General features: G+C 40.1%; 2 protein-coding genes, 1 long non-coding RNA gene and 1 other non-coding gene across 23 annotated transcripts; 3 read left to right on the plus strand and 1 right to left on the minus strand.

Annotated features, from left to right (window-relative positions):
• Positions 1 to 116,903: 116,903 nt before the first annotated feature.
• Positions 116,904 to 155,824, minus strand: LOC138430858 (uncharacterized). Its single transcript, XR_011253411.1, has 4 exons — positions 155,446 to 155,824; positions 137,548 to 137,664; positions 123,713 to 123,808; positions 116,904 to 118,872 (listed from the first exon to the last, which is right to left on the minus strand). It is a non-coding gene; the product is annotated as an uncharacterized lncRNA (long non-coding RNA).
• On the plus strand, positions 154,533 to 387,195 carry NRG1 (neuregulin 1). Of its 20 annotated transcripts, XM_069572867.1 has the most exons (14): positions 186,134 to 186,377; positions 186,466 to 186,535; positions 207,189 to 207,366; positions 217,862 to 217,983; positions 227,337 to 227,387; positions 229,339 to 229,389; positions 353,261 to 353,390; positions 365,321 to 365,388; positions 377,640 to 377,742; positions 379,241 to 379,367; positions 382,401 to 382,531; positions 383,543 to 383,749; positions 385,902 to 386,043; positions 386,472 to 387,195. In XM_069572867.1, exons 2-13 carry the CDS (start codon positions 186,475 to 186,477, stop codon positions 386,020 to 386,022), a joined length of 1,350 nt encoding a protein of 449 aa, XP_069428968.1. In that variant the 5' UTR covers positions 186,134 to 186,377; positions 186,466 to 186,474; the 3' UTR covers positions 386,023 to 386,043; positions 386,472 to 387,195. The 20 variants fall into 20 exon arrangements, with proteins under 20 accessions (XP_069428967.1, XP_069428958.1, XP_069428969.1 ...); XM_069572866.1 differs by lacking the exons at positions 186,134 to 186,377; positions 186,466 to 186,535; positions 365,321 to 365,388 and adding exons at positions 154,533 to 155,265; positions 365,974 to 366,032; XM_069572865.1 differs by lacking the exons at positions 186,134 to 186,377; positions 186,466 to 186,535 and adding an exon at positions 154,584 to 155,265.
• Positions 262,626 to 262,814, plus strand: LOC138430857 (uncharacterized). The gene has a single exon (XM_069572876.1). The coding sequence runs from the start codon at positions 262,626 to 262,628 to the stop codon at positions 262,812 to 262,814; it is 189 nt and encodes a 62-aa protein (XP_069428977.1).
• TRNAW-CCA (transfer RNA tryptophan (anticodon CCA)) lies at positions 381,280 to 381,352 on the plus strand. Its single transcript has one exon. It is a non-coding gene; the product is annotated as a tRNA-Trp (tRNA).
• Positions 387,196 to 576,716: the final 189,521 nt, after the last annotated feature.

The following is a 576,716-nucleotide window of genomic DNA, read 5'->3' on the forward strand; positions in this document are numbered from 1 at the left end:
ATGATGTGAGATCTAATTTCTTTAAGTCACAAGTGGTCTGCCATATTTTCAAGCTTCAAAATAACTTTCTGTTTCACCACAGCTGCTATAGTAGGACTGGTAAAACCCATTGTACTTAATTGTTGTCAGAGGGAGTTTTAGACTCCCACCCAGAAGTGGTTTTCTGGTGTAAAAGAAAAAGCATGTCTCGTAACATATCAGAATGGGACTATGAAGAAGTTTCATATCTTTTAAAACTTAAGAAACAAGTAAAGATTAAAACACGCCCTTAAACAGAACTGAAGAGCTTTGATGCCAAAGCAGAAGACAAATGACCAAGAGTGAAGATCACGAGGCAAAATGAAGTTAAAGATGAGGGAGACTGAAAACTTCCGAGTCGGAGGAAAGAAGGACAAAAAGACATGGATCAGGGAAGAGGAGAAAGACTGACATCAGTTCAGTACAATTCAGCCCCACAGTCATGTCCATGGATTGCAGCATGCCAGGCTTCCCTGTCCATCACCAACTCCTGGAGCTTGCTCAAACTCGTATCCATTGAGTCAGTGATGCCATCCAACCATCTCATCCTCTGTCATCTCCTTCTTCTCTCACCTTCAATCTTTCCCAGCATCAAAGTCTTTTCCAGTGAGTCAGTTCTTTGCATCAGGTGGCCAAACTATTGAAGCTTCAGCTTCAGCATCAGTCTTTCTGAATGAATATTCAGGACTGATTTCCTTTCAGATTGACTGGTTTGATTTCCTTGCAGTCCAAGTTACCCTCAAGAGTCTTCTCCAACACCACAGTTCAAAAGCATCAGCTCTTTAACACTCAACTTTCCTTACAGTCCAACTCTCACATCCATACATGACTACTGGAAAAACTGTAGCTTTGACTAGATGGACCTTTGTTGGAGAAGTAATATGCTTTTTAATATGCTGTCTAGGTTGGTCATAGCTTTTCTTCCAAGGAGCAAGTGTCTTTTAATTTCGTGGGTGCAGTCACCATCTGCAGTGATTTTGGAGCCCAAGAAAATAAAGTATGTCACTGTTTCCACTGTTTCCCCATCTATTTGCCATGAAGTGATGGGATCGGGTGCCATGATCTTTGTTTTCTGAATGTTGAGTTATAAGCCAGCTTTTTCACTCTCTTCTTTCACTTTCATCAAGAGGCTCTTTAGTTCCTCTTCTCTTACTGCCATGAGAGTGGTGTCATCTGCATATCTGAGGTTATTGATATTTCTCCCTGTAATTTTGATTCCAGCTTCTGCTTCATCCCATCTGGCATTTCCCATGATGTACTCTGCGTATAAGTTGAATATCAGAGTGACAATATACAGCCTTGACGAACACCTTTCCCAATTTGGAACAAGTCTCTTGTTTCTCAGGAGGCAGGTCAGGTGGTCTGGCATTCCTATTTCTTTCAGAATTTTCCACAGTTTTTTGTGATCCACACAGTCAAAGGCTTTAGCATAGTCAATGAAGTAGAAGTCGATGTTTTTCTGACATTCTCTTGCTTTTTCTATGATCTAGTGGATGTTGACAATTTGATCTCTGGTTCCTCTGACTTTTCTAAATCCAGCTTGAACATCTGAAAGTTCCCAGTTTACATACTGTTGAAGTGTAACTTGGAGAATTTTAAGCATTACTTTGTTAGCGTGTGAAATGAGTGCAGTTTTGCAGTAGTTTGAACATTCTTTGGCATTGCCTTTCTTTGGGATTGGAATGAAAACTGACCTTTTCCAGTCCTGTGGCCACTTCTTAGTTTTCTAAATTGCTGGTATATTGAATGTAGCACTTTCACAGCATCATCTTTTAGGATTTGAAATAGCTCAACTGGAATTCCATCCCCTCCACTAGTTTTGTTGGTAGTGATGCTTCCTAAGGCCCACTTAACTTCACATTCCAGGATATCTGGCTCTTGGTAAGTGATCACACCATCGTGGTTATCTGGATCACTAAATTTTTTTTTTTTTTGTATAGTTCTTCTGTATATTCTTGTCACCTCTTCTTAATATCCTGCTTCTGTTAGGTCCAAGACTGACATGGCTCAGCAAATAACAACAGATAAAAATATCACCCTGCTCAAATGAGTGGAAATATTTTTAGGTGTTTTTATTGATGTTAGTATTTTTTTTTTAAGTGAGCTTGAAAATCAGTGAGTGAAAAGGAAGGAAACCAAAGACCTGGCAAAAATATCTTTACAGCAAGTTCAGAGAAGAATTCACATAGGTTTAAATCATAGGTTCTATGCAAATAATGGCAGGCATTTGAAAATGGAAAAAAAAATGTGTCAGATAATGTATGGAAGCCATATTGGTAGCAAATGATATTCTGCAAAGCTGAGAGCTTGATACTTGTCTTCAATAGTTTGAATGGCTCTTCAGCAAAAGAACTGAAAAAGGAAGACCTGGAATCCATAGGTGTGCCACATAGAATATTGTTCAAAAGAAGCTAGTATTAACAATGTGTTATTGCACACTCTCATTGCTATTATTATCTTAAATAATTAACACTGCCAACAATGAAAGGGGATGCTTTGTGGAGTAGTGAGATTCCTCACACTGGACTGTTCAGGCAAAGTTTGGATGAACCTCAGACAGGGGTGCTGTAACGGAGCCCCTGCCCTGCGACACTTGGCCTTCTCAAGGTTCCTTCCAGTGTCAGCGTTCTGTGGATGGGTGATCTTTGCACTGAGTTCTATACATTAAGGAATTCTTACCTCAGTAAGATCATTTTTTAAAAGACAGGCTCGGGGGCTGCCCTGGTAGTCCAGTAGTTAAAAATCTGCCTTGCAATGCAGGGGCGCAGGTTTGATCCCTGGTCAGGGAACTAAGATCCCATATACCTCAGGGTAACTAAGCCTGTGAGCTATAGCTACTGAGCCCACACCTCACGAACAGAGAGACGCTAGTGTGCTGCCACGAAGACCTAATGTGGCTAAAAATGAGAGCATCTCCGGTGGCTCAGTGGTAAAGAATCTGCCTGCAATGCAGGAGCTGCAGGAGACCCAGGTTTGATCCCTGGGTCAGGAAGATCCCCTAGAGGAAGAAATGGCAACCCACTCCAATATTCTTGCCTGAACAATCCTATGGACAGAGGAGCCTGACGGGGTACCCTCTGTGGGTCACTAAGAGTCAAACATGACTCAGCATGCACTCATGCAGCCAAAATTATTAAAAGAAAGGCTTAATAAGTCATATCACCAGTCTTGATAGAGACGAGTATTTGTATACCCAATCTCTATTCCCCACAGCTTTCTTACTGTCAGGCGAGTGTATGCTCCTCGGTTCTGTCTCATCACAACAAAGATTTGGAGTGACGGACATTAAAGCCCTCCACGCGTCACAGCTCTTGGGTCTTGGACAGACCATGTTAGAGCTCTCAGGTCTCGAACAGACTGTGTTATAGCTCTTAGACAAATCAGTGTTACGGCTCTGTGTTACAGCTCTATTTTACTTAAAAAATAGCAGGAGAATCCATCCTTGAGGCATGAGGGCATGCAGACCCAAAGATGCGAAGAGAAGAGCGCCCCAGCGCGCTGAAGGGGGGCGGGGAGAGAGAGCCCTGGCCCTTTGGCTCCTCTTTTTATATGTTTTCCCCTCCCCTGGGCCTGCCCTGTGTAAATTGAGCTCACCAGGAGCACTGTTTATTCTACCTGAGGTCCTCACTCCAGTCCTCGGACCTTCCTTTGACCTTCCTTTGTTCTATTTTCGCGGGCTTTTCCCTTCCTTGTCTTTTAGCTACCGCCATTTTGGACCCCTGTTTCCTATTCTAACTACCTAACATTACTAACCAAAACTCGGCTTTGTGGAGGTAACATCACACTCAGGTTATAAACATATCTCAACTTACACTGCAGATCAGGATGACTGGGGACTAGATTCTAGCCAGAGATATAAAGTGGGAGTTTAGACAAATTTCTGGGAATCCTGACGAGAGAGGATTGAATATATTGGTGTAAATATTATCCCTTCTCTTCCTCTCATTCTCCCTTCACTCACCTGGACTAAGATCCCATGCTGGGATCATGAAGCAGGTTGAAAGATACACTTTAACTTCCTAACTTCTTCAAGTTGAGAAGACTGAGGGATGTCCCTGGTGGCACATGGATAGGAATCTGTCTGCCAATGCATGGGACATGGGTTCGATCCCTGGTCTGGGGAGAGTCCACACGCTGCAGAGCAGCTGAGCCCTTGCACACAACTACTGAAGCCCATGCGCCCTAGAGCCGGTGCTCAGCAACAACAGAAGTCATCGCAATGAGACGCTTGCACACCACGGCTAGAGAGTAGCTCCCACTCGCTAACTAGAGGAGAGACCGTGCAGCAACAAAGACCCAGCACAGCTAAAAATAATTAAATAAACTTATTTAAAAAAATTTTTTTCCCCATTATTGACTGCAAGTAGAATGGAGCTTCCTGGGTAGCCCAAACAGTAAAGAATCTGCCTGCAATGCCAGAGACCCAGTTCAATCCCTGGGTCAGGAAGATCCTCTGGAGGAGGGCATGGCAACCCACTCCAGTATTCTTGCCTGGAGAATTCCATGGACAGAGGGGCCCAGTGGACTACAGTCCGTGGGGTCACAAAAGGTCGAACATGATTGAGTGACTAACACACACACAGAGAACCGAGCTCAGAATTCTTCGACATCCTCTACATTTGAATTCAGAGAAAATGCACATTCTTCCTACTTTCACTTCCTACTAGAACGAGACAGATTGCCTCCTGGCAAGTGTGGGTAATCTGCCACCAGAACTGCAGCGTCAGTAGCTCAAATCCTGGTGTCATTTACACTGTTTCTACTGGGACAGGTCAGGTGTCAACAGGGACCATAAGCAAAGAAAAACCCATCCCCTGGACCCAGCAGTGTGAAGAGGAGGGGAGCTGGTGACAGCCTGTCTTATGCTGGATCATTTTCAGGAGTAGCAGATTACTACATCCTGGGGCTTTTTTTTTTTTTTTTTTGCAAAAAGGAAACTGAAGGACAAACATCTGAAGGAGAAATTAATCCCTGTGACTAGGTGACAAGCCGTGATAAGCCCTCAGGGTGCACGTCAGGGTGGCACAGATGTTAGTGTAAGAACTATGACTCGATTCAAGAGAAGTGGGGAGCAGGGTGGAGGAAGGGTAGATGGCAGAGAAGAACAAAAACAAAAATCAGAATCATCTTTGCAAGGCAGCTGATTGTTTCTGAAAGGCTGTATATAGGGCCAGAGAACAAAACATTAAAATATACCCGTGTGCCAAATTCGTGATAAAACTGGAGTTTTCACCTCTTGATGCGGGCACTATTAATTTGTTCATCCTGTTTGAAGAGCAGTTGAGCAATATGATTTAAGGGCCATAATGCAGGCACATGCATTTACCTAGTGACCTAGCTCTTAGAAATGTATCTGAAGGCTATAACTCAAAAATTGTATGCAATTAAGTTGTATGCCCAAGGTGTTTTCCTGTTTCTATCATAGGGAGAAATGAGAGCCAAGTGTCTGACATTCAGAGAATATTAAATAATTCAGTGTATGCTAATTTACTGGGAAGCTATGCAACACTAAAAATTATAATGTTTACGATAGAGAATCATGGAAAATATTTATAAGATAAAGAATACATAACAAAATCAATTATATGACATCAAATATGTAATTATTATTATTGCATGTGGAGAAGAGCAAAAAACCTTTAGGGAGAAATACTTCTGATAGTGTGAGATTGGGGCAGTATTTTTTCCTCACTTTAAAATTCCCTTCAGTTCAGTTCAGTCGCTCAGTCATGTCCGACTCCTTGCAACCCCATGAATTGCAGCACGCCAGGCCTCCCTGTCCATCACCAACTCCCGGAGATCACTCAGACTCAAGTCCATCGAGTCGCTGATGAAAATAAGCATACATTGTTTAAGTGAAATAGAACAAGAGCCTAAAAGGAAGAAAGTGGAAATCAATCAGTCTGAACTTCTCTTTTTTTATGGATAATAGGTTGACTACAAACCTTTTGTGGGATAGAGCAGGCTCATGTCATTGGAAAGAAATAGTCCTTTTCCCAAGTGCCTATTAGATGTACTGTCACTTTCCAGGGGCCAATAGTAAACAACATTTCAAAAAAAAAATTCATGCTAGCCTGATCTGAGCTGTTGCTCTCAAACTCCCCAGGTGCTTACTCTCAGCTTCCAACACAACGTTCCTCTATATTAACCATAACACCTAATGACTAACACCTAGTGACACCCTACGGAGAGGGAGGGGAGACATGATTTTCAGATGACCTGGGGGTTGCAGAAGCATCATTCTTCTCTAGAACCTGTCTGTCTCCCACTCACAATTTAGGTTATGCAAGGAAAATGGGGACAATTTAGTCCCCACTGTTGTTGGACAGAGAGCATATAGGTGATAATTTAGTCTCTACACATGAATCAATCAGAGACATGGATGGACCTAGAGACTATCACACAAAGTGAAGTAAGTCAGAAAGAGAAGAAAAAATACTAGGTATGAACACGTGTATGTGGTATCTGAGAAAATTGACATAGATGATCTTATTTATGAGGCAGAAATAGAGACACAGATGTAGAGAACAAACAGAAGGACACCAGGGGTATAAAGGGAGGTCGGGCGGGATGAATTGGAAGACTGGGATTGACATATATGCCTACGTTGATACTATGTGTGAAATAGATACTAATGCGAATCTGCTGTAAAGCACAGGGGACTCACTGCTCTGTGGTCACCCAAATAGGAAGCAAATCCAAAAATGAGGGGCTATATGTGTACATATAGCTGATTCACGTTGTTGTACAACAGAAACTAACACAACATTGTAAAGCAACTATACACCAATAAAAATTTTCAAAAAATATAAAAACCAGCTGACTTGAATGACAGCCAAATAAACTCTTAAAAAAATGACTAAATAAATAAATGATCATGGAGTCTTTGGAAAACAAAATCAAGATAAATAAAATGAGTGATTCCCCACTTCTGCTTCCCACCATCCCACCCAGAGGGCCTTCTTTACACTTGGCATGTTTCCTCTAATTTCACTGTCCTAATAAAAAACAGTGTATTAAACAGTATATTAAAAAGCGGAGACATCACTTTGCCGACAAAGGTCCGTCTAGTCAAAGCTACAGTTTTTCCACTAGTCATGTTCAGATGTGAGAGTAGGACCATAAAGAAGGCTTCACTGCCAAAGAATTGATGCTTTTGAACTGTGATGTTGAAGAAGACTCTGAAGAGTCCCTTGGAGTGCATGGAGATCAAACCAGTCCATATTAAAGGAAATCAGTCCTGAATATTCACTGGAAGGACTGAGGCTGAAGCTGCAACTCCAATACTTTGGCCACCTGATGCAAAGAGCCAGTTCATTAGAAAAGACCCTGATGCTGAGAAAGATTGAAGGTAGGGGGAGAAGGGGATGACAGAGGATGAGATGGTTGGATGGCATCACCGAGTCAATGGACATGAGTTTGAGTAAACTCCGGGAGTTGGTGATGGAGAGGGAGGCCTGACGTGCTGTAGCCCATGGGGTCACAAAGAGCTGGACACGCCTGAGTGACGGAACAACAACAAATAAAAAAATAACCTTACAAAGGGGATGGATAGAATTCTTGGAGGATAGGAATGAATGATGTGTATCACATGACAGATTTTGTATTATCTCAGGCCATAAGACAGAGCTAGTAGGTGATCAGGTCAGGTCTCTGTAACATCAGGAGAGAGGAGAGGGGGGCATCTTGTGGAAGGAATAAGTACCCCAAGTCCTTCAGTGAGACAGAACCTGGGAGCTCAAGCAGAACCCTGGGTGTGAGGCAGGGTGAGGGGAAAGAGTGGTTTGACTTAGGCATAGGAACGGCGCCAAATTGCCAGAGAGCTAATCCCCACTGGTGAGAACAGAATTTAAGAGACAAGCTTGAGTTTAGGAAGGAAGCTGGAAGGAAGGACAGGTGGCTCTGGGCCGATGTCATTTTTTCAATGATAGCATGCTGAAAACCTGTTTTGAGAAACTTCAGTTAGTTAAATATTGGATAATATTTAATAACGTTCTTTGTTGCACTGTAATTATTAAAGTTTTCTAGAAATTCAAGTCTGTCTCAGCTGGTATCAGGAGAGATGGTTCTGCCCATGTGAGGGCCAGAGTTCAGCAGGGGAAACCCTTGGATTGGAGACAGTGGTGGCGGGGACCCCCAGAAGGAGAAGACCTCCAGTGGCCAGTGTAGGTGACCCCATCTACTGTCTCTGAACTTTCGGAAATTCTTAAACTCCTCAGGCAGCTCTGCAATGGGGCTTCATTAATTTAAAAAAAAAAAGAAAGAAAGAAACAAACAAACAAAACAACACTCTTTAGACCTTATAGTTAAATTTCCTCTCACATTTTTGTCATCTTCTTTCACAAAGTACCTTACACTCTATCAAGGAACAGCTTCTTTCATGGTAAAGAACTTTCCACAAGTACCTTCATGGCCTGGGGATACAATGGTTGTCTAATCAGTCCTTAAGGACAAGGCTTTACTATTTATTCTTCCTTTCCTTTTTTTTTTTTTTAAATTTTTGGCTGCCTGCATGGCCGGTAGGATCTTAGTTCCCCAACCAGGGACTGAACCCAGGGCCCCGGCAGTGGAAGCGTTGTGCCCTAATACTGAACCCGTGGGCCATTCCTTCTCTCCTCTTTTTAACAGACATGCTACTCTGCTGTGGACCTTATTCTTGGCTTTCTTTTCAAGAATAAGCTACTTCTGCTTTCCAGTTCGCATCTTAAGATTCAGCAAACTAACCCATGATATTGTTGTGTGCGATAATCTCCGTGATTTGTTGAAATTTTTGTCATTTCTTTTCCAAAGGACATTTAAAAGCTTGTAAAAACAGGACAATAAAGCTGTACAATGAAATAGAAAATCAGAGGTAAAACTGAAAACTCAATGTAATTGTTGGTTTGGGCTTCATATTTGCCTGCAGGCCTCCTAGTACTCAGAGAAAAAAGGAAAACAAATTCTATTAATGTGTCCCAGCTCTGTTCAGGGATGGTTCTGGCCCTTGTCTTTTATCCGCCCTGTGTTTTTTTCTCACGCTCTTCTTCTGTTAACAGTGCTCTCTTTCCTTTTGGTGTTGATGGTGTGGGTTCTTCTCCACCCTCCATCTGGGGCTGTCAGTCAGCCTGCACATCACCTACCCTTCTGCATGGTACCCCATCCTCTTGACACTATGATTATCCAGCAGTGGGAATCAGGCCATCTCTTGAGAGTTGGCATCAATAAAAATCTTCTCAGGGGTTCATGCACAGACTTTGATGGGGGAAAGTTTATTTCCTACCAAAGATACTAAGTTGGAAAAATATGAATCAGGAATAGCTATTGGCCATCTTCCCTGCCCCAAGGAACAGGCCTGTCTCCAATGAGAGGAAATAAAATGAAGCCGAGAAGATGGGCCAATGGAGAGAGAGCAAGTCCTGTGTCCTGAGAGCTGGCTCTTGTCCCTGAGCCCTGAGGCTTGGTGGCTGCAGCTCTTAGATTCTGTCCATGACCCAAGAGTCCTTCCCGGCAATGAGTGAGCAAGTTCCCTTCTTTGATGAGTAAGTCCAAGTACCGCTCTGACATTTAAAATAGAAAAAAAAAAAATCCTAATTAACACATCTTTTATTATTGGAAAGGAATTGAAATATCAACTTAACAAGGAGCCCGTTTTATTTTCTAAAATTAATTTTGAAAGCGTTTTCTCATAGGGGACTTAATAGCACATACTGAGTGAGGTAATGGACAATGCCCTCAACCACACGTTTACAGTAAGTGCAGGAGTGAATTTCATGTGATGGTTTCTAGTATAAACCTTGAACAGAAGCCAAGGGCATAACATTAAAGCAAAATTGAGCTAAAGCAGTTCTGTAAGGACTTGCCCAGTGTACACAATGTGTTCAATATTCTAGTGGTCTAACTACACCCAAGGACAGAGTTTCAAGAAGTAGAGGGGGGACTTCGCTGGTGGTCCAGTGGTTAAGACTCCAGGCTTCCAATGCAGGGGGCTTGGCTTCCATCCCTGGTTGGGGAACTAAGATCCCACATGCTGCATCGCATGGCCTGAATGAATAAAATAGAGAATCAATATTATCAATAATAATAAAGTATAAGAACACTTTTTAACTTTAACAGTCTTCTCCGTGTGGCCTTTTTTTTCCCCCATTTACTCAAGCTTCTGATAAGGAATAACTCAGTCGGTAAAGAATCTGCCTGCAATCCAGGAGACCTGGGTTCAATTCCTGGGTCGGGAAGATCCCCTGGAGAAGGAAATGGCAATCCACTCCAGTATTCTTGCCTGGAAAATCCCATGGACAGAGGAGCCCGGCAGGCTACAGTCCATGGGGTCGTAGGAGTCGGACACAACTTAACGACTAAACCACTGATAAGGAATGCCTAACATATATACTGAGATTCTACTTTCCAACCGGGACTGACGGTTTCTGTTGATGAGAAAAGGAACTAAATGCTTTGGAGGCCAAGTGAAATGAGAGGAATGCGGATAGTTACAGGACCTTGATCTGAATAGAAAACCGTCTGGCCTCTGCGCAAAAGTGACCCATGTGGCCCTTGGGAATACATATAAGAGCTCCAGATTTTTTCCTTGAGGCATAAGGTTTGGATTTGCAGCTCTAAAGTGAGTCATCAAGTCATCAATGAGACCTAGAGTCGTAGAGAAAAATGGTTTTGACCTGGAAATTTTTTTCCAGAGTAGGAATTTGTAGTTACCCACAGTGATATAGAAAAGGCACAGAGGGACTTAGCTTCCCAGTGTGGTCTTCAGAATGAAGTCATTTTTAAATGTTTATTTCTCTTCTTCCCAATTCCACCTAGTGTCTGAACCAATGTATTTCTCAAAGGGATGTAATCAAAGAGAAATGCATTTTTGTTAATCATGGCTAATATGAAGCCATTCTTTCTGTGAGAAATTAGTAATAATCCTTTTTTGAAGTTGCCTCTGATTGTATCTCATTTTGATTATTGTTATGCTTCCTGTGCCTGGCATACCTGGAACAAATTTTAAATATTTGCTGAACTAATAAATTAATGAATCAATTCAAATGATAGACTCAGATTTCTATTTTAATATTTGTTTGTTTATTTGGCTGCATTGGGTCTTAGCTGCATCGTGTGGGCTTAGTTGCTCCATGACAAATGGGATCTTAGTTCCCCTGTGAGGGATCAAACCCGTGTCTCCTGCATTTGGAAGGCGGATTCTTGACCATCGGATCACCAGGAAGTCCTCAGATTGATGTTTTAAAACTTGTACTCTGAATATATGCTGGAAGTTGTATTGGACAATAACACGACTGGAAGGCCTCATACTCGTCCAGATAAGGGTCCCCTGTGGCTCGAGTGATAGCAGCAGCAATGAAAACTGAAATAATGGTGCTGATTTGAGAGATATTAGGAAGTCAATTGATCACATGGAGAGATAGGGGAGAAAGTGGATGAACAGGACAGCTAAATAAGGTGCCAGGGGTAAAATGAAGAGGTCAGGTCCCTTGTTCAAAAATTATTAAGAATTTCAAGATGGAGATAGAGCTTTAAAATAACCACAGAGCCCTTTTCATTTCTACAGGAATCCTACTCATAAAGCCGGCTCAAAATGAAACAGCCTCCGTTTACTACAGGGGCACTTACATTTATGCATGAAATGCCTACCCTGTGTTGGGCACTGTGGCAGCCACTGAATTTTACCTAAAAGCCATGCATTAGGATAAAAGCTCCAGTAAAGAAGGATCAAAGCAGAGCACCTTTCATACTACCTGAGAGTGTTTCTACATGTAGGGGATTGTTCCTGTTTTGTTTTGTTTTTTTTTTCCTGATTCTTGAAAGAATATCGAATTTAAAGAGAATTTAATGGCTGAGAGTGTGTTACTGGTGATGGTGGTTTAGTTGCTAGGTCCTGTCGGACTCTTTTGGGAGCCTGCTAAGCTCCTCTGTCCATGGATTTCCCAGGCAAGAATACCAGAGTGCATTGCCATTTCCTTCTCCAGGGGATCTTCTTGACCCAGGGATCGAACCCGTATCTGCTGCTTGTCTGGTGGATTCTTTACCACTGAGCTACCTTGGAAGTCTTACTCTTTGGCTACTTACCCTCATTTATATACATATCATTCTATATTTTTTAATTGTTAGGTTAAGAAAATGTGTTGCCCTGGCAATGTTACATGCTAATAGCAGTTAATGCTGTCATTCTATTTTAAATCTAAAACACTTAACCCGGAAGCTAATTACCTTTCAATTCAGGCAAGATTTGCAGACCAGAGATTATCACAATTATGTCAATAAAATGGCTTTTCAGATTCCTTTTAAGAGGCATTCTAGGGCCTCTTTAATAAAAGCGCTAGTCCTGTTCATGAGGTCTTCATCCTCCTGACCTACCCCAAGGCCCAGCCTTCCAATGCTATGATGTTGGGCATTAACTTTCAATATGTGAACTCCAGAGGGGAAGACACAAGCATTCAGATCACAACACCCTCCCTCGATGCACTGCTCCTAAGGTGCTCTGCTCCCTTTCACAGCCGAACTTCTTGAAAAAGTCGTCGTCGTTTCCGTTTCCCCACTCTAATCCATCCCTGGGCTATGCCATCCTTACCTGTTCACCTCACATTCCATGTTGCCAAATCCAGCCATTTCTCTGCTCTTGTTTTATGGTATTTCTGCAGTTTTCAACCTTGTTGACCAGTCTTTCCTGCTTGAGATGCTTTTTTAGTTTGCCATTTGGAACATTGCCGGGGTCCAGCCCCGGTGGATCCAGGGAATTCGAAGGGTGGACGGCGTTGGCGTGGAAAGACTTGTTTATTGATTGATATAAGATTAGATTAAGAAACTATAGCGTAGTAGGAAGATTAAGTGGAGGAAGAGGGCTGAATAGCTTGGTTTACGCGGAAGATCAATAAAATTCCAGACAAGGAATTTGCACCATCTACGTTGGGCCACCGGCGCCCGCTTGAATATCTAAGGGTGCCTCGCCTTAAGCTCTCTTTCGCGCAGGTCTTAACAGCCAGGGCAAGTAAGTAGACCTGGCGAGCCTCTGCACCCCAGGTGGAGATTCAGCCTGAAGTTAAAGAGCAGAGAGAGGGAAAGGGAGAGAAGAGAGAGAGAGACACGGGGGGAGCCAGAGTCCCAAGAAACCAGGCCGAGAGACTAGTTCGAGAAACTGGTCCGAGAAGCTGGCCCGAGAAGCTGGCCCCATCCTTTATTGTTCAGAAGGCCTTTTATACTTTTGATAAAACATGGAGATCAATGGGTAACACAAAATTATGTAGCGTTCGCAGCTCAGACTTTCTATACATCATTTTGTATACAAAAGGTCTCAGGTGATTTACATTATCTTTTGGCCAAGAGGCTTGTTAACACTTTTTGGCTCTCTTCCTTAATGAATGTTAATTTTGTTTCCCCTGAAGTGTTTTTCTTTATTCTACATCTCCTTAAAGCATTAAAGTTACATCTCTATAGAACAAAGGTGCAGTGGGATATAACAAAGAAGGTACTTAAAGATCTAATGTTGCTAATACCAGGTCTACTACTTGTTTTTCTATATACCAACTATATCTAAAAATAAAGGATATGAAAATTTAGCAGCAAGTATTGACTCAACAAATGAAACCTTTAATCAGTCCTATTCTAAAGATTTTGACTCCTCGGAAGCCCCTACATTCCTAGGATGTTTTAAGCTTCCTGTGCCTCCTGTGGTCAGGAGGCCTCAAACAATCACACGCACAGCTGTAGGCTAGAAAGCCATCAGAGGGGTATTTGGATTGAAACACTCTTTCAAATGCAGAAGACTAAAGCCCTGAATTGGCTTTTTCCAAAAAATGTCAGAAGAGTGAAAAAGCAGAGCACAAAAGCCGGCAGATTTTTGTTGGGGTACATGCTTAGGAATTTCCAGAGGGGTCCCTGAAGTCTGAGCACGCCTTGCGTATGTCAGCTTCCTTCCTCATGACCTTGTCACGGGCGGGATTCCTCACACTGGCTCCTGGCAGAACATCATGCCCCCTTGGTTTTTCTCTTACTATTCTTTTTGACCTTATCATCTTTTATTAGATCCTTCTTTTGAAGGACTTTTGCTGGTCTTCTTTGCTTGACCAATAAATGTGGATGGAGTGTTTCTGGAAATCTTTTTCTCTACTCTTTCTAGGTGACCCACCCTTGGTGATCTGTGTGATCTTTGCATCTGTGACTCTCAAAATTGACCTCTCCCCTGGACGTCATACTTGACTACCTAACTGCCATCTTGATGTCGCCGGGGAGATGTCCAGAGATCTCTAAAACTTTTCGTTAACAAAGCAGAGTCCTTGGCCTCTCTCCTCCAGTCCTGGTCACCATTCCCATTCCCAGCCTCCTATGTTTTAGTAAACCTCATCACCATCCACTCAAGAACCTCAAGTTTGAAAGTTACTTCTTTTCACTTTCTCATCATCTTATTAGTTGACCAGCGTGCCCTGTTGCCTCTACCTTTAAAACATCTCACGTCTGTTCATTTTTATTCACTTTCAGTTCCATCAGCCAAGTTAAAGCTACTGTCATATTCATCTGGGCTACACAATGGTCGTCTGACTCCAACCTCATTGGCCTCCTTCTGTTTCTTAAAGATACTAACAGGTTTTCAGCATGGGGCCTTCACATTAACTGTTTTCTCTTCCTGGAACTCTTCTCTTGACCCTTGCAAGATTAGCTTTTCTTTATCATCCCATGAATGTATCGTCTACTTAGAAAAAGGTCTTGGCCAATCCCTAATCTAAAGTGCCAAGTCCCTAATCTAAAGTATCCTCAGAGCCACTATGACGTCCACTCTCCAAAATGCTCCTCATCATCTGATTGTGTTCCTTGGTTTGTTTGTATGTTGGTTTATCGTCTGGAATAAAATCTCCATGAAGGCAGCTATGCATCTTGTTCCTGGAACATCCTTGACACAGGGCCTGGCACAGAGTAGTCCTCAATACATCCTTGATAAAAAAATAAATAACTTACATTGCCTTTGGAATGATTCTTGTAGTCTTAGTTATACTTTTGCTGTATCCAGGAGACTGGTAATAAACACTAGGGAATAAATAAGTCTTTAAAATTACATGTAATCCTTTAAATAGTATCTTCCAAGTTACCAATAACAAGACAAATAAAGATGAACATAATATGATTATAAATTAGCTATGGTTAAAACAACACCAATAAATAGCCGAAAATAACCAAGAAATCACTATGGATTTAGCCTCTCAAATTATAACTTTAGTTGACTTATACAAAAAGTTCATAAAGAACAATTTCTCAATCATTATTGAAATGCACCTTATCATTAAAAATTAGTATAGAAATAGTCATTTAATACCCCAGAGTAAGTTTATACAAAGCACTTGATCATATTTGATTAAATATAAACATCTAAAAGTAGAAAGCGTTTAAAAATTTTTTAAAGCCATAGAGAGTTCAAACTATTATATAGTGTTTTCACTTTTAAATTAGGAATGATATGGATGAGATGACAATAATGATGATAACAATAAATTAACTCTATGTTCTTATAATTCAAAAGACATTCTAGAAGCTTTACAGGAATTATGTCACTCCATCCTCACAGCAGCCCTGTGAAGTATGAATCATCATCATTTCCATTTTTACTCATGAAAACTAGAGTTCAAAGAGGACCAATCACTTGCCAACGTGACCAGGTTAGTAGGTGACAGAATCCAGGTCTGTTACAAGAAGCAGAAGAGGAAGATTGGATCCTCAGCTGGGAAGCAGATAATTATAACAGTTGACTTTTGTAAAACAGTTCACTTTATAACTGAATAAACTATACAAGTGAATAGATCATGCAAAGCCAAAATACCTTTATGCTTGCTTGAAAATGGGTTCAGAAGACAATGCCTTGTGTAACAATACAGCTTGCATTTTGTCTAAAGAAAGACATTGGGCTGACAAAGTGGAGATTCTTTATCTAGGATATCCTGCCAGACTGATTTAATTGCTCAACAATTCTCAGAACTCCCACCCTGGAGAGGACATATCTCTCTGGAGATAAGATTAACCTTTGCAAACCCACCCAAGAGAGTACTTCTCTAGATTTTAACTGACTTCTTTGTAAATATTTGTCACTGAAGTTTTATTTATCTGTTTTATTAAGATTTTTTTTTATATGGACCATTTTTAGTATCTTTACTGAATGTGTTACAGTATTGCTTCTGTTTTATGTTTGGTTTTTTGGCCACGGGGCAGGTAGGATCTCAGCTCCCCGACCAACCACCAGGGAGTAGACTTTGGTTACAGAATGTTCACAGCCAGACCTGAAAACCTAGTTCTGTAAACCAGCAGAGCTTTCCTGACCTTGATGAGAAGAGCTCCAAGCAGTGACTTAAATGGATTCATTCAACAAGTACCTCTGGGATCTACCCATATACTGTTCTTGACCCTGGATATTCAGCAATAAATGAGCAGCTAACGAACACCTGGCCCTCAGGTAGCTTATGGTGGTGGAATGAAAGAGTTTCTGTATTGAAAAGAAAAAATAAAATCAGAGTGGGGGAGGGGAAAAGGAACAGGTCCCCGTGTTTTATTGCTCTTGAATTAGTCACTGAGGGTAGCCACCAGAGGGCTTCTTAGTCATACCTGGTAGAGGTAACGGGACACCACCTTTCCCTTTCTGTCTTCCCACCTGTGAATTTAACACACTGAGATGTAGCATCGAGATGAGCTAAATGGATATATCCAAATGGAGATAAAATTTATAATTTTTGCCCCTGAGCCTCTATAAGGAAAACAAGAGGTTTCATCTTTTAAGATGGAAATTGAGACTATCTCTGGAGCCATAAATTCCAGTCAGATGGATGTAAATGCCAGCTTTTTTCTTTTCTTTTTCCTTTTGAGTTTTGCCAAGAAAAGTGGTATGTTGCTCTAAAGATTGTATTCAATGTTCTCTAAAAAAATTTGATGAAAAGAAACCTGGCCATTGTCTTATATGAAATCTCCACCTTTTTTGCCCACAGGCTGAATCAGACAGGATGTGTTTCTCTTTTTCTGGTGAATGGTGGTGACCTTTAAAATTTTATTGTTTGTTTTTGCTTTTCAACTAGAGATGGACATGGTGAAGAAGATAGCTAGCAATAAAGATGTGCACAAAGGACTTCCTGATTTGACCTGAAATTCATCAAGTTGTAATCTTACATGGATCAGTGTTCTTTTCTCACCATAGTCTTTTTCTTGGATAAAGCACATGCTTTAGTCAAACTGTACACCTTCATTTCCCCCCCAACTTGCCATGACGTCTGTCCCTCCCCTCCTTGCATATCTGACAAAACCCTTGTCTTTAATTTTAGCTTTAATGTTCCTTCCTGACTCCTTACTCTTCCCAGACTGGTGAATTGCTGCCTGGTCTGTGACTGATAGCCCTCTCATGCTAGTCCTACCTAATGGATAATAAACCCACAATAACAGACTGTTAGAGCTAAAAGGATTCTAGCAGACTTGCAGCTGCCCAACCGGCTTCATCAGAAACCTTTGAAACTGTTCAAACATATGGATTTCTAGGTCCCAGATTCAAGAGACTCACACGGAACCCAGGAATCTATGTTTTACAAAAGTCCCTCAAGGTGATGCCAATGCACAGTGAGGGCAGGGACCCATGGCTGGTGGAAATCTTTCCTTTTTATGAATGAGGAAGCAGAAGTTGAGCGATTTGTCCAAGGTGACATTGCAAAGTCAGAACTTGGACTCAGTGTTTTTTCACTAAACCACTCTTTATGGCTTTAGTCACCATCTGGTAATGGATTTATCATAGGGCATCAGCCTGCAAAATCAACCATGGCATGTGGGGACAGTGAGGGGTGGAGAGAAGATTTCTAGATCAGAAGTCAGCTCTTTACTAACCAGGTGAGCTGAATGTATGACATGAATGCATAGCCTCATATGAGGATGATTTTCTTCATCTGGAAAATTGGGATAATGATTCCTGTTCTGTTTTTGCTGACAAGATGAGATGTACATGAAGTGCATGTAAACTGGAAGTGATGCTACTTTTATAAAAGAGTATTACCAATGACAATCAATACAACTAACGCACTGATCATAATAGTGAACGTTGGAAGGGATTCTTCAGCTACAAGATAAGAACTAATCCGCCCATGGCTCAGTCTAGACCTCACAGGGCGTTCTCTCCTGGTAAGGCTATGTCATCCTTGATGACATCACTGACGCAATGGACATGAGTTGGAGCTAACTCCGGGAGATAATGAAGGACAGGGAAGCTTGGTATGCTGCAGTCCATGGGGTCACAAAGCATCAGACACAACTTCTTGACTAATCAACAACAAAGATAATGCAAGGTCCAAAGTCTGGTCTGAAGATTTGCCATTTGAGTTTGCTCTTGAGCCAGGCTTTGTGATACTGATTATCATCATTGTCCAGTAGCTGAAATCTCTATGGTAACCTGAGAGAATGGAGATTAAAGCAGATACATTATAACCTTTTGATACTCTTTCCCAAACCAATGGTTCGACTATGAAGATGTCTTTTATTGAGGGGGTTGCAAAATTACAGTTTTGAAAGGTGAGATGGACACTCAGTCTCAAAACCCAAGAAGACCACATCTTTTTCCAAAGTCAGTTTTGGCCTTAGGCTTGTTATGAATCTAGATTGTTTTGTTCTGCCAACCTTTCCATCTTCCAACGTTACCCAGTTCTCGAGAGTAATTCCAATAGTTATTCCAAGCCTAGAGAGTAATGGTTTCTGAACATACCTCTCATTGTAGGGGAAACTGTTTGGTGCCTATCTGTCTATAGCTTTTATCATCTTTTTGAGCAAGATACCAAGAGGCAAAACAACCAAGAGTAAACTGCTTTATCGTGTTCTCTTTCAGGGAAAGTAGACTTTCTGTTTACAAATGAAATCAGCTACTTGACACCAGTCTTTTCCGCTGGCCTATTGTCAAGCAAGAAAATAATAGATCAAAATGTCACTAATTGAGAACAGTAAAACATCACTGAATCAGATTACCTAATAAGAAGTTTGAATTCTGTCTTCAAAATAACCGTACTTTCCTTCTTTTCTTTTTCACTGTGCCTCGTACATTTCTGTACCTGTCCCTGGCATATGTCCTCACGTTGTTGTTTAGTCACTAAGTTGTATCTGACTCTTTGCAACCGTGTAGACTGTAGCACGGCAGTCTCCTCTGTCCATGGGATTTCCCAGGCAAGAATACTGGACTGGGGTGTCATTTCCTTCTCCAGGGGATCTTCCCAACCCAGGGATCAAACTGGCATCTCCTACATTGCAGGCGGATTCTTTACCACTGAGCCACCAGGGAAGCCTGTATGTCTTCACAGGCAATTGTAATAGTTCCCACTGGGAGACAATGGTTTAAGAAACCTGTTTCTTTATTCCATTAATGTTTTATGTAAAAGGGGAACTAAATCAGCCAACTAAATGAAGAGTTAGGAAGTCTGGAGTCGCCTTCCTCTGTTACCTCAGTTTCTGCCTGGGTCGTTTAATGAAACAAGTAAGACAAGATTGTCTTTGTTGCCTCTGCATGCTCAGCTGTTCTCTGGTGAGAATATTACCTTGAGTGATTCTTTGGTGGTTTCAGTGAAAGATTCTGATTTCAAGCCTTTGTATTTGTTCAGTGACTATTCTCTATGTGCCAGGCACTGTTCTAGGCATTGTGAATACAATAAGGAACAAAATGGACCAAATTCCTGCTCTCATGGAGTTCACACTCCGCTGCCAATAAAATTTAAAAAAAAAAAAATGGGGCTTCTCCAGTGGCTCAGTGGGTAAAGAATCTGCTTGCAATGTTGGAGATCTGGGTTCGATCCCTGGGTCAGGAAGATTCCCCTGGAGAAGGAAATGGCTACCCACTGCTATAGAATTAATGTGTTTGCTTGAACACTTAAAATGTGTTCTCCCAGTTTTCACAGACACAGGACTTCTGCAGGACCTGAGAGAAGTAGGGTGGAATGAAGCCAATGGAATTCATGGCACTTTATAATTTTGTTCTTTGCTTTCCATCTCTCTTTACTCCTCTCTCTTGACCTAGACCTAGAACAGCTCAGATTCAAAATTTTGCAGTTTTTGTTGCCAGCAAATAGTTATCCTCTCTGTGATTAAACTGTCCTGTGAACAGAAGATGTGAAGGAAATCAAGATATAGTACCTGCCCTCAAGAAACTGGCAATTTAATTGTAGAAACAAACAGAAAGAAAACGTTCCAGCTAAGAGCCAGGGAAGGGGTACGGACATTGACATGCCTTATGAGTTAGAAAACTGAGACCTCACCAAGTGTTGGTGAACTTTAGGAATATTTTTCAGTGTGTGTATAAGAACTTAATTTGAGTAGTACAAGCAGTTTCTAAATTTAAGAAATCAATGATCTCTAAATGGAAGAAAAGATAAGGTCCACAAAATACGATGAGGATAGCAAAACAAGTTTCCTTTTTTTTCCCGCCTCTAGACTTTTAATTTTATATTGGAGTATAGCCGATTACTGATGCTGGGAGGGATTGGGGGCAGGATGAGAAGGGGACAACCAAGGATGAGATGGCTGGATGGCATCATGGACTCGATGGACGTGAGTCTGAGTGAACTCCGGGAGATGGTGATGGACAGGGAGGCCTGGCATGCTGCGATTCATGGGGTCGCAAAGAGTCGGACACGACTGAGTGACTGAACTGAACTGAACTGATAGCTGATTAGCAATGCTGTGATAGTTTCAGGTGGACAGCAAAGAAATTCAGCCATACATATACATGTATCCATTCACCCCCTAACTCCCCTCTCATCTGGGCTGCCGTGTTGAGCAGAGTTACCTGAGCTATACAACAGCACCTTGTTGGTTACCCATTTTAAATATAGTAGTGTGTGCGTGTCGATCCCAAACTCCCAAAATATACCTTCTCCCTCTTCTTCCCCTCTATGAGTTTCTTATTCTTCTGTCAATCAAGTATACAGAGCACAGCTTTATTGATAAGATTTATTGATGAGGCTATTGTGATGTCATCAACAAGGGCTTTGAAGTACAGAACAAGAGAAAGAACTAATCAGAGAGATTGACTTGAGAGCTGCAATTTAAGAACAGTGATTGGTCTTCTAATGTATTATTAAATAATGTCCAGCTGACAAAAAAAAAAAAATGATGAAAGTTTGAAAAGGTGTACCTCTGTGCCTTGGACCTTAGCGCATCTGACCTCAAAGAGAAGCTTTTTGAATCACTGTGGTGGTTGGATGTATTCTGAGCCACAGTAAGGCTCACACTGATCACCATGGTTGATTCCCAGGGATCCTTTTTAACGTCTCTCAGATTAAGTGATGTTTACCCACTTGGCCTCTTCTGAAGACTGTCCCTATAGTTTCTTAACCCTAAAAACATGCCCCAACCCATACCCCGTTCCTACAACAGTTCAGTTGGTTTTCCTTTTGCCAGTGCTTTCTGTGGTCACATGATGAAAGGCATGTTTAAAAGGAAAAGAAAAAAGGGCTGGATGTCATGGTTGACTTTGGAAAGTTCCCAAGAAAAAGATCCTGGGGGCTTTCTGAGTCTCAACATGTTTCCTCACAGGTCTATGTAAATTGAAATTAAAGTGGAGAGGGGGAGACTGAATTTGCCCCTTGTGCTAAAACAGCAGCTGCTAGCCTGGTGACATTCATCATTATATATTAAATAGATCTACACTGAGCTGGCGTTAGCAAGCCACCTGTCTCTCCAAGCTTGGTGTTATTTAGTCACTTTAGGGGGGAAAAAAAGACCTCTAGAGGATGATTTTAATGCCCAGAAGACCTGGGAAGACAGGTACAACTCAGTGAATGAGAAATATGAAGCAAACTTTCCAATCAGAATTCTTATCAGCCTTGATCAGCACGACCCACCTCAGTGTTCCTTTTGACATATTTGCCGTGGTGGCTTCAGTTACTTACATATTGCAAATCGTATTCCTTAGAATAAGTTGCAGAACTTTTAAGGAATATGAATGTTACCTGTATAAATGAATAAAATATGTTTGAAAAGCCTCTCTCTTGACATAAATAGTTAGGTTATTAGACCAAGATCTGATCTAAGCGAGCTTCCTCTCTGTCTCAGTGGTAAAGAGTCTGCCTGCAATTCATGAGACGTGGGTTGGATCCCTGGGTCAGAAAAATCCCCCAAAGAAGGAAATGGGAACCCTCTCTCTTGTCTGGAAAACCCCGTGGACAGAGAAGCCTGGCGGGCTACAGTACCTGGGGTCGCAAAAGTCCGACATGACTTGCGACTGAACAACTGATCTAATCACCTTCTCAGTACATATGCTCATGCCACTGATTATTATTAAGCAGAATTTCTGATGTAGGGATTTGCCCTCCATCATTTATCACATTCCTCTAGCCTGGGACTATGCCTCGCCCTCAGGAGGTGTTTAATAAATGCTGGTTGAATTAATGAATGTATCAATAAGCCTCTTCTCAGTGGCCATAGTGTCATGAAGAAGGGATAAGCTCACAGAATAGAGTTGTCTCCTCAGACTCTGGCTCCAGACAGAGGAACTTGGAGACCACTCAGTGGGAAGGGGATACCCCTTATGTTTTTGAGACTTTCTCCTTATTCATTTGGCTGCTGATCACGAGAGTATCTCTCTCCCCCAACCAAAATGCTTCATTTCTCCGAATACTATTTCAGTATTGCTGGTTTTTCTCTCACCAATTCTATTTTCAGCTCTCTGACTTTTCTCATTGTGATCTTTAGGTGATAAACTAGTAATAATAAAAATCAATTTAAAAAAAAGAAAGTTTTCTTTTTGGAACATAGAAGTGAGGTTTATGCTAGGGAAAAGGGAACATTGCAGATGGGATTTTCTCTCATTTTAAATGTACTCCTCTGGCTCTGGGAAATCACAAATGTTTATGGGCTTGTCCTCATGGGAAAGCAACTGAATCCTATACACTTTAAAATTTATATTAGGAATTAGCCATGTGTTGGCCCTGTCAAACTCAATGTTCATTTAGCAATCAAGAGTTCAAAGGGGGATTTTATTTGTGATTGTTGAAATCAATAAGGTCTTTCTATGGCAAAGTTGTCTTATAGTGTCCACCCAGCTCATTCATATAGCCTTGACTTCTCCTCCCATTGTGTGCTGAAGAGTCAAAATCCCAAGGAGGGATGCAAGAAAACACAGAGCAAATGTCATTTCAACAAACTCTGCTGCACAGAGAGCTCAGCACTCTGTGATGACCTAGATGAGTGGGATTTGGTGAGGGGGTGGGAAGGTCCAAGGGGAAGAGGTTATGCGTACACGTAGAGCTGATGCACTTTGTCGCACAGCAGAAACCAACACAACATTGTAAGGCAACTCTTCTCCAGTTTAAAGAAAAAATACACTTCTAGGAGACAGGATTCTTTTGTAATATTTGTCATACTTTGCTTTCGTATTGTTCTGCAAAGAACACTGTCAGTTGAGATAAGAGATTTTTACTCTGTAAATATCAGACTTAATATTGACATTTGCCAAATCTCCTAATAACTTTTAGTATTTCTTTGTATCTTTGCTACATTACTGCAATGCAGGTCTTTGTTATTTATCACCTGGCTTTCTAAACCTTCTGCGTAATTGGTCTTCCTCTTTCTGGTCTATGCCTTTTCAACCCTTGCTCTGCGAATGTAGTGATATTGCTTGAAATGTGTCATGGACACTTCTCAGAAGTCCTCTCGATACAGCTGCTGCTTCTCTGCCAGTCTTCTTGTTCACTGCTCTGTCCTTTGTCTTTCCAACCCTGATCCTTCCCACCATTCCCCCTCTTATCTCTCTCTCTCTCAGTCCTTTTAGTCATGTCTGACTCTTTTGTGGCCCTATGGACTATAGCCCACCAGGCTCCTCTGTCCATGGGATTTTCCAGGCAAGAATACTGAAGGGGGTTTCTGTGCTCTCCTCCAGAAAATCTTCCTAACCAAGGGATCGAACCCATGTCTCCTGTGTATCCTCCATTGCAGGCAGATTCTTTGCTGCTGAGCCACCAGGGAAGCCGACTCATGGCCACATCCTTAAAGATGCTATGCCCCCTGAAGGTCCCTGGCATCCCTGATTTTAAAAGTACTTTTCTGCCTCTTCCTTCTGACCCACATCCTTCAGATAAGTCCTATTCATCCTTGAAATTTCACACTCAGTTCAGTTCAGTCGCTCAGTCATGTCCAACTTTGTGACCCCATAGACTGCAGCATGCCAGACTTCCCTATCCATCACCAACTCCTGGAGCTTACTCAAACCTGTGTCCATAGAGTCGGTGATGCCATCCAACCATCTCATCCTCTATCATCCCCTTCTCCTTCTGCCTTCATTCTTTCCCAGCATTGGGGTCTTTTTCAATGAGTCAGTTCTTTGCATCAGGTGGCCAAAGTATTGGAGTTTCAGCTTCAGCATCAGTCCTTCCAATGAATATTCAGGACTGATTTCCTTTAGGATGGACTGGTTGGATCTCCTTACAGTCCAAGGGACTCTCAAGAGTCTTCTCCAACTACTCAGCTATAAAAAAGGACAAAGTAATGCCATTTGCAGCAATATGGGTAGACCTAGAGATTATCATATAAGTGAAATAAGTCAGAAAGGCAAATACCGTATGATATCACTTATATGTGGAATCTAAAGTATGACACAAATGAGCTTGTCTGCAAAACAGAAACCGAGTCACAGACACAGAAAACAGACTTGTGTTTGGCAGGCAGGAGGGAGGAGGGAATGGGAGGGACTGCGAGTTTAGGGTTAGTAGATGCAAACTAATACATTTAGAATAGATAAGCAGTGAGGTTATATGGTATAGCACAAGGAGCTATATTCAATATCCTATGATAAACCATAATGGAAAAGAATATTAAAAATGAATGTCTATAGGTATATAACTGAGTCACTTTGCTATAAAGCAGATTGACACAATGTTGTGAATCAACTCAAAGAAAGAAAGAAAGAGATGTCCTTGAGATTTCATTTGAAGTGGCAGCCATTTGTTCACAGAACCTTCTCTGACCATTTGTGTTTGGATCAGACACCCCCCCCTATCTTTTCCCATAATGCCCACTTCTGCCATCAAGGCTCTGATGACCATGCTGCTGTGGTTCTTGTCTGTTTACCACTCCACTCCCTTCTCAATACTAGAAGCTCCTAAGAAGCAGAGTCTGTATTTCTCTTGTGCTCATTTGTATCACCAGTATCACATACAGTGTCTGGCACTTGTTGCTAAATAAACATTTGTTGAATTTTTTAAATTTAGAAGTCAACACTCCCTTAATCAATTGTAAATAAATAACTTGCCAAGATGCTCTGATACCTATTACAAAATGTCAAATATGTGACCTAAAACTGGACCTTTGGTTAGGTTTTTTTCAATACTATAGATTTCGTACACACATGCACAGACCCATATTCATTTTATCTCTCTTTACTAAAACTCTAAATAAACCCCATGTTAAATACATTAGGCTGGTGTGTCTGTGTGTGTATTTGTTTTAGTTGACCAAAAAAAAAAAAATAGCCTGAAGAATTATGAAGAAACAGAGAGATTTATCTGCTAATATTTGAGATGTAAGTTTCTTAAGATCAAAGGATAATCTGGTCAATTTGAGATGGTCATTTAAAAATGTGGACCTAATATGTGGATGTCAGAACACAGATCACAGGCCATTAGGAAGTATTAAGACTTGAAAAATAGCCACAGTCTACAAAAGAGAAGAACCAGTTGGGTCCTGTTTGACAAGAGCCATTTAAATAAAACATGATGCTAATGATAGAAGTGAGATGATCATTTTAAAAAATTATAACAGGAACGCTGGGAGTCTGGTGGTGGCCTTGAGAAAGGGGGCAGTCTATAGCACTGCTATTGTTTAGTCATTAAGTCATGTCTGATTCTTTTGAGACCTCATGGACTGTAGCCCACCAGGCTCCTCTATCTGTGAGATTTCCCAGGCAAGAATACTGAAGTGGGTTGCCATTTCCTCCTCCAGGGGATCTTCCCAGCCCAGGAATTGAACCTGCATGGCTTGCATTGGCAGGCCGATTCTTTATCACTGAGCCACCAGGGAAGCTCCAGATTGACCCATTATTAGGTACTGAATACGAGGCAACCATATATAATGGAATGATGACTTCACCAGTCTTTGTAAACCCGTCTCCTAACAGCTTGAAACTGGAAACACATTCTTCTAAATAGTTTTCATTTGGTTAAGGCCTCTTTTGAAACATTTACAAGCAAATATGAACTTTCAAAGATTCTTACATTCCATAAAAGCAAGGCTTGTGACATGTAGCTCACCAACATGTAAAGAGTACAAAGTAGCAGTACTTTTGAAATGCTCTGTTCAATTGGACAAATCTAACGTTTCTCTATTTTTGGTCCTCTGTTTACTTTACATAAAGGAAGTTCTTGTTGATTTATTTTAATATGTCCAGTTACTCATCATCAATATATTTATGAAAGTAGCACCTTTTCATTGCCTTAGGCATCAAGCCCTGTTTTGTATAAAAGATTCGTGTATCTTTATTCCAGTTATTTCTTTGCTTTTGGATATTTTCTAGCAGAGGAAATTTGGAAATTTCCTAGCAGAGCAGATATTTCCTAGGATCTGCTTGGTAGTATAGACTTACTAACAGTTTTTCCCTGTTAATGTTTTCATGTTGTTGAGTTAGGTTGTCCTCAACCTCATCATGCTCTCAGTGATTTGAGAGTGATAAAGTGAATCTTAAGTAAAAATCTGTTAATTAAAGCAAAGGATCAGCTTTTACGAGAAACCAGTCTATCAGCAAGTGCTTTTGGTTTAAATCCAGAAGGATGATGGTGTGTAGAGAGAGAGAGAGCCCCAGGGATCGGGAGATTATAAGGTAGGTGCCCTCTTACACTGGCCGAGCAAGGCTCTCCTTTCACTGTATTTCATTTCTGATTGTTCTTTTTTTACTGAGACTCTTTTTAGAGATTTCTGGGAAACGTGGTATAATTTCCCCTGACCACACACCTTATAGCTCAGGAGGTATTTTGCTTTCTTCTTCTTTTTTTTTTTTAAATAAAGCTAGCTCTACTTATACTTCTTCTTTATGCTTGAAACTTGTCATGGTTTTCTTCTCATCCAGTTCCATCTAATTCTTTCTTGGATCTCCCTTCTCCCTTCCCAGATCCACCTACCCCTTTGTATCACTTAAGCCCTATTTTATCTGTGTCGTCTGGGTCTCTCACCTTTAGTCACTTGAGACAGGCACAGAAAAATAGGACTCTGACATAAACCACATTTTGAAGGTCCCATGAGATCTTGCCTCATCCTTGACAGCAACCTAAAAAGTACATCCGGGACCGTGGAATATTCTCTTGTTTCAGTCTTTTCCTTCTTTTGGAATTTGGGGATGTTTTCACAGAGTGATTGACCAAGAAAACATTCCAAATCCCCAAGGAGTACATATACTTTGCCTTATGGTCAATTCCCAGAGACTCAAGCTTAATGGAACATTTTGATCTTATTTCTTCTCTCTCCCAGCTCCTCACCTCTTTTTTTTCTCTCCTACCGCCCCACCCCTTCTCCTTCATAAAATCCGACTTCAATTTAGCTTTCATGCGAGCTTGAGGGATTTAGACCATTCAATTTGGCACCAAACACACACACAAAAGTGCTATCTGACTGGCTGGCAAAACAATGAAAAGAGACTTGTTTCTGTCCGGCTGTGCTTTGTTATGGGGAGTGGCTCCTTACACAAGAGGAAATACTATCAGGCTAAGAAGATGGTTTAAGACTGTATGCAATCAGAGATGAACAGAATGGCTGCAAAACGTGGGCTGTACAGGGACATCCCTTGTAGTCCAGTGGTTAAGATTCTGCCCTTCCACTGCAGGGGCCACGGGTTTGATCCCTGGTCAGGGAACTAAGATCCCACATTGCCATGTCTTGTGACTTAAAAAAAAAAATGCAAAAGATGGTCTAAACTTAAATAAAAAAGTATGGGGTCTATAATTGCTAGTTGCTGTCACTCTCAACAATAGAGAGTTTGAGGAATATTTATTTCACACTATGATTGTTCTCTCTTCCAGACATAACTTCCTACTACTGACATTTGTCCATTTTCCCCACCTGTATGTATATGCTACTGTACCAGGTTATGCGGGTAACACAGGCAAGGGGAGCTTCTGGAAAAGGGCAGGGCATTTTATTATTAGCCATAATGATAGGGAACATAGGCCAACTGCTTACTTGTCTAAGATCAACTAGTAAGTGATGCAGCTGAGATTGAGCCATACGTATAATGTTTTAAGGTATTGCCAAACTATTTTCCAAGGTACTGACTTATTTGACATTTCCAGCAGCGGTGGATAGAAATCCCAGTAAATGCACATCCTTGCCAACTTTTGGTGTGGTCAATCTTTTAAATTTTTGACATTTTAATGTATGTGTGTGTTATAGAATCTCATTGAGGTTTTAATTTTCATATTCCTGTGACTAGTGATGTTGAGACTCTTACTTGTTTGTCTTCTTTGGTAGAGTGACTATGCAGCTATTTTGCTCATTTATTGATTTGTTTTCTTATTATTGAGTCGGGAAAGATTTTTAATATGTTCTATACAGATTTTTTGTGGGGGGATATGTGATTTACATACATTTTCTTCTAGTGTCAGGTCAGGCTTACTTTTTCATTTCCTTAACAATTTTTTTTTGTAGAATAGATGTTAAATTTAATGAAACTGAGTTTTCCAGTTTCCGCTCCCCTCCGCACTTTTGGATTTTGTTTTTGGTGTTGTATCTAAGAAAACTTTGCTTTACCAAGATAATAAGAATTGTCTCCTACTTCCTAGACGGATTATGATTTTCTGTTTTACTTTCATGTCTATGACCCATTTTAGGTTAATTTTTACATATGATACAAAATATAGGTCAAAGTTCTTTTTTTCCTGCACACAGCTCTTGAACTGTTCCAGCATCTATTATGAAAAAAATGGTCTTTTCTCCACTAAATTGCCTTTGAATTTGTTAAAACTCAATTGACTCTTTATGTGTGGGTCTATTTTTGGTACCTCTTCTCTGTTCCATAAATCTGTTGACTTATCTTTATGCCAATACCACACTGACATGATTGCCTTAGCTTTATAAATCTTGCAGTCTGGTAAAGTAATTCCTCCAGCATTGTTCTTTATAAAACTTGTTTTGGTTCTTCTAGTTCCCAAGTATTTCCAGAAGATGTTTATTTAGAATCAGCTTGTCAATTTCTACAAAAAACCATTTTCTGGGATTTTGATTTTGATTTAGAGATTCTGGTTACAAGTCCCTTATCACATATATGTTGTGAATATTTTCTCTCATTCTGTGAAATGTCTTTTACTTTGCTGATGATACATTTTGAAGCCAAAAAGTTTTTTAATTTTTGCTGAAGTTTAATTTATTTCTATTTTGTCACATATACCTGTTTTGTGATACTTTTGGTATAATTGAAAAAAATGCTTATTCACAGAGCATGATGGTTTATTGCTCTGTTTTCTTCTGAGTTACACAGTTTTAGCTCATGTATTTAGATCTTTGATCCACTTTGAGATAATCTTTTTGGATATGCTGTGAGGTAAAGGTCAAACCATGTTATTTAGCATGTAGACATCTTGTCATAGCACCATGTATGAAAATACAATTCTTTCCCCATTTTATTGTTTTGATGGTATTTTAAAATCAACTGACCAATCCATGAAAATGCAATGTCTTTCCATTTATTTAAGTATTCTTTAATTTCTTACAACAGTGTTTTATAGTGCTGTATGCATCAGACACTTCCTGTATAAAATATATTCCTAAATGTTTCATTCTTTTTGATGCTATTGTAAATGGAATTACTTATTCAATTTCATTTTTGGATTGTTAGTTACAAGTGTACAGACATACAGTTAGTTTTTGTATATTGATTTGATATCCTCTAACCTAGCTGAATTCAAATATTAGTTCTAATAGTACTTTTGTGCCTTCTATAGGATTTTCTATTTTTAATACTATGTCATCTGTAAATAGATATAGTTTTAGTTCTTCCTTTCCAATCTGAATGTACTCTATTCTTGTCGAGTCTTTTTCTTATGAAAGGATATAGTATCTTTGACAAATGCTCTGCGTATAGTGAGATGCTCATGTGGTTTCTGGCCATAATTTTACTAACATGGTATATTACATCAGTATGGTGTGTCGTGTACTAATACAGTAAGTTTGTAGGCTGAACCAATCTTATATTTGGGGGATAAACCTTACTTGGTCTTAGTGTCTAATCTTTTTTTATGTTTTGCTGGATTTGGTTTGCTAATATTTTGTTGAGACTTTCTACATCCATTTCAAAAAAGGATATTATTTGACAGTTTTCTTTCTTGTGATGTCTTTGATTTTGGTAGCAATGTAATACTGACCTCATAGCTTGAATTGGGAAGTGTTCCCTTTTCTTGCATTTTTGGTAAGAATTTATATTAATTCTACTTTAAAGTTTGGATAGAATTCATCAACAAAGCGTTTGGGGACTGGGTTTCTTTGGGGAGTTTTCTGATTTACTTGTAGGTGTATTCAGATTTTTTTTTTTCTTCTTGGGTTAATGTCATTGATTTGTGTCTTTCTAGAACTTTACCTGGTTCATCTAGATTGTCTATCTTGTTGACACAGAATTTTCAGAGTACTGCCTTATAATCCCTCCTTTTGTTCTTTGTAAGATTAGTAGTAATACTCCCTCTTTCTTGATTTTTTAGCATCTGTCTTCTCTTTTCCTTTTTGATCAGTGTAGCTAAAGATTGATTCTTTCAATTAACCAATTTCTGGTTTTATTGGTCTTTTCTATTGTTTTTCTGTATTTATTTATTTCTGCTGTAATATTTATTATTTCCTATTTTCCACTTGTTTTGAAATTTGCACTTTTTTGATATTAGCCTTACATACTATTATTTGACAAGTTTAACTAAAGTGTCATCCATGCCATTATATTTAGAAATAAAAGCATGAATTTATTAAAGAAAAGTGCCTTACAAATTCCACACTGGTTATGTTATTTTTAGCTTTATCATTGTCCCTTCTTTACAATTGTTTTCAATAAAATATGTTAACGTATTTTATTCTGCTGTAACGTATAAACACCTGATTCTACAATGGGAATTAGTTGGTGTGGGATTGACAAGCAGGAAAATATTAGTATACTAGGTGATTTACTTTGGCTTATTTATGAATTGTTCTTGGCTAGAGAAGCCAGATTACTAGAGTGGAATTATAATCTTTATCCAAAAAGATATTAAAAGTCCCTCAGTTCAATGCCTTCTGTACAGAGCAGTAATGCTCAGCTTTGTGTAATTTGCGGCTTGTATTGGGTTGGCCAAAAAGTTCTTTGGGTTTTTCCATCACATCTTATGGAAAAATCCGAACAAATGTTTTGGCCAACCCAGTGGCAGGTTTAGCAGACCTCCCTGTCTCCTGTGCCCACCTTCACAGCAGGCACACTGGCTGAAAACTCCATATCTGTCTCATATCTCAGCTCCAGCTAGTGCAGCTCTGCTTAACAGGTAATCTGCATTTCTATCCTTCTGTTGCTGTTGTTTAGTCGCTAAGTCGTCTCTACTCTTTTGCTACCCTGTGGACTGTAGCCTGCCAGGCTCCTCTGCTCATGGGATTTCCCAGGCAAGAATACTAGAGTGGGTTGCCATTTCCTTCTCCAGGGGATCTTCCTGACCCAGGAACTGAACCCGAGTCTCCTGCATTGGCAGGCCGATTCTTTACCACTGAGTCATCTGGGAAGCCCACATTTCCTTTCTACTATTTTTTAAATAACTCCCACTGTGGCTGCCTCCAGCCATGCTGAGCCATTTGCCTGGGAGGTCCAAATTATCTCCCTTGCTACCAATTACTATTTTTTGTTTGTACTCTGGTTATAAAGTTTCATAGGTCTGAAGTGATCTATGCTTACCGTGGTTTTTCTCACAAGTTCTGTTTTTTACAGTGTGATTTTATAGTGTGATTTTGCAGAAAATGAAGTTTTTTTAGTTATATAGATTGCGTTATAGTGGCAATGTATTTTCTGTGCTGCTAGAGTCTTTTTTTTTTTTTAATTTCTATCTTCACTTACTAAAATACAAATGTCCTAAAGTAAAACAGTGTAGTTCTTTTTGTGGACTGAAGTTGAGACTTCAAGAAGGTAAAGCCAGAAATCTGAACACAATAACAGAATCAGACATATCTTATTTATCTTGCCCTGATTATTTGTACATTAGACTCGTGTGTTGTGGGAGGTGTGTTTGCATGTGAAGAAATGTATTGGGGGGATTTAATGAGAAAATGTAAAAGGATTTAAAACCTCTGATGTAAAGTGACTATAAAGGCTAATTTTATGTATCTTCTTCAAACCAGCATATTGTACATCTTAAACGTTCATGAAATTATATGTAAAGTACATCTTATTAAATAAATAAATAAAGTGAAGTGAAGTGAAAGTCACTGAGTAGTGTCTGACTCTCTACAACCCCATGGACTATACAGTCTATGGAATTTTCCAAGCCAGAATACTGGAGTGGGTAACCATACTCTTCTCCAGAGGATCTTCCCAGCCCAGAGATCGAACCCAGGTGGATTGTTTACCAGCTGGGCCACGAGAGAAGCCCAAATAAATAAAAAAATGTCCCTAAAAATGAAATTAGAACCTCTTATTCGTCATTGCCAAGACAGATAGTTAAAATTCTCCACAATTTAATTAGTAATCTGTTATTTTGATTTCAGTCCTGAAGTGATTTCTTAAAACATTTTTGGAGCCACTTAAGGGAGAAAAAAGGTCCTAAGATTTTGTAGAGCTTCTTCCGTCTTGCAGTTCATTTTATTATTGGGCATCGTGTGTTATAAGCTATGTCAATATTCTTTCTTCATATCGTTTCCAGGAGTGTTACATTTTCTGTCTCTTCTGCATTTGAAAGTACGAGGTTTGGAAAGAGCATAGGTATTGATTCTGCAAATTAAGTATAGCCACATACACTGCAACCTTACTTTGTAGGAAGCCTTCTTGTCTCCCCCTCAAATCACCTCCTGCTGCCATTCTGACACACTGAAATCATATATGTGAGTTTCATAGAAGTGCACTAGCCTACAAACTGTGTAATGTACTAATGCCAACCTTTCCAGCATCTTCTTACTAAAGGGCATAAATACTCAAAGCGCCATTCCGTGAATAAGGAAAAGCTGGATATTAGTTTTAGTATAAATATGCAGTATTGCTTCAAATATCTATATAGAAAGCATAACAGATTAAACTGAACATCTGTGGGAAATTAACAATATACAAAGGATCATGTCTGAATTTCTGATGTTTTGTGTTTTATTTTGTCTATTCTTTGGGAGTTTCTTTTATATACACGTGTGTGTGTGTGTGCCCAGTTGTGTCTGATTCTTTTGCAACCCCATGGACTATAGCCCACCAGGCTCCTCTATCCATGGGATTCTCCTAGCAAGAATACTGGAGTGGGTTGGCATTTCCTCCTTTAAGGGATCTTGCCAACCCAGGGATCGAACCCATGTCTCCTGCATTGCATGTGGCTTCTTTATCTCTGAGTCACCGGGGAAGCCTTATATAAGTAAAATGTTGATCATCATCAGAAAGGTTGAGGACTTTGGAGATATTTATAGCAAAACAAGAGAAAAAGAAAAGAGGAGACATGGAAGAAACAGGATCATTGTCTTCAGAAGTTTCTGAACAACTATGTGGAGAGGAGGAGGCAGACATATGTTCCTGATATGTGAATGGATTATAAGCTTACAAGGCCAGAATCTCAGTCTCCTGCATAAGAAATCACCTTAAAGTTAACAAAATATGCCCTCAACCCTCCATGTTGTGGATGTTCGATATGATAAATATTTGTGTAAGTTTAACTGCTCATACATTAACTAGCAAGAGTCAAGCTTTGGGGGTAGAGTGAGTGAGTCAGACTTTTATTCAAATAGTTGATTATTTCTTATAATTAAAGCAGTCAGAGAGCAGAATGAGCTGCCATCAGCAGTAGCAATCTCCCCCATCGGAACAAATGTTGAAACTGAAGTTGACTAACTCTCATGAATGTACTGCTGATGACTATAACACGGTCTCAGATACTGAAGGGTTTTCTCACAGTACCACGGGGATTCCCACCCCCCTATCCCCACCTCCATGATTTTTAGAGGTCTATAACAAAAAAATTTCAGGCTAAAACTTAGGAGCTTGGGAGAATTCCAGGAACAGTGATACTGTTTAAGCTACTCCTGGAGAAGCTCCAAGCCAATGGAGATGAGAAGAAGAAACATATTGAGACCTTTGGCACATGTGCTTGGAGCCAGGGAACATGTTAAATTGGAATGTTTGAGACATTGCATTCAAATGCTCGTGTCTGACTAAATCACCACATGATTTAAAATTAGGAGCTTGCGGTTAGTATCTTTTTGTGTGTCTATATTACAAAGATGATTCAAAGAATTACTGATGAATCATGAAAACTGCCTTTCCAAGGTCAAGTGCAATGGCTCATTTCTCTTAACTTCCTTCAGGTCTTTGCTAAATGTCTCCTTACCAGTGAGGCCTTAACTGATCACCTCATTTAAAACTGCAGTGCTTTCCCTATGCTGAAATAAACTGTGTCCCTTCACTGCTTCTGCATTCTCTTTGGCACTTATCAGCATTTAACTACTGCCTCTGATTTGTTTATTTCTGATCACTTTCCCTCCACTAGAGTATAAGCTTCATGAGGGCAAGGATTTTCATATGATCTGTTCATTGCTACACCCCTGCCTTACAATGCTTAGCATACTATGGATACTCAATAAAATGTGTAGAATTAAACTAACGGGGAAACCCTGTGCCCTGCCATTTGCAGGCTGTTGCTTATCTAAGTGCTTAGTCTCTCCCATCAACTGTGAATCTCTTGCAAAGCCATTCACAGAAATGAAGGAAAAGCATGTATTTGCATTTCCATATACTACTGATGCTACTTACATTACTTTGCCTTTGTCTCATTGAGGAAGATAATGGCCTGGAAAGAAAGGAGATGGGTATATACTGAGCACAATGTATGAGGCATTGTGCAGAGTGCTTTGTATCCATCATGTCATTTACTCCTCCTTACAATCCCATGTGATAGTTATTATAATCCCTGCTGATCCAGATAAATTCAAGTCTCGGAAAATTTAAGAGTGGGACTCCCCTCACCGGTCCAGTGGTTAAGACTTCTTCCAATGCAGGGACTGCGGTTGCTGGTCAGGGAGCTGAAATCCCATGTGCCTTGAGTCCAGAGAACCAAAACATAAAGCAGAAGTAATACTGTAACAGACTCAATAAAGACTTTAAAAGTGGTCCCCCCCCCAAAAAAAAAACTGAAGAAATTTGTTCATACAGCATCTAGCAAAATGAAAGAACTAGGTTTCAAATCCAGGTCTGACTCACTGATAAGGAGAGCTTCCTCTCAAATAGAGTATTTGCGTCACTCCTTGATCAAAAATTCTCTTATAGTCTCACATTCCACAGATTTCAAATTTTTTTTTTTTTTGAGATATGGGTCCTACTCACCCAGAAAACATCTTCGTTTGTGGATCATTTACACATAACCGGCAATTATTTTAATCTCAGCATATAAGAAAGAGTCCATGGAGAAAAGAAGAAAGGGAGCTTTGGGGTTCATAATGAGAGGGGACTTTTTTTAAAACTTATTTTGTCTACACATGGTTCATGATTCAAAAAGTACCAAAGTATAAACAAGAAAAGCCTCCTAAAGTTTACTCAATGATTTTCTGTCTGATATATAGTTAATTGGGGTCTCCTTGATGGCTCAGCGGTAAAGCATCAGCCTAGAATTGCAGGCAATGTGAGTTCCATCCCTGGGTCAGGAAGATCCCCTGGAGAAGGAAATGGCAAGCCACTGCAGTATTCTTGCTGAGAAAAATCCCGGGGACAGAGGAGCCTAGCGGGCTACAGTCCACAAGGTAGCAAAGAGTCAGGCAGGACTTACTGACTAAACAGCAATATAAGCAGTGAGCATTTGGTTGTTCTGATGGGTATGTGGCAAACGTCCTATTTAGGACTATTTTAACACAGATGCTGGATATCCTTTTCTTTTTCACCCATCAGCCAATTACTTCCCCAAAGCTCACATAAAGACAAAATGGTGGCTTATAATGCCACACGCCCTGTGTAATTACTGCCTGTGGTAACCAGGCAATCTTTATGAAGCTCTTACTGTACAATTTTCTAATCGCACTTAACAGTGATGAGTTTTGGGCACTAATCAGTGCGTTTCAATGTACTGGCATTTAGGTTAAACATTTCATAGTTCTCATTTCATGAGTAGCTTTTCTTCTTGTTCTTTTTTTGAGGGGCGGGGGGGGGGGGGTGCTGTGCCATGCAGCACTCAGGGTCCTAATTCCCTAACCAGAGACTGAACCCACGTCTCTTGCAGTGGAAGCGTGGAGTCCTAATCTCTGGACTGTCCATGGAAGTCCCAGTAGACTTCTTAAAATGTACTTTTAAGTGAGAATCTGGTTTCTGAGTGGGAAGAATATCCTCACTAATTCTTCCTAAGAATAATATGAAAGGTAGTATGTACAATGCGAATTTGTCATTGTCAAGAGTGAAAGAAGAGACTTAGAAAGAGTAATTTTGGGTCATCATAACATAGTCCTTTTGCAGCCAGGGTAATTGGACCTTGTCTCTTTGGGTTGAGATGCTCTGCACTAAGTGATAGGATTTAGAGAAGGAAACCCTGGATTCCAGTTCCTCAATTTACTGGCTCTGTGTTCTTTCTTGGTCAGGAACCCTAACTCCTCTAAATGTCAGTGTTCTTCATTACAAAATTAAGGGCATAATAATGTGTCTCCCCTATTGTTGGTACAATAATTAAATTGGATAATGCACCTTGTATGTTTAAGAGCACAGGCTCAGGAGTCAGACTGTGTTGATTTGAACTGTGCTATTTGGGCAAGAGACTAACACACCCATGCCTCTCTTGAGTCCTCTGCAAAATAGGGATAATTACAGGATCTTACTCAAAAGTTACGCAAAATGTTCTGAATATTTATTGGAAGGACTGATGCTGAAGCTCCAATACTTTGGGCACCTGATGTGAAGAACTAACTCGTTAGAAAAGACCCTGATGCTGGCAAAGATTGAAGGCGGGAAGAGAAGGGGACAACAGAAGATGGGATGGTTGGATGGCATCACCAACTCAATGGACATGAGCTTGAGTAAACTCTGGGATTTGGTGATGGACAGGGAAGCCTGGAGTGCTGCAGTCCATGGGGTCACAAAGAGTCAGACACGACTGAGCAACTGAGCTGAACTGAATGGGAATTTGTGGAGAGAAATGGTGTTCCACGTAAATTCAAAATTTGAAATCCAAAGGTGCCATGATATAACTGAGAGGGCATGGGATTCATCTTCAGCCTTGGAATCTCATCACCTTGGGTTTGATCTTAGGCAAGTAATGGCATAGCATCTCTGCTTCTGCATCTGTAATGTGAGGACCATATATCCCCCCTTCCTATTTCATGGGGATACTTAAACCTGTTAACAGAGGTGATATATAGGAAAATGCTTTGTAAGCCATAACATTAATATACAGATATTAGAGTTATGGGTATTCTGAGAAGCAAGCCAAAGATTCCAAGTAAGATACTAAATGCTTTTCTTTCCAACTATATATCCATGTTCATTGATAATCTGGATGGGTCTTAATCTTATCTATTGAATTCATTCTGAAAAATACAGGATAGAATGCTTTAGATTAGTCCTTTAGAAGAGAGGATCTATCCAGTGTGTGCTCAGTCATGTCTGACTCTTTGCAACCCCATGGACTGCAGCCCACAAGGCTCCTCTGTCCACAGGATTTCCCAGGCAAGAATACTGGAGTGGATTGCCATTTCCTCCTTCAGGGGATCTTCCTGACCCAGGGATTGAACTTGCATCTCCTGCATTGGCAGGTGGATTCTTTACTGGGAGCCACCTGGGAAGCCTTCTATTAAGTGAGTCAATAATTGATTCCAAAATCTTATCCTTAGTGTAAGGGGGAGTATGTGTCATCAGTAGAGCTGAAGGCTAAACAGATAGGAAGGATTAGTCCTGTCCTATGTTCTCATGCAGTCACCCTAATTCTCAGATTAGAGGCTGATGTACCCCATCTCTTCTCTTCCTGTCTCTCTACCCCTTCCATTTAATATCTCCAACCATATCTCCAACTACAGCCTTGTCCAACGCATAGGTCAAGGGGAGAAGTGGTGAGCATTCATTCTGACCTCCAGCCTTTGTAACAAACATGAAGTTCATTCTTCTAAATTCTGATCATTAGGGAATACAAAACGCTACGTGATTTTTTTTTTTAAACAAAATAGTCCAGTAGCCCCAAGAAGAAGAATGCGACTGTAAAGGATTCAGCTCAGTGTAGCTGATAAAATTCTCTTGCAGAAGGTGTAAAGTCGCCCAGTTCAAACCCTTCATTTTAGTACAAGGAGTCATCTTGGTACATTTCCTCTGTACATTTCCTCTGAAAACAGTTTATTGGAACTCAGTGAGTGCTCCCTGGACTCAAAAACCCAAAGATCCTTCACCATAACTCACCATGGACTTAGGTCATCTCTGAGATGATGTGACTTCTAGGTCCCCGAAAATACTTAGAGTAGACAGGAGCAATGGGGGGTTCTTATGATGAGAAGGTTATAGTGATGTGTCCTTTTATTAATAGAAAAATGATGCTACCCCTGACTCATTCTCAGGGTGATGAGTGTTTTTCATTGACCTCATGGCCAGGGACCTTGTGCTGAACTGTTTGCCATCTTTGCCTCATTCCTTTCAAGCCCAGTGGTCCGGGAGTGTGAGGCAGCTGGCTTGCTTGTGGAGTTTGCTCCGGAGGGTCAGAAACAGCTTGCAACTGTGAGACAGAGTCAGGCTGACTGGTTCTGCATGGAGGCAGTGACCCTTAGCATCTGTGAGCTGTTACTTAACACTGTGGAGCTCTCTGGCTCATTGAGGAAGCACTGAGAGACAGCACTTAGATCCCTGCTGAGCTGATCACCTTAAATTAGCTTTCATGGTCTGGAGGTCGGTGCAGGAGCAGGGATTCTCCAGTGTCTTGGGAAAGTGTGTGTATGAGGGTGGGGAGAGGGGAAAGGGTCTCTAAGATGGGAAGGAGATTCAGTTAATGCTTCCATGAAAAATAGGACTGTTCATCCTTAATTCATGCTAAGAAAGCATAAACTCCCTGAGCTGTAGGCTATTTCTTTAGAGCAATCTGAGGACTTGAGCTGCTCCCAGAATGCAAAGGGGATGCGGACCAAGCACGTCTCAGGTAACCCCCTGCTTCCCCCCTTCCCCCTTAGCTTTTTCCTAAGAGATGAGCTTTAGAATCAACTTCTCTCTCTCTCTCTCTGTTTCCTTCTTGTGTAACCTGGGTGATGACGTTGACTCTCTTCACAGGAAAGCACTAAGTGAGGATTAACTGAGTAATGAGAGCAAACTGCAAGGGTGATGGGAATGCTCAATAAAATCGCTGATGGATGACTCCCAGGGGGAGGGACCTTCCAATGATCCTTTTAACCGGGTCTTACCAGCGCGGTGTTAACACCACTAGCTCTATGGACTCCTCAAGCCTTAGCCCCCTGAACCTTTATCTCTGAGCAGCTTTTAACTGTTCTCTGAAATGATTCTTTGGTTCTGCTCATGACAGGCAGGAACAGCAGGACTCATTTTCCTCTGCCTGGGGAAAGACATCCAAGAAACAGGAATGTTGGCCAAGTTACCAATAACGCCTACCATCCCCATCCTGAGGAGAGCAGCTTTTCAAAAAATATTCTTTCCTGAATATATACCTTTTACAGACTTTCTGGAGGACAATTTAGTAAGAGATGCATTCAAAATTCTTAGTGCACGTCTCTTGCCTGAGGAAGTCTATGTTCAGTGCATCACAGTATGTCTTCTTGTTTACCTTTCTGAGTGTATGCCTTCAAGAGAGAATTTAACTACTTTTGGACTTGGAATGAACCAGTTGCTTGCCCCATCTGTCCACCTGACTGCCACCGGGCTAAGGGATCAGCCTCACAATGGGCCACTGACTTGCCACAGTGTGCTTATTCTCTGGTTGTGGGTGTGTTCATGGAAATCTACATATTTGCCCAGAATCATGGAGATGTAGAAAAGCTTGCATGATCATCGTCCGCACTTTCTATTTATAGATGAGGAATCGGAGACTCCAAGAATACAAGTGTCTTACCCACTTGTTCATACCTATTCAAGGCCACAGGAGGAATGAGAACCCAGGGCCTATAACTCCCATCTGGGCTTTTGTCTAATGACAGAAGCTTAACAAGTAGTGAGAAGTCATTGTAGGGTGAACCTTTATAAGACAGAAAAAGAAATCATGTTTGTACCATATATGGATACTCCAGAATCCACTGTTGAAATATCAGCAGCTTATTCTGCATAATATAGAGGGTGGGGCCATGTACCTCAATTCAGTCCAATTTTGTATCCAAGGAGTGTAAATTCTAAAATAAAAGGAAGGAACAATGTCAGTCACTCAATGAAGCCTTAATGTACTCTGGACCTCTATAGTTGATATTTACTAGGGTAGCATGGACAAGTGGTAACTAAAGGCTAAGCTGTTTATCGATATATACTGTAATGGTTAATTTTATGTGTCAACTGGACTGGGCCACAGGATGCCCAGACATTCAGATAAGCATTATTCTGGTGTCTCTGTGAGAGTGATTCTGATGAGATTAACATTTGAATGGGTGGACTGACTGAGTAAAGCAGATTGTCCTCCTTGATGTGGGCGGGTCTCATCTAATCAGTTGAAGACTTAAATAGAACAAAAGGGGTGTGTAAGAGGGAATTTCTGCTGCCTGACAGCTTTTGACTGGGACATCCATCCTTTCTAACCTTCACACTCAGACTAAGCAGAGACTCTTTTTGGATCTTGAGCTAGTCAGGTTTTGAAATGGAACTTACGCCATCACTTTCTCAGTTCTCAGCCCTTTGCACTCAGACTAGATAGAACTACACCATCTTCTCTCCTGAGTCCCCAGCTTGCTGATGGCACACCTGGGGAATTTTTTAGCTTTTATAATCACATGAACCAATGTCTTATAGTGAACCTCTTCATATAGATATATTTTTAAATATGTATTTTAAATCCATATTTAAATATTAAGTATATATTTAAATATTTAAATTTTTAAAATATGTTTACCCACACACATCCTATTGGTTCTATTGACCTGGAGAACTCTGATTAATCCAAGTATGTTTTTATACTTAATCCTTATAAAGAACCTCTGAAATACTGTTGTTGTTGCTGTTATTATTATTGTTGCTGTATCTTAAACATGAGAAAGTTACACTCAGACATGATGACTAAATATAATGTGGTATTTTGGATGGAATCCTGGAATTGCATTTACTTATCATGTTTCCTTAGGTTTATAACATGCTTTTAAGCTGGAACAGGAAAACTAAAGTAGTAAAAACTGAATAAAACTGAACAAATTCTAGACTTTAGTTAGGAATAATGTGTCAAAATTGGGTCATTAATGGTGACAAATATACTGTATACTAATAGTGTATTAATTATATTATTATGTTGTATAGTAATTGATCATTATATCAATTATATTATAACTATTAGATTAATTATTAATTAACATAAGTATATTAATTATTAATAAGATGCCAAAATAAGGGAAAATGGGCTTAAAGTATATGGTAATTCTTTCTACTATCATCACAATTTTTTTATATATCTGAAACTATTCTAAAATTTTAAAATTATTTTAAGACAGTTATAAGGCATTATATTCAGGAGGCTATCCTCTTTATAGAGAAAAAGAATTCATGTATAAGTACATTGCAATAATGAGAGGGAAGAAATCAAAATGTTAACAGGAATTATTTTGGATTGGTGAAGTAATAATTTTTGTTTTCCTGTTTTCCAAGTTTTCAATGTTGAATGTGCATTTTTATCTCATTTAAAGAAAACAATAAATGCTGCTTTAAATTGATCACTCCCATTTCCTTCCACAGGGCCTGAAACTCTGGCCATTAAATGCTCCTTTAATTTAAAGATAATTAGAAAATATATTCCCTGAAGAGTAACCCTTTAACACTTTATTCCATATTATTGCATTTGCATGGATTAGCTGGGCAAATAAACTGATTTGGGAAAAGAGACAAAAGTGTCTTCAGAGAGTTTGTGGAGCAGAGCACCAGGACGGGGGAGAGGGAGGACCATGCCAGGACCTGCCATCGTCAGTCCCTGTGCCAGCTAAAGACTTCAGTGATCCCAGAGGGCAGGACTCCTTTACACGTGCACAGGTGATCAGGGTGTATACAGTGTGCTTAGGGGGAATGTTTTCCCATAGTTTGATTCAAGACAAGAAGTGGTGTTTTTTGTTTGTTTGTTTAACCAGAATAATTCTCTTAATGCAGACAATTCTTAGATCTGAAAACATACCTTCACTGGACTCACTGTGTTGTAGAGAGAGCTAAAAGGGAGTAAAAAGCTTAGTTTCTGATTTAAACCTGCCACTAATTTAACATGTGACCATGGAACAAAACCCAAAAAAGCTTATGTTGTTGATGTCCAACTCTTTGCGACGTCATGAACTGTAGCCCACCAGGCTCCTCTGTCCGTGGATTTCCCAGGCAAGAAAATGGAGTGGGTTGCCATTGCCTGCTCCAGGGGATCTTCCCAACTCTAGGTACCTCATCACTAAAATGAAGAACCTGAAGATCACTTGTTTTCACACTGTGTCTTAGGGAGTTCTGAAAGCTCCTTCGAAGTCCTCGAGGGGCCAGATTTGGATTAGAGTCTTGGACAATTTACCTGAATTCAACCAAAGTACTTTAACACTTACGTGAGCTACATCTCAGGCTTCTGTATACAATTCTGTTTGAGATCAGGGGTTGTGTTGAACTCAAACATCTGGTGACCCTCAGATTGTGAAAAGTGGCTTAAAGGGAAATCCAAGTTAAGAATCAATTTTTTTCAGACCCATTATCCATACAGTCAGAAGAGAAACAATGGCAACCCAAAGGAGCAAAATCAGATTGAGGTGGTTTCAAAAATAAGATATTCTGCTAAGAGAGTCTCTGAAGCATTCCTTTCTCTCTCTGTCAGAGGTGATGTGGGAGGGCATTTTTTTTCAGGCTACTCTGTTATGACTCATGTTGCCTGTGAAAGCCTTCAACTTGATCCTTCTGCTTCACAAACTGGAAGGACAACCCAAGTGAGTGACAATCCAAAACTTTTTGCAACCTTGTACTGAGGAATCGGTATTTAGAATGCCAAAGGAAAAAAAGGCAACAAGCAGGAAAAATACACTGGGGAGATTTATTGCCCTTACAAGTTAAGGAGGACCCCCAGGTTACTCTCATTTTGAATGGAGGTGGTCTGAACTAGTTAAGTCAGCTTGCAGTGGAACAGATGGGTCTTGTGTTTTTCCTGACATTTCAGATCTAACCCTAATGCAGATTAGCCAAGGCTGGGGGACCTGTGGGCAGACCCAGCCATCGTAGTGCTTCCAAAGATCCTGAAACTAATTCAGCCACTCTGAGCCCCTCAAGGCAGTGATGCCCGGGAGCCTGATAGAATGTCTTAGGACTTTGGCCAATGAGAACAGACCGTGTGTCACCTCACAGGCCCTCTTGATTCAAACTGGGCTGGGCTCAAGCCTCTAAAACCTTCACTTGTATAAATAATCCCCCTGGTTTCTCCTGAACCCCATGACAATTATTAGAAAGGACAGCTATATATCAATAGCAGGAGAAGGGTAAGAAGAAATGCCCTTGGCCAAAAGTCGTGGTAGGTTCCTGAAACAGATAAACTAAGATCAATCATATATTCCTCAGTAAATTAAAGCATCTATTGAAGGAAAGTATTTGACAAAACTCTACTGTATTGGGTCAATTTTCTGTAGTGTATTTCTATGGGGAATATGGTCTATAAATGGCAGATTTTACTTTACAAAAGGAGGTGTGAAGGGAAGGAATTTGCAAAATGCACAGTCAATTTATGTTTAGCTGAGTGTTTTGAATTTGACATTCTCTTCAGTTCTTTCCTTGCTTCTTTCTTATATCTGAATCATTGTGTTTATTATATGAAGGAAACAATTGTTGTTTAGTCGCTAAGTTGTATCTGACTCGTTTGCGATCCCATGTAGGGGTCCCATGTAGGGACTGTTGCCCACCAGGATCCTCTGTCCATGGGATTTCCCAGGCAAGAATAATGGAGTGGGTTGCCATTTCCTCCTCCATGGGATCTTCCCAACTCTGGGCTCAAACCCGTGTCTCCTGTATTGGCAGGCAGTTTATTTCTAGCCACCAGAGAATCTTGAAGGGAACAGTTTAGCCCTATGTTTATTCCCTGATGGATTTGTCAGTATCTCTAACAGGAAAACAATATATGAACGTGGATACTTAAAACCATATAAAGTTCATAGAAATAGCTACAAATTCTCTAGTCTTTACCTTTATACATATTCCCAGGTTTCCATGTTTATTCCTACACTTTTTTTCTTTTAATTTTCCTTGCATCACCCCCCCAACCCCACCCAGTTCCTGCAACCTTCATTCTCATTCCATTTGATCCCTACATCACAGTCTATAGTTTTCACATCCTATGTGTTAAAATTACGCGCCCTATTGAAAACTATGGTTGGCCAAGTACAGATTAACAGAATTAGAGACAGACCCTTGCACATCACCTCATTATTTAGTTTCTGCTTCTGCTGATTGCTGTATAATTAGCCTGATAGCAGAGAGATGACTCTGGGAACTCTAATAGGACAATGGCCAGCGTGACAGTACAGCCTCTAGACACTTTGCTGAGCAAGTTGCCAAATGATCAGCGTAGCATCGTGGTGAAGGCTTTGAAACCAGCCTGCTTGGGTTCGCATGATGACTGCCACTGACTGTGTAACTGCTTGGATAGTTATTTATCCACTTTAGGTTTCATATCCATCACCTGGAAAAGTATATAGTAATACTTCATGTAATCGGAAGTATTAAATGACCTTGAGATAATAAAAGTGTTAGGTGTTACAAACTCTACTGACATTTGGATAATTACCTTCTTCCTCCTGCCCTTCTCCTTCCCTTGCTCCTGCATTCCTTTCTTCCTCCCATCCTTCTTTCTTTCCCTGCTTCTTGGTCACTTGTTTCTTTTTTTTTTTTTTAAACAATTTCCTAGGTCATTCCCCATCACTTGTTTCTTCTTCCTTCCTTCCTTTCTTTTTCTTTCTTTCCTTCCTTCCTCCCTTCCTTCCCTTCCTTCCTTCCCAGCCCATTTCCTGAGGACATACCTGGGAACACTAACAGGATGGATGTCTAAGGCAATGGTTCGGAAGTGTGGTCTCTTCACCACCATGGGCAGCATCGCTGGGAAATTGTTAGAAAAGCCAGTCCTCTGGCCTTACCCCAGACCGCCTGAATCAGAAACCCTGGGGTTGGAGCCCAGCTCGTGGTGTTTTAGCCAGCCTGCCAGATGATCTTGAATATGAATATTCTGGTGTGAGGTTTTAAGTCATGCAAATGAATCTCTGCCTCCAGTTAAGGTAAAAAGGGAAAGGCCTTGGCTTACGCTGCCATTAGGCAGAGTGACAGGACGTGGAAACACTGTTAGAATTACTAGAAAAGCTTGGTCTTGAGCAGCTCAGTCTGTCGGGGGTGTGCCTTCTACTCAAGATGTAAATGAGATGGAAAAAGAGCACTAGTATCAGCTGCTCTGTAATGATTTAGTCACTCTCAGGTAACTAGACAGCCTGGGAGTGTTGATCAAACACGCTCCTGGGTAATTGGCAATGGGAGCTGTGAACTCTCCCCAGTTGAATACGTATTAGAATATGACAGCAAGAGCTGGTGAGTAACAGAGAGCAACTAAATGCCCGATCTTTCGTTGTCTTCCTCGAGGGATGGATTTCTTGGTTTTCTGGATAGTATTGTAAAACAAAATGTTCTCAGAGGGTGAGACCCAAGAGGAGACCTGTCTGGTACCATAGCGACCGTGACAATATTAGCAGACATTCAGATACACAGAAAGACTCCATGGAACCTTCATGCTCAATGGTTAAATACACGTGTTCTGTTGACTACAGTCCCTCGCACATGTCTCATCTGATACATGAACATTATTCCTTTTCTTTTTTCTGTCTGAAAATAATTTTAATTAACCTACACACACACATATGCACACAAACAGAAATGAATAAAACTGCTGTATGTTGACACAGAACCAAAGAGCTTAAAGATAGTGTCAAACCTGATACATGAGAATAGGGGTCAATGATTCAGAAATGTTTACGCATCAGCCTTCAGGAGAGAATAGCCTTCACCGCATAGAATAGTGGTCGATAACATAAGTCTGACACCAAACTCTCTGGGTTTGAAAACTGCCTTTACCAGTTAATCATTTTTTTTAAATTGAGATATAATTCTTTATGGTTGCTGCTGCTAAGTCGCTTTAGTTGTGTCCGACTCCGTGCGACCCCATAGATGGCAGCCCACCAGGCTCCCCCGTCCCTGGGATTCTCCAGGCAAGAATACTGGAGTGGGCTGCCATTTCCTTCTCTAATGCATGAAAGTGAAAAGTGAAAGTGAAATCGCTCAGTCATGTCTGACTCTTAGCGACCCCATGGACTACAGCCTACCAGGCTCCTCCATCTATGGGATTTTCCAGGCAAGAGTACTGGAGTGGGGTGCCATTGCCTTCTCCAATTCTTTATGGTAATTTTTAATTAATTTTTTAATTGGAGGAAAATTGCTTTAAAATGTTATATTGGTATCTGTTGCTGGACTGAAATTTCGCATTTTTATGGTAGAAGAGCTAGCAATCTCTGGATGATGAATGTATTCTCTAAAAAGACACCAAAATAACAGCTCATCCTCTGTGTTTTCTGGGGCTTCCCAGGTGGTTTTCAGTGGTGAAGAATCCGCTTGCCATTGCAGGAGATGAGGGTTCGATCTCTGGGTCAGGAATAACCCCTGGAGGAGGGCATGGCAACCCACTCCAGTATTCTTGCCTGGAGAATCCCATGGACAGAGGAGCCTGGTGGGCTTCAGTCCATAGAGTCGCAAAGAGCTGGACACGCCTGAAGTGACTTCTCATGCGTGCAGTGTGTTTTCTGCTGCCTTCCTCCAGGAGTCATTGAGAGTGACTGGCCTACATTCACATAAAAACAAAACTAGACCCCTCAGTGAATTTGTTCTATTAGACCAAGCTCTAAATCCCTTTAGGCAAGAGAGATAAAGGAGCCAAGGAAAAGATGGTCAGGACAGAGAGCCAAATGTATAGTTCATCCTAAGTCTATTTGAATTGCTTAAAATTATTCATCTTTTGTGGTAATAGTTCAACTCTTAGTTTTTATATATCTCACATTTGTCTTTTGGAGAATTCAAAACAGTTTTTAAAATATCAATTCCAATAATATTGCATGCCAAGGTAAATAAGCGATTAGAATCACTACAACATCAAGCTTGGTGAAAATACCTTATCATAACCCTAGTGTCTGTTTATTCTCTTCTGTATGTGCAGACTGAACCTGGTCTCTCTGTCCACTCTGACAAATCTGTGGAGTAAATTCTCATTGTGTCCTCACACCCTGTTAATCTTGAGCTGCTTCTATTGTACTAGTTCCAGTAAAGAGATGGAAACGTGAAAGGACTCAGTTCATGATGTCAGTCAATGGCATCAGAGAACTCAGGGTGCCTGACTCCTTTTAAGAACTCTTCTGTTGGAAGGCGATCCTCTTATAAGGGTCAGGGCCCAGAGTCCACATCATTGCCTCATGCTCCCTGTGTTTATGTCCAGCTAACAGGATGCAAGCAGAGAACTTCTGGTGTGAAGACTCCTCTGGAGGAGTCAAGAAGGAGTATATGCCTCCCTGCAGGGAGAGTTATGCCATCTTGTGTTTAATGGTTGTGGTGGGGAGAAAGGGGTTGTTTTTGGTTATTGTTCATTTTGTTTTGACATTTCAAGACAAAAAGACACTCCAAACACTTCCTTTTGCTTATTTCCTCTTGAAGACGCAGCACAATTTCTACAACCAGCCTTTTTCAGGGGGCTCACCCAGAATTGATGGCAAAGAGTTTGTCTTTGATATTGGAGAGCTCTCTAGAGGGACCCCCCCCCCCCCCGCCGCCTCCATCCTTTAGTTCCTGCTGCTTGATGGATATTTGGTCATACTCTTCAGCTAAAAATGGAATTACAGACATGTAGGAATTTGTCTGAGCAAACTCTGGGAGATTGTGAAGGACAGGGAAGTCTGGTGTGCTGTAGTCCATGGGGTCGCGAGGAATCAGATATGACTTTGTGACTGAACAACAACAAGGAATGCCCACATAGGGCTTTCTGATATTAATATACCATCAGACATCTTTGCTCACCTTTCAGTTCAGTACAGTTGCTCAGTTGTGTCCAACTCTTTGAGACCCCAGGGACTGCAGTATGCTAGGCTTCCCTGTCCATCACCAGCTCCCGGAGCTTGCTCAAACTCATGTCCACTGAGTCAGTGATGCCATCCAACCATCTCATCCTCTGTTATCCCCTTTGCCTCCTGCCTTCAATCTTTCCCAACATCAGGGACTTTTCCAATGAATCAGTTCTTCGCATCAGGTGGCCAAAGTATTAGAGCTTCAGCTTCAGCTTCAGTCCTTCCAATGAATATTTAGGACTGATTTCCTTTAGGATAGACTGGTTTGAAATCCTTGCTGTCCAAGGGACTCTCAAGAGTCTGCTCCAGCACCACAGTTCAAAAGCATCAATTCTTCATTCCTTAGCTTTCTTTATGGCCCAACTCTCACATCCATACATGCCTGCTGGAAAAACCACAGCTTTGACTAGACGGACCTTTGTTGGCAAGGTACTGTCTCTGCTTTTTAATATGCTGTCTAGGTTGGTCATAGCTTTTCTTCCAAGGGGCAAGCGTCTTTTAATTTCGTGATTGCAGTCCCTGTCCTCAGTGACTTTGGAGCCCAAGAAAATAAAGTTTGTCACTGTTTGCATTGTTCCCCCATCTATTTGCCATAAAGTGATGGGGTCAGATGCCATGATCTTCATTTTTTGAATGGTGAGTTTTAAGGCAGCTTTTTCACTCTCTACTTTCACTCTCATCAAGAGGCTCTTTAGTTGCTCTTCACTTTCTGCCATAAGGGTGGTGTCAACTGCATGTCTGAGGTTATTGATATTTCTCCCAGCAATCTTGATACCAGCTTGTGCTTCATCCAGGCTAGCATTTCACATGATGTACTCTGCATATAACTTAAATAAGCAGGATGACAATATACAGCCTTGATGTACTCCTTTTTCAATTTGGAACCAGTCTGGTGTTCAATGCCCAGTTCTAACTGTTACTTCTTGACCTGCACACAGATTTCTCAGGAGGCAGGTAAGGTGGTCAGGTATTCCCATCGCTTGAAGAAATTTCCACAGTTTGTTGTGATTCACACAATCAAAGGAAGTAGATGTTTTCCCAGAACTCTCTTGCTTTTTCTGTGATCCAACAAGTGTGGCAATTTGATCTCTGATTCCTCTGCCTTTTCTAAATCCATAGATGATGTGAAATACAATCGTTTTCCCAAACCAAACCTGTCTAAATCCTTCAGCATAGGCCTCCCCCTACCCCAGAATTGAGAGAGAAAGAGAAAATTCTATGTCAATCAAAATGACTGTTTTTGAAGAGTCATATAGGGAAGGGGACAAATGTGAAATGCTCAAACATTGATTGCCTGGTCAGTGGATCAACAAATAGAAAACACTGACCGTGGAACAGTGGCTGAAGTGCAGAAAAATAGTTTACTTGTCCACTTCTGGCATAGCCTTTGTTGGTTCTGGCCAAACTCTGCCCCTCCCTGAACCTGGAGCTTCTGTCTTTAAAATGGAAGGTAATTGCCCAGGGGCGGCTGGAACTCACAGTTACACCCCATGATGAGTGAGGTCATGTTAATAAAACCCTTGGAAAGAAAAGCAACGTGGAAGAGCAAGGCTATTACCGTTCCAAGATTATTTTATAAAAGTGAGCCACCTTAAATTCTGCACGATGATTAACAAGCTATTAGGGCCAAGTTATTGATTCTTCTGTCTTTAGAGTAGCTAATGCAGTGCGTATCAACAGGCCACAGACCCCAAAATAAGCTCTCCTTCTTCCTGTGTGTCTTGCCCTGTGATGATGCTTTCCTTGGGAAAAAAGCAAATCATTTAACATACACAGTGGGGCATCTTCATCTTGCAGGTGCTTAGAGAGAGGAAAGAAAAATACAACTAAATTGATTGTGTGTTTCTTTTGTTTTTGCTGGTTTACAAAGATTAATACAGATACATGGAAGAATCAAGACATAAAAAGTGGAAGGATAGAAGTAAAACATTACTCCAAATTCGTTTCCTCTGAAGTAGCTAGTGTTTGTACGCCACGCACATGATCTAGTTACCTATTAACCATGTTGTTTTATAACTTTCCTGCTTTACTCCTCACAAATAACAGTATCACAGGTGATTCCTCCTGTCAGTTATATATCAATATTGTTTTCCTCTGCAAAATAGTTCATAGATGGTATGTTGTTGTTTAGTTGCTAAGTCGTGTCCGATTCTGCAAGTCCATGGACTGTAACCCACCAGGCTCCTCTGTCCGTGATTTGTCAGGCAAGAATACTGGAGTGGGTTGCCTGTTCTTCCTCCAGGGGATCTTCCCAACCCAGGGATTGAACCCATATCTTCTGCTTTGGCAGGTGGTTTCTTTACTACTGAGCCACTTGGAAAGCCCTATAGATGGTATATGCTATTTTCTAAACCATTTAATATCCTGTGGATGGATGCTGTGGGAGTTTACAGCATTTTTGCCCTCTTAACAGTGTTCTGATGAATCTCATGCGCACATCTTTGAGCTCTTGACCAATTTTCCCACTGTGATAAACCCCTGGGTGTGGACTTAGTGAGTGAAAAGACTTGGAGATGATGTATTTTTAAACATTTCACCCATCTACCCACCAAAAGGTTCACACCAGATTCTTTCCCACCTGCACTGTAATAGCCTGCCGGCTTGCCCTCAGCCTTGCCAACACTGGGTATTGTCAGTGTCTTTGATCTTTGCAGGACTGATAGGGGAATGGAATGTCTGATGATTTTACGTTACATTCTAGGCATGGTGTATCAGACTGTAACTGAACACAGTTGTTGTGTGTCGGGGACCTGGTTTAACTCATAGCACACTGTTTGCATCTGTGTAATAACTGACGATGATATAATGAGGCTTTCCTGTCGTTTTGAAAAAGGAGCCAAACTTTCACGTGGTTTAAATTACTTACTCATTCACACTCCCAATGTACTAGGTCATCAGGGAAGCCCTTTGGAGATGCCCCCAGTGACCCAGTACAAGTGGTTAGCTGCATTTCTCTACAAAGGATTGTTCTGACCCAGAGACCACCCTCGAGAGAACCACCTTGGAAGGAGCCCTGCTCTACAACTGAGATTTCTCCATTGGGTGGCCTTTCCCTTCAGCAGCAATATTTTCACAGTTTTGACATGTTTTAAAGTTTATTGTCTTCAGGACCAGGACAGGTAATTGAGGAGCCCTCACACTTCATCAGAAGCAGTTCGTCTTTCTCACACAGCCACACACAAGGCAACATATTTCTCTTTTCACTGACAGATTATGCTGAAATTTACTAGGCCTGGTCAACATGAAAGCAAACACATGTTTGGGCAAAGATTCAAATAATTCAAAGCTATAGGGTCAGCGTTATTCTAATACAAAAGTTAGGACTTTCCCCTCTTCTCACTGCCCAAGAGGCCAAGTCCTCAATACACACACACACACACACACACACCCCCACACACACACACACACACACCCACACACACACCAGTGTGTTTCATTTTTCTTTGTTTAAAATATTGCTTTCAAACATTGGATTCAGTTTTGTTTTTTTATGAAGACACCTGTGATTAGTTTACGCTGAATTACCTTCTGGCAAGTTCATCACCCCAGAGTTTTTTGATTGGATGTCAACTAATCAGTTTTAAACCCTGCCATTAAACCCTGCCATAACATATTTTCCTCAAATCCCTTTAAGAGAGTAGCATAATGAGGAATAAGAAATTATCTTGAGCCAGTATTGGGACACCTGGTATTTGGACGTCTGCAAGGGTATGATTTCTGCTCAGCTCCTCAGTCCTCTTTCTAGATAACCGTCCAGCAGTGCCGGACGCTGATCCACCCAGCTGACGTGGGCAGGACGTCCATATGCCCGACTGTGTGTTTCTAATTGCTTTCTGCGCTTAAGAGTGAGCAGTCTTCTGCCATCTATTCTTTAAGCTTCTATGTCCTTTGTTTCCTTCCATTATTTGTGGCTTCCACAATACATTACACAAACTTGACACCAAAGGGCAGTAAGTAGGGCACACTAGCTTCTAGAGCCGAGAAGTCCCACACCGGCCAGGAGATGGGTCATCATTACCGTTTGAAAGATGCCATATTCCTCCCTAGGCCCGCTGGCCCAATACACTTCACTCTCAGTTTCTCAAACATCCTTACTTGAGTGTTAACAAAAGGTACTTTTCTTAATGTTCAGTTAGATCAGAAACACTGATCATCAATTTTGTGGTTAGGAATCAGGAAAATCATTGATATGAAGATCAAGATGAGACCTCATAACTTTAATGCAAAGAGCATGTGGAGTGCATCAAGGGACTTGGTTTAAGTCCCAGATTTGCCTCTTATTAGTTTTAGAATCTTGGGTGATTCAATTCATATATTTGAGTGTTAGTTTTTTCATCTGTAAGATGTAGTGAAGATAAATGAGGTCCTATATGGCTGTGCCTGGCCTGGCATAATATTTGGGACATGGTAGATTCTTATTAAGAAGTAGCTGTTTGCATGATTTATCCCTCCACAGCTTTACATTTATGTGGTTACTATCAGTAACATTTCTCTAACCCATCTTGACTAGACAGATACTATTGAATGTAAAAGACATCAAATGAAATGATCCGATCTTAGCTGCAAAGTCCAAAAGAAAACATCTAAATGCATCTCTTTTGGGTGGCATTTGCATCAGTAGCCAACAGCCACGAAATAAGTGCTTTGGGGGCGGAAGATGGAATGTCAGTTTTCTCAACAGCGGTAGTAGGGACCTATTCATTCATTGAAGTATAGTTGACTTACAGTGTTGTATTTATTTCTGATGTACAGCAAAGTGAGTCAGTTATATATATATATGTATGTATGTATATATATTCTTTATAAAATTCTTTTCCATTATGGTTTATCACAATATATTGAATATAGTTCCCTGTGCTATACAATTAGACCTTGTTGTTTCTCTGCTCTATATGTAACAGTCGGCATCTGCTAATCCCAAGCTCCTAGTCCTTCCTTCCCACATGCCCCCACAAGCGAAAGTCTGTTTTCTGTCTGTGAGTCTGTCTGTTTCATAGGTAAGTTCATTTGTGCCATATTTTAGATTCAAGAGATAAGTGATCCCATATGGTATTTATTTGTCTCTTTCTGATTTACTTCACTTAGTATGATATTCTCTAGGTCCATCCATGTTACTGCAAATGGCATTATTTCTTTTTTATGACCGAGTAGTATTCCAGTGTATAATTCACATCTTCTTTATTCATCTATCTGTTGATGAACATTTAGGTTGTTGCCATGTCTTGGTTATTACAAACAGGGCTCCTGTGGACACTGGGCTGCATGTATCTTTTTGAATTATAGTTTTGGTTGCGACCTATTTAGAAAATAATAGTTCTATATATCCATATTGATTTTTTTTTCAGTTTTATTGAGATGTAACTGACATACACACTGTATAAGTTTAAAGTGTATGGTATAACTTAACTTGCATTGCAAAATGATTACCACAATTAAATTTAGCTGAGATCCACCATCTTATACTGATACAAGAAAAAAGAAAAAAAAGCAAGGGGAGAATTGTGTTTTCCTTACCTGTGAAGAGAATTCAAGATTTATTCTCTTAGCAACTTTCAACTATACTGTATTGAATTTTTACCTTTCTTACATAAATCTAAGGGGAAATGTGTAGGCCATTAGTGAGTGTGATATTACCAGGATGACAATCTGATTTGCAGTTGTTAGTATGGCTAAAGTTGTCTGATTTAGATCAGAGGTCAACACCCTACAGCCCACAGGCCAAAACCACCTGCTTCCATCTGTTGTAAATAAAGTTTTATTGGAACACAATCATTTATTTACATCTAAGGCTGCTTTCATACTATCATGGCAGAGTTGTTCAACTGCAGCAGAGGCCCAGAGACTAAATTGCCCACAAAGCTGAAAATGTGTACTATCTGTCCTTTTACAGAAAACAATGGTCAACTCTTGATTTAGATGATAGTAGCATTATTTCTGGAAAAGGCAATGGCACCCCACTCCAGTACTCTTGCCTGGAAAATCCCATGGGTGGAGGAGCCTGGTAGGCTGCAGTCCACAGGGTCGCTGAGGGTCGAACACGACTGAGCGACTTGACTTTCACTTTTCACTTTCATGCATTGGAGAAGGAAATGGCAACCCACTCCAGTGTTCTTGCCTGGAGAATCCCAGGGATGGGGGAGCCTGGTAGGCTGCCGTCTATGGGGTTGCACAGAGTCGGACACGACGGAAGTGACTTAACAGCAGCAGCATTGTTTCTGATTAAATAAGTAGTTACTAGTACTGGCATGTAAAGTTCCTACTACTTAAGGCCTGGAGGCTTAGGAAAAACTATATGGAAATACATTGATTAGGAATCATTCTTGTGTGGATACATACAGAGGTAGGATTGGAAGCTAGAAGATGTGACTGAAGTCCTTTCCACGAGAAACACTGTCTGTCTCTGGGCAGGTCACAGTGGGTTGTTACTGTTGTTTAGTTGCTAGGTTGTGTCCAGCTGTTGTGTAACCCCGTGGACTGGAGCACACCAATCTCCTCTGTCCATTGGACTTTCCAGACAAGTATACTGGAGTGGGTTGCGATTTCCTCCTCCAGGGGATCTTCCTGACCCAGGGATCAAACCCCCGGCTCCTACATTGGCAGGCAGATTCTTTACTACTGAGCCACTTAGGAAGCCCCAGAGTGGGTACAGCCTGAGAAAAATCGTCCATCATGTATCTAAGGAAATAGGATTATGACTATGTAATGGCTATAGAGAAATATAAAATAAAAGCATTTTCTACAAGTGTTATCAATTCAGTTGCTCAGTCGTGTCTGACTCTTTGCAACCCCCCGTGAATTGCAGCACGCCAGGCCTCCCTGTCCATCACCAACACCCGGAGTTCACCCAAACTCACGTCCATTGAGTTGGTGATGCCATCCAGCCATCTCATCCTCTGTCGTCCCCTTCTCCTCCTGCCCCCAATCCCTCCCAGCATCAGAGTCTTTTCCAATGAGTCAACTCTTCGCATGAGGTGGCCAAAGTACTGGAGTTTCAGCTTTAGCATCTGTCCTTCCAATGAACACCCAGGACTGATCTACTTTAGAATTGCAGGTTGGATCTCCTGGCAGTCCAAGGGACTCTCAAGAGTCTTCTCCAACACCACAGTTCAAAAGCATCAATTCTTCAGCGCTCAGCTTTCTTCACAGTCCAACTCTCACATCCATACATTATTACTGGAAAAACCAGAGCCTTGACTAGATGGACCTTAGTCGGCAAAGTAATGTCTCTGCTTTTGAATATGCTATCTAGGTTGCTCATAACTTTCCTTCTAAGGAGTAAGCATCTTTTAATTTCATGGCTATAATCACCAACTGCAGTGATTTTGGAGCCCCAAAAAAATAAAGTCTGCCACTGTTTCCACTGTTTCCCCATCTATTTGCCATGAAGTGATGGGACCAGATGCCATGATCTTCGTTTTCTGAATGTTGAGCTTTAAGCCAACTTTTTCACTCTCCTCTTTCACTTTCATCAAGAGGCTTTTTAGTTCCTCTTCACTTTCTGCCATAAGGGTGGTGTCATCTGCATATCTGAGGTGATTGAGATTTCTCCTGACAATCTTGATTCCAGCTTGTCCTTCTTCCAGCCCAGTGTTTCTCATGATGTACTCTGCATAGAAGTTAAATAAGCAGGGTGACAATACACAGCCTTGATGTACTCCTTTTCCTATTTGGAACCAGTCTGTTGTTCCATGTCCAGTTCTAACTGTTGCTTCCTGACCTGTATATAGGTTTCTCAAGAGGCAGTTCAGGTGGTCTGGTATTCCCATCTCTTTCAGAATTTTCCACAGTTTATTGTGATCCACACAGTCAAAGGCTTTGGCATAGTCAATAAACCAGAAATAGATGTTTTTCTGAAACTCTCTTGCCTTTTCCATGATCCAGCAGATATTGGCAATTTGATCTCTGGTTCCTCTGCCCTTTCTAAAACCAGCTTGAACATCTGGAAGTTCATGATTCACATATTGCTGAAGCCTGGCTTGGAGAATTTTGAGCATTACTTTACTAGCATGTGAGATGAGTGTAATTGTGTGGTAGTTTGAGCATTCTTTGTCATTGCCTTTCTTTGGGACTGGAATGAAAACTGAACTTTTCCAGTCCTGTGGCCACTGCTGAGTTTTCCAAATTTGCTGACATATTGAGTGCAGCACTTTCACAGCATCATCTTTCGGGGTTTGAAATAGCTCAACTGGAATTCCATCACCTTCACTAGCTTTGTTCTTAGTGATGCTTTCTAAGGCCCACTTGACTTCACATTCCAGGATGTCTGGCTCTAGGTGAATGATCCCACCATTGTGATTATCTGGGTCATGAAGATCTTTTTTGTATAGTTCTTCTGTGTGTTCTTGCCACCTCATCTTAATACCTTCTGCTTCTGTTAGGTCCAGACCATTTCTGTCCTTTATCGAGCCCATATTTCTCACCTAGCACAACATAACAAGTGTTATGCTAGGTGAGAAATATTTAATTAGTAAGAACAGTAAGAGTGTATTTTGTATTGAGAGGATCTGTTTGGAGCCCAGACCATGTAGACTATACCTTAAAAAATTAAAAGTCAGTTTAGGTAATTTCATTTAGGGGGAAAGTTTATGAAATCACAATTAGGAAAAAATGTTTATCCATCACCGTGGGTTGCCATGAACTATCTGCATGGATTTTTAAAGTGTTGTGTCCAGGATGGATGAGTGCATGCTTAGTGCACCCCAATAAAGAAAAAAGACCTGACTCGTTGTGATCAGAAACAGAAAATGTCGTTCAGATATTTGAAACCCTTCTGACGCAAAAATATTGTGTAATCCATAAACAATTCTTTGTGTTTTAGTTCATCATATGTCCAGAATATAGGATTTACTAGCTCCCTTCATGTACAAAACAATTGCTCCAGGGTGTGTTTATTTATTGTTAAGTAATAAACATTATCCTAGAGGATGTTTAAGTTTGTGAAAAAGATGAATTGGTCAAATACGTACACGGAAATGTAATTGAGGCCCTTTTCTGTCTGATCACCACCTTCCACTCCCCATGCCCCCACACACGTGCACCCTGCCTTCCCACCCTATGACCTGTGACGCGAGCTTCAACGTCTCTGGGGCCCACAAAGCCTATGCCTGGGATAAGCTTTCCTTTCAAGCTCCTATCAGGCTTTCAGCATGGGCTTTGAAGAGATAGTAACATGACTGGGCTCTGACATACACCATAAAGTCAGCCCAGCAGAAGCAAGTGGAAGATTCTACTTGTCCGATAAAAATCAGTTGCTGTTTCCTGTCTTGAAGACGAAAGTTGAGCAAATGAAAGGTCATCTGTGTTTATATTAACAATGCAACAGCTATGCTGCCTTTTCGCAACAACATCGGATCATTATTTATCCACTTATCTTTTTTTTTTCATCATTCCTTTGAACTGCCTGCGTTTGCTTATCATGATATTTCTGAGTCTATAAACAGCCCAAGTATAGCTGTTCTATTTCTCTAAATAGAGTCTTAGGTCATTTTATTATCCAAGGTTATAAGTCATCGGAATGCCCCCATCTGCTGTGCCTCCCATCTGGGGTAGGTTTAACTCTTTCAGATGATGGAAAATCTAGGAAAGCCATTGTGATGTTAGTTACTTTTTCCTACCACACTGTTTTCCAGTATATCATTTTCCATAAAAAAAAAAAAAACTCAAGGAAGTCATTAAATATTTCTGTTTCTTTAGAAATGGCATTAAATGTGATGGCTTCTCTCCCTTCACTTACTGCTGTTTCTGGTTTTCTATAGCCCTGATTATTTTCCCCTGGGAGCACAGCCACTCCAAGCTTCTTCTTACCAACTCAGAGAAACCTTTAAAGATGCCTTTCCAGGGCCTCATGGGAAAATCTCTGTAGCAGAGGAGCTGTGAGTGGGAGAAAGAGACAAAAGCTGGTTAGCCCAACAACCTTGTCCATTTGCCGTCCTTTTAGATGTCATTACATACATATAGATGGTTAGATTTTCTTGCATGAGCATTTTGGGGGTAACAGCTCATTGGTAGACCTGTTTTCTATCCATTTGATTACCTTCAATTTGATAGCTCCTTCAGCAGTGATGAAAAAATGAGCAATGAGGTTTTGATGAATCCCAATTTATCAGCTGACTATGAGATACTTCAAATATGTGAGGCAGGATAATGTCTCTTTCAGTCGTCTGTTGGAGAAAGATGCTCAACAGCAAGGGAACTAAGCAGTGTTTACTTATATTGATGAGCTTATATACAAAATAGGAATGGAGACAGATTCAACCACACTGCTGTTTTCCTCCAAGTTGTTATCTTTCTCAGCTGGAGCAGGTTAGGATGTTCCATGGCAACAAAGTACTCCAAAATTTGGCAGTTTGCAAACAACCGAAGTTTATTTTCCAATTACACTACATGCCCAATAGTTGTTAGCAGGGAGTTCTGCTCCATGGTATTTTGTCTGAAGAGCCCACAGTGATGGAGGAATCTCTCAATACCAACGTGTATTACATCAAACACTGGTGGACTATCAATACAAGCTTTGACTTAAACTTCTACCTGGGAATCACTTCCACTCCTTTGTCTATTTCAGCAGAAGTGAAGGCCAATCCAAGTCTGATGTTAGTGTCTCGGGAAAATATAATTAACCCCCCTGAAGGGAAGCAGGTAGGAGCGAATCATAGTAAAAATCCACCACTCCCTCAACCCCAATATCTTTTCTTCATTTGAGCGATTTCTTCTCTCTTTTTTGAAAACTTTATAGATCCCTCTTAAAACATCCATCAGGAAACAGTGCTTATGGACATCAGCTTCACTGGTTCTAAAGCAAGGGTTTCACTGTTGGAATGTGTAGTCTGACCTTGTTAGCAGATTTCAACCCGAGACTTAAATGAATAACCTGGTTTTAGGATGGGCACCATCCACAGAACTACAGGATTTTCTGCTTGATGGTTCCACACTTACACACAAGAGGACAACCCTCTTCACGAGAAGGACCAGAGCTCCTGTCTGCTCTCTCAGCAGCTGGATTCCTCTAATAAGTTACCAAAACCAGGGACCCAGTAACTACTACTCAGCCAGCCCACAGAACCTGTGCGTATGACACCCTGGTAGTTCCCAAGGACCACATCACTCCATGATGGAAACTCAGCTTGTTTCAGCAACAGTAATGGGTTTTCTTGGACCCCTCAGCTCACCTGAAGATGTCTCTTGGTTGGAGCTGTCCTGTCTCTGGGACAGCTGGTTCAAGACAAGAGAAATGTCTACAGACTGTCTCATACCAGGTAAGTTAATTGTTTTTGTTTTCCTTTGGGCAGAGGACCTAGTCATATTTCATCCACTCTTAGAAAGCGTAGATTAGTATTACATATGGAAGCTCATTTCTTCCGTTCAATGGGTTTAGGTTTTCCAAATGATCGTTGGCTGTGTTGACACCAGGGTATAACGTTATGCAAGTCAACAGAGTGATATTAGACCTTAGTGATCTAACAATGAAAGTGGAAGGAAATGTGTGTATTTTTTTTCCCCAAAAAATAACTAAAGAACAAGCTGTATGTTTTACAACATTAATGGGATCAGAAATATACAGGATATTTATCCAGAGTTTCTCTTCTCTTTGCATTATAGAATGATGGAGCCCAAACAGGGAAATTGGCCAGAAGCAGCAATGGTTTCATTGGTGACGTGGACCAAAAGTGGACCAAAGTGAGAAGGTAAGTGTCTGGAGATTCTGGCTTCCTAGGACGAAGCCCTTGCCCCACCATAAACATCCATGGCCTCCTTTTACCATGTTGGCCCAAACATAGTGAGGCCTTTTGCCCACGGGCGGCACAGCACCTGCTATCTGCTGATTACTAATGCTAGAAAATACCTAGACCCTTGGGCAATAACTTACGCAGACATGTATGTGTCAAGTTATAGGGAAATTGTTAGTACATGACCTGGACTAGAGATACACAATTAATAATCCAGGTAGAAGTAAAGCTTTGTTTTCCAGTGCAAGAAAATGAGAACTTCATTTTAATCGTTTTTTCCCTTTCTCTCTCTGTTTGTCTGTTTTGATACTCATGCACGAAACATCATAAACTGCAATAGAAGAAGTTCTTACAATGTGGCCATTTCTTCTCAGACATCGGACCTACTACATCTGTTTCCTGGTTTCCCATCCATCCACTTCCTGTCTGTCCAGAATTCTGTGTCCTTATCATTGTTCATGATGGTCATCATGTACATTTTAAAAGAACAAATGTAAATTAATTAAAGTTTATTATTTCAAGTATATATCTATACAGTGTCTATGCATAATTTTTTGTTTTTCCTAATCTTTTTTCTTGCAGGTCAAACAACTTAAGTCTGAGAGTGACATGTGTGTATGGAAATTGAATGCTCTGTAGGTTCCATTGGGCAAGGAAGTTGCTTAGTGAAATCACATAATCCCATTCTTGACTGCACTACCATAACTTGCATTTTCAAATCAGTGTGTCTCCAGCCTTAGGACAGTGCTACTATTATTGTTGGCAGATTTTACAACTTAATTTTGACTCATTTAATGAACTACATAAAATCACCTGAGGCCAGATTCTCGGGCCACGTGAATTCCCTTTCAAGTGATGAGAGCTACAGTCTTCTTCAAGATGCCCTTTAAAAATGAAGTTATTTACCTATTTATTTGGCTGCTCTGGGTCTTACTTGCAGCACACAGTACCTTCACTGCATCATGTAAGAAACTGAAACGTTTCACTGTGCACACCCTGTAGCTGTGGTGAACAGGCTCAGGAGTTGCTGCACATGGTCTTAATTTATCCAGGGCATGTGGGATCTTAGCTGCTTGACCAGGGATCAAACCCACGTCCCCTGTGTTTCAAGGCAGAGTCTTAACTACTGGACCACCAGGAAGGTCCTCACAATGCCCTTAAGAATCCTGAATTTCTTGAATATAGAATTATTTCTTCTTACCAACGAAGCAGGGGATGTTGTAATATTCCATCTACTTCATTGTGCTTAAGGAGAAATCGAGTAACATGTCTATGAGTGGCATTGAATGATATGTTCTGCTTTCTCCTAGGACAAATCTGGATGATGGTTAAAGAACACATGGGCACAGCCTCAGTGAGTAATGGGAGCGTGAAGGTTCTGGGTGAGATTAAGGGTAGCTGTAGAGAAAGTCTGCTATAGGAGCATTTCTGTTCAAACTCAGGACTGAAATGCCTCCTAGTAACCCCCGTACACACACTTCTTTTTGTAGTATCTGGCAACTTGCATTGTCATATTATGTTCATCACTGAAAATGTGGACATGCTTTTCTTTTTTTCTGTAAATAATGTGTTAACAGCAAAGCAGCTACAGAGGCATTTAAGTAGAGGTCCTCAGAAATACCTGTTTTCAAGGTCAGAGCCCACCTGGAAAGGGGGTCTCCATATACCCCAGACTAGACTTATTTTGTATTTTATTAGCCTATCACTGTCTCAGATTGTTTTTATTCCATCACTTATTTTACAAAAAAAAAAGAAAAGAAAAATAAACTTAATTAGGTGACACCATATTTGCTCTGATTATCCTCACAAACATAAATGTTTGAACTTTGTCAGTGGGAATAATGTTTATCTTACAGGATTATTAAGCAGGCTAAAATAAATGCCACAAGTACCTAAAAGGTATTACTTCACAAATGGTAAATATTACTGTTTATTAGCTTAGTATGTTGCCCTTCCCCAAAACATTTGTGTTTTAAAGGAAGGCAAGTAACCAAACCAAGGTTAAAGCAGTGAACTTCTTTTTTTTTAATATAAATTTATTTTAATTGGAGGTTAATTACTTTACAATATTGTATTGGTTTTGCCCTACATCAACATGAATCAGCCATGGGTATACACGTGTTCCCCATCCTGAACCCCCTCCCTCCTCCCTCCCTGTACCATCCCTCTGGGTCATCCCAGTGCACCAGCCCCAAGTATCCAGTTTCATGCATCAAACCTGGACTGGCGATTTGTTTCATATATGATATTATACATGTTTCAATGCCATTCTCCCAAATCATTCCACCCTCTCCCTCTCCCATAGAGTCCAGAAGACTGTTCTATACATCTGTGTCTCTTTTGCTGTCTCGCATACAGGATTATCGTTACCATCTTTCTAAATTCCATATATATGCGTCAGTATACTGTATTGGTGTTTTTCTTTGAGGTAGATGAAACTGGAGCCTATTATACAGGGTGAAGAAAGCAGTGAATTTTTAATTGTGGAATTGTCCTCTTCTGTTTCCAGGAAAGGTAGATTTTTGGCAGGATGCATGTATGCACGGTGGGTTTCTTGGAAGGCACCTGGTATACCTCTCATCATTAGGGAGCCCTGGGCCCAGCCCACTAACGATAGAAAATTCAAGGACAACGTGATAGGCATCAAAACAAATAACGTATATTGATAACAATTAAATGTGTTGATATTTAGTGATGTATTGATAAATAGATGATGATTATGCACGAAGCAGGTTCTCATCTTGTTTTACATGTATTCATTTACTTAATTCTCTCAACAACCCTACTAAATAGGCCCCATTCATTAACCTCATTTTACAAATATGGAAACAGAACCTTAGAGGGCTTACGTGATTTGCTGAAGCCCATATAGTCATCTGAAGGATTTAGTTCCGATTTTTCCAGACATCAAAGTCCTTGCCTTTTCCACCATATCACACGATATTTAATATTAATTGTGCTGTCCACTCTTCCTGGGCTGACCCTGGATATTCTTGGCAGATCTCATTTAGGGGAGGAGGCATTTTCAGGGGTGGTCAGTTAAACAATGATTAAATTTAATTTACTGACTTAAGCCAAAGGGAAGTGGAAAGAATGGGATGACTGTGTTTCAGGGGAAAGATTTATTATATTTGTGGTCATCATCTACAACAGTGTGGATATCCCTTAGGGGATGTCAGAAGGTGAGGCAGAAGCGGGGTGGTAGCTCCTTGTGTATGTTGTCTGCCCACAGAGCTGTGTCAATGTGGACAGCCAGAGTGTGCGGAGTGAAAATTCCTTCTGGTGGGCTGGGAAAGACATAGTAAGGCCCTGTTTCCTATCACCTTTATTTGAGGAGCAAGCAGCCCAGCTTTGATTGGAAGGGACATGTGATGAGGTGTCAGAATGAGAAAGTCTCTAAAGGAGGTTCCAACAGACTCCCCAACCCCTGCAATTAGGAAGGACGTGATAAGGGACCAAAAGTTTAGGGGAGAGATTAGAAATGCAGGCAATTCTTACCAGGCTCGTGGCAGAAAGATGAGATACGTCCAGTAGCAGAGCTGTGGAAACTATTAGAAATGGAGCTGATTGCAGCCTTTTTAGCATACTTCAGGAAATGGAGGGCATTTTTCCCCTTTGGGGCTTGTAGTTTTTCCAATTGTCCTTGTTCAGGAAAGGGTTCATTCTTTGAGCCAGGTTGCCTCATGCTCTGATTTCTCAACTCCACGAAGGGGAATAATTAGAGGTTCATAGTGAACCAAAATAGAAAAGGCTAAATGCGTGTAGCAGAGAGGTGGAAAATGTTCTGTCTTGTAAATTGTATTGTTTCGGTTCCTGGCAACAGGAAGGAGTGGTTCTCACCTATGCAACTCTGAATGGATGTTAGAACTCACCCCTCTTTTCAACCGGCCAATATTCACTCTCAGTGGTTGATACTGGGATCAGGAAGGGTCCTAAGTTTGGTCAAAAGTAAGAAAACTTTCCGATAGCATAGACACCTTTTCTCCCTGGGGTTGAGAGATGGCTGACCTTCCCTACACATCATAGCTGTGTCCCAGTTTTAGAATGTTTCTCATTGTTAAAACTTGGGCATTTTTCAATGTTTTAATTTACTGAGAACCTTTTATGAACTGAGCTAGTTATTCACATGTTATTCATTCAGAAAAATTGATCTTGAGCAACCAAAGTGTGTCAGGCTCAACCCTGGAATGCTGAGAGCATGCTGTCTCTTAATTCCAGGAATTAAAGAGGAGAATGGCCACCTATTTTACAAGTGAAAAAAATGCAGGATTCAAAGGAGTGACGTTCACAGAGTTGTGCAGTTAACATGTAACAGACGGGAATCAAACTATTGGGAGTTCTCTAACTTACTGAACTCTTAATGCCTCCAGAAGCCCAGATCAAGACCTAGTCCTAGATCCCCGGTCCTGGAGCAGGACTTTCTGGTGCCCAGGCTCCTAGACTTTGTTGTCTCATTCTGCTCTCTTTTCACCACTGCAACTTAGCCCGAAGCCTCAGTTGCTGATCCTCTCTGCCTCCCAGAGTGACAGTGACCTAGAGTGACAACAAAATTTAAAGGAATGAGGCTAGAGAAGACTGCCAGTGATCATCCCCTCCCAGCTGCATTTGAACAGTGGCGTTGTGGAGATACTGTGCTGGTGTTTTATCTGATGAGTTAAAAATGGAGATGGATGACGAAAGATGGCAGGTAGGCAAGATGGGAGCCAGGTGTGTGGGTACATGCCTATTGAATCAGACTCTTTCTAGTTTAATGTATGGCCCCAGTTCTAGGAGCTGACATTATGGCACCCAGAATCTCATTGATTACCTCCTTAGTTGGGTGGGCAAAGATAGCCCTGCATGACAAAGTTATTCTGAAGGGATTTCTTCCAGTAAGCCAGGGAGACACATTTAAAGGCACCTTTATTTAGCCAAACGGAAGGAAAATAAAGTTCACAAATACCATATTAGTTCAAGTCAATGAGTGGGTGGCTTTGTGGGGGATCGGTGTTTTCATTGCTCTGGTGGACTGCCCAAAACAATTCTCTGTCTCCTGGCAAAGCTGGAGAAGTTCATTTTGTATAATCCAGACACTTCATTTAGGTCCCTTCTGCAGTTGCAGCGTGAGCTATTATGTTGCTGGTCATGCTCTTAGAATGATCAGTAATTCTGTCAACGTATCTGATGAACAGTTTACAAACCTCAGTGTTGTACCTTTGCCGTGCAGATCAAAAACTCTCTTGCCACAGCAAACTCCACACTGTCAGGAGATATTATTTTAATCAAATAATATAAAATAAAATCAAACAACTTCAAAGTACTAGTAGTCAAGATAACTCATGAATAGTTCATTTTTAATCATTGTAGACATATTTTGGGATGTTTTAGTACATGCTAACATAGGAAGATCTAGCTGTTACTTGTTTTCATAGACACATACCATTACTTCTACAGGAAAATATTTTTTATTGACAAAATAGGTTTTTTTTTCCTGGCCAAAATAGATTATTTTAGTAATGTTTATTTATCTATCATTTTCCATCCTTTGAATTCTGGAATTGGTCCAAGCCTAATACTGTCACTAAACGTGTGTCCTTTCATTTTATTCCCCAATCTTAATTTCCGAAGTTTTCAAAAGATGATTTGCTTGGTAAAAGGATGAGAAGCTGAAGTTGGCTTGATAGTTGTCAAGTACCTTTTGTTTTCTCCCAACAATGATTTATGAAAGAACCTCTAGATTTCAGAGTTTATCTTTTCCATCTTCATCTTTCATTGCTTACGTAAGCATGAGTCTGATCACTGAGATGATGTTCTTTCTTCGACAGAGTTGTGCCAAGGTCTGTTTGGATGTAAAACCATCGTTGATTAAGCTGTCATCATTGAGTCAAGATGAAGCTATGTGTATTAGATCTGTGTGAGTTATAATAGATGATTATATAAGGATAGTATATTTATTTGATTGGAGATCCCAATGACTTAATAGTGCTCAATAATACAGAAAAAAAAAATTGTTTAAGGGTCAAAGTCACAGTGTACCAATGCTGTACCTCAAATGACCAAATATTAAAGTGTGTGTTGGGCACTCAATCATGTCCGACTCTGTGGTTCCATGGACTGTAGCCCCTCAGGCTCCTCTGTCCATGGAATTCTCCAGGCAAGAATACTGGACTGTGTTGTCATTCCCTTCTCTGGAAATATTAAACGCACACACTTAGAGAAAATTCTGTTGTGTTATGGCAGCCTCAGTGCCAACACCTTCATCACAGCTCTGCCACCATGTGTCCCAGCCAGGCAGTAGCAGAGTGTTTGGGACTGTATTCATGGATGTGTTCCAGTGAGCATAATAATGTTCAGGAGTAAATGGGAGAGATTTGGGGTTCATTTTTCAGACATATTAGGGTATCTTCTATCCCTTAAGCTCACTCAGACAGAATTTATCCAAATCGAGGCTCTAGGTTCTTTCTAGAACTCTTCATGGGTGTGTGTTTGTTTAACCTGGCTGACACTGATGCATTGCTCATGACCCAACTCATCTGGGAAAGTCCCCGGTTTCCCCAGCCTGCCCCAGCTCCTAGTCGGAACACAGTGTCCCTCCTCTGTGCTCCCCTTCGTGATTTCTTTTGCCCTGGCACTTATTGCATTGTATTGTAAAAAGTCTATTACTAGGGAAGTGTTTCTCCTTCCTTTATGCATGTGTTTCTTAACAGGAAGAACTAAGCCATGTTTATCTTGTCTCCCCATGGTCAGCACAGGGCCTGCCTATATAATAAACTCCGAAGAAACTTCCATTGGATGGTTAAATACTTTTTTGAAAATCCTACAGGGGCTTCTTTGTTTGCACCAGAAGTCTCCATTTCATCTGGTTGGTTTTTAACACAGCCAAGATTTAGGGTAAGAGGATGGAAGAGCATTATCTTATAAAACACCTTAGCACTGCCTGATGAACAGGAAACTGTCATTTCGGAGTTCTTAGCAATAAAGATTGTCCTTGAAAGTAAATTTCAGAATTTTAACTACTCTCATTCTCTATTGTAACATCACCATTTCTTAGGCGATTGCTACAGTTTTTGAGTACTGTTTTCAAAAGGAAATATTTGATTGAAATTCATTTTCTTTGAATATTTTTATTACACTTAATGAGCTACACTTTTTCAATGTGCAGATCTCACTCTGGAAACATGATGGGAATTAAAAAAAAAAACTTTTTATTTTGTATTGGAGTATACAATGCTGTGTTAGTTGCAGAAAGATAACAAGGGACTCAGCCATAACATATAAAATGTATCCATTCTCCCCAGACTCCCCTCCCACCCAGGATAATGATAGGCACTTTTGATAGGTAACTCCTATCAATGTTATGCTGCTTGTGGAAACTCTTAGTAAATTTTAAAACAGCATCCACCTTAGAAATAACATTTTAAATTAAACTTAGGATACTTAGGTTCATGTGCAGTTGTAGGAAATAATACAGAGAGATCCTGTGTACTTTTGACCCAGTTTCTTCCAGTGTTAACATCTTGCAGGACTATTTACAATATCACAAGCAGGATATTAACAAGGATACAGTCAGGACACAGAACATTTTCATCACTATGAGAATCCCTTGTGTTGCCATTTTATAGCCGCATGTGCTTTTTTCTCTTGCCTATTCCCATCTTAAATCCTGGCAAACATTAATATTGTTGTTTCAAAAATGTTATATAAATGATCATCTCGTCTATAACTTTGGGGAATTGACACTTGCCATTCAATATAAATATTTGGAGCTTCTTCCCTTATCACAATTATCTGGAGGTTTATCCAGATTATGTGTATTTCAATAGTTCATTCCTTTTTGTGGCTGAATAGTATTTCATGGGATGGCTGTTGAACCATTCACCCACTGAAGGACACCTGGGTGAGTTCCAATTTGGGACTGTTACAAATAAAGTTGCTATAAATATTCATGTACTAAGGTTTTTACATGAACATAAAATTTCAGTTGTCTGGGAAAATGCCCAAGAGTATAATTGAGGGGTCATTGCATATTTAGTTTTCCTTTTTTGAGAAACTGTTAGATTTCCAACATCGCTGTACCATTTTACATCACCAATAGCAATGTAAAAGTGATCCAGTTTTTCTACATTCCCCCCACTCCAGAAGTTCGTGTTGTCACCTTTTTATTTTAACCATTATGGTAGGTGTATAGGGATATTTCATTTTGGGTTTAATTTGCATTTCCCCAATGGCTGCTGATGTTGAACCTCTTTTCATGTGCTTATTTGCCATCTGTATGTTGTCTTTTGTGAAATGTTTCTTCCTGCCTTTGCCTGTTTCCTAATTGGATTGCTTTTGACTGTTGAGGTTTGAGAGTTCTTTATATATTCTCGACAGCCGTCCTCCATTGGATAGTTTACACATATTTTCTCCCAGTATGTAGCTTATTCTTTCATTCTCTTTACCAGGTCTTTTCCAGAGCAAAGGTTTTTAATTTGGATAAAAATAACTTTTTATACTAAATAACCAGATACCTATGGAAAATCTTGTCCAAGATCATGTAAAATTGTTTTTAATGTATTATGAGATCTCTCTCCCCTAATGTCACACAAATTTAGCCTTCACAGTAATAATGGAAACAGAATCGTAACTTGTAAATTCGCTAATTGTTTTACTTCCTCAAAGCTTTTTCTATAAGGTTATTTCCGATAACATTTGTTGAGTACCTACTCTGTGTTGAGTAATAACGATACAAAACTCATAATTTGTGGTTTATTTGCTTTAGGCACTTAGGTTTGCTTGATTACATCTAAATTTTTATTTGGTAATTTCCATTCAGGAAGTTCGTGATAGTCTTGTTTTCTAAATCTTCGTTGATTTATGATTATAAAGAGAAAGAAGGCCTTAATTTTGCTTTTAACTGTGGAACCTAAAGAAATAAAATGAAATAAATTGTATGTCCCTCTCTAAAACAGAACATTCTCACAATCTTGACTTTTACTCCTTAAACCCTACTTAGCAAACCATCCTATTCTTAGGACATAAAAGGTTGTTTTCAGAATACATCAGAACCAGATAAAAAGTCATCATAACTAAGCACTATTGAAACCTACTTATAATATTAAAATTTGAAGGCTATTTTACAGGTCCATGTTTATAAATATGTGAAAATGAAATGTATGTTTGACAGTAATTAAAGTTAGCCTCTATAAAGGTAGAGTTATAAATGGCTGTTTCTATGTTTGTAATTTTACTAGTGTCTGAGTACTTTAAAAACTACCATTATTTTGGGTTGTCATGGTTATTATTATAGAGAGCATTTTTTAACTTGTGAAAATAAATGAATTTGATTTGCCTGAACTTAGCAAACAAAACCAAATGAGGACTAAAAGTGCCACAGGATAACATGGGTCATCATAGCTGTTTCCATGGTGATAGACTGTGATGTCACAAACTCAGTAACACGGTGATTCAATGAACATTGAGACAGAGGATGAAAGGTAGGAGTTCACCAGGATGTATGCCATCTTCACTTTATATGATGTTATTAATTAAAATAAAAGGCTGGATATTTCTCTTAGTGAGATTATATAAAGATATTATTACATGTATTCAGACTTGCCTGAACATGGCTATGTTGGTTTTAAATGAAAGATTTTTCAAACACATACACACACAAAATTCATAAAGAGAATTTGACTTAGAATTGTGTATTCATAAGAAAATACCTTTTCTTCTCACATTCTGAAAAGCTTGCTCATTCATTAATCACAGTTAAAGCCAGGGAAATTTTTTTTTATCAGTATCCTAACTCTTTTCTTATTTAATGATCTTGTCTCTCAGGTTAAAATATTGGCACTGAGTCCATAGAGAAGAGGTCTTTAGTGGTCACATATTCAGAGATTAAGAAAACAGTTTTAGGTTTAAAATTAGGCATTTTCCCTGCTAGTTATGATTGGTACACGCTTTAGGCTAGATTTCTATGACATAAGCACACGCAGAGGAATTGGCAGTGGCTGTGGCCCGCCTGATGTTTGTACCATCTCCGTGGTAGCAAACACCCAGGCTACAGGAAGCACATACTTGGCTCTCTGAATCCATTTAGCTTATCCACCTGGGAAGTGAGAGGGAACCTTTTGTCAATATCAAGACAATTCCTCTGATTTCAAGGGTACTTGAAGATTTCAGAAAGCAGCTTTTCCCTTGAAAGCTTAAGAGAGAACATTCCAACAGCCAACTGGGTTTTCAAACAAATTAAAAGTGTAATGCTGACAGTTGGCCCCAAAAGAAAAAGGCATCAAAGACCTTGGGTTCCAGGCTGCATTTTGCCACTGTAGGACCTTCACCTCTGATACTTAATTTTCTCATAAAAACTGAGTTGTAAAACACTTTAACTATCACAGGATTGTTGCGACTTCAAAATAAAACATTTTGGTGGCAGCCTGGATGGAAGGGGGGTTTGGGGGAGAATGGATGCATGTATATGTGTGGCTGAGTCCCTTCGCTGTTCACCTGAAACTCACAACACTGTTAATCAGCTATGTGCTGTGCTGTGCTTAATCGCTCAGTCATGTCCGACTCTTTGTGATCCCATGTACTCTTTGTGAGCCCACCAGGCTCCTCTGTCCATGGGATTCTCCAGGAAAGAATACCAGAGTGGGTAGCCTATCCCTTCTCCAGGGGATCTTCCCAACCCAGGAATTGAACCGGGGTCTCCTGCATTGCAGGCACAGCTGAGCTACCAGGGAAGCCCTAATCAGCTATACTCTAATACAAAATAAAAAGTTTAAAGAAATAAAATGTCTTTAAAGCTCTCAGTTGAGTGCATGTATAAAGTCAGTTCTTAATGAATGACAGTTGCTCTTCCTCTCTACCACAGATGTCAGAAAGGTCTGATCCCATTCATGTTTCACTCAAGGAAGGATGAATTTCACTGACCACGCCCAAAGCATACAGAAGGTGAATTCTTCCCCGTTTCTATCAATTGCGGAACACACAGTTGTTACCCAGCTGGTGTAACACAGGAAAGACGTTATACAAAGGAGGAGATGGTCCACTTCTCCCTACTATGCACTGAGCCCCTCTGGCCCACCCCCACCTCCACCTCCTGCTTTGCACCAATTCCAAGACTGTCTTCCTTCTGCAGGTTTACCTGAACCTCAACTCAAAAGAATTGCATTCATTATGAGCTAGAGGAAGTCAGATCCACTTTCTGCTGCAATGGCCCTCCGGCTCTCTGGCACTTTCACGTCCTCCTCCTTTGGAAAGCCTTCATCGTTTTGTGCCTTACAAAGCAGTCCTATTGTTGCTTCTTTCCACTGAGGGAAAAGGTGAACCATCTCACTTAGGGCTGCAGCACAACGCAAGTCCCTGGAAGGAAAGCTTTGAAAGGAAAACCCACATTGCCCCTGACATATTCCAAAATCCCAGTTGTTTTCCCTTTTGAAAAATTTTCAGTGAAATTTCAAAATCCTCCTTGACAGTGGATCAAACGCTTGTGATTGGGCCAAAAGGCTTATTTCACTGTGTACCCAAAATAGTGTACCTTGACTAAGAGAAAATCAAGATTAGAAATTGTTTGAGGACATGCTATGAAAAACAGATTCCATTGAATCTACTCTCTTTTCAGAGGGTTGCCAAGCTAAATTTGAACTAGTCTAATCAAGGTAGGTGATGGATTCCAAACTAGGGATAAAGTGAGTTTTGTATTCAGTAAAGTATAATAGTATTTGGTGGAGGATTGTGGAAGATGCTAAATGTATCTTTGAAAGCAGGAGAGCATACATCTGTCTTTATACTAAATAATCATTTTCCCTTTGTCTTTTACATCCTCATAAACCCGAGGCCCAACAAGTAACCAGGCCATTCACATATCTGCTCCCCTCACTTTAAATAGTTAAGTTGATAATGTATCAAATCTTCCCCTGGGGCAAACAACCATGGTGGATAAACAACTAGAAAGATAAGTAAAGGAATCGTGGAAGAGAGATAAATAAGGGAATTGTTACATATAAACAGATGCAACAAGATGGACCTGGTACTTCATTGTACAGCGGAAACTAACACAACATTTTAAAGCAATTAGATTCCAATTTTAAAAAAAAAGAAGCACAGATAATTATAAACAAATTGGGGAGTTGGGAATAGGCAAAATAAGTGAAAGGGGTCAAGTATGGTGATGAATGGAAACTAGGCTGGTAGTGGTAATTACTTTGTAGTGTATGTGGTTATTTAATTATAACAGTGCATACTTGAAATATATACAGTAAAAAATAAAAACTAAAGCTAAGCAAGAGAAAGAAATAGACCTGGGAGCTCAAATAGGAGGGAACTTGGAAAAAGCGGCAGCTAACACAGCAGGATAGCGGTGGTTACAGTGTCTGAGGGAAGAACTGAAGGGTGGATTTTACAGTTTCCCTTTGGTACCAGAATTTCTCTGCAAGAACACAAATTCCTAGTAAGGATTCTAGATTGCCTTATGGGCTTATGTACATTTTTTTCCCACAATAACAGCTAGCAATCTACATATTATATACTAAACGTTCCTAGAGAGAGGATTATATACGATTGTTTGTCATTTACATCAACCTGGTCCTGCCTTTGCTAGGAAGTCATGCTTTTCCAGAATGCATTTTGTTTATGAAGCTTCTTAAATTCAAAGTAAGAAAAAAAAGTGTGGCTCTAGAAAATAGTCTAGTAATTTCTGACATTATGGACTCTCCATGTATTCCTGTCTTGGATTTGAATCGACGGCAAAATGCTTTCATACTGCCTAGAGGTTGAGATACACAACATAACTTCCTTATGTTTCCCACTGATGAATCATTTTACTTGCACAGCATTTTCAATAGATGAAACACATTTTCATCTTCCACTTTTCTACTTTGTGAAAGTGCCAAGGCACCATCAGCCAAGTCATTAAACCAGTTGACTTATTAATGGATTGACGTGATTCAAGCATTTCCCAAAGGGTGAACCCATATTTGGGTAATCCCACGCACTTCCACCATATTTTTCTGTCTACTCCCCAATGCCGTGATGAAGAGCATCATGTTTTTCCTTAGAAGTGTGACAGTTTTTCAAAATCAAAAGTAGAAGAGATGCTACTGAGCAGTGGAAATCCAGCAATTAGAAACAGCATATCTCTTGGGGCTGGTGCATGGGGATGACCCAGAGAGATGTTATGGGGAGGGAGGTGGGAGGGGGGTTCATGTTTGGGAACGCATGTAAGAATTAAAGATTTTAAAATTAAAAAAAGAAAGAAAGAAAGAAAGAAACAGCATATCTAACCAAAGAGGCCACCTTTAAAAATCATTTGGGGACTTCCCCGGCAATCCAGTGGTTAAGACTCCACGGTTTCAGTGCAAAGGGTGCAGGTTAGCTCCCATGTAAGAACTAAGGTCCCACATGCTACTCCATGCAGCCGAAAAAAAAAAAAAATTGACAAGTCATTTTGCCCCTCTGGGCCTTGTCCACTTCCCCTGTAGAGTAGGAGGTGGGACTAACTCACCTCAAAGATTCCTGGAAGCTTTAAATAAAAGTCTACGCTTGATTTCTGGAGTTAGACCAAACAAAGAAGTCTTTCCTAGCTGCTGCCATAATTATAGTGGTGATTCAAAGAGAATGTGGGGAGGGAGGCAGCCATCCCTGGAGTTTCTTGAAAGGCATTACCAAGTCAGAGCATCACCCAAGGACCACATAGGAATAGCCAGAAATCAGGCCGTTTGCTGATGTGCCCTGTCTACATAAGAATCTTCCCAACAGTTCTGCTGGTTCATCTCTTCGTTTCACAAGATTATTGAACCACTTGATTCTACAACTTCTCCACAATTTACTTCATTTGCTTTCCTTTGGGGTGACACGTGTGCCCCCAATGGGTGATCGAAGGACTGAACATTAATCCTTATTAAAAATGAACTTAACCCAAAAGATGGACAGCTATGCCATGGCCTGATTCTGCTTTGTCTTCATTCCTCTCTTTTCATTCCTATTAGAATGACCGGGGCTCATTTTTCTTCTCGTGATGCCCAAGATTTTTATTTATTGAAATCAATTAGGAAAGTCCTAGTTGACTGTTACAAACCACCTCAGAATTCTTCAAAATTGAGGATATTTCATATGGATTCCTAGTTACTTTAAATTTGGCTCCAAGCACTTGATAATCACAGGACTCCACAGTGGCATTGTTATAGATGGGGAAAAGCTCAGGTGAATCTGTTTTTTAGGAATACTGTTTTGGTCTTGGAAATACCCACCTCTATGCCAAACAAGGCAAATATGTGGTTGTTATTATTATTATTAGTTCCTCTTTAGTTCAGTTCAGTCAGTCAGTCTTGTCCGACTCTTTGCAACTCCATGGACTGCAGCACACCAGGCCTCTCTGTCCATCACCAACTCCAAGAGCTTACTCAAACTCATGTCAGTTGAGTCAGTGATGCCATCCAACCATCTCATCCTCTGTCATTCCCTTCTCTCCCACCTTCAATCTTTCCCAGCATCAGGGTCTTTTCAAATGAGTCAGTTCTTTGCATAGGTGATCAAAGTGTTGGAGTTTCAGCTTCAGCATCACTCCTTTCAATGAATATTCAGGACTGATTTCCTTTAGGATGGACTGGTTGGATCTCCTTGCAGTCCAAGGGACTCTCAAGAGTCTTCTTCAACACCATAGTTCAAAAGAATCAATTCTTCAGCACTCAGCTTTCTTAGTAGTCCAACTCTCACATCCATACATGACTACTGGAAAAACCATAGCCTTGACTAGATGGACCTTTGTTGGCAAAGTAATTTCTCTGCTTTTTAATATGCTGTCTAGGTTGGTCACAACTTTTCTTCCAAGGAGCAAGCATCTTAATTTCATGGTTGTCGTCACCATTTGCAGTGATTTTGGAGCCCCCCAAAATAAAGTCTGTCACTGTTTCCACTGTTTCCCCATCTATTTCCCATGAAATGATGAGACCAGATACCATGATCTTCGTTTTCTGAATGTTGAGCTTTAAGCCAACTTTTTCACTCTCCTCTTTCACTCTCATAAAGAGGCTCTTTAGTTCCTCTTCACTTTCTGCCATAAGGGTGGTGTCATCTGCATATCTGAGGTTATTGATATTTCTCCTGGCAATCTTGATTCCAGTTTGTGCTTCATCCAACCCAGCATTTCTCATGATGTACTCTGCATATAAGTTAAATAAACAGGGTGACAATATACAGCCCTGACGTACACCTTTTCCTATTTGGAACCAGTCTGTTGTTCCATGTCCAGTTCTAACTGTTGCTTCCTGACCTACATATAGATTTTTCAAGAGGCAGGTGAGGTGATCTGTTATTCCCATCTCTTTCAGAATTTTCCACAGTTTATTGTGATCCACACAGTCAAAGGCTTTGGCATAGTTAAAGCAGAAATAGATGTTTTTCTGGAACTCTCTTGTCTTTTCGATGATCCAACAGATGTTGGCAATTTGATCTCTGGTTCGACTACATTTTCTAAATCCAGCGTGAACATCTGGAAGTTCATGTTTCATGTACTGTTGAAGCCTGGCTTGGAGAATTTTGAGCGTTGCTTTGCTAGCATGTGAGATGAGCATTCTTTGGCATTGCCTTTCTTTGGGACTGGAATGAAAACTGACCTTTTCCAGTCCTGTGGCCATGCTGAGTTTTCCAAATTTGCTGGCATATTGAGTGCAGCACTTTCACAGCATCATCTTTTAGGATTTGAAATAGCTCAACCGGAATTTCATCACCTCCACTAGCTTTGTTGCTTCCTCTTAATGGAGTATAATCTGTAAAAATAGTAAATGACTGCACTGTGCACCTGAAACTAATAGAATATTGTGCATAACTACACTGCAATTTAAAAAGCATAAAATCCATATGTGTTATTTTTCTAATTTCCATATCCCCAGAATAGGGGCTTGAAAGGAAATCAGGTCTCAAATCAACAGGCTAATCTGTTGAATTCTATACTAAACTGTTTGTTTGCATGTTACCAGATATTCATTGAAGTCATACCACATACAGGGAACTGTTTGTGTCAGGCAAAACTTTTAAACCAGAATCGCTGCACATGGAATCAGATTTGAAATAATGCTTGGTTCACTTGCACCCTTGTATCAGAAGGACCTATTCTGTCTTTTCCTGATGTGTCTTTAAAAGCATAGGATGTGTCTTTAAAAGCAGCTGAGTGTCAAGTTTCCCTTTTCACTAGGCCTCAGGATTTGAATAGACTAGCAAGGGACATCATCTGGCATGTGATTGATATTTATGACTGTTCTTGCTGGCAGAAGATATGCCCATGTTGGCAGCATCGGTGAAAACCCGAAGTTTAAACTTGCCCTCGATGATTTGATGAGTATCTCTTCTTGACTGAGGGGCTTCCTTGATGGCTCAGCAGTGAAGAATCTGCTTGCAATTCAGGAGATGCAGGAGATGCGGGTTTGCTCCCTGGATTGGGAAGATCCCCAGGAGAAGAATCTTTTTAATTCTGCTGTCTGCTCTTCTAAAATGCCATATGTCCGACTGTACCCACTTAGTGATAGCTAGAAGTATAAAGCGTTGCTCATCAATAAAAATCACAAAGTTAGTTTTTTTAAAAAAAATCTTCTACTGGCCTAAAATCACAAAATGTTAGCCACTGTGGAGAAAAAAGCATGTTTCCTTGTACAAAAAGTTCATGTTGGCCATCAATGTATAAGAACACCAAGAGATCTACCTTATGTTTGCCTCGCATATTCTCTTCCAGTTTAAGAGAATATTCTCTTAAATATTTAAGAGTTAAATAAATATTTATTTATCCAGTTTAAGCATAGTCTCAGCCAGTTCCAGTTTTCTCTAGAACTGAAAAGCTAAAGATAACAGTTAGTTTACAATGGATCGCATGAGAAAAGAAATTGTGAATTTCTCTGAAGACTTTTTTTCTGACATGTACATCTCAGGGGTTGACATTTTTGTGACTGATTATTAACTTCAGTAGAACATTATTTTGAAGTTTAGATATTTAATGAGTTGATATTGACACAGGCTCTCCAGAGATTGTATGTTCTCTTCAGTTTGAATCTCTGTCATATTTTTAAAATGAAAAAAAAAAAGTCTGATTTTAACACCATAGTTTAACATTTATAGAGGCAACTGTGAAATCATTGCTATATTTAGTTATGTACTATTACTAAAGTTGGGTCTAAAGTAGGAAAATAAATTTATGTTTATCTGAAAATTGATATTGTCGTACACACCTGGACGAAGAAAACCACATAAACCAGTAAAAGGATTTGAAATTTTCCTGTGCAAGATTTTCTTTTGCTTTTCATTAATGTGTGTTGCCAGGGGCTTCCCAGGTGGCTCAGTGTTAAAAAAAAAAAAAAAATCCACCTGACAATGCATGCAGATGCAAGAGATGCAGGTTCGATCCCTGGGCTGGGAAGATCCCCTGGAGAAGGGAATGGCAACTCACTCCAGTATTCTTGCCTGGGAAATCCCTTGGACAGAGGAGCCTGGGGGCTGCAGGCCATGGGTTCGCAGAGTCGGACCTGACTGAGCGACTGAGCACGCACATATACAGCGTGTGTTGCCACTTGCTCAAGATTTTGCTTTTAAGGGGCTTTCTCACCACGTTCTTTATTTAATCACTAGACATAAAATAGCCAAGGCTTAAATTAGCGTAATATCTCAAGATCTTGAATATGACACTTTAATAATTTTTACATAATGGTAGCTTCAGGGGATTGAAGCTGCTCTTTTAGCTGGCCCAAGTCTGCGAGAATGATCCAAAGTCTCTGAGTTATTTGACTTTATTTCTTTTTACCCCCTAAAGCGCTGGAAATGGTTGGCTCTGATGTGCTCCTAAAACAACCGCAAGATGAGGAAAAACAGACTGAGATGAAAACCAAGCTCACCCACATCCTACGTCAATTAGCTATTTTCTTTCTCTCTGTAAACAAGTTGGGGGAGGGGGGCGGCAGTGTTATAGCTTTTACGGTAGATGTGCTCTGTACCTCCAGCCCCCGCCCAGAGCTCTCTTCTGCCGCCCCCACCCCTTAATCCCCCCACGTAAGCTGACAACAGGACATGTTTTCTCCGGCAGTGCTCCTTGTTTACTCTGACTTCATCTTGAAGGTCATCGGCACATTGAATTATCTTGGGAGAATCTTCAGGAGAGTGTGTGTGTGTGTGTGTGTGTGTGTGTGTGCGCGCGCGCGCACGCGCACACGCGTGCGCTTATGATGCTTCGGAAAGATGTAAGCCGGATTGTTATTTCAAGTAAATAACAAGTTGAAAGAAGAATATTAAGGAAACTGGTTTTAAAATTAAAATTGTTCAAGTGCAATTAGTTGTTGAAATGAAAATGCCAAGAGCTCAGCAAGAACTTGCTTGTGTCTCTAGCCTTACAGCAACAACAAAACTTGATTCTAAAATTGCTGACACTGAATTTTTTTAGGCATGGGGCTTTTCAAAAAGATATAAAAGCAATATAATCATATAGCAAATGCAAGCTATTATATGTAGAATAGATAAGCAATAAAGTCCTATTGTATAGCTCAGGGAACTATATTCAATATTCTATAATAAACCACAGTGGACAAGAATATATATGTATAACTGAATCACTTTGCTGTAGAGCAAAAATTAACACAACATTGTAAATCAACTATACTTCAATAAAATAAATTTTAAAATTAAAAGCACAAGAATAAATAAAAATAATGTAATCATAGACAGTGTACTTTGTTGAACCAGATCATTGGAAAATTCCCTCATTCATTTATTCATTAAGCACCTGTTGTACACCAGGCAATGTACCATCAAAGATGAATAAGATGTGCTGGAATGCACAGTCTAACAGAAGGGATATAAAAGCAAAGAGTGGAAATATATGTGGCAGTAAATATTTGGATGTAGCAGTATGACTGAGTAAGGGTATTTCAGTTAAGTCTTCAGGAGGAATGTAACAGAAAGAAAGAAGAGAGAGCTAGTACTTCTGGGAAGAAACCACCTATGCAGCGGGGTGGGGTCATGGCAGAGCAACATATATTCAGAAGGGCAGGCAGTTCAGCATAGCTGTCATGTTCACTTCTGCAATAGGAATGGCAAAGAGATCATTCGAACCAAAGTGATTGAACTGAATTTTAGATAGAATAAGGTTTATAATCTGACAATGATGTGTTAGCTTCCACTGTGCAGCAAAGTATAATCCACTACATGTATATTTCCATATATCCCCTCTTCCTTGGATTTCCTTTCCATTTACATCACCACAAAGCAGTGAGTTCCCTGTGCTATACAGTGGTTCTCATTGGTTATCTATTTTATACATAGTATCAGTAGTGTATATGTATCAATCTGAATCTTCCAAGCCATCCCAACTCCCTTCCCCCCTTGGTAACATTGTAAAGCTACTCTTTTCCAATTAAAAAAATAAATAAAAATAAAGTTTAAAAATTTTTAATAAAATAGAATAAAAACATGCGAAAAAAAAGAAGAAATCTAGCAACATGATGTGTAGGTGACTAAGAGCAAAGAGAGATCATTTAGGCTGTCAGGTACCTAAAGAGAAATAGAATAATTTTGTTGAGCACGTAATGTGGGGTGGACATCACTTATTTTATGTATTTCACCTCCTTTAATTTTCACCACAGCCTTGTAAGTTAAGGTTGATAAAGGATGATGTAAGTAAAGGCAGTGTTCAATGAAGGCCATAGAGGGTCTGAGATCTCTGTCTTGGGATATGTATCAGGAAAGTCAGGAGCACTTTAAGAAAGAGAAGAGGTGATGGTCAGCTGGTTGCCATGGTTTAGTCACTTATCTGGGTGCCTGTCCACTTTTTGAACTAAAGAGGAATGAGTTGGCAAGCAAAGAAGGTAAGCAGTCTCCCAGAACCATTTGGAGGAAAACTTATCTCTGGGATTTGCTCTCAATTCCTTGTTGACAAAAAGAGCAGATTAAAAAAAAAAAAAAAAAACCATAAAGGAATGCACAGATTTCTTTGGCCTCTCAATGAATGACATCTTTTAGTACTACTTTATATCTTGATATCTAATTTGCCCTTAAAGCTCACCATCAGGGTTATCTGGTTCCTTGCTTGATGATGTCATTTTTATACCCAGCTTACTATCTACCGCAGCAACCATGCCATGGGCTCTATCCAGAAACCTGGACTGCTTCCAGGTATTGCCTTCTGGCAGAAGGGCAGTGAGAAGGAAATGGGAAATCTGAAAGCAGAGGTCTCCCAGCACAGGAGCAGGGCTGTGGGGGGCGGGGAGCGTATTTTGGAGGAAGAGTTCTCTCTTCAGTAGTTGCCTTTATCACACTCATGTTCTATCCAGTGGTTCTTTGTGCCTCCACAAAATTTCATGTCTCTAGCAGTTGAACTAGGAAATTTGGAAGGACTGCAGCTCTGACCCTTTTAAGACAGAGATGAAATAGTTCAAGCTATAAACATAGCAACTTTTTACCTCTTGACCTGCGAAGATTCTTCAGGTTTATTTGGCTGTATGTTTAACTCTGGATCAGGAAAACTGGGAAATAGTTTTTATATCCTTAAATTCCAGTTTAATTTTGTGTTTTGTTGCATTTCACTTGCTTGGGGAATTAAAAGTTTGGATGTTCACCTATCAAACAGACTTCTTTCTGGTCAAGAGAATTCTGAAAATAAACATTTAACTGAGCATCTACTACAGTGATAACAAAACAATGTTTGCCTTAAATGAACTCTGAATCTAGCTGAAGGGAAGACACATAGGGAGTGAAGTGTCAATCAAAATTGGGCTATGCTTGGTGCAACAATGGAAATGTAAAAAATTATGCTATAAGCTGAAGAGACACTTGGGACACTTGGGACTCTGAGATTACTGAAGAGGTAATATTGGAGTTGGAGTTGATACTGGAGTTGGACTTATCCTTTTCTTGATGTAGAAAAGGAGGAAGGGCATTCTAAGATGAGAAGACAGTATGGATAAAGGTACAAGGCATGGAAGGGTACGTCTTATCCAAGGGATAATATATAGTACAGAGCTACTTAGAGTCTAGGGGGGTGCATGTAGGAGGTTAGAGAAAACAGGAATAGCTAATTCTAGAAAGACAGATTGACTTTGTTGTAGAAACCATTATGTGTCACACCGAGAAGCTTTGAGTTCAATCTCGTGGCAACTATGAACCATTACGTGTTTCAAAAGATCTGATGAAAGAACAGAAATAGAGATGATGCTGTTCCAACAGATAAAGCTCTGCTTCGAGTCCAACAGTACACAGTGTGTCTGCCCCATTTCCAGTATTCTGTTTATGCCTTTTTAATCATTTAAGAATAGGAATAATAGTGTTTTCTCTGATACAGTGTTAAATCACTCTAATTCCTACTATTTCCCCTTTAATCTATCCCAGTAGATATTTGTTCCAGATAGACATTTATTCCAAATAGATACTATCACCATAGCAAGTAACATGAGCAGGGTGGGTGGGATCTTCATGGAATATCCAGTTTGGGAATATCAGTCTCCATTGGCATCTACTCTTATTGACTAGAACTTTCTAAAAAGTCCTGAGAAAATTCTGCTACTTTGTATGTGTATTGTTTTTCAGATATTAAGAATCAGATTTAGTCCCTATAACTCAGTTAAACCTCACCATGACTTTAAAGAATTTCCTAGGGTTCTAGGTCTCCTTAAAAATTCCAAATGCTTCTGGAAAGAAAATTTTCATACTTTTTTCCTTGGAAAAAATTTTGTGATCAACCGTGGAAGGGAAAAAGGAAATAACTGAGGTGACATGTGTCTTTCTCCTTAATAACATGGTCTGTTGGGAATTAATGTCTTATTGATGAACTAAGACTTAGAGCTCAGTACACAGAAGCTATTGAAATGTTGTGTCAGTCCAGAAAGTTATGTTCATCATTTCTCATTCTCAATATAAACGAGCAGTAAGTCACCGTGTAAAGGACGATATGCATTAGGGCTGCCCACGTAAACTTCGCTTCTGCATGCGTAAACATGTTCTTATTATCACAAATAATCAACAGGAGAGGAGCAAATGCAAGTTTAGCTTTTTGCAAAAATGTTTATCACGGTTACTTTAAACTGTTTATAGGAAAGAGAGAACTACAAATGTCCTTCAGGAGGCAAGCAGGACCATATGGCCCAGAAGGCTTTTCTGTGATAAAATGTTTGGTTAAATTTTAGGCAACACATGGTCCTCCCATTGCAGTTATTTGTCATTTCAAACATTGTTGTTGATATTCAACTCCTGAAACAAATAACACCAATCTAAAACATTTAGAAGAACTTAAGAAACGAGGTTCATTCTAGAGCTACTGGGAACCAGCTGCCCCCATGCAACCCGTCCTCTGGTCAGCTGTGGCTCTTATACACCATGCACTCCTGCCCCAGAGAAACGCACACTAACCTTCAAAATAAACACTGGATGGAATCCACTTTCAGGTCTTCCACTTTGGGGCTTTGCAAATTTTTATTTTATTTTCTCTATGAAAATGCCACATCCCAGGTGTAGTGGTAAAGAAGCTGCCTGCCAATGCAGGAGACATATGAGACACAGGTTCAATCCCTTGGCCCAGAAGAAAATGTCAAGCTCCTCCAGTATTCTTGGGCTTCCCTGGTGACCCCAATGGTAAGAGAATCTGCCTGCAATGTGGGAGACCTGGGTTTGATCCCTGGGTTGGGAAGATCCCCTGGTGAAGGAGATGGCTACCCATTCCAATATTATTGCCTGGAGAATTCCATAGATAGAGGAGCCTGGAGGGCCCAGTTCATGGGGTTGCCAAGAGTTGATCACGACTGGGTGACTTTCACTACTTCTTTCACTATCCAGTATTGTTGCCTGGGAAACCCATGCACAGAGGAGCCTGGCGGGCTAGAGTCCGTGCAGTCGCAGAGTTGGATACGACTGAGCAAACTGAGCAAGGAAATAAACTCTGTTCAATGGCTTGGGTATGGCTTTCATTTCTCGTATGTGTAGCCTGTTATGCCCTGAAAAGTGTCTCAGATACAGCCTGGGCATTAACAAGGTGTTAGTTGGATGGTAAGACAGCATTTCTTTGTAAGTGGCCATCAGATTAGCTTAGGCACAGGGTTTCTTGGTGTCTCAAAATTCAAGTTGCAGTGAATGAGGTTAGCAAAAGAAGAGGCAGGCCTAGTCCCAAGGCCTTTGTTTGCCACGTTCTCTGTCTCATTCACACTGAACAAGATGAAAACTTATCTTAGTTTAACCCTCAGAAAGTCACCATGGCAAGAAAACCTTAGGCAGGTGCTTCTGAGGGCCTTTCAGACTTGTATATTTTTTACGTACATTGTGTTGATGGTATAGTCCCCTAAGAATAACTCCATTTCAATATATCTTTTTTGTCCAAAGTTGATTGTCCAGAACAATGGAAAATAAATCATTTGTCATTTTCCCTTAACTAAAGGAAGCTAGGTTTGTGGGCCCCATCTCTTCTGTCTCAAAAAGATCCCCCACCCCACCCAATGACACACACAGAGAGACACTTGTCTCTGATTTCTATGTTTTTGTATTTATTGGAAGGTGTTATGAGATAGTTAAAGAAATGAATGAGAAAGTTTAAAATTTAAAATATTTACAATGCCAGTGGGAAAGGTCAGCAAAAATGATAGCAGACACTCAGTGTGATGCATTTTACACCGTAGGCACTGAAAAAGTACCGTGGAAGGACAGAAAACAAGACTGGTTCTAATAGGTATGGGCAACAGAATGAAGACTACTTCATGAAGAGGTGGCATTCGAGTAGTCATTAGTAGGATTAGCTTGATTTCAAGACATAAAAAGAAGGGAAGTATTAACCCAGAGAACTCATAAACAAGAGAACACCTTGTTCTTATTCTTGGATGTCTTCCTTTCTTCCTTCTTTCTTTCATCTCTGTGTGTGTGTGTGTGTGTGTGTGTGTGTGCGTGTGTGTGTGTGTGTGTAACTTGACTACCAAAAGTAATGGTGTTAGTTTTTGGTTTTTTTCCTTTTTTGATTTCTTCCTTGTCCATGACTCAAACTATGGTGCATTTTGTTTATAGCTCACTTTGTCAGTAAGACAGAATCTTTTATAAAACAACTTAAAACAAATATAAAGCTTTAGAAAGTGTCAAGATGGGAGATAAAAAAATCTATATGGTCAAAATTTCTGTCTGCATTTTCCTTTGTAATCTGAATGTCCCACTAGTAGATTTTAATTGATCCAGTCTTTAAAGTTGCATTGCAGAATGGTTAGATTAATATCAGTACTTTAATCATAACTGGTAATTATAAAATGGCTTATGGTTTACAGTAGTGGTTCTAAAATGACAAGTGTCTACTGCTGAGGTATCCTTTGCCAACTTCTGGGTTTATTTTATTGGCAAGTATTGGAGGACTCCTGGCCTTAGGTGGGCAGAGTCAAGAGTGGTCAAGACAGTCACTGCACAGGGAAGGATCATCCTACATCCCACCCAGTGCTTGATGTCCAACAGATAGTCATGTCAGTGAAAAACTTATTTATAATCATTCATACTAAGGGCCTATTTTATATGTCATCTTAATTACATAGTATATATTAAGTTTTTAGGCATGCAATTAACATGTAAATCAAATAAAAATGTATTTTGTTTTACTAAGAAATTTTCTACGTATTTCACTATTTCAGGGAATCATATCACACTAATAACTGATGTCAAGTCATCACTATGATGTGAGAATGTTTAAGTCTTCTCAGCAGAGATGCAGGCATCTGATTACTTCTTTGTGGCTTTCAGAGCCAGCATGCTTAAGCATGTACTTATTGAAACAAAGTAGAATACAGTGGCAAAAGCATGGATTCTGCGGACTGCCTGCGTACTCTTCCCGTCCATCCTTACCACACACGTGAACTGTGTGACATTGGGCCGATTACTTATTTTCCTTATCTGCAAAACGGGAATAAAACTAGTACTTAACTCGTAGATATTAAAAACTGAAATCTAAAATCAATGCCAGGCATATATTGGATTGACCAAAAGTTTTGTTCAGTTTTTAATAAAAATAAGTGACACGTTTCCTATTTTCACCAGTAACTATAATGAACAGTGTATTCATTGAACAAACGAACTTTTTTGGCCAACCTAATAGTAAGCATGATAAAGCTTTAGCAATTATAACAAGCTCACATTCCTTCTTTAAAACTCTTGGGGCTGGATGCACTTTAGAATTCAATACTTTGAATAGTTTTTACAGATAATCTGGTGTATGTTTTGTACATAGTATGTAACTTTTATTAGTGAAACCAGGAGAGCACCTATAATCAAACACGTACATTTTTCTGCAGAAAAATCTTCCAGCTATTAACATTCACTGGGGAAAATAAAGCCCATATCAGTTTCGCGTGCGTTCATGTCAGAGTTTACTGCCGAATGAGCGACAGAATCTTTTTGAATTTCTGAGTCATTTGGGTGGTAGAATTGTGGAAGGATTACTGGTCTATATTGTATTGTTTATTACAAATTATTTTCCCTCTTTCTCTTTTATGTGACAGGCATGATTTTGATTATTTAAAAGGTATCTTTGTAGATAAAGCATAGCATCTACAAATTCAGTTTTGAGATAGTTAAGATGCTTAACAAACTATTATTAAAAGGAGGTGTTGGGTCTGAGTGGATAAAGAACCACTAATATATGTGTGTGCTCAGTTGATCAGTCCGGTCCGACTCTGTGATCCCACTGACTGGGGACCGCCAGGCTCCTCTGTCCATGGAATTCTCCATGCAAGAATACTGGAGTGGGTTGTACTTTCTCCTCCAGGGGGGTCTTCCTGATCCAGGGATCAAACCCAAGACTCAAGTCTCATGCATTAGCAGATGGATTCTTTACCACTGTACCACCTCTACTAATGTATGGCCTTAATTAAAAAAAAAAAAATCATTATTTTATTTGATCTCCATCCAGACCTATAAGATAGCCACTTACTTTAAAAAGAAGAAACCTGACTTAAAAGAGAAATTTAAAACTTGTCAAACACTTCAATCTCAGCAAGGGGAAGAATTAGCATTGACCCAGAGCTTGTGGACTCTGAATTCTGCCCTTTTTCCTCTCATTTCTGTTCTGATGCATCAACCACAGACTATCCTCAGCCGGTGAACCACAAGTGATTCTCTGGGGCTCACACTGCAGGAGGGGACAGAGAACAAATGATCATGAACTGCTTCCCATCAAAAAGTTAAGTTTTGTTTATTTTTTTCTCATTTAGTATCTGGATGTATTTTCCCCTCCTTTGCTCTGAAAACAGTTTCCTGTAGAATAAGTTTCAGCATTTTCAGGCTTTTCTTGATCTAAACTCCTTTTAAAAAAAAAACACCCCATGACCTCAATCAGGTTTCCATTCGAGAAAGAATACCATTGGCAGTGCTCTTAGTGGAAAGAACACTATAGTAGAAGGCAGAGGAAATGAATTCAAGCCTTGATTTAGCTTTACTGGACAACATGATTGAGCATAGTAAGTCCCCTGCCTTTATGAATTTTAGTTATTTTTATTTGATTTACTGCGAGCATGAAATGAGGTACCATACATAATGCAACCAGAATAACATCTGCCAAATAAGTGCACATTCGAGGCTGACCCACTCTTTCCATACCTGTAAAATAAAGGATGTATACTGTCTCAAGCGCCTCTCTCTTTCTGAAATTCAATTATAACAGAGCCCTGCCCTTGTGGCGGTGTCAACTCCCTGTGCATGATTTGTTGATTTTCTGAGTTCTGTGAATTTCATCATGGCCTAATTTGATCCTTAAATAATAACATAGTGCTAATTTTCGTGTTTTTACCAAGAAATTGTATTTCCAAGTTGAATCAAAACAACAGTAGAACAGGCACTACTCAAGATACAAGACAAATAAAAGATACTGCATTAACCAGTCAAAATATTTTTTTAAAAAATCAAGAAGCAATCACTGAATAGCTTTCCTTGATTTAGATAGCAATTAGGTTAATAATCAGACGAGCCTGATAATCACAGCTGAGGAACCCAATCAGCCAGATTACAATGTATTGCTTTAAACCTCTTAAAAGATCACATCGCAGCTGAATAGGGGGATTTACTTATGACTAATGTCCCTTGATCTTTACTAATTGTTTCATCAGATGCCAGTCCTTAAAGGAAAAATTGTTCCAATCTTTTCTTCATAGAGCTATTTTGTTTAATTTTAAAATTATTCCCGTTGTAGGCTCAACAGAATTTTCTTCTCCATAACAAGAAAAATTCTCAGTGTAAAACAGTGCTTTTTGCATCTTTCTGTTTCACACAAATTCAGCAATGTGTTCTCACCTGTAGTGTTCATAATTTGCACTGTGGTTTGCTCATATTCCCTTTTCCTGAAAGAGAATGGGTTTTATTTTTCTAAAAGCACTTGAGAAAAATATGCATCAGTATTGTTACTCACTGCTGAAAAGTAACAGGTATTGTCTTAATCAAACAGGGCATAATGACCAGGAGAGGTTGGTCTGTAGTTACTGTATTTATATACACAGCGAATATATATGTGTGGCCTCATGGTTAATTAATATGTTATATGCAAATTATTAACCTCAGATATGCAGATGACACTACCCTTATGGCAGAAAGTGAAGAGGAACTAAAAAGCCTCTTGATGAAAGTGAAAGAGGAGAGCAAAAAAGTTGGCTTAAAGCTCAACATTCAGAAAATGAAGATCATGACATCCGATCCCATCACTTCATGGGAAATAGATGGGGAAACAGTGGAAACAGTGTCAGACTTTATTTTGGGGGGCTCCAAAATCACTGTAGATGGTGATTGCAGCCATGAAATTAAAAGTCGCTTACTCCTTGGAAGGAAAGTTATGACCAACCTAGATAGCATATTCAAAAGCAGAGACATTACTTTGCCGACTAAGGTCTGTCTAGTCAAGGCTGTGGTTTTTCCAGTAGTCATGTATGGACGTGAGAGTTGGACTGTGAAGAAGGCTGAGCGCCGAAGAATTGATGCTTTTGAACTGTGATGTTGGAGAAGACTCTTGAGAGTCCCTTGGACTGCAAGGAGATCCAACCAGTCCATTCTGAAGGAGATCAGCCTTGGGATTTCTTTGGAAGGAGTGATGCTGAAGCTGAAACTCCAGTACTTTGGCCATCTCATGCGAAGAGTTGACTCATTGGAAAAGGCTCTGATGCTGGGAGGGACTGGGGACAGGAGGAGAAGGGGACGACAGAGGATGAGATGGCTGGATGGAATCACTGACTCGATGGACGTGAGTCTGAGTGAACACCAGGAGTTGGTGATGGACAGGGAGGCCTGGTGTGCTGCGATTCATGGGGTCGCAAAGAGTCGGACATGACTGAGCAACTGAGCTGAACTGAACTGATGCAAATTATTCAGACACTCAGGCTTTCTAGCTACAGAAGGTTTGGCCCTCAACATGTAGTAATTTTAAAGGTGCATTGGATCAAGGTTCAGAGATCTTTACTCTGACCTTCTGTAGCTTTAACTTCTAAAACATGGATCAAAAGCTAGAAGAAGAAAAATCACAAGATTCTTCATCCCAGTTGTGACAGATGTCAAAAGCCAAAGCTTGATCACTCATAGGCTCAGAGAGAGGAATGAAGGCTCCTTAGACTAACATCATTCTGCCCAGTTTTCTGTGGTTTTCCTGTAGGTTTGGCTTTGTGAATTTTGGTGTGATATTTCCATCGTATGTATGAATGTTTCCATCATCCACATCTTGTATATCTTTGTTGTTTCCTAATGTCAGGGCCTCCTCTCCCTTCTCTCTAGAAAAAAAATCATCCATGATAAACCAATAAGTAATGTTATTTGTACGGATTAGCATTCCTAGAAAACTTTGATTTATTCTAGAGTTTGTGTTTGTGTCCCCTCAAAGTACAGCTGAAAGGGAATGAAGGATTGGCCGTGTCTTTCTCTTAGGAAATCTCTCTCCTGATTTTCTTTCTCAGTCACTGACTATTCATTCTCAGTGTCCTTTATTCTTTCTCTGCTACTGAAATTCCAAATGTCCAAGAGTTCCAGGCCCTTTTTCTGTTTCCTTATGACACCCAGCCCAGTGGTTGCAGATACCATGTGCATAGATTGAGCTCATGTCCGTGAGGACTCCAGACTTACAGGTCCATGTCCAACTAGGCATCTCTAGTTTCAGTCAAAACACCACTTTTGGGACTTCTCTAGCTTCTACTGCAGGGGGTGCAGGTTTGAACCCTGGCCAGGGAAGTAAGATCCTATACTAGTTAATTAAAAAACAAAAATAAAGATAAATTTAAACATAATAAACAAACAATAAAGGAAAAAAAATCACTTTTTCTCCAAGCAGCTCTATTGCTGGTCTTGTACGTGTTCATAAATACCCCTACTCTCTACCCAGTTACTCAAGGAATTAGGTAGATAGCAATTAGGTAGATAAGCAAGTTAGGTTTCTGGGAGTTATACCTCTTTCCCTCACTATCTTCCCATGCCCACATCTAATCTGTCCACATCCTATAATATCTAATTCCAAATCTCCCCTGAATCCTTCCAGGTTTTTTTTTTTTTTCCTATCTTTTCTTCTCCTTACCCCAAACCATGATTATCTCTTATCTAGTTTCACAGTGGTTTCAAACTCATCTTTTTGATGTTGCTTTGCCCTTTCTGATGAATCCTCCATAGAACAGCCACAATGAGTAACCTCCAATTAAAATAAATAAATTTATATTAAAACAACAGAAAACCCACATGAATTCCATTGCTCTCTTATGTAAAGTCTCTACTGGCTCTTCTCTCCGTTTAGGATAAAATCTAAACTCCTTATCCTGGCCTGGATTTGGTCTTATTCCCTATCATTCACTCTCTTGTCTGCTGTGCTCTGACATAACTGGCTTTTATTTGTTGCTGTTCCTCCTTTAGACCTGAGGGTCTTTGTACTTGTTTTTCTATAACTAGAACTCTTTCCCTTCAGATCTGCAGAAAGGGTTGTCTGTCATTCAGATCTCAGGTTACATATCACTTATTGGATTTTTAATCCTCTCTGACCTCAGTCCTCGACCTTCAGAGCACCTCACGTTCATTTTATGTAGAGTCTTTGTCGCTGCTTTTACTGACTTGTCTTTTTTCTATCTCCTGCCCCTTTTCTTAATAGTGCTAAAAAAAAAAAAAAAACAACAAAAAAAAACCCTCTCAAAATAGAAGGTAAGCTCCATGAGAGAAGGACTCCATCTGCTTGTTCATGGCAGTAATTCCAGCCCTGGGAAGAGTGCCTGTCACGTAGATGGGACCCAATAAACCTATAGAGTGAATCAATGAAAATCTCAGAAAACATGATCTAAAAGGAATCAGACCATCTATTTGGCTTCCCACACATGGTGTTTAGTGGCAGTTTGAAAACTGTTTATCTGTGTACAGCTGTCTCACTCCTTGCAGAGCTGATGAGCAAATGGGTTGTGTCTTCACAGAGGAAAGTAGCTAAACATTTAACTTGAAGTAAGCAGTGGGTCATCAGCTGCTCTGGGCTGTGAGCATGATGACTGACTGCAGACGATCTGTTGAAACACTTTCTGGGATGGACTTTTAAGTACCTGTCAAAGTTTACAATTTGAGAGCAAATGTAAGTGAACCTGAACGCCTTTCAACTTGGGACATTTGACGCTTGAGAAATCACCTCGCTTTCACTTTGTTGCTGGCTAGATCCACTCATCTTTTAGTTTTAGGGCCTGAATCATCAGTTTCTCTAAATCCATTTATAAACTCAGTCAGCATTTTGCTCTGGCAGCTTGTGAATATAAGGGGGTAACGGTAGGCTCGGGGGTATAAAACCTGTTTTTCACTGATTCTGCCTTCAAATACTTTTCAAGATTCCACAACAATAAAAAATAAGGGGTACTATTCTCAGTACTTCATCCAAATACAGAATATAGCCTGCTTTCCTCCTCTTTTCTTTTGTTTCTTTCGTCTCCACTTTAAGATTATCCAAGAAATAAAGAAAAGCCAGTCAGTCTATTCATATAGGCAGAACACACCCCAGCATGAAACCTATGTTTAAATGTTAATAGCTGATATAGTCTATCAGACTGTAAATTTTCACAGAGCTAACTAAGGAAGGAAAAAAACAGAGAATATATATGTATATAGAGATATAATAGCAAGAATTGCTGACTTTTGAATACAGGGCTCTGTGATTAATCTTTATGAGCTCAGTGGCACTTTAAAACATTTTTCCTTTCTCATTAAAATACAACTTTCTCAAAAATGCTGGCTCTGATTGGTAGATAATGGAAAAATATCATGGATGATGCCTATGAAGCTCATATCCTTCAAGCTGACCCTCTTGTCTCCTGTTTTAATAGTGCTAAAAACACTTCTTAAAAATTCATTTTAAAAGAAAGTTAAGGTATAAACAAGAAATTTCCTTATTATGTAAAATTAGCTAGCAAAAAAACTTGTCTTCTGGTCTAGTTTCAACCGCAGTCCACAGAGGAAACAAAACAAGGGCTTTCTAAAATATCCTGGTGTACGAGGGTAGCCACTTGTCTATAAGCAAAGATGTGTGTGTGTTACATTCAGTAGAAGAGCTTAGACATGTTATTCTCTAATTATTTACCTTCCTCTGTAACTAACTTCAAGTAGCAATCATTCTGAACACCTCCTGTGCCTTTTTAATGTTTAGTCATTTAACCAACTATTTTAAAATTGCCTAGTCTCCTCAACTACCAGAGAAATTAAATAAAATAGCCACAGACCTCTAAAAGCTAAGTAAAATCACGCTTCGAGTCTCTGGGCTTCCAAATAAGAGGCTTGTACTTACTTGAAAATGTTTAAATGTTAAATTCCCTAAAATCTAGGAAAGGAAGTGAAGCTGTGTGTACCTGGCACTCTCCTTGATGCACATTTTTTTTTTAACATTTTCTTTCACCTGCTTCTTTTAGAGAACTCAGTTTTCAATTGTGCTCCACCATTAAATTCTAAAGTCAGGGTACTGGAGCCCTGAAATAAATTCATGAAAAGTAAATGTCACTACCACCTCTAAAAAGGGAGCCCCCAAACTCAAGTTCTTTTTAACTTGAAATTGACCAGCCTCAGTGGTACATTATGAATGGGGAAAATGTTATCAATAGCTGAATCCCTTACAATCAAGTAAAGTTTGATATTTTCAAATGACTGTCACATACGTTGTCTAATTTAAATTTATTTGGCCTCCTGATGTAGCCAGGGCAGGCCTGTTTTATAGATTAGGAAACTGAGGAGCTGGGGAATTTATCTGGTTCATAAACAGGCTTCATTCTGGTAAGAATCCCAGTTCATTGCTCTTTGATGCAGTCCTGAAGTGACCCTTGATCTAAACATCATCTAAAGTGATGCTGCAGAAGAAAAATAATGTTCCTGTCAGAAAACACAGTTTCTGAACACAGAGATATTAATGCTGTTGCAACCTGTGCTTCCAATAAAATCTAGGAGATGGTCTCATTTTTCCTTCAGATGATGTTTGAGATGTCCTTTTTGGAGAGGTTCTGTGACTAACTGGTTGCATTACTTATACAAACCATTAAATCCATCCAGGCCTTCATTTTTAAAATTAAATATTGTCGATAAACCAGGACTTGCTGATATCTAGGGCATTTCCAGCTATAAAATTTTAGAATCCTGAGGTTCTTCCATGTTTAGTCCTTGTTTTGTTTTTTTATCAGACCACCTTATCCCAGGTCAAGTGGTTCTCTTAACAAGGGAAGGGCTTCTCTGGTGCTTCAGTGGCAAGGAATCCACCTGCCAAAGCAGGAGATGCAAGTTCAGTCACTGGGTGGGGAAGACCCCCTGGAGAAGGGAATGGCAACCCACTCCAGTGCTCTTGCCTGGGAAATCCCATGGATTTCCTGGTGGGGTACAGTCCATGGGGTTAGCAAAATAGTCAGATGCCATTTAGCAACTAAACAACATCAACAAAACAAGGAAAAGCCTGCCATCATTCACAAAATCATGTGTCACTGTAAAGGATGCTCACCTGGACCACCAGCAGCTTCTCTGCAATTGATCACACTGCCTTACAGACCCATTCGTGCAGTCACACCTGCCATCATATCTTAAGCCTGCTGCTTTCCTTTTTTTTTTTTTTTTTTGAGACAGAGGGAGATGCCTTCAGACCTGTGTGGTAGCTGCAGGATTCGGGGCTAATAGGTGCCAGTTGAATGCTCCTTGACCAAGTTTATTTCTTTAAGTAAAATAGTTTGGGGGCACATAGCTGGTGTTGTTGACCGTCAACTTTCCCAAACTGGTAAGCAGGCCAGTTAAGGAAGGACTTTTTAAAAATATGCTTTATTTCTGAGAGGATATGACTATATCAAAGACAATAGTTTTAAATATATATATAAAGAGAGAGTGAGCTTTTTGGACAAATATATTCTGATTTTTCAAAATGTTTGTACTTCCTAGTCTAGCAATTACTATTCTGGAAAACTAAGAATTATAAGACCATTATCTTCTCATACCAAGAATTTTCTAAATAAGGGTCTTTGGGGCACTATTATTTATGAACAGGAAAGATGGAGATGGGACTTCCCTGGCGGATCGGTAGTTAAGGCTCTGAGTTTCCAATGCATGGGTTATGGGTTCAGTCCCTGATAGGGGAACTAAGCTCCAACATGCTGTGTGGTATGGTCAAAATAAATAAATAAATAAAAAGATGGAGGCAATATCCAGTATTAAGAAAATTATTATATAAAATATAGCAAAAACTCTCCTTTGATATTGTACAGTCATGAAATTGTCATGGGAGAAATACGGATAGAAATAAATCACAATATAAAAAATATAAGAAAAAACAAAAATATGTAAAAGTGTGTCGATACAAGAAGGAACTGATATCAATGGTAATTAAGGTGATGGGCCTTTACATCATTTAAAAAAATTTTTTCTCTTATAAGGGAGCACAGCTGATTAATAATGTGTTAGTTTCAGATGTACAACACAGTTATTTCAGTGTGTACACACACACACACACACACACACACATATCTATTCTTCTTCAAATTCTTTTCCGATTTAGATGATTACAGAATATTGAGCAGAGTCCCCTGTGCTGTGTAGTACCTCCTTGTTGGTTATCTGTATTAAATACAGCTGTGTACATGTCAATCCCAAACTTCTACTTTTCTCTATACTTCTATATATTCCAAATTTTCTCTGATGATACTAAATGTTACTTCAACTTTTAAAAAATCCAATGGCTGGATGATCCCTTGGTGGCATTGAAAATTACATCTGAATATACGTCTGAGTTCTGATTCCAGTGTAGACACCAGTCACATTACATAAAAAAATAATCTAAATACTCTGGGCTTTCACTTCTTCAAAAGTAAAGTGATTGTAAAAATAAGCTGGATTGTTCCTTAGATCTCTTCCAACTTTGATGTTATAATTCTTTGCAAGAAGTATTAAACAATGAGGTCTAAAGACCTACAGGATGGTGTCCTGACAATACCAACCTTCTTTCCCCTTCATTTCCTTGTGGAACCTAGTTTGCTGTGGATCAGAAGCAATAACTAATAATAGATAATAAAACTAAATACTAAATAATAGAAGTACCTAGAGCAACACAAGCCCTCTCGGGATTTCATCTCCAGGCCCTTCAACTTCCATCCCTTTGTTGTTGTTTTTTTAAATTGGAGGATAATTGCTTTACAATATTGTGTTAGTTTTTGCCATACATCAACATGAATCAGCCATAAGTATACTTGTCTCTCCCTCCTGAACCTCCCTCCCACTTCCCACCTCCCTTCATTGTTTTTTAACTCAGCCCCATTTTGACCTTGCTTCCCATAGAGACAGATCTTTCAGATATAAAATTTGCAAAGATATGCAGTATCTTTTTAGAATGAATCTGACATAAAGACAAAAGAATGGAGAGGAGAAGCTTGAGCTCTTACCATACCCAGAGGCAGTGAATATGCCTCTGGTTCTGGATTATGTGTTCTCGGAATTTCAACAGCTATTTGGCAAAGTGATTAGGAAGAAAACTTGCCCCCTTTTTCAACCGCCTTCTTACTCCTGCAACCCAAATGCACGTGTGCTGTCGACTTCGGCTGTTGCCCTGAACCTACCAGTGTGCGTCCCTGCTTGGCTGAATCCTACAATAGCAGGTGCTGAGAGATTCAGTGCATCCTCAAGCCCAACAAACAGCCGCCGCCTAAGACAACTTCTTCCCATGAGTGAGAAATTTTTTCAAAGAGCTCAATTCATAGAAATCATTTATTCATTCAAAAAGCACCTTTTGAGTTTCCAGTAGAGGTCGTGTACTGTGCTAAAGTGGATACAAAGATAAGCCGAACCTAGGTCCTTATGGATATATAGTGTAGGGGAAAACTACACACTCCGTAGGAACAATGAAAATCTAAAGCACAAGTGAGTAAGGGTCACAGGAGCAAACCGTCAGAAGGTTATGGAAGCCAGAAACGGCGTGGTGTGAAAGGTCAACGGCATTAGAAAGGGGACCCAAGATTTTATGGTCTGGCTTCCCCCACCCCAGCTCTTCACGGAGGGCAGCCTTTCGGGATGGCTGACTTCTCCCTCCTCTCCTTGAAGTAGCCTGATACATAGTACTTCTTAGATACTTTGAAAATCCCCATGATAAACATCTGGACCCGACACAGAAGCCTCCAGGAAGCTGTCTCTTCGGCATCCACCTACAAGCAAGCCATAAACACAACCTATTAAATAGCACGTCATGCTCTGGGATTGTCTCCTAAGCCTCTTGATTGTCTCCTCAGGAGCATCACACTTAGCCAACCATTAGGGCACAAGAAATGACCCTCCTGCAAGGGGGCTGGTGGGGGGACACTCACTCTTAGAAAGTTACAGGGACACAAGATAATTAGAGAGTCCACTCCGCCTCCCGTTAAGGGATAAATCTTGTTTTTCTTCCTCGCTTTTGTCTGTTTGTAACCCGGGGTCAACTGTCGTTAACTCTTTTGGTTCTTGAGAAAAACCCTTTCAGTCCATATTTCCAGGCCCAAATCTTGACTCCAAGTTTTTGTGTTTTTTTTTAATCCCCATTTGAAACTTAAGTAGAATGGTAACAGATTAGAGACTGAAAAGAAAGGAAGAAAATAAATATAGGTATTAGTGGGAAAAAAAAAATCCCTACAGTTACTTGAATCTCCTTAACTTTAGGTGGATTCTCAATGTTACATCACTCAGAATTAAAGCTTTCCATGATTTTGCCAGAAGTATCCAGGTTAGCTGAACTTTTCAATTACTGTTTGCATTTCTCTGAATCACTTAAATCTCCCTTATTTCATTAAAAAAAAATCTATATATTCATTCTAGGGAAAGTTCTTTTCTGTGCTTTTTCAACCACTTTCAGCCACATCAGAAAAACAACTTTTATGTTGTCCATCTATTATTCTATTCATTTCTCTTCCCAAGCTGTCACTAATTAGCCTCTCTGTATATACAGATTCACAAAATCTTAGCATTAGTTTCAGCAGTGAAATTCTTTTGACAACAGGGGAAGGAGAGAGAGGGACAAGTTGAGAGACTAGCATTGATATATATACACAACCGACCATGTGTAAAATAGCCGGCGAGAAACTTCTGTATAACACAGGGATCCCAGCCTTGTGACGACTTTGAGGGGTGGGCTGGGGGTAGGTGGGAGGGAGGCTTCAGAGAGGGGGGCTATATGTATACTTAGAGCTGATTCACATTGGCATAGAGCAGAAACTAACACAATGCTGTAAAACAATTATCCAACAATTTAAAAAAAAATAAAAGAAAAATTCCTCTCAGCTCCATCATTCAGGCCACAAAGCAGAGAACTGCCCTCTTTGGGATATGACCTATAGTACATTTGCATTCTGCTTTCATCTTCATTTCCATGTCAGAATTTAGCTACTTGCTCTTTCATCTACTTAAAAATAGTTCTTACCACCCTTTAGAAAGATAAACTAGTTGTAGTACCTAACAATGGGTCTATTGATTTTTTTAATTTAAATTTATTTTTAATTGGAGAATAATTGCTTCACAATATTGTGTGGGTTTCTGCCGTACATCAGCATGAATCAGCCATAGGTATACGTATGTCCCTTCCCTCTTGAACCTCCCTCCCACCTCCCCCCCCTTCCCACCCCTCTAGGTTGTCACAAAGTACTGGATTTGAACTCCCTGAGTCATACAGCAAATTTCTACTGGCTATCTAATTTTACATATGGTAATGTATACATCCGATGTTACTTTCTCAATTCATCCTACAGTCTCCTTTCCCTTCTAGGCCTGCAAGTCTGTCCTCTATGACTGTGTCTCCACAATGGGTCTATTGATTTTTAATAAGCAGAATCATAAAGAGATGAAGTATAGTTTTAATTATTTTAGAATTCTTGCTGTTTTGATTGATGCACTATTTAACTTTTCACCATATTGCTGCTAATCTTTTTATTATTATTATTATTACTCCTAATCCTTTAGGAATTTTTGGCAACTCAAGTGTCTACCTGCCCTTACTGGGTCTTCTTTAAAAGTCACCAGCACTTGGGGCCATTTCTGCCTGGATACATACAAGCAGCAAGTTCCCGTCAGGACTTGTCCATTTCCATGGGAGCACTAATTCTCTTTCAGTTTGACTCAGATCGATGGACTTATCTTTGTTTCTATCCAGTTATCTTTTTCAGCATCAATTGGATTCTTTATCTCTATGGCTTAGTAGATGGAAGGGCACACTGACCTGGCCAGCTGCTTTCTTTTATTTCAGAAAATCTATTTTCTAATCACTTTTCCTCAAACCTAAGTGGGTCTGTGTTTTCCCCTACATTTCGTAATTTATCACATTTACATTCTTGGTGGCTTGTTTTGAATTGACTTTCTGATAAGAGGATTGTGATAGATCAATCACCATCAGTCATTATACAGAGCAAGTGAGAAGTACTCTTCTTTCTAGATTTCCTTTAGAAGTGCTTGTTTTACATACAGCTGATGATCCAGGTAGACGCTACTTGGATTTAATAAAAAGCAAACAGAGGGCTTCCCTGGCAGTCCAGTGGCTAATACGTCACTACAGGAAGCATGGGTTCAATCCTTGGCTGGGCCACTAGGATCCCACATGCTGCACAGTATGGTCAATAAATAAACTTAAAAAAAAGAAACCAAAACAAAGGACAAAAAAGATTTTGTTGCTTAAAGTCTTTTCTTGAGTCTACTTGCCTTCTCAGCTCCAAAAGCCCCAAATAAGGTTAAAAAAAATGTTATTTAAGTTATAATTCTAACTTTTAGACAGTTGTTTGACTCTTCTAGCCCACTTTAGGGCTGATTCTCAAAACAGTTGGAGACTAGGTATGAAAGGAAGGCTAGTGATGGGGATAGGGGTAAATTAGTAGTAAGCGCCCATAAACACCTGAGGATGATCAGCATTGCCTGTATTTCAATAGGGGATGGTGGGGTGGAGTACTCACTCTCTCCCCTGTGGCCGCAGGACTGAACGTGTCCAGGTGGTTTCCCATCAGATGATTCCACTGATCTAAAACCCCCTTGTAATTTCCACGTGGCTAATTGAGGGATAAACGGTGGTACAGAGAGAGAGGAATAGGAAGTTACTTCTAAAAATCCTGACATGGAATTCTTGGCCTCCGTTCTTTATTTCCCTTACGAATCTTTTTTTTTTTAATATTTGACAATATATGAAGGATATTTTATATAAGGAATTATATATTATATAAAATATTTGTTATATATGGAACTTTCACACACTTTTAGCCATTACTATATTAGATTCTTATATACTTACCAGGGCTTCCCTGGAACTCAGCTGGTAAAGAATCTGCCTGGAATGCAGGAGACCCTGGTTTGATTCCTAGGTTGGGAAGATCCCCTAGAGAAGGGATAGGCTACCCACTCCAGTATCCTTGGGCTTCCCTGGTGACTCAGACAGTAAAGAATCCACCTGCAATGTGAGAGATCTGCGTTCGTTCCCTGGGTTGGGAAGATCCCCTGGAGGAGGGCATGGCAACCCACTCCAGTACTGTTGCCTGGAGAATCCCCATGGACAGAGGAGCCTGCCTGGTGGGCCCCAGTCCGTGGGGTCACCGAGTTGGACATGCCTAAGCAACTAAGCACACAGCACATACACTTACCAAAAAATAGTAAGAATATAGAAAATTTGAACAACATAATTAATAAGCATATTTAAAAGAACATATGAAGAATGCTAACCCCAACAAGGAAAAAATACCTAACCTTTTTGAGAACATAAAAATGTATATAAAAATCAACTGCTTATTCCAATAATGCAAAAATCAATAATTTTTAATAATTGTTTTCACATTAATCATAAAACAATTTTTAAATTAATTTTTGGTAACACAGTGGTAAATAATCTGCCTGCCAGTGCACCAGATGCAAAAGATGTAGGTTCAATCCCTGCATCAGGAAGATCCCCAGGAGAAGGAAATGGCAACTCACTTCAGCATTCTTGTCTGGAAAGTCCCAGGGTCAGAGGAGCCCAGTGGGCTGTAGTCCATAGGGTCGCAGTCAGACACTGAGAGACTGAACGCACACATAGTTGCTTTATAGTGTTGGATTAGTTTCTGCTGTGCAGCAAAGAAAATCAATTATATGCCCTCATACTAATCCTTAATGAAATATATTTAGTACACATTCATCTTTTTTAATTGCATGGTTTTCTGTTGCTGAAATAATATAAAGTACACCAGAATCGTTGGAAGACCATATTATTTGTAGTCCTATTTTTATGACCTTGAGTAAGTCTTGACTTTTCTGATCCTAAGTCTCTCTCCCTTTAGTTTGGGATAATAATATCTACTCTGTAGGCTCAGATGGAACATCTGTAGGTGTGTTTTGTACTTTGCAATATGGATCTTAGTAGTATTTTTGTTGTTTGTTTCTTTCCCCGTCCTCCCCATCCCACTCCAACACTGTAAAGAATTGCTGACCTGAATGGAAGTGGGTGGGAGTCATCTAGTGAGGATGGAAGGCTGAGTCCTTATTTATTTAATGAACCTCCCCTGACAATTCTGTTACCATGAAGTTTCTACTTGGATTTCTGATAATGGCCCTTCTCTTTGTTTTGACTTTCTGCCATTTGAAAGATACAAGTTAATGAAGAACTTAGTATTCTTTGCAACCGCATGGACTGTAGCCTGCCAAGCTCCTCTGTCCATTGGATTCTCCAGGCAAGAATACTAGAGTGGGTTGCTGTGCCCTCCTATAGGGGATCTTCCTGACCTGCGTCTCTTTTGTCTCCAGCATTGGCAAGCAGGTCTTTACCACTGGTGCCACCTGGGAATAATACGCTATGTAATGTAAAGTGAAAGTGTTAGTTACTCAGTCGTGTCTGACTCTTTATGACCCCTTGGACTGTAGCCCGCCAGGTTCCTCTGTCCATGGCATTCTCCAGGCAAGAATACTGGAGAGGATAGCCATTCCCTTCTCCAGGGGATCTTTCCAACCCAGGGATCAAACCCAGATCTCCTGCATTGCAGGCAGATTCTTTACCATGCGAGCCGCGAGGGAAGCCCGTTTAATGTAATGCTCTTGTCTTTTACGTTCTACTGCAGTCCTGGGTTCTAGACCCAAGCTAATTCACTCAATCCCTTAATCTCCAGGTAGTTGACCAGTGAGAAACCTGGCCCATTTTTGTGTGGTTTCCTGAGGCTTACAGCATCCTGACCTCCCCTCCTTACATGTTCTCTCTTGGCGTCCTGACCCCTGCACACAATACTATTGAGATGTCTTTTCACTTAATGGTTTTCTTATTTACCTACCACATGTATGTATAATAATGTATTCCTGCACACTTGCATGAACACAGACATATTCTTCCCATACTTGTAGATACAATAATAATGTGAAATTAAAATTGCAGTTTCATTTAGCATAGTTATCTTGCATGCATGCTCTGTGTCCGTCTCTTTGCAACCCCATGGACTGTAGTTCTCCAAGCTCCTCTGTCCATGGGATTTCCCAGGCAAGAGTAGTGGAGTGGGTTGCCATTTCCTTCTCCAGAGGATCCTCCCGACCCAGGGACTGAACCTGCTTCTTATGTCTCCTGCATTGATAGGCAGGTTCCTTACCACTAGTGCTACCTGGGATCTTGAGTATTATATAATGATTCTAACAATATTCTAACAATATTCATTTCTTAAAGCATTCTGGGAACTTCTTGGAATCTCTGCATTGATAAATGACTGTGGTAGAAAGAATTTTTTCTGGAAGTTGAGGAGACTGGTTATATTTGAAGGCAGATTCCAGGAACCTCAGCTTCCACTCTCTCCCATGAGGTTTCTATTCTATGCTGAGGTGCATGCATGCTCAGTCATACCTGACTCTTTGAAACCCCATGGACTGTAAGCCCACCAGGCTTCTCTGTCCATGGGATTCTCCAGGCAGGAATACTGGAGTGGGTTGCCATATCCTCCTCCAGGGGATCTTCCCGACCCAGGGATCAAACTTGCATCTCCTGAGTCTCTTGCACTGCAGGCAGATTCTTTACTGCTTGAGCCCCTGGGGAACAGGCACAAAGATTCCCCCCAGAGTATCCCCTCCCAAGAGGATGCTGATGACCCTACTTGCAGTTCTGCCCAGCAGCTGCCCTCAGTGCTGCCACTGTTACTATGGCTGCAGTTACATGCTATGGAACAGGTGCAACAGGGATGATGCCACGTGCTCTGCTCAGGTAGTCTCAGCTGAAAAATGTAGCTGATTTTTGTTTCATGATCATTGGTTTATTCATGCGAAGCACAGAGAATTGCTCTCTACTATTACCGAGTATTGGGCCTTCCTGATAGCTCAGTTGGTAAAGAATCTGCTTGCAGTGCAGGGGACCCCAGTTCGATTCCTGGGTTGGGAAGATCTGCCGGAGAAGGGATAGGCTACCCACTCCAGTATTCTTGGGCTTCCCTTGTGGCTCAGCTGGTAAAGAATCCGCCTGCAATGCAGGAGACCTGGGTTTGATTCCTGGGTTGGGAAGATCCCTTGGGGAAGGGAAAGGCTACCCACTCTGGTCTTCTGGCCTGGAGAATAATCCAGTATAGTCCATGGGGTTGCAAAGAGTCAGACATGACTGAGCAACTTTCCCTTTCTTTCAATACAGAGTATTAATGCCAAGAAGACTTACAGGCAATAATGTTTCTTCCTCTAGAAATCCATCATCTTTAAGATTTTGTCACTGATTTTCCCTGCCTGCTTCCTAGACCTTACTCACCACCTTGTCAAAAAGCCCCAAGAGTCAGTATCTGCTACCTTGCCTCCTTCCATTGTTCCAAAGGTTCCTGGGTACCACTGCTTGACCCTCTCTTTAGAAAGTCCCTTATCATACCCTCCTTCCATGTTTTTAGTTTGAGATCAGTCCTCTTTTAAGAATGGATATATTTCTAACTTAAGAAGTGGGGTAAAGGGGCAAAATATGAGGCTTAGGTGTTAAATTAATTTACATTCAAATTTTGGCTCTGTCACTCACAAGTGACATGATTTTAGGCAAGTTAAATTATTAAAAATAACAGTCATTAATATCACAGAACATTTATTAACCCTTATAGATCAGGCATTGAATTAGGTACTTTAAGTGGTTTGTCTCAACTAACTCAGCACACTGAGTTTTTGTCTCTGTTCTAAAAAATGAGGTCAAATAGGCATATCTCATTGAAGAGTAGTAAAAATTAAACTGCATCAAAGGTGGGAACAGTACTAAATGTCTGAATATGTAGGTGTGACAGAAATGGAAATTGATTTTAAAACATATGTGACAGGGAATTCCTTGGTGGTCCAGGGATCAGAACTCAGCACTTTTGCTGCCAAGGCCCAGGTTCAATCCCTGGTCAGGAAACTAACATCCCACAAGCCTCATGACGTGGCCAAAAAATGAAAAAAAAATTTTTTTTAATTTAAAAAAATTAAAAGATATATATGACAGAAATTGTTAGAGAAGATATCTGTATCTGTATGCTCAAGGACAAATGGAGGAAAAAAGGACCAATTACCTGAAGAATAAGAGCAAGGTGTGTATAGAATATTCTAGGGTTGAAACTAATAGAGCAAAAGGTCATATATGAAAGAAACAGTTCACTCTGTAGGGGTCCTCCCCCACTGATACTATCACCTTTCACAAGGTATCAGTTAATTAACTTATTTTTCTCCTTGGTATACTCACAGGCATTCAGGATACAATTGATCCTATACACTTATAGAAAACTTTTACTCCAGGAGGGTAAACAGGGAGTTTCTTTCTGACTTAAATGGAAACAATCATGATAACAGTGCTAAAAGTTAAACATAAACTTGTATGGGTGGACACCATGCAATTTTGTTTCCAGAAGGTTCAAGAAAATATGTTCCATGTTCATTTCGATTCAAGAAGCTATAGGTTCTGTAGGACTGACTCCTTTTGCTAACACATGAGAATTAGACATTTGCTGCTCATGATAGTAGCTCCCCTCTTTTCCTTTGTTCTTTATCTACAACCTGCTATAATATTGACAGTTTTGCTGCTGGAAAGAATAACACAAGACAGCTTTTCTTAAGCTCCAAACTGAATTTTGTGGTTAATTGATTGGCCAGCTGGCCCTGCCGTCTCTTGACCTCTACAAGAGCCAGCAAGATTGATGGTTTTCAACAGCCTTCATGGTGCACTGAAGCATTCAGATCTATCTTTTGTTATTGGAGAAACACTAAGTTCTTATGTAGCACATTATTTAGTAGACTCAGGCGCTGATGAGTTGGGAGGCCAGCAAATACCCGACTGGAAGACAATGTTTGCAGATCAAAGGAGCCGATGAGACAGAGAGTTCATAAAATGTGAATACAATTCCAGGGGAGGATTGATGATTATGGAAGCAGAAAGCCAATCGAGTTAAAGATTCATTCTAGCAACAAGCCCCATCGGCTCACTGGCACCCATCCCTCTAGGAAGTTTCCTTGGCTTTTCAAGTTCTACACAAGGAAAGAACAAAGCTATCAAGGATGCTCTCATTCCGGAAAGGCGGCTGCAAGATGGCCTGAATCAGAGGTCAGCAACTACCACTGAGAGTTCATCCCATCTGACCTCGTAAAGAATACAGCTCAAACTGCGGTTCAGCAGGAGTGGTTTAACGTCACCAACACCAAGGAGCCCCAGTGAATGTGGCAATTTGGAAATTACTGGGTGGGTCACTTCTTCAGAAACTTTTTCTCACCTGAAAAGTGAAGCAGAGCTGAAACACACATCTTCAATATTCTGTTTCAATCTTCATAGATTCATGTCATGACTCAGGTGACAGAAAGGTATGTTAACAAGGGATAGGTTCTCTTGTTTGAAAAGTATACCCATAATGCAGTAAAAAAAAAAAGTGAAATATATTTTTTAAATCAATGGTTGGCCTAGTTTTGCCGCCTCCATCTCTCAATTGCTATTTCAAAATCTTGACTCTTAATGACTTTGAAGAATAGGTAGGGTGGGGTGGTGGTAGAGAAAGAATGTTAATTTTTATTTTTTTTAAAAAAAGATAAATCTAAAAAGTAGAGCTAAGTGGTAAGAAAAATTAATTTAGTGTCTCCTGACCAAAATAATTGCATGTGTTCCTTAATCTCTCACAAAATGTAACTTCACTGTCTGTACAGTTTAGTGAATAAAATCCCTCATTTTGGTTATTGGTTCCAATCTTGGAAAAGATGCTACTAGAGATAATTTAATTCTGCTGTCTTCCTTTGTGCTTAGCTAGCTGAGTTATCGACACATTGGAGATTTGGGAAAACACAACAGATAATAAATTTGTATATATGTCTCATTCTCTGCAACAATCAAGAAGTTGAAATTGCCTGATCTTTTCAAGTGAATGTGCCACTTTGACCCAGGCAAAGGAGAAATAAAACAACAATACCAACCAGCCATTTCAAGCATCCTTCTGCTGCATAATAACTCAGCAGTAGGCTTTACTAATGGTGTTTATGAGCTGCCTGGCTGGGATTAGCCCTGAAGCTAGGAGGTATTTGCCCAGTGGGCTTCTTCTGTGTGGGGGGCCTTTTTGCAGCCTGGGGGCCCTTTTAGGTGACTCCCAGCAGGAGCGGTCTCCGCAGGCCAAGGCCTTTTGCAGTGAGCTAACTGTTCCATGATTGCTTTACTGTCCATGTTGCGTTCAGAATGCTTTAGGACACCGATATAATGCCGTGAAAATGACTATGTAGGACACACCTGTGCCGAGAGGTCATGATGGCTGTTTCTTAGGTATTATTTAGTTACTTATTTGGTTCGAAAGCAAACAGACCAAAACCGCTTTTCAGAGTTTAATCAAGATCGTTGTTTCCGCAAATCCAACAGGACTGGAAGTGCAGTGAAGAGAGGAGAAGCCGTCATCTACCATCAGCCATGAGATGAGAATGGAAGTGGGTTACACACAGAAGTAGGAGGTGTACAAGGCAGGTGTAGAAACCACACAGTGATGGCTGGATGCAGGCAAAGTTGAAGGTAACTGAGAGCCAAGGGTTGGACCATCCGAGTTGTCCTTTGGCCTTAAAATAATTCAAACTCTTCCTGAATTCAAGTCAAAGGAAATCAGTAACGCTCAATATACTTCAGGTTTCATTTGACGCCCACAACTGAAACTGCCTCTTTGGGGTGTGTGTATTTACCTCGGCAAAGAATATAATTGAATCTGGAAATTATCTGCAGGGCTACCTGTTCAGACCTGTTATTTCAACTCCCTGAAAACAGCTGTATTGTGTTCCACTGGGGAGACTTCTCATGATGGCGCCTGTTTACTGAGAAGGGACTATGCCCACCTGCCCTAGGGTCCTGAAATGAACTGGAAACCTATATCTAATTCATATAAAATGTAATTTCAAAGAAAATTAAATTAAGGGATGGATCCTGGCAGGGTCCCAGGAAATCTCAGATTCCCCATCCCTGTAACTCATGGGGAATATGAATTCATGAAATCCAACAGACTGAATCCAATTTATTTGTCAAATTCAAAGGCGTGAGTATTACAAAGGGGCTTGATACAAGTGAGTAGCACACTTGAAAGTCTAGAGGATCACTGCCCTTTCTGTTCTTTACATAATTTTTTGTAATTATTGTTTCCTAGTAAAGAAAGTTCAAATAGATATGTATGTATACACACGTATACATATCTACTTGAATACATGTGTATATGTATCTTCTTTGGGGGCTTCCCCAGGGGCACTAGTGGTAAAGAACCTGTCTGACAATGCAGGAGACATAAGAGACCTGGGTTCGATCCCTGGGTCGGGACGAGTCCCTGGAGTGGGACATGGCAACCCACTCCAGTATTCATGCCTAAAGAATCCCACAGACAGAGAAGACTGCCGGGCTATGATCCAAAGTGTCACAAAGAGTCAGATATGACTGAAGCAACTTAACATGCACGTGTATCTTCTTTGAGGTCAGTCAAGGACACGTAAGGATTTGCCCAATGTAACTTCAACATCCTGCTAAGCTTAGGGAGGAGATGTGGAAGGATCAAAAGGAATTTAAGGAGATAACTCTGAATCGTTGAGCAGGTGCTCATTAGGTACCCAGTGTATAAAGGATACACATGGAGGAAGCAGAACACGTGGTCCCACTGTTTAAGGCGACCAAGTGAGATGCAGGAAGCATTAAGAACACAAGGCAACATAGCTGGAACTGCCATTAGCTAGCATGTGCCAGATGAGCGATCAAGAATACAAGCATGGTGTCAAAAGAGGTGAGCCATGGTTATGGTCTGGAGACGGTACACTGAGCCCTGGTTTTTGGGTGAGATCACAGAGCGGTTAAATGTCTGGATGCTGGAGTCAAGCTGCATGGGCTAACATCTCAGCCCTACCACAAAGAGCTACAAGACCTCAAGGAAGTTACCTAACCTTTCATCTGCCTTGATTTTTCGTCTCTGACTTAGAGCTGATAGTAGCCTGTCATAGTTGCTCTCAGGATTCAATAAGTTAAGAAACCGCTTAGACCCATGTTTGGTGGACTTTGTAAAGGAGCTGGACCTTCCAGTTGCCTTGAAGCATGTCTTGTCTTAGGATAGGGAGTGTGAAGCTACCACACTTTATGAAGTGACAGGTGGGAACGCAGGGATGGGGAAAGGCCTGGCTGGTCTGGGGCATGTAGCAAAAAGATCTGTAACTGGACCAGAATACTCCTGTGAGAATGAGATTCATGGGGATCATACTATTAACCCTAAACACTAAGACAAGGGGTTTCTTTTCCATTCTATAAGACAATTTTCTACCCCTCTCTTCCTCGTAAGATAAGTAATGGTGCTGTATAAGTAAAAGAACACAGTTGTGTGTAACTAACTTGTTACCTATATGTAACCATGAGCAGTATTAAGCACCTGTAATCTGACAACAGTTTCACAACAAAATCAGTTTACCAGATAATGATATGCATAATCAGTGGTGTGCTGGTAACCACCTCTCCATATTAAAAACAAAATCTTAGTTTATATAAATACTCTTATCATGGTCAGTTGAAACTATCAAAGTGATATCACTGAGCAGGGAATCGGGAAGACACTTGCACAGATGGCTGTTGTGAGCAGGTGTGAGCACTGCCTCCTACTTGGTCTCTACGAGCACAGAATGAGCTCCCTGAAAGCAGCAACTATTTCTTATCCTCTTCTATATCCCCCACACTAGGCATCTAAGTTATACTATCTGTATGTATGTGTATAGATGTTAAGTCATCTATGTGTAGGTGTATCATCTGTATGCCTATAGATAAGTTCAGTTCAGTTCAGTTCAGTCGCTCAGTCGTGTCCGACTCTGCAACCCCATGAATCGCAGCACGCCAGGCCTCCCTGTCCATCACCAACTCCTGGAGTTCACCCAGACTCACGTCTGTCGAGTCAGTGATGCCATCCAGCCATCTCATCCTGGGTCATCCCCTTCTCCTCCTGCCCCCAATCCCTCCCAGCATCAGAGTCTCTTCCAATGAGTCAACTCTTCGCATGAGGTGGCCAAAGTACTAGAGTTTCAGCTTTAGCATCATTGCTTCCAAAGAAATGCCAGGGCTGATCTCCTTCAGAATGGACTGGTTGGATCTCCTTGCAGTCCAAGCGACGTACACATAAATGGATCAGAAAACAATGATGGTAACTGGCATTGCCTTTATGCACGCACGCTAAGTCACTTCAGTTGTCTCTGACTCTGTGACCCTGTGGACTGTAGCCCGCCAGGCTCCTCTGTCCATAAGATTTCCCAGGCAAGAACACTGGAGTGGGTTGCCATGCCCTCCTCCAGGGGATCTTACAGGCCCAGGGATCAAACCCATGTGTCCTGTGACTCCTGCATTGCAGGTGGATTCTTTACCAGGGAAGCCCCTCATCGCCTTTCTAGAACCAACCTAAATGATGGGTTTGCTTTCTTTCTGTTTAGTATTTGTAAATAGTATTTGTAAGCAGTATTTGAGTTTACTCTTTGCACACATGGATAACATGCTCAAAGTCAAAAGCTTGCATGCCCTTCAGAGCAGATCTCTGCTGAGACCTCTGTGTCCTGAGGGCTCTGCTGCCCTGAACCAGCCTGACCTGATCTCCCTTCATTGTTCTGGTGGGATTAGGAAGGGACTGCTCCAGTGCTGCGAGTCATTCTGGATAAGACCAAGCCCCTTCATCTTCTATACATGAGAAGCTGGTCTGCAGGAGGAAAGGCTGGGAGCAGGGAAAAGAAACAAACCCAGAGGGCTCGAGGTTCCAAGATTCTCTGGAGTGTCCTGCCAGAAGGATTGGGGTAGGGGGAGGGAAACAGTGAAGCAGAATAACCTACAGACAGATGGGCTGAACCAAAGCCCCAGAGACACTCTCCTTCTCAATAAGGAGTTCTCTAAGCCAAGTGGCTGTTAGGGAACAGCCCTGGCTTGAAAACTTATTTACACCAGAGTGCAAAATGACTAATTTGAGAGAAGTCTTTGATCTAGGGGGAGAAGGGGTTAGGAGAATGAGAGTTAGGCTGCCAGGTATCTTCCCACAGTCCCCTGCTTTGCATAGGATGCACACTCAATCCGTGCTTGGATGACACTGAGTTAGCATGATCCAAGGGAGCCTGTAACTGTATAAGTATGTGTGTGTGTGTTGAATGGTGGAAGACAGCATTTTCTCCCAGATCTTGCAGATTCTCCCAGTTCTTACAGGTCACTGTATTCTTACTCACGCACACATCTCTGGATAAATCCTACATTTTTCAAAGGATAGTCTGGCTGGACATGCCTTTTATCCATGGAGATACCAGTCACTTATCTGAGATGGAAGCTATTTCAGGAAGACTCATAGGAATTCTCCACTTCCCTTGCCTTCCAAGGGACGCTCACATGGTAAACCAGAAGAATCACAGTGCTTGGAAGGATTTCAAGTCTCCTGACTCTTGCTGCATCTTCAGCCTCTTCTCTCACCATGGATGTCATGTTTCCGGGTCCCTTTTGGTCTCTACTCTAGACTCAGAGCAAGTGACTCTACTTCTCATCCTCAGTGCATACCACAGATGCTCATGTCGTAGACTTCCATCCTCCCCCTTACAATCTTTTCCTAGAGTGTCTTTCTCTCCAACACCAAGCTTATAATGATCCTATCTGATCTCTCTGAAGGCAGGAGCAGGGACTCTGCTTAGTCTTTTTGTGTGTGTGTTCCTACTTAAGCATAGACAGGAAGGACTGAATGTCTGACCCCTTCCTTCTCAGGTGGTACAGCTGTCCCATCATTTTCCTTTCACTGCTGAGAAGGGGAGAAGCAGGTGGAAAGGGACCTCCAGAAATAACTTCATCCCTTTCACAATATTAAATCACTGCCTCAATTTTCCACTAACCATAAGAAAGCTTGGGCAGAACCACAGAGTTTCAGGAGAAGCCATTTAAGGATTTGATTCAGATGGTCAAAATAGAACACAGACGGTGTCTCGACGGGACTACTTCATTTCTGTGCAATACACAGTGCAAATGAGAAAAAAAAAAAAAAGTGGTGAAGAAGCCACGGTGGGCTACGGCGGTGCTCAGGCTGAAAGTATTAAACAGCCATGCAGTGTTGCCGTCATTGGGCAGGAGAATGAATGGACAGTGGTAACCTCCATTTGGAGTTAGCATGCTTTAGGGACAGCCTTAAAGACAGTTGGATGGCATCACCGACTCAATGGACATGAGTGTGAGCAAGCTCCAGGAGATGGTGAAGGACAGGGAAGCCTGGCATGCTGCAGTCCAGGGGGTCTCAAAGAGTCGGACACGACTGAGCGACTTCACTTTCACTTTTCACTTTCATGCATTGGAGAAGGAAATGGCAACCCACTCCAGTGTTCTTGCCTGGACAATCCCAGGGACAGGGGAGCCTGGTGGGCTGCTGTCTATGGGGTCGCACAGAGTCGGACACGACTGAAGCGACTTAGCAGCAGCAGCAGGGACAGCCTTAAAGATGGTTGGATGGCATCACCGACTCAATGGACATGAGTGTGAGCAAGCTCCGGGAGATGGTAAAGGACAGGGGAGCCTGGCGTGCTGCAGTCCAGGGGGTTGCAAAGAGTCAGACATGACTGAGCGACTGCACAACAACAAGGGACAGCCTTACATAGAGAAAACAAGATAAAAGGCAGCCAGTATTGAAAGAGGTTTTGTCATACCTCTGTCATCAATACCACATATTGATATGCAGTAACATTAATGAAAAGAGAGAGGTTCAGATGGAGTTGGTGCATGATGAGTTCAGTTTTAAGGTCAAAATGACTATTTGAAATCCAAGCTCCTTTTTTAAAATTGGTTTTATTTTTGGCTGTGGGCTGGCTTTCCTAGTTGCGGCAGGTGGGGCCTCTCTCCCTTTGCGGTGTGCGTCTTCTTGTTGCGATGGTTCCTCTTGTTGGGCTCTAGGCACGCTCTAGGCTTCAGTAGTAAGAGTTGCAACTCATGGGCTCTAGGGCGCAGGCTCAGTAGTTGTGGAGCACAGGCCTAGTTGCCCCTCAACATGCGGGATCTTCCTGGACCAGGAATTGTACCCTGGTTCAAGCAGGTATTGACAGGCAGATTCTCAACTGCTGAACCACCAGAAAAGTCCAAATCCAAGTGTCTTATCCAGCAGGCAGGCAGATGAGGTAGAATCTTTGTGTCCTCGACCCCTGCTTCCTCTCCTCTCCGCCGCCGGCCCCATATGTACAGCCTAAAAGTTTGTTTGGGTTTTTCTGTAACATCTCAACTGACTTTTTAGCCAAGCCAACATGTGCCTCACCATAGCATACCTATGCCTTACATTCTTTTGTCTTTGCCCTACAAGAGATTTAGGAACTGCTATTTGTGTTTATTTTGACAGAATATTTTCTTTCATTGAAGTATAGTTTACTTACAATGTTTCAGGTATACAGCTAAGTGATTCAATTTTATATATGGTGGTTTAGCCGCTAAGTCCAACTCTTTGCAACTCCATGGACTGTGGCCTGCCAAGCTTCTCTGTCCATGGGATTCTCCAGGCAAGAATACTGGAGTTGGGTCGCCATTTCCTTCTCCAGGGGATCTTCCCCACCCAGGGATCAAAGCTGGGTCTCCTGCATTGCAGGTGGATTTCAGATTCTTTTCCATTATAGGTTATTATAAGATATTAAATATAGTTCCCTGTGATATATTGGGGAATCTATTTATTTTTTTATCTATTGTTTGTGTATCTGTTGTTTTAGCTTTTTAAAAATCTATTGTTTATCTATTTTATAAATAGTAGTGTTTATCTGTTGATCCCAAACTCTCTCATTTACTCCTCTCCCGCCTTTTGCCCTTTGGTAACCATAAGTTGTTTTTTTTTTTTTTTTTCTGTGTCTGACTTTATCTCTGTTTTGCAAATATTTTCATATGTATCACTCTCTTAGATTCCAGATAGAAGTGCTGTCCTATGGTATTTATCTTCCTCTATCTGACTTAGTATAATCATCTCTAGGTCCATCCATGTTGCTCATTTTGCTTTTTCCTGGTGTGATAAAACATGATGGGAAATATTCTAATTTTTCTCTTTTTAAAAAATGATAAAATTTACTCTTGGACTTTCATGTCAAAAGAAAGTAAAAGCAGTCTTTTTAAGGTACCATAAGAGGCTTCTTCAAGACGCTAAAGAATTGCCAAAAATCTAATGCCAACTCTAGATCATCTTTTCTTTTCACACCTAGTAGAGAGTAGGTACCTGATACACATTAATGAAGGGACTGAAAAATTCAGATCATTTTTTAATTAAAAACATAGAATACATTTTTGTCAAATGAACATAATAGGCAAAACAAAATCTCTTCTTCTAAGTTTCAGAGTTTCTACTCTTGCCAATAGTAACATGTAGAACGGTATGTGTATGTCCCTGGTGACCTATTGGATTATATATTTTTTAACTTGGGGGAAAAAATAAAGAGTAAAAATCAGTTTTGACTGAAACTTGTGATACTGCCTCAAATCTGCCACTGAAAGCATGAATGAGGTGAGGCTGAAGGGGCAACTTTAACTCAGCCAATAGCTCAGTTTTTATTCTACCCAAAGGATACAGGAGGTAACTTTGACCCATTTGACTTCTTTTTTTTTTTTTTTTAACTCTTTACTTTGTATTGGAGTATAACCAATTAACAGTGTTGTGATAGTTTCAGGTGGACAGCAAAGGGACTCAGCCATACATATACATGTATCCATTCTCCCCCAAACTCCCCTCCCATCCAGGCTGCCACATAACATTGAGCAGAGTTCCCTTGCTCTACACTAAGACCTTTAGATGGACAGGTACACACTGCTATATTTAAAATGGATATTCATTTGACTTCTGATGTCTGACTGAGAAAGAAGCTGCTTTGAAAAAATAGATTTTTGGAGACTGATTTTTTTTTATGCTTGTTATAAAGGAGGGCTTGATATCTTCCGGTTCCTAATTTCCCTTCCCAAGTATGATTCTAGGAGTCTTGGTGGATGTCGCTGTGGTCTGCCATTCCAGAGATAAGAGGCAAATGAGATCTTAGAAATCCCTGGACAAATGAAACGTGCACCATTTCATCCATGGATTCCTTCTGCCTGGAGTATGTCCCCTGGAGTCCTGACTCTCCCGTGGAGCATTTGATGCCACTGAACCTTAAAAAGCCAGGCCCAGAGCATCTGTTGAGGCGCACACCCTGGTTTTTGTGGATTGGAAGCATTTCTCTAAACACTAGTGTCTGAAGGATTTTTAAAGAGAGGGGGGTCTACTCAGGAGACCGGTTATGGGTCCCTTTCAACCGGAGTCTGAACTGAGAATACTCAGCAGATGGTTGTGGAGGGAAGTGAATTGCCTGCAGCCTTCAGTCATTCCTGACAGATCTATTTTAAAGGCATGAGGTTGTGTAACAGGCTACAAAGGCGGTCGTGATTCTAATTGTTGGGCCCCATTAGACGGAATCTTTCCAGAGACCCATGGTTTCTTACAGCTCCACAGTCTACCCCCAAATGAAAAGCATCCTGCTGGCTAATTAACTTGCAGCTCTTTCCTCTCTATTGTGTCCTGATTTTCTTGTTTTAATCCCAGACCCTGTTTAGCAGAGCTGATGGCGTCTTCTATTATTTCCCCCAAATATTTTAGGATGAACAGTTTCAATCAACCACTCTGATTTCATTGCTTTCATCCTACATTTCATTCTTACAATGGAGGGAAGGTAGAATCAAGATAATGGGGCGGGGAGGGGGGCAGGAGGGAGGGGCTATATGTATACCTGATTCATGTTCCACAGCAGAAATTAGCACAGCATCATAAAGCTATTCTCCAATTTAAAAAAGCAGAGGGACGATTTTGAAAATTTAAGCTCTCTGCTCACGTACCAGTTCAAGGATCCCGAAACTCTGTGATCCTTGGAAGATATATTTTACCCTATTTTTTTAAAGCCCTGTGTCAGAACATACAGCATGATTAATTTGGTTTTCATTTATTTCAACACCCTCTATGAACATTACTAAATAGTAAAGAATTCAATTTCATGCAAAATATGCAGCAGTGTCTATTGCCTAGAAGTTCTACTCAAGCAAGTGCATTGCCAAAGCAACATCAGAGGAATTCATGGAAGACTGGGAATGAGAAAGTAATCGTTCTTTCGGAATTGTAATCATCACATAGGAAATGAAATGCAGGGGCAAATGAAAGGCCATTGAAGAGAGAGATCTTTATCCCTCTGACCATTTGGGAAGCAGCCCCAAGGAAATGGCTGAAAAGTCCCACGAGTTGTTGGGACTGAACTGTGTGATCGATGGAATAAGGAGGCAGAAATGGAAAGACAAGGGGGTGGAGTCTTAGATGGCACAGAAATCTGTAGCACCTAGGTGAGAATGACCCTTCAAAGCTGAAAGTAATGGCAGCACCATTTCAGGGCTGGGAGCAGGCTAGACTCTTTCTAAGGAGGGTTCCAGCTGTCTGCCTGGGGAAGGACTAAGACTGTGTGAGTCTAGGGCTGCCGAAAATCAAAGATATTAACTAATGGAAGGTAAATATTTAAATTAATAACTCATAAACGTTCTCCAAATGTCGGCAACAGGCTTTCATTTAACAATAGTTGGCAAATATTAAGTCAGTGGAAAATACAGCCAACCTTTGGCTCGTCCAGAAAGTTGTCATCACCATCCCTTTAATATTTCAGAGATTAATGTTTCAAGACTCTTCCCCCAAAAATTGTACTTGGGAGTCCAGTTGAAAAACTTCTCCGCTTCCCTTCATTCTTCTTTGTTAACTTGTGATTTTGGATGTTCTAAATACATTTAAGTTGTATGTACCTATGGGGCGGTAGCTTTCTACTGATCCTCAGTATCAGCAGCACCTGGGAACTGGTTAACAGTGCAAATTTTTGAGACCATCACAGACTTACTGAATCGGAAGCTGAGGATGTGGCCAGCTTGGTTTTGTTTTAAAAAAAAGTCCTCCCTGGGATTCTGCTGTGCAGTCAGGTTTTAGAACTGCCCCTCTGTGGGAATGAGCAGGTTTTAGGGCATGATGACTCAAAGGACTGTTCTAGAGGCAGCCTTTGGGATTCATAAAGTAGGCAGTAGTTGATCAACTTTGATTCAGTCCCTGCTCGGGGTGAAGCATTCTGTTGTTATCATCCGTACTAAGTGCAGAGCAGAAGCAGCATTCCTCGCACTCGCGGCCACGTGAACCGAGATCAGGGTGTCAGGGCCCAAGGTCTCTGCAAGTCCTGGAAGAACTACCAGAGATCAGGACCCTTTGTCTTGAGCTATTTTAACATCTCTCTTGCTTACGAAGTTTGTTTACTTGTATCATTTCTTTACCAACCTTGGCGCTCAGCTCCTTGTTTTATTTCCCACCTCTAAAAAGAGAAGGAAGTCAAGGGTGAAAAAGAAAGAACAGCAACCACACATTCAGTCCTGGGGGTGGAGCGCTTGACCATTTTGTTCTGATCTCTACCTGCCCACAATCGTTCAGCACTGCTATGGTGATTTCCCCCTATCGTCCCCAATCTTCCACTTTATATCCCTTGTATTTCTTAATATGCTTGTGTGTATGTTATCAGAAGACTCCAGCAAATCAAGGGTCAGTGTTCACAAACATTCCAAGTGTTCAGTCCCTCAGCAGTGTGCGACTCTTTGAGACTCCATGGACTGTAGCCCAACCAGGCTCCTCTGCCCATGGAATTTCCCAGGCAAGAATACTGCAGTGAGTTGCCATTTCCTCCTCCAGGGGATCTTCCTGACCCAGGGATGGAACCCACGTCTCCTGGACTGGCAGTCTGATTCTTTACCACTGACCCACCTGGGCAGAGGGGACTATATATTTTTTTTCTTCCTCATCCCAAGGGAGGCATCTTTTTTTTTTAATTTAAGATTTTTTTTTTTTGGTGTAACTATTTCCAAAGTCTTTATTGAATTTGTTAGAATGTTGTTTCTGTTGTTCATGTTCTTGTTTTTTGGCCATGAGGCCTGTGAAATCTTAGACCCTGGGATTGCACACCCCCTGCATTGGGAGAAAAAGCCTTAACCACTGAACCACCAGGGAAGTCCTAGGGAGGCCTCTCTTAATCTCAGGATGTTTCCTATAATTCCTATAGTTTCTAAGTAATTTCTGTAAGTAGGCTGACAGTGGAAATCTTGGGAAGATAAGGAGAAAAACATCCCCAAGATACTTACCACAGAGTCTGACCCATACAGACCCCAATTATGACTGATTGTTTGATGCCAACACAATTATTTTGGATACTTTGAAACTTCTCTGTCTCTTTCACATTAGTATCTTTGGAATTAGTCATAGGGAACCAATTCACAAGAAAATAGTCTTATTTTATTATCACACAAAGAAGATATGATATGTTCAAGGACATTAGTGTTTGAATCTATGATCCTGGCATGCTCATAAAAAAAAAAAATCACCATTTAAATAAATTTCCTAATCACTCCCATCATGTGGAAGAAGATGTTTTACTCTTTCATTACTGTAATAGGAGGCTAGGAAACAAGCACATTAATTTGCTTTTGAGGCCAAGAAGATTGGGGTGGAATGTCCTTTTGTTCTAACAAAATAGAAGCTTTTCTTCCCTTCAGTTTAATCAACCCCATATTATTTGAGATGTACCACATGCTAGAGATGGGCTCCTCAGGTAGCCTGGCTTAGACACATTTCCCAGGTCCTGCCTATCTGCAGAGATGCTGGAGAAGGCTACCTCAACCAACTCCAAGAATGTCTCTGGGAATTATATGATATTCATGGAAATCAGCTCAGAATGCCTGCCATAACAAGATCCACCATAACATCCTTGGTATATGGATAACAGCTTCCTGGACTTGAGCCATTTCCTCTGGGGTTCACGAAATCCAATAGATATACCCAGGGACTGCTTTTGCTTCTGATTATCTGGGACTGCAGTGAAGTGGCTTTCTCCCTTGGATGCTATAAAAGTTTCTCTACAGCTATTCTCTGAAAACATGGAAAACTGGAGTCAAGTCTATATTAGAATGTCAAGTAAAATATGCTGAATAGCCAAGAAAAGTCAGGACAAGATATGATTTATTAGGCATACATCTACATTTTGGTTTGTCATCCCCATAATTATTTCACCCATCAGAGAGATTTATCCAGCTGAGATATGAAAACTTGAGGCAGGACACAAAAAAGCAATTTTCTCCTCAAACAGTTAGTGTGACCAAATTGTCTTTCTGATTCATTAGGGCCGACCCAGTGTTGGGCACATGCTGGAATGTCCAACAAGCCCCTGTGGGACTGAGTTATATGGAAGTCAACTACTGTGCCAAGCGTTAAATTAAAAGGTTGAGTCCTTGACAAACTGACTTTCAGTTGACCCGGGTGACATTTGGTTTTGTAATCTTGCATTCGCTTTCTTCCCATCTACCAATATTCTCAAATTTTGTTTCTACTCTTTTAAAAATTTTTTATTGGAGTGTAGTTGACTTGAATGCTGTGTTAGTTTCAGGGGTACAGCAAAGTAAAAAAGTTATAAATAGAGACATCCATTTTTTTTCAGGTTTTTTTCCCATGTAGGTTATTACAGGATATTGAGCAGTGTTCCCTGTGCTATACAGTAAGGCCTTTGCTTCTTCCTTTCTTTTTCCTCTTTTTCTTTCTTTCTTTTTTATTTGTATGATAAAGAACACATCCCCGTATAAAATCCCTGCCAGTCCACCGCACCACTGTTTGCAGCACTCAACTTAGTCCTTGAAACACGTCAAAGGGCTGACTGATCTTTCACTATAGACAAACATCCTTAAGGATCCAGGACAAATCTTTTATTTTTCAAGAAAATAAAATATGAGGATTCAGAAAAGTACATGAAACCAAGAAAAACTTTAGATGGATCTTGTTTTCTGTCCCTGTTGTCCAGCATGTGTATACATCCTTGTATTGGGTTGGCCAAAAAGTCCTCTGGGGGTTTTCCATAAGACGGTATGGAAAACCCGAATGCACTTTTGGGCCAGCCCAGTATTTCCATTTATTTGCACTCTCTAGATGGCTTGCACTCTCACAGTTCTAGTTTCTTAACATCTGCTTGTCTCAGTCCAGTTTGCTGTGACATTGAACTAGTTTTCATTAAATACGTTTTTTTTTTTTTTTTGAGTGTGTGGGTTCGAGAGAGAGGAGGGTGATGCGGAGGTAAATTTATTGAATTTTGAGTAAACAGTATTAACAAGAAGTGTTGGAAGTGTTTCTCAAAACGTATGGTAGCATAACAACAAAAAAATAGTAGGTGGATAATAATAAAATAGTAAGGCGAAAAGAGAGTTCTCATTAAAATAGAGCTTTTCCATTCAAGGGCTTCCCAGTGGCTCAGGTGGTAAAGAATCCGCCTTCAATGTGGGAGACCCAGGTTTGATCCCTGGTCGGGAAGATACCCCAGAGGAGGGAATGGCTACCCACTCTAGTACTCTTGCCTGGAGAATCCCATAGATGGAGGAGCTTGGTGGGCTATAGTCCATGGGGTTGCAAAGAATCACTCACAACTGAACGACTTTCACTTTCCATTCAAGGTAACTTTATCTCTACTCAAATGGAGGTAATTAAGAGTCCTTCTCTGTGTTAAATTAGGTATCTGCAGGAGTGGGGAAGCTTCAGATTTTTATTGTGTGCCAGAGCCTCTTTTCTTGTTAATCATGCTCTAAAAATCTCCTAAGACACCGGACTGGTGACTCTAAACCCATTAGAATAGCTGAACTAAGGGGCTTCATGAAAGGTCCTGAGACCCACAAAGATGTGAAAGCGGGGTCTGGATTAGCTCTGCTTAACAGACCACTCACTGGGCGATGCTGCCTCCAGCTCCCACTTCCTGTCTCAGAAAATAGACTCGGAATGACTGGCCAAGAGCAGCTGCCTTTTATCCATATAGCTGAATTATTTCTTCTTTGCTTAAATTTAATAAGAGAAGCGACTTTGTGACTTTGGAATGGAGGATTCCATCTTCTGCTGCTGCTGCTAAATCACTTCAGTCGTGTCCAACTCTGAGACACCTTGAAAAAGCAAGTGGAATAGAAAGGTCATGCATTTCAAAGAGACACAATGACATCCTTGTAAATGCTTCATTTAGAAATTGCAATCTCCCATGTGGTAATTGGCATAGTGGAGTTGGTTTGATATAGTGGAGTATATCGTTATTAAAAAGCAAAAATCCATTTCAAATATCTTTTTTCTCTGTGAGGAAAAAATTGGTTAATACCTACAAATAGATCAAACAATGTTGCTGTTAACTTTGCTGATGTTGATGAACTCTCTGGAAAGAGAATGAAATTGCCTTTGTTAGAGGATGTCACGTTTTAGTTGGATAATTCCAGGTGATGTTGGAATAGGCGATCATGAAAATTCTAAGAGTATGGTTACAGAATCCATCATTGTATTGAAAGAAGAATTTTAAAAAATGTTTGCAAGGAAGTAATAGAACAGTGAAAGGGGAAATGCAGAGAAAATGTTTTTAGTTGCAGGTAAGAGGCCGCCTCACTCTGTAATAATTATTTTAAACTGCCTGTTGGTGGCAAATGCAATGTTATAATTAAGTGGCTTTTATAATAATAAAACACTTTCCAATTAAATACACTGTGAAGAATTCAACTATGAAAAAAAGGGGGGGGGATCCTATCCTTTAAAAAAAGCTTACATATAAGCGCCTCCTTTAAAATTAATCTTTCTGATTATAAAAGTAGTATGTGTTTATTGTAGAACATTGGAAGCTAACTATAACCTATAATTGTCCCACTAGAGAAGATCATTCTTAAGGCTTTTACTATTTTGGTGTATTTCTTCCATATATATATATTCAGTCACATTTGCACTAATTTTTCATACTATGTGTCCTATTTTAACCTGTCTTTTAAATTTGTAATATAACTGTACTTCAAACAGAACTGTGTATCAAAACAGAGCCAAAGTGATACATTTGTTAGTATTTTGAAAACCCTACCTGGATGACCTGGACAAAAGGAGTGCATCTCTGTGGGGGGAGGGGGACTTATCCTCTGTTCACTTGGTCAGTTATGTATTTGGACTTAAAGTCCAAATGGCCAAATCAACCATGGAGAAAAGAATTTCTTTTAGTGGCCATGTGGAAAAGCTAAAAAGGAGATGGACAACAAAAAATAAAGCTAGAAAAAAATACATGTTTTAATGAAAATCAGAGCTTAGAAAAACCAGTGTCCAGGTTTACTCAGATTGATTTCTTACCCTGGAATTTTTTTTAAGAAGTATTTAATTCCTTTTTTAAAAAAAAATTTATTGTAGTGAAAGTCACATAATATAAAACATACTCTTTTAACTACATTTAAGTATACATCGGAGAAGGCAATGGCACCCCACTCCAGTACTCTTGCCTGGAGAATCCCATGGACGGAGGAGCCTGGTAGGCTGTAGTCCATGGGGTCGAGAAGAGTCAGACATGACTGAGCGACTTCATTTTCACTTTTCACTTTCATGCATTGGAGAAGGCAATGGCACCCGACTCCAGTGTTCTTGCCTGGAGAATCCCAGGGATGGGGGAGCCTGGTGGGCTGTCTATGGGGTCACACAGAGTCAGACACGGCTGAAGCGACTTAGCAGCGGCAGCAGCAGCAAGTATACATCTCAGCAGCACTAGCTACATTCACACTGTTGTACAACTCTCACCATTATCCATCTCCTGATTTTTCACTTTCCTAAACTGAAACTCTGTCCCCATTAAACACTAAGTCCCCCTACCCCCTCCCCAGCCCCCGATGGCCTCCACTCAGCCCCTGGCATCTGCCAGTATACTTTCTGACTCTATGAATTTGACTACTCTAGATACCTCATATAAGTGGGATCAAACAGTATTTGTCTGCACCTAAGGTATATTGGCAGCCCACTCCAGTATTCTTGCCTGGAGAATCCCATGGACAGAGGAGCCTGGGGGGCTACAGTCCACGGGGTCGCAAAGAGTCGGACACGACTGAGCGACTTCACTCACTCACTCACTCAAGGTATATTGGAATGCATCTTTACGGTTAAGAATCCATGTCCTGTAAACAGATTGTAGCTTCCTTCCCCCCCCCCCCCCCGCCCCGTGCTATGCAGTAGGTTCTCACTAGTTATATGTATTATACACAGTAGTTTAGATGTCAGTCTCCATCACATAGCTCATCCCCCTACCCGCCCTTGGCGTCCATACATTTGAATAATTCTTTAGCTCTTCCGTGCACCTGTACCTTGATACACTTTGTCCTTAGTGGTAAATTTAGTACAATTCCTATTTCCAAACCTTCAGATAATTTGTGTAAAATTACAAAGTACGTACTTCTGGTCCTGCATACACATAGTTCTTAGCCAGGGGAAGAGCTTGCAGATGTGTAAAATACTGCTTAGGAGTTGTACATCTAGACAAAGTCAGGTAAGAAACAATAGAGAAGAAAATGCAGAATTTCCCATCGCTTCTGTGGGTCTGATATGTTTCCCTTTGGTGCTTTGCTTCAACACTGAAACCGAGTCAGTGGGTGATACTGATGATTATAGCTGACAATGACAAGCGGTTCTGTATTTTCACAGCATCACAGGGAAAAGGGACCTTCATGGGCCAGTCTATTCTTTTCTCAGATTACTTCCTTTGATTTGTCAAATAGGACTTTTTTGGTGGTCAGCATCAGCCCAGTTCTTTCTGAACAGAATCACCTCTCTGTGGTGGTCTGATTGAATGGAATACATTTATAAGAATTTAAAAATATTCCTCCAGAAGTTTTATAAAAATCTATGATGTTAAGCTGGACAGATAGTTCTAAGTAATAAGGGAATGAAATCCTCTGCTGCAGTTGTTTAGCTTTGTCACAAAAGCCCTGAAGATTTTAGCAAACATCCCCAGACACTATGTCAAATGTCTTAACAGGTTCCTATTGTTTCAGCGCTTGCCTTGAACAGTAGTTAATGAAGAAAAAAGATGTTTTAAAAAAAGCAGTTGCTTTGTTATTCTGTCTGGGCTGACTTTTATCTGATTAGCCCACCATAGATAGCCCCTGAACTCTTGACAAATTGCTAATTTTCATCTAAAATTAGAAAGGGTCAATATGTGAGGAGGCGGTTGATCAAAGTACATGGGCTCAAGTAGGGCTTGTCTCTCATTGGAATTCTCAATTTTTTATGTCTGCTCATGCATATTAGAACCCACTTGCATTTTTAATATTATTATTTTAATTCCCAAGTTAAATTCAGTAAGCTTGGGAAAGAACCAACAGGACCTAGAATATTGCCTTTATATATTAAAAACTAGATATAATAGTACTTAGGCTTCCCAGGTGTTTCAGTGGTTAAAAAAAGAAAAAAACCCACTTAACAATAAAGGAGACTTGGCTTCAATCTCTGGGTCAGGAAGATCCCCCGGAGGAGGGGATCTTCCCAGTATTCTTGCCTGGGAAATTCCATGGACAGAGGAGCCTGGAGGGTTACAGTATATGGGCTTGCAAGAGTCAGACATGACTTAGTGACTGTACCACCACCACGAAACTAGTTTTATTGTGCTTTGCTTTATTGCCCTTCATGGGTACTGGTTCCCCCGCCCCAAATTGAAGGCTTGTGGTAATCCTGCATATAGCAAGTCTATTCCTGCCATTTTCCCAACAGCATTTGCTCACTTTGTGTCACTTTGTCAAATTTTAGTAATTCTCAGAGGATTTCAAACCTTTTCGTTGTTACTGTATTTGTCATGGTGATCTGTGATCAGTGATCTTTGATGTTACTGTTGTCATTGTTTTGGTGTTTTTATAGCAATAAAATAGTTTTATTAAGTTATGTACATTTTTTAATACATAATGCTTTTGCACACTTAATAGACTACCATATAGTGTAAACTTAATGTTTACATGTAGTAGGAAACCAAAAAAAATGTGACTAGCTTTATGGTGATGGGTTGGGAACTAAACCCACAATATCTCCAAGGTATACCCATATGCCACCTCCAAGACTACCAGTGTGAAATAAAATAAGGATTATTTTTAACTGAAGGCAGCTGGGAATCTACAGATGCAGGAAGGATTCTCTGCCTTCCCCTTATCTACCTGAAAAAACTGGGGCAAAAATTTCTCTTTGAGGAAGGTGCTACCTGTTACTGAACCCCACTGGCCCTGTACAAGGCAGAAAAAGTGACTCAACAAAGATGGAGAGTCAGTACCAAGATGATCTTGCGTGAGTGGATATTACCCAATAGCCGACTGACTCACCAGGGAAGCCCCCAAACAAGGTTATCTGTATTCTGATTCCCTTCAGAGTGGACCAATTAAGGAGCATGAAGCCTATTAAATTCAGAGCTGAATTCTGAAGCAGAATAGGAGTTCAGATTGAGGGGAGGTGATTCCAGGAGGTGGAATGTGAAGCAGGTTAGTGGTAGAGTATTTGTCACTTGTTTGAAGTACAAACAGATTCTTCAGGTGGTAGAAGCATAAGATTTGTGGGAGTCCATATCTAAAAAAAGAAACTAAAATGGTAGATTGAGGCCAGTCTATGGAATGTTAGTTGCAATATTAGTTGCATGAAGAGTTCGGTTGACTATCGAGGTCTGACAGAGGCATTTAAGGAACTCTCAAGAGTGTTCTCCAACACCACAGTTTGAAAGCATCAATTCTGTGTTGCTCACCCTTCTTTATGGTCCAATTCTCATATCCGTACATGACTACGGGATAAACCATAGCTTTGACTAGATGGACCTTTGTTGGCAAACTAATGTCTCTGCTTTTTAATACACTGTCTAGGTTTATAACAGCTTTTCTTCCAAGAAGCAAGCGTCTTTTAATTTGTGTGTATATGGGGGGAATGTTAATATTTTTAGAAATTAACATTTCTATCTGCATTGATTCTTTTACTTGCCTTTCATTTAGAGGCTGAAATTATTACAGGAAGGAAGGAACACAGCATGGCATGCCAGATTCTATTTCCAGTTTAACTTCCCACTCAAGCTTAGTCCTGAAAAAGAGAGAAGACTCTTAACTGTTGGGAAAGAAATGTCTTGGCCAGAACAGGTGAAAGAACATAGCTATCCTAGACCTTTATTAAAAAAAAAGGATTTTAATAAGATGGAGGAAAAGAGGGAAAAAAAAGAGAAATGCTTACAGGTATCTGGGAAGATGAGATGAAAAATCAGCCCTCCACTTCTTGGATCATACTGCTAAGAAGACAGTAAGGAACCCATAGTTCAAAGGCCCTCATGAATACATGTCCACAAATAGGGACCTTCATCTTGGCAGGAAGGGTGGGGTGGATGGGATGGGCAGACACACAACTCCAGGAAGAGTGACCCCAGAGGGAAAAAAGGCTGTGTATTCTGTTGAGGCTGGTGGCTTCACTGCAAGCCACAACAAAGCTTCAAGTTTGTATGCCAGAGCATCAAGGGCCACCACACCGTAAGGGCCATGCAAGCGGAGACATGGTGTCTTCTGAGTGCTCTGGGCGCGGGGGGCGGGGGTGGATGATCCCAGGACCAAGGACTCTCCTCTGCTCTGGTTCTGTCCCATCCACCCAGCACCCAGAGGAAAACTATCTCTGCATAGAGGATCCTAGGAAGACCAAGATTTCTTTTCTCTCCCATCCCAGAGATGATGGATTTAAATCAACTTTGAGAAAATGAGGGTATATTTTTTTTACTTTTTTGAATTATGGACTGAGTTTTTACCTACCAGACCAGATAAGATGGAAACTGTTCCAATTCACAGAGCAATGAGACAGGCACATTCAAACAATTATGAAATGACAGGCAACACATTTTTATCCACAAACGTATCAATAAGCAAACTTATATAACCCTGCCTCGCCATTCTTCTTTCTCACCAAGATAAACACACACACATAGAAACACACAGTTCTGTGCATACACTCATGAGAAGCATGTACATTATGACTGGGTAGGAGCTACAGTTGCGCTAGTGGTAAGGAACCTGCCTGCCAATGCAGGAGACGCAAGAGTCGCAGGTTCAACCCCTGGGCCAGGAAGATCGCCTGAGTAGGAAAGGGTAACCCACTCCAGTAGTCTTGCCTGGAGAATCCCATTCACAGAGGAGCCTGGCGGACTACAGTCCATAGGGTTGCAAAGAGTCAGACATGACTGAAGCGATTTAGCAGGCATGCAGGAGCTACTTATAAACCCTAAGAGAAAGAGATGTGAAGCCAGGTAGGTTGATTTCAGCACTTAAAATCTTTAACACAATACTGTATTGCTTCTCAGGTTCCATGGATGTTTCTGGAAGAGAGATTATGAGGATGCTTTTAAAGGAGGAATTTCCATTTTTCCTTTTTTATAGTTGTAAGCTATTTGCATTTGTTTATAAGAAGCATGCATTTATTTTGTAACTTGAACAAAAAGAAGTAGAAAAGCTAGTTTTAAAAGATAGTGTTGGGATATCTATTTTGGTCTAGATTGTGTTCGTTTTATTTCTTTTAGTTTTAAAATAATTCAAGTGAAGATATAATAGGTGAAAACTTGGAACTGTGAAATTATGACCTTTACAGAAAGGCAATTTTCTGTAAAGGGATCTGTAATTCTGGAATAAGCAGATGAAACAGAGAAGTATGTATAAGACAATTTTAACGACATAAGTCTAATGTCAGGTCATGGCCGACTATTTTGTGTAATACTTTATTTTGGGTAATTCTTGGTACTGGCTGGTTTACTGAACCTAGTTTATGTATTTACATATAAGATATACATTTAAATCTTTTTAGTGATTTCTTTTTATTTGTGCTTCTTGACATGTTTAAGCAAGTGGTATCTTTCCATATAAGGGGCCAAAGAATTTGAGGCTATGAGGCAGGCTGACAAAGAGGAAGTGTATCATCCTGTCTGAGCAAGCAAGAAAAAGAGAAAGGAGAGGGGAAAATTCTTGAAACATTTAGCTCTTCAGAAAAAAAAAAAAGTGGCCATTATTTCTCCATAGCAGTTGATTTGTCGCTTTAAATAAAAGCTCTAGAAACAAAGGTATACTGCGAATACCTCTTTGAGGTTCAGGCTTTATGTGTTTAATGGGGTAATAGGTCAGAGGAATCAATTACATGATTGATCAATTACATGACTGATCAATTCCCTTTGGTTACACCATCCTTTGAATCTCTAAGGCTTGGTCTGCTGATATGCATGACCAGCCAGAAGTATCAACAGATACCAAAGAAAAAAAATGTATCTTTTTTGAGGATAAAATTAACAGGTTTTTTTCCTGCATGTCAATGAAAATAAAACTTTGTGATGGGGAACAGTCTAGTTAATCTCTAAAAGTACGAAAATGTGGTATTCCAAATCAGATGCCTTATCTAGATGGACTAAAGTGCTCTTAGTTATGCTGTTTTCCTATTTCAACCCAAATAGCAGTTTTGCATAGAAATAGGAGCGGGAGGAACTAACTATGGTCTCCAATGCTCTAGAAGTATTTTTATAGTCCTCAGGACCCAATGATGTCCTAAAGATGTACTGATTGGCAACACTAATTGAAAAATTTTTGAACAAGTCCATAACCTATGTACATTTTCCAGCTGTATATTGTAGCTCCCAGGGATTGGCAAGGCTGAATCAGAATGTCTCTTTGCCAAGACTTGTCTGCAAATTCTTAACCTTTTTTTGTTTGCCAGGAACAAAGAAAACTTGTTGTAAACTTCGCTGCTGCTCTAACATAGGAACAGTCTTTTCTGAAAATGCAAATTAGACAAATAATCATTGCATCATCTGCTGCATGCACTTACATTTGGTTTCTGCTATTGTGTGTATGTATTACTTTCATACCTTACTTGATATGTTTTATAGCCCTTTAGGATTTTCAAAGCACTTGCATATGTGAATATCATTTGATCTTTTCTGAGATCCAGTGTTTCTAATAGACTTCATGTTCAAAAACATTTGATACTTAAATTTATATGGTGCATATATCATACAACAAATATTCTGATTATTATTATATGGAAAATTGTGTTATATCCCAAAACATAGGTTACACACATTTGGCAAAGTAAGCCACTGTCAGTTTTTATGGCCACATGAGCTGGATTTTCAAATACTTACTACCAACTGCATCTGGGTGTTTTGTTTTTTTTTTAAGGTAAAATCATCATTTAATGATTGCTTTTTCCCCAATATGTAGGAAAAAGCCAAGTATTTGGGATCAGGTGGATGACTATTGAAGATTTGACTAGGCTTAAAAATTCAATACACTGAAAATTTTATTGTTAACATGTAGTGACTAATAAGCCTATTGCTTTAAGTAAAACTATTTTTGATTGTTCTGTTTTTATTATTGTTCAGGTGAGAGTTATCAGTTATCATTAGTTGTGACTAGAGAATCAATCAAGAACAGCAATTCATGGTTTTGTTTGGTGAGTAACTACTATACCCAGATGATAGCTGACACTTTTCTCTCCTGGATTGAAAAGAGACTCTACTGATGAATGGTGGCAATCAGAATATATTTGAGCAGTTACATAAGTAAAAGTGGGTGATTTTCAGTCAGACTAAGATCAGGGAGTTGGCTGAAACCTGTGTTGTTACCCCATCAGTCTGCTTCCCACTGTTGGAGGGGATGTGCATTCTGCTTGCACGTTTACCCTGAGAAGCTGGAGTCAGCAGTGACTTCACTCTCCTTCCACCACGTCGCCGTCTTGTCTTTTCTTTGCATGCACCAACCCCCTTGCTATGTTTTGTCTGGAGGGCTTTTCCCCCTACTCTTCACATGGGAAGATGCTCCATATCTTTCAGGTCTCCATTTAAGCTCACTTCCTTGAAAAACTCTTTCTTTGTAATGAAGACTAGGTTGAGTCCTCCTTTTAAATACTCTTATGGCACCCAAAATATAACTTCCAAGTTGTGCACGTCAGTTGAGGCTAAAAGAGGATGATTTTGTATTTGGTATCACATTCAAGAGGAGGAGGACTAAGTGTAAGAAGCTTTATCAGACGAAAACAATGATTGCGTTTAGCTGTATTTCTTAAAGGCATTTATTTATGTATTGGCGAAAACTGCATTAACGAGCATTGTGTACCTGATGTGTAGAAATTTAATTAAAAAATATTTTTAATTAAAAAAATTGTTTTTGGTCACACACTATGACATGTGAGGACCTAATTCCCTGACCAGGGATGGAACCTGTACCTGCTACATTGGAAGCATGGAGTCTTAACCACTGCACTGCCAGGGAAGTCTCCTAATGTGTGGATATTAACATATCTAGCTCTGTGAAATATACAAGATTAAGGATATAGCCTTTTTAAAGCTTGAGGTTTATTTGGAGAGATAACAGAGACGTTCTATTTGTATTGGGTATAATATAATGATGTGCTAGATCATATGACAGGTACAGGGCTGGCTTCTATGGGGCCATTGGAGAGCTGAGACAAGGTGTCTAACTTGTAGTACTTGCACACAATATTCATTGGGTTAATCCAATATAGTTACTAAATTGTCCATAAGATAGGTAAAATAGAAATGCGTTAAAATATTACCTTATCAACTTAAATTGCTTTAAATATTCTCTGCTGCTGCTGCTGCTAAGTCACTTCAGTCGTGTCCGACTCTGTGCGAGCCCATAGACGGCAGCCCACCAGGCTCCCCCATCCCTGGGATTCTCCAGGCAAGAACACTGGAGTGGGTTGCCATTTCCTTCTCCAATGCATGAAAGTGAAAAGTGAAAGTGAAGTCGCTCAGTCGTGTCTGACTCTTATCGACCCCATGGGCTGCAGTCTTCTAGGCTCCTCTGTCCATGGGATTTTCTAGGCAAGAGTACTGGAGTGGGGTGCAAATCCAGGACAGAGAAACAGGGGAAGAAAATAAATATCTAGAAATGGGATTTAGGACAGGGAAACACTATGTAACGGAAAAGTCATAGATGTCAAAATATAAGGAAAGGTTGGAAAAGGAACAGAAGAAGGAGTCTGCTACCATGAAAATTCAGAGAGAAAAATATTCCCAGGCAAGTTTCATAAGAAGGCAAGAAGGTGAAAAAGTGCCTGTGTTTGTTAAAAGAAGAACATCTGATGTAGTATAAAGATATTTTTTAAAAAGAAGAAAAGTTGACTGTAAAGATATCAATAGGATTCTATGGCCATAGTAATTTTGCACATAATTAAAAATCTGGCTGACATCACTGACAGTAGTTATTTTCAGGAGTATCAACTGGTAGACTACTGAATACACTGCACTAAGTTAAGTTATAAATAATGTCTCTCATATGAGCCAGTTTAATATTTGGCATTCTAATGAATAATATTATAAAATTAAGCTATTATGAAAATAACAATGTGTTTTCTTCCTTGATGAGAGTTTTTTGAGACTTTGAAATTTTTTTCCAGATATGAGAGAGACCTGCATTACAAGACCCTGCAATATTGCCATGCAATGTGGCTATTATTTCAGAGTTAATTAAAGTTAATGTAGTTCTTAGAAGTACTAAGCTCCTTGAGATAACGGACTGTCTCAAAGTCCTGAAAACCATGAGCTGTTTGTTTTTAAAACTTGGTATAGCTTTGAAATAATCAGAACCAGTTTATTCAATGAGTACTTACCTTAAATATTAAAACTCACTAACTCTTAAAGTGTATACAGTCATCCCTCAGTATCAGGAGTGTTTGGTTCTAGAACCCACTCCCCTCTCATATCTAAATTCAGAGATGCTCGAGTCTCTCACATAAGATGGTGTTGTTTTCCAGTCACTAAGTCGTGTCTGACTCTTTGTGATCCCTGGACTGTAGCCCACCAGGCTTCTCTGTCCTTGGAGTTTTTCAGGCAAGAATCCTGGAGTGAGTGGCCATTTCCTTCTCCAGGGGATCTTCCTGACCTAGGGATTGAACCCCCATCTCCTGCATTAGCAAGCAGATTCTTTACCACTGAGCCATCAGGAAAACCCTTTTAAGATGGTATCAGTTCAGTTCAGTTGCTCAGCCGTGTCCGACTCTGCGACCCCATGAATCGCAGCACGCCAGGCCTCCCTGTCCATCACCATCTCCCGGAGTTCACTCAGACTCATGTCCATCAACTCCGTGATGCCATCCAGCCATCTCATCCTCTGTCATCCCCTTCTCCTCCTGCCCCCAATCCCTCCCAGCATCAGAGTCTTTTCCAATGAGTCAACTCTTCCCATGAGGTGGCCAAAGTACTGGAGCTTCAGCTTTAGCATCATTCCTTCCAAAGAAATGCCAGGGCTGATCTCCTTCAGAATGGACTGGTTGGATCTCCTCGCAGTCCAAGGGACTCTCAAGAGTCTTCTCCAACACCACAGTTCAAAGCACAGTATTTGCAGATAACCTATGGACATGCCCCTGTGTACTTTGAATCATCTCTACATTACCTACACTATCCAAAACAATGTAAAGGATACGTAATTATGAGTTACAGCATTTCTGGAATTTTTTCCCCCCAAATATTCTCAATCCATGGTTGGTTCAAATGCTCAGATGCAGAACCAGTGTGGATAGGGAAGGCTGACTGTATATCTGATGGATGTCCCTTGCCACAAATTAAAGGCTGGGATGTTTTTAAGCTAAATGTATCATTTATACATTTTTTTGAGGACATTACCTTGTAGAAGCAAATGGCTTCAGATAATATTTATGAGAATATTATAATAATAGAGCTTCATGTGGGATTTGGAACATTTTCAAATCTGGAAGGAGATTTCCACAAACCAGATTTCCAGTGGGGGAGCCTAAGAGAAACTGACAACAATGTAGCACACATGTTGTGTTGCTGTATTTACTAAATTCTAAATTACCTGATGTTATAAAGGACACCCAAAGCATTCTGTCAGATAACATAGGAGACTTCCAAGATCAAATCGAACTCAAGCCAAGCAGAACAGTTTCACTCGTAGAGATTTGAAATCTGTGATAGATAAGCTTGCATTTTCTTGTGACCTTGTTTCATCAAAGTGACTTTGTCAGAAGTTCCCCAAACCTATATTTCCTTCTTTGTGTAACCAGGATTTCTTGTGTGCTGAGGACACATAAGCAAAGTACAAGCAGGGTAGACTTTGATCTGTATTTCTCACATTTTCACAAGTGTTCTTTGTATTCAGTGTGTGCAGTGCACATGTGTATACCCTGCAGCTACACACACCTTTTCTATCTTTAGGAGTTATAGTCTAAACAGTAAAACTGGAAACAATCTAATAGTGTGTATAATAGAGGGGCTAGAATGCAGGCATGAACTCAGCTAACTCAGGTCAAGATCTTCACTCATTAAACTGGAGATAAGAGTACTTACCGGAGAAGGCAATGGCACCCCACTCCAGTTACTCTTGCCTGGGAAATCCCATGGGTGGAGGAGGCTGGTAGGCTGCAGTCCATGGGGTCGCTAAGAGTCGGACACGACTGAGCGACTTCACTTTCACGTTTCACTTTCATGCATTGGAGAAGGAAATGGCAACCCACTCCACTGTTCTTGCCTGGAGAATCCCAGGGACAGAGGAGCCTGGTGGGCTGCCATCTATGGGGTAGCACAGAGTCGGACACGACTGACGCAACTTAGCAGCAGCAGCAAGAGTACTTACAGGGTTGGCCAAAAAGTTTAGGGTTTTCTGTAAGATGTTATGTAAAACCCAAATGAACTTTTTGGCCAACCCAATATATCATAAAGATTGAAGGCAGGAAGAGAAGAGGATAACAGAGGATGAGATGGTTGGATGGCATCACCGACTCAATGGATATGAGTTTGAATAGACTCAGGGAGCTGGTGATGGACAGGGAGGCCTGGCTTGCTGCAGTCCATGGGGTGGCAAAGATTCAGATGACTGAACTGAACTGAACTGAATATATTACAGGGTTGTTGTGAAATTAAAATGGGATAATGTATATAAAGCTCTTGCCACAGAGCCAGCAATATAATAAAGGAGCAATAAATGGTATTTGTTCTTTTTACTATCATATAATACTGTCATGTGGATACACAGTGAAAATGTAATTGCAGGCTATAGCTATATGACAATAAAGGCAAATGGATATAGAGTATCCTTTGCATTTATTAATTTATCTTAATAACTAAAATTTAAAAAAATTAGGAAAATCTAAATGATTGATTTTGGCATTACATAGATTTATTATATTCTGTTTTTTTAGTGCTTCAGTTCAGTTCAGTTCAGTTCAGTTCATTTGCTCAGTCGTGTCCAACTCTTTGCAACCCCATGAATCGCATCACACCAGGCCTCCCTGTCCATCACTAACTCCCGGAGTTCATTCAGACTCACGTCCATCGACTCCGTGATGCCATCCAGCCATCTCATCCCCTGTTGTCCCCTTCTCCTCCTGCCCCCAATCCCTCCCAGCATCAGGGTCTTTTCCAATGAGTCAACTCTTCGCATGAGGTGGCCAAAGTACTGGAGTTTCAGCTTCAGCATCATTCTTTCCAAAGAAATCCCAGGGCTGATCTCCTTCAGAATGGACTGGTTGGATCTCCTTGCAGTCCAAGGGACTCTCAAGAGTCTTCTCCAACACCACAGTTCAAAAGCATCAATTCTTCGGTGCTCAGCCTTCTTCACAGTCCAACTCTCACATCCATACATGACCACAGGAAAAACCAGAGCCTTGACTAGATGGACCTTAGTCGGCAAAGTAATGTCTCTGCTTTTGAATATGCTATCTAGGTTGGTCATAACTTTTCTTCCAAGGAGTAAGCGTCTTTTAATTTCATGGCTGCAGTCACCATCTGCAGTGATTTTGGAGCCCAAAAAAATAGAGTCTGACACTGTTTCCACTGTTTCCCCATCTATTTCCCATGAAGTGATGGGACCGGATGCTATGATCTTCATTTTCTGAATGTTGAGCTTTAAGCCAACTTTTTCACTCTCCTCTTTCACTTTCATCAAGAGGCTTTTTAGTTCCTCTTCACTTTCTGCCATAAGGGTGGTGTCATCTGCATATCTGAGGTGATTGATATTTCTCCCGGCAATCTTGATTCCAGCTTGTGCTTCTTCCAGCCCAGCGTTTCTCATGATGTACTCTGCATATAAGTTAAATAAGCAGGGTGACAATATACAGCCTTGATGTACTCCTTTTCTGATTACCAATATTTAATTTTATAAATGTAGATGTTAAGGCGCTGAGATTGGAAATCCTTATTCCTGATTATGGAACAAGTCCATGATAGAAAAATAACTGTGCTAATCAAACCAAGTTGACTATTTCTTCATTGCCCCTAAGGAAAGCAATTAATATAGAAGGAACTTAAGTGTGTTTACCTAAGAAGATAAATCGTGAAAATAAAAATCAAATAGAAAACTTATTAACATTCATTTTCATGAAAGAAATAATCAAAGGGACACTTAAAAAAAAAGTTTAAAACTGTTTAACATTAGGAATTAGTGACCTTAACAAAGTCAGATATTGAAGAGAAAGATGATAGCTTCAAAGATTTAAATTGAGTGAAAAGTGAAAACATCTCAGGAGAATGAGAGCTTTGGCTATTCCTAAAGAAAAAGAAGTGTATTCAAGTATAGCTTTCTAAAGATGTGGAATGAAATGGCTTCTTTAACCCTTCAATTCGAAGGGATCCTGGGTGGGCACCATTAGTTGTAGTTAGAAAAATTTCTTTGTTTCATCTCTATCTTCTACTTTCTTTTAGTTGATTCTCTAGGTAAATATGAGTCATTAATAAATACATGACAGACAGTTGGAAAGAGATCCCTGAAATAAGTAACAGATGAGTAGAGTGCTTGCTCAAATTATATTCAAAAGCAGAGGATGAGAATAGCACCACAGATTCGCATTTTAGTGACATACCCAGGGGTTGTTTTCTCTTGTAAATAATTCCCATATGATTTGGGCTGACTCCATGTCAGTGAGAGAATTAGTCCTCGTGGGTCTGTGAAGCCACCCCAAGAAAGAAGAAGTGTGTCCAGCTGTGTTGGACTGCAGCCACACACAAGATCACCAGAGAGGCTTGCTCCTTGCTCAGCATCATCCGCCGTGAACCCCTCTTCAGCGCTGTTTTCGTTTATTTAAAGAGAACATTTCATAGGGACTCCTTAGAGGCTAGATACTTGCTATGTATCTCCACAAATGAGGGCTTCCCTGGTAGCTCAGCTGTAAAGAATCTGCCTGCAATGCAGGAGACCTGGGTTCAATCCCTGAGTTGGGAAGATCCCCTGGAGAAGGGAACAGCTACCCACTCCAGTATTCTTGCCTGAAGAATCCCTGTGGACAGAGGAGCCTGCAGGGGTACAGTCCACAGGGTAGCAAAGAGCTGGACGCAGCTGAGCAGCTAAGCACACAACACACTCATCTCCACATATGCAGCTCATTGAATCATGATTTTCATGATTTTACTTCTCTCTTTTTAACTCCCCCTCCGCAAGCTATGTTTACTCAAGCCTCCAATATTGCTCCTACCTAAAAAATATGCAAAAATGCAAATGAAAGCTCTCTTCTCACTACAATTATTTTTATTTGGGAAAGTGTGGTTATTTTTCATGTTAATGAAATGATGTTATTTATGTTTACATATAATGGAGTTAGCATTATTTTTTAAACTTTTATTTAATTTCTTTTTTTTTGGCCACACCACTCAGTTTGCAGAATCTTAGTTCCCTGACCAGGAATTGAACTTGTACCACCCTGCAGTGGAAGCACAGAGTCCCAATCACTGGACCACCAGAGAATTCCCTAGCATTTCTATTTTTAAGTGAATTAATAACTTTGAAAATGGCTTCCTTAGCGTTTAGTTTCAAGTAGGCTAAGTATTGGTAAAGATGACCCACAAAATCACTCTCTAGGGGTCCTGAATACTTTTAAGAGTGAAAAAGAGTTTGAGAAGAAAAAAGGCTTGAGAACAGGAGGTCTATATTATGTGTCCTTTCGCTCATCACTCTCCCCTCTTTCTTTTATCTCGGCCCCATGATACCCTACGTCAGATTTTTCAGTTATTTTGATATTAAAGAATTTTCTCCAGTTTTTTAAAATTTCTGATTGTTTCTCAGCAATGATTAACACTGCTTACCTCTCTTTTCTTAAAATTCTTTCTTCTATGACACCAAACCCCTCTAATTTTCTCAGTACCTTCATGATTACACCCTCTTTCTCTCCCTTGGGTCCTATTCCCTGGGATTTTTTCCCTCTCAGTTGCCTCTACATGCTTGTCCTTAAAGATATTTTTTCCTATCTCTTTTCCTAACATTTCTGGATCTGAAGTCTTTCTCATGGTGTGAAACAAAAGCATTGCAGTTGCCAGCTGAAAACCTGTATCTCAGTCAATGGGTCTAAAACCAAATTCAACAGGTTCTATTATGGAGGCTCCATTCTCTTAGTTCCCCAATCTTAAAATTCCAGAGTAATTTTTTATCCCTTTTCCCACAACCTCACGTGTGTGTTCTGTTTGTGAGTTGTATTTCTCCCATCCATTCCCAGACAGTGCATCTTTGCAAGCTTATCATCACAAATCTGTAGTCATTTATTAACTGTCTTCCCCTTCTTCCCATGTAGACTTTCACTTGCCTCGTTTCCTCTACACTTTCCACCAGAATTACCATCAAAATCACCAGTTTTCAACTTTTATTTTAAATCAGGAAAAGTTTTTTCCACCACCCCCCAAAATAATCCTAATATTTAGCTATCATTGAGCTCTACAGGTGGATTTACCACTGAAAACTTGAGTGAGGCTTGTTTAAAGCTGCTTCTAGGCTATGCGTTATTTGCTACTCAAGGTACTGGAACAGACCCGTGTATCTAAATGTTTCTTACTCATACTTTCATTCATTTGGTCCTTCTGTTTTCATACCATACTCGCCTCTTTTTGCCCTACCTTCCAGTGTATCTGGTGCTTCCCATTCCAGGGCATTTCTGTAGTTCTTTAGCATTGCTACATTTTCCTCTTGTTGCATTTCCTCCTTCATATGAACAACTTTTGTGGCTTTATTAAGTTAGTTTTTATAAATCCATCAACTTCCCGTCTTACAAAATTTGAATATATCTTACCTATTATTTTTTATCTCTTCTGGCTTTGCTTTCCTTTTCTGGTGGCTTAAAGTGTTAGTCGCTCAGTCATGTCCAGCTCTTTGCAATTCCATGACTGTAGCCCATCAAGGTCCTCGGTCCATGGGGTTCTCTTAGGCAAGAATACTGGACTGGGTTGCCATGCTCTTCTCCAAGGGATCTTCCCAACCCAGGGACTGAACCCAGGTCTCCTGCATTGCAGGCAGATTCCTTATGGTCTGAGCCACTAGGGAAGCCCTTAACTCAATACCCTTTTATTCCTTTCCTGACCCTCATTTTAGGGGCATTTCACAAAGTGTATAAGTTATCTATTGCTTAGTAACAAATCACTATGAACTTAGCAGAATAAAATAACACACATGAATTCTCTCAGTATTGCTATGCATCAGAATTGCTCTGGCATGGCTTAACTGGGTCTACTTCAGGGTCAAGGCTATAGTCAAGGTTCTTGCCAGAGCTGAGGTTTTATGTAAAGGTTCAATGGAGGAAGCATTCTCTTCTGTGCTCAGGTAATGATCGACATTTCAGTTCCTTGTGAACTACTGAATTGAGAGCCTACGTTCCTTAGTGACTGTTGGCCGAGGTCACCCTCAGTTCCTTGCGACATGGCCCTCCCCTCCCCACGTGGCAGCCTGCTTCATCAAAGTCAGCGATGGAGAAGAATTCTCGTAGTAAATTAGAAATCGTTATTTTGTGTAAGCTAATCGCAGAACTGATATCATTTTTGCCACACTTTATTGGTTAGAAGCACTCACTCAAGGTAAGGGTATTTATTACAGGAGGGTATAAATACCGGGAGGTGGATGGGGGGTTGTCTTAGGGTTTGCCTGGCATAGCATCCATCAGTGATGAACACAAGGATCCAAGTCCTCATTACTAACTGGAAGTCCTCATTCTTTTCCTTCCATCAAGCTTGTAACTCCCAGGTGGTGCTAGTGGTAAAGAACCCGCCTGCCAATGCAGGAGACATAAGAGACGTGGATTCCATCCCTGGGTCAGGAAGATGGAAAGTAGGAAATGGCAACCCACTCCAGCATTTGCCTGGAAAATTCCATGGACAGAAAAGCCTGTTGGGATATAGTTCATGGGCCTGCAAAGACTTAGACAGGACTGAGCACACATAATTCCATCAAGATTATACCCCCCCCCCATCACACCAACAAAACTGTTCTTGTCAAGGTCAGAAGTGACCTTGACCTTGAAAAATCCACTGAGCTATCCTGAGACTCTATCATGGCTCACTCCAATCCCAGCCTCCAATCCCAAGTTTACAATTTGAATAGAAACATAGGCAGACTAGTCTACTAAATAATTGAGTGGCACTTAGTGTGACAACTATAGCTTTATAGAATAGTCCAGAGTCTATACTTCTAAACACCGTTTTCAATAAGAAATTAAGATACGCAATTTCTAGGCTGAAAATGACTTCAATACTCAGGTAGTCTTCTGGGTGTCTCAATTAAAATTGACGTCCATCTTTTTTAGTAACCAGATAACAAATGAGACTGTGCGAAGTTGTCATAGTCAGAGTTAGGCATTTACTTTTAGTGGGTAATTATTTTTATAGCAGTAAACCAAACTACATATTAAGAGCAATTATATATTTGGGCTTAAAAGTTATCTTTGGGAAATGCTATCTGGGATTTAGCGGAAATGAGAAAACCAGGAAAGTAGTAACCATGATATTTCAGTGAAAATTCTGAAAAACAAATCTATAAAAAAGGAGAGAGTGAGAGGAGAAAGGAAATTGATAATACCTTGTCATCTGCAGGAAGTTCTCTTAATTAAGGAGAGTAAAACCCCAGTCATTTATAAGTCTTCCAAGAAAATCACTGTATTCTGTCCATTTTTATGTTTCTTTCTTTCTTTTTTTCCTAAAAAGCAATTAAATATTAATTACATTAAGTGGAGAGATTGCTCTGATAATATGGTCAAGAAAAGAGAAGTTTCTTATTGTTTCTTTGCCAGAGGTTTCCAGCCAACATTGTAAAAGAAGAATCTAAAAAAGGGAAACTATGCAAGTTGAATTAAAAAATCCATTTTCAAATGTTATGGGGGCAATGTAAAAGGATATTACATGCTCAAATACCTAAATTTTGTTTTTAACTTTTGAAATGGATTTTGTATTGATATTACTAAGGGTATTGCATAGACACAGTCTTAGGCAAATTTTCAAAGCACAGGATTTTGAAACCCTAAATTCTAATTTATGCCTCTAAAAAATTATAAAATAAAAATAATACCTACCTCATAGAATTATTCTGAATGTTAAATGACATAGTGACATACAAAACACTTAGCACAATGCCTGAGATATAAGCTGATGCTACATTAGTGATGGCTAAAAAATAGGTTCCTTAAACAAAGTACTTTATAACTAGAGTGACTATAATTTATGGACCAATGCAAGGATTTTTGAGAGTAAGCAAACATGCTATTAGTAATTATACCTGAACCACAAGTATAAACCAGTAGAGTCCTAGGAATATAATTGGGTTGGCCAAAAAGCTCATTTGGGTTTTTCCATTATATCGAGTGAAATTATTGGCCAACCCAATAGAATGTGTGGTTGCTCTATCTAGAATCAATTATCATAGCAGCAATAAACATTTCTTTTCCAGAGATCACATATATGCAAGACAAGCAGAATCTTGATTCAATTATGTGTCAGTAACTCACCTAAAATTTCAAGAAACAATATTTATTAGGATTATGGTTTAATCAGAGGTTGGTTTTACTGAAGATCACCAAAGATTCTTCAAATATGTCCACAAGGTCACTTGGCTTATATCCACTTTTCTTATAAACCAGAAATTTCCCCACGGTTTTACTGTCTGGCTTATTGAAGCTAATATACGTTCCAAATGTTTTCAAAATGTTTGCTTTCTTTCTTTAGCTATCCTTGCAGTGAAGGTGCATTTATTTCAAAGTGCCCATGATTTCTATCAGAAATTAAAATGATGCCTAATGAGAACAAAACATGTTTTCACTTGAAATGCAATTAAACCAACTTGGAGAAAAGGTTGTTTTTTTTTTTTTTTCTTTCTAACTAAGATGAAAACAGCTGTATTTATCAAGCTGCTTATAATGGTATTAGAATTTCTCTTTTAAAAACATTTGCTATAAGATATATAATTTTTAAAAAATATCATTGACATTGTAGATAATGTTGTTTTCATTCCAATATCGCTTCAGTTACAAAGAGAATCTTTATTTTTATAACTCATGGCAGGCTTACTTGGTCATACATTAATAGGAATTTTGTGGAGAGTTGTTCTTAAAGGCTTGTGTGTGGAAGGTCTCCCAAGATCATGATTATGCTAAAATTTTAATTATTATAATGCCTCAAGATAGAAATCACTTCTGCATAAATTTTTAAAAATTTCCCCGAAGTAAAAACTGCAGATAATTTCCAGGGTCTAACATTTCTCTAAGCTGCTAATTATTATTTTCATTTTTATTTGTATGTTTTGGTGTTTTGTAAGTGCCACCTATGTCTTAATTTACTACATGTTGGCATGGCTTGCTGATGTTTTCCTAAAACCTGAAAAAAAAAAAGAAAGAAAACAGAAAACCCTGTTTCTGTTTCCACATAAGAACACTTTTTCTTGATCTGTCATAGTTTAGGTCCACAGAATCAGGAGAAATAGCAAACATTGTCTTGTGTATATATAAATGCATATATACAAACAATAGAAGAAATACACAATTTCCCATGATAGTGACACCTGAAGGCATCATTACCAACAACAACAAAAAACCATTACTGCTGTTAAGAGCTTACCTTAAAAGTATAACCTTAAACTTCTGTTTGAAAATAGCATGTAATAAGGATATGAAACTCTAGAATTGTAAGTAAGATAAATGTGATTTGGATTAGTTCTGCAGCTATGAGATACTTCTATATTCTAATTTTAGGCTAGGTCTACACTGGATAACAAGTTAAATGTTTTGACTAGGTTAATTTAGTCAATTTAACTTGAATGATTAATTTGTGTTATTTTCCTCCTTAGAAAGAACCACAGAATCCTATATTTTCAACATAACTAACAGGAATAAATCACTCTTTATGTACCATGAAAGATATAAAATTCCGATAACACAGAATCTGCCCTGAAAGACCTTTTCCTCAGTTTACATGTAAATTAATATACGTTCATCATCAAGAAGGTAGATAGAATTTTAGTCAGCGATACATGAGCAATATAATCAGGCATGGTCCTTATTTTCCAGGATTTGTACCATAAGGAAGAAAGATTAAGGCCAGAGAGGAAGGTTAAAATTATATTCATTTTTTGTACTCTGGAGCATTTTGATAAGAAATATATGGAATAAAACTGTTTTGGGCAGTTCCATCCATGGTGTCAGTGATGGTGTCAGCAAACAGATACCATACTTGTGACACAAAAAAGGACATTCCCTTTTTCAGCCAGGTGCCCCTTATCCTAACACTCTTGAAGAAGCTGTACAAACCCATGTGCTCAAAGCGTGGTAAACAGAGGATGCTCTCTGCACTGAGAAGAGAAGGATAATCTCAACCATTCAGGTTGATCACGCAAGAAAAAAAAACAACTATTTAGTCAAATATCAACAGAGTGAACCCTAGCTGTTAAACTTGTCTGCTTTTTTACTATATTCTTCAAACTATATTTATAGTTTCCTTCAAATAGGAGTAAATGTTGGAAAGGAAAGGAAAAGCAAAGTGAAGTCGCTCAGTCGTGTCCGACTCTTTGTAACCCCATGGACCGTAGCCTGTCAGGCTCCTCCGTCCATGGGATTTTCCAGGCAAGAATATTGGAGTGGGTTGCCATTCCCTTCTCCAGGAGATTTTCCCGACCCAGGGATTGAACCCAGATCTCCTGCACTGTAGGCAGACACTTTACCATCTGAACCACCAGGGAAGTCACTTCGTAAATGTTGGAGACCCTTTTAAAAAATAGAAAATTAATATAAATTAGTCACAGCCCTTGGAAGGGACTCCTGCAAGTGTGGAGCCATGAAACTTTTGTTGGTTTCACCATAATTCCACCTGAATTCACAGATATTTTCAAGACACAGGAAGTGTGATTAAAGACATATAAGTCCAGTTAAATATTAGTTCTATTACCCCATTAAAACACTGAAGGATAGTTCATGAGTGGCTTTTATTACCTGAAACTCTTGTCTACAAAATCGCTGATGTTTGTATACACAATTTCACCAATGCCTATTGACCAAACTGGTTAGCTCAGATCTCAATTCCAACATTTCCTTCAGAATTGGGGTTCAGTTTGTCAAAGCTGGGCTCACTATGGCCTTTCATCATCCATTTCATCTTGCCTTTACAGGTAGTCTGTGGGCTGAGTTAAAGCATGTTCTGTTATTGAGCGTTTTGAGATTGTTCCAGGATTTGAAAATTTTAAATTACTCTGGTTTCTTGGAATTAGCTAATGCATACCACAACTTTCCTTGAAAAACATATTTGAGCCAAAGTGGCTTTAGGGAAGTGTTTTATGTTTTAATAAGGTTGAGAAAAGGAGATAAATTCATCTAGTCATAGTAATGTAGTAAATCTTGTTGAGAGGAACCATTCTCTAAATGACACAGCTATAATTTCATTCCAGCTGATTTTGTGGACTTGAAACATTTCACTCTGCTTTTCTGTCTCATAAAGAAGTTTCCGTTTGGGCTATTTGTACAGATCAACAGATAAAGCCTTATGTACTAGAGCTGAAACAGCTCTGTTAAATGTCTCTCTCATCCATGCCAACAATTTCGCTTCTTCAGGACCATGGACCTTCCTTAGGAACATATACGCATTTCCCTAAAGAATCCTTAGGCTGTGATATATTTTTGAGTTAAACTGTTATTATTTATAGGAAAATTCTTTATGTCCACCATGAATGCACATCAAAGTTTACATAGCATTCATCTCCATGGCAGGCGCTTTATCTTACTGATTATTTTGGCAGAGAACATATTCCAAAAATCTCCCTGTGAGAAATAAAAACAAACCTCCACCCTCCAAAACTAGAAAAAAAGCCACAATTCTTCAGATCCCCTCTGGACCTGTGAGCTTATAAACTTTCTTGGAGTCCATTTAATGCCTGTGAGTCTGGCTGAAGCTCAGAGAAAGGGCTGGAGATGGGATGGTCTACAAATAGAGTAGCTAGGATTTCTGAGTTGGGCTTGATCTTCCACCTGTGAAAGTTTCTACATTACTTCCCCATGTGCCTTGTTTTATCCTCTCAGAAAATCAGAGGTTCATCATCTGAGGATGTAAAATATCATGTGAGAGGACTTTTACAGCCTAGAGAGCACCTTGGACACATTTTCTCCATCATTCAGCTCCTCATTTTACTGACAAGGAAAATTATGGCTGGGGAAATTGACTCCCCAAATCCATGAAGCTAGAAAGTTGCAGAGCTGTGAGACTCACTGGAGATTCCAGACTTTCTTCCTCTTTGTCATTATCTATCCTCTTTAATATCTGTTGTCTAAAGTACTGTGTAAATTAAAATGTTTTAATAACTGCATTAGCTTACTATTGTTCTGTAACAGATCACTCCAGTCTTACACTGAAAAACAACACTCATTTATCAGCTCCCAGTTCTGTTGGCCAGAAGTCTAAGCACGGCACAACTGGGTCCTCTGCATCAGGTCTTAGAAGAAAGACCTTGGCTAAAATTAGGCCATCGACTGGACTGTGTTATGAGCTACAGCTCAGGTCCTCTTTCTGGCTTATCAAGGCTGTTGGTGGGATTCAGTTCCTTGTGGTTGTAGGACTGGGGTCCCTGTTCTCTTGCTGGCTGTCAGCCAGGGTTGCTTTAAGCTCCTAGAGGCTGCCCTCCATTCTTAGGCACGTGACTCTCTCACTACACGGCAGCTACTTCTTCAGAGTCAGTAGGATGAACTTTCTCTTCAGGGAAGGCTCAGCCCTCCACTTAAGGACTTCCCTGATTGGGTCAGACCCACCCAGGATAATCTCCCAACCTAATCACAGGAGCGATAACCAATAATATCCATAGGTCCCACCCATGCTCAAGAAGAAGGGATCATACAGGGTATGTGCAGGATCATACAGGGGATGGGAATCTTATGATTAGAACTGGGATTCTGTTTACTAAATCTACTCATTCAAATACTCCTTTTCCATTTTTTTTAAACCTCCTTTTCCCCTTTACTGCCTCCTATTGAGTCAGTTAAGAGTCATCTGTCCTCCTGAAAACCCAGAAAGGGATGATGAGAGGAGGTGAATTAGGAGCAGTGAGATGGAAACTTCAAGTCCATAAAAATATCTGATTTTTTTTATTAGTTTTACTTATTCTTTGCAGACTTAAATGCTGATAAACTGTTAGTTGCTCAGTCGTGTCTGGCTCCTTGCAACCCCATGGACTGTAGCCTGCCAGACTCCTCCATCCATGGGATTCTCCAGGCAAGATGACCTAGCATAATTCAAAATTGCCTATTCAGCTATAACTGAATGGTAAAAAAAAAAAAAAAAATCACCTATTCTTTTGGCAAAATGCTTCTTTTAGTAAAGTTGGCCTGGATTCAGAGAGGTTCGAGGAAACCCGGATTCAGAGATGTTTGTTAGGAGCAGCAGAAGCTAGAATTCAGGGGACAGTGATGACGAACAGAGGTGCTATTTTTCTAGTGCCTCCTGTAGGCTGGACACTTGACTCATGTGAGCTCATTTAATCCTCCCCATAGTGATCTGTTACAATGGGTGGCATAGTCCCCCTTTTACAGATGAGCAGACACACGTGAAGGGGCAGAGTCAGAATTCACAGTTCCGTCTGCTTCACTGGTGCTCTCTCGAGGACAGGCTTCCATCTAAAAGTTCAAGGTGGAGACCATGACCCTCTGAGGTTCTCAGACACTTACACAGAGAGTAGTGGATGGTACTGGGGCTGGTGAGTAACCAGCAGTCTCTGAGACAGAGGCTATTATAACCAATCATAAAATAACAACTCTATAAAGGGACTCTACTTCTCCCTTCTAGAGTTATCATTAAAGTTTTCAGAAATCAAGATGAAAGCTTGGCATCATAAAGTTATTTTTCTTTATAGGGGAATTTAACAGATAAGGGATGAGTTGACTTTTATAATACCTCATGAAGATGGTTAATGAGAAAAGTATTGATATTACTATATGTTTGCTTCTTTTTAATATGAGCAAATCAGGCACAGAGTAAGTAAATGCGGGGGCTCAAATGGATAAGAACATAAAAATGTAGTGATAGAAACCAACTTGCCTTGTTCTTGAGTCCTGCTAACTATACCTCTGGTTGAACAAGTCAGTTAAGATTGAGCTCATAATGAGAACCCACTGTTTAGCACAGGGAACTCTAAATGGTCTGTGGTGACCTAAATGGGAAGGAAATTGAAAGAAGAGGGCATATATGTATACATGTGGCTGAATCACTTTGCTGTACAGCAGAAACTAACACAACAATGTAAAGCAATTATACTGCAATAAAAAATTTTTAAAAAAGATTGAGTTCATATAGCTGCAGAGCTGGGAAAAGTTGTGATTACTTCGTGAAAGCCCCCGTTGCATTGGGGTAAAAAGTTAAATTTGGAAAGATTTCAAAATCCTGCAACTGCTGCTCAATCGCTCTGAAATTGAATTTCATGTAAATTGGGAATTCTTTGAATACATTTACATCCTATTCATTTTCATAAACGTATGTCAGATGTGTACTTTATGAGATAGCACAATGATTCCTGAGGCATCATTCCTGTGGAGCAGAGAGACAGGCTTGAAAACAAACAATGAGAATCACAAAGGTGCTGAGCTGAGAAGATGTATAAGGAAGACACATGCAGCAGCAACCGATTCTGTGAGGGAGCATCAGGGAAAATTAGAAAAGGTGAGTTGTGAGTAGGGTCTGCCTACTAGGCAGAAAAGGGAAAGAATTTCTGTGCTGTGCTTAGTCACTCAGTCGTGTCCAACTCTTTGCAACCCCATGGACTATGTCCCGCCAGGATCCTCTGTCCATGGTGATTCTCCAGGCCAGAATACTGGAGTGGGTTGCCATGCCCTCCTCCAGGGGATCTTCCCAACCCAGGGATGAAACCCAGGTCTCCCATACTACAGGATGATTCTTTAAAGAATTTCTGCTAAGCTGCTAAGTCACTTCAGTCGTGTCCAACTTTGTGCGACCCCACAGATGGCAGCCCACCAGGCTCCCCTGTCCCTGGGATTCTCCAGGCAAGAACACTGGAGTGGGTTGCCTTTTCCTTCTCCAATGCATGAAAGTGAAAAGTAAAAGTGAAGTCACTCAGTCATGTCCAACCCTTAGCGATCCCATGGATTGCAGCCTTCTAGGCTCCTCTGTCCATGGGATTTTCCAGGCAAGAGTACTGGGGTGGGTTGCCACTGCCTTCTCCGAAAGAATTTCTAGGGAGAAGGAAAAACAGACTTAAAGCTACAAAGTAAGAAAAATATAGTTCAGTGTGAGCAGAGTATACTAAACACCAGGAGAAGACAGAAAAGAGGTTGAATATTTATGCAGCACTTAAATTGGGAAGGACTTGACTACCCTCTAAGGAGAAGTTTCAACTTTATGGCAACAGGAATCCAATAGAGATGTTACATAAAGGATGACAAGATAATAGCTGTATTTTAGAAGATTAATTCTAGTAGCAGGAAGGAGGATGGCTGCCTGGGAGAATGGAAACTGAAGCAGTAAGAGGGGAATTTGGAAAAGGTCTGTTACAGAATGACTGAGCGCCCAGATCAGGGGAGAAGGAAAGGAGACAGATGATGAGGGTAAAAACTGCTTCTGATAAGAGTGCTGGGATGGGGGCACCAAATGGCTGAAATCAGGAGAAGAAAGGGGGATGTGAGAAGAAAAATGAAAGATGACACCTAGTTTCTGATCTTCAACTACGTCTGGTTTGGGGGGAGTGGGAAATGGAAGAATGGGAATTAATTGTTTAGTTTGAGGTATTTGGAAACAGAGGCTTGGAGTTTAGGGGAAAATGATACACACACACACGTTTGTGAATTACCAACAGTTGATATTGTGGCAGTGAATGACATTTTTCTAAGATTATCGGTATTTAAGAAAAAAACAATAGATTTTTGTACAGCACATGGAACTCTGCTCAATGTTACATGAGAGCCTGGAATTGGGGGGGAGAATTGGATACATGTACATGTATGGCTGAGGCCCTTTGCTGTTCACCCGAAACTATCACAATATTGTTAATCCACTATACCCCAATAGAAAATAAAGTTTAAATTTTAAAAATAGAAAAAAAGTTTTAAGTATTGGATCATGAACCAGCGTGTATGATTCAAGTAGGAAAAAAACAAAATCAGGAAAAGGAGACAGAGAAAATTCTGCCACTAAGATACTACTCTGGGCTTCCCACACGGTGCTAGTGGTAAAGAACCCGCCTGCCAATGCAGGAGACGTAAAGAGACACGAGTTTGATCCCTAGGTGGGGAAGATCCCCTGCAGAAGGGCATGGCAACCCACTCCAGTATTCTTGCCTGGAGAATCCCATGGGGAGAGGAGCCTGGAGAGCTACGGTTCATAAGGTCGCAAAGCGAAGTGAGTTAGCGTTCGTACATGCAAGATATTATTACTATGAGTCCCAGGAGAAGGTTTTAAGATGATGTTTGTATCAATGTTCCCAAGCATAAGGACTAAGAGGGCGATGCTTCATATGACAATTAGGAAGGCAATGGTGAATTCTGAGCAGTTCCATGAGGTTGGTGATGAACTGGGAGAGCAGATAGATTCCTTGAGCTGATAAACAAAAAAGAAAGGAGAGTATTTGGCCATAAAGGGAAAGGAAGGGACAAGAGAGGATTTTTTTTTTTTTTTTTGTCCCAGCTTCTTCGTTAGAATGGAGAAAAACAATGTTCATGGAGAAAACTGAGTAATTAGAGTGACCTGGCATTAGAGATTGGTGGGTGGATTCAGCAGTAGGACAAGCGAGGGAAAGAATTAGCAATAGTTTGATGACAGGGTCTTAGGTAAGAGGGGGGAGAAAGTACATTTTAAAAGAAAACGAGTTGAGAGAAAATACGTATTCTTTACCTTGCACTTCTGAGATAGAACTGTAGTTTTCGTACCCATAAGAAGCACACACAGATGTAAATCCTAGCCCATTGCAGGCTCTCAGGGGTTTACTTACTATTATGAAAATAAAGGTGACAGCTGATTTCCACCTCATTCTGTTAGATGATCTTTTGGAAACCACAACAGATACAACAGGAAAAAGAAAAAAAAAAAAAAGACGGCGGAATTCCAAAGCAAGATAATTACCACCTAAGTAAAAGAAAGTTTCTCTTCCTACGTACAATGCCAGGGCTGGTTTTGGTCAGTCTTGAAGATGTAAGTCCCAGATGGACAGAAAGGATTATTTATACCTGCTTCACAAGATCTCACAGAGTTCAAATCGCTTTAGGATTGAACAAACACTCACAAATGCTCATCCAAACATACTTCTTAGACATTCAGTTGAATATCTAGGTTCTAGAACACCCCCAGAATTTATCAAAAAAAAAACGAAGAATCTTACATGCTAGTTAAGATGCTAGGCAAGACCAGAGCATCCTGGACCATCTGAATTAGGTAATCTCCATCTTGTATTTATGGGAAAGAGTTGGAACAAACTGAGTCTTTATGATTAAGCAGAAAAGACAACATTTTCCATAAGAATGTAATCTTCTGCATGGTTGGTCCCCAGTTATTTTTTGGATGGTCATTTAGTTTCTGTCAAGTTAGCTAATTATCCTGCTAAATCATTTTTACAGGATGACTTGCTTTCTTGAGTGGTTAATACTTGTGAAATTCTTCTCCCAAATGAATGAGGATTGAAAGATGTATATTTTTTAACACACACATATACAAAATTTCCCAAACATCTAGTGTGTTGAAAGTTGGTCCGTTGCAAAGGAACTAGAATTCTAGGCCAGGGTCCAGGGGTGGAGATGACTATAACATTCCACTGAGAGCTTCACTCTTGGCTCTGAGCTCAAAATGAAAAATCCCTCGTCAAGTCAGAAACATGAAGTATGGGGTCTAACTTGAATAGGAACTGAAAAAAAAAAAAAGGCAGGGAGAGTAATATTTAGTAAGGAAGTTAGAAGGAATTATGTGGGAAAGAAGGAAAAAGAATAATTGTGGTGTTATTACATGCCTGGGCCAGGTACATAATACTGTGGGTCAGAATTTCATTTCATACAGACCAGTTATCATGATGACATTGTGAAGTAATTTCCTATATACTATAATCTGTTTTGGAAACGCTTTCTACCAGGTGTCTCTTCTGGGACATACCAAAGCAAGGAGTTGATCTGTTAAATTACTCACACTGTTCAAATATTTGAAGTACTAATTCATCACTCACGACCTTAAATTTGTATTTTCACATCATTATAAATTCAACAGGGGTGAATCTTTCCACAATAATGAATAAAGTGACTCTTGAAAGGAAAGATGTTGACCTTGGAGATGATCTTGTGGGATGACTCTTAAAAGACATCGAAGCATCTGAATCTCTCTCTGGGCTGTATATTAGATGTTCACAGAGTCTGAACTCCACACATGTATGGACAGATCCTTTGTTATATGGATATACCTAGTGGGGAGTGAGGAAAATATCAGGGGAGTTAAATCTAAACACAAAGATAATTACAAGGTGGTTACTTGGAGCAACTTGCCAAAATGGCTGTATATGGACTTACCACTAGTCTGTAAAGTGAAAAATAATCCTGTGGGATTATATGATGCCAAGGCTAGAAAGGGCTTTTTAACTCTCTGTTAACAATGATGTGTTGAAAGGTTTTCATTATCATTTTGTTAGAACAGCCTTGCTAAAACCTGGTCTCTCTGTCACATCATACAAATGCAAGGGAGGAAATGGAGCCAATAAATAGAATCTACAGGTGAAGTTTGCAGAGGCAATTTAGGAGAAAAGGTAAGTATTTCTGTGGGATTTTAACATTTCACAGAAGTTATCACCTCAACTTCTAAAGTTTTGAGAAATTATCAAAATCTGACCAATTAGTCAGGGGTTTTATTCTATATATTTCTTCCTGGGGAGGCTTAGTCAATAGAAATTATCCCAAAATGTCATGCCTGGTACCACAAGAATCATTATTATTTAAAAATTTGACTAAATAAACATAAGCATGGAATTCCCTAGTAGCTCAGATGGTAAAACATCGACCTGCAATGCTGGAGATCTAGGTTCAATCCCTGGGTCGGGAAGATCCTCTGGAGAAGGAAACGGCAACCCACTCCAGTATTCTTGCCAGGAGAATCCCATGGACAGAAGAGCCTGGTGGGCTACAGTCCATGGGGTCGCAAAGAGTCAGACACAACTGAGTGACTAACACACAAACATAAGCAAACACACATATGTATATATAGTGTTATCCTCACTTATTCACCAGTTAACAAAATATATGTAATTGTCTATGATGAAACAAGCACAGTGGTAGAGATATACCATAGAATATGAAATAGTTTTTGCCCTCAAAAAATGTCCAGTGGGAACAGGTCATTGTAAAAAAAAGAAATCACAAAAACACTGTACAAAAAGTCACAAAAAGATCCTTGCAAAAATAAAACACACACACTAATGGGACTTCCCTGGTGGTCCAGTGGTTAAAATTCTGTTCTGTCAATGCAGGGGTTCAGTCCCTGTTTGGGGAACTAAGATCCCACATGCTGTGCTGCACAGCATTAATTAAAATTAATTTTTAAAAATTTAAAAATAACCACACACACAAAATTAATTACAAGCTAGTAAGAAATGTTATGGAGGAGACATAAGAGTGGAGTGGGAGATTAAAATTGATTTCAAAGGAATGGAAAGCTCTTCTCAACAACTGAAATTTAGTTGGAGCCTGAGAGAAAGTGGAATTAGACCCAAAATGGTAGATGTGGGAAAATTCAAGCGGAGGAAACAGCAAGTGCAAAGGCACCGAGGCCAAAAAGAATGACAAGTATTAGAGGCACGTTTCCAAGAAGCCTGCATGGCATGGGGCATAGAGAGTGAGAGATGAAGCATAGTTAGTTCAGGCTGGAGTTAGTGCCTAGGCCTTCAAGGACACTGCATGTGGTTCTGGGAAGCAAAGGACGACTGGGTTAGATTTGCATTTCAAAAAGACTCGGACTGCTGTCTGTAGCAAAATAATTGGAGGGAGCAAGAGTTCGAGTGGAAAGCTTTAAGATGATCAAAGCAAAGATAGGATGAAGGCTTGGATTTGGGTGGTGCTTAGAGAAGAAAATAAAAGGAGACAAGTTACAATGACAGGACTTGGGAAGGGGTTGGCTTCGGAAAGGAGGTGTCAGAGATGATTGTCAGGGGAGGTGATTGGTAATTGACTGCTTGAAATGCTAATATGAGAACCAGGCTTTTCATGTTCACCTTATTCTATTTAAATTCATTCTATGCAGAACCAGTTAGTCCTTACTAGGAGCAATGCATGGTGCTGGGAATTCTCATGGATAAGTGATATGAAAAAAAAGTAGATAAAGTGATATACATAATTTCTACCTTTTATAGATTCACAATCAAATACAGTGTTTCTCCTTTCTAATAGATGAAATAACTATATGCCACACATATAGGTGTTTATACACAAATACAGATGTCTACACACATGTATGTCTACATACATATATGTGCATATATGGGCTTCCCAGGTGGCTCAGTGGCAAAGAATCTGCCTGCCAATGTAGGAGACATGGGTTCGATCCCTGGGTGGGGAAGATCCCCTGGAGAAGGAAATGGCAACCCATTCCAGTATTTTTGACTGAGAAATTACATGGACGGAGGAGACTGGTGGGCTACAGTCCATGGGGTCACAAAAGAGCAGGACATGACTTAGTGACTAAACAATGACAACATGTACAATATATGTATATATATATATGAGGTCTGTATCACAGATATTAAGTATATATTGAAAGGAGATGAAGAATATGAAAATAAGTAATTAGTGTGGAGTTCAAAAAGATAAATCAAAAAATTATGTAAGATTGTATTCTTAAAAGAAATTAAAATGTTTCAGACTATTAAGTTTTACATCTCCAACTTGTTACAGATCAGATTTATGACTTTAGCCCTGTTTTTCAAAGTGTCCACAAAAAGAAATTAGACTCAAGCATTCAGATGTATAATCCATTTTTTATTCCATGATGTATCCCTATAATCATGAGAGTAATCCTATCATTAACAATAATGATAAATAATAACAATCATTGGTATGGGATGTTTACAAATCATACATAGCAGAAAAGCATAAATGTAGATTTCATTTTAGTGTTGTTGAAATGTTACCATTTTTTTACCTGTTTAGTATTTTTCTTAGGATTCTAAACTCACAATTTGTTAGCAAACCGACTCTTCACAGCAGACCGAACATGACTAGTTTATAACTTTGTTGAATATTTTCCAGATGTACTGGAGGACACCATCGCCAGTTTTGCAAGGGTATCTTGTTGGTCAGAAGTCCTTTGTTTAACAAACTCAGCTTGGGTGTTTATTCTAAGAGTCTAACTAAACATAGAGGACAATTGCTAATCAGTGAATTCTTAAGGCTGCTTTCATTTCATCCTCCTTACACAATAGTCTTTGCTTGTTTCAGTTTTGTGTGTTTCCCTTTGATTGCTTGTTAATATCTTTTCTGTAGTGATAGTATGTGAAAGTAGTATCTAATCTCTGAATTAGTATATAATTATTGATCATCACTATAATTGTGCAGATAGTGGAATATACTTGGAATCACTAGTAGTGAATTTGCCATGACACTAAGGAAGTTTCAGGGCCTTGGATTTCCTTTAATAGTGATGGATCTAAATTTGTATTTTTAATTTTTAAAATAATCTCTCAAATCTTAAGAGCTTCAGGTCTTAGAAAACTTATCTGGCTCTGCTTTTGATCTGTATTGTAATAATTAATTTGTTTTTATGCTTTTCTTATATTGTTTTGGCTTTATGAAAATGGGTCAATTTTTTTTTGTCTGCTATCTAGCATTTAGTTCAGTAAATGCTTTGTGAATTAGTGAATAAGTCATGTGCCTTTACTATTACTCTTGGAAAACACTTAACAAAATTATTAATTCATCATGTTCTATCTGCTGCGAAGAGTCAATCTGATAACAAAATCTTGAGTTTAAAATCCTAAGAAAAATCCTAAAAAGGTAACATTCAAACAACACTAAAATGTGTGTGGTAAGGGAGATTTTCTTTTGTATCCATGCATCTTTATAAATAACTATTTTGTTGCAAAGTTTAAAAAGTAATAAATTATCTTGTTAATTTTTAAAGTTCAAAATGTCTGCACAATTTTAAATGAGATTCCCATACTGTCAATATGTAAAATATTTTGCAAAAATGTAAAATATGGTCACATGTTAATGTACTTTCATTCTTCTTTCTTTCTTCTTTGCAAAATTTTCTTGAAGTGTTTTCCAAATGGGAATGAATGAGAGAAAAGGTATATTTGACCAGTTTCATAGATTCTAAGAGTGCTTCTAATAGCTAAAACATAGCCAAAGAAAAGTGTTAAGGCTTATGGTAGCATTTATTTTAAGCTGTCACTTACTATAACATCTCCATTTTGTCTTTATTTCTCAAGTTGTTATTTATACATCTCCACTCTGTTTTTCAGGAGTTGACATATGTTGACAGGCTAACAATATATTACCTGAGAACTGATATACTCTGTATAATAAATATATCCTCTAAGAGCTGAACAATACATAGTAAGTTAACAAACTTATACTGCGAAGACAAGTAATTGTTTCTAACGGGAGGTTCATATTTTGATTTTCAAGAAAGGAAAAAAATTCCCTCCTTTCTCCATCCTGTTCTGATCATTTCCAAAGTTTGATAAAAATGTAAAACAACAAAATTTCATCTGCTACTTCCTGACCACAGAGGTGAATAATTTAAGAATCATCTCATTGGGTTTTCTAATAGCTTCCTATTTTATTTGGAAAGATCTGAAACTTCATTTTTTAATTCCAAAATACATTTCTGCTTTATATCCTCCAATTCTAAAATAATGCTACATCTGCTAATCTGTAGCAATCAAATACTAAGCACTTACAGGGTCTCCAATCCTGGAGGAAAAGTTTCCTTTTTGAAAGGAGTCCCCTTTTCTGAGCTTTGCTGTTTTCCTGTTTGTTAAGTAGTGGCCCCACCTGGGAAAGCAGAGTTATTTTAGCCATCATTCACTCTCAGTTTACATTAGACTCTGTGGAATATTATAGTGCTATTCAGTATTCATAATCTCCCAGACTTTGCTGTTTTTATGGCCCAGTATAATTTATATGTGGTGTTTGTTGGAAGGTTATCAGAAGCTATTTGGACATAATATTTTTCACAGTAAACAATGATGGCACTACTGCTAAACCATCTTTTATTAACTTAATTCACCCAGTAGAATTGGTGTTTAAAACAATGCAAATTAAAGGAGAAAAAAAAATCATTCTTAATTTAGGACAGGTTTTAAATAAATGTCCTCCGTGCCTTACATAGCAAGAAAGCACCCAGATTTCTTCTTTATTTGAAGGGTGACATTTTAAAAAATACACTAAGAAGGTTGTATGTAGGTAATAGTTCATTTAGCATTCATCCCAGAGGATGGAAAATCCGGAGCAAATCCCTTTTAAAGAGGAGGAAGTAAATTTCACATATGGATGGTTGGTACTCACCTCTTATAGTCAACATGGGAGCCTGTCACTGCACATGAAGCTCTAACTTAGCCACAGCTGTCATCCTAACTAGAACAGAACGTTTTCTTTACTTGATTCTGGATCATTCCGCCCTGCGGATCACCCTGACCTTTCCCTGTTGTCCTTCGCGGCAGGGTGCTAACGTTTTCTGGATTTCATTGCTCTTTAGAATCTCCACCAGAGGGAGGACAAGGGAAGCAAAGCAGGTTTCACCCGCAGTTCTGAGGGAAGTTTGAATCCCCCCAAACTAGAAGGATCTCCAGTCTGTCTCTCCACTCCACCTCCCTGTATTCTTTCACAGCACAGCGGAGGGACTCCAGCTATCTCGGTAATTTTTTTTATCGCGGATTGCTTTTCAACCAGGGTTTTATCAGTTAACTTACAACTTAAATAATTAAGTTATAGTGAGAGACACTTTGGGAGACCCCCCCCCCCAACCCTTTGCAGAGAACAGGTTATTCTTTTAGGAAAAGCTGAAGATGAGAATTCTGGCAGGCACGTTGCTAAACGCAGAAAAGCAGGGCACAGACACACCAAGGAGCAGTTGAACGACCTTGGGGCCCTCTAATCATCCTTAAGGTTCCCTGAGCCCTTCCTCTATCCACAACTGCCTTACCCAGTGCCCTTTGCACCCAGGAGTTTCTCTTTGCCCTGCGTGCGTGTGGGGTTTTTCACGAAAGTCAGAAAGCACCGAAAGCCAAACTCCAAGGGGAAAAACAGCAACCGTTCCTTTCCTCCCCACGGTTCCAAGCCTTGATTTGGCGGGCAGGTGTCAGAGCGGCAAACTTTTGACTCCATAATTTTCTCTGCTTTGCAGGGCAGGGACCAGCCCTCCGGGGCGCTGGCTGGCGGGGAAGGGGCGCGAGGAACGGGAGCCCCCACGTCCCTTCCCGGCTCTCAGGATCTCCCGGGGCCGCGCGCCCCGGTTCCCGCGGGCGCCGCCGCTGCGGCTGCACGCAGCTTCCAGCGACCCCTGTCGGGGGTGCCCGGCAGCCGCCCCGCGCGCCGCCCCCCGCCCGGCCGGGCTCGGGGAGGGAAAGGGGCTGCGCCCGGGAGCGCCGAGCCCAGGCTCCTCCCGGTGGCGTGTCCGCGCCTCAGGGTGGGGGTGTGGTGGGGACGAGGGAGGGGGCGAGGCCAGGGGAGGGCGAGAAGGAGGCGCCAGCGTCCAACCTGCGGGTGGGTGGCGGTGGGGCAATTGAAAAAGAGCCGGCGAGGAGTTTCCCCCCCCAACTTGTCGGAACTCTGGGCTCGCGCGCAGGGCAGGAGCGGAGCGGCTGCGGCTGCCCGGGCGATGCGAGCGCGGGCCGGACGGTAATCGCCTCTCCCTCCTCGGACTGCGAGCGCGCCGGACCGAGGCAGCGACAGGAGCGGACCGCGGCGGGAACCGAGGACTCCCCAGCGGCGCGCCAGCAGGAGCCACCCCGCGAGCGCGCGCGACCGCGGGACGGAGCGCCCGCCAGTCCCAGGTGGCCCGGACCGCACGTTGCGTCCCCGCGCTCCCCGGCGGCGACAGGAGACGCTCCCCCCCAGCGCCGCGCGCGCCTCGGCCCGGTCGCTGGCCCGCCTCCACTCCGGGGACAAACTTTTCCCGAAGCCGATCCCAGCCCTCGGACCCAAACTTGTCGCGCGTCGCCTTCGCCGGGAGCCGTCCGCGCCGAGCGTGCACTTCGCGGGCGAGATGTCGGAGCGCAAAGAAGGCAGAGGCAAGGGGAAGGGCGGCAAGAAGGACCGAGGCTCCGGGAAGAAGCCCGCGCCCGCGGCGGGCGGCCAGAGCCCAGGTGAGTGCGCCGCGCGCCCGGGGCTCTGCGAGCCTGCTCCTCCTTTTTTTCCTCCTCCTCCTCGGATGCCGTCGCCTCTCCCTCGCCTGCCCGCGCGCCCTGCGCACCCGGCGCCTGGCTCTGCTCCCGGGCGTCCGCAGGGCCGGGCGATGCTCGCCCCTCCCTGGAGCCGCCCCTTACCTGGGCGCCGAGCCCCACCCGGGCGTCCGCGCCCCGCGCGCGGGGTAAGGGCGGCAGCTGGACCCGCGCCCCGGGAGGATCCGGACGCGTCGCGCTCCCTGGCACGGCCTTTGCCCAGCGCCGCAGAGCCGAGCCTCAGCGGGAGCCGGACCTGGCGTGCCGGAGCGGAGGCCGGGTGCGCGCTGGTCCCGCTCCAGCCGCTCTTTGCACGGGGCCCGCCTGCCCTCTAGCGAGAAAAGCGGGAACGGGTGTCCCCCCTTCCGAGCGCCTGGCTCGTAAGAAGGGGTGCTCTGGAGAGAGGCCACGCGAGCGCTCGCGCAGCGGTGTTTTGGGCTCCGGGGAGGGAGTGCAGGGTCCGAGTGTGCACCGACGTTCACCCGGCGTCAGCCCGGCGGTACTGGTGTTCAGATCAGCGGGGAGAGATTCCTAGAGATCAGCGAAGCAGATCAAACCCAGCCCAGCGCCAGGACTCAGGTCCACTCCCAAAACGTTCTCAAACTTTCGGCTTTGCAGTTCTATTTCTCGTGACCTCTTTGATCAATACGGTTAATTTATGTTCCCAAGAGATGCCCGTAAGGCAAAAGTTCACCTGAACTTTTGAACGCAGTTGCTTGCTGGTTGTAATAGAAAAGGAAATGCAGTTGAGACTTTCTAGAGAAAAGTCCACTGTTGGGTCATCAGAACACGGACGTGAGTGACAGTTTCACCCTCTGTTTCACCGAGAAGGTTTGATACTGTAGACCCTACCTTGGACCTAGGAGGCACTCCGTATAGATACTTGCTCATGAGTGACTCAGTGAAGATGCTAAAGGCGGGGGGCGGGGAGGGAGAAAAATATAAGGGCTTTTTTCTGCCTCTGCGATTCCCAATTCTTAATTGATCCAGATACCAGTAAGTCACTTAGAACATCCCCCAGCACAGTTTATAAAGCGCTTGTGAGGAATTGATTCAATAGCACTTGGTAGTACCATGACTGAGAAAGATAACAGAGGTATTTGCCTGTTCCTTGCAGGAAGAAAACAAGATTTGCCTAGTCCTCTTGTTGGCATCACTGAGAGCATTTCAGAGCCGGGCTTATTGGCAGAGACCTTAAGCAGGTTTTGAGCAAAACAAATTGAACAGAGAGTAATTGTTTGGCCACTGACCGACGGTTCCTGCGCCTGTTTCTATGATAAGATACTGCTGATCAGCTTCACTTTCCTTACCTTGCATTAGTCCTTAGGAGGTTGTAATTGAACTTTTCCTCCCCTCCCTCAATTTTGGAGATAGCCCATCGCGTTTTATTCAAGCAGAGCTGAAGTGCGGGAGCTGGATTAGCAATCTTCCTAAGTGACATTCTCTACTGCCTGTTCATAGGTCAGCCTAGTGAGTGAAAGAGCTCTTAGACCTGACCACAAGGGTAAAGTTGTTAAGAGTTTCTTGCGGGGCTCTCAAAGTGTTGTCCTGTCCTGCTTGGGAAGACTCCGCCTTCAGAAGTTTCTAGAGTCCTCTGGAGGTGGTCTGATGAATTAAGGAGGGGATAGTGGTTTGAAGTAGCATCTCTTTCAGTCTGCACTTTGTTAAGGCTTCAGGGCAGCAGTACCTTACTTAACATAGGCATTTCAGATAAGCACCCGTGGAGGTAGGAGATACTTTAAGAGCCAGCAGGCATTTCTGGGCCCTGCAGATCTCCTCTACTAGGTCGGCAGCTGTGTGGGGACCATCTAATGTTGTCCCCTGACACGGGGTCCCAGAGATTCCTTGGTGACTCTCATTGTGCTGTGCAGTCCCATCGCTGTAATCCCCTTTAAACCAGAGAGATCGGCATCTTTAAGTGATATTCTCTTTATTTTTTAAAACTTTTTATTTTGTATCGGGGTATAGACGATTAGCAATGTTGTCATGGTTCCAGGTGAACAGCTAAGGGACTCAGCCATACATACACATGTATCCATTCTCCCCTGAACTCCCCTCCCATCCGGTCTGCCAAGTAACTGAGCAGAGTTCCCTGTGCTATACAGTAGCACGGGTCCTTGTTGGTTATCCATTTTAAACATAGCAGTCTGTACTTGTCCATCCCAAACAAATGAACTTACTTACAAAACAGAGAGAGACTCACAGACTTAGAGAAGGAACTTATGGTTGCCCGCTCTGGGGCAGTCGGCAGGTGGGGGGTGTTGGGGAAAATGAGGGGAAGCGAGAGTTAAGTGATGTTTTCTTTACTGTCTTCCCAGAGAATCTGGGGTGAACTTGGCTCTAGGTTAGCTTTTGGTGTGTTTGTCTCTTTTCCATCGGGTGGGTTGTCTTCTTTGGGGAGTAACTTTTTACCCCTCCTCCAAGGCCCCTTGTGCTTGTTAAACCCTAAAAACCAGATAAGAATATTTATTCTTCACTGGACTCAAAAAGAGCCATCAACTGAAAACCTGCTTTAGGTAACAGCACATGGCATTAAATAGTACTGCTTGGAAATCACTGTTCCTTCTTGTCCTTCCCTTGTAATGCTGTCAGCGTACTTTCCCTTATCTTAGGAGCATAAATAACTGAGAGCCTCAATGGTTTGAGAGAGAAAAAACACACCTCTTTGTCAAGGTTTTTTGCACTCTTTAGTCCTCAGGCATACTCAAAGGAAATGACCTCTAGAGGCCATGATTATAGCATTGCCACTTGGCATACCAGCTCAAATTAGGACTTATGAGGACACCTATCTCTTAAATAGTTCCCCCATCCTTCAATCCCGAGTTTCACCTCGTTCTTAAAACAGCCGCTGAAACTTTCTGTCCTCTGTGACGCCCATGCAACGGCCAGGCCTCCCTTTGGATGTTATAACATTACTTCATGACAGTCAAGGGAGAGAGAAGACTGAGAGAGCTCAGCCGCTCAGCTCTGCTGTGAGCTGTATTATGTGCAGAGGCATAAACACATCTGTTGGAGGGATCGTTTCGGTGGGGAAAAGGTTTCTTTAACTTTCATGCGACATGTGTGACTGATACGTGATACATACGTAGCTATGTTTCATAGCATCGCATTTTTCTACAATTAACTGAATATTGAATTGCATACTATTGGGGCTGCAGATGTTCAGCAGCATTATCTCTGCTGCAGTAATGGCTCTAAGAGGTCCCAACCCCTTGGGGTCATTGATTCTTCCTCTTTGCTCAAGAAAAAAAAAAAAAAAAACTACAACCTCAGCATTATCCTGGGCTTTGTAACTCAGATATGTACCAAGAGCCCTGTAACTTCCTGTGCCTCTTGCATGGACTTCCCATGTCCAGGTTCTTCATCTTGATTCAGCTCAGCAGACTTTGTCCCTCGAAGCCTGAATTGCAAACCCAGAGCTTCACCCTCCTCCCCAAATTTGGTGTCTGGCTCTAAGCTTCTTTTATGAACCTCTGTTTGCTGATGTTTTTGTTTCTTTAAAACACTTCGAAGGATTCTTTTTTCCTCTTAAATGACCTGGAGCCAACTCATCATCAAGCCTAGCTTAGTTCTAGAGCTACTAGGTCTCCCTTCATCTCTGGCATCAGGGCTCATTTGTAAGTACAAGTGGTGGATGCATCAAGACACTTAATATCCCAAAGGAGTAGAAGCCAGCCAGGTGCTCCCCCAGTGACATCACCCACCTGTTTTGTTAACTCAGTGTCTCCCCAGGCTGAAGTGCTTGTCAACATTCTTGGGTATAAAGTGCACCGTCACGACTAGGGCAGCGTGTGTTTGCAGAACAGAAAGAATGCCCACGATCTGTTTTCAGCCTGCTGGCTTGTAACCACTTAGATTATGTAATTACGAAAAGCATTAAATGTTCACTTTAAAATGAGGTTGAGTTTATTTTGGAGAACGGTTTTAAAGCAGAAAGAGTGGGAGAAACTTGAGATACTATTCTATTATCTGCAAAATGAGAAAAGGATACTGATGGAAATATGGGGAGAAAAGAAACACAAAATATGTATGTAATTAGAAAATATCCAACCAGTGTGAAAGCAGTGAACACGTTATTACATGCCAGGCACTAGGCTGGACACTTTTATACTTATTAATAAGGGAGCTGCTGTTCATTCACTATCCTACCGTGTTCCAGGCAATGTAACCGATGCTTTGTGTGTTTTATCGCCTGTCCTTTAGTACGAAATTGCCTCACTATTACAGGATACCTAGTCCTTAGCACTGCAGCCGGATTGCCTGGGTTTAAATCCTAGTTCTGCTGCTCTTTACTTGTATAGTCATGGTCAACTTACTTAATCTCTCCATGCCCGTTTCCTTATTTGTAAAATTGGGATCATAATCGTGTTATCGTAAAGTTGTTCTGAGGCTTAAACGAGATAACAGCAGTAGTAAGTGCCCCATCAATATCCAAAGCATCTATGCCTTTGCCAAGATATTTGATTAAAATTTTCCAAATTCACCTTTTATGGTAAAAAATAATCCACAGCTGGCCTTAGATGAGAGTGAGTATAAATATTAATATCTACTACCTGTAAATAGAGAGAAAAGTGGATAAGTATGTCAAATACCATCACTGCATATATGTATTATGAAAACAGTCCTGAATGAAGTCTAAATATTGAAAGTAGAGTGAGGTGCAACATCATTTTATCTCTGGCTGAAAAAGGTTGAGGTTTCAAGCTGGAGAAGGTTTTGAAACATGAGTCCTTTTCTGATCACACTGAAGAGTTGATGCTTATATAGGATGCATGTGTAGTCTTCTCTTTGGGGACTAGTAGGAATTGAAAAGGAAACTGTGTATCAACATGCTCTTGGTTATCTTTTAATCAAGTGTAACGGTATGTTGCCAGCAAGGTTCATAGAATCCAGTGCAGGTATTTCTAAATATAAAGAAAATAATTAATATAAAAAATTTACATATTTCATTATTTTATCCCCCTACCCCTCTCTCGAATGGCTATAGGCTGCATGTCTGTGCTCAGTCGGGTCTCTGCGACCCGATGGACTGTAGCCCACCAGGCTTCTCTGTCCATGGGATTCTCCAGGCATGGGTACTAGGGTGCTATAGGTAATGCTTAAAGTTCTAGGAGTGTGACTCTTAGCGCATCAATGTTTTATTAGCATTCTCAGTCACAAGTAAAATTGGACAGTAACAGTATCAAGAGTTATCCTGTTTTTATATGACAGAAGAAAACAGGCCAAACATCAATATTGTGGATGAGTGGTTTAAATTTTTTTAAAGAAACAGAAAAGAGGACTTCTAGTATTTTGGTTAACCCTTTAATTCTCCTCTTGACAAACAGAAAATATAGAAACTGATATCATACAGTATTAGCTTAAAATCTCTTTCTCTTCATGAGAGGAAAGTAGCAAGTATACTATCAGGTACATAAAATGAATTTCCTCAAAGGAACATGTACTTTGGTGGGTTCATCCTAATCTTACACATTTACACACGTGTCCTATGTGGGTTTTAAGAGATTTTTTAAAAGCAAGCTACCAGAATGCCAATAGATGTCAGTGTTTGTTGCTTTAGAAAAAGTGAGGTGTTAGAACTAAAAAAGTAAAAAGTTTCATCCTTCCATTTATTCTCAATTTTGATAAACATAAAGCTGGCTACTTTGAGAAGCTGACAATTAGTAATACCCTATATAACCTTGTTACCTTACTTCCTTTAGGATTGACTTAAGTGAGTCCTACTACTAAGTCACTTCAGTCGTGTCTGACTCTGTGCAACCCCATAGGTGGCAGCCCACCAGGCTCCGGTGTCCCTGGGATTCTCCAGGCAAGAATACTGGAGTGGGTTGCCATTTCCTTCTCCAATGCATGAAAGTGAAAAGTGAAAGTGAAGCCGCTCAGTCATGTCCGACCCTCAGTGACCCCATCGACTGCAGCCAACCAGGCTCCTCCGTCCATAGGATTTTCCAGGCAAGAGTACTGGAGTGAGGTGCCATTGCCTTCTCCGTAAGTGAGTCCTAAAGAAAATCAATGCTGAAGCTGAAGCTGAAGCTCCAGTACTTTGGCCACCTGATGTGAAGAGATGACTCATTAGAAAAGACCCTGATGCTGGGAAAGATTGAAGGCAGGAGGAGAAGCGGATGACAGAGGATGAGATGGTTGGATGGCATTCAATGGACATGAGTTAGAGCAAGCTCTGGAAGATGGTGAAGGACAGGAAAGTGTGGGGTGCTGCAGTCCATGGGCTTGCAGAGTTAGACACAACTGAACAGCAACAATAGCAACCTTACTTCTTACATTTTATAAATGAAATATCACATTTTCACAGCCCTCTCTTCTAAATATGAAAAGATGTCTCTGCACTTCATTCCTTAAGGAATTTAGGAGGCAGGCTGAAAATACACATCAGTGCCTTCCCTTTTTTTTTTTTTTAACTGAATGAACAATTATTTGAGAATGTGTTACATATACCTTGGATTTATTTTGCATTTGTAAACTATAAGTATGCTTGTTTCTTAGGTCACCTTATTAAGACTGGGTAAGTGCATTTTTGAGTCCAGCTCCAGTAGGTCTGTGGAGCTCTGCCTCTGGAAGGTCAGATATGGTCAGAATTCTTGTCTTTCTGTTTCACCAGTGTCACCTTTTTCTGGCCTCCAGAGGGTGCTCCAAGAGCATTACACTGCTATTCCCCAAAGAATGACTCCTTTTTTCTTTCCTTAAGTGACTTCGGTATTCTGGGCAATCTTTGGGGAAGAACAGGATCTGGATTTCCTCAGTTACTACCTCAACTGGAGTTTGTTTCCCAGTTAGACCAAAATAGACCAAATTTGCTAAGAACTCCGAATCAGAACATTCCAAGACATTATTCTGATGATGACTATGCAGTTGTCAATTTGCAAGGGCACGTCTCTGAAATATACTTTTATTTTCTTTTAATTTTATGGGGATATAGTTGATTTACAATGTTGTGTTAGTTTCAGGTGTACAGCAAAGTGATTCAGTTACACACATATATATATGTATGTATGTATCAACTCTTTTTTTAGATTCTTTTGCCTTATAGATCATTACAGAGTATTGAGTAGAGTTTCTTGTGCAATACAGTAAGTCCTTATTCCTTATCTGTTTTATATGTAGCAGTGTCTATATGTCAGCCAGAAACTTTTCCCCAAAGAGCTAGCATCTTATAAGCATCTTTCGGTTGCCTTTTAGAGCAGTTTCTTTGGCATAAGTTCGGGCAGTATCTACAAAGATATTTAGTCATATTGAAAGGTTTCACTATAGCATTGGAAACTTATACATGAACACATCAAAATTAAATGAAGGCTCTTTAGGGATATGTCCATTGTCACATCTTCACACCGTATCCGCAACCCCTAGCTAAATGTTTATGAACCTTACTTTGATTGAACTACACGTTTTTGAAAATGGGTTGGAATGACGAATTCTCCTGGATATGGGCTAATGTTATAACACTGTCACAGAGTCACTGTTATTTGCTCATGGTTTATTCCACCCTGCGCTGATCACCTTTACCATGAGTTACTCCCAAGTCTATTACTCCCTTTTCTTTTTAAATGACGATGTTGTTCACATTGTTTTGGTCCAGGTAAGGTATCACTGATGGAAAGTAGCCTTTGCTCTGCATTGGTATTCCGGACCTTCTCTTTTATAGCTTCAGTCACAGACAGCTGGGTCCTCTGGGCAGCTGTTGAGTTTTAGTTTCAGTGATGTGAGAAAGTCAGGGAAATGCTTTATTAGGCTGAACCATCGGACCTTGTCAATTCTGTAAATGATGCATGACTGGATAGTGTCAATGTCTTATAGTTTTGTATTTGGACTCTCTTTAGTAGCTTGACTTTATGCCTTACATAGTGTTTTTAAAAATAGAAGAATGACAACTTTGAAAAAAATTCGTAGAAGTGTTGTAAATTAAGTGAGGTTAAAGTAATATACGGTATAGAAGAAATCTGGGCTAGGAAGTTATTAAACCAGTGGCATTTTCTTCAATAAATAGACCAGGTCATGTGATATCCATATAAAATGAATTCACCATAAACGTAGGGTGCCAGGGCAAAGAGCACTTTCCCTTGGAGAAAAAAGTAATACATTTCTACCATATCATATCACTTAGATTTTTTTGAACCTTTTAGCAAGCTGTTGTTATACTTTATCTTACCCACCATATTTCTACCGAAATGTGAGTGAGAAATATTGGTGACTAGTGAGCAATCTTGGCCTTATTTTATAGAATAATATTTTTTAAAACTTGACTCAGTTTCCCTGTACTATAGCAATTCAGTTTTTCTAGTAGTTTTAATAGAATTTTACTGTCAAGTGAAAATGTGTTCGTTTTGAATGGCCTCTATTACTTTGTAAAGAACTCATCTGTTTGTTACATATAAGCTCACAATTGTAAAGACAAACTCCATTTTTAAAGGATATGTCAGTCTCTTTAACTATTCCACAGTAAATATAAAACCAGTTGTTAAAAGGAAATGTCTGAATTCTAACTTGGAAATTTTTTTTTCAGAACAAATAAGTCTTATGCATTTACCAAAATGTTCTGAATACTGACCATTTTATATTTAACGACTCCAGAATTTGAAGTGAAAATTCCTGTACATTTTGTAACTTTTTCAAAAATGTATTTCAGTCCTAGGTAAGGCACTGTTTGGATATTAACTATGCATAAAAAATTCTCTACTGAAGCCCTAAAGATAATTTTTTATCTTAATTAACTGTTTCCAGCTCAGTTCATTCACCCAGTGAATGTCGCTCTGACTTTGCGACATCATGGACTGCAGCACACCAGGCTTCCCTGTCCATCACCAACTCACGGAGCTCACTCAGACTCATGTCCATTGAGTCGGTGATGCCACCCAACAATCTCCATACCAACAAATAAACTGTTTAGTACATCATCTATTTGAAATTTTCCACTGGTGTATAGTAATAGGAAATCATATTTACACATGAACTGGTAAGAAATACATCCAAAAATCCAAGAAGAAAAAAAGTGAAGGAGATAATCAATAGGTATTTAAAAATAAACTAATGCCCATGATAAGAGAGTTTTCTTTTCTAGAGATAAATGCATTCATTGCTATTTAGTTTACAAATGTGGATTTTGTGAATTGAATGCCCTTTCTGTCCTTAAGTTTATCAGGAGTTACAAAAGTTTCTGGTTTTCCCTGGATGTGTTTCTTCTCCCCTTTCCTCATGGCATGCAGAGGACTTTCTGTTGTATTGAGAGACAAGTGAGGGGTTGGGGGGCAGAAGAGGATTGGTGACTTGCTCTAGTAGTGGTTGACGTGAACTAGGCTGCAGATTTCTCCTAGGACACAGCACACTGTGGTTTCATGTCTGCAATGTGAACATTTGTGTTGGGTTGACCAAAAAGGTCATTTGGGATGTTTAACATGAACTGGCATATGGAAAACATTTTTTGTGTGTGTGGAATTTCCTTTGCCTTTCTTCTCCTCCAAACTTGGAAAGTTGACTTTTTAGTTACGAGTTTACACTGTATTGATGGTTACAAACATTTAACTGAAAGGGTTGTTTTGTATTTGTGTTCTGTATTCATGTAATATGTGAGTATAAGGTAGGAAGACTTCTTTGGACGGAGGCCAACATTCTATCCATTTGTAACCTCGGTTGGGGCTGAGCTGAGTCTAAAACTTGCACTCATGCAGTTCAGCATAACCCAAATGAATGCTTTAATGCCTCATTTTGATGGTTCTCTTTTCTTCTCTCCAAACCCATTGGAGTGAAGGAAGTACACAGTGAAGAATGACGTTTTGAATCCACATCTATTTATTCCACAGGGGATGGGATGAACCGTCACCCCTGCAAAAACAGCCTGTGTGTGTTGTGCTATGCTTAGTTGCTCAGGCATGTCTGACTCTGCAACCTCATGAACTACAGCCCACCAGGCTCCTCTGACCTTGGGGATTCTCCAGGAAAGAATACGGGAGTGTGTTGCCATTCCCTTCTCCAGGGGGTCGTCCCAACCCAGGGATCTAACCCAGGTCTCCCACACTGCAGGCGGATTCTTTTCTGACTGAGCCAGCAGGGAAGCCCATACCTGGACTTAAGCCCTCCTGGGTGTGGTCCCACTCCTGACACCTTCGATCCAGCCGTCTTCTGACAGGCAATATCTTGACATTTGGCAGCGCTTTAGAACTGAGCAATATTTTGCCTTTTCCCCACATTTTCTGGTCTGTTCACCTTAAAAATAAAAACCCCATTTCTGAATGAATGTGACCCCTAGGGGGGAAGAATTGGCTCTGTTCTTCTCTAACCAACAGTCCAAGTGAGAATTGAATTATCATGTTTGAATAGAGTGTGATTCAGAATATACCAGCATGAAAATTTGACCTTGGGCATTCCAGAGTAGAGGTTTCTGGGACTCTTGCATCGTGGCCCTGTCTTAATGATGGCTGTGTGCCTCCAGGGTTGAGAAGCGCCGGTTTTAGTTCCTCCAGAGGAGCGGTTGAAAGGCAAGGCTCTAGTTCTGTCCTCCGACTGCATGGTGTGAACTCTGACAGTGACAAGCACATAAGCCTCAGTTGCTATGTGTGTGTGCTGTGGGAAATATGAGATAATTCACATGGTTAACTGTTCTAGGAATAATGCTGAGTATTGTGCTGGGAACAGAGTAGGAACTAAATGATCCCCCTTTTTTTTTTTGGTTTGTTTGTTTAATTATTAACAAAACCTTTCCCAATGTATCTTCTTACTTCATGCATCTGTATCAATATTGTCTGAACTTTAAGTCCTCCGAAAATAACTATAAATACTGTACATTTTTTCACAGGGTCCTATACCCAGAGGTTCTTTGTAAATAACCACTGTGTTGTTGATACTACATGTCAAATATTTATTAGGCATACCTTCTATGGCTTTGAACTCTTGCTGAGAGGTGGATGCCATATATATAACACATTCCTAAAAAGAGCAGCCAGATATTCTTGACCTTGAACTTCCCTTGAATTTCAGTCTATAGATAAACTCATATTTTTGGAGAACAGAGGAATACTAGGAGTGATGTTTTAACAGATGGGTGCAATAACAGTTTACGCGCACTTGTGTTTTTAATAATATACTTCTTTGAAAATATATGCCAGTTAGTTCTTTAGTTATAACTTTTGCTTTGCTAATCTCCCATACCTTGATGGTCAAGGATAATTTTGTTTTACACATAGTGCCTAGCAGAGTACTTTGCATACAAATATTTATAGAATAAAGGGGTGAGAATCATTTGTCTGTATATATTTGTTGTCTATTTTGTTTCCTGCATTACAAGGATAGATAATTGTAATGATAAATTGGTTTAATTGGAGCATATTGTGTTGTGCTATGTGTGTGTAATTTATTGTCTGAAAAATTTTCCATTTGTATATTAAGTTAACATCATTTTGTATGTGTATGTATATATATGTATATGTATATATGTGTATATGTATATAAACCCTGCTTTTATATTTTGGTATGTTCTCTTTTCTCTGCCAACAGAGTGGCAATATCTGTATTAAGCACATGATGTTTCATTGTTTGACATTATGGAATTTTCTACATTTTCCACTTTAAATGGTTTTTCGATAAATAAAGAAGGGGAGCCTGCCTTGAAGCTTGTGAAATGGCAGATTTTTATAAACAGTTATAATAGCAGTAATATTGAAAATTATTGTTATCTATCTGAGAAATATATTGAAGACTGGTACTTTGCCCCCAGAAGGATTAGTTCGAATACAGAAAATAGACGCTGGTTATAATTTCTTTAGTGAGGTCACCTTGCTGTACGCTTGAAATTTTCCCTGGGGAGCAGAAGAGAGAACCATTCATGCATTATCCATTTTGGGAAAGAGTTATACATGTACAGGAATTATGGAAATGAGCTGGTGGGTTTGTCAAGAGAAAACCAATTATTTGAATACTGAGTTGAATAGAAAATGAAATACATAGTTTTCCATATATTAAATTGAATAAGAATGAAAGATTTGCGTCCTAATGGTTGTTTTTGGGTTTTGTTTTCACATGTTGATTGTATGGTGTATTCTCCATTGCCCTTAACCTGACAGGAAGGAGAAATATGGATAGAAAGAATTATTTTATATATTTTGGTATTTGGAAAGCAGCATCAGAGTTTTAAATATTGTGCTCATTATTCATGCCCTATCGAAAAGGACTAGCTTGGGACTTCGCTGGCAGTCCAGTGGTTAAGACCCCACGCTTTCACTACTACAGGGGCACAGGTTTGATACCTGGGTGCGGAACTGAGACCCTGCATGCTACACAGTGTTGCCCAAAAATAAAGAGACTGGGCTCCACTGGGGCACGGGAGAGAGAACAGCTCATGCATTATCCATTTGGGGAAAGAGTTATACATGTGACAGGAAGGTAGGTAAGACAAGGCCATTATCTTCCACTGGGAATTAGCAGAAACTAAGGGACCTTGTAGAGAGTATAGTCTCTGAGAGCCACAGACTCTCTCCCCTCTCAGATCAAATGTACAAGAGACGCCCTTCACCAAAAGAGCATCTGAGTTAGACTGTTGCAGGGCAAGAAATGTCACCACTTACAAGATGCTACTCGCAATAGAGAAAATTTTCACAAAACATAAAAAGCTCAGTGACAGCCCGGTATCTGAATTTGGTGACCATAGCCACACTCTAAGATAAAGACAGGTTTCAGTTTTACCTTGCACCCTCCACTGAAGGTAGGCTTACTTCATCTCACCTCTTGAAATCGTGATGAAAGGGCAGGATGCAGCCACCTTGCCCTGAGCCCATCAATCTGGGACTAAAACTCCCTGGAGCCGGAAGGGTAGTAGCAACTGTCTTACAGGGATTTACATCTGGACAGGCATGTTTGGGAAAACTTCAGGGCACCTATACCTTCAGAAATCATAGGATTTCCTGAGAGAGGCAGCCAGAGGCTGAATGGTCTTTTTTGTCATTTTAGACATGTGACTTTGTAAAGTTGATGCTGACCTTAACACAAATGCCCATTTGGGATTTGTTGCTATGAAACTCGAAGGCAGCTAGATGGCATGGCTTTTGAATAATGTTGTTGCTCTTGAGCAAGATAAGTTATAAGTGTATCAGGAGAACAATGTATCCATCCCGCAGTGGTCTTACAATTCTCACATTCACTCAAAGAGAAGTCACCCTCTGGAAGATTCGGTGTTTTGCTAGAGTCAATATGTCAACTCCCTGTAAAATATAAGAATAGATTCCCTACTCAGAACTTAATAAGAATCTAATTTTTTGTTATGAATACAGTGGTTCTTTGTTTAAAGCTCCCTTGACAAATTAAGGAAATAATAGATATCCTTTCAATTGTCATTTTTCATGGTCCATTCGTAACTAAAAGCCTCTTATTTAAGTAAAAACATGGTTTCATGGACAAAGTCACTATATTTCTGGTCACTCAAGGAAATAAGAAATGGGAAGTTTTATTACATATTGATATACATATTCAAAGATCTAAGTTCTAAATTCACACAATGACTTAATATGTGGGTATATGCTTTCTATGGAAACAAACTTTATTTTCAATTACTTCCAAAAAGCATTAACAAATAATTGTATTTATAATGGACTACAACTACCTTTTAACCAGTCAGATAGGTTTACATTTTATAGGATTACTTTTGTGATTACTCAACCCATGAATATTCAGGATTTGGTATAAGAATGGAGTCATTGCATTGTAAGGACATTTACAAGCATATGTACAAAAATAGGTAACTTTCTATTTTTTATCACCTTAGTTTCTACAAAGCAAAAAGCATACTTGGGCTATTTTTTATCTATTTTATTGACTTTGATTATTTTATTTATTTTAAATTTATCCTTCTTTGGTTTTCATTTTTGGTTTGCAGGATAGAGGTCAAAACAGTCTCAGTTTTACTTTGAGCATTTGATTTGGTCACTTATGTACTTTTAATTCTTAGAGAACAAACCAGTGTCCTCACCCAGAGGAATTTTTAATTGAGTGATCATATGTGCACATTTTAGCAGTTCATGTCTCCTGACTGTGAACCTCTCAAGGTCATGTCTGCCGTGTGCGTTTTCATATCACCAGGGGCCAGCACAGTGATGGGGACGTAGTTGTTGGTCTTAAGAATTTATTCAGTGATTGAATGAAGAAGGAAATATCTCTAATTTGCTTAAAACAATGTGTTGTGGGAGTTTATGAGGAGCAGTTTAAGTATTATGTTTCTATCAGTTAATAAGAAAGTCTGAGTGGAAATTCAGCAGTACTAGCAATTCATGCGAAGGCAATGGATGGGGTTGCACAGAGTCGGACACGACTGAAGCGACTCAGCAGCGGCAGCAATTCATGGATTTGTTCCTAAATTGACCATGTGTGGTTTTCCTACTTTAAATTTGCACGTTTTATCTTCAAGTTCTCAGTGAGTAATAATCAGTACTGAATTATTCAGACTAATAAATAGGAATTCAAAATTTATTCAACCCTAAATTGTTTTTGTTACATTTTCTCTTAAGTACGTAAAGGCAGCTAAGAAACAGCTGATGCCGGTCAAGGAATTAATATTTATAAATACTTAGACCATTGCCTGGAACATCGTGTTTGTCATGTTAGGAGTTTGTTATGTAAATAAATAACAGTCATTCCTGGTAAGTAGTGAAAATAATCTTAAACAATATTAATACTGCCTAAAGAGTAAGCTCTTAAATACAACCACAGCAGCTCTGGGGGAGAATCAGAACTGAAAAGGTTATCTTAGAGGCCATGTCCTTGAATCACTTCTTTTAAAGTGAGGAAACCACAAAACCCAGCAAGAATGTCTGTCCCAGTACTAGAACCCAGGTGTCCAGATTTCATGGTAGACATTTGAATTACTATAATGCTACATTTCAAATCTAAGATGGACACTGTATATGAATTCAATGTTTATAGTACTGTAGGTGTTATTATGCTTCCAAGTAAGAGAGAGATATTTCTATCATCAGCTGTTTGGGGTACGTCATTGATATGATTTTAAGTATTTTGAGGGGTGCAGTAAATTTAAATCTGCTAAATTTTTGTATCTAGTTGTCCCTTGTTATAATATCTGGTGCCCAAGTGGGTTCAATAAATATTAACTGACAAGATGACTAGTAAAGTAAATCGTCCTAATGTCAAAACATGAAAGATGGGAGTAGTGTGTGTGTGGTGGGGCGGGGGAGGTGGGAGGGTGGGTGTGAATTCACAGGTGGTATGGGTGTGAGCTGTCTCAGTGCTCCAAAACTTTGTTAGCACTGATACCTTGATGCAACAGACTCTAGCAACAAGAAAGACCTCTGTGGGCTGAGTATTCTGTAGAAAAGATGTCCAGGCAAAAAGGAGCCATGAACGCTTGTGGCTTGACAGCTGCTCGGAGGCCACCAAGTGACTCCTTTGCATCTGTGAGCCACTGACCAGTCACTGATCACAGTGACATTTTATCGCTAACAACCTGAATTATCTTTGACCCAGAGACCCAGGGGGTCAAAGGCCTCCTAGTCCATTATTAAATTTCCAGAGTGGTAGTTCAATTTGCTTTAGGAGATTTATTTATGTTTATTTATTTAGCTTTTTGTGGGGGAGAAGGAGGGAAACAGGAGGAAAGACAGATGCAGTTGTTGTCTTTTCCTCCCTTAGAGGATTATTCCTTTGTCCAGACCTTTACATGGAGGATTTTGCTAAAATCCTAAAAGAAAGGAGGGTCCCAAGCCTCAGCACAGGGTGGTTTTTGTCCGCGCCTCCTGCGGTGTCCTCATGGTTACCGAGAACCATCATTAAGCTGGGGCTTCACAGAAGAATAACCCTCTCTCTACAGGTTGGACAGGGAGGAGCTTTGCCTGCAGGACAGCGCAGATCCTTTGAGAGTGGAAGAAACTTACAAAGTTTGGCTGATTCATATTCAACTGGCCCTTTTAATGAGGGCCTTAATTAGTGGCTAGAAGAGACTGAAGAGTTCATTTGGAGCCCGTCCAAAGAGCTGGGAGGGCCGACAGTGCTGATTCCCAGCCAGTCACAGATCGAAAGACTCTCCCAGGTCAACCCCAGGGAAGCAGTACTGGCTGGGAGCTCTGGAGAGTGAAAGCCTGGCTTCCGCATGTGTGTGTGTGTGTGTGTGAACCTGTAAAACTGTACAATAATCAGTCATCTTTTGAGTGAAAGAGGAAAGCAGTAGATGTGGTGGAGGAATCCCAGTGTGATGGGGTGGGAAGGGTGCTGCTCAAGTGGGCAGAACAGAGACAGACAGACAGACAGACAGACAGAGAAAACATACAGTGTTCTTATGATCATTTAAAATACCTGGGCTTTATTGTCTTATCTCAAAATTACGATTTGTTTAGATGAAATGTAAACATTTTAGACGTGATCAGGAACATTCAGGGTGGTATGACACTAGACTGAAAGTGTAAACATTTTAGATGTAAAAGAAAGCTATCAGAGGATTCAAAATCTGCATTGTATCCATCGGTGGTCCCCATAAGACTCTCCTGCCCAATCCTGTGTAATGCTTCCCCACTACATTTTATAGTGAATACCTTTACAGAAATCTTAAGGTATTCGATAAATAATAGTTACGTCCGTCTAGTCAAGGCTATGGTTTTTCCAGTGGTCATGTATGGATGTGAGAGTTGGACTGTGAAGAAGGCTGAGCACCGAAGAATTGATGCTTTTGAACTGTGGTGTTGGAGAAGACTCTTGAGAGTCCCTTGGACTGCAAGGAGATCCAACCAGTCCATTCTGAAGGAGATCAGCCCTGGGATTTCTTTGGAAGGAATGATGCTAAAGCTGAAACTCCAGTACTTTGGCCACCTCATGCGAAGAGTTGACTCATTGGAAAGACTTTGATGCTGGGAGGGATTGGGGGCAGGAGAAGGGGACGACAGAGGATGAGATGGCTGGATGGCATCACTGACTCGAGGACGTGAGTCCGAGTGAACTCTGGGAGATGGTGATGGACAGGGAGGCCTGGCATGCTGCGATTCATGGGGTCACAAAGAGTCGGACACGACTGAGCAACTGAACTGAACTGAACTGAAGGTCTAGGCAAATAAATCTATTATATGTAGGAAATTATCTTCTGTAATTTTTGACGGGTGAGCTAGTAATGTGGTTAATCTATCTTGGGAAACACCTGGAAGATTTTTTTAGCTATGTGAATGATTTAGAGAAAATATAGATAATAAATATGTTCATAAATGACTAATACAGAAGCCTTTCATGTGAAATACCCAGGAGGAGCTGGGTGCTGGCTGTGAATTATGAACTCTGATAACCTTAAGGTAGTTGTTCCTGAAAAGGATATGATATAGTTAAGAGTTATGAGGTTTTACCTCCACCAAGACCAACAAATGTGAAGCAGCAAAGAAACAGACTAGATAGAGTTGAGAAACTTTTAACATATTTGCTTTAAACATGATAATGTCGTTTAATTTTTTTCTGTGTTGATTTTTCTTTAGATTTAATATTGGTTCTTCTCCATCCTCAACTTTCTGTGTAAGACGTTTTCCTCTTATTTTTTGTTATAGGCTCTGTTGTTTTTCCAGAAATGATCTCTTGCCCTAAAATGCACAACACGTAGCTTTAACAGTGTCAATCATCTTATTAACAGGAGGAACATAATATTAAGTTAAGATACTATATATTTTCTCTGTAGTAAGTATGAATTGTCATGGATACTTGTAAACTTTCCATTATGAAGATTCACAGATTTGTCTGTTCTCCTGTTGATAAAGCAAATATTTTATGGAAAAGCAGCAGACTTCTTTTTAAGTGAAGTGGGTTAAGCTGTTGTGATTGTTGCTGTGAACATGTGAACAAGTCATTTTGATTGCCTTTTTTGACATCGGTAACAGTGGGTCCCTCTCATGGAAACAAAAAATGTTTTCTACATACTATGCATTTCAAAGATTTGTTGATAAGATATAAAGTTCAAATCAAGGGTCTGAGGAGAAGTATATGAAAGAAAATTTATTTCTCAAAAACTTAATCTAAGTGGAAAAATATTGGGTAAACCCTGGGTGCCTCACTGTGGCCTAGAGATATATTTAAGTGTATCATCCAGAGGTCCATTTATTACCAGGAGAGGATCAATTCCACTTATTCTCTTTCTCTGTGGCACAGCTCCAGGAAGGAATTTTAATTGATTGGTGGGAAGATTTTTAACACACAAAACTTATAAGCCAAGCACTATTATTTCTAGTCCAGTGGCTTTACCACATTATTGGGTAATAAAGCTAAAAGCTGCCAAATGTTTCAGAATTTTTTTCAGAAATTTACATCCTCTCTGAGAAAGAGCTAAGAGAAAGGGCTTAGTCAGCATGCAATTATGGTATTAGATAAAATATACAGTTCGGTCTAAAACTAAGATGCAGTGAGTTGTCCCTGTACTTTAATCAATCAAAAACTGTTGAGAAGTTAGTTGTCATTCCCGCTGCCACTCCTTTGAAAGTAATCTGCCTTTCTTCTCTGAATGCTTTTAAGATTTTGTCTTTTTTTTTTTTTTTTCTTTTTCTGGTTTCACTGTGATGTACTTAGGTGTGTATTTATCCTGCTCAGGATTCATTGGGCTTCTTCAACCTGTACCTTTGCTTTATTCTGGGAAATTCACACCCACGTCTCTTCAAAGATTTCCTTTATCCCATTCTCTTCTCTCTTTCTGGAACTTTAATTAAAAGTGTATCAGACCCTCTCACTCTAATCAGTTCTCTTTATATGAGTCGTTTGTCTCAGTCCATTGCTGTATTTCTTCTGATCTGTATTCTGCTTTGCTTTTTGTTTCTTCTGCTGTGTACAGTCTGCTACTAAGATTTTTCATTCCAGCCCCTTTTTTTTTTTCTAGCAGTTTCATTTGGCTGACCCCCTTTCAAACCTTCCATGTAGCAGTTTATATTCTCCTGGTCCTGGAGATATTCTCAAGTTTGTTATTTACTTTAGCAGAGGAAGTGCACTTGTTTCCCCATTTCTGTGTGATGCTGTTAGTATATATGCTGGTTCTTACTCACAGCTTGTTGTTGGGTTTATTTTGTGTGTGTTGTTTAGTTGTCTCTGACTCTGTGCCAGTTCTTGGTCAGGAAAAATGATCTGTGGCATTTCTCAAGACATGGAATGAAAATGAATTAAATAATTAATTGATTAATTTTTTTTAAAAGGGGACTTCCCTGGTGGTTCAGTAATTAAGAATTCACCTTCCAATGCAGGGGGTGCAGGTTTGATCCCTAGTCTGGGAGCTAAGATCCCTCATGCCTGAAGGCCCCAGAACCAAAACATAAAGTAGAAGCCATGCTGTCACAAATTCAGTAAAGACAAAAAAATAAAAAGAACAAAAGCACATGCATGCCTGCCTAGGTCTGGGTTGGTTCTTGCTGGATACCTAGGACCCTACCAAGTTCATGGGCTCAGGTTCCAAGGCTTCTCACTCTGCTTTATCTGGGTTTACAGAAACTTGACTTTAGCCTCAGCTTTCCCTTCCTGCTTCTCATAGGGTTAAGACAGTGTCTCTTAGTTCTCTGGGGTTGGAGGAGACATGAGTTTTGTTTTGGTTACCTGTGACTATAGCTTCAGGGGGGCTTCTGTATGGGAATAGCTCTTTCGCGCCTGGGTTAATATGGAGAGGATCCCATATTTCCCACCTCAGGCCACCCCTGGGTCTTGACTTCTGGACCCTCTATCTCCAAGTGGGTAAATGCTCTTAAAGGAACTGTGTGTGTTTACTGCCTAGGTTCTTTCCTTTATATTTCAAGATTTTCCTCAGACTTTGTCCTAAATGTTCCCAATTGTGTCAGACCTTTTTCAAGTGAGGCTTATTATATGTAACAACATTTTTAGTTGTTTGCAGCAGAGGGTTATCATGGAAAACTTACCCTCTATTACTAGAAATCATTAATCAGTAAGAAACTAAAAACTTTAGGGCGATATGAACGCCTCACAAGAGATTTGATATCCTGAAGAGCCCTCAAGTTAGGGATTTTCAGAAGGTAACATTTTGAGGATGCATTGTTGCATTTCATTGACCTTTGGGATCTAAGCAATCTTATATCTGGCCAATTTCAAGTTAAGGAGATCTCTAGGAAATGCCTCAGGTGGAGGTAGGGATGGCCTTAATAAACTAAAAGGTTAATCCTGAAAACTTCAGTGAAATAAGGAAAAAGTGCGACAAAGCATGTAATAGGACAAGGTATAAATCTCACTGAATATAATTGCTGTGGTCACTACCCAGTTTACAAGAGAAGGGGTAAGACGTTACCAGCGTGCCAAGGAATCAGGTTAAAAACCTGTTTTTTTGTCTGCTGGTGGAATTCAGTCACCTTCAAGAGGAAAATGATGACTTGACCAAGGTCTCACAGCTGATTCCCTGGTGCCCCTGGATGTCTGTCTGCAGAAGTGGGCCTGCCTGACACTTCACTTCCTGCCTTGCCTGGGCCTTAACTTCATGGGTCCCTCACTCTTTTTTTTTTAAATTGGAATACCATTGCTTTACAATGTTGCCTTGGTTTCTGCTGTACGATGCAGTGAAGCATCTATACCACACATATATCCCCTCCTTCTCGGACCTTCCTCATCCCACCCCTCTAGGTGATCACAGAGCAGCGAGCTGCGCTCCCGAGGCTTGAGAGCAGCCTCCCACTCACTAGCCATTTTGCACATGGTAGTCTATGTATGTGCAGCTGCCGTGTCCTGTTGCTGTAGGGCTCTGAGGTTGCTGGTGTTGCACTCCATCAGGGCCTGCTTCAGGGCGTCACGAATAAGCATGTCCTGTAACACTCTGCAGGTGTGTGCATGGCGTGGACTGATAGTGTGCAGAGGTAAACACAGGCCTCTGTGCTTTTCAGTGTCCGTTGCAGAGATGGTTTTTGCACTTGAATTGGCAATGTATGCTCTCGCTGTTGTTGGAGTTCTGGACAGAAAAGTAGATGTGATGTTTATTGGGGAGGGGGGGCAGGGAGCAGCTGCAGGACGTGGGGAAGTGGCTGGACTCTGGTAATCGTATTTGGCGGGTCAAGGGTGAGATTTAGCCTGACGCGATTTGGACTCTACCCTGGGCTAGCGAAGCCATGTTAAAATGAACTCCAGGTGTTTCCGTTATTCTTACTGCCCAAGTATTATTAAAGCAAAAAATAATGTGTTTTAGGATATGAAGAGGAGGGAGTGGGTCACTCATTGCCTGGGAATCACTGATTTGTAATAGAGCCTGTTTTCTCTTGACAGTTGCTCCTGCATGTTGAAAATACACCATAAATCTTGAGTGCTTGTTTCAATAGTAGATGTTACTCCAAGTGAGCGGTTAGCACTTTTGTCTTCAAGAGGACGCTCACTCAGTCAACCTCTCTGAGTATTTTATGCTTTTTCCTGCGGAATTTGGACTCTGCGTAGGCGTAGCTGCAGGTTCCCAAGTTAAATCCAGAATGAAGTCGTTTTAAATCATTATGCTTATTTTTAAAATCTCAAGTATTACCAAATGATGGATGATAGAAATATGCTGTAGAAATACGTCCGTGTAGTAAAGGAGAGAAGTTATAACACCGTGGGACATCTCCTAGGAGATGCTTTTGATGGTGGAAATGTTGGTTTGCAAATTCCTAAGTCAGGGTCAGAAAAGATGAAGGGTAACCATTGGGTTACTACCCATGAAGGGTAGTACCATTTAAGACAGGTTTTTCTTTACAACTTCTGCTTATTTTATCCTGGTCCCATTGCTGTAGAGTTTTCTAGGGTTACATACCTTTTTTTAACCTTGAATGCCTGGCAAAGTTGTTGAAGCTCAATCTAGGTATGGACTTCATACAGGTATAGGAGAGAGCTGTGTGTGTGTGTGTATTTGTGTATGTGTGATAATTGTTCAGTTTGCAACCTCATGGACTGTAGTCCTCCAGGCTTGTCTGTCCAGGGAATTCTCCAGGCAAGAATACTGGAGTGGTTGTCATTTCCTTCTCCAGAATATCTTCCCAGCCCAAAGATCAAACCTGGGTCTCCTGCATTGTAGGCAGATATTTTACCATCTGAGCCATCAGGGGATGGTTAAGAAGCAACCTTATTCCTGAAGGATAAGTTATATCTTTCTTTGGCATGTAATTTTGGCATGAGGTGGAAGGGGGGGTGTCATCTATGTCTTCCCCTTCCTTGCCTCCCACCCCAATTTCTCCTTATATTAAATACAAAATTAAGGGAGCAATACTTTGTTCAACCCTGTGATCCTCTCTGGAGAACTCCCTGTTGAGGCAGCCTGCACTCTTGCAGAGAATTTTTTCTGAGAGTAAGTTTCTCAGAGGGCAAGAGCATGGTTCCAAGTTAAAGTGAAGTTGGACTATCATCATCTTGGTGGCAGAGAGCGTGTCTTGCACAGCTATAGGTATTTACAGCTGCGACTTATATATAATTGAGTGAATGTGAGTTGCTCTGTCGTGTCCAATTCTTTGCGACCCCATAGACTGTAGCCCTCCAAGCTCCTCTGTCCACAGGGATTCTCCAGACAAGAATACCGGAGTGGGTCACCATGTCCTCCAGGTCTCCTGCATTGCAGACAGAGTCTTTACCTTCTGAGCCACCAGGGAATCCCTGCTTTAAATATAACTAGAGCTCCTTAAATATGAAACACAACCATGGGTCAGCAAGTTAAACAGACCATTAATTAATGATTCATTAATCAGTGTTGTTAAAATTTTAGGCATGAGTACCAATTCTTCTTTCCGTGGCATTCCCCACACTTGCCTGTTGACCACGTCCTGCCTATGATGCGTCCGAAATGCCTTTCAAAGGAGACCTCCTCTCTCCACCCTCCCTACCTTTCCCTAAGCCCTGGCTGGGCTTAGTAGGCTCGTTTCCCCCTGCCTTTCTTCTGCCTCGCCCCCACTTGCAGTTCATTCTCTGTGCTGCTGAAAGACTGTCTAAGAGTTGAATTGGGACATGATAATCCTTTGCTTTAAAAGTCTTCTTAATTCTCTTTACCTACAGATTGAGATTTCTGTTCCTAAGGTTGGCACTTGCCTGCAAGGCCCCAGGCATTTCGGGCTTCTTTTCCACTGCCCTTTATCTCTAGCCGCACCCCTTCATGCCTCAGCCACAGGAACCTCTCACTGCAGGGTGGTCTCAGAGCTTTGTACCTGTGATCACATGGTTGTCTCTGCCTGGCCGGTCTTTCTTCCATTCTCCACCTATCTAGTTCTTCCTTTTCCTTCAAATTCACCTTAAATCCCTCCTCTACAGAGTCTTTCTAACTCTTTCACACAGTTGACTACATCTTCCCCTATGCTTCCGTGGTACCATCACTTGTACCATCAACTTGCTTATTATAAGTTAAAAAAAAAAATCTATTCCCTCATCTCTCTGCTGATAAGGACATCATTTGACATCCTAGCCTGGTACCCGTGTGGAGAAGGTGCCCCGTACATGTTGAAACAATGAAACCATCTGAGTAATGGTTCCTTTGTGGACACCATGGCTTTTTCCTAGAAGTTGACCTTGACCATCATTCATGCTGTCCACTCTATGGCTGTCTGTAACTTGTTCTTCCTATTCCAGTAAAGTCCTCAAGCTAAGACCCACATAAAGGTCAGCTGAAAAGCCCCTCTCACGCTGCACCATGCAAGCATTCTCCTGGTAAGGAGGTCTATGTCAAATAGAATTTTGGTTTGGCTCTTTCTGTACAAGTTTTGATCAGTTTAAAAGCCTTCAGATCTTTTAGGCATCATCCGCATCCTCTGTTCTGTAGCTGTAGGAAATTCAGATTAGCGGCCATTATTCTGTGAGGAATCCTGAATATGTTTAATATCCGTTCTTTTTTATGGGTTGTCATCAGTTCTGTGTCATCTGTTTTGTCCTTATTCCTCAGGATGTGTCAAACGCAGCATGGTCTCTGGACCAGCAGCATTAGCAAATCACCCGGCTTCAACCCAGACCTCCTGAATCAGAAAGTCTGGCATGAGGCCTGGATGTCTGCGTGTTAACAAGCCCTTCAGGTGATTTGATTCAGATGCCTACCCAACTTTGGGGATCGTGCTTATGGAGGGACCTATTTGATATAGGCATTTGTCTGTCTGGATAAGTCAGAAGAGCTGTCTGAAAGTGATACCTGTATCTGAGAGACTGCTGTGATTATATAGTTTCAAGCAAATTCTCACGTGCAGGTGATGTCTTGTTAGTACAGGGAGTTGTTTAAAAAACCCAAAAGATGATAAATATGCATGTGAGTAATCCATCTAAGAGCCGCTTGACACAGAAGCAGAGATGAAAGGCTTTGACAAAGAAAAAAGAGCCAAGACTTCCACAGTACCCTTTGGAAGTGATAAAATTATGTACAAAGACCAAGATGTGTTTTAAGTGTTTGTGTGTTCCTGTGTGTGTGTGTGTGTGTGTGCATATGTGGGTCCATGAGTGTATCTTTTAAGGCTTACTTTAGCAGTATTATAAAGAGTGAGTGTATCTAGGTCAAGATTGTTTCAGTAGAAAACTATAAGCTTTTTATATGTTTTGCTTTCTGTTTTCCCCTCTAAAAAAGAAAACATTTCATGGAAGACTCATCACATTTAACATCTGTCAGAGAAATTATATGAAAATGGTGACTATTGGAGGTGAAACATGTGTCCTTTCTTTTCTTACTTAGCTATGATAGTTCTCAAGTTCATTTTCTTAAGGCTTTTACTGCATCAGAAAGATAAGCTGGTGTCAAATTACTGATTTATTACAGGAAGTTTTTGCTTTCATTTGTTCAGCAAATAGTTATTAATTATATGTACCTATTAGTTCCTTGTATTGTGCTAGATGCTGGGAATAAACAATGAATAGAATAGAAATGATTCTTACCCCAAAGGAGAAGGTAATTTTTCATCTAATGATTCTATACTTTCTAACAAAACTCTTATACACAAAAAATCCAAGAAGAGTAATTCTTGCTTTAAATTTTCTTTTGTACTACCCACTACTTGGACTTCATGAGCTCATAAAAAAAAATTAAATGGGAATTTCTAAATAAGTATGCCCCATTCTATAATTAAACTTTTTAATATGAACAAATCTCAACCAAACTGTTTTCAAATATAATATCATTGCTAATTATTTTCCAGTTAATTTAAGAATTAATCAGAAATCCCTGGATATCAACCCTTGTTTTGAAAGAGACCTTTTTTTAAGATAAAGTACCACATACATAACTGAATTATTGATGATTTTGGATGTTTCAGTAATCAATGAGAAGGTGATTATGTTAATATGAATTATGATTATAAGGTATCAGGAAAGGACAATAGTGTAGGTGATTGATAGTAATGTCCATTGAGCTTGCCATACCCGGAAAGTTAATCTTTGAACCAAATCCAGAAGAAGTGCTTTCCTTATTGCTTATTACATATGAGAGGAGTCGTTCATCAGTGAACATATGGACAGTGTGTATATTGATGTACATGTGAGCTATGCCCAGTTAAGTACAGATAAAACATATGCTAGGAGAGTTGTATCATCTGGATTCAAGGTGGGAGTGAACTTGTCATGGCCTTTATAAATATTTTTATAGGCAATAAAATAAAACAAAACAATAAAGACAGTTCTCGTCATTAAAGAAACAAAAATGACACATACATTTGAAACTAGGAATAATGGGTGCTGGTCCTATTATTACTTTCTGTTTAGCATCCCTTACTTACTGGTACTGTTTTAGGATCTTGGTTTCTTTGCAGTTTGAATGTCTATAAATTCATGTTGCTATGTTGTAAATGAGATGTTCAGCACCACTCTCTTACTGAAGGTCTGGCCCTATCTTTAAGTAATCTGCGATGTCATGATTTTACAGCGCAGGTGAAGAGGTTTTGATTTTGAGATTCTGTCTGCAAGATTTTGACTTGGGTCTTCTTCCTGCTTGGGTTCTGCCTCAGTGTCTTCCTCCCTTCTCAATTCAGCTTTCATGTGCAAGCCTTGGATTCCTTTGCCTTCATGCAAGCCAACAGAGTTATTCAGAAGGAATGGGTAGAAATAAATTCCTTGGTAATACAACTCACAGTTAGTAAATCATTGCATATGTGCAGTCATCATATTTCTGTTTTTAAAATTACAAATATATAAACGACCATAAAAAAGATACTGAGGTAATTCAGTCCCTGAACTATGTCTGATTCCCAAACCCATGTGCTTTTTCTATGTAGTTCATTATTCGCCCTTTTTCTTCAATGTTCATCTTTATCTTCTATCTTTCCTATATTCTTATGCTGCCTGCATTTTTAAAATGTGTCTTTCATTTGACATCTTACTCAAGTATTTCATCTCAATCTACTTCTCTAATTCTCATTTCCTCCTTTCAAAGAAATAATTGCAACACATTTTAGAAATATTTACAATGTACGACACACTTCTAAATGTTTCTAAAATCTGTTTTCCTCAACTTCTCTATTTTTTATTTTAAAGTCTCTTATCTCCTTCCTGCTAATCTGCATTGCAGAAACCCAGCATAATTTTGTAAATAATGTAAATGGCCTCAGAGTTCTCCTGGGAAGAAACAAAATTGTCATCCAGACAGCATAATCAAGGTACAGAATCAAGTCTCTGAGATAGTTTAGAGAGCCTCCTAATATTGTTACTGTCCCAATTTGATTCCTTAAACCAAAAGTCCATTCTTTCTAAAATAATAATTCATTATCACAATCCTGGAATAGTTCCTGCTTAACTACAATGTATTATTCCCACTTAACATTTTATATCTTTCCCAGTCATCTTGGCTATAGTTGAAAATCACTGACAGTCATTAGGGACATAATGGCATAACGTCTCAAATTTAAACAGGATAGACAATTTTATAAACTACTAACAGTGACACTGGAATTTTTAATGCTGATTTTTTCTATGTATTTTAGCTGTGTTGGGTCTTAGTTGAAGCACACAGGATCTTCACTGTGGTGCACAGATTCCCTAGTTGTGGCACTGTGCTCAGTAGTTGGAGTGTGAAGGCTTAGTTGCTCTGCAGCATGTGGGGTCTTATTTCCCCGACCAGGGATCAAACTCATGTCCCCTGCATCGCAAGGTAGATTCTTAACCACTGGACCACCAGGGAAGTCCCCAGAGTCTTTTATTTTGAAGAGATACAGGTGTTCAGGTTCTAAATGGGTGAGATGTTTCATGATTATATCTCTAGTTTCCTATTCTGTAGACGTCATTTCTCTGCTCTGATAACCATACTCACCAGGGGGGTTTCTATGAGCAGGGTTTGGATAAATCTGTCCTCTTTTTCTAGGTAGGAAATCATCATTAAATGGAATTATATACACTGAATAACTGTATACTAAATAAAATATTCATTCACAAATATATAACATTTATTTTCTTAATTTTGAATTTGATTTCTCCATCATCCTTTTCTAATCATTATATCCCATCCCTAGTTGCAAGCATTTTTTTAATTTTCCTTAACTAGGTGATAGAGAAGCCCCAGCAAGAAGGTAGGCACTCATAGGCAAGTCTGGGTCAGTCTCTTATGGGGTCACTGCTCCTTTCTCCTGGGTCCTAGTGCAACACAAGTTTCTGTTTGTGCCCTCCAAGAGTCTGTTTCCCAGTTTTGTGTAAGTTCTGGCAGCTCTAAGGTAGGGTTAATGGCCACCTCCTCCAAGAGGGCTTATGCCATACCCAGGTCTGCTGCACCCAGAGCCTCTGCCCCTGCGGCAGGCCACTGCTGACCTGTACCTCCTCGGGAGACACTCAGACACAGTTCTGTCTCAGTCTCTGTGGGATCTCTGGGAACCTTTCATTCAGAGATGGGCACAATAAAGGACAGAAATGGTCTGGACCTAACAGAAGCAGAAGATATTAAGAAGAGGTGGCAAGAAAACACAGAAGAACTATACAAAAAAGATCTTCATGACCCAGATAATCATGATGGTGTGATCACTCACCTAGAGCCAGACATCCTAGAATGCAAAGTCAAGTGGGCCTTAGGAAGATTCACTACAAACAAAGCTAGTGGAGGTGTTGGAATTCCAGTTGAGCTGAATTCAAATCCTTAAAAATGACGTTGTGAAAGTGCTGCACTCAATATGCCAGCAAATTTGGAAACCTCTGCAGTGGCCACAGGACTGGAAAAGGTCAGTTTTCATTCCAATCTCAAAGAAGGGGAATGCCAAAGAATGTTCAAACTACCGCACAATTGCACTCATCTCACACACTAGAAAAGTAATGCTCAAAATTCTCCAAGTCAGGCTTCAACAGTACGTGAACTTTCAGATGTTCAAACTGATTTAGGAAAGGCAGAGGAACCAGAGATCAAATTGCCAGCATTCGCTGGATCATTAAAAAAGCAAGAGCGTTCCAGAAAAACATCTGTTTCTGCTTTATTGACTATGCCAAAGCCTTTGACTGTGTGGATCACAACAGACTGGAAAATTCTTCAAGAGATGGGAATACCAGACCACCTGACTTGCCTCCTGAGAAATTTGTATGCAGGTCAGGAAGCAACAGTTAGCAGTGGACATGGAACAATAGATTGGTTCCAAATCGGGAAAGAAGTACATCAAGGCTTTATATTGTCACCCTGCTTATTTAACTTATATGCAGAGTACATCATGAGAAACGCTGAGCTGGATGAAGCACAAGCTGGAATCAAGATTGCTGGGAGAAATATCAATAACTTCAGATACTCAGATGACACCACCCTTATGGCAGGAAGTGAAGAAGAACTAAAGAGCATCTTGATGAAAATGAAAGAGGAGAGTGAAAAAGTTTTCTTAAAGCTCAACATTCAGAAAACTAAGATCATGGCATCCAGTCCCATCACTTCATGACAAATAGATGGGATGGGGAACAATGGAAACAGTGACAGACTTTATTTTTGGAGGTTCCAAAATCACTGCAGATGGTGACTATAGCCATGAAATTAAAAGACACTTGCTCCTTGGAAGAAAAGTTATGACCAACTTAGACAGCATATTAAAAAGCAGAGACATTACTTTGCCAACAAAGGTCCATCTATTCAAAGCTATGGCTTTTTCAGTAGTCATGTATGGATGTGAGAATTGGACCCTAAAGAAAGCTGAGTGACGAAGAATTGATGCTTTTAAACTGTGGTGTTGGAGAAGACTCTTGAGAGTCTCTTGGACTGCAAGGAGACTCCTTAGATCCAAGGAGATCCTAAAGGAAATCAGTCCCGAATATTCATTGAAAGGACTGATGCTGATGCTGAAACTCCAGTACTCTGGTCACCTGATCTGAAGAACTGACTCATTTGAAAAGACCCTGATGCTGGGAAAGATTGAAGGCAGGAGGAGAAGGGGAGGATAGAGGGTGAGATGGTTGGATGGCATCACCGACTCAATGACACATGAGTTTGAGTAAACTCTGGGAGTTGGTGATGGACAGGGAGGCCTGGTGTACTGCAGTCCGTGGGGTCGCGAAGACACGACTGAGCAGCTGAACTGAAAACTATGTATAGCCAGCATTTACCATTAAGCATATCATAGCTTCCTCTGCTTATCTGGATGGGAAGTTGGTTTCTTTTGTATTCACAGGTAGTATTTTGGACATTTCATTCTGTATACTCACTTCATTCTTGGACCTCAAAATGTAGATCCCACAGGAATTGTTCCCTTTCTGCAGTCTGCCTTTATGAAACCAGCCAATTCTAATTGCTAGATGAAATTCTGTAGATGCCTTATGATGATTTGCTGATGCTCTGTAACAGCTATCTGCAAACACTTCTGTGAAGAGCCAACTTTGCAGTTTAGCATGAAAGCAGGCATTGATGATATACACACAAATGGATGTTTGTGTCCCAATAGAACTTTATTTGCAAAAACAGGTGGTGGACAGGATTTGACCTGAGGGCTATATTTTGCTTTCTTCTGCTCTATAATCTCCGTTGAAAAGTTGAAAACTTGTCATCTCCATATTCTTTCATAAAACATATATCCCTGCTATTTGCTCTGGCAGTCCTTCTGACTTTTTCTTAACTGACATTGCATATATTCTCTGGCCTATTCTAGCATTTTACTAGGAATCTGAGTTCTCATGAAGCCTTCAAAAGGTTTTTGATAAATTTATTCCAATATAGTTCTTAAAAAAAAAATCTCAAAATAAGAGATTGATCAGATCAATGAGTATCCTTTATTTTATATTATTTATTTATTTTTAATTTTTTGGCTATGCTGTGCAACATGTGGGATCTTAGTTCCCTGACCAGGTCTTGAACCCAGGCGCCCTGCATTGGGAGTTCAGAGTCTTAGCCACTGGACCACCAGGGAAGTCCCAGTATCCTTTATTTTAGAGTTTATGCTACAAGTCCACCACCCACCTCTCCTGCATTTGTTCTCGTAATTGCTGAACCTTGAACTATGCTCAGGATGCCAAGCTGTTGTGAGAGAACCAGTTATGCTGCAGCCCTAAAGGCATGGAGTCCTACACTATTAGGGAAAAGCAAGTGGCTGAGAAACAGAAGCGAACCACACATCTAGGGCCAAATGTAGAACCGAGCTAAACAGCAGCTTATTAGTCCTTCTCTTTGCCCCCCACCCAGGAATACTCCTCCAACCCCAGCTACTAATCCTTCCCCAGGTTTCACAGCTGACCTTTGCTCACTGTCCACACTGGCTGGGTCTCCCTCTCTGGTGTGGGATCCATAACTCATGTCACCATCCTTCACAAGCACAGTTCTTTTCTGGTTACTTCCCCTTTTCCTTGGAACCAGGTTGATGTTTGGTTGGTGTTTAATTGCCCTTGTGGTTTGCCTACTTCTTCTTTCCCCTCTTTTGAACTTCTGTGGTTGCTTTACAGTTGACACAGTTCTAGTCCACTGGCTCTGCTTATTGCTTAATTTCTCGTTCAGAATTTCCCTTCCAGGAAGGGTCTGGGATGGGCCATGGGGGGATGGGAGAAAGTGGTAGTAAAGTTAACTAAATTTTATGGTGGACTGGATATAGGGCGTGAAGCGATGAGAAAATGAAATTTTATCTGTGTCAATCCCAATCTTCCAAATCATCCCCCCCCACACAATGGGAGGAAGTTCCAAGAGGAAGGAAATATATGGATACATATGGCTGATTTGCTTTGTTCTACAGCAGAAATGAGCACAACATTGTAAGGTAATTATACCCCAGTTTAAAAAAAAAATGAAATTTCAGATTTGCTCCACTGAATGGATGTTTGTGCCATTTTTTGTTTGTTTTTTAGCTAAGCAACATGAATAAAGGTCTAAATTTCAACCAAGAGATCCAGGCTGGAGACACTCATATTCACACAGGTATTTATGCTCATGGTCACCTCTGAGAGAAGGATATGTGAGAAGATTTAGAAGTAGTGTTTTGTAAAGATTGGTGACATTGAGGTGGAGCTTAAATGTTTGAATGAAGCGTGCGCTAAGTCTGAGAATGCAAAGTTCTTATACCATATTTTATGATTCTTAACTATTTTTCCTAGATCTAGCCAGTCCAGTCTAGGATGGGTATGTATACTCATCTTTGTATGGCAGAAACCAACCCAATATTGTGAAGCAGTTATCCTCCAATTAAAAATAAATTTAAAAAATTAGACATTAAAGAGATTTTCGAAAAGAAAAAGAAAGCACAAGTTGGAAGTTGTTTCTTTCTCTTACACAGCTTTAAAGACCAGGGAAAAAATATTTTTAAGCAACCTTGATATGAGCTCTCCAAAATAAATGCAAGCCTGATTGATTCAATACATTTTAAGTCAGTTGTTTAAATATGATGAAATGACTCTGCCTTTACATAGAGAATAGTCTACCTTTCCCAACATATAAAAAAGCACTCAGATGTCTAGTTCAGAAGAAATTTTTAGGAATATATGATTCGCCCTTTCTCATTTTCTCTTCTTTATCAAGTTTTTGAAAAGCAAATTAAATCAAGTACCTATTAACAGTTAACTATTACTTTGTTTATCAAGGGTTAGAATTTGAGCCTTGTTGGTAACTGAGTAGATGCCACCCATAAGCACTGCCCATAAGCATGTACTTAGAATACTTCCCATAAGAATGTAAAATTTCTCATAATTTACTTTTGTCTCATTCTATAAGATTCTGAATTTCTCCAGAAGGGAAATGAAGTCTTATTTCTTTGTAGTTTCCCTAGGAAAATAAATGTTAAACCTTCCCCAAAAAGATGTTCGTACTGGAAAGACTTAGTGGAGACTGGATTAACTCTGAAAATGCTGAGCAACTTTGTAGAGAACTGTCCTATTTCTGAAAATACTGTGCCCAGATAACCCGTGTCCAAATCATCTGAGATGCTTTTTCAAAAAGCACATTCTTGGCCTTTTCTCTGACTCTAGTGCATCAGAGTCTTCTGATGGGTCTATGAATATTTCATATTTGTTTTGGTAAACTTGCCCAGGTGACTTGTATGGGCACAAGGTTTGAGAACCTCTGATTGGGGAGAGGGCAGTCTGCCAGACCACTGACAGATCCCTGTCCTATTTACAGATATTTTTGCCGAAAATCCATGTTTATATTCCTTAAAAAAAAAAAAAACCCTTATTGTGCAAAATCATACACTAAAAATAACAGGTCTTCTGGGATAGGAAGGGATGAGTGAAGAGAAGTGAAAACGTATGAAACTGTAACTGGATCACTAACAAGAATAATAAGAAACTCTAGCCCAGTTATGAGCTTTTCAGGTGGTGCTAGTGGTAAAGGACCTGCCTACCAATGTAGGAGATGTTAGAGAGAGACTCAGGTTCGATTCCTGGGTTGGGAAGATCCCCTGGAGTAGGAAATGTCAACCCACTCCAGTATTCTTGCCTGGAGACTCCCATGGACAGAGGAGCCTGGCGGGTTACAGTTCATGGGGTCGCAAAGGGTCAGAGGTGACTGAACACAGCACAGCCCAGTTACAGCTCCAGAAACATTTGTTCTTAACAACACAGTCAATTCTTTATACCCTTAAACCTAGAGACCGGTACTTCTTTTTCAGGCATTGGTCCTTGAGGGCATTTTCTTCTAGCAGAGATCAGTATTAACTTCTTAATCAACATTTTCTTTTTTAATGACCAGTACTTGTCATTAGCTGTTAAAGTGCTGCACTCAATATGCCAGCAAATTTGGAAAATTCAGCAGTGTCCACAGAACTGGAAAAGGTCAATTTTCATTCCAATTCCAAAGAAGGGCAATGCCAAAGAATGTGCAAACTACTGCACAATTGCACTCATCTCACACACTAGCAAAATAATGCTCAAAATTCTCCAAGCCAGGCTTCAACAGTACATGAACCGTGAGCTTCCAGATGTTCAAGATGAATTTAGGAAAGGCAGAGAAACCAGACATCAAATTGCCAATATCCACTGGATCATTGAAAAAGCAAGAGAGTTCCAGAAACATCTGCTTTATTGATTATGCCAAAGCTTTTGATTGTATAGATCACAGCAAACTGTGGAAAATTCTTCAAGAGATGGGATACCAGACCACCTCACCTGCCTCCTGAGAAATCTGTATGCTGGTCAAGAAGCAACAGTTAGAACCAGACATGGAACAACAGACTCGTTCCAAATTGGGAAAGGAGTATATCAAGGTTGTATATTGTCACCCTGCTTATTTAACTTAGATGCAGAGTACATGATGTGAAATTCCAGGCTGGATGAAGCACAAGCTGAAGTCAAGATTGCCAGGAGAAATGTCAATAAACTCACATTCGCAGATGACACCACCCTTATGGCCGAAAGCGAAGAAGAACTAGAGAGCCTCTTGATGAAAATGAAAGAGGAGAGTGAAAAAGCTGGCTTAAAACTCACCATTCAAAAAAGTAAGATCATGGCATCTGGTCCCATCACTTCATGACAAATATATGGGGAAACAATGGAAACACTGAGAGACTTTATTTTCTTGGGCTCCAAAATCACTGCAGATGGTGACTGCAGCCATGAAATTAAAAGACACTTGCTGCTTGGAAGAAAAGCTATGACCAAACTGCTGCTGCCGCCGCCAAGTCGCTTCAGTCGTGTCCAACTCTGTGCAACCCCAGAGACGGCAGCCCACCAGGCTCCCCCATCCCTGGGATTCTCCAGGCAAGAACACTGGAGTGGGTTGCCATTTCCTTCTCCAATGCATGAAAGTGAAAAGTGAAAGTGAAGTCGCTCAGTCATGTCCAACTTTTAGCGACCCCGTGGACTGCAGCCTACCAGGCTCCTCCATCCATGGGATTTTCCAGGCAAGAGTACTGGAGTGGGGTGCCATTGCCTTCTTCGATGACCAAACTAGACAGCATATTAAAAAATCAGAGACATTACTTTGCCAACAAAGGTCCATATAGTCAAAGCTATGGTTTTTCCATAGTCACGTATGGATGTGAGAGTTGGACTATAAATAAGGTGAGCACCAAAGAATTGATGCTTTTGAACTGTGATGTTGGAGAAGACTCTTGAGAGTCCCTTGGACTGCAAGGAGATCCAACCAGTCCATCCTAAAGGGAATCAGGAAGGACTGATGCTGAAGCTGAAACTGCAATACTTTGGCAACCTGAGGGGAAGAACTGACTCCTTGGAAAAGGTCCTGATGTTGGGAAAGATTGAAGGCAGGAGAAGGGGACAACAGAGGATGAGATGGTTGGATGGCATCACTGACTCGATGGACATGAGTTTGAGCAAGTTCAGGGAGTTGATGATTGACAAGGAAGCCTGGTGAGCTGCAGTCCACGGGGTCACAAAGAGTCAGATACGACTGAGCAACTGAACTGACTGATTGACATGCCATCATTATAGCACTTCTTACAAAAATAGGGAAATGTCTTTCCAGCTTTTCATCTGTGCCAACAGCTCCTCCAGTCATAGTGGAAAATGTAGCAGTTCTTGAAGCCACTAAACCAGCTGCAACTCACAATGCACATCTATATGATATCAGCTTTTTTTCATAGGATCTTCATGTATTACTGAAGCCATCTTTTTAATCAGAAGAAAGCTTGTCTGGTAGTTCTTCTTTAAATTATTGTCCAGACCATGCCCTTTTTTTTTTTTTTTTTTAGCCCCAAGTGAGCTGGGGATAAGGTAAAGTTTCTTTTTTGAAATATATTGTGCTTAAAAATGGGAAGTTTTACAGATTTGAATACAGAAATATTTAAAATATCTTTATGTGCTCAAAGAACATAGTACAATTTAAACATAAATAAAAATAGCAAGAGATTTATGTCATATGATAAAGTAGTATTATGCTTAATATATACAGAGTACATAGAAATTGATGGTAAAAGTCTTAAGATCTCAATAGTGGATAGTTAAAAGGAAAAAGTCCTTAAAAGAAGAAACATGAGTGACCAATAAACATGGAAATAATCTTTGGTACAGCTAGTAGCCAAATTAAAAAAAAAAAAAAGAACGAGGCTTCATTTTCACCTATTAAATTCACGTATATTAAAAAGTGATAATATTCTAATATTTATGGGAGAATGGATGAACTAATTGCCTATATTTTTGAAAGACAACTTGGTAATGTACATCGTGTTTTGACCCATCCTTTTTTTTAAATTGATGTATAATTGCTTTACAGTTGTGCTATTTTCTGCCATATAACAAAGTGAATCAAAAGTGAGTATAATATTAATCTGTAAAGTTTTTGTTTGAAGATTTGTTTTAACTTTTTATTAAAATCCCTAAATGACTTTTTCCAAAATTCAAGAAAAAATTACTGCTACTTAAGTAGTAAAGTTACTTGAAAAATAATTTTGTTAGCTTCACTGTCAAATTTAAGCCGATTTCTGCCGATATGTAGGTTTGGGTTCTTAAGGAAACTTTTTAAAAAGTCCTTTCATCTCTATTTTAGTAGTATGACAATACTATTGTCATTGGATGCTAGAGTTCATAAATCATGTTTAAATATAAAAATTAGGTCGATGACTTTCTGCTCATAAATTCCTGAAACGCTATGTACATGAAGAAGAAAAGGTCTCCTTGACTCACTTTGGAGCTTAACAGCACTGAAAGATGACCCGACCTCTTCATTTTATGAACAGGAAGCTGAGTCCAGAAAGAGAGAGAATGGTGAATTGGGCCATGATTGGTTGGGGTCAGTCTCTGGGACTGAACTTGGTTCCTAAGCTCCGAATGGTTTCCAACCTCTGTTCCTTGAGGTCTGTGATTCTTTTGCTGTGGATCCTCTCTCTGGCCCCAAGTAGCAGGCTGTGAAGGGTGACATGATGCGCAGCTAGTGGTTCTACTCACCCCGATTTATCGAGTTTTATACACAAAGGTCCTATCTATCATTTCTTGAGATAGAGTTGCACAGCTCTTCATACTGGAAGATCAATAGGCTCAGTTTCTCTTTGGAAATTGTATTAGGTGTCTATGGCTGCTGTAGCTAATTACTGCAAACTTAGAGGCTTAAAACAACACGTTTATTATCTTGAAGTTCTGAAGGTTAGAATTCGAAGACAGGTCTCACTGGGTGAAAAATCAGTGTTGGCCAGGCTGCATTCCCTTCTAGAAGCTCTGGGAGGCAGTCTGTTTTCTTGGCATTTCCAGCTTCCAGAGGCTGCCTGCATTCCCTGGCTTAGGTCCCCATCCCCCTGACTACAAAGCCAGCAACATTACACCTCTGCCCATTCCTTTACCAATGACACCTAGGGGATAGTATTTGCTCTTAAGGATTCACGTGAGTAGATTGGGTGAACTGGCTGATACAACATCATTTCCACACCTCAAGATCCTCACCTTGATCCCACCTGCAGAGTCCCTCTTGCCTTTTGAGGCAACCCATTCACAGGCTCTAGGAATTAAGATTGAGACTTCTTTAGGAGTTAATATTCTACCTACCAAAGGAAGAAATGTGCTTTCATTGGTCTCAGCTCTAAGTGGGCAATCACAGTAAAAACTTTAATTTAGCACACTTTATAAACTGCTGAAACTTACTGAAGACTTAACGATATAATAAGAATATCTACCAACATTTATTGAGGGCTTGCACTGCAATAGACACTGACTGCTCAGTGCTTAAATGCATCATCTTATTTAATCCTTTTAACAGACCTATGAGGTAGTTTCTGTTATAATCTCATTTTGAATGTTTAGAAACTGAGGTCTAAAGGATTCTTTAACAATTTGCTCATGGTTGCATAAGTAGTATATGGTGGCATAATGGGATTTGAATTTAGGTCTGTCTGACTCAACCTTTTATCCAGTAAACTTCTCTACTTACATTGAGTCATCTAGTGGTAAAAATGTAACAGAGCATAATGAAATATTGAGAGTATAATTTATGTAGAGAAAGTCTCCATGATAGTTCTTTTTAATATGAAAAATAATTTTTTACCATGAATAAAAGCTTTCAATATGCCATTTTACCAATGAGCTGTTTAACTGATTAGTATTAGTTGGTTGTTACTAAGATTTAATGATCAATTCTCAGAGTTTCCATTTAAATGGAAAAGAGAGCTATTTTGCATGACTAAGCTGAAAGTAAATAGATCCTTCAACATTTTTTAGTGCTCTTAGATTCTATAGGTAAAGAATTTATCTTAGAAGTTTTATCATAGCTTAATTGATTAATAGGCTCTCCCTCCACACCTGTTGCTGTTGTTTAGTTGCTCAGTTGTGCCTGACTCTTTGCAACCCCATGGACTGCAGCACACCAGGCTTCCCTGTCCTTCACCATGTCTGGATCTTGCTCAATCTCATGTCCATTGAGTCAGTGATGCCATCCAGTCATCTCGTCCTCTGTCGTCCCCTTCTCCTCCTGCCTTCAGTCTTTCCCAGCACCAGGGTCTTATCCTCTGACCCCACCCCAGATGTAAGCACCGTGGAGAGCAGGGTTCTTGTTCTTCTTATTCGTTTGTTTCTTGAATACTTAAAACAGTAACATCCATTCAAATCGGCTTCTCTGGTGGCTCAGTGGTAAAAAGTCAATCTGCCAACATAGATTCAATCCCTGGGTTGAAAAGATGCCTTGGCGGAGAAAAATGGGAACTCACTCCAATATTCTTGCCTGGGAAATCCCACAGACAGAGGAGCCTGGCAGGCTACAGTCCATGGGGTTGCAAGAGAATCAGATGTGACTCAGCGCCTCAACAACACAAACCATTCAATACATACTCAATAATATTGTTTGAAAGAATGGAAATTGAGAACTATCTAAGAGAATAAAGCTGGCCATTTCTATGAATGAGCCAGTATCTGGCTACTAGTTGGATTTCAGAAGGTCTTTGCAGGAATATTCTAATGTGTTTGGCTAAAAGATGATGTAATAGGTTCATATTGTATGAGTAGGAAAGGTACATGATCTAGTAAGGTGTTTTTACATAAACAAGTGTTTTGCAAACACTAAGGTGTTTTTGAATAAATCTGTGCATCAGAGAGAAACAAGTAGCTCATTTGATATGAAGTATTTGACTCCTGTACTGACTTTATTACTTTATTCATTTTCCTGTTCAGCAAATATTATTGGGCACTGTGCTAGTTACTAGGATAAAAAATGAATTAAAAGAAAAAGTTTATGATGTAAAGGAGTCTTCTCTCTCCTGGTTAAAACAAATACTTATTAAGATAAAATGCATTGTATTAAATGGAATAATAATGGATTTATGGGAACACAGAAGAGGGACCTTTAACTTACTATCCAAAAAATACTTCACTTGGGCTGGTCATCTTGAATATATTTTGGGAAAGGTGTAATTTAGATTTATTGGAGAGTTGCAAAGATAGGACACAGTTCTTATATACTCTTCATCCAGCTCCTTATTCCCTTGGTGTATTGATCAACACTGAAAATTAACATTGGTACAATGCCATTAGCTAAACTTTAGGCCTGATTCAGATTTTGCCATCTTGACTATAACCTTTCTTGCTAAAATGAAATCACACATCTAAGTGCTTCATTTCCTTTTTTATTCTAAATCTTCTTGCTTTATGCTTGGAGGGTTTTCCACTCATTGTAGTATTCTATGAATCTAAAATTTTTATGACTTTAAAGACCCATTGTTTTCCTTTCCTGGCCTTCCTTGTATCAATCTTTAGGTTCCTAGAATGTTTAGTCTATTTCTTTACATTGGCAGCCCTTCCCTTTGAACATTTTAGTGACCCTTCTTGATAGTTTCCAGGTGCTTTTTTTTTGTCTTGAGGAATGACCATAGCTACATGCAGTTTTTCAGCTGTTAATTATATGATTAGGTGCCATTTGGATTCATATGAGCTAGTATTTTTTTACTTTTCAGATGATTTATGGATGCTGGCAGTCAAATCAGCACTAAGAATGAAAAGTAATTATTTTAAAGATGCAAAATGTTTTCACCACCATCTTTCATTAGATTTTTACAGCTGTATGAAATAGATACGGCAGATCTAGTGCCCAGAGCCTCCTTCTTCTTATTAATTTTTTATTGGACTATAATTGCCCCCCCTTTTTTTGACCACACCGCACAGCATGTGGAATCTTATTCCCAGACCAGGGATTGAACCCTTGAGCTCTGCATTGGAAGCAGAGTCTTAACCACTGGACCACCAGAGAAGTCCCCTCTTACTTCTTTTAAGGATAAGATGATTGAGTTTCAGAGTACCTCTCTTGTCCCACAGACCAAACAAGCCTTAGACTCTGAATTTGCAAACTCCTGATTCTTGCTATTCAAGGAGACTATAAAAGTCTATGCGTAGTAGCACAGGATGTTATATGTGGAGTTTAGTTATTTAAATTCATGAGCTAGAAACTATTAGCCAAGAAGCCAATTAAACTGCTTCCTAAATAAAAACAACCAAAACAAGAGCCTTTCTAGTGGCGTGCTTGTCCCTATGGAGGAAGTGAAAGTCCCATGTTGTCATGCTCAGTAAGCTTCATTTTATGCAATGTGTGTGAATCTTTGTGCTGAGAAGATTCAATTGCAATTTAGAAACCAGTGGATTCTCTCAGAAGGTATAGAAAGCAGCTCATTTGTACTTTCAAGAGATGCTTTAGTGAGCTAATTTTTTATGCCCAATAAGGGAAACTATGAATTCTAACCTCCCTTATTTTGATTGTGTGTGTTGTCTATAACCGGCCTCCTTTCACTCTGATCTGATCCTTTGACTTCCAAGGACAGTGCAGGAGGGTATCACAGCCTTGTAGCTCTGTTAGGTGGGTCACAGCATTAGGCTGCTTTTGATGATCAATGATGTGGCATTTTCTTACTGTAAACGATCTGTTTCTTTGACTCTGGTCATTTTCTGTCTCCTCAACAAATTCATGACACTGGGAACCCTAAGATAAGAAACTCGCCTTTCTTAACCTTTCCTGTGGGAGAGCAGTAACATGATAAGGATTCAGCTGTTAGATTGTCTGTGGACCAGCTTAAAACTACGAAGAAAAGTCTTTAAAGCTACACAAGCTTTGAAGATACTCCAAAGTCAGACTTGGGTCCTACTTAAGGAAGGATGCAAAGCTGGTTATTTAACTGTAGTGAGCAGAGCATAGAGAAATTTAACTTTGATCTGGTTGGCTTCAGTGCGTCAAGAAGCTTCCCTTCGATCCTGGCATTCACTTTTTAGTGTCATTCACTTTAATAAGTTATCCGTGAATTTGAAAAAAAAAAAAAAAAAAGAAATCAGAAACATGGTTACCAGAAAAGCTGACCTGCCTAAATTACAAAGGAAGACACTTTCAAGGTCCTGAAAGGACACACTGATTTTGTGATTAGCTCTGCTAAAGTGTTTAAGGGGCTATGTGAAAAGTAGACGATGGGGTGCTATTATTGGTATAAATTAGGGCTTTGTTCCAAAGCATTGTTTTATGTTTGATGCGGTGCTTCAAAGTTTTCCCACAGCTGTTATTCTTTAAAACTACTTCTAATCATGTGTGCACCTACTCATCTTACCTGGGAATTTTATCCAGTTTAGAACATCTGAATGAGGTTCTCTCAAAAGATAAAAAGAATTTTAGTGACATCTGTTAATTAAATGATTGTTATTCTGAATATTAATTAATACTAATATGGACACTTCAAGGTCGTGTTCCTGTCTAAAATTTACTTAAGCACATCAGAAAGCACATTTTCCATTACCATAAGAAAATAAATAAATATAATATCAAATTCTCAGTAACCGGATATTTCTCGAAGTCTCTGTTTAAGTGGCATGTTGGAGATAAATATGGCAGGTATGGATAGCAAATGAAAAAGAAAAAAAAAATAGTTTTTGACAACAGAAAAGATCAAATTTATAAACATATGTCAAATGAAATTTGCTGTATGTCAGTTAGGTCAGATTATAATGGATCCGTTTAACCCTGTGTGTTGATGGCCATAAATGAGGCTTGCAGCATAGCTTCTCCATGTTCCTGGGTGAGATGCTCTTGTAATTGGGGCAGCTGTGGTGACAGTGTTAATCAGGCAGGCCTGTTGAACACTTACCTTAAAGCTGCCGACAACGGTGCCGCTGCTGTGATTGGCTCCAGATTCCATGGCCAAGGCCACTTGCCTTTACACCTTGATGGAGCATCAGTAATCTCTTCAGACCCTCGGTGCTGGGTTCCCACGTGGGAGCTGTCTCGTTCCAGTGAGTGAGACAGCACTGGAGTGAGACGCAGTGTGCTCCACCCTTATGGCATTTGGGGGATGATAGGCAATTGCATAGTTTAAAAATATATATATATATTTGTATCATACCATTTTTAAGTATTCTGTCTTGTTTTATTTCCCCATAAATCATCAAGGTAGCTTAGAAGAGATAGCCATTTTCATATCCGCTTATCTCCACTTTCTCCCCCAGACTATATGTTTTATACTTGAAATATGCAGAAGGGATCTATCATGGGGTGTATGCCAGGATTTAATCAGGGCACTCTTAATACATCAATAAGAGAAATCTTACCTTTGACTTATAAACCTGTTGGACAGAGCAAATTGTTCAGTTGGTTGCCTAGGAGTTAAGAGCAGGAGCTGGGACTTCCTTGGCAATGCAGTGGTTAAGATTTCACCTTCCAGTACAGGGGATGTGGGTTCCATCCTTGGTCTGGGAGCGAAGGTCTCTTGGCAAAAAAAAAAAAAAAAAGAATATTGTAACAAATTAATAAAAACTGTAAAAATGATCCACATCGATAAAAAGAGCATGAGCTCTGGATCAAACTTCTGGGGTCCAGGTATTGGCGCCCCAGTATGCCAGCTCCATGACTGTGGGAGGTTGCTTTACTTCTCTGTTTCTGTTTGGTTGTCTGTAAATTGGAATAATGCACATAGCTCCTGGAATTGTAACAAAACTTAAAAGACTTAATAAACATGATGTTCTTAGGACAGACAGTGCTTGATATTTAATACATACTAGGTTACTCAACCAGTGTTAGCTATTATTAGTCTAAAGGAATTTATTGTTGAAAGTACTATATGAGGACCTTACTGTAACTTCACCTTGTAAGTCTTGAAACCACTATTATAGTAGTTTTATAGTTTTGTCTTTGACCTTCACTATGAAATACTGGGCACAGCCCTATAGAGCTGTATAGAAGATGAAGACTGCTAATTTCAGCAAACATAATATTAATTTTTCAGGTTGAAAAATTATCTTACCTAGTAAATCTGTGCTTATTGCCCTTGTAGAATTGTACAGTGTTGTAAATCTCTCACAGACATTTATGGAGAGGTGATCTGATTGTAAGAAACATAAAATTACTGTGGAGGCTATGAAATGAAATAATAGTTCCTAGATTTTTGTCAGCTGTCCTGGCTTTAAATCCTTGTCTGCTTCTTGACAGCCTTGTGACCTTATACAAATGTTGGCATAACCCCCCTATCCTCACCTGTAAAATGGAAAGAATGGTTATCCACTTTATATGAAATACGTACAAGGAATAAGGAAGAGGGAAATGGCAAATTTAGACCTTGTAGAATGGGGTCAATTGAGGAAGACAGTTGATCAACTTTGATTTGAAAGCAGAGGAGATCATATTAAAATGTTTGTTCTTCTTAAAGTGGAATAACAGCCTTGCCTCTGCGGGAGCCTCTGACATAAGGTGCATTAAAGGAGATGGGAAGGAAAGTGGTTGCGATGACTGGAGTCTTAGCTGAGGCAGGAATCAAGTAGAAAATATTTTTTTAAATTTATTTTTAATTGGAGGATAATTGCTTTACAGTATTGGCTTCTGCCATACCTCAACGTAAATTAGCCATAGGTATACATATGTCCCCTCCCTCTAGAACCTCCCGTCCTACCCCTCTAGGCTGTCACAGAGTCCTGGCTTGAGTCCCTTGAGTCATACAGCAAATCCCCACTGATATCTGCTTTCCATATGGTAATGTGTATGTTTCCAGCCGCCTCTCCATTTGTCCCACCCTCTCCTTCCCCCCTCACCCCCCGTGGCCCTAAGTCTGTTTTCTATGTCTGCGCCTCTGTCGCTGCCTCCAGTGGAGGACATTTTAACGACGATGACCAGATGAGAGAAATCCAGGAGGATGTAAAAATGGCAAAGTCAAGGCAGGAATGCCTTTTTGACCGTTTCCCAGTTAGATTTACATTTCCTTTTTATTAGCGTCATATGGCAGAGAGCATAAGAGTCCTGATCCAGTGGAATGCATAAAAATGAAAATAATGTCAGTGGGGCCCTTTGATCTCAAATTTTAAAAAAGCCTTTCTGAGAAACTGGGTGTGGGTTCTGAAGTAATATTTGGTCCTGGATCTCTTCTTGATCAGTATCTTCTAGATCCTTGCTTCTACTTAGTGTTTTCAGCAAGGACATTTTGAGCTAAGTCCTTGAGATCCTGTGTGTCCAATACACTTGGACATCTGGATGTTTACTGGCCTCTCCAGTGGCTCAGCGGGTAAAGAATCTGCCTGCAGTTCAGAAGGCACGAGACTCGTGGGGTCGATCCCTGAGTCAGGAAAATCCCCTGGAGAAGGACATAGTAACCCACTCCAGTATTCTTGCCTGGGAAATGGAGCCTGGCAGGCTGTACAGTCCCTGGGGTCACAAAGAATTGGACACAACTGAGACTAACACTACGCTGGACATTTGGATGTCTGGATTATAGTGCCAGCCAAAATGGACTCATCACCACCACCACCACCACCACCACCATAAGCCTGAGCCTCCACACAGGGACTGTGACCACCTACTCAAGACTGTTCCTGCCCCTCCTTTGATTGGGTAGCAACAGATTCCTTAAATGGCCCTCTGTTTGTATATGTGCTCTTTAGTGCAGCCTGCAGGTGTGATGTTTAGCTGTAGAATGTGATCAGTCCTTTTCTGTGGCCTTAGAGTAAGCATGGGCTTCCCCAGTGGCTCAGTAGATGAAGAATCTGCCTGCAATTCAGGAGACGCAGGAGATGCAGGTTCAATCCCTGGGTCAGGAAGATCCCCCAGAGAAGGAAATGGCAACCCACCCCAGTATTCTTGACTGGAAAATCCCATGGATGGAGGAGCCTGGTGGGCTACAATCCAATGGGTCACAAAGAGTCGAACATGACTGAGCAACCGAAAAAAAAAAAAGAAGAGTGAACATAGTTTTTGACTGGGCTGGTTGTGGCTCATATCTTCAAAAGGAACATTTAAAAGAATCCTACTGTTACAGTCAGTTTGCAGCAGTGAACTGGAGGATGTGGAACTTTGTGCAAGTCTCTACGTGAAAAGCCCCACTGAAGACTACAATGCTTGAGAGATGAAGGTTAACACTAGTAAGAAGCCAGCTCTGCCTTAGTGGTCCTACCATTGTGAATAAGAGAAGGAAAATGCTGAAATTTTGCTCCCGAATTTATTGTATTATAGTATGTTGTATAATGGCATGTTCCATGCATATGTTATGAGGATTATTCCAAACGCTTGTAAAGATATTATTTGGTGATACACATTCATCCTAGTATAAGGAGTTGGGCACAGAACTGCTAAAATGGTATTTCTGGGTCCAACTGTCTTAACTATATTTTGAAGCCTAGTCTTAGTATGTTGACTGGTTTAGTTTATTGCCAGTGGTATGGCGTAAGCTCAAGAATATCTTGTAATAAACCCCTGAACTTTATATAGTGACTTTCTCACAAGTGGAGATACCCGTATGCTTTATCTCCTTCTCCAAATATCCTTGCTGAATACACAGGGACACATAACAGGTTTCCATTTAGGCTCACAGGGACCTCTAGTTAACTGCAGTTATGGACAGACTATCTGGAGGATGATTCGGCTGGACTTGAGGCAGTGTGAGCCTTAAGTCACCACATGTGGCAGCAAATGGTGACCTGTGAGATGGTCCCTAACATAACTTAAGACTACACACTGCCTCAGTAGGTGTACTGTGAAATACCATTGCTGCTAGACCTTGCAGCCTTATACACAGTTATATTTACAAAATATAAACTTGATAAGTTTTCCCTTTTTTAGTCAAATTTGTGAGTACAATTCAGAAGAGAAGACCAGATGACTAAGTATAATAAACTTTATCCATTCTGTACATTGTGACCATAATTTTCTCGATAAAGGACTTGTAGAGACTTTCCTTAGTCACTTATTTACCTTTAACATGACTATAAAAAACAGGGCATCCTTCTGTGTAGAAGACTCATTCATGATATTCGTGTGGCTTTTCTTAACTAACATCATTGCCAGTCACCAGTTTTCACTGTGAGATCTGCACCTGTGTGGTATCAGGCTTTTAAATTGTTTTATGTGCGGAAGACTTCACTGGGGGTCGTAGCTGAAAGCTCACAGTGACTTGATACTATTTTGCAGGTTTCCTGTTTAATTTGATCGATGTCAAAGCTCTTCAGTTTAACTGTACAGTCAAATGTGGAGAGTTATGAGCTAGTTTTGCACCGTCAGGACATCCAAAGAAAAGAAACAATTCGTCTAGTGTCCCATGATATCTGCATACCTCATCAGCACACACATGCTAAAATGCATTCTTTGTTCTTAACAATACAGTACAACATTTGATAATAGCAGTATTGAACATATTAAAAAAAAATAAGTACCCAGTAGACAAGTAAAATGAGAGGATTGCTTAGATGGATAGTTCTTCACCTTTATCACAAATACTCATTCACACATTAAAGAATTGGAATAAACAAGCTTCGTGCCTTCAATTTTTGTGTGGTCAGCATGTAAAATAATTGCTTTGGGGTTACTGCCACAGTTTTTCTTTTTCTCCATTGTACAACGTATCAAATAAAAAATGTAGACATGCAAAAATAGACTTTTAAAGTATACAGTCATACCTGCTTGCATTGACTTAGAGTCGGAAGAGTATGTTTGTGATCTTTTAAAGCCCTGTAAAACACTTAAAGCCTGTAAAAACAAGTGCCTGTAAAATGTGTGGCATCGCTCTGAGTGTTTGGGGGTTTCTATTTTTATAGGCTGCTCCTTTTTGCACTTTAATGTCTGTCTATGTTGATACATTTCTAAGGGTGTGGCTAGGATCATATTAATGTCAAGCAAGTTTGAAGTAGATTTAGGCAATGACTGTTTAAAACTTGCTCTGTCATTAAATTGTTTCAGGGTGTGGAAATGCTGCCTCCCAGAATCACAGTGAAAGCAGAATTATGAACTGTGGTAGACCAAATACAATTGAATCATCCCAAAGATGTTCAGATCATTTACTACATTGGAAGCAGTAACTTAGCGTTGTGTTTACCTTCAATCAGTTTTTAATTAGTGCTTCCCAGGTGGCGCTAGTGGTAAAAAACCTGGCTGCCAGTGCAGGTGGACATAAGAGACACAAGTTCGATCCCTGGGTTGGGAAGATCCCCTGGAGAGGGAAATGGCAACCCACTCCAGTGTTCTTGCCTGGAGAATCCCGTGGATGGAAGAGCCTGGCGGGCTGCCGTCCACAGAGTCGCACAGAGTTGGACGCAGCTGAAGCGATTTAGCACACACAGCAGTGGTTAACTAACAGGCTGTTTACTCTTAAACAAGAATCGAAGGCCATGTACATTTTTTTTTACAGGTTTAAAATCCAAGTACTCGCTTTAAAATATTGCCCATGGTTTAGAAGCTACCCTTGGTCTTATAAAGTTATATCTGAATTTTAGAAAGTGCTTGGTGGAGTGCTTTCTCAGTGAAATAAATGAGGTTATTTTATGCAAATAAAATGTGTGAGAAACATACATAGTTTTAAAATGTATTCTAGTAATATATACGTATTATTTTATAATCTAATGGAAGGAAATTGATTCTATTGAAAGTTGCCTAATTATGAATAGAGGAGAGAAAGCACACAGACCATATGTTGTCAACATTAGTTTGCACACTTATCAGGAGTCTGTGAAATATCTAGGGGTATTCCATTAGGGTGGTTATGTGAGAAGAAATAAAGAAAAATGTATGTTGTTGCCCAGTACTGTAGGATGTCTCCACATGGGCTCCACCTGGAGTGAGTGAGGACCTTTATGTGGTACTTTTCTAGAAGGTATCACTGACCGCAGAATACCCAGGGGCCAACAGTGCAGTCGTGTGGCTGGGTTAGTGGGCCACAGATTTGTTTCTCCATTTACGGAGAATTTTAACACCTCAGAACAGCTGTTCTCTGAAAAGCTGTGTATCCTCACGTCATAGCTGGTTTCTCCTGAAGACACAGCAGACACATTATAAGTGGACGTCCAGGGATGCTGGAAGCGTCTGTGCTTGTGACAGTTTTGAAGCTACATGCAAAAGAGAGAAGTTTCGGCTAATCAATAGAGGTATTTCCAAATCCCAAACATGAAGAAATGTTTCTATGTTGGGGTCAGCTTAAGGAGTGGATATTCTAGTTACGAAAGGCCTTGCCTCTCAAGATCTGTGCCTCATTATGTCATAGATCATCTCTTAAGGACAAAGAGGTACCGGTCTTGCATGTGAACCCCCAAAGGAGAGGGCAGATATGTTGGCCTGCCAAATACGAGATTGTTTTCCTTCCACCAAAGGACCTAGTGGGATTGAAGCCCCAAAGTCGTGGTTATCAGGTTGAATGCAGGAGGACTTCAGTGCCATACCACTCGCAGAATTTTAATGGAAAATATAATGTTAAGAGCTACATTTGTAAGTTACAGCACAGATATTCCCAAGAATCTCAATGACTACAAATTTAGCCAAGACTTCAAAAGTAGTTACTGAAAGCTTGAGACTTTTTTAATGGCAGAAAGATCAGATTAAAAAGGCAAGAAAGCTAAGAGAAACCAATATTCCTTTTCCTCCCTTTCTGTGTGTGTGAGTGTGTGTGCACACCTATGTGTATGTATGTATATCCTTATTTGCAGAATCATGTGACATTTAGTTGTAGACATCACGACATTTCAGCAAATACTGCCTAAGAACAAGGCATTCTTCTGCATGACCACAATGCAGTCATCACACTTGAGAAACTTACTTTTGATATAGGACCTTTATTCAGATTTCCCTAGTAGTGCTGATAAGGTTCCTTATAACTGTTTTTTCCCCGAAGCAAGATCCAATCACTAGTCAAAGCCTATCGCATTTGTCAGTCTTGTTTATTCTACATCAATTTCACAGCCTTTTATCTTTCATGACACTGATATTCCTGAAGCCTAGGCCAGCTGTTTTGTCAAATATCCCTCAGTTTGAATTTGTCTAATTGTTTCCTCACATTTGAAATCAAGACTCTTACTAAAGTCATAATAAATAAAGAAATGAAGATAGGAGGGTAATGGGGAAGGAGAGGTGACGGAAAGAGACAGTGGAATAGAATAAGAGACAGGAAAGTAAAAAGAGATGCAAATGGACTTCATGAAGATTTCAAACAAAATGACAGAATCTGGTAGATTTGTATTCAGGCTGTAGTGGTAAGCAAATGAATGGAGAGGTAGGTGAGGGAACATGGTACTTATTGAGAGTTAAGGACATCTCAAATATTGTGTTTAGAACATTTTGGATAGACACAAGGGACTGAACCTTGAAAATCTGGGCTGTATGCCAAGCTAAACACAAAATTAAGTGAAAACAACATCAAAAATTCAAACTAGTTCTTTTAATCTGTACATAAAAGAATGAGGTGTTTTATTTTTCTTAATAGATGTAAACCAGTTTTTGGGTATCATTTAAAACCCTTTGCTAGGTTTACAAAATTGAAAATGATCTTAAGGAATTAATAGGAATATACAAATACTATACCAGATAGATGAGAATTTAGTCTGTTTTTTAAAACCTCCAGAACAGAAATTCGTGGACCACATCTTAAAGGGAAGGCTCCTAGGAAAGCTCTTCAGGAAGTAAATCTTATTTTCAAGCTGTCCAAAAAAAAAAAAAAAAAAATAACCAGAGAAAATCATCAGGTGTCAGAGGCTAAGAACAGCTGAAATATTGATTCCATTTTCTAACTTGCTGCTGTGTCTTCACATTCAGTGTCTGCTTCTCCACCTTATCTCCCAGCCTCTAAATAAGAAAAGGGGGGATGTGTAATTGTAGGAACACTGTTAAGAAGTCGCAGTGTTCAAATAGTTTTTGCTGTAATTTAATGGAAAATGTATATACTCATTCCTGACATTTTTGGAGGGATTTTCTTGGTAAGGGCAGAGTTGTAGAAAAATAAATATATGCAGAGTGGGAAAGGTACACCATTCCCTGTGCATGCCTAACATGGTTCTGATTGCCATCTTTGGAGTCTTGATGCTGTACACAGTGAATAATTGCTCACTGGATCTGAGAGGTGCAGTCTCCTTTGGTGGATTTGAAGAATTAACTTCTCGTGAAGTCCTGAACTGGGGCAGAAATAGACTTTGTACTTGGCTTTTCTAAGACTCTATTGAAACAGAGATGTTGAGGCATCACTTTCTGCGGTGTTGCTTAAGTGAAATTATGTGTGCAGAGGAAAATCCATTCGATATGCTTTTATTTTTAAACTGTTTTATTATGAGGGAAAAAAACCCCAGACATTCTATATAGTAGTGTAGGAATTTCCCTGGCAGTCCAGTGGCTAAGACTTTGCCTTTCAATGCTGGGGTGAAGGTTCGATCCCTGGTTGGGCAGCTAAGATCCCATATTCCTTTTGGTCAAAAAGACAAAACATAAAACAAAAGCAATATTGTTACAAATTCAGTAAAGACTTTAAAAATGGCCTGCGTTTAAAAAAAAAATCTTAAAAAAGAATCGTATACTAAATCCCTGCTTCTATATATTGACTGGCTTACCATAGTCAACTTCTTGGGGAATTTATTTCATTTTTATGCCTTACCATTCCCCACTGGTTTCCCAGAGGGCACTGGTGGTAAAAGACCGGCCTGCCAGTGATACAGAGATTAAGGTTCCATCCCTGGGTTGGGAAGACTCCGTAGAGGAGGGCACGGCAACACACTCCAGTATTTTTACCTGGAGAATTCCATGGACAGAGGAGCCTGGTGGGCTACAGTCCATAGGGTCGCAGAGAGTCGAACATGACTAAAGCAACTGAGCACATTCCCCACTACCATTTCATACTGAAGTAAATCTCTCTAACATTTTATCCATAAAGATATCAGTAGAGAATAGGTACTCTTTGATGCAGTCTTGCTTAAAATAGTAATGGTATGTAAGCATTTAATATAAGTGAATGAGTGACTGAAAGTCACTCAGTCATGTCCGACTTTTTGCGACCGCATGGACTATACAGTCCGTGATATTCTCTAGGCCAGAATACTGGAGTGGGTTACCTTTTCCTTCTCCAGGGGATCTTCCGAACCCAGGTCTCCCACACTGCAGGCAGATTCTTTACCAGCTGAGCCACATAAAGTGTCCTATAAATTAATGCACAATATAAGCGTTCTCCCATCTCTGTTGAGAAGGTTTATAAGGGTGAACTCCAATCAAACTGATAATCTGATGGGAGTGTGGTGGTCTTCTGGAAAGGCCATTTGTTGTTTGTGGGAGAGTATCTGTAGAGCCAATAAGTGTTGTCACCAAAGAAGAGTGATGTCACCAAAGAATCCCTGTCTTGAAGAAATGAGTGTTAAGATTGATGAGTACTCTTTGTTCTCTGGATTACTACTGTTGATAGCATAGTCTAACTCTGACTCTCCAGAGTGTTGTAACTGTGGACAAGAGACACTTACCTGTCTCTGAAAATAAGCTTCCTATTTGAAAAAATGTGTGTGATACCTGTTGGACCTATTCACAGGCCTGTCATGCAGATTAATTGTGATCTGGGATGTGACTGTGCTGTAGAAATAATGGCCCAGTTACCTGTTCTTTAGCATAAGATTTTGATTCTTTGAAATGACCAGTCTTCAGGATTTTTAATAGTACCAGAGGATGTAAAGATGGAAGAAATTGCTATCTTGAATATATATATGTATATATATATATATATATATATATGTATTTTTTAGAATATTTTTAAAGAATAGATTTTTATTGAAGTAGACTTGATGTACAATATAGTGATTCACAGTTTTTAAATGGTGTACTATATTTTATGCTTTATGCTTCCTTGGTGGCTCGGACAGTAAAAATCTGTTTGCAATGCAGTAGAGCGAGATTTGATCCCTGGGTGGGGAAGATCCCCTGGAGAAGGAAATGGCAACCCACTCCAGTATTCTTATTTGGAGAATCCCATGGGCAGGGGAGCTTGGTGGACTTTAGTCCATGGGGTCACAAAGCGTTGGACACAACTGAGCGGCCAACACTTTCACTGTAGTTTATAATTATTATAAAATAATGGCTGTGCCCCCTGTGTTGTACAATATGTCCTTGTAGCTTATTTTATGCCTAATAGTTTGTACCTCTTAATCATCTACAGATATATTGCTCCTCTCCGCTTCCCTTTCCCCACTGGTGACCGCTAGTTTCTTCTTTATATCTGTGTGTCTTTCAAAGAATAATTTTATAACCTAAGTTCTCTTTTTCCCCCGTATATGTTTTATCTGAGCATCATTATTATTCTCTAAGCTGAGATACATTTTGACTGACACCCTCCTCCCCTTTTTCTTTTCTCTCTCAGTTAGCAAAACCTTTGTGAATGGTCTCTTGATCGATCAGGCTCACCAAAATGAACATGTTTCTCTTGGAAAGGTTACCATGTGATCAGAACTTTATTCCTTCTCTCTTTTTTTTTTTTTAGCCTTGCCTCCCCGCTTGAAAGAGATGAAGAGTCAGGAGTCTGTGGCAGGTTCCAAACTAGTGCTTCGGTGTGAGACCAGTTCTGAATACTCCTCTCTCAAGTTCAAGTGGTTCAAAAATGGGAGTGAATTAAGCCGAAAGAACAAACCACAAAACATCAAGATACAGAAAAGGCCAGGGTAAGTATCCTGCATGTCACAGCAGAGGCCGTGCCTAGCAATACAATGGTATAAAATATAAAAATTACTAACAGCTTAGTAAATAAGTATACCATCAACAAACTGGATACATGATACATGAAAACATTTTTCGTTATACGGGGGCTAGAAATTGGGTCATTGTATAGGAAAGAATTTCAAAGTATGGCATCTTACAACTTCTGGACAAAGAAAGGAAGGATGGATGTGGAAAGAACTGTAACATGTGGCTAGAAATAGAAGGGGTGAGAGAAGATAATAGCAAGCCGCTGTATAGCACAGGCAGCTCAGCTAAGTACTCTGTGATGACCTGAGGGGCGGGAGCAAGGGAGGGCCAAGCAGAAGGGGATATACATATGTATATATATATCTATATATATCAGATTCACTTCATTGTGCAGCAGAAAACTAACACAAACTGGTAAAGCAGTTACACTCCAATTAAAAAATAAATTAAAGAATTAAAATCAAAAATTTTTTAAAAAGTAAAAAATATTAATAGGAGCTATTGTAGTAGTAAGTAATAGATGAGATCCTAAAATCCTGTATAAAATACCTGTGCCTTATACAATCAAACTCAGTTGGGAAAGAATCTGCCTGCAATGTAAGAGACCCAAGTTCAATTCCTGGGTAGGGAAGATGCCCTGGAGAAGGAAATGGCAACCCACTTCAGTATTTTTGCCTAGAGAATCTCATGGACAGAGGAGCCTGGTGGGCTACAGTCTGTGGGTTTGCAGGAGTTGAACACAACTTAGCAACTAAACGTATCATCATGTGAAGAGTTAGAATGTAATCAGTTGAATCTGAACTATTCTCAAGTAAATTTAATATGTAAAATTAATGTGTAACTGACAATTCTGTTAAGCTCCATCACCGTGAGAGCAGATTAAAATATCTAGTAATCCTAAGTAGCAAGAATCTTAAGTGTTCCTGCCCTCCTTGAGGAGATCCCTGTTTGGGAAGGCTTCATATGACCCCCTATAACATCTGTGTATTCTTTACCTACTCTAAAATGATGCTCTTTTATTTATTTTTTTCTTCATTTTTTTCCCTCCTTATTTAAGAACATTTACTTCTAACCTCAAACTACATTTTGAAATTACAGAAGAGCTAAATGTCTTGGGTTTTTGCTTGTGAACAGTCCTTTCATCAGTGTGACACGTATCATAGGGGTTCACAGCTCAGGGTGACCTTTTTCTCTACTTACACTTCAGAGGATTCCAGTGAAATCCCAGAGATGATATATGAAGCAACAATGAGAATCACCTCCTAGACTTTGATTTTATAGGGCAAATACCAAAAACATCAACACACATGAGCCAGAAAATATAAAGTGATAGAAGGGAAGTGAATTTAATTTTACCAAAGTGTCTAATGACTGTGAGAGCCATAATTAGGGATGTTTTCCTGTTTCTATGGTTTTAGTAACTACTCTGCTTATCCTTGTTATTGATTGTGTCAGGACAGTGTCTTTATTTGGAAGAATAATACAGAAGGAAATATCACTGTAACAGGTACTTCAAATATACCAAAAAAAGTAATAATTCTGTGAAGTGACAGAGTGCTTTTGTATATAATCTTATTTGTTTGATTTTTTAACAATTTTCCCCTAGTAGTAAGGTCAATTTACTGCTCATGGTGACTGTAATTTTGCAGGTTAAGAAATCAAGGGTCAAAAAACTGTTGTCTTTCCTTGAGTCACCCAACTAGCTATGAATAAGCTGGAACACAAATCAGTGTCTCAGATTCCCTAATGTTTCATTCCTTCTTTAAAAATGGAAAGCAGACATATTTTATCGTATGTGTCCATGTGGGGAAGGGAGGAGAGAGAGCAACTTGAAAAAATAAGCATGATTCTTTTTGAGAAGTTTAACAATAAAGAAAAATTACTTTTAGCTAGGTTTTGGTGTCTGTTTTGTTTTTCATCAATTAGCCGGGTTAGTAAGAAACAGTTTTCTGCATAAGCGGAGTGATGTCTCATTTGTTTCTATGTGGCTATTATTTGAGAGCAAAAATATTTAAGAGCCCATGAAAAGCTTATATGCTAGAAATGATGAAAGAATACTAGGGCGTTTTATACTCAAGGCATCGAAAGATTGTAGAGAGATTATCTAGTATAGCTGTATATGAAGCAATCAGGTGCTGAAACCCTGTTAGGGCTGGGGAGCTTCAGGATTTTTAAGCAGCCCATCTATTTACAAATAGTGGTCTGAAAACTTGATTGTTTATGCTGGGGTAAATTCTACCTTGTGGGAAGTTAAAATTTATTAATAATTAGGGAAACAAAATAGCTAACACTAATATCAAACAGTAAAACTAAGCACTGAATTGCAGGTTACTGATGCTAAGTGCCATGGGAGTTGGAAAGTGGGGAAGACCCCAGGAGCTTCAGGAGTCACTGTGAGGGGGTGGATTTGACTCTGCTAAAGAGAGTCCCCCTGGATAGGTGGGATGGGTTATAGAGTAGCAGTAGCAGGTTCTGTTTATAGGACAATAAAGAGGCCAATTGAGTTGGGCCAGTGAAAGAGTGAAATTTTGCCCTTCCTTGGATAAGATGCTGTGTGTTGGCCCTAGGCTAGAAGCTGGGTCCAGAGAGATGAACAAGAAGTACGTGCTGTCTCAGAGGCTTGGTCTCAAGTGGGGAAGGGAAATACAAGCAGTTCTAATTCTCAGTTTTAAATTTGATGATAGCAATGATCACAGGATGCTTTAGAAAGGTACTCACAAGGACGGTGGAGGGGACCCAGTCCTGGACTGTGGAGGCTTCCTAGAAAGAAGGGGAGGAGGGAGGGAAGGAGAGCCGGAGTATCCAGGCTGAAGGAACAGAACGAAGCAGCTGCGGACTGCAGGTATTTAAGGTGAGGAGACCTGAAGAGAAGAACCTGAGTTGGTCGGGTAAATAAGATGACAAAAAGGAACAACAAGAAAAAAGAGAGAGACTCCCCGGAATGAATACGGTTCTAAAGGAGCACATGTATAGGTGAAGAACTAATCTGTTACATGGCTTGGATGACATGTAAAAGTGTCATTAGTATTCAGAAAGGCTTTTTCATGTTGGCTTCATAGGCTCAGACAGCTAAGAGCACTGTCTACATATTAATAAAATCCCATTATCCCGGAAAGGCCAATGTTCAGAAATTACTTCTTTTAAACAATAGCCTTGCTGGAAAGAATTAAGTGGGAACAAAAAAAAGAGTTTTATTCAATTAATGTGACTGCAAATGACTCTTGGCAAAGCATTGAACATTTTTGAGCCTCCGAAAAGAAGACACTTTGTGTAAAGTGGGCAGCCACTGATAAGTGATCAGCTAATTGTGTTTCAGAATTGGGTATTTGATCGTTTCTGAGGTTGTATCTTAAAAAAAAAAAAAATTAGTGCTGTCTTTTTTTAAGGGATCAAACTGAATCTAAATTTAATTAACATTTGTAAGATGTTCTATTATTTCAACTTTCAACTTATAAGAGAATGAATACTATTGTTATTATACCCATTAAAAAATTAATATCCTGAGAATGAAGGAAATTAGGTTTTTTCCTGTAGATCTAATGTTAATAAATGGTTACTCTTGGACTTGAAATTGATCTGTATCTATGCCTTTTGTCTTTTTCACTCCATGTTTCACGTCTTTTCACAACTACTTGTGATTTTTCCATTGTATCCAGTGAAGTCATAACATGTTTAAGGCAAGGGACCTGTTTAGGCTTAAACTGCTTAATAAAAAGCATTCTTATTTGTCAGCTTCCTCTACGTGCTCATAATTTTTCATTATGAAGACATTTCAAAATGTTAACAATTTGTAGTGGTTACTTGCTTACTTAACTTTATCTCATGACATTTGCTCTTAGCCCACAGGCCAAGAAGGGATAAACTGTCTCTTAGGCTATGATCACAAGCAGAGGTGAATTTCAGTGTAAGGTTTAGGATTTCCCTGGGACCCTCTTTATTTAAAGTAAAATGTTGACTCTCTTCCAATCCTTCGCCTAGATTTCTTTTTCACATTTTATAATCTAGATTGTTTGTAACAGTCAGAATTTCCTTTTAATCCCTTAGTGTTATGAAAAGATTTTACACCAACAGGGAATCGCTATTATTTTGTAAAGTCTTATCCCCTCTTCAGCCCCTGCTCCCACTAATAAATGACATTCCTACATGTTCTTCCTATGATTCTGCATTCATGCATGAGCCTTTTTGTTTGTTTTATTTGGCTGAGCAAGGTGTGGGACCAATTAAAAGAAATAGAAACTACCCTGGTCTTAAGTGTCTACTTATCCCTTTGTTATTGTTTCCTTTGCCTAGTGGACAATTTTGATCAAGAAAACTGGTTAAAGAGTTTGGTTGTGTGACAGGTTATATTTCAGGTCAGCCTGTTGGCCTCACTTGCTTGTCTTGTATCAGTCTTTTTAAAAATTAATTTATTTATTTTAATCAGAGGCTAATTACAATATTGTAGTGGTTTTTGCCATACATGGGCATGAATCAGCAGTCTTATTAAAGGCTAACTTCCTGTTGTTTGTGTATGGTACACATTTTTGGATGCTCTTAATTTTGTATCCGGGGCTTCCCTGGTGGCTCAGTGGTAAACAATCCGCCTGCCAATGTGGGTGCCATCCCTGAGTGAGAAAGATCCCCTGGAAAAGGAAATGGCAACTCACTCCCGTATTCTTGCCTGGAAAATCCCATGGATGGGGGAGCCTGGTGGACAACGGTCAGTGGAGTTGTAAAACAGTCAGACAAAACTTAGTGACTAAACAACAACAATTTTGTATCAGCTCTTCATCTCTGTTCTTGCTTTATTTTTGAACTCACCTTGTGGCTTGTGTGATCTTAGTTCCCTGCTGAACCCAGGCCCTCGGCAGTGAAAGCCCAAACCACTGGACTGCCAGGGAATACCCTGTTCTTACATATTATAATTTTGTTTAAAATTGATTCTAATTGGTTTTGTCAAGTTAAAAAAATTAAGGAATGATTTCTCTTGTTATCAATTGTTTCAGGATTTTTTGACTCTTAATAGAAGAGGTTTATATACATCTCTTTCTTTTATTAATTGAGCTTCTCCAACAGGTCATTTTAACTTTATATGTAAGAAGATCTCAGATTCCTTAGGTATAAAATGGGAATAACCAGTGTCCATTTCATAGCATTTATGTGAAGCATTTTATGCAGTGTCTGATTCTGTAGAGTTTCATAGTTGCTGCAGTGGCAAGTGACTTCATTCTGGTAGAACCAGATGACGACGGACATTCTGTAGTTTGCCCCATGAAATCCCTCTCTCTTTTCTTTACCCTTCTCATTATCAGCAGTTCAACAGTATCTGAGCTGTGTTAACATACACACGAGAATTCATATATGATTCCTTAGGTATCAGAAGAAGGGGATGATATAAACTGAGTTGATCCTTTCTATATGCGTTTAAGTTGCCTTTGCCTATAAAATATGGTGGAAGAATTAAGTATGAAAAATGAGATAAGCAGCTGTGGAAACCTTGAATCTATCTTGTGAGTGAGCACTAATTAAAAGAACACGGCTTGCATTTTAATATAAAAAATGAAGTTAATCCTTATAACTTCCATTTATAAATGTTTTATGGCTTTATTGCTACATTGTATCATTTTTTTCTTGCTCCAAAACAATGCAGGCATATTAGGAAAATCTAAAAATTGCAGGAATTTAGAATGTCATTATAATAGTAGCAGACACTTACTGGGAGATTACTCTATTTCAAGCATTGTTTTAAACACTGTGTATGAGTTAACTTCTTTGAAAGCTTTTAGAAAATGAAAATCCGCCAAAACAGGCACCCCTCCCAGAACCCCAGATAACTCATCAATTAAAGACCAAAAAGTTAATTTTATGATTGGGAGTTCATTCATTCTTCCGAGTTAACTTTATTCTTATAGACAAGATATAGTAGCCTATTGAAGAAAGTAAAATAAAACTATAGCCATACTTATTAAGGCCCCAAATGGTTGCAATGTATAATTTTCAAGAAAGGTTTGTCTGTTTCTACTCTCTCACTGTTTCCCATTCCTGCTTTAAGACCCAAGGATTGAAGAATCTCACAGTTAAATGTATCATTACAGTTCAAAGGAGTTTTTTGTGTCCCTAGAGAAATTTGAGTTTCCATTGAACTGCAAAAAGGATTGCCAACCTCTTTGACATAAATGCTTTCTCCCTTCATAATGCTTTTAAATATGCAGCTCTCATTTAAGCTTTCATTTAAAAACAGGATTTATTTTTTCAAAACTAATTGAAAACACTGATCTAATTAACTCTTTTCTGCATAGAGATATTCTTGTTAGGAACTGCTTGACAGGTGGAAATCCAGGCTTGAATCTGTCCAAAGAGAAAACCTCTTTTACATGACATCCTATCCTTTTTGAACACTCAAAAGGTCCTTCCTTATATATCATCCAAAATGTGCCTTCTTTTCCTGTAAGATATAATTCTACCTTCAAGAGCTTCACCAAATAATTTCCTTTTCCAGATAATAAAGATGGAATATATTTATATATATATCTTGTTCATAGCTCCCTGCCAGTGGAACCTCTCTTACTTTAATAGCATCTTCTCTGGTGTTAAGATATCTAGGCCATATTCAATTCTGATCACCTTCTAAAGTCCTCTAGCTATTGATATTTTTTTTAATCAAATGCCACTTTGAAGCATAATTCAATACTCCAGATATGATCCAGCCTATGAGCAGTATATTGAGACTTTTATCCAATTTGATTTATGCTCTTTTAATATTAATTTGGCCATAGAGTGGTACTTTTTTCTTCCTTTTTTAAAGTTATTTAAAATGGAGTAATATTAAACATGTGGCTGATTGAAATTCATTTTTCTGTATAAATTGTTGTCAAGGCTCTTCTCTCCCAACCTGTATTTCTACTACAGATTTTTGAACCTGGATGTATTTGTTATGCTTACCTTGATTACACTGATTCTTGGTCTTGGCCCGTTGATGCACAGCCCTAGAATTCCCAAGGGTGTCTCTACAGAAAGGATTTCTTAGTCACTTCTCATGCCTGCCTTAGAAATTCACTGTAACTGTGTAAAAATGACTAAGAGGTAGGTTGTAAAGAAATCTGTTTGTTTAAAGAAACATTTGAGCACAGGAAATTTCTTATTTTTTTTCTTATTGTCTTTCTGTTTCTCTGTTTTTAAGTTTTTTTATTGGGGTATAATTGCTTGGAATAGCAACCCACTCCAGTATTCTTGCCTGGGAAATCCCATGGACAGAGGAGCTTGGTGGGCTGCAGTCCATGGGGGTTGCAAAGAGTCAGACTCAGCTGAGCATGCACGCATGATTATTTTACATTGTTGTATTAGTTTCTGCTGTACAACAGTGTGAATCAGCTACACACACACACACATCTATATATACATATATCTATATATACAAATGCATACATACATACATATGTATATGTATACCCATCCTCCCTATCGAGCCTCCCTTCCTCCAGCTCCCTCCCACCCCTCCAGGTCATCACAGAGCACCAAGCTATGCTCCTTGTGTTATAGCAGCTTCCCATTAGCTCTCTGTTTTAAACATGGTAGTGTATGTATGTCAATCCTAATCCCCCAGTTCATCCCACCCTCCCCTTCTCTCCCTGTAACCACAAGTCCATTCTCTACATCTGTGTCTCTGTTTCTCTTTTTAAGCGTAATATTTATTTTCATTCTTTGGAAGAGTATTCCAATAAACGCTGCCCAGGTCTTTTAGGAGAAGTTTGAGTTTAAGAGCTATCCCTGTCAGATTAAACTGTAAGTTAATGTTAACTGTAAATTTCATTACCCTATTTCTTGAAGAAGATTCTCCTGAGAGAGGTACTCAAGACTGGCAGAATTTAGACCAGAGAGAGAGCAGCTCCAGCTACATGACCATGAGAGGCTTGATGCAGGAATTGGCACTTGAGGTGGTCCTTAAAGATCAGCTGGGGCTTCCCTAGTAGCTCAGCTGGTAAACAGTGTGCCTGCTGGAGACCTGGGTTCAGTCCCTGGGTTTGGAAGAGCCCCTGGAGAAGGGAACAACTACCTACTCCAGTATTCTGGCCTGGAGAACTCCATGAGGTCGAAAAGAGTCAGACACGACTGAGTGACTTTCACTTTCACTTTAAAGATCGGCTAATATCCTGATGGATCAAAATACAGGGTCTGCATTCTTAGGAAGAAGAAATACACAAGCAAAAGGACGAAGATGGCAGGCCATAAAGCTTACACATGCAGGTTGTGGAGGGTGGATTAATTCAGTAGATTGAAGGAGGAGAAGAGTTGAAATTAAATTTGAAACAATTGATCCAACCTGATTAGTAATATTATATGACAAGAAGAACCAGAAAATTCACTTAAAATTAGGAAGGTGTAATTTACAGGAGGACTTCCCTGGTGGCTCAGCGGTAAACAATCCCCCTGTCAATGTAGGAGACATGGCTTTTATCCCTGGGTCAGAAAGATCCCCTGGGGAAGGAATGGCAACCCACTCCAGTATTCTTGCCTGGTAATTCCCATGGACAGAGGAGCCTGGTGCGCTACAGTCCGTGAGGCTTCAGCATCAGAGGCAACTGAGCGCACACGCATAATTGCTTTACAATGGTATGTTAGTTTCTACTGTTCAACAATGTGAAGCAGCTGTAAATATTCTCCCTCTTGAGCCTCCCTCCCTCCAGCTCCCTCCCACCCCTCCAGGTCATCACAGAGCACCAAGCTGTGCTCCTTGCGTTACAGCAGCTTCCCACTACCTGTTTAAAACATGGTCGTGTATGTATGTCAATCCTAATCCCCCAGTTCATCCCACCCTCCCCTTCTCTCCCTGTGACCACAAATCCATCCTCTACATCTGTGTCTCTGTTTCTCTTTTTAAGCATAACATTTATTTTCATTCCTTGGAAGAGTATTCCAGTAAACACTGCCCAGGTCTTTTAGGAGAAGTATGAGTTTAAGAGCTATCCCTGTCAGATTAAACTGTAAGTTAATGTTAACCATAAATTTCATTACCCTCTTTCTTTAAGAAGATTCTCCTGAGAGAGGTACTCAAGGATGGCAGAATTTAGACAGAGAGAGAGAGAGAGCAGCTCCAGCTACATGATCATGAGAGGCTTAATGCAGGAATTGGCACTTGACATGGTACTTGAAGATCAGCTAATATCTTGATGGGTCAAAATACTGGGTCCCCATTCTAGGAAGAAGAAATACACAAGCAAAGCATGAAGATGGCAGGCCATAAAGCTTACACTTGCAGGTGGAGGAGGGTGGATTAATTCAGTAGAGTGGAGGAGAAGAGTATAAATTAAATTTGGAATAATTGATCCAACCTGATTAATATTATATAACAAGAAGACCCGAAAATTCACTTAAAATTAGGAGGGTGTAATTTACAGGAGGGCTCTCCTGGTGGCTCAGCAGTAAACAATCCACATTTTTGAGTTAGACATGGGTTTTACCCCTGGGTCAGAAAGATCCCCTGGGGAAGGAAGGAATGGCAACCCACTCCAGTATTCTTGCCTGGGAAACCCCACGGACAGAGGAGCCTGGCAGGTTACAGTCCGTGGGGTCGCAAAACATCAGAGAGGCCTTAGCAACTCCATAACACCACCGACAAATTTACAAGAGGTTTGTGTGTAATTGTGAGTTGCTATCTTTGCTCCCTGCCCTGTTTTCTCCCTGTTGTCCTCCTCTCAGGAATCCAGGCTGTCGATATCAGGCTCCTGTATATAAGGACACTTTAGAAAGGCTTTAATGAATGCTGAGCCAATCCCAGTAGTTCTGAGTTTTTAAATCATAGGCACTGCTTAAATTATAGGCTTGTGCAATAGTAAGGCATAGACAGATGCAAATCACAGTGTTGCCCATGTTCAGAAAGAGTGCCAAATATTGATTTAATATGTAGTTTTAGGAAAGTGTGTGTTATTGTTGCATGAATATTTATTTCAATATTAAGAACCATTTGTGTGGTATGGTGCTCCCAGCAATGAGAATCATTTCAAAGAATGACAAATTCCCTTTCTTTTGAAAGTATTAAATTCTCTTCCTTCAAAATTAACATAATTCTTGATATCATTCTGCTAAGAAAGGAAGTATAGAGCATTTTAATCTAGTCTAGCCTTCACTGTCCTTACCAGATTTATAAGAAACGGCTTTACACTTTTTTATCTTCCTTAATTAACCCTATTGGCTACTGATACTGAGATAAAGAGAGGAAAGAAAACTTAACATTTGGGTGAAAAAATAATTCTGAAATGTAATGTGGTTAGTGGTAGTGTTAGAGGAATAAAAAGAAAACTTAGTAAAGAATTCCTTCAAATTGCTGATCTGGGTGATGAAATTAAGACTATGTCCAGGGTATAATTTAAATGAGATGTATCTCACTTTTGGTGTGATTTTGGTAAAATCATATATGTGTGTATATATATGTGTATCTATGATCATCATATTTCTGTGAAATATACTTAAACCTCTTTGGTCCTGATCTTGTAGGAAGTCAGAACTTCGCATTAGCAAAGCGTCTCTGGCTGATTCTGGAGAATATATGTGCAAAGTGATCAGCAAACTAGGAAATGACAGTGCCTCTGCCAACATCACCATTGTGGAGTCAAACGGTAAGAGATGCCTACTGCGTGCTATTTCTCAGTCTCTAAGAGGAGTGATCAAGGTATGTGGTCACACGTGTATCACGTAGGTGTGTTAAATCTCATTGTGAACAAATAAAAATCAAGAAAGGAAAACTCTATGTTTGAAATAGCTTATGGGTCCTCTTGTAAAGCTCTTTACTCCATAAGGTAAAATAGGCCTGAAATATACACAGATTATTTAAAAAGGATTGGAATAATATCATGAATAGCAGAGACAGAACGGATTGCTAAAAGAAAGAGATTATACCTCCATTTTAAGTTAGTCAGGGACAGCAGGTAAGTTTTTTGCTCTGTCAAAACAATATGTATATATCTATATGTATATATATATATAATTTATATACAGAATATATATTGTATATATTTCATGCTAATGTGTTATGTATGAATATATGTACATTGTGTGTGTGTAAACAGAATACAATGCTGAGTTAGTCCTGGCAATTTTTATGTTCTTATACATGTTTTCAATATGTCTGGCTCTAGGTAGTAGAAAGTTAGGCTTATCAGGGCTTTTATGAGCCCATTAATTCAGAAATCAAGAAAGCCTTAGAGGCAAAGCATTTTTTTACTCACTTGTATAGGCTTTATAAATAAGCATTTATATAGGTTTCAGCTTCTGTTTTCCTAAGAGCAGTGCCAGGGACTATTTGTTAAACAAATGAATAACTTGGAGACAGAAGGTGCCCCCTATCCTCTGACAGCCCCTCTGAGTTATCTGAGGAAGGGTAAAGGAAGGGCATAGCTGGGGGCTCTCTGTTCACGATCCCTTAGTACTCCACAAAGTGATGGAGAAGCTGATGATGAGCTAGCAGTGAGCATCTCTTGAAACAATAAAATGCTGCTCTAAACCTTTGGTGCTGTTTTGGATGATGGCACTGGACTGCTGTCTTCACAAGCCTTGTCATCTATTATAAAACCAAGCATAATTGCACTATTTCTAGGCAGGTGATGAGAAAGACTGCCCACTGCAAAGGCCTGATCTCTTAAAGTGATAAGATAAAATTACAGAGCCAACAAAGGAAGAGTAAAAGTACTCTAGGGGTTAACTCCTTAGGAGACTGGTGTGGTTTAATTCAGTTGATAACAGGATAGGGAGAAGGGAGTGAGATAAAAATATGGAACAGGGTTGGGAGTATTCAGGTTAATTCCTAGTCCTCTGTGGACTTCCCAATGCATTGCTCTATTGCAGTGTATCAAAGTTCATTTCTTTCATTTTAAATACCTCCCTCCACGGAAAGTAAAAGACAACAGTGAAAACTGGTTTCCATGATTATTTTTAGGGACCGTGTTTACTGTTTAAAGTGTAAAAGCCATTTAAAATTTATGTGAGTAAATATAACATCACTTTACTTTTTAATCAGCATAGGTAAAGCAACAGGGTTTTGCTTGTGTTATTTTTTTCCACTTGGAATTTTATAGGATGCAACTAGAAACGCAAATTTGAAATTTCAGTGACTAATCTTTCCTTCCTATAATACCATGTTTAGTAGCTTTTTCTCAGTTTGTCAGTGACTTGTTTCAGTGCATCTTCTCCTGGTAAAGGCTCCTGAATTATGATTTGGACACTTGGATTAGATTTGTGTAGCTATGTATACTGTAAAGTCCCTGGAAAATAGAATTAAAGTGTCATAGTTTCACTGAGTGCTTACAGTAGGATTATATTTAATATTCCACATTTTCTGAATTGCAGTATCAAGCAGTGAATTACTTACCACTATTTTATTCTTGGCAAAAACTCATAGGATTTCTTTTTATTAATTTGGGGGTGCTGAAGTATTGATAATAGCAGTTTTTCACATCCCTTTCATGGGAGAAATATTTAGCTTATTTTCCATATTAATTTATTTAAGAATTGATCTCAAATTTGAATGTAGTATTGAACAATAATAAAGTGTAGAGAAATGAAAATAGGGATGTTTTGGATAATCAGTCTTTTCTGCCTGACAAGAAAAAAGAGAAGGTCGTGAAATATTGTAAGGAAATCATCCTTGAAACAATCAACTAAAATTCCTTCAGGACTAGAAGGGAGGAATGAAGAATCTCAATTACTGTGCAAGGTGGTCGTTTATATTTTCTTCTTAGAACGTTAAGACTAGTTCTTCCATATCCAACCTTTTCATTGTATTTAGAAAGAAATAGAGACTTAAGATTTGTTTTAAATTCCTTACTTCCTGGTTCAGTACAGTTTACTCAATACCAGACTGTGTGTTTGTGAATGCTTAAGGTAGATTCTTTGATTTATGAAAGATGAAAACTGGAAAAAACAAAAATGGTGTGAGGCGGAAAGAGAGAGGGGTTCCACTGGAAAGAACTAGAGCTTCATTATAACTGGGGCTCCAGGAGAAAATGGTACCTAGGGTGTCTTTACAAGTTTAAACATCAGGAATTTTTGGCTTTTCTCCAAGTCTGCCCTTCAGGTGCCCAGATACATTCTTGACTCGCCGACTCTTTCTTGTATTTTCTAACGTCTCCTGCTTTCCCTTATGCTCCTTTATAATTCCAAACTTTGACCTGATTATGGTTCCATTTGGCCATATTCTTCTTCATGGTTCTTTTGAAGGCATCCTTTCAGTTTTGACTCCAGCTCTATGATTGTTGCCTCAGGGGCCAAATCAGATTCCCCATAACAATCTGACTGGCAGAGCTGATCACGTTCATCAGCGTGTTCTCCCCAGGTCCCCACCACGGGCCCAAACCAGGAGAGAGAAGCCGGAAACATGGCTGCCTAGAAATGCTCCTCTTTTCCGAGGCTGTGGGTCAGGCATGCAGTTCATCAGAGCCTGTACTGTCAGGCACCAGGACAGACAGGGCCAGAGCATCCTGCACACTGGGAAACGCTCTTTTCTTCCTGCATCTCAGCAGCTTGGTTGTAGTACCACCAGCAGGAAAATACATGATCATTCTGATGTTCACCCTCTTCTACTGCAATCTACGAATTTGCTATATTCAGCTCAAGGTTGGTTATCCAAGAAGTCTCAGCTTGGATCCTGAGCTCTCAGGGACTCAAATTCACTACCTTCATGTTGTCAGATTCCTGTCTTCCAAGATTCTGGGCAGAGGTTGCACAGAAACACTCTTTCAGAGAGAAAAAGAAGGCTGTGGTTATAAGCTGTCACTCAGCCAAACCATCTCTTCTTAGATATGTATTTACCATTGACTTGAGCTGAGAGAGTAAAATTCTCAAGAATCTCCCCCACCCCCCCCACCATGGTGAGAGTGTTAGGGGGGAAAAAGTCTTAAAAATAAGAACATGTTGCCAAAATATTATACGAGGTAGAACTCCTCTTGAGATTTTGTTTTGTCTGTGGAATATTAGTCATTTTGTTTGTTTTGCATGGTCTCACTCATCTCTCCCATATTTCTCCAATAAATACATAACTATGGCTTGATAATTTCTATATAGCTTGCCTTGATGAAAGATCCTGGAATACAGCCCTGAGCTAATTATCCTAGCTCTGTGCAAAGGATTTCTTGTGATTTACTTAAATTCTCACACCATTGCTTTCTTTGTATTAAGATGTTTAGAATATATTTTAAGACAAGATTCTAGGAGAAATGGCAGGAGTTAGAGGTAGAAATACATGAGAGACTGTGTTTTCTTTTCTCCTTAGGAGAAAAAGAAAAATTTAGCAAGTTGAGCTTGTTGTTTGACACTATTTTTAATCCCATTATGACAGCTATGTAACTATTAGAATGAAATTAGCACAGATCGTAAAGATCTTCCATCTAATGTTATAAACATCCTGAAATGAAACTCAGTGTTTAGATCTTAGATTAGCAACTAGATATAAATGACATAATACAAAAAGACTGAGAAATTCCCCTTAAATCATTATATGCTTGAGTGAAACAATGACCCAATTTCTGATGTTTTCAAGCATTTGGAAAAGAATATATATTTAGCTAGTCATTTTCTTAAGCATTATGGAAATTTATATGTTTTCTGCCTTTTGCACTGCCTTTTAACCCCTACCTTATTTGGAAATAAGAACCTGTCATACAGAAGCATATATAAACCTATGCAGTCTGCTAATGACCTCTGAGACTGTCAGTCTAACACAGTCCATTTGAGTTTTCATACAAAGAAGGATCTCAAAGGCAGTCATCATTACATGATAGATTATAGGTGAATTCTTTTCATGAATTCAAATATAGTGGTTTAAAAGGCCACATACACCATGCTCAAATAGACCCTATGCTGTCTGTTCATTTTCAGTTGTATTTTATTTGGCTTGGTCTTTATAGAGGAAACATTAGTTTAGCCATGACTTCATATCTAAGAAGCTGTTAAAAACTCCTGGGCATCAGATTAGGGAAGAGAATAATAGACCTAACTAGTTTTCAAATTAATTAAGTACTGCTGTCTTTTCAAAGGTTAATACAGGAGACTATACAACTAATCAATCATATTTTCTACTAGGTTTTCTTTTTTTTAATCAGGAGAAAAATTATTTGAGTGAGGTTCAAGATCCCATAGGAGCCATGGGGCTCCTGGCAATAAAATAGCTGTTTCATTTTAGATGATCAGAAAAAAATTATTTCCACAAAATTTGATTAATGTATCCATTGTTCCTTTAAAAAGTTGGCTCATATGGATAGCCCCCATTGACAGGGTTGTTAGAAATGCCATGATATTGGTGAACAGCTTATGTTGTTGTTGTCGTTGTTCTGTTGCGAAGTTTTGACCCCATGAACAGTTGCACTTCAGGCTTCCCTGTCTTTCGCTATCTCCTCGAGTATGCTCAAACTTAACGTCCACCGAGTTGGTGATTCCATCCAACCATTTCATCCTGTCGCCGCCTTCTCTTTTCACCTTTAATCTTTCCCAGAATCTGGGTCTTGTCCAGTGAGTTGGCTCTTCGCATCAGGTGGCCAAAGTACTGGAGCTTCAGCTTCAGCATCAGTCCTTCCCATGAATATTCAGAATTTATTTCCTTTAGGGTTGACTGGGTTGATCTCTTTGCTGTCTCAGGGACTCTCAAGAGTCTTCTCCAGCATCACAGTTTGAAAGCATCAGTTCTTCGACATTCAGCCTTCTTGATGGTTCAACTCTCACATCTGTCCATGACTACTGGAAGAACAATAGCTTTGACTAGATGGACCTTTGACTATAGGAGAATCCTATAGTGACACTAAGAAGCACATAGTTTGTGTAGTAATCTCCATGTATATTGCATTACATAGGATTCCCATGAAGTGTAGAATGGAAGAGAAGTTTGAGTGGAAAAAAACTCTCTTTTCAATGCATAGTATTCATCCTGCCTCTATGCCATTTGTTAATTCCAAAATTTCTCAATTGCTTAACTCAATATTGACTAGAAATGTATTAAAACGTCTTTTGTTACTCAAATGTTATTGACTGGAGACATTTCAGTATTCACTTACATAACAAATCACAGGCCGCAGGCATTAGTCTACAAAAATCCCCCAGTCAATACCATGCTAAAACTAACACTCATTATGAGCAAGAATTCAGATGCTTAAATATATTCCTGAAGTCATTTTTACTAGTGCTAATAAATAAGTATGCCCATGTTAAATCTTTAAAAATAAATACTTTATCATTATTTTCAAATGTACAGCAATGACCTGTAACTTTAGAATAATAAAAAGTCACATAATTGGATTTTAAATACACATAGACACATCATATGTATGCTTGTATTTGTTTATGTATATTTTGCTAAATAGCTATATTTAGTATATTGTGCTCATGATGAATTCTCAAACAAGTCATGCATACATAATAATTAGAAAAATTCCTTTCCAGAAGGTGTTATTTTTAAGACAGGGCAACTTTTTCTTGAGACCAGATCCAGTTTATTAAACAAGCAAACATTACAAATATATTAATGTTTCATATGTTTACCTGTCTACGCAGCATAAATTGCTCAGCTGTGTTCAGTTCTTGATGATTCTAAGTCTTTATTAATTTTCCCTAATGAAGGGGGTGTCCTTTATCAATTAACAAAATTTACCAAATTACTCAGGGGGAAATATGTTGCTTAAATATCAAGGAGACTGCAGGACTTGATAATTTTTTAAAAATCTGTAATTGTTACAAGATTATCTTCAATCTCCACTGTGACAAGAGCTTTTGTGCTCAGTCTGTGCATTCTCCCCCAAATACATGTAAAAATGTTTCCTGAGTGGCTTTAATCAAAAAGATTAACTTTTTTATTAGCAAGGTTCTTTTAGTGTAGATGTGTACAAGTTCTTAGCTTGTAGTTATCTAGTCGCTAAGTCATGTCTGAGTCTTTGCAACCCCATGTACTGTAGCTTGCCAGGCTCCTCTGTCCATGGAATTTTCCAAGCAGGAATACTGGAGTGGGTTTCCATTTCCTCCTCCAGGGGATCCTCCCAACTCAGGGATCGAACTCACGTCTCTTGCATTGGCAGGCCGATTCTTTACCACTGAGCCACCAGGGAAGCCCATGAGCTTGTAGTACCTCCAAGATAATTTAAAAGGTTTTTATTTGGAACCATAATCATTAAAGATATTTTTAAGGTCTCCAGGATAAATATCTAATTTTAGGAAAGGAGGTTATTTTAAGTTTTCTGTGTGTAGATATATTTTTGTACTAACCTCCTGTTCTGGTAGTTTTATGTATCATTCAATTAAAAAAGGAAATATTTTTCACCTTTCCTCCCATTGAGATATCTTTTATGCTGGAGATAGAATAGCTCTGAATCTGGGTTTGTGGGTTTCTTTATTTGGTTTTTTTGGTTTGTTTTGGAAGGTCACAGTGAACAACTACTTGGTTTGTCAAAAATAAATTTTAAAAGAGTCTTGATCTTCATACCAGGATTGGGACTCTGGCCCAATTCTTGTGACCCTGAGCTTCCTGCTTCTATCTGGCTGTTGTGTCACTGATGAGTCCAAGCACAGAATGAGGAAGCATCACTCCTCATGTGGGTACTTACTTGGAAACTTGCAGAAAAAGACAAATGCTGTGAATCTTTCATAAGATTTTTCTTCAATTAGATTTTTTCCCCCAAAAGGAACATGTTTATTTTCTGCAGCCCGTATCAAGAAAGCTAGTGGTACCCACTTCAGAAACAAGTTATTGCCATATTACCAACTTGGAGTATCCTTTTTATTTTTATTTTTTAAAGTGAGTATACAATGTATTTAACATTCATACCTCATTAAGACATGTGCAGTATGGCAGATGGTAAGCTAAGGGTTTAACTCTACCTAGGATGATTGCTTGCTAGGGCTTAGCAACAGGGTCTAGTTCACACTTAGTGATGATTAAATATTTTACTGAATGACTGTAATACCAAGCAAGATGTATTAGAAGGCTTTAATAAAAAATCAGTTTTAAAGGCCTTCCTATTCAGGCTAATGACAAACACTATAGGCAGACATGTTAGTTAAACATAATTGACTGATATTATATACCACTTATATCTTTTAGTCCACAAGTATATTATGAAATGATAAAGGACATCTAATAAAACCATTTCTACAGAGCCAAGAAATAAATTTCCAAAAAAGAGAGATTTTACCAACCCCATCTTTTATGTCCAATGCCAGCAGGCTAACTCTAAAGAGAATAAAGCCAATGGCTTTCCTGTCAAGAATTCATGATTCCCTGGTGGTCAAGTGGTTAAGACTGTTCTTCCAATGCAGAAGATATGGGTTCCATCCCTGGCTGGGGAACTAAGGTCTCACCTGCTGCATGACTTGACTGAAAAAAAAAACAAAAAAACAAAACCCCTGGAATATCCTCTTTAGTGGTTACTGCTTGAGAATGTCCCAAGAACGTTATACATCCTCACATACAGATTCCTTTCACTGTGTCCCATTTTCATTAGGTATAAGAGCTGATATAGGCGACTGGTGGCTTGATAATCTTGCACCTTGAGTGGTTTGTCTTCCTAATGCCTCATTAAGAGAGGACTGTCTGTATTAATTTGCAAGAGAGAAAAGATAATTGGTTTTACTAAAGATGTATTTCTGATGTTTATATATACTCATTTAACTTGATGCTTATTCTTAAACATACCTACTGAATCTCAGAAGCTATGTATTTTTCCAATTCCACAAACCATTTACCCTTAGAGACTTTGAACTTGAAGAAATAGTGCCACTTAAATTAATTCATCTTACCTACTAGTCTAGTTCTAACAGGGAAACCCTAAGTGGTCATATCTGTATTTAAAGATGATTATATTGGTCATGAACTTTTCCAACTACATGATTAACAGGATATTAATTCCAACATAAAATGATAATATATGACATACTTAGGATTTTAGTACAGAAGAGCCTGGCGGACTACAGTCTGTGGGGTCACCAGAGAGTCAGACACTACTTAACTACTAAACAACATAGGATTTTAGTAGAATCTAGTAACTTAAAGAAATATATATATATATATATATATATATATATGTCACTCATTCAACTTTTCTTTTTGTCCTGGTTAGTAATAGTGAATAACAGAATATGATTAAGTCATCTGACAATAATAATACATACCGTGATGGTTGAATAATATCCATTGTTGCATCTCTACATCTTGCCAGGCTTCATAAACCTTTGCCTTACTGAAAACATTAGATTCTAACAAACTGAAGCTCTTTTCAAAAGGACTGAATAAACAGAGTTAGGCAACATAATCATCCTTCAGGCAATCATAAAAGGCAGTAAGAAAGCAGATCACAGTTTGAACAATACTGTCACAATTCGCATGATGATGGTGTGTCCAGAAGTGTGCAGGTCAATTCTGCATTTCCTTGAGTTGGAAGCTGCCTACTTGCTCTGTACCCTGCCCTGGGTAGCTGAAATGATAAGACACTTGTATGATTACCATTGGCAATTTTATGTAGCATTTGATGCCAGAACCTGATGTTTTTCATCAACCCCAGCTAGAAACATTACTTGCTTTTGATTTGGGCAGAAGTGAAATTCTCCAGAGCCCTCTAATTTAAAAATATTGACCACAACTTTGATCCCTCGGCTTTGATTTTTCCTGGTTTGGCCATTTCAATCTTCCTTTCTGAAGAGGAACCCACTGTCTCTTTGCTGTATAGTCTTCTCCACTGAGCCAGTGGGGGCAGGGACTTCTTGCTAATTATTCTGTCACAGCCCATCTCCTGCTCTTTGCCCAAGAAAGAAAAACTACTTATTTGGATAGTCTTCTTTTCGCGTTTCTCACTCTCTGTGTGGATAAAGCCGGGGCTTTCATCACCTCCTTGCAATACTTCCTTCTTTAAACACATTTTTTGGTTTGAAGGCAGGCTGTGGAGCTGACTCCCAGCCTCCTGACTGTACATCGTAATGTCCTATCAACTTTTCTTTTTTGCAGAGATCACCACTGGCATGCCAGCCTCAACTGAGACAGCGTATGTGTCTTCAGGTAAGGAAAATAAGCTTGTCGAGTTTTACTAACCAGAACGACAGGCATCACAGCTGGCTCTTCCTTCTACTAATCAGAACCCCTTCTGCATCCACATTTCAGCTGCTCCTGTTTTCTGCGCCAACATTTTTTCTCCAGTTCATTCTGCCTTTTTTGGATTTTCCTTAAAGGAGTACAGTTCTTGCTGTGTGTCTGAACTTGGACCTGAGAGGCATGCATGAGAAAAAGAAAACTAGATGCAACTTAAGGAGTACTACACCAGGAAAGGAGATATTTAGGTTGTAACTTCAGCTTTTATATCTTTCTAGGTGTTTCTTTTAGTGGGCTCTGCCCTCCTTCATCCATCACAGTTCATTCCTGAATAATGTATCACTGTCTGACCTCTGACCTTTGGGCTCTTAATGCTCAGTTGTGGGTCACTAAACTTGGGCAGAAGCACTGTTATAGGCCTGACTTTTTAAAAATGCTATTGCTTTTTTCTTTTTGGTTTGTTTGGTTTTGTTTCTCACTTGCTATAATATTTGCTGATAGCAGTTGTGATCTGAGCATATATTAGCTACTTAAAGCCCAACTCTACTAACCCATGTATAACCCTAATGCATTGATTTTTCCACTAGCCGTGAATGTCATTCATCTGTTGTGAATTTGTTTTTACTTTTTCTTATCCTTTGTGATTCTGTAGTTAACAAAAACTTTAGAATATTTACAAATAAATATTTAATCTCAGAGGCCATGTGATTTAACAGCCATTTCCTATCTTACCTTCCCCAGTTTAGCCTCTTCTCTTCAAAGCCATTGTTCAAAATCATAAAAGCTAACTTTCTATATGTCTTAGCCACTTTGACCATATTTAGGGTATATGCTTGTGTTGTTAGGTGGTATGATCCTGGAGAATAAGAAGATCTCACTTTTCTGAGTAGCAGAAAAAGAATGAGAGAGAGAGAAGGAATATGGAGAGATGGAGATAAGAAAAAATTTGTAGAGTTTCTGAATTTCCTCACCTTTCACTCTGGCATTTCTTTAATGTACGGACTTCATTTTCCAATCCCAATTGGTGCTGTTACAAATCTGAGCTTTTAGATTTATGGGCTGCTTGCCTTGGGAATTTGAAATGACTGTAACTATTATTTTCAGATATGTGACTTGAATCTTTATAGCTTAATGGCTGCTGAATTTCAATCCTTCTTTGATACTGAGTTGTTCTTAGTTCTTACTCATAAAAACCTTTAGGTCTCATGATTTTTTTTTTGTTTGTTTGTTTTGCATGAGGTATGTTTTATGCTCTGCTTTACCTAAATACTGGTTTTCCTTCCTTTAGCCTTACCATCTAAGAGAATCGAGCTGCTGTGCAACCCCAATGATTGTATTATGTATTTATTTAGTATGTTTTGTTCTATCCTAATGCAATCACTTTAGAGGACCTTGCATGGACTGTATTCAGCATCGTGTTTGGCCAGAATGTTTATGCAGAGCAATTTGCCTGAAAATATTTTCATCCTTCTTTTTTTTCCTCTAAGCATGAAAGTTGCCTTTCATTCTCTCTGAATGTGGAGAGTGTTCTCTTTGGTTTCATGTTTCTTAAAATCAAGACCAACCTAAGAAAAGGAATTGTCTGTCTTACCTGCAGTGTGGATCTGTTCAGAGAAGTGGTTCTAGGAAATTTGAAGAGCAGCTGGTGTGTGGAGGGGTATCTTTGCAGATGGACCAGCCCCTTTTGCAACTTTCAGAAGTCTTTGTGTCCAGACTGTAGAAACATTCCTCTGTGGAATATTCAAATATTCTTTGAATATTGCATATACCTTCCTTTGACTTTGAGATGCTTTCAGCTTTTCTGTTGCACCATTTTCTAGACCTCTTGTTCTAGATGATACCCAAGGCTGGCAAAATTTCTAATTTAAGAATCCAAGTGGCATGACTCAATAAAGCTTCATTCCACTTTTATTTTTTATAGAGTCTCCCATTAGAATATCAGTATCAACAGAAGGAACAAATACTTCTTCATGTAAGTATATTTAAATATTCTGTTCACCAGTGTTTAACCCAAGACACTATCTGCTTCTGAAGAACATGTTCGTATCTCTCCTCTACCCTTATTGGGGAATGGGGTGTCAAGTTTGGGAACAGAATGGTGTTTGCTGTTTGGAATAGAAATGAACTCCTGCTCTGCTTGAGATTGACCAGATATCCCCTCCCTCTGAGATACATACATACAGTTTTAAGGTAATGTAATGTCTTTGAATGTTGGAATATAACTGCACCCATTCTGAGGCCTAGTTCTGGGTGAGCAACAGAGAACATTGTCGATTGTTCTGTGTTTCTTTACTTTTGTTTTTTAGTGTTTCATGATGCCTTCAGCAACTGCCTAAGGCGTGATACACAGCTGTTTGGGACCTTTATTCCAAAGCTCCTCAGTTCTCATATAAAGTCTGTTGTGATGGATTATGGAAACTATATATAGATGCCCTTGATTCAAATTTGATAGCAAGTGACTAATTATGAAAAAGTTTGAAAGCAAGTCCCTAGGCAAGATCTCAGATTAGTTTTCAAATGTTTAATGTGAAATGTGCTTTGTGCTTGTGGAGGTCTACAACTGTTAGATTGATTGGTGCTTTGCGCTGTGTCAGGGGAACTTAAGAAGTTAGCAAGAACTAGTAAAAATAGTTTTGATACTTATAAATTGTGAATAGCCTAGAATTAAATTTTGATATGCAACAGGGGAGTTTATCAGGGCTTGAAAATAAAACTTACAACTACAGTCTTTCTGTCCCTGATTGTAGCTCTTTATTTAAAGCTCTTTCTTAATTTGATAAGTTCTTCATTACATAGATATTCCTAAGTATTCTAATCCAGCCCAGAGAGTGTGTTTAATGAACAATTTCCTTTCTCTATCAGCCTGGTATAAAATACTTGAAAAGGAGGTATTTACTTGAGGCAATTTCCATAGTTTTGCCAATCGGTCTAAATATCCAATTTGATTTTAAAATCCATGTGGGTTGGTGATACCCAGACTGTCACAATAAGATGTAAATATATTTTTATTACATGAAGTATGATGTTTTGACTATACGTTGACTAGATAAAGCATCATTTAACTGGATTGATGGCAATAATCTAGTAAGATCAAACAGGAAAGGAAATGCTCAGATTAGATTGACTTCCCCTAAGGATAAGCATTACATTCTCCAAAATGATAATCCTTTCTGGGGAGTTTGGGATATTTGTTATTTAACTCTCATTACAAAAAGATTGGAATAATTATGTAGATTTTAGCTAGCTAGTGTTGAGGAATCATATTGAGCCTTGTTTTCTATTTTTGAGTGTTTATTAAGCAAAAGCAAACACTAGGATTTTCTCTCTGCCATTTTATCTGGGAATCATTTTCCTCCCTGCATGATTCATTGAAAAAAGTTACTGAAACTCTTGTAATTGGAACCCTTCATGCTATCATTAATGGGATGGATGTGATTCGTAAGTATATCTGAGTAGTTTGGGAATGGAAGAAATACTTAGGGAACTGAAATGAATCTCTCAGTTTGTGTTTCTGTTCACTGCAACACTGTGGAGAGAGAAGTCATTTTGAAATTTGACTCTGATCTTTAACTCTCAGCGAATTAGTTCCTGATACTTAGTCAGGGTTTAAAAGTAAGAAAGAAGGCTTTGTGGACTATTGCGTTAAAACATTTCAGTGGGCCATTTCCGTATGTCACTCCCCACTCCTGGTGGGGTCTCAGTAAGTACTGCTGAGTTGATTAATGAATACATTTTGGGGGGGCATATTGCATCCATTTAATGAATACATTTTTTAATCTGTAATTTGGAAACATAAGCCAATAGTGGCAGGGTCCTAGGTCCATGCTGGGTGAGAACAATCAGAGCACCATGTAATACTCAGCTCCTCCAAAGGCCATATCCAGTGGAATTCTGCATTGGGGCAGGGCTCTGATGCAAGCATATCTCAGCTTAGTAAAGGCTGGAGCTGAAACTTGAAGAACCAGCAATTGTAATACCCTGGACTTAAAAATTCAAAATATATAAAAGTGTCAAAGGCCCAGGAAAAGTTCCCACAGGTCAGAAATAATCAGCCCTGAATAGGTTTCCTTTCACGTTGTTTCAGCTAGAAAGGAGACATGTAAAACCCTTGTATGTGACTGGAGATTTTAAGAGATTTATGTTTCATCTGCAAACACTTTATCATTTTTGCCCTCTATTTATTTTTCCTAGCATTTCATAAATATTGGTAAAATAGCAGAGATATGATACTAATCTTTCCCTTTGTAAGGCTCATTTTAACTACTTCCTCTGTGAGTTTGGGAATTTGCATTATACATTCACTCTTTCTAGAGTTGTTCATTTATTATTCTTTTAAAGTGCCTTCTAATAATCTTTTGGTAAAAATTAGCATTGTTTCCCTTCATTTTATGTTATTCTTTTGTAAAGGAGGCATCTGTGACTTAAAACATACGAATACTTTGCTAAATGAGTGTCCTGTTACGCATAAGTGACAGGTTGTAGAAAAGAAGAGCTTCAAATTTGCAAAAGTCAGTAGGACTATCTTGTTCCTCCTTTACACAGCATCGGCAAAAAAGTAAATGGATTGTTTAGGACAAACCTTAACGATTTCTCTCTGAATTGCCAGCTGCTGGTGACCCCATTTTGCAGACGATTTTGTCAAATGCTATAAAAAATATAATTGTTATACCAACCACTTTACTGAATTAAGTCCCATCCATTCCAATTTAATATAAAAATGAGGGAAACAAAAATAGAAAGTCTAATGAATAATAACAAAAAAGAAAATAAAGAAAACTTTCTGGAAAACAGTCTTAAATAGTAATATATGTTTCAAGTTATAGTAATAGTAATAGCAAACCTTTATTGAAGGCTCACTGCATGCCAGGCACCGTACAAGGTGATTTACATGGTCCATGGTTCTCATAAAACCTTCTTCCATTTCTCAGCTGATGAAACTCATGTATTTTGTCTAAAGTTTCTCAAGCAAGATTCAAACCCAAGCAGTATGCTAGCCTGTTGTAACACATGACATTTTGTTGCCTTAAAAAAAAAAAAAGAAGACTTTAATATTGAAAGGAATGAGATTCTGTGAATGGGTGGGAAAGTTGTCACTAATACAAAGTGGATTGAGAGTATGTGTAGTAGATTAAAGTAAATGCATTGCCTTGAACCAGCTGAGCCCATGTAATCTTTATGTTACCCATCAAAGGGTGGTGAAGGGAAATGAAAAGAACACAGACCTTGGATGGACTCATGTCCTTAAGTCTAAATACCAGTGCTGTTAATAATTGTGTATTCTTAGGCAAGTGATTCAATGTCCTTAAGTCTCAGTTTCTGTGTCTGTATAATCATGTTTATCTTAAACTATACTGAGAAGCCTAATATGAACAAATGAATGTGAATCATTTAGCACTTAGGTGGTCTCCCCTGTAGACAGAAGAGACCCAGTACCTGCGCAATGCACATGTCTCTGAAGAAAATAGAAATGAAGGGAGTCCTTCCATTTTATTTGAAAAACATAAGGAATTATCCTTATTGTTGGAAGAGGAAGGGATTAATGATTTTTCAGTCTAAGTGATGATGCTGGAAGTTATATGCCAAGAAATCACTGTCTTTTTCCAAAATAATATATATTCTCAGCCAAGACTGCACTGGAAAGGAACTTATCCAGGAAGTCCTCTTTAAAATCTCTGAATGAAATGAACAACTCAGTCTTTAATTTGGCACCTAAAAGAGCTAGCTGAAGGAAGAATGCCTTTTGTCTGCAGAATCATTTCTGTTATAATGAGATTTATAGCATGTTCCCTGGGAGATAGCTTGGTGCTCTGCATTGAATAGACTGGACCAGGTCTACTGGTCCATGCGTGAGCTTCAGAGCTACGGTTCTTACTTCCCCCTTCATCTATAACTGACTGACCTACTCTAAATGTAGACAGAACTGCCCAGACCTTTGCTAAATGCTTCTCAGCTGGAAAAAAAGTGTCATTCCAACTTCAGATCTTCTTTGGTACCAAATATGAGCTCTATCCTGTGATGATTGAAGAGCTACTTCTGACTGAATGCAAACTGTATTTCCAGATTTCTATAAACTTGGTCTTTTCAAGGGTGTGGTAACTCTGTGTCTTGTGGAGAATGACAAACAAATTGCCATGCTCTTTGGCAATAAAAGAAAAACTTTCAATGGAGATTGCCCAACTGGTATTACCCCCACTTTCCTGCTTGCCTGGAGAGTGAGTTACAGATTTTTAGGGCAACAGAGGGACTTGGAAGAGAGTCGGGGCTTGTATGTCACAGTATTCATATTCGTACCTTCATGCTCACTTCTTTCATTTCTATGTGAACATGTCTTACATTTTCCCCTACAGCTTTCCTTTGTACTCCCTGCAACTGTCATATCATTCCGCAGTCTGCCTTTCTAAAGGCATTCAGTGTCCCTCATTGCATTCCACTACTTGATCAAACGTTTCATCAAGCTTATAACTAAATTGTCCTTAACCTTTTGTATTCCGTTGAAATTAACCTGTTACAAAATTATTCTTTTGACCCATACAAATATATGTGCACTGTGTATATATAAATAACTGATCCTTGTATCATACTGTAAATTTTATAAGGCATATTTTCATATATCGAGTCATTTATTCACACAATAATTCAATAATTCTATGACCTAGATTTCATCCCATTTGTCAGATAAGGAACTTGAGACTCAGAAATTTCTGACATATCCAAATTCAAAAACCACATAAGTGGTAAAACAGAAATTTAAACCTGAATCATCTGATTTAAATCATGTTTTTTTTTTAAATTACAAAGTCTTACAGGATCCATGCAACTACCTTGAACTTCTTTTTTTTTTATAGTTAAAAGTTTTAAATTTTTATTGAGGTATTTTCAGTTGTACAGCAAAGTGAATCTGTTACACATATACATATATGCACTCTTTTTTTAGATTCTTCTACCATACAGGTTATTACAGAGTATTGTGAAGTATCAAGTGCCATACAGTAGATCCTTATTAGTTACTTATTTTATATATAGTGGTGTGTATGTCATTCCCAGCCTTCCAGTTTATCCCTCCTCACTCCTTACCCCTTGAGAACCATAAGTTTATTTTCTATATCTGTAACTCCATTTCAGTTTTGTAGATGAGTTCTCTTATACCCTTTTTTAGATTCCACATGTAAGCATACCATATGATATTTGTCTTTCAGTCTGACTAACTTCACTCAGTATGACAGTCTCTAAGTCTATCCATGTAGCTTGAACTTCTTAAAAAAAAAAAGAAAAAAAGAGAGCTTCTTTTAAAAAAGCATCAAAATGGAGTCTAGGTATATAATCACACTTATACCAGTTATCTCAGAGTCAACTTCTTGGTGAAATAATATACTGTCTACAATCTCCTACATAATGAAATGGACAGGAAAGCCCTGAGTTACTAGCAATGTAATTCAAAGTTTTAATACTATAAAAGGAGGCAGAGACAGCCTAGAATCATTCCAATGACTTGCTCTTTGACTTTGTTAGTTTGAGAATTTATCTGTCTCAAAACATTGCTATTTACAGAGGTGGGAATAAGAGCCATTGTGCTGATAGGAGTCGGACTTTCAACAAACAGGGAGATCTTCCCCAGTGGTCACTGATGCTGGGGGTAGATGTGTGACCTTATTCTAGGATGATTACTGTTTAACCTCGTGCATGTGATGTGAAAGTCCCTCAGTCGTGTCTGGCTCTTTGCGACCCCATGGACTATACAGTCCATGGAATTCTCCAGGCCAGAATACTGGAGTGGGCAGCCTTTCCCTTCTCCAGGGGATCTTCCCGACCCAGGAGTCAAACTGGGGTCTCCTGCATTGCACGCAGATTCTTTTCCAACTGAGCTATCAGGGAAGCCTTGCATAATGTCATAAATCCTAGATATAATTTGCATGATAGCTATATTTGTTAGTATAAAATTATCAGCCCCAAAGCAATTATTTTCCTGTATTTCATTCTTCAGGGGGCTTTTGATTAGAATATTCCCTTGAACATTAGAAAATATCCTCCATCTTTTTGTAAATCAGCTGGGAAAGGGAAGGACATCTCTATTTTTCTTGTTTTTAGAGAACTAAAACTATAATTAAGTGTTTTTAATCATTAGGAATAGAGCAGTGAGGTGGATTATATATAAAAATTAAAAGAAAATTAAGTGGTGACCTGAAGACAAGAGAATGGAGTCAGAGAGGCACAAAGAAAGCATCAAGGGAAACAGAGCTAGCAGGATTTTGATGTTTGCTTATCAAAGTAAATGACTGACTTGGTGGATTTCTTCAGTCTTCACTTTTTTTTCAAGTTATTTAGGGATCTTTTAAAAATGGGAAGAGAGGCCTATCTATTATTAAAAGACCTGCATGCTATAGGAAGCTGCACCCCCCACCCCTCAAAAAGGAGGAATAGGAACAACGTAATAAAGCAGGAAGAAATATGGATGGTGATTCAATGAGAAGTTTCTCAACTGCAGGTGATAGAAATTCAACCGCAAAGAGCTTAAGTATAAATGGAGTGTACTGGCTCATAAAACTGGCCCAATTTGATCTAGAGGCTCGTATGATATGATATGATGGGTTCTCAGTCTTTATGCTTCACTTCTCTGCAAATGTTGACTTTGTTCTTAGTGGGTTTTCTCTGTCTGATATGGGTATAGCTGCTCATATCTTGAAACCTCTTTCCTCTTGGTTCATAATCTAAGAAGAGAAAATCCACTTCTTAAGTGAATACCAGATTTTAAGGAAGAATCTGATTGGCTCTGCTTGCATCATAGACTTACCCCTAAAATAATGACTGTATCCCAAGGAGATTAATGACTCCAGTTGGGTGGGGGCTGGGTCAGATATCCACCGCTGTGTGTGTGTTTGGGTTAGTGGGACAGGTGGGCTCAGTCCCTTGGGAACTAACTCCGTGCTGTGGGTTCACTATAGAGAGGAGGGTTCTGTACCTACACAAGGAGAAAGTGGACCAGCCAGGCAAAACCAACATGGTCCTCTAGAGCTGATGAGCAGACAAATTTAGAAGAGTCAGAAAACAGGGCTCACAGAGAATTTTAAAGGAAAGTTAATAGAATACATGTTATTGAAAATTATTTAATTGGGCAGACAAAATTACCATTGTAAAGAAAATAATGAGTTAAAAAATTGAAGACAACTGAAATATCATTTTTAAAGGACTCTTTATTAGTACCTAAGAGCTGACTATCATCATTCTTAGGAATGCCCTCTTTTAATTTCCAAACGTTTTTAGCTTCTTCTGAAGAAAGCAGAAAAGAGTAGAAAAATGGGTTACAGTTTTCAAATCTGAATGCATGGGAAGCATTTTCAAGTTGGTAAAATGTTTAGACTTTAGAGTTAAAAGCCAGAAAGTACTTCAGGTTTTTTTTAAAAAACCTATGATTAAGTAGATTTTGAGAAATTACTAGTTTCTTTCACTAGAGTAGTTGCATGTTGATTAGGGTTTTCTTTTTTTTTATTCTAGTAAGAAAAGGAAAAGAAGCATGCTTAGTCCATTCCATCTAAGATTGCATAGAACAGTCAGCAGGTCTTTTGAAAAATGTGAGCTCACACTGATTGAGGCATTATCAACCTCATAGATGTTAGCACTAAATCCCAGGGGGGAATAATGCCTCTAGTAGTTCATCTGTGAGCATCTCCCACTGTTCTCTGCCTTATTCTTATTATAATGCCTCTAGCATAACCATTGCTTGGGTACTTACTTCATTTCTTTAATAGAGAGGCTGTGTATACATAGGTCAACTAATCATCAAAGAAATGCTGGAATGGCGCTTTCCATTTTATCTCTGTCAGAGGTCAACAAAATCTTAAAACCAATAACATGGGCCAGTGTGGGTTGTAGCCTAAAGCTGTGCCCGTCTTCCTTCAAGTCCATAACTGTCTCTTTTTAGGAGATTGGGTATTTAGATTGGGTGAGCTCATCAAATATGAGCTGTTGTTGTGGTGTTTGCTTGGGTATTCCAGAGCCTCTTCTTCAAGCTTTGTAAAACATGACATGAAGAGAGAGAGAAAGAGGAAGGACAGACTGGCTTTGTTAAATAACGCCAGTTCCAGATAAAAGGAACTTTCATCTGTAATGATTAAACTGTTCCATCAGTTTTTCTTTCAAGTTTTAAGTATAGAACAGACTTTTGGACTCTGTGGGAGAGGGAGAGGGTGGGATGATTTGGGAGAATGGCATTGAAACATGTATAATATCATGTAAGAAACGAATCGCCAGTCTAGGTTCGATGCAGGATATAGGATGCTTGGGGCTGGTGCACTGGGATGACCCAGAGAGATGGTATGCGGAGGGAGGTGGGAGGGGGGTTCAGGATTGGGAACTCATGTACACCTGTGGTGGATTCATGTTGATGTATGGCAAAACCAATACAGTATTGTAAAGTAAAATAAAGTAAATAAATAAATAAATAAAAGAAGTTTGGGAGCTATTAATATTTCTATTTTAATAGTAATAATAATGATATATAGATAGGGATAAGCTAAGTGTCTACTAAGGTCAAACAGCAAGTAAGTGGTAAATTTACAATGCAAATTTGATGGGCCTGTTTCTGCTATTTGATTCTCAGACCACTGAGGGCTGACCTCCCTTTAATTAAAATAAACAAATAGTCAATAACCCAGTTCCTACTCTGTTCCAGCACAGTGCTAGGAAATGTGATGTGTATTTCTTGGTGGAGGAGGTGGTTGGGAGAGGTGAGTACAGAGTAGTCCTGGGGCTGAAGGAGTTTGCAGTAAAGTAGAAGAGGTTATTTGTGGTTAATTGTGTTCTTTGGACGTGACAATACATAGTAGAACAAACTAGGACATGGGGCACAGACTTTTAAATCGAGTTATTTTTTAAATAATATTACTTCAGATAGAATATGTTTATTCATTCGGTGGTATGTGTTTTAAAATGAAGTATCTTTTGGGTAGTGATTTGCCTTAAATCAAATTATTTTTTAAATAATATTGCTTCAGATAGAATATATTTATTCATTCTGCGGTAAGTATTGTTTAAAATGAAGTATTGTTTGGGTAGTGATTTGTTTTACTGTTGTCTTCTTTTTTTTAAGTAGTCAATTGTTGTTTCTGCCTCATATTTAAAGTTTGGTCATTTTACCAAGAAATCAGAATTCTGGCATTTATCTCATTTAAAAAACATGATGAGAATCTATCATTTGCCATTAAAAGTAGGAGTCTAAGATTAAGCAGCATCAGAAATTATGTCATACTATGTCGGATTCTGAAAGAAGTTTGGAGAGTTTCTAAAGAACTTGGAAATTTAACTGGGTATTTTAGAGGAGTTTAACTGCAGTGAGATCACTCTTTGATTATCAGAAACTTTTCCATGATACACGGATGAACTTACAAAGATACGTTATATGTCTAAGGAGATATTTTTTATTAGGTGGCCTAGAAATGTATATAGCTTGCAGCTTCTTGAATTTTATTTTCATTCGGTAAAGTTTGTTTTTTTATTTTTATTTCCTAAAGGCCATTTAATTGGTCCAAAGGTAGCAGAAATGGCAAACTTGAAAATGTATCTTAGTTATAATGGAGTGATACTCTAGTAAGTTAAAATAGTAAATTAATTAGAATTCAGTTCAGTTCAGTTCAGTCACTTAGTCGTGTCTGACTCTTTGCAACCCCATGAATCGCAGCACGCCAGGCCTCCCTGTCCATCACCAACTCCCGGAGTTCACTCAGACTCATGTCTGTCAAGTCAGTTATGCCATCCAGCCATCCTTGGTCGTCCCCTTCTCCTCCTGCCCCCAATCCCTCCCAGCATCAGAGTCTTTTCCAATGAGTCAACTCTTCACATGAGGTAGCCAAAGTACTGGAGTTTCAGCTTTAGCATCATTCCTTCCAAAGAACACCCAGGACTGATCTCCTTTAGAATGGACTTTCTGGATCTCCTTGCAGTCCAACGGACTGTCAAGAGTCTTCTCCAAAACCACAGTTCAAAAGCATCAGTTCTTCGGCGCTCAGCTTTCTTCACAGTCCATACATGACCACTGGAAAAACCATAGCCTTGACTAGATGGACCTTTGTTGGCAAAGTAATGTCTCTGCTTTTCAATATGCTGTCTAGGTCGGTCATAACTTTCCTTCCAAGGAGTAAGCGTCTTTTAATTTCATGGCTGCAGTCACCATCTGCAGTGATTTTGGAGCCCCAAAAATAAAGGCTGACATTGTTTCCACGGTTTCCCCATGTATTTGCTATGAAGTGATGGGACCAGATGCCATGATCTTCATTTTCTGAATGTTGAGCTTTAAGCCAACTTTTTCACTCTCCTCTTTCACATATTGAAAAGTAAAATGATCCTTTAAATTGATTCCTCTCTCAATTTTATTAAACTTCATTTCTTAAGCACAGTGATTAATTGACAAGCTTCTCTGTCATTTGATCAAGTTTTTAACTATAAATTCCCCATATAGGAAGGAAGATATATTAACAGAATAATCTACAGGAGATAATATATTAAATTTTTTATATAATCTGTACAATTGTTGTCTTGCATTTTTACTCAGAGATGTATTTTGTCAACCTGCAGAAATCTATGTCATTAAAAAATAAGGTAACTTTGAGAATAAGTCATAATTATTTATAATTCTCAGCCTACAGAGCTATAAGAAAGAAGGAAGTTGCTGCAATTATTTTTTTTTAAATGCTGTAAAATCTAGCATATCTTCCTTCTGATAAAATGTGCCTGGAGGAACCCACCTTGTCAGACAGGATATTTTTATGGTAAAATGTGATATGAAGGGAATATAAAGAAGAGTAATTTTACATATACCTGAGAAAAAAATTAAGTAGCCATGATAGATTTTTTATAAATCATGTGCATTTCCCTCTGGTTGACCTAGATGAATTTTTTCCTCTTCTTTCCTTGTAGAAGCTTCTTAATTTCATGTCCCTAATGCTCCAAAGCAGAAATACATCTTTGTTCACTCAAGCTATCTGTAAAAAAATAAACCACACAAAGAGTCCTAGGGTATGTTTTAGAATGAATAGATCATGGGGCAGGAGAATTACCTTGTATGTGCAAATGAGGCTGTGTGAAAGCAAGATAAGCTTTAGGAAGAGAAGAGGTGGCTCAAGGGCACATAAGCGGTTTATTTGAGCCTTTAAAAATGTCTTTACAATGCAGGTAAAGGGAACCGAGATTTAAAATTGTTAAACTTAGTGCAAAAATAGAAATGAAACATCACATCCACTCCATGTGTACACATAGAAACAAGTATTATGGCAAATTTTTCTGCTTTTTTTTGTTTAAGATTCTAGAATGTTGGCTGTGACCTTTTGGGTAAAAAGGGCATCGAGGATAAGTCTAACTGAAGTTTCTGGTAGAGTGAGACTTCATGAAGAATAGGATCAGCTATAGTCTACATAATTTTTGAAAGGTCATTCTCTCCCACCTTTTTAGAAGAGGTGCAGACCTGGGTATATTTTATTAAAGAATGAAAAAAAAAAAAAAGAAGAGGAAGAAAGTAAGAATGAAGAAGAAGAAGGGAAAAAAAAACACATTTGAGTGTTTTAAAAACACACAAGCTATCCCCAAACTTTCTTTATGATTTTATTAAAGGCAAATTTCAGACATTTTTAGGCAGTCTCTTTAACAAAAACTGTTTTTAATAAAACAAGTTTTATGTGTCAAAAAAAAGGATGTTTGAAATTGTAAGAAAACAAAGTATTTTTCTAATCGAAGAGTAAAAGTGAACTCTATATTTTGTTATACCCATATGTTAGATCTATCTTCCAATGCCCAGCCTTACTATCTTGGTGAATTCCTTACTCTTGCTTCAGACAAAAAGCTTGCCACTTGTCACAGGCGTCTACATCACTTCCCAAACTGGAATGGAAGTTCTTGAATGAAGAAGTTTTGGTTTGTGTTTCCATTCCCATAACATACCACTATTCTGATTCCTAGGAAGTCTTTATTAAATGGAAATGATCATTAATAGTGAGATGATTTTTCTAGTTCAGTTCAGTTCAGTCGCTCAGTCATGTCCAACTCTTTGCGACCCCGTGAATCGCAGCATGCCAGGCCTCCCTGTCCATCACCAACTCCCGGAGTTCACTCAGACTCACGTCCATCGAGTCCGTGATGCCGTCCAGCCATCTCATCCTCGGTTGTCCCCTTCTCCTCCTGCCCCCACCCCCTCCCAGCATCAGGGTCTTTTCCAATAAGTCAACTCTTCGAATGAGGTGGCCAAAGTACTGGAGTTTCAGCTTTAGCATCATTTCTTCCAAAGAAATCCCAGGGCTGATCTCCTTCAGAATGGACTGGTTGGATCTCCTTGCAGTCCAAGGGACTCTCAAGAGCCTTCTCCAACACCACAGTTCAAAAGCATCAATTCTTTGGCACTCAGCCTTCTTCACAAATCCAACTCTTACATCCATACATGACCACAGGAAAAACCATAGCCTTGACTAGACGGACCTTAGTCGGCAAAGTAATGTCTCTGCTTTTGAATATGCTATCTAGGTTGGTCATAACTTTCCTTCCAAGGAGTAAGTGTCTTTTGATTTCATGGCTGCAGTCACCATCTGCAGTGATTTTGGAGCCCCCAAAATAAAGTCTGACACTGTTTCCACTGTTGCCCCATCTATTTGCCATTGAAGTGATGGGACCAGGTGCCATGATCTTCGTTTTCTGAATGTTGAGCTTTAAGCCAACTTTTTCACTCTCCTCTTTCACTTTCATCAAGAGGCTTTTTGGTTCCTCTTCACTTTCTGCCATAAGGGTGGTGTCATCTGCATATCTGAGGTTATTGATATTTTTCCAGGCAATTTTGATTCCAGCTTGTGTTTCTTCCAACCCAGCGTTTCTCATGATGTACTCTGCATAGAAGTTAAATAAGCAGGGTGACAATATACAGCCTTAACGTACTCCTTTTCCTATTTGGAACCAGTCTGTTGTTCCATGTCTAGTTCTAACTGCTGCTTCCTGACCTGCATACAGATTTCTCAAGAGGCAGGTCAGGTGGTCTGATATTCCCATCTCTTTTAGAATTTTCCACAGTTTATTGTGATCCACACAGTCAAAGGCTTTGGCATAGTCGATAAACCAGAAATAGATGTTTTTCTGGAACTCTCTTGCTTTTTCCATGATCCAGCAGATGTTGGCGATTTGATCTGTGGTTCCTCTGCCTTTTCTAAAACCAGCTTGAACATCAGGAAGTTCACGGTTCACATATTGCTGAAGCCTGGCTTGGAGAATTATGAGCATTACTTTACTAGCGTGTGAGATGAGTGCAATTGTGCGGTAGTTTGAGCATTCTTTGGCATTGCCTTTCTTTTGGATTGGAATGAAGACTGACCTTTTCCAGTCCTGTGGCCACTGCTGAGTTTTCCAAATTTGCTGGCATATTGAGTGCAGCACTTTCACAGCATCATCTTTAAGGATTTGAAATAGCTCAACTGGAATTTCATCATCTCCACTAGCTTTGTTCATAGTGATGCTTTCTAAGGCCCACTTGACTTCACATTCCAGGACGTCTGGCTCTAGATGAGTGATCACACCATCATGATTACCTGGGTCATGAAGATCTTTTTTGTACAGTTCTTCTGTATATTCTTGCCACCTCTTCTTAATATCTTCTGCTTCTGTTATGTCCATACCATTTCTGTCCTTTATCGAGCCCATCTTTGCATGAAATGTTCCCAGTTTCTAAAAGTTGTGCATAGGTGTAGTTATTGGAAAACCAACTAACCTTTGATCGTGAAAAATACATTTAAATATTTAAAAATCAAGGTTGAAAAATTCACATTGACAGATCACATTGACTTAAATCATAGATCGAAGGTTTCTTCCATTTATGATCACTTTTTTAGATGGTGATTTATAAGACTGCTTCACCTTGTGTGTGTGCGTGTTTGTGTATGTGTGTGTGTGTGTGCTTAGTCATGTCCGACTTTTTGTATCCCCATGGACTGTAGCCTGCCAGGATCCTCTGCCCATGGAATTTCCTAGGCAAGAATACTGGAGTGGGATGCCATTTCCTACTCCAGGGAATCTTCCTGACCCAGGGATCGAACCCTTGCCTCTTGCATCTCCTTCATCCAGAGGCAGTTTGTTTACCACTAGAGCCACCTGGGAAGCCCCTGTTTCATTTTAGATGGGATTATTGCAGATTATCTGAAAATCTACCAGTTAACTGGTTGGTCGCTGTTCCTCCCTCTGGTGCTGAAGAGTCATTTGGGAGTGAGGGAATGCCATGGCATTAATAAGATGGATTTTTCTTTTGTTATCATTAAAATGGTAATAATGAAGTATAACAAAATTTTTTAATGAAGACCTACCATGTGTCAGGTACTCTTATCTGAGAACAGATAGTATTTGTCCCATTAGATAAATGAAGACACCGAGAGGCTTAGATAACTCAGTATTTGTCAAGGTTATTTCAATATCTAAATTCCATGCCAGCCTCTCTGACTCCATGTCCTCTGTTCTTTTTGACCACTGAGAGTAGAAGTCAAGGTGAACAAAAAAGCCTTCAGAAGGTTTCTTTTGTGACCTCCATCATATGTCTCTAAGGCCGTGTAATCATTGCAGCTACCTTTACATACATATGCTCTTTTCCCCTAATGAGATCACTTGGACCAGATCAATTCTATGGATCAGGGTTCCTGAACAAGGTACAGAAATATATATGCACATTTATTATGGTAAAAGGAGTTAAAACTAGACAGGTTTTGGTAACAAATCATATTTGTTAGATACTTGGATAATGTAGAGCTGAGCTGCTGATCCTGTGCTCAGTTGTTCAGTCATGTCTGATGCTTTGTGACCCCATGGACTGTAGCCCGCCAGGCTCCTCTGTCCATGGGGTTCTCCAGGCAAGCTGGAATGGGTTGCCATTTCCTTCATCAGGGGATCGTCCTGACCCAGGGATCGAACCCGCATCTCACTCATGGCTGGTGGATTGTTTACCACTGTGCCGCTGGTGAAGCCCATGGATGATGTAGAAGGAATACCATAAACCATTCCTCCTCCACCCAAAAAAGTATCTGTGTTAGATATCTGAAACTCAGTTTGCTCAAGATAAGACTAAGCATAATACGTGCTGTGTAGCTTCAACTACTTCATCTTTGATTTTGATGATAATTTTCAGGTTAATTTTGAGATACAGAATAAAAACCATAGCTTTTTGTTTATATATTAAAGTGATAGGAAAGGTTATTTGGTTTTAACAGTTCTTTCCGTAAATTTTGTGTGTATGTTTAGGTTGACATTTTTTTGTCCATCTTTAGGGTCTTTTTCTCCCCAGGCAAGATGGCATTCTCATCCCCTGCTGCTGTTAACATTTAGCAGGCAGCCTTTTGTTGCACCGTGGTATAAATTCCAAGTGCCTACCAATGATTAAACAGAAAATGAAACTTGAATGGCACTACCTCAAAATCTACTTAAAGTCATCACAGATATTGCTGTAGCAATATATCAGTTTTGAATACATAAAGAATAAAAAATTGTGGCTTTTTGTTTGGGGCCAGATTTACTTTTCTTTGAAATCAAAAAGGGAAAATATACCAATTTGTCCAGAATCACTAAAACAGTGAAGTGGAGTTATAAATAGGGTGGACTATACAAATACAGAATGAATTCTATCTAAACTTAAAACGTGATACTGTACACCATGCCTAATGGATAGCAGTTGTAATTTTCTCACTTGTATACTGATTCTATTTGTTGTTGTCATTCAGCCACTAAGTTGTGTCCAGCTCTTTTGGACACCAGGCTCCTCTGTCCTTCATTGTCTCCCAGAGTTTGCTCAAATTCATGTCCAGTGAGTCAGTGATGCTCTCTAACCATCTCATCCTTTGTCATCCCCTTCTCCTCCTGCCTTCAATCTTCCCCAGCATCAGGATCTTTTCCAATGAGTCAGTTCTTTGCATCAGGTGGCCAAAGTATTGGAGCTTCAGCTCCAGCAATAGTCCTTCCAATGAATGTTCAGGGTTGACTTCCTTTAGAATCGACTGGTTTATTTTTTTCTTTTTAATGTATAACTGTAATTAAAAAGCAAGCACTCAAGAAAGATGAGACAAAGAATTAATTGGGATTACAACTCTTTCTGCATTGACTGCAAAAGCTTGGTGATCTGAATTGTGCTTCAGCGGTGAGCTCAGGACTCCCTGCAACCCCCAAGGCTCTTCTTTACCATTTGTTATTACTTAGCTATTTTATTTGGCAGGGATCCCTTCAATCTCATCTTCTAATGCACTGGCAAGCTTCCTGTCGCCAATAGCTCAGAGCCTGCTACTGCTGGGGTAGGCAGCAGAGCCGAACTTTCTAGCCTCTGCATCCTTATAAATAATGCATCTGGTTTCCTGTAACTACATGAACCCTTAGACTTTGGTAGGCATGTCGCTGTTAGTCAGGGAAAAAGAGTTGGGAGATGAACAGTTGTGGAAATATTTGCAGGCAGTTATTGTCACTGATTAGAACCTGACTCCATCATACATGCATTAATCACTGGGTTAGATGCTAATGGAATGCTTATGATATTTATAGTAGACATAAACAAGATAAAAAGAATATCTTTGCTGACTAAACTACACGCTTAATTTAACATGGAAAGTGCTTGTAATGTTAATCTAGGACCTTTCAAAACTCTATCACCCATAATTAGATCTAATTTGCTCCTCATTTTAAGAACGCCTTTTAGTTTGCCCAGAATTCATTGACGTTTTGGGTGTATACAGACTTGTCCTTAAGAACAATAAGGAGATTAGATATTGGGTAAAGATAATACCTGATGCTCCAGGTATCTTGATGGTGTAACACACTGTTGGATTTGAAATGAAGAAGGGAAAATACTATGTTAATGAGTTAAAAATGGGGATTTCCCTGGTGGTCCAGTGGTTAAGACTCTGCCCTCCACTGCAGGAGGTGTGGGTTCAATCCCTGGTTGGGGCACCCAAAAATTACCCCAAAACAGTTAAAAGCAAAGCAAGAAATGTATATCATACTTTTAACTTTCAAGTTGTTACTTATAGGATTAAAAATTAATGTTTCATTTTTGAACACAAGAGATATTAGTACTTAAACAAGAGACACCATTTTTTAAAACTGAAAACTGTTTTAGCGATGTTCTTTCAAATGCACCTTCAGACAATGTTAATATAAAATAAGAAAGTTTCACCCCAGTATATATCCTTCTCTTCATTGAATATGCTATCATTGGACATTCACATTCTGACAATGTTTAGCTTATAAACACTTATAAAATTATAAGAATAAAATATTTAAATTGATTTAGATGTTGAATAAGTGGGTTTCTCTATATATTTTATCAGAATTAATTGAAAAAAAGGAAAAATCATGTTTCTAATTTGATAAAGCAAATTAATTCTAATCACTTTATTGTTGGTTTCTTTAATAATCATCCATTCATATTTGAAGAGCTGATATATTTATGAATATAATAACTTATAATTTAATAGTAAAACTCACTTGGTCATCTTTTGTCTTGCCAGGTCAGCACTTTTGCAGAGACTAGGTAGTTATCAGAACTAATGTTAGTCAAAATATTTAATACTTATTTCTTCAAATCATGTTGAACTTCCTTATTGATTATACTATCTTCTATAAGCAACCAGTTTTTTAATCAAATCATCAGATCTCTATATGCATATATGTAATATGATTTTTTCTTTTTGATGTTTATGTTTTGAAATGTCAGAATTTCTATGAATTTAAAACTTTATTTATGAATATTATTTTATTCATATGAATAAAAATTTGAATAAAATATGAATAAAATGTATTTATGAATAATTCAGGAAACTTGTCTACCTAAATTTAAAACTGCATTGGCATCATCAGTAAATAAGAAGTCTTCGTCAAGAAGAGGGACTTCCCTGGCAGACCAGTAGTTAAAACATTCCATGCCTCCAATGCAGTGGGGCACAGTTTCAGTCTCTGGATGGGAAATTAAGATCCCACATGCTACATGGTGTGGCCCCCCAAAAAGATAATAATAAAATGTATTAATATTTTTAAAATTTTACTCTATCTGTCAGAAACAATCAAGCAAAAAACTGTTTTAAAAAACTTTTAAAAAAATCAACCCACCATTAATTTTCTATTATACCCAGTTGGTTTTGATGGGTGTTTTGTTTTGATATTAATAGTGACTGAGAATGAAAAAGATGGATTATGTTTTTCTCATAGCATAATTATCACTGTAATTCCAAAGCCTCTAGGCCATGGTCCTTTCTGGAAAGGAATTTCTGCATTTTTCTTCTAACACTCATCAAAACAAAACTCTTCAGAGGTAATCGCTTTCATAACCGGATCCTCAGTGAAGGAAAATCTGAGAAACTTATGCATGCTTATACAACAAATAGTATTTCTTGCTGGGCTCTTTTTTTTTTTTCCTTTTAATCACTCCACAATGTGTCTGCCACACAAATAGAATCTATTCTAAGACTGCGGACTCTCACTTCTGCAGTATTTGCATTTGTGCCAGACTGGGATTAAGAAAACAAGTCCCTTTTTAGAATATAACACCTTGGAAGCAGGAACCACTGCAGTCTCCTCCCTCTTCTCAGTTTTGTGCAGTCAGTCAGTCAGTTCAGTCGCTCAGTCGTGTCCGACTCTTTGCGACCCCGTGAATCGCAGCACGCCAGGCCTCCCTGTCCATCACCATCTCCCGGAGTTCACTCAGACTCACGTCCATCGAGTCCGTGATGCCATCCAGCCATCTCATCCTCGGTCGTCCCCTTCTCCTGCCCCCAGTCCCTCCCAGCATCAGAGTCTTTTCCAATGAGTCAACTCTTCGCACAAGGTGGCCAAAGTACTGGAGTTTCAGCTTTAGCATCATTCCTTCCAAAGAAATCCCAGGGCTGATCTCCTTCAGAATGGACTGGGTTGGATCTCCTTGCAGTCCAGGGGACTCTCAAGAGTCTTCTCCAACACCACAGTTCAAAAGCATCAATTCTTCAGCGCTCAGCCTTCTTTACAGTCCAACTCTCACATCCATACATGACCACAGGAAAAACCATAGCTAGGCCTGGCACATATTGTGTTGTTCAGTCGCTAAGTCGTGTCCGACTCTTTGTGACCCCATAGAACATGCTAGGCATTTACCAAACAGTTACTGAATGAATTAATGAAATTCCCAAAGGCAGTAGGGGCAAAATCAATCTAGAACAGATCTGGGAAATCTGAGAAAGAGCACACATTTCAAGAAATACATGGGAAATCTTGTTGATGTATGACAGAAAACCACAAAATTCTCTAAAGCAATGATCCTTCAATTAAAAATAGAAATAAAGTGTCAAAAAGGAGAGAAATAAATGGGAAATCTATGGCAGAAGAGTCGTTAAAGACCAAAGTTTCCCTTTTCAGTTTAATATGAATAATTTTGAACTTGCTGTAAATGCAGAATGTTTTCAAATACTGACTTAATTTCTCCCAAGTACTCACTGAAAGAGAGAAATTAAACTCTCCTGCTGAACTCTGCGTTTATGGCATATCTTCTTCTCTCATCTTATTCATAGAAAAAGTAGGCAACAGAGGGACGTCATGCTGTTTAGTAGCTTAAAGTTCTTAGATTCATGGGCTTCCTGGAAACATCATTTGAATGGGTGGGTTTCATCATGGCCAGAATCAAGCCACACAGCAAAATGAAATGGATCACCTGATGTTGCAAATTAAATTCTGGTTCTGGAAAAAAGTACACTGATTTGAGAAGTAAATCTGAAGTGGCAACTGTGATAGGCATTTGAACTTTCACCTTCTCATTATCTCATTTGTTCTTGTTTTCTTCTCTTCCTCCTATCCCCACTTCAGTCTTGTTTGAGTTTAAGTTCTGTAGAGCTCAACAGAAAATAGTTTCTTATGTCATCAATGACTTTTTAAATTTAATTTTTACTGAACTATAGTTGATATATAAGTTATAGATGCACAATATAGTGAGCCACAATTTTTAAAGGTTATACCCCCTTAATAATTATTATAAAATAATTGCCATGTTCCTCTATATTCCCCATGTTGTACAGTATACCTTTATAGCTTATTTTACACCTAACAGTTTGTACCTCTTAGTCTTCCTACCCCGTATATCCCCTCCCACACTGGTTACTGCTAGCTTGTTCCCTGTAGCTATGTCTGCCTCTTTTTTATATTATGCATTTTTTATGTTCATTTGTTTATTGTATTTTTTAGATTCTACACATAAGTCATATCAGACAGTATTTGCCTTTCTCTGTCTGACTTATTTCACTTGGCATATATACCCTCCAACGACTGTTTTAAAATCTTCTTCCATTGGTTGCACTTTCCAAATGTAATTCTCAGGAGGAGACAATGATTTACAATCCTGAGAGTGAGGATAGTAAATAAGGAAGGACTGATGGGTGTATGGGGAAGGCAGTGGCACCCCACTCCAGTACTCTTGCCTGGAAAATCCCATGAACAGAGGAGCCTGATGGGCTGCCGTCTATGGGGTCGCGCAGAGTCGGACACGACTGAAGCGACTTAGCAGCAGCAGCAGCAGATGGGTGTATACGACTTGCCACAATATCTGACCTGCTTCTGTTTTTTACAGTTAGCCTTCTCTTCTGTTTTCCAAGGTGACTCAGACCTTACCACTCTCAAAATTTGAATCATGCCATCTCTCTCAGCAGATAACCTCGCTTACTGCTTCAGAGAAGAGGGTGATTATGGGATGCAACGTCTTTTACCTTCTTGCTACCCAGTCTGTAAGCCTCAGCATAATGCCAGGCACATAACTGGCCACTTAGTAAACAATTTTTTGGATGGATGGGTGGATGGATAGGTAGATAAATTAACATATGTGGGGCTTTAGGAATGTAAGTTACTTTCATTATATAAAATACAGTGACCTTAAAATTTGAAACCTGCTTTTGAGAAGCAGGTCATCCCGTGATTTTCCAGTTTTTACTCGCCAGACTGAGAAAAGAAGTTAGTTTAAATGCTGAGCAGCAAATTTCCTAATCACTTGCTGCATGCTGGCAGAATTACAGTAATATCATTTCAAGTTGGAGAACTCAAGCATTTAGCCCTGATTTTTGACAGCATACACATCACTAAAATAATAATTTCTGTACCCATTTCTTTTCCCAGCCAGAGGTTATTTTGAAACCTCCTGTCTCCAGGAGTACAGCTAGTTCTAAGCCTCAGATACTTAAAAAATGTTTTCCCTTCTCTTGCCTTTTTTTTTTTTCATCTTAGAGATATCTCTCTGCTGTTCTTCTGCATCAGCCAATGCTTAGGTAGATTAACAAATCCTTAAGTAGTAGTACATATCTCAATAGATTCTTTGGTACTAAGAGTTATGAATGGTTAACAATAATTTAACTTTAGATAGACCCATACAAGGGGCGCTTCCCCAATGGCTCAGCTGGTAAAACATTCACCTGTAATGCAGGAGACACAGAAGATGCAGGTTCAGTCCCTGGGTTGGGAAGCTCCCCTGGGGAAGGGAATGGCAACCCACTCCACAGTATTCTTGCTTGCAAAATCCCATGGACAGACAAGCCTGACAGGGTACAGTCCATAGCTTCCCAAAGAGTTGGACATGACTGAAGTGACTTAGCATGAGTATCCAGACAAAACCTGGAGTCTTTTTGTGAGTAAAGGGAATGCTGACGGGGATCCCGTTGGACATGGGTGCCTTTAACATCAATCAGTGATAGACTATAGTGAACATTTGGAAGGACGTGGTGATAGAAGAAAAGATGGAACTAAATCCAGGTATTTAACCTGGGGTTAAGGAGGCTTAACCTGAGGAGGGACTATTTGTCTGACCTCTAGTGACAGAGTCCTGGCAAAGCCTCGGGGAAGAACTTTTGAGAAGCACTTCAGAAGATTTATGTTTCATTTGAGAAGCCTGTCTAAAAGCCCTTTGAACCATTTAAGTTAAGCTTTTCCTTCTTACAGGAGGTATGTGGGGACAGAAAGAAGCATATGGTTGAAACTCTCTGCACTGCAGTGTTATGTAAAAGAAGTACTTTTCCTGCTAGGTTAAATTACTGTGCGTGCCTCTTGCTGTCAGTGACATGATTTAGTTAAATACAGATGCTTTTAGAGGGGCTTTGTACTGAATCATAAATATTTAATAGTTTTATAAAATTTCTGTATGCCGAACTGGAAGGGAGATACAGCAGTGGAGAAACTCAACTTCTGCATCAAAGCCTTTGACCTTACAGTGTCCACTGACCAGCTGACCTTTGAAAAAGATATCTTCAGGATGGGAGTGTTGTTAACAATTAAAGGATTCTTCCCCACCTCCCCGCCGACCCCGCCTGCAACAAAATGAAGCTTACTGTCCAGCCCTTCTGATTTTGTCAGGAGAATGAACATTACGATTTCTCTGTTCACATTATTCATAGATGTTTCAATTCCCTAGTGATTAAAGAATCACATTAAGCAAAATCTCTTCTCAATAAAGGAATGGTATGGAAGGAGGGGTCAGGAAGAGATCTTAGATTTTCTATAGCAGCTAATGGTTTGTCATAGAAAGATACTCCTTTGCCATTAGATAATGACTCAAATTGTGTGACTTATATTCCTGATATAATTTTGGAATTCATCTTAAAGTAAGTGTGGTAGGGGAGGGTAGGTGGGGAGAGCTTATGCAGTAGAGGAAAGAAAATAATTCAGTGAGGGTTACCGAATGTGAGACTGGTAGATTATTTTGTTTTCTTTGGCATCAGCTTACAAGGTTTATGGGCTTTCCTGATAGCTGAGCTGGTACAGAATCCGCCTGCATTGCAGGAGACCCCAGTTCAATTCCTAGGTCAGGAAGATCCACTGGAGAAGGGATAGGCTACCCACTCCAGTATTCTTAGGCTTCTCTTATGGCTCAGCTGGTAAAGAACCCGCCTTCAATGCAGGAGACCTGGGTTTGATCTCCGGGTTGGGAAGATCCCCTGGAGAAGGGAAAGGCTACCCACTCCAGTATTCTGGTCTGGATAATTCCATGGACTGTATAGTCCATGGGGTCACAAAGAGTTGGACACGACTGAGTGACTTTCACTTTCACTACAAGGTTTTATAATAAAACATACTATATATGTAGTGGTCAGAAATAGCCATGAAAAAATCTTTTTTAAGTTTTTCTAGCATTTTTATTATGAAAATTTGAAACATATAGAAAAGTTGAATGACTTGTGAACAATGCCATATCTCTAGATTTTACAGTTAACTTCCGCCATAGTTGCTTTGTCAAATGTGTATCCATTTATCTATCAGTCAACTTTTTATTTTTGATGCAATTTGAAGTAAGTTGCATTTGTGAATGCATCTTATCCCCAAATATCCCAGCATGAATGATGTAGAAGTTTAATTGCTTTATTTAAAATAATATATGTTTGATGGATTATGTCAACAAATAGAACACATGTTTCCCTGGAATAAGTCATCATATTTGGACCTGGAATTTTCTAGTCATCGTATTTCAGGTTTTAACTCAGTCATCAGAAGCCTTCCTTTTCCTGTTTCTGACAATCACTCCTTCCCCTGTCCCAGATTTCTAATTCTCCAGATTAAAAGATGTAACCCTGGCTCACCAATTCTCAGATATTGACAACATTTGACATTTATGTATTTGAATCATTGCCATAATACTGGACTGACCTCTATTTTTTAAAAAGATTTTCTTTTGATGTGGACCATTTTTGAAGTCTCTATTGAATTTGTTACAATGTCGCTTGTGTTTTATGTTTGGTTTTTTGGACACAAGGCATGCAGGATTTAAGCTCCCCGACCAGGGATCTAACCTGCACCCTCTGCGTTGGAAGGTGAAACTTTAACCACTGGACCACCAGGGAGTCCCCTGATCACTATTTTGGGGTGATAGTCTTTGTTCCTGAAGATAAGCTCCATTTTATCCACTAGAGTCTCTTTATTCTATACCTTCCCATGTAAGTGATTAGAGCCTACATTTTGCCTACATTTTGCATTCTACATCCCTTAGTGATGAAATGTTAATAACCGAGTCTAAATATGAATATTGGCTTCTTAATAACTTCCAGAAAAAGGGTCTGAATATTCAGTAGAGCTGTGACCAAAAGTGGTCAGAGGAGCTTTAAAAAGATTAAACTTTCAAGTAGAAACAATCACAGTAAAAGTTCATGTAAGATATTGCTACAGGAATAACTGATGATGGTAGTAACAACATTGACCCATTCACTTTATGGCAGTTACTAAAGGGTATCTATGCGGTTAGTGAGAAACTAAAAAGCTTCCCTTTGTAGGAATGAGTTGAAAGGGGAGGAGCAATATCCCTGACTTCTAGTCTTATCTCTGAAATTAATGTTGGTGCTCCAGGCAGATTATTTTTTATCTCCGGAGATCTTTTTTGTGTAAGATAAAATTCATGGGTCAAGGCTGTTCCAGCTCCAACAGTCAGCCAATGAAAAATTTAAAACCTAATTATTCTCAAGATTACAGTTCATCTTTGCATTAAGCCTACATCCTTTCACTCCAGATAATTTCTGAGATAGAAAAGATAAAAGTCATTCTTAAGCCAATGTAACTAACAATACATGGTGTGGTGTGATTTATGATACAAAGTTTTGAATTAGAGTTCCAATCATAAGATATTTTTGTCTTACAATTTTCAAATTCATATTTTGAAGGTAATGAAAATTGTCCCACAATGCAGAAAAAGTTTCCACCCCTTGAACTGAGAAACTGCAGAAAATATGGAGCTGGCATCTGATCTTAAATGGAATACTTCTGCTTGTAAGAGTATCATAAGGCTTATGACCTTACAGCAGAATCGCCGGTTAGATGGCTCACTGGAATGCCAGATCAGTTCTAGAAAATGCATATATTTTTATCCCTCTTTTTTTTTCCCTTTGGCACAACTTTGCATTTTCATTTTAATCAGCAGAAAAGAGAGAGAACTGTGTAGATTCTGTGGAAAATGTATATTTTTAAGATGTTTCCTCTGGCTGAAGTCTTCTCAGAGGTACAGGATTGTGCTGTGTTGAAAAGTAGAACAATTCAGATCATTCCTTTCCCAGGCTTCCTTTATTTCAGGTAAACTGAGGGTTTACTTTACACATGGCTTTTTATGGCATTTCAGAGTCTCTTAAATAGATGGAACTCTTTTGTAAGTAATTCATAACTGCCTTCACATGTGGACCATCTCATGCTTAACAGTTTCTGTTTGAAACGGAGGATTTTCAAAGCAAACAGATTGCTAGAGCATTTGTAAGGGTGATATACTCAATGCATTTTTTTTTAATTCCTCTGGAGATCAGTCAGCTGATCAGCAACCCAACTATAAACAAATAGCTAGTGCCTAAGTATAAATCAAGTTCAACTTCCATTTTTTGAAACTGTACTGAATTTGTATTACATTTGCATTGATTGTCATGTTTAGTTAATTATTTATTATATTTAATTTCTCTACCTCACCAAAGTACAGCCTTTATGATTTTCCTTAAATACTATTATACATATCCATGCACTTAAAAATACAGATTATTTCTTGCATATTTGTGCCATTTGCCACAATACCTATAACAAACAAAAATTCTCTGTTAGCTGTGTTGCTTTGTGCTGGGAGCTTATAGTAGTGAATATTAATGAAGTGAAGCAAGGACACTTGTTCAAGGTAACTAATTCCACCATGTATTGTCTAATAATCATGAATGACCATCCATCCATATAACCTTGGAGTAGTCACTATAAAGATGATTTTCCTTTTGGTTTTTCTTCTTCCCATCATACACAGTTAATTTAATATTATTTGCTTCATTCACACAAATAAAACTGTATACGGTATATCCATATAGACACAACTGAGCGACTGAACTGAACAATGATGTATCCATGTCTTTTAAGATATTTTTTCAATAGTTTTTACATCCTTTCAGTTCAGTGCAGTCACTCAGTCATGTCTGACTCTTTGCAACCCCATGGACTGCAGCACGCCAGGCTTCCCTGTCCATCACCAACTCCTGGAGGTTGCTCAAATTCATGTCCATCGAGTTGGTGATGCCACCCAACCATCTCATCCTCTGTCATCCCCTTCCTCCAGCCTTCAATCTTTCCCAGCATCAGAGTCTTTTCCAATGAGTTAGTTCTTCGCATTAGGTGGCCAGAGTATTGGAGTTTCACCTTCAGCATCAGTCCTTCCAAACTACAGCCTTCTTTAGTAGTTTCCATATTGATGCATTAACTCAGTAATACTTACTTACTGGCCTTTGTGTGCCAGGCACGTTCTAGGTAGTAGGGATGTGTTAATGGAAACAGTCACAAGTGCTGTCCCTTATGGAGCTCACATTCTGGTAATGAGTTTATCACACTTTCCATAACAAAGCACACTGTGTTGAAAATACAGATAATTCAGATATCTGCTACTGTCTACCCATTTTTTGGCTTATATTTCTAGTGTATTCTAAATATGTAAATGGAATGGTATTGAAGAATGAGAAATAATATTTTAAGTATATAAAATGAGCTAGAGTTATAAGCCTTTGCTCATTTTCTCATAAAACTTTTGTATTGATATTCTCAATGACAGATCAATTTATTATATCCTCATTTGTGCTTTTGAGTTCCTTGGAATGTAGTATTGCATCATCAACATCAATTTAGAGTCCATAGATAATTAAGAATTGTCAGAGATTCAATGCTACATGACCTGTTAGATTTTGTAGAAGAAAGAACAATCTATACATGACAAAGTCTCATTATTTTAGTGCAGTGCACTGGAAAAACTGGTCAGATTGACTGTGTTTTCCTTTTAAAAGTAAATGTTGGAGAAGCTGAAACCATGATGAGTGTGCAGTGTAATTTTTTTTTTGTATTGAGTTGCAATTCACATAACATAAAATTAACCATTTTACTAGGAACAGTTCACTGGCATTTATCACAGAGATGTGCAGTGATCTCCGTCTAGTTCCAGACATGTCCAAGATAATATTAAAAGAAAGGTGACTTGTAAAACGAAGAAGAAAATCATTGTATATAACTAATGATTTTACAGGGAGTGAGAAAATAATAGTTTCTCTCAAAGTAATCAGATTGTAAACATGGGATTTAATTTTTAAAAAATCATCTGCCTGTATAAAATTCTCACATCCTCATCTTTGAGATCCTTTACTGTCTCTTGAACTGCAGCTGAAGATAAAGGACCTAAACTTATAAAGAACAAAATGTGCCAGAGTAAATGGATCATTTGTTACAAAATGAGGACACAGTCCCAGAGTCAGTATCAGACATTCAATACAGCTTCTCACAAAATGATTCTTACAATTAAGTCAAACCGTCTTTACTGAAATAATTTTCACTGGGTAAAAATAAAGGAGAATCAGAGTCTTGATTCACCCTCAAAGTGGGGAGAAAAATACCTGCCCAGTAAAGTGAAATGGGTTTCATCTTAGCCTGTTTAACATTCTGAGTAATATAGAAGAACACTGGCAAGCCCGTGAATTTGGTTTGCCCTGAGAGAACTCTTCTGTTTAGGTGAAGAGAGAACTGCAGGAAAAACAGTTCAATACTGGGTTATTCCTAACTTTCCATCTCCTAAAAGAATCTATGCAAAACATAAGTTTATGTAGCCTAACTTGACTTGAAGTAGTAGAGGAACTGGAGTGTTTTCTATCGGGTGGTATAATAGAGGGCTGCCCTGATGGCTTAGCAGGTAATGAGTCTGCCTGCAGTGCAGGATACTTGGGAGACGCAGGTTTGATCCCTGGGTCAAGAAGGTCCCCTGGAGAAGGAAATGGCAATCCACTCTAGTATTCTTGCCTAAAAAATACCATGGCAGTTGAGAGTTAATATAGTTGGGGTAACAAAGTTTCCCTAGATGAAAATAAATTCATAAAAGTCATATTTGGAAAAAGTCATAAATTTGATTAGCATGTATCTGAACTGATCATTAGAAGATGTGAAAAAATAAAGTGGAGTATAGAGGGCATTGTGAATAGATAGATGGACATGAAAAAAGTCTACCAATTTATTAGAGGTGCCATGATCTGTGTAATTGAATTACAGTTAAAATAAAACCAAACAAAATGTGTGTATTGAATGGCTAGCAAAGCTCTAGTTTGTGACAGCCAGATACTAATAGACCTGGCCTTCACAGAAATGGCATTCTTCCCCATCCATCCTATATATGTCCCATAATTAAGTAGTAACACCTGGGAAGATGTGCCCCAACAAAAATGAAGTTAAAGAATGGTGTATCTTTGACTTGGGACCATGAAGAAGTTCCATGGAGGGGCTGAGATGTGAGCTGGGGGAAGATTTTCAAATGGATGGGAAGAAGCAAACAGATCCACTTGGATACTTGGTCCTCTCATAAGAAGCAGCAAGTTTTAGGGATCCCTTTAAGTCCTGAAGCTTTCTTGTGAAAATTGTGATTAACTCATTAGCAATGAATAAATCATTATAATTTATACATAGTCATCCTCAAAGATTACAGTCCAAAAAAATGAAATCACTGCTATCATCATGGTATTAGATATCACAAAGTAAATTCTATGTTTTGGCCATAAACTTACAGAGCAAGGGTCGACTTTTTCAGAGATAAACGTTTTCAGTGGGAAATAACCAATACACCAAAAAAAAAAAAAAAGTAAAAGAGAAAGTAAGTTTATGTGATATGGTCATCCTCTTTCATCTCCTGGAGGTATGATAAATATTTCTGATAATAAATAAAAGGGATGCCGATGTAGTAGCCTAGCTTGACTTGAAGTAGCAGAGGAATTTTAGTATTTTCTATTGGATGATATAAAAGAAGGCTTCCCTGATGGCTCAGTGGGTAAAGAATCTGCCTGTAGGAGACACAGGAGATGCAGGTTCAGTCCTGGGTCAGGAAGATCCCCTAGAGAAGGAAATGGCAACCCACTCCAGTATTCTTGCCTGAAAAATCCCATGGACAGAGGAGCCTGGCGGGCTCAAAGAGTCGCAGAGTCAGACACAACTGAGCATAAGCACTCACGTATGCACAACATAATGGGATTGTTTTCTTCATTGAAGCTGGTTTAGAAGGAAGCTGGAATACTGTGTATCAGAAATATAAATGCGTTTTGACTTGGTTCTGCTGAATCTCATTCTACATTACTGCAGAGCCTCTTGACCCAGGTTGACTTACTAACATTGACTTTTAACTGTTATGGATTAACTGTGGTTGCAAATTCCTTGTTACTCTGTCCATCAAGATTTATCTCCCCTTTCCTTGAATCTCAGTTGGCACTGTGACTATTTGGCCAATAGGATGCAATGGAAATGAGCCTGTACCACTTCCAAAGTCAGTCTTAAGGAGGCCTGGCAGCTTGTGCTTCCTTGCTCTTGGGCTGTATCCTCTCAGAACGCAGCTGCCATGCTGTGAGAAGTCCAGGCCACGTGGAGAAGCCACATGTTGGTGCACCATCTGACAGTCCCAGCTGAGTTCCCAGCTGACATCTGGCATCAGCTGCTAGTCATGTGTGTGAATCTTGACTTTTTCAGCTCAATTACACCCCCAATGGATTGCAGCCCTAGCTGATATCTAATGGAGCAGAAGAACCACTCAGCTGAACCCAGTAATCTTGCGGGCTAGTGAGATGTAATACAGTGGTTGTTAGTTTAACAACAAATGTAATGTGTTTCAGGGCAATTTGTTTCATAGCAATATGTAACTGAAATCATGAGATCTTCCCAAGAAGATCTCAGAACAGAGACTGTGGAAGAGCTTTTCTATTTAAACTATAAACAGATCATATGTAAATAACCTATGGTTCATTCTTGCAACCTCTAAAGATCACTAGGCAGAATTTTAGAAGGCTCTTGTTCTGGAAAATCGGCACCTTTAAGTTCATTTAGCAACTACATTAAAGTAAAATTAAAATGCCTATTTCATTGTTACACTTTCTCGTTCTCTTATTTTTCCTATTGAAGTAATAGGTAAACAATATGTAATCAGATGCCTTCTTTTGATTAAAAACAAGAAACAATATTATTTGGTAGAAATAGCATGAGTCACAATTTTGTTCAAAATTTGTGCTATTGGTGCTATTGTTTAATAGCTATATGTCCATAGCTAAGTTATATAAGCTGCCTGAGTCCTTTTTTTGTTGTTGTTTTAAACAAAAAAGATAATATGTTCTGTATAGAATTTAGTGAAGATCAGAAATCGTGTATGACAGGAACCTAGCAGAGTGCCTGGAATCACAGTGGAGCTCTATAAAGGTAGAGGCTGTTGTTATAGAAGAGGTGGTTATGCAGTTTTAAAAAGGTAATAGTAATTTGTTTCTTGTTCACTGTTTAAGGGAACATGGAAATATGGGTGTTTCTGAACTTTATTGAAGATGGAGGCTAAAGGGTTAAAGTAACATACGCTTGCAATTCTTCCTACAAACATGCATATTGTAGTCAAAGAAATTCTGACCCTCAATCCCATTCATATCACCCTGTATTCACTTCTTTATTGCTAGTAAGATTTGCTAAAGGGATAAAGGCAACTTCTGACTCCTAGTCTCAAGTATTCTCCTAAAAGGAGAATTCCTTTTATTCTTTACCTCCTGTCCTATTCCCTTTCTCAATTACATTTACCGTCTACCTGCATGGGAAGCAGCTCTATGGGAGGCTGGCTGTCTGCAAACTGATCTTAGCTCCAAGAACTCACAGGATTCATGAACTGCCTCTCCAGGGAGGACACATATATATCCCACAGTGTGATTTGTGTAGTCTGTCTCTTAAGTTCCTATCCTTTACATAATCCATTCTTTTCCTTTCTAAGTGTTGGTCATCTTTAATATGACGGCTAGAGCAGTGCCCAGTAATTACTCTGTCTGCTGAATATGTTTGTTCTTAATGATTAAGGCAAGGTGAATAGTTGGCATTGGCACAACTGAAGGAGCACTTTTCTTAACTACAGGTTACTCTTCTCAGTACCTTCGCTTCCCTGCCTGATCTGGGCTCTGAACTCCGTGTTACTCTTTGAAATCTAGGTGACCTTGGCTGTGGGTGAAATGCCAATGTATGAGTATGATACTTGCGTGAAATACTGGCTTGGTGCAGAATCATGAAATTAAGTAACACAAATTTAACCTGGGTGATATCTAAAGGAATTATAAATGATCCTAATTTAGCATAAGTATTTACTTGCCTAACTGATTTTGAGCATTCCATGAAAAACGGTCATTAAAATTTTAATTCCTCTCAGTCTGAATTCTGTAAATGCCTCCCTATAGATTTTCGATGATGTGAAATTTCATGTCCGTTGCTTGAATCTTTAAGAAAAATCTTTCTGCTTTAAAATCAAATAGTTAAAAGTTAGAAAGTGGGCATAGGAATTATTTTAAAGTACAGGTTACTGCTATATAAATGCAGGTTATGTAGAGGTGAACTTAAGGATAATTCATTTTGCCCAGAAGCTTGTCAGAGCCATAATTACAATTATGCAAATTGGTTCAGGCTTTTGTTGTTGTTGTTAGTTATAGTACTGCAAACACACTTTAAGATGTCAGTACCCTTTAAATCACTTATAATTATGGGCTAATTTCATTTTGAAAGAATGATAATATTATCTCATGCCCACTTAGAAGCTTAAAAATATTTCAAAGCAGTGGAGATTGTGTTTTACAAAATATAACGTGCTTAAAGCAGATTCTCTCAGGACTTCAACTTTAAATTTTATTGCTTCTGGGACTCACATGATGGTTATGTAGTATGGATTTAGAGACCGTTTTTAAGACTCCTATTGACATAGGTGAACAAAATGGTTCCTTGGAAACCATTCAGGTGTCCAGTCACAGTAAAGCGTGGATTAAAGATTCAGATGCAGACATGCAGTGAACAGGAGGGTCTGGGCTGCCTGTTCTCTGTATTAAGGACAGTGCATTTCTTCCAGCCTTTTAACCACTGCTGTTTTAAAAGGAAAAAGAGTCGGCAGTGAAACTATCTTTAAGGTAAAGCTCCTGAAACTTAACCCTAAAGGCGTGCTCTTATATAGAAAAGTCTTCTTAATCCTTGCAGTGCAGTTATAGCTGAGGACATGTGGTATACATTACAGCGCTCAGGGAATTCAACCTCCGCAGTGTGGAGTCACAGTGAAGGCTATTTTCAAGATGAAGCGGGAGCCTTCTCTATAGCTGTTACTGGTGTTTCTTGTTGGCTGGACATCAGTCCGGGACTGCTGTGAGTGGGACAGAAGGATGAAAATTTAAAGGGGACCCGTGTGGGCACATAAAGACCTCTCTCCCCTCCCTGAGCACCCCCTTCTCCAATGTATATTCCACACTTCACACTTGGGCATCACCAAGTCTTACCCAGTCATTGCAACAGGGCTGAAGGCAGAGCTGTCCATGGTTAGGAGGAAAAAAAAGAAAAACAATGTTCTTGCTGTTGGTTGAAACACCAGGCAATAACAGTCCTCTCGGTGAACAAAACTTATTAGAGGGCTGGGGATGGAATGCTATCTCTCTGCAGCAGGCAGGAAGAAATTGCTGTTGAAAAGCTTACCTCTCTAGGGAGGAATCAGATATCAGACTTTGCCAAGCCTCAGGTCCAACCCATAAGGTCCCACCTACATCCACCCCCCGCCTCATCCTAGCTTTGTTAGATTGCTAGCATTGATCGCTGGCTTTTTCTGACCCAACAGTGGATGCAGAAGAGAGAACCAGGGAGACTTTAGAGCATGGGAGGTGGGGGTGGAAGATTAGGGCAGCTGTGGTAGGGAGGAAAAAAGAGAGAAAGAGAGAGAGAGAAAGGAGGCTAGCCGGGTGGGGGCCATGGGGACTCAGCTTAACTGCTGTCTGCCTGCTTCTCTTTGATTTGATGGCCTTTATTCCTTCTAATTGGATAAAATAGGAAGTCACTGGCAGTCCCGCCTTGCTGGGTATCCTGATTCTACTCAGACCAGCCAGCAGCCCCAGAGTGCGGATAGAGGGGTGGGGGTTGGGAGAGGAGGGAGGTAAAAAAGAAAGAAAGAGGGGAGAGAGAGAGTCTCTGGATGAAGAGGGGGAAGGCAAGGGGAAGAGACTGTGGAGAAGGCAGGAGCCGCAGAGGAAGAAAGTGAATGAGCCTCGGGAAGGACAAAGAGGAGTGGCTGCGCGGGTGGGGGAGAAGGCAGGGCGGCGAGCGCGGCGACCGCCCCTCCCGGCCGCGCTCTCGCCTCCAGCGCGCTCTGCGAAGAGACGCTTCGCCGTGATGCTCGGAGGGCAGGCACCTGCTGCTCTGTGATGATTCAGCCCCTTTCAGCCGCCGCGCTCACACCACAGGATGCTGTTGCTACTGTCGCTGCTGCCGCTCCTGCCGCCGCCGCTGCTGCCGCCGCCGCCGCCGCCGCTGGTCCTGCTCCTGCTTTTACTTCTTCTGCATGACAGTTGCTTTCTCCATCTGAGCAGACCCCAGCTGCAGCTGCTCGAGGTGAGAAACATGCCTTTCAGTTTGGGCTACTGGTTTACTTAACCGACCGCCGCCGCATCAGCTCCTGGGTTTCTCCGCTGGCCTCCCGTCTTCCTGACCCAGCCAGGATGGTTTGGAGAAGCATATAAAAGAACTGCAAAAGTGGCCCAGAAACAGCAGTCAAGAATTACAATATACTTTTATTTGGTTGTTGTTGTTGTTTTTTTTTTTTTTTTTTTGGCCTCCCCTGCCTTCCTCCTGAACTCCTCTTGCTTTTGATAATGGCCTTGGACTTGGACGACTTATCGATTTCTCCCTGTAAGATGCTGTATCATTTGGTTGGGGGGGGCTCTGCATGGTAATGGACAGTGTGAGAGGCCAGGCCTCCTGGAGGTGAGCCGATGGAGATTTATTCCCCAGACATGTCCGAGGGAGCTGCTGAGAGGTCCTCGAGCCCTTCCACTCAGCTGAGTGCAGACCCATCTCTGGACGGACTTCCGGCAGCCGAAGACATGCCGGAGACCCAGACTGAAGATGGGAGGTCCCCGGGGCTCGTGGGCCTGACTCTTCCCTGCTGCGTCTGCCTGGAAACCGAGCGCCTGAGAGGTTGCCTCAACTCAGAGAAAATCTGCATCGTCCCCATCCTGGCTTGCCTGGTCAGCCTCTGCCTCTGCATCGCGGGCCTCAAGTGGGTGTTTGTGGACAAGATTTTTGAGTATGACTCTCCCACTCACCTTGACCCTGGGGGATTAGGCCAGGATCCTATTATTTCTCTGGATCCAACTGCAGCTTCAGCTGCTGTGTGGGTATCAGCCAAGGCGTACACTTCACCTGTCTCCAGGGCTCAGTCTGAAACTGAGGTTCGAGTTACAGTGCAAGTTGACAATGCCCTTGGGTCCTCCGAGCCTTCGGCGGTCCCCACCCCCAAGAACCGTATCTTCGCTTTTTCTTTCCGGCCGTCCACTGCTCCATCTCTCCCTTCACCCACTCGGAGCCCTGACGTGAGAACACCCAAGGCAGCCACTCAGCCACCATCAACAGAAACTAATCTCCAAACTGCTCCTAAACTTTGTAAGTAGAGAGAGACGGGTGAGGATGTGTAGAGGAGATGGGTGGGCTTGAGGTCGTCCGAAGTGTTCTCTAGAGGGTAGAGCTGAGGTCCTTGTCTTCTCGGAGTTGAATGGCACGGTTTGGTTTAAGCGCATCATGTGACTGGGTTGCTCCGGGAGAGATGAGTGAAAAGACCTTACAAACTGCTGGTTAGAACTGATGCTATCACAGCAACTCTCTCTTCCTGGATGGTGAAATCTGGGGTGAGGACCCAGAGCTTCAGCATCTCTGAGCCATGCTTGACTTTCAGTTCCATTCCATTGGTTTCTAACAGTTTTTAGGATGAAAACATCAGACCATTTTATATATATATGACTTCTGTACAGCAGTGAGTAGGATCCTGATGTGTTTTTTTTTTCCCCATGTAAACTTTCCATTACCTCTCCTCACCTTTCTGCTATCCTTTGCCTTCCAGCCAGCCCAAGTTGCGAGTTATCTTTCTCCATCTCTTCTTCCTGTTCCCTAAACCACTTCTCCCCACGTTTGTACTTTAATTGCTTCTTCCCAATATCACATGAAGTCTTAGATGTTTACAGCACTCACCTCTTACCAGCAGGTTGCTGTCATGCTCAGATTATAGTTTGAGTTGCTGAGCACTTGTTAGGGGCAGTTTTATTCAGGATCTAGTACAATTCCACATGAAAAGATTTTCCCCAAACTAGGTTGTTTTTTTTTTTTAAATTTTATTCAAGTATAGTTGATTTTACAATATTGTCTTAATTTCTTCTGTACAGCAAAGTGACTCTGGTATACACACACACACACACACACACACAAACACACACACACACACATATATTCTTTTCTATTATACTTTGTCCAAAGTAGTTTTGCCTTCTGGAATCAAATATTTAAATAGCTTCCTTGACAGTCATTAGAAAGTACAAGACGCATTAGTAAATCTTTTTTTTCAGATGTGTCTTTTTTGTCCGTAAGATTGCAGCAGTCCTGTTTAATAATCTGTGAGTGAAGAGAGCCCGTGCTCTTAAAACAATACAGAGGAGTCCTATTGCCGTCTGTACTGGTCATTGCCATGCTTTATAATGGAAAAGTTGACAAGGATGAAACCATGACTAGTCAGATTGTTTTAAATGTCATTATAGAAGAGAGGCATTTTCTATAGCTTTTAAAAAAGTTTCTAATTTACTTCCGTTTCACTGTCTTTTGTTCACCATTGAAACTGTTTCCTTAGAAAAAAGTAAAGGATCAGAGAATTCTGTTTGAATACCGTGTGTAAGTAAAGTCCCTAAAGGAGAGGTGAGGGTAAAGATTCTGTGATGTAATACCCCTACTGTTTCCCTCTGGATGGTAATGAAGATTAAAAATATCTTTTGCAGACATGTCGTTCAGTATGCGGGAGAGCCATATGTTCTAGAAATGCAGAAAAACTTGATTTGTGCTTGTGATTCAGGCTCATTTCATACACACCAGTTTCAGTGGCAAAGATTTAAAGAGAAAAACAAAAGAGGCTTGCTTTTCAGGTGTAATTAGGGAAGAACCTCCTTTCTGCAGACACTGCTTTGTATCTTTATCAAATCCCCGAAGCATCATTAAAGATCTGACAGCCATCGCTGTATTCACCGTCTCTTCCCACCTGGCAAAGTGACCGGGAAATAATACCCAGATGAAATGACAGGCTATAAAAAGCAAGTACAGATCCTGCAAAGAGAAGCAAAATTCACTGTGAAGACAAGGTTACTTCTTTTGTCTTTTTATCATTTTCAACTTCAGTCTTGAATTAAAATGTGCCTGAATCAGTTTAGCTGTTCAGAAAAATAAAGAAGACCCTTTGAAAAACTCTTCGACTCAATCCTATAATTTTGTCATTGGAGGAAAACAAGCAAACAAAGAAACCTCCAGCACATTTTCCTGATCTAGGACTGTTTTAAAAAGTATCTTGTGATGTTTTGAGAAATTCTTTTCTAAGGTAAATTCTTTTCCTAAGTGTTTTAATAGATTATACATTCCATACAGTTTCTTTTCTTTTTTTTTCCCAAGGCAGGACATTGATTTTTCTGGCGTTTCTATTGAGTGGAAAAGATTTACTACTGTCTAAAAGCATCATAGTAGCCAGTTCTGGCCAGATACACAGCTGCAGCACTCTGAGTGCATTGGAGATAAGCCTGCAAAAGCTGTCTGGGATGTAGTTTTCTGGAAAGTTAGGGTTAGACAGTTGGTTAACACTTTACCGCCTATAGGGTTTGTTGTGTGAGACCCTTAGGGTTCCTTTTTTGAACTAGTGCCTGAAAACAACAAAAACATAAATATCCTAAAAATTATGAGTCTATATTTCTTTTATTTTGGAAAAGCTCTAGTCCAGGAAGCTTTTGTTTTAAACACTCTTAAGTGATTGTTTAGCTGTTTAGAAGCTTGTAACCATTAACTAAAGGAGGGCAAAAAAGAAAGAAAGAAAGAAAAACTTGGCATTAGATGGTCATTTTGCAGCCTCTTTAACTTTTTGCTCTTCTTCTAAGAAACTATCGCTTAGTCACAGAAAGAATGGGGCTTTTCTTTCATCATCCTGCATGCTTTTGACATGCCTGAAGCTGTCACAGCTTATGTTTTAAAAAGACATTATCATATCTGAACCGTGCTCTTCCGTGGTCTCAGAACTTGATTCTCCATTTCTATCTGGCTCAGCATATTCAGTGTATTATGCACAGAGCTGTAGCCTTCAAGGTCATAGTCTGTGGAGGGCTAATTGATTCTTCTTTATCCTGGAGCCGGTGAGAGTAGAACAGAGACAATCCCGGTAATTGTGTCTGCTGTGTTATTTCCCAAACCAATCTACCTATTAGCACATTAGGGTTTTATTCCATAAATACTAGAATTACTCTCTCCCTTATTGACTCTTATAAAATCAAGACACTCTTTGTCTTTATTAGGCAAAATGTCACCTTTTAAATAGACTAGAGGTATAGTGAGTATGTCAGCTATTTTAAAATGAGTATTTCTTTCATAAGGCAATATAATTGCATGTTCTTACCATCTTAGACAATGCATACAAGTAGAGAGTAAGCAATCTAATACAGGGCTTGAATTTACTATTTAGACAGTACATAAAATATGAAAACATTAAAACGTGTATATGTAATTCTAAAGTTTTTCTTTGTGTGGTTAGTGGTTTCCCACCATAATTATATTATTATGTTAATAGTTAAGTTTATAGTTTTCATCAAGGCAGTTCTGGAACCATTCATTTGTTTCCTTTGCCTGGGCTTTAAAATTTTTCTTACCTTTTGTTTATCTGGAAAGATCTGACGCTGGGAGATTGCAAACTTAGATGACTATAAAAAGAGCTGATTAATTAAGTTGTAACCAGGAAACTAGGGTACCATCCTGAAAGAAAATGTATTTCTGAATGGTGCAGCCTGCTTGACAACTGACTCTTGGGTATAAGAATGTATTAGTATTTTCTGGGACTTCCCTGGTGGCCCAGTGGCTAAGACTCCATGTTCCCAATGCAAGGGGCCTGGGTTCAGCCCCTGCAGGGAACTAGATCCCATATGCTGTAAAAATCCCATGTGCCACAATGAAGACTTAGTGCAGCTGAATAAATAAATTTTATATATATATATATATATGTATATATGTGTGTATACACACATGCAAAAACACAAAAAGGATGTATTAGTATTTTCATCTTAGGCCAAACTTGTTTTGCTTTTTCTTAAATCTTTGTACTGTTGAGTTTCATGGCCCACCGTCATTACCAGAGTGACAATATGAATCACTACACTATGCAAAATTCAACATGATCAATTGACTATTCTATAGGATTTTTCCCTTTCTGTTGAAAAGTGGCATTCATTTTAAGCCCAGTAGACTCTTCTACTTCCTTGCAACTGTACCTATAGCTGTTTCTGAATGGTGATTCCAAATAAATTTTCTCTGCTTTCACCATATTTGTTGAAAGCCTAAGACATTAAAAGCTGGAAGAAATGGGTAGATCCTCGATGTGAACTAAATAATTTTATTAATTTACTGATGAGGAAAGCCAGACTCTGAAGAATTTAGTAAAATGAACCCTTTTATTAAAATTCACAAAACTCTGAAAAGTTTAGGGAAACCCTAATAGTAGAAAATAGAGCAATGTCCTATCTCCCAGAATTTAATCCCCAACAGTGCTGTTTTCCCCTATCATTTTTCCCCTGTTCTAGAGGATTAGATGTGAAGAGAAGTGAAAGTCACTCAGTCATGTCTGACTCTTTAGATAAGGGTCTTCCCAACCCAGGTCTCCTGCATTGCAGGCAGATTCTTTACCGTCTGAGCCACCATGAACTCCAAAAGTACTGGAGTGGGTAGCCATTCCCTTCTCCAGGGGATCTTTCCAACCCAGGGATCAAATCAGGGGCTCCTGCATTGCAGGGGGATTTTTTAACATCTGAGCTACCAGGGAAGCCCAAGGGAGTTAGAGCTGAAGACTAAATCAGGTAGTTTAAGTGGCATCTGACTGCTAGTTACAGGAAGTACTTCAAGTGGGGCCACTGGTCATGTGTATAGAGTTCCCACTTTAAAAATTAAAATTAAATTTTATTTTCACTCTCTTGTTCTGTTCTTACTAAATTTTCAGCAGATACAACCTTTTTTTATTTCATCACTCATACAGTATTCAGCTTGCTTTTGAGAAAACAGCTTAGTTTTTCTCAGATGACCTCTTTCCTGACAGGCAGCAGATGGCTATATGGCTCACCTCTTTCCTGAACATCCCAATTTAATTATTTCTCCTTATTCCTTTATGATACCCAGTTTTGCTTCCTTCCTCTCCCTTCTCACACTCCCAATTGTATCTTGAATCTTTCTTATTTTCCTAATTATGCCATGTTGGCTTTTCTATGTCAAAATTCTACTGCACTCTGAGATATCAAAGCATCTTCACCTGTCTTTTCTTTCCTATAGAAACTTAACTGCATTTTAATACTGAACAGTACTTAACACATTTTACAAAAACACATACCAAAAAATGTCTTCATCTGATGAACAACATACTGGTTTGTTACAGCCACCATTCATTCAAAATTTAGCCCTTTTCTTTATCTCACCTTCTTCTTTTTCTTTATATTGACATATAAATATACATATCAGCATTTTTGCATTCCCAGAAAATCGTGTCCCAGACCATACATCTGTGTTTGTCTTCCTTCCCTTTAAATAATATTGCATAATATCCTTTTAAAGCATGAAGGAAGAGAGAATCTGCAGACTGAGAAACAAAGACATTAAAAGGTTATGACTTGTCTAATGTTGAGCTGGAAGCCCCTGAGAACTAGATCTATAACTCTCATCCTGAACTTTCTACCAGCCATGAATGGCACCATGTCTGCGTTTGTGCTTGTTTTTCCATTTTTATTATTGTTGTTATGTTCGTGTTTCAATTTGCTTCTGTTGTTTCCTCTTTGTCTTTATTCAGTGAATACATATCAGGCACCTACTATGTGCAGGCATGGTTCTAAATGCATCATATCACCATAGAAACCAATAAAAGCCCTTGCCCTCATAAAGCTTATGTTCTAGTGGATTTTTAGAATCGATTAGCACAACTCTGTTTCTTTACTTTGCTACATAAATACTCTCTGAATTCAGTGTTTCTTCTCCTCACCTTCATGTTATTCACATTTTGACTGCCATTCCTGTTCGCTAGTATTCCTCTTTGTGGAATACTGAACACTTAACCAATGATATCCTCTACCTTAAAGTGAAACCACTTCTGTCTCTGCTACTGGTAACTTTGCCTGATTCCTGTTCGATCTCTATGACGTAATTTAACCAAACCATTGACATGGTCAAGAAGGTGAAATGTGTTTAGCCCTTTTAAGAACACTCTCTGAAAATGGGAAAGTGTGTTAGTTGCTCTTTGAGACCCCATGGGCTGTATTCCTCTGGGCTCCTCTGTCCATGGGATTTCCCAGGCAAGAATACTGGAGTGGGTTGCCATTTCCTTCTCCAGAGAGTTTTCCCAACCCAGGGATTGAACCTGTGTCTCCTGCATTGCAAATGGATTCTTTACTGCTAAACCACCAGGAAATCCCTAAAATAGAAAATATTTCCATATTTCCACCATGTAAAGATTGTAAGATTGCTTGTAGATTGCTTGCAACCTGATAGCTGTAAAATTTTTATGTATTTTTATGGCTTACTGAACAAGGGTATTAAAATATTCCCAAGGATTTTTAGTTTCATTGTCCAGAGAAAGGATTGAATCTGTCATTAAGTTGTTTAGTTCTCAAATTGAAATAAAACTTAGGTTCATATACCATTCAGATGAGTAGGAGTGATCAGTCTGTATTATCTCAAACCTTGTTGCCATCTTTACTGCAGTGAATTGAACCTGGTGTTGTGTATGTATATGCAGTCAAAGATTATTTCTGACAAATATAATTGATATTATGTAATAATAGACTTTTATATGTTGAACGTTTGGAGAGATAATCCAAGTGTCTGCTAGAGGGAGGAAATTAAGATCTGGAAAAGTGAAGCGACTCACCCAAAACACTATAGCTAAGTGCTGTCAGTGCTAAGACTAAAACAGAAGTAATTCTTGTCTTCTCTACACTCTCTTTTCCTGTCCAAATTAGTTTTAGCCTTTATATTCAAATAGTATGTATTGCCTTAATTCAAATGAGTGTGCCTTCCTATTTATTATTTAAATACGAACTAGTAAGGTTCATCACTCCACTACAGATCTCTTCTTTAAAGAAGACAATTTTCCCTTTCTGATTTTGATCCGTATAGGAAATCAGTTTGGCCTTTCCCAAAAACATATGTATATGGGACAATTTTTTAAATTTATTTATTTTTAATTGAAGAATAATTGCTTTACAATATCGTGTTGGTTTCTGCCATACATCAACATGATTCAGCCATAGGTATACATATGTTTTCTCCCTCCCACTCTCATCCCATCCCACCCCACTGGGTTGTCGTAGAGTACCCTTTGGAGCGCCCTGAGTCCCACTGGCTGTCTATTTTACATATGGGAATGCATGTGTTTCCATGCCACTCTCAGTTCATCCCGCCCTCTCCTTCCCTAACTGTGTCTATAAGTCTGTTTTCTATGTCTGTGCCTCCATTGCTGCCCTGCAGATAGGTCCATCAGTACCGTCTTTCTAGAGTCCGTATACATAGGTCCATATACAATTTTTTTTTCTTTTTTGGACAGTTCACTCTGTATAATAGGCTCTAGGTTCAGCCACCTCATTAGAACTGACTCAAATGCATTCCTTCCATGGCTGAGTAACATTCCATTGTATATATATATATACCATGGCTTCTTTATCCATTCACCTGTCAATAGACATCTAAATTGCTTCCTCATCCTAACTATTGTAAATAGTGCTGCAGTGACTGTTGGGGTACATGTGTCTTGAACAGTTATGGCTTTCTCAGAGTATGTGCCCAGTAGAGGGATCGTTGGGTCATATGGTAGTTTTATTCCTAGTTTCTTAAGGAAACTCCATACTGTTCTCCATAGTGGCTGTATCAATTTACATTCCTACCACCAGTACAAGAGGGTTCCCTTTTCTCCACAAGCTCTCCAGCATTTATTGTTTGTAGATTTTTTTGATGATGGCTATGCTGACCAGTGTGAGGTGATACGTCATTGTAGTTTTGATTTGCATTTCTCTGATAATGAGTGATGTTGAGCATCTTTTCATGTATTTATTAACCATCTGTATGTCTTCTTTGGAGAATTCTCTGTTTAGGTCTTTGGCCCACTTTTTGATTGGGTTATTTGTTTTTCTGGTACTGAGTTGCATGAGCTGCTGTATATTTTGGAGATTAATCCTTTGTCAGTTGTTTCATTTACTATTATTTTCTCCCATTCTGAGGATTGTCTTTTCACCTTGTTTATAGTTTCCTCTTTGAATTCCTATTCTTAAAAACCTTTTAAGTTAAATTAGGTCCCACTTGTTTATTTTTGTTTTTATTTCCTTTACTGTAGGAGGTGGGTCATAGAGAATCTTGCTGTCATTTACGTCAAAGAGTGTAATGCCTATGTTTTCCTCTAAGAGTTTCATAGTTTCTGATCTTACACTTAGGTCTTTAATCCATTTTGAGTTTATCTTTGTGTATGGTATTAGGAAGTGTTCTAATTTCATTCTTTTACATGTAGCTGTCCCGTTTTCCCAGCACCAATCATTGAAGAGACTGTCTTTTCTCCATTGTATATTCTTACCTCCTTTGTCAAAGATACAGTGCCCATAGGTGTGTTTATCTCTGGGTTTTCTATCTTGTTCCTTTGGTCTAGATATGGGAGAATTTTTTAACAATCAAAGCTAACCTGACTGAAGTGTGCTCCTTATTTGGAAAGAATTTAGTATCTTCTTAATAGAATATTCAATCAGTGACATTGTTGAGGGACATTCATGCTCCTAGCAGGTTATTAAATATGTTTACTACTGATGTCTTTTACAGCTTTGATTTCTGTCTTGCCCTAGGCCTTAGCTTTCTAGTTGGGAATTTTTGAAAAATTTTTATTTTATATTGGGGCATAGTTGATTAACAATGTTGTGTTAGTTTCAGGCGTATAGCAAAGTGATTCACTTATATGTATACATGTATCTCTTCTTTTTAAAATTATTTTCCCACTTAGATTATTACAGAATATTGAGCAGAGTTCTCTGTGCTATATAGTAGGTCCTTGTTGATTATCTGTTTTAAATATAGTAGTGTGTACATGTCAATGCCAAACTCCCACTCTATGCCTCCATCTCCCCCTCCCCCTCTGGTTACCATAAATTTCTTCTCTATCGCTGTGAGGAGCAGACTGAAATTTTAATCCCACGTGCCACTCCTCATAGGCTTGAGCAAGTTAGATCATCTGTCTGAATCTGTGTCCTCATTTATTCGTGAGAACAGTAGTGTGCTTCTCTTGGGGATGTTTGGGGGATTCAGTGAGTTAGTGGAAAACAAGAAGTCCTAAGCCTAAGATACAGTAAATATGAAACCAGTACCAATTTTTTCTCTCTCATTCTACTTAGACTGCTTTCTTCACTTTACTCTTTTCCCCTTTTGATCTTGAATATATCGTTTTATAACAAAGTCTGGAGAATAAGTTTAGGAGTCTGGGAAAGCTTATAAAAACCTTAGAAGATGAGAGTTGAAGAAGCAACATGATGCTGTGGAAACTGTACTGGAAACTTGTCATCAGATCCTAGTTCTACCATTTATAAGCTGTATGACCTTGAGAAAATTACATCACCATTTGAGATTCAGTTTTTACATCAGAACAAATTGGAATGTTAATCCCTTAAATGCTCGTGAGATTGTGTTGAGGGCTGCATAAATTACTCTATGGGAAAAAATATTAGGATACTAGGACAAGACTTAAGAAATATTAACTTCCTTCCTCTCTCTAGCACCATTCATATGAACACTATCTACATGTGTTAACATTCCTAGGAGTAAATTGTAGAGTGTCTTAACATATGGATTTATTTGTTATGTCTTAGAATGATATAGAACTTTACTCATTTCTTGAACTCTAGTATCATAAAAGAGTGATTTTCCCTCATAAAAACTGTTAGGATACATAGATTGATTCTCTTTGAGTAATGTCAAAAAGTCACATTGTGAGGGACTTTCTTACAGGGAGAATGATAAGGAGTTACTTGCAAGAGAGAAAAAGACAGGTAGTAGCTAAAGTTGTGTTTGTCAAGAAAATACATTCTTCAGGGTAGTGAACAGGAATTTATACAGTTTAAGTGTGGTGCCTGGAAGGAGCTGGACCCAAAGGATCATGGATCTTTATTTATCTGAATGGAAATGATGTTCACCAAATGTTTTTCATTGTTCCAAAGTGGAATTTCTGGACCCCCAAAAGATAGCAATTCAGCTGTTCTCAGCATTTTTGTAAAACCCATAAAAACAATAATTTATGTAGAATAATTTTGGTGGTAGCTGGTGGTAGCTTAGTCACTAAGTTGTGTCCGACTCTTGCAACACCATGGACTGTAGCCCACCAGACTCCTCTGTCCATTGGGTTCTCCTAATTTTATAGGAGCTGTATCAAACATAGCAGTTGTTTTAATTTGGTTAAAATTAGAATATAAACATGTATATTGAATTCTACAAATAATACATATGTTTCATGTGTGCCCATAATATCCTGAGTAAAAGGAGAATTGATTTGATGATTACCTAATAACTAAAATTTGGTACATAAAATCATTTAAAGTGTAGAGGAACCAGTTGTTTATCAATAAGTTTCAAGACACAAATAAAATAAAAACTCTAGCCCTATATCTAAATGCTAGAGGCTTGTAAAAACTAAAAGAAGCAAAAAAAAAAAAATTGTAACAGCAGCAGAGAATAATTATATCTTAAATATATCCTGGAGATTCTGCTACAGTGAACTTGAAATCTTATTAGCTGGGATATTGGTCCCTGTACTACAAAAAGAAAACAGTAAACAATACTGGATGCACTTAAGGGCCTTTGATATTTTTGTACATCTAATGATCTTTCTTGCATATATATGTAATTTGTAAGAGCTTGTCCCTTAGCAGCATGTATAATAATCAGCACAGTATATGTGTTTTCATTTATTCTTTACTGTAGAACCAGAGACATGGGAAAACTTATATGTGTTGGTCATTTTGATTCTTATCTATTCTAGTATGATTGATTTGCTGCAGAAATTGAGCTCTGAATCAATATTGGAGCAGCGAGGCCACCATTTCTAAGGGGAAAAAACTTGATAACATACTAGGGCAGAGGCTTTTCTGACAGTGCAGTGGAAATAAACTGATAGATCCAATGAAATTTGATGAATTGTCATGGAAAGCTTCCTATGATAAAGCATTTTTTATTTTTCATCATGAAGATGGTGTGACAAGATGAGACTGGATTTACTGTGATTTTCAGTGATATGCACCTGAGTGTTTGAATTGTCTTCTTTGAGTTACTGCCGTCCCAGCCAAAGGGGAAATTTATGAGCTCCGTTTTAATCAAAAGTTAGTATGGAATTTAATACTGAAATAGCTCGCTACTCTAAAAAAGTGTCTTCCAAACTCATTTTTAAAATTTGTTCTTTAAAATTAAAGCAAATATCCATTTATTCATATGCATTTGAAAATGGCAACCACATTGAAGACAAAGATGGTGGCCACGAAGGACACATAATTAACAGGCAAACAAATGACACCAGAGGTTTCGAGGTATTAGCTTTGCTGTCTGTGTTGGTATCCCAGTTCAGTTCAGTCGCTCAGGAATGTCCAACTCTTTGCGACCCCATGGACTGCAGCACGCCAGGCCTCCCTGTCCATCACCAACTCCCGGAGCTTGCTCAGACTCATGTCCATTGAGTTGGTGATGCCATCTAACCATCTCATCCTCTGTCATTCCCTTCTCCTCCCTCCTTCAATCTTTCCCACCATCAGGGTCTTTTCTAATGAGTCAGTTCTTCATATCAGGTGGCTAAAGTACTGGAGTTTCAGCTTCAGCATCTGTCCTTCCAATGAATATTCAGGACTGATTTCCTTTAGGATGGACTGGTTGGATCTCCTTGCAGTCCAAGGGACTCTCAAGAGTCTTCTCCAACATCACAGTTCGAAAGCATCAATTCTTTGGTGCTCAGCTTTCTTTATAGTCTGACTCTCACATCCATACATGACCACTGGAAAAACCATAGCTTTGACTAGAGGGACCTTTGTTGGTAAAGTAATGTCTCTGCATTTTAATATGCTGTCTAGGTTGGCCATAACTTTTCTTCCAAGGAGCAAGTGTCTTTTAATTTCATCGCTGCAGTTACCATCTGCAGTGATTTTGGAGCCCAAGAAAATAAAGTCTGTCACTGTTTCCATTGTTTCCCCATCTATTTGCCATGAAGTGATGGGACCAGATGCCACGATCTTTGTTTTTTAATGTTGAGCTTTAAGCCAACTTTTTCACTCTCCTCTTTCACTTTCATCAAGCGGCTCTTTAGTTCCTCTTCACTCTCTGCCATAAGGCTGGTATCATCTGCGTATCTGAGGTTTTTGGTATTTCTCCTGGCAGTCTTGATCCCAGCTTGTCTTTCATCCAGCCCAGCAATATAAATTAAATAAGCAGGGTGACAATGTACAGCCTTGACATACTCCTTTCCCAGTTTGCAACCAGTCTATTTTTCCATGTCTTGTTGTAACTGTTGCTTCTTGACCTGCATACAGATTTCTCAGGAGGCAGGTCAGGTGGTCTGGTATTCCCATCTCTTGAAGAATTTTCCACAGTTTGTTGTGATCTACACAGTCTAAGCCTTTGGTGTAGTTAATAAAGCAGAAGTAGAGGTTTTTTCTGGAATTCTCTTGCTTTTTCTATTATCCAACGGAGGTTGGCAATTTGATCTCTGGTTCCTCTGCCTTTTCTAAATGCAGCTTGGTGTCTAAATGTTGGTGTCTGATGGTGATATAATCTTATTTCTCTAACATGCCTCTCTTCTCCATCCTCTCATTATTGGGGGGGGGGCAGTGGGGGGGGGGGGGAGGCCATGTGGCATGGCATGCAAGATCTTAGTTCCCCAGCCAGGGATCAAACCCATGCCCTCTACAGTAGAAGCACCGAGTCTTAACCACTGGACCACCAGGGAAGTCCTCTCTCCTTGCTATCCTGCAGTTACTTTTCTCTCTACTCTCCTCACTATTTCTTCTTCTCCAGTGGCCTTTCTGCTCATCCCTCCTCAATTCTCCCACCATGCTCAGAAACCAGGGTCCCAGAGCATCAGAGGATGTGGAGCAGATGGTCCAGACCTGTGGTTTCTCCCTAGATGGGGTGGGGGATGGAGAGTGAATGAGACCTGAACCGCAGACTTGACCACGAACAGCCTGATGACTTTCACTGTTGCCTCCTCCTTTGCTAAGTAACAGGAAGTATTTGTTTTATAAAATATGTTTGTGTCATGCAATAAAAGCTCCATAAATAAATGGAATGATCTTAAAGACAGTGGAATTGAACTCTTGTTAGCATTTGTTTGTAATCCCTTGGTGGAGCTTCCTGGGTCATAATTGCTTGCTCTTCTGGGAGCAAAAGGAATCAGTAACCATTGATTGTTACATGATGCTAAGTATTGCCTACAAAGCAAATCTTAAGAGTGATTAGTGGTAGCATTGAGTGTTACAGCTCTGACTTTTCCTGGCTATAATCCTTGAGCAAGCTGGGTTTTTACAGTTTTCCCATCAAACAACTCATGACTTTTCAAAGAGAAGAGAAAAAACATCATGTCATCTGTGAATACTTGGGTTTACATAGGGAGAAAAAACATTATATAAAATAATTATGTCAATCTTTTTATCTTTCTACTTCAGTGACAGCAGAGAGATACCTACATTAACTCCTACCTAGGAAGTTCAGGTTCATATGACTCTAACTGTAGTTTATCTGCACTCTGAAACCTGAGGTACACATAGCCCATGACCTACATTTTACTAAACAGTAAACTGTTTATACGACTGAGCGACTGAACTGAACTGAAACTATTTATAAAAACATTGGGATCAATATGGTAAGTCTTTGGCCTCTCAAAATCCTTGGGAATTAGTTGCCTAGTTTTTTAAATAGCTGATGCCTTGTCACCTTGAAACTTTAATTTTATCCATTTTGGATCAAAATCTCTTTTTTTTTAAACTTTATTTTACTTTACAATACTGTATTGGTTTTGCCATACATCAACGTGAATCTGCCACAGGTGTACACGTGTTCCCAATCCTGAACCCCCCTCCCACCACCCTCCCCATACCATCTCTCTGGGTCATCCCAGTGCACCAGCTCCAAGCATCCTGTATCCTGCATCGAACCTAGACTGGCAATTCATTTCTTACATGATATTATACATGTTTCAATGCCATTCTCCCAAATCATCCCGCCCTCTCCCTCTCCCACATCTCTCAGTTCAGTTCACTCAGTCCTGTCCAACTCTTTGTGACCCCATAGACAGCAGCAGGCTGGTCTTTCCTGTTCATCACCAACTCCCGGACTGGTGCTTGCTCAAACTCATATCCATCGAGTCAGTGATGCCATCCAACCATTTCATCTTCTTTCGTCCCCTTCTCCTCCCGCCTTCAATCTTTCCCAGTATCAAGGTCTTTTCCAATAAGTCCGTTCTTCACATCAGGTGGCCAAAGTATTGGAGCTTCAGCTTCAGCATCAGTTCTTCCAATGAATATTCCAGACTGATTTCCTTTAGGGTTGACTGGTTTTTTTCTCCTTGCTGTCCAAAGAACTCTCAAGAGTATTCTCCAACCAGTTCAAAAGCATCAATTTGATAATTTATGCTACTTGTTAATGGGATTTATTCAATATAGGATCTTCATAATGGTGAATCCTGTGGTATCTTAAGGACATAGTGGGTTAGGTTATAACTTTCATGAAAACTGAGCTCATTAGGACATTTTGAGTTATATTGGGTATTCTAATTCCAGACCTATATGTATTTTAAATGCACTGAGTTATTGCATGGATGCAGTTAGAATTTCAGAGCTTTAAGGCCTCAGGGAAAGGCTTTAAATCAAATCTTTTCTTTCAGCAGAAAGAAAAATAATATAAACTGTCCAATTCCTTGTCTGTGAAGTGGCACTAATTATACCTCCCTTTTGTGGTTGTTAGGAGGATCAGATAAGTTAATGTATATAAATATTTAGAGTCACCCCGGTATATAAGCATTATGTATAATGTATAATAATGTAATCCCGAGCTGCCATTATGCAGGGTTTTTTTTAAGTTAAATTGCATTTCTTTGAATTCCAAACTTGACACCTTGCTATGGCTTATAGCAGGCTTGAAGAAAGGAATAGGGACTTCAAGGAAAATATTGACAAAGCTATAGCTGTACTCCCATTTTCATTTGGTTTGCTCGTGTGGGTTTTTTTCCTTTGCGTGATTTGTGTTACCATCTTATCTGTACTGTTCTCAGGAATTAGAAGGGGAGTTGAGAAGGATAATCATCACTCCACCTGTCAGCCAAAAGTAGATCTGCGTAGTATAGATGGGTTGAGACAGGAAGCCCTCCTTGCTGGCAAATTGCTGTCTGTTGACATGGCTGTGAACAAGCACATGGGTGCATGGTTAAATTTATTGCTGTGGCTTCTTACTTTGTCATAAAATGGTGTGAAGGTCTACAGGGAGGGAGGCAATGGAATTCTCTTCGTTGCTGGAGAACAATTGCAGAAGCTTCAGATTCCATAATGCTTTCATTTCAGCAGGCCAGAAATCTACTCATGACCCGGATGTAGGAGTCAATAAATGAATGTGATGATCAGAGCTGTCCATGATGAGATAACAGTGATTTGGAGGTATCTGAATTTTATGAAACAAGATCACAGCAGAACCACTGACATTTCAAAGATGTCAGAGTTCTTTCAGATAACCTGGTTGAAATATTTTACTTTACTACTGAGGAAACCAAGATACGGAAATATGAAATGATTGGGCCTTATGTATTTTCTTTGTAAGAAACGGAGACTGACCTATAAAAGGGCGATGCCACCTCATTGTGCTTTTTTTTTTTTTTTTTCCAAAAGCTATGCTACTTTATGGTTTCCTGGGTGGCTCAGTGGTGAAGAATCTCCCTGCCAGTGCGGGAGACTCATGTTCAGGGGAGATGCTCTGGAGAAGGAAATGACAACTCTTTCCAATATTCGTACCTAGAAAATCCCATGGACAGAGAAGCCTGGCAGACTACAGTCCATGGGGTTGCGAAGAGTTGGACATGACTTAGCTACTAAACCACAACAATGCTACTTTTACATAAATTAGTGAATTTTTTAGAGTTGTAAAAACTTCAGTTTTTCCTTTCTTACCTATTCTTTATTGAGTGACTCTATAGACTTTGTTCCAAGAGTTTATTTCTAAAGGGAGAAAACATACAAAAGGATACAAGTCAGTCAATCATGAACCATTTTAGAAGATGGCAAGTTGTATGGAGAAAATAGCCCGTGTAAGGTGGTCAGAGTTCTCAGGGAGAAGCACGTGTATTTTTAATAGAATGATTAGAGTAGGCTGCCTCAAGAAGAGAGCAGTTAATAAAGACTTGAAGGACGGTATTTAGTTCATTTAAGGATAAAGGAATCACAGTGGGCATTGAAAAATATATGCAGTTTTGATGGGTTTAGTTTTATTTCAGATGAAAGGAAGGTCGAGAGTGAAGTGGACATGTTGGGCACATAGTAGACCGGTTTGATTGGTATGAGGGTTTGGTTAATAGCCGGTATTTATGAAGCATGCATTGTATGCTCCATCTTTCATATGTATTATCCAGTCTTCACAAAAACCACTGGCTAGATGTTTTCCTTGTCCTTCTGCTGTAAAAAACTATGGCACAGAAGAAACTGATGGTCCAAAAGTTAAAATAATAAGAAGGATGATGATAATGACAATGATGATGATCTGAATAGTGCAAGAGAGTGGGAAGAAAACCCTAAGAGAGACTACGAATAAAGAATTCCTCAACACTAATTGAATATGAGGAAGGAAGGAAGTGATTATGCATACTTGAGTGATTTAGAGGTTGTTAAATGAATGAGTTTCTGAAGGACAAGGTCATATATTTATTCACCATGTATTTACTGTGCTCTGCTACGTCTTTGCATATTTATACATTTACAGAATGCAGTAGATTTATAATAAATGGCTTGTGCTTCCAGGAAATATTCATTGTTGCTTCCTGAAGTGGCCAGTCAGTTAAATAATATTAATTGTTCTTCCCTCAATATTATTTAAAAATTGAAATGAATAAAATTCAAAATTTACAGGCACTTTTACTTCACTTTTTAGTGACATTATTCACTGATGCTGGTGAATCAGAATTTGGGGGGAATATATTAAATCTATCCTCTTTAGTAAGTGCCAGTAGCTTCAGTACTGAGGTTTATTTTGATGTAGAAGTTGCATATGGAATTGCATATGGGATTTATAGTTAGCCCATTCTACTAAAGATCTCTATGTATTATCTCCACAGCATACTACTTAGCTTTACAGATTCTTTTATATTTAGTAATGTTGTGTGTGAATTCTTAGCTTATAATTGTACAGCTACTACAGGAAGTACTGTTCCTCCAAAATCATTATTAATATATTTTCTCTTTTTTCATTGAATATTCAAATAAGGCACTATAGTCATTAAATTCCACAAGTTAGTTCTTTCAGTTTATTCAAAGTATGAGGTCTGAAGTACTGCAGTTAATATAAGATTTCTGGCAGCCTATTAATAATAACATTCTCAATTTGTAGCTCCTTCATCCATGTAATTTTAGTGATATATATGCTATGTTCCTGGAAAAGGAACATTTCAAGATTAAAGAGGCAGTTCACATGTTGGTGCTTTTATTCAGTTTTTCAAAACTGGTAAATGGAAAGAGACAATATAATTTCTACCTATACTGTTCAAAAACAAGCCATGGATATTAGAGGTGCATCATACATAGTATGACCGCAGATGTAGGCAGTTAATGTTACAAACATTTCTTTATTGAGTTGTTTATTTCAAGCAGTAATTGTTAAGTTAGTAAAAATAAGGAAATAATTTTAAGTATGATGAAAATACTTGTATTGGTTTAAACAATGAGAAAAAGCTTGAGCAAGAAATTGCATGTCATATTTTAATATGGTTAGAATATTTAATATTTTCTTTCCAAAGGTACATTCTCATTTGAATTAAAATTCATCCTGCAATGCAAAAATTCTGATTTCTATTCCTTCATATCTGCTGTCTGATCTTGACCTTGTGTTTCTGGAAATGGAACTTATTTTGTTAATAATTCTTTGACTTTTGCACCAAAATTCCTTAGGGTCCAAAGCAGGAAAGAGAAAGTTGAATTTCTTCAGGTTAGCTTGGAAATTAGGATTTAGTTCTACTTAGTTCCTCTTTCTGCATATTGAGTATGTAAACTCTAGAAGTTTATGGAACTCTTTGTCAGAGAAACTTCTAAATCACTTGCTCAGAAGAATATGAACTGAGACTGACTGTTCTTTGGCATTTCAACGTCTACCCTCTTGTGCCCTGCACAAGAGGAGAATGGGAGTCACCATAAGTCCAAGTGAAAAACCCCTGGAGGAGCGATGCACGAGGATTCTATTTAGATTCACTGATTTCCATCTTTGGTTTCAAATAAAAGCAACCTGTTCATATTTTTCAAGAGAAAAAATGGGAGCCTCATTCCCTGTTCCTATTATATCAATTTCAACTCTGAAAACCTCACCCAAATTCTAGATGAGTTTTTTCAGTCTATCTTTGTCCATCTAAGGTGTGAAGATAAAAACAAGGGTATTTTTTTTTTTAATGAAGCTAGTCAAATTTGTGAAAAGTAGAATTTCCTAGGGAAATGTAGTGATAAATGTTATTTCCTTATCATATATTAAAATTACCCCTGTTTCTATGTATGTAATATACAACTGATTCATTTTAGAGACTAACACAACAGTAAAACAGCTATATTCCAAAACAAATTAATTTAAATTTTTTAAGTAAAAGAAATTAAAATAGACTAGATAAAATAAATAAATAAAATTATAAACTAGAAGTACTGTGGTTAGGTGCAGATGAATTTAGTGCTTGCTAGAAGGATGTTTCTTAGGGCAAAGACTTAGAATTTCACCTGTTTCTTCCTCTTATTCTACTGGATTGTTTATAAGATCTTCTCTGCAACTTGATCATTAAAACAGGCTGACTGATGTTGATGACTGACACACCCAGACTATATCAAACAAGTTATCCGTTCTGAAATGCATTGGCCGCTTTGAATTTTTTATAAACGGTCTGCTCTCATTCGGCCATGCATTATAAGCAGGTTCAGCCACAATAATTGGAGGCAAATGTCAGTAGAAAAGAAAGGTGCTTTAATTAGAAAATCTGGCAGTCTGGGGAGAAAGTGAACTTGTATCTAGAGACCAACAGAAGATTCTGCACAGCCAGGACAGTTTATCAAGAGCGGGGAGGAACCTCTGAATAGTCAAGGTGGGAGGTTGGCTTCTGCATTATTTTCCATTGAGTGCAGACTAGCTCCCTCTTCAGAGGTTATCCTTCCTGCGTGATCTGCCTACAGGATTTCTTGTGGGGGGAAGGCATTTGGGGGTGGAAAACTAGTCATTTTTTAACTGCTTACTTTTTCAGTCTTGCTTCCTTTTATCTAGAAAAAGAATAAACAGGTTAGACAAGGCATGGTGTGCATTCAGGAAGGCATTACCGGGAGTTAGTTTTGATTATTTAGTGATCTCAGTCCTATGATTAGGTTCTTTTAAGGTTCGAGGGAGATAGAAATGGGCAAACAGGAAAGGGGCAGAAGAGTTGCTTTCAACATGGTGTTGGTGCTGAGAAGGGAGGAGAGGCTACAGTGCTGCTTTTTTAACATGTGGGGTCTTGGCTAAAGATCCACATTCCCCCTTTCTCAGCCCCAGCCAGGATTGCCTGGTAAGATGCGTTGCACTTTGTGTTGTCAGCAGAGTGTTCTGTGCAGCCGAGCTCATGAAAGTCATCCTTTTATATCAGTCGTGGGTCTCGATCAGAAAAACAAGAGTGCAGGTGATTGAAGTGTCAGGTTGTATTGGTCTTGGCTAGCGTGACGAGGACTAAAATCATGGAGGGAGTCTTCTTGTTAGCAAGACTCCTGATTACCACTGTCACCACCCAGATGTCTCACCTGGTGTACTGGGACTGCTTCTTGCTGTGCGCTTGCCAGAGGCAGAGTGTAATCCCAGAGCACATTTAGGCATCATTAATTATACCAAGCATCACTCTTATATTTTGCTGTTTTCTTTTTTCTTTTTCACTTTCCAGAGCAAAACATTAGTCTTCTCTTTAAATTCTGTACTATTAATATAAGATTCTGCTGTTTTGAGGACATAGATAGGTGACTTGTCTGTAAGCATTTGTTGACTCTGACAAACCTACAACTTTAGAAGTAGAAAAAAAGAGAAGGACATGTTGGTGTCCATGGCCCTTATTATTATAAATGGTATGAATCCAACTTCTGCCATCAACAATAAAGTACTTTTCCCCCCATTTAATAACAGTGTTCTTTGGGTTATGCAGAGAAAATAGAACCTTTTCCCTTAACATTTCTTGATAAAGACTATTCTCTGTAGTGAAAGTGAAGTGAAAGTCGCTCAGTTGTATCTGACTCTTTGTGACCCCATGGACTAGCCTGGCAGGTTCCTGTGTCCATGGGATTCTCAGGCAAGAATACTGGAGTGGGTAGCCATTCCCTTCTCTAGGGGATCTTCTCAACCCAGGGATCGAACCCAGATCTCCCACTCTGCAGGTAGATTCTTTGCCATCTGAGCCATCAAGGAAACCCATTCCCTTTAATATAAGGAAGTAAAATATTCACAGCTTGCAAGGCACGGTGTACTGCTGATGTGTATGGCAACATGAGTGATGTTTTAACAGCTGAATGCGTTCTGGAAATGACTTGTTTAAGCCTCAAAAATGTCCCTGTTGTCATACTGCTTATTTTACATGATTCTAGATGTTCATTAACAATTTCTCATTCATAATGAGAATGAGATTGATAAAGGGCCAATATGCAAATTTTTAGGGGGAAAAGGCAGAAAGTGAAAGATAGAATATGGCATGCATACCACCTGATGTTTTTGCCAGTAGTATTGATTTGGACCCCTTCATCATGTCTGAGATGTGTTGAATCTTCCGCAAGCATCTTTTGGCACTTCCTTCTGATAGAGGTCCCCTCCAGACCTCCCGTCCCATGCCCCCGACCCCAACCTCAGGCCCAAATGGAAATAGCAAAAAAGTTCTGTAGATCAGCAAATCCCACATTTCATAAATACAGAAAACTTTTCCTATGGAAGTTTTAAGAAGAAAGAAAAAAATAAGAACACCGAAAGCTACATTTATTTTGAATTGTTCAGGGTATTTAAAATCCGATGGTCCACTGTCCGGAAAGCAGTGGATCAGCCAACTCAAGTTATATTAGAGTCAGGTATCTAGTTAAGTGGCTTTTCTTTGCTGTGTACTAACATTTGAGATAATAGAGTGGTTTCTAGTGGATTTGTTTAACATATTACAGTTTATCTGGCATGTGGTTACATTTGTTACTTTGGAGAAATGATTGAAGTTAGTCTTATTGAATCATGGCTTTCAAAAATCTATAGCTTTGGCTCATGGCATGTGCTGATACAGGGAAGTTTGATTTATCCAGCCAGAGTGAACCTCTCATTTAGAAATATTGTTTATTTTTTTAATATTCATTAGAGAGGATTTTTTAAATATATATATATTCATTAGAGAGGATTGGTGGAGAAGGCAATGGCACCCCACCCCAGTACTCTTGCCTGGAAAATCCGATGGGCAGAGGAGCCTGGTAGGCTGCAGTCCGTCGGGTCGCTATGACTGAGTGACTTCACTTTCACTTTTCCCTTTCATGCATTGGAGAAGGAAATGGCAACCCACTCCAGTGTTCTTGCCTGGAGAATCCCAGGGATCGGGGAGCCTGGTGGGCTGCCATCTATGGGGTCACACAGAGTTGGGCACAACTGAAGTGACTTAGCAGTTCAGTTCAGTTCAGTTCGGTTCAGTCGCTCGGTCGTGTCCAACTCTTTGCGACCCCATGAATCGCAGCACGCCAGGCTTCCCTGTCCATCACCAACTCCCGCAGTTCACTCAGGCTCACATCCATCGAGTCAGTGATGCCATCGAGGATTGGAAAAGTGAAAACTGCAAAAAAAGAAAAAGAAAAATGACAGTACATTCCAATGTCTCTTATTCTTATCCCATGAAATTATGTGTGTCTACCAAAATGATATCTAGCTATATATTCAATTTCCTAGCTTTTAAAAATTGAATATTCTATTTTGAACATATTTTGTGTCATTAAATTTTCAAAACACTGAACTTTTTACATTTGATGTATTGTAGAACCAAGTATTCCTGTTGATGTAGAAGGATTCTTTTTTTTTTTTTTTGGTGGCTTAAAGTTGCTCATCATTTATTTCTAATCTATTTGAAAAACTGATTGTTTTTATTTATTTATTTTTTTTACTTTGTTTTACTTTACAATACTGTATTGATTTTGCCATACATTGACATGAATCCACCACGGGTGTACATGCGTTCCCAAACATGAACCCCCCCTTCCACCTCCCTCCCCATAACATCTCGCTGGGTCATCACCATGCACCAGCCCCAAGCATGCTGTATCCTGCGTCGGACATAGACTGGCGATTCGATTCTTACAGTAGTATACATGTTAGGATTCTCTTTTTTAATTAAAACACTTGATGCTCCTCTTCTGCCTTGCTAAATGAATCACATCACGACACTCCAGCACAAACAAGCTCTTAGGCCTTTTGATAGAGTGCAGATATACTCAGGGCTTTAAGCAAGGGGATTTTAAGGTTGAACCTTGTGCCAGTTTGAGGACCAAGAGAGAGAAAGGGTTTGGAAGCTGAAAATTCGCTTAATTTTGAGTCAACAGATGGTCCTTCCAAACACAGTCCACAGCTTTCCCTTAACCTTCTTCACCTGACTCCTAGTCCTTTCTCCCCACTCCATCTGCTCCTAAGAGAATGGCTGTAAAGGCTGTCAGTGATATTTTAAGGATTATTCTTTAAAAAAAAAAATGGTTTAAGTCTTCTATTTGTTAAAAAGTGGTTGTAGGTCTGTATTTCCCTTAACCATGGCCATGTTTTAGAAAATGAAAGAATAGAAAATTCAGTTTTCCCTCTAACTTCCTACCTGAAGGGAGTCCAAGCTATCTCCCTGTGCCTTTGGATGTAAACGTTCTGTCCGGTCTTCCATGGATTATTCCGTTCGTCTCCACCACCCTGCCCACCTCTGATGCTGCTGCTGCTGCTAAGTCGCTTCAGTTGTGTCCGACTCTGGGCGACCCCATAGATGGCAGCCCACCAGGCTCTCCCGTCCCTGGGATCCTCCAGGCAAGAACACTGGAGTGGGTTGCCATTTCCTTCTCCAGTGCATGAAAGGTAAAAGTGAAAGTGAAGTTGCTCAGTTGTGTCCCACTCTTAGTGACCCCATGGACTGCAGCCTACCAGTCTCCTCTGTCTGTGGAATTTTCCAGGCAAGAGTACTGGAGTGGGGTGCCAGCGCCTTCTCCACTGCCCACCTCTACCCTCCCGCTTCCATCAAGACTCGGCATCTCTGAAAACAGGAAAGCATATTTAGAAGTCGTAAATGTGATGCATGCAGAAAGAGTGAAAAATCAGCAAGTTTAGAAAAGCTAAAAATTGTTTGGGCAGCATCGTAAAAATATTAAGAGTGTTATGATACATACTACCTCAGAGCCTGTGGAGAAGGTTCAGAGAGCATTTGCGAAGGAAGTGAGCCCTGACCGAAGCTGTTTGACCCTGGAGACTAGAGCCCTCATCCCTCCCAGGAGGTCTGTGTTTTGCTTCAAATCATCCATCTCCCAGTGAGAGGAGGGCAGCTCAGGCCCTCTTTCTATTAGCCCCTGAGGGCTGGCACAGCTACCGAAGGAAACTGGCGGTGAGAATCACTTAGGACATTTGTGTTATTTAGTTGTTATCCCTTCTCTCCTGAACACTCACTGTTCATGGGTTTGTTTTTCTGCTGCTGTATTCTTAAACTGATTAAAAGGAAAAATCATCCTTATATGTTTTCTAGTTTAACTCTTTTGGCTAGTGGTGGTTGGAACAGAGCTCAGTGACAAAGGCCCGGGTTTATTTTGCGTTTCTTTATGTCTTCCTGTGTTCGTCTTCATTGTGTTACAGTGAATTCTGTTTCAGGATTCCTTCTGCTTTTTTAAGCATAGTTGACAAGTGGGGCCTTATCCGGAAATGCAAAGGCTGATTTGATTAGAGACTTCTTTGTTCCAGGTATCTTGCATCAGAGAGCCTTTATGACAAATGAGAGAGGCGGATTAAGGGTTTCCTGGAGATAATTTGTGATCTACACCATAGGGAAAACCTTGCCTTAATTAATTAAAGCTGAGATGGAATAATGAAATAGAGCATCTTTATAATCAACAAGATGATTTTCATCTTAAAATGCATAATAAATGTTAAAATAAATGTTAAGCAACATACGAACACACACACTCATACACATGCACAATTTCTTCAAATCTTTTTCTTATTTTGACCAAATGCAAAGAAAGTCCTCAAAGTAGAAACTAACAGTGTCAATATTTCATGGATTCCTAAAGAGTAAGTGTTTAAGATGGACTCCCTGAAATCCTTCTATGAATAAAGTACTTTTATTTAAGCAGCAACTTGGTTAGTTAATTCAATAAAAAGCCAACTAATGAGACATAAACGTATTTATGTGATTAGAAAGTTATCATATACACTTGAAGTGAAAATAAAAGATGGCAGTTTCTACATTGTGTTTCCAAGCTTTCTTTTGGCATCAAATTGTATAAGATACAGGTATCTTGTCATTTTTCTCCCTGAATTTGACTTCTCCTCTGGTTGCCTTGAAATGAGAACCATTTTTTCTGACCCCTATTCCAATGTGTGATTTTCATCCACTTCTTTTTTTATTCTCAATCGCTTTTTATTCACTACTTCTCCCATCTTCTTTTTCTTTGTATTGATTTCATCATTTTGCTGTCATTTCTGTAATCCCTTCATCATGACACTATCCCACATGAACCCTCAAATTCTACATTAGACAGATCAGCCTACAGTTAATGTTATTGTTTATAACAACAACCGTATAAAGAGCTGATAGTGTCAACCAATCCAGTGTCTCCCATTCATTAGTTAAATGGAAATTCAATTGCATATGTACACAGTGGATGGATTAGTACATTTTTTTTAATTAAAAGGTTTTTTCACTTATGCAGTATCTTTCATCTGAAGACCAAAAAGAAAAATATCTTGCAATATTTACCTTACAACACTCTTGTGCTACCCTATTAAAATAACACTAACAATAACAACAGCTGTGGTTATGATTATTATGTTCTTTGGAGTAATGAGCCCAGAGAACTTAATGAAATGGGTTTACAGAGTACCCAAGTACTAACCCTAACCCATCCCTCCTCTTCTTAGGCATGTATGCAAAGAACTCCTTTTTCTTTTTTTAACTAGCTGTATGTAGATGACAAAGTAATTATTTACTTTATAAAACAGGAATGTGTGAATTATTCCCACTGAATTGAAAAGTTAAAATTAAATTGTGTGTAAGAATAAGTGCTCAGTATGACCATACTATTTACCCATACAGTTCAAACAAACAGCCAAAAACATATCTTTCACATGGCTTAGTGTCAGTCAGACACTACAAAGCAAATTATTTTAAAGCAGCCAGATGCATTCAGCAACAGAGTAGATAACCGCCCTTCTTGTCAATGTGATTTGATTGTATATCATACTATATAAAGTAAAATCTCTTTCAGAGGTTCATAAAGTTTTCATTTAAATTGATTCTTTCAGTAATAGATGTGGTACAGTTCTAAGAAGAGGTAGATGATACAGTTTATCTCAGTTTATCAGGTAAGACACCTCTGAGTACAGTAATAATAGAATCTGATATTCTGAAGCCTTCTAGTTTTTCTATTGTTGAGTAGATCAAAGGGTATTTATGCAACGAATGATAACAATTAATTGTTTCAAGTAACAATTGCTAAATGTTTAATTACACAGCAAATAATTATAAAATGGTTGTGTTTTACAAATCACTGTTCTCCACTATTGACACTCCCTTTGATGGGCTAGAAGAATAAATAGTAAGTTGTAATCTTCAATTATGGCTCTTGACAGTGGAAAATGGATTAAAAAAAAAAAAAACCCATTCAGTCCAGTATTTTCTCCCACATGGTCCATCCCTATCTAGAGACAGCAAGCCCTTGGAAAAAGTGTCTACTCTTGGCTGAGTGCTACAATGAATTGGTGGCTGTCTTGCTGTCGAAAATCCTTCACATCCCTCCACATCATTTTTAAGGACCCGTGACTTGGGCAATGAGCTGAAAGTGTTCTGTTTCAGAATTGAGGTTATTTGACCTTGTACCCCCGACCATGACATTTGAGCTGAATGCTCTTTGTCCGCTGCCATATGAGCACAGATGAAACGTGTCACTTACACGTGCAAGGTCCCATGTGTGGGTGGTAAAATGCTATGACATGCCTTTCAGGAGGCTGAACTTTACTGTATCATGATGAAAATTGAAGAAAGCAATCTTAATCCCTTTTAATATATTTTACTCATGTGTGATGCCAACTCTATGTATTTATGCTAATACAAAGAAGCAAAAGGTGTGTCTATGGAAGCATCTGATATTTGCCTATTTCTAATCCTATACAAATATCTTAGAAGAACTAAATATAATTTTGTATGTATTTTTGTCTTAGCACTGTAGTTCAGTTTTATTTTTTAACTATTTTTTCACATCTAAGGAGTTATCCATGCTGTCAAATTTTATTTTATGAAACAAACCTGAAATCAAAGTCCAAGACATGCAAAAACTAAATGGTACTGTTTAATAAATCGAAGAAAGCTTAATTGAAGCTCATTGATCTTGCTGAAGAGCTCACGAAAAATTTCACCAGAATCTCTTTTCACTGAGTCTGGATTTCCTTTCAATTTTTGCCCCATTTTAAAAGTCTGTTGAGGAAATTAATGAGCAAAGAGTGAAGGCAATGATTTTCAATGTATTGTAAAAAAAACTTCTCTAGTAACTTGGCATGTGGTAACTGAGAAAAGTTGGGGATAATTTCATTCAGACCTCAGGAAACTGCCTGGATAAGTTCTCCAATGTTCTTTTAGAGTGATTGATACAAAAGAAAAGCATTGAATATCCAAAGGACCCAGGCAAGGTAGAAATTACAGAATGTAGTATTGAATACATAAACCTTCCCAGGTGGTGCAGTGGTAAAGACCGCCTGTAGTACAGGAGACCCGGGTTCAATCCCTGAATAGGGAAGATTCTTTGAAGAAGGGAATGGCAACCCACTCCAGTATTCTTACCTGGAGAATCCCATGGACAGAGGAGCCTGGTGGGCTACAGTCCATGGGGTCACAAAGAGGCAGACATGACTGAGCATGCACACACCCATGATACTGGATACATGCCTTTTTTATTCATAACAAATATCATTTTGAACGTGGTGTATATTTTACCTCTATAAAAAATAGCAATTGATATCATTTATTATAAACAGTTCCTCCCCTCCCTCCCTGGCCTGGGGCATTTCAAAGGTGATGAATCAAAGGCTCAGAGGTGTTGAGCAGTCACTGCATTTCATCCCACTAAGAGACTGTGACATGTTTCAATTGAGCCCAAGTCTGCTTTCCAGTCTAGCGCCATCTGCTACACTAAGGTATTTCTCAATCATATCTGTGGGCCAAATGTCCAGAGCAGTTGGATTTTGTATTCCATGAGATGTCACTGCAAACAGCAAGAGTAACAGTTTTTCCTTGGGTGCAGCCCATCCTTTTGCACTGGTTCACCCAAAAATGCAAAGAGAGAATGGCTTTCCCAGTACTGACTTGAAGACTGGACAACAGCCCGGTGCTATTGCATGCATGCTAAGTCGCTTCAGTCATGTCCGACTCTTTGTGACCCTATGGACTGTAGCCTATGGACTCCTCTGCTGGCCGTGAAAAGAGCAGGACCACAGCCACCTGTGTTCTGGTTGAAGTTTACTCTCTCGTCCTCCTTTGTCACCCACCCAAACTAAGCCATCTGTCTTGAGAATTTTGAATTCAAAGTGTTTCCTAGTTTTGTTGTTTTTCTTTTTGTACCAACAAGGATTGCAACCTCCCTCATATATATCTAGTTATGTGCACTAGAATTCTACTGTTTTAATCAAAAAAGACTTAAATTAATTAAGAGAATGACTGTTGTGGACTTGGCTTTGCTTAAGTCTAGGTCAATCTGATCTTTCATCAGAGTCCTTTTTTGTTTAGGAAATGCTTATTACCCTGATTTGAATGAAGATGGTTTACCTGTAGTTTACAGATAAAAACATCTTGATTGTATTCAGAGATCTAGAGTAAAATACTTAAATCCAATTTGGGCTGTCTGAATTTTATCATTTCTGCTTAGTTATGACATATTTTTAGTCCATCTTTTATTGGACAGTAGCTATATTACACAACTATTTTAAGTGCTTAAGAGGAGAGATTAGAGAGAAGGAACCACCTGCTTGACATGGGTGGGTATATCTGGTTATTGAGGAGAATAAGAGATGTGTTATATACAGTGAAGCTTTAAGTGAGGGCAGATACAGTATTTACTATTTGATAAATGTAGTCTTTTGTTTGTAAAGTACTCAAGGGTTACTTTAGTATGTTCATCTGGACTTCACTGAGCTTCCTCAACAAAAGTAAATTTCTAGTCCTTTTCTGTTTAATTGACTACAAATTAAGAGGATCAGAATACTTGCATACTTGGCTAACTCTTTTCACTAACTTGTTCAGGTTGTATAACTGAGAGCATGACAGTAATAGTAACTAATAAAGCTGATAATAATAGCAATGATTATTATTTTAACAGCTGTAATAGATGAGTGAAGCTCTGAAGGGCTTCCTCAGTGGCTTAGTGGGTAAAGAATTGGCTACAGTACTGGAGACACGGGGAGGTATGGTTTTGATCCCTGGGTCAGGAAGACCTGCTGGAGGCAAAAATGGCAACTCACTTCAGTATTCTTGCCTGAAAAGTTCCGTGGACAGAGGAGCCTGACAAGTTACAGTCTAAAGGGTCACAAAGAATCAGACATGACTGAATGAGCACAGAGCACAGCTGTGAAGGTCAATACTACAGTAGAGCTAAGCCCATCATCTCATTCTGGTGTTTTCATGACCATTGATACCATTGGAAAGGGATTGCTTAAAGGGGATTCTTGGGCAGGGGCTGGTGGATGGAGACTAGGAATGTGATGTAGATTTGGGAAGCAGAGACAAAGAATACCATCAATGTCACCTGTGGTCCAGGATCACTGTCAGCATAGGGGATTTGGGCTGTTGGTCCTACAGCCTCCATTTGGTACTATTTTTATTGGTCTTCTTTGCAATGTCTAGTGTAGACTTTCTTACGATGATTCCAATTTAAGGTTCTTTAAAGTTCTCATTGCTAGCATTATGTGGTGGTCAGCTTTAATGAGTGCTCAGAAGTACTCTCATTATATGCTAGGCTTTTCAAATAATCTTCTGGCTCAATCAATTGCTTCATCTCCTTCAAAGCAATTAACATAAGAATAAAGGAGGTTAAATTAGACTTCTGGGCCTTGGTGAAATTAATTAATATCATTTTACCAGTGGGGACAAAAAGTAGATAACCACTTTCATTACTTTACTTGCAAGAGATTATCACATGTGCAGCAAACAGCCTAGTGCAAAGTTGCCCCACGCTGAATATCTTTTCAGTCAATATATTGCAAAAGATATGTCATTAATTGTAATTGCTCAGGATTAAAAAGTTTCAATTCATTGGTGAATGGAACTGGGTATTAAATACTGACAACTGCTTGAGCAGGATAAAGATTCAAAAATATTTTTTCATAGTGTAGAAAAGGAAAAAATAAATACTTATACTCCATTAGAAAATAAGCTATCAGTTCTAAACAGTCATTGTATTTTTCAGAAAATACAAATCAGTGATTTGTATATGCTTATTTTTATGCATAAAAGATGAAATGTCTTGTAGCCATCATGGTTTTCAGAATTTCAGAGCTATAAATGCCAGCAATTTAAATTTATTGATGAATAGTTTAGTAAAATTCATAACAGTGTATAGTATATGTTTATTCTCTAGATAGTGGTTCTAATATTATAAATGAAATTTAACTTTTCAAACTTCTGGCCATTTTCCTCTTATTTATTTCTGTGACCCAGTAATCATCTTAGCATGGTAACTTTAGTTGTCTTTCTCAAAAGAATTAAACTTTTAACTCTCTCAAAAACAGTCACTTTAACTTTTACCCTAATACACTGACCTGGATATTCTTTGGAAAGAATGATGCTAAAGCTGAAACTCCAGTACTTTGGCCACCTCATGCAAAGAGTTGACTCATTGGAAAAGACTCTGATGCTGGGAGGGATTGGGGGCAGGAGGAGAAGGGGACGACAGAGGCTGAGATGGCTGGATGGCATCACCGATCTGATGGACATGAGTTTCAGTGAACTCCAGGAGTTGGTGATGGACAGGGAGGCCTGGCATGCTGTGGTTCATGGGGTCACAAAGAGTCGGACACGACTGAGCGACTGAACTGAATACACTGACAAATGGATTCCTCTCCCCTTCCTGGTACTATAGCATAATACCAATTTACTGTGCATTACAAAATACCACACTGCTATCTGGGATTAACTTGACTATTGGAGTGCTTGTTACCAAAATAATCTGATGTTTATTTTTTAAGTTGACTAATCAAGTCAGTCAAAATGGTTTTAATTCAACATATAGTGAATAAGGACTAAATTGCAGACCTAATGTATTATATTTCTCCAGTCTCACACACTCACTATTTTGAGGGCAAAATAGTAAGTTCAGAGGTTTTTGAATGAACATATGCCCATTTAGATATGAATGAAAGGAAATTTTGCTAATGAATTTCTAGGAAACTTTATTATGAGCTAAAAAGCCTAACAAGATTATAACCTTACTCCTTTCTAATTTCTTAGAGATAAAGAAAATTTGATAGCTTTCAAAACTAAAAATGTCAAATTATTTTAGACATTGAGGATGGTGTTTTATAAATTAACCTATGACATTTTCAGTGCAGTTCAGTTCAGTTGCTCAGTCATGTCCGACTCTTTGCGACCCCATGAATTGCAGCACGCCAGGCCTCCCTGTCCATCACCATCTCCCGGAGTTCACTCAGACTCACATCCATTGAGTCAGTGATACCATCCAGCCATCTCATCCTCTGTCGTCCCCTTCTCCTCCTGCCCCCAATCCCTCCCAGCATCAGGGTCTTTTCCAATGAGTCAACTCTTCACATGAGGTGGCCAAAGTACTGGAGTTTCAGCTTCAGCATCATTCCTTCCAAAGAAATGCCAGGGCTGATCTCCTTCAGAATGGACTGGTTGGATCTCCTTGCAGTCCAAGGGACTCTCAAGAGTCTTCTCCAACATCACAGTTCAAAAGCATCAATTCTTGGGCGCTCAGCCTTCTTCACAGTCCAACTCTCACGTCCATACATAACCACTGGAAAATCCATAGCCTTGACTAGATGGACCTTAGTCGGCAAAGTAATGTCTCTGCTTTTGAATATGCTATCTAGGTTGGTCATAATTTTTCTTCCAAGGAGTGAGTGTCTTTTTATTTCATGGCTGCTGTCACCATCTGCAGTGATTTTGGAGCCCCCAAAAATAAAGTCTGACACTGTTTCCACCATTTCCCCATCTATTTCCCATGATGTGATGGGACCCGGTGCCATGATTTTAGTTTTCTGAATGTTGAGCTTTAAGCCAACTTTTTCACTCTCCTCTTTCACTTTCATCAAGAGGCTTTTTAGTTCCTCTTCACTTTGTGCCGTAAGGGTGGTGTCATCTGCATATCTGAGGTTATTGATATTTCTCCCGGCAATCTTGATTCCAGCTTGTGTTTCTTCCAGTCCAGCGTTTCTCATGATGTACTCTGCATAGAAGTTAAATAAGCAGGGTGACAATATAAAGCCTTGACGCACTCCTTTTTCTATTTGGAACCAGTCTGTTGTTCCATGTCCAGTTCTAACGTTGCTTCCTGACCTGCATACAGGTTTCTCAAGAGTCAGGTCAGGTGGTCTGGTATTCCCATGTCTCTCAGAATCTTCCACAGTTTATTGTGATCCACACAGTCAAAGGCTTTGGCATAGTCAATAAAGCAGAAATAGATTTTTTTCTGGAACTGTCTTGCTTTTTCGATGATCCAGCAGATGTTGGCAATTTGATCTCTGGTTCCTCTGCCTTTTCTAAAACCAGCTTGAACATCAGGAAGTTCATGGTTCACATATTGTTGAAGCCTGGCTTGGAGAATTTTGAGCATTACTTTACTAGCGTGTGAGATGAGTGCAATTGTTCGGTAGTTTGAGCATTCTTATGACATTTTACCTTTTTGTTAATCCTTCAGATTTACCTTCAATAATGTTTAACTATGAATTAAGGTAATGAGTTTGAGTATGGTTTCTAACATAATTGCCATGTCCTTAGTGAAAGGTTATTATTGTTCATGGGTCTGATGGTTGGTTGACTAGAAATCCTCTCCAGTTGCACATTCAAGATGAATACACTATGAGCAGAACGGTAAATCCACTATTTACACTATATTCACTATTAACGTAGACCTAGGGTGACCAGTTGCACCTGTTTGCCTGGGCCTGTGAGAGTTCCCAGCCCAGGGGAGTTTCCATTTTAAAACTAGGGCTGAGAGGGTACAGGGGTTGCTGGACTTTCAGCGGTAAAACCAAGAAAGTCCCAGGCAAGTAGGAGTGAGTTGACCCTACCTAGTTTACTGCACAAGGTAATTCCAATGAATTGAGTTTGCGAACCATCACCTGATTCGCCTCTACTGGAACATGATTTTGATGAACTTGTGGGTTTAACCACTGACAACTAAGATAAAGGATTTTGCTTAATGAAGGAGACATATGATTCAGATTCCCACGATGAAATTAACAAAGGACACCACGTAAGTAATCACAGCACTGAATCTTTTCGAAATTTAGCCAAAGATGACTATCTCTGAAACCTTTCTTGATATCCTTCCCTCAGACAGATTTTACCTTTTCTTCTTTTTTACACTCAATGTGCCCTCTGCCTAAAGTTTATTATAGTGTTGGTGAACTTCACTTTTTATTTGTCTCGTGCGACTTCCCTGGTGGCTCAGATGGTAAAGCGTCTGCCTACAATGTGGGAGACCCAGATTCAATCCCTGGGTTGGGAAGATCTCCTGGAGAAGAAAATGGCAACCCACTCTAGTATCTTGCCTGGAAAATCCCATGGACAGAGAAGTCTGGTGAGTTACAGTTCATGGGGTCGCAAAGACTCGGACACGACTGAGCGACTGAGCGACTTCACTTTCACTAGACCAGGTGGCACAATGGTAAAGAATCTGCCTGCTTATGCAGGAGTCTCAGGTTTGATCCCTGCATTGGGAAGATCCCCTGGAGAAGGAAAAGGCAACCCACTACAGTATTCTTGCCTGGAAAATCCCATGGACAGAGGACCTTGGCAGGCTACCATGTGGTCAAAAGGGGTTGGATGCGACTTGGCAACTGAGCACTACAAGACTGTAAGCTTCCTGAGGAGAATAGAAGCCTTTTTTATTTATCTTTGGACCCCAAGTATCTAGTGTCTAATGAATGAATGAATTACCTATGTATTTTCTACTCTACAATATACTACCTATGTTTTTTCTACTTTACAGTAAAATACATGGTTTTTATTATCGCTATTTTACTGATTAAAAACTCAGAGATCCAAGATGTCATATAACAAGCGTAAGGATACAGTGTTGAAAAACAATGAAGCCAAAGATGGAAAATCAGATCTGTCTGGTTGCAAAGCCCATTCTCTCTCCATTGTATGTGCCTGCTAAGTCGCTTCAGTTGTGTCCAACTCTTTGCGACCTTATGGACTGTAATCTGCCAGGGTCCTCTGTCCACAGGATTCTCCAGGCAAAAATACTGGAGTGGGTTGCCATTGCCCCCTCTAGGGGATCTTCCCAACCCAGAGATCAAATGCATGTCTCTTGCAGCTCCTGCATTGCAGGTGGATTCTTCACCACTGAGCCCCCAGGGAAGCCCTCTCTTTCCATTAACTCTGTGTTAAATAACTGGTCACTGTCAATGCTTGAAAGACCCCTTCTTTCAGGCAGGAGAATAGGAATCAGCTGCTGCTGCTGCTGCTGCTGCTAACTCACTTCAGTCATGTCCAACTCTCTGCGACCCCACAGACGGCAGCCCACTAGGCTCCTCTGTCCCTGGAATTCTCCAGGCAAGAATACTGGAGTGGGGTGCCATTGCCTTCTCCGATAGGAATCAGTGATACAGATGAAAATCCTGTTAGTCCTGTCATGGATACTGATTAAGCTTTTCTGGTAATCTGCATAATAGATTTTATAGATTATTACTGTGGAAAAGAAGTGACTAAATGTAGAATACAATCAGTGCTGGTATGTTTAGACAGAGGAATCAAAATGCATGCTACAGTCACACAATTAAAAGATTCTGTATCTGTTTTCTTGTGTCACCAGTAAACCTTTTTTTTGTTATTGAAATATAGTTGATTTACAATATTGTGTTTGTCTCAGATGTATAGCAAAGTGATTGAGTTTTATATTATTTCCATTATAGATTATTTAAAATATTGAATATTGTTTCCTCTGCTATACAGGAAATCCTTGTCGTTGATCTATTTCATGTATAGTAGTTTGTATCTGTTAATCTCATACACCTAGTTTATCTACCCCCACTTTCCCCTTTGGCAACCATAAGTTTGGTTTTTATGTTTGTGAGTCTCCTTCTGCTTTGTAAATATAAATCCACTTGTATTTTACTTTTAGGTTCCTCATATAAATAATATCATATTTGTCTTTCTCTGACTTACTTCACTTAGTATGATAATCTCTAGGTCCATCAACGTTGCTGCAAATGGCTATATTTCCTTCTTTCTTATGGCTGAGTAATAGTCTATCCTGTGCGTAGCTTCTTACACCCATCATCTGCTGATGGGCACTTGGGGTGCTTCCATATCTTGGCTATTATAAATAGTGCTGCTATGAATATTGGGGTCCATGTATCATTTCGAATTAGAGTTTTCATCTTTTCTGGGTATATGTCCAAGAGTGAGACTACTGGATCATATGGTACCTCTGCTCTTAGTCTTTTAATAAACATCCATACTGCTTTTTAATAAATCCTTTTTTTAGACACAATGAACCAGATCTACGTTAAGAAACCCTTTGTGAACCTTAACTCACTGCATCCTCATCCTTCTGCGTCTTCTCCTGTGCGTTGCATCACATCGTTTTACTTATTAAATTGGGACTCAAAGTAAGAAAGTATGTCAGTATTATAAAGTATATTAAGACAGCATAGACCTGCATGAAGACTATATTTATACTAGCACCTTTTCTTTCACACAGTGATGAGCTAAAAAATAAACCAAACCAAACAAAGAGTTTCCCAGTTGCTTGGAAAACATTTGTATACAAACCTTCATAATAATAAGCTCTTGGTATAATGTTACCATAGAAGTGTGATGATTCAGGCAAATTCAGGATGTTCACAGGAAACTATCTGAAAAAAACCCTGAAAATATGACTTGTTTCTAAGACATGGAAACAGTGACCCATTCATTAAGGTTCATTATGGAGTTGTGGGAGGGGCTTTAAAGACATCACAGTATATTTGCCAAGAATTAAGTGTTTAAGGTTTCAGATCTTCAGTGCAAAATGAGCTACAACACGTAAATGTGTACACAGAGTAAATACATCATATTAGTACCTAGATAGTAAGGGCTTACTATGGGCAGGGCACTGCATTCCAGGAATGTATTAATGGAAATTGCAATCAAATAAAATTAAATTTGTTAGTACGTTTGTTTGTTATATTTTACATTTAGAAAGAAAATGATTATAGATAAAATGTATTGTCAGTGACAAGATCACAGCAAAGTGTTTCCTTTTAAAGTAATCAAAATTTGTATAATTCCTTTTGGGAGGTAAGGTGGCTTAGACATTAAAAAGTCCACCTGCAATGCAGGAGACCCAAGTTCAATCCCTGGGTTGAGAATATCCCCTAGAGAAGGGAATGGCTCCCCACTCCAGTAGTATTCTTGCCTGGAGAATCCCATGGACCGAGGAGCCTGGCAGGCTACAGTCTTTGGGGTCACAAAGAGTTAGACATAATTTAGTGACTAACACTTTCACTTTTCACTTTTACAGGTGATTTGGCATGTTGGGAAATTATGCTATTTTTATTCTACTAAGAAGCCCATTCATGTGGATTAAGCAAAAGTAATAATATTTAGATTTTCAACACTGTACCTTAAATATCTAATTTTCAGCACTTTAACCTAGGTATCTATGTCTTACTCCTTTGCCGATCAGTTATCTGTCTTCACATGAACATCAATAATGCACAAACTTGAGAGCTACTGATGAGAGTAATCTGTTTTACTGAGTCAAATTATATAATAAGCCTGGAAGAAACCCAAGCTTGCATCCTGTTTAGCCCCTGCTGGTAGGCTAGTAAATATAAATAGGCAGTTCTCTATATAAAAATAGGTCTAAAAGTTGGTTCTAAAACATAAAAAATTCAGACAGTAGACTTACATAACCCCCCAAAGCAACTTCTAAAAGCCATAATTGCTTCTCACTATTTAAAGCTACATTCTATTGTATACTTCCAGAATGTTTATGCATTTTTTGGTTTTGCTCTTTTTCTTCAGAACTGAATGTACTGTAAGCTCCCTTAAGTCCAGCCTACGTTCATTTAATATATTTAATATATGTATAGTAAATTTGCAGTTACATGTAAAAAATGCACAGTGAACTTGAGTCAGATTGTAAGACTCAATGATTATCTGAACCTAAACCTTGTATAACAATGGAATTTTTTATTTTTAAAGTATTCCAAGATAGTTTTTCCAGTTTAATAAATCTTGAACACTTCCTTATGTATCAAACTCTTTCTGAAGATTTGATCTTTGCCATCTAATCAGATCCTTTTATCCACCCTATGAGTTAGATTCTATGACTAACCCTGTTACTCTTTTAACTGAGGGATAGATTTGACCTGGTTAGTAAGCAGGAGATCCCCACCAGTCTTCTGCCAGAGCCCCTCTGCTTAACCACTGTCACCGAAAATACAGTAAAATTTAGACTGAATACCTTGAGAGCGTCTTCAGATGACTTAAGAGAGGCAGTGCAGAGAACTTCGTAGCTGTTTGTAGTTCAATGTTCAACATAGTTCAGTAGTTTAGAATTTCACAGTTCAGTGTGGACAGAGAAAGGGAGAAAATGAATGCTCCATAGTATCGTATCTGATTAAACAAGTCAAGGAAGATCTCAGCGGAATAGTCACATTTTAAAAACGAAAAATTATTGGAATGAAAACAAAATTCCAAAATTCAGAGATAGAAGAGTCTGCAGTCCATTTTCATATAGCAGGAAGATACATAATTTCAAGTAAAGAAGCAGCATAGGGACAAGGAGGAAGGTAAGGTTAGAATCAAATTTAGGATTTTCTTGTAAGAGACTTGAAATGCTGGGTTGAAGAATCTGAACTTAATTGGAAAAGTTTTGGAGACTGTATGATGCTATGCTTATGTAGTAAGGGAGTTTGGAGTATTTAGTCTATTAAGCTTAACTGGACAGGCTATGTAAGAATTATGTAGTTGGAGAATATAAATTTAAATATAATTTCCCCGAAGGGAAGTGTTTAATCTAAAATTGAGTAGTGTACTTTGTTCTGTGAGGTAAAAGTGTATCATCTCCATTGTCTCCCTTTCGGATGGACAGTGAGCTGTTCATTTCCTCGTAACTCTTCACAGGCTTGCAATGTATCATCTCCATTGTCTCCCTTTCGGATGGACAGTGAGCTGTTCATTTCCTCGTAACTCTTCACAGCCTTGCAAGTAGTTGCTCATTCTCCACTGTCTGTTTTCATGGAAAAAACAGCCAGTGCCTTGATGTCAGAAGAACTGGCTTTTTATCTTTTAAATAACTTATTTCCCTGCACCTCTAGTTCTTTGTCCGATCTTCCTAAATAAAGCAGTAAAATAAGATACAGTTCGTTCCTGTGAACTGAATTCATTATGTCCCAGTCAGTGACTGGAAGCATTTGACATACCTTGAGTTCTTCTCTGTCCTACTGACCACTGTTGACTTGTGATAATGATGTCATAGAGGGAAATTCAGAGTAGGGATAGGCGTGATCAGATGGCTCTTCTGAAAAAGTCAGTTGTAGGCATGGACACTCAAAACTAGTGTCCTGCTGGGTTTTGTTTGTTTGTTTTTGCCAGTTTAAAAAAAATGTGTTTTTTTTTTAAAGTTTTAAAAAATAGGGCAATCATACTTCTCTATCATGTCTGTGTAACAAAAGGATGTGTTTGTTCCATACTTGGATGGGTGATGCCTTAGTTACCATGTCTGGAGATTAATAGCGGCCATAATGCTGTAATTTTCAGTAACAGCAGCAATACTAATTTAGCCCACTCTAACAGGGGAGCCTGGTGGGCTTCCATCTATGGGGTCACACAGAGTCGGACACGACTGAAGCGACTTAGCAGCAAGAGCAGCAGCAAATATCTTTCTTTCTTATTAGTATGCATCACCATTTTACTTGTTTCCACTTTAAAAAAATCTTTTCTGAGATTTGTTTTTGGTTTTCAGTTGAATTTCAATTCATTTGAACAGATCACAGCCACTGATTTGTTCAACATCTTGAATCATTTGCATTCATTATTGCCTTTGCCTGTTTAATTTATATGTATAATCATACAGAGTTACCCTGGCCCCAGGGAATCAAATGAAAGGTGTACTCATAGCAATTAATTGAGACTTTCTACTTTTTTTTTTCTTTTCATATACTGTTACTGCATAAGAGTAGTATCATACTCTGTGTGGTTATCCTTCCCTATTATATATCATATTTTCATATATGATTATAAAGTTATAAATGACATTATTGTCCTTTCAGTCCAAGGTCACAGACGTGAACATATTCTAGTATACTTGAGAAAATAATTAATTTGTAATGTGCAAAACCACTTCTATGATATATTGACCATTATGCTTCCAGAAGAAAAAAAAAAAGATTATAAGCAAGTGTGATCCATGTTATTTAGGGTCAGACTTGTAAAGTAGTCTTGATCTGAGAATAGGTAAGAAATACAAATTTTGCACCAGTCAAGAATTTTTTTTTTATTATTAAAAATACAACCCGTAGAAATTACTTAATCTGAAACTGGATTATCATGTATTGCTTGTTAACATCCTGTTTCTGGCATTTTTATTACTGGCAGAGAAATCTGACTTCAGCTTTGGATACAATGGAAATGCTATCAGTCTATATTCACTGATTAATTAACTGTCAGGCGTTGACTGGATAAAGAAATACTTCCCTGGGAACATATACATGCTCTTTGCTATTGGAAGAATCACCAGGAAAGAGCTACAGAGACTTTTAGCTGAACTTCCTGATATTAGAGCAGAAAACTACTGCCTGCTGGAGTTAAATGACCTCCTCAGAGCCACAGAGCTTGTTAGAGGCAGAACTGACATTGAACACAGCTATTCTGTCTCCCAATCCAGCGTTGCTTTCATTCCCATTCTTCTCATGTTCTCTAGCAAACCTTGAGTTCTGAAGTTAAGCGAGTAGTCAGTATTTAATGTAGAACACTACTTTGATGACTCAAATTCAAAATTAACAGCCAAACACAGAGTATCCTCACAAGGTTGCAGTTTTGTGATTGAAGAATTTCAGACAATGAATTAATCAGAGCACACCTTAATAAGGACACTACAGAAAAATAATGAAATTTGCAATGCAAAATTTGGCAATTTCCCCCCCTTTATTGGAGATTCACAAAGCACTTGATCATACACAAGGTAGAATTCCTGAATTAAAATAATCTACTGACTTTTTAAGGCTTCCCAGGTGGTGCAATGGTAAAGAATCTGCTTGCCAATGCAGGAGATGCAAGAGATGCAGGTTTGATCCCTGGGTTGGGAAGATGCCCCCATGTAGGATATGGCAGCCCACTCCAGTGTTCTTGCCTGGGGAATCTCATGGACAGAGGAGCCTGGCAAAAGAGTTCGACATGTCTGAGCACACCCGCACACACACACACTTTTTAAAATCTAGTGTTTCTCAAGATTTTTGCCAGTGATGTTTATTTTTTTCCCAAACATCTGCTTACTTTTAAAGTTCTTTTGGAAATAGTAAACTAAACACAAATGAACAAACAAAAAGGAGAATCTCAGACTAGAAGTCTTGTAAAGGTCTTATGCTTCTGTATTTCTAGTGATATAATGGGAGCAGTCATACCTATTTTTCTTAATTGTGTTAAAGCTTATAGTCATTGGCTATTACTTTTATTTCAGTTCCTTATGGAATAAGGTGTTCTTTTCTTAAGTTTCAGCAAAGTAAAAGTTGTCATCACTATATTAGAATTTGGGATATTAATTATATAGTTTTGTGAGACGTGTGGCTTTCAACATGACATGACTAAAAAGATTTTATGAAGCTTAAAAGATGGAATCAGTGTATTAAAACTTAGTCGCAAGTAAAATAGTTTTGTGACTTACCATTAGTTGCATAATACCTGCATCTGATGCTCCCTTTTCCTTCTCTGAATATATCAGTTTCTTTCTAGATGTCAAATCTCAAATGCTCTAGAGCTATACGAACAATGATTGTGCTTCCTGGAATACCTCTCTTGTTGTTATGGGGAAGGCAGCTGGTGCCATCTCCCAAGTGTATACTGGTTTTTATCTTCCCATATAAAAAATAATAGAATAATAAGTAATTATGGGAAGGCTTATGGAAATGAAAACTTTTATAAATCTGTAATTGATATAAAATTGATATAGGAAAAGTTATTGCTCTCCTTGAAGCAACTGTCCTTTGTCATAACTTAATTTAGAATAAAAATTATGTGCCTTTTCTAAACTGATTTATAGAGCACATACTTGGCAAATATCTAAAAATTCATAGATAAGTTTTGAAACCAAAAAAATAAATAACAAAGTGAACAATACTTTCAGCATAATTTATGCTTAGCCTTTTATTTTTAAAACAATAATTTATTCCAACCAGTTTGAGCAATTTAATTGCTTAAGCCCTTTAGCTGTTCTTCACGTATAAGAAGAATTCTGACTTGAAAATTAGCTTAAAATTTGGGGGATCAGCTCCATCAAGAAATATACTGCCATTAAGTGCAGGCCATTTGAGAACTTCACCATTCCTGCACGTATGACCAGAAGCCAACAGAGTCAATTTCCATGTTTATTTCCTCCTTGTTTGACTGTGTTCTGTCAGTTGACAGTGTTCAGGCTTATGTTGATGTAAATTGCCATAAAGCAGGGAAACACAGGCTATTGCTCTGTCAGGGAGGCTCAGCTCTGCAGAACTGCACAATTTAAGAAAAGTATCTGCAGGAAGATTCAGTGTCAAGTTTTGGAAATTGACTCTAAATGCAAATTGGCCTCCACTCCTCAGACTCTGGAATGAAAGTGATGGCAAATGAGGAGCCACCAAACAGCCAGAATGCACTGTTAGGCGTAACTGCTTTCATGAAAACAAAAACAGGATCCCGCTTGTTCATTCACAATAGACGTTCAGACCCGACACTGACACTCTGCCATCCCCCTGTTTTATTGGAGCCTGCCACGTTCCCAGGAGAAGGGTTGCCTCATTGTAGTTCTTTGTAATGTTTCCCCTCCTTCCTCCACAGGGAAATCTTCCAGCCCTTCCCACTCTGTAGGGTTAGAAGAAAAAGCTCCCTCTGACTCCAGTCTCTACTGTAGGGTTAGAAGGAAAAACTCCCTCTGACTCCAGTCTCTTCTGTAACCGCTGATGAATGACTGTGATGAACGGCTGTCGTGTTTCACTTCCCTTTGAATCTTACTGGTGTCTCCTGCTGATTCATCATGCCCTGTAGCCAGGAACCTGGGTCTAAACTCTTCTTACAAACCTCCAGGTTCTTCTGATTTGTTTCATGAAGAAAAACGAATTCTGGAGTCCCTAGCTCAGAGGGACAAAGGAACAAACCAGAAGGCACGTAGAATTTTTTAATTTTTATTTTATCAACACATTCATAAAATCTGTTGCCCACATTTGAGAAGTTCTTTCATTTACGAGATAAATGCATAGGAAAAGAACTTTTCATCACTACAATTTTTGCTTCTGCTGTATCTCATCAGAATAGGAGGGTTTTCTTTTTGCTTTCTCTCTTGGTATTCCACTTTTAAAAAGAGTCTTAGGAAAGAAAGCGATCTCAGCAGGAGTTTACTTTTTCACTTGTAATAGTAAGTTATTTATATAGATGAATGACTTACTTTTTGATGCAGCTGAGATTTCCTCATCTCCTGTGTATATGTTTCTGCTTTCCTTCTTCATAGAGTTTCTATTATTCAGAAAGCAATGAGAAGTATCATTTTGGGAAGTAATCCTAAAACATTGTTTGTTGATAATTAACCATTTCTTCAAATGTGTGTGGGAAAAGCCTGTTTCTCAAATGGTCTTTAGTCAGCACTTCATACTGATTTTTCTCTTGACAACTTGAACACTGTATTGTGAGATACCTACTAAAGTAGCTATGAGAGTAAAGAGAGTAAAGCAGTGATTAAGTGGGTGGTAAGAACATTTTTATGTTCGTTATCTAATTATTTTTTAACTTGTTATTTTATATTGGAGTATAGCCGATTAACAATGATGTGCTTGTTTTGGGCGGACAGCAAAGGGACTCAGCTGTACATATCCATGTATCCATTCTCCCCTAATCTCCCCTCCCCTCCAGGCTGCCGCATAACATTGAACAGAGTTCCCTGTGCTCTACAGTAGGCCCTTGTTGGTTAGCCATTTTTAAATATAGAGGTTTGTACATGTCAATCCAAATTTCCAATCTATGCCTCCCTCCGATCCTTCCCCCTTGGTAACCAAAAATTCAGTCTCTAAGTCTGTGAGTCTGTTTCTATTTTGAAAATAAATGTATTTGTATCATTTCTTCTTAGATTCTGCCAATAAGGGATATAGTGTGATATTTTCGATAGTTTTGACCCTTGCAGAAAAAACATACACATACCCATACCCTAGGTCTAGGTGAATCCAGCTGATAATTAAGTGAATTTTTGTCTAAAGTTCATTTTTTAATTTGAGATCATTGTAGATCCACATATGAGTTTAAGAAATAACACACAGAGATCTCACATACCCTTTACCCAGTGTCTCCTCCAATGGTAACATTCTTCTGATCTATAGTGGACTATCACAAGTAGGACTGTGATCAAGATTTAGAACATTCCTGTCACCAAAGGAATGTGGCTATAAAAGAGCACTCCAGTAGATTTTGAGGACTATCTCATCTCTTAAATTTTTTAGTACTAATTCTTCCATCTGGGCAAACGAACAACGAGATTTCTAGGAAAAGTGATGCGACCTGAATTCAGTTCTCAGCTTTGTCACTATAACTGGTTTCATCACATCTGGGGAGTCACAGTCTCATGATGCTTTAATTCGTCATTTTGTAGGGACTCGCTCTAAATCAGTGATTCTCAACTGGAATGAAAGGAAAGGCTGTCTCCTCCTCCTCCTCTCGTGGAGACTTTTCAGGATCTTGGGTTGGAGGAATTTTCCAGACACAGTCCAACACCTTTTCCTTCATCCCTCCACTTCCGCGTCTGTCTCCCCCTCCTTCTCCATGACATGCAGATGCTGATTTGTTTTTGCCCCTAGACTTCCAGGATTTCAACCCCCTCATCCTCCGTTGAGAATTACTTACGAAATCGGATATGTAACAATTAGATAAGGTACTAGTGGGCTGTAGATTTACAGTTAGCCAACAACTAATCTCAAACATCTCTTAGCTACTTTTTGACTTTAAAATAATGATTAAGAAAAAAAACCCCGCAAAGAACACTGAAAACCTTTCCACTTTATAGCATCCAGCTGATGACTCATAGGAGTGGAGGAAAATGTGCTCAACCTGTGAGCCAAGTTCAGAGGGGTGTCTGTGGAAGACTGCCTCCAAGAGTGAGTTAGAGAAAAGGGATCTGAGAAAATGTAGTTGTTACTGGGGAATTTACGACAGAAACTGAATCACCCAGCTTGAGAAAGTAAAGCAAATGAGTCCCTCAACAGGAGATTTTGACCCTATTCAAATCCTTATTCAGACCCTGTCTGATGTCTGTTTTTAAGACATTTTAGTATTTATAGTTTGATTTTAGAAATAGAGAACTGTCTCTATAACTTTGATGACTTGTCTCCAAAACAGATTCGTTGTAAATTTATAGCATAAAAGAAAGATACCATTGTATCATGATAATGACTGTCTTAAATATTTCTTTCCAGAACTCAGCCTAGCTTATTAAACCTCCTTAGTTTTATACTTCAGGTGGGTGCTCTCTCCTTGAGTGTGGCAGATACAAGTTACCACTATGACTCCTTTCTGTTTCTTTCCTTAAGAAACCAGGACATATGGAAAAAGGAGAGGAAAAAATCTAAGATGTCATACTACAGCTAACTTATTGGAATGTTGAACCAAAAAAAAAAAAATTAGTCTGAAGTCAGAACCACAGAGACAAGGAAAAGAAAAGGAAATAAAGTTTTTCTATATCCCGCTAGGGATGGTACATTAAAGAAAAATTAAGGGATGCCAGAAACTATCATAGAGTCTGCAAAATGACAGCTAAATGAGATTTTTAGACCCACATTAGAAGGAGCCAAGACAGGGAGGTTAAGCTAGGAATAGGGAGGAGAGGAAAGTATTTGCCCATGGGTCAGCCTCCAGGTTTAGAATAACTCAAAAGATAAATATATATATATATATATATATCTGTATGTAGATACAGCATTGTTTGTGACACCCTTGATTGCAATTTAAAAGCTATCCAGAGCTTAGGGAAGGCAGTGTCAACTTGGTGCCCCTGCTTTCAAGTAAGTTCCTCTAATTCTTGAAGCCAAGTGACACAGCTGTCCTCAGAGATGAGATGCTCTGTGAGAGGTCTGAGTGGGGGAGCCCCGGAGACTGGAAGGGCAAATCAGCTCTGGGCCTGAGAGCATCCAGTGATGACTCAGGGGAAGTGGAGGAACATGTGCTCAATTTATGGGCAGCGTCAGAGTAGTGCATAAGACAAATCATTTTATTTTAATGACCCACTGATACTGCAGAAAACAGGAAGTGCAGCAGCTACCACTGAAGTAGGGAACTGATTTGTATTACCCAGTGTCTGCGTCTGGATGCAAGAACCTGGGTGGTGCCAGCTGCAAAATCCTTCACATTCTCAGTCCTGAATGAGTGCCAGATTTGGGAGACTCGGGGATTGTTGAAGTTTCTTTTAAAACTCCGGATCTATACAAAGATGTATCAGCCACATTCAACCATCTTCAGCACACCACTCTATCTTAATAAACTAGAAAAGACAGTATGGATCCTAAGCAGGGGAGACAAGAGAAGCTAAGAAGAACTGGTAAAATCTAAAATGTATTATCATTGATCTTTATTGTATTGAAGGAAAAAAAAAGCCGGCTCTTGGCTCAGGAGAGAGACACAAGATCTATTTTCCAAGATGCTTGCTATATAATCCAGCTGAGAAGGTAAACAGGAACCCCCAAAGAGCAATTATTACCTCTGGCCACAAGAAGCAAAGAAATGCAAGAGACCCATAAAGAATTATCTCCCAACACTTAATAAATGTGTTGTGATAAGTATTAAATACATTTCAAAACTGTAAAAATAAATAAATCAAATATATTATCACTACCAGCATTTCATTAGAGGCCTGAAACAAGATTGTATCATCAGTGAGAATTTCAGATGAGCTTATTTTAGGAGGAAGGGAGGCAGATAGATGACAGATGGATGGATGGATGGATAAATGGATGATGGATAGATGGATGGGGGCTAAAGGGTTATGTGCACTGAAAGACAATGTAACAGAGCACCGGCCTCTAAAGTCACTTCAAGTTATTCTAAAAGGAAAGAGAACAAAGGAAAAACCGGAAACCACATATGGGATTAGCCAAGCTGAGCATGAGCCTGAACTCACTGGGAGGAGGAAGAGCTATTAAGGAGCTTGTCAGACTAGACGGATGATCCATTACCAGTGGAAACCAAGCAGCTCCAAGCCATTAGCTGAGACTGTAATCCTCGCAGCCTGGGACCCGGCTCAGTGCCTGGAGAGGCGATCAGGGTCCACCTAGGAGCAGTTATAGCTGCTTACATGATGATCATGAGAACATCACCGGGTCCAAACCACAAACTTTTCTTGTGAAAAATGGAGCACATGGCTCAAGAGAATCCTAGGTATAGCCAGCCCGCGGCTCCTGAGTACACACAAGCCCCCCCACCTTTTTTTTACAGCAGTTGTAATTGTGCCGGACTTTGATGATCACAGCGTGTGAATGAAATACTTTATTAGGTGTTTGGGGGAGAAAGAGAGCTGGTGTCGTCACTTTTAGAAGTGGTGTTTTTCTGTGTTTTATGTTGCCACTGGCTGACTCATTTGATCAGAGACCACATAGGGATGTATTTAAGGGCACAGACTGAACGCACACTGCCTGGCTTCAATTCTTGCCTCGGCTTACTAGCTGTTGGCCCTAGACAATTTACTTAATATTTGGACGCCTCAGTTTCTTCATCGGTAACATAGGGATAAAAATAGCCCTGGCATCAAGGAGTGGTTGAAGTGAGTAATTATATGTAATGCGCTGTAACAGTGTCTGGCACATAGCAAGCACCACCACCAGAAAAGTCTTTCTCAGGCTTTATCACTTCTTCTGTTACCCTCCAAGCAACATGCAGGTACACATGTGAAGTAATGTATCCACAAGTCTGGGGCAAAGGTTGATACAGGGTGGTTATGTAGCTGTCGCAGTGGAGAAGCAGAAATGAGCATCCCAGCATCCTGGCCAGTTCTTACAAAGAAAATAACAATTGACTTTGAATGGTATATAGGAAGGGAAATTGTGAAAGGGTAGAATAAGACTACTAATTTTTTTTCATTGGGATATAGTTGATTTACAGTATTGTGTTAGTTTCCGATGTACAGCAAAGTGATTTGGCTTTATATGTATAAAATATATAAAACATGTATTATTGGGGCTTCTCTGGTGGCTCAGTGGTAAAGAATCCGCCTGCCAGTGCAGGAGATGCAGGTGCAATCCCTGGGTCGGGAAGATCCCCTGGAGAAGGAAATGGCAACCCACTCCAGTATTCTTGCCTGGAGAATCCCATGGACGGAGGGGAGTCTGGTGGGCTACAGTCCATGGGGTTGCGAAAGAGTCAGACACGCCTGAGTGACTAAACAACAACAAATCCCACACATAAGTGAGATATATTAATAATATTTGTCTTTCTTTCTCTAACTTCACTGTAGTTGATAATCTCTAGATCCATCCACATTGCTGCATATAACATTTTTAATGAAAGAAAAAAGAATGAATTGACTGAAATATTCACTATATAAAAAAATTATAGCTTGAGCTGATTCATGGTCCTTCAGGGCTCATTGTAATTTTCAAATACCTTGTGTTTTTTTTCACCTGTGTTACACCTCCTACCTGGAATGCATAACCAGTCTCCTTGAATTGGCGTTAAACTCATCTTTCAAGGCATAGAACAAAACTACTTTTATTCCTAGCTACAAGGATTTGCCAAAAGCTGCTTTTTATAAAGATTCTTTTAAAATTTACCCTATTTTCTCAGTAGACAGTAAACTCTTTAAGACAGAAATCCTGTTATCACTCCCATTTATTAGTTTTAATCTTCACCTGTCTGTTTCCCCTTGGGCCCAGTCCTGAACCCTTGTGAGGTACGTGCACAAAATATAGTTGTTGAGTGATGATCAAATCCCAAATCTACATATCCAAGGAGTTTCCCTCCCTGCTAAAACTCTCAGAAAATCATTTTCATAAGCCCCAGGAGACCCAGTGTAAAAATAGTGACAGCTTTTCCACAATTATCTAAATTCCATAGTAAGTTATTAAAATGATTGCTGTTTCAGGTTATTAATTCCTAAAGACAAGTAAATATTCTCTTTTCAGTTAAATCAGTTTGATTCTCTGTGAATTCTGGTTCCTGTTTTTATGATACTCCTGAACGCCCAGCTTGTTGTGGTTCATTTATTAGGCTTTTGAAATGTTGGATTACTCTGCATCGCATTTGTTCTTGTATTGTCTAGGCTCTAGCCGGCCTCCTAGGGTCGTCACACCATAATCTTAAACACAACATGTGCCTTGTGGTCCAGATGTTTTCCAAGAGGGGATGCTGCCGCCAAGAAAAGCAAGATAGTATCTTGAATACCCAAAGGGATTGATAGAACTGAAAAAGCAACTATATAGCCAACTGTGTAGTTGTCCAAGAAATAGCCTATTCTTTGTGTCATTGGGATTTTTATGATCAAATAGAAATTTGAAAAAAATTTTATGATAAGATACTTCGCTTCACATCATAATATCTGCTTTTCTAGAAGGGACTTGATGTTTGGCAGTGTGTAGATAAAACTAGGATTATAGCCACAGCAGAAGAAACCAAAAACAAAACAAAAAGAGAGAGGAAGAGTTTGTGAGCTGAGCGTGTATTGTTTCTGCATCAATGCCATGTGATAAAAATCACCTTTCCTGATATTTGCAAGTAATACAAAGAATGAAGAAAGATCGCTTTTGGAACTATAGACTACTGCAGCTGCGAATAAGCCACTTTCCTTGTTCTTTCTGTTTTTCTCCCTGACAAGGTTTGCCTATTGAATTTTCTCAGTAAGTCAGGAGTGTTTGCAATTGTGTTTGTTCTTTAATAGCTAAGTTATATCTTTCTGTGGTGAGGGCACCTTTTGGGTTGTTGTCTAGTCACTAAGTCATACCCCAACTCTTTTGTGACCCCATGGCCTATAGCCCAACAGGCTCCTCTGGCATGGGATTCTCCAAGCAAGAATACTGGAGTGGGTTGCCATTTCCTTCTCCAGGGGATCTTCCCGACCCAGGGATCAAACCTATGTCTCCTGCGTTGGCAGATGGGTTCTTTGCCACCTGGGAAGCCCACTGTTTGGATTACCTACCTATTAAGAAAGAAATGTGTTAACATTACATCTGTATTTTCATTTCATTATCTTATGAAATGGTTCACATCTTTTTCTTAACTATTAGTACAGTTCATGGTCATGAGTAGCAAATCTTAAAGAAGTGTGGGATTTCCTATACATCTCATGATAATACCCTAGTCAAATTGAGTCCAACCTCTTGCCTCTGAAAATGTTTTAGCTTCTATTCTAATCTTAATCATTTAAATTGTATTATTTGTCTGGTCTGGCCTAAGAGAGGGGATCCAGTAGGAAACTGATTTAATTCTGGGGTCTGTCTAGGACTGTAGGTCTATCTTAAGTGGTCTGAGATGTCCATGACCTTTCCTGAGTCCAAATTTAATATATCCTCAGTTTTCTTGCCTGGAGAATCCCAGGGACAGGGGAACCTGGTGGGCCGCCGTCCATGGGTTCGCACAGAGTCGGACGCGACTAAAGCAACTTAGCAGCAGCACCAGCAGCAGCAGCAGCAACTTTAAGAACCTGGATGTTGCGTCACCTTGAATGAGTCGGTTTCCAATAGAGCTAGCTACTCAATGCTAATTTAGGTCCTAGTGCTTTTCAATTTTTTTTTTTTTTTGAGGTATCTGAATCCTTGTTTTCTGCAAATGAAATCCTGTGGTTTTGCTTTAAAACAATAGAATCAGATTTTCTCTTGTCAACGCGGTGATGGGACCCCAGGAACCCATAATGCCATTGCCCCCACGTGTACTAGACAGCATATTAAAAAGCAGAGACGTCACTTTGCCCACAAAGGTCCGAGTCAATGAACCTGAGTTTGAACAAATTCCAGGAGATAGTGGAGGTCAGGGAAGCCTGGCCTGCTGCCATCCAGGGGGTCGCAAATAGTTGGACACGACTTAGCGACTGAACGACAGTGAACCACAGCGCGTACGCTTACTCTCTGCAGCAAGTCTCAGGGCTCCTCAGCTTGCCCATCACTACGTGAGCGTGTCAGCTCTTCTTCAGCCAGGCTGGACGCCCTGCATTTTCCAGTTTAATATGGTTGCCCATCGTGTCCACGTGTACAGTGAGGGCAACACAGATCCAGAGATCTCAACTTGTCAGGTGCCTAGTGCTGCCTTTCTCAGAGCCCGTGGGCTGTTCCTACAGGACCCTCAACCCAACATTTTAAGCCCTGTTCAATTTTCTGTAACAGTTCAGAAAAGCTCCGAGACAGTAAAGACCCAGGGCACCAAGGCATTAAAATCACCCAGCATAAGTCTCCTGGTGAAGGTCAAACTCCATGGGCACCTAAAGAGAGCAAGGGATGCAAACACATGGCCACTTTTTCACCTTTTCAACATCAACAGTAACCTTGAACGGATGACGCTTTATCAGGGATCTTGACACTGAGTCTGGGGTGCCATCACAAAGGATGGAGGAATTTGAGGTGATTTTATTTTCTCATAGATTCCTAGTAGGAGTCATCTGACTACTATTGGAGAGGTATCCTTTCGAACGTTATGTGGAAATCGAGGGATTTTGTCATAATCTCTGTCTCTTTCCCGCTCCTTCCTTCCTTCCCTTGGTCCCTCATCTCTCCAACTTGCACTGGGCATGCTGTTAAGAAACACAGAATCTGAATATTGTCTGAGGATAAGAGAATTTTAATTGCAGCCACCAATTTTTTTTAATGTACTACTGAGTCAAGATGTTTATTGTGACATATTAAGCACATATTAAACAGTACTCATCTGTTTTTTTTTTTAATTCATATACATTGTGGTAGACTTCCTAAAAGCTTCTGTGCTTGTTTTACTTTTGGCTGCACTGGGTCTCCGTTGCGGTGTGCGAGCTTTCTTTAGTTGCGCTGAGGAGCGGCCGCTCTTTGTTGCGGTGTGCAGGCTTACCACTATGGTGGCTTCTCTCGTTGTGGAGCGTGGGCTCTGGGCATGTGGGCCTCAGTAGTTGCAGCACATGGGTTCAGTAGTTGTGACTCCCGGGCCCTGGCACGCGGGCTCAGCAGTCGTTGTGGACCAGGAGTGGACCATGGAGTCTTCCTAGACCAGGCCTCAAACCTGCGTCCCTGCACTGGCAATCGGATTCTTATCCGCTATGCCACTAGAGAAGTCCTGTTTATCTGCTCTTGTTTAACTGAATAAAACTTTGGAAAAAGCTAGCTTTATTATGCAGAAGTTAAACAGGAATAACAAAAAAAGTTGGGAGAATTGTCGGCATGATTCAGTGGTAAAATTTGTATTGTTTCCTGCTAATTTAACTAATTCTTTGTATTCATAAAAGAGATACTTTAGTGGCATCCTTCTGTTAGGTTTTGATATTAATAGTTGATCTGTTTTCTGCCTTGATAATTAAATTAGATATCTTGTATTTTCCCTGAAGAAAAAAATGTTACTGAGTTTATCACACCATCAGCATCTTCATTGTTAGCAGCAAACACCTTTATTGAGCAGCCCCTGTATACACAGTACTGTTCTAATGGAAGACAAGCAAATAAATCAACCTTTGAGGTCTGATTCCTCTTCTTCCTACTTTATTTCCATAACTTAGTTAACCTCCAAAGTCCAATTCTAATATGCATAAGATACTTGGCATACTGTGCATACTTTAAGTATATTTCAAATTAAATGAGGTTTTTTTTGTTTTTTTTTTTAATGTTCTGCAGACAGGACCAGCACTACCTATTACATACATCCACTGTGAGAATTTAGCACAGTTGGCCGCTGGCAACAGACACAAAGATTTATCCTGTGCAGCTATTTTTCTGGCCTCTTGGATGCCGGCCAGTTGCCTAATGGATCATGAGTGAGTCAGTTTCATTCAGCCTCTTAGCAAAGTCATTTTGTCCAGCAGCACACGACTTTCTGTCATGTGGGCTCTTTGCCTGGCACAGCTGTGACAAGCAGAGTCTCCCTGTTTCTGCATTTCTAGAGTCCAACTGGGCTTTGGCCCCAGAAAGTTGGTCCAGGGAATCAGAAGTCCCCTCTAAGGGAAGAAAGATGGTGTAATGAAAGCTTCCTGGAAAAATTAGTCAGACTCTGCAATTCACCGATATTCCAAAGTGGGTCACAAACATATGCGTGTATGAATAAGCTGGCTTAATATGTGTCTGTACAAGAAACAATAGCATTTGCCTTTTGATTCCTTGAGGCCAGATTACTCTAAGTTGCAGGAAGATAATGAATGCAGGGTATATCCGGAAGGAACTGAATAGCTTTTGCTAATAAACCTGAGTCACCGTCTTGAATTGAAGAGACACTGTGGCTCCTCATAAGAAATTCCGCCCCATGCATTTGACAAGAGACCAAGACCAAGCAGGGCTTCCGTGGTGGTTCAGATGGTAAAGAACGTGCCTGCTGTGCAAAAGACCTCAGTGCGATCCCTGGGTTGGAAAGATCCTTGGAGAAGGGAATGGCTACCCACTTCAGTATTCTTGCCTGGAGATTCCATTCCCCTATAGTCTATGGGGTCACAGAGCCGGACACAACTGAGCGCCTAACACTTTCACAGGACTGAGCAGGAGTGAGAAACACGCCTTCTCCACTCCACCTCCTCCAAGATGGTCATGTATGGAATTTCCCTTTCAGGGGCCATTCCCCTGACCTCCAAGTACAGTTAAGTACCAGGGAGGAAGACATCATCATCGATGTCAGGGTTTTAAAATACAAGCAGGTCATCACAGTCCTTGTGGAGGGAAAGCCTGTCACCCAGTGCTTTTGCTGGTACCTGCCTTGACTCGTTGCGAACCACTGGAAAATGAATTTTTTTCCTTAAAGAGGATATTGAGGTGGGGGCTGCTCCTTGCACATATGCATAATCTTAGAAGAGATTTCATTATGCAAAAAGCTACATTATATGCAACAAAGGATCGTTTTAGCTAATGGCTCCAAGGACAGCTTAATTTGTCTTCTCTACAGGTCACTCATTTTTAAATGGATATTTAAAGTTTCAAAGATTATATATTCTTTAGGTGGCCCTGGTATCACGAGCAGAGCACAAGACAGAAGGAACATGCTCTTCCTTTTTATCCAGCATTCTCTGTTTCAGAAATCATTAGATGGAGGGTGCTGAGGCTAACTACAAAATGTTGATTCCCCTTGGAGAAACTGGTTTCATATGTAGATTACTTTGTTCATTTTCTTCTCTTTGATCCAGTAGAATGAAAATCTTGAGAACCTTTGTGGCATAGAGAGAGATGTTCTCATGGATAAGGAAAGTTATCTGTTCCATTATTCCTACATGACGCTTGTTCAGTTCAGTTCAGTCGCTCAGCCGTATCTGACTCTTCGCGACCCCATGAATCGCAGCATGCCAGGCCTCCCTGTCCATCACCAACTCCCGGAGTTCACCCAAACTCATGTCCATCGAGTCGGTGATGCCATCCAGCCATCTCATCCTCTGTCGTCCCCTTCTCCTCCTGCCCCCAGTCCCTCCCAGCATCAGAGTCTTTTCCAGTGAGTCAACTCTTCGCATGAGGTGTTAGGAGTATGTAAAAGACCACTGAGCTGTGTAGACATTCCGCTTTCATTTGTGGAAAGAACCAGAGCAACCCCTTCGCACTTTGACTCATTTTTTAACAGAAGGATGCATCTCTCATGCTGGTCTGTTTTTGCCTTGAGTTTTGTTTCCTCCTATCTGGCTCAGGGAGCAGATTTGGCTTCCTTTCAGCTGTGCTTTCTTAAACTCTGTGCATGGAGCCCATTCTACCAGGTAGAAACAAGTGTCTTCTTTTCACAAAGGGTAGAGGGTTGTAACTTAATCTTCTTTTCTGCCTTTCACCCCTAGAATTTATCTAGTTAAAACTCATATTTTAAAAATATATGTCCTAGATTATATCCAACACTTGTTAGTATCAATTATTATCATAATTGTAAATCCTAGAATGCAGATGTTCATCCTCAGACTTTGCCAGTATTCATATGTCTGTTTGCTTCCCATAGATGAGTGTTCCAATTTCAGTGTGTTTTCTTTTCAAGAGTCTCTACTGTGTAACTATTCTGACATTTCAGAGATTGCAGTCTTCCTAATATTTAGTCTCATGAGGTGCTTCAGTGTTTAAAGGACTCTTTTTATTGTGAGGTTTTTTTTTTCTTTCTGACCCATCATTGCACTAGATCAGTTCCTTATTTTTCTTTTGAGCATGACTAATGGTAATAAAGTCTGAGCTCCGGTCTCATATTCCATATTTTAATTATATAAAGCAACTCTGAAAACCCACACTGAGAAGATCCTGAGCCTAAATGAAATTAGGTCATGTCTCAAAGAAATCATCCTGCGAATCAAGCAAAATGTGTGTGGGTGTGTGCACATGTGAGCAAGAGAGTGAGAGAAAGAAAGGATTCGAGCACACAGCCGGGGATGCTAATAATACATCCTCAGACAGCCCCTATGCAGTGTCCTTGTAGTAAAATGAAAGGAGCTTTGCAGTGTACGTGGTATTCTTTTTACAGATTAGGACCTTACAGCCCAGAGAGAATATGGTATTTGCCTGAAATCCCACGACAGTGGGCACGTGGAGCTAGAACCTGTCTCCCATGGACGCTCTTAATCCCATCCTTTTTACTTGAAGCCATCTCTGCATCACACCTGCAATACTGCCTCACAGTCATCTGCTTAACTACTGATGATACCCAAAGAGAGGGCAGGTGAAGTCTTAGCCTACCAGTCTATCTTGAGATGCTGAAATTCACCAGCAATGATGGGAACTCCAGAGCCGCTAGACAGAACTAGAGACTATCAGTGTATATTTATCATAGTTATATGGGGAGATACAGACATGACTCAAAAGCACAATACTGGTACTTTCTGTACCTGGTAAATGGAGATATCACAGAGCAATCAGGGAAGAATTAGTTCCAGGCAGATGTTCACTAGGGAACTGAAAAACAAAACTGTGGAAATCACAATTGTTTGAGATCCAGTTTGAAGTTGGGTGACTACCTAGTCACTGTGATGTTGAGTGGTGATGCTCTGCTGGGCGCATGTGAGTCTCCAGATTCATGAAATGCCACGTGATCAGAAGTACCACTCCTTTTTTGCTAATAGTATTAAATGCCATCTGTTAAAAATCAGATGCTTACAAACGAGACTACTTAAATAATTGGAGGAAGCAAAATAATGTATGCCCCATTATTATCAAAGTATAATAACCAAATAAGGATGTGATCAGATGACACGAAACAGTCCAAGAGTGAAGCAGAGGAATGTCCTCAGTGTTTGAAGCCAGTGTCTGGATGCTATAAAAATCAGACTGACTAGTCAATGAGAGTGACCACAAAATTAGATGATTTTGACCCCAAAAATGCATTAGCCTCCTTTCCAAGAGTATTCTCCAGTTTTCCATTTCTGTATTTCCCCTCTTCACCCCCAGCCCCAGGAGGAAAAGAGGATGGTTTTTTCAGTTGTTTTGTTTGAAAGAGAGCTTGATGTCACTGAAGTATAATGTGAAGGAAAATGTTCCCATCAAAACCAGCAGTCTCAGGGAGACAGGAAAAAGGAAAAGACCATTCATGTCTTAGAAAAGCTTTTCCAGAAGCTGGATCAGATTGGATAATGTCATGATCCTCTTCACTTTCAAAGTTCTTTACTTACCTTAGAGAGGCAAAAATAAAGAAGTGGTGGAAATCTACATTTCTTTTTCCTTAGTGAAAAAAGGGTGTAGTGCTCTTCAATTGAAAACCCACCTCAGTGTCTCAAGTTGTTTCCCATCCACATTTAACTCCATCCACAGCCACTTCTGACCTCCCCTTGTGACCACTGGTAAAGAATCCGCCTGCAATGCGGAAGACCTAGGTTCAATCCCTGGGTTGGGAAGAGACCCTGGAGAAGGGAAGGGCTACCCATTCCAGTATTCTGGCCTAGAGAATTCCATGGACTGTATAGCCCATGGGGTGGCAAAGAATTGGACATGGCTGAGCGACTTTCACAGCCACTTCTGGGCAAATGATAGAGGCTTGAAAATTATTGTCTCAGAAATATTGAGATTATGTTTATGATTATATTGAATATGTTAAGCAACCTCAAATATTTTCCTGCTCTTCCCTTTTCCTGTCTTTGAAAACTTTTACTGTATTTTTTAATTGAAGGATAATTGCTTTACAATGTTGTGTTTCTGCTGCACAACAACATGAACCAGTCATAACTACACACACACACACACACACACACACACACACACACACACACACACCCTCTCCCTCTTAACTCTCCTCCTTCTTATGATTCTCTTTCTCACCCCACCCCATCCCACCCCTCTCGGTCACCACAGAGCACCAGGCTGGGCTTCCTGTGTTATATGGCAGCTTCCCACTCGCTACTATTTTACACATGGTAGTGTGTATATGTGGAGAAGGAAATGGCAACCCACTCCAGTGTTCTTGCCTGGAGAATCACTGGGACAGGGGAGCCTGGGGGGGCTGCCTCTGGGATCACACAGAGTCGGACACGACTGAAGCGACTTAGCAGCAGCAGCAGCAGCAGAGTGTATATGTCAATGCTGCTTTCTCAGTTCATCCCATCTTCTCCGTCCCCTTATTTCCACAAGTCCATTCTCTATGCCTGCATCTCTGCTGCTGCTAAGTCACTTCAGTCGTGTCCGACTCTGTGCAACCCTATAGATGGCAGCGCACCAGGCTCCTGTGTCCCTGGGATTCTCCAGGCAAGAACACTGGAGTGGGTTGCCATTTCCTTCTCCAGCATCTCCACTCCTTCCCTGAAAATAGATTCATCACTACCATTTTTCTAGATTCCTTATATAGGTGTTGGTATACGATATTTGTTTTTCTCTTAAAACTTTTTTCCACAGGTTCTCATTATTCTTTTCCAAGAACCTGGAAATGCAGCGTAGTCAATCCTTAATGGTTGTTTCATATGTCTGAGTTGTGTGCTTGATGTGGGTTAATAGAGTAAAAGTTCTGTAAATTGTAGGATTGCATGGATGTCTCCTGCCATTCCGTCTGGAGAACCATCTTTACAGTGGCATTAAACCTTAGAGCGAAAGAGCAAGTTCTTCATAAACGTGGACTGAAGTAGGCAGCATCGTGGGCGGAGCTTGAGTCTGTCTATTCTGTTGAAGAATTACTATGGCATTCCAGAGGAGACAGTCCTGCACTCTTCATCAACCTGGTGTTGGCCATGCCTATAATTTTTATCATAATAATTTGGAGAAATTCTAAATTTAATTATTAAATATCTCCTACTTCATATCCAAACTTAACCATTCATTTTTGGCTTGAAAAACCAGAAGACTGCTGTGTGCTAAGGAAGTACTTCTTCAGCCTATAGAAAGAACTGGAAAAGCTTTCTTACTGCCTGACAGGGTGACGTTGAATTGCCCTCAAGTGTCAAGACTCTTTCCTGGGACTGATACAGTCCTTCAGAATAAATGCACGCTGCAGTAGAATTTCAGCTCAGTTACAGGACTCTCTGAGAGAGCCGATTCAGTTGAGAGCTGAAAGCTAACCTATATATGTCTGTGTTGGAACTGGTTGGTATATATCAACAGGCAACCGGTCTAAAGGCACAGCAATCAGTTTAAAACTGTGTTACAAAAAATACATTGCAAAAGCTGATATGCTTTTCATAAATCAGGGAAGTATGGCTCTGTTGCTTTTTATAGCATCTGAATTATGTCTTAGGCTTATTACAAATTAGACAAACAAATTTCAGTGCTGTCAGTGATACCTCGGTGTAATATGGCACAGTCTGTTAGACTTCAACGCGCTGAAAAGATAACAGTGATTTTCAATGAGTAAACACGTAAGTAAAGCACATCGAATAAAATTGTCTTTTTATATAGCATTCAAGGGACGGGTAGAAGATGGAAGATGGGTTGAAGGAGTATGGCATCAAGAAATACATATTCAACTGTAAGAAAAGTTGATTGCAGGAGAGTTATGAGGGTAGACAGGATATTCTAGCTCTACAGGTACTGTCTGGGAGGTGCCCACATTCAAGCAAGGACATTATAAACATAAGCGCAACTTTAAGGTGGTACAGTAGCAGCCACACCTGTCTCCCATTGCAGTGGAGAGAAAACCCAGATAGTAAAAAGTGTTAGGAAATAAGGGGCCCAGGAAAGAGCCCTGAGCATCCATAACAAGAAATAATGACAAAATGGGGGCTTCCCTCATAGCTCAGTTAGTAAAACGTCTGCCTGCAATGCCGGAGACCCGGGGGGTTCCATGCCTAGGTCGGGAAGATCCCCTGAAGAAGGAAATGGCAACCCACTGCAGTGTTCTTGCCTGGAGAATCCCATGGACAGAGGAGCCTGGCAGGCTACAGTCCACGGGATTGCAAGAGTTGGACACAACTTAGTGAGTAAACCACCACCGCCAGTGACAAGATAAACGTCTCAGAGGAGGTCAGCTGGAGACCTGGGTAAGAAAGGAAAGCACGCAGCCCTCCCCCTCCTAGTTTACTTAGGATGGGCTTTGCATCCTCTAGTGTGTTAGTGTTAGTCACTCAATGTGTCTGACTCTGTGACCCTGTGGACTGTAGGCATGGGATTCTCCAGGCAAGAATAGTGGAGTGAGTTGCCATTCCCTTCTCCAGTGGATCTTCCCGACCCAGGGATCGAATCCAAGTCTCCTGCATTGCAGCCAGATTCTTGACCTGCTGAGCCGCCAGGGAAGCCTTTGCGTCCTCTGTGGCATTCCAGTTTCCCAAGGCTAATTTCAGAGAATTTCTCTTCTATCCTTTTTGGCCCAAATATAACATGGAGGTGAGATGATAAAACTAGTTGGGTTTGACTTTTCATATAATACTCAATCTTAAGGCTAGGTAGGAGGGATTTCCCGAGGCGCTGAGTCTAACCAGTACCTTCAGACACAACTTTTACCTCGATGGACCAAGGAAGTACATTATCCAGCACATCCATTCTCAAATAAGGCATCAATCTTCCCAGGAGAAATTCCACAACCGCTGTTATTACTGCTTCTAGTGATAAAACCCTAAAGCTGGGACTTCCCAGGTGGTCCAACGGTGAAGACCGCATGCTTCCAATGCAGGGCATGCAGGTTCGATCCCTAGTCAGGGAACTAAGATCCCACATGCCATGCAGTGCAGCCCAAACGAAAAACAAGCAAACAAACAAAACCCTTAAAGCTAACTCTCCCATTGTTATTTTCCGAGTATATTTAAACATCTTAAATGAGATTCATTCTGTCTGTTTCATCCCTGTGAATTCTTTACTAGGTCCCCACTTCACGTAGTGCGCGTGTCCCATGATCAGTTGGTTTGGGGCTTCGTTTGAGTAATTTTGCATACATAGAGCCACGATGCAAGTGAAACTCGGCCTTTAATTAAGTAATCATTAAAAATGAAACTGGTCTACTCTCTCCTATTCTGTAGTTGACAGTGATTGAGGAGCTTGATGGACCCATGGTGGCACCAAGATAGAATCAATAAATTAGAGCAGTTGTCAGGCCCAGATTCTGGTTAGTTAACAGCTTGCCTGGGTTGGGGAGTAATACAGCTGTAAGGAGTAACATCTGTTTTCCTAGAGAAGTCAGAAGAAAACTTTTAAGACCCAGAGATTATCATACTAAGTGAAGTAAGTCAGAGAAAGACAAATATCCTATGATATCACTTCTATGTGGAATCTAAAAAAAAATGAGACTAATTAACTTATTTACAAAACAGAAACAGACTCACAGACATAGGAAACAAATTTATGGTTATCAAAGGGTGAAAAGTAGAGAGGGATAAATTAGGAGTTTGGGATTAACAGATACACACTACTATATGTAAAATAGGTAAACAGCAAGGACCCCCAGGGAACTATATTCAGTGTCTTGTAATAATCTATAATGGAAAAGGATATATATTATATGCATATATATATATATATAGTCACTGTGCTATACACAGTATGGTAAATCAAATATGCTTCAATTAAAATAAGGAAGTAGCACCTTAAATGTGATAGTTATGTGACAGTTGTTGATTGTGTGAACCATCTGTGAACTTAGTCAGATGTAGATGTAATTTAATATTGGAACTTGAAGAAAGAGTGGAAAGATGGCTTCACGTGTAAGAGAAAAAAATGTTATGGTTTCCTTTATTTTTTGTTTTATGTCACCCCGTGAATGTGATTATTATAGCTGAGAGTATGCTTTTAGAGTTTCTTGCCTGTCGTTGTCTTCAGCCATCTTTTCTCTGGAAATGTGCCAATATTATTAGTGGTTCAAATCTTACTGTAATGTCACTGTGGAAACCCTTATTTGAAAATACAGGGATTTTGTTATCAACAGGACAAAGTATATAAGAAAATATTCAAATGTGCATATCACCCTTAAGAGTTTAATAGTTCAAGTGAAAAAAAAAAGATTTTTTGCTAACTACTTAATTGTGATCTATGACAGTACCATAAAATTCACCCTTTTAAACTGTACAACTCGTTGCTTTTAGTATTTTCACGAACTTGTACAACCCATAACCCGCTAATTTAGAATATTTTCATCACCTCAGAACAAATCTCATAATGTGGTTAGTTCCTGTTTCCTCTTCCTCTCGCCCGTCAGCGATCCTGGATATTTTTGAAGCAGGTGTTCTCACTGAATCTCTGTATCTGCCTTTTGCATTTGTCGCTAGCAAAAATTTTATTAATTCAATGCAACTGATTCCAAATAGTTGTTGGCATATATAGTGTATTATATTGTTTTCCATTTCTTTTGTAATGAAATGAGATAATGAATACTGGAATATTTTCATAGGTACACTGATGAAATAATTTAGCCACATTGTGAAGGAAATGAAAGAAAATGAATGTTTTTATGTCACTCAAAATAAACATAACAGAAATCAAGTGATCTAGGTAGATTAAAGATAAATTCTCTTCAAGAGATAAAGTAATTACCTTTTTACTCCTGTACAAACTGTTACACAAATTGTTTAACTATGTAAACAGAATTTAGAAGTACCATTAAAAAATCCGCAGCCATTTTTTTAAATTTATTCAACAAATGCTTCCTTTTCACCACGAATACAATAAATCCTTCCTTTCTTCACCTCTGCTACATGGTACTTTAGGTTAATCTTGAACATCAGCTAAAAGAATTGTGGTAGTGTTTATCTCATCTTTGAAACTTGGCTTGCACACCTAATATCAAATATGTTTGAATTCTTTTTCTTACTGTAGGAATAGAAGTAAATTATGACCAAAAAAAAAAAAAAGTAAGAAATGGAAACAGAAAAACCTGTTCTACATTGATCAGAGACTGCCCACATGTAAAAAATGACTCCAGGATATCAATCTCAATTATTTCTCTCAGGAAGCTTGTGGGAAAACATTTATGCTTCTAAAAAGCGTGTTTGTCTAAGTTCAGATGAGCCTAATGGTCATCCATGAAATCATACGTGTATAGAAAAGTCAAACGAACCTGCTAAAACAGGCTATGTTTGGTCATTTGTGTTGGTAGGGTTGAGCTTTCAGAGGAGAATGGATTCCTGAGTATAATAAATGCTAGTAGCGTCTTCAGTATTATTGTGAATTTTCATTTGCAAAACAGTCAGCTCTTGGAACTTGAGGAATGGAAGAATCAAGAAAAGGAGGTGAATGATAAAACTGCTGAGACTATTTTAATTGGTCTCACAGTCCTATTTTTGTTTTTTTCTTATGTTTTCCTCTCCCTAATGGTTGAATTTTTCAATAGTATTGCAAGCGAGCATAAATATTACCACCTAGACCTTAGAAGTGCAAATTTGTTTGAGTGTGATGTTGATTTACTTGAATCAGTACCGTAACTGGGTAGAATTTAATATTTGCTCTCTATTTACAGAAATATTTTTTTATTTGGATTTCTTTAGAATGGTGTTTATCTTGGTCAAAGGATGAATGGGGTTCAGAGATACTAAATGAAGATTGTAGCGGCATCCCCGACTTCTGTAACCTTGTTGGCAGGCCCTGGAGCCTCACAGGATTTTAAGCCAGTCAGAAACTAAACACAAACAGGACTGATCAGAGTAGGGATTGCCCTGACCTCCTAGGAATCTTCAGATTTTCTTTTTTTCTCTTGTCCTATAGAGAGGCTGAATACTCTCATCAATACTATTGGTTTTGAAACATCTTTTCATCTGTTTCATTCCCCCAATGAGCAGAGAAGTACTTTGATCTCTTTTGTCCTGTGATACTGTGATTTCGTATCACAGTATATATTTTAAAAATTTTATTTTCTTTTCACAAATATTTGACCTGGGTTATAATGCCATACTTATAAAACTTACGTGCAAAGCAATACCATTATTCTGATGCCTTAGGCTTTTCTAGTGGGATCTGAGACATCAAATCAAAAGTCAGAAGATCAATAACAGAATCAAATAAAATTAGTCTTTTTCCCTCTAATAACAGTAAACCAAAAATTCTGCTCGTGAAGAGACATGCAAAGTTCACTGCTTAGTTTAATATTCTTAATTGTACCTGATACCAGTATCCCCCCAAGAGTGGGAGGAGCCTGCAGTGAAAGAAATCTCCGGATTTTTCATCAGCTGGTGGCTATCAGGTGTATATCTTTGAAGTAGCAATAGTACTAATAGCAATAGCAATACGATTAAGAAAAAGAATTTTTCCTACCACATACACACACGAAAACAAATCTTATGTCTTACATACAACTGACTATTGTATTACGTTCTCTTTAACGTCTACTTATTTTTCTTCTAAAATAGTTTCTTTTAGGACTTCAGGGCTTGATAAGGACTCTTAAGTACGAGGCTGTTCTGGTGGCAGTTTTTCATGTCCTTTTTCGATAAGCTGATATATAAACAGAGTGTAATTTATTTCCTTCTGGTCAGTCTATGCACAGGAAAGAAAATGATAGAAATGAAAATCTGTACAGAAAAGAAAATGATAAAGGACAATCTGTTCCTATGTACAGGCTTCTTTTGAAAAAATCTTAATAAAGCAAGCTATTTAAAAAATCTGGAACCAAGAATTTGGAGTAAAAGTATTCACACAACTTAAAGTTTATGCTCTGGTCTTTAACTGGGGGACTTTTAAGACGATCAGTGACTAAATACCTATTGTTTGTGTTGAGCTATGGATAGAACAAATTCAGCCATTGAAAAAGGAAGTCTTTTATAGGAACACACTGGCCTCATGCGTAGTGACTCCTGATAAAGCTGGTTTCACTGTCTCTGTCCTTCTGACTGCTTTGCATGTGCTGATGGCCACACACACTGGTTAGTTTCAGATACCATCAGCGAAAAAGGAATATGCTGAACAGGCACTTTTAAACTAATGGCTCATTATAGACCAAAAATGTGGCCCTTCAGTCACGAAGAATGATTCCAAGGAAATGACTTAGTTTAACAAATTGCCAGTTGCCCACCAGCCATCTTAGAGAGGAATGATATATGCCCCGTGGGCTAAAAAGAATCTTTTCCTTACTTTTTCTTCCCCTATCCTTTATCTCTCTGAGGAGTCAGTTCAGGTTAGAGCAAGGGGTGGGGGGTGCATAGTAAATGAAAAGTGTGACAGACTTGTGAATTTTTATGGCCATTTATTGAGCTGGATTGAATGACTTTAGAGTTGCCTCTTTGAAATGATCATTTCTTTCTTTCTTTTTTATTTTAAGAATCTATCAGGATACTTTCCTTTGAGGAGCTATGACACCATCAGGCTGAAGTCTCCTAAAGTTTACTTAATTGTAAAAATTGCTTTGCAGAAGACACAAGAAAAGAACTTTTGTGTAATGGGTAGAAGATGAATCTCCATGTCACACAAAGTTAGAAACATGTTCTCACGTATTTTATGATGAGATAGCAGCATAATAGACAAACAAAAGGAGTTCAAAATCTGTATTAAAAGGCAAAATCTGATTTCCCAAGGCTCAAACCAGTTTATGACTTGAGAAAAATGCAGAAATACTGCTTGTGTTTTTGTAGAATGTCTGATTATTCCATGCTTTATTTTGCCACTACTGTCATAAAACTAGTGGAGTGAGTTCAAATATTTCTGCTTGAAAATCACCACTAAAATATAGTGACTTGATTCTTCAAGTCAGAGCACAAGCAAGTTCATATTTATCATTTATAGGAAGGTTTTATTGGTCCTGGTGCATTTGGTCATCCCCACTCCCACTCATCTGCTGATGGCCAGTAAAAGCTATAGGAAGTCTCATCAATGAAATTAGTAATCTGTGGGGACAGAGATGCAGTTAATGCCTGTCATTCTAGATTTGTGATAATTGGGATGTGCTTTTTATGACCACTGAAAGTATAAGCTTGACTTAATAAAATGTAGTTGTTTCTATTGTTATATGTATTTTGAAATTCTGAACACACAAAAAAATATTCTTTGGTAGCCAAATGATTTTGTTTAATGTTAATAAAATACAGCTTTTAAGAATCGCCATCAGCATATGATAAATGACAACATGTTTTAACTGACTTCTGCTATCCTTGACCTGCTAAAATGGCACAGGTTTCCCTTTAGAGATTTACAGAAGTAGGAAATATGTGAGGGGCTTCCTGTCCCAATATGTGCCAGTTGCAAGTTGAGGAATTAGAATCAGGATGCTTGAAATTAAGATTAAGATGTAGCGCTTTGTGATCTGTAATAAGCATGTCCGATCGTGCTTAAATGTGAACATTGTTGAGTTTAGTGTGAACCACTAGTATCACTGATATTACTGTTTAATCCTCTTTCTAAAATCATAGAACCCCTAGGAGGGTGGGGTGATATAAAAGTAGAGGAAAAAGAGGTACAAATTTTTAGGTGTAAAATAAAGTATAAGATGTAATATAATGTACAAGATGGGATATAGCTGATGTTTTGTAAGTGGAGTATATAACATTTACAAATTGTGAACCACTATATTGTACACCTGTAACTTATACAATATTGCACATGAACTATACTTCAATTTTTAAAAAGAACAAAAAAAGTGTTAGTGTACTTCGATAAGTTCAGTGTCAGAAATTTACAGCCTCTGTTTGTGCCATTGGCAAATAACTGTGGAGAGTGAAGGGAACCTCAGTAAAGACCTATGAAAATTATAAGAAATGTAAATTTTAATGTCCATAAGTAAAGTTTTACTGTAACACAAAAATAAATAAGATAAAACCATAGAACCTCAAAGTTGGAAGCAATCTTGAGTTTGAGTGAGTCCCATTGGCAAACAATTGTCAACTAGTCTGAGCTTTTTTGTTACAAAAAAATGAGCAGCCTACATCTATTTTATCTTTGATTAGCTCTACAGTATTTTTTGTATATTCAGCTGAGACCTAGTGTTCCTGTAGCTTCCATTAATTGAACCCAGTCTCTACCACTTACATATGTAATCGTTTCATATGGTCAACTTTGATTACCACTAGCAATAAACATGGAGAAGGAAATGGCAACCCACTCCAGTATTCTTGCCTGGAGAATCCCACGGACAGAGGAGCCTGGCGGGCTACAGTCCATGGGGTCGCAGGAGTCGGATACGACTTAGCTACTAAACCACCACCACCAGCAGCAATAAACATCTACCTGAAGGTAATTTCATCTACCTTCTGCATATGGCAAAATTCGAGCCCCTTAACCAAACAAATCTCTGTCCTGTGAACTGGTTCCATTTATCCAATGTTCTTTCTACTCTTTTCTGTCTGAAAACTGTTCCCGGTTATGACTGTGTCCATGACATGCATAGTGACTAAGTGAAATGAACATGTGATGAATGAGGCATTTCACCCCCTCTTCTGGACTTCCATTCCAGGGAACCTTGGTAGCTATGTTCGTCGCATACAGTTTGAAAAGTTGTCTCGGCCTGTCTTCATCTTCCCTCTGACTCACAGCACCGGGTTATTCTCTATTCTGTGGTCCTTGTGCTGCGGGCATAACAGTTCTGTTGCAAACTCAGCCTAATTTGTGAGCTCCAGATGGGCTTTCGTGTCCTCATAGTGAGCCCTGTAAACATGGAATAAATATTGTTGACGCTAAGAATTTGTGCATGACCCGTCCTTGGACTGCTCAGAGCCCAACAAGCAAGCCTTTCCATTGACAGTATGATGAACCCTGAAGTTATTACTGCCTTGGGACTTGAATCTGAGACCATGAAAACGCAAAGAAAGGGGCAATCCAGGGTGTGTGGAGGCTGCGGGAGGGGTAGATTTTGTCAACTTGATCCAAGAAGGGGCCTGTGCTTCTAGACCTAGAGATGAAAACTGAGCCCTGCCTTTGAGAGATTATCTTTTAAGAAACAAGGACTATTGACTATTAAATGGCGGAAGAAGCCTCATGCCTTCTTGTGTAACCCACACTGCTGGGAGGCTGGGGCCAAACAGAGGAGCCAGCATTTTTTCCTTTCCTGAGGGCTGTGGCTGAATCAGACAGATGGTTTTACAAAGCCGTTGGGAGTAGAAGGAGCCAGAAGACCAGGAAGAGTGAGAGGAGAGTCTGATCCAAGCCAGGAATACCAAGTTTATCATTAAAGACAAAATGTTTAGTCCTAGGCTGTAAATTAGAGAAAAGAAAAGAAAGAATGAGATTCCTTCAGGAACCCAAACACATAGGAATGGGTAGTGAACAGCACCGGGGAAGGCAATGGCACCCCACTCCAGTACTCTTGCCTGGAAACTTCCATGGACGGAAGAGCCTGGTGGGCTGCAGTCCATGGAGTTGTGAAGAGTCGGACACGACTGAGCGACTTCACTTTCACTTTTCACTTTTATGCATTGGAGAAGGAAATGGCAACCCCTCCAGTGTTCTTGCCTGGAGAATCCCAGGGGCGGGGGAGCCTGGTGGGCTGCCGTCTCTAGGGTTGCACAGAGTCTGACACAACTGAAGCGATTTAGCAGCAGCAGCAGCAGCCGTGAACAGCATGAGGGAAGATTGCCTGAATGCAGACCACGGGACTGGAGGAGAGACCCAGGGATGTAAAGGATATAAGTTGAGTCAGAGGAATTGGCTTACAGAGAGATGCTCCAGCAGAATGAGATAAACAGGACTCATAAAAATGATCCAGGGACTTCTCTGGTGACCCAGTGGTTTAAGAATCTGCCTTCCAATGCAGGGGACGTGAGTTTGATCCTTGGTCAGGGAAACCAAGATCCTACATGCCTCAGCACAATTAAACCCATGCACTACCAAAAGAAATATAACACATTTTTAAAAAATTATCCAAACCAAAGTTTAGACACCTAGACTGGATTCACAGAGACTAAATCTGTCTCTGAGGACTGACTGAGCTCATAGCAGGGTCATGAGATGAAAAGTTTGTGATGGATGAGGGAGAAATCCATCTTGGATGAAAACTTCACTGAAGATTTTCAAATGTTAACTCTGTTTATAAGTTGATCTTATGTTGGCATAGATGTATTTGAATGATTTTATATCTTCACTTATTGATCTTTCTTCTCCTGGGACTTGTAAGAATCCTGAGTAGGCAAACAAGGCAAAAAATGTATGTATAGTTTTCTCATTTGATCTGAAGCATCGTGTTGTATCCTACAGAGCAAGTCAAATGGAACCATTTTGACCTCATGCCTGAGAAAAGACTTCGATGCATTGGACGGCCAGTATGCGTTTTTTAAAGTTAAACTTGAAAATTAAACCTTTAAAAGAGGCATTGTAAGTGTGCATAAGTGTGTGTGTGATTTCCCAAGATTATAGAATTATAAAATAATAGTAATTTAAGGAAAAGATAACCAGCATTTTCTCTTAGGAATTTTAGCCTTTAATTATGACAAACAATGTGTGATCCTCAAAAAGATTTTTTAAATTCCTCTGTAGTAGTGCTAAACTGAAGACCTAAGGAAGGCTTGGCGATTTTCTTTTAGAATTTTAAATTTTTTTAAATCATGTTTCACCAAATATTAGTCTCACTTGTATAACTTGTTTCAGTGGGTCATTAAAACCAATAGTCAGAATTAATCCTGTGGACTAGGATTTCAAAAAGAAAGAAGGCTTTAGAAATGAATCTTTTTTATAGATAGTGGTATTTATTATCAAAGTAAATATAGTTTCAATTATTCACTAAGTTTACAAAGTCCTATTGTGAAGGAAGTTTTTTGTTTCTTTTCCTCCAATGTTATCTGAATATTCTGGAAAAATTAAAAGCAATCCATATAAAGAGAAAACAATACATTTCAAGAAAAAGTGAATTTTGTGCTTGGATGCAATGCTTATTTATCACTTGATAAATGATACTTTTAATTCACTTAATTTAAGTAATTTATAGCCAAGTATAAGAAAGCTGAGTGCTGAAGAATTGATGCTTTTGAACTGTGGTATTGGAGAAGACTCTTGAGAGTCCCTTGGACTGCAAGGAGATCCAACCAGTCCATCCTAAAGGAGATCAGTCCTGGGTGTTAATTGGAAGGACTGATGTTGAAGCTGAAACTCCAATGCTTTGGCCACCTGATGCAAAGAGCTGACTCTGATGCTGGGAAAGATTGAGGGCAGGAGGAGAAGGGGACGACAGAGGATGGGATGGCTGGATGGCATCACCAACACAATGGACATGAGTTTGGGTGGACTCCAGGAGTTGGTGATGGATAGGGAGGCCTGGCGTGCTGTGACTCATGGGATCGCAAAGAGTCAGACATGACTGAGCAACTGAGCTGAACTGATAACCAAGTATTAGATACAGCAGACTTGCCATCTATTTCTATAAAATAAACATGCAGTGTTATATTTATTTTGATTAGCAGTAATAACAAAATATTACCTAAAATTAGTTGTAATAGTGTCCTGAGGTAAGAAAGTTGTACAAACTCAAGAGCTGGGTTGTCTTTCCAATCTTCTCATACTCTTGAGAGAAGGACGGTAGGCACGGAAGTCAGTAAGGCAAAATGCTTCCTCAGAATTGTTTTCAGAGAGATTCAGAAGAGAGAGAAAAAATTAGGGACTATTCCAAACTGGATGTGAAATAAAGTGTTACCTTTTGTCAAGCGATAATGTTTCTCTTTCATAGCCAACAATATTTGAAATTACATGAGTGGATTTCCTGTGCTGTATGTTAAGATAATTCAACTTCAATGTTTCTATCAAAGATATATTGAAAAAGAAGTTTTAAGTACAGCCCTTTGTTTTTTGAAGCTGTGTGCTTCAAAACAATCACGTAAGTGAAAATATGTTTGAGAAGTTCATGTCCTTCGTGTTTTGTTCCTTTTGAAGGAATGTGATTTTTGTTAAAGTTATCGCTGCAGCTGCCTTTTAGAAAATTGGGTTTCTGTTTTAAATAAGGCTTGGTTGGTTGGTTAGCCACTAAGACATGTCCAACTCTTTTGTGATCCCATGGATTGTAGCCCACCGGACTCCTCTGTCCAAGGGATTTTCCAAGCAAGAACACTGGAGTGGGTTGCCATTTCTGTCTCCGAGAGATCTTCCCAACCCAGGGATCAAAACTGTATCTCCTGCATTGGAGATAGATTCTTAACCACTGAGCCGCTAGGGAAGCCCTAAAATGTGCATGCTGCTGCTAAGTCACTTCAGTCGTGCCCGTCTCTGTGCAACCCCATAGACGGCAGCCTACCAGGCTCCCCCGTCCCTGGGATTCTCCAGGCAAGAATACGGGTGTGGGTTGCCATTTCCTTCTCCACTAAGTGATGCTAGTCCCAACTTAAAAATAAGGATATATAGGATGCTGGCATACTCTTTAATCTCTCTGAGACATCATTTGCTTTCCAATAAGTAGGAGAAATAATACAGAACGCACAGGCTACTGGGAGAACTCTGTAAGGTCATTTTTCACTGGCCTCTTGTAGTCACTCGATAATTATTTCCTTTCCTTCAATGTCTTTGCTCAGAGATGATAGAAATGGTTACCCAAGCATCTGTGTGTTAAAATGATATTTTCTTTGTTGTCTGTGAATGTGCATGGGTATATCCAGTTACTTTGTAGAGGAATCAGTTCTGCAAGACAGTTTTCAGCTATGAATTTTTATAATGAAACCTCATTAACTGCAGTATGGCCCAAGGTGACATTTGGCACTTATATGGTTATTTTTTAAATAAAGTAATTTGCATGATTGCCTTTTCTTTTTATTGGGGGTGGGGGGAGGACATAAGAATTTTGAGTGTTCATTCCATCAAAGCTCCCCTTTCAGCCTTCAAAGCTTTTCTCAAGGACATTAAACACTTTTCCTAATTACTTTTTATTGATTTCTTGACATTTCTGCTTAACATTGACTGCTTATTTTTAGGAAACAAAGGATGCTAACCTAAAAATGTTAATGGTGCATTTGGAAGTACAAAATTCAATATTTTAATCACGTCTCTTATGCACACTTATAGCTTGAAAAACTGTCTTATCTTACTGCAGAAATAAATATACAATCTTTAACTGACTTTGAGCAAATCTATGATTTGCAATATTTCAAGTTTTTAATAAGTAAAGATAAGACTTGACAGTGAATAAAAAATTAGTAAAAGAGCTACCATATTACTAATAGAGAATAAGTTGACAAAAATTAAGCAACTGCATTCTTCTTCAATTTTGCAGTCCTTTGTCATTAGTGAACACTTTAATTATGTCCATCACTCTCTGATATATAGCATTCATTTTGTTAGGGATGAATATGTAAAGCAGTTTTGATTAGATGATCCTTATGTGAAATCTAACCAAAAGAAGGTGGTCTCATTTAGAGACTATTTAGAAAGTCCTTTTTTTCAAAATAGTTATTCATTTAAACTATCTGGTAGTCAGGATTTGCCTTTTTTTTAAATATTGTTTTGATATGGACCATTTTACAAATCTTTACTGAACTTATTACAATATTTCTTCTGTTTTATATTTTGGGGGCTTTTTTTGGTCTTGAGGCATTTGGGATCTTAACTCCCTGACCAGAGATCAAATCCATACCCTCTGCATTGGAAGGCAAAGTCTTAACCACTGGACCACCAGGAAAGTCCCAGCATTTGATTTTCAATTAAGAGTGCTACCATAGGACCCATTTTTAAAACCTTCTTGTGGGTGATTTAGATATTATATGAAAATGAAGTTAGAGAAAAATTACAGGTCAACAAAATGAGCCTAATTTCAAATGTCACTAGAGATAATTTTCATTTTATGTAATTTATGTGCATTTCTTATAGATACACTTTTTTTTTCTTTTCTCCATATCTCTTTGCTGAATTCAATCAACTTTTAAAGGATCTAGTGGTATTAAATTGCACTGAGGTCAATCAGATATATGCAAATATTAGATATTGCTCAAGCATCATAACTAATTTGGTATTTCAGTTGGAATAGATCCTGCTGCCATAATTCTCCAATGATGTCTATAAATCTGTATATTTATGTTTCTACATGCATTTGTAATATGTACCTCCATAATTTTCTCTTACTTTGGCTTCAGAAGGAAATAAATGAGGTGGGTTTTTCTAACTTGGAGGTTATTAATAAATGAAAGTTAAATTATTTTCAAAAAAAAGAACTTTAAAAAGAAAAATAAGGATAATTTGAATGGAGGTTAGATAAGACCCATTATAACACTGCCACATCAGATGGTCATATTGCCAAATTATTTGATCACTTTCCCAATTCAGCCTAAACTATTCAGTATTGGTTTAGTCTTCTGGTTCTTAGAAAACTTTAACTGAAAAGACAACCACTTTATCTGCATATTATGAAATACACAGTATAATATTAGATAACATGGACTGAACATTTTACCTGAATTAAGATTAGAATAGCACTCATGTGACTAACGTTGTCCTGTCTTCTGCTAAGAACGCATGATGTAAAAGTAATGTTTTGAGTCTCATTTCCGACGTACAGACATACTCAGAAAGTGATTTTTATGGAAGGTAGAAGAATATTACTTCTCATTCTGTGGATAGGATGTTAGTTTTTTATATGTTTGTTTATTTTTTACTACATGGTCACAGGTAGTTCTGGACTGAAAGAATCGTGAGACAGAAAGCTTTCGTGGATATATTATGGGCTTGCAGTCAACCTGCCTTAGAATTTCTCTCCACTTTGTTTATTACTCTGAGAACACAGGCCTGCAGTTCATTTTCTTTCAACCTAAGTTTCTTCATCTGTAAAAAGGGTAGCACCGGTTTAGTTGCCAAGTCGTGTTTGACTCTTTGTGACCTGGTGGACTGCACCCTGTCAGGCTCCTCTGTCCATGGGATTTTCCAGGCAAGAATACTGGAGTGGGTTGCTATTTCCTTCTCCAGGGATCGATGCTGGGTCTCCTGCATTGAAAGCAGATTCTTTACCAACTGAAGCACCAGGGAAGCCCATACCTATTTCTTAGGGCTAATTTTGATGACCATGGGGCTAGACTATCTGACACTGTAGGCATTTAATGAATATGCATCTTGTTTTTTGCTAAGGATTGTATTGCCTTTACCTTACAGATAATTTTTGAGATTCTTTAGCATTTATTTATCCTTCCTGGAAAAAAAAATGGAACAGAGAGAATAAAAGCAAAAGACATTCCCTACCAATTTACAGCCAATGGTATCAATGCTAGATACCTATTAGGTTAGGCAGATACGATTTCTACTGCAGAAGACAAGATAACTAAAGAAAAGGATGAAGTTTTATGATATTAAGAGGAAGATGCTTAGAATAAAAATATAATATCTAGAGAATTCTTCCATCTTTGGAATCATAAAATGTCTTCTCTCTCTGCTTCTCATTTCTTTTGTGCTTTTCCCTTACCTGCCTTGAAGATTACCTTAAAGCCAGAACATGGTAAATAGCTTGCCCAATAGAAATGGTAGTTGTGAACATATTTAATGTGATCTCTGCTGTTTTAAGTCTTAGCTTCACTGTGGTATAATTTATTCTGGTTCATATTCTAGAAGTATGACTGTTAATCATGGATAGATTTGTTTCTTCTGTTAATGAGAAAGGCAGCAGAAGGGTTGTATTCCCAGAAAAGCACTGCTTTTTAAGATCTCATACTTGGATACTGGGCAGGAGAATTCACTTGAGTAACTAGTAAGTCTGACATGACCCTTTTCTTTGTACTTTTCTCTTTGAGCCCCTAATTAATCTGATGGGGTTTTTTTTTTTCCTGACATTGTATAGAAACTGTTTCCTAAAAGTACTTTGTATTCCTCCAATCTACCAAAGATTAAAGAATCAGGACAGTCTTTCTGACATTGATGCTTCTGGGACGGAGAAGGGCAGTTCCTATCACAGGTAATGATGATAATTCAATTTAATCCTTTACCACCTGTTTTTTTTTTTCATTTTTTATTTCCCTTTTAGATGATATATATATATATATAGTGGGAATTGCCTTTAAAGTGTCTGGGAGCCTTATTCAGAAAGGTAACCAAGCATATTTGTTATTATCATTATATATATATTTAAATATATACATATATATTTTTTACCAAAAAAGAGTTGGAAGTAGAGAATGAAGATTAAGTAGAATGAATTTTAGTAGAAAATGTAGAAGTAGAGAATGAAAGAAACCTGATGGAGAATTTAGCATTTGCTTCCCGGTTAGCCACAAAGCATGCCCATTCTTCAACTTTTGAATAATTTTAAGGTACTTGTCTCTTATTTTAATTTATGCCTGAGGAACTGGAAATGCTAACAGTTGCAAGTTCTATATTTGGATTTGATACAGATGCCTGTCAGTCTTGCTGAAATGATAACTTCTCTCCTCCAACTTTAAGCATATCATTTTTACCTTATTAAGTCATCAGGTTTAGCTGAGCAATGAGGGTGTGATCCCTTTGTGATTGGGATTATAAAATGCTCCTGATGATTTTTCAGGGTACTTGTGACTAAGACTTCAGTGCCAGTCCTGGTGTTTCTTGTCACCAGTTATGAGAGTGAGGGATCCTATCTGTCTAGACCTCTGCTCCCTGGTCGTCTGATCTAAGAACAGTCGGAACTCTGCTCTGACCTCATTTTATGCCAAGTCACAGAATTCCTTATAAAATAGAGGAGACATTTCAATAAATCAGATGTATTTCATATCTCTAGAGTTGGGTCATTCATGACTTCTTTCACAGAGTTTCTCAAATGGTCAGGAGTATCATTTTAGAGCCTGGAGCACTGGTCCCTCAAGTAAGAAGACTCAACGTGATGCTGGGAAAGATTGAGGGCAGGAGGAGAAGGGGGCGACAGAGGACGAGATGGATGTGACTCAGTGGGCATGAGTTTGAGCAAGCTCTAGGAGATAGTAAAGGACAGAGAAGCCTGGCGTGCTGCCGTCCATGGGCTTGCAAAGTTGGACACAACTTAGCGACTGAACAATGAAGAACAATTCCTTGCTCAGTCCCCTTCTCTCTTTGACCTGTCCGTATGTCCTGGGGTACCTTTCTCTAGAATGTGATTCCAGCAGCATAGGTCACATTGCCTGTTTAACAGACTCCATTTCATCACTTCTTCCATTTCTGTAGGTTTTCTTATGGCCATGTTGCTATTATTTTGGTTCTGTGTAGGAAACTCCAACTTCATGTCAGGATTTGAAGCTAGACTTTACCATAAATTGCAATTTTCCAGGCTCTCGGCCTAAGGAATATGGTGCATTCAACAGGGAAAAAGAAACCAAGGAAACTAACCACACTTCGCTTCAGCATCAAAAATCCCTCCAGTTGGAATAAATCCTCCTGTGACTAAGTTTATTCCCTGAAGGATGCTTCATCCTTCTTTATATCACAGAACTGGCATCCCAGACCTTCCTGATTGAATTGACCTTCAGATTCACTTTTAGGGCCCAAGAAGGGCTAAGCTTTCCCAGAACCAACAACATCCTTCTTGTTTTCTCTTTCTCTCCCCTCCGCCATCAGATTACTTTTTTGTGTACTTTCTCTCTAACGTTCACGGGTAAGATTTTTTTTCTAATTTTAAAAATATGTGTGGCCAGCATTTTCGGTGAAAATTACTGTGGATGTGCCAATGTCTAGCTCTGACTTTAGAAGAAATATTTTGACACTATGCATTCGCTTACAATTTCCATCTGTTCCTCCATGTGTCCTGCTTGTTCACCTTTGAGCGACTAAAATTTGTTATTTACAACTGAAATAATTCACAGATGAAATGGCCTTCAAATCCTGAAAACAAACAAACAGACAAAAAATGAAAACAGAATCACTAGGTGGCTCTTTGAAGGATTGCATCGGGCAAAGGATTAACATTGACTTTGAAATACTTTAAAGAATAATCAGATATTTTACCCATATTGGTAAATAATGAACTCGTTTTTATTCAGTCTGCTGAAAATTTTATTTGACTTTATGATGAAAAAATGTCAACTAATTAGACTAAAAACAGAAGTCTAGAAAACAAAATGGGGGGAAATCATGGGATATCTTGGGCACTTTATAAGCTCTAGGAAAAGAGCTTTGATTCCAGGATTGATGAGATTGTGTTAAAGACAAAATAGCCACCGTCCTTATTTACAAATGAATTCTTCAAGTCCTGTCACTTTTTTCTACCCACCCCCGCCCCCCCGCCCAAAAAAAAATCTTAAGGTAGAAAGCAGCTTTAAGTCAATGGGTAACAGAGTGCAGTTTGATTTTCTAAGGAAGGAAAGTGATAGTCACAAGCAAACACACACACACATACACACACACACACACAAACAGTGCTCTGCCAAGTGGGAAATTAACTTCCCAAGCATGGACCTCAGGCCTAGTCTGGTGGCTGTGATAGGTCCATGCAGCCATTTGACAGGTTGTGATAACCTTTTAATGGAAAACAATGTGAAGGAGCGGTGAAGGATTACTGAGTTCTAACAACATCTGTCTGGTAATTAAGATCCTTTTCTCATTATCACCATGTAATTCCAGGAACTTGTGTGGCATCTGTAGAATAATGACTCACTTTTGTGAGTTCTTTAGACTCTGAGAAAAATGGAAGCACTGAAATTTGGGGCATAGAACCTGAGGCATTAAGATACAGGGAGAAGCAATTTCCTCAACAGAAACGATCACCCACCTGGGACTGATGTCTATGAAGATATTTACATCCCTGGGATTAAGTATCGAACACACTAGCAAGGTGTGTAATCACACACACAAAAAAAACTTTCTTTTAACAAAAGAGCTCTATATTTCAGTATTATTAGGAAGTAAGGCATCCTTAAGGGACAAGCCATGAATCAAACAGGTCGTTTGAAAGAACAGGGTTCAAGCTCTGGTTTCTTCTTAACAAGATGACCTTTGTCTCGGATGTCTTGTTTCCACTAAGAAATATAACCAGAACTTGCCTGTGGTCTGTGAACTTTTCCTTAGTGGAGCTCAGAATCATGACTAACACTGGCTGGATTTCCCCATTACGGTAGTCACTGGCGAGTTCTCACTAGGTATTTGGAATTGCTTATCTGAGCACAGATTCCTACTGAGACTTACTGTTTGGTTCTGCAAAGTGTTTGACTTCTTTTTAAAGCTTTTCCTAGATTTCCCTGACAGTCCAGTGGTTAAGATTCTGTGCCTCCAGTGCAAGGGGTACAGGTTCAATTCCTGGTCAGGCAACTTAAGATCCCACACACTGCATAGCAAGTGCTAAATAAATAAATAGCCTAGCATCATAGGATATTAAAAAAAAAAAAAAACTTTTTGCATAAGTGACAAATTTCAGCTGAAGACGTTTGATAGCTCTCCAGAAACTGCATAGGGACAGGAGGAATTAAACTGGCAAAGTGGATGTGGGCTAAGGTTGGGTTGAGTTCTGCCTGCTTGGATGTTTTGGGGTGGATTTGCAGAGCCATGGTTCCCTCACAGCTAAGGGGCTACTCAGCCCTGATTTCCTGCTATATGCTGTTTCCTTCATCAGTGTTTAGGTATGGAGCCCTCAGTGAGGAATGGAAAGAGCAAAGATCTGTATTAGATACAGACTTGCAGTGTCTGTGGTTTATATTTGAAAGGCAGGAAGACCATAGCCGTTCTGAATTATTGCAGCATCAGGAGATAGAAGTGTTTTATTGCCCAGCTAGATATATCACCTCCAGGTAAAAGAAAACGTGGGGAGGGAGATGGGAGGGAGGTTCAAAAGGGAAGGGATACATGTATACCTATGGCTGATTCATGTTGAGGTTTGACAGAAAACAACAAAATTCTGTAAAGCACTTATCCTTCAATTTAAAGATTAATTTTTAAAATGTGAAAAAAACAATAAATTATAACTAAGACCCTACATGTGAACCTTCTTAATATTCCCTGTTTCTTCCAGAGCAGGGAAACAGCCAGGCAGCTTTGATAAGATCCTGGCCTCTCTCCTCTACTTTCTTTTACAACGTGTTTCAAGGTGCCCTTGTTTGGTTTAGCTGTAAGCGGAATGATGATTTCCATTGAGGTTTTCCAACAAGCAAATGATGTCAGTATATAAAACAGTTTGACCAGATGATGAGAGTAGGACATTGAACACATGGCTCCAGGTTTTGTTTTGTTTTGTTTTTAATATATTGTGTACTTTGGAAAAAGAGTTCAAAGCATGCACCTGTCTGTTTCCTTTTTATTGAACAACAAGGTTTAATGGCAACAGTAGGAAAACAGGTGTCTGTTCAGCCTGAGTGTGAAGGCCTAGAAATTGAAAAACAAAATAGAACAAAAATCCCAAGTCCTGAAGGAAAGCTTCTTTAGGCATAATGTAATGCAGGTTAACTTATAATTTCGGCCCAGTTCCTGCAAAGGCGGGGGTTTGCCTGTCGTATTTCCCATCCCCACCTCTAACCTTAAAAGAATATGTTCTTTAGAAAAATAAGACCTAGGGTGAACTAAATATTACGAGACCAGCTAGTCCTCTGGGCAGCAGGGCAAAGTGTTCTCTGGAGGTGAAGCATTTGAAGTTATGTGTGTTTCTCAGATGACCCTGTTTTATGAAACAGAAACAGAAGGACGGATATAGAGAACAGAGTGGTGATTGCCAAGGGGGACGGGCTTAGGAAGGGATGGAGGGGGAGGTTGGGGTTAGCAGATGTAAGCTTCATTTATAAACACCAGGGTCCTTCTGTACAGCACAGAGAACTGTATCCAGTATTCCATGATAATCCATAATGGAAAAGGATATTTAAAAAGAATGTACATATGTATAACTGAATCCCTTTGCTGCACAGCAGAAATTAACACAACATTGCAAATCAACTGTTTGTTGTTGTTGTTGATGATGATGTCTTGTTGCTAAGTCACGTCTGACTCTTTTGCAACCCCGTGGACTGTAGCCTGCCAGGCTCCTGTGTCCATGGGATTTCCCAGGCAAGAATACTGGAGTGGGTTGCCGTTTCCTTTTCTAGTCAACTATACTTCCATAAAAAAAAAAAATTGAAGAAAAAATAAAGTTGTGTGTTTGAAACTTTGTTTTCTGACCATATATAAATGGCCATAGCAATATTGAAAAAAGATTTCTGTGTGTTATTTGGTGACCTAGAATTTGTGCTAGGACCCTAAAAACCACAGAAACACATTTCATGGACACATCATCCTACAGGAAGGGATGTTTTGCTATTCTGGTCACGAACCTGGGAGGAGGGAACTCCTGGGAGTTCTGGGAAAATCTGTGGGTTGAAATTAACCAAGTGCAAGACAGCAAGATTCCTATGGTCAAACATGCTTTTACTGCTTCATTACTTTATACACAACAACCTTTGGCCTCAGTGTGGAAAATACTGAGCTTGTGGAACTGGAGTCTGGCTCTTTATGTCTACAGTCATCACAGAAACACAGAATTGCTGTAATTTGGCTAAATGGCGTGTAGTGATGGACAGTCTAGGGGTTTAGAGCTGCCAAGGTGCTGTTTGAAGGGATAGTCTTCAGGTCTGTTGTGTTAGAGAGCCACTGATCAAAGAGGTCTGACTCCAAGCTGAAACCCTTGGAAGATGATGTCTGTGTTGTCTGAATATTGTTTTTTCCCTATACTTTTATAGAGACTCCTTTATGCAAAATACTGAACATAATTACTTTAAATGATTTGTCGGGAATCATTTTCTGTCAAGGACATGCTTTCATAAATCCTAAGACTATCACTACCTACATATCTGTATACTTAGAATTTTGGGCGAACCAGAATATTGTCTGCTTGTAACAGGTTCCTTGATATCAACAGATATGTGGTAGTTACACTAGGAAAGCATCAGTCATGTAGTTTTGGCTGCAAGACTTGACATTTTGATTTTACCAATGAGTGTTGAGTATTCAGAATGGGCTTCAGTCCCTCTGTCTAATAATATCACAGGTAGTTCCTAGATTGTGTGAAGAGTAATGAGAAAATGTGTGTTTAGGCTGTTTGAATGCTTTAGAAAGAGGTGCAATACAAGGTGTGAAATACAAATGTCATCATTTAGTTCTTGCTTAATTTTAATGTATATGCTATAACCCACTCCAGTGTTCTTGCCTGGAGAATCCCAGGGACAGGGGAGCCTGGTGGGCTGCCATCTATGGGGTCGCACAGAGTCAGACACGACTGAAGTGACTTAGCAGCAGTAGCAGCAGCAGCATACAAAGTAGTGTAACTTTTCAATATGTCGCCGGTTCCTCTCCCATCGTTTCTGTGCTATTTTGAGCAGTCTTCCTCTCTCTTTAGGCCTTCATATCAGCTTTTTCACTGATCTCCTGGTCTCCATTTTTCTCCCCTTCCAAACACTATAGAATAGACCATTAATTTTATTAATTATGGCCCTAAGCAAAAGCCCAGCTCCCTCCATGACCTACAGATTAAACATTAATTCCATCCAGGGCTTCTTTAATATGGATGTATTATTATTTTATGGCCTCATTAACTTCACCTCCCTATTTACAATCCATCTCCCAAACTGAACTACTGCTTTTCATTGAATGTGAGATTTAGTTTTCTACATCCAGAAATTCATTTGCTTTTCCCTTTAATAGAATGCCTTCTTCTACCCAAAGTACAGATGCAGTTCCCCTTCTATATCACCCTTTCAAAGTATCTCCCATTCTGCATATTTATTGTTAGGATCACACCTACCTGACCTAATTGATTGATATTTACTCTTGCTGTTGTGAATATAATTCTTTTATTTTATTCGATTTTCTTGCTAGTTAATATAGGTATCCAACCATTTCTTCATCAGTTGCTAAGTCATGTTTCCACTCTTTTTAACCCCTTGGACTGTGGCACTCCAGTCTCCTCTATCCTCCACTATCTCTGAGAGTTTGTTCAAATTTGATAAAGTATCCACCTGCAATGCAGGAGACCCCAGTTCAATTCCTGGGTCAGGAAGATCTGCTGGAGAAAGGATAGGCTACCCATTCCAGTATTCTTGGGCTTCCCTAGTGGTTTGGCTGGTAAAGAATTCACCTGCAGTGCAGAAAACCTGGGTTTAATCCCTGGGTTGGGAAGATCCCCTGGAGCAGGGAAAGGCTACCCACTCCAGTATTCTGGCCTGGAGAATTCCATGGACTGTATAGTCCATGGGGTCGCAGAGTTGGACACAACTGAGTGACTTTCACATATCCATTGAGTTGGTGATGCCATCCAACCATCGTATCTTCTGCCACCCACTTCTCCACTTGGCCCTCAATCTTTCCCAGAATCAGCATCATTTCCAGTGAGTCAGCTCTTCACATCAGGTGGCCAAAGTATCAGGGCTTCAGTTTCAGCAGCAATCCTTTAAATGACTATTCAGGGTTGATTTCCTTTAGGATTGACTGCTTTGATCTCCTTGCAGTACAAGAGACTCTCAAGAGTCTTCTCCAGAGAAGGAAGTGGCAACCAACTCCATGGATAGTATCCAATTATATCTTTTTCCAATAATGATTATTTCATCTTTCCTACAGTTATACCACAATTTGTTATTTCTGCCTTGTTGCATTGGCTAGAACTTTCAAAGCAGAAGTCAGCATTCTTGCTCAGTCTTGATATTAAGGAAACCACCTTCCCAAGAGTTTCACAGTCAAGTGTGACTTAGGTGGCCAGAAGTCAATACTTTTAGGTAGCATAGAGTATCACTCTAATTCCAGTTTATAAAGACATCTTTTTTAAAAGCCTGAAATTTATATTTTGCATTTTTAAGTTTTAAACATTGGTAAGCATACATTTCGGAGAAGGCAGAGGCACCCCACTCCAGCGCTCTTGCCTGGAAAATCCCATGAACGGAGGAGCCTGGTAGGCTGCAGTCCATGGGGTCGCTAAGAGTCCGGCACGACTGAGCGACTTCACTTTCGCATTTCACTTTCATGCATTGGAGAAGGAAATGGCAACCCACTCCAGTATTCTTGCCTGGAGAATCCCAGAGACAGAGGAGCCTAGTAGGCTGCTGTCTATGGGGTCGCACAAAGTCGGACACGCTGAAGCAACTTAGCAGTAGCAGCAAGCATACATTTAAACATGTACCTATAGATAAACTTGCATATTGAACATATGAAAGTGCAGAGAATAATGCAACAAATTGCCATGCAGCCATCATCTGCTTCAGCAGTGATCAGTTTTTTTTGGTCCTGATTTCACTCACTTTCCTTTCCTCTTACTGTTTTGAAGTAAATCGCAGGCATCTTATTATTCAGTGTAGAGATATTATAGCATGTATCTCTGAAAGATAAGGACTATTTTAAAATATAACCATAATGTATTTTATACATATACCAATTAAGGATAACCCTTTAGTAATATGTATTATCTAATCAATGATCAGAGTGCCTCTTTTACCAGGATCTAAGTAAGTTTTACTCATTGTGATTGGTTTATGTATCTCTTTTTAATATCTATTTTTTAGGTTTTTCTTTTCTCTCACCCTTGGATCTGTATCAAGTTCTAGTTGTCTTTGTCTTTTTATCTTCTTTAAAGGTTTTTTTTTAAGAAATCTAGTTATTTGCCCTGTAGAGCCTCCATAGTTTGGGTTTTTCCAATTCCATCCTGTGACTTTATTTTATATGTTCCCCCTGACCTATGTTCTTCCTGTAAATTAGTAGCTGTATCGGGATGCTTGATTAGGTTTGATTTGGGGGATAAAAATACTTTATAGGTACTTTTATAGAAATTGATTTTCAGTCTCATCAGTGTTGATTATCTCTTGAAATGACCATATGACTTATATTTTTGATATGCCATGATTTTTTTTTATTTGATGAATAAGATAATGAATTTGCCTCATAGTTTCTGTCTTTTAACCTTTCATCTACTTTCATTTACTTGGTGAATAAAATAACCTATGTCATTAAATGTCATATGGTAATTGCAGCAGCTCCCTGAATAACTGAATCCTTGATCACTTCCCTTTGTTTTGATGTGATTTTTTTGGTACTCCAAACTTTTGGCCAATCTGGAAAATGACAGTTTAGCATTTTCTGCAATGGCATGACCTTCTTCCAGCCAAATTGATACTGGTGGGAAATGCAGAATACAGTAAAGAATGTGGCCCTTCTACATTTAGCCTGGTGAGACCTATCAGTTCAGTTCAGTTCAGTCGCCCAGTCGTGTCCAACTCTCTGCAACCCCATGAATCGCAGCACGCCAGGCCTCCCTGTCCATCACTAACTCCCGGAGTTCACTCAGGCTCACGTCCATCAAGTCGGTGATGCCATCCAGCCATCTCATCCTCTGTCATCCCCTTTTCCTCCTGCCTCCAATCCCTCCCAGCATCAGAGTCTTTTCCAATGAGTCAGCTCTTCACATCAGGTGGCCAAAGTATTGGAGTTTCAGCTTCAGCATCATTCCTTCCAAAGAAACCCCAGGGTTGATCTCCTTCAGAATGGACTGGTTGGATCTCCTTGCAGTCCAAGGGACTCTCAAGAGTCTTCTCCAACATCACAGTTCAAAAGCATCAATTCTTCAGTGCTCAGCTTTCTTCACAGTCCAACTCTCACATCCATACATGACCACAGGAAAAACCATAGCCTTGACTATATGGACCTTTGTTGACAAAGTAATGTCTCTGCTTTTGAATATACTATCTAGGTTGGTCATCACTTTCCTTCCAAGGAGTAAGCGTCTTTTAATTTCATGGCTGGAATCACCATCTGCAGTGATTTTGGAGCCCCAAAAAATAAAGTCTGACACTGTTTTCATTGTTTCCCCATATATTTCCCATGAAGTGATGGGACCAGAGGCCATGATCTTCGTTTTCTAAATGTTGAGTTTTAAGCCAACTTTTTCACTCTCTTCTTTCACTTTCCTCAAGAGGCTCTTTAGTTCTTTTTCACTTTCTGCCATAAGGGTGGTGTCATCTGCATATCTGAGGTTATTGAGATTTCTCCTGGCAATCTTGATTCCAGCTTGTGTTTCTTTCAGTCCAGCGTTTCTCATGATGTACTCTGCATAGAAGTTAAATAAGCAGGGGGACAATATACAGCCTTGACGTACTCCTTTTCCTATTTGGAACCAGTCTGTTGTTCCATGTCCAGTTCTAACTGTTGCTTCCTGACCTGCATGCAGATTGGTGAGATCTATAAATACATCAAATTAAGCCAGTCAAGTGTATTGCTAGTATTTGCTTTGTAGGCTATATGGATTTTACTCCTTTAGGAAAATTACTGATAGGAAAAGAGTCAATGAATAGGAAAAGAGTCAACAAACAACTTGAAAGTTTGTTGGCTTCCGGCTATGGAAATTGTATACTCAGATAAAACTGTCAGCAATTAATAGAAAATATACAGCAGACCTGTATGTCTGGAGTGGCTTCTTCGCTATGAAAAGATTATTGGCTTAAGGAAGAAAAGGTAGCTTTTGTGTGACTCCACCCAGCCAGCAATCCACTGTAGGAGACTCCTTTAGCAAAATGAAGACATCCCAAAAGGTGTTTATGCCATTAACTTGCTCTAAGAAGCAGTTGACTAGAATGATCACCCTGTGATCATTGTGAGTGAAATGTGCTGTAAGAAAGAAAAAAAAAAAGCAACATCTATTGTTTGAAAAATAACCTTTCTTGACAAGTTTTATTTTTCTAAGGATAATGCTATCTAATGACACCCAAGCATTTGCTCAGCAACTGCTGGCAACTTAGAATCTGTTTTCTGTTTAGCTACAAATGAGCTCAGGGTTACAACAAAAGTTAGAATTTTGTTTTACCAGCAGAAACCCCCATGGGTCACTTTTCATTCTGCTGAAGAAGGAAGAAATAATACTAGAGTCTTCCCAGAGAGCTTGTAAGGGAGGGAAGAATCTAAAGGCAATCCTATGAACCAACTTCAGCCCCAAAATACATATAAGAAAATAGAAAATAAGTGTGTCCCGATTCACTTCTGTGACCTTGGGCATCCTGTACACTTTTGTGAATTGCTTGAACAATTTTATGAAAGGCTGCAAAACTATTCTTTTGAGATGATTTGTATCCACTTTTTCAATATAAGACATTAGATACTAAAGCTCAAGTCCATCACTTAACCAGTTAACCTCTGTCAGCCCTTGTCAGCTTATTCTTTGGACAGATGCTTACCTTCTGGGTAATCTACCAGCTTCTAAGTATTTCCAGCTTGGGACTTCCCTGGCAGTCCAGGGGTTACAACTTCACCTTCCAATGCAGGGGGTGTGGGTTCGATCCCTGCCTCAAGGCCAAAAAACCAAAACATAAAACAGAAGTGATATTGTAACAAATTCAATAAAGACTTTAAACAATGGTCTCCATAAAAAAAAAAAAAAATCTTAAAAAACATTACTTCCAGTTTGTTAGTGAGTGCTGAGGTCCATGAAGTGAGATGCTGTAATTCTACTTTAGAAAGTTCTGGTTCCGCTTATGGTCTCATGATGGTTCTTCCCTTAGGACGAGGGAAGTGTCTCTATAGCAGAGTTGAGGCCAAGGAGATCAGCTCTGGGAATACCCAGGTCAGGATGGGTTTCTTTGATCTTCTCTTATCACTTTTTTTCCCCCAAGTATCTATTTGCTATTCAGCAAAGGATTGAATTACTACTTGAAAAAAAAAAAAAAGCCAACCCAGTGCTATGATGCTTCCGTGGTTCTGTCTGGCTCTGGATCTTCGTTTGGAGAACAAATGCCTTCCCCACCCATCGTTGGCATCTATAGGAACTGCATTAGGTGGCGTGGCTTTTCCTGCTCATCTTCTGAGCCAGAGCATCATTTTCAGGAACAACATAAGCACTTTTTCCTAGTAGAAGTTCAAAGTGCTCTGGTACATAATTGCTGAGGTGCTATATTCTAAGCAAAAATAGTAATTTCAAATTTATTTTAAAAAACTGGGAGATCCAAGAACAAGGAAGCATGCAGATTTCTAAATACATAGCCACGGAGAATATTACAGGTAAGGATTGAAAAAAAAACCCTGCAACTTTGCAGTGATTGGCATTTTCATGTCATAATATAAAACTTGTTAGTGTTAGTGTATGTTATTGAGGAGACTGCATGGAGTGATTTAATTTCATCTTCTGCAAGTAAATTGTTAAGAATTGTCCTTAAAACTCCTAGTCAGGGCTCATTCCCTCAGGGAAGACAGGATCTAATGATCCTTCCTTGGGGTAAACACTATACACTCATACTAATTCCTGCTAATTGTCAAAGAAGAATAGGCTGGTTTCTTATCAGCAGTTTGCTTTTGTGTAATAGCTATGGTTTGTTGGTACTATCTACTTCACTGATAAGGAAAACACCACATAAAACAAGCAAGAAAGTAAACCATCCTTTCCAGCAGTATTTTCTTTTTAGGCTGTCTTTGAGCAAAAAAAGCCTGGTATTCTACAGGAAATACACTGTGTGATTCTATGGGAAAATATTTAGTAATGAGCAGCCAACATTTAATTACTCCTAAAATTTTATTCTGCATGTTTACTAAAGTATGCAATAGTATGTGATTTCCAAAATGTTTAGTTACTGATAATATGGCCCATATTCTATGGACATGTTGCTATTAATATTTTTAACTATTTTAGAGTTTTAAACTGTTCAGATAACACATAAGATTATAAATACATTGAATTTATGTAACTTGGAAGCTCAGTCAGAAATGTTAGAGAATTACATCTGAAACTTACAATATATTATAAATCATATTCTTCAATAAAAAATTTTTAAGAACTATTATAGAATTATGTGGATCTGGAAAGTTGAAAATAATTACATATTTGAGATAGTTTCTTTTTCTTCTAGCTCAATTGTTCTTCAGTTTTATTTTATAAGCAAATTGAATAGGTATAAATTATTGACAGTGATTTTGAAAAAGAATAATTTATTAATATTTGCTTCATGTTTTGTAATCACTCAATGGTTACCCCTCCAAATCAAACCATCTCTTCACATTTTGTAAAACAATAATTTACCAAGAAACAACATTCGAGGCTGATTATATGTAATTACAGAGTCCGGACAGAAATGTTTTTGCTTCTCTTTGTTCCATATTTATGCCATTAGTAATGGAAACATGTCATCTCTTTGTGTGTAATTTTGCAGCTGGCAAAGCATTTTATCAAACTTTGCAGCAATTCTATGATATCTCATTTTTGTAGCTGAATACTCTGAGACAGGTAGCTGGGACCAGAGTCCTGCAGATAGTATTTGGCAAAATTGTGCCTTGCGCCTGATTCTTCTCAGCTAACTCCAGGGTCCTTTCACTACCTTTTATCTGTAAAGATCTCCTTTTAGGGAGAATTGTTTACAGCCTTACAAATTTCCACTGCAGTGACTGTAGCTGTTGTTATGTCTAGGTGGTCATTAAAGAATTGTGGATAGATGGAAAGAAGAAAGGGAGAGAGGGAGGCAGCCAGGCTAGAAAGGAAGGATCCTATTGCATGGTGCAGGATTTGGGGAGTCTTTAAAATGGGAATTTTAGTCTGCACATCATTGGTTAAGTCGGAGAACTGTCCAGACCTCCTCAAAATGGTCACTAGTCACTAGTCCCGAGAGTCACTTGTCTATCCTGACAGACCAGGTTGAGAGTGAACACTTGAAAGCAACTACTGTGCTTACACGTTCTCCCTTATAATTTTGAAATCGGTAACATCCCAGAGAAAGTCTGTTTGGGATAAAATGTCCATATAAACGCCAGACGTAAAGGTAATGAAGTCATAGTTACATATTCCTAATTGCTGTTCAGTTAGCACTTATTTTCGTTGTTGTTGTTGAGTCGCTGTCGTTTCTGACTCTACCCGCAGATTTTGACAAACTAGTTACAAAGCAGGAGGAGGCAGAGTTTATTAAGGACTGAGTAAGTGAGATCTCTGTCTCCTACTTCTAAAAGCAGCTACGAAGGTCATCTTTTAGATATCAAAAGCATATTCTCTTGGCAGAACTGTAATCTTTACCTCTTATAAATTCCTGCCAGCTGCCTTAAAAAGAATGCTGTTTCTACAGTTTTGGCTGAAGAATCTGCTTTGTCTGTTTCATTAATTTCTGGCAGAATTACCAAACGGAAACTGACTGAGCAATATAGCATGTATAGGCCAAAGACAAAGGATATCGCTGCAGAATTTATAGATCTGCTTAGGGCTGACTGTGCACAGCGTTCAACTAAGGAGAATATAAGGAAGCCTGGCAAAAATCTGAAAGGTGCATTTATCACCATTTCCAGCCCCGGTTCTTCCGACAATTATAGCTTATTCCTGTGTTTGGCTGTTGGTTCAGAACAGTTGTACCAAGTCAGTCCACACTTTGCTTCTCCTGGGAGTTAATTTCTGCTTTGTAATTCCATGATCATTTTTATTCTTTCTGCTGCTAAAGGATGCAAGCACTATGTAGGATAGTCCCTGACCACATAAGAGAGCTGCTACTTCATTTTCTCCAAGAGTTATTTTATTATCAACTATTCCTGTTCCTAGTGATCCTATTTCATGATCTAAGGACTTTTCAAATGATTGTGTCATAACTGAGGGTGTCATGCAAAGGATAATGCATGTCAGGGAGAATACTTTTAAAGGATTGGGGAGGGGAAATGGATTATTTCAAGTTTTAACCCCACGTTTCTTAATGCTACTTAGTTGATAATGCAAGATCAGAACGTCCAAGGAATAGGTATGATGTATGTGTCTCTTCTATCTATCACAGCTAATTTTCTTTGTTAGTTTGCAATGAATATAGAGTGTCTGCTTTGGCAGGGAAGGGAATGTTGGTTTTGATGTTTTTAGTGAAAGCCTCAGCATTTGTTCTGGAAGAGCCTGCTGCAGGGTTTGTTGCCCAGCTTGAATAAGGGGGAATTCTTAGCAGACTGGCAGGAGGGATTCAGGGACTGCTGCTGGGGTCTGTTGGAGGCTAAGAGCTCCTTTGCAGGAATAGGGTGACAGAACTCTGTGGGCGGTCCCTTCAGCAGAAATACTCTGCCCAATTTGTCATTCCATAGACCCCTGTCAGCAGTGAAAGTTCTTAAGCACAAAACCTTTAACATTGAAGACAACACCCACCTAATGTTTTTAAAGGCAGTTGCCATGGATGAAAATATGCATAGCACCTAAGTAGATAGTTTTTCACATGAAGATATATGTCAAAATTCATGCTAAGTGGTATATAAAAATTGCCTACTCAATGATTTTATAGCCAAATGATGCAAATTATGTTCCCTTCTTCCTGGAAAAAAAAGACATGGTAAAAGGTTAGCTGATAAGAGAGGGTAAGGAAATCACCCCGTGATTCTTTGGTTACGTTTATAGACCTGAGCTGGACATTTAGAAAAGCATTCTGAAAAGAACTTTTTGTTGGAAGAATTTAAAAATGAACCCAATTTTTAATTTCCATAGTAATTATTCAAGAAAAGCATGCCTCTTTGAAAATCTTCAGATTTCTATTAAGCTTTACATCTGATTGATAGATACCAAAATTGAGATTCTTCCCTATCTGCTCCATTTTGCCACCTGCTATTATTCATCAGATGCCAGTTTAGCACCAGTTCCTTTACCTTGTTGTTGTTAAGTCGCTGAGTTATGTCTGATTCTCTGTGATCCCATGGACTGCAGCACGCCAGGCTTCCCTATCCTTGTCTATCTCCCGCTCAAACTTGTGTCCAAAGAATCAGTGATCCTCTACCTAGATTATTGATAATCTCTGTAAAAATCTTCCAAGAGTCCCCTGTTTTCTAAATGGGAAAAATGACCATCTGGGTGGTTCAGTAACTTACTCTTGAACACAAAGCTAGTATTTGAACCAGATAGTATTTGAACCAGATCTGTCTCCAAAGTGCAAATCATTTTGACTGTCCTTTGCTCTTCCTCCTAAAAGCCATTGGTGAGAACCATGAAATGGTCCCAAACATGCCTTAGACAGAAGAATAAGAGACCAGAAAGGAATTGAATCATGCAGAAAGTAAATAATCAGATGCTGAGTATTTTGATCAGGTAGAGTAACAATCAAGCAGAATTAGAGGAGCAATTAAGTTAAATGTCAAAGCACAATGTGCACTGATGAAGCAAATGAAAAAGAAAGGCAGGAGAAAATGGAAAACTACATGAAAGGTCGAATATAAGTAAACAACGGGATCTGAATTCCAGTTGCAAATACTAAAATAGAAATTAATAAGGAGAATACAGGGTTAAAAATCACTAAGACTGTGTCAGATAATATTTCATTTCAAAATGAAATCATGTTATCAATTAGTTGCCGTTTTAAATTGATACCTAAATTCAGTTGCGCTGCTATGAATTTATATCATTATTTTTGAGCCTGCTTAGAAAATTTTCCTTTTTTTTTAACTTCTTATTTTGTATTAAGGTATGGCCAATTAACAGTGTTGTGATAGTTTCAGGTGAACAGTGAAGGGATTCAGCCATACATGGAAAATGTATTTTTCTTAGTAGATCTTCTCTTTGCCACTTCTTTAGAAGATAAAGTGTTGGTTATAAGAAATGTTTGTTTCCTATTTAATTGTAATTAAATTAACTATAATTACCCTTTTATAATTTTATTCTATTTATTTACACATAGAAAGTACTTAATGTCTTTAAGTCTTAATGTTGTTGTTTATTAAGCCAGAAAGTCTCGTGGAGTACATCGTATCTTATATGAGCTCTTCCTTTTAAGAGCATTTAAAGGCTGCTCAGAAGAGGGAAAGATGATCGTAAAACTTTCCCTTGTTTATCTTTTATCCAGCCACATCTACATCTACAGCTGGGACAAGCCATCTTGTCAAGTGTGCAGAGAAGGAGAAAACTTTCTGTGTGAATGGAGGCGAGTGCTTCATGGTGAAAGACCTTTCAAATCCCTCAAGATACTTGTGCAAGTAAGAAAAGAAACCCTCTGTGTGACTTCTGTCCATGACCGCTTCTTTCAGACGATTCTGTGTCTCATGATGTATTGCTGCTGCCTTTTCCAGTTTTGTTGCATTGTTTGAGTAATGCTGTTTTATTTGTAGAGTGTTGTGAAAAGGTCACACCATTTATCTACTCTGTTATTTCCAGAATGGTTTTTTGCTTTTTTCCATGTGGGTGTTTGGTTGTTTTTTTGTTTGTTTGTTTGCCTTCATATTTATAAAGTTGCTTTCCTTGTGGTTTTCCTCCTTGTTACTTAAGAGAGATGTGCAAATATCATAGATGCCTAGAACTTTGGATACTTGCATCTCCAGCCAATGTATGACTGAAGCTGTAAGATAATGTTCCTTTTTACTCTGGTGTCACCTGTGAAGCAAATAGGACAACTAAAAGAAGCAGAAAGGCAGGCAATTATTTGCTGACTGATATGTTAAACTTGGCATTAGCTTTATAGCTCCTTTTTAAAAATGGAGTTTAAGTTGATCTCACTAATGAAAAACCAGCAATGTGTTATTAGTTTGGAAATGCACTTAGTGTGTGTAGCATCATTGCGTGTAGAAGGCAGTGTTTTTTCATGCACTGTAGTTATTTATAGATATATTTAAAATGGTGCTCTCTCCAATGACCTGAAGGAGTTGATGAACCGTTGTGAAGTATCACAGTTATTCTCTCTCAACAGACAAAATTAAACAAAGATGTTGTCAGGACATTAAATATTAAAACCCTGAAGTTAAAATTAGTAGATCTTATTAAAAGCACATTTATTGTGCAATGCATTTTTAGTTTATGCTTGATATATAGGGTCTGTGTGGTCCATGGACTCAAATAATTTGTCACGTTAAAAGATATTTAATGTCTCATTGAAATGATTACAAGTACATGTTTATTTTGTAGTTAACTAGAAGCTGTATCTTTCATAAATATAGAGAATAATTATAAGCCAAGATAAAGTTAATAGGTAAGAGACTTTTCAAAACTTTGAAGCAAGATAAAAACTGAAAGCATATATATAAAAATAATTTATTTCAGGTCTGAATGATTTTATGACTGTCAGATGTTTAATTTTTTATTTTATATTGTGACTTAGCCAGTTAGCAATGTTGTGACAGTTTCAGGTAGGCAGCAAAAGAACTCAGTCGTACAGGTACATGTATCCATTTTCCCCCAAACTCCCCTCCCATCAAGGCTGTGGCATAACACCGAACAGTTTCCTATGCCAACATGTTTATTGTTTGAAAATTAAAGATTTACTTTTTTTGGTCACCAGCATATCAAATCTATGTACCTATGCTGCTGCTGCTGCTACTAAGTCGCTTCAGTCGTGTCCGACTCTGTGCAACCCCATAGACGGCAGCCCACCAGGCTCCTCTGTCCCTGGGATTCTCCAGGCAAGAACACTGGAGTGGGTTGCCATTTTCTTCTCCAATGCCTGAAAGTGAAAAGTCAAAGTGAAGTCGATCAGTCGTGTCTGACTCTTAGCGACCCCATGGACTGCAGCCCACCAGGCTCCTCCGTCCATGGGATTTTCCAGACAAGAGTGCTGGAGTGGGGTGCCATCACCTTCTCCACTATGCACCTATAGCGGAGAATTAAAATGGGTCAGTTTTAGCATTTGATTCTGCCAGTTTGCTGTGAATATGTCCCAAACATTCCTCCCTCCCTGAATTTTTCACTGTGAGTAGAAATGAATAAATTCTGTAATTTCCTATAAGATTTTCTCTGATCAAAATAGAAAATATCAGAAGCTAAGAATTATAATCTGTAAAATAAAGTACATTTACTATATGGGTACATCCTGCTAGTCTGCCCTAGTCTTAGACATACAAATCTAGTTATGTTTCAGTAAGTCTCCTTGGAAGAAAACCTTTAAATTACAGTTCCTTAGATGCTTCTCCTTTTTGAACAATCGTACCCAGATTATTTAAATCTGTGCCTCCTGTTTTGGGGTTTTGTTTGTTTACCTCTTTAAAAAAGCATCTGAGACCACTCGATTTTAGTTATGATAATGAAACATGATCTTTTTCATCCTAGCCTTTGCAAAAAGATTTGCAAGCTGAGTGAGTACATATGATAGTTTCTGAATACCTGTTAGGACCCAGTGCAGTTATTCCCCACATGTTAATTTCAGCTCTTCTGTGGCCCTCCCACGACCTATGGAAAACATGGTATCACCTAAGTGCTCTTCATTGGTTCCATTTTGGTATTGTGCCAACAGCTGTGATTTTTTTTTTCACCCATACAGCTTTTCATTAAACATTAAGCCCAATCTAGAAAGAAATACTTGTTTTATATTTTTCTAATCTTAATGTGAAATGTTTGGTATTCCTCTAATAGTTATTAAAGCAGCAAACCACAAATAAACATTGTGTCCTCCAACTGAATCCTGTACCAATTCTCAGAAAATTTGCACTATGATTTTATCATATCTTTTTTTTTTGGTAATTATAATCTTTGAGAAAAGTGTTAAATATTATCATTAGCTCTTGTTGGGAAGAAAACCTGTGACATCTATGATTTTGATAAGTTTTATCCCCCTTTTGCACTGCCTTTATTGATACATGAAAGCAAGCCAGAACACTGAAGAATTGAGTATAGTCAATATCCAAAATGTCTCATGCCTTTTTTGTTAAATGAGTATATTTTTAGTCCCTGTGTTGCAAACATGTATAACATTAAAAACAATCACTAGTCAGAAATGAAACAAAGGCACATCATATACCAAGTCTTACAATAATATGTTGTTCATTGGACGACTTGAATAGAAACAGAAGACGTGAAAGTGTTGCATTGGCTCATCATCGCCCCGTGTATGAAGCCAGTTCATAGTTTCCATATGGTCCATCTGTCTAGAGCAAAACATTTCTGAAGCATGAGCCACATGGTTCAAAGTCAGCTTTATCCCTGACTTAAGACATGACTCAGAAACACCACAAGCGTGTAAGTTTCCAAGTGGTCTCTCTGGTCACCTAATCCACTGTTGTCTTCTTGGGAGCTGAAGTGGAAGACTTTACAGCAAATCTCTTTTGTCTCTCCATTTAGAACAAGGTGTTCCAAATGGATTAACCATATAACAGTTAAACACTTCTCTGAGGAGAGGTTTGCTGTTACTTGGACTTCTCTCCTGGGAACAGTGTGGGAATTTCCGCGGTGTTTCTCATCTTTTATATTTCTCTTCTCTCTATAATAATTTAAAGTTTATCCTGAGGGGGAGAGAAAAAAAAAAAACAGTTTCTATTCAAGACTGCATAAAGACTAGAAAAGAATCATTCCATCTTTTACCCTCTGGTGCCCCATGTAGTCACATGGTTCAAAGAAACAAAACACTTTGAACTTGACATTGTCCAGATTATCCGCTTGGTTTTCTCCCCTGTTCTTGTATATCTGCTCTTCTGAGTAGTTATACTTAAGAGAACTCTTTTGGAGCATATTGATGTGATTTTTTTTTTAATCTAAAAATGGCTTTCCACCTGACCATATTTATAAACCCACGGTGCTGTCCTGTGGACAGATGTGGCATCCCCATGTGGGGATTAGAGTTTTAACCACCAATTTTGGTGACTAGTCTTGAGCTCTTTCACTTCAACTCTCTGGACAATTTATTTATAACATAGAATGAATATGTTCTCCAAATTTCTTCCCAGGAGTCAGTGAAATTAAATGAACTCATTTCTGTGAAAGCACTTCTAACTCTGGGGAAGTGAGTTTTTCCTTACAATAAAAAATAAATGGTAGAATTACATTCTCTCTGTAGACATTGGAAAAATACATACACCTGTCTTAACAGACTGTGTTATCATGTTTAATTCCCAATTCTTCATTTTATTTAACACTAGCCATTTTTATTTGATTTGTTGGGGCCACCAGCTAGCTTTATAACTTTGCATTTGATGTTCATTCAATCATGTAGTATCTCTGATCGTTAATTTCCTTATATTTAAAAATAGAAACAGAAAACAAACAAAACATAGGAAAGTGGGAGGTGCCTTTAAACATGAGCTTATCATTTTGTCTAATTAATTTTTATGAAACCATGTAGTATATATAAGGGCCTATATTGTATTACACATGATTATAGAGACAGTTATGAAAAATATTTAACCATAGGAGATAAAGTCACAACAAATGTGCTAAAATAAATTAAACTCAGTAGATTAAATATTAATTAAAATGTGTTTATAAAACAGCTATATCTATCCCAGGCATTTTTGTAAATACAGTGAAAATATACAGCATGGTCTCTGGTCCCTGGGAACTTAGTCTATTTATGGAAATAGAGTAACTAAAATAGTACATCAATTAGAGTGTCTTTATCCCAGGTGGTAGAGCACTGATTATTATGATAATAAGAATTTAAAGAAGGAAAAGAAAAGACTGGAATTTGTTGAAGACTTTATAAGCATAGTCATCATTTATGGAGTTTTTTCCACATACTATTAAATACACCATATAACATACCATCTAATCTTCTCATTAGACACAGTGACATGCATACCTAGATCAGCAACTCCATTCTGGGAAGTAAAACAACAAACAAAAAAAGTCAAGTTAGGAGAATCAGCTTCTGAGCTCTGAAAACCAGGGAGAGGACTTTGGACATTGTGACAAGTAATCAAGAACACTGGAACAAGAATCACTTCTGGAACAGTTTGGGTACACCGTAAACCTAGAAGATGTTTAGGGAAGAGAGACTTCCGTACAGATTAGAGACACCTGGGCACTAGATAAGATGGGGAGAAAAAATCAAGACATTAGCTAAGCTTAAGGTTTTATAAAATCCTTGCTTAATAATTGATGCAAGTAAAAATGATGATGAAATACTATATTTATAGCACATCAGCAGCTGGTGTTTCAGATTCAAGTTGTGTCCTGTGGCTTCATCATCATGGCTGTAGAAGGAGACATTTGGAATAGAGCAAAGGAATATATTTTGGGTTAGTCCTCGAGTGCCTAAGAACAGCCAGCTCTGGGAGACCTCATCCTTCAGAGCAAGTGAGACACGTACCTGCTATCACATTGAGCAGGGAGACAAACCTTTGTGAGTGGGTAGGACTCATGGCAAAGATCTTAGAGAGTCAGCTCTTCAGATGACCTACCTACAGTGATGGTCATTGTAGTCATTTCCTACAGTAACATGTAGAAAATGTTACTGAAGGAGTACTCATTTCTTCTGTGTCCCTCTCTGTATCTACAATCCTGCTGTGCACTTCCTAGGTACTTATGAACTCATTTTGACTTTCAAGAAGACAGATGGAAGGAAATATTTTGGTTCTTATAGAAATCAATTTAGTGGCAGTTTGGCCTAAAAGCAGTTGCATTGTGTTCTTAACAGCTTGGTTCTTTTTTTCTCCTGAAATCAGTTAGGCAGCCACATATATTTATTGATCTTCTTCCATGAGGCAAATTCTTAGCTTGTGCTCGTTATGAAGTAGTAAACAAAATTGCCTGGTCTCAGCCCTCATGGAGTCCATAGGCCTATGAGGAGCAGACAGATTTCAAATCATTAATTAAATTGTAAATGATAGGTGTGCTGAGTGCTTTGACAAGTATTTAGGGAACTAAGGAATGTATCATGAAGGACACCAACCAGCCAGAAGCAGAGCCTCCATGGGGGAAAAAATGTTTATGCAGCCCTCGCCTTGAGAAGTATATAGTCTATTTAAAATAAAATGATCTCTCAGCAAAATTCAAATATACGATACCATATTATGAACTAATTTCACATTAGATCCCAGGGTTTTTTTTTTATCTTATAACTGAAGAAGTTATAAGTTATAACTGAAATTATTTATCTTATAACCAAAAAATTTTTAAATAGTCACCGTATGAGGTGACTGATGAGTTAATTAGCTCTTTGTGGTAGTCATTTAATAACGTATAATAAATCATCAGTTTGCATAGCTTAAGTGTAGACACTATTGTCAATAATACCTCCATAAGTCTGGGGGAAAATCAAAAATTAAAATAAAATGCACCATTTTGAAATATTTCTATTGAAAGATTTAAGTCAAAAGTGAGTATTTAGAGGTTTCATCATCAAATGAGGCTGGAGTGGATGGAAGGTTCAGAATCGCTATGCTGTGTATAGGGGCATCCTCCAGAGACAAAACCAAACCACAAATTAGCCGAGTCCATAAGTCATCATGTCACAAGGACAGAGAGATGTATGGGCTATAGACTGAGCCCATATCCGATGAAATTGTTTGACCCCAAAATAAAGGATACATCATTTAGGGTAAACAATGGCAAGGATTTTCATCTACAGATGAGCATTTCAGAACAAGCTGTACAAACAGAACGCTGGGAAGGGCACCAGGGTTCAAACAAGGAGAGGTTAATTCATAAACACCGACACCTCATTAGTGGGATTGTATGTCTTAGACATTGAAAACCAACAGTGCAGATCCAGGATGACTTCGTTTTCTTTTCCCCCCTCAGTATTTATCCATGAGTCCACTGTGGCCACTCTAGTGTGTACCGTTATCTCAAATATTGGGAACTAGTCCCCAGATCATAATAAAAAAGCAATGGGATGATCCGTACTAGCTGAACAGTGATGGGGAGGTCTAAGGTTGGATCTGTAGGAAATGTTATTGAAGGAACATGTTATATTTAATACTTTCTTTAATGATGTTGAAGAAGGCATTTCCATGAGGAAACAAATGTATTTTGCAGATGATACCATAAGGAACACTAAAACACAAATTAGAAAAGCAGATATGAACCTTAAGAAATTTCACTTCACAGTAGATAACAGAATGCAGATCATCTTGGAAAAATGCAGACTAATAGCAACAGTCCATTTGGGAAAGAATAATGTACAACACAGAGACTCAGCCAGTGAGTGGGCGAGCTCTAGTCAGAATCCCGAGTGAAGGGGTGAAAACAGTCAGCCCTTGCAATAGGATCCTGTAGAAAAACAAGCTAGCACTGTAGTGTGTGCACTGCCAAGTCTGGTTTACAGAGTAAAGGCCGAAGTCCTTAAAAGCCCAACGTTTAAACTCACCGATAACCCTTCACACGTGTATGTTGGCCTTTCCGTTACCTACTATTTGTAAACATGGACATCAAAGAAATTGCTTCAGATGTTGTACTATGTGAAGGAAATACCCCAACTAATATTGAGGTAGAGTGAGAAGACAGTAGGGCTGCTTCTTTTTTGAATGATTGTCTAAAATATCTCCTGGTGGAGTGATGCGTAAATAGAGGGGAAATAGCATATGTAAACCTGTTTCCCTTCTCCTGTTGGATCAAGGGAGAACCTAATGAAAATTAATGAAACCAAGAAGTAAAGGCAGGAAAAGCAGGGATGTAAGGATGGTTTATAAATTGACCATAAATTTCAAAAACCACTAAGCCATTTATAATGGCTTATAAAATTAGCAAATCCTAAATAACTGAAAGTTTCTTGGGGTTCTGGAAATATCTTTAATGATATTTAGTATCTCCACCAAAAAAAAAGGGGGGCGGAATAATTTATTCAATTAGAATGTAAAAAATACACCAAACACTAAACTGATTCACAAAATAACATGAGTTGATAATCGATTACACAGTAAGCATATCAGGATAATATATGCTGATATTGATATATGATAATATATGCTGAATTATATAATAATAACTGTATTAAGGTTATTATTAAGAACCATTTTTATTTTACTATGCAGAAGTCTTGGTTACTAGACTGTAACTGCTTCATTGAATCCTGGGTTAATTTCAGTAATGGGATTTAAATTTGAGGTAACAGACTTACTGTTAAAGAGTTATTTGGAGTCTTTTCCAAATTCCAGACTCAATGTAAAAGGTTTCTGTATAGGGGAAGGAGTCTGTGAGGAAGGAACCATAAAAAAAAAAATTATCTAGAAGTCTACAGAGGAGAGAGTTGGTCACAAACTATAGAGATGAAAGCCAAAAGTTTGACATTGACCTGTACTTGGCCAATCAGTTGGCTATCTGGGTCTCTTTGATACAGTTCTTTACTGAACACTATGTTTTAACCTTCAATCAGGTTCAATTTAACCAGTATTTTATGAGAGGCCTTCAAGAGCCAGGCACTGGACTAAAACATTAGAGCTATAAAATGATCAGAATTTGTTCACCGTCTTCACAAAGAGATAATCACAAGACCAACAGGTCAGGGCAGTGGAAGAAAGGCAGGCACCATGCAGTAAGAGCCAAATAAGGAATCCCTCACCCAGGTCTGGACATGGGTTGGTGAGGAGGTGACACTCAGGAAGGAGTTGATGTTGTATTTGAAGAGAGTGCTTCGTTCAGAAGAAACTATGAATTTTCATCCCCTGAAGAACAAATATCGAACAAAGATTGCTTACCTTTGCTTATCTTCATTTATCTTTGTATAAGAGCAAATACTAACATTTTTAAAAATATCTCTATCTTCTAATCTGATCGGTAAAATAAATGGTATATATACCATTATATATACAGTAAGGGCTCAGTTATTATTCAGACAGATTTTTCTAAGACATAGAATTCTTGGAAGGTGCTCAGACTCAGACCAGAGCATATTGTTCACAATGAGATTAAAGCTACTGTACTCCTATCTCCGAAGAAAGTGACAGATTGGCTGCTTAAAGGACAATGCTAACAGAAAAGTATGCCAGCAGCCAGACAGTCACCCTGTTCTTGTAGGAGTCATACTGTAGAGTTTAATCAGAGCCTGTAGATCAGATGGGCTTTCCTGATAGCTCAGACGGTAAAGAGTCTGCCCACAGTGTGGGAGATCTGGGTTTGATCCCTGGGTCAGCAAGATCCCGTAGAGAAAGAAATGGCAACCCACTCCAGTATTCTTGCCTGGAGAATCCCATGGACAGAGGAGACCGGTGGATTACAGTCCATGCGTTCACAAAGAGTCAGACACGACTGAGCAACTCAGACCTCATAGATCAAGTGCATTTCCATTTGCATATGCTTTCTCTGCCCAATCAATGCAGTCTGCAGTTTGCTTATGCAGAAGTTGTTTCCACTTCCTCCCATCTGATTGGGCAACAACTCCAGATGTCCACAAAAGTTACATAATGATTATAGCTCTGAACCCGTGACTGGCCTGGGAATAGGTATTTGACTTTTGTTTTGCCTCCATGATTGTCTTAACGTATCAGTTCTATCAGAAGCATGGTTTTAAAGTTCTTGAGTCCTCCCTGACTGGTAATACATTCAGAAGAGATGATGCCAGGTTTTTGCACAGTGATTCCATGTAGGAGAGTGACTCCCAGAACCTTTGTGGTAAAAGAAACCTTTGATAATCACTTAGATAAATCTTATCATTTTATCACTGAAGACAGCTGTGGCCCAGTGAAGCCAAATGGACTTCTCACATCCAAACAGCAAGATTCTGCAATGCCAGGATAGAGGGCCTTAGTCTGCATCTTTGGAAGTCAGGATCCCTGACATCCTAAATTTAATGTACATACAGATCTCTTAGGGATCTTGTTAAAATACAGATTCTTATTACATAGTTCTAGACTGGGGCCTGAGACTCTATGTGTCTACTAACAAGATTCCAGCAGACACTGATTCTGTTGGTCCTTGGACCCCACTTTGAATAATAATAAGGATTTACACTAAGAGAATGCCTCCAAGTGAAGATAAACATTAGTGAAAGGATAGCTCTGGTTCAGACATAGCAGGTAATTCCAAAAAGGATTGGTATACCTTATGCAGATCTCCTGTTACTGCACCAAATATTCTGTATCATTTTATGATAGAGATAAACCACCATCTTATAATACTAGCTTCCTAGGAAACATCATTTTAGAATCTTGTACTAATTAGAAAATTGATTGGGTAGGATTTTTGATCCCCTTCATCTAGTTGTCCCATGCCTTCTTATTTCAAAAATGTCATCTAAGATGCATAATTGGCAATTTTCTAATAAATGTTTTTCTTATCTTAAGGGATTCATGATTCTTGAGCTCTTTGTGAATTTCATGATTCTTAAATAAGTGCATTTCTTAGCTCTAATAGTTCTCTCACACACATAGACACACACACACGCCATAGTCACACATACTATGTTCTTTGTATGAAGCAAATGGGTTATTATGTGATCAAATTAAGAATTTAAATTTTTATGAAGAGTACAAACAGGTAAGATGAAATGGTCAGTATAGAATATATTCTTAGTTCTGGAATTACCTACTTAATTATAGTATATATCTATATGGATTTATAGTCCTGGTTCAGAAAAAATATAAAAATAAAATCTCATATACTTCACAAATTTTTACATCAAATAAGGTACATGGAAAACAAGGTTCCATGTGTTTTTCTTAAATTACATGGAAAGACATTCTTAATTGAAGCAGGTAGAATGACATATCCATAAGAAATGACCCAACCTCACAGGTTATAGTTCTTATTTTTATATTTCTCTAGGTAGTTCTTCCTCTACTCATTTCAGCAAAAGTATTCTATACAAAAATAACCAGTTCATTTATAAAAACTCGTTTTGAAGAATTAAAAACAAACTATGTAAATAAGATGTTTGTCGTTAAGCTTATTGATATTATTATTAATGACCATAATTATACTTTATTGACACAAGTACTCACAGGGCTGAAAATATGGAACTGTTAGTATTTATTCTTACAAGCCATTCTTCGTGAAATTAGTGAAGCAGATATACCAAATCACTTGAGAATGTTTTTTTGACATTGAATTTGGCTTTAAGGGGGATGAAAAAAAAATCAACCTGATATTAGCAAAAATGAATAGTTTTATTCACATCTCTTTGATGCCAAAAAGGTGGTGTTTATTTTTATTTATTCTGGGAAAGAAATCATGCATGACATTTATGGTCTAGATGAACTATTGATAATAATCTGGCTATCAGTGTGGGGTACCTGTAAGAAGTATATTTGTGTCCTGGAACTTTTTGATGACCCTGTTTCTTTGAGTATGATATTTGGGGTAAAATGAATCCATTCTGAAATGCTTTAGTTACTGGAGTTACAACAACAAAAAGAGCAGTTTTAAAGGACTTCCATCTCTAGGTACAGCCCCATCCCAAGACCTTGAGAACAATATTCTACCAAGATTCTGGAATTTTGATAGGCAAATGTGAGTGAGTAAAGTGTAAATTTTATACAGTTTCAAAGCAGTTTACCTTAAATGCAAAATGATTTTCAGTAAATACTTCAGTAGAAGAATAACTGCTTAAATTTTTTAAATGTATTTGATTTGGGATAATTGCATGAAGTGAAATTTGTACTACTAAAACTCTGCCTCTTTATAGATTTTTTACACCATTAAAAATAAGACCTACTTTGTATTATCTTTTAAAAAAAGGAGGATGTCATTTTTCTCGTCAGTAATCATTAGAGTGTGAAAGTTCTTTATTCCTATTGTAATTTGATGATTTCAAAGATACCAGTGACAGAGGAGCCTGGCAGACTACAGTCCATGGGGTCTCAGAGGCAGGCATGACTTAACAACCAAACAACAGCAAAATGAAATGAAGTACAAAATTATGTCTACAAAAGAAAAAACTCAGAATTATTTAAATGGTAAGTGATGATGGATGGAACCATATAAGCTCTTACCAAAATCAGTGCTTCAACGTCAGTTGATCATTGACAAATTCAGAAATGCCCAAGAGATAATGACTTATCTGCCCATACCTTGCCAAGCCCTTTCAACCTTTCAGCCTCACACTAGTTAAATTTCAGTTAACTGATTTTACAAAAACTGAAGCAAACAACAGAAATATATACCCCACAGTTTTCATGGGACATGGTTTTCTAAATGTTTTGTCTTCTTTTCTTTATGTTGTTCAGCCACCAGGTCATTTGTAGGACTCTCCATACTCCATAGGAGGAAAATTGCCAGTCTGAAAGTTCAGTGTCTATAGCGTTCGATTGCTTATTACATTTTTACCCTCTAGGTGCCAACCTGGATTCACTGGAGCGAGATGTACTGAGAATGTGCCCATGAAAGTCCAAACCCAAGAAAGTATGTTAAAATAATCTGAAATTTGCTCTCTCCCCCAAACTACAGCAACAATCGCTACCGCTTGGTGCCTTTACAGCTCAGTTGTGACTGATTCCTTTTGTTCTAATCATGGTTAACCCACTCAGGGCAGAAACCCATTCAATGCGATATTGTCTAGGTATGTCTCCGCAACAAACCACAAAGGTCATCAATTTCATAAAACCCATCTGGATGGTCCATGACGCTGGCAATCATGGCGGGCGGGCCCACCAAAACTCCTCTCCTTCCAGTGCGTTGGACCAACACTACCAAGCAGAAAACCTAGTTGAAGAAAAACATCCAGCTTTCATTTTAAGTGGCCCCGTTTGAGAGAACACGGTCACTTAAAATGCTGGGATCTTTCTATCATGTTTATCCAAATTTTTATCCCACTGGGGGAACTGCCAGAGTCTAAAAGCCATGATGAGGATGAAGACTCAGTTCCTGAGAGTGAACTCACCAAGTTCAGTCAAATGACACTGAAGGAGCTTCTTTCTAGCATATATTCACCTCTTCTCTTTTTTCTCTGTTTTTTTTCTACCATTGTTTTTTTGTTTCTTCTCTCAGGTGCCCAAATGAGTTTACTGGTGATCGCTGCCAAAACTACGTAATGGCCAGCTTCTACAGTACGTCCACTCCCTTTCTGTCTCTGCCTGAATAGGAGCATGCTCAGTTGGTGCTGCTTTCTTGTTGCCGCATCTCCCCTCAGATTCCACCTAGAGCTAGATGCGTTTTACCAGGTCTAACATTGACTGCCTCTGCCTGTCGCATGAGAACATTAACACAAGCAAATGTATGACTTCCTCTGTTCGTGACTAGTGGGCTCTGAGCTACTCATAGGTGCGTGAGGCTCCAGTGTTTCTGAAATTGATCTTGAATTACTGTGATACAACGTGATAGTCTCTCTCACCCAGTGCAATGACAATAAAGGCCTTGAAAAGTCTCACTTTTATTGAGAAAATAAAAATCATTCCACAGAACAGTCCATTTTCTTTATAAAATGACCCCATCCTTGAAAAGGAGGTGTGCTAAGTTGTAACCAGTACACACTTGAAATGATGGTAAGTTCGCTTCGGTTCAGAATGTGTTCTTTCCGACAAATAAACAGAATAAAAAGAGTTCAGATGTTTCTCTTCATTAACCAAACAGTTTGCATTAAAAAAAAAAAAGCACTGAATAGGAAAATTAAAAGCAAACATTTCACAGTAAAGGAGATAGCCTGGCTTCTATTTGACCTTGTTTAGGAAATAAGGGATTCAAGTCTAAATGATTTTTAGATGAATTGTTAAATCACTTATTTATGGTATTCTACTCTCAATAATAATTTTAGGAAAAAGTTGGTTTTTTTTTAATATTTATTAGTTACTATGAAATATCACAGTTCACTGCTAGATGTATACTTTTAAAATGAGGACCGGGAAATTCTGATGGATTTCTTTGGCTTCATGAAGTTTTGAACATTCCTAAAAGACCGTTTACATTATATATAACTGCATGGATAACTAAACTATGTATCTGTCCTTCTTTTGTGAACAAGGACTTTAGCTTTTAATTCTGGAACTTTCAAAGCATAATTTTAAAAATAGATTCCATGTAGTTATCCATGTAGATCAAGAGTGACAATTTTTTTTTCTGTAAATTTAGATCAGATAGTAAACGCTTTTGCATTTGCAGACTATACCATTACTGTCATAACCACAGAAAACTCAGCCTGTGGAGCACAAAAGCAATTCATAAGTATGGCCGTGTGCTATTAGATTTTATTTACAAAAGCATTATAATGGATTTGTCAGCCTCTGATTCGGCTTGTCAACTGCTTACCCCCCAAAATATTTCACATAGTGTATTGTGGTATAAATTCATGTAACGCAAGAAACAGTGATAGAAATTGGTCATTTGGGGGCCCTAAAAGAATGAGATTTGACCCTTATTTGTAGTCATGCAAAGAATAACATTCCGTTTCTCATGTTAACAGTCATGGAAGAATAAATTCTATCAAAAAAAGAAATTTCATATGCATTATGAGGAGATTGGACCCATGCTATTCCATCAGTTTTTTAGTGAGTGGTACTTCTGATGTATTTACAAAAGCTGCATATCAAAAATCACGTTACAGACCATTTTTTGCTGTGAAAAAGTGATAAATTGGCATTGCCAAATTTTTAAACACAGTCTCCTCTTTATTCAAAACCTTTAAATAAAATGCTTTTACTGGACAGAACTGTTCTCTCTATAGCTATAGATTTTTGTTATAAAGGTAGATAAGATGGAACATAAAAACAGAAGGTAAATAATAAAATTTTACTTAATACAGCCATTCCTTTTAGAAATGTTTGTATTCAAATGACATGGATTTACAAATCCCTGTGACTGTATAAATTCAGTACAATTATATTTTAAACTTTAATGAAAATTCTGAACATGTGTATTGTACTTAAATTTTTGGAATATCATTGTGCACTGAAAGCATTGTAAAAATGAAGGCATTTTCCAAAATAATGATGCAGTGAGATCTGACAGAAGAACCTGAAAAAATGTTCTCAATTTCTCTTTTAGACCATACTCTCTTTCATAAGATATAATTTAAAAATAGCCATTATGTATTTTAATCAGAATGTGATTCCTTGAATAAATTCTTTAGTAAGCTTTCAGTGGCACTTTTGGAAGATGTCCAGGAAAACAGCATTCAGATTTAACCTGATTTAACAAAGATAGATAGGAAGCACATTTATAAACAAAGTCTGTAATGACTGTGCATCAGTCCTGCCTCGTGTCTGGAACAGCAAGAGCTTCCATTCAGAAACTGCTTTCCAAAATTGTCTTGCCCAGAGTTAATTTTCTAACTTCCATGTCTTAGATTCTCAGTTTTTACTTCCACAAACCTTCACATCGAAGGCAGGGAAATAAATATTTGCTGCTCTAAGAACTTTATGTTCAACTAGTAATGAAAGCTACACAAAAGCTAAAAAGTGTTGCCATCTTGGTAAAGTTTAAAATTTACTTATTTTTGTTCATAAAGTTTGAAATGCATATCATACATTTTAAAAGAAAAAATATTCCCCAGCTTCAGAGAGACACATTGTTCAACTTACCAAACCACATTTTCAGTTGATGAATCACATTGTAAAAGAACATACAATTTTTTAAATGCTTCTAAACACATAACTTACATTATTAGGATTTAATTCAATTTTTCTGGTCAGGGTGTCCTATGGGACATGTATTGATTTATAAAAACTGATTTAAAATATAAAAGAAAGGAACACATGTATCTTTTATAGGGCTTTCTTGAAGGAAGCCATTTGCCTTGAAATAAAACATTTATAATACTTTCTTGGAAAATATTGTTGAGGTTAGTAAGCGTTAGGTTTCACCCCTCTCAACACAGAGTTCCTGCTTAAAAGGATTGTTTTCATCATTGTGTGTGTGTTGTGTGTGGGAGAGGTGCATGTGTGTCTGTGTTTGTGTATACAAACAATCAATAATCAATTTATAGACAATAGGAAAAAACACACAGCTTCAATAGTTTCAAGCAGTATGGAGCAAATAGGTCATATATAAACTAACATCTAATAGGAAGTAATTCTAGAATAGCCCAAAGTATAGACTATTTTAAAAGAGTACAATTTTAGAGCTTATAGGCATATCCTCAGAATGAGTAAACTCAGACAGCCTTAAAAGTATTTTTGATTCATAGGTTACTAGTGCCTAAATTATTTGTGTTGATTTTTCCAAATGTTTTTAAAATTCACTGAAGTTGTTAGTTTCTTTATCAAACATGCGCATCTTGCTGAAAGTAGAATAAAGACACCTCAACCTATAACAGAATTATTAACTCCAGCTAAGCATTAGTGAGATTTCACTGTGTGTGTTTTTATGAACATACTTGCTCATGGCATATGTAAACTTGGAAGAAAGGAGTTTCCTATTGCATTTCAAAGGGTTCAGTGGCAATATGGATTGGTATATATGAAAAAAAAAAAGCATCTCCTATTGTAAAGGTAAGTTGAAAATTAGAAGTCAGTGGCTAAATTGGTCCCATTTAGAAATGACATTGACAGGACTCCTCTAGAATCCTCAGGGGGGCAAAAGTCAAGAGGACACATACCTCTTTGAGATTACTTGCTTAAGAAAACCCAAGAATGTCTTCAAATGTTAACAGAAATTATAATTGCATGTATGGACAATTTCAACTTTTCAAGAAGTTTTCTTGTTCTTTTCTCTAAGGCAATTGAAAATTTAAATTAACCTACAGGTTAATCAGTTTTCTTCAAACAATTATGAAATCCTACAGCAAAAGATTAGTGAGTCAGTACTTAATAGTTTCTAAAGACTCAGATTTAAATTAATTTTTTATATTGCTTACTGCACAGCAGGAAATCACATGTAGAAAAGGAAGCTAAATTGTTTACAGTAACCTTCGTGTTTTTGAATTATTAATTTAATTTGAAAAATGGAGTGGCTAGGCAGATGTTCAATAGGAAACATATGATATGTAATAAGCCTAAGCCAACATTAGATTAAATAGAACAGATAGAAAGTAATAAGCTCTTCAGAAAATGAAAAGTATTTGTGTATTCTGCTTTTCTTGACTCACAATGAAAGAAATGTAGCCACCAATAGTCAAATAAATCACAGTAGTGTTTGCTCCAGGACTTGGGTGATTGATGCATGCTTCCCTCTGTGTGTTTCCTTGTTAGGGCTTATGGGCAGAAGAGAGTACAATTTTAAGTACCAATTTCCCTTTGAATTATTTGAAATTGGAGCTGCCTGATATGAATGACTTCCCATGAAATGAAATTAGAGTTAGGCTCACCAACTTACCTATAAAACTGTAAATACAGTAATATATATGCATGAGCATGCTACTAATTTTATTGAAGACTTAACCAAGCTTTCTATGCAACTAATATAGATAATTAGCAGTGTTCATGTAGGCATGGAATCATGATTCTCTTCTCTGGAAAGAGTTTCTGTAGTCATCTGTTGATTTTAACCCTTAAATTGTTACTGATGTAGGAGGAAAAGGCAAGACACATAGGGGGTTGTAGGGAGAAAAATTGAGTCAGTTGCTCATGAAAACGTGTAAGGAAATTTATTATCACTTCCTCAGAAAACGAATTGTGGTACCTTGATGTTCTGAAGTTTATATGGAAGAAACAACTTGAGGGAAAATGGCAATTTGTCCAATTCAGTGTTGCACAGAGGCAAGAGAAATTTGGACTGGAAAAAACTGTTAATTTTGCTGTGAACACGGTGCAAACCAAAGTCACTCTACAGCCTCTTTCTTTAAATTTATGAAAAATGTACCTGATTTGCCTGAGTACCCTGGACTTAAGGCAAAGAAAATTCTATTATATAAAGTGCCTCTTTATCATTGTTAGTCAGTGTACTATTTGATATGTATTTATACATACATATTATACATACATATATATAAAATCTGGGAAACTTCATTTCCGTAAGAGGTGGCAAGTTTTTTTTTTTGTTTTTTTTTTTTTAATATAAATTCTTGATATATCACAGAGGCTGTCAGAGTTTTGAGGGCCCGGAAATTAGTCAAAACTAAGCCTGCATGCCTGCGATCAGTGGCCCAAAGTAAATCTCCAGATACACCTGTCCGCCAAGCTGTTAAACCCCTCTGCTGTTGGCCAACACACTTCACGTCTCCTTTATTTCACAGGGTCACCCTGTGAGGCCTGTGTCAATACCATAAGCATTTTGTCAATGAGAAATGAACTTGTCCAAAGTCATTGAACAGGTAAATGGCAGAGAAAGGACCTGAAACCAGGATGACTCCAAACACAATCTCTCTATGAGGAGATCTGTTCATGTCCAAACTGTTTTGGAAAAGAAGTACCCCTCCAGCATGTGCTTTCAAACTGAAGAGATGCCTTGTCAGATTCGGGGACTGTCCTGGTATCTCTCTAGTCAGTGACCAAGGAAAAGAAATACAGACCACAGAACCCCTCTGTTTTCATCCTGCCTTTCCACCCCCCACACACATACGGGAGTTCGGAAGGGCCCCAGATGATGACATGTGGTTAACAGTTTTTTGTTTTAAGAATGGAAAGCGTCATTTCTTGATTGGTTTTTTTGTTTTTTGTGTTTGGGTTTTTTTTTTTTCATTTGCCTGATTTTCCCCACTTTTCCACTTGAGTCTGTGCAGGTCCTGCCAGGCCTGCAGTTCTGATGTGTCCTCAGTCAGGTGTGCTAGGACTGTGGGCTGGGGGCGCACAGCTTCCAGCCCTCTCCCCTGGGTAGCTCTGAAGGCCTGCTGGGTGCCTGTGGCCATCAGCTATCATCTGGGCATCAGGGCTCAGCGCTGGGAAGTGCCCATCTAATTGGCTCTTTGTGATTTGAGGAAGTGCTAAATTAAAATTAACCAAAAAACCCAGGAGTTGCATCCTCCCCCTGCCTCCTTTTTTTTTTTAACCATTTGAAAAAGTGAGGGAGTCACTGCTATCCTATGCCACACAGAGATGATACAGAAAACTGGAAGCAGGCTCCCGGTTGCCTCAGTGCCCTGGCTGGCTTTTTTAAGCAGAAGTGTTCTCCATGTCATACCAATGATGGAGAGAGTGGAAGATTTGGGGGGAAAGGAAATAGTTTAAAGATAAGTAAGTAATACAACAGGAAATATTAGAGCATAGCTAGCCCCAAACAGTGAAAATGAGCAATCTAATGGGACAAAAATTTCCAACCTAATTGCTCCTCTTGGCTTCACCTCCCTGCTCTGCCACTCTCTGCCTTTGGGTAAAATGACTTCACCTCCCTGGAACTCCACGCCTGCCTTTTGAAAGCAGAAGGGTGAAATGATACCAAATGCCATCTCTGATGATAAATCCGGTCTTTCGATTCCCAGATAATGCATAGCATAGAGGAGGGGTCAGCCATTCACTTCTCCCTCAGTAAGGTCTTTTAAGGGTTAATAAAGACAGTGCTGAAATTTGCACACCTCTTGAAAGAGAAGTTCCCTCTGTGGACTCGTAGGGGCGTACCTGAGCACTGCTTCCTTAACCATCCGCCATTTGTTTGTTCCATGTGCACGCACAGAGCCGTAAGTCGTGTGTAATGTGTTTTGGAGTGCAGTGTATTGCTCTTTTCTGAAACTTTTTCCCTTTCTTTCTTTTTTTTTTTTTTTTTGTCAACTTTCTGCATTGGCAGAGCATCTTGGGATTGAATTTATGGGTATGGACCAATCATCATTCCTTTTAGCCTGCAGAATTTAGAGCCTATGAGCTGAAACCTTTATATTTCCCCCCTGTCTACTCTTACCTTTCAGTTCCTAACTAATTTCCTTTCTCTTTAGAAGGGATCATACAGCTATAACAATGATTTCTTTGCTTTCAATCTATGGTTAGTTTACCGTCGAGGTACTGAGGGCAGCAGCTTTTAGACTCAAAACTTTCACTTAGAGTTGAAAATCGCCTTACTTGGTACAGTTCACACACATCCCATGTTCCTTGACCCACTGATCAGAGCTGACCATGCTGTTATTCCAAAGCTGGGTAAGTTGAAGTGATTCATAAGGCTTTAGGAGGAACCAAGCCAGGGGCCTGAGAACAAAAGAAGCTTCACATACACCAACTTAAGAACACTCCGCATTTTCGGCTAATGGGAGCTTTCAGTTCAGTTCAGTTCAGTCGCTCAGTCGTGTCCGACTCTTTGCGACCCCATGAATCGCAGCTTTACGTACAATGTAAAAATCATCTATTCATATTGTAACATAGAAAGCTCTTACACTGCAGCATAATATTACATACATTCCCTGATAGCTCAGGTGGTAAAGAATCTGCCTGCAATGCAGGAGACCCCAGTTCAATTCCTGGGTTGGAAAGATCCCCTGGAGAAGAGAAAGGCTACCCACTTCAGTATTCTGGCCTGGAGAATCCCATGGACTGTATATGGCTGAGCAACTTTCACTTTTCACTTTCAGACATGGATTACTCTTAGTTTTCTGGAGATATATACAAGCACTGCACTAGTCAGCTTCATTATCTTATGAGCAAGGAAATAAAAAACAACAAAATACGCTATGCTATTGTAGATGGAAATTCTAGCACTAATAGAATTAAATTTGAGTCACCATATCCCAAGTAATCAAACACAAATTTTCATACTGTTCGTCAGTGGCTCAGCAGTAAAGAATCCACCTGCCAATGCAGGAAACTCAAGTTCTATCCCTGGGTTGGAAAGATCCCCTGGAGAAGGAAATGGCCACCCACTCCAGTATTCTTGCCTTGGAAATCCCATGGAAAGAGGAGCCTGGTGGGCTACAGTCCGTGGGGTTGCAGAGTTGGATATGACTTAGCAACTAGACAACATCCTAGATAGTTGGGAGAAAAGCCAAGCTTGGCAGGAAGGGGAAGCCATTTTGTCCTCCCAGAGGCTCTGCAGTGCAGGTCCCCAGGCTTCCTGAATGCTACAGCGCTGGAAGTGCGTATCAGTCAATAAAGCAATGTCCTTGATAAAGGACTGTCTGGCCTCCATTCAGCTAGTGTCAGTGACATCATGCAACAAAAGCATCTTATAGCTGTTGCTTTCTTTTCAATGATAACATCACAGTCTACACCTAATGTACTTTACATAATCTGTGGAAAATGAGGCTGTTGCAAGCTATCAGTTTCCAGGGATAGAAACTCAATTACTTGCACATTCCCCTCCCCCCAGAAAAAAATTCCAAGAGAAAACTATTCATGTGATGGGGAAAGCCCTACATTCGTGTAACTGGTCCTTTGCACATCAGAGAACATCACTCGAGAATAAGGAGTACAAAAAGCCCCACCAACATCCCACGGGTGTCAGGTGGTCTATTTGAGGGGCGTTATCTATTCAGGTTACTTGCCTCGGGATGAAATTTATCCCACTTCTCAAAAGGCATATTGGCCTTACCTGAAAGGAAGAAAAAAAAAATCCCACCGTCACCTCCTCTCTTCTCCCTAACAGCATCCTTCCAGTGTTATCACTTTAGGGTCTAATTATTAAATTTAATATTTATTTTCCCAAACAATGAAGTAGGGTGATGGCTTTTTCAGATACATGACCTCCCTCCGTAAGACCTGAAGTGTTTAGTAAAGGCACCCTGAGCTGATACCCACACACCTCTTACAGGAAAAGCTTCCAGAGGTTCCAGCCAGCCAGAACGTTCCATCCTTAAGGAAAATCAGACCTTACAGGCTGATTGTAACGGCCAAGGCTTCTGTCTCTCGGCCTGGCCAGATCAGTCTGAAAAACATGCTTGATCTGATTCATTTAATGCATCCAGCCAAACCGTAAAGGCTTAGAAGTGTTTCAACTAATTAAGGCAGATCCACCAACAGGACTGATGGATTCTTTTTTTCAACACTGTCTCTAATTTGCTCTTGTCCAGTTGACCCTGTAACACAGGGGAAAAATAAGGGAGAAAAATGTTTTTTTTTTTTAAAGCATTTTTTATATTATTGTCCACCAAGTATTTCTCCTTGAACATATTTATATTGTGAGGGTCACCTGATTTAGGGAACCATTGAAAGATCTGATAGAAACTTAAATGGAAAATATTTAATGCATTCAGGCCATCCTGATGTGAGTATAGAGTCCTAAGCCACATCTATGCTCTAGGGGACTTGGTTTCAACTGGCTCATCTTAGCACTTTTGTTTTGCCCTTTGGCCTTGACTAGGCTGCCTTTCCAGTTCCATGATTGATTTTCCTGGGAAGTGTCATCTGCTGACATAACCGGGGGAGAATGAGCAAGTCATTATATGCCATTTCTTCACGAAGCCTAGTCAGTCTATTAGAATTAACAACCACCAAAAAACTTGCAAAAGACGGCACGATGCCTTCCCCACTTTTAACCCTTGGATAGGTCCTCTTTTTGCAGTTTGGGGAAGCAGTTTCCCAGGTTTTTCTAAAGATAGAATTGGAAGATGGAAGCACTACCAGTGCTTGCTGTTTGAAAAGAAGGAAAAATAGAGTAAGTAAAAGAAGTACAGTAGGATCTTCACTTTCTAGGCACTTTCTAAACAGGATTCTTAACTAGTTCATCCCAAACAAAAGATTCCTGCTCTGTGTTCTGCTTCCCCCAGAGAAGGACCAGTGGGGTGATGCCTTTGCTGTTTAGACTTAGTGCTAAAATCATCCAGGTGCCCGTTCCAGCCACATCAGCTCACAGATTAACACCTTATGAAATTGAATTCCCCGTCCTGTGACTCTAGGGGAAGGGAGGCAGCAGACACTAGCAATTAACATACAAGCATCCACACGTCACGTCCTCATTTGACTTACGCGGCACAGAAATAAAGTGGCAGGGCTGTCTGTCTCCTGGTCCGTTGTCGCCCCCGCAATGCACCAGCTGCTTTGCTTTCTAATTGTGGCTGCCACGTGACCGCCAGCCTAGGTTAGGAGTTATGCTGTATGGGATAACCCTTCCAAATCTATATCCACCTTGCTTCCCACCCCAGCACTTCCTCCCTCTGGTTTTCTTTTATGTATTTATTTTTCCTCCCCTAGTATCAGGCATGCTGTGCCAGGAACCTCAGATGGCTCCTTCACTCTTTAACCTCGTTTTTCCCTCCTACCTGGCTTCCTCCCTCTCTCCGTCATTCTGTCAGTCTGTCCTCTCGGTTTGCTTTCTTTTCCTCTTCCAACCCTTTCTGTTTGTTTTCGTATAATCTCTGCAGCATTCTGGTCTTTTTTTTTACCCACTGACTATTTTCTCCTCCTCCTCCTCCTGTTAATAATCAGTGATCTTATTAATTTGATTTGACAATGTTCCTGACCTGTTAACTGGAATTTGATTACCATGGGCTTGGCTTGTAGGAAATGTTTTTGTTTAATGATAAAGTCTGCTGTATCATAGAAATGGCATTGCACCTTTTTTCATTTCAAGAAGACTTCCGGCAACTTGCCCTCTCTCAGTAGAGGGAAAAAGAAAAAAACAAAAAAAAACTGTGGCTGCTGAGACAGAGAATGTAAATTGAAATTGTTCTATAAGGCTCCATGTTGATATCCAGATAAGAGACCTTCATTGGTAAAATATTTCCCAGTTCTTGACCAGCGTGTTAATCAGAATAGCAAATGCAGCTTAGACTGCTTATTATGCACTGGTTAATTTCTCTTTCTCATTGAACTTGTGAATATTTCCCAGTGAGTGTGACCAGACTGGTTGGAAGCTTCGTTCCTAAGAGGATCAGGTTCACCATTAAATCAGCCAATCTTATTAAGAACCTGACTCCCGTTCTATAGCAATTTATCCCCCTCCAAAGCTGATTTGCAAATCGAAAACCTTCCATGAATCAGAAACTGGTTGCAGTGGGAGTATAGTAGTACCTTCATCTGAAATTTCTAAACATCCCACCTCCCTGGTGCAACCGACATTAGTTAATTTGCCAACTTGTCCAGTGCAGGAAGGTACAATCTATTCCAAATCTTATATCATTTGTGCCAGTGGTTTTGTAATGTCATAAATTAGATCTCTAAGTACAACTGGTGAAGTCGTAATAACTGTTCCTCAAAGGGCAAGTCTTCCTCGTGGCCCAGGACTATCCCACCCATCTTACTGGAGTTTCTCTGATACAGTGCCAAGCTACTCCATGTCCTGCTGCTTCTGTCCCCATTTTCCTATTAAATCATAGGAATCCTGCCTCAGTTTTGTTTCTAACTACAAGTCAAGCTCATGTTTGCAAATGTCTTTGAGTTGTCTTTTCTTTTTTTTTTTTCTTTTGTTTTAAGTTAAAAGTGGTTCTTTGTAAAGACCACGGGAATAGGAACTAGCTGGGAAATCAAAAAAGGCTTGGGGTGGGGGAGGGGAGGGGACAGGAGGCTGGGAAGAAGGCGGAAGGGGAGGGTCCCAGTGGTGCCAATGCCAGCTCCTTTTATTGGCATCAATTCCTGTTGTCTTTGCAAGAGTTGTTTTTGTTTTTTTTTAATAAAATCTACAGTTTTAACCGAAATCGTTATTTTACCATTAACGTTTATGGTTTGTCAGTTTAGTACGCATCTATGGCTTAACATTAGAGTCATTGAATAGATCGTATTTTTTAAATTATAAATGGCCCTCCAGTGGGCTTTGCAGCTTTATGCTCAAAATGTGGTGCAGAGCGTGCTGCACCTTACGTCTTATTTGCCAAAGGAATGAGTTGTCCCGTGTGTATTTTCTTGTGAACATGGACAATGCCAGCTCTTCAGCTGTAAGTCCGGGTGAGGGTCAGGGAGCTAGCCTCGCTGACGTCTGTTCTCATCCCTTTCCAGAAGCGGAGGAGCTCTACCAGAAGAGAGTGCTCACCATCACCGGCATCTGCATCGCCCTGCTCGTGGTTGGCATCATGTGTGTGGTGGCCTACTGCAAAACCAAGTAAACACCTCCCCGGCCTCCTTCCCCCTGAGCTCACAGGCAGCCCGGGTGGCAAAGGCTATGCAGAAACCAGGCTCCACAGCCTTGTCCTGGAAGGGGCAGGGGGATTTCCTCCTTATTTTTGGTCCCAAATAACCCATTCCGAGGACCTTCCTAACCACAGGCATTAGAAAGCTTTGCCTATTTGTGTGAAAGTGTTCAGACTTTTGTTCATTGACCACAGTCCCGTGACCCAAGAAAAGGGTTGGAGGGACAGGGTTGCATAGGTACCCATGCGGGTGTCTGTGGATATGGGTCCCTCCTGAAAGGAGTGTGGTGGGTACCACAAGTGAGCTTGTCACCTCAACTCTGAGGACACGTCCAATCTGCACTCAGACATAGGGGACAATGGAGGCGTTTGGTGGCGTTTGAAAGGCAGGCATTTTTAAAAACCATGATGGAGTTTTCAGTTGCATCTAGTTAGGTTACCAGTTCAAATTCTCCCACAGTGTGAGATGTACAAAAGGACTCTCACGGGAGGAGAAGCAAGCAAAACTTGCTTTGAAAGAATAAAAGAGAAAAGATGAAAATAGATTTGTGTTCACTTTGTTGGTTGTTGAAGCTGGGTCCTTGTTAACAAATACAATTATCATATGATATGAATTCCTTTCACTTTTGTATCGTATGTAGAACTTCTACTTTGAAATAATGCTATTCACAGTTTTATTTTACTTTGTCGTTTCATCACATAAACTCTCATGCCAAAACTAGTCATGGGAATATTATTATGATCTGAATTGAGAAACAGACAATCTGCATTTATGCCATAGAAACAAGGACATGGATGGCATTTCCTTAATGTCCTGGGATGTAGCGTGTTGCCAGAATTGAGCAAGCGACAGAGAAAAATAAACCTTCATGGAATCCGTCTTATGAGTCTTACTAGATTCAGTCTCAATATTTGAATATTCATTACCTAGTACAAAAATGTACTAGAATAGGATCATGTTATAATTGTGCCAAAATCTTCTGGCAAAAGATGTACACATTTTCACTCACATACACACACTATGATACACAGATTCAAAAGTAACTCCATTTTCTTGAAAGACACACAGGCAAAACTATAAATGAAATCAGCCTTATCAATTGCACAGCATGAATTGTAGCCTAAGACACATGACCATCTGTAAGACTTGGGCAAAGATGGAGTGATTATGAAAGTCTGAGTTTTAGCCAAAGCTCAACTTGGCTTATCTTGTCTTCTCCACTGTTTTTTCCTTATCTCTCAGCAGCCCAGTTCAATTTCTGTAAGAATCCCACCGGCTTCTTCAATCTATTTGCTAAGAACAGATGATTCCACTTCTGAGATGGGGTGGCGTGCCCTCTCTCTCTCTCTCTCTCTCCCCACCAGTCCACTGCCTTGAGTGTTGTGTTGGTAGAAGAAAGAACTGACTGTACTGAAAAATGTCAATAATTAGAAAAAAAATAAATCAGTGCTCCATTTTTCCCTATCCAGGAAACAACGGAAAAAGCTTCATGACCGGCTTCGGCAGAGCCTTCGGTCTGAAAGAAACACCATGATGAACGTAGCCAACGGGCCCCACCACCCCAATCCGCCCCCTGAGAACGTGCAGCTGGTGAATGTATGTTGACTCTGCCCAGTGGGAAAGTTCAGCATCTCTCCTCTGTTCAGGCACCTTGAAGTTTATTTTCTAAAGCTCTTAGTCTCTTAGCTGCTGCCATTAATCACCAGGGCTTCCAGGAAGCCAAGGTTTCGCCAAGAGAAAATAATGGGAACATTTTTTAAAGTGGATTTGGTGACTGTAAAACCAGCACATTTCCTCTTATAAAGTGTTCATTAATGGGTCGGAATAATAATGTTGGGTTTGTTCTGTAAGGAAGCCATAACCGGAAGAAAGAGCAGAGAAAAAAACACAAAGAAAAATAATAAAACTCATGACACAAGAATCAGAAGGAAATGTTTTATTTTTTTACACTTGGGAAATGAAGGCTGCTTGAGTCTATAACTAATTAGCACTGATAACTGAGCTAAAGGCTCTAGAGTCCTTTTTTTTTTTTTTAAATTAGAGGCATTTTGAGGCGCCTTATGATTTACTGATTCTGAGAAGGGAGATATTAGGCCATGGAAAATGTTAAGGGCATTACCAGACTTGCTTCTCAGTAGCCAAAACAGAAGAATTTAATACCTTCTGATTCCTTGACTCTTTCTACAAGATACCAAACCCTCTGGAGGAAATAAATCCTTCAACATTCAAAGATGCATTTTTTAAATTTACCAATCATCTAGCTTTTAAATATAATGAAGTCATTAAATATTAGATTCAGAGAGTCTTTAGATAGCATTTTCCAAAACTCCCCCTAGGTTTTTTATAGATAGGGTAAGTCCTTTACATACAAACAAGTTCCATGCGAACAAGTTCTTATTTGTAAATCCAGTTTGTTGGTAAGTCCAACAAAATTAGCCTACATACCCAGCTAACACAAATGGCTATATAGTACTATAATAGGTTTATAATATGTTCACATCTTTGAAAGTTTGCAACTTGAAGATTCTTTTTTTTTTTTTAATTTTTATTTTTACTTTATTTTACTTTACAGTACTGTATTGGTTTTGCCATACATTGACATGAATTATGTAGGGGACTTACTGTAAGAGCCAGGGCAGAGCGGGACTCAGCTTTCCTGGTTCTGGAGTATTACTCTTCCTGCTTCACCATCATTCTTGTTTTGCTTTCATTTCCCTTAGATGATTGGCTTTTTATAAGCAGAGCTGGAAGATTATATGACAGTAGCATTTTCAATCTTATAGTCAAAGATGAATTTTGTGTGGAGCAAATATATCAAAAGACCCAAGTTCAGGGTTGCTAGTAGTTCAGCCACCAGGAAGTCAGAAGACTGTTAGGTGCTGATAAATTAACATCCTTCACTACCAGTGAAGTAGTTAAGGAAAGGATGAAGTAACATCCTTTCCTCCCCCTACCAGTGTGTTCATTAGAATGTTCTACACAGTTGCTAAGTACATTCTCTATAGACATACCTTTAGTCTGTCACGTTGTATGTTATATAGGAAGCAGAATGACTGCCTGAATCCTGGTTATGGCTCAAGCTATGTGATTGTGAGTTTTAACTTTTCTAACCCCCATTTCTTCATCATAAAAATAATACCTACTTCAGAAAGTTCCAGTGGGCATTAAAAAAATAATCCACATAATCCATTAGCCCAGTGGCAGTTGGTGAGTGTTGTATAATTGTTAAATATTATTTTCATTAGATTCACTGAGCTTACATTGCCTTCCAGGGAACAAGAGTCATTTGTTATACAGACTAAAAATAGCTCATTACATACGACAACACCATCTTTTCCTTAAAGCAAAGATCCACATGGAATAAACCTTTCTATGGTTAAGATAACCAGCTAGAGTTTCAAGTATAATTCAGATTGTATTTTTTTGTTTGTTTCCATGAATATATCAGTTTCTTTTAGATCCCAATATATTCATGAAACTGATATATTCATCTTTTAGACCCCAGGCTTCCCTGATGGCTCAGAGGTTAAAGCGTCTGCCTCCAATGCAGGAGACCTGGGTTCGATCCCTGGGTCAGGAAGATCCCCTGGAGAAGGAAATGGTAACCCACTCCAGTATTCTTGCCTGGAGAATCCCATGGACGGAGAAGGCTGGTAGGCTACAGTCCATGACGTCGCAAAGAGTCGGACACGACTGAGCGACTTCACCTTCTCCTTTTAGAGCCCATAACTTATCAGATCATCAGTGTCCTATTTCATCTAAGACTATTCCTATGCATGTCTTTTCCCATTACTTAACTCAATTTGGTATAAATACTGCTACTGCTACTGCTAAGTCACTTCAGTCGTGTCTGACTCTGGGCGACCCCATAGACGGCAGCCCATCAGGGTCCCCCGTCCCTGGGATTCTCCAGGCAGGAACACTGGAGTGGGTTGCCATTTCCAGTGTTTAAAAGAAAATTTTAAAATGTCCCTCTCTTACTAATAAAGGTGATAATAACTACTGTGATTTAGTGGCGAAAAATAAAATAGAATCTGCATGTACCAAATATAAGACCTTCTATCTATTGTATGATTTGTCAGGGTTTATAACCTTGACCACTGTTATAAATTCTTCAAATCTCTCAGGAACCTTGGTAGTCTTACCATTGACAACGAGGTAAAAATTTCAATGATATCATTAGAGCAACATGGATGCTGGGAAATCGAAAGAGAAATGTAGATTCAAAATATAGAGATTATTTTAAAAATTCTTCTAATAACTTAAAATTTGAAATAAGACAAACCATTTCTGTGCTTGCAACAGCTTACAAAAGTAAGTACCGTGAAGGTGTTTGTATTGAATTCTAGTCACGTTATCAGTTGGAAACGAAAGAGAAAAAACAGGTCTTCTCTGATAAAATGTAGTTGTTATGGTAGGACCTACATTGTGTGTGTATATCCAAAGAGAATTTCATGAATTCTGTTTATCTAATTTAGAGATCATACTAACCAGGATAGGCTTTGCCATATAGCCACTGGAGAAATAAAGCTTATTACGAAGCATGTGTATTAGATTTGTGTGTGTATGTGACATTGTTAGAATTTTGACTTCCCTAAATCTTCAAGTTGTGTCTCTTTGTTTATCCAGCAATACGTATCTAAAAATGTCATCTCTAGCGAGCATATTGTTGAGAGAGAGGCGGAGACGTCTTTTTCCACCAGTCACTACACTTCGACAGCTCATCATTCCACTACTGTCACTCAGACTCCCAGTCACAGGTATGAGAATAAAAAGCTGCATGACATTTCCCCAAGAACGAATATTTACACGTTCCCTATTGTTCTCACTGCCTACAAAAGGAGCAGGAGGTACCTGGAAGGCAGTGCGGTACAGTAGTGTGTATGATTTGGAACAAAAACAGGCTTTGGACATCCAATTGACTCTGCCACTAATTGCTATTTGAATTTGACCCTCAACTTTTCTGTCACCAAAACAAGGGGAAATAATACCCACCTTACAGTATTGTTATTCCCCATTTTAGAGGTTGTCTTTTTTCATGCCTGACCATTTCCGGAATTGCTATTATTGTTATTCAGTCACTAAGTCCTGTCCAACCCTTTGTGACTCCATGGACGATAGCCCACCAGGCTCCTCTGTCCTCCACTGTCTCCCAGAGTTTGCTCAAAGTCATGTCTATGGAGTCAGTGCTGCTATCTTACCATCTCATCCTCTGGTGCCCCCTTCTCCTTTTGCCTTCAGTCTTCCGTAGCATCAGGGTCTTTTCCAATGAATTGCTATACTGGAAAGAGTTTATCTAAGATACTATATAATACTTAGAAGTTAACTTCTTCCAGTGATTGGATTGCCCTGGGATATCACATGAGAACTGGTTACCTAGCTGAACCTCAAACTCTCAAATGCTCTGGTGATATCTGAGTGGGTTCTGTCAAGGGCAGCACTAGACTTCCAAATGGAGCACATAAGACCAGGGCATCCTTAATCTAAGACGCTCAAGAACAGAGAGACTCTAAAAATATTTAATACAAAATGGCATTTGTTTAATGTGTGTTGAATGGGTGAACATGTAAATAAAGTGTACCCTCGCAAAGCTAACCTAAATCACAATCCTATGCATCACAAGCATCTTAATAGACAGTCCTATTCTGAGACAAGTAATCCCAGCGTGAAACATCAGTCATTTACAAGGTTTGTCACTTCCCTTCCTTTCATTTCCGTGTGTGCATAGAGTTTAAACTCTCCCTCTCTCTGCCTCTCACACTCCCCTGTAGCTGGAGCAATGGACACACGGAAAGCATCATTTCGGAAAGCCACTCTGTCATCGTGATGTCATCCGTAGAAAACAGTAGGCACAGCAGCCCCACTGGGGGCCCGAGAGGACGTCTCAATGGCTTGGGAGGCCCTCGTGAATGTAACAGCTTCCTCAGGCATGCCAGAGAAACCCCTGACTCCTACCGAGACTCTCCTCATAGTGAAAGGTAAAACTGAAGGGCAAAGCTACCGCAGAGAAGAAAGCACCCCAGTAAGAATCCCCGCGAGCATCTGCTCTCCCACCTAAGGAAGCTGCTCTCATGAGAATAAGGGGCGCCAGGTGCCTGGTCTAGGAGTGATCCTAGTTGATGAAGGCATCTTTTGGTTTGACTGAACTCATCTCTTCTGAGCTTCTCGCATCATCCCAGTGGCTGACAGGCAACAGACTCTTAAAAGAGCTGGAATGATTTGATGTGGAAGGTGCAGCAGTCTTGGAGTTCCCAGCTTTGACCTTAGGCTCAGACCCTCTGGGGGAGTCTCAGTTTCCTCAACTGGAACTTGAGAACACTGGCCTCAGTGATTGATCAGGACCCTTCTAGAATCCTAAGTGGCCAGTTATCCAAACTCTGGTCAAGCTGGCCTCCTGTTCTCATGAGCTTTCTTACCTTCCAGCCTCAGTTAAATCAGATCAAGGGCTGTGTCCTTGCCACCTGTCATGGGGATGCCTTGCATTCCACCAGACAGTATCCCTTTGTGAAATTCCAGCAAGGAATGCGTCCATCAATCTCCTGTCCACTGCGGCTCGCAGTCTTCACAGGAGGTTTTCAAAGCAGATACTGCCTTTGATACGGCTTTTATTCCAGAATGTGTTGGCTTTCTTCTGGCGCTATTGGGTTGGGTGGGGGAAGTCAAGACAAATGTAAAATAAAGATCAGAAGAAAGTAACCTGAAAGAGATGCTTAATCGCATTGCTGAATTCATAGATTCTCCTGATCCATTCTCACCTAAACTGGGGGAGAAAGTTATACCCAACCAGCATTCCTAGTCCATCAAGAAGCTATTACTCGTTTGTTTTCAAATCCAGCAGAGTTCTGTCTGTTTGTTGGTTTGCTGTGTTGCTTTCTCAGTCCAATCTCTGACCACTTGCTAAAAGGTTTACATAATGTCGAAGTCATACTTAGTTGGTTTTCATGAGTGGAGATGATTTGGGTACACTCCTTCACTCATGCATTGGAAAGTACATACAGCAAAGGATGACCAGTTTGGAGCCTGCAGGTCATTTAGAGCCTGCTTATTACTTTTTCAAGGGCCTTTACCCCAAAATGGCTTTTCAGAATTTTATGGAATTAGTGGTTGCTCTAACTCATCTATGATAAAAATAAGCTTGGTCCAAAGCTGGTTTAAAACATCAGCCTTAAATTCATGTAAGTGTATCTTTATGTATTGAGCCTGTTCCAATTCAATCCTTTTAGAAACCTGAGAAAGAAGATAGGGATAAATTCTTTCTCCACCACTACAGGTGATGTTTATCTTTAAAGGTTGACATTTTCCTGCTGGGATAGGCTTCCTTTCATACCCCAGGTATTATTTAGGCCATCAGAATGTACCTGGCACCCTGGAGAAAAACAATGAAGCCGTGCTATGGGTTGGTTGAATCTGAATTAGCATTTCTCAGAGAGCTTAATTTAAGTATCCCCAAAATAATAAGTCTGGAGACTTGAGTCCCAGATATTTCCATCTGGAGACACTTTCCCGTTTTAGACACAGTCAGATCTCACATCTGTATGACTCAGAATCATGGATGGCAAGCAGGAGGGTTGATAGGTTTCTTGTTCCTGTTAGATGGAGATGAGAAGACGGTGTCCTGTGTCATCACAGGTCATGTCAAATTAGACTCTGCAAATGCCACCGTGAAGGAAAGACTCCTTTAGTGCTACGCATTGGTGACATTTTTATCTAAGCTGAGAAATGTGACTCTGAATAAGCCACGTCTTTCTCAATGCCACATAAGGTCTTCTTGTTTGGGGGGAAGAAAGCACGGTATGAAAACAGTGCACTCGATGTCTTGACAACGAGATTTCCTGAGCGTCACCAAACATAGCATGACATAAGGTGACACGGTACAGCCACCTTTGAGCAGTCAGAAAAGATAAGCCAGAGCTGGATACAGCAGTGGGTTCTGGAAGAGAGCCAGAGCAGGGATCGGACATAGCGATGAAGCCAAGCATCAGCTATCTTTGAATGTCGTGGTCAGTGGGATATAGAGTTGCAAATGGAATGTTAAGAAGTCGCATTTCATGGAAAAGTTAAAAGCGCACAAATGTGTTACGCTGTTTTCAGGAATAAATCTAAGTTACTATGCTCTTTTTTTTTCATAAGACATAACCTTATAGCTGAGCTAAGGAGAAACAAGGCCCACAGATCCAAATGCATGCAGATCCAGCTTTCCGCAACTCATCTTAGAGCTTCTTCCATTCCCCATTTGGGCTTCATTCTCTAAGACCCCTTGGCCTTTAGGAAGGTATAGTATTTAAGTAATACTTCTTCCCCTTCCAAATCCCCGAGCCTTGGTCCTTACAAACTGAGAGGTTTCCAGGACCCTGTGCCCTCTTGTCTTAACTCACATGCTTTTATTGAAAATCATGATTAAAAAAAAAAAGAAAATCACGATGAGATGGAAAAAAATCTCAAACGCTTTGCTAAGCCAGGCAATTTAGCTGATCTTTGCATGCACTCCTGTGAGGAGACTCTTGACCACCTAATTGGAGATTCCAAATGTCCTAGTGTAAAATCTGAGACGTCTACAATGAAGAGAATTACTCTGTTGTCTGATGATGATATCTGATGATAAGATAATGACCTCTGCCCCCTGACCCCCACCCCCCACCCCTCACTCTCTGCCTCTCTCACTGCACCGCACTTACGCTGGGGTCTTCTGTGCTCACACAGGTATGTATCAGCAATGACCACCCCGGCTCGTATGTCACCTGTAGATTTCCACACGCCAAGCTCCCCCAAGTCACCCCCTTCGGAAATGTCCCCGCCCGTGTCCAGCACGACGGTCTCCATGCCCTCCATGGCGATCAGTCCCTTCGTGGAAGAGGAGAGACCCCTGCTCCTTGTGACGCCACCACGGCTGCGGGAGAAGTATGACCACCACGCCCAGCAATTCAACTCGTTCCACTGCAACCCCGCGCATGAGAGCAACAGCCTGCCCCCTAGCCCCTTGAGGATAGTGGAGGATGAGGAGTATGAAACGACCCAGGAGTACGAACCAGCTCAGGAGCCGGTTAAGAAACTCACCAACAGCAGCCGGCGGGCCAAAAGAACCAAGCCCAATGGTCACATTGCCCACAGGTTGGAAATGGACAACACAGGCACTGACAGCAGTAACTCAGAGAGCGAAACAGAGGATGAAAGAGTAGGAGAAGATACGCCTTTCCTGGCCATACAGAACCCCCTGGCGGCCAGTCTCGAGGCGGCCCCTGCCTTCCGCCTGGTCGACAGCAGGACTAACCCAACAGGTCGCTTCTCTCCGCAGGAAGAATTGCAGGCCAGGCTCTCCGGTGTAATCGCTAACCAAGACCCTATCGCTGTCTAAAACCGAAATACACCCATAGATTCACCTGTAAAACTTTATTTTATATAATAAAGTATTCCACCTTAAATTAAACAATTTATTTTATTTTAGCAGTTCTGCAAATAGAAAACAGGAAAAAAAAACTTTTATAAATTAAATATATGTATGTACAAATGTGTTATGTGCCATATGTAGCAATTTTTTTACAGTATTTCCAAACAAGAAAGATATCAATGGTGCCTTTATGTTATGTTATGTCCAGAGCAAGTTTTGTACCATCCCGTGACTGCTTTTTCACAGTATTTCAGCGACCCTCCACCCCATATATTCTGTTTTTTGCTGGCTTCTCGTGTATTGCATTATCATGTTGACCGGATGTATGATTTACAGGATTTGCACCTGTCGCTCTGTTTGCTTCGAGTAGTACTCAATCAGGATGTCTTGTAATGGCGCATCCATCCAATACTCCCCCTCTGTATGAGATTTTTCTGTTGCTTTCCGTATGTGAAATGAGTTGTGTCTATTCTGCCAGCCAAAGGTTGCTTCACTGGGCTCTGAGATAATAGTAGGTCCAGCAGCATGCTACTATTAATTACAGCAGGAAACTGCATTAAGTCATGTTACATATTAGGAAGAAAGTAATATTGTGATTTTTTCAAAAACTATATTATTCATCAGAAGACAGCTCGCTCTGACTTAAAAGGAGCTACCATTCACTTTATGCGGATTGATTTTTCTCAACAAAAGAAAAAAACAAGTGTTGGGGCTAGCATGCAGAGTGGATGCTGGCTAGCGACCAGGGTAAGGTCCAACCCTAAGCTGAGGACTCGGTTTCAGTCTCTCTCTCTGGGGGAATGATACAGCGGCTCATCTAATTGAAGAGCAAACCATGGCTGAAAAAGGTGCAATCCTTCTTGACTTGTGTTTTTTCACTGATTTGGGAGCTAGTGATTGGTCGTGCCTTCTCGGCTCAAGGACAGATGTGTTATGGCATAAAAACCCCCAGTTTCAACAGCACACTCAGCAATTTGTCTGGAATACTTCTGGAATGCAGTGTGCCTGTTGTATATGGCGGTGACATCATTATAGAGAACTGGTTCCGCCGTAGATTGTCTAGAGGAGTGAACGTGTGGAAGACACAGGGGAAGAGTGGCCGTGTGACCCGGTGTGTAATTTTTTAAGGTTTTTTTGCCCGTTCCTTTGTCCTCATTATGCCTTTCTTGTTTTTCAATCTCACCTTGATTAGATCGTACTATGCATGAACACTGTTGTCAGGAATGGCCCATGTGCATGTAATTTGTGATTAGGAAGAACCTCCCACGAGCGAGGATGCATCAAGAAACGGCAGTAGTCTCAGAAAGATTGCACCTTTCCTTGCAGAAATGACCCCCACATGTGCTAACCTCTCCATCTGCAGCTGTATCATCCATTTTCCCCCTTTCTTACTTTTTGCTTTACTGTCAACAAAAATAGGATTAAGATGGGTTTACCTTTTGCACGTTCTCTTGTGGTAAGCAATCCAAGGAAGGTCTATAGGTAGAAATACTTGAAATAACTGCTAATCCGGGAAAAGAAAAGAACTTTATAAAATATTGTAGTCCCATCTCTGTCAAGTTGGGCTGGAGGTTTACTTAGGTTCCAAGTGGCCTCCTAAGAGCCCTGGGACAAAATGGGGAAATAGGTTAGCAGGGGGCTCAAAATACCAGCCATGAATTTAAGGAGAGTGACTCTGTTGATTGCAAGTAAATGGAGTCTATTTCTTCACCACATCTCTATGTTAAAATCAAAAGGAAGAAGGGACATGCAAAGAGATCTTAGAAGAAAAGTGCAGGCTGAGCATGACTCATGTCATTAAGCTCCTAAGTGTTTCTACAGTTCACAGAGATCGTCTATGGGCCCTTGGCATTTGGTATCCCAAGCGTCCTTCATGTTTCCTTGCCACTTCCTCTGTGCTCAGAAGTGTCCTCGTGTGCTTGTTCACCTTTCCTAAGGAGCCCGTGACAACTCCCCAAGTTGCACTGATTTCCCAATTCGGTAAAATCAGTAAGCTCACAGCAGGGGAAAGAAAAGAGTCAACCCCAGAGAAGTTCTCCAAATTATTCTCAATTGCCTTTGAAGACCTGGACTCCTCCTTCTTAGACTATTTCAATTAAAAAAAAAAAAATCCTACCATGATTAAAACTCTAGAATTTCAGTTTCAAATTCTTCAGGCATGGGAGTCTTGTTCTGGAGAATTTCTGGAATACATAAAATCGTTGATTGAGAGCAAGAAACAACATGTTCCTCAGTATGAAAAATCTCTGTCAATTTTCAGCTTGAGGACAAGAGGAAGTTTTCTTTCCAACTTGGTTCTGGTCACTCATCAAGGTGACATATATCAGTTAGGACAGGCTTTCTGTCCACAGAATGACAGATTACCTTCATAGGAAAGGCCAGCAGACTACTCGGGGCTCCCTGCTGTGGCCACCAGATTTGTGTCCACAGGGGCATCTCTGGGATGTTCAAATGCCACCATCCCTGTTTATAAACTCGGGAGTGCAGTGGCAATACAAAGAAAGCATGTGAACCAACATTCCCAGCAGAAGGGAAGCCTCTCTGAGTCTTCGGGTGGTGGAAATTGCTGAGATGTTTGACAGTGACTTTGTTTCCTGGGTCTGAGATCATGTCCCATTGAGGAAGATGCAGGGGAGCGTAGAATATGAAAAATGCCTTTTTCTCACTCTGGGTTCCTTTTACATCCTGCTCTCCCTCCTTGCCTGGTAGGACTTTTATTTCTGAGAGTGTCTGGACAGTCTCCTGCCTTCTACAAAATGGCAGTCTGCCTGGGAATTTGTGAATGTGTCCCAAAGACCAATATGCCATATCCTCCTTGTTTAAGTGTGACTGTCATGATAGAGTTTATCCAGGGTCATTTGCTCTATAACTTTTTTTTTTTTTTTTTGGCCTGGGTTGAAAGGTATATGGCTCACATTGGTAAAAATATAAAATACCTAGTTTTTTTAGTCCTGGCTGCATCCCACCAGCCACAAAGATGTCTATCCACAAAGGCCCATGAAACATTGCAGAGAAATGCAGACAAAAGGAAATGGCCACATATCACAAGTTCTATTATATATTCTTTTGTAAATACACATTGTACATTACTTGGATGTGTTCCTAAATCATTTACTGTCTTTATGAGTTCATGTCAGTTTCTTTTTTTTTAAACTCTCTTAACTTACTGTGTAACATTGTAAATAACATAATGTCCTTTATTATTTATATTTAAACATCTAACATAGAGTTGTTTTCATATAAGTTTAAGATAAATGTCAAAAATATATGTTTTTTGGTTTTTCTTTGCTTTAAAGTTATGTATCTTTTCCTTTTGCCTTTTTTTTTAAGAATAATTTATTGTTCAGGAGAAAGAATGTATATGTAACTGAAACTATTTGAAGAATGCACATTTGAAGGCCGTGAGGTACTGATAAACTAAAGAATTTATTATCCAAAATACTAAGCAATAAGTAATTGTGATTTATTTAAAGTTTTGTCCATTTTCCATGAAAGACATACTGCAATAAAGATGCTACTCTGCAGAGATCTGGGAGTGTGGGTCAGCAGACAAAGGGTCCAGTCTGTTAGACCAGCACCTTGCCTTTTACTGTGATGGCTGTGCTAACTCAGGACCCTGTTTGATGGATCCCATGTTCACCTTGTCTGTCCGTTGCTTTTGCCACCCTGCCTGTCCTCAAATCATCTCCTGCCTGTCAGTTCTGCTTACCACTGTGTTCCTTGTTGAAGGAATCACAACCAAGCAATATGACTTTTTTACATAAGAGCATAGACGGGACATCATAGGGCCTGATTGCCTGGATCCCAGTTGCTACCACATTCTGTAGAGACAGCATGTAATTTCTTCCAACTCATGAAAATGTCAGTATGGAAACCCATTCAGTCGTGAGACAGAAACATGTTACCATGGTCCAAAGGATCTGGTGGCGACCACGGCTCAAAGGCAGCCAGTCAGAACTGGGCCCTGCTAAGCTCTCCTAGAGCTTAAGTAAATGTGCTTTCTCCATCTGGTCTATGATTGAGCGATTCACCGTTCTAAGAGAAAATAAGGCTAAATCGGGTTCTTTCCTCTTCATTCTATCAGTAAATCAAGCTCAGTGTCCATCTTACTGCTCAGGGAAGGACCTAGGCATGAGAAATGTCCTGCATTCTAAGACTCAGTCATAGGAGTGAGGATATTCCTTCTCTTCTTGAAATTAGCCTCAACAAAAGCCATATTTTAGCAAATAGATATTTGCATGAGTGATACTTTTTGTATATTTCAAGCATCTTACTCATTGTTCCAAACAGGATTGGGACTTCCACAGTGTATGCAGTTGAGGTCAGCAGTCCTTTGGGGTGACCATCGGCCTCCTTTGGAGTCTGAGGGTACCCTGAGTCTTCTCACCTCCGTGTCTGTGTGCAATTCCTATTACCTAGTGGAAGATCCACTAGCATCATTTCCAAAGCCATCTGGATGTCCAGGAGATTCAAGGAGGGGCCTTTGTGCTAGTTTTTTTCTATTGGTATTACTGAATTTTCAAAGCTATTCAGAATCCTCATATTTGTGTTAACATTGATATGCACACAAATATACACACAGGCACTTGCAAATTCTTAACCCACCCTCCTAAAGTCATGACATTCACTCACGTGTCCAGTCCACCCATGCAGCCATTGAGCAAATCAAGGAGTGCACAGAATACTTAAAAACTAAAGGTGAAGACACTTCCCTTTGTATTCAGCTTACAACTAAGGCTTGGTCCATCCCCGGAATTGAAAATCACAGGCAGCTGTCTTAGTCATTTAGGTTACAACTGAGTCCTTGCGTGCTCAGTCACTTCAGTCATGTCTGACTCTTTGCGACCCTTTGCCCTGTAGCCTTCTAGGCTCCTCTGTCCAAAGGATTCTTCAGGCAAGAATACAGGAGTGGGTTGCCATGCCCTCCTTAAGATACATTGATATTGGAGACAAAAGCATGGGCGATGGAGGGTGGTGTGGAGACAGCAAAGATTCACACACGTCCACATTCAATATCTGGATAATGATTACAATCCTCCATTCATTTTAACCATGTAGACACCTGAATGTCACACAGGCCAGCTTTGCAAACTAGCAAACAGTCTGTCTTTCCAACCTAATATCCTCCCCATCATCAGATTTCTTGGCTCTCCGTCCTTAGGATAAATGACAAAGGTCTTAATGTCAGAGATTTGGGGTGATGTGAGGCAATTCTGAAATCTAGAGGTTTGGGATGCTGGATGGAGTGGAAATTTTTGATGATCTCATGTAGTGTCACTTTGCACTCTGACTTGCTCTTTCTGTAATGGATGGAATAAAATAAATTGATGGAAATTCTTGCTCCAAAAGATTAATTTAGAAACAGAAAAGCTTTCTGTTTACAAGAGAACCTTTCTGCTGCTCTAGGAAGCTGCCGTATTCTTAACCTTTAAGGCTGTTGTTGGAAAGAGTAGTCAGACCCACTTCTGTGTGTACCTGTGGCTCCTATTAACCTCCTGACATAGCAGTTGTTGGACCTCTCCAGTGAGCTATTGGTTTTGAACTTCAAGCTCCCAAATATCACCCACCAAGGAGACAGGAAAAGGCTTTTTTTTTTTTTTAACCTGGAGGAAGAATATCATGATCTACCTAATCCTTTTGAAAACACATCAGGAAAGGGAGACCAGTAATTCCTAAAGAGGAATACTATAGGAATCCTAAGGAGGAGTCAGAGTATAGAGTAAAATTTCCATCCAGGATCATTCCCTAACATTCTTCCTTCAAACTGAACTTTTGGGGATAGAATTTGATGGAGAAAACAACACTTCTTCCCACCCCCTCAACATGTCAAAGAGTCTAGAGGATTATTACCTTTGTCAGCATAAACATCTTTAATAGCTTTATGTGTTTGTTCTTATGCAGAGAAACTATTAAATAGAATAACATTTTATGCTATTTTATGACTTAAAACATCCTTTATTTCTTTATTATTCTCTTAATACCCTGGGATGTTGGTAGGTGAAATCATCAGGAAAACTGAGGCTCAGAAATGTTAAAAAAAAAAAAAAAAGCTGTCCTCAGGTTACTCATCTAGTGAGTTGCAGAGGTAATATGTTTTCCCAGGTTTTCAAATTGTATTCCTCCCCTTCCCCTGAGCTGAGCACAAACAACTCTTTCATTCTCAGCCCTTCATCACGTGGACAGTACAAGTTCCATGTAAAACCAAGTCTCTACTTGAAAGAATATGAGCCCCTCTGGCTCAGCACAAGTTACTCTGGAGCCCAATTTGCTTGGCTGAGTAACTCTATGCTTCTTTCCCTAAAAGTCAGTTCCCAAGGAAATGAAGTGTAGCCAGGAAGATGAATTCATAACTTCAATATGTTGGTAGCATCCTACGGTGCAACGAGGAAGGCCTTTGCTGTCAAAGTTCTGTCCCCACCACTTAGTGACTTTGCGAATCTGGATAGTTTCCTCCTCCAAGATTATTTCCTGATCTCTAACACGGGAATTCAAATGACTTTACAAAGCCGTAGCGTAGTGAGAATTACATTTGAACACTTGGAGGAAGCTAGAAAACGTCTAGCACATGGTGAGTACTCAAATGCTACCTTCCATTTGCTCCTTCCCCTCCAGGTTATTTTGGAAACTAAACTTTTCAGTCCCAAATGACACAGTCTATATGGCACAAACTGATCAAATTTATTTTATCATTTCTCCAATCTAGCACCAATAGCCAAATCCGTTTTTAATAACAACTGTATGTTGAGCAGAATTATTACTTAAAAAGATATAAAGTTGTAGCTCCAATAAGTTCTTTTATTTAATTGCCTCTGGTGTAGCCACAATGCTTCCCGTAAAGTCTCTAATTTTTAATGACATTGCATTAATGTCTCATAATTTCACGGAAATTTACTGAAACATAACTCTTGGTAGAGTTTTCATAATACTGTCTTCAAACTTCATTGCAAACAGCTGATAAACACAAAAGGATCCTAAGTTGATATAATACCCACACATACCCATTTGCCTTAGTTTGCACCCAGGATGTTCAAACGAAATCATTAAACTGCATCCTGGATGTCCATTTCCCTAAAAAAACTATAACCTAGGCAAAGATCTGCAGTGACAAAATTGGAGGAGTCAGCTCCCAGATGAAGTCGTGTACATATAAGAAGCCACATTATTTATGGATGGTTCTCACTCACTTCCATTATCTCGCCCAAAATTCTTTACACTCTAGTCACTCTTTATGCATATACTACAGGATACTTTTTTTTTTTTTCTCATCTCGAGTATGAAGCCATGAATAATTTACAGACTTAAGCTTTTGGATTTCACCCTTCAAATTTGCATCCTACATCAAGGATGGTGGGTGACTTGGTGTCACTACACCCATGATCAGATCTGTGGTATAGTTAATATAGTTTTACTGTTAAAGGCAAGAAAGTCTAAGATCATTGCCCATATATAATCCTTCATTTAAATTAAAATGTATTCTATTGAAAATAATCCTGACTCCCTATGAAAAAAAAATATGAGGAAGTTTTCTTATAATTTTAAGGAAATAATCTGGATGTAAGCTTTGTATCCTGTTCGTTATTAGCAATAATCAGGAATTAAGCAAACACTTGTTTTCGATTGCATGATTTTCCTCAGGTGATGCTTTCTTGCCTGACCTTGAGCGCTTCTCTTGAAGTGAGGTGCTTAGAGTGCTTCCCCGGGCTTGGGGCTTCAAGCCAGAGTCATTTTCTAGAGCACCTCCAGTTCCCACAGTTGAACCCAAAGTGAAATTTCATCTTCTTCAGAGAATGAATCTTCATGGGTGTGGACTTCCGCAGGTAATAAGGTAACAAAACAGGCAATTTTCCCCCTGGATCTTAGATTCTCTGCCATGATGAGTCGGGAAGAGAGGAAATGCTCTGAGTGAGAGCCACTTGCTCTGAGCTCCCCAATTCCCAGTACCCAGGTTCCTGCAGATTATAAGATAACTGCTCTTACATGAGAAGCTTCCTGCAAAGATCCCATCCTCCCTTCTGAAAAACCTTTTTTTGTTGTTTTCAAAATAAAGCCCTCACTTAATAGCTGCTTAGTTCCTAGACCACCTCTGATCTCTCTGACTCCAAACTCTGAAGTCACAGGGCCATGTGCCTTCATACTTTGATCAAAAATTTAGTCAGAAATTATGGAATGTAGGATTTAAAGTCATTTTATCAAACCAGGAAACCTTTCTTGATTTGTTGTAGACACCGCAGAAAATTTTAAGACCGAGTCAGAGGACATCCCATCAGCTTGACTGAAAACTCTTTCACGACCTGAAGCAATGCTGAGTCCCCTCCACGTTAGGAGTATGTATGGCTCTATTTGTCTGAGGAGTTAGATCTCTAGCCAGGATTGTGAGAGGAAGAATCTGGGGTCCTTTCCATTAAGCTGTTAACACATGAGACTTAGGGCTCCACTCAGGGTTAAAATCATGTCAATTAGCAAGCAAAGGAGCAGCTAAGGGAACATATCCCTGAGCCTGGTTGAGGGAGCCCCGTGTCCCCCACGGAGCAAGCCAGGACCTCAGCAACCTTCCCTTGTTCTCCCTCCTCATCTAATCGATGACAACGGTGACTATACCACCGATTCGTCACACACGCGTCCTCTCTGCACAAACCCCGCTGCTCTTCTTCTGGGTCACACTCATCACAGGGCTCTGTTCACCTCTTAACTGATCCGATTGCCAACCCTGTCGAGCCGTTCTCCTTGCACGGCTCCTCTCACAGCTTGACTCAGCCTGACGTGAGAGGCTTTTCCCAGACTGGCTTCTGTCAGACTCTTCTAGCTCACCCCCTCCTCTCACCCCTCACACCATCTTCTGCTTTTTTGTCTTCCAAATACACCCCATCAGTGTTTATCAAACTCCGATCATTGCTATACCGATTTCATGACGATTACCATGTTCACGGATCACCTGTATTATTTTTCGCTTACTGTTTTTCTTTCAATTGATTGCATTTTTAACAAAAATAAAATCATTTCCAATGAAACATTGTATCAATGCTGTGAATGGAAAACTGCGATCAGTTGCCATAATGAAAATAGGACTGTAAAAATAAATATAATAAAAAGGAAACAAAGTCATCAAGCTCTGAGAAGACACTGTTGCCTGCTAAAGCATGCTAGCTGAAAGACTGTTCTCCGTCTGACATCAGGGGAGAGTGGCAGGTGTTAGATAAATGGGAAATAGATTCAGGAACTCGACAAGATTTATTCCCTGAATTAACCACGATTGAGAGGCAGTTGACAGTGAGTTACTTCTACTGTTTTATTCCATATTATTTAATGTTAGATCCTAAAATCACTTTGGATTCAGCGTTCAATCACTCAGTGTTGTTTCTCGTATATCCTTGCCTTCATGTGCACATGTGGTTTTATAGAAACTCCCGTCTTCTCTTTTCTACCCTTTGATAAAATTTTTAGTGTGATGCACTTTATTTCCTATGCAAATTTGTTGAGGTTTGAGTCAATTTTGCATTATTATATTTTTAAATTTTTATTTGGCTGCACCACGTGACTTGTGGGATCTTTGTTCTCCAACCAGAGATCAAACTCAGGCCCATGACAGTGAAAGCTGACAAACGCTTCTTACCCCTTCTCTGGGGAGATGGAGGGTCCTTGTCTTGGAATCCATCCATAACAAGTTTCCCCTTTTCCCAGATAAATGCTCCTCCTTTGCTGACTCATTGCAAGCTGTGCATTCCTCTGTACAAAAATTTTCACCTAGCTCACAACTTCTAGTGAACCGAATTCCCCCCTCAGTAGACCATGTCCTCTTTCAAAGCAGAGAGGCTGTTTTATATGTGTATGCCTAACACAGTGCCTGCAACATGATAGCTGATTGCTGTCTAGAGATATATCATCGGCAACCAGAGACACGGATATTCACGTGGTTGGCAAGCACATGGCTCCTGACATCTTAAATTCCCCACCTAAAATGCGCCAGGTTTACAAACATATATTTAAATACAAATAACAGGGGAGCTTGTACATGGTCAAATCTTTGAAGTCAAAATATCTTTGCTCCAAGGCAATGTCAGAAGTTTATTTTTCTTATAAAATCAAGAACCAAGAGGTTCAGAATGAACCATGTAGATGATTACACCTCTTCCCTTTGGATACACAGCTTCCATCAAATGAGTGGGTTTGCCTGTTAACACCTAGCCCATAAGATGAAGACTGGAAAGAGAAACTGGCCAATTCACCTGTCCTCAGGCCATGCTGCTACTCAGACCTTAAAACTTTTGAAGAAAGTTCGAAGAGTAGAAACCTTCTGCTCCTTCTTATCTGCACTCATTATCCATATCTCTTTCTTCTTCTTCTTCTTCTTCTTCTTTTGGCCATACCCTGAAGCTTGTAGGATCTTAGTTCCCCTTCCAGGGATCAAACACCTGCATTGGAAGCATGGAGTCTTAACCACTGGACCACCAGGAAGTCCCCCTCACATTCCATTTTGGAAGCTGAGAAATACTGCCTAGCTTCCCCTAACATCTTCTTATAGTACGATACAAGAATAATACAGTGTAAAGAAGATGAGCTCTGAAACCAGTGAGATCTGGGTTTAAGTCCTTCTTCTTTCACTTGGGCATTTAAGGCAAGTCAGCATCCCCGAGTCTCAGATTCATTGTTTGGATTAAATGCGATAATCATTATACATGTAAGCTGTAGTATGGGGCTTGGCCACATAGTAGACGCTCAATAAATATTATATCTTTTTTGGTGGCAAATTTCTTGGGTAGGAATTCTAGCTTGTCTGGCAGTGAGAAGACAGAGAGTGTTCCCAAGCTTAGTGACCCAGCCAAGCCTCCTGGCTGGGAGAGCTCCCCAGGGGGAAGCTAGTTGAGGAGGTATGTTGTCAGAAGACTGGATCCCAGGCTCTGCTGCCCAGATGGAGTCCTTCTTTGGCTCACCCAGCCTCACCAGAACACAGGGAGACCAAGTGACTCAGAACAGAATTAGCCGGGTAGAACAGATGTTCCCTTTTCTCTGAGAAGAAAACAATTTGACAAATTCTGAAATGGATACAGCGGTTCTCTCCCGCCAATTAGCAGGAACTCCCTTGGATTTCAAGGTCACTCTGGGCGGAGTACTCTTCCTTCCCACGTCTCGTGCTTTGGCGTCCTCCCTCGCTGGTTTTGAGGCTCAGCATCCCTGCACGAGTTGTAAACAATTACGGATTCCACCTTAGGATTTCATCTCCTGGTGATATGCGGCAGTCCCCACCTTCAGGAAATCAATGCCTGGCAAACAAGTCAAGGTTTCACAGATTATGAGGGTGAGGGCAGTTTTTTCCTCCTGCCTTATGGCTTCATTTAATTAGACCTCCGGTAATAACTCAGTGGCAGAGTCACTCTGCCGGACGGGCTCCAAGGTGCCCACGGGCAACCTTAAGAGCAGAGCACGTATGAGAGCTGCTGGATGACTCGTCAGCTGATGAAAAACACAGTGAAACCTTTTCTGTTTCAACGGGATCAGGCAAGGTGACTGGGAAAGCTCCCCTGGGCGCAGACACCTGGTAACTCCACATTTACCAAATCATTTCAAGACAAGCTTATAGTGAAGTAATCAGCAAAACCACTGTCTAACCTTGAAATTATTCTGCGGCCGCTGGACCCTGAAGACTCTGACAGAGGCAGTTAAATCCAGCCGTCTGGGACTTTGATCAACTGTGTCTGCCCCCCGCGGAACAGCCAGGACCTCTTAGCTAGAAGCTTCTCGAGGGCACAAGGCCCAAGTGGAGAAGTCAGGAGACCGAGATGCTCTTTCTCATTCTGGCAGACACGGAGTTACCTCATGCCTTTGCAAGATTTCAGATGTGTGGAGACTCTGACATTGATTACCCTTACTGAGGACATGAAACTTCACAGATACTGTTTTTCAAAAGTGGGTGGAAAAAAAAAAACCTGAGGCCCTAAAGTTGCAGGATATTTTGGCAGCTGTGTTCAGGCTGGATATAAAGGCATCCTTGTGGGAGCATAGCTTTTCCCTGGATCCATTTCACTTGCTATCTTCAGACAGAGAAGATGGAGAGATAACCGAGTGGGTGGAAGATGAGCTATTAGGATTTTCTGTTAAGATGGAAATGAGGAAGGTTTTACTGACAAATGACTTCCCGAGAGGCTACAGGGAACGAGTCATCCCACTTAAGAACAGGGTTGTAACTTCAGACCCAGTGCCAGATATGGCCTAGGACACAAGACGCACTGATGGGCCCAGTTGGGATAGACACATCCCCTTCTGTTCCCACTCACAGCCACAGCCACCCTGCCTGTCCGTTAGATGTTTGAATATCAATCTCCAACGCTGTCCTGCCACTCCTTCCAGAATAGATGCACGAAGGAAATGTGTCCAAACCTCATCTGAGGACGTAAAACTCATTATTTCACTCCGTGTACATTTACCAAGTGCATGGATAATGCTGGGCTAAGAGCTGGTGATGCAAAGAATAAAATACATCTCATTTGGGCACATCTAACCCTTCCGAGAGAGCAGATCTAGTTCTGGGGACTAATACATGAACAAATGCAATGTGACTGGTGAATTGAGGAGCTATGCTTTAATGATAAAAAAGATGGGGCTTCGATCTTCCATCACAAGTTTACTGCTCCCCTGCCGCATAAGTGCCAAATGAATTTTGGCATGTTACTAAACCTCTTGGACCCAAGTATATTTACCTATAACAGTTGAGTAGTCTCAAAACGATATCATTAGGGATATACATACATACACATATGTATATATATACACATATGTATGTATACATATATCTCCAGATTTTCATCTGGCACAGAGTAGCTACTCAGCAATGGTTTCACTGGGAATTTGAAAGTTCTGTGTCAACGACATCACAAAGTGTGATGAGAGTAGAGAGCAGACAGCTACTTTGAGAATTATCATTTGGCCAGGTTTTAGAAGAGTTGTTGCTAACCCAACAAAAAATTAAGGAAAGATGACTATCAATTGATTTTCATGAGAAAAGAACCCTGAGAAGTGAAAGAGCAGGGTCCATTCAGGTTGGGTGCCAAGAGTAGGTGGCCCTGGAGGCAGGTACAGATGCAAGGCTGGTGTGGCTAGCTGGAACTAAATTTTGGGAGGAGGGCACCGTGTCATCATAGAGGGTGCTTAAGAAGGAGGCTAACTGGCTGCAAATTGATAGAATTAATTCTGGAGAGCAGGGCACTAGGACAGTAAAGTAAAGATAGAGGGTGAATTAGGAGGTGAAGGTCTTGTTGTAGGTTAATGGTGATGATCAGCACCTCATTTAGACTAGAGCCAAGGAAGGTGAGACTGGGAAATGAAACGGAGGGGAATCTGTGACATGAAGAGAAATAGACTTGCTGACCAAGTAGACATGGGATGTGAGATGAGAGACGATCCAAGGATGTCACCAAGCTTGGGCTGTGGAAAGGCTGCCAACATCTGCTCCATGAAACTCAGTGGAGCATCCTTCGTGAGTTTATAGGAGTCCACGGGACAGGGGCTGAAACCAGTCCAACACCCTGTTCATTAGCACAGTCCTATCCTGGTTGTAGCCATGGGCAATGAGTATTGTGCTGTGTCAGCATTTACAGGGATATCTGCAATTAATCCTCCCAACAATCCGCTGAAGCAGGTACTACCATTCTCAGACTGCAGATGAGAAAACTGAGTCTCAGCTATATGAAAAGTCTTGCCTTGTACTGTCAGCAAACATTGGAGCTGGAAATCAACCAAAAATGTTTTTGATGTCAGCCCCCCTCCCCTTAACCGCTTCCCTCTGTTTCTCTTTTGGAGATGCATACCTTACAGGGTTTATATTGTAAAGCCACTTAAGAGGATCACCCTCTTCAAATGAAGATCATGTCTCTTCACAGTAACCGATTTTTTCCTGGGTTTAATATGGGAGAGAAAATGTTGACTGAAGCCAGGCTGTCTCCTTCTTTCAATTTGTTTATTATAGAAGCAACATTTGACTAAGCCAGGCCCGAAACTCACAATGTCCCCCAGATCTATATTCATTCATTCAGCTGGTAGTAGCCTACTGATCTTTTCTGCTTTCTTGTTCTGTGCCAGGCACGGTGTCAATTGTTTGACAATGTCTGGGATGCCTTTGGAAACTTCTCAGGCTGCTCCTCTCCATTTTACCAGCTTTCACAGAAAAAGTGTCACCCCTTTGGGGTTCTGATAGCTCACAGAGGGATCATGGCATCTCTCATTTCTGGAATTGCTGAAAACAGTGCAGATCATTTTTAACCTAACATTTGAGGAACTGTATTGGGTCCTGCCCACCAGTCTTCCAGAAAATTAAGGTTTAGATAAATAGAATATTGCCTACCATATCAGTAAACAAAGGATGTCACAGTCATCAGGGATTGCAACCACAGCCTACCGTGAGCTGCTGAGCCCTGAAGACCCTCAGAATGTGAAAACACAGGATGCTGGCCTCAGATAACCGAGGTGCATATCAAAGGAGTGATTTCAGTGAGCCCAGACTCTTGCATCTTCCCATACAAGGAAAAGTGCTAAATTCCTTATCTTGAGATATCTGGTTTTCTTTAACAAAGAGTAATATTTTGACATTCAGATTGCCTGCCCTTTGTTGCAAAACTCCTGGACCCATACGTCCTGGCTCCCCCTTCACCTCCTCAGACCAGTTCTCTCAGTGTTACTTGAGATGTTCCCTCCTTTGAGGTCCTAAAAATTCCTGCTGAATAAAATGTAACTCTCAACTTTAAGGTCGTGAATGATTTGTTTTTTAATGCGGATCATTTAAAGCCTTTACTGAATCTGTTACAGTATTGCTTCTACTTTACGTTTTGGTTTTTTTGGCCACAGGCATGTGGTCTTAGCTCTCCTGCGGCTGTTTTCATCATTAAGTCATGTCCAACTCTTTGCAACCCCATAGGCTGCAGCCAATCAGGCTCCTCTGTCTAAGAAACTTTTCACTGGAGTGGAGATTCCCTGCTGTTCGGCTGGTGAAGAATCCACCTGCAAATGCAGGAGACCCTGGTTCGATTTCTGGGTTGGAAAGATTCCCTGGAGAAGGGATAGGTTACCCACTCCAGTATTCTTGGGCTTCCCTGGAAGCTCAGATGGTAGAGAATCTGCTTGCAATGCGGGAGACCTAGGTTCAAATCCTGGGCTGGGAAGATCCCCTAGAGGAGGGCATGGCAACCCACTCCAGCATTCTTGCCTGGAGAATCCTCATGGACAGAGGAGCCTGGTGGGCTCCAGACCATGGGGTTGCAAATAGAGACACGACTGAGCGGCTAAGCACACCCACATGCAATACTGGAGTGTGTTCCCATGTCTATCTCCAGGGAATCTTCCCGACCCAGGACTTGAACCCATGTCTCCAGTGCCTCCTCTATTCGCAAGCAGATTCTTTCCCACTAGTGCCACCCGGGAAGCCCCTTAGCTCTCGTATCAGGGATCAGATCCCTGCATTGGAAAGTGAGCTCCTAACCACAAGACCACCAGGGAAGTCCCAAGTCGTGAAAATTTTTTTAGTTGACAGTTTGAATCTCAATTCAGTCTTCGCAGAGAGAGACAGATCTTCCCAGTCAGGGAGGACCATGCTGGCCTCCCACTGGGTAGAGATGCCTCAGCTGTGACTTGCCTCTGTGGAACATAAGGGTCTGAGGAATTAGTGCCACTGAAAGTCTCCGTCACCCACGTATTCATCCCTGCCTTGAAAATGAGATGTCCATGCCTGTTTTGAAAATTAAAATTAGGGGATCTGGTCTCAGTGTCAAAGTGGCAATGGAAGGCAGTTGGGTGGCCATCAAAATACCATCATTACTGCAGCTGATAGGTAAGCCTGACCACCATAAAAAGAAATTCCAGAGCTCAAGGTGGGGGATCAGAGGGGCAGCTTAATATTGCTTTTCTATAAATCAGTGCAACTATTTCTAGAAGGACTGGAACACTGCTTTGTCTTTGATTTTCAGATTATTCACTGCAACACCCACCACATCAAATGAAAACTTACATTTATGGCAGACCTCCAAGTCGTTGTGATTTCTTAGATGTTAGGGATTATGCTGGATTCACCTTTAGCTCTAATGTTTAGCACAACACCTGGAACTTAGAAAGTCTTTAATAAATACTGTTCAGAGCTACCGCTTTAGACCTTAACTGCCGACAGGGACAATCATAAAGCTCACAGAAGAAAGTAATTTAATTCACTCTAGAGCCTTCTCTGCATTTCTCTTACCCAAGATGAATGGCAAAAGAATATGGGGGTTGGTGGGGGAGAGGGAAGGTGGATGGGTTTATAAATGAAGACAGATTATAATATTGTAATGTTGTTCTTTTATTATGACTTAATACATCCTAAAAGAAAAAAATCTCACCAAAGAAAGAGTAGAAAGAAGAATCTGTGGTCTTTTCAATTAATGTAATGGGGAATCTCAATTTAGCTCAAGAGAGAGTCAGTCATGCCTGGGCTTGTCTATTGAATTGGTGAGGGCAGCTGCCTGGAGCCTGTTTGCATATGGATTGAGGGTCCTCTTGGGACAGTTCTCATTCTGAAGGAAGAAGTTGCCTGGCAACAAGAATTTGACCCATGGAGACAGCCTTACCCAACAGAGGAGCAAGGAAGCCTGTGTACAGTGTGGTCTGTCATCTAGATCTGTCTCCCGGCTGGATCACAGGAATATATGCCGACGTGTCACAGAAAGTGGAGAGTCTAAATGAACAAAACGGGGGCAAACAAATCTGCTTTACTAATATCTTACATTGGAGAGCACTGCTGTGTTTCAGGAGTCCTCTGATAGACTCAAACCTCAACGGAAGGGAGGCATTTCTCCCTTTCTCACCAAAAATCAGTTAGGGTATTGTGATGTTGCCAAAGCATTCAGTACAGTCTGTGGCTGAGCAGCAACAGTTGAGGGGGAAAAGACTCCAAAGTCCAGTGAAGCATTAAGAATCAATTCCTATAAGTGGGGGACTTTCCTGGTGATCCAGTGGTTAAAACTTCCCCTTCCAATGTAGAGGGTGCAGGTTTGATCTCTGGTCAGGAAACGAAGGTCCACATGCCATGGGGGTGTGTTTAAAAAATTTTCTTTTTAATTATTTTTCACAAGAATTATCATCAGTAATATTAGGTATCAGAAGACAAAAGAAAATTTCAAAAATAATCTGTAAAATGCCTAAAGGATGTGGGGGTATCCAGGTGATGCTCACTGGGAGATGTCTGCCCCAGGTATATAGCAGCAAAGTGACAAAGTGGTACCCAGCAGAGGGCTGATGGGAAACTCTTGCGCCCAATGAACCTTTTAATTTTTGAAGACAATTGGTATTACTATTCCATTCCATGTTTCTCCAGGGGAACTGACAGCACCATACATATTACAGGATGCAAATTGATGCTTGCAGAGGTGAAGAAAAGAATATCCAATTTCAATCACCATCAGTACCAATGTCCCAAAGGCAAATGTGTATGTTATGCTTAAAAACTCCTTTACGTAAAGCAAATAGCAAAAATATTATTTACAGCTAATTTACTTTAAATATATTTTAAAATATTTTTCAAAATTCGTATAATGGAAGACATTTACTTTACTTTTTAAACTTGCTTTCAAGAGAAACTTCTAGTTTTAAGATGAATGAGTTCTGGGGATATAATGTACAGCATGGTGATTCTAGTTAACAATATTATGTTGTAAGCTTGAAAATTGGTAAGATAGGGGATCCTCAGTGTTCCCACCACATGCACACACACAAAGGTAGTAACTATGTGAGGGGATGGAGATGTCAGCTAACCTTATTATTGTGATCATTTCAAAATATAAGTATAGCAAGGCACATTGCACACGGTAAACTCATACAAAGTTATATGTCAATTATATCTCAATAAGTTGGAAAAAAAGAAAGAAAAAAATGACCAGTTTGTTGTGATCCACACTGTCAAAGGCTTTGGCATAGTCGACAAAGCAAAAGTAGATGTGATATCAATCCAGAAACAGAGGTAGAGACAGGGAAGACTTAAACAGGTCCTATATGATACAAAATGTACCTGAATATCTTAACATTTCTTTTGTTCTTATTTTTCCCCAGTATAATGAGCACTTCCCCCTGAAAATTCCCAACCTCTGTGACTCCACACTTGTAAGTCTCTGCTCTGGAAAGACTTTAAGCAGGCTTCCATCCGGGGTCATTTCTATAATTTTTTTGGCTCAATCAAAAGGTTTTTGAGATGTACATGTGTAACTGAACCACTTTGCTATGTACCTGAAAATAACACAATATTGTTAATCAGCTATACTTCAATATGAAAATTTAAAACTTTTAAATGATTTTTAACAGCAAAGTCAAGTGAATGGTGTGTTTATGGGTCCAGGGAGCCTTACAAAGAACCCTTGAATATGAAAATGTGCATATATGTTTAATGTATAACTGAATCATTTTGCTGTATAGCAAAAATTAGCACAACACTATAAATCAACTATGTCTCAATAAAATAAATTTTTTAAAAAGAGGAATAACCCTGAGGTCATGCTATGCTGTAGTTGTCCACTTTAGTTGCCTTTAAAGAAGGTCATGAGAAAAAGAGATCTCACCGAGGTAACTTAGTGTCAGCAGAGGGACCCAAGGACAGTGTTGCAGGCTTGCTTCACAGGAGGCTATCTCAGAGTTCATTTAACTGTGAATGACCACGCAACCCAGAGGGACCCCAGGGCCTTTGAACGTGTCCATCTCTCAGCACCCTGGTGGCTCATGTGAATCCACGGGGGACTTAATGGCTGGCGAGACAAGATGTACCCCCTTGTCCCACACTTAGGAGAATTCTCTGCTGGGCCATCCTCCCTTCATCATCTCCTGAAACTTTGTAATATACATCAGGACAACAGGTGAGGAGAGAACTTGAGTAGCTAGAGAGACTTCCTGACAGCACAGAAAGAGAGCAGGTATGGAAACAGAGGGGTGAGAGAAAGAACAGCCCCTTCCAGGTCTGAGTTCCTAAGACAAGATTTTCTTGGTGTTTGGGCTGAGGAGGGAGAGACGATTTGGGTTCCTGGGCATAGGAATGAGAGATGGAAAAAGGGCAAATGGAAAAAAGAGAAATATAAGATCTCTGTGTGAATGCTTTATTAACTACAATTCCTTTTAGTTTCATTAGAGTAAAGGTTTACATATGTCCCCTCCGTCTTGAACCTCCTTCCCTCTCATCTCCCTCCCCATCCCACTCGTCTAGGTTGTTAGGCTGATTCATGTTGATGTTTGGCAGAAACCAACACAATTTTGTAAAGCAATTATCCTTCAATTAAAATATAAATTTTAAATTTTAAAAAGAAAGGAAAAAAACCAAAAAAGTTTAATCTGCTTTTCTGTTACATTTTAGTCCCAGAGGGGTGTGACTTTGAAAGCAACTGTGATGATACTGAGTGGTCCCTTCGGATTAGACAGTATATACTTGGAAACCATATCGGTGTGTGATTCTTTGGGAAAATGACATCCCCCCTCCATCAGCCTAAAGTTGAAAAGACACCAAAGCTGTCTTAAGGAAAAGACCGCCCCCATGTGGGAGTCCTTGGTTCAGTTCAGTTCAGTCACTCAGTCGTGTCCAACTCTGCGACCCCTTGGACTGCAGCATGTCAGGCCTCCCTGTCCATAACCAACTCCCAGAGTTTACTCAAACTCATGCCCATTGAGTTGGTGATGCCATCCAACCATCTCATCCTCTGTCGTCCCCTTCTCCTCCCGCCCTCAATCTTTCCCAGCATCTGGGTCTTTTTCAATGAGTCAGTTCTTCACATCAGGTGGCCAAAGTATTGGAGTTTCAGCTTCAGCATCAGTCCTTCCAATGAATATTCAGAACTGATTTCCTTTAGGATGGACTGGTTGGGTCTCCTTGCTGTCCAAGGAACTCTCAAGAGTCTTCTGCAACACCATTCCTACATGACTACTGGAAAAACCATAGCTTTGACTAGATGGACCTTCGTTGGAAAAGTAATGTCTTTGCTTTTTAATATGCTGTCTAGGTTGGTCATAACGTTTCTTCCAAGGAGCAAGCGTCGACCCCAGCCTGTCAGGCCCAAATGAAATCCTAAGAGATGGTTCTGTTGCTCAAATTAATGAAATGTAGGCTGTCTTCTCCAGACCTGCTTTATCTCCCTGAGTTGGAGCAGTCTTCTGCAGAAGTGGGACACTTTTTAGAAAGGCGTCCCACAAGCCAGCACATTTGTAAGATATTTACCAACTCTGAGTCAGCAGATGAGAAAGCTGCAGGAGACTTGGAGAGGATTAGGGTTCCTATCAATTAGGTGGGTTTCTGGTCGTAGAGCCAGAGCTGACCCCTGGGGAGGGAGCAGACTGATTAGCGGTGAACTTCCTGGGCCGGCGGAGAATAGGCTAGCAGAGGCATCAGTCTCTGGTTTAGAAAGTCTATCAGACTCTTTTTTTTTTTTCCCCAATCCCCTCCCATGTCTTTGTCCAGCTCTGCACTCTCATGCCCTAGACTCTGCTGGAAATGGCTAATGTCCTCTACTCACAGCCTTCAGAGGATTGTTCTGGGCCTGGGGGTTTATATCCAGCCACGTTGCTCCTCCTGTTGGTCCATGGCCAATGAGTGAACGGTGCTAAAAGATCCCAGCTTCTTAACCTCAAGGTGCAGCAAGTCTCCAAGTCTTCATTCATACCAGGGTTCTCGACACGATCAAGATGACCTTGCTTGCTTCCTTTTCCTAAAATTTACTTATTTATTCATCTTTGGCTGTTCTGGCTCTTGGTTGCCGCGTGTGGGCTTTCTCTAATCGCGGCCAATGGGGGCTTGTCTTGCTGCAGGGCACGGGCCTCGATGCTTGGGCTTCAGTAGCTGTGGTTCACGGGCTCTAGGGCACAGGCTCAGTGGGTGTGGTGCGTGGGCTTAGTCGCCCCACTGCACGTAGGATCTTGGTTCCCAAACCGAGGATCGAACCCGTGTCCCCTGCACTGGCAAGCAGATTCTTATCCACTGCGCCACCAGGGAAATCCACCTTGCTTTCTTCTTCTTTCTATATTCTCCTTCTCTCCTTTTCTTACTGATTTCTTCCGGGGCCTCTTCCTTAATAAATCACTGCCCTGACATCTTTGGCTCACTGTCGGCTTCTGGGACAAGACAGGTCTAATAAAACAGACCTGGAGATACCGAAATGAAGTGGCAGAAAAAATGACCTGTTTGTTGTTGCTCTTCCTGTATTGGTATCATGTGGACAAAATGTGTGATGGAGTGATTGCCAGACCATCCAGAAAGCTGACTGTTCAAGGTTTCTGTGGGGACTCTGCCAAGGGAAATGTAAGCAACCCACAATGAACCTGGCCCTGCCATGACAGCATAGTTATTTTCTAATATGAGGGACCCACCATTTAAATTTTCAAAACCAGAGATTATGTATCATGGTATTTGAGAAAACTGGGCTTTATTTGAGACTGAACTAAAAATGATGCTATATTCCAGGATTACAGAGAAAGAAAATATAAGAATACAGAGAAGATATGATGACTAAAATTTAGAGGACTTCAGGACTTACTCTACTATCTTAGGGAAAGCATGTGATCTGTTGGTGTTTTACTGTGGTGCTTTAGTCACTCAGTTGTATTTGACTCTTTGTGACCCCATGGACTGTAGTCTGCCTGGCTCCTCTCTCCATGGAATTTTCCGGGCAAGAATGCTGGAGTGGGTAGCCATTCCCTTCTCCTGGGGATCTTCCAGACCCAGAAATCGAACCTGAGTTTCCCGAATCTCCTGCATTGGCAGGTGGAGTATTTACCACTGAGCCACCTGGGAAGCTCCTGGGTAGACCTATAGGTGATATTTATTTTCTTTATTGTTTCATGTTTTATTCAAAAAAATTTACAATTAATAGGCACTCATTTATAATTATAAGAATAAATGGAAAAAAAAAAAAACCAGTCCAGTCAGAACATACCTAGTTTGATCTGCAGCTTGAGTGGAATTTGGGTATATCATCCCTTTTTGTAATTCAGTATCTTCTGTTGCCGCCTAAAGGTCCACAAGGGCAGAGACCTTCTTGTCTTTCTCATTCATCACTGTGTGTCTGTTGAGTGTCAGAGATCTGCATGTGGTAGGCTGTCAATAGACAGGTGTTAAATGAATGAATAAATAAAGACAATGATGAGGAATTGGGCTTCCCAGGTGGCACAGCAGTAAAGAATCTGCCTGCCAATGCAGGAGACACAAGAGACCTGGGTTCGATCCCTGGGTTGGGAAGATCCCCTGGAGGAGGGCATGACAACCCACTCCAGTATTCCTGCCTGGAGAATCCCCATGGATGGAGGAAACTGGTGGGCCACAGGCCATGGGGTCGCATAGTTGGACCCGACTGAGCAGGCATCCACCAGACCATGATGAAGAGCAAGGTGGTCCCCTAAAAGAAACAACAAATGAGTGAGATTCGTAAGGGTCAGCAGGGAACTGCAGGAAAGTGGTAATTCACACAGCTGAGCTATCAGGTGTTGAGAAATGTGGTGGGAGCCGGGAGGAGCCTCAGAAGGATCAGAACCTCCCCTGGAAGCCAAAAACTCTCTGCGTTCCTGTATATACAGCATCTCACTATCCTTGATGCCTGTGAGATGCTTGTCATGTCTTCCCACGTATGGATGAGACTCTGAAGCTCCCTAAGCTGAAATGCGTTGCACAAAGTTGCGATATTATAAAAGGAGTTGACCTCCAAAGCCAGTGATATTCTGCCCCTAAGGAGCCTTGTTGATTCCTGTACTGCAGAGGCCATGGCCTTTGAAGTCTTGTTTAAGCAGGCAGACAGACTCTTAACGGCAACAAAATGCCATTGAGTTTGAGAAAAGGATTGATGTGATTGTTAGGGCAAGAAGCTGGAGCAAAGTATATTCCTGGATGGTAGAGCAAGAGGTAATATTTATTCTCTTCTTTATCCTTTTATGTGTTTTTCAAACTATTTACAATAAATTTGCAAAGGAACAAATCATTCTCGTTTCTCCCTTCATCTTTCTTTATGTTACTTTTATAGTTAAAATTCCCACATTTCTTACATCTTTGGGTTAATGTACAGAATAGCTTTAGTAAAATGCCATAATTATTTGAAAGGAGTAAAAGAAGGCATGAAGATTTGGGGGTGAATTATCAGGGGGTAATTCAGAGATCAGAGGGTAAAGAATCGGATATACCTTTTTTGTTTCATTCAATAATCTTTATTGGAGACTTACTGTCCACCAGTCATTCTCTGTGTACCTGAAAAGCATCATGAAGGAGACAGATAGTATCTCTGCCTTCTTAGAATTATAGCCCAGGAAGTAGACAGCGATCATTTTCATTGTAGGTGGGAGAAGGTTAAGCCAAAGGTTCACGAGGGACTGTCATGAAGCAGAGTCCACAGGGTGAAGTGCAGTCAGAATGGAGGCAAGGTGTTTAGGAGGTGTCATGGGATGGAGAGAGAGTGAGGGGGCAGCAAGGTCGGGAAGCCTGAAGGTCCCAGTGTTCCCAGGGAGCTGGCCTCCGATCCCTGCAGCAGCATGCCAGCATCACATTTCCTTTCTAGGTACCTGCAGTCAGGGAAAAGAATGAACACAGTAAAACCTCAGCATAAATCCTGCTTGCCTGAGAAAAATGAGCTCTGAATCATTAACAAGGCAATTGCTGCTACACACTCACCATTACCATTTCCTGATTCTGGTCTTTTTTACACGAGTGCACCTCACAGTGTGGATTCAATGATATACAAGTGGTTACACACACTTTGGAGATATTTCTGGGCTTGATTGTTCTATGCCATGCACCACTTATGTAGGTTATGAATTAACTAATAAATCTGTGTTACTTCCTAAGTTTAGGATCAAAAGGTCTCACTCCTTTCTCTGATACCAAGTTAATGTAGTTATCTCTGGTGCCAGCAAATGAAGACTAAACTGTAGCCATTAGTACAATCTAGTTCACACATACCTGGTCCCCAAAACTACCCCTTATCTTTCCTAGTGATTGAGCGATGATGTCTCTGTTATTATGAATAACTTACCCTAGATGCAATGCCATCTATCTCAACTTTGTGCAGGTTAGGCCCAATAAATATTTGTTTCAATATAAGCAATTGTTCACATCCTTTGACCCATATTTAGAACTCTATCCTAACAAAATAATTCTACGACAAGAAAAACAAAATTTTGCCAAAGGATGTTCACAACATTATATATGGTTTTAAAAAGTAAAAGCAATCTAAATACACTACAATAGAAAATTATTAAAAATAAGTACATTTCCTTTCAGATGATGAAATACTATACCGTTACATAATTTTTTGCAGTAACACAGAAAAATGGTGATGCCAAGGTATTTTGTGGAAAACTGTAAGCAACTCGTATAAGTGTCATTATCGTAATTACGTTAAATGAAAATAGTGGTTTTCTTTGGATAGTGATACTGTTAGTGCTCTTTCTCTTTTATAAAGGAAATACATGTTTTAACTTGAGAAAGCAATTTTTGGAAAAAAATATTTTCTTGATTTATCCAATAGTCAATCACATGCTTTTATGAAGAAAAATGCTGCACATCGCTCCAAATGTCTATTGTTTCTATGAAGCCCAGCCATCTGGCAGAAGTCATAGGAGATGACAGGCCACTGCTAATTTTCCTCCCTATCCAGAAAATGTCCGAAACATGAGGGTCATTTGCATCAAATATAAACAAAGCCAGACACTAGCTGAAACAGTAAGGTCAGATTTTAATCAGTAACATGCTACCACACAGGGGTGTGTCCAGCATGCAACTGAATTCAATTTCGATTTTTACAGAAGTGACTGGATGTTTTAAAGGGAGGGTGAGGGAATGAGAAGGGAGGTGAACAGAGGCTTTGAGTAGTCAGGGAAGTGAAAAATCACAAAAACTGGAAAGGGGAGGGTTGGTCCATGTGAAACCCATCTGGATGTGTTACCTGGTACGTCTCAAAGTTGGACTACAACCCTCCCACAGAGACTGGGAGACAGAGATCCCATCTTCAAGTACTGGCCAGAACAAACCATAGATTTTAAGGGAGCCTAGAGTTTTCTCAGGCAGGCACTCCAGGGATGTGACTTTGAACTATTAGAAGCTATGTCAGCTTTTGTTAAGTATTTTTTTTAATTTTCATCTTGATTTTTACTTCTGATTAATTTTATTCATTTATTTTTAATATAAATTTATTTATTTTAATTGGAGGCTAATTACTTTACAATATTGTATTGGTTTTGCCATAGGGGGCAAGGTTAATACTTACTTGAGCAGAGAGTTCAGAGGAGCCTGGTTCAAGTTTGATCAAGGTGAGAATTTTGTCATTCTACAGGACATTTCAAATTCCCTATGCTGCCCTGATTGGCTGACTATTGATCTTTGAGGGCAGTTCAAATGCTATTAGAAATCAAATTGGGTAGAGTAGGAAGGGGAAATGCTTATGTAGAGATCTGATCAGAAGCACGCTGCTTCCCCCAGAGGGCTTCAGGACCACAGAGCATATGACCTGCTCTTCTCAGACAGCTGATTAGTGGTAGACTAAGACCCCCTTTCCTGACCCCTAATTCAGTTCTCTCTGCAACACATTATACTATACCATAGGAAATTGCCATTTTTGTAGATCAGAAATGATGCGATATCATTAATTTCATTTTATTTAACCTAATAATCTTGCCCACCTTGATGGAATTTTAAGGGCTCTTTGTGGGGGTGGGGGGGGAGACAAAACAAAGCAAGCAAATCTATACTCTTTCTAAGACCTAAATTCCCTAAGAAAAACCTCTCTTCATCATCAGAGCTCTGATTCAAAGCTCAGACCTGTGATTTCAAAAGAGAATGCCCCCAGTAAAAGAAAAACATTGATTAAGGCTTTCTAGATGGATTAAAGTAGACCCTTTGCTAGATGTCAAGTTAACCAGAAGAGCACTAAATTTCTGAAAGGCTCGGGGGGGAAAGTGTATAGCAAGAAATAAATATCTATGAAACAATTACTACTTGCCGATATGAACAAATTTGTTTCATAATTGTTATCATATGTAATCCTCCCGACATCCTAATGAACTAGACATCATTCTCCTTTTCTTTTTAAAAACGTTCATTTATTTCTGACTATGCTGAGTCTTCATTGCTGCACGCTGTCTTTCTCTCGTTGCAATGCTCCAGCTTCTCATTGTGGTAGCTTCTCTTGCAGAGCGTGGGCTCTAGGGCGCATGGGCTCCGGGGGTTGCGGCACATGGGCCCAGCTGCCCCATGGCAGATGGTATCTTTCTGGACCAGGGATTGAGCCTGTGTCCCCTGCATTCGTAGGCAGTTACACAATCACTGGACCACCAGGGAAGTCTCTCCTTTTCTTAGTTGATAAATTGAGATAGAAAGCTGCATTGAATTGCCCAGAGTGATACTGACATAGCCAAGATTTATCTTGAGCCTTGATCTATTAGGTGCCTTCTATCAGAATGTTTACAGTATGCCTTGCTGCATCCCTAAGAATTGTTGCACAAGGGTTGTTTTTTGTTTTCTGTTTTTTCTAATTTAAAGAGAAATGTATCCTTTCTGATTCATATACTCTGGGTTGGTCTAAAGTTCGAGAGGAGTAAGAGGCATCTTGTTTGAAGGCTTGTCAAATCTTGGGAGATCAGTCATACTCTAACAAGTAATAAGATTCTCTCTGTTTTTCTTATTGCTCCCAATCTTAGCCTCTCCTTATACTACTAATCTGAGTTTCACTTTCAAAAACTACAAGCAGGAGGGAGAATCACTTCCCCTACGATGTACTGGAGAGGTCAATAAATACTTTCTTGAAAAAGCAGTATAAAGCTGGACAGAACTATCAAAAACAGCCGTTTGAATGCTCCAAAGATTGACAAAGGCTTTCAAAACTCTGAGAAACACTTATTCGTGAAAGCTGCTGCTGCTGCTCCTGCTAAGTCGCTTCAGTCGTGTCCAACTCTGTGCGACCCCATAGACAGCCTCCCACCAGGGTCCCCCGTCCCTGGGATTCTCCAGGGAAGAACACTGGAGTGGGTTGCCATTTCCTTCTCCAATGCATGAAAGTTAAAAGTGAAAGTGAAGTTGCTCAGTCATGTCCAACTCTTCGCGACCCCGTAGACTGCAGCCTACCAGGCTCCTCCATCCATAGGATTTTCCAGGCAAGAGTACTGGAGTGGCGTGCCACTGCCTTCTCTGATTTGTGAAAGCTACTCACCCACAGATAAAAACAGCACTGTGAGTGGTGTTCTTGTCAGGGCAGTTTCCACCCTTCCTTCTGGTGATATATATAGATTACCCAGAAGAAAATTGAAAATTTGTTTAAAAATGCAAAGTTAAAGAATGGTTTAAAATGAGAAAATGAAGAAACCCCTTAAATCAGTAATGTCATAAGAAAATCAACAGAAGTTTTCAACAGAATCTCATGATATCCGATGACTTGTTTCTAGAGCATGCACCTTAAAGATATGAACACACAATTGCCATAGGTTTCAACTATAATGTGGTGCTGGGTTCTCAAATTCTCCAGTCCTTGCGACATAACCAACTGGGAAACATCGAGGCTTACAATTCAGACATTTGCTTTCCAAAGTTTGGCGATCATGGATCTCTTGAAAAAGATTTACAACATTAATCCTGAGGTTTTTTTTCAACTTTCATTATTTTCCAGATTGCAAGGACTTCCCTGGTGGTCCAGTGGTTAAGAATCTGCCTGCCAATGCAGGGGACACGGGTTTGATTCTGAGTCTGGGAAGATCCCGCGTGCCGTGGAGCAACTGAGACCACACACCACAACTATTGAGCCTGGGCTCTAGAGCCCAAGTAATGCCACTACTGAAGTCAGCCTGCCTAGAGCTCATGTGCCCCCACAAGAGAAGCCACTGCAATGAGAAACCTGTGTATCACAACTAGAGGGTAGCCCCTATTTGCTGCAACTAGCGAAAGCCTCTGCACAGCAACGAAGACCCAGGGCTGCCAAAAATAAAATAAAATCTAAAAATTGCATACATTCAGAGGTTAGCCTTGTAAATATAACCACTGAATATAAGTAAGGAATTGTCTTGGAGAGGGGAAAAATACCTATTTATTTCATCACTTCCTTGCATAAATACTGTTTTTATTAGAAAAAATATTCATTGTATTACAGTGAAGTGAAGTGAAAGTCGTTCAGTCATGTCTGACTCTTTGCGACCCCGTGTGGAATTCTCCAGGCTAGAATTCTGGAGTGAGTAGCCGTTCCTCTCTCCAGGGGATCTTCCCAACCCAGGGATAGAACCCAGGTCTCCCGCAGATTCTTTACCAGCTGAGCCACAAGGGAAGCCCAGACTATAGAGTGTCGATAATCAAATAGCATGTGTGTTACAGCAGTCATAGGAGGAGTTATTTTCCTACGGAAGTTTGTTTACCATAGACTATAATTTTCCTATGGAAATTTTTTTCCATGGATTATAATATAAGAACTATAGTTCTATAATAAAAAAATTTTTTTAAGAAAGGCAACCAAGTGTCTTTCATCCCAATTAATATGAGAAAGCTCACTTGTCCGTGGCAGAAGACCACCTAAACTTTGATTTTTGACATCTGGTTTCTGGAGGAGGACGAGGTACTGACAAGCACGGAAGCAGCGCAGGGTCTCCATCAGGAATAGGGGGTGAGCTCAGGGCAGGAGGGTAGCATGTGGTGTGTGCAGGGAAGCTGAATGCAAAGACAGGAGAATTGATGGGAAAGAGGGTAGTGGAGGCAGAAAGGAGAGGGGTGGCAGGCGGCGTGTGTCTTCACGTTGAGGAATTTTCACAGCAGCAGGGAGTGTTGTCCTTGCGCAAGGCTGTTCTACCTGGTGACATATCACGGCTGACTTGGAGGCCTGCCTGGGAGCCATTCCAGGCCACAGTCATTCCTGTCACCTGCCGTGGAAACAGCTGAGGGTCATGAGCGCGTGCGCATGGCTGTCCCTTTCTGTCTTGCTTTAGAGAGGAAATACTCATAAGGAAATCCGTCTGGAAGCCATCGGGGTGGGAGCCATTCCAAATTATTTCCAGCACGCATCTCTACAGAGATATTCCCTTAGCTACCTAAGGCTTAATATTACCCAATTTCTGCTTGCATAAAATGTAATTTTAGTATGGAGGTAATAAATTGTTCCTTTTGGAAAATTTGAAAAAGTAACAAAATAGAAGGGAAAAGCTACAGGTAATCCTGCCACACCAAGGAGACATGAACATTTTTATTGTTGCTTAGTCCCTAAGTTGTGTCCGATTCTTTTGAGACCTCATGGACTGTAGCCCGCCAGGCTCCTCTGCCCATGGGACTCTCCAGGCAAGAACACTGGAATGGGTTGCCATTTCCCTGACCCAGAAATTGAACCTGTGTCTCCTCATTGGCAGGCAGCTTTTTTTTACCACTGAACCACCTGGGAAACCCCATGAACATTTTTAGGCAGATTCTTGTCTTTTTTTGTTTGTGCTGACCCTCTGAGTTGTGGTGTGATTACAACGTACACAGTTTTTGCGTCTTCCTTGTTTTGTTTATTCACAGGCCTTTTCTATGATGTTGTAAATGCTTGGTAAACATCATTTTTCATAGTTGCCTGATTAAAATCTTTTTGTTCCCAGTGTTCTGGCTATTACAAATGATACGTAATATACATTTTTGTGCATTGAATGTATTTTTCTAATTCTATTTCAGAATATTTGCTTAGGATAGATGCCAGGAATAGAATGAGTGGGTTCAAGCGGAAAAACTAATTTTTCAGGCTCTTGATTTGTATTTTTTTTTTCCTGAAATAGTTACATGCCCACCAGCAATAGCTGGTGTCCTTTTCACTCAGTCCTTAATGGCACTGTATATTTTCATTTAAGAGGTTGCTAATTTCATATTCTCTAATCTACTTGAAAGATATTAATGGTAAATCAACAATAAATTAAAAAACACAACAAAAATAATAAAACAGAAAACCTTTTCTTGCTTGTGAGCTGTGTGCTCAGTCGTGTCGGACTGTTTGTGACCCTGTGGACTGTAGCTCGCCAGGCTCCTCCGCCCGTGGGATTCCCCTGGCAAGAACACTGGAGTGGGTTATGACCATTTCCTTTTCTAGGGGATCTTACCCATCCAGGGATTGAAACCACGTCTCCCGCATCAGCATGCAGATTCTCTACCACTAATCCCACCTGAAAATTGGCCCTTGAACGCTCACTATGGACTAAATACTTGATGTGCCTGAACTCTGGCCTTCTCCCCCTGTTGGGTAGGTGTCAGATTATGCCTAGTTAACAAACCAGGAAATCCAGGCACATACGTTAAGTAAACTGACTCAAGTTTAAGTAGCTGGAATGCGTATTTCAAACTTATTTACTAACCTATCAAATCTTCATTCATTTAAAATTAAGATATTTAGGATGTCCCCGATGGTCCAGTGGTTAAGCCTCCATGCTTACAATACAGAGGGTGCAGGTTAGATTCCTGGCTAGCAAACTAAGATTCCCCCATGCTTCGTAGACCAGCTGAAAGAGAAAAAATAAACAAATACATAAATAAAATTCTTTGCTGACTTTAGTCCATGCCAGATTTTGTCTGGTTTTCCTGTACCTGTATCTGTTTCCTTTATTTTTTTATTTTGCTGTTGGGGGTAGGGAGTGGGGAAGGCTTCACTTAGCCTTTAGAGTTGAAACACCAGTTCTCTGTGAGGTTTCACTGAGTCATCCTCTTCTTAAAGTGATTGTCTCATCTTGATGGTTCTAGAGCCCCATCATACAGGTAATGTAGTGACTTTGGGGTACATGGATCTCTCCAACTAAAGTGTGGGCTCAGCTGGAACAGAAAAAAATGTGCCATGCCATCCATGTCTGACTTAAGGTCATTACAGTTTTTGTCTATTTTTCTCTACCAGTTGACAATTGAAAAAAAAAAAAAAGCACAACATGAAGGTTGTGAGTTAAGTTTTTGGGGAGCAAAATGAGGACTATAGCCCTGGAGTATCTCAGTTAGATCTAAGATATTGCTCCAAAGAGGTAGGGGGATGGTCAGGATATAAGTGATTTTCGTGAAGGGGGAGTACGTGCAATCAAGCACAGATGTTTGCAGATTTCTGCTAATCTCATGAAGGTCACTGCTAGTCAGAAGGAGCAGAAGTCACCATGAAGGACTTTAGTACTTTTCTAGATATGAAAATATACAAGATTTGGGCTTGTAAAAATCAGCTCTTGAAAATACCTAACCATCTGAAGACCTATTCTGCCAGTTTTTCCCAGAGCACAGAAGGCCTCATTCTTGATCCTCACCCTGAATTCCTTTCAGGTGTTGTTGAAGGTCAGCAGCTGCAGCAGCTCACAGTTTAATCCTTGTAGAGGTAGATGGCCAGTGCCAACTGGTAGGTGACATGGTCCTTCCCTGTCTTTCCTGCTCTGATGAGTCAACTGGAAGGCCTGGTTTCTATCTGTTTTATCTGGATGCTCACCAGCACAGCAATGCTCTTTGCTGTTTGTGATTAAGTTTGTGTACGTGTGCTGTGCTCAGTCATGTCCAGCTAGTTGCAACCACATGGACTGTAACCCACCAGTCTCCTCTGTCCATGGGATTTCCCAGGCAAGAATACTGGAGTGGGTTGCCATTTTCTCCTCCAAAGGGTCTTCCTTATACAGGGATCAAACCTGAGTCGCCTACATCTCCTTGCACTGGCAGGTGGATTCTTTCACCACTGAGCCACCTGGGAAGCCATGGATAGGTTTAGGCCACTCCCAAGTCTCACCCAGACCTGCCTTCTCTCTGTGGACCACCCCTATCGCTGTTTCTGCTACTTAAAATTCTTGCCTCCAAAAGCCTATCAAACAATTCGAAAAATACTGGGGCAATAATTATTTTTAAAAGTTCTTCAGATGACTTTAATGCAACAGGACAGAGGCTCCTTCTCTGGATGTTTTGGTTTGGTAGCTTGGCTGCAAAATGGATGCTTTGGAATTCCTGGCCCTCATTCTGTTGTGCTTTCTAGAGAAAGCCTTCTGTGCAGTTCGATCAAAGACCAACCATTCCATCTCTCTGCAAGTGCCTGTCAATAAAGCGGAAAAGAAAATTAAGAAATTAAAAAGGTGTTAGAAATGAACTAAGCATGATGACAATACCAGTAATAATAAAACTAAAGTTTATTGACTATATTATGTGCCAGACACTGTATCTCCATTATATATTTTACTCTGAGGCTGGTCTTATGAAATAGAGGATTATTATTTTCATTTTATAAATGATTTTATGATTTAGAAACATTAACTTATTTGATTAAGATGAGACAACTAGTGAGTCTGGCAGCAGGACTTCGGAGAGGCAGCTCGACTTCCAGTTGACATAACCAACCATGACAGAATGCTGGGGTGGTGTGGGAGTGGGGGAGGGGGCAGGATTTATAGGAAGAAATAGCCTAACCCTAGATCTTTAATGTTTAAACAGCAAATATAAATAAGAAACAAGCAGAAGATTGGTATTATAATAAACTTTGTTTTTATAGCTATACACAAAGAGAAACTCACCTTCTTTTTTCAAGTATCCCTGAAATGCTTACAGAATGTGTTCAATTCTGGGCCAAAAATAAAATGTTGAAAACCAGAAACTATGCAAGCTATATTTATAGATGAAAATAAACTCTACAATTAGCAGATTTTAGTAGTACAAAAAATCAATAATCCTCTCCAAACTCAATCTCTATTTAAAAATACACAATTCAAAACAATTCCTAAGAGAGAGAATTATAAGTAGAAGAATAATTGCATGTAATACAAGAACAATGGAGGCTATATATTAAAAATAGTATTTTCTAGATTTTATATATATGCATTAATATACTTGTTTTAACACAACATTATAAAGCAACTGTATTCCAATAAAAATTTAAAAGATAAAAACAATATTTTGATATGCAGCCAGATAAGCCAGATAAACATGTTATCCAGCACTGTGATGTTGGAGAAGACTCTTGAGGGTCTCTTAGACTGCAAGAAGATCCAACCAGTCTATCCTAAAGGAAATCAGTCCTGAATATTCATCGGAAGGACTGATGCTGAAGCTGAAGCTCCAATACATTGGCCACCTGATGCAAAGAACTGACTCATTAGAAAAGCCCCTGATGCTGGGAATGATTGAAGGTGGCAGGAGAAGGGGACGATAGGGGATGAGACGGTTGGGATCATCTACTCAATGGACATGAGTCTGAGCAAGCTCCAAGAGTTGGTGATGGACAGGGAAGTCGGGCATGCTGCAGTCCGTGGGGTTGCAAAGAGTCAGACATGACTGAGAGACTGAACTGAGCTGAACTGAAGTACGTTATATCTAAAGATAGGCAAAAAACTATCTTAAGAGTTAAATTTTTATAGCAAGAAAGAATTAAAATAAATAATCACAACACTGAACTATTTCTTCTAAGATGATAAAAAAATTTAAGTTACCTTTGATTACCTAATTAGGCTGCTGAATGCATGAACTTCATCCATATCTTTCTAATGGAATGGGATAGAAAGGAAATAGTGTGTGAGACCATAGCTAAAAGCTAAGCAGAATACTATAAAATACTTTTTTTTTTTTTTTGCTTTTCCCTTATTTATGTAACTGGTAATCTCCTTACAGAAGTCACCTAAATGGGCCTGACACTGAGAAAAGCAGGATTATCTGCCATATTGCATTCTGAGTTCTTTGAAGTGATTGAAAATTGGTGTGTCAATTATGCTGATAAATGCCAGGTTTCAAATGTTAAACAACTAATCTATACTTATTAAGATCTCTCAGCAGTTTAATTTCTAAACCCACCTTAGGTGAGTATTCTTATTCATTTTTATCAATTTGTGTCTATGCGTTTGAATACATAGGTAGAAAGTATTTCATCCATTCTTGGTCTGATTTTCTTTTCTCTTCCATGAAATTCTGTTAGCTTACAGCATTCTAATCACATTTGCAATTATCTTAAGCACCCTCATGCAGTGTCAGGCACTGACAATTTCATGAATTTCACTCAATATGCAGAAATCATTAATTTCACATTCACATACTTAATTTTCTATACTTTCCAACATTTTTCCTCCCACTGTACGTTTTCTCCTATTTCATCATTGCTAGCAATACTCTTCCCCTTTGCTCATGTGTGATGACCTTTTATTAAAAGTTAATCTTTTGCCTGCATTTTCAGGATATTAGGTTAATATCGTACCTTCCTCTCAGCATCTGGGTTTCATTTTAGCTGGGAGAATATCATTGTCCTGATTTCATGTCTTGTACTTTAAATTGCTGATTGATTTTTCCCAAAGGCTTGTATTTTCTATCTTGTATCACAGTCACGTGTGTGAGTGTATGTGTGTTTTATCTCCACTCCTGAAGAGTGAGTGTCCACGTTTGCCTTATTGTGGTTTTCCCTTGGCTTATATACTTCATATGTATGTATATATACAGTACAGTACTTTGCACATATCAACTGTTCAATAAACACATTAAACGAGAAAACAAACGGTGCCTTTATCTTTTGCAAGCAAATTCCTTACTCTCAGTTTTGCTTTCCTTGACTTGCATATAACCTCCCTACTACAGGCACCTTTGTGGAAGATGTGTTCTTTCAAAAAAAAAATGGATTTATTTATGGCTGGGCTGGGTCTTCATCGCTGTGCAAGGACTTTCTCTAGTTGGGGTGCGTGGTCTCATGCTGATGGCTTCTCTTGATGCAGAGTGCAGGCTCTGGGATACGCAGGCTTCAGCCCCTGTGCTGCACAGGCTTAGCTTCTCTGCGGCATATGGGATCTTCCTGGACCAGGAGTCAAACCCGTGTTTCTGCACTGGCAGGCAGATTCTTAAGCACTGGACCACCAGGCAAGTCTGGTGCCCTTATCTGTTGCAAGCAACTTCTGTATTCTCATTTTTGCTCTCCTTGACTCACTCTTCGTACTACAGGCACTTTTGTGGAAGATGTATTCCTATAAGGTCTGGCCACTCTGTACCAGAAGCATTACCAATATTCTTCCTAGATGAAAATTTAAGTTATTTTGAAGTTCAATTTGGGACTCTGTAAAATCAGAAAGAGGATATACAAACAACCATAGCTAGTTTCCTCAACAATAAATTCAAACTTTCCTTAGTCCCCAACCACCACTTCAGCTTAGATTTTACAGACATTTTATATAGTTTAATGTTTGTCAGTGACTTCTTAGGAAGACTTCACCACTTGTGTGATTTCTTCATCCTTATGGCCTCTCCCTTGATTTGAAATTGTATTTTTACCCATCCAAGAGCTTCCCTGGTGGCTCAGATGGTAAAGAATCTGTCTGAAATGCAGGAGATCCGGGTTCAATCCCTGGGTCGGGAAGATCCCTTGGAGAAGGAAATGGTTACCCACTCCAGTATTCTTGCCTGGAGAATCCCATGGACAGAGGAGTCTCGTGGGCTACAGTCCATGAAATCACAAAGAGTCAGACACGACTGAGCGACTAACACTAGTGTTAATTAAGTGGCTATGAGTTGGACTCAGAAACGCAGCCAGCATAACTGGTCTTAAATGATGAAGGATGGACAAACTCAGAAAGTACACAAAATCTGATGTGTTAACATGCTCATAGTATCCATGTATCCACAGGGCTGCACATTTGTGTTCTGTGGTGCACTGATGTGATGCCATAGTTTGTACTGCTCACGAATATGACGCTCAGATTCTCATATCCACATGGTCATGTTCGAGCAAGCCTTGTCCATGTTTGCATTTATCAAAGAGGCAGTAAAATGAACTTGTTTTAGCTCTTCACACTCTGCTCTGTCCTAAGGGTCTTAGAGATTTATCACAAGCTCCGATTAATGTATAGTTTTAACCTACTCAAGATTCTGAGGCTCACCCCAGTAGTTGGTTGCTAAGAAACATTGTGATGATTTTATCCAGACTCTTCTGAGACAGACACATAACATCCCTACCCATGGAATGTGTCTTTCTGTAACTTCATTAATTCTTCCTGTGAGTTTTTCTGCTCCAATTCTCCTGTGCACTCCAATACTGGCTCCTCAAATAAACCCAGTCCGATTCCCTGGAATTATCTTTTTTCCATTAAGGCAGCACAAGTAGAGGAAGAATTATGGGTTACCTAATCAGATTTTCCCAGATCTATGTGAAATTCATCTGTTTCATTCTGTCTCTTTGCTATTTTTTTTTCTTGGTAATTCAAACTGATTTCCAATTCTCTGTTGAACTGTATGTTATTCAGCTCTCTATACAAAGTGAAATTTATGTACTGCTATGTACTTGCCCTTTATGTTTTTCCAATAGGTACGTATAACTTACTGTTGTGCTTATAGAATAATTTACATGAAGGACATTTAGCTACTCACAGGGATCTTCTGATATTAGGAAAGATTATTTCCACTGGGCTCCTTTGGAAGAGGAAATATTCTCTAAAACATAGCTCATCCTCTGTGGTAGACTCTATTCTTGTTCAGCAAATATGCTCTCTCCCTTCTCCTGGCATGGGAAGAATAGAATATTCGTGTTGGGCTTGAACACATGACATGGTTAATAAGGCGTGAACAGATGTGACAGTTCAGTTCAGTTGCTCGGTTGTGTCTGACTCTTTGCAACCCCATGGACGGCAGCACGCCAGGCCTCCCTGTCCATCACCAACTCCCGGAGCTTGCTTAAACTCATGTCCATCGAATTGGTGATGCCACTCAACCATCTCATCTTCTGTCGTCCCCTTCTCCTCCTGCCTTCTATCTTTCCCACCATGAATCCATTTGTCACTTCCACTGTATACTCATAAGGGATGTGATTTAGGTCATACCTGAATGGTCTAGTGGTTTTCCCTACGTTCTTCAATTTAAGTCTGTATTTCACAATAAGGAGTTCATAATCTGAGCCACAGTCAGCTCCTGGTCTTGTTTTTGCTGACTGTATAGATCATTAAATGATCTCTGTTCATTTCCAAGGCAAATCATTCAGCATCACAGTAAGCCAAGCCTATGCCCAACCAGCAATGCTGAAGAAGCTGATGGTGAATGGTTCTATGAAGACCTACAAGACCTTTTAGAACTAACACCCAAAAAAGATGTCCTTTTCATTATAAGGGACTGGAATGCAAAAGTAGGAAGTCAAGGGATTCCTGGGGTAACAGACAAATTTGGCCTTGGAGTACAAAATGAAGCAGGGCAAAGACTAACAGTTTTGCCAAGAGAACACACTGGTCATAGCAAACACCCTCTTCCAACAACACAAGAGAAGACTCTACACGTGGACATCACCAGATGGTCGACACCGAAATCAGATATGACAGTATGCATGTTTACATCCTCCTGCTTGGACTGCTGGGCACTGTAGTGAAGAAATACACCTTAGGTAGTAGCTGATCTCTCATTCTGAGACTTTGAGTAAGAAGACTTATGGGGTAGTTCTGAACCAGACTTGTTGCCTGTAGAAAGTTGATATAACTGACCTGCAAACCAGGTCAGAATGTGGAGAAATACAATGGTTGTAAGCCTCTGAGATTTGGGGTTGCTTCTTTTTTAAAAAAAATTAGTCGAAATAGAGTTGATTTACAACATTGTGTCAATTTCTGCTGGATAGCAGAGTGACCCAGCTATACATACACTTATATGCTTTTTCATAGTCTTTTCCATTATGAAATTCTCCAGGCAAGAATAGTGGAGTGGTAGCCATTCCCTTCTCCAGAGGATCTTCCCAACTCAGGGATCAAACCTGAGTTTCCTGAATTAAAGGCAGATTCTTTACCATCTGAGTCACCAGAGAAGCCCAGCAATACTGGAGTGGGTAGCCTATCCCTTTTTCAGGGGATCTTCCTGACCCAGGAATCGAACCAGGGTCTCTTTCATTGCAGGCAGATTTTATACAGATGGACTTTTTTTTTTTTTTTTTAATCTCGCTGTGGCATGAAGGATCTCAGCTCCCCAACCAAGGATGGAGCCTGTGCTCCCTGCAGTAGAATCGCAGACTCTTACCATTGACCACCACATAAGTCCCCTGGGGTTGCTTCTTAGGAAGCATTTTTGTAAGGAACGTTTGCCCAGTGGCAGTTCAGAATTGTTGTGGCTCATTGATGGCTGTGTCTCTCCTGTTTTTCACCTTTTTGAATGGGACAGTTTATTGCTGTCATCCTGCTCTCCTTTCACCTTTATATGATATATGTGTATGTGTGTGTGTGGGGGGGGGTGTATGTGGTCAAAAGAGGATATAAATAGGTTTTGTTTTCCACTTATAAGTGAAATCAAATCTTTCAAGAGAAATCAAATCTGGACCTGCTGCAGATGCTAGTACAAGATCCTGAATTTCAAATCGGATGCCCTTTGGAATTCCTGCCTCCGGAAGTGTATGAGTTTATTTTGAATGCAGAAAGAAGGTCCATCGATAGTTAAGACCAAGAGGGTAGACTCTGGTGAGCTCTGCTCCCCTCCACTGACATCCCAAGTCCATTCCCCAAAGCACAGGGGGCTGGGAAATGTGGGCGGTGGGGTGCCAGGTCTCCATAGGCTCCCCACTTCCCCCCTCTTTTGGCCCAGTTGCCCCCTCCCCCAAGACCCCTCTGTTCCATCTAAGACTGAGCTGGTGAAGAAAGTGCCCAACATTTCCCCACTGGCAAATATTTACTCTCTCCTTATCCACCCCTACAGGAAGAAAATACTGCTGAGCCCCATGGATGTCAGCTTGGCCACGTGGCCATGTGACTCACTAAGAACAGTATGGGGAGGGATACTGTACCAGTTATAAGGAAGGCTTTACGAAACACTGAAGGTTTCTGACAGCCTTCCTACATTCCAGCCCTTATCCTGGTAATAGCGTGCCCTGGATACAAGCCACTCACACTACTGTGGAGTGAGAAGGACCAGGCATATAAAGCTGATCCAAACCAGCAGAGCAACCATCACCAACGCACAGAACTGAGAGTGAAGAAAAAGTATCAGCTGTTGCCATCAACTGAGCTTTAGAAGACGTTTCTTTATGCAGCTCCATTGCAGCAAAAGCTGCCTTGATAAACTTTTGATGAAAAGAGGGGCTAATGTCCATATGTAGCTAGCATCTGAGCTAATCATCTTTCTGTCCAGACAGTTACATGTAGAAAATATCCAACTCAATGAAGGATCATTCTAAGCAGGACTTCCCTGGATATTCCATGGCTAAGAGTCCACTCTTCCACTTCAGGGGGCACAGGTTCAATCCCTGTTTGGGGAACTAAGATCCCATATGTGTGGCCAAAAGCAAACTAACCAACAAACAAGTGACAACAGTGAAAGAATTATTCAGGAAAGCATTGAGTAAACTGGGCTTCCCTAGTGTCTCAGTGGTAAAGAATCTGCCTGCAATGCAGGAAACCCAGGTTCGATCTCTGGGTTGGGAAGACCCCCTGGAGAAGGGAACAGCTACCCACTCCTGGAGAATCCCATAGACAGAGAAGCCTGGTGGTCTACAGTCCATGGGGTCGCAAAGAGCCAGACATGACTGAGCGACTAAGTACACATACACACGTTGAATAAATTTATGGCCCAAGAATTTATGGCACAGTTCAATAATAGTGCCAAAGATAATAATGTGAAATTTAGGGCAAACCATGATAATTTTGAATATGTTTAGTTTCTGATGAATTATATCCCTAAGACACATAATTAGACATATTTTTGTGTATTAGGATATAGGCAGAGTAAAAGATCAATATCAAGGCAAAAGCTAAACATCCCTGGAAAGAAGAATTTAGGGACATCCTAAATTCTTAGGAACACAGAGGCGTGTTCCAAACTAATTCTGCTATCTACCATGCACGGGGGATGCATGGAAAAACTCTGGCTGAGGTCCACTGGTATATTTTTCCATCTATGTATGTACAATGGGATACAGCATGAGCCTGCCTCATAAGGCAATGAGCGCTAGTCCAGGTAGAGGTAACCTGAACTTCCAACAGATTTCTAGAATTAGATCCAGAACATTAATAATTCATGACCTTGTAAACATGGTGCCTTTGGGCTATTCACCAGATTGCTCCGTAAAGAGTGACCACAAGCTTCTTTCCAGGGATGTTTACCTTGATATTGATCTTTCAGTCTAACTGCCTATATCCTAATACACAAAAATATGTCTAATTATGTGTCTTAGGGATATGATTCATCAGCAACTAAACATATTCAAAATTTTCATGGTTTGCCCTAAATTTCACATTATTATCTTTGGCACTATTATTGAACTGTGCCATAAATTCTTAGAAAAATTGAAAGGAAGCTTAATGCATGAAGTCTAGATAATTATTATAAAGTCAACAAATATATATATATTTACATGCAAATTTATAAATGTATTGAAAGGCAATATGAAGAATATTCAAATTTCAATAATAACAGCAGCCTTGCCAGAGGTAGGGAGTGGGGGTGAGTGAAATGGATGAAATAGGTCAGAGGGTTAAAAACAGAAATCTGTTAAATGAATGAACATATTGGCTGAACAGTAATCTGTATCATCTCTTATAAAAAAACGAGGGTGAAGCTCCTTCTAGTAGATTTTTATTTCTTCTGTATCCTGTCATCAGAATATCGAAGCATGTCCAGTTTGTTTGCAGGAAACTCTGCTGTGAGAATTAGTGACCTGAAATAAACCGACTGCTAGATATTTCTCCAGTGAAAATGGGTTTATTTGGGATCGGCAGAGAAATGCAATTTGGGGTCTGCAGGCACGGTCAACCACGTGTGATTCCTCCACAGGACAAGGAAAGGGGAACAGTTTTATAGAAAGAAAAAAGCAGTTGGCAGGGCTCTAGTAAACAGAGTCAGTGACTTTTCCTTGGCTGAGTTCTTGCCAGGAAAAAAGAGGTGTCTTTCTTCTTCCCTTTGGGTTCAGCTAACTTCACAGGGGTTTGAGAGCTCCCCCTTCTGGTATCGCAGCTCTATTAAATTGGGGCTTATTTTTTTCACACAGTCTACTTGAAATTCAATGAATGATCAGCGAACTATTAATCTTGAAATAATGATGCTAGTTTACTTGTTTGCTATACAAAAGTGTTCTTTTTATTATGTATGAGTAATATGAAATTAAAATTTCAATATTGAACACACAGTTTAGCATCAACAGTCCTGTTATAATTAATTCAATGAGTACCAAAACCTTGCATCCATTAGAGAACAAGAAAATTAAATGGTGATTATAGCAGAAACATGTTGAAAATACAGAGTAGAATCTCAAAACTTTGCATAAAACCCTTAGTACTGATAAGAAGAGTTCTGAAAGTCTGGCATATAAAGTTAAGGACTTTGTAAAAGTATGTTCTATGTAACAGATACAGCCAATAATACGTATCTTCAAGTTCTCATTCTTACAATAGTTGCCAAAAATATTAAGTAACCAGAATCAACTTTCAAGGGATATATGTGAGACCTGACAAACAAATATAAAAATATCTTAAATTTTTTATTGATGGAAATAAAAGGAGAATTGAATTACTGGAGAGGTTAAAATGTGTTCTTAACTGGTAAGTTTAAACAATTAAAATTTTTCCCAGATGAATTTTTTAATGGAAAGCTTAAAGGCTTGTTTTCTCCCCTGAAATTTGAAAAAGTAAAATAATAAGGTGGCATAAATACCCAAGAAATTTTTGAAAAGGAACAGCAATGGAAGGTATTGATGTACATTATAAAATTAAAATAATTAGAATAATATCCTGCTAGAACAGAAATCATTAGACAGATCAATGAAGTAAAGGGCATAGAAACAGCCTCCATATACACGAGCTTGCCTGAGTGCTGAGTTGCTTCGGTTGCCTCTTCAGTCATGTCTGACTCTTTGAGACCCTATGGGCTGTAGCCCGCCAGGCTCCTCTGTCCCTGGGATTTCCCAGGCAAGAATACTGGAGTGGGTTGTCATTCCCTCCTCCAGGGGATCTTCGCAATCCAGGGATCAAACCGGCATCTCCTGTACGACAGGTGGATTCTTTACCACTGAGCCACTGGGAAAACCCACACATAAGCTTATTATCTGATAAAGAAGTCATCTCACATTACTGGGTGGGAAGGAAGTAAAAGCTGCTGGCGCAACTAATTAAATATTTAGAAAAAACTAAATCTTCATTATACTAAGAAAAAATCTAGATAGATTAAAAAGCTATATGTGAAAAGCAAAGTATAGAAGAACATTTATTTAGGTTATTTAAGAACAAAGATTTTTCTTAGCAAAAGGCAATGGATGAGATTTGACCACATGGAAATAAAAATGAGCATGTCAGAAATTGAGAAAGAAAATATAAAAAATACATGCAACAAGGATCAAAGCACTTTTTAATTAGGCTGTTCAAATAAAAAAGACAGCACTCAAAAAACGTAGAAAAATGATTTCACATATTTCAAGTTGCTAATAAGCAGAATATTCAATCACAGCCAACAGTATAAATCAAAACAAAAATTAGACACTACTTTTTTCCCATCAAGTGATTTTAGAATTGGTAACAATGATGCCATGAAATTTGTACACTGCTGACAGAGAAACTGGTACAGCCTTGCAGGAAATACATGCCCAAACCCATTAAGAGATTAAAATCAATTCATATCCTCCTATTCAATGATTTCAGTTAAATATATGGAAAAGATCTATTTATCAAGTTCATTGCTGCTGCTGCTTAATCATTTCAGTCATGTTCTTTACCACTGAGCCAGCCACCAGGGAAGCCCCATCAAGTTCATTACAGCATGGTTTATAATAGTGGGGGTAAACAAACGAATGCTCAGCAATAATAAAATAACTAAATGAATTGTGGTCCCTCCAGATGACTGACTGCTATGAAACTAATAATAATTATTAGAGAACATTTTATGTGGTTCCATAATCTTAATATGTGAAAGTTAAGACACAGAATTGTATATAGAGCTTACTTACATATATATTATAGTGCTATTTATCCCTATCTGTCCATTTGTCCAAAATATCACTGAGAGATACAATTCTTAAAATTTTGTTATACTTTTCTGTAATTTCCAAATCCTCTAGTGAATTGCTCTGTAGCAAGTAGGCAGGTTTTCTCACTGCTGCTTAGATATGCAAATATCAAAACAAATTTTATGTTCATTCCTTAATCTATTTGCTTATTTCTTTATTACTGCATCTTCTCCCTTACACGCTCCCCTTCCTACTGGATAGCCGAGGAGCTCAACTTTGTTAATTGACAGTATCTCAGTGTCTTCTTTTTTAAACGATTTCCTTTAGTTCATAGTGATGAGTTGAAAACTCAAGTTTTCAGAGTTGAGCCTTCCATCTTTCTTGTTCCCAAGATGAGTCTTGATGTCTGGGTTAGGAGGGTCTTGTGTCCTCGGCGGGGACGAAGAACAGTCTTGAATCTTCAGTCTGTTGAGATGCTGCAGGGTCTTGCCTCTTTTAAGTGAGAACTGGGTGAGTCTGTTGATGACAGTCTCTGGAAGATGGTGGCCCCTGCCTATCTCACCTCATGCTGCTGTCTGTTGCTGATAAACAGCCCAGGAGCCTGTTTTCTTTCAACTGGTCGGCACCCTGTTCCTGATTTCTTCTCTGAGAAGTGTCATATAACCTTGAGGTCTGCATAAGGTTGCCATTCAACACCCACTCCCTACCAATAACACCTCACCTTCTTCCCTACTATAAGGACACGTGCCCTGCTCCTCAGACAAGTATCATCAGCTACTTTCCACATCCCTTCGCAGAGTGAATGGGAGTTTCCAGAAGATTTCCATGCAGTGCAGGAGCCAGGAAAGTCCCCGAGGAGATCAATTCAGGCCCTCTCTTTGCCAAACTTTATCTTAGCACTTATTTTACCATTTGTTATATAAGTGTGGGCTTCCCAGGTGGCTCAGATAATAAAGAATCTGCCTGCAATGTGGGAGGCCTGGGCTTGATCCCTGGGTTTGGGAAGATCCCCTGGAGGAGGGCGTGGCAACCCCCTCCAGTATTCTTGCCTGGAGAATTCCATGGATGGAGGAGCTTGGCAGGCTATAGTCCACGCAGTCACAAAGAGTCAGACACAACTGAAGCAACTCAGCACACGTGAATACAAGTGTGGGGTCGACCAGGAGAAGTAGTCTAATCCCAAAGTCCCAAAAGGACAAGTGGAATTCAGAAAAATAAAGAACGGTTTTGAATAAGAAAATATAAACTCTTTGACATTTCATAAATATAAAATATGCTTAATACTTTAATGGTGGGATGCTGTTATTTTTGTTCTTGTTTAAACTGCCCTGTAAATTAATCTCCTTACAGATTTTCATCTCAACATTGCATTTATTAGTCCTGTCTAGGTTCAGAATTATATGAAGTCTCACATATTTCAGTAAGCATGATCAACTTAAACTGGTTTGCCTGGGACTTCACCAGTTTGGGGCTTCCCAGGAGGTGCTAGTGGTAAACAGCACACCTGCCAGTGCAGAAGACGTAAGAGACTCAGGCTCAATCCCTAGGTCAAGAAGATCCCGGAAGGAGGGCACGGTAACCCCTCCAGCATTCTTGCCTAGAGAACCCCATGGACAGAGAAGCTTGGCGGGCTGGTACAGTGGAGGATATACCAGCTTCGGATGAAATATTCCTAATTTTAATCAATTCTGATATCTTCTGTGTGATATTAGAGAAGTCACAATCTCTTAGAATGTAATTTGTCTCATCTATCCAGTGACCTTTATCACTTGTTGTGAAGAATTGATGGGGAAACTAGAAATAATATATGGAAAGTGCTTCACTCAGGACCCGGTATATACTGTGCTCAATAAAAGTGGGCCCCTTGGTTTGCAATGTTAGGTTCTTATTAAGGCTTTGGTAATGCTCCTCCTCCAAACTGTACTCAAGGTAAGATCTGTCTTCAGTATACTTTGGAAGGAAACTCAATACCTGTTCTAGTGCCAGGTATTCAGTAAATGTAGCATTTAAGACACAGACCCAATTACTGACTTCCTTTTCAGTTGCTTTAGTTGCTAAGTCATGTCCAACTCTTCTGCAACCCCATGAATGGGCTTCCCAGGTGGTGCCAGTAGTAAAGAACTCACCTGTCAATTCAGGAGACATAGGAGATGGGGGTTTGATCCCTGGGTTGGGACGATCCCCTGAAGAAGGAAATGGCAACCCACTCCTGTATCCTTGCCTGGGGAATCCCATGGACAGAGGAGCTGCAGTCCATGGGGTCGCATAGAGTCGGACACGACTGAAGTGACTTAGCACGCACACATGGACTGCAGCCTGCCAGGCTCCTCTGTCCATGGGATTTCCCAGGCAAGAATACTGGAGTGGGGTGCCATTTCCTTCTACAGGAGATCATCCCAACCCAGAGGATTGAACCAGTATCTCTTGCCTTGGAAGGCAGATTCTTTACCATGGAGCCACCCAGCGAAGCCCCAAGTCCTTTTCAGAACTGTTAGCTGTTTCTATGATGTGAGTGGTTATAGCAAACTAATATGGGCAAGCGTTTCAAAAGGAAGAACAGTGCACTCTTCAAAGGTGGTTATTATTTCACCACAGTTGTTGCTGTAGCCGAACCCATTGGACAGGAATTTCCTTTCGCCCCAGTGTCCTGGTAAAAAAAACAAAGCAGGGTTAGAACATAATAGTGTCAATCAGTTCAGTTCAGTTCAGTCGCTCAGTCGTGTCTGACTCCTTGCCACCCCGTGAATCGCAGCACGCCAGGCCTCCCTGTCCATCACCAACTCCCGGAGTTCACTCAGGCTCACGTCCATCGAGTCCGTGATGCCATCCAGCCATCTCATCCTCTGTCGTCCCCTTCTCCTCCTGCCCCCAATCCCTCCCAGCATCAAAGTCTTTTCCAGTGAGTCAACTCTTCACATGAGGTGGCCAAAGTACTGGAGTTTCAGCTTTAGCATCGTTGCTTCCAAAGAAATCCCAGGGCTGATCTCCTTCAGAATGGACTGGTTGGATCTCCTTGGAGTCCAAGGGACTCTCAAGAGTCTTCTCCAACACCACAGTTCAAAAGCATCAATTCTTCGGCGCTCAGCCTTCTTCACAGTCCAACTCTCACATCCGTACATGACCACAGGAAAAACCATAGCCTTGACTAGACGGACCTTTGTTGGCAAACTAATGTCTCTGCTTTTGAATATGCTATCTAGGTTGGTCATAACTTTTCTTCCAAGGAGTAAGAATCTTTTAATTTCATGGCTGCAGTCACCATCTGCAGTGATTTTGGAGCCCAAAAAAATAAAGTCTGACACTGTTTTCACTGTTTCCCCGTCTATTTGTCATGAAGTGATGGGACCGGATGCCATGATCTTCATTTTCTGAATGTTGAGCTTTAAGCCAACTTTTTCACTCTCTTCTTTCACTTTCATCAAGAGGCTTTTTAGTTCCTCTTCACTTTCTGCCATAAGGGTGGTGTCATCTGCATATCTGAGGTTATTGATATTTCTCCCAGCAATCTTGATTCCAGCTTGTTTCTTCCAGTCCAGTGTTTCTCATGTGTCAATCAAGGAAATGCTTATTGGATATAGGATGCACACCTGAACACCTGAATGCTGATTGGAGCGGCTGGAAGTGATATGTGGGCTGCTGCTACTTCTGCTAAGTCGTTTCAGTTGTGTCCAACCCTGTGCGACCCCATAGATGGCAGCCCACCAGGCTTCCTCGTCCCTGGGATTCTCCAGGCAAGAACACTGGAGTGGGTTGCCATTTCCTTCTCCAATGCATGAAAGTGAAAAGTGAAAGTGAAGTTGCTCAGTTGTGTCTGACTCTTAGCGACCCCAGGGACTGCAGCCCACCAGGCTCCTCTGTCCATGGGATTTTCCAGGCAAGAGTACTGGGGTGGGGTGCCATTGCCTTCTTCAATATATGGGCTAAACGGTATACATGAGCGCAAGTCCATAGAATTCTCCAATGGTCAGTAAGCAGGTAAGTAGTGTGCTTCGGGGAGGAGCTAAGAGAGGAGATAAGGTGTTCACTTCCTTGTGTCTTCGATCTTGGGTATGTCGCCTGCCGCCTTACTGACCGGGGTTTAAATTAAAACAAAGACTGAACTTCCCTGGGGGTCCAGTGGCTGAGACTCTGCCCTCCCAATGCAGGGAGCCCGGGTTTAATCTCTGGTCTGGGCAACAGAGATGGAAGATCTTGTGTGTCTAAGACCTGGTGCAGCCAGGTAAAGAAATAAAATTTGATACATAAATAAATATTTGTAAAAAATAAATAAACATTATGCCAGAGTTTCTCTACTCTTAAAAAAAAAAAAACCTGTGCCAAATTACAGAATCTAGTTCAACCACATACTTAACAGCTAAGCAAAAAACTGTCCAAGGCTGAATAATTTCTACCCCTCCCCAAAGCAAACTACTAATAAGAAAATAAAGAGCGCATTAGTATCTGGAGTTCTCAAGATCATAAATTATTTCACTAATTCACTCTTTAGGCAATCTCATGATATTCCTAAACTATTTTAATTGCAATATCATCATCGTATTTTCAGAAATGTATAAGGAACTTGGAGGAGGGCATTTTTCCAAACTTCTCTGGACGGCTCAGAATAGAAAAATATTCAAAATGAAAAAAATATATATTCAAGACTTTATTTTATTACATGATTTAGGTGAGTGACGTGGTTGACTCAGTCTGGGCAAGCTTTCAGAATTCTGGTCTGAAGAGCCTCTCAAAGCCCCCTTCCCCCTCAAGACCTCCAGTCTGTGTGTTCATATTGGGCCACTTGGCAGCAAACGATGATCTAGAAAGCAATCAAGGAAAGTGGCTATTAAAAGCTCACAGGCTTACTGGAGGGAGAAAAATGACTTTTGCTAAAAGCAAAATCTCTAAATACCCCTGAAGCTATTTCCCCCTTGACCTATATGTGTGGCTGTGTGTGTACATAGTCCCACTTTCCCCCTGATGGGTTGTGGGGGGTGGTTTAGTAATAATCTTTAAACACATTTAAATTTAACACTTGACAAGCACTTAAATGGCTGAGTTAAACAAGAAGTCACTTGAGCAATGCTGGCTCCCTGCCATTCCTTGGGATTTCATCAGTGGGGGAATCATGGCAGGACAGACGCCAGCCTCCTAACTGTCTTCTTTAATTAGACCATCTTGATGACTACGCTGGCCTGGAGACCCTGTGTCTCTGTTTCCCTTCACCTGGATTGGATGGCTTTTGTTGGACCACTTTCTCCAGAACGTTAGTAATTTGGGACCTTGGAATTGATAAGGGGATTAGCTGCAGTCTTCACACCATTTAGCTTTTATTTCAACATTTTTCAAGGGCACTTATCAGGTAGTCGCTTATTTTGCCTTTTGCTCTGCTCCATGAAGTGTGAAAATTGATCTTCTTTGCCCCTTGGCAGTTCAGTAGAAGGTTATAGGTTCTTGTGAATCTTTATAAAGCTCACCTTTCAGCAGGGGTACATTAAAAAAAATTATTTATTTGGCTGTGTCAGGTCTTAGGATCTTTCATCATGGCGCTGTTGTTCATGGGCTACATGGAATAGTTGCTTCAAGACATGTGGGATCTTTGTTCCCCAACCAGTGATACAACCTATGTCCCCTGCATTGCAAGGTAGATTTCTTAACCATTGGACCACCAAGGAAGTCCCTGGTGGGGGGTGAGTTTTTTATGTTTTCTGAGGTTTTAGGCAATGGGTCTAACTGATGATTTCACCTCTCTGCCACCTGGAAGACAAGAAACAAAAGTGTTCAACAGTCAATTCTTCTAAACCTGAAATGACCATGAAAAATAGCATTTTTGTGACACATTAGAATCATGTGTAGAGTCGTTCTGATGGCCCAAACCCTCTGGAAGTCATTTGGTTACAACGGGTCCCAAATGTTCAGGGACCAGAATGCTTTCCTTCCTCTCATGTCAAGGGTTGCATTACAGAGTTGGGGTTGGGGGCGGGGGGCGGTGCGGTGTGAGCCTCTGACTCCTCTGAGCACCAATAAGAGGCATAACTGAACAGTTGGAAAATTTGCAACATGACTTAGCCAAATGTGATGAGTTCTTTTTATCACCATTTCCAAATAGCAGCTCAGCAGTCAACCAAGTGGAACCTAACTGCATGTAAATATTGGACAAGGGGCAATGGGAGAATGAAGGCTAATCCTTGGACAGGTGGCTAATGGGATTAGGAAATCTGAGATCCTGATAAACTCTACCGGCTTCTCCGTGATGGAAGCACAGATTTGACCTGCAGGCCAGCAAAGGCTGGGGAACAATCTGAGGGAGATTTTCTGCCCCGTGTTTCCATAGCAACTGGGTTTTGCCCTCTAACTTCAGTGCATACTCTGAGTGCACTAGGATGGACCCTTAGATCCTGAATCGTATGATCATAAGGTGTTAGATCAGAAGATGATCAGAAGATGTTATGAGCAGAAGATGCCTTGCTCTACCATCGATCTGCTTCCTGCATCTTCAAGTCACAAGATTTACCCACGCAACAGAGCAAAGTGAAGACAGGGTTAGGGCTCTGATACAACATCACATGGGCTTCTTGGGTGGCGCTAGTGGTAAGGAATCCACTTGCCAATGTGGGAAATATAGAGATGCAGGCTCAATCCCTGGGTCAGGAAGATCCCCTAGAGGAGGGCATGGCAACCCACTCCAGCATTCTTGCCTGGAGAATCCCCATGGACAGAGGAGCCTGGCAGGCTACACTCCATGGGATCGCAAAGAATCAGACACGACTGAAGTGAAGAACATTTTCACCTTCAGTTTCCCTTCTTCCCTGTAACCCTAGTTCTGACCACCAGTTTCTGCTGTGATTTTGCACGAGCCAGGAGTGGCGGGTGCATGAAGGGCTGTGAGTGTGTGGGACCCCCATCCACTCATCCACTTGTGCATGTCCTGCCGGCAGTGACCCCGGCATCAGCCGTACTCTCCAGAGTCGCCAACTTCAGTGACTGTTTTACTAGCCAACCTCATTACTTATTTACACCAGGAGCTGACGTCCTCTACATCATAAATTATGTTCCTTGTAAATCTGGATGGCTTATGCTGCGGTGGTGGGGCAAAAGTGATTTCCCCAGAGGGCGGGCAGTAGACAGAAAGTAACTCCTCCTCCACCAAGGAAGATGGATGAGGCTTTTAACCGTCTCCAAAGATGTGGAAGTGGGACCGTGGTCCTGGTAGCCAACTGTCATTCCAGTGTTCCTCCTGCCAGAAGACAGAGTCAGCACAGGGGTCCACGCCCAGAGATCCAAATAGCTGGAGAAGAGCTTGTGTTCTTGAGACTTCAAGAAAGCCAGGTATTGTGCCAAAAACTTCACATGCATTATTATATTAGAATCATCACTATATCCTAACTGTGTGTGTTAGTTGCCTAGTCATATGCAACTCTTTGCAACCCCATAGACCGCAGCCCACCAGGCCCTCCGTCCATGGGATTCTCCAGGCAAGAACACTGGAGTGAAGAGGTGATTATTCTAATCACCATTTTGCAGTTGAGGAAAGGGCTCAAAAAGGTCAGTCTTCTTGCTTAAGATCTCTCTGAAACAGAAGAGCTGGCACTGGAATGCGTTGTTGCTGTTTAGTCACTGAGTTGTGTCTGACTCTTTTTGTGACCCCATGGACTGCAACCCATCAGGCTCCCTATCCGTGGGATTTCCTAGGCAAGAATACTGGAGTGGGTTGCCATTTCCTTCTCCAGGGGATCTTCCCGATCCAGGGATGGAACACACGTCTCTTGCATCTCCTGCATTGGCAGGTGGATTCTTTACCACTGAGGCACCTGGGAAGCCCTTGCACCGAGTTATTTGATCCCAAACTCTGTGTGTGAGGATCACACTCTGCCCCAAGAAATTGTTGACTCGGGGTTCTGATTTCACAACTAAAGACACTCAAACCCAGAAAAAGAGTGTGGTGATAACTGGTACCAACCTGTGAGCATGGAGACCTGCCTTCAAGTCCTGGATAGCCCCACCTGGTGGTCAGTCTTGGGCAAGTCAGCTGCTCCCTGTGGTCTTTGCTTTCTCATCTGAAAAACAGAAGTGTTGCGCCACTTGATTTCTAGGGTCTCTTCCAGTTCTAACTTTCTGGAGTTAATGTGTAACCTGGCCAAGGACAGAGGATTCTAAGTTCAGTCTTGATGTCACAGCATGCAGTTGAACCGCTTTTACAGAACAACTTATGGATCTCAGACTATACTATAAAAGGACTTTTAAAGAGAATTTAATTAAATTTACATTATTTTTTCTTACTATATGACACCTACTGAATAAAGGGATACTCAAAATTAAAAAAAAAATTTTTTTTAAAGAATCACCTATAATTCTAGGAGGAGAAGTGGATGACAGAGGATGAGATGGTTGGATGGCATCACCGACTCAATGGACATGGGTTTGAGTGATGGGAGTTGGTGACGGACAGGGAGGCCTGCCGTGCTGCAGTCCATGGGGTTGCAAAGAGTTGGACGTGACTGAGTGACTGAACTGAACTGAACTAATAATTCTATCACTTTTTGAATATATCACACTTAATTGGTGAATATATTTCCAGGCCATACCTTGTTTTTAGTATTCATACATGCAGACTTTTTCAAAACAAAGAAGACAGTTACGTATTATAAGGTAATCTGCATTTGGTTCCTAATATACAGTACAATTTTTCCTGTTAATACTCTAAAATATAAACTATGGTGACAATAACTACATAGACTTTCACTGAGTGAATGAATGTAAAATAACTGACGTAGCTTCTGGTTTGTTGTTTCCATTTTTAATATTGTAAATTTATTTACAATATTTACAAAATTAAAAATTGTAAATTTTTAATATTGATTTTTTGCTATTATGAGGAACTTGACAGCTATGCTTACAAAGCTAATTAAATGTTTACACATACCTAATGTCTTCATCGGGATAAAAGAACAGGTAATAAATGCTACATTATAGACTATGTGGTTTTAAAAAAATTTCAGCTATGTATTATTAAAACCTCTATAGAAGGGTTTGTTTCCATCTTCACAGGTAGCAAAGGAGAGTGCCTATTTTCTCAATCCCTCATCACACGAGGTATGATTATTTTTTATTGAAGTATAAGTGCTTTGCAATGTTGTGTCCGTTTCTGCTGTACAAGAAGTGAATCAGCCATATGTATCCAGATATCCTCTCTCCCCACTGGGTCCCCTCCCACCCATCTAGGCCACCACAGGGCACAGAGCTGCTCTCTCTGTGCTATGCAGGAGCGTCCCACTAGCTATCTATTTCACACGTGGTGACACTATGTATCGGAGAAGGCGACGGCACCCCGCTCCAGCACTCTTGCCTGGAAAATCGGCACCCCGCTCCAGCACTCTTGCCTGGAAAATCCCATGGACGGAGGAGCCTGGAAGGCTGCAGTCCACGGGGTCGCTGAGGGTCAGACACGACTGAGAGACTTCACTTTCACTTTTCACTTTCATTCACTGGAGAAGGAAATGGCAACCCACTCCAGTGTTCTTGCCTGGAGAATCCCAGGGACTGGGGAGCCTGGTGGGCTGCCATCTATGAGGTCGCACAGAGTCGGACATGACTGAAGCGACTTAGCAGCAGCAGACACTATGTATTACTTTAACACGACCTGCCAAACCACTGTTGACTTGTCAATGTGCTTCAAGGCAGGAACGCCTGACGGTCAGAGCACAGCCAGACACCTGGGTGGAATCAAGGCTCTGCCACTTGCTACTTTGTGACCTTTGGCAACTAACTTAACCTCTCTGTGCCTATAAAATGGAACCATAAAGGGACTTACCTGGTGGGGTTGTATGTTTCATGGACTCACACAGAGTGGGACACAACTCAGCGACTAAACAACAGCAATATTTGAAAGAGAAGAGGAAAAAGTATCAAGAAAAGGCATTAACACTATATTCACTAGATTTAACCATCTGTGCCATAGAATCACTTCTTATTCAATGAAGATGAAAGATCAAAAGTGAAAGTGAAGTCACTCAGTCGTGTCCGATTCTTTGCGACCCCATGGACTGTAGCCTACCAGGCTCCTCCCTCCATGGGATTCTCCAGGCAAGAGTACTGGAGTGGGTTTCCATTTCCTTCTCCAGGGGGATCTTCCCTACCCAGGGATCAAACCCGGGTCTCCCGCATTCCAGGCAGACGCTTTAACCTCTGAGCCACCACGGAAGCCAAAAATCCCCCCAAAACTAATTATGGAAATAATACCAATATAGCTTTTACCCAATAAGACTCCATTTATAAGAACACCTTAATCCTTTTATTAATGGGGTTCATAACATAATTAATGGGATCAATAATAATTCTTTTTTAAATTAATTTTTATTGGAGTGTAACTATTTTGCAATGTTGCATTAGTTTCTATCATACAGCAAAATGGATCAGTCATACAGACACATGTAACACCTCTTTTTTTGAATTTCCTTCCCATTTAGGTCACCCCAGAGCATTAAGTAGAGTTCCCTGGGCATCTGTATAGCACTATATCATTAATTATCTATTTCATACATAGTATCAATAGTGTCTAGGTGTCCATCGCAATCTCCAAATTCCTCCCCCTCCTCCTTCCCCCTTGGTATCTATATATTTGTTCTTTCTGTTTGGTCTCTATTATCTGGCTTTTCTGATACAGCAAAAACTGCAGGAAAATTCTGAATTTTAAAGGAAAGGATAAAAAATCAGCAGAGTGCAAGTGATAGCTACAGAAAGGATGACTCTGCTGTGTTTATCCCAAGGCTCTCATATTTAGCTAATTTCTGTATGGAAATAAAAGCAACCAGCCTCAGTGCAGGAAACCATCAGCTACTGCCTCCAAGGCGCAGCATTTCAAAAAGGTCACAGAGGCCTGGCCCAGGAGCGACAGGAATTTTGCAAGTGCTGTGTGTCACATTTACATATGATAATTAGTCTGTCTATAAATACAATTTGTTCTGCAGATTAACATTTTGTGTCCTCATTAGATAGCAAACATTTCCATATTAAACCTGTGAAACTGCCAGAGTCAGCTCTGCCTGCATTGCAGGAGAACATTAATGCCTCTGTTTATACTGATGCCAATTAGAGGTGCTAAGTCTTAGTAGAATAAAAGGGATCACTAATGCTATTAGTATAAATAGTAATAATCCTGCGGAGAAGCTTCCGCAAACCTTGTTAACTTCAAAGATCATTAGCAGTAAAGTACCTCAGGGTTGTAATAGGCCGCGTTCTTGGGCAGGTAAAGTATCAGCACATCTAGAACCTTCTGCTTTGTATACTGGAGTCTCTCCTGGCTTACTATGCGAGTCTTAAAAGGATCTGCTTGTTGCAAAGAAAAATCTGCAATTAAAACATTGTTTCCTAAGCAAACTTGTCTTCAAAAACTGGTTATCAAGTAACCATAGAAAATTCTAGTCTTATTACTGAATTCTCCTATTTAAAAAAATAATTTTTCTACTACTGTTAGTTGTGGATGTTGTAGAAGTTATCTAAACTCTTGGGATCTTGCTTTCCTTGGCCGTACAACGGAGGGGACCTAAGTAAATGATGTCTGATTCACTTCCTACATGAAAAGTTTTATAGTTCTGTGAAGTTTTTAAGTTCAATAATTATAGGTATATTAAAACTTAAATATTAAAAAAATATATTGTTTTCTTTTACATGTAATCCAATGAGGACATTGGATGTGCTTCAGTAAGGGAAATGTCAATTTACTGAACTTGTCTAGCTCAGGGAAACAAAGTTTATATTGTGACAAATATCGTATGAAACCTTGTTATGAAAGATTCCTGAGAGTCACTTCTTAGGCAGTGAGGTGAAGCATTTGTGGTCCCATGATAGGTTTTTATAGAACAAGATGCCCCAGAATACTCATGAGAAGATTCAGATTTCCTTAGGCCAGAGCGAGAAGTTCTCAGTCCAGGGGATCACTGAGGGAGTAGAAGATGGTGATGGAAATGTGAGATGTGGAACCATGTTCATCGCCTCCCTCCTTTTGTTGCCTTGGTAACAAGCGGAGGCTGCTTTAGAGAAATGGCATGTTGCAAACTGCTAGTTCTGGGGCTGAAAGGGCTGTACTGATGTGAAAACTCACGTCACTAACCTCGAGCTCAGGGACAGGGGATGGCTGTCCCATACTTTCCATTGATGAGAACAGTTCCTGCAGAAACCAACTAACTTCACTTCCCTGCATATGTCTATTTCTCGACATGCTGAATATACTAAGTTGGCCAAAAGGTTTGTTTGGGTTTTTCCATAAGAGACACTATGTAAATACTTAGATTCAGCAATTAAAAAAATATACTTTGGTTAGGGCAACAAATGTGTTTAACTGAAATATAAACACATTACTATTGCAGTTTGAGCTGTGAGTCAAGGAAATGGTACTAAAATGAAGACTTTAAAATCTCATTTTGGAAGCCAGGCTTAAAAGTTAGGCAAAAATAGTTTTGCTTCACAGCTCTGCCGTGGCATGCTGTGTAATTTGTGATAACTTGTCTTAATTTTTTCATCTGTAAAATGGGAATAAGAATTGCCCCTACAGGACAGGTTGATTGTGAGGATTAATGAGTTACCCCAGGGTTACTGCAGTGCCTGCCGCATAAAACAGACTCAACAGAGTGAACAGAAACGACTGTGAATCATTAGGGCTTATAATCAAGTTTCCTAGTGCTGGGGGAATAATAGTAACAAACCAGCATCTCTCATAGCAGATTTGTGAGGACTCCAGGCCCCCTCAAACCCTACCCAATTGTGCCTGCCACATGCAGACTCCTTTCCTCCTGGCGGTCACCCCAGCCACCATTTCCCGTTCCTACTCCAGCTGTTCTGAACCATCCCCTGCCGCTGTGACGCTGCTTCTTCCACCACATCTCCAACCTCACTCCCACCTTGCTGCAAAGTTGATGTCATCATTTCTACTCTAATATGGTATGATCTGACATTCTCTTCCACTTCTCCACTTACAGTGGTATGTAACATCACCCAGTTTCGAAACTGTGCCCCTTGCTTCCCAGGGTCAACTCCACACTGGCACTTGCCTTGGGTACTTGCCATCCACCTCTGCAAGGGTTAAATTACGTGTTACTGTAGCTACTGACCTTCAACACCCCTTTCAAGGGAGTTCAGGGTGGAGATCAGGAATAAAGCACTCTGTGCTCTGGAAAAACTGGCAGAACATTCTTTAGATAGTCAGGTGTTTTCAGGAGCTGCTTTTATGAGCCCAATTCTTACATCTCATATCTAGAAAAGCACTAAATTCCTTCATGGTGATGTCTGCTCTTGACAAGAAGAAATCTTCTGCAAAAATTATATGCACCTATTTGCCTGTACTCCCCCTTCACCAAAATCACATATATGCTGACCTTTCCCCCTACCTCTCCAGAGCAGTTTCTGAGAACTATCTGAGATGCTGTCTCCTGGGCTATTGTCCTCGTTTTGATTCGAAGAACTTAAACCACAGCTCTCAAGTTGTGCATTTTCTTTCAAGTCAGCACAAGGTTGACCAAAGATTTTTGTCCTTTGATGTCCCTCTACCCCAGTCTGGCACTAGTTCCATTACCTGAAATGCAGATTTTGGATTCTGTTATCTGAATCTGAATAACTGGAATCACCCCTTGGTGGGCGTTGAGCCAAAAGACACAACAAAGCCAAGAGCAGAAGAAGGAAGGATTTATCACACGTGGCCAGCGAAGAGAACACTGGAGATCTTTCTGAAAGCAGTGTGTCCCCAACAGAAAAGTTGAGGAAGTCTAAGGCTAAGGATATGTGCATATTCCTGAAGGGGCTTGAGCAGAGGGGAATTCAGCATAGGATAGAAAATTCAGCATACAATTGGGGTAAAGGTCAACGGAGTCCGAGCTTTAGTTGATTGAAGTCAAGAGGGTCAGAAAAGGCCAACACTCTCTTTCCATCCTCACGTGGGTGAGAGCTTTTGTTCCCACTGAACCTAAAGACGTAAGTATCAGACTGTGTGTATTTCCCTTGAGGGGAGGAACTGGGACTCTGTTTAATCGCTGAACTATTGTTTCTTGATTGCTTTTTCTTTGTTCCTGGATTCTCTCGTTTCCCTTAAGATCTTTAATTACTGAGACTTGTTCAAGGCAATCAGTGTGGGCAGGCTTAGATCACAAAATGGCTTAGGCTAAAAATGGCTTCTCTTTTGTCAAGAAAGCCTTGCCCGGTTCTTTGCCTTCGGGGACCGCCCCCCCCCCCCAACCCTGTCTGTTTACTGTTCATGGAGGAAAGAAAGCTGATCCATGGAATCAAGGATTCCTTCTCCCTCTTTCTGACTCATAGCTCTGGACAGATAACTAGTCCTTGGCCAGCTAGTTACTTACCAGTTTCCCTATAACACTCTTCAGTCCTTCCCATAAACAGACTCCCAGCAGAGCCATTCTTGCTGTTCACAGGTGGGTCCTCAAGGTGAATACCTGTGACTCCTGAGTTGGAGGATCTGCTGTATGTTTCTAGGTGTAGAAAGGAACAAGGGACATTTCACATATGGAAGAGAAAGTTTGGGGAGGGATGCGTTACCTGTCTCAAGGTATCTGAAGTATTGCCCAGTGGAAAGAAAGATTTATTTACTCCTAACAACCAAGACTAGAGGAAAAAAAAAAAAAAGATATTAGCTAAATTCAAGCAAGAGCATTCTGACAGTCAGAGCTGCACAAGAAGGCTGCTCTTGAAAGAAAATGAGCCTCTGTTCCTAGAGGTATTCAAGCAAAGGCTGAAGGATAACTGGCAGGATGGCCAACAAGGGGACCCATGCATCAGTTGGACCAAATGGCCTTCAATGCTGCTGCTGCTGCTGCTGCTGAGTCGCTTCAGTCGTGTCCGACTCTGTGCGAGCCCATAGACGGCAGCCCACCAGGCTCCCCCGTCCCTGGGATTCTCCAGGCAAGAATACTGGAGTGGGTTGCCATTTCCTTCTCCAATGCATGAAAGTGAAAAGCGAAAGTGAAGTTGCTCAGTAGTGTCGAACTCTTAGCGACCCCATGGACTGCAGCCTACGAGGCTCCTCCGTCCATGGGATTTTCCAGGCAAGAGTACTGGAGTGGGTTGCCATTGCCTTCTCCTGGCCTTCAATAGTGGTGGCTTTAAATTTCTCTGTAAGAGGATCTTTAGGTCAAAATCCAATTTAAAAGGTAAATTGGAGAGTGAATGTGGCTTTCATAACTGTCTTGAAGCTCCATTTTACATTGTGCTTTACATAAAACTAAGTACCAATTATCCTTATCAAACTGTTACCAACCAGGGTTCTTGCCCTCTCATAGCTGTTGTTTGGTCGTTAAGTCATGTCTGACTCTTTGTGACCCCATGGAGTGCAGCCCACCAGTCTCCTCTACCCATGGAGATTCCCAGGCAAGAATACTGGAGTGGGTTACCATTTTGAACCCATGTCTCCTGCACTGCAGGCAGATTCTTTACTGCTGAGCCACCAGGGAAGCCCCTCTTGGCCTCTTAAGAATCAATAGAAATTGATAAGAAGCCAAACAAGAAATTTAGGCAAGGCTTTATTGGGGCCCCTGTTGCAGCAGGGGTGAACAAGTAACAGGTTCCTTTGCTCCCTAGCTCTCCAAGAGGGGGTGAGCTGGTTTCTTAGATGGGGTAAGGATAGGGGTGGGCCCAGGGATCAGGTCAGAGGGCTGGTTTCGGTGGTCTGCTGTGTGCAGCATTCAAGGGCAGTATGCAGTACCCTGCTTGTGCTCCCAGCTCCTCCTCAGGGTCTTTGGTCTTTTCATAATATCTCATTGTCCATAGTTTTTCCCAAATGGGCACACATGCAATTATATTAATACGTTATAGTTTCTCTGTATTTTGTTTCTTGAGGAGACGTTCGTCCAAGTGCAAGCACTGCAGTAATGGATCCCAGGTCCCAGCCTGTCTTAAAAGTACGAATTGCTAGCTGAGGACAGTTGTTTATTCATTCTACAGACACTTGTTGAGCACTTCTTATGGGGCAGACGCCTTTCTAGGTTTGGGGGATAGACTGATGAGCAAGATAAAATTCCTCTCGAGCTTGCATTCTAGCTGGAAGCAAGGAATGATCTGTGGAGAGAAGAAAAGGCAAACGCAAGGAGAAGTGGATGCATGTGAATGCTTCTCCATCAACCTTTTCTGCCACTTCCTCTAGAGTCTTTTTTTTTTTCCTCCATGAGTTTCCCTGAGACACTCTTCTCTGGCATCATGATAAACAGGCAAATTAAAGGGAGAACTGTGGATCAATGATAAATCTCTGATCCTAAGAGATGTAACAAGTGGCTTTTCTCCCACTAGCTATTTTTCTCTCTTCACTCAATATGGGAAAAGCAACAATGCTCTCCTTCATATAGTAGATGCTCAGTAAGTTAAAACAAAAATGATCTAATGAAAAATTTTAGACTATGTCACCAAGGGTCACCCTAGAAACCCTTCTCTGCATTCCTGAAGAGAAAAAGGATACAAAAATCACTTTTCTGTGTCAGACGTGGCAAAGAAGAGGGCGCTGGTCACCTTTCAATGTCTGTGCCGTGAAGGTCTGTGATTTTCCAAGCACCAAACCTTGAATTTCCCTCGGAGTCTCTCCCAGCATTGGATCTTCTGAACCCCTCCTGTTTCCATCACAGAGTGGATTCTTGGAAGTGAAACAGGCCTGTTAAAAAACTCTTCTTTATGCAATGAAGGATGTAAGGGAACTGGAGGAGGTTCAAAGAAGAATAACAAGAATGATTAAGGGGCTGAGAACATGATTTATGTTGAATGATTAAAAGGATTAAACATGCAGAACTTGGCCAATGCTACATACTTAGCTATGTAAAAAAAAAAAAAACAAAATTAAGCACCAAAGCTCTCAGCTCCCATGAAAAACACAAATTTGCATATAATTTGGCACCTAGTTCTCCATGAAGCTCAGCAGAGCCTCACTCAGGTGGCCTCGGCACGGTGCCAAAACCACCAGTCTGTTTGGTCAGTTAAAAGTACAGCCTGGTCATGTCAGGAAAAACTTGCTATTTGCCCTAATCGAATAGACAACTGAATCCCAATATGCCCACCCAGAGTCACATCCACATGTGCTACATCCATCAAGCGTATAAAATCACGTAGCACGTAATCATTTAACCAGGAGTCAGAGACTAAAATCCCCCCACAGGGCCAACGAGTCGCCAAATGAGAGGACTGAGTTCTGAGCTTGGAGGGCACAAGGACCATTGAAAGGGAGCAGCCAGCAGCCCCTACGAGTTCCAGCTCACTGTGGCCAGGAGCGAATTTTGGCTAGGGGTTGCCAGATCTTCTCATCTATAAAATGAAGCCAGTGGTTCAGAAGGCTTTCACCAGCGAATAATGAAAAAAAAGAATTGCTCAAAGAGGAGGAATCTGAGAATCTGAGAGCTTGGTACCTGCAGTGTGGACGGCAAGAGCATGGTGCTGTAAGATGGAGCGGGGATGGAGACGAATGTGAGGAGGTGAGCAGGGGGCATCTGGGGGAGTTGAAAAAGCCAGATTGTTATATGAAAAATCTACTGACTTTAAAAAACAACAACATGGGCTTTCCAGATGGTGTCCAGTGATTAAAAATCTGACCAGCCAGTGTGGGGGACCACAGGATCCATCCCTGGTTCAGGAAGATTCCAGATATCATGGGGCCATTGAGCCTGTGCACCACAGCTACTGAAACCTGAGTGCTCTAAAGCCTTGCTCCTCAACCAGAGATGCCTGTGCACGCCTGGCCTAGAGAGGAAACCCCGCTGGCCTCAACTAGAGAAAGCCCGCATGCAGCAACGAAGACCCAGCACAGCCAGAGAGAAAATAAATACAACTTAAAAAGAGTAAACCCAGCAAGAAAAGTCATTCCGTGGAAATTCCCTTGCGACCAGTTATCTGCCAAACTTCTCTGTTTCAGACTTTAAGAAACTTAAGTACCAGAGGAGGGGAAAGACATTCTCAAAGGCACAGGACGTAAGGGCATCAGAAACAGTCAGACAGAGAAAGACAGATGTCATATGATATCACTTTATCTGTGGAATTTTTTTAAAAATGGTACAAATGAACTTATTTATGAAACAGAAATAGGGTCACAGATATAGAAAACAAACTTATGGTCACCAAGAGGAAAAGAGGGTGGGGAGGGATAAAATGGGACATGGGGGTTGACATCTACACACTGCTATTACAAAACAGATAACGAAAAAGGACCTGCTGTATAGCACAGGGAACTCTACTCAATACTCTGTAATGACCTATATAGGAAAAGAATCTGAAAAAAAAGGGGGGGACATATATGTATGGGCTTCCCTGGTAGTTCAGCTGGTAAGTAATCCACCTGCAATGCAGGAGACCCGAGTTCAATTCCTGGGTTGGAAAGATCCCCTGGAGAAGGGATAGGCTACCCTATATAGGACGGTGTACGTTTGTTGAGGTTCATGCTAGGGATGCTAGTGTGAACTGCTCATTCCACATGTGGCACTAAGAAATCTCAGCCTGGCACTGTACTCCCTGAAATATCCAGAGGAGCTCTGGTGTTGGAATTCTGAAACACTGAAGCTCAAAACAGGCTAAAACTCCATTTGCCAAGATTCTTCGAACACGTTCCCTGCCCCACCTGCAGCTTTGGTGGTTTCTAGAGAACAGAGAATCAGAGAATCCTGGTTAAAAAAAAAAAAAAAAAACACACACACAGGAAAATGGTTGCAGCTTCAAAAGAGTGAAGTGTTCATCCCAACAAGTGGACACAACTTTAAGTAGAGAGAGCATTTGTCATTTTCAGAAAAGGAGGATTTGGACTAAACACCCTGAAGAGTTATGACAGCAAAAATTATGAGATTGGGGAAACATGTAATAAAGGAAGTGGTGGAAACCCCATCCCAGGAGTTGTGTGAAAGTCAACAGGATAAAGAACTAGAAAATCTATCCTAGGATAGACTCTCCACTGATTCCCCTGGGCCTGAGGGATGATATAATGGACTTTCTCCATCTCTAATTGCTACGGTTCCTAGACTTTATGTATTTCCCAGGATTTCATAACATCAATGTTAGACCAGCATTTCACTCTCCCCCTCAAAAAGGGAAAAAACAAACTCCAAACAAACCTTAAACTGGTTGCTCCAAGGAGCATAAAGATTTTCCCAAATGGAAATCATGCATCATAAAATTCTCCAGTGTGAATTTCATTATTATTCCCTGAAGACAGTCTATCAAGAGGCGAGACCTCATCATCATTTTATTCACTTACTTGGTTTTCTCTTTCCTGTTTATTTTCATTTCAGGGGAGAAAAAGTAACCAGACTACAAATCTCATAGCACTGGCTGAAAAAGCTCTGCATTTTTTTTTCTCCTTCTGTCCACTGATATTTCACCAAGAAGCTGGGGTCTCTTAGTAATCAGTCGGTAAGACCGGGATTAGGGCACAACCATACGGAAATGGGGGTTTCCCAGGTGGTGCTACTGGGAACCCACCTGCAAATGCGGAAGACATGAGAAACATGGGTTCGATCCCTGGGTTGGGAAGATCCCCTGGAGAAGGAAATGGAAATTCACTCCAGTATTCTTGCCTGGAGAACCCCATGGACAGAGGAGCCTGGTGGGCTACAGTCCATGGTGTCACAAATAGTCAGACATAACTGAAGCGACTGAGCACATATGGAAATGGAGACCCTCCTCAACCTGTCATCTGAATACAGGGAATATGGATTTATCTGAGGTTCAACAGGTGAAGGAATTGTTGGGTTCACTCAGTAAAGTGGATTTAAGAAGTATGCGGGAATGAGTATTGAGTGTTGTGTGGAGGCTATTGTGTTTTTCATCTTTTTTCATACTTATCATTTTCAGGATTGTTACCTGTTTTCGGGATTGGACTGAGAGATGGCAGAAATCTGAGGCTGTAACTGAAAGACCCAAGGAATTTAGAGGTTCTTCTTTACGACACACAAAGTCTAAGAACTACCCCAGTGGTCAGATGCCCATTCTTTACAGTACAGAGCTCTTTCAGTGGCAACATCTTCATAGGTGGTGTATTCCAGAATCATATCTAGAATATGATGCGAGAAACTGACATTTTCATGAAATCTGGATACATTAACTGTAACCTGCCTTCCGGTTTAAAAAAAAAAATGAGGGTGGACCTGGTTTAATATTCATTTCATTTGTCTGTGTTGCAGAAAAAGGTTCATAGTCCAGATACTCTTCAATGGTTACCAGCCATGGTAAATTTTGGCTACTTATGAAAAGACTGTAATTAGAGACCAACACATTATACACGTTTGCATGTGCTCTATGTGATTCATAAATTCTTAAGCTTTTATTTCTAAGAAATAATCCTTTGCTAAGCATTCAGAAAACGAAGATCATGGCATCTGGTCCCATCACTTCATGGGAAATAGATGGGGAAACAGTGGAAACAGTGTCAGACTTTATTTTGGGGGGCTCCAGAATCACTGCAGATGGTGACTGCAGCCATGAAATTAAAAGACACTTACTCCTTGGAAGAAAAGTTATGACCAACCTAGATAACATATTCAAAAGCAGAGACATTACTTTGCCAACTAAGGTCGGTCTAGTTGAGGCTATGGTTTTTCCTGTGGTCATGTATGGATGTGAGAGTTGGACTGTGAAGAAGGCTGAGCACCGAAGAATTGATGCTTTTGAACTGTGGTGTTGGAGAAGACTCTTGAGAGTCCCTTGGACTGCAAGGAGATCCAACCAGTCCATTCTGAAGGAGATCAACCCTGGGATTTCTTTGGAAGCAATGATGCTAAAGCTGAAACTCCAGTACTTTGGCCACCTCATGTGAAGAGTTGACTCATTGGAAAAGACTCTGATGCTGGGAGGGATTGGGGGCAGGAGGAGAAGGGGACGACTGAGGATGAGATGGCTGGATGGCATCACTGACTCGATGGACGTGAGTCTGAGTGAATTTCGGGAGTTGGTGATGGACAGGGAGGCCTGGCGTGCTGTGATTCATGGGGTCGTAAAGAGTCGGACATGACTGAGTAACTGAACTGAACTGAACTGAACTGAACTGGAGACTCTTCAGTCGTATCAGATTCTTTGCGACCCTATGAACTGTAGCCCCACCAGGCTTCTCTGTCCTTGAGATTTCCCAGGCAAGAATATTGGAGTAGGCTGCCATTTCCTTCTCCAGGGGGTCTTCCTTCCCCTCCAGGGATCCATCCTGGGTCTCCTGCATTGCTGGCAGGTTCTTTACCATCCGAGCCACCAGGAAAGCAACATTTCTTTAAAGACTTTCAACTTTAGTTTGATATGAAGGGGAAACCTCATTCTTGTTGATGAGGGTCACAGAACGTAGTGGTCAGAAATTCCACAATGAAAGGGGTACTGTTCACAACCAGTGAATCTAGGACTAATGGGGAGCGGGGGTGGAGAGTGAAGGAGGAGAGATCAAAGTTGATTTTTTGTTAGTTGATATTTTACTGCATTTATCTCTCTTTTGTTGCTTCTTTTAGAATCTGAGCTGGTAACAGTGTAGACACTTTCATGCGTGTCTTGTTTAAAACGGGGGAAAAAAAAGAAAAACAAAAACACCACCGGCATGAAGCACTGGTATTTAATTGGAATTTTCCAAATAGGATGATTTTAAACTCAGTGTTGCCTAACCCTCAACTCTCTCTGCTCTTCCCTGCTTCATCTCCTGTTTGTAAGTGTCCAGATCTTGTTTTTCCTTGGGATAATTTCTCCAGGCACCTTTGGAGTCTTTCCTTTCCAATTTCCAGTTCTGACTCCACTGCCTCCATCAATAAACATGTTTCTTTGCTTCCAGTCTAGGGCCAAAGTCTGTATTTTAAAGTGATGGTGTCACAAAATGCCTGGTGATGTCATAAAGCCCTGGGAGATCCTGGCAAAAGCAGCGATTCTTATTTTTATGTTCCTGAGAAGTTATTGGTAACCCAAGGGCCATCACATCTTCTGTATAAGCACCGGTTTTTGTAGAAACAGTGAGGTCCTAGTTCACTTTGGGCATTTACATGTTTGGCAAAATTCTATAACATGCTGCATAGAGAATATGGATTTAAAGGGCCGAAGTTATTAAAAAGGGGTGGGGTGAGCGAAAACATGCCAATAAAAACAGACAGCGTGGTTTTTTAATCCTTTCCACAGGAATTCAGGCAAAAGGGGAATAAAATAATTCTATAGGGTCACTTGTAATTCAGCTTAAACTAAGCTCAGGAAACTGAATACTATTTCTCAAAAGGCTGATTTATGTACTTAAAGTAACTCAGTCCCAGGTGCCATAGGAAGCAATACAACTTCTAGCAACATCCTAGCCTGCATGCTCTAACGAACTGCCTAAATCAATTTCTAACTTTAAAACATTTCAGAGTCAGTTCTACTGGGACTGGAAGCCCTGGACTCTCTCTTTACAGGGGCTGCTGCAGCAAGGAAGAGCCCGGCACCTAGGCAGACTCCACGTGATAAACAAATTGTGTCCCAGACTTTGTCTGTGAATCATTTCTTTGAAAACCTAAACACATTTTATGTAAAGGAATAGGTAGACACAGTTTGGCTGGCTCTCTGGCTCACCTAACCCTCCCATGTGCTGTGTGCTAAGTCACTTCAGTCTTGTCCAACTTTTTGCAAGCCTATGGACCAGAGCCTACCAGACTCCTCTGTCCATGGGATTCTCCAGGCAAGAATACTGGAGTAGGTTGCCATTTCCTCCTCCAGGGGATCTTCCTGATCCAAGGACAGGTATTCAAGCCACGTCTCCTGTATTGGCAGGCAGATTCCTTACCACTAGCACCACCTGGGAAAACCCCAAACCTTCCCAAGTCAATATAAACCACATATGGGTCAAACCCCCTCTACTATATAAAAACTCAACAACAGTTGCAGAATCACACAGAACAGGGACCGAGGTGGAGTGGCAGGGGGTTATAATTAATCAACTTCTTTTGGTTTATCCCTTTTATCCCCTCTCCATTTATCCCTTAATTAAAACAGGTTAAGAGCTGGGTGGAAATTGAGGGGATCGCCTGGATGAGGTATGGCAACATCCTCAAGGATTTAATTTTAATTTTCTTTTTAGACTTTTTTCTTGATGGGGACCATTTTTAAAGTTTTTATTGAATTTGTTACAATATTGTTTCTGCTTTACGTTTTGGTTTTGGGCATCAAGGCACGTGGGATTTTAGCTCCTCAACCAGGGACTGAACCAGTGCTTCCTTCACTGGAAGATGAATTCTTAACCTCTGGGTCGCCAGGCGAGTCCATTCAAGGGTTTGAGACTAATGACATGGGTTATTTATTATAAAGTTTTGCTTCACTATGCATAGTTTATCTTTGCTGACAAAGAAAAGAGCAAGAAAATGGCACAGCAGAGAAAGGAAAAAAAAAAAACCTCCAGCAATTTCTATGGGAAGGAGGCCCCTTTAGGGTAGCTATTATTGTTGCTAAGTCACAATATCTTGGAACCAAGCATTTTCAAGTCAAATTTACTTGGATCCATCAGGCTTCATTTTGCTTTTTGGTTCCAAAGACCTCGCTCACCCAGCCCTTTATTAGGCATGCTAATAAAAAGTGAAATAAAAACATTTCTGGCAACCTCCTATTCTTTTCTCTCAAAGTGCCCTGAAGTGCTGGTACAGAGGAGAACTAATACATCCCAAATGGAGGGGGTCAAAGGGAGAAGGAAGAGAAACAAAGGGCCTGGTTACTTCACAGAGTGGATAAGCAGACCCTGATAACCAAGTTGACTGTATTTGGAATTTTCCTGTTTCCTCCTGGAAGGAGGCAGGGGGCTGAATGAAGCGCTTATCTAAGAAGTGTCAGAGCCATTTAACAATGTTATTACAAGGATGTTGGTAAAGCAGAAGGGAAGGTTTTGGCAGTTACAGATGGGATTATGTTTGCTGAACCTATTTTCTTGCTACATGTTAATCTGTACTTTTCTAGTATCAAGCTCTTAAGGAGTTCAGATAAAGGCCTATCAGAAACTCTCCATTCACACTCTCCTTAGTATACACTGTAAGGAATTCCACAGCCCAACTGGGACGTGGATGGAATGAAATGATTTCAGTTCAATGTTTGGGAGAAGTCACTCTAAAGCAGGAACCATACAGGAGAAGTCTAGCTAAGAAAGAAGTCTCTCAGTATTCCATGTGTGGCTGCGGGATGGCGTGATGGATGGTTTCTAATAGTTTACACCCAATTTCACGTGAGAAATCATTTGAAAGAGTCTCAGCTGGGCTTCACAGACCCCTAATGAGAGAGAATGATGAAGTCAGAAATATATATATGCACATGAAAAAGCTGAATTCAGAGGGAGAGGTCTCTAAGAGGGTCTACTAGATAAAGCAGTCTGAAGCTTCAGAAGAAAAAAAATGACCATTTCCAGGAGGCCTTAAATCTTGGCCCACTGACAAAATGTTAAAATCTCCTCTTTCTTCATTTAAGCCAGAGCAATTTTATAGCATATAAATAATTTAAACTGCACAGATAAAAAGAAAACCCTTCCCAAGAGTTACTAAAATGGTAACAGAAGAGAAGCAAAGCGGGTGTAGCAGGTCACGGCACCTGGAGAGTAAGTCACAGTGCCCTCAGCACCAGGGGGGCCACAGAAGAAGTTGGGTTTTTAAAGTATGTAGGTCAAGGACAGAGTGAAGAGCACGTGGTCAAGAAAAAAATGTAAAGGAATGACATGAAATTGGGTCGAAACAGAGTCAAGAGGATGGTCCAGAGGGAGAGAAAAGTTATTGGAAAATGTGACAACTGGACGTGCTATGTGCTAAGTCGCTTCAGTCGTCTCCAACTTTTTGTAACCCTATGAATTGTAGCCCACCAGGCTCCTCTGTCTGTGGGATTCTCCAGGCAAGAATGCTGGAGTGAGTTGCCATTTCCTCCTCCAAGGGCTCTCCCCCCCTGCCCCCCACCCCCACCGGGGGATCAAACCCACATCTCTTATATCTCCTGCATTAGCAATGAAGGTCTTTACCACTCATGCCATCTGGGAAGCCCTTCTCAACTTGTGTCAGCTGTGAATCAGTGATAAAGAGATGATACTGAGGGCAGGGGGGCAAGGTGTATTGCATGGAGAATGGACGGCATAGAAGAGGCTGGGCTGTCCTCCTCCCATGGAGTTCATGCTTGTCCAAAAAACACAATTGCCTTCAAACTAGATAGATGAAAACAAACGTGGTAAAGAAGAAACTGAAGCCCCAAAGAAGTGAGCTACTTCAAAAGGCTTCTTACTTTTAAACTGCACTGTGCAACTAGAGATGGTCATACCAAGTGAAGTGAGGCAGGAAAGGAAAGACAAATACCACATGACATCACTTATATGGAGAATCTAAAATATGACCCAAAGGAGCGTATCAATGAAACAGAAACAGAATCATGGAGATAGAGAGCAGACTGGTGGTCGCCAAGGGACAAGGGGATGGAGGAGGGATGGGCGTGGTAGGCTGTCATTAGTTGATGTGAGATTTTATACAGGAAATAGATAAATAACAAGGTTCTATGTATAGCACACAGAACTGTATCTGTGTCAATATCTGTAATGTATCAATATCTGGTGATGAACCATAACAGAAAAGAATACTTAAGAAAGAATGTATATATGCATATGACAGAATTACTTTGCTGTACAGCAATAATTAACACATCATTGTATTGAAAAATCAACTATCCTTCAATAAAAAGCTATGTCTAAAAGCTGTAGGTCCAGATATATTATATCCCAAGATATTGACAAAACTGATGGGACTTCTCTAAAAACTATTTTTATTTTGAAATAATTATATATTCACAGGAACGCACAAAGAAATGTAGAGAGGTCTTGTGCAGAGTTTAGCCAGCCTTCCCGAATGTTTGCAGATGAAAATTTATGATCAGTAACCACATTTCTGAGAATTCATGGAGAATGAGAATGGTATCAGAAGACTGACATGTAGACAAATAATTTTAGAATTGTCAGTGGGAAGGTAATTTCTGACATCTATTATCTGAGGAGCTTGTAATGGATTTCTTGTAAAATGCTAGGAATGATTGATTAATGTTTTCAGTATATGTGAAGTGGTGATTATAGGAATAACACTAAGAACAAGGTGGGCAATTTCTTTTTTGGGAGAGAATTTCTTAACTGATAAACCAAGAAAGTTTTGCCTTCAGTGTATTTGTTTTCCCACCAGCTACTTGCAAAGTTCTTTCATTGTATGTCTGTTGACAAACTGGTTTTAACTGTTGTATAGAGAGAAGCTCATTGCTAGAACTGAGAGGTCAATGAATCAGCATCAGAATGGAAAATGTTCCTAGTATGTTCCTAGTTCCTAGTATGTTCCTAGTATGTTCCTAGTGGCATGTCACAGGGCTTCAGCACAAACCTGAAGGACAATAAAAACTCAAAAATAACTTTGGTAGTTTCCTGGGTGGGGGTTGGAGGAATAAGATGAGGGTGGTCAAAAGGTACAAACTTCTAGTTATAAGATAAAAATGTTCTAGAGAAGTAAAATACAATATGATGACTATAATTAACACTGCTGTATGGTATAGTTGAAAGTTGCTAAGAGAGATTATAAATGTTCTCAGCACAAGGAAAAAGAAATTTTTTGTTATTCACATGAGATGGTGGTCGTTAACTAAACCTATTGGCGGTTATCATTAGCAGTATATATAAGTCAAATTGTTATGCGTACACCTTAAACTTATACAGTGCTGTCTGTCAATTATATCTCAATAAAACTGAGGGGGGGGAAAAGACTTTAGCTGTTGGACAACTAGGTGGAAATCACCAAGATGAATTTGATAAATTTTAAAAGAATCATGCTATAAAAATACAGGATGAGAGAAATGTGTTTCAAAAGCAACACTTGTGAAAAAGGCTTTGGAGTTCTAGTTGGTGTCTTAATAGGAAGGACAAGTGGGGAAAACAGCAATTTTAAGACATTATATGTCTCACATAAGAGATGACAGAGTCATACTACACTTTACACTGTCAAAACCTACCTAGAATGCTGTGATCAGGTGTAGGTCCCGATTTTAAGAGGGACATTGACAAGTAACTGCTGAGTCCGAGAAAGATGAAGGATCTGAGGGATGCTCATTTTAAGAAGAGAGATGGAAGCAGCTGGGTGTGTCATAGATGTCTTTACATATGGGAAGAGGCATCACATAGAAGGATTAAATTAATTCCCTGTGACGTAAAGTATAGAAACAATGCCAAGATATGGATGATGCAGTGAATAACTAAATATTAGAAAAATCCTTTACTAACCAAAGACAGGAGTCAAATACCATATTTTAGAAGGTCAAGCAGTTTGAGTGTCTGAAGCATAAAGGCGAGATTGTGAAGGAAGATAAGTTTGACTGTCCTTTGAATACAATAAGTAGGAACTGGGTCAGAGCAGGCATTCATTTCCTGGGCTCCATCTCATCACAGAGTATTTTCTGACTTCACAGAAGCCAAATTTTGTATGTAAGTGCAATTCTCAGGTGAGGTGGTCTGTAACCGTTCACGGATTCCCCAAAACCCCACGATCTTCAAGTTCACGTTTTCTTTGTATATGATCAGAAAATAATGTTGACTAATACAAGGACACTCAAGATGCATGAGCTTTTAGGGTGCATGAGGGATGAAAAGAAACAGACACGGAGTTCTAAGGACAGTCGGGCAGTCCACAGCAACAGAATTCGGTGGAGGGCAATTTGAAATGGTGGGAGCCAGCAGCAGCTCAAATGCTTTGGAAAGGTTTCATATGGCAAAAATTATAACATGCCTAGAAGACATGGAACATACTATCGAACACAGTAAATGATGTGCAGAGCAACAAAACAAGAGCTGTCAGAAAGCCAAGTGGCAGACCACTTTAAAATAAATGGTGCAGAAAAGGGCTATGAGGTCAAATGAAGTAAAACACAAATGGAGACAGCTAGAGGTTTAAGGAAACCCTTATGGAAGTGACAGGATGTCTGAGGGTCAAGATACTCTTTCTTTTATCCCAACCAAAGGCAATTCTTATGGTTATTTAAGCATTCTTCTTATTATGTCCTCTGAGCAAAAACACATCCTTCACATATGAAGTGCCCAAATGTTTGAGGATGACTATTCAGACATTCCTTGACCTCCTTGCCTCAAACTTTAAGAGTTCCCGGTCCTTAGGGAAGAGGCTATTTCTAGTGAAGAGCCTCAGAGAACTGGATTAGGAGTTAGGATTTGACATGAGGGGAAATAAAGAGCCTCTGTCAGTTTCTGAATAAGCACTGTATCATGACCCAAACCAAAAATCTGAAGATTTTGAGTCACAAGGCTGTATGTGAAAAAACTGGGAAAAAGCCAAGTACAAGTCTCTTATGACCAGTCTAGGGCAGAACAGTGGAAATGAGAAGGAGAGGGTGAGCCAGAGAAATGCTGGACAGGAAGGGTTGCAGAGCTTGGGAAAGTGCTTGGTGATGGATGAGATATCAGGGATTGAACTCTCCTTGACTTTACAATGCACTTAGCAGCCCCAGTCCACAGCAGGTGCAACTTGGAGGGAAAAAAACAAAAAAAAACAAAAACAAGCCAGCATTCAATTGTCACATCTTTTTATTACACGAGAAGCACAGATGTGTGATGGCCATGGAAGGGAATATGAAAACCAAGGATGCACTCTTGATGGAACACAGAGCAAATAAGACCAAAAGTACATCTCAAGTAGATTTTGTCTCCTGGTTACTGAAATGAAAGAGGAAAATGTCCAGACAGACTGGAGTGACTATCATAGAGTTTGATTCTGGAAGTCCTCTAAGGATGAGCTTATACTCTGAGCAGAGGAAGTCCACGGTATAGTATGGAATTCTGTCCATGCTCTGTATGGGGAAGGGAGTATACAGAAGAGGAACAGGAGGCCACTCCTCTTGGTACAGAAGGAACTAATTAACCTGGGGGAGGTAACTTATATAAAACTGACATTTGTTGAGCTTCTGCTGGGTGTCAGGCACTTTAGACACACTGTCTTATTTAAACCTTACAAAAATCCAACAAGGAAGAGTGAGACTGGAGATAAGTACAGTAAGTACCCCCATTGACTGTTTTGATTGCTAAGAGTTCTTGGAAAGTCTTTCCGGAGAGAAATAAGCATTCTCTTTATGAAGGAAGTATGTGTTTTCTCTGAGACACAGACAACACTCAAGATAAAGAGTAATGAACTTGTAGGGGATGTGCTAGTCTCAGAATATAACCTGTACAAAGAGAGTGTTAAGGAACACATTATGATTGAAGAATATTTGATCACAGAGACAATAGGTCCAAGAGCTCCTGTGGTCTTCTCCTTTTATGAAGATGAAGGATTATTGTCAAGGCCCCCAGACCCAGGTAGAAGAGCCGGAACTGAAGTAGTGACTTTTTTCAGATCCCTTGATCCTATGGGTCTTCACCAGAGTTTGTAAACCGGGAAGACCAGTGGGCACAGTTCTTCCTCCGATTTTTACATCTGTGGGAACGCTGGATCAATTTCTCTGTAAATGTACAAATCATCAACTTGCATGCGCCAATTTATCTATTCCTCTTTTATTTGATCTTCCTTATACCAGGTCAGGAGGTAGGATATCTATAGCCCACACTCCCTCAAGACTCAGGTGGAGGATTCAGATAAAGGCAGCGATCAGGTAAGCTACCTGTAGCACTTGCAAAGAAAGAGGTTGCTTCCAGAATTTGCTAGAAAATAAATGTGGCTCAATTCTTTCATGCTGGGTGGATTTAGCTGCATTCCCCCAGGGGACTAATGTTTCTTCTCAGCGTTCTTTTCTTGAAATCCTTGTGAATGTTTGAGGAGAGGTCCCTGTAGAGATAACTATCTCAGTCACAGGCACAATGGCCTCTGAATTATGTTGCCATTTCTAGTGTGAATACTATGCTAACGCAGTATCATGGGTGACAATGAATATACACCCTGGTCAGGACATTCAAATTTACGACTTCAGCAACAGCCTTAACTTCACCCACGCTGGTAAGCTCAGGCTTTTATGTTATTGTACTTCCCGGGAAATTTATGCCTCGATGTGCAATGCGGGTGAGTTGTGGTTACTCTGGGAACCTTCATTTTGCATTTCCTGACTTCTGTGTGTTCAAAGGGACAAGCTTTCAAAACTAGCCCACAGAAAAGCACATCAGGTTGGCTAATGTTGCGTAATTCCCTGTGCCTGGGAAATGGAGCCAGGAACCTCCATGGCTGGGCATATTTCAGTCTGCTCCTGGGTTCACAGATCACAGAAGCAGAGGGAGATGATCAAGGTGGGTCTGTGGATGATGGAGACCCTGATCCAGGTGCCAAGCGCCAAGTAATGAACAAGAAAAGGAACGCTGATTAATTGGTGCTGTTATAATAACCATCACTGATTGAATACTTAGTCCATGCCGAGAGCTATTCTATGTACTTTCCTTGAATTTTTCATGTTAGCTTTATCTTCAGTCTTTGAAGTAGGTTTTATCATCCCAACTATGCCTACCTATCAGGATGCTGAGTGAAGGAGAAAATGCATACATTGTCCAAGGTCACATGAGCAGCAGAGCCAGAACGCAGATCTAGTTCTGTTGACCCCAGAGTTCATGTCCTACTCTGGGCTGCCTCTCCATCCAGTAAGACCTGATAGGTAACTCCAGCTCTGCTCGCTATGTAATCTCATGAGAAATTTAACCTTGGTTTCCTCTTTGGTGAAACAGGGGTGATACATAATTAACAGACCACTGGCAGCTTAAAGGGGATCAAGTTTATACATCATTTTGTTATCATCAGTGGTGTTCTCTGTTAAGGACTCTGAGATCACGGAGTTGGTTTAGTCAAATGGAAAGGGCCAAGTAAGAAAGGTCTATCATATTTATCCTTGGTTGTAAACTATTTGGGGCTTCCTGATGGCTTAGTGGTAAAGAATACGCCTGCCAATGCAAGAATCGTAGCTTCAGTCCCTGGGTTGGAAAGATCCCCTGGAGAAGGAAATGGTAACCTACTCCTGTATTCTGCCTGGGAAATCCCACGGACAGAGGAGCCTGGTGTGCTGCAGTCCACGAGGTCACAAATAGCCAGACACAACTTAGTGATTAACCAACCAACCAACCAATAGTAAGCTATATGAGGGCCAGAATTTTTGCCTATTTTGTCCATTACCTATGTCCAGTGCTATGAGAGTTCTTAGCACAGAGACAGTCATATCTGTTGCTGAATAATTTGCATTAAGCTGCCTCCCACTCCACGCTTTCTCCTGGCTCCTGCTGTCTTTGACACGGCTGTGTGCTGGGTACTCTGGGTACTTTCTGGCTTCCTTCAGAAACCACCTGTCTTGCCCAATCGCATCAGCAACTTACTTTCTGCTTGGAAACGGCCATATTACTTGGCAAATAATTTAGTGTGTTTTTACTCTTGGGAATTTGCAAAGCAACGCAAGTTTTTTTGCATCCTATACTTTAAACCCACAACGATTCCCGATATGGACTTCTTAATGCTGTAACAAGATTTGGTGGGCGGGAGGGAGGGGGGAGATGAGTTTGGAAACTGACATTTGCCATCCTTAAAATTATACTAGGTTGAAACCCACCTGTGTCTGTGTCCAAGATCAATTGGGCCAAACCTACGAAATCAGACAGTGCCACCCGCAGGAGACCCAGATGCCCCCCACAAGCTGTGGTCTCTAAGAAGTGCTGAAGTCTGTATATCTTAGCACCTCTGTAATTGTTTTAGTTATTTATTCTGCCTCCCAAAGGATTTTTCGTATGTGCCTTATGCTTCTAAAGGAGCTTTTCAGGTTTTTGACATGAGTCTTATGTTTCTAAGCCCTCCAGCCAACACACAGCTTCAGTGCCCTACTATTTGTGCTTGAATTACCATTCAGTAAGTTTGGGGCTCAATGCTGTTTGATGTCATCATCTCTCCTGTGCCCTCCTGGAGCAAATGATTCCAGTATTTTTTTTTCAGTTTTTTATTTTTTAAATTTTAAAATCTTTAATTCTTACATGCGTTCCCAAACATGAACCCCCCTCCAGTATTTTTTATCCTTATGGCCAGGTTTAAAATTCAATCATTCTAAAGTGACTCCTTGGCAGCTTCAGAAATGACCCATGGCCTCTGGCTCTTGAGGTCTTACTATCTGCTCTGCTTCCTATTAAGGTGATCTTCCTTGAAGACAGTGTTCTTGTTTCTGATTACTCCTCTAACTCTCTCACCTCACCCCTTCCTGATTCCCTCTCATTTCTTCTCCGATATTAAAAACAGGGAAGTTTATGAAATTGGCAAAGACATATCTTGCAATGATGAAACCAAGACCTTGGAGTTTGAAACTCACAAACTCAGAGAATGAACTTATGGTAACAAAGGGGGAAGAGATAATTAGGAAGCTTGGGATTGACAGGTACATAGTGCTGTATTTAAATTGATAACCAACAAGGACCTCCTGTATAGCACAGGGAACTCTGTTCAATGTGATGTGGTGGCCTGGATGGGAGGGGAGATTGGTGGAGAACGGATACATGTGTATGCATGGCTGAGTCCCTTCACTATCCACCTGAAAGTGTTACAACTTTGTTAATTGGCTATTCTCCAATATAAAATAGAGTTAAAAAAAAAAAAGACGTTGGAGTTTGAATCACAACTTTGCCACTTCACGTCTGTGTGACCAAGAGGAAGTTGTCTTAGTCTCTTAGACCCACTTTCTCAGTCACCAAATGACATAGCTGAGCCTTCTTTATGAGAACTGACCTGTCCTTGGCACCCACTGAAAGTCTCCTATCCCTGAGGAAGAAGAGTCGTACTGTGGACTTCTTAGAAGAAGTAGTCTATTAATAATAAAAGTTAATTTTTAAAGCTATCAGCCAGATTTTTTTTTTTTGAGGGGATAAATGAGGAAGATAAGCCAGAAAGAAATGTTGTCATAACTGTGGGAATTGCCGTGTTTACTAATTTTAATTTCTTTACAATTCATGAAGTAAAAGATTTATTTTGGTTTTGTACCTTGTGTGTGTGTGTGTGTGTGTGTATGTTTCACTTGAGCTTAAAATCCTTTTTCATGTCAGAACCAATGAATGCATTCATCCCTTTGGATAAAAAATTCAGAGAGTACCTCTTCTGTGCCTGCTCCCCTGCGAAATGCAGGTTAGTACAGAGGCCCAGGCAGGAGCAACAGAAAACCACATAAATGATGATAATACATTGTGACAAACACCACCGTGGCGCCTCATCGGGGAGCTCATTTTTGTGGCCTCCTGTCCCTGTTTCAGGAAATGGAAGCATTTATGGGAGACGTTCTGAAGGGAATTTCCCCTGGCGCTTCTCCATGTCAGAGGGGACGTTTCTTTTGAAGTGTCTCTTATTATCGGAAGACAAAGCTCTCCAGAACGCTGCTGGCGGAAGCCGCAGGCAGTTGCAGGGGGAGAGAGGTCAGTCAGGATTATTGTTCTGTCGTAATTAATTAAAGAATCTTCCTAAGGTTCCCGAAAGCCCGAGAGACGTGTGCCATGAATACGAGGCAAGTGCTTTGGCTTCTGGGTTTTGTTTTCGCTGCACATTTGTAGAGATTCAACAGTGAGGATGGCGCATATGAGTCAAACAGCCTATGAGAGCAAATGACAGACGTGTGTCACAGCCCACAGTTCGCAAACTGCGTGAAAGGGCTAGTCGTGTCCGACTCTTGCAACCTCATGGATTGCAGCCCACCAGGCTTCTCTGTCCATGGGATGCACCAGACAAGAAGACTGGAGTGGGTTGCCCTTTCCTTCTCCAGGGGAATCTTCCCAACCCAGGGATCAAACTCGTGTCTCCTGCATTGCAGGCAGGCTCTTTACCATCTGAGCTACCAGGGAAGCCCCAAGTTCTCAAGAGTGTTGTTTATTGGTTGGTTGGTTGGTTTGGTGGCTGGCTGAGCCCTTTGGAACCTCCTATGCCTCCACGCGTACATACACACATTTACCAGGCATCCTTGGTTCCTCGGCTGAAGGCAGCCGGCCATTCAGGAGGTGACTTGAAGACAGGACAGTGGTGGTGAGAGGTTTCAGCTCCTCTCCTCCCTTGGGGAAGCTGGGCTTAGGCCTGGCCACTGCGGTGTCCCTAACTCTGACTACCGTTATCCTGCTTCTCACTGGGAGGCGTCAGGCTGTTTCTCAACCTGTGTACCCTGTGTCTGCTTCTTGATAAAAGAATAAAGTGGAAAAAAAAACCAAAACAAACTGAGGACACTTGAGGGACAGTCTCAATTCTAAATATCCTGCTTCATTCATTTTTAGATGTTGTTTCAAACCGTGTGTCCTGTTTCGGATCTGTTCGTGATGCTGTGTCTTGTTTGTGATCTCCTTGTGAACAGCAGACTTCAGTATTCTTCTCTCAGCACATAAAATCCATTCTCTGTGGTGTTTCTTTGCCATCCAAGAGCCCTGCTTTTCCGTTCATCCTTAGTGGCCCCCACGTGCCTGTCAGCTCTCCTGTTCCGTCCACCCTTAAGGGCTCTCTCTCCAGGCCTGGCAGTTTCCATCTCACGTTGCCAATGGACCCTGGAGATGATGGTGGTGTCGGGGGTGCGAGGGCAGGGGTATGAGAGCTCTGAGGTCCTCACAGACATCAGCTTGGCTTCATGCTCCCCCCACTCCAGCCATGAATGGCAACTGAGTGAACAGTGTAGAAGGCGGAGGCTAGACATTCCCAGCTAGCATCCCACTTACCCCTCAGTGGTGAATCTTGCTGTGCGCCCTTGAGTAAGTCACTTAACACTTCTGGGCTCATGTTTCCTTATCTGGAAAGTGGGGACAAAAATTGTATCAATCTCACGGAGCTATTAGCTCCATTAATATATGTATTTAGAACAGTGAATACAAAATAGTGGGTACAATATGAGTATTTGCTGTTAATACCACTGACTGCTATTACTGCTACAATCCATCAGTGTTAGTGTAAGTGTTCAGAAGTTTTCGGTGTAACACATGTAGTGATACAGGCCACTGGGGAAGCTCCTACGAGCACAGGGAAGGAAAGAAAGAGTAAGAAGTGAATGTTAGCCAAGGCCAAAGCCCTGGAGCTTCCCTGGTGGCTCAGTGGTAAAGAATCTGCCCGTCAGTGCAGGAGACACAGATTCAATCCCTGCTCCGGAAAGATCCCACGTGCCTCAGAGCAACTAAGTCTGTGCGCAACTACTAAGCCTGTGCCCTACAGCCTGGGAGTTGCAACTACTGAGCCCACGTGCCACAATTATTGGAGCCTGCAGGCCCTAGAGCCTGTGCTTGACGGCAAGAGAAGCCAGTGCAATGAGAGGTCCAGACACTGCAACTGGGGAGTGGTCTCCGCTCTCCGCAACTAGAGAGCAACCCAGGCAGCAACAAAGACCCAGCACTGCCAAATCATAAAACTAAACAGATAAATAAAATTTAAGAAAAAAAGAATGGTTCTTTAAAAAAAAAAAAAAAAAGACCAAAACCCTCCTTTCCCCTCTAGTACATCCTACAAGTTGATGCCCAGGGCAGTCAGGACCGTCCTTGATGGTGTGGGGCTGCTCTAGGGTCTGGTCCCGTGATTCCTTTAGGTTTGCCTGGACTTTCCTGACCACTCCCCACCCCATCGAGTGGCTAGCTGTCACTCTCCCCTCTGACTCAGCCAGCAGGCATCTTCAAAAATCAACACAGGGAAACCCACAGCCAAGCATCACAACTTTATCTATTGCCTGCTCCTCACTCTATGACATAAGGTTCCTCCCAGTGAAGTTGTGGGTCTTTATGAGCACCCCCCCTTTCTTATCCCCCCATCAACTCCATAACAAATCATGACATGTGCAGCACAATTTGGCTTGGAATTTGAGCTTTGACTTTTACCCAAAAAATTATGTGTTTCTAAATATTGGCCGTCACTTCTACTATTTGAGTCTAGATGATACGTGCATATATTTCCTGTCTATTCAGATGACTGGTAACTTGGATGACAATGTGTTTTTCTGGTTGTTTTATTTTACATTAAACTCTAACCTCTTTCTCTAACCCTTGAATTATTTTTTTCAAGGGATCAGCCAATCTGTGTTTGGTTGTCTAGAAAAAAAAAAGGTGTCTTATGGTGATTAGATAGAGGCAAACTTGCTTTCAGAGAATGTAATTTTCTTAAGATATGGGAGCTTGCTGACTTCCTTTCTTTGACACAAATATTACGCCTTATCTAGACCTACTAATGAGATTAACCTAGAAAATGGATCTGCAAAATGGAAGCTTTGTTTTAAACTTTGACAATTTCCCCATTTAAAAAAAAAAGAATGCTGTGAAATCATTCATTAGAAAAAAAAAAGCAAGCAGTGAAAAAGAACAATTGAATCATGTTCATTAAATTTAGAATTTCAGGCCAAAAATACAGAAAGGGAAAAAAAGAGAGAGAGAGAGATGCTAGCCAAGGGCAAATAGAGGCAGTTTGCAATCAATGGTGGCTGCCAAGGGCCAAGCAAAGTTCCCCGTTGGCCTTCGACGAATATTTTTCTAGAACAGGAGAACAACAGACAACTGTCTGATCACTCGGACTTTCGCCAGGATTTCTGGCCGCAGCAGTTCATAGGAAGTGTGTATGGTGAAAGTGTGCCTGTTATGAAGGAACAGAGGCCAGCAGCTATAATGGAAGGTAGACAGAAAGGGAAGTTACTCTTATTCTGTCCCAAGGTGCTTAATTTTTGCTTAATCCTCTGCTCACCATTTATGACAGAAGCTTCTTCAATTCATATGTCCTGAGTTGCTTCAGTCGTGTCCGACTCCTTGCAGTGCCATGGACTGTAACCTGTCAAGCTCTTCTGTGCATGGGATTTTCCAGGCAAGAATACTGGAGTAGGTTGCCGTTTCCTCTCGCAGGGGATCTTCCTGACTCAGGATTGAGCCAGAGTCTCTTATGTCTCCTGCACTGGCAGGCAGGTTCTTTGCCACTAGTGCCACCCAGGAAGCCCTTTCTTCAGCCTGTGAGTCTTCAAACACACGTAGCCCACCCATTCCATGTAGTGTTTCCCCCTGAATCTGGCCCATATGATGTCACATTTCTCTACTTTGCGGAGATAAACCTCAAATTCCTATAAAGGCCAGTGAAGTAACATACATGAGGGAAACTGCCCAGAATTTCCAGATCTTCCTATTTTTTATTTAAATATTTATTTATTCATTTGGTTGCACTGGGTCTTAGATGTGGCATGTGGGATTTTCGTTTTTCATTGCCGTTGTGTGGGGTATTTAGTTGTGGGCACGCGGGATCTAGTTCCCTGACTGGAGATCAAACCTGGGCCCCCTGCATTGGGAGGGAGGAGTCTTAGCCACTGGACCACCAGGGAAGTCCTTAGGTCTTCCTATTTTCAAAGAAGCTTGGCGAGGGTGGGATGATTTGGGAGAATGGCATTGAAACATGTATATTATCATGTGTGAAATGAATCGCCAGTCCAGGTTCGACGCATGATACAGGATGCTCGGGGCTGGTGCACTGGGATGACCCGGAAGGATGGTATGGAGAGGGAGGTGGGAGGGGGGTTCAGGATGGGGAACACGTGTACACCCGTGGCAGGTTCGTGTCAATGTATGGCAAAACCAATACAATATTGTAAAGTAATTAGCCTCCAATTAAAATAAATAAATTTATAATAAAAAATAATAAAGAAGCTCAAGTTTCAGCTGAAGTTTCCCGAGTTAGGTTTTCTATTGTCACTGGTCCCTTTAACTCAACACTCCTGCCTTTCAGGAAGTAACAGGAAGGGTGATCTCCAGACAGAGCCTGTGCATTCTCAGTGTTAGGGACCGTCTCTCCTCCTCTGGATACCTTCCCCACTGCAGCTCATCATGTAAATGGTCCCTACACACAGGGATCCCATCAGAGTGCTTGAGAAGAGAGCACAAGCAAAGCCTCCCTTTGAGATGAGTAGACAGAGGCTTCTCTTATTTCTGACTGTTCCTATTTCTGAATCCCAGCTCCAGGAAGTTAAGACATACTACTGATACCAGGAGTAAATGCACATTCTGAAGAAGCCTCTAACCTTCTCTCTTTGCTTTGTCCACATCATTGTCTCTATTTGAATGTCTACACCTGTATTTCACGTGTCCAAACTCAACCTGTGACTTAAGGATCAGCTCAACTAATGTCTATCTGAGATCTTTCCATGTTTTAAAGTTTTCTCTCTGAACTTTGACAACTGCAGCAGTTTATCTATCAGTATTGAGCCAGAACTTAACACTTATAACCCTATATTTTAGTTATTTGCATACATTTACCATATTCTTGTACATCGCAATAAACTAATTTCTTGGAGGATTCAAGCTCAGCATTACATCTCCTTGCAAAGCACATTGTTGACTTGGTAAATGTTAACAGAATGAATGTTTTACTTCTTCCAGCTCCACGATGCAATTGTTTAACACTGTAATTTTCATTTCAAATGACTATATTGCTTACTAACACATTCACTTACATCTAGTATTTTGTCCTCAGTTTACTTTTGAATATTAGCAGTTATTTATTTAGCATGGTGAGGTTGCAATCTGACACTGATCTCAATGTGATCTTGTGTATTTCAAGACGTTCAAAATAAAAACAATCAAATGATCTGGAAGCTTACAGGCTTAGTTATTAATCATGTATCTTGGCAGTGAGAGTTGCAATATGTTGCCACCTTTTAATTAAATCTGAATTCTCGTGAATTAGCCAAAAGAGAGAACATTAAAAAAAAAAAATGAACCAAGAAGGATAATAAGTTTAGGAAACCGCTTGGGTAATCGGAACCCTTGATGTAGAAACACCAGGACTACATCATTTTCCCAGCGGCTATGAGAATGCTGCAGGAAGGGAGGGAGGCCAGGAAAGAACCTTTCCATTTTGACTAGAAAATAACCAATAAAATATTATATTGCCTTATAGTATGTTAATGGATACCATTGAACCGAAAGGATGAGTCAATTAGGAGCTTGACTAGATTGGGAGTGTTAGATAGCAGATGAAATTTTAGAGGCTATGTAGATTCTAGGATATTACTATCCATGACTGCGTTACAGAGCTCTTTGAAAACTGGCTAACAGCTATAGGTTTTATTTATTATTTTATTGGAAGATAATTGCTTTGCAATGCTGTATTGGTTTCTGCCATACAACACGAATCAGCCATATATATATATCTCCCCTTCCTCTTGAGCCTTTCCCCCACCCCTGCATTCCACCTTCTGGTTGTCACAGGGTGTCACAGAGTGCCCCTGAGTTACACAGCAGCTCCCCACTGGCTCTCTGCTTTGCACACAGCACCGCGTATACGTCAGCGCTCCTGTGTCACTTCATCCCACCGTCCCCTTCCCCTGCTGTGTCTACAAGACCGTCCTCTACGTTTGCTTTGATCTTATCTTAAAAAGCACATATATACAAAGAGATGGGAATACCAGACCACCTGACCTGCTTCTTGAGAAATCTGTATGCAGGTCAGGAAGCAACAGTTAGAACTGAACATGGAACAACAGACTGGTTCCAAATAGGAAAAGGAGTACGTCAAGGCTGTATATTGTCACCCTGCTTATTTAACTTCTATGCAGAGTACATCATGGGAAACACTGGACTGGAAGAAACACAAGCTGGAATCAACATTGCCAGGAGAAATATCAATAACCTCAGATATGCAGATGACACCACCCTTATGGCAGAAAGGGAAGAGGAAGTAAAAAGCCTCTTGATGAAAGTGAAAGAGGAGAGTGAAAAAGTTGGCTTAAAGCTCAACATTCAGAAAACGAAGATCATGGCATCTGGTCCCATCACTTCATGGGAAATAGATGGGGAAACAGTGGAAACAGTGTCAGACTTTATTTTTGGGGGCTTCAAAATCACTGCAGATGATGACTGCAGCCATGAAATTAAAAGACGCTTACTCCTTGGAAGAAAAGTTATGACCAACCTATATAGCATATTTAAAAGCAGAGATACTACTTTGCCGACTAAGGTCCGTCTAGTCAAGGCTATGGTTTTTCCTGTGGTCATGTATGGCTGTGAGAGTTAGACTGTGAAGAAGGCTGACTGTCGAAGAATTGATGCTTTTGAACTGTGGTGTTGGAGAAGACTCTTGAGAGTCCCTTGGACTGCAAGGAGATCCAACCAGTCCATTCTGAAGGAGATCAACCCTGGGATTTCTTTGGAAGGAATGATGCTGAAGCTGAAACTCCAGTACTTTGGCCACCTCATGTGAAGAGTTGACTCATTGGAAAAGACTCTGATGCTGGGAGGGATTGGAGGCAGGAGGAGAAGGGTACGACAGAGGATGAGATTGCTGGATGACATCACGGACTCGATGGATGTGAATCTGAGTGAACTCTGGGAGTTGGTGATGGACAGGGAGGCCTGGTGTGCTGCGATTCATGGGGTCGCAAAGAGTCGGACATGACTGAGTGACTGAACTGAACTGATATCTTAAAAAGCACATAGATACAAAACTAGCTGTAGGTTGACACTTGTTGCTTTAGAACACATTACCTTCTTAGGGGCAAGGAAAATGCTCCTTGGGAAGCGCTGGCAATTTTCTCACAATCGTATAAGAAATTAGTGACAGAGAGGTAGTGTCACTGGACAGGGCCTCCAGGACTCAAGCCTCGGTTTTGGTATTTTCTCTGATGGTTGGTATCCAACAAATTAAGTAATTAATTTTGATTGAATAAAACTCACTTATAATTTTGCTCGCTAGGAGGGAAATAGAAATTAAAGTCTAAGATCCTCGGTGTCAGGCACCATACCAAGTCCTTTCACATATACGACTCTACTACCACAACAACCATAGGCAATATTATTATTATTTTACATTGAGGAAATGAAGACTAAGAGAGACTGACTTTCTGGGACTTCCATGGACTTTACTTTCCATGAAGGGGGCACAGGTTCCACCCCTAGTTGGGGAGCTATGATCCCCTATGCCTCGGGGCCAATAAAATCAAAGCATAAAACAGAAGTAATACTGTAACAACTTCAAAAAAGACTAAAAATAGTCCACATTAAAAAGTCTTCAATGGAAAAAAAAAAGAGAGTGACTTTCTCAAATTTATGCAGATGTAAAATAGGACTCAGATATGAATCCACAGCTTTTCATAGCCATTTAGAGACCACTTAGGGCAGCAAATATAATCTTTTTCAATAATCTAAACTAGTTCAGGCTTGATCATATTGCAGCTTGGGGACCCTCCCCTCCCCATGCCCCTCCACAGCTATTCCTCCCTTACTGGGCTGCAAGTAGTCTCGGAATTGCCAAATCAGCAACCACACGGCCACTTAAGCAATTTCCTTGGTCAACATGGTGTTCTCTTCCATCACCATGCTTTCATCAGGCTGATAGTGATGCCTGCCAGGGAGGATGGGAAGCAGGTTTTCCCTTCTCTCCTGTTTTTATCATAAAGCACTTTGGTCCGTTTGAGGGCTTCCCAGGTGGCACTGTGGTAAAGAATTCTCCTGCAATGCAGGAGACACAGGAGACGCAGGTTTGATCCCTGGATCAGGAAGATCCCCTGGAGGAGGAAAGGGCAACCCACTCCACTCTTCTGACCTGGGAAATCGCATGGACAGAGGAGCCTGACAGGTTACAGTCCATGGGGTCACAAAGAGACGGACACTACTTAGCACCATAGTCTCTGTTTATGCTTCATGTTTAAGCACCTGCCTCTGAAATCTAGCAAACTGGTCTTGATCAAGTGATTAGGCTGTTGAAGTTTCTTACGATGGTTTCAGAAAAAGTCTCCACTCAAGGTCATTAACCTCACCTAGATGGGGTCCCAAACTGAGTGAGAATATAGCTTAATGGTTAAGAACACAGAATCTGGAATAGATTACGAGCCCAGAATATAATCCTGTTGACTGAGCAAAGTTCATCTTTCTTAGATCCCTTTCCTAACCTGAAAAATTGAGGGGGGAAATAGCTTTGTTTATTCATTAAATTGGACAGAACAGCTTGCGGGGTCTTAGTTTTTCAACCAGGCATCAAACCTGCACCCTCGGCAGTGAAAGCGCAGAGTCCTAACCACTGGGACTCCCAGGGAATTTCCCAAATAGCCTTACATTGTTGGGAATAGTAAGTGAGAAGATGAATATAGAGCTTTTAGGTGAGTGTCTGGCTTGTGGAAATTTCTCAGTAATGCTGTCTATTGTCATGTCTTCAAGTGTATCTGGGGCAATATGCAGGAGCAGGGCTCCTGGCCAGGGGGTACCCTCTCATTTCTTTCACTGTCCAAACACATTCTCCTTGGCCGCTGAGGAATCCCACGCCTGGTCCATGGGACCACTGTTCTCTTCTCCACAGCAGCTCCTGGTTTTAGCAGCTGTGAGGATAGCACAGACAAGGCACCCTAATCTCATCTCCTTTTTTTCCACTCATGCTGTGTTATCTATGCTCAGAACCACACTCCAGCTTTCATTACCTCTGAAATTGTTCACGGACGCTCACTCCCTAGTACATCGTGCATCATTCTTCCTACCTTCCCAATGCACCTTTCACTTCAACAGTACTTTGTTGATGTTCTTCAGTTGTTAATTTGTGTCCAACTCTTTGAGACCCTAAGGACTGTAGTCTGCCAGGCTCCTCTGTCCATGGATTTTCCAGGCAAGAATACTGGAGTGAGTTGCCATTTCCTTCCCCAGGGGGTCTTCCAGACCAAGGGATCGAACCCACATCTCTTGCATTGGCAGACAGATTCTTAACCACTGAACCACCAGGGAAGCCACCAACAGTACTTGGACCTCATCAAACCCTCTGCAATCCATTGTCCCTGTCACTTCCCATCGCTGAGCTCCTTCCTTTCTTCTCCCGTGTCTGTATTCAGCAGATGTTTTGTGAGCCTTCATTACTGTTCATCCCTTGTCCACCTCTTTCTTCACTGCACTGACTTCTAAAACTGCCCACCGCTAATAAATGCACCCACTAGTCCTCAGCGCTAAGAAAACCTTTACAGAAGTAAAGAAAGCTGAGATAACTAGACCGAACAAGAGAAAACAAAAATCTCTGCCTATGAGGAATGGAATTACAGATGACCTTGCTATAGGCTTTTCAGGGATAAACATGTACCCCATAAACAACCCAAGTCCTTATTTCTTACTGAAACTCAAACATAAGGACTGATGTATGCTTGCTTGTCTATTTGTTTATTTATGCTCTGATTTATTTTATTAAATGTGACCATGAAAAGTAAGCTACACAGCATGGACTTCATTTAGAAAGTTGTGCCTATTTGTCTTGTTTGGAATTAATTGTTTTTCACGTTTAGCTCATTATAGCAAGGAACTGGTACTCTAATATTAGAGCAATAGTAACATGAATATACATATTCCAGTAATCTAATGTGACAGATTTAAGGTTGCTGACTCACAGCATTGCTTGGAAAATGAATCTGAATCTTGGAAAACTGCAAAGTTCAGTTTGTCATTTTCTAAACCTCTTGGGCTAAAATTCAAAATGTAAATGTTGTAAAATTAGACTTCAAAAGACATTACTGCAGTATAGTATTTACCGATTCTTAGGGCTGGGATGGAGGTACTTTGTCATGGTGTTCCTAATTACATATTAGGTTCTTATTTCAAGAGCCCTTTGAAAAGTGTGTATTAATGTGTGTGTGTGCAGTATTAGGGAAATACTTCTTATGGGAAATAAAAACAAGAACATAAATTCAGAGGAGCAAACAATATTGATCAGCCATTGTGCACCAAGGTGAGGTTTCTCACTAGATTTGACAAAGAATGAGATCTAGCATTGTTTTTTCTAAATAAAGGCGATAAGGTTCAAGCGCTTTTTCTCTCCATGCAAGCTTATTTTCTAAATTCCAGTCACGAGGTTGTTTTATTTTTCTTTTTTAAAGCCACTCTTCTAACTGGATAAATGGCTCCCTCTGGACTGAGTTGTAGAATTAGGGCAGGTCCTCAAGACATCTGTGTTTGGCAGAACCCAAATCAATCCACCTGCCTTTAACTTTTATTATCCGCAAAACCTATCTTTGGCACTTTCTTTTCTAAGTAAATTCATCCCTCTGCCAACTTAAGGAATGAAAAGGCTGAACCAAAATTCTTGGCCAGTTTTTTTTTTTTTTTCTGAAAATGATCGGTACTTTTCACAAAACAGAATTTCATCGGGGATGTTGCTGTCACGGCAAGTAAAGAGAATGAGAAAGGTGGAGAGGAAGGGAGAGAGCAAAAGGAGAAGAAATGAGGGTGTACGAGGGAACAGTTAGCAGCAACAAGCATCTGCTCTGTGCCTTGGATCCTGTTTAGAATCTTAGGGGATGTGGAAGAATTAAAGTGACACGCAGCCCACCTAACAGACAGCACAGTCATCCTCTGTGGTCACCACGCCCACGTGAGCAACGAGGCTGTGCCTCTCTCTAACGAATCTTGTGTTTTCCACCAGTGCCTTCTTTGCCCACAAAGTCTCCTGCGGTTTATCACATTCATCTAAGGAAGGGAATATCACTGCTTTATCCATTGCTGTGTTCCCAGCACCTACCCTAATCGGTATGCAAATATTTACTGAATAATCAATGGATAAATTGAAACAGTCACAAATACCTGAGTGGAGATTTGTAGTGAGGAGACAGATCAATAGCTGGAGAATAGCTGAAAATATATGTTTGGGAGTCTCCCCGGATTTTTCAACTTGAGTTAATTTCTGTCCAGTCATGGTGTTTGTAGACATAGGCAATGCTGGTACATCTGATCTAACCTGAGTCTCCACTGCCCTCTGTGACAGTCTTTGATGTTGTTTGCCAAATATTCAGATTCTTTCCATTTGGGCATAGGCCACGTGACTTAAGTTCTAGCCGATGAGTTTAGGTGGAAGTGACATATATCACCTTGAAGCAGAACTGTTAACTGGAAAAGTAAGACTCTCTGTGTTTCTTTTTGCCACAGTGACTGACAATGTTCCCATGAGTGACTAATCTATCAACCCTCCCACCCCGCAGCAGACAGTGGCAAGTAAACAGAGCCCCCAGCTGACCTCAGTGACATGTTATATGAGCTAGAAATAAACCATTGTTGTCTATGAGCTCTGAGATGTTGGTGTTGTATTACCATAAGGTTATGTAGCTTCTCTTGATGGATATGCTTCTTGACCTAACGTATATAAGTAGGTCCATCTCAAGTTTCCAGTGTCCTCAACGTTCTTTGCTTTCTCCTTAACCTGGCTAATCTTTTTCTTCGTCTCCACTCACTGAATTCTTAACCTTTCTGTAAAGACTCAACATGAGCGTGCTACCTCCTCCCAAACCTCTCTTGACCATTTCGGGTGTGGTTTAGCCACTAAATCATGTCTGACTCTTTGTAGCCCACCAGGCTCCACTGTCCATGGGATTTCCCAGGCAAGAATATTGTAGTGGGCTGCTGTTTCTTTCTCCAGGGGATCTTCCCGATCCAGGGACTGAATGCGCATCTCTTGCGCCTTCTGCATTGGCAGGCAGATTCTTTACCCCTGAGCCACCTGGGAAGCCCATTTCAGTCCTCAGAGCTAGATCCTTCCTCTGAGTTCCTGAAGTTCTGATGAGGAAAGTTCTTAGTTCCTCACCTACTGCTTGGTGTGCTAATTTTTCAAGGGAGCACATGTTCTTTTTCCACTTTAACACAAATTCCTAGAAATAATCTGAAATCATGCTTATTATTGAATCTCTCAAAGCCCCTTTGAACCTTCTGGGATGAACCACCCACAGCCCTGATTCATTCATTTATTCAGTCTATCAGGAGACATTTAAAGAAACCCTAGTATGTCTGTTGAAGACTCTGGTTAGTTGTTAATCCATCCTTTTTGCTTTTCCTCTTGTGCATACAGCTAGCCTTCATCTGTCAGTTTGTATTATAGTTACATTCAATCACGGGACCAAATTCAGGCCGATTATATGTGAGTAGAGTGATGCTGAATGGGTTCTTTCTTGGCACATAAAAATCTTCCCTGATGGTGCAGTGGATGGGCATCTGCCTGCCAATGCAGGGGACACGGGTTCGATCCCTAGTCTAGGAGGATTTCCCATGGCATAGAGCAGCCAAGCCTGTGAGCCGTAGCTACTGAAGCCGTGCACCCCAGGGCCCTCCCACCGCAACAAAGAGTAGTCCCTGCTCGCAGTACCTAGAGAAAGCCTGTGCAGAGCAATGAAGACCCGGTGCAGCCAAAAATAAATAAATAAACAAATAAATAAAAGCTGTGATGATCAGTTTCCTTCTTTTCTTTATTGATTTCTAGGGTAATTCACCATTTGGACTTTTGAGTGGAAAAAACTTTTATTATGGTAAACCACTGAGAGTTAAGGTTGTATCTGTAATAGCTGCTAACATGATCCTAATTAATAAAGAGATCTGAGAGTAAGGGATTGTCATTTTAAACATCAAGGTCAGGGAGTTCTTATTGAGAAGGTAACATATGAGCAGACAGTTGAGAGTAGAGGGAGGGAGCCCTGTGACCATGTAGATGGAGAAACTTTTGATTCAACTCAGTTCAGTCGCTCAGTCATGTACAACTCTTTGCAACCCCATGGACTGCAGTACACCAGGCTTCCCTGTCCATCTCCAACTCCCAGAGCTTGCTCAAACTCATGACCATTGAGTCGGTGATGCCATCCAACCGTCTCATCCTCTGCCTTTCCCCTTTTCTTCAGCCTTCAACCTTTCCCAGGGTCTTTTCTAATGAGTCAGTTCTTCACATCAGGTAGCCAAAGTATTGAAGTTTCAGCTTCTGCATCAGTCCTTCCAATGAATATTCAGGACTGAATTCCTGTAGGACTGAGTGGCTTGATATCCTTGCAGTCCAAAGGACTCATGAGAGTCTTCTCCAATGCCACAGTTCAAAAGCATCAAATCTTCGGCACTCAGCTTTCTTTATGGTAAAGCATCTGCCTACAATGAGGGAGACCTGGGTTCAATCCCTGGGTCAGGAAGATCTCCTGGAGAAGGAAATGGCAACCCACTCCAGCATTCTTGCCTGGAAAATCCCATGGATGGAGGAGCCTGTTAGGCTACAGTCCATGGGGTCGCAAAGAGTCGGACATGACTGAGCGACTTCACTTTCACTTTTCTTTCTAACATCTGTACGTGACTACTGGAAAAACCATAGCTTTGGCTAGATGGGACTTTGTTGGGAAAATAATGTCTTTGCTTTTAGATATGCTGTCTAGGTTGGTCATAGCTTTTCCTCCAAGGAGCAAGCATCTTTTAATTTAGTAAACTTGAGAGCTGGACTGTGAAGAAAGCTGAGTGCCAAAGAATTGATGCTTTTGAACTGCAGTGTTGGAGAAGACTCTTGAGAGTCCCTTGGACTGCAAGGAGATCCAACCAGTCCATTCAGAAGGAGATCAGCCCTGGGTGTTCTTTGGAAGGAATGATGCTAAAGCTGAAACTCCAATACTTTGGCCACCTCGTGTGAAGAGTTGACTCATTGGAAAAGACTCTGATGCTGGAAGGGATTAGGGGCAGGAGGAGAAGGGGATGACAAAGGATGAGATGGCTGGATGGCATCACTGACTCGATGGACGAGAGTCTGAGTGAACTCTGGGAGTTGGTGATGGACAGGGAGGCCTGGTGTGCTGCGATTCATGGGGTCGCAAAGAGTCGGACATGACTGAGCGACTGAACTGAACTGATGGTTACCAAAGGGGAAAGTAGGAGGAAAGGATAAATTGAGAGTTTTGGATTGTCTTAAAAGCCTTAAGACAAATAGACATCAGCCATATAGACACTACTATATATAAAATAGGTAACCAATAAGGACCCACTGTAGAGCATAGGAAACTCTGCTCAATATTCTATAATAACCTAAATGGGAAAAGAACTTTAAAAAGACTAGATGCATGTATATGCATAACTGCATCAGTTTCCTATATAAGTGAAACTAACACAACGTTGTTAATCAACTCTTGTTGTTCATTCACTAAGTCATGTGGGAGAGGACTGTGGCACACCAGGCTCCTATGTCTTCACTGTCTCCCAGAATTTGCTCAAACTCCTGTCCATTGAACCAGTGATGCCATCTAACCATCTTATCCTCTGCTTCTCTCTTTTCCTTCTTCCTTAAACCCATCCCAGCATCACTATCTTTCCCAATGAGTCAGTTCTTCACATCAGGTGGCCAAAGTGTTGGACTTCAGCTTCAGCAACAGTCCTTCCAATGAATATTAGGGTTGATTTCCTTTAGGATTGACTGGTTTGCTCTCTTTGCAGTCCAAGGGACTTGCAAGAGTCTTCTCCAGCACCACAACTCAAAAGCACCCATTCTTCAGCACTCAGCCTCCTTTATGGTCCAACTCTCACATCCATACATGACTTCTGGGAAAACCATAGCTTTGACTATACTTTTTGTTGGACAAGGGGTATCTCTGCTTTTTAATACACTGTCAAGTTTTGTCATAACTTTCCTTCCACGGAGCAAGTGTCTTTTAATTTCATGGCTACAATCGTCTAACTCTTTGTGGCCCCATGGACTGTAGGCCACAAACCTCCTCTGTCCATGGAATTTTCCAGGCAAGACTATTGGAGTAGGTTGCCATTTCTTACTCCAGGGGATCTTCCTGTTGTAGGGATGGAACCCATGTCTCCTGTGTCTCCTGCATTGGCAGGTGGGTTCTTTACCACGAGGGCCATCTGGGAAGCCCCTCAATCAATTCTACTCCAATGTTAATAAAAATTTTTAAATGCACACTTTAAATGGGGGAAATCAAAGATAATGATCCAGACAGAGAAAATAATATGTGTAAAAGCCTTAAGGCAGAAGCATGCCTGGCATTGTCCCAGGACTACAGTTAGCTCTGGACCATTCGGGTATGACCTAAATCAACTACTTTATGATTGTAGAGTGGAAGTGATGAATAGAGTCAAGGGATTAGATCTTGCAGACAGAGTGTCTAAAGAACTATGGACAGAGGTTTGTAACATTGTACAGGAGGCAAAAACATCCCAAGAGAAAAAGAAATGCAAGATGGAAAAGTGGTTGTTTCAGGAGGCTTTACACATAGCTGAAGAAAGGAGAGAAGTGAAAGACAAGGGAAAAAGAGACAGATACACCCAACTGAAAGCAGAGTTCCAGAGAACAGCAAGGAGAACTAAGAAGGCCTTCTTAAGTGAGCAATGCAAAGAAGTAGAGGAAAACAATAGAATGGGAAAGACTAGTGATCTCCTCAAGAAAATAAGAAATATCAAGGGAACATTTCATGCAAGGATGGGCCGATAAAGGACAGAAAAGGTAAAGACCTAACAGAAGCAGAAGAGATTAAGAAAAAGAGGCAAGAATACAGAAGAACTATAATGACTAGGATACCCATGATAGTGTGATCAGTCACCTAGAGCCAGACATCCTGGAGTGTGAAGTCAAGTGGGCCTTAGGAAGGAAGCATCACTACGAACAAAGCTAGTGGAGGTGATGGAATTCCAGCTGATGCTAAAAGATGATGCTGTTAAAGTGCTGCACTCAATATGCCAGCAAATTTGGGAAACTCAGCCATGGCCACAAGATTGGAAAAGGTCAGTTTTCATTCCAATTCCAAGCAAGGGCAATGCCAAAGAATGTTCAAACTACTGGACAATTGGGCTTATTTCACCTGCTAGTAAGGTTATGCTTAAAATCCTTCAAGCTAGGCTTCAGCAGTAGGTGAACCAAGAAATTCCAGATGTTCAAGATGGGTTTAGAAAAGGCAGAAGAACCAGAGGTCAAATTGCCAATATTTGTTGATCACAGAGAAGGCAAAGGAATTCCAGAAAAACATCTACTTCTGCTTCATTGACTACATCGAAGCCTTTAACTGTGTGGATCACAACAAACTGTGGGAAATTCTTAGACAGGAATACCAGACCACCTTACCTGTTTTCTGAGAAACCTGTATGTTGGTCAAGAAGCAACAGTTAGAACCTTACATGAAACAATGAACTGGTTCAAAATTGGGAAAGGAGTATAACAAAGCTGTTTATTATCACCTTACTTATTTAACATATATGCAGAGTATATCATGTGAAATGCCAAAGTTGATGCTTTCAAATTGTGGGGCTGGATGAGACTCTTGAGAGTCCTTTGGACAGCAAGGAGATCAAACCCATCAATCCTAAAAGAAATCAACCCTGAATATTCATTGGAAGGACTGATGCTGAAGCTCCAATACTTTGGCCACCTGATGTGAAGAGTTGATTCATTGGAAAAGGCTCTGATGCTGGGAAAGATTGAGGGCAGGAGGAGTAGGGGACAACAGAGGATAAGATGGTTAGACAGCATCACCAACTCAATGGACATGAATTTGAGGAAATTCCGGGAGACAGTGAAGGACAGGGAAGCCTGGTGTGCTGCAGTCCATGGGGCTGCAAAGAGTTGGACATGACTTAGTGACGGAGCAACAACAAATAGGATCAAAGAACAGGGGATGAATTAAGTGAAAGAAGGTACTGCCTGATTTTTCAGGACTAGGGAAACTTCTAGGCTCTGGACCTGTTCTTGTACCTTATACATCCATTATCTTCATATTTAAAGCCCATGCTAAATTTTATTATTACCTTTGAGTATGTTATACCAAAGTCACTACAATAAAAATGAAATGAAGATCTGGTTATGATCTTCTGTACTGCACTTTTATGCTTCAGACTCCGACTTAACTTTCTTTGGCAGGTATAGCAAAATTCATGTGCCCCATGTAGGTTCAGAAGTGTGTACAGACTGCCAATCCTTATAAATGAGGCCATCGGCTAAATCATGACTTTTCTCCAAGAGGGGAGAAGAACTTCAAATCACCCCATACTTCATACAAACTCAGAAGATGTTAGTGGTTGCTGTCAGCGGCCAGTGCAGCGGAAGGTCAACCAGAGATGCCGCAGTATTTCATTTTGCTCTGGAGTCTGTTCTAACAACTGTCTTTCCAGGTGAGCTTCAGGTCAGACAGATAACTGAATGGCTGTTCGTTCATTCCTTAAATATGTTAAGCCCTGAGGTCTATTAGACATGGCTATTAGTATGTTCATTTTCTGTCATCTTAACATCTGAAGAGCATACATTTAAATATTTTCTTTTACAGTAGTTAGAAAATAACCAGTAGTAGAAAAATGAATAAGAAAATGCCATAAAGAAAGCTTTTATATATAGGATGATAAACAAAGTCTTACTGTATATAGCACAGATAACTATACTCAATATCCTATGATAAACCATAATGGAAAAGAATATTTTTAAAAATACACACACACACACACATATATATATATATATATATATATATATATATATATATAACTGAATCACTTTGCTGTATAGCAGCAATTAACACAACACTGTAAGTTAACTACGAAAGTGACAGTGTTAGCTGTTCAGTCATGTCTGACTTTTTGTAAGACCATGGACTGTAGTCTGCCAGGTTCCTCTGTCCATGGAATTCTCCAGGCAAGAATACTGGAGTGGGTTGCCATTCCCTTCTGCAGAGAATCTTCCCGATTCAGGGATCAAACCCAAGTCTCCTGCATTTCGGGTAGATGCTTTACCATCTGAGCCAGGAGGGAAATTAACTATATTTCAATTAAAATACATATACATATATTAAGAAAATGCCACAAATAGAAAATTTATGAAAGGAGAAAATAAAATATCCAGTTAAGTATATGCTGCTAAGTCGCTTCAGTCATGTCCGACTCTGTGCAACCCCATAGACGGCAGCCCACCAGGCTCCCCCGTCCCTTGGATTCTCCAGGCAAGAACACTGGAGTGGGTTGCCATTTCCTTTCCCAATGCATGAAAGTGAAAAGTGAAAGTGAAGTCACTCACCCAAGAGTTCCCAAGAGTCTTGGACTGCAGCCTACGAGGCTCCTCCGTCCATGGGATTTTCCAGGCAAGAGTACTGGAGTGGGGTGCCATTGCCTTATGGATAGTATTTAATTGGCACAGAAATATAAACTGCATGGTTACACCATTTTAAAAAATGCACCTTATTGATAAAGTTAAAATAAATCATAGTAATTTTTTTACAAAGATATATGTAATTCCTTTGATAGGAATTTTGATAGGAAAATCTTCTCTATCATATATTAGTGGTATAATGTAAACTTGAGAAAACTAGAGGGCAATTTGGCAAAATATTGGAATCCTTAAAAGTATCTGTCTCTTAGCTCTGGCCCCTCAGAATATCTAGGATGAGTAACATCCTAATAGCAACAAACACACCCAGTGCCCAGATCTCTGTCACTAAACACAATTTTCCAGTTAAAAGGAATCAAGGCTCCATGGGGAGATGATTGATTGTAGGGCTGAAAAAATTGGAATTCTTGGAAGTTTGGAGCATCTTATGACATCAAAAAGAAAGAATTAACAAAAGTCAAAGAAGTCAGACAGAAAAAGACAAATACCTCATGGTATCACTTATGTGTGGAATCTAGGGGGAAAATGCTGAACTCATAGAAACAGACAGTAGATTGGTGGTTGTCATGGGGAAGGAAAGAAATGGAAATGGGCAGGTTGGTAATATGGTACAGTCAGCTATATGATGGGTAAGTTCTGAGGATCTAATGTACAGTATGGTGACTATAGCCGATAATGTTGTATCATAAAATTGAAATTTGCATGGAGAGTTGCTCTTAAGCATTTTCACTGAAAAAAAAAAATAGGTAACTATGTGAAGTGATTGATGTGTTGATTAACCTGATCTTGGGAGTCTCTTCACAATATATATGCATGTTATGAAATGTCATCATAACATCTTAAATTAAATATATTAAAATTTAGCTTGTCCATTATATCTCAACAAAACTGGAAAAAAAATGATAGGAACCAATCTGAAAGAGTTGGCCAAAACTAGAACAGAATGAGAACAAATAAAGATTGTACTGGGTTATAACCCAAAGAATAAAATAACTATGAATCCATACTGATAGACATTAACTAACCAGTCAATCAATAGGGGAGAGGAACTTTTTCTTAGGAGAACAATTCCAAACAACAGATGCAGGTACTACCACCTTTTAGGAGGTGGCGCTTAATGTTCCTTCACTTGAGTGTTGACTGGACTTGGTGACTTGCTTTCAAAGAAAAAGAAAAATAGTAACTTTTTTAACCATTTGGTTAAAGTAGCATCACCAGGGATAAATCGGGATGATATCACCTACCCTTTGATATGATGCAATGAAACGGGTACCTTACCTTTTTGGTATTCTTCCCTTACACTCATAACTTGAATCTGATCATGACAAAACATGAGACAAACCCTAAATAAAGAACATTCACCAAACATCTCAAAAATACCCTTCAAAAATATTGAGGTCTTGTGAAAAAAAAAAAAAAAAAAAACAAGGAAAGCCTGAGAAATTTCCATAATCCAGAGGAGACAGAAAAGACACGATGACTGTAGGTAATATAGGATCCTGGATTCGATCGCAGGAGAGAAGAGACGTTAGTGGGAAAATTGGTACAATCGAAATAAAATGTTTGGTTTAGTTTAAAAAAAAAAATACTCCACTGACCAAACAATATGTCTCCTACGTACTTATCCTGTAAGTATACAATTCTGACATGTATGGGCGGTTCTCAAACTTTAGCGTACAGCTGAAGCACCTGGAAGCACTATGATAACCAGATCGCTGGGCTCCACTCTCAGAATCTTTTCAGTACAGCTGGGATGTCAGGGAGAGACAAAGAGTTTACGGGTCCCCAGTGCCGCCACTGCCCTGACCTGGAAACCACAGACTGCGAAGGCTGACACAGGCAGACACTATTATTTCAAGGATGTTTACTGTCGTAATTGTCTCTTGGATGATAACAATTTTTCTTATGAATGTTTTCAAATCTTTGAAAAGAATTTCCAAAGGTTTCTATAATAGGGATGTGTTGCTTTTGTAATAAGAGAAGATTATAATTTTAAATGAAAGAGGCAACTCTTTTTTTACATGATATTCTTAATATCAATAGGAGATTTTTGTGTTCTAGAGGGCAGACTGATACACAGAAAATACTATTGGTGGCTGCTTTTAAAAATCAAATATTCAACTTAATAAAGTGAGAAATTGAAAAATGTAGTTTTCGCTTAAGCTTTTAAGTTCAACCTAGAAAACTGTTATTATGGTTATAAGCTTAATACCATTCAATGATCAGTTCCACAGAAACTTTGATTAATGTCTTTACATTCTCTTAAATATTCTGTACCATTTACAAACTTGGATACACTGTCTTAAATATTTTAAACTTCATTTATAACTGTAACCTAATAGATCCTATTTTTACATATTTTAAAATAAATGTTCAACAAGCAAAACTTTCCCAGATACTTTGATATTCCATATACATCTATTAAGTTATACTTTAAAATGTAGGGACTCTCAAACTCCTTAAAACATTCTAATATTATTTACAAACTTGGCCAAAGACTTCTACTTTTTAACTTAAAATTCCAAATCCAAAATCAATGACTCTGTTACATGGTTTACATTTGACTTGTAACATTAATCTTTCAGAATTTCAAAATGCCAAATCCTTTGAAATACTATAATTATTTGAAATACCGAAAAATGAAGATTATTCCTAAATTTAACATAAATGATCGTTCCATGGGTCTAAATTACTTCAGGTATGTACTGTTATGGCTTGAGTTGTATCAGCCCCAGAGTCATATGTTCATCTCCTGATCTCCGTGACTCAGAATGTGACCTTTTTTGGAGTAAAGATCTTTACAGAGGTGATGAGTTAAAATGGGTGGGATACTACAGAGGGTAGAGAAAGTGCACTCTGAAGACTGTTGAGTGTCCCATAAGCTGGGGAGAGCTGATGAGCTGAGCTCTGACAATGGAAAGGAAAGCAGAATGAGGAGATGGAAACAACTTCTCACCAGGGGGAGCAAATGTGTTCACAAGGAAACACCATTAGAAGTTACATTTATGCTTTTCCACCACTGAAAATATATTTCTGGGGGGACTTCCTTAGTGGTCCAGTGGTTAAGACTCTGAGCTTCCGCTGCAAGGGTCACAGGTTCAATTCCTGGTTGGGGAACTAGGCACAGCAAGGCCAAAAAATAAAATCAAACACACACACACACACACACACATTTGGGGGGCATAAGTAACAGTGTCTATCAGCGTCTACATATTCATAATCCCTGAATAACCGGGTTAGACACTTAGTTTCTCTGTTCCTCAGTTGCCTTGTGTATGAAATGAGAGTAAAAATTGCAGCAAACCTCGTGCATCTTTGCCCACACCCTTTTCATTTTGGAACTCGTCATTCCACAGGACTTCAGAACGCAAGCACCTTCCCCTCTTTGCCTGAGGGCTTTCTGTGGCCATTCAAGCCAGGGAGTTAAGGCTCCCAGGAACAACCTTCAACTAGTAACTAACGGAAGTTAGTGGCAGACACCCCAGCTAGCTCACTCCAGCTTTGACAAGTGTCCTCTGTAAGTTTCCCAGAAATGCCCGCGGACGGAGCCCCAGTTACTCTGAGAGATAACCTGCTCATCAACGTGGGCACTACTGGCTTTCTTCCCTTCTTCATATCACTTCCCCATTTCCCTAAGGAGCCTGCCTAGAATCACCTCCCAAAGAAAAGACATGCATGCAAATCCTTCATTAAAGGTTTACATCTGGGAGAACCTAATTTAAGAGAGGAATATACAACCTACTAGTGAAACTGACTGATGGCACTTTTTATATCCAGTGTCTAAAATTAGCCATATATCAGCTTGAGGAAGCGTCTCCAACTTCATGGTCCGTGTATAGTCATTCCAAGGGTCAATCCTTGGGTGTTTGTTGTTTTGGGTTTCTTTTTTCACACTTAAAATATTTGTTTATTTTTGGCTACCCTGAGTCTTACCGGCTTTGTGCAGGCTTTCTCTGGTTGCAGCGAGTAGGGGGCTACTCTTTGCTGTGGTATACTGGCTTCTCATTTTGGTGGCATCTCTCATTGCAAAGTACAGGCTCTAGGCATGCAGGCTCAGTAGTTGCAGCTCCTGAACCTAGAGCCCGTGATGAGTTGATGGGGTACACAGGTTTCCTGCTCCACGACATGGAATCTTCATAGACCAGGGATTGAACCTGTGTCCCCTGCATTGGCAAGTAGATTCTTATCCACTGCACCACCAGAGAAGTCCCAACATGTTTGTGCAGCAGTCTAATGATGCATGGTCTTCACACTTTCCAGAATTAGATTTGATGTTGGGAATGAGAAGATGCGGATTTTCCTTGTAATTTTCCTCAGGTCTGCCATCTTAATATATGTGCCCTGCCGGTTTTGTTTCCACAAATCCATACTGTAACCAAAAATGGGGTCTGGCTGCTTGCCGATCAAAAGCCATTGAAGAGGCCAGGTTAGTGGAAAGGAAAGTTCACTTCATTTTGGATGCTAGCCACCCAGAGGGGTGGTGGAGGGTAGGCAGACACATGTCCAAAGGCTAACTCCCCCCACCACTGACAATCAGTGGGCTGGAGCTTTTATAGATTGAGGGAGGGGGCTACATGCAGAAAAAGTACAGTTAGCTCTGACAGTCATCTTGAAATTGGTCATCCGTAGTGTGATCAACATCATCTTGATTGTTTGAAGTACACTTAATCTTCAGTTCCAGGGCCAGTTTGTTTTCATTCCTTGAACCAGTTCTCAGAATTGTGGAAGCTTCATGGGTATAGTCTGGTCATCAGTTAGCTAACTTTTTCGAATGGGGGTGGGGTTTTCAGTATATGCAAGAGAGCTCACAGGATATGGCTCAGAATACTATCTATAGCCCTTGAGAAAGTCGTTCACCCATGTCCGATCCTTTGTGACCCCATGGACTATCAGTTTAGTTAGTTCATTCAGTTCAGTCGCTCAGTCGTGTCTGACTCTTTGTGACCCCATGAACTGCAGCACACCAGGCCTCCCTGTCTATCACCAATTCAAGGAGTTCACTCAGACTCACGTCCATCGAGTCCGTGATGCCATCCAGCCATCTCATCCTCTGTCGTCCCCTTCTCCTCCTGCCTCCAATCCCTCCCAGCATCAGAGTCTTTTCCAATGAGTCAACTCTTCACATGAGGTGGCCAAAGTACTGGAGCTTCAGCTTTAGCATCATTCCTTCCAAAGAAATCCCAGGGCTGATCTCCTTCAGAATGGACTGGTTGGATCTCCTTGGAGTCCAAGGGACTCTCAAGAGTCTTCTCCAACACCACAGTTCAAAAGCATCAATTCTTCGGTGCTCAGCCTTCTTCACAGTCCAACTCTCACATCCATACATGACCACAAGAAAAACCATAGCCTTGACTAGATGGACCTTAGTAGGCAAAGTAATGTCTCTGCTTTTGAATATACTATCTAGGTTGGTCATAACTTTTCTTCCAAGGAGTAAGTGTGTTTTAATTTCATGGCTGCAGTCACCATCTGCAGTGATTTTGGAGCCCCAAAATATGAAGTCTGACACTATTTCTACTGTTTCTCCATCTATTTCCCATGAAGTGATGGGACCGGATGCCATGATCTTTGTTTTCTGAATGTTGAGCTTTAAGCCAACTTTTTCACTCTCCTCTTTCACTTTCATCAAGAGGCTTTTTAGCTTCTCTTCACTTTCTGCCATAAGGGTGGTGTCATCTGCATATCTGAGGTTATTGATATTTCTCCCAGCAATCTTGATTCCAGCTTGTGTTTCTTCCAGCCCAGTGTTTCTTATTATGTGCTCTGCATAGAAGTTAAATAAGCAGGGTGACAATATACAGCCTTGACGTACTCCTTTTCCTATTTGGAACCAGTCTGTTGTTCCATGTCCAGTTCTCACTGTTGCTTCCTGACCTGCATACAGATTTCTCAAGAGGCAGGTCAGGTGGTCTGGTATTCCCATCTGTTTCAGAATTTTCCACAGCTTATTGTGATCCACACAGTCAAAGGCTTTGGCATAGTGAATAAAGCAGAAAGAGATGTTTTTCTGGAACTCTCTTGCTTTATCCATGATCCAGTGGATGTTGGCAATTTGATCTCTGGTTCTTCTGCCTTTTCTAAAACCAGCTTGAACATCAAGGAGTTTGCAGTTCACGTATTGCTGAAGCCTGGCTTGGAGAATTTTGAGCATTACTTTACTAGTGTGTGAGATAACTGCAATTGTGTGGTAGTTTGAGCATTCTTTTGCATTGCCTTTCTTTGGGATTGGAATGAAAACTGACCTTTTCCAGTCCTGTGGCCACTGCTGAGTTTTCCACATTTGCTGGCATATTGAGTGCAGAACTTTCACAGCATCATCTTTCAGGATTTGAAATAGCTCAACTGGAATTCCATCACCTCCACTAGCTTTGTTCATAGTGATGCTTTCTAAGGCCCACTTGACTTCACATTCCAAGATGTCTGGCTCTAGATTAGTGATCACATCATCATGATTATCTGGATTGTGAAGATCTTTTTTGTACAGTTCTTCCATGTATTCTTGCCACCTCTTCTTAATATCTTCTGCTTCTGTTAGGTCCATACCATTTCTGTCCTTTATTGAGCCCATCTTTGCATGAAATGTTCCCTTGGTATCTCTAATTTTCTTGAAGAGATCTCTAGTCTTTCCCATTCTGTTGTTTTCTTCTATTTCTTTGCATTGATCACTGAAGAAGGCTTTCTTATCTCTTCTTGCTATTCTTTGGAACTGCATTCAGATGCTTATATCTTTCCTTTTCTCCTTTGCTTTTCGCTTCTCTTCTTTTCACAGCTATTTGTAAGGCCTCCGCAGACAGCCGTTTTGCTTTTTTGCATTTCTTTTCCATGGTGATTGTCTTGATCCCTGTCTCCTGTACAGTGTCACGAATCTCATTCCATAGTTCATCAGGCACTCTGTCTATCAGATCTAGCCCCTTAAATCTATTTCTCACTTCCACTGTATAATCATAAGGGATTTGATTTAGGTCATACCTGAAGGGTCTAGCGGTTTTCCCTACTTTCTTCAATTTGAGTCTGAATTTGGTAATAAGGAGTTCATGTTCTGAGCCACAGTCAGCTCCTGGTCTTGTTTTTGTTGACGGTATAAAGCTTCTCCATCTTTGGCTGCAAAGAATATAATCAATCTGATTTCGGTGTTGACCATCTGGTGATGTCCATGTGTAGAGTCTTCTCTTGTGTTGTTGGAAGAGGGTGTTTGCTATAACCAGTGCATTTTCTTGGCAAAACTCTATTAGTCTTTGCCCTGCTTCATTCTGCATTTCAAGGCCAAATTTGCCTGTTACCCCAGGTGTTTCTTGACTTCCTACTTTTGCATTCCAGTCCCCTATAATGAAAAGGACATTTTTGGGGGGTGTTAGTTCTAAAAGGTCTTGTAGGTCTTCATAAAACCGTTCAACTTCAATTTCTTCAGCGTTACTGGTTGGGGCATAGATTTGGATAACTGTGATATTGAATGGTTCGCCTTGGAGATGAACAGAGATCATTCTGTCGTTTTTGAGATTGCATCCAAGTACTGCATTGCTGACTCTTTTGTTGACCATGATGGCTACTCCATTTCTTCTGAGGGATTCCTGCCTGCAGTAGTAGATATAATGGTCATCTGAGTTAAATTCACCCTTTCCAGTCCATTTTAGTTCGCTGATTCGTAGAATGTCGACATTCACCCTTGCCATCTCTTGTCTTACCACTTCCAATTTGCCTTGATTCATGGACCTGACATTCCAGGTTCCTATGCAATATTGCTCTTTATAGCATCGGATCTTGCTTCTATCACCAGTCACATCCACAACTGGGTATTGTTTTTGCTTTGGCTCCATCCCTTCATTCTTTCTGGAGTTATTTCTCCACTGATCTCCAGTAGCATATTGGGCACCTAATGACCTGGAGAGTTCCTCTTTTAGTATCTTATCAATTTTGCCTTTTCATACTGTTCATGGGGTTCTCAAGGCAAGAATACTGAAGTGGCTTGCCATTCCCTTCTCCAGTGGACCACATTCTGTCAGACCTCTCCACCATGACCCGCCCGTCTTGGGATGCCCTGCAGGCATGGCTTGGTTTCACTGAATTAGACAAGGCTGTGGTCCTAGTGTGATTAGACTGATTAGTTTTCTGTGAGTATGGTTTCAGTGTGTCTGCCCTCTGATGCCCTCTTGCAACACCTACCATCTTATAGAGTCCATTAATTCTCCAGGCCAGAATACTGAAGTGGGTAGCCTTTCCCTTCTCCAGGGGATCTTCCATTTCAGGCGATTCTTCACCAGCTTAGTCACAAGGGAAGCCCAGAAATACTGGAGTGGGTAGCCTATCCCTTCTCCAGGGGATGTTTCTGACCCAGGAATTGAACCGGGGTCTCCAGCATTGTAGGTGGATTCTTTACCAAAAGAGCCACCAGGGAAGATATCTATAGCCCTTGAGAAGGAATTAAATGTCCCTGACTTTGTGTCATGGCTAAATTATTACCATGCGGTCTCTTCTGACTGTTTTCCTTTGCTTCTGCATGTTCTTCCTTCTCATTAAACTTATTCTTTGACTAAAGTTTTTCCACATACAAAAGGCAAGTGGAGGACATGGGGGGCAAGGACCATAGGCTCCTGGTTTCAATACCAGTCAGAATCTGAAGGCAAATCTTGGCTCACGACCTCATCAGGGAGAAAGCTATAACGACAAATGCCTAAGAGTCCACTGAGCAGCATCTCTGCAGTGGAAATGTGTGGGCCCAGGCAGTTCTGATACGTCTCAGTCCTGCTAGGATGCAAACCATTTAATAGTCACAAATGACTTAACTGCAATGCAGTCAGCATTCCCAGAGCAGCACACTTCCATTCCTGTCAGGAAGGTAGCACAAAGGATAAGTTATTCTCCACAAAGGAAAGGAGAGAAATAGCTCCTTAAACACTTCTCTTAAAGCTCTTACCCTGACTGCCTCCTTTTGAGGCAGCTGTGTTATTTGCCGACTTTGATATTGATGGTTTACATGCACAGAGTAAGAACTCAGAATTACTTTGCAAATATTTATTTCCTTTAAAAGGTACTCTATTGCTGTGAAATAAATATCTGGTTAATTGTATTTTGTTCATTTTTCTAGACAGGATCACGTGTCACTGAGTTTGATCTCCCTAAAAAGCACAGTTGACCCTTGAACAACATGGGTTTAAACTGTGCAGGTTCACTTATATTAAGATTTTTTTCAGTAGTAATTTAAAAAAATCATTTATTTTGGCTGTGCTGCGTCTTCGTTGCTGCACACAGGCTTTATCTAGTTGCGGTTTTGTTGTTTAGTCGCTCAGTTTCGAGCAACCCTTTGGGACCCCATGGACTGTAACCCACCGGGTTACATGGGATTTCCTAGCTAAGGATACTGGAGTGGGTTGCCATTTCCTTTTCCAGGGGATCTTCCTGATCCAGGGGATCTTCCCGATCCAGGATGCCAACCTGTGTCTCCTCCTTGACAGGCGGATTCTTTACCACTGAGCCACCTGGGAAGCCTCAGCAGCAGTGAGCAGGGGCTGTTCTTCATTGTGCTGCCGGGGCTGCTCACGGCAATGGAGTCTCTTGTTGTGGAGCACCCGCTCCAGGGGCACGGGCTTCAGTCGTTTCAGGTCACAGGCTCCAGAGTATGGGCTCAGTAGTTGTCCCACAGCATGTGGGGTCTTCCCAGACCAGGGATCACACAGGTGTCCCCTGCATTGCAGCGCAGATTCTTAACCACTGGACCACTAGGGAAGCTCAGTTAATATTTCAGTACTGCTGGATCCAAGGTTGCTTGAATCTGAGGATGCAGAACCGTGGGTACAGGGGAAAAGCATATACATTGAGAATCAACTCTAAGTTATACTGGAATTTTCAACTATGCACAGAGGATCAGCATCCCTAATCACGGTGTTGTTTCAGGGTCAACTGTAGCCATTTAATGATATCCAAAGCTGCAAAAATGACTGAAGAGTATGCAGTTCATTGTCCTCATGAACATTCAAGAGATTCTATACCACAACCTAAAATGCTAATTAAATATTCTTATTCAAATTCTGCTGCCACTTTGAGAACTCGGATTTGGACAGCCTCAGGGGTGGAAGTGCCTCTCCATCCTCTGGCTTTTTAGAAATAACCAAAGGGAATTCAGAGACAAGTCCAGTGAATACAGGGAATAGCCCCAGTGCCTAAAAGAGATCAGGGGGGGAAAATAAAATAGTGATCTTTCAATAAACAATTTCCAATTTGGCTTTCTGAAAATGTCCATATTTCCAAAAAAAAAAAAAACATTCTTAAATATAGCAGTATCACTGAGAGAAGAGTCTAGCCTTTAAGAGATGCATGTGTTGTCAGTATTTCAATATGTAGGGCTGGGTTTATTTTCTCATAAATAGCCCCTTGAAGACCTTTCACTCTGCTACCACCAATGGTTTTCTCCCAATTTTTCCTACATCCTTGAAAGGATTACTGGCTTTGTATAACCGTTTTAGTGCCCCATGCTCTAAAAAGAGTGCACTTTCTGCCTTGTTTAATTATTTGTTACATAAGTATTTCTACATGGCAATTTGTTAGGACTCAGAGGCAACCTAAAGGATGGGCCAGTCAAGCAGATATTTAGGATGCAAATATATATGGACCAACAAAAATTGCCAAACATTTCGAGAAATGAAAGGAGGTTGAGAAAATAGCCATTACCCCAATTCTTCTTCCTTACAATAACAATAACAATGTTGCTAATATTTGCCCTCATAATAGCAAACACCCATATGTAGCTCAGTCTGTGCCAGGCATTAACTATATAACTGTATAAATGTCTCTTGTTTTGTTTTATTTAATTTTATTTTTTTATCAAACTGTTTATTTTGTATTGGAGTATTGTCGATTAACAATGTTGTGATAGTTTCAGGCGGACAGCAAAGGGGCTCAGCCATACATATACTATATTAATGTCTTTAAATCTCACCACAACCCAGTGATGGAGGTACTATTATTATTCCCATTTTACAGATGAGGAAACTGAGGCACAGAGAGGTTAAATAACTGTCCAGAGTTACACAGCTAGGAGAGTTAATCTCATATGGAGGAATTGTAGGTGTTAGAACAAGAACTTCAAAAACGTCTTAGAAAGGTGCTTGAGACCTTCCCGATCCCCAAGGTTATGCTCCAGAAACTTAAGATATTCGTTTAACTCCTTGCTAAGCAGGGATGGCTCAGGAATGGTTAGGGTTTTGTGCTTGGATGACAGCTGTGCAAGCGTAGGCTCAGAACTGTGCAGGACAAGGCAGAGAGTCTGACCACAGCTGCAGGGTCCTCCTCTGACCTCTCCCCAGGAAGCTCTCAGCCTCTCCTCCAAAAAACATGAACAAATGATCCAAGGATACAAATGTGAAGGGGTGAGTGTATTAGCGGGCTCAGAGTGTTAAATTATTAGCCTGCACAAGGAGCCTATACATCTTTGTCACAGGCTGCTCGGATGGAGTGTACTTTCATGGCACTGGGCTCCCGATATAATTCAAAAAGAGAAAAAAAGAAAGATGAGCAGGCGGCTCAGAGCCAAAATGACGCAGCCTCGGGTTCTGATGATGTGATGGGACCTGTCTTATGCCACCAGGGTTATTACTGATACCACGAAATCTTTCTCCTTCAGTAAAATCTAAGTTCTCCACATCAAAATGATCACAGAAGTTCAGATATTCTATAGCATATATTTTCAAGCTTCCATCAAATGCACTACATTTTTCTCTTCACAGGAGCACTTGGTGGCTCAGACAGTAGGGTCTGCCTGCAGTGGGGGAGACCCAGGTTCGATTCCTGTGTTGGGAAGATCCCCTGGAAAAGGAAATGGCAACCCACTGCAGTATTCTTGCCTGGAGAATCCCATGGAGGGAGGAGCCTGGCAGGCTACAGTCCATGGGGTCGCAAAGAGTTGGACTTGACTGAGCGACTTCACTTTCACTTTCTTTCACTTTTCTCTTCATTCCCAACAAGCTTTACATTGATCCCTAATTAGACAAATGTTTCATGATCCCACCAGGGCCAACTTATTCATGGATGAGCTTACCAAATAGGTAGCAAGATTTCAGGCTGGTCCAGGTAAGTCTATAGTCTCCAGATACTTCTCTCACTTACTTGGAGGCAGCCCGCTAATTCATTATTAGCAACTCTTCCTTTAGTTTCACATTTTGTGATTATTAAAGGGTGTTTCCCTTCCTAAGAGATGTGCATTTCAAACGGTTCACAATTTACACTCCAGTGTTTCGATGTGAAGATTTTTATAAGAGCAGGTGTTATAGACCAAAGTCTACAGAATATGATGGACTTGAGGTCAGTGAAGACGCCACTACGACAGTCAGGGTAGTGTGTGTGTGTGGGTGTGTGTTTCTATGTGTTCCGATATATATATTTTTTGAAACATAAACAACCAAAAAACCCAATCTTCTTTCCAATTTACACAAGAGTCCAAGGGAAATAATTTCAGAAACACATGCTTGTAAACCAAGCATCCAAGGGACAGTCTACAAATCAGATTGTTGTTGTTGCTGTTGTTATTTAGCCACTAAGTCATGTCCCACTGTTTGTGACCCTATGGACTGTAGCCCACCAGGCTCCTCTGTCCATGGGATTTCCCAGGCAAGAATACTGGAGTGGGTTGCCATTTCCTTTCTCCAGGGAATCTTCCCAACCTAGGGATCAAATCTGTGTCTCCTGTGTTGGCAGGTATTGATAGCTCTCTTATTTATGGTTATTTGGCCAGAGAAATGTGATCTTTTATCTGCATGGGTCGAATAATCAGACAGCCTGGATTTTCAAGGATTATATTGAATTTCGAGTTTTAAGTCATGTCTTCTACCTAATGCACTTCTATCTGTAGATCTACATATCTAGATTGTTGGTAGAATGTCCAGAAAATGTCAACCCTATACTTAGCGCAATGCTTTTAGTAAGGTTATCTATTCAGGAAAGCACCCCAGCTACAGAGGTTTGTAGCTTTTTCTCTGGAGTCAGAGAAAAAGAAATACCGTCTACTAGGATGTGATCCAACCAATCCATCTATCATTTGTGTCTTCTATGCTTCCTCTCCTAGAGAAGAGATCTATGAACCTTGCACCATGCCATTTTTAAAAATAGAATTCCTTCGACTTGGACTTTTATCTAGGATAGTGATCCAGAAAGCCCTATGCTATGGATGCTATGATTAACCTTATTTCCATAAAAAAAAAAAAAAACAAAACTCTCTCATTCCTGATAATTTGCAGTGGGTATAACATTTCACATTCACATAAAGATGTTGTGGGGAGGGAGGTGGGAGGGGGGGTCATGTTTGGGAACGCATGTAAGAATTAAAGATTTTAAAATTAAAAAATAAAAATTAAAAAAAAAAGATGTGTTTTGTTTTGTTTTGTTTTTTAATTGAATCTAATGTAGCTTGGAAGTACCTGTTTCCACCAGGTAGGCAAAAACTTAATCCTGTGAATTCAGTCATTCATTTTCTTCTGGATAAAAACTGTATGTTTCTGTGCCTACTGAATCAATCCAGAAATTCACTGCTTTTCTTCCTGGAGGTTATGTAAGTTTCAAGCAAGCTGACTTCTTGTGAATTAAGCTTCTGGGAGTAATGAGGGTTGTCTGGTCCACCTGTTGCCCTGTGTCCCTTGTCTCACCTGTTCTGGGCCATCCGTTACTAACCCTGCTGCATCTATGGTGGTTATCAATACCCCTGCCTGGACCTCAGACTACATTCTGCCCAACAGGAAAGTGGTCCTTCTTGAGGGCTGGAGGATTCTCACCTGCCTTTTTCAGGCCACACTGTGGGTGTTAACATCCATGCCGTGCTTCTCAGATACCTCCCTGAGCTTCCATTAGACTTGACTTGGCACTCTACTTTGATGCCTCCAGTTCCCCAGGCTACACCCTGGTAGCCCAGGCAATGTGTTTTTTCTTCTAGAACCTAGGGTTTCTATCAATGCTTATGTAAATCCATCCTCAACTGTGGATACATTCTAAAGTGTGTGCTATGCTTAGTCACTCAGTCTTGTCCAACTTTCTGCAGCCCCGTGGACTGTAGCCCACCAGGCTCCCCTGTCCATGAGATTTCTCAGGCAAGAATACTGGAGCAGGTTGCCATTTCCTACTCCAGGGGATCTTCCCGACCCAGGGATCGAACACTCGTCTCTTACATCTCCTGCATTGGCAGGAGGATTCTTTACCACTAGTGCCACCTGGGAACCCTACCCATTATTCCTGATCCCCTGATTCCTCCTACATTGGATGAACCTTTGTTTTTAGGGCAGGACACTGCTCTTGGATCATTACTTATAATTCCCTACTCTGTGATTCATGACATAAATGCTCTGCTGTGAGTCCTCGGTGGCTAACAACACTTTCAGGCTTAATAAATCTTTTTTCAATCAAAAATTCCAGCTCATACTGTGGAAGAACTTGCAGTAAAGGCTATTATTTTAGATATTTTGAAAATTTCTAATTAGGTGTTGGAATTTCAGTAATAATTTGTTTCTGGCTGTTTTGGACCTTCCCTAGTGGTGGTCCATATGGAAGATGGTTTTGTTTTTCCCTGGGCCTATGAGTGGGCTAAACTTCCCCTTCCCCACCTCAACGTCACCCTTTTTCTGAAGCTCATTTCTACAGTCACCACAAAATATGCCATTTTGTCATCTTTTTTCACATGCATTACCTACATGTATTAATTTGTGAGGTCACTTAATTTAAGGTTTGTAACCCTAGATGAGTAAGAAGATGATTTTTGTTGAGATTTTTGGTTTTGGGTGGTGGACGGTTTTTAAAGTCTTTATTGAATCTGTTACAATATTGCTTCTGTTTTACGTTTCGATTTTTTGGCTGCATGGCCTGTGAGATCTTAGCTCTGGGACCAGGGATCCAACCCCTACCCCTACATTGGAAGGCGAAGTCTGAACCACTGGACTGCCAGTGAAGTCCCTAAAGATATGATTTTATGATTTTTTTTCAAAGGGGGACTATTCATTAATAAAGATTCTCAAAGAAGAGGGAGAAAACCTGGGATTTACAAAGGCAGGTAAAGTAAACAAGAGTCATAAGGAAGGGTTGACGGTGAGTCTTACAGGACTGGAGAAGAGGGTGGAGGCCTTTCTTTTTTTGGAATATGAGTGAGCAGAGTGGTCCTTTTACTTTGTCATTCCCTAGAACATAAAGGGGTTGAGGATTAACGTTCAATATTATCAGCCTCTCTTTGTGTTCAGGAAGAATATCATTGTTCATTTTATCAGATTACTCAGAAGGATACAGAAAAAAAGAAATATTTTATATCTCTTGGCTAAAACAAATGTAAACACAAGCTCTTTGATATAAATGAACCATCATACATTAGCTCTATTAACCATGGTAAATAAAATTCCTTTTCTATGAACTCTCTATAGCCACTCAAATTTTGTCTTGAAAGACTGAGGGCTTCCCTGGTGGCTCAGATGGCAAAGAGTCCACCTGCAATACAGGAGACCCTAGTTCGATCCCTGGGTCAGGAAAACTCCCCTGGAGAAGGGAATGGCTACCCACTCTAGTACTCTTGCCTGGAGAATTCCACAGACAGAGGAGCCAGGAAGGTTACCTTAGGAAGTGAAAGTGAAAGCCACTCAGTCATGTCCAACTCTGCATGACCCGAGGGACTATACAGTCCATGGAATTCTCCAGAATATTGGAGTGGGTAGCCTTTTCCTTCTCCAGGGGATCTTCCCAACCCAGGGAGCAAACCCAGGTCTCCTGTATTGCAGGCAGATTCTTTACCAACTGAGCTATCAGGGAAGCCCTACCTTAGGACAAAACCTACCTTAGGACAAAACCACAATCTTTTTCTTTAACAGAAACATATCCTACACATTTTCAACACAAAGTTGTGCCTCCTGCCGCAGTTACTCTTGGTAGAGTTTCACGCACATGTATTATTTAACCACAGTGGCTTCTGTATCACAAAGAAAACTGGGAGGCAAATAGCTATGAACTGTCTGTCACACACCAATACTTTCCAGCAAACTGAGCTCATGAATACACACACATCTATAAGCTTACATACACCCATAGTACAACTTCTCAAAGTGGTAAAAATGAACACATTCACAGACAGACTCAAATATATAGTTTCTCTATACCATATAACATAAGAAGATAAAAGTATATAAACTTAAAATGATGCTTATAAATTAATGCTTCAGTATTCCATCTTACTTTGAAGTGATCTGTGTATTTAATTAATAACTATCAACTCAATTGAGCATAAATCTAAGGTTTTAAGTTCCCCAAATATCTTGGAAATTACCTTCCTGTCCACATATTATAAAATACCATTACTGCTGAATTGCACCTTGTCATTATAATGCCTTTATTTGGTTAAACACAAATTTATGTTTTTCAGAATTATAAACATTCACAATCTTAAACACTAGTAATGCTAGCTTAATCAACCCGTAAACCTGTATGTCTGCACAGAACATTCCTAAGTAGAATAAAAATCTATGTATATATTATGCTTAATCCTAATAAATGAGAGAAGAGCTGTTTTTATTAAATCTAAAGTATTAAACTGTTCTTATTTGCCAAAACTGTATCCAAATTACATACACTTGAATTCCTAAAACACATTCAAGTTGGTTCCTGTAAAGATATTTTAAAATCAAGTATATTGAAAGTATTTGAGATTCAATTTCTTTAACTTCTGGGAATTTTAGGAATATTCAATCTATACAATGATAATTTAGCATTAAGCCATCAGATAACCCTCCTTCAAGAAATCTTATAACCTAATTTAGAAATACCATCTTGAGATAGAGAAATATTATACAAACAATGAGAGGTAAAAACCTTTCTGAATTACAGATACATAATCGTGCAGGCATAGAGATACCTAATAGCTTCAATTCTAAAATTCCAGCCATGAGTCAAGCGTAAACACATAATTACAAAACTCATTGATCCATATAAAAGAGTCATTCTCCTCACAGTGGGTATGAATTTTTAATTTATCTGAGCTAATATGGACAGGTAGACAAACAGAAAAGACTAACAAGATTATCTGCTGTTTCTCACCCAAGTGAAAGATCTTTATAAACCATTCATTCATTTACAGAAATCACTGAATGGTCAGACCATGAAACCTGAAGAAGCCAAAAGCAGGAATCAAGTGACTACTCAGAAGGAATCAAAGTAAAATCCCTGCCAATGGATAAGCGCACAAAGCACAGAACTGCTGGGGACCCCAGGTGGGAACAGAGCCCAGAGGCCTCCATGAGACCTCTCGGCTTGGGTGGAATAAGCGGGGATTTGAAAGCAAGGTACAAGGCTGTTCAAGATATTACACCAGAACTGTGAAAGGCAAATGTACTACAAAATGAAGTGGGTGATTTTGCCTATTGCATTGGGGAGAATATTCATGAATGAGGAACATTGCAAAGGAGATGGAGGAAATCTGAAATCTTTAGAGGCAATACTTGAGGGAGGGAGTCAGGAAGAAGGATACACAATAAGTCTCATCGGATTCCTGAGGGAAGACAGACCTATCTCGCATATGTGAGGGCATTGGGGTCCTCCATGGTGAGCCATTTCCCAAAACATAAATGACCGGGCAGGCTTCTTCTTTTTTTTCGACAATTTGACTTAATTTTATTTATTTATTTTATTTTTAATTAATTTTTATTGGAGTATAGTTGCTTTACAATGTTAAGTTGGGTTCTACTGTACAGCAAAGTGAACGGGCAGACTGATTGTCAAACCCAGGGGTTCAGCTAAAGGTAAGCAAAGTCATCTCCCACCTTCTAGTAGATCTTACCTGGTGTCGGGGCTTAGAGCCTGAGTTACATATGAAAAGGTGGAGCTGTTAATTTGGAAAAGTGCCTCTCAAATTAAAATCTCTTATCCTGTAAGTTCCTTAAAGTCAGCAATTTATATAGTCATGTCCCTTTTTGACCTATGACATTTGATATTTCATTTCTCTCAGCATCTCTCCTAGCCAGCAAAATGTGAAGGTTGCAGATGGGCACAATGACATTCATTGTATGTTTGTCCATAAAAGGCAAAAAACTGGAAACAACATAAACACATGTCATTGGGGTATTAACATGTCAAATTTGTTATATTCACGCAATGAGACACAATATGGCAGGTTACATATATTAATTTCACTTACACACAGGATCACAAATAGGTCTTAAACTGACAACGTTAAGTAAAGAAAAGTAGAAAGTGATACCAACAATGTATCACTCCTTATGAACATTTAACTCACAATACAGAAACAACACTGTATGTCATAAATGTCTATATATGTGTATATATATATATATGGTTCACCATGGAGGACCTCACATATGCCCTCACATATGTGAGATGAGACTTTTCTCCCTTGGGAATCCTATGAGACTTATTGTGCATCCTTCTTCCTGACTCTCTCCTTTACTTGCCCCTATAATATTTTAGATTCCCTTCATCTTTATACATATATATATATATATATATATATATATATATATATATATATATATATATATATAAGGCCACTTTAAAAATGGATGAGAGCTGGGCTAGTCAATTCCTAGCCACTAGTCATATGTGGCTATTGAGCAGATAATCCTAAGTGGGATGTGTGGTAAGTGAAACTACACACTGATTTTCAAGTCTTAGTACAAAAAAATGAAGTCAAAATAGTTTATTAATACTCAGAAAATAGCAAAATTCTGTAAAGCAATTATCCTTCAAGAAAAAAATTAATTTTAAAATAGCTTATTAATACTTTTTTGATATTGATTACCTGGTGAATGATAGCTTAAGCATATTGGGTAATTTAAAATATATTTCTAAAATTAATTCCACTGTTCCTTTTTACTTTTAAAAATATGGCTACTAAACATTTAAATTTACATATATGGCTCCTATTATATTTATTGTGGACAGTGCTGGGCTACAGGTTTACATCTCAAATCCAGCCCACTGGTTACCCTTAGAAGGGGGAGGAAGTAGCACTTAGAATGATATTTAACAAATTGTTTATTTTAGTAAGGTTTAATTGTATTAAAGAAAAATAGGAGCAAATGCAAGGGAAAAGGTTGACCGTTGCCAATTCTGAAGTATGAGAGAAGAGATGATTGTTATATTATGTCATATCTCTTTAAATTCTCAAAAAGAAATAAATTATTGGACTAAACCATCTTAAAACTCTTATATAGCTCTCACTCCCATGTTTGAACAGATAAAATGAACAGTGCTCTGGAGTTTGTTACAAAAAAAAACCCCAAAAAACTAGCTACATAGCCTGAGAAGAGTTGCCTAATTTTTCTGGACTTCATTTATTTTCTATTATATGAGTGGTTGAGATTTCTAGCTTTCCAAGAAATCTGATATATTTTTTTTCCTTTTGTATCATTTCAGGATCTATTACGGCAAATGCATAATAGCACATTATTGTGGAAAAGCTTGTATTTATCAAAACAATTACCTGTAGCAGTGGCCACGACACTGATGTAGCAAACTGTATATGACTAGCCTGATGAGTTTGTTTCAGATACTTGGTATAATTTTCATTTATTCTCTCTCTTTTTTTTTTTTTGACTTCACAGCACACCATGTGGGATCTTAGTTCCCTGCCCAGGGAATGAACCTGAGCCCCATGCATTGGAACCTAGGAGTCTTAACCACTGGGCTGCCAGGAAAGTCTCTAGATACTTGGCACAATTTTGATTTATCAACATGAAAACCGTGAGTCCTTTTTCATTTATTCTGATTTTTCTGTAAAGCAATTTGCCTTTAACATGCATCAGGGAAACTCAGCACAACAGATTGTTATGTGAATTTGATGATCTACATTGATTCGCTGTTTAATGGTGGTGATAGGACTTGGGAGTAATTATGTGTGCCGTCCTCTAGAACACTGCCACGGGCCTTCTCTTGGCTCTCCATAAAGTATTACACCACAGATAGACACCTGAAACAAACGTACCACTACCATCCATATTGACTAAGAAATTAAGGACTAAGTGTTATTGTCTATTACTGTTTATAAATTCTCTTTCAAAATGCAAGTAGGTTTTCTACATGGGTAATAACTATTTTTCTTTACTACAGTTCTTTCCCAAAGCTACTAATTATAGCTTCATATCAAAATGAGACAGAGAAATAAATGACTCCGATTTCTGTTGCCTTTTTAGCCTGTATTTCCTAATTCATCATCTTCTCTCTTTTTTTAAAGTATTTACTGAATCTGTTACAATATTGCTCCTGTTTTGTGTTTTGGTTTTTCAGCCTTGAGACATGTGGGATCTTAACTGCTTCCATCAGGGATCAAGCCCACACCCTTTCTATTAGAAGGCGACGACTTAACCACCAAACCACCAGGGAAATCCCATTTCCTTCTTGTTTTTATTTCTTCCTTTCTATTTGATGACTGTTTGGATTTGGCAGTAGTGGGTTACTATTCAAAGACACAGAAATACAAAAGCTTAACAAGAGTAGAAAACTTACATAAAGCTCATCTTCTAATAATGTTTTTGTCTAAATACGTTTAAAGGAAACTATACGACAAGCTATGGAATCTAAGCTGTCTGGACAGACCACACAGAAAATAAAGAATAACCTCTTGTTAAGAATTCTAAAACTTATTTATCAGCATGACAGGTAGAAAAATCAAGTTCTAGTTTTCATAAACACAGGATTTGGCAGTAAAGAATACACAGAAAATTTTTCTTATGGATAAACCCATCAAAACTGAGCTAGCTGTGATGAAAATTTCAGTACATTTTATTGCTTCTTTTCAGACTCAAATATTATAAACTAAGGGAAAGAAAAGTATCTTTCCTTTTTGCAAACCTTCTATACCCTTCTGTATCTATGTACGGTTTGTCTTCTGCTTCATCGTCTATTTCTTATTCATTTAACTTGCCTTTTATTAGCTGGAACTGGGTCCTTGATCCCTTAAATTTTTTCCATATTCTGGATTTTATTGATTGCACCAGCAGGGTTTAGTTTAACACAGTTCCCTGTCCCTATCTTTTCTTAAAACTGGTAGTTACGTCTAGATATTTGATTAGATTTAGCTTTTATTTACTGGCAAGAATTTTCCATAAGTTAAGTGGTTTACTTCCATCAGTATGCACTGTTTGTCTCTCTTCTTCTTTTATATTTTATTTATTTATTTATTGGCTGTGCGGGGTCTTCATTGCCGGGCAGGCTTTTCCCTAGTTGCGGTGAGCTGAGACGACTCTCTGGATGTGGTGCGTGGACTTTTGATTGCTGTGCCTTCTCTTGTCGGGGAGCACAGGCTCCAGGATCTATTTTAAAAATATATCCCATCATACTTTCATGATTTACTAGCCAGAATGCTTCTTTTATGGAAAAGGTTTTTTTGCAGAAGGTAACATAATCAAAGTTGTACTTTAGGAGAATAAATCTGATAGTGAGATGAAAAATGGGTAGGTAGGTAGGAAGACTGGGGGCAAAGACAAGTTCAGGATTCCTATAAGTTATCTCTGTGAGAGAGAATGAGTGACTTGAGAAAAAAAGGATTGTGATGAAAAGGAAGAAACTGATCCCCAAAATGCACTATGGAAATGAGCTGGCAGCTGACGGACCAGAGGAAAGGACATGAAAGTACTCAGTGTCTAGGGAAATGCTGGTGCCACTAACAGTAACAGAGAGGACCAGTGGTTTAGAAGAGGGGAGAAGTGAAGGGCATCACTGAGTCTGTTTCATCTCTTTATTAATGCAGTCATGTCACTCGCTCCCTGCTGGATTTTCTATCGCTTTGGGGAGCCTGATTTTTAAGAGCTTCACAGTGATTTCTGTCCATTCCCTCAGGGACCACCTTCATGATCTAATATTTCTCACCATCTGGAAGTGGAAAGATTTTTCCCGACGTCTAACCAGAATTTTTCTTCTCTACCTCTTTTTTTTTTTTTTTCTTCTCTGAGCTGCAAATACAATCATCTCAAGGGTTTATGGTTAGGTATTTTGATCTTTTTAAGTTTGAGGGATCACTGTGATGACTCAGCTAATTTGGAATTCAGAAGGTTGTCTCCGAGGGTCTTTTAAATACATAAACAAAGGCATTTTATTCCATTCCATTGCCCCTACTTAACCTTCTTTTCTACCCCCTTCAAAGATTATTCTCCCTCCTGCATTCTTCAATTACTGAGCTGTCACTTCCACGCCTGGCCTCCTGTTTGAGTAACCTACATGGACAGTATTTAGTTCTGTGGGTCTTTGCTCATAAATCACTCTCCCTATTTCTAATCATATATGTTCCTGTTCTTTTAACTCCCTTGAGTAAACCTAATATTTTTCTGGCATCAGTATACCCAGTCTTATATTCAGGATTGCAGATAAAACTTATCAAAGACACATAAAAAGAGATTTTTCTCTTTTTGTTTCATTTGCTCACCATTCTGTTGGCCTCTGTTGCATTGTCTGACAGTTCATTAATTCCTTAATGTTAATCAATGGTCTTCCCTGATACACTTAACCTAAGAGCATAGAATTCAGAGATGAGGAAATTCTTTACTTCTGCTTTATTCTGGTTGTACTATTGCTTGGTTTGGCCATTGAGTTCAAAGAAATATTAATATCATTCTGGTTAGATCACAACATAAATAATAGACCTCATTTTTAAACACTTAATAGAAACTGAATTTTTAAAGTGGAATTTAAAAAAGTAAACCAAAGTTGCTGGATGAATTAAAAAATCCTATTAAACTTTCTTGAAAAGTAAAGAAACCCTTTTTAACAATGCATAACCACTCCTAAACTAACCTGTTGAATTTTTGCATATTGAACTTTCTTTAAATGGACATCTACGGGACCCTCCAACTTTCATGTTTCATGTGATTTTTAAAAAAAGAGAAAAAGAAAATTCAAACACAGAGCAGAGTATCAAATTATGCCAAGAATGACTTTAAGAATACAGGATGGAGCACAAGATGCATGGGTCACTTATGTTCTGTGGGGCACGCCTGCTTTTTAGAAAAGAAAGTATCCATAGTACGGAAGATGTGGCTTAAGTTTTAATACAATCCATGCAGGCACCTTAGCTTCAGAGAAAGATAGTCACTGAGAAGGCTGTTCTGTGTGTTTCAAGTTTTCAAAGTTTATTTTCTGTTTCTTTTTTTTTTAATTGAAGTGTAGTTGATTTACAACATTGTATTTCAGATGTACAGCAAAGTGACTCATTATACACATATATGTGTGTGTGTTAGTCAGTTCAGTCACTCAGTCGTGTCCGACTCTGCGACCCCATGAATCGCAGCACACCAGGCCTCCCTGTCCATCACCAACTCCCGGAGTTCACTCAGACACGTCCATCGAGTCGGTGATGCCATCCAGCCATCTCATCCTCAGTCGTCCCCTTCTCCTCCTGCCCCTAATCCCTCCCAGCATCAGAGTCTTTACCAATAAGTCAACTCTTTGCATGAGGTGGCCAAAGTACTGGAGTTTCAGCTTTAGCATCATTCCTTCCAAAGAAATCCCCGGGTTGATCTCCTTCAGAATGGACTGGTTGGATCTCCTTGCAGTCCAAGGGACTCTCAAGAATCTTCTCCAACACCACAGTTGAAAAGCATCAATTCTTCGGGGCTCAGCTTTCTTCACAGTCCAACTCTCACATCCATACATGACCACAGGAAAAACCATAGCCTTGACTAGATGGACCTTAGTCGGCAAAGTAATGTCCCTGCTTTTGAATATGCTATCTAGGTTGGTCATAAGTTTTCTTCCAAGGAGTAAGTGTCTTTTAATTTCATGGCTGCCGTCACCATCTGCGGTGATTTTGGAGCCCCAAAAAATAAAGTCTGACACTATATGTGTGTGTATATATTCTTTTCCATATTGTTTTCTATTATAGGTTATTACAAGATATTTCATGTGCTATACAGTAAATCCATGTTATTTATCTATTTTATGTACAGTAGTGTGTATCTGTTGATCCCAAACACCTAACTTATTCCTTCCCTGATTTGCCCTTTGGTAACCATGTTTGTTTCCTATGTCTGCAACTTTATTTCTGTTTTGTAAATAAGTTCATCTGTATCATTTTTCAGACTCCACATATAAGTAATATCAGATGATATTTGTCTTTCTCTGTCTGACTTATTTCACTTAGTATGATAATCTCTGGGTCTATCCATGTTGCTACAAATTATTTCATTACTTTTTATGTATAGCTGAGTAACATTCCATTGGATATATATATATATTACACCTTGCCTGAAAGAAGGCTTTTATATTTGGTACAGAACTCAAACATGGCTGGAGCTCATGTCACATATTTCCCAATCTTCCAGCTGTGGAGAATCAGTTGGTGTATAATAAGATTCATCTTTAGGGGAGTCTGTAAAACAGACCAAGTGACTTCTGAAGAACCTTGGTGAACTCCTTCCATCCAGGCTCTCAAAAGAATCTAGAGCATCCACAGAAGTTTGCAGAACATCAAATTTGGGTGTCGGCCCCACCTGGCCTCTGGGATAGAAGTGGGATGCTGTGTTCTCTAGGTCCTGTACAGGACAATAAATGTGTTAGAGTGAATCAGCCCATGGAATAAAGACTGAGTCAGGTGCTCTGCAACCCAGGTCTAGGAAGGCCACCACAGAGGAGACAGGGCCGATTCTCAGGCCAACACACTATGCTGCACGCTGGATGTTTAACGCTGGCAGCTTGGCTGATGTTCGGTTAAGTCCAATGTAATCGGTGAATTATTAAAATTTCAGACATCACATCAGAGAAAGCACTCCTTGCCAAACTCAAAAGGGACTGTATTCTTGAAGTTAGAGTAACAACCCCTTAACTGTTCGGTTTCCACTCATTGGAGAAGATAATTGAGTGTTATTAAATTAGATCTTATAACTTCCACCTGAAAATCCCATGGATGGAGGAGCCTGATAGGCTGCAGTCCATGGGGTCACTGAGTTGGACACGACTTCACTTTCACTTTTTACTTTCATCCTTTGGAGAAGGAAATGGCAACCCCCTCCAGTGTTCTTGCCTGGAGACGGGGGAGCCTGCTGGGCTGCCATCTATGGGGTCGCACAGAGTTGGACACGACTGAAGCGACTTAGCAGCAGCAGCGGCAGCAGCAACTTCCACCTGATCACATATTTATATAAAATCTCTACTTAACTAAGCACCCCCCAGAGTTCAGGAGTGACCCAGTTCATGAAAAGCAGTTACTTGCTTGGTGGAGGACTCATTTTTCTGCCTGGTATATGTTAGTGAGTTATGAACATGAAGAACAAGGTCATCTTTCTGAACTGTGTGGTGGGTGGCTCATTTTTTTTCACTGCAACTAAAGTCAAATGGGATCGTATCTGGTATGAGATGCTCCAAGAAAGTGACATTAAGGGATACATCCGTCCCAGTGAAATCTGGTTAAAAGGAAGATCTCAGACAGCTGATACTGGGGAAATACATCTTCTGGGGAATGTATAATGAAGCGGAGGTACTATGTTGTGAATAGGCAGAAGTGGATAGTTGTAGCTCCACCCTGATGATGGGAATTGGGGAGGTCAGGAAACAAAGTACGTGGCAGGGCTGTTTTCCTCCCATCTTCTGCCATGCCATGTGAGACCTGTTAGTCCCACAGAATCCAGGTTTATTTCCCTGACGGCCCACTGAAAACCCATACTAACTGAGGAGCCAAACCCCAGTACTATGGATGAAGAACATCTAATAGCCCTGAATTTCTGTCTGAAAATAAACTTTCCAGCTCAATCACAGTCTGAGAATTCTTGATTTCACCTTTTATCCTACTTGCCTTTTCTGAGATGATAAGTTCTGGGAGGATGAGGATGAAACTCCCCCAGAATTGTTTCTTCCTTCATCCTCAAAAGCCTAAATGAATTAGAGAAATGAGATTGATCAGGTGCAGACTATGATCCTGTGATGAGGCTGGGAATAATGGCATGGAATATATTTCTCAACCCTAAAAAACCAGACTGGATGAGCGACTTTGCTGGTAACTTCGCTTTTCAGAGAGTAGTTGAACAAAATCCCATGATGAGATGGGAGGCCACCTAGGAATTGGCATGACCTGCTTAGCAAAAGAGTTCAAAAATATAGTCTGGTCTCAGCAGGTACCTGTTAAAAAGATGCCCTTGAGTCTGAAAATGCCTGAAAGATGCTATAGTTTGTGACTCATCAGTAATGAACTGTAGAGACAATTAGCTAAATTCATCTAATTTGCTGAAATTCACAGCTAGGATTCAATTTGCAAGTAGAGTGGCTGCAGCTGTTCTGCCTTTCAGCGTATATAAAACCTGTAGCGTGATATCTTCTCTGTAGTAATTTTAATTGATGGGAAAGATTGAGGGCAGGAAAAGAAGTGGACACCAGAGGATGAGATTGTTGGATGACATCACCAACTTGATGGACATGAGTTTGAGCAAGCTCCGGGTGTTGGTGAAGGACAGGGAAGCCTGGAGTGCTGCAGTCCATGGGGTCACAAAGAGTCAGACATGACTGAGTGACTGAACTGAACTGAATAAAAGAATTAAGGTGTTATTTTACCCAGTAAGAACTGGGTTCTTACTAGATTTTGAACTGAACTGAGTAGTTTTAACAGCATAAAATTGAAGCAAAATTCCTGCAATTTCAGTGTGGTTAAGGGTTCTAGGTCCTACACCATACTAGTAAAACAGTGAAAGAGCCAGGCAAGCAAGAGGGTCCTCCGGATCACAGGAAATAGCTTCAATCCATCCAGAGTGATCAAGTAAGACCATGTTGGATTAAATGTGTAAGTGATGCTACATACTTCCCTGTTGTCTCAGTGGTAAAGAACCTGCCTGCCAATGCAGGGGACATGGGTTCAATCCCTGGTTTGGGAAGATCTCCTGAAAAAGAAAATGGCAACCCACTCTAGTTTTCCTGCCTGGGAAATCCCATGGACAGAGGAGCCTGGCGGGCTACAATCCATGAAGCTGCAAAAGAGTTAGACATGATTTAGTGACTAAACAACAACAACAAAATGATGCTATTACACTAGAACAGAAATTGTCCAGGGTTTAAAGTGACACTTTCACCAGGTTCAGTCAATGAAACCTAAGAAGAAGCATTCATTTTTGAAAATTCACTCACTTCTTTTGGTGCTTGTTTTTGCCTTTCTCTATAATCCCTGTGTTAAGTTACAGAAATCAAACAAATAGTCACACTTTAAGGAAAGAAGCAAAGCAAATTGTACCGTTCCATTACATTAAGTAGATGAGGGAGATCCTTTGTGTTGTGAGAAATCAAGCTGTGATCATCGATATTCATTTTGAGACACTTTGAACAACTTTCAAAATCTCATTTGAAGGGATCTTTGAAGTTTTTCTTCCTCTGCACATTTGTATCATATAAAGAGTTAAAGTTTCGATAGTTATAACCATAAAATCGTAAGATAATTTATAGTCGGCTAAGTGTCTGTGCGTCATCTGCTTATACTCTTTATTTCATCTTTACTTATGGAGGATTTCCTTGCATTTGTCTTTGTAGGTGTTTGGGTTTGAGTGTGTAGGCTTATATTTGTATATTGTATAGGTACACACACATCCAGGCCAGTAGGACATGAAGAATGTGCTTCTCATTCCTCTCCCAGTGTTGAAGAGGGACCTCAAATCAATTTGGCCACAAAACCGTCAGGTTTTTAAAAAGAGATTCTGGTTGCGCCAACAGTTAGGAATAGGTGAGGAATAGGTTTTTCCACAACAAACTTGTTAGCAGAAATCGGTAAAATTAAGACAAGCGTCAAACCAAAGCCTGACACGGAAGTCATCATTTCTTAGCAAGCGCGCACATAACAATTCACAGACCATACAGTAAGGAGGGTGACCAGCTGTCCCAGCTTGCTCAGTGCTGTCCAATTTTTGCACTGAAGTCCGAAGTCCAGGAAACCTCTTTAGTCCTAAGCGAACCAGGACCTTTGGTTACAACAAATATGCTGTCTTCTTAAAAAAAAGAAAAAAAAAGTGTTTTTTTTTTGGGGGGGGGGAGGTGCTGCGCTGGGTTTTCGTTGCTGTTCATGGGCTTTCTCGAGCGGCAGTGAGCAGGGGTTACTCTCCAGTCGTGGTGCATGGGGCTTCTCATCGTGGTGGCTTCTCGTTGCAGAGCAGGGGCTCCGGGGCGCGTGGGCTCAGCAGTTGTGGCATGTGGGGTTAGTTGCCCTGTGGCATGTGGGATCTTCCTGGACCAGGAATCCAATCCATGTCCCCTGCATTGGCAGGTGGGATCTCAACCACTGGACCACCAGGAGAGTTCTATGCTCTTTTTTTAAATGCCTTAGCCACTCTCTGAAGGAAAGACTTACATGTGGCTGAGGAAAGAATTCTGAAGCCAGATGCCATCAAGCCTCTGGCTGACATATTGTGGGCATAACCCTCTGGACAATCAGTTGGACACAGAATGACATGGGAGAGTCGCACCCTTATTAAGTGAACCTGAAGCATCTGCTGCATTCCTATACGCTTTACATGTCTCCAAAACATTTCATTCTATCCATAAATTGTGAAACCATGGAGAATCTATTTCTGCTATTTATTATGCTAGTTGACTGAGTGTGAGTGTGTTAATCGCTCAGTTGTGCCTGACTCTTCAAGACCCCATGAACTGGGGCCTGCCAGGCTCCTCCATCCCTGGGATTTCCCAGGCAAGAATACTGGAGTGGGTTGCCATTCCCTTCTCCAGGGATCTTCCTGACCCAGGGATCAAATCCAGGTCTCCCTCACTGCAGGCAGACTCTTTACCATCTGAGCCAATAGCTGACTAGCCATTACTTTAAATAAAGAAATCACATTTCTCATACTCAATATTCCTTTTTGAAAAACCTAATGGTTGACTAGAAGACCAGTCATAGCAGCCTCTGGGTTTCTGGTTACATGTATGCTGACCCACAAGAGTATAAATTAGGCTAACACTATGCCTTTATATGACATTGTATATGATCAAATATTTTAGGGTAAATGGCAGTAATCAAAATATCTCATCTCAAGGAAACTGGAAGGAACCCATAAACTAAGAAACTTGAGAAAGAATGCTTTCTAAGAACAGAAAATCTAAAGAACTATTTGCTAACAACTTTTTCAGCACATTGTCTCTATAAGAATATCAAAATTTCAACAGAAAGGAAGTAAAGATGCTTTCCCTGGAAAATTACAAGACAAAAGCAAACTCGGGTCTCCCCCAATGGGTCAGTGGTAAGCCATCCACGTGCAATGCAGGAGACACAGATTTGATCCCTGGGTTGGGAAGACCCCCTGGAGGAGGGCATGGCAACCCATTCTAGTATTCTTGCTTGGTAAATCCCATGGACAGAGGAGCTTGGCAGGTTACGGTCCATGGGGTCACAAAGAGTTGGGCACAACTGAAGCGACAAGTACAAAAGTAAATCCACACCATTCTAGCAAGAAGTCAACCTGCCAGAGTAAAGTCTGGGGCTTGAATTCTAGTCCTTTCCATACCTCTTGGCAAGCTCTTCAACTTGCTGAGGTCACTTTACGTTGTTTGAATTTTTGTCTCTTTTGTTGTCAGGAGGAGCTGATCTTTACGACTCTTCTAGCTTTAAAAGCATCTCAAGTCTAGATTATAATTCTAAGGATTTGAATTTTTTTACTTGGAGTTTCAAGGAGATAATGAGCTTTCCTTGGGTTTTGCCAGTATTAAGTAGAAATCTGGCTGACCTCGCTGCAAGTTCTTCCACTACTGTCTTTGACTCCATTGGAAATGGTAGTTGATTTCTCTGAGGCTGAGTAGATAGAAAAACACAGTGGTGTTTTTTCAGGACCATATTCAGCATCTTCAAGGTGTCTGAGTCCTTGTGACTCCTAGGAATAGGGAGTCCGTGCTGGCCCTTGAAAGAGCGTCACACAAACATTCTGACTGTGTGTTTACCTCATAGTTGAAGACAATACCCTAAGCAGTCATTCTCCAGGAATGCAGATCTTACAACTTTGGCATTAAATTTCTCTAAATGGAATTTGCTGTACAGATAAAGCACAAAACCCAGCAAGCCTGGACTCTGAGGACATTTCCTTTGATAAAACACACACACACACACACACAAAGTCTATGGGAATAATATTATTTAGCCCCTTGTTTATGTAAGAGCAATGATTTTTACAATGCAAGGTGAAGAGATGCAGACCAATGCTCCAGAATGTTTCAGCTGATTTCTTAAACTGATGGGCTGCCTTATTCTGACATCTAAATCAAGGGAGGCCGTACACTTCAGGGACACAAATTAGAGGACTGGCACCAGACTACAGCAGTTAGACTCGTGGAGAATCGATATGGGCCATTTAAGCATCAGGACCGACTATGTTTCATTTTTGACACTGAAGCAGAAGCTTCTGGAGTGGGGGAGCTGTAACTCCACAGCAGCCATAAACTCATTAGGCAGTGTCATCTGGGAGGATAGTGCGTGTTAAATAAACATCACCAGCGAGGAGACACAGTCGTCATTAACTCTTTTAGCACACTGTCTGGCTGTGAAAGCAATCTAAGCAGCTTTAAGTGTTGCTGAACCTTGAGAACAATTTCTGTCTCCCGTAGACTTGTCACAGTGCTTGGATAACTAAAGAAGGAGACATTGACTATGAATCTAGAAGATTCTTCTTTTCCCTGGAAACTTCTAATAAGATGACATGCCAAGGGACTTCCCTGGTGGACCGGTGGTTAAGAATCCATCTGCCAGTGCGGAGGACGTGGGATGATTAAGCCCAAATGCTGTAACTATTGAAACGCCTGAGCCTAGAGCCTATCCATGCTCCACAACAAGCGAAACCACCACGAGGAGAAGCCCGGCACTGCAACTAGCAAGTAGCAGCCACTCGCCACAACTAGGGAAAGCCCGTACACAGCAACAAAGACCCAGCACAGCCAGATAAATAAATTTTAAAATGGTTTGAAGAATGATAACACATAGCCTTAAGAAGATTTTATCAATTTTCTCTTGGAATGAAAATTCAAATTAGGCATCTGGGAAACCTGCATTGGACAAACAGACACACAAGGAGGGTGTTTTAAGGAAGCAGGATCTTGAAACAGCCTAAATGCCTATTGGCAGATGAATGAATGAAGAAGATGTGGTATATACGCAAAGAATATTACTCAGCCGTAAAAAGAATGAAATGCCATTCGCAGCAACGTAGGTACAACTGGAAAGTATCATACTAAGTGAAGTAAGTCAGAAGACAAATATCATATGATATCACTTAAATGTGGAATCTAAAATATGACACAAACTAGTACAGCCACTATGGAGAACAGTGTGGAGATTCCTTTAAAAATTGCAAATAGAACTGCCTTATGACCCAGCAATCCCACTGCTGGGCATACACACTGAGGAAACCAGAATTGAAAGAGACACGTGTACCCCAATGTTCATCGCAGCACTGTTTATAATAGCCAGGACATGGAAACAACCTAGATGTCCATCAGCAGATGAATGGATAAGAAAGCTGTGGTACATATACACAATGGAGTATTACTCAGCCATTAAAAAGAATGCATTTGAATCAGTTCTAATGAGGTGGATGAAACTGGAGCCTAATACACAGAGTGAAGTAAGCCAGAAATAAAAACACCAATACAGTGTACTAACACATATATATGGAATTTAGAAAGATGGTAAGGATAACCCTGTATGCGAGACAGCAAAAGAGACACAGATGTATAGAACAGACTTTTGGACTCTGTGGGAGAGGGCGAGGGTGGGATGATTTGGGAGAATGGCATTGAAACATGTATACTATCATGTAAGAAACGAATTGCCAGTCTATGTTCAATACAGGACATAGGATGCTTGGGGCTGGTGCACAGGGAAGATCCAGAGAGATAATATGAGGTGGGAGGTGGGCAGGGGGCTCAGGGTTGGGAACTTATGTACACCCATGGCAGATTCATGTCAATGTATGGCAAAACCAATATAGTATTGTAAAGCAAAATAAAGTAAAAATAAAAATTAAAAAAAATATATGACACAAAAGAACTTATTTATGAAACAGAAACAGACTTACAGCCACAGAGAACAGATTTGTGGATGCCAAGAGGGAGGGGGACTGAGGAAGTTTAGACTGAAAGTTTTGGATTAGCAGATGCAAACTATCATATATAGGATGGATAAACAACAAGGTCCTATTGCATAGCACGGGTAATTATATTCAATATCCTGAGATAAAGTACAATGGAAAAGAATATAAGAAAATGTATATACGTATACATATATATATGTAAAACTGAATCCCTTTCTTGTACAGCAGAAATTAACACGGTATTGTAAATCGACATGTGTGGGTGCATTCTAAGCCCCCTCAGTCATGTCCCTTTGTGACCCCATGGACTGTAGCCCACCAGGCTCCTCTGTTCATGGGATTCTCCAGGCAAGGATACTGGAGGGGGTTGCCATGTTCTCCTCCAGGAGATCTTCCAGACCTAGGGATCGAACCCGGGTCTCCTGCATTGGCAGGTGGGTTCTTTACCACTAGTGCCACCTGGGAAGCCCTGTAAATCAGCATACTTCAGTTTTTTTTTTTAATGCAGAGGAAAGCAGTTGGCGCCAGAGACGAGTCTTGCCTGATACCTGCTCTCATGTTGCTTTTCCCTCCATTCATTATGTTCCAGCAGAGTCAAGCCAGAATCCAACAAAGCTTTGACTTAAATTCCTCCTCTCTCTGGGTCTAAATAAGTAGAATCCCCCTGTCTGAATTGAAAATCATTTAAAATGCTATCGATTAACTTTTTACCCTAGCTTTATTTTTTTTTTTTTTTAGATTTTTTTTATATGGACCATTTTTAGTCTTTATTGAATCTATTATACCATTGCTCCTGTTTTATGTTTTGCTTTTTTGGCCTTGAGGTATGTAGGACCTTGTCTCCCAACCAGGGCTCAGACCCTCATCCCCTGCATTAGAAGGGGAAGTCTTACCACTGGACTACCCAGGATGTCCCACCAATACTTTTAATTTAAAAAAATGTATTGAGGTATAGCTGATTTACAATGTTACATTAGTCTCAGGATAAAGCATAGTGATTCAACATTTTTATAGATTATACTTCATTTGAAGTTATTGCAACCTAATGGCTATATTTCCCTGGGCTGTATAGTATACCCTGTTGCTTATTTGCTTTACACATAGTAGTTTGTGTCTCTTAAGCCAACGGCTTTAAAATGTGACCCAGATTATCTTTTATGCTGTCTTTACTGAACAGGACTCTTCATCTGGCCTTCACTGAGTTATCCTCACCTGCCTGTTTCCCCAGACTGTTGTTAATTATATAAAAATCTATCTTTCAGCAGAGAACAAAAGAACTGACAGAGTTGATCTTGTGGACTTCTTCATGTAGCTCATGTAATGGGTCTTGGGATTCTGGCAGGATCTGCACCTGGGGGTGGGGGTGTGAGGGGCACTGTGTCAGTTTCTTGAGACAAATTAGAAAGCCAGGTCATTAAGATGAATGCAAGTTGTTCCATCACCGAGGTTAATCACTCCCACAACTAATTGATTATCAAGAATCTACTGGGTGAAGTAAGTCAGAAAAACATATATATTAATACACACAAGTGGAATATAGAAAAATGGTACAGATGAACCTATCTTCAGGGCAGGGGTAGAGATACAGACGGGGGAGGATAGAGCTGGGCGATAGCACTAAAGAATCTGACTGCCAATGCGGGAGATGCTAGCGACGTGGGTTCGATCCCTAGGTCGGGAAGATCGCCTGGAATAGGAAATGGCAACACACTCCATGGACGAAGGGGCCTGGTAGACTACAGTCCATGGGACCACAGAGGGTCGGACACAACTGAGCAGACAGCACACATGTAGAGTATAGAAAAACGGTACAGACAAACCTATTTGCAGGGCAGGAACAGACAGACAGACAAGGAGGACAGATGTGAGGACACAGCAGGGGTAGGGGAGGGTGGGAAAATTAGGAGATTAGGGTTGACATATATATACTGTGCTGTGCTTAGTTGCTCAGTCCTGTCCAACTCTTTGTGACACCGTGGACTGCAGCCTGCCAGGCTCCTCTGTCCATGGGGATTCTCCAGACAAGAGTACTGGAGTGAGTTGCCATTTCCTCCTCCAGGGGATCTTCCCAACCCGGGGAGTGAACCCAGATCTCCCACATTAGAGGCGGATTCTTTACCAGCTGAGCCACCAGGGAAGCCCAAGAATACTGGAATGGGTAGCCTATCTCTTCTCCAGGGGATCTTCCCCACCCAAGAATCAAACCAGGGTCTCCTGCATTGCAGGCAGATTCTTTATCCAACTGAGCTACCAGAGAAGCCCCAAAGTAACTCTATCCCAATTTTAAAAATGAAAGAATCTACTAGGTGCACCCAGCTGGTCTAGAGAATGTGTGTGCTGTGCTCTGGGCTCTAGAAGCACTTTCTGGGGATGGTGCCTCTGAAGCCTTTGAAATATTTAACTGTCTCCAATAATTAACTGACCTTGAATGTATCTTTGTTCAATAAAAAAGCACTGGGTTTTAATGATAAAGAATAAAGCCATTTCAGTTCAGTTCAGTTCAGTTCAGTCACCCAGTAGTGTCCGACTCTTTGCGACCCCATGAATCGCAGCACGCCAGGCCTCCCTGTCCATCACCATCTCCCGGAGTTCACTCAGACTCATGTCCATCAAGTCCGTGATGCCATCCAGCCATCCCATTCCCGGTCGTCGCCTTCTCTTCCTACCCCCAATCCCTCCCAGCATCAGAGTCTTTTCCAATGAGTCAACTCTTCGCATAAGGTGGCCAAAGTACTGGAGTTTCAGCTTCAGCATCATTCCTTCCAAAGAAATCCCCGGGGTTGATCTCCTTCAGAATGGACTGGTTGGATCTCCTTGCAGTCCAAGGGACTCTCAAGAGTCTTCTCCAACACCACAGTTCAAAAGCATCAATTCTTCGGGGCTCAGCCTTCTTCACAGTCCAACTCTCACATCCATGCATGACCACAGGAAAAACCATAGTCTTGACTAGACAGACCTTAGTCGGCAAAGTAATGTCCCTGCTTTTGAATATGCTATCTTGGTTGGTCATAACTTTTCTTCCAAGGAGTAAGCGTCTTTTAATTTCATGGCTGCAGTCACCATCTGCGGTGATTTTGGAGCCCTCCAAAATAAAGTCTGACACTGTTTCCACTGTTTCCCCATCTATTTCCCATGAAGTGAAAGCCATTTACTGAAATGTTAATATACATAAAGCACTTGGAAGGGAACCCAGCCCACGGTAAGTGCTTGAGCAGATTATTCTCCATTGGACCCCCAGCAGCCCTCTCTCCTCCCACTGTTCATTCTCCCATCTTTTCTCTGCTGGCCCGCTCCAGGAAAGGGACGCTCTGTTAGAGGACTGCAAGCACCCAGGTTCTCTTGCTGCCAGCTTTAGTTTGGGCTCAGCCAACGGGAGGAAGTGTCAGGGAACCCGGGAGGAGGAGCAGAGAGGGCACGGGGAATTTCCTTCTTGGCCCCTGCTCACTTGTCTGGCAGGGACCCAGCCCTTCCATTACTGAACCCCGCCAGATGGCCCTTCCTCCACTGCCGCAGCGACACTGTTCGCTCCCTCTGTCCCCGCGGCCCGGGAAGGTTAACGCCTTGCCCTCTTCTTGCTGGTCCCCGAGTGCTTCAGCATCCCATTTTCTGTTTCCTTAACTCTTCCCAAATCTCTGTAAGTAGTCCCTTCATTAAACTCTACTCGCTTAAATAAGTGATTCTCAACTCTTCCGGCAACATTAACATCACCAAGGGAGCTTTTGAAAACCACCAGTGCCTGGGCCCCGAGCCCCAGAGATTGATGCAACAAGCCTAGGGTGAAGCCTAGGTACTGCATTGTTTAAGAGCTCCGCAGGTTGAGAACCACTTACTGAAAACATCTGAGTGGATTCTGTTTCCTGCCAAGAGGACAACTAATATATTCCTCAGTGAATGTTATCTACTGTGAATACAGCGAGCCCCCTACATCCAAACGAGTTCCATTCTGAGCACGTTTCTAAGTCCAGTTTGTTCCTTAAGTCCAACAAAGTTAGCCTAGGTACCCAACTAACACAGTCAGCTGTACTGTAATAAGTTTTAACACTTTTCACACAAATAATACAGTTAAAAATTAATAAACTTTCTAAATCTTGCAGTACAGTTCCTTGCAAAGTATAGTAGTACAGTACAACAGCTAGCACTTCTTAGTAGAACCAGCTGTATCCCTGCTGCCTTTACATTTGCTTCGAGACAGACTGGACTTGAAATAAAGATACTAAACTACTGTACTCTAAACAGTATTGCACGGTAAAGCACACAAGAGCACAACCACTCATAGAGGATGCACGCACATGACAATGTACGCCAGGCATGTAACTAACTTACATGATTGGACATGTGAACGCATGTTCGCATCTTTGAAAATTTGCAACTTGAAGGTTGGTATGTAGGGGACTTACTGTACAACTACTACCGCCAAAACCTTTATTTATACTATTATAAATATTAGTTTAATGTAGAGTAATATACAGTTTGCAAGATGAGAAAGCTTTTGCACAGAAGTTAAGTAATGTCCTGAAAAGCAATGTGAGTTTTCTTAAATCCACACGTCAAGGTGCCTTTGTAACATCTCCATTAAGATAACCAATAATTTCAAACATAACATGTTGAAGACTGAAGTTACAATATTCTTCATCAATCTTATTTTATTCACAGTTTTCCCCATCTTAGTTAATGCATCTCCACTCTTCCAGTTGCTTAGACCAAAAATCTTAAGGCCATGCTTGACTCTTTCTTTCACATTTCACATTTCACATAATATGAAATCCTATGGACTCTTCAAAATATATTCAGAATATATTCAGAGCCCCTCACTTCTCACCACCTCTACTGCTACCATCCTTGTCTGAGCCTCTTGCTTGGACTATTGCAGTAGCCTCCTGAAACAACTCCTTGATTCTATGCTTGCTACCCAACAATCACAGTCCCTTTTAACAAGGTTGATAGAGTGATCTTTTTAAAATGCAAGTCAGATCATACACTCCATTATTCAATATCCTGGAAAAGGCTTTATTTCACCTCTGAGTACAAGCAAAGTTCTCAATAGAGTCAAAGAATTCTGCATATTCCATCCTCTCTCCCATCCTTCAGTCTGACTCCTTGATATTATTCTGTTAGACTTCCCTGCTCCATTACTCCTCTCAGGCATACTGGCTTTCTGGCTGCTTGAACTTATCAAGCATACTCTTGCCTTCTAGCCCTTGCACAAGCTTTCCCATCTTTCTAGAATGTTCTTCTTCTTTCTCATATCCATCAAACCTTTGCTCAAAAGTTACCTTCTCAATGATCTTCAATTCTGATCACTCTCTAAAAAATTACAAGTACTGTCTATTCACTGCCTCTTTCTATTTTTCCACTACCTCTTTCCTTTTCCCACAACATGGAATCTCTCTATTCACTATACTTATTATTTATTGCATGGAATATAAGTTCCCAGGAGGAGAGGAGTTATGGTCTTCTGTTTCCTAGTCTTTTTTTAGGAAAAAAGAGTGTCTGCTATGTAGAGATACCCAAAATGTTTTGCTGAAGACATGAGTGAAAAAAAGAATAGTGTTTGTTACAGTTTTAAATGATGTATAATAGAATAAACTTTTGTTAATTAAAAAACTTTTGTTCCCAAGAGTCCAAGTGTTCTAAGTATGATAATAAGACTAAGACATAACACACACACACACACACACACACACACACAAGTCCCATCTCTTTCTAGACTTACCTGCTTATCAAAGTTCAAAAAAATTACTTCTGGATTTTCAGAAGTGGAACTCACTGATAAGTGAGAAAGACAATCTTCCCTAAATTTTGAGGTCCTCCAACATCTCATTGCTTTTCTAATAAGATAAAGGAAGAAGAATACTTTTTTATGACTCAATAGATGTGAACATTACCAGGTAAATCTATGGCTTTTCTAACTGCTCTCTTAAGGGGCTAACAATATAAGGAATGATGTTTTAAATTATTTTTTTTGGCATATAGTCACATCATAACACTGTGTTAGTTCTACTGTATGGCAAAATGAATCAGCCATACTATACATGTATCCCTTCCCTTCTGGACTTCCTTCCCATGTAGGTCACCAGAGTGTATTAAGTAGAGTTCCCTGTACTATATGGTATGTTCTCATTAGTTGTCTATTTTACACACAGTATCAATAGTGTATATGTATCAATCTCAGTCTCCCAATTCTTCCCACCCTCCTTGCCCTGTGGTATCCATACCTTCTCTACATTTGTGTCTATTTCTGCTTTGCAAATAGGATCATCTATACCATTTTCCTTCCCTCATGGCTCAGTGGTAAAGAACTCACCTGCCAACAGGGATGTCACAGGTTCTGTCCCTGGCTTGGGAAGATCCCTGGAGGAGGAAATAACAACCCACTCCATTATCCTTGCCTGGGAAATTCCATGGACAGAGGAGCCTGGCAGGCCACAGTCCATGGGGTTGCGAACAGCCAGATATGACTTAGCAACTAAACAACAACATACCATTTTTCTAGATTCCACAAATACGTATTAATATACAATATTTCCCCTTTTCTGACTTCCTCCACTCTGTATGACACTCTCTAGGTCCATCTACATCTCTATAAATGAAAGGCTTCCAATATTTCAAAGTGAACAGCCATTACCTACTTTCTGTGCTCCACAGACTTGCCAACATTGTCTAGTATGAAAAAGTGCCTCCGGGGCTGGAATTTGGGCTATGGGAGACCACAGAAGGGAATTGAGAGGGTTTGGGAGTAATATTCAATGTTTCACTGCACAGAGCCCTTGGGGTAATGTTCTCAAGAAGAATCAATAATTGGAAGCCAACTAAATAGCCTTGTTCCCCTCAAATAGGAACCTGGCTACTTTATCAAGAAAACAGATGTTTATTGCTTTCAGGAAGAAAATAATAAGTCAGGCAGGTTTACAAGCTCCCTTTCCATCTTGACAGCATTTCTTGTCAGCATCTTCATGCTGAAGAAAATTACCCAATCAAGCCCTGAAAGGCAGATGATTAGTGGGAATCCCACTTGTCATCCCATTTCTTTTTCCCCAGTCGGGGATACGGAGATGCTGTTGACATCCCACTTGGGGAAAAAAATATTTTTGACAGCTAAGTTGTCGCAGAGCTTTTGTTTGGGGCAAAGAAGCCATATGCTAATGTAGAAAACCAAGGGACCCTGGCATGAAGCTCTTAGGACAGCTCCAATCATAGTTTAGGAACGATGATTCAATAGCTGGCATTTATCATTAGAGAGAAGACTCATGTCTTCCTCTGACAAATAATTTGGAACAGGTTGAAGGAGTTACCTAGAAAACCTCCTCATTCCTTTCAATAATCCGAATGTTAAAGGGCCAATTCCTACATCTTTCGGGAAAATTCAGGAAAGAACAATGATGGTTATAAGAAACAGTGTCCCAAACGTCTAACCCCCAAGTTCAGAGAGCACTCAGTAAAGTTCTCTGAACACAGTGGGGGATTTCTTTTTCTAAATGTTTAAATCTTTATATTTTGAGATAATTTTAGACTTACAGAAGGGTTGCATGAATAGTACAGAGAGTTCTCATACACTCTTCACCATTCACCTTCTAATAACATCTCATATACCAACAGAACAATTATCAAAACTAAGAAATCAACTTTGATGCAATATTACTGACTAAAATATTGTATTTATTTGAACTTCACCAGTTTTTCCACTAATTTTTTTCAGCTTTTTATTTTATGTTAGAGTATAGCCAATTCACAATGTAGTGATAGTTTCAGGTGAACCACAGAGGGACTCAGCCATACATAGACATGTATCCATTCTCCCCCAAACTCTCCTCCTATCCAGGCTGCCACATAACGCTGAGGAGAGTTCCCTGTGCTACACAGCAGGGCCTTGTTGGTTATTCATTTTGAGGAGTGTTCCTTTGAATACTCTAATTTTCAAGCATTTTAATAATGATTTTTAAAAATACATGAGTTGACTACATAAGGAAGAGAAGGTTGCATTGTGAGGTTTTTTCATCTTTTGAGGTGGAGGACAGCCAGGATCAAAGGAACCTGAAGAACCATTATCCATCCTGGGGTTAATAATGGGTACAATGGGAATCTAAGCCCTGCTTGTTGATTAAATCAACATATGTTTGACAGATGTAGGTAACAGTATTTTTCATATGGGTGTATCAGTATATAAGGTTCATAAGAATTCTTCAAGCTAATCTCAGAGATGCTTCAGAGTCAGTTACAATGGTCAAACATGCCATCCGGACCCACCAGCTTTGCTTTGATACTGGTATGAGGATATTCACCCCAGTATCCACTTTACGTGCTTTGCTTAATTCCCTGTTATTTCATATGGGTGAGCCATACTGCCCCTACATCAGTAATTGCTGAAGGCAAGGACAGCATGGGATTTGGAGCTTGCCCCCCAGGATTTGGGTCACAGCTCTGCGCTTAGAAGTGGCAAAGCAAGGGACTAGTCACTTAAGATTGTGAAGTCTTAGTTTGTTTACTGCACTTACAGAGTGTAAAATAATCAAAGTAAAAGTTCCAGCATAAGAAGAATGCAAGGATCCAGTGTTCAAGGTGATCTGTAAATTAAATATTAATACAAATATTAATATGTTTCCCAAGTGACATGTAACTCCATGTGACTCACAGTGGAGGTCAATAAATTACAGTTGTTTACCTGATGTTCTTGGTCTTTGCTGAACCAGCTTAGCCATTTTATCTTAAGAAATTGGGTTAGCCAAAGGGCAGGGTGAGAGAAGAAGGAGGACCTAAGAAAATTAGGTTTGCACCTCTGCCACACAGCCATGATTGTGCTTCTGTTGCCTCTGCTTATCTAAATATTTTTCATTCATGAGATGGCCCTCCTTGTCATACACGCTCTCTGAAACAAAGTCATAAAATTCATGCAGTTTTAAACAACCCAATCGAAAATTAAGCAGAAGACCTAAACAGAAATGTCTCCAAAGAAGACATAGAGATGGCCAGCAGGCACATGAAAAGATGCTCATCATCACTAATTACTTGAGAAATACAAATAGAAGCTACAATGAGGTGCCACCTTATACCAGTCAAATGGCTACCATTAAGAATTCTGCAAAAACCAAATGCTGGAGAAAAGGGAACCCTCCGACACAGCTGATAAGAAATGTAAATTGGTGCAGCCACTATAGAAAACAGAATAGGGTTCCTCAAAAAACAACAACAGAGTTGCCATATGATCCAGCAATCCCACTCCTGGGCATATATCCAGACAAAGGTATAATTCATAAAGACACATGCTCCCCTATGTTCATAGCAGCACTATTTACAATAGCCGAGACATAGAAATAACTTAAATGTCCATCGACAGATGAATGGATAAAGAAGATGCGGTACGTATACACAGTGGAATATTAGCTGATAGAAAGAATCAAATAATGCTATTTGCAGCAACATGGATGAACTTAGAGATCACCAACCTAAGTTACATAAGTCAGACAATTGCAATGTGATATCACTTGTATGTGGAATGTAAAATAAGGCACAAACGAACATATCTACAAAACAGAAACAGACCCACAGATACAGAGAACAGACTTGTGGTCACCCAGCGGAAATAGAGAGGGAGAGGAAAGGATTGAGAATTTGGGATTAGCAGGTGCAAACTAGTATATACACAATGGACAGACAAGATCCTGCTGTATTGCACAGGGAACTATATACAATATCCTGTGATAAACCACAATGAAGAAGAATATATAGAAATATATAACTGAGACACTTGGGTGTCTAACAGAAATTAATACAATATTGTAAACCAACTATACTTTAGTAAAATTAATTTTTTTAAATTAATAAAGTTTAAAGTATGTCCCCGTTTGGGGGTATCCGATAAGCAGATTAATTTATCAAATTCTCCAAGACCATCAGCACTTCCCCTTCCATTCTCTTTCCAGTTGTACAAATTGATGCTTACAAATAGCAGAGAACGGACATTTCATTTGGTCATTTCCTTCTAGAGAAATACACGTCTATGGATGCTTTAATGCGCTGCAGAATGACAAGGTAGGCTTAACACCTCGGGCTTCAATTAAGTACCTCACTGTTTCTTCTTCTGGTTCTCAGTTCATGCTGTTAATGACCAAAACACATTTACCACCCACAGAAGTGACTGTATCAGCATGAGGAAGTTAGAGACGTTTGTGGAATAGCTAAAATGATGACTTTCAGGAAGCACAGACTCTATTTACCAGCAGGACATTGCCCCTGGTCATGAGACAATAGATGAAATGCAAAACAATGGGGAAATGATGTCTAGGAAAGAAATCAAATAACTTCTCCAACCATCGTTACCATAGTATAGGCCACAAATTTCCCACATCACGGGTAGTATATAAGAAAGTACGTGAACAGAGAGGTTAATGAACAGAAGATAAGTAGTTGGGCTACGAGCTAATATCATTCTCTCTTTTCCATGAACTTCTCATCAAGGTATCACATTTTTAAAAATATCTATTCCTCTTTTCACAGTAAGTACTGATTCTTTTAAGAAGGGCCATCATAGTTACAAAGTTATAATTATTTGCTTAATTTCTCTTAAAAAACTAGTCAAGAAGACTATTCTGGTGGTTACAACCCTTATCAGTAATAATGACTATATTAACTAATCTCACAAGGCCCTTTTTTTCTTGGAAAGTCCTGTCCATGTCAGAATCTGCCCTCAATCAATAATGCACATATTGACTATCTTCCTCAACATAAAATAGAGGACATAATTTTAAAATGGAAATTTGCTGGAGGAGAATGAGTCAGGATTGAGCATATGAAATTTACAAAGTAATGCTAATAGCTTACATTTACATAGGATTGTATTCAGAGAACTATGGGATATTTTACATACTCTTCATAAGAAAAGCTGGATATAGTTAACATGAATCATTTTTAATAGCTGAAGAAACTGGGTTGACGGTGGCCTCCCTAAACCTTTGAAAGCCCATTCTTTATCCTTTTTCCCCTAGCTTTACCTTTCTCATGTAATAACTCTTCTCTTAAGAAAGGAGGTCTGTATCAAGAAGAAATGAAGCAGGTTTTTCTACTCCCCTCAGTGGGTCTCTTTCAATCCACCTTTGCTCTTAATACTCTTCACTATCTTGCTCTTTTTCTGGTCTTCATATACCCATTTGGTGGATTGGATTGTATCATGGATTTAAATCTGCCAAGTTCAACATTCCACTCTTTATTAAAATCTCTCTCTTTTTTTTCTGGCTGAGTATAGGCACTTCTTAGACTTTTTCAGTTTCATCACCAGCACTCGCAATGGTTTATTTCTCCCAGAAGAGCCATTTTTCACGAATATACTAAGGTTTTTATCACATAAGAACAGCTACTACATCCGAGAGAAGAGAAAGGCAGGGCAAGATGAAGCACAGATGAGGAGAACCCAGCTCACTTTCCTCTGCTACTGTGGCAGGCTCCACGTTTCAGGCTTGTTTTTGTTGTTTGGTCGTTAAGTCCAGTCTGACACGTTGTGACCCCATGGACTGTGGCCCCCAGGCTCCTCTGTCCATGGGACTTCCCAGGAAAGAATCTTGGAGGGGGCTGCCATTTCCTTCTCCAGGTCTACTGTGTACAATTTGAATTCATGCCACCACAAAACTGCAAATCACTCTGCGACATGAACCTCTGACGGTGCCTCTGAAGATTACAAAGCGTGATGTTAAACCCCTGAACGCCAAGGGTCTACCAAACTGTAAATAAATACAGTAATATTCATCATCTACCACGATGGTTAGGTTCATAGTTTTTTATAGATCCCTACACCTCCCTCTGGGTCACCTAGGAGGAACTCACTTGAGCTAAAAATAGCCCACAGCATGCAGCTCATTGCCACCTATTAAACACTGTGTGTAATAATCTGAAACTTGTGAGGGACTGCACACTCTAATAATGTAAGATAAGTGCATTCAGCAATGAATAATGGATGGGCATCTTCAAAATAATATTGTGTGGCAGATTATAGATCATCTAACCTTAAATAATTCATCTGCTTAGTACTCTTACATCATCAGGGTTATGAGTCCCATTTAACACGTACGGAAATACAGACACTAAGAGGTTAACTGGTCTTTTCAAGGCCTCTTGGGTACTGATGAACCTATTTGCAGGGCAGGAATAGAGACAGAGACGTAGAGGGCAGTCTTGTGGACACAGTTGGGGAAGGAGAGGATGGGATCAATTCAAACAATAGCATTGACATAACCACTCACATACACACCACCATGTGGAAAAGAGACAGCCAGTGGCAAGCTGCTGTACAGCACAGGGGCTCAGCTCGGTGCCCTGTGACAGCCTAGAGGGGTGGGGTGAGGTGTGGGAGGAGATTCAAGAGGGAGGGATAGATATATACACACTTATGGCTGATGCACATTATTGTACGGCAGAAACAACACAACATTGTAAAGCAAGTATTCTCCAATTAAAAAAAAAAATTCCTGAGCTTTAAGCCATTTTCTCTGCTCCCTGAATTTTGTTTTCCACAATTAGAAAAATTTCTTATTTTCTAAGGAGACTCTTGACCTACTATAAAATACAGAAATGTATCTGTAAGCAGAAGCATACAGCATAAGTAACATACAGATATATGTGCAAGAAATAAGAATGTGGAAAATCATTAGAGCTGGTCTAAGCAACTTGAAGCTCTGTGTAATTTTTACGTATGAGAAGAGGATCCATCTTAACCTTGGAAATCTTAACTGAGACCCAAAATACTAAAGTGGGTCTCAAGTTCCATGGTGTTCAAGACCCATTTGCCCGGGAATCTTCAACTATGGTCACCACGTAATCCTAAGGCAGTCATTCCATAGGTTATAATTTAAGAGACTTTTCAGGATAGCATGCATAATGCTTATGAGCCCACTCTTTGATTTCAGGTGCACCTAGGTTAAAAATCTCTTGCTTTATTTTATTTCTAAAGATTTTTTTAAAATGCAGACCATTTTAAAGTCTTTATTGAATTTGTTACAATATTGCTGCAATTCTATGTTTTGGTCTTAGGTCTTGAGGCATGAGGGATCTTAGCTCATCTATCAGGGATCAAACTTTCACCGTCTGCACTGGAAGGTGAAGTCTTAACCACTGGAACACCAGTGACGTCCCCAAAGTCTCTTGCCTTAAATTTGCATTCCATAGAAGCAGACCATGAGCTGTATCTAGTGCTGGTTTATTTGGGAGGCCATTCCAAAGGGAAAGAAGGGAGAGAAGGTAATAGAAGGCAAGAATCAGCCAAGCACCCTGAGCAGTTAGTTTTCAAGCCCAGTGATGACCTCTGGATGGCAATCCGTCTCTCAAAGCTGTCCCTTCCTAAATGCCGTCTACTGATGACAATGAAGCCGCTCACAGAGCTTCTAGCCCTGGTTCCTTCCAGCCTTTCCTCCATGGGCTTAACAGGTTCTGATGCCTAAAAATAGCTCTCAGTCAGAGTGCTTGCAAATAAGAAGCTGAGCTTGATGTAGAAACCTGCAGGTGATTATGGGAATGCTGAGCACTGAACTGACATGAATCGGGCAGCAGAGACATCAGCTCCGATCCACCGCTCATGTCTATGTTGAGTTCACTGTATCGTGTTAGAACTGCCTCTAAGTTGTGGCCAGGAAAAATTTATCCAGGGGAAAAAAAAAAGATGTAGTGGGACCAGCTACAGTCCTTATTCCCTTAGCTTGTCCCCAGATCATTATTAATTTTTTATGATTTTCCTTTATCATGCTTTCTAGACGCCTCTCAGCTTTAGACTGCCAGTGAAGTGACTCAGAATCTCATTTCTTAGAATCCAGATCCCACCATACACATAACACTATCTGATGTATGGTTAAGGTATATCCTTTTTACTTCAAATACAGAAATGTCCTCACATAGCCTTTAACTTGTAAATGGTCATAGGGTTTTCTATAGTAAAAACTATTAGATAAGCTATAAAAACATGCAGCCACCATCCTAATGATGGCCTGGTTGTATTTAACATAGAGTGAAAGTGAAAGTCGCTCAGTCATGTCCCACTCTTTGCAACACCCTGGACTATACAGTCCATGGAATTCTCCAGATCAGAATGCTTCTCAACCCAGGGATCAAACCCAGGTCTCCTGCATTATAGGTGGATTCTTTACCAGCTGAGCCACAAGGGAAGCCTAAGAATACTGGAGTGGGTAGCCTATCTTTTCTCCAGTGGATCTTCCTGCCCCAGGAATCGAACTGGGGTCTCCTGCTTTGCAGGTGGATTCTTTACCAACTGAGCTATCAGGGAAGCCCATTTAATGTAAATGTATCTCTAATACCTGTTCTAGGGATTCCCAGGTGGTGCTAGTGGTAAAGAACCTGCCTGCCAATGCAGGAGACACAAGAGATGCAGCTTCAGTCCCTGGGTGGAGAAGATCCTTTGGAGGAGGAAATGGCCACCCGCGCCAGTATTCGTGCCTGGAAAATGCCATGGGCAGAGGAGCCCGGGAGGCCTACGGTACATGGGGCCACAAAGAGTTGGACATGACTGAATGACAAACGCACACACAACAATACCTCTCCTGGTGGTCTCTGGAACTCTGCAGAGTGAACCTGGTGAGCAATTGAGCTTTCATTTCATGCGGAGTTTGCTTACATTCCAGGCACCCAATGAATAGAAGTCAAAGTCCCCTAAAAACAACCCAGTCTGAAAATACCCTGAACTATGGTTTTGAACTATCATGTCTTAAAAGCCGAGTAGAATTTGCTTTGTAATTAGCAAAAGTTTCCACAGAAATTTGAAGATGAAAAATGTCCAGAGTTAAATGTGGTTACTATGCCAAGGAGCTGCTTGAATAGGAGTTCTCTGGGGAAGGAAAGAAACTGAGAAATTCAAATATATTTGGAACTCTGGTCTCTAGTTTCTTAATATGTGAGAGGTTTGTGAAAGACCTTACTTTCTCCAGCTCCATGGATAATTGCAGAGTTCCGCTTAAAAGAGCATTAATTCAATTTATTATTGAAGTGAATTTACTCTAAAAATTTAACTTATTCAATTGTAGATCCTTAAATCTTGATGTAGGCTAATTTCATTTTTATAGTATTTCCTTTAGATCTTTTTGGAGATGAGGAAAACAAATATTCAGAATTGTTTGATAATTTCTGAAATGTTTTTAAAAACCAAAAGAGAGTTAGAAATCTGTTTCTGGCAAATGGAGTCCTAAAGATTATTTGACCTGTTAAAACAGTGAATGAAATTTCATTCATTCATTCATTCAAAAATTTTAAGAGAAGTTACATAACCATTTGGCCCTCCCATGAACCACCTACATTGATCCTCTACAGAATTTTTATTTTTCTTTACTTTTTATTATTTGTTTCCTACTTTTCTACTCATAGATCCTATGACACAGGACAGTGAAAAACTATTCCATTCATTATTTATTCAAAAACTGGGGGGAGACTGTCTTTGCTCAAAAGGAACTCTTGGATCATTAAGACTATATTTTTAATCATATAATCTCTACATTCAAGAAATATTTATGTTGGAAAAGCATGATGATTAAATGTTAAATCGAAAGCTGCGTGTAGGCAGATTTCAAACAGAGGCATAGAAAATAAAATAAGTCTATATTCTTTATGAATCTAAAGGACAGACCAATTTTGAGGGCCAAATGAGTGAAGCAAAACATCAGAGAGGAAGGGAGATTGTTAGCTGGACTTTGGATTCTGAGTCAGATTTGGTTAAAAAGGGAAGAGAGACTATTTCCTGGCAGTGGATCTGACGGATGAGGCATCACGACGGAAGGGGATGTGCTGGAAGGCATTTTATGAAGCGTTTCACGGTTCTGGTAACAACAAAATACATATATGTGTATAAACTACAAAATACAAATTGTGTAAATGGGGCGGGTTCCCATACAAATTAAATGCTCTTATGATTGCATTCAAAATTGGTATTGTGAAATATAGAGATGAAGGGTAACACCCATAGTCGTCATGTACAGTATGCCACACCAAGAGAGAGAACACAGAAGAAAGAGAAAACCACGTAGGGGCTTTCGTAGCAATGTTTTCCTGGTTTTTGAACAAGAGGACTCACATTTTCCGTTTTGCACTGGATGCTGCAAGTGATGCAGTTAGTTCTGGATGTGATATGAACAGCAAAAAAAAGAAACATAAGTAGACCATGATGATTATGTGTGTAATGCCACCCCTGGGTGTTCCCCTCCCCTAGAAAAGAAGAAGAGTGGGGGAAGGGTACAAACCCTGATTTCACAAAATAAATTCAAATTTTTAAATTTCACTCCTTGATCCCCACACTCTCTACCTTTGGTTTACGAATGAGTAAGAAAAGGTGAGGATGATGATCAGGTACCCACCATCACTTACTCAGTGGACATGAACCTGAGCAAACACTCAGAGAGAGTGGAAGACAGAGGACCTTGGCATGCTGCAGTCCATGCAAAGAGTCAGAAACAACTTAGCAACTCAACAGCAACAAGAAAAGGTGAAGGAACTTGACCGTTTCTACCATGTCATCATTTTCAGCCTAAGTTTCCGGATGAGCAGTAACACAAATAAGAAGGGATCTGAGAGGGTACTTTGGTGGTCAGTGTTTCTTCAGTGGACGTGCTTTGTTTCTGAGTCTGGAGCAAATTCTGGTTCTAATGGAAAGTGTTGCTTCTTGGGGCTGTCAGCTTCCTTGCTGACTCTGTCATAGACTTAAGATTACCTTGGACTCCTTTTGAGTATCGCTGATGTCCCGTATACTGTGGGTCCCCGGAAATTGTGTGCTCATAGGCGAACAATGCATACAGAGAGGGAGACAAAGAACGGTGCTGTGCTTCTCGTGCCCATGCGTCCCTGTCCCATCAAACACTACTCACAAAACCCAGACTCAGAGAGAAAATTATCAAGAATTTCAGGAAGGCTACCGTGGAGCATTCAACCAAGCATGGGGCCCTTCTGCACATGGGGCCCTGTGAGACTGCAGAGGGTGCCCACCCGTGATGCTGTTCCTGACCACAACCGTACACAGTGTAGTTGTCAAGGGTGGTTGCAGAACTAAGTTTAATGGGAGGTCATACAAACTTCCTTTAAAACCTAACATGCTAGATTCCTAAAAACCATCATGTTTGCTAAAGAACTGCTTTCAGCAAATTAGCAAATTCTTGAGATAGTTTTATGTGACATTTTTTAAGTGACTGCTCTGATTTCAATTCAAATGGCATAAAAGCAATATATTAGTTCATTTCGTTTGTTTATAGATATTTTGTTTCTAGGAGTTTTACCAAACTTTTGGGCTGTAGCCAGATAAGAACTATACTTGGGCTGACTCCCAGTTCTGAAGATTGTGGACCCAAGCCCAAATTTCAAGGTCAAGGACTAGGGACTGTTTGGCTGCCTGGAACTATTAGAATTGAAGAGGGCCCCAGTGACCTCAACATTGAAGAGAGAAATTTTTAAGTCCATTGATTTGTAGCACCTCATTTCCTACCATTTTGAGTTTTCACAAGGGGAATCCATTAGATTTTTAGGATGAAAAAAAAAATCCACTGCATGTAGAAGCTGATCTTTTAAAATCTCTGGTTAAATAGGAAAGAGATAAAGCCAGGACATTAAGGGTCAAAGGAAAATTCAATGATCTAGATGTACTAAAGGATATCTGGCTGTAGAACTAACAATCTAGAGAAAATAGTGGATCATCATCAGCTTGTATGTTCTGCAAATGACTGTAGAGTTAAGGCCAGTTGCATGATCTTGAGAGCCAGACTGTTTTGTATTTCATTAGCGTTTGTCACAGCAGTTATCCCTCTTGAGTTATTTGGTCATCTTCTCTCATTAGGCTTGAGACTTTAAGGAAAACTGACCATACTATTCCCAGTATCTCTGAAAAATATCGCCCAACAATACAAAGGGTGAGACTAAAAATTCAGGTGGATAAGAATGATCACAGAGAAGGCACAGATGTGGGCAATGACAAAGCCAAAAGTAAATCCTGAGTTTCCTGCCCACTGAACCTACGCTCTGCATTCAAATACACTTTGGTCTCTGTGTTAGATGATTTTTTCTGTGGTCTTAAATGGTTTTTCACAAGGTCTGCAGAGTTTCAGCATGCTGTTACATATGTTTTAGTAATGCTGATGTTAAGTTTTGCATGTGTTTTATTTTATTCCCCTAGTAGTCTTAAAAGTAGGACAAGAATTATTTAAAGGGGAAAAGAGATTATTATTTCAGTTTAAGAGTCCCAGTAGAATGGCGGAAACTTGGAAAGTGCAAACAGTTCTAGATTCCTATTAAGCGTGACTCAAAAACCACCCTCCGTTTTTACGCTATCTCTATCTATGGTTTTACTTCTTGCTAGTGGTTTTTTTTTTTTTTTCAGACTTGCACAGCAGCTAATCCTCATAAAGGAAAAGCCACACATGAAATTTAAACTCCAACACTTTGGCTACAATTCCTGTAGGAAAACACCTTCCCCCTTCTCCATGACTCTACTAAATTGACTACATGGAAGCAAGTCAAAGTTATCCCTTCAATATTCACCTTTGGATAGAATCCAAGCACTAACTAAAAATATATATAGAAAATCATGTGTGATCAGACATAAGATTATCTGGAATATGCTTTTGTGGTTTTTAGAAGCAACACTTCATGGAAGGAAACATACTATGGGTTGGGGGAGGAGAAGGTTCTGACAACAACACATCTAAATGTAGTTACTTACATGACTCTAGTAAATAACAAGGCATGCACAGCGCGTCCATTCATACAAAATTCCAAAGAAACCCTATGAACAGAACTAGATTCTATATTTCATTTTATGCAAAAAGGGGTCAGATATTTGACGGCTACTCAAAATTTTCTCCCAAATAGAAATACAAAATCAGAACTATATGTATTTTTATTCTATTTTCTTCCCAAATAAAAATAAACAATAAGAATCTTATTTTCTCCCTGGATAAAAAATAAATGTTGAAATCTTCTCCCCAATTTCTAAGAAGAGAAAGACAAAAGTTTATGGACAAAAGGCCTACACAACTCCTTTTTTGGTGTAAGTCATTAAACCCTAAAATGTTCGAGTCTTAAAAAATCAAGATTGGTGTATTTTACTTTTTTTTTTTTTTAACTTAAAGCCCTAGGGTATCTCCAAGGCCATATTGTATTTAGAACAAAGGGAACAAAGGGAAGACCGTGGAATGGGCTGCCAGCTCACTACTCCCATTTCAACTGCATAAGTGTCCCTTTTCATCAGTATTAACTGATGCTGCTGCTGCTGCTGCTAAGTCACTTTCAGTCATGTCCAACTCTGTGTGACCCCATGGATGACAGCCTACCAGGCTCCTCCATCCATGGGATTTTCCAGGCAAGAGTACTGGAGTGGGGTGCCATTGCCTTCTCTGCAGCATTATCTGGGAATCTGTAAAAAAATTATGTTAGAAGAAAGAATTTTGCTGCTAAGAAAACTGAAAACTATTAATATAATAAATGCCCTCATTTTTTGGTAAATAAATTGAGACCAAGAGAGGTGAAAATGACTGTTTATTTTCATTCTATTCAGTTCAGCCAGTCTTGTCTGACTCTTTGCAACCCCACAGACTGAAGCATATCAGGCTTACCTGTCCATCACCAGCTCCTGGAGCTTGCTCAAACTCATGTCCATCTAGTCGGTGATGCCATCCAACCATCTCATCCTCTGTTGTCCCCTTCTCCTCCTGCCGCCAATCCCTCCCAAAATCAGGCTCTTTTCAAATGAGTCAGTTTGCATCATGTGGCCAAAGTATTGGAGCTTCAGCTTCGGCATGAGTCCTTCCAATGAATATACAGAACTGATTTCTTTTAGGATTGACTGGTTGGATCTCCTTGCAGTCCAAGGGACTCTCAAGAGTCTTCTCCAACACCACAGTTCAAAAGCATCAATTCTTCAGCGCTCAGCTTTTTTTATAGTTCAACTCTCAAATTCACACATGACTACTGGAAAAACCATAGCTATGACTAGACAGACTTTTGTCAACAAAGTAATGTCCCTGATTTTTAATATGTTATCTAGGTTGCTCATAGCATTTCTTCCAAGGAGCAAGCACCTTTTAATTTCATGGCTGCAATCACCACCTGCAATGATTTGGGGGCCCCGAAAGAACTCTCACTGTTTCCATTGTTTCCCCATCTATTTGCCATGAAGTGATGGACCAGATACCATGATCTTTGTTTTAAGAATGTTGAGTTTTAAGACAACTTTTTCACTCTCCTCTTTCACTTTCATTAAGAGGCTCTTCAGTTATTCTTTGCTTTCTGCCATAAGGGTGGTGTTATCTGCATATCTGATGTTATTGATATTTCTCCCAACAATCTTGATCCCAGCTCGCACTTCATTGAGTCTAGGATTTCACATGATGTACTTTGCATAAAAGTTAAATAAGCAAGGTGACAGTATACAGCCTTGACATACTCCTTTCCCGATTTGGAACCAGTCTGTTGTTCCATGTCCAATTCTAACTGTTGCTTCTTGACCTGCATACAGATTTCTCAGTTCCATTACTCAACATAGTACTGTAGATAAGTCTAGAAGCTTCAATGACCCACCAGCAACAGTATTTATACACATAAACTTGTGATGTCTGAAAAGCTATTGTCCAATTTCATGTACTACTTCTTCCTTCCTAATGTTCCATCTGCTAATTTCTCTGCTAGTTGTCTGCCCAGTATCAAGTATCCCCTCCTCTTTAATAACCAAACCCTAAGTTTATTCCAAAACATAATATGCCCAGTTCAGGCACTACATTACACAACCTCTTTTGCTCTTAGGGGTGACTATGCTACTGAACTGAACTGAACTGAACTGAACTGATGCTACTGAGGTCTGGCCAGTCAGATGAAAGCAGAATTATCATGTGAAACAGCTAAAAAGTCTCCTTCTAAAGAAATTCAACTCAGCTTAGAGGTGGACCTTATTTCCCTTCCCCTCTCTCTTCCTGTGGGAGGCTGGGATGCAGAGTAGATTGTTGAAGTCTATAGTAGCAGGACAGACACAAAAGATGCTTTAATTTCAGATGATTTCTTGAAAGCTCTACACCAGCCCGCTTTTATTTAGGAAAGTAAGCGTTTCTGTGTTGAAGCCACGTAATGATCTCCACACATACCACATGCCTTATCTCTACTTGTGTTTTCCAGAAAACAACTGGTCTTTTTTTTTTTTACATTCATTATAAATACAAATGACTTCTCTGTTTCATTCCTTCAGAGTCTCAGACCTTGGAAGATAACCAAGTAATATTCTCAACAATGACTGACAATTAATATTTCCCCTTCCCATTTACCAAGGACACTCAGCATTTTGATGTACAGCCATTCTATTTAGTAGGGTTCAGAATTTTGAACAGAATGTAACTAGATGGACGTTTTTATGGTGGGGGTGCTGTTTATTTTCCCCCTGGACTTCACCTTGCACACAGCCACCTGCTAAGAATTCTCAGTTTGAAAACACAGGCTCCAGGAAAACTCAATTGCTTCTCATTGAAACTGTTAGAAAACTTTGTGTTTAGGGCAGTTAATGAAAGTGAATTCTTTTACTGTTTCTAGGGCCTATTTAAAATTTGAAAAAAATGTGTGCTTTCAAAACTTGAAATAGACATACAAAAACTCTTAAAGCCACTGAATTTGTCAATAAATAAATATCATGTGCACCAAACATACCTCTGACTTGAGACTCCTTGAGCTAGAGAACATTAGGGCTCACCATCCTTTGAGGAGGGGATGGGGCCACTTCTTCACTTCTCCTTTGTGTTAGTGGGCAGAACAAAACTAGGACCTCAGTGTTCTGCTGAATTCATTCTTCTTTCCCTCAACACAGAGCACCTGCTTTCAAGAGTAAGGAAGACATATTGTGTGTGTGCCAATAGAAAATAAAGGAAAAGGAAAAACTAAACTAGTATGGGATGTAACTATATCCCACATTAGCTGTTTAAAAAGAAAACTTTTAAGTTGCTATCTTTTACTTCATTTATTTATTTAAGAAATTTTTATCTGGGCATGCGGCCTTGCATGTGGGATCTTAGTTTCCCAACCCAGGATGTTACCTGTCCCCCCGACAGTGGAAGTTCAGAGTCTTTACTACTGAACTAGCAGGGAAGCCCCTGACACTGGCTTTTTTGACCTATATGAACCTTCATATTTCAATGACCTTTACTGCTTTACATCATTCTGGGGGCAGAACATTGAAAATAAGAAGTAAAGAAATGTTCCAGCTACCAGCACTTAGTCCTTTCTGAGTCTCATGTCAAAGTGAGCCTGTCATCTTATGAAAGAAATAGCTGACCCTTAAAAAGGGAAGAATAGCTTCCAGTTACTCTTTCATTCTCTGGTTATTAGTTGGTGTCTAAGTAGCCCAGCTTAAGTTCTTAGTGAAGAAGAACTAAAGAGCCTCTTGATGAAAGTGAAAGAGGAGGGTGAAAAAGTTGGCTTAAAGCTCAACATTCAGAAAACTAAGATCATGGCATCCTGTCCCATCACTTCATGGCAAGTAGATGGGGAAACAATGGAAACAGTGGCTGACTTTATTTTTCTGGGCTCCAAAATCACTGCAGATGGTGATTGCAGCCATGAAATTAAAAGACACTTACTCCTTGGAAGGAAAGTTATGACCAACCTAGACAGCATATTAAAAAGCAGAGACATTACTTTGTCAACAAAGGTCCGTCTAGTCAAAGCTATGGTTTTTCCAGTGGTCATGTATGAATGTGAGAGTTGAACTATAAAGAAAGCTGAGCACCGAAGAATTGACGTTTTTGAACTGTGGTGTTGGAGAAGACTCTTGAGAGTCCTTTGGACTGCAAGGAGATCCAACCAGTCCATCCTAAAGGAAATCAGTCCTGGGTGTTCATTGGAAGGACTGATGTTGAAGCTGAAACTCCAATACTTTGGTCACCTGAAATGAAGAGCTGACTCATTAGAAAAGACCCTGATGCTGGGAAAGATTGAGGGTAGGAGGAGAAGGGGATGACAGAGGATGAGATGACTGGATGGCATCACCGACTCAATGGACATGGGTTTGGGTGGACTCCGGGAGTTGGTGATGGACAGGGAGGCCTAGAGTGCTGCAGTTCATGGAGTTGCAAAGAGTCAGACACGACTGAGCGACTCAACTGAACTGAAGTAGCCCAAACAGGGCTTGTAGAACATGTGTTGTAAAAGGAGAGGTAGATAAAGATATTAAAATATTCACATAATTTATCATAATATACATTTATTATATGTACATATATTCAACCATATATAATTGTGTGAATGTAAATATAGAAATTATAATATTTAATATTTGTTTTTTCTTTTTTATTCTAAGCTCCTTCAGGACAGAGAACTGATGACAGTTTTCTTTGTGCCCCTTATAGAGCACAGTGCCTGGCACCTACTTACAGCAAGTTGCCATCATAAACTCTGTGAGTTTTAATCCCTTAGTAGGGATTGTATCCGTTTTGTACTAAAGCTGAGTTTTCGATTTGCGCTGCATGTTACATTTACCTCAGGAAACCAAGAAACACAATCTATTCATCCGAAAGCCAACAATTCCTATTGTGCTCAAGGTGTGAAAGATTATTGACTCTGCCCGTCAATATTCTTGAAAGTGAAAGTGAAAGTCACTTACTAGTGTCTGACTCTTTGCAACCCCGTGGACTGTAGCCTGCCAGGTTCCTCAGTCCATGAAATTCTTCAGGCCAGAGTACTGGACTGGGTGATTTCTGTGGCCAGGACCTGCAGTGAATTCTGAGTTGAAAAAACACAAATTTACTTCTTCAGATAATATTTATTAAGTACTTTATTTCAATCAAATCTGATGTTAAGAACGAAGAGTATATCTATGTTTCTGCCTTCCAGAACATACAGACCAGTGGAAGGTATTGCCGGATATGAATGTGTGTGTGTGTTGTGTGTATGTGTCTGTGTGTGAGAGAGATACACAGAGAGGGCAATATTTAGAGTAAAAAAAGGAGAAGGAAATTGGGAGGGCAAATTTAGTATTGAAAATACAAATCTTCCCAATAAGATGCTCAATTTCACTAGAATTCAGAGAAATGAGTATTCAAACCATGAAATAACCGTTATATTGGCAAACACATTAATGGGTTGACAATAGCAGATATTAGCAAGGATGTGAAGAATAGAAACTTTAATACATTGCCCATCTGAGTACATATTAGTGTAACTATATTCACCTTTGCTGACAAAGGTCTATATTGTCAAAATTATGGTTTTCCAGTAGTGTGGATGTGAGAGTTGGACCATAAAAAAGGCTGAGAGCCAAAGAATTGATGTTTTCAGACTACAGTGCTAGAGAAGACTCTTGAGAGTCCCTTAGACAGCAAGGAGATCAACCAGTCAATCCTAAAGAAAGTCAACCCTGAATGTTCTTTGGAAGGACTGAAGTTGAAGCCAATACTCTGGCTAACTGATGCAAAGAGCCAAGTCTTTGGAAAAGACCCTGACACTGGGAAAGAGTGAGGACAGGAGGAGAATGGGAAGACAGAGGATGAGATGTTTGCATGGCATTGGACTCAATGGACGTGAGTTTGAGCAAACATCAGGAGATAGTGAAGGACAGGGAAGCCTGGCATGCTGCCATTCATGGGGTCGCAAAGAGTTGGACACGACTGAGCGACTGAACAAAGAACAACTTTCAAGAACGATTTGACAATATCTAAAAGAATTAAAAGTATACATTCTTTAACCAACATAAAAACCATATATCTTTCAACAGGAGACTGAAAATAAATAAAAATACTAATCAGAAATGTAAATGAATGGACTGGGATTATATTTGCCAACATGGATGAATCTTTCAAACATAATGGTTAATGGAAAAAGGCAAATTACAGAAAAAGACGTGCAGAATATGCTTTATATAAAGTTTATAAACATTTGAGTTGATACCATGCACTAATTTTATGAAGAAATTCTTGAGAATAAGAAGCATGTGATTTAGGACAGAGACTACTTTTCAAGGTGCTGGGAAGATGATTTGGGAAGGTCATATAGACAGGTTTCAAATTTATGGATCATGTTTTATTTCTTACGCTGCATCATGGCTCTTGAGAGTTCTTTGTGTTACTACCATATCTTTCTGTGTATCTTACTAATTTTTTAAACTTTACCCCTAATATGGCATGCACATCAGAGACTTCCTGCAATGGTCTAATAGTGACAAACTGGCTGATTTTCAGGAAATTCCCACCCTGCATGACAAACCTCTTTATTATTCAAGAAAAATGGCTTTTTACTGGATATTCTGAAATTTCCAGGGAATTACTAGAAACTTCCAAGAACTGCCACTCTGAGAACTGAATGAAGCTTTTGGATGTAAGAATATATCTGAGACGTGTCTAAGAGATGGCCCACTTCCTGACCACAGCTATAATCAGGTGTATCTAGGCAAGGTATTGACTTTGACGATGCATGCTGGTGTTCTGCCTGTAAACTGGCAAAGATATTGTTAAACCTATTTAGGAACTTAACATAGGTGCAATTATTCTATTTCCTGACAAAATAACGATGATGGATGGTTCTGAGGCTTCCCTAGAGTGCCTCGAGGTCTCTAGCGACGCAGCTTTCACTATCACAGAATGCTCCTCACTGCCCCACTCCAAGATCAATACAAACTCCAGCCTTGGATTTCACATTAGGTGGCTCCTGGCAGCCCCTTTCAGGCTCCCAGGCTCCCTTTTATGTACATACACACGGTCATGTGGTTTTCTGAGTGGTGTCTCCCTCTAAGGACAGAGCCGGGCTTCCCATTAGTTTGCAAACTAACCTAACTGTATCCTCAGCTGAAATTCCCATGCCTGGGTGAGTCACACTGAAGATCCTCCTGAATCCAGTCTGAGCTGCTGTCCTCATGCTTATAGCCACAGAAAAACTAAAGGCTTACCATTTGGAATCCGATCTGCACTTTAGATGCATCCACTGGACCTATGGATCGTTGATCAGCTGAGGGTTTATCACAGTGCTCTCTTCTTTTAATTAGAAACTACTGAAACCCACCCAAGAATTATAACTGGAAACAGGAGCTTGGAGTTAAAATAAAAATCAGAATTTCTGTGTTTTTCGGTGAGGGAGGCCAGGCAGGGACATTAGAGCCACTCAGAAAGCACTAAATAAATCATGTTGCCTCCTCTGGTGCAGAGGGACCCAGCACTTCCTCTACAAGGCCCAGCTGATGGGCCTCTATAAAAATCTTAGCAGGCATTTAGGTCCCTGCAGGAACTGTGCTAAGATGAAATCATGGAGGCTCTGAGGATAGCACCTCCCTCTCTCTACATTCCCATGGCAACTGTCAATCTCACAGGAACAAAGAGATGTCTAGGGTCTGAGATTTCTCTTAGACTGCCTCCTGGGATGGACATGCCTTATTAAATTTCAAAGATTCAAGTACTGGGACTCAAGGGAGAGAGTCTGCTCTTCTACTGTACCAGAGTACAGAAGTGAGCCATTTTCCCCCCACTGGGCAACAAACCTTGGCCAATTGGTGGAATTTATTGGTTGGCATATTTTGCTCAAAATAATACATAATTCTTCACATGAGTAGGGTTTCTCAGGAATGGAGTGGCCTATCTCCAAAATTCAAGCATTCTCTGATATTGTAGAAATTCAAGCAGAGGACAGGTGTTTAATATGCGACAATGATACAGGCAAACAAAACAAAACAAACAGCCAAAAAGCCAAAACCGACTTCGCTGAGTGAGGTCTCTGACAACACTGAGATTTTATCTAGATTGCCCACAAAACTTGAGTTGAATCTATCAGGATTCATGACTGATTGTTGTATCCATTCATGCAGACCAATTCTAGAAGAAATAAGCTGAATATATGAAAAGTCTGCAGAACTAAAAAAGTACTGTAGGTTACATAGAAAAGTAGGGGATACAGAACAGGGGCTTGTGGAAACTGGTTTTGTCTCTATTACTTGAATACTCAAGCCTTGGTGGCCTCATGCTGTGTAACATTAGGAGACGGAAGATGCTTTCAAATATTCCTCCTTACTCTTAGAATCTAGGACTCACATCCTTGACAAGACTGATGAGAGAGCTATATAACTGCGTCATGAAGAGAAGTTCAGTCTTTCTAGTTTCTGAAGATAAGCCTCAACTAAAGAAGGTTTGAGGTAGAGGAAAATAATAAATGAAGTGACAAATTTTTCCTTAAAAAGAAGAATATGGTGACAACTCCAAAACTTTGACTTTTTGGATTTGGACTTTCCCGAACAAAAAGAAATGGTCCCATGACAGTCAGTTCTATCTTCTTGTATTTGCTCTTTCTTTTTGTTCTTGAATTGATGCTTTTGAACTGCGGTGTTGGAGAAGACTTCTAAGAGTCCCTTGGACAGCAAGGAGATCAAACAAGTCAATCCTAAAGGAAATCAGTCCTGAATATTCATTGGAAGGACTGATGCTGAAGCTGAAGCTCCAATACTTTGGCCACCTGATGTGAAGAACTGACTCATTGGAAAAGAGGCTGATGCTGAGAAAGACTGAAGACAGGAGAATAAGGGAGGACAGAGGATCAGATGGTTGGATGGCATCACCAACTCGATGGACATAAGTTTGAGCAAGCTCCAGGAGTTAGTGATGGACAGAGAAGCCTGGTGTGCTACAGTCCATCGGGTCACAAAGAGTCGGACACGATGGAACAACTGAACTGAACTGAACTGATCTGTGTTCTTGACAGAAACTTAGGATTTTCTGGAGAGGGAGGGCGGTAGACACACAAGTGAGTAACTGTCAGTTAGTGAACTCTTCTCATCCTTATTTTAGCCTGTATAACAGAACAGATCAAGACCTTGGATCCTGAGGATAAATTGCCCAACCAGAGATTCTGACATTCATTCCTCATGTCCTCATAATCCATTATCCAACACAAGAGCAGAGAATTGCTGACAGCCGTCAAGTAGGGTCAGGACACCTGGTATTGCTCCTATGTGGTCAAACCTTCCTTCCAAGGGTAAGTACCTTTCATACTTTTCTCTAAAGACCAAAGAACTATTTCTGAGTCCACAGTTCTAGCAGGGGCATACTGCTGCTGCTGCTGCTGCTGCTAAATCGCTTCAGTCGTGTCCGACTCTGTGCGACCCCATAGACGCCAGCCCACCAGGCTCCCCTGTCCCTGGGATTCTCCAGGGCATACTGGTTGAATTTAATTACCTCTCTAGAAAGAAGTGGTATTCAAAGAATAAAATGTCTCTGCCAGTGTTACAATGTCACAAAATCCCAGAAGTCGTTAAAGTTCAAGAAGGGTCACTTTCTGGTCACACAGGATACATATGAAATTGGCTTCATTTTGTATCATTAAAACCTAAGATAAGAAATTCAAAGATGAAATATGTGAAGTATGTTTGACAAATGAAAGTTTTATATTTCTAGCACCCTCAATATATTTTGTCATTATTGAACTTAATACCACACATGATATCTGAAATGGGAAACTGAGCCAGTTCAGTACTGTCATTTTTATTTTATAATTAGGAATGGTGTATAATATATGGACATTTGTGTCTTTTTTTTTAAGAGCCTGTAATTTTGAGCCAAACACAACCCCCAATTAGTACAGATTTGAGTTAACCCAGCAGCTTGTAAGTGAAGGAGGAAAAACTCAATGTCAAATGCATTTCTTAATTTAACAAACATGAAATGTTTCTCCCCTGCGGTGGTGATCTCTGGGATTTCCTGGTACTTACATTTCACCTCAAAGAACTTCCACACCACACAAAAACCAGCATTACCTTTAACATTTCCAATATGATAAACCTTCTCTCTGGAAACTCTAGCTAGCTTTAGAAATCTAAATATCTTCCAACATATTCATCTTTGAAGTAATGGGAAAAGACATAAATCACCAAGCAATGAACTCATACTATTTTTCATTTGCAGTAAGTTTTTGAGAGCAAATATTGTAGGCAAACTCTTTACAACTCAATTTAACTCACAAAAATGTTTCCTACCATCCATTTTTTAAGTTTAGAAAAGACAATACGACTCAAAATTCTTTCATTTTCCTTTATTTAGCTTTATTTAGAGAAGGAAATGGCAATCCACTCCAGTACTGTTGCCTGGAAAATCCCATGGACAGAGAAGCCTGGTAGGCTAAAGTCCATGGAGTCACAATTAGTCAGACATGACTGAGTGACTTCACTTAGCTACATAGTCTCGCTGTATATATTTAAGACGCCCTTTGCTCTTTTTCCTCTCTTCCTTTCCTAAATGCTCATCCTGGGTAGCAGTGGAGATGCTTATATTCGTATCTTCTCCTCCCACTGAAACGCTTACTCCCCTCTACCTAAGGGAATAAGAGAAATTTCATTCACTGGAGACTGATCTTCAGCAGGGAAGGAGATTAAACAGAGGGTTATCACTCAATAAGGGAAGATTCCTTTCGTCGGTCATCAGAAAACAAAACAAACCCTAAAACCATGCTGAGTGAGCCAGTCGAAGTTCCATGCACTGAGACAGTTGTTTAGTTTTGTTTTTAATAAGCCTCCGCCTCTTCAAAGCGGGCTGATGTGCCAGAGGACTGAATCTTTCCACATCTCTCTCTGCCATCCATAAACACTATCTACGCATGAGGCCAGGCCACAGGTGGACTTCTTTTCTTCCACAGAGACTCCAAGGAGAACGCCAAAGTTCAAGGTCTGATCACTTATTTATTAAAACGTACTGATTTCATCAGAGTAGGAGCTAGGGGGAAGTGGAGAACACGAGCAGATGGGCAAAGCCCCCTTGGTATGACAGGATTCAAAGATCCTTCCAGGTAGTACAGTAAAGAAAGTCTAGTTTAAGTTGCAAACCCTCACTCTATAGACCATCTTCTGAATTCCAGGAGCATGATCTTGTCATGATCTGTAAAAGCTATCCCACAGTTAATTCTGGAAGAAAGAGGACAGCTTCTCCATCATCTGCTTCTCACATTCCTGTCCCACTTAGAACTGGAAGCCCGTGAGTGATCGATCAGTCTGGAATATGAGGGCTGACATTAGCAATTTCATGGGGCTATTTAGCAATAGTTACTTTCTGCCCCCTTTGCCATTTACAAATCTCCTAACGGTTCTAGTGAGGGGCTTCCCAGGTGGCGCTAGTGGTAGAGAAACCACCTACCAATGAAGGTAGACATAGGTTCCATCCCTGGGTTGGGAAGATCCCCGAGAGGAGGGCACAGCAACCCACCCCAGTATTCTTGCCTGGAGAATCCCATGGACAGGGAGCCTGCCAGGCTGCGGTCCACAGGGCTTCACAGAGTCAGACATGACTGAAGTGACAGAGCGTGCGCACACAATGGTTCTAGTGATTGAGTAATATAATATGCACGGCCAATAAATGACAAAGAATGGAGCTTGTTGCGTTTTCTAGAAAGGGAGAACAGATACATCCTTTGATTCTTTGGTGGTTCCTGCAGGAAATTCTTTTCTGTACCTCAACCAGTTGTTAAGTCCAAGCAAATGGAACAATAACACACTTTAGCCCCATCCTGTTCTCAGCTAATCTGAGGTGCTCTGTCGCTGCTGATGTGTAACTGGTCTGAGGTTTAGAGGTACAGTTCAGTTCAGTCGCTCAGTCGTGTCCGACTCTCTGCAACCCCATGAATCGCAGCACACCAGGCCTCCCTGTCCATCACCAACTCCCGGAGTTCACTCAGATTCACGCCCATCGAGTCAGTGATACCATCCAGCCATCTCATCCTCTGTCGTCCCCTTCTCCTCCTGCCCCCAATCCCTCCCAGCATCAGAGTCTTTTCCAATGAGTCAACTCTTCACATGAGGTGGCCAAAGTACTGGAGTTTCAGCTTTAGCATCATTGCTTCCAAAGAAATCCCAGGGCTGATCTCCTTCAGAATGGACTGGTTGGATGTCCTTGCAGTCCAAGGGACTCTCAAGAGTCTTCTACAGTTGCCCCCAAAACCCTGATCTCAGAAGCCAACGATCAAGAGTCTGTCTTTTATGTCTTCATGTCAGGAGGAGACCTGCACCCAAGAGTCAAGTCAAGGAACTTCCCTGGTGGTCCAGTGGCCAAGACTCTGTACTCTCAGTGCAGGATGCCTGGGTTCAATCTCTCCCTGGTCAGGGAACTAGATCCCATATGCCTCAACCAAAACACTTCAAGCGCCACAACTATGACCCAGGGCAGCCACATAAACAATAAAGAAACAAATATTTTTAAAACAGAAGTCAGACCAAGGATGGTTGGTCACTTGGAGGATAAGTAGAAACAAGAAATGCTTACCATTTTATAGCCCATGGAGAAGAGGCCAAGGCACATGCTTATTATAACTAAGAGTATTAGGTCCAGTAAAAGACCAGGTTGCTCTGGAGTTGTTAATCTCAGGGAGCAAGAAAATTCTTTTAACAGCTCAAGAAAAGAAGATGAAAGCGGTGCCCTGAAGCTTCCTAACAGGACTGGGGCTTCTGTCAATTTCAGCAGCATTCCTAAAATCCCCCAGCACTACTTCCTAGTTTGACCTTTCATGATCTGAGGCCTTCAAGTCACAAAACTAAACTAAAATCCCTAGAATACTTCAGAACAAGAGTATTTTTATCCTTCAGTCCATACTTTTCTGCCTTTTGTTGGCTTTAGCCTTATCCATAAAATCTCTGGAATGCATTTTTGATCGCTCATAATTTACTCTAAAGGTCTAGGGCTAAACCAACAGCAACTGCTCTTTGGGGAATCCTTTCATGCACTGGAGCCTGGAAAATTAAGACTCTCTTTAAATTAAAGTTAGTAAACAAAGTGTCCCAAAGTAGTGGCTTTTAGGGCCTTCGATGGTCTTATTCATATGCTGGTACAAAATCCAAATTAGTATTACATACATAAAGTACAAGCATGAATTTATGAATCAATTTTACCCCAAGTGTACAAAGAATTATCAAATGTCCGTTTCCTTTTTCCTCAAGCTGCAACTTGATCATCTAGTCCATAAAACTTTATAATTCTTGTCCTCACTGTTTATTTCCCTCTGTTCACTATAGGATCACTCACTAGTCTACAAGTATTTGGGGGCTGGAAATGCGAAGCATGCCAGCTATTTTAAGGAGAAAGGGGCTTAATACAGAGACTGAGGATGTTCACAGACTTGTAAGGGTTCACAGAATGGGCTTTAGGCTGAGGACCTAGGAGTCCCTCCAACAAAAGTTTCTAACTGGTCCATCAGAGGGAAAATTTACCTCTGCCACATTCAAAACACAGGACCCCAAGGGAATTGCTAGGCTCCATACCTGTCTGCGGAGCTGGAATTCAGATTCTTGGGACGCATTACTACCATTTTTTCAATGCCTATTCATACCTCATAGTTAGTGACCAGACACTGCCATGGTGCTTCAGAAAAAAAACCATTTTTACAACCTTGCTTTAAGCAAAAATAAGCAGTAATAGGAAGGCTCCTCTCCCACTTCTGCCTTACAAATTTCATGGAATGCCTCAATCTGGAAGAATCTAACTTGCATCTAGAACTAGTTTTCAAACAGGCTGGAGGAGGTGGTTTTTACACTTCTACAGTGTCTAGCACATAAAGCATACTAACAGTGTACCAGAGATGATGAGAGTCAATTTGCCATAACACCCGTAAACATGTTACTATTAACTACTGTCTTGTTCTCCACTCCCATATTTGTTTAATTTTTTGCAAATAAGAGTATATGTCAAACTTCTAAATGCCTTGTAATATGTAGAAAAACTCATGCTAAATAAATATGTGTGAATTGATTGCTTCACCAAATAATGTTTTTTTTTTCTTAAAAACATGTCTTTGAATATATTTGTTTAGATACTGGAATGACTTCTTCCCTTAATAAGTGAGGTCTTTTTAGCATAGTTTATTTGACTTTTTTTTTGATGTCTGACGATCTTGCAGTAAATTGAAGTCATCATTCTGAACATTTATAATCATTGTGCAAAAAGAATGATAGAGGAGGCAGTTAGAGGAAGATTAAGACCAAGCTACTGTACACTGAGTTCAAGCTGTGGCTATTTCAGGAAAAGCTCATTGATCCGAAACATCTTGCCATATTTTACCTTTCTACTAAAAGCTGAACAAATCTGGTTATTTTACATAAATATGTGTGTGTGTTTTGTTTTTGTTGACAAGACCAGGAGCTGACTGTGGCTCAGATCATGAACTCCTTATTACCAAATTCAGACTCAAATTGAAGAAAGTAGGGGAAACAGCTAGACCATTCAGGTATGACCTAAATCAAATCCCTTATGATTATACAGTGGAAGTGAGAAATAGATTTAAGGGCCTAGATCTGATAGATAGAGTGCCTGATGAACTAGGGACTGAGGTTCGTGACATTATACAGGAGACAGGGATCAAGACCATCCCCATGGAAAAGAAATGCAAAAAAGCAAAATGGCTGTCTGGGGAGGCCTTAGAAATAGCTATGAAAAGAAGAGAAGAGAAAAGCAAAGGAGAAAAGGAAAGACATAAGCATCTGAATGCAGCGTTCCAAAGAATAGCAAGAAGAGATAAGAAAGCTTTCTTCAGCGATCAATGTAAAGAAATAGAGGAAAACAACAGAATGGGAAAGACTAGAGATCACTTCAAGAAGATTAGAGACACCAAAGGAACATTTCATGCAAAGATGGGCTAGATAAAGGACAGAAATTGTATGGACCTAACAGAAGCCAACTTTTTCACTCTCCTGTTTCACTATCATCAAGAGGCTTTTTAGAAAAAACGATCTTCATGACCCAGATAATCATGATGATGTGATCACTAATCTAGAGCCAGACATCTTGGAATGTGAAATCAAGTGGGCCTTAGAAAGCATCACTGTGAACAAAACTAGTGGAGGTGATGGAATTCCAGTTGAGCTGTTTCAAATCCTGAAAGATGATGCTGTGAAAGTGCTGCACTCAATATGCCAGCAAATTTGGAAAACTCAGCAGTGGCCACAGGACTGGGAAAGGTCAGTTTTCATTCCAATCCCAAAGAAAGGCAATGCCAAAGAATGCTCAAACTACCGTACAATTGCACTCATCTCACATGCTAGTAAAGTAATGCTCAAAATTCTCCAAGCCAGGCTTCAGCAATACGTGAACCATGAACTTCCTGATGTTCAAGCTGGTTTTAGAAAAGGCAGAGGAACCAGAGATCAAATTGCCAACATCTGCTGGATCATGGGAAAAGCAAGAGAGTTCCAGAAAAACATCTATTTCTGCTTTATTGACTATGCCAAAGCCTTTGACTGTGTGGATCACAATAAACTGGAAAATTCTAAAAGAGATAGGAATACCAGACCACCTAACCTGCCTCTCAAGAAATCTGTCTGCAGGTCAGGAAGCAACAGTTAGAACTGGACATGGAACAACAGACTGGTTCCAAATAGGAAAAGGAGTACGTCAAGGCTGTATATTGTCACCTTGCTTATTTAACTTATATGCAGAGTACATCATGAGAAACACTGGATGGAAGAAACACAAGCTGGAATCAAGATTGCTGGGAGAAATATCAATAACCTCAGATATGCAGATGACACCACCCTTATGGCAGAAAGTGAAGAGGAACTAAAAAGCCTCTTGATGATAGTGAAAGAGGAGAGTGAAAAAGTTGGCTTAAAGCTCAACATTCAGAAAACGAAGATCATGCATCTGGTCCCATCACTTCATGGGAAATAGATGGGGAAACAGTGGAAACAGACTTTCCACTGGCGTGGAAAGGCCTGGCGTGCTGCAATTCATGGGGTCGCAAAGAGTCAGACTTTATTTTGGGGGGCTGCAAAATAAAGATGGTGACTGCAGCCATGAAATTAAAAGACACTTACTCCTTGGGAGAAAATTTATGACTAACCTCGATAGTATATTCAAAAGCAGAGGTATTACTTTGTCGACTAAGGTCCGTCTAATCAAGGCTATGGTTTTTCCAGTGATCACGTATGGATGTGAGAGTTGGACTGGGAAGAAGGCTGAGCGCTGAAGAATTGATGCTTTTGAACTGTGGTGTTGGAGAAGACTCTTGAGAGTCCCTTGGACTGCAAGGAGATCCAACCAGTCCATTCTGAAGGAGATCAACCCTGGGATTTCTTTGGAAGGAATGATGCTAAAGCTGAAACTCCAGTACTTTGGCCACCTCATGTGAAGAGTTGACTCATCGGAAAAGACTCTGATGCTGGGAGGGATTGGGGGCAGGAGGAGAAGGGGATGAAAGAGGATGAGATGGCTGGATGGCATCACTGACTTGGTGGACATGAGTCTGAGTGAACTCCGGGAGATGGTGATGGACAGGGAGGCCTGGCGTGCTGCAATTCATGGGGTCGCAAAGAGTCAGACATGACTGAGTGACTGAACTGAACTGAACTGAACTGATGTGCGTGTGTGTATGTGTGCGTGTATGTGTGTGTTGAGTTGCTTTATTTGGGTCCGACTCTTGGTGACCCCATGGACTGTTAGCCACCAGGTTCCTCTGTCCGTGGGGATTCTCCAGGTGAGAATACTGGAGTGGGTTGTCATGCCCTTCTCCAGGGGATCTTCCCCACCCAGGGATTGAACCCATGTCTCCTGTGGCTTCTGCACTGTAGGTGGATTCTTTACCGCTGAGCCACCCGGGAAGACCATAAATAAGTATTATTTTGGCTAATTTAAACTTAGGTTTGACACCTTAATACCAACTTCTAATATCAACTTATTAAACTTCTATTCCAGGGATTTTCCCTGAAGCCCACATGGTTAAGACTCCATGCTTCTACTGAAGGGGGCATTGTTTCAATACCTGGTCAGGGAACTAAGATCCCACAGGCCATGAAGAGCAGTCAGTGAATAAATAAGCTCAAAGAACTCAAGAGAAGAATGGATGTATACAGTGAGAAACCAAACAAAGATTTTTAAAAATATAAAGAACCAAACAGAGGTGAAGAATACAATAACTGAAATAAAAAATGTATTTAGAAAACCTTTTATTAGAGCATCAGTTGTCTTGTCCAGCAAAAAATTGTCCCAAAATTTTATCTTGCATTAAGTGAGTAGGTTGTCTACAGTGGTATTGTAAGAAATCCATGAACTGAAAATGTCTGGGTCCTACAGAAAACCATACTATCAGAGACTTTTAAATTGAAAAGGATTCTTAGAGATCATTCTAACATGAATTCCAGAGGGTCACTGTGACTTATATCAGGTCATACACCTGATAAGTGAAAAAATAAAACAAACCAGACCCATATTTTCCAATTAGCTCAAAGTTCTCTAACAACAAAATGGATTATGCATCTTTTTTTTTCTATTTTATAGAACTGAATTCTCACTCGTGGAAAAAGAAAATTGTTAAAGTCTACATTCATATACTAACCTTTGGAAGATTCAAGAATAGCCCAATCCATTAACATACATAAGAAAACGTTTGACTTTTTTTCTTGAGATAGTCCACACACACAGACACTATCAGCTGGCTGAAGTGTTTTCAATGCGGATGTTAACAAAGGTGATAAAGTGGACAGAAGGAAAACTCAAGCTGCCTTCAGTTATGAATTTCTATGAATGATATCATGTGATGCAGTCAACAAACTAGTTCTCATATCGACATACCGGAGTGGATTTCTAACATCCGCAGTGACTTAAAAATTGGGATCATTTCGGAGCATTCAGTTCCCTGTTCAGTGTTATGAGCCCTCCAGAAAGATTATCAACACTGTCCACTGTGATGAGGGAATTGAGGAAATGAGGGTCTTAAACATCATGCATTGGTAGTAAATGTTATGCTGGCAGGGAAAATTGTTTCCAGGAACTGAAATATCATACACTCAGCCCTTCTGGGAAGAAAGACCACACAGCAGCTTTGGGGAGGGGGACAGAAGAAAGAGCCCACTAGTCAGTTTGTGGGAAACGTCGCAGGACCAGCAAAATGAGATCTTCCATATCAACTTTCTACTTCTTGGTGGGGTTTTTAATCTTGTTTTCATTGAATTTAGTAATTGGTCATATCTGCAAAGTTAGAGTTCATACTGATCAATGAAACAGAGAACAATAATCAGATGATCCAATGACCTATAGAAAAGCAATTCCTCCCAAATGCCTTCTCTGCTCTCTCTCAGCATAATGTCTAAAATAATGAATGTTAGCAGCATAATAAGGTCCTCCCTTTTCTCTCAGGAGAAAATCTGAAAACCAATATGTATCCTAAGGCATTGTGCTTAAACAATATAAGGAAAAGACACTAAGAAAATGCCAACTATTCTGCCTCCATCAATTTGAGCTAATTTCCGGGATTCAAAAGACTGGTCCATAATGAAAGAATTCTAAGGATCTCTTCTTCTTTAAAGATCTTGTTGAGTTCAAGGTCTCTGCTGGTCAGTGTTAACTTTTACAACTAAGCTCACACACCCCTTTCATTAAAGAAACAAACAGGAACATATTAGGAGAAAACTGATATTCATGGTATAGTACATTAAGAAAAGAAAACTGGCCAACAAGCATTAACCAGGAAGATTCCTGGGAACAAGACCTTAGCTAAATTCATAAATAGTGTAGATGTGGGGAGCATTATAGGTTTTCATAAACGAAAGATTATTTTCAAAAGCTATTGTACACTGTAAGTTAAGTGCTAGTTTCAACACCTTATTGGGGAAGAGAAGTGTGTTTTTCAGAAACACAGAAACTGGATCATCAGTTCAGTCACGTCTGACTCTTTGCAACCCCATGGACTGCAGCACGCCAGGCCTCCCTGTCTAATACCAACTCCCAGAGCTTACTCAAACTCACGTCCATCGAGTCGGTGATGCCATCCAACCATCTCATCCTCTGTTGTCCCCTTCTTCTCCCACCTTCAGTCTTTCCCAGTATCAGGGTCTTTTCCAAGGAGTCAGTTCTTCATATCAAGTGGCCAAAGTATTGGAGCCTCAGCTTCAACATCAGTCCTTCCAGTGAATATTCAGGACTGATTTCCTTTAAGATGGACTGGTTGGATCTCCTTGTAGTCCAAGGGACTCTCAAGAATCTTCTCTGACACTACAGTTCAAAAGCATCAGTTTTTCGATGCTCAGCTTTCTTTATGGTCCAGCTCTCACATCTATCATCAGCTAATATCAATTGCACATTTATTAAAAACTTCATACAGATTATTTCATCCAATCCTTATACTAAATCTATGAAATTTATAATAAAAATGCACTATTTATTTTAACATGTATTATCTGCTGTGTATTATACTAATTAGTATTAATTACTATACAAATGTACTCTTTGAGCCCTCAAAACAGCCCCATCAAGTAGACAGTAGTTTATCCCCATTTTATGGACGAAAAAATGAAGCACAGACATGTTAAAATAACATCGAAAACATCAGGTAGAAGAGGCAGGATTTGAGCTCTGATATATAGCTCAGTTGGTAAAGAATCTGCCTGCAATGCAGGAGACCCCGCTTCATATTCCTGGTTCAGGAAGATCCACTGGAGAAGGGATAGGCTACCCACTCCAGGATTCTTGGGCTTCTCTTATGGCTCAGCTGGTAAAAAAATATGCCTGCAACACAGGAGACTTGGGTTCAACCTCTGGGTTGGAAAGATCCCCTGGAGAAGGCTACCCACTCTAGTATTCTGGCCAGGAGAATTCCGTGGACTGGATAGTCCATAGGGTTGCAAAGAGTCGGACATGACTGAGCGACTTTCTCCTTCACTTTCACATACCTGTGGTAGCTGTTTTTCTTCCCCTTTTCCAATACACTGATATTCATCACATCTTTAAGCATTCTTTTTCCAAAATCACTGCAGATGGCGACTGCAGCCATGAAAGTCAAAGACGTTTGCTCCTTGGAAGAAAAACTATGACAAACCTAGAGAGCATATTAATAAGCAGAAACATCACTTTGCCTACAAAGGTCTGCACAGTCAAACCTATGGTTTTTTCAGTTGTCATGTACAGATGTGAGAGATGGACCATGAAGAAGGTTGAGTGCTGAAGAATTGATGCTTTTGAACTGTGGGGTTGGAGAAGACTCTTGAGAGTCCAATGGACAGCAAAGAAATCAAACCAGTCAATCCTAAAGGAAATCAGCTCTGAATGCTCATTGGAAGAACTGATGCTGAAGCTGAAGCTCCAGTCCTTTGGCCACCTGATATGAAGAGCTGACTCACTGGAAAAGACTTTGATGCTGGGAAAGATTGAGGGCAGGAGAAGAGGGTGAGATGACTGGATGGGATCACCAAATCAATGGGCATGAGTGTGAGTTTGAGCAAACTCTGGGAGACAGTGAAGGACAGGGAAGCTTGGCATGCTGCAGTCCATGGGGGTCACAAAGAGTCGGACACAACTTAGTAACTGAACAACAACAACATGCATTCATTTATTTAACCTATATTTGTTGAGGGCAAGTTGGGAAAGCCCTGCTCTAAGAGCTAGGAAAACCTCAGTTACCAAGATTCTCTGTGCCTATGAAGGTTTCATTCTAGTTGAGTCATTTTAAATCCCATCTGAGCTAAGACTTGAATGTGCTAGCAGGGTCAGGCACATAGAAATTCAAGGAAAGAGTGGTCAGGTGAAGGCAAAGTTCACCAAAGTTCTAAGCCAGAAACATGGGTTTCAGAAAGGAAATGGCCGGATGGAACAGGTTAAGCTAAAGCTCTGAGATAGGACTGTATTTAAGAAGTGGTTGTGCTAGTGGTAAAGAACCTGTCTGCCAGTGTAGGACATGGAAGAGATGCAGGTTCGATTCCTGGGTCAGGAAATTCCCCTGCAGGAGGAGGGCATGGCAAACCACTCCAGTATTCTTGTCTGGAGAATCCCATGGACAGAGGAGCCTTGAGGGCTATAATCCATGGGGTCACAAAGAGTTGGATATGACTGAAGCAACTCAGTGTGCACATATAAGGCAAGACACAGAGTGCAAACCGCTGGCACAGAGAAGGACAAGGCCAGCGTGGTCATGGGGGCTGGTCATAGGAGCTTGTGAGACCACAGAAAGCACAGTGTTTTTCACTCTGAGTAACATGGGAAGCGACTGCAAGATTTTGAACTGAAAAATGACATTGTTGAAGAGGAGGAAATTTTCCTCTACCTCTCTAGGTCTTTTTGATTGTTTAAAATGTTAAACTGACAAGAGACAAATTAACAGCAGAAAATCAAACAAAAGTTGAATAACATTTATCCATGGGAGAGATGCAGAACTGAGTAACTCACCAAAATGGAGGAAACCCTCAGCTTCAATAGCATCTTCAGCTAAAGACAAATGAGGATGTTGGTTTGAGACATCAAAGGGGATGAAAGTCATTGATGTGAAGAAGAAGAAAGCAAATATTTGATAAACACATGTTTACTGGCTCCTGCAGAGACCATGGGACAACAGAGTGGAATTTTAATAAACAGACTTTGCTGGGTTCCTCTCTGTCTACACAGCCAGTTCATGCTATAGTGATCTTTGGCGATGCTCCCTTCCTGGAACTGCTGTTTACATTCTGTTAGGGAATTAAGGGAAAATCCTGTCTTCTGGGTCTTGTTATTCTCAGTTCAAAAGACAATGTCTGCAATGCAAAAAAGACATTGTGAGGTTGGCAAATTTTGGTCTGCTACAATCTGATGACATTTCTCCCACTGATCTGATCACTGAATTAAGAATAGACTGTATGGGGACAGGATAGAAGGATCAAGTTCCTGATAAACTCATACGTGAAAGGCGGTGATGGACCAGGAATGAGAGAGAAGATCAGGAACTCAGGTTTGGATATATTGAGTTTGGGATGCTTGTTAGATTTTTTTTTTAACTGGAGGATAATTGCTTTACATTGCTGTTGTACAGCATTAGTTTTTGTTGAACAGCAATGTGAACCAGTTATATGTACACATAGATCCCCTCTTTCTTGGATCTCCCATTTCAGCCCCTCATCTCACCCCTCTAGGTCATCACAGAGTCCTGAGCTGGGCTTCCCTGTGTCATACAGCAGCTTCCCAGCAGCTACCTATTTTACACCTGATAGTATATAGATGTCAATCCTCTCTTCCAATTCATCCCACCTTCTTCTTCCCCAAGTCCATTTTCTATGTGTGCCTCTCCATTCCTGCCCTGTAAATACATTCATCTGTACTATTTTTCTAGATTCCATATATATGTATTAATTTATATTTGTTTTCCTCTTGCTGATTTACTTCACTTTGTATGACAGACTCTAGGTTCATCCACATCACTAGAACTGACTCCATTTCATTCCTTTTCATGGCTGAGTAATATTCCGTTGCATATATGTACCGCAACTTCCTTATCCATGCTTGTCAGATTTCCAATAGGAAATGTCAAGTAGACAATTGATAGGACTTTGGGAGAGATATGCAGGCTGAAGATACAAAATGTGGAGGTCAAGCACATAGATGGAATTGAAATACAGGTGGCTGGAGGAAATTGATAAGCTCCTGGGTACAATTAAAGAGAAGGGCAAAGGACCAGTTCTGGTCTCTCCAACATTAAGAAGAACCAGTAAAGGAAAGTCAAGAAAAAAATAAATGGGAGTTTGAAGTTCTGCAAGGTAAGTAAAGAATATGGCCAAGAGGACTGTTTTTTCCCTACTAAACTCGGGGTAAATAGGGCTTACTATTGCTATTCTATTGCTTTTCATTTATATCCAGTAGCTATTGTTACCATTGTGGTCGAGTTCACTGGTGAACTAGCAGCCAGCTGGCAGATCAGCTGGGGGCGGTATGGTGTAGGATTACTTGGATGTCAGCTCTGCACCACGTGGTCTGTCATGGCTCCTGGGCCTAGCCATGACTGCTCTCCTAGCCAGAGGCAGTGGTTCAGGAGAGAGCAAGTGTGAAGAAAGGGAGGGAATGCACAGGCATTTTGAAGGTTTGGAACTGGAACACTGTTACAGAGCTACCTTCTACTGTTCAAGGCAAGTCATAAGATTAAGCTATCTTCAAGTTGTACAATATATTTCTTTGTGGGATGGACCACAAATCACATCGCGAAGGGCATGGATATAGAGACATGTGAAAATTTGGGGATATTTTTGCAGTCACTCTCTAGTCTCTACCACTCTAAAACCCCAAGGTTCTTTTTTTTTTTTTTTTTTTTTTAATAATTTTTGGCTGTGCCTAGTGACATTTGGGATCTTAGTTCCCCCACCAGGAATAGAACCGAAGCTGGCTGCACTGGAAGTACTGAATCTTAACTGCTAGACCACTGAGGGAAGCCTCTGAAACTTCCTAGGTTCTATCAGGAAACTCCCCCTCAAATATTCAGGAACTGTACCTGGATTGTGATGCCTCCTTATCTCAGAACTTCTAAGCACTGTGAGATGCAGGGAATTTCTTTCCATCTTTCCAGCTCAGCCCTTAGCCTTCTCTGATTCCCAATATTCATGAAAAGTCCTATAGGGGAAAATTGGCATATGGTAACAACTGGCTGTGTTTTTAAGGCTTCTCCAGATTTCAGTCTGTTGTTTCTATTCTGCTTTGCAATTTTATGATGGTTTTTCTTTCCTCTCAAAGAGTCCACCAACATTCAGCTCAGTTCAGTTGCTCAGGCATGTCAGACTCTTTGCTATCTCATGGACTGCAGCATGCCAGGCTTCCCTGTCCATCAGCAACTCCAGGAGCTTGCTCAAACTCATGTCCATCGAGTCCATGATGCCACCCAACCATCTCATCCTCTGTTGTCCCCTTCTCCAACTGCCTTAATATTTCCCAGCATCAGGGTTTTGTCCAATGAGTCAGTTCTTTGCATCAGGTGGCCAAAGTATTGGAGCTTCAGCTTTAGCATCAGTCCTTCCAATGAATATTCATGACTGATTTCCTTTAAGATGGACTGCTTTGATCTCCTTACAGTACAAGGGACTCTCAAGAGTCTTCTCTAACACCACAGTTCAAAAGCATCAATTCTTCCACACTCAACTTTCTTTATGCTCCAGCTCTCACATGCATATATGACTACTGGAAAAACCATATCTTTGACCATACAGACCTTCGTCAGCAAAGTAATGTCTCTGCTTTTTAATATGCTGTCTAGGTTGGTCATAGCTTTTCTTCCAAGGAGCAAGTGTCTTTAAATTTCATGGCTGCAGTCACCATCTGCAGTGATTTTGGAGCCAAAAAAAAATAAAGTCTATCGCTGTTTCCATTGTTTCCCCATCTATTTGCCATGAAGCAATGGGACCAGATGCCATGATGTTAATTTTTTGAATGTTGAGTTTTAAGCCAACTTTTTCACTCTCCTCTTTCACTTTCATCAAGAGACTCTTTAATTCCTCTTCAACTTCTGTCATGAGGGTGGTTTCATTTGAATATCCACGGTTATTGATATTTCTCCTGACAATCTTGAGTCCAGCTTGTGCTTCATCCAACCAGGCATTTCACATGATGTATTCTGCAACCAGTCCATTCTGAAGGAGATCAGCCCTGGGATTTCTTTGGAAGGAATGATGCTAAAGCTGAAACTCCAGTACTCTGGCCACCTCATGCGAAGAGTTGACTCACTGGAAAAGACTCTGATGCTGGGAGGGATTGGGGGTAGGAGGAGAAGGGAACGACAGAGGATGAGATGGCTAGATGGCATCACCGACTCAATGGACGTGAATCTGAGTGAACTCTGGGAGTTGGTGATGGACAGGGAGGCCTGGCGTGCTGCGATTCATGGGGTCCCAAAGAGTCAGACATGACTGAGCGACTGAACTGACTGACTGACTCTGCATATAAGTTAAACAAACAGCCTTGATGTACTCCTTTCCCAATCTGGAACCAGTCTGTTGTTCCATGTCCGGTTCTAACTGTTGCTTCTTGACCTGCATACAGATTTTTCAGGAGGCAGGTAAGGTCATCTGGTATTCCCATCTCTTGAAGAATTTCCCACAGTTCGTTGTGATCCACAAAAAGGCTTTGGAATAGTCAATGAAGCAGAAGTAGATGTTTTTCTGGAACTCTCTTGCTTTTTCTAGGATCCAACAGATGTTGGCAACTTGATCTCTGGTTCCTCTGCCTTTTCTAAATCCCGCTTGAACATCTGGAAGTTCTTGGTTCACATATTGTTGAAGCCTTGCTTGGAGAATTTCGAACATTATTTGGCTAGCATGTGAGATGATTGCAATTGTGAGGTAGTTTGAACATTCTTTGGCATTGTCTTCAGGATTGGAATGAAAAAGGACCTTTTCCAGTCCTGTGGCCACTGTTGAGTTTTCCAAATTTCCTGGCATGTTTAGTGCAGCACTTTCACAGCATCATCTTTCAGGATTTGAAGTCTATCACCTCCACTAGCTTTGTTTGTAGTGGATGCTTCCTAAGGCCCACTTGACTTTACACTCCAGGATGTCAGGCTCTAGGTGAGTGATCACACCATTGTGGTTATCTGGTCATTATTATCTTTTTTGTATAGTTCTTCTGTGTATTCTTGCCACCTCTTCTTCATATCTTCTGCTTCTGTTAGGTCCATACTTTCTGTCCTTTATTGTGCCCATCTTTGCATGAAGTGTTCCCTTGGTATCTCTGTTTATTGAAGAGATATCTAGTTTTTCCCATTCTATTGTTTTCCTCTATTTCTTTTCATTGATCACTGAGGAAGGCTTTCTCATATCTCCTTGTTATTCTTTGGAACTCTGCATTCAAATGGGTAGATCTTTCCTTTTCTCTTTTGCCTTTAGCTTCTCTTCTTGTCTCAGCTATTTGTAAGGCCTCTTCAGACAATCATTTTGTCTTTTTGCATTTCTTTTTTTCTTGGGGATGGTTTTGATCACTGTCTCCTATACAATGTCATAAACCTCTGTCCATAGTTCTTCAGGCACTCTGTCTATCAGATCTCATCCCTTGAATTTATTTGTCACTTTTACTGTATATTCATAAGGGACTTGATTTGGGTCATACCTGAATGGTCTAGTGGTTTTCCCTACTTTCTTAAATATCAGTCTGAATTTGGCGATAAGGAGTTCATGATCTGAGCCACAGCCAGCTCCCAGTCTTGTTTTTTCTGACTGTACAAAGCTTCTCCATCTTTGGCTGCAAAGAATATAATCAATCTGATTTTGGTGTTGACCATCTGGAGATGTCCATGTGTAGAGTCTTCCAACTCTTGTGTTGTTGGAAGAGGGTGTTTGCTATGACCAGTGAGTTCTATTGGCAAAACTCTGTTAGCCTTTGCCCTCTGTTAGCCTTCATTTTGTACTCCAAGGCCAAACTTGCCTGTTATTCCAGGTATTACTTGACTTCCTACTTTTGCATTCCAGTCCACTATGATGAAAAGAACATCTTTTTTGTGTGTTAGTTCTAGAAGGTCTCGTAGGTCATCATAGAAGCATTCTACTTCAGCTTCTTTGGCATTAGTGATTGGAGCATAGACTTGGATTGCTGTGATATTGAATGGCTTGCCTTGGAGATGAGCAGAGATCATTCTGTCGTTTTTGAGACTGCACCCACTTACTGCGTTTCAGACTCTTTTGTTGACTATGAGGGCTACTTCATTTCTTCTAAGGGATCACAATAAACTGTGGGAAATTCTGAAACAGATGGGAATACCAGACCACCTAACCTGCCTCTTGAGAAATCTGTATGCAGGTCAGGAAGCAACAATTAAAACTGGACATGGAACAACAGACTGGTTTCAAATAGGAAAAGGAGTATGTCAAGGCTGTATATTGTCACCCTGCTTATTTAACTTCTATGCAGAGTACATCATGAGAAACGCTGGACTGGAAGAAACACAAGCTGGAATCAAGATTGCCAGAAGAAATATCAAAAACCTCAGATATGCAGATGACACCACCCTTATGGCAGAAAGTGAAGAGGAACTAAAAAGCCTCTTGATGAAAGTAAAAGAGGAGAGTGAAAAAAGTTGGCTTAAAGCTTAACATTCAGATAACGAAGATCATGGCATCCGGTCCCATCACTCCATGGGAAATAGATGGGGAAACAATGGAAACGGTGTCAGACTTTATTTTTGGGGGCTCCAAAATCACTGCAGATGGTGACTGCAGCCATGAAATTAAAAGACGCTTACTCCTTGGAAGAAAAGTTATGAGCAACCTAGATAGCATATTCAAAAGCAGAGACATTACTTTGCCAACTAAGGTCCGTCTAGTCAAGGCTATGGTTTTTCCAGTGGTCATGTATGGATGTGAGAGTTGGACTGTGAAGAAGGCTGAGCACCAAAGAATTGATGCTTTTGAACTGTGGTGGAGAAGACTCTTGAGAGTCCCTTGGACTGCAAGGAGATCCCGGAATTTCTTTGGAAGGAATGATGCTGAGGCTGAAACTTTTGGCCACCTCATGCGAAGAGTTGACTCATTGGAAAAGACTTTGATGCTGGGAGGGATTGGGGGCAGGAGGAGAAGGGGACGACAGAGGATGAGATGGCTGGATGGCATTACTGACTCAATGGACATGAGTCTGAGTGAACTCCGGGAGTTGGTGATGGACAGGGAGGCCTGGCGTGCTGCAATTCATGGGGTCGCAAAGAGTCAGACACGACTGAGCGACTGAATTGAACGGAACTGAACTGAAGGGATTCTTGCCTACAGTAGTAGATATAATGGTTATTTGAATTAAATTCACCCATTCTGGTCCATTTCAGTTTACTGATTTGTAAAATGTCGATGTTCACTCTTGCCATTTCCTGTTTGACCACTTCCAATTTACTTTGATTCATGGACCTAACATTCCAGGTTCCTAGGCACTACTGCTGTTTACAGCATTGGACTTGACTTCCATCACCAGTCACATCTACGACTGGGTGTTGTTTTGCTTTAGCTCTTTCTCCTCATTCTTTCTGGAATTATTTCTCCAGTCTTCTCCAGTAGCATATTGGGCGCCTACCAATCTAGGGAGTTCATCTTTCAGTGTCATATATTTTTTCCCTTTTCATACTGTTCATGGGGTTCTCAAGGCAAGAAATCTGAAGTGGTTTGCCATTCCCTCTCCAGTGGACCATATTTTGTCAGAACTCTCCACCATGACCCATCCATCTTCGGTGGCCTACACAGCATGGCTCATAGTATTATTGAGCTCTACAAGACTGTGGTCCATGCGATCAGTTTGGTTAGTTTTCTGTGAATGTGGTTTTCATTCTGTCTGCCCTCTGAAGGAGAAGGATAACAGGCTTATGGAAGCTTCCTGATGGGAGAGACTGACTGTGGGGGAAACTGAGTCTTGTTCTGATGGGTGGCTAAGCTCAGCAAATCTTTAATCCAATTTTCTGTTGATGGGCGGGGCTGTGTTCCCTCCCTTTTGTTTGGCCTCAGGCCCAACTATCAGTTCAGTTCAGTTGCTCAGTCATGTCCAACTCTTTGCGACCCCATGAGTCACAGCACGTCAGGCCTCCTTGTCCATCACCAACTCCCGGAGTTCACTCAAACCCATGTCCATTGAGTCGGTGATGCCATCCAGCCATCTCATCCTCTGTCGTCCCCCTCTCCTCCTGCCCCCAATCCCTCCCAGCATCAGGGTCTTTTCAAATGCATCAGTTCTTCACATCAGGTGGCAAAAGTATTGGAGTTTCAGCTTCAACATCAGTCCTTCCAATGAATATTCAGGGTTGATTTTCTTTAGGATGGACTGGTTGGATCTCCTTGCAGTCCAAGGGACTCTCAAGAGTCTTCTCCAACACCACAATTCAAAAGCATCAATTCTTCGGCACTCAGCTTTCTTTATAGTCCAACTCTCACATCCATTCATGACCACAGGCCAAACTATGGTAGGGGTAATGACTGTAATGGCAACCTTCTTCAAAAGGACTTATGCACACACTATTTTATTCAGTGCCCCTGACGCACAGCAGGGCACTGTTGACCCACACCTCCACCAGAGACTCCTGTCCACTCACAGGTGAATCTGGCTCAGTCTCTTGTGGGGACACTGCTCCTGTCTCCTGGCTCCTGGTGTGCACAAGGCTTTGTTTATTCCCTCCAAGAGTTTGTTTCCCCTGTCCTGTGGAAGTTCTGTAATCAAACACCACTGGCCTCCAAAGTCAAATTTACTGGGTGTTCTCAATCCCTTCACTGGAACCCCAGGTTGAGAAATCTGTTGTGGGTCCTAGAACTTTCTTAATGGTGCGAGAATATCTTTCATATAATTGTTCTGCAGTTTGTGGGTCATCTGCTCGGTGGCTCTATGGTGGGGCTAATAATGACTTCCTCCAAGAGGGCTTATGCTACACACTATGTGACCCAGGTCTGCTGCAGCCAGAGCCCCTGTCCCCACGGCAGGCCACTGCTGACCCATGTGTCCACAGGAGACACTTAAACACTCAAAGGCAGGTCTGGCTCAGTCTCTGTGACGTCTCTGGGTCCTGGTGTACACAAGGTTGGATTTGAGCCCTCCAAGCATCTCTGGCGTGCATGGGGTTTGATTCTAAATGCAGTTTCACCCCTCCGACCATCTTGTTGGGGCTTCTCCTTTGTCCTTGTATGTGGGTTATTTTTTTGGTGGGATCCAACGTTCTCCTGTTGATGGTTGTTCAGCAGCGAGTTGCAATTTTGGAGTTCTTGCAGGAGAACATGAGTGCAGATCCTTCAACTCTGCCATCATTAGGCATGCTACCTATATATTTATATATACACGTGTAAAGTAGCCAGTGGGAAGCTACTGTATAGCACAGGAAGCTCAGCTCCATACTCTCTGATGACATAGAGAGTGGGATGGGAGAGTGGGAGGGAGGTCCAAGAGGGAGGGTATGCTGCTGCTGCTAAGTCACGTCAGTCGTGTCCGACTCTGCCCCATAGACGGCAGCCTTCCAGGCTCCTCCGTCCCTGGGATTCTCCAGGCAAGAACATTGGAGTGGGTTATGCATACATGTAGCTGATTCAAATTATTGTACAGCAGAACCTAACACAACATTGTAAAGCAATTACATTCCAATAAAAACAGTAGGTGCAGCACAGGTCATCTTGTATCTTGTAATGGTCTCATATGTCCTTATTTAAGTCTGCATGAACCCAGATGAAGCAATTATTAATATATCCTGGTGGCTCAGAAGGTAAAGAGTCTCCCTGCAATACAGGAGACCTGGGCTCAATCCTGCATTGGGAAGATTCCCCTGGAGAAGAAAATGGCAACCCACTCCAGTATTCTTGCCTGGAGAATCCCCATGGACAGAGGAGCCTGGCATGCTCCAGTCCATGGGGTCACAAAGAGTAGGACGTGACTGAGAGACTAATTACAGCACATTATTCATTTATTGATATCAATTTTTCTAAATAGTTCACTTGAACAATAAAACTTGCAAGACTTTGCTTACTAACCACTTATAAATCTCTGTGTAACATGATTCCTAGATATATGCTTTACTCATTCAACTTAAACGTCTTCATTAGGGTAGCACTTCCAAAGAATGCTGCACAGAATGCCAATCCCCCCGATGACCTATGGAAAAAATTTCCTTAGATAAATGCATCTAAGAAATACTACATAGTGATTTCTCTTTGAAATTTTCAATGAACATTTGTCTATTAAGGGATCTAAAGAGTTATGTAAAAAAAATTATCCTTTTACTTTGTTTCATTTGGCATTTCCACACTATTACAAGTCTCTCTCCTTTTTTTCAAGTAACATCTATTAATATTCTTTGAATCTGGTGTTCTATGGAATATACTCTGGAAAATATTTTTCTAAGAGTAATGAAGTTAATAAAGATTATGTCTACAAATTCTTTAACTCATTTAAGGGACAAGCAGTTCTGTTTTACTTATAATAAAGATCTCTATCACTTGCAGGGAGCTGATATCAAGGTCCACAGAATTTGGACTCTTCTTCTGTAAATACTGTCATGTTTCTTCTGGATGTTGGGAAATTCATGAACAAGGCATAATTACCAGACTTTATCAGAATAAGAAGTAAGTAAAACAAATATTTAATGTTATAGACTGAGCATTTTAAAAACAGATTTTAAATGGCCAAGTGGTCCATTTAATACGCCTATCAGTCTGCATGCTCTCCTTCACATCTGAAATCATCTACAGTTATTAATTCTGTATTTCCTGAGATTTTCTGACCCTCTTGGCAAGATCTATATGTCTGACAATATAATCTTAAATAGAAGCTGGGGCTTTAATTCCTGTGAAATTAGGCAGACAAGTCTTACTAGATAGAGTTTACTGTTGGCCATTATAGATGTCAAATTTTATTCAGTCAAGAGAATTACTGGAGTGTTTCATTGTGAGTTCCAGGCACAAGGATGGTCCAACTCTGTGACATTATCCAGGAAATTTCCAATAGTTAGAAACACAGGACAGCAATTCTCTCACTTGATGCCTGTTGGTGAAACTTGAACCTCTGAGCACTACTCAATGGTGTGAATGTTTCCTCTGCCTGCAACTCCTTCCTTGAACATTCCTCTTGGTGAAACCCTACTCATCCTTGAGGTTTCCATTCAAATACTTTTTTCTCAGAAAGAATTTACATGACCTCCCTCTCCAAAGCGATTCAAATCAGAGAACTATATTTGCTCTCTCTCACAGCAACCTATTCTTTTATAATTCTATATTTATTGGGGGTTTTAAATCACTAATACCTTTCTTTCCCATTAGACTTGACAAGGAATCTCTCAGAGGGCAGAGGCTTTTTTTGCTTTCATTTTTTTTTTAAAGGTTAAAAGGATTAAAGTGTGCTTTCAAGAATCCTTCAGTTCCATCATATATTTTAATCCCCAGAGAATATATACCACAGTTCTGTTCAAGAGCCATCTTTTGCTTCAAGATAAAATGCAAGCTATTGGACTGACCACTTGTGTATCCCATCAAGCACGTTTATTTTCATCAAAATTTCCACAAAGGAGTAGTTTTAAATACAACAATTGACCTTAAGTTCAGGTGGTCACATTCAATTGCCTACCCCAAAGATTTAAGAAATTTTTTATTTCTCTTGTGTAGCTTTCATTTAACAAGATCCTTCCCCTGTCATTGAAAAGCATGTTGGTTAACAAGAAAAAGGTCATGGCAAGAGAGACACAATCTGTATAATCTCTGTGCCCATAATTAGATTGATTGCCACGGGGTGGTCTTTACATATTTAGATAAACTGTGAGAGCTTTTCCCCACAGGAAGGGATTATGCAGATTTTTAATCAGGGTCATCTTTCCATTTTCCTTCTGAGAGTTTGTAAATGATAGATTGAATGCTGGTGGCTGTTCAGTGTAGCCTGGCCGCAGTGTCGCCAAATGCTTAAACTTGCCTGGAGTGGCGTAAAAAATAGCACCACTAATCAGAAGAAATGGTAACAGAGTTAATTTGTTCCAGAAAGGTAATGAGGAAAATAAGAGAAAGGGAATGGCTGCTGAATAAACATTTTCCCTAATGTTTTTCCTCTTAGTTTTTTCAGATTTCCAAGGTGGGTAGTCGTTTTTCGTTTTTGTTTTTGTTTTTTTCACTGATGCTGAAGAGTGGGGAAGTGTTCAGGACCAAGCCACGTCTGATATGGCACTGAACAAATGCTGAAAATGGGGCTAGAATGTTGGAAAAGAGATTGTCTATATAATCTTCTTTCCTCCTTCGCTTAGGACATCTTAGATGGAAATGCTCAGAACTGGGAAAATTTTAGCCTGAAGATAAGGTGTGTGTGGACACTATAAAACTCCTAGAGGAAAACACAAGCAGAACACTCTTGAACATAAATCATAGTGACACCTTTTTTGATCCATCTCCAAGAATAATGGAAATAAAAACAGAAATAAACAAATGGAGCCTACGTAAACCCAAAAGCTTTTCACAGCAAAGGAAATGATAAACAAAATGAACAGACAATCCAAAGATCGGGAGAAAATAATTGCAAATGATGTGATCAGTGTGGGATTAGTCTCCAAAATCTAAAACAGCTTATGAGGCTGAACAACATCAAAACAAACAGCCCACTCAGAAAACGGGCAAAAGGCGTGAAAAGATATTTCTCCAAAGAGGACACACAGATGGCCAACAGGCACATGAAAAGATGTTCAACACTGCTAGTTACTAGCGAAATGCAAATCAAACTACAATGAGATATCACCTCACACAGGTCAGAATGGCTATCAAAAAATCCACAAACAACAAATGCTGGAAGAGGGGTGGAGAGACGAAAACCCTCCTAAACTATTGGTGGGAATGTAAATTGGTGCAGCCACATGGAGAACAGAATGGAGGTTCCCAAAGAAACTAAAAATAAAGCTACAATTTGACCTTGAAATCCTATTCTGGGCATATATCCAGAGAAAAACATGGTCCAAAAGGATACATGCACCCCAGTATCACTGCATCACTTTACAATAACCAAGACATGAAAGCAACCTAAATGGCTGTAAACAGAGGAATATGCAAGGATGTGGTGCATATGTACAATGGAATATTAGCCATTAAAAAGATGAAATAACTCCATTTGCAGCAACGTTGATGGACCTAGAGAGGGTCATACTGAGTGAAGTCAGATGGAGAAAGGTAAATATCATATGACATCACTTATATGTGGAATCTAGAAACAATCATTTCAGTTCAGTCACTCAATCATGTCCAGCTCTTTGCGACCCCATGAATCACAGCACGCCAGGCCTCCCTGTCCATCACCAACTCCCAGAGTCCACCCAAACCCATGTCCATTGAGTCAGTGATGCCATCCAACCATCTCATCCTTTATTGTCCCCTTCTCCTCCTGCCCTCAATCTTTCCCAGCATCAGGGTCTTTTCAAATGAGTCAGCTCTTCACATCAGGTGGCCAAAGTATTGGAGTTTCAGCAGCAGCATCAGTCCTACCAATGAGCACCCAGGACTGATCTGATTTAGGATGGACTGGTTGGATCTCCTTGCAGTCCAAGGGACTCTCAAGAGTCTTCTCCAACACCATAGTTCAAAAGCATCAATTCTTCAGCACTCAGCTTTCTTTATAGTCCAACTCTCACATCTATACATGACCACTGGAAAAACCATAGCCTTGACTATACGGACGTTTGTTGGCAAAGTAATGTCTCTGATTTTTGATATGGTATCTCAGTTCAGTTCAGTTCAGTTCAGTCACTCAGTCGTGTTCTGCTCTTTGCGACCCCATGAATCGCAGCATGCCAGGCCTTCCTGTCCGTCACTAACTCCCAGAGTTCACTCAAACTCACATCCATCAAGTCCGTGATGCCATCCAGCCATCTCATCCTCTGTCATCCCCTTTTCCTCCTGCCCCCAATCCCTCCCAGCATCAGAGACTTTTCCAATGAGTCAGCTCTTCACATCAAGTGGCCAAAGTATTGGAGTTTCAGCTTTAGCATCATTCCTTCCAAAGAACACCTAGGGCTGATCTCCTTCAGAATGGACTGGTTGGATCTTCTTGCAGTCCAAGGGACTCTCAAGAGTCTTCTCCAACACCACAGTTCAAAAGCATCAATTCTTCAGTGCTCAGCTTTCTTCACAGTCCAACTCTCACATCCATACATGACCACAGGAAAAACCATAGCCTTGACTATATGGACCTTTGTTGACAAAGTAATGTCTCTGCTTTTCAATATGCTATCTAGTTTGGTCATAACTTTTCTTCCAAGGAGTAAGCGTCTTTTAATTTCATGGCTGCAATCACCATCTGCAGTGAGTTTGGAGCCCAAAAACATAAAGTCTGACACTGTTTCCACTGTTTCCCCATCTATTTCCCGTGACGTGATGGGACCAGATGCCATGATCTTAGTTTTCTGAATGTTGAGCTTTAAGCCAACTTTTTCACTCTCCTCTTTCACTTTCATCAAGAGGCTCTTTAGTTCTTCTTCAATTTCTGCCATAAGGGTGGTGTCATCTGCATATCTGAGGTTTTTGATATTTCTCCTGGCAATCTTGATTCCAGCTTGTGTTTCTTCCAGTCCAGCGTTTCTCATGATGTACTCTGCATATAAGTTAAATAACCAGGGTGACAATATACAGCCTTGACGTACTCCTTTCCCTATTTGGAACCAGTCCGCTGGTCCATGTCCAGTTCTAACTGTTGCTTCGTGACCTGCATACAGGTTTCTCAAGAGGCAGGTCAGGTGGTCTGGTATTCCAGTCTCTTTCAGAATTTCCCACAGTTTATTATGATCCACACAGTCAAAGGCTTTGGCATAGTCAATAAAGCAGAAATAGATGTTTTTCTGGAATTCTCTTGCTTTATCAATGATCCAGTGGATGTTGGCAGTTTGATCTCTGGTTACTCTGCCTTTTCTAAAACCAGCTTGAACATCTGGAAGTTCACAGTTCACGTATTGCTGAAGCCTGGCTTGGAGAATTTTGAGCATTACTTTACTAGCGTGTGAGGTGAGTTCAATTGTACGGTAGTTTGAGCATTCTTTGGCATTGCCTTTCTTTGGGATTGGAATGAAAACTGACCTTTTCCAGTCCTGTGGCCACTGCTGAGTTTTCCACATTCGCTGGCATATTGAGTGCAGCACTTTCACAGCATCATCTTTCAGGATTTGAAACAGCTCAACTGGAATTCCATCACCTGCACTAGCTTTGTCTGTAGTGATGCCTTCTAAGGCCCACTTGACTTCACATTCCAGGATGTTTGGCTCTAGATTAGTGATCACACCATAGTGATTATCTGGGTCATGAAGATCTTTTTTGTACAGTTCTGTGTATTCTTGCCACCTCTTCTTAAAATCTGCTTCTGTTAGGTCCCTACCATTTCTGTCCTTTGAGCTCATCTTTGCATGAACTGTTCCCTTAGTATCCCTATTTTTTTTTTTAAAGAGATTTCTAGTCTTTTCCATTCTATTGTTTTTCTCTATTTCTTTGCATTGATCACTGAGGAAGGCTTTCTTATCTCTTCTTGCTATTCTTTGGAACTCTGCATTCAAATGGGTATATCTTTCCTTTTCTCCTTTGGTTTTTGCTTCTCTTCTTGTCTCAGCTATTTGTAAGGCCTCCTCAACACCCATTTTGCTTTTTTGCATTTCTTTTTCTTGAGGATGGTTTTGATTCCTGTCTCCTATACAATGTCACAAACCTCCATCCATAGTTCATCAGGCCTTCTGTCTATCAGATCTTGTCCCTTAAATCTATTTCTCATTTCCATTGTACAGTCATAATGGATTTGATTTAGGTCATAACTGAATGGTCAAGTGGTTTTCTCTACTTTCTTCAATTTCAGTCTAAATTTGGCAATAAGGAGTTCACGATTGGAGCCACAGTCAGCTCCCAGTCTTGTTTTTGCTGACTGTATAGAGCTTCTCCATCTTTGGCTGCAAAGAATATAATAAATCTGATTTCAGTGTTGACCATCTGGTGATGTCCATGTGTAGAGTCTTGTGTTGTTGGAAGAGGGTGTTTGCTATGACCAGTGTGTTCTCTTGGCAGAACTCTATTAGCCCTGCTTCACTCTGTACTCCAAGGCCAAATTTGCCTGTTACTCCAGGTGTTTCTTAACTTCCTACTTTTGCATTCCAGTCCCCTATAATGAAAAGGAGTTCTTTTGGGAGTGTTAGTTCTAGAAGGTCTTGTAGGTCTTCATAGAACTGTTCAACTTCAGCTTCTTCAGCATTACTGGTCAGGGCATAGACTTGGATTACCATGATATTGAATGGTTTGCCTTGGAAATGAACAGAGACCATTCTGTCGTTTTTGAGATTGCATCCAAGTACTGCATTTTGGACTCGTTTGATGACTATGATGGCTACTCCATTTCTTCTAAGGGATTTCTGCCTACAGTAATCCCACAGTACTCCTGCCACAGTAGTGCAATGGCTGCAACAGGCACGGAAGTGTGGCCGAGAGGAGCTACCCCCGTCCGAGGTAAGGAGCAGTGGCTGCGCTTTGCTGGAGCAGCTGTGAATAGATACCCCACGTCCCAGGTAAGAGAAACCCAAGTAAGACAGTAGGTGTTTCAAGAGGCATCAGATGGCAGACACACTGAAACCATAATCACAGAAAACTAGTCAGTCTAATCACACAGACCACAGCCTTGTCTAACTCAATGAAACTAAGCCATGCTGTGTGGGGCCACCCAAGATGGGCGGGTCATGGTGGAGATGTCTGACAGAATGTGGTCCACTGGAGAAGGGAACGGCAAACCACGTCAGTATTCTTGCCTTCAGAACCCCATGAACAGTATGAAAAGGCAAAGTGGTAGGATACTGAAAGAGGAACTCCCCAGGTCAGTGTGTGTGTGTGTTAGCTGCTCAATCGTGCCCGACTCTTTGCGACCCCATGGACTGCAGTCCACCAGGTTTCTCTGTCCATGAGATTTTCCAGGCAAGGATACTGGAGTGGGTTGCCATTTCCTTCTCCAGGGGATCTTCCCAACCCAGGGATCAAACCCGGGTCTCCTGCACTGCAGGCAGATTCTTTACTGATAGCTACAAGGGAAGCCCTAGGTCGGTAGGTGCCCAGTATGCTACTAGAGACCAATGGAAAAATAACTCCAGAAGGAATGAAGGGATAGAGCCAAAGCAAGAACAACACCCAGTTGTGGATAGAACTGGTGATAGAAGCAAGGTCCAGTGCTGGAAAGAGCAATATTGCATAGGAACCTGGAATGTTCAGTCCATGAATCAAGGCAAATTGAAGTGGTCAAACAGGAGATGACAAGAGTGAATATCAACATTCTAGGAATCAGCAAACTAAGATGGACTGGAATGAGTGAATTTAACTCAGATGACCATTATAAAAAGAAACAATACCAATGGATTTACAAAACAGAAAGAGACTCGAAGACTTGGAAAATGAACTTATGGTTGCCAGGGGGAAGGAATAGTAAGGGAGTTTGGGAAGGTCATGTACACACTGCTATATTCAAAACTGATAACAAACAAGGACCTATTGTATAGCATATAAAACTCTGTTCAATGTTATGTGCCCGCCTGGATGGGAGGGGTGTTTAGGGAAGAATGGATATATGTATCTGTGTGGCTGAATCCCTTCCCTGTTCACCTGAAACTACCACAATATTGTTAATTGGCTATTTTGTTGTTCAGTTGCCCAGTCGTGTCCGACTCTTTGTGACCCCATGGACTGCAGCATGTCAGGCCTCCCTGTCCCTCACCATCTTCCGAAGTTTACCCAAGTTCATGTCCATTGCATTGGTGATGCCATCCAGCCATCTCATCCTCTGATGTCCTCTTCTCCTTCTGCCGTCAATCTTTCCCAGCATCAGGGACTTTTCCAATGAGTCAACAGTTTGCATCAAATGACCAAAATACTGGAGTTTCAGCTTCAGCACCAGTCCTTCCAATGAGTATTCAGGGTTGATTTCCCTTAAGATTGACTGGTTTGATCTCCTTGCTGTCCAAGGGACTCCAGGAGCCTTCTCCAGCACCACAGTTCCAAAGCATCAATTCTTTGGTGCTCTGCCTTCTTTATGGTCCAGCTCTCATAACCGTATGGGGCCACTGGGGGACCATAGCCCTGACTATATGGACCTTTGTTGGCAGAGTAATGTCTCTGCTTTCCAACACAAAATAAAAAGTTTAACGTTTGAAAAAAAAGATAAGAGTTCTGCTCTTGTCTACAAAAAGGGCTATCATGGAGACTTCCCTGGTGGTCCAGCAGTTAAGACTTTGCCTTCCAACGCAGAGGGTGCTGGTTTGATCCCTGATTGAGGAGATAAGATCCCACATGCCTCCCGGCCAAAAAAAGACCAAAACAGAACAGAAGCAATATTGTAACAAATTAAATAGAGACTTTAAAAACTGTCCACATCAAAAATAAAAAGGAGGCTCTCATAAAAGGAAAAAAGCTTTATTCTAGCCATTGCCAACAGAAGGAAGATGGTGCAAAGTGATGGGTAAAGAGGATTCTGAGCCTTCTCCTTTCTTCTTTTTCCATCTCTCCACACTTCATAACCACAGTTCATATTGGGGAAACTATCAACGGCTCTATAAATTTAAAATTTATCTTCAAGATAAGTTATTCTTATTAAAGTGTTATTGTTATTATTTGTAGTGTAATAGGTGTGAAGCCAAGATAAAATGCAAAACCAACTTTTTCCTTTATGGATTAGGCCCACCAGGCTTGAACTGACATAAACTGACATGATTCATGTGAGATAAATTTAAAAGGCTGGACCTCTATAATGAATAATTAGCTAAGTCATAGAATTTTTACAGCTGGAAGTTATCTAATCAAATGTCTTCATTGTACAGATGAGGGTTAAGTTCTTGGCTCTACTTTGAGAACAGCAATAAAAGTTCTTGGCTGCTTTAGGAGACAATTCAAATGGGTTCTCATTACCTCCTGCATTAAATGTAAGCCAATGTTAGTACTGAATAGAGATTTAATAGAAGCCAGAAGTGATTTCTTGGATGCTGGCATGCTTATCTCGGAGACCACAGTTCTTACTTTCTGAATTGGCATTTTCTAAAGATTATTTTACCTGATATTTTCATTTGAGTGACAATTGCATTTGAGATCAAAGTGGATAGTGATAAAATGCACTTAGAACATCCTTATAACTGAAAGCTTACTCTATTGCCCCTTCTAGTCCTAAGATAATCCTCATTAATTTTCCTTCATTTTGAATATTCCATTATGAAGCTTCTCTTTGAAAAGCAGAGGGTAAAAGAGAGAAAAAGGAAGGCTGAATTGTAAAGAAGGTAATCCATCAACACTTATTTAACACAAATATTCTTTAAACACTTTAGTGCACACTTTTGTATGCACTAAATTATCTCATTTGGTTCTTTAAACATCTTCATGATGTCGGTGATATTCCATTTATAAATGAAATAAACTAAGACTAAGTGATGAATAATGGATGAAACTAAGTAATGAAATAATAAGCAGTAACCAAGTAGTTGATAAATTCAGATCCGATTTCAATTTTCCGTTTATTACATCATCTTTGAAGCTTGGACTATACTGAGTAAAAAGATGTGAAAATAGGAGATGTTAAAGACAGACACAAAAAGAAGCATCCTGAGTAACTGCCTGCAGAAGGGTAAAGATGGAACTTACTGCAAAATAATATGACCATATAACCTGGATGATGTGAACACTCTCCATCGAGATGGAGAAAAATTCTGTTTTTAAACTCTGTGTGTGTGTGTAGAGTTTGAGAGTTAACATTGACATCTAAGAACCAGCTCACTAATTAAACCTATTAACTACTGAAAAGCCCAATCACAGCCCAGTGAGAGGAGCTGATCATTTGTTAATTAGTCCTCAAATAAAATCTTTTTCCTCAGTGGCTAAATATTATGTAACCTACCGCATCTCAAGAAATGCACAATGGACTCTTTTCTCCACCTAGGAAAAATATATTCATCAAATATATTGATCCCTGGATAATTATTTAGAACAACAGATATCCAACTAAAATTTACTGGGATGTTTAGTGAGGATTATGCAACTTAAGTATAATATTAGAATTAAGTACAATGTTAGAATTATGTCAACAGCAGCCATACAATAGAGAAGTGTATTTCTCTCATTTAAAAATAACTAAATACCTGCCAATATTTATTCAGTGGATAATTGTGATCTAGTTGGAAAGACAAAAATAATACTTCCTGGAAGTCAGAGAGGGTGACTATAAGTAAGGAGTTTATTTAAATGAAGAGAGAGAAGAATGCTACATGTGAAACACCTTTTAAAAGCCATCATATCTTTTCTATACATTGAGATGGGATTGTGGAATTTCAATAAATTAACACTGACATTATTCATGTTTGGGAACGCATGTAAGAATTAAAGATTTTAAAATATAAAAAAATAAATAAATTTAAAAAAAAGAAAATGCAAAAAAATTCCAGAAAAACAAACAAACAAAAAAAAAGAATGATTATTAAAGAATAATAATTTATTCTTGAGGGCCTTGATTTAACTTTCCATGTATATGTTTCTTTCAACCATACTGTTTAAGGATGTTGGAGTTTGACATACAATAATTCTCCTTACGTGGGCTTCCCCGGTGGCTCAGAGGTAAAGAATCTGTCTGCAATGCAGGAGTTGCAAGAGATGCAGGTTCCATCCCTGGGTCAGGAAGATGCCCTGGTGGAGGGCATAGCACCTGCTCTAGTATTCTTGCCTGGAGAATCCCACGGACAGAGGAGCCTGGCGGGCTAGTCCATGGGGTCACAGAGAGTTGGACATGACTCAAGTGACTTAGCATACACGCACACACGCACGTTCTCCTTATGTGTCTGTAATCAGTTCTATAATAAATAGGTAATAAATAATAATTTTTAAATAAAAAGAATTAAATAAGGTAACAGGGACCAGATTTACCTTCCTATCTGAAACAACTAAACAATTATACATGTCTTTGAAACAGTGGTTTTCTGACACTGACATCAGACAACACAGGACAGTAAGCCCTAAGAGAGGGGAAACAAACAAGATGTCTCAGTTTACTGACTGCAGAGTTTCCAGGCTGCAGTGCAGGAGAGAAAATGAGGTAGAGTCCTGGCTGAGTTAAGAAGACAGAGTTAGGCTAAACCAGTGTCAACTACTAACTGGAACTTGCCAATGGCATTTGCCATCTGCCTCTGCAGGGACTGAATCCTGTGCAGCTGTTGACCTTTGACACACCCTGAAGGGAGTTCAGGATGGAGAATGAGGCACTTTGTGCTCCAAGAAAACTGGTGGAACAAGTCTCCAGATACATATTTTCATGATCTGATTTTATGAGCCCAATCCTTGTATCTCCCCATATCTAGAAAAGCACTAAATCCCTTCACAATGACATCAGCAGCTCGTGACCAGCAAAAAACCTTCTGTAAGATACGTGTTTGATTGCATGAACTCCCCCCTCATCAAAATCACATATATTGATCTTCCCCCTCTTTAGAGCACTTTCTCAGAGCTAACTGAGATGCTGTCTCCCAGCCTATAGTCCTCATTTTGCCTCAAACTTAACTCATAACTTTCACATTGTACATCATTTTTAGTCGACACCAGTGAGAATTCATATGGCCAAATATCCAAGAGGAGAGAGGTACACAGAAGCAGAGTTCTGAAGATCTCAGCGGATCCCCCTTAGATCTTCTGCTGAGCATGAGTGGAAGAGACCATAAGAGGGGAAAGAAAGAACCATCTAAAAAGAGAAGAGCTAACAATCTCTGGAAGTTCCACAGGACCAGGAACAGTGTGTTTCTTTCAGAAAAAAATAAAAAGGAAAAGTTGCAAATTTACAGGACATTGAAGTACTCCAAAGGGTATTATCTCAACTAGAATATAGGCTGTTCTGGTTCCACTTCACAAATATTAAAAGCAAGCCTCAAGAGGATCAAACTATTTCCAAGTAACTTAATTTCAATTAAGGGGAAAAAGTTCAAGAATAGCTATAAGAATACAAAAGTATCTAACACAATGTAAAATTCACAATGTCTGACATCAAATGAAAAATCACAAGGCATATAAAGAGTAGACCAATACAACCCATAATAAGGAGAAACAGCTATAGAAACAGGTCTATAATTACATGGGTGATGCAGTTAGCAGATGAGAATGCTAAAATGGTTATTATAACTATATTCTGTATGTTCAAGAAGGCAGTGTAATGCTTGAACATATTAAGGAGAGACATGAAAAATATAAAAAAAAAAGATCCAAACAAAACTTTTAGAGGCAAACCATGCAAGAGCTAGAATTAAAAAAAAAAGTACTCTGGATGGAATTAACAGTGGATTCGATGCTGAAAAAGTAAAGATTAATGGGCAAAAAGACATGCAGTAAAAACCATTAAAAGTGGCAGAAAAAGGACTGAAAAAATAGACAGAGCTTCAATGACCTGTGTTACAATTTCAAGCAGCCTACTATATATGTTGCTCTGACTGAGTTTTCTCTGAATTAATTAAATTTTCCTCTGCTGGGAAGAATGTGAATGCTAGACATAAATTAAATTATAGAAAAATAAATAATATGATATCCCTGGGGGGAAAAATTGTAGGCAGTCATCCAGGGCTGATATGCTAGTCTTCAGTGACAGGAACTCAGCCTCTCTTTATCTTCTATTTCTGCATGCATGACTTCCGGTCCCCAAAGTCACCTCAAGGTCCCAGATGCTTGCAGGAACTCTAAAAATTACTTTCCACATTCCAGAAATCTGGAAAGAGGATACTTCCCAGAACTTGCACAAGCTTCTGTTTACAACCAATTGGCAAGAACCAAGCCAAATATCAGAATGTAGCTACAAGTGATGCTGGGAAATGCAATGCTTATTTTGGTTAGTCACATACATAGTAAAAATCAAGGGTTCTGTTTCTATGGTTCAATTGGACAGTGGACATTGGAGGAATAATAAACGCTCTCTCCCATACAGTAAAATGGAAAGAAAAATATCAGGCAAAAGCTAGCATGTGTCAGGACTGAGATGGAGATGCTGTTGTTGTTCAGCTGCTCAGTCATGTTCCACTCTCTGCAACCCTATGGACTGTAGCCCTCCAGGCCCTTCTGTCCCTGGAATTTTCCAGGCAAGACTACTGAAGCAGGTTGCCATTTCCTCCTCCAGGGATCTTCCTGACCCAGGGATTGAACACACTTCTCTTACATTACCTGCAATGGTAGGGGTTTCTTTACTACTAGCACCACCTGGAAAGCCCATGGATAATAAATATAAGAGGGAGACTTTAACAGAGAAATATATAGAAGTAATAGATACAATTCATACAGCACAACAACTCATGGATTAAAACTCTTCTCAAAAACAAATGATATTATTTTTATTGCAAATATCAGGAATACTTTATTAGTATCTAAACTGATTCTAGAAAAGACTTCTATGTGCCAAGGAAAAATGAAAATATAAATGATTTCTTCTCATATAGAATTTTTAATTTGGTTTTGTTGCATAGTCGAGGTAAGGATATTCTCTCCCAGTTAGTCAATCATTTATATCAGCAGGGAGTCATGGATATTTATTTTATACTTTGGATTATAACCCAATTTATCTTGTACAAATTGTTCCAGCTCTGGCCATTGGGACCTCTTTCAATTAGCTCCCTTGTCCTTTAGACATATTTCCATCATTGTGGTTTGTTTCTTCTTAAACACTTTATTAATTTCTCACACTACAGTCAACTACTTTTAAATACCAGGTACAGATTTTTGCACAAACTCCTGCTCAATTCTGTTCTCTTGGCATTCATCAATAATTCTAATACACTGAAATAATTTGGCTTTTTCATCTTTCAATTTTCATTTTAATTATCTCACCACATTTTGGTTCATCAGCAAATTTGATGTCTTATCTGTGTTCATTCAAATACTCAAGATTCAGGCCAGAGTCCTATGATCTCCTACTGAAGACATCTCTCTCTTTATATACATATATACATTTTTTTTCTTT

This window comes from Ovis canadensis, chromosome 26 (genome assembly GCF_042477335.2).
Source record: "Ovis canadensis isolate MfBH-ARS-UI-01 breed Bighorn chromosome 26, ARS-UI_OviCan_v2, whole genome shotgun sequence".
Classification (NCBI taxonomy): domain Eukaryota; kingdom Metazoa; phylum Chordata; class Mammalia; order Artiodactyla; family Bovidae; genus Ovis; species Ovis canadensis.

Bases quoted from the DNA above. Each gene is read 5' to 3' on its own strand.
- LOC138430857 (XM_069572876.1), top strand. From the start codon at position 262,626: ATGCTGTTGCTACTGTCGCTGCTGCCGCTCCTGCCGCCGCCGCTGCTG.
- NRG1 (XM_069572856.1), top strand. From the start codon at position 155,166: ATGTCGGAGCGCAAAGAAGGCAGAGGCAAGGGGAAGGGCGGCAAGAAG. The intron at 377,743-379,240 runs GTAAACACCTCC...TTCCCTATCCAG, and splicing joins GTGGCCTACTGCAAAACCAA to GAAACAACGGAAAAAGCTTC. The intron at 379,368-382,400 runs GTATGTTGACTC...TTGTTTATCCAG, and splicing joins AGAACGTGCAGCTGGTGAAT to CAATACGTATCTAAAAATGT.